The sequence below is a fragment of the Meriones unguiculatus genome, chromosome 3 (genome assembly GCF_030254825.1).
Source record: "Meriones unguiculatus strain TT.TT164.6M chromosome 3, Bangor_MerUng_6.1, whole genome shotgun sequence".
Lineage (NCBI taxonomy): Eukaryota > Metazoa > Chordata > Mammalia > Rodentia > Muridae > Meriones > Meriones unguiculatus.
The window spans coordinates 122,050,354-122,622,075 of record NC_083351.1 but is presented as its reverse complement, the minus strand read 5'-3'; the positions used below and the strand labels follow the sequence as shown (position 1 = coordinate 122,622,075).

The window sequence follows — 571,722 nt, the reverse complement described above, 5'->3', positions numbered from 1 at the left end:
TATAGGACAATTTAATGTATTTACTTGATCTTGATTCAACTTTGGTAAGTGGAATCTATCAAGAAAAGTGTCCATTTCATATAATTTTCAAATTTTGTGGTGTATAGGTGTTTGAAGTAAGACCTAATGATTTTTTTTTTATTTCCTCGATGTCTGTTATTATGTTCCCTTTTTCATTTCTGATTTTGTTAATTTGGATAGTGTCTTTCTGCCTTTTAGTTAGTTTGGCTAAGGGTTTGTCTATCTTGTTGATTGTCTCAAAGAACCAGCTCTTGGTTTCATTGATTCTTTTAATTGTTTTCTTTGTTTCTAATTTATTGATTTCAGCCTTGAGTTTGATTACTTCTAGCCATCTATTTATCTTGGGTGTGTATGCTTCTTTTTTCCCTAGAGCTCTCAGGTGTGCCATTAAGTTGCTTGTATAAGATGTCTCAAATGTCTTTCTGAAGGCACCTAGTGCTTTGAACTTTCCTCTTAGCACTGCTTTCATTGTGTCCCATAAGTTTGGGTATGTTGTGCCTTCATTTTCATTGAATTCTAGGAAGCCTTAATTTCTTTATTTATTCTCTGACCCAGATATTGTTGAGTAAAGAGTTGTTCAGTTTCCATGTGTGTGTAAGTTTTTGGCTATTTCTGTTGTTGTTGAGGTCCAGCTTTTGACAATGGTGATCAGATAACACACAAGAGATTATTTTAGTTTTTTTGTATCTGTTGAGACTTTCTTTGTGCCCGACTATATGGTCAGTTTCGGAGAAGGATTTGTAAGGTGCCAAGAAGAAGGTATATTCTTTTGTGTGTGGGTGAAAAGTTCTGTAGGCGTCTATTGGGTACATTTGATTCATGATTTCTTATTATTTCACTTTGTAGCTTCGGTCTTGATGATCTGTCCCTTGGTGAGAGTGGGGTGTTGAAGTCTCCCACTATTAATATGTTGGAATAGATGGGTGATTTAAGCTTTAAAATGTTTCTTTCATGAATTCAGGTGCCTTTGTATTTGGGACATAGATGTTCAGGATAGTTATGTCCTCATAGTGGATTTTTCCTTTGATGAGAATGATGTGTCCTCATCTCCTTTGATTAACCTTTGTTGAAAGCCTATTTTATTAGATATTAGAATAGGTACTCCTATTTGCTTCTTGGGTCCATTTGCTTGGAAAACCTTTTTCCAGCCCTTTACTCTCAGGTAGTGTCTATTTTTGTTGCTGAGGTGTGTTTCTGGAAAGCAGAATGTGGGATCCTGTTTCTGCAACCATTCTGTTAGTCTGTGTCTTTTTATTGGAGAGTTGAGTCCATTGATGTTGATAGATATTAGTGACCAATGAATGTTATCTCCTTTTATTGTGGAGTTGGTGGTAATAGTGTCCTTGTTTTCTTTTGATTTGCTGTTGTTGTTGTGAAGTTATCTATATCATGTGTTTTTTTGGGGGGGTGTAGTTGATCTTGTTGAGTTTTCCTTCTAGTATCTTCTGTAGGACTGTGTTGCTGCTTATATATTGTTTAAATTTAATTATGTCATGAATATCTTGTTTTCTCCCTCTATGTTAAGTGAAAATTTTGCTGTGTATAGTAGTCTGGGTTGGCATCTCTGGTCTAAGTGTCTGCATGACATCTTCTCAGGCCTTTCTGGCTTTCATAGTCTGTTGAGAAGTCAGAGGTCATTCTGAAAGATCTACCTTTATATGTTACTTGGCCTTTCTCCCTTGCCACTTTTAATATTTTTCCTTTGTTCTGCAGATTTAGTGTTTTGATTGTTATGTGGTGAGATAATTTCATTTCTGGTCTAGTCTATTTTGGTGTTCTGTAAGCCTCTTGAGTGTTTAAGATCATCTCTTTCTTTAGGTTGGGGACATTTTCTTCTATGAATTTCTTGAAAATATTTTCTGGACCTTGGAGCCTGGAATCTTTTTCCTCTATTCCTATTAATCTTAGGTTTCATCATTTCATGGTTCCCTTGATTTCTTGAATGTTTTGTGTAGGAACTTTTCAGTTTTTATGTTTTCTTTGAGAGATATACCAACTTCTTCAATTGTATCAACACCTGAGATTCTCTCCTCCAACTCTTGTATTTTGTTGGTGATGCTTACCTCTATGATTCCTGATCTCTTCTCTAAGTTTTCCATCTCCAAGGTTTACTTGGTTTGCATTTTCTTTATTGATTCTAATTCCATATTCATGTTTGAACAATTGTTTTCATATCCTTTACCTGTTTGATTGTGGTTTCCTATCTGTCTATGATGGCCTCTGTTTGGTTGTATTTGCCTGTATTTCTTTGAAAGGCTTGTTTGTTTCCTCTTTATTGCCTCTAATAACTGCATAATTATAGATTTAGAGTCATTTTCCTGTATTTCAGCTGCATGAGAGTATTCATTGGTTTTTTTTTTTGGGGGGGGGTTCTGGTGGAGCCTTGATGTCTAGTCTTTTGTTGATTATGTTCTTCTGTCAGCCTTTACCCATTTTCCTTGGCTGTTTGTTCCTGGAATCTGCACTGCAGAGTGCATCTGTCTGTCTTTGGAGTCTGGAGTAGTCTTTAGAATGAGGAGAGATGTCCAGGGGAGCAAAATGGGCTCTGGTGATTCGGAAGCAGCTACGGAAGGCAGGGCACCTGTGCTAGTGTCTTGAAGGGCAGGGTTCAGGCAAGGACACAGGTGGGCCAGTGCATTGAAGGCGAGAGGGCCCATGTGCATAAGCTCCAATTGGCAGGTGCAGGTGGAGGGGTGGGTGCCCCGAAGTGCTCTGGTGTGGGTGGCAACCATGGAACACCTCAGAAGAAAGCTGGGCTTTGGCTAACAGGCCTTCCTGACACTACACTCCTGGAACTCAGATTGGTCTGGGCACCACCATCTTGGATCCCTAATCCATGTGATTCTAATGTTCCCCTGGCCTCCACTGGGTGACCAGCAGAACCATGGCTTGGAGGATAGGACACTGTCCCAGGAATCCTTACCCTGCCCTCAGGGGCATGGGAGGGATCTGATATCTGCCTGCTAGAGTGCAGGGTCCCCAGAACTGCAGATCCACACTCACTGGAGTAGGTGGAAAGGGCAAGGGGCCCATAGTTTGCTACTCCCAGACCCAGTAGAAGGCCACAGGGGACCTTGATCAATAGATCCCAACTCCTGGGATGTCCCCTCTAGTCCGGGAAGCACCAATGTCGATGCTCTGGATCCAGACGCTGTCCACTCACTGGTTTCAGAGTCTGTGATCCTCTGCCCTTCAGATACGGTGCACACTGGTTGCTGCCATCTTGGATTCCCCCAAATATTTTTTTTTCAATGAGAAAGTTGTCATATTTGATTAAGACCACTCCAATGATTTTATTGATGTTATCCATGAGAACTTCATTTCAAAATAAATTCATAATCAAAAGTTTAGGGGATTTTATACCGTCTTTGTATTTGGTATGGACAAAATCAACCCATGGCACTCTGAGACGGTTGTTACGACCAGCTCCCTGGCAGCTGTGGAACTGGTAGTCTATACTTATATACTTGTGCCAGTTTGTAGGAAGTCAGAGAACACAGACAGGGAGACTGATGGGCTCTGTTCCTGATGACCCTATATGGCTGTGTATCCCTAAACAACTAACTTTATCTCTGTGAGCTTCTGATTTTTGCTCTATAAAATGGAGAAGACAGGTTTGCTGAGAGAAGTCAGTGAACTAAACCACTGGCCAGCATGTAATATCAACAAACCATGCCATGATAATTTATTCCTCTCAACTTGACAAGAGTGTGGATCAATGACTCCTAGCCCTCACTCATCTTGGGGGAGACTCCTGAGAGCTCCTCGCACCCCAGTGTCCTGGAGATTGTGACTGAATGTTCTGATGTGGGACCATGGCACTGGTTTATTTTAATGGGCAGCCAGGTTTGAGAACTACCAGAATGGATGGCAGGAATGAAACAGTAATGAGGAGTTTGATGTGGTTGGAAGTCAAGAGAGGATGATTAACAAAGGAACAGACAGTGCAAGCCTGATGGAGAAGGCTAGGTACAGCTTTTAGAACATCAGTGAGTCAGATGACCTAGTTTCCACAACTCCTATTTGTCTTATCACATTTTTTCCAGGTCTCTGTGAGGTTGGAGCATCCCACTGAGACACTGTCCTGGGCTATTCTTCTTACCCACAGTTGAGCCTTCACCACTGATGTGTCCCCAGACAGGCCGTGGTCCTCCAGGACTGCCTCCAGGTCAGTGAAGGGAATTCCGAAGCATGTGTGGTCTTAAAGAAGCCTCCATGGCAGACATATGAGATACTCTAGCACACTGGTGAACTCAGGTATTGCTTCCCAGGAGGTGAGAACTGCCTGCTTTGAGTAATCATGACCCATAACCCCCTATTGTGATCAAGGAAGTCTTATTTCATGGGAAAGCCCCATCACTGGCCTCCAATACTTTCTTTGGATTCATTTGGATTCTTGAGGCAGTTGGGCAAATGATGAGTGTCAGGAGTGGGTGGCTAAGGTGGTATTTTTCCAGCTTGGTCAGTTCAGGGGCAGCATTTGGTCCTCAAGCCCCTTTGCTGAAAATGGACAGAAATGAAGGTTCCTCCCTCATTCCTTCTGGCTGCTTGGTTTGCAACCTTGGATTCTCTCTAAACCTTGACTGTCTTCTAGACCCTCCCGTGAGCACCCACAATCAGATGCTAGCCCTCTCATATTCTTTAAGAGTCCAGGATTGCAGCAAGTTATAAGCGGGGAGGGCCAGTAGCCTCCTGATCAGTAACAGATAGAATGATCTGTAAATAAAAGCAATTATTTTTAACAGCAACACTATCAGTTCTCTAAATTTATTGCCACAAAGAGATTAGGAATGTCCATTTGTTCTTTGGTTCAATCATTCAAAGCATAGGAACTGTAATAAATGATAAATCTCTCTACCTTGGGCTATTTAGAAGAGTAAATTTGGTTTGGTGTTTCCCATGTCTCTTTGTTTTATTTTTCAGCAAGATTCCATAGGTAGAGATCAGCCAGAGGAGAATGTCTTTTAACAAAAAAGTAGGCTGTATTTCCACCTAGCAAAGACTTAGATCACGTGGTTTTTAACATTGGCTCTTAGAGATGCAAGGGAAAAGAAAAGAAAGCTTGGATAGGGAAACACCTCAGTCTTTGCCCCTGCACTGAGGTCGGTATTTCCCCGTCTAACGACTGAAGGCTGCTGCTGCTATCCGGAAGGGAGAATATGTTGCTTGCAGTGGCCCAAAGTGGGAAACTGCAAACTGTACTGTGCAGAGAAAGACCTCTCTGCATCGAGCTGAATGGGACCTTGCTGTGATTGCAGGAACTGATACAGCTGAGCTGAATTCCCTGGCAAGCTCGAGGGTAGCTTTTTCCAAAAGTCAGTTTAGACCACAACTGCACAGCCTTTCCATGTCTAATCACGAAAGCAAACCACTAGACACACGCACTCTGTTTCCAGCTGGTTGTGTACATTTTCTTCACTCTTATACAAAAAAAAAAAAAAAAAAAAAAAATACCATGCCAAGGTGTGACATTTTTGAGCCCCACCAACTGGACGCCGTGCACACAGACTGTCTTGCCTGTTGTGCAGGAATGTGATGAATGGGGCTGTTTCGTCGAGGAGGAGGGCTGCTGTCACTCGGCCATGCCTGCAGCCTTATTTATTACACACCGAAAGTATAAAACCACCCGGCTGGCTGCAGCTCTCATCTCCAGACCTGGCATTTGCCCGAGCAACCACAGCAACTCCACAGCCCCCTTCAGCTTCCCAGGGAGACTCTGTCCCTCCGTCGTGAGCCATGCTCTGGAGGCAACTCATCTGGTGGCACCTGCTGGCTTTGCTTTTCCTCCCATTTTGCCTGTGTCAAGATGAATACATGGAGGTGAGCAGAAGAGCTAATAAAGCGGTGGCCAGGATAGTGCAGAGCCACCAGCAGACTGGCCGTAGCGGCTCCAGGAGGGAGAAAGTGAGAGAGCGGAGCCATGCTAAAACTGGGACTGTGGATAATAACACTTCTACAGACCTAAAACCCCTGAGACCAGATGAGCTTCCGCACCCTGAGGTAGAGGACCTAGCCCAGATCAACCCATTCTGGGGCCAGGTACTCTGAATTCTCTTCTAAGGATTTCTTTGAAAACTTAATGATGGTTGTTGCTGTTGTTTTAACTAAAGGTCTTAGGATCAGTGCTTGTGAGCAGTTTGTTGAGCTGTTTGGAGGGTGACTCTGTGTTGTTCTGGGATTCAACAGGGACTCCTAGTCGCTGGCATGATGTGCTGGGACAGAGTGGCCACAGCACTGCCCCACAAGAACACGGGGCCGGATGAGTCAGCTTTCTTTTGTGTTGGGACTTGATTTTTTTTTTTTTTTAATTGCTCTGCTGATTGCTGGTGCAGAAAGGAGGGCTGGCCCATGTGGATAGATGCTTTGCTGTAAATAATTACTTGCTGAGCCCAAGAGAATTGGATTCTTTTTAATACTCCCCAACAGGGAGAAGCTGCCCTTTGCCTCTGCCAAAAACAGTTAAGCCTGCTTTACTTTGATTTGTAACATTTCCCTCCAGTTCTGTTTATTTGTTTTGTAACTGTCTAGATTGCTAAGACTTCTTGCTTGACTTTTTTTTAAAAGACATTAAAGCATTAAAAGGAAAGAAAACAAACAAACAAGATTGCATATTTAAATTACAGTCTGTTTCCTGATGACAGAACTTGATTTATTCGTTGGGGCATAAGCTCAGCATCTGAGGACACTCCTTTAACTCTCTTGGGTAACATAGAACAAGTAAAGGTTTTGGTGTAGTAAATTGCAAATGAGCAAACTTCAATTTAATGAAAAGCAGCAAAAACAGGAGGAAGAAACTTATTTGTGCTTAGTGCTCAAGCATGAAAAATGCTGACATGAAATGGAATGGGGAGAAGGATTTCTTTGAATACATCATCTTTGAAGCAGTGCAGATTACCACAAGAACCCATTGGCTGCACGCTTTTTAGAGTCTCTGGAACTTCTCTTCACATAGTTGCCATCTAACTTCATTCCTCACCCTTGTACGTAGACTGAGAAGTCTCAGTTGATTATCTGGCCCTGTGGTCAGACTAGGATCCCACACAGACTCATCGCAACAGGGGTAAGCCTGAGACATGTAACTGAACCTCAAGGTGCAGTTTTCAAGTCGCTCCATGGGGCTTTTGTCCAGGGCAGATGTAAAAGAAATGTTTCTTTCAGAGACTGTCTTCTGTCTAAGGATGTTTGCTTTAGTGGTGAAGTCATTTAACTTGTGTCCAATCCTTGATCTGGGCTTTCCAGCTTTCTGGACTGTGTCTTTCTTGGTTGTCCAGTGGGGGTGCTATAGATCGTCTTTGATTATTTCCTGGTAACCAACACCAGCCAGGCTGCTGAAATCCCATTTCAGGTTCTGCTCCATTCCATTTTCTAGTCTTCTAGCTTTAAATTTCTGAAGCATCTTCAGGTGAAGACTCACTCAGGAGATTCAGACCCATTAGCATCTTGGAAGCTTTCAGTACCATTCCTCTAGAAGTGGATACCAACCCAAAGGCTGAATTTGGGATCATGAGACATTTTCCTTCTCTCCCTGCTATTCCCATCCTCCTCTTTATGTTAATTCTCCTTTTCCTCATCAATTCCTCCCAAAGCATTTCCCAACTTCTACTTTTTCCAGGCTGTAGGGTGGGGACCAAGATCATAAAAACACCCAAGCCACCCTCAAGTGCTCTATTAGAAACAAAATTTTGTCAGTATTTGTTCGTTCGTTCATTCATTCATTCATTTGTTCACTCACTCATTCATTCATTTTCTTCAATCTCTTTTTATTTATTTTCATTTTTATTAACTTTTAAAATTACCATACAAAGCAATGTTTCATTATGACAATCATTGTACCTTTCTCATATTCACTCAGTCTTTTTTGTTAATTTACTAGCTTAAGTTTGATGAAATTCTGCATGACAAACAAGGTCAAGGTACACAGGAAACAAGGAGAGTGTTGGTCACTGGGTCTTAATAATATAATAAAGAAAGTCAATAAAGGAGACAAAAAGACGGCTGTCTCCAGGACAGGCTTAGCGAGCAGCAGATAAAAACTGTGTTACACTGAAGACTGAGGGAACCCATGGGCAGCTGTGTGTGGCTGGTCCCTGTGCTGTATGGGGAGGCTGCAGATGATTTGAGTGTCCAGCAAGGGAAGACTCTCAACTAGAGGAGGAAGTCTCACCTAATCTTGCTCCAGAAAGTTCTGTCTGTTATAGCGAGGCAGTGAGGTAATAAGATTCACGTACCAGGAAAGGAACTGGCTATAGAGTCCGTGGTGGGCTGGAACTGGAAGAGATCTCTATGTCTATACTCTCTTTCTCTGGCTTTTTTTTTTCACCACAGTCTCACTCCTCTTCCTACTTCCCTTCTCTTCTTGATATCTCGTTTCCTCAAGGAAGGAATTCTGGATTCTTTTCCTCTAGCAATTAATAACAGAACTCAGTTTTGCCTCCAGCTTTCCTTTCCCAAGTGGCAGAGCTTGTCTTACAGACACATGCTTCCACTCCCTGATTTGGGAAGGAGGATGACAAATTTAACAGGTCATGGAGAATGGCTTCCCATATGTATATTCTTCCTTAGCGAGAATAAAGTATCTAAACTACATCCTGTCCAACTTCCGAGTCCATCAAAAGCCTAAGGAAAGGGCTGGAGAAATGGCTCAGAGTCCTACGCAAGTGTTGGACCTGAGTACAGGTTCTCAGCACTCACCTAAAGAGCCAGCTGTGGCTGTGTGCCTGTAACCCAGGGCTGGGGGTGGAGGGAGGTCTGTTGAGACTGGCTTCCAATCCCTGATGTCCACTGGGGCCAGCCTAGCTAATGGACAAGCTTCAGATTCAATGACTTTCTTACAAAATAATGGCAGAGGAAGGATACTAAACATGAGCACACACCTACACTATACACCCCTCCGCCCCCGTTTCTCTGAACTAGTCCGCAAGGCCAGAGGAAAGGACACGTGATGAAATGTCAGAGGAGTCACCTGGGAAGCACCCAGCTAGAAGAAACAGAAGTCTGTTGCATTGGTGGCAGCTCTGAGCTCCTCGAGTTACCCCAGATAGTGCACAGGCCCCACTCGTTCTTGGCAGCTCAAGGGTTGAGAGGACTGAGGAGCGCCACCTCCATGTGTTCAGATACTCATCATTTGAAACTGCAAGTGTCTGAGCTCGCTCAGCAGCCAGATGCACTTTTGCCAAGGCCTGATGGTCTAAACTTGACTACCTGGGACCCACATATCTGTCCTCTGGCTGCTGCATGACACATCACATGTCCTGAACATACAATAAAGGAATAAATGTAATAAGAGTGTAAGCATTTCAAAAATTAAAGTTCTTTCAAAATTATTACTGGAAGCTAAACAAAATAGGATCTTTGCTTGCATCTTAGAGCTGGAAAGAAAATTCAGGGCCAATTCAAATTGACATCTTGGGGGCAGTGGACTCTTCTGAGGCCACACAGAACTGAGCAGGGACACTGCTCCATTGCAGTGACTATTCTAACAGTTCTAAGCATCTCAGTATTTCCATTCTGTTCTGACACAAGTATCCCCTGCCCTCTATCCATGAAATCTATCACTGGCCACACTCAGAATTGCCTGGGTTTGGAAGCTGTATTTCACATTAGAGAAGCATTCCGGGAGATAATGAGCACCCTTCTCAGATGTGTGGTGGGTGGGGCTGGCTGCAGTGTTTGATTTCCAAGTCTCTTTTCATCTCTGACCATGAGTATTAGTTATTTTTTTCCCCTTAGCCATTATACATTTATACTTGTCTGTGGACGGGTATGGCAGACTTAAGGCTAAGAATTTTCTCCAGCTATAGCTCTTGATGCCTCAACACTGCTTTCTGTGCTGTGGCGGCAGAAGGTGTGGCCAGGCTGGGCTAGTCCCTCAATAATTTTAGGGAAAACTTTAGGGAAAAGGGAGGACAGTGACCAAGCCTGTAAGACCAACCACCAAAAGTAAGATGTAAATGTGCAGAAATGCAAAGCCTTCGCCCAGTGTTCTCCTTGAAGGTGCCTAGTGGAGGAGAAAACTGAAAATTTAAGTTCTTCCCTCTTCCTCCTTTTTCTCCATGGCTCCCTAACTTTGTCCTCTGTTCTGCCCACTCCATTCCTCCCTCCTTTTCTTTTTTACAATGAGCCCCTTAGCAACAGCATGCTGTTTTCAAAACTGTTGAATTATAACTTGTGTCTAGGAAAGTTTCCGCAAGTATTTTGCATGACACAATTAAAAGGCAAGTTGCCAGTGTAGACGAGAATCCAGATTTTCCAAGTTCTGCCTCCCCCTCCAGTCAGTCCTCCAGGTCTTCAGTTCCTTCACAGTAGGCTCACACTTTAGAAGTTTATCTTTGTATGAATAAGCATTTCACCAGAAGTCACAGCTCAGCATGCTTAATTCTCACTTGCGCTCATTAAATAGTAGTTCACACAGGAAGATAACCACTTGAAATTTAGGAGAGGAATGTGTGAAATGTTAGATACTTACAAGGTAGTTGAAATTACTTAATGTGTAGATAATAAAAATCCATTAGACAAACGAAGTTAATAGCAGTGTGTTTCTTGGAAACTGCCAAGAGAGGGATTTGGAATGCACTCATCAAAGGAAACCAAATGAGGTGACACCTATGTTAACCAGCCATTCCACGAGGACATACATGCACATCTCAAAACAGCTGTTGTGTAGGATAACATATTTCCATGTTCTGATTAGAAAAATAAATGAGCAACTGTACAGACTAAAGAATAACTTGCTTCTTCAGCAATCTGTATGTCTGGAGGTCTGACAAAGTGGCAATACAGTCAGAGTTTCCAAGACCTTATAAGCCAGGGTCAGGAATGCGTGCTTAGGTGGTATGTTTGCTCTAAGCATTACCTTAGTCTGACTGCAGCACTTCTGGATACTGAGGGAGAGAAAAGGCTTCTGGGACCTCTTCTGAATGAGACCCCTCCTTTTGCTGTCAGAAGCTGACATGGACAGACACTGCCCAAGACTGCTGCCCTTTCTCTGTTCGCCTGGCCCTTACCCCACCCCAAGGCACACGGGCTGCAGAATTAACTACACCCTGGCCTCCATAGCACAGATACTCCCCTGTCCCTCACTGTCTTTTCTGATGTGATTGTGAGCTGAATGAAATTTAAACTTAAGGTTAAAGCTAGAGGAAGTTTAAAATTCTTAAGTGCTAACAAATATCTTTACCTGAAGTTTCTTTCCTCGTTGTTTTTAAGTCTCCACAAGCGGGAGGACTGCCCCCAGACTGCAGCAAGTGTTGTCATGGAGATTATGGCTTCCGTGGTTACCAAGGCCCCCCTGGACCTCCAGGCCCTCCTGGCATTCCAGGTAAGGACACACAAGTTTCACTGCAGTTTCGGTAGCAGACTGTGTCAAAAATAGGAGCCAAGAGTAAAAGAAAAATGGGTTAGTGTATACTGGGCATGCATGGGAAATGCGGAGATGAAGAACCTGGCAAGGCAGTTGGGTTCTTTAGGTCAGTTCAGATGGAACACCTACTCTCTGGTGTTTATTCTCTATGCTACTCCAAGAATCTAAAAGGCTTCAGGCATGCACGCACACGGAGACTCAAGGGAGGGGAGGGAGGCTCTTCACCACCCGTGGACTGAGTCACTTGCTGGGAACTGAGACCCATCTTAGCACCTATGTACCAATCACCTTCTGTCACTGTTGCAAATACCTGAGACAATCAACTTACACGCAGAAGAGGCTTCTTTTACTCATGGGTCTAGAGGTTTCTCTCACGGCTGGCTGACTACTTTTGGACCGTAGTGAGGCAGCACCTCATGATATGGGAGCTGGGGTGGAGTGAAGCCACGCCCCTCATGACAGGCAGGAAGTGAGAGAGCAGAAAGCGCACATTCTCAGTGACCTCTAACCTCCAACTAGACCACACCCCTTGGAACTTTTTGCCACTTCCTGACAGCACCTTACTGGAAACAAGGCTCTGGGGAGACGTTTATCTAAATCACAGCAGCCAGTATTTCTGCCATACTGTACTCAACACACTGTAACTTTCTTAAACCTTATTAAGCAGCAGCAAAGTAGAGAGGAAGGCTTGCTGGGTTTCCCTCTGTCGCCCACTGAGTAGTGTAACTTTCTGTGTCATTTTAGGTGTAGGTTGTTTTTTCTGAAATTTTGCCAATCTGTTGTTTCTGAGTCGGTTTCCATGCCCCACTTAGACTCATGGATATGTTTTGGGCTCTAGCAGCATACAACAGCACAGGGAATGAATGCTCTTGAGCTCGTCAGATCCCGCTGACCTCAGAAATGAGTGGGTCTCAACCTTTCTAAAGCTGTGACCCCTTAGTACAGTTCCTCATGCTGTCATCCCCAGCCATAACATTATTATTATTTTTTTGTTGCTACCTCAAACTAATTTTGCTACTGTTATGAGCTGTAATTTGAATGTCTGATACTTCTGATGGTCTTTGCAAACCACCATGAAAGGATTGCTTGGCCTCCAAAAGGGTTGCGACCCCCAGGTTGAAAACCACTGCTTTAGATGCACAGCCAGCCTTCTGTGTTATATTGTTCCAGCCAGTTAGGCTGGGCAATGCTTTGTTAGATTGTTACTATAGAGAGCTGGGTGGCAAAGGGCACACCTTCCTCCCTGCCCCCAACCCTGAGGAGTCGCAAACCTGTCAAGGCTTTTACTCAGTTCCATCAACAAGACCTTTTCTCAGGGTTTGGCCAAAGTCTACTTGTGTTCTCTACACTGATGTTAATATTTATGAAAATATTAACTTTTCTGTACTCTTAGATAACTTCTTATATAAACCCATTTGTTTATTTATTTTTGGTTTTTCGAGACAAGGTTTCTTTATGTAACCCTGGCTGTTCTGGAACTCACTCTGTAGGGCAGGCTGGCTTCAGACTCACAGAGATCTGCCTCTTCTACCTACCAAGTGTTGGGATTAAAGGTGTGTGAACCATTGTCTGGTTATGAAGACAAATTTATTAAACACACACACACAAAACCCTGCACTATGTTTAAACCTAATTCATCCATCAAAGGCAATGATTCACAGGGCTATTGATCTTTAGACTGTTCTAAAATCCATGTTTGACCTCCTCAGAGGTTCTAGCGCAAGCCGGCTCTGTTTAAATGCTTACCATTAGAAAGTACCTTTGTGACAGAACACTTTAATCCAACAGTCAAAGGTCATTGGTCTGAAAGCACAGCAAACCTGATCCAGTGTCTTTCAAAGATAACATACAAAGCACAATGCAAAATGGCCTGATGATTAGCAGGTATGAAAATAAGACTGAGGCAGAAGATCCATCTGGGAGACAAAGCGAACCTTTGAATTTACTCGCTGACTCTTGACTTTAATATGATGATGTGTTATAAGCTTTGCTCCCAATTATAAAATTGCATCAAATCTTTGGGAGACAATTTGAAGGAGATGGAAAAATATAAAGAATAGCACAAAATTATCCATGTTTCATCATTCAGGAAAAAATATAAATAATTATGGATAATATCTAGAGTTGGTTTTTCCTCTATGGATATGATACATAAATATATTATAAACCAAACTGAAATAGTGTTATGCCATCTCTACTTATTTATAAATTTATATCTAAAGGTATCACTGATGTTTACTATAACATTGATCATTTAGGATGTTTTTATGAATATATAATTTGATAAAATATACCATTGCTAAAATCTACCCATCTTAGCATTGCTGGATATTTTCTCTTTTTACCTTCACTGTGTTCCACAAAGTGTTCTACACAGTCTCTTATTCATCCCTTGCTTTGTGTAAAAACATGCATTGGAGTCTTGCTATCTAATGCTATTTTCAGAGCCCAGTGAAAGAGAATTCATCTGAGGCCTTATGGCTGTGGGCAGGATTGTTTTAGATGGTTTCCTTTTACAACTGAGTTTGGCTGTTTCTGAAGGAAGGGTCTGTTTCTCATTAAAAAAAAAAATCCAATAAGAGTCAACTAGTTTTCTTATGATTTCTGATTTTTAAAGGAAACCATGGAAACAATGGAAATAATGGAGCCACTGGCCATGAAGGGGCTAAAGGTGAGAAAGGAGACAAAGGTGACCTGGGGCCTCGAGGGGAACGAGGGCAGCATGGCCCCAAAGGAGAGAAGGGCTACCCAGGGGTGCCACCAGAACTACAGGTAACCCACTCTGCAGGTGACTTCTAACCTTGCCTAATCATTACGGTCCAGGGACCAAAGGGTTTCAGCAGAGGAACATGCACTCACATTTAGGAAATCTCAGCTACATGACAGGATGTTCGCACTGGGCCTGTGCTGCCAGACACAGCATTAAGAGCATTCTTAGGAAAAGGCATTTACTGAGTATGAAACTCTCTCACAGGACCAAATACAACCATAAAACAGAGGGTTCTAACCAATTTGAACACTGAAACACTTAAGTATGTGCATGGAATGGCTAAGCATCCACTTATATTTTATTTGCTAATTTGCCCCTTTATGTAGCTGAATTTCATCTTTGTATATTGACATTGTTTCTGCCAAATCAAATTTTGTAGATAAATTTTTATTTAAACTTTTCACATCAGACTTTTCTATCCAGTGGGGACATTTTATTTTTGAGTTATTTAGTTCTGTTCAGCCATATTATGTTCATCTCAGCATGAAGTTTTAAAAGCCTATTATATGGCCACCACCCATTTATAGTTGTATGCACTCATTATTTCTCTTTTAACTGATTTTTATAATGAGTTATAACTCTTGCAACATCTAAAATTTGTAAATATTGAAATCATGCCACCCAGAAAAACAATGAAGCCTCGCTTAGTATTTTGTGAATATTTAAAAATAGATTCACGGGGGCTGGAGAGATGTCTCAGCAGTTAAGAACACTGGCTCTTAGCAGAGGACCCAGGTTCGATTCCCAGCACCCACATGACAGATCACAGCTATCTGTAACTCCAGTTCTAGAGGATTCAACATCCTCATTCAGGCAAAACAAAAATGCATGTGAACAGAAATAAACAAATTTAAGAAAATTAATTCTCATAAAAGATATCTATAATCAAAACTAGGGTTTTTTTGTTGTCGTTTGGGTTGTGTCTGGTTAATGTGTCTACCTTAAAGTGCAATTTGTGGTTAAAGTTAAGCATTTGGGAGAAAATTCGGTAACAAGAAGGGCCCTGTGAGAATTGGGATACAAAGCAGTTCTTATTTGAAAGATCAGAGGAAACTGCTGTTTGTTTGGGCAAATGTGATGATGTTTACTCTTAGATACATTGCACCATTCTTGTGGGCTCTTGTTTTTTAAGTATAAAATAAGAGGTCCTGTGTGTTCCTAGACCTTACTGTGGGGCCTGGGAGGTAACTTTTTAATGAATGCTGTTTAATAATTTCAGCACACTGGAATTCATATGCCAGTACAAATGAACAGGTAGGGTGGAGGCCATCTAGGCTAAGGTATTTTCTGTGACAGTCCAGAAATGTATGGCAACTAGCAACACAGGTTGTGTAGATGTTTTTTTTTTTTCACAGAACAGGCAATTTAAAGGTGAAAACTCTGAGCAATCATTAAATTCCATTTGTTAACCATTTTACCTTAACACATCAATACTGTCATTTGGAATGTTGCTTTCACATGCTCTTTGGAAGAGAGACTTAAGTTTGTGAAGGCAACTGGTTGAAATGCAGAGAACAACTGATTGTGAGGTGGCCAGCCCCAGGTATACATCTACAACCCAACCCCTACACCTCAGGCTCAGAAAACACCATGGAAGAAGCAGAAATGTTACAGTCAGAGGACCAGGAGGTCTGGTGTGAGTTTGTGTCTCCTAGAAATAACTGGAAAGATACACCTATAAAACTTCAACCATATGGCTACCTGGACATTGACAGACACGCTGTCTGTCTAAGAATTTCTTAGGCTCCACTTCTACACAATGAGCTTCAGGCACATGAACCACTGAGACAGGGAGATTTCGTTTTCTTCAGGTATGAGTTCCCTAATTGGTTATCCAATACCAAGTGTTGATTCCTGAAAATATATACATACAGCCAACACTAAAAGGACTTAGCAGGTTAAATTTATCTATTTGTGCAGTTATATATGCAACAACAAAAATTTAAAAAGAAGAATTTGGGAAGGAGAGAAGGGGAGTAAAAAAAGGAGTTGGGTGGGGAGGGAAGAATGAAATGCAAATTATATTTTAATTTTAAAAGTCGCCAAGTAAAAATTAAACAGGAAGCTTGTGAAGAAGAGGATTTAACATAATTTGCATGTTAAAATATTTGTTCTTCTCACTCCTATTTATTTTCAAGGGATTGTCACTGACTTTCAAATGTCCTCCAACAAGTGAAGCCATTTCTTGAAAGCAGAGTTGTTCTAAAGCTCTTTTAGCTATTCTAATTCTATTTTTAGAACACAGGTATGTGCAAGAATAAGTGCAGAGGTCAGAGGACAGGATAACTTCTGGGAAGTTGGTTTCCTTCATCCATCACAGGAGTTCTGGGGGCCAAACTCAGGTCATCATGCCTAACAGCAAGCACCTTTACCTGATCAGCCATCCTGATAGCCATTTATGCATTTTCTTGCAGATATTTATCTCAGTTTGACTATAGAACAACCCCACTTACATAGACACATGTAATGAACTCTGATATTAAGTCATAATAATCTTGTGTTGCCTACTTTTTAATTAAGGCACGAAAAGATACTTTCCTAAGGTTAACAACATGAAATGGTTCAATTGTCAGTCTCTGTAATCCCTTAATATACAAATGTATATCTAATACCTAGAGCCTAAGAATTTTACCTCCAAATTTTTAGTTTTTCTTGATAATAGAATTTTAATATTTAAAAGAGTATCTTTTAAAGACTAGTAGTTTTTGAAATGTGTTCAGAGCTGTTAATGGAGAGTAATACCACACAGAATAAAACACTTTAAATTACTATAATTTCTTTACTTCTTTGTCTACTGTTTGGTATTTATAGTCAAGCTTTCCATCACAAATAATATTGAAAAAAGCCTATATGTATAAGAATGTTTTTCTTTAAGGCAAGTTGCCTGCAGACTGACTGCCATCTTTCTCCTTAGATTGCATTCATGGCTTCTCTGGCGACTCACTTCAGCAATCAGAACAGCGGCATTATCTTCAGCAGTGTTGAGACCAACATTGGAAACTTCTTTGATGTCATGACTGGTAGATTTGGTGCCCCTGTGTCAGGTAAGATGTAAAAGTCAATGAATGAAGCCACTGGGGGGAGGAGGAAGGAAGGAGGGAAATGAAGAAGAGCTGCTAAAATAAAAGGGAAAAGAAAAAGAGGAAACAGAAGAAGGAAAAGGAAGAAAGACAGGAAGGACAGGAGAAAGTGGATGAAAGGAAGACAGGGACAAAGAAAGGAAGGAAAAAAGAGGAAGGGTGAGAATAAAGAAGGGAGGGAGAATAGAGAAAGGAAAGCAAGCAGCTCATTTGGTCTTCTGAATGCCAGGTAAATGAATTAAAATCTGAAAGGAGAAAAAGAAAATCTAAACAGTGACCTTGATTACAAAGATTATTAACTTTTATTTGGATAGAACCAAGTAATCTTGAGATGGCACTGACACATCTGATTTTCAAAGTCCCTGGAACATAATTCTCAGTGTTTGACTGTGTTATAAATTTATCCCTTTGTCACTATATCAAATAATGCTTCATCTGTTTTTAATATTAAAAAGTGAGTGGCAAATACAAAATATTTTGAACTTTATTAAAATATATTTAATCCCACTCATACTCTATAGTAGCATACTCTATATTCTGAATATAGTTTATTTTTTAAAGAAAAACTTGCTATATATTTTAAAAATCTTTCCATGTAATGACTTACTTGTTTTTTTATAATTAATGTATAAAAATGTACCCAGCTATTTCCTTGTTGCTAACCCTTTGGGTTGTTTCCATGTTTTATTATTAAAATAAATCTACTGCCATTACCTTTCATGTGCCATTTTATAATCGAACACATACTGATACATTTGTAGGCTAAAGAACCAGGATGCAATCACTGAATCCAAGAGAAAATGTTTTTATTAGTTTGATCAGCTGGGCAGGGTGGCTCTCTATAAGGGCTGTAGCCACATATTCCTCTTATCAGGAAAGGGAAACACCTATGATGTCATCAAAGTCTTTGAAATGTCTGAACAGTTGACCGACTAAAAACAAAACTAAACAAGAAAAGCCCCATTGTTTTCTTTTAGTTATTATTTTAAAGTAATTTAGACTTATAGAAGAGTTACAAAAATACTGCCAAGTTTTCATACTCACTTTAGTCTGCTTCTTCTAATGTCTATGTTTCATGTCTCTAAAACCTGTTTACCAGAATGAAGAAACCCACTGGACACAACACTGTCACTGGTTTTGGAGTTTATGCAGAATTCACTAGTGTTGTGGTTTGAAGGAGAAATGTCCACCATAGGCTTGTATGTTTGAACACGTGGTCCCCACTGGTGGCTCTGGTTTGGAAGGTGGTGGAACCTTTAGGAGGGTGGTCTTGCTGAAGGAGGAGGGCCACTGTGGGGACAGGTCTTGAGCTTTTGGTCTGGCTTCACTACCTATGTGCTTGCTGTATGCTTCCTGACTACAGAGGCAATGTAACATCTGTCTCACGATGTCAAGCCTTCCCAGCAGTAATGGACAGCATGCTTTCCTAAGCTGCAAGCCAAAGTGAATGCTCCTCCACTAAGTTGCTTCTTGTCAAGGATTAGTTCAAAGCAATGAGAAAAGTAATACAGAAAATCGGTATGGGAAAGGGGAGCTACTGCTGTGGTCAGCATGACCACGTGGTTCTCAAGCATTTGGAGCTTGTTTGCAGGAGAGATGTGGAAGAGTTTGGAACTGCAGCCCTAGAGTGCTGTCCTCAGGGCTTAGTGGAGGTTACCCATGGCAGTTTGGAAGGCCAGAGGGTAGGGGAGCGAAAGGGTTTCTTGATCCCATATGGCCACCCAGGGAAGTGTTTTTCCAGGATCAGCCTCAAGGGCACACAGAGGCGACAGTGGTTGTGATGCAGGGTGGGCCAGGCCATGTTTTGAGCTGGCAGCAGAAGTTGGCAGCATCATGCTCGTGAATTTTTGCAGACATTAAAGGGGTTGTGGAGTGTTTTTTAGCCTGATGCCTAAGGTATAGCGAGCCCCTGGGGTCATACAATGTGTATAGGACCAGAGCCCCTACAAGGAGGATCCGAGAGTGTGATTCATGAAGCCATGAAGGTGAAACTCATTGCAGTGAAGTCCCTAGAATGTTGGAGATGCTGGACTTCCCATAAAAGTTGGGGTGGTCCAGCAAGGAAGGATGCAGGAATAAAGTGGATCTGCCCTAAGAGAGAAGCCGTGTAGGCCAGAGGCAGCAGAGTTGAAGGGGGCAGCCAAGGCCCTTTACAAACAGACAGTTCTATCACGGCCCCCAGATCCCACCCTGGGAGGGAGCTGGAGGGTCTGGTGCTGCTCTAGCAGGTTTGGTTTGCTCTAGCAGGTTTTAGTTTGCACTCATTTCCCCCTCTTAGAATAGGGAGATTTACTCCGTGTCATCACGCCGGCAGGATGTCACTTGGCTTTGACCTGTGCAGAGGTTCACAGTTAAGAGAGTGCCTCGAGTCTCAGAAGATGCTGTGCACTTGTGATCAAGAGTTGGGACAGTTAAACAAGAGGGAGGCTTTAAAAATTGAGGGGACCGCATTTTGCGTCATGAGCTGACCATGAGCCTGGGGAGGCCTGGGGCAGAGGGTGGAGGGTGAATGTGAAATGTCTCCCGTGATGTCATGTTTGGACAGTTGGTCCTCAGATGGCAGCACTGTTTCTGCAAGGCTGGGAAACCTTTTGGAGTTGGAGCCTTGCTGGAGGAAGTGGGTCACTGAGGCCAGGCACAGAGGTTTGAGTTTGGCTCCCTGTCCTGTCTGTTGTCTTTCTGCAGAGGCGCTGAGTCACATGACATGCTGGGGGCGCCCTACCATCTCTGCCATGATAGACTACATTCCTATTTCACATACAAGTCAAACTCAACCTTGAGTTGTTTCTTGTCGGGTGTTTTGTTTGTTTGTTTGTTTTACAACTATTGAGAAATCACTGTAAGCAGGATTCCCCAATGTCCCAGTTTTTAGTTCCTTCATTGGGTAATTCTTGCTGTTCTTTCTACTTTTTATTAAAAAGTAGCTGATGACTGAATGAATTGGATTCTCCTAGATCAGCTATTTGCAGGAGATTGTTGGGGAAGGGGCCCAGGCAACCTTGAACATGTGGCATTTCAATGCCTCTTCTTGCTGCCAAGGGACTGACTGATTTTTTTGTCCTTTTTAAAATTTATTTTTATTTTTTATTCTTTGTATTTATTCTTTTCTCACACGATACATCCCTGCCGCAGTTTCTCCTCCTTCCACTCCTCCCAGGTCTGTGTCCTTTGATTCTTGAGTCATGTCCAATTACCCTATCCCCTACTTCCACTGCACATACTATCTCCCTTCTCCCCCAGATCCACTTTTCTTTCAGAAAACAGCAGGCCTCCGGTGGATACCAACCGAACACCACACACAGGATTCTATCTATCTATCTATCTATCTATCTATCTATCTATCTATCTACCTACCTACCTATTGTTTTTCGAGACATGGTTTCTCTGTGTAGCCTTGGCTGTCCTGGACTAGCTTTGTAGACCAGGCTGGGCACCAAACTCACAGAGATCTGCCTGCCTTTGCCTCCTGAGTGCTGGGATTACAGGCACCTGCCACCACACCTGGCTCATAACAAGATTCTTAAACTGGAGGTGGGGTGGGGATGGGGTGCTCCCCATACTTCTCAGGAAGACTAATGAGTCACCTTTGAAGTTTCTGGCTTCCAGGAGTCTGGGTTTTGCTGGCAAATGGATGTCAGCATCTATCACTACAGAAACACTTTTGCATTTTATATTTTTTCTAGCAAGCGGCCACTTCAGGCCTAATCCCAGGACCATCTTTTCAGTACTTCAGAGTGGACTTCCTGCATCAGGGAGTGTATTTTTCCTGGCACGATTGAGATCTATTTTCATCTGGTCTCAGAAGCCCTGCCCAGCCTCCTGCTGCTTTGGGCAGCATCTTCATATATTTGAAGCATACTGATTTTCTTCAGTTGTCCTCATTTTGCATAATTTTGGCCATTTTTCAATTTCAGTTTTCTTTCTTTGCTTGCCTCCATGGTATATATAGGGAAAAGAAACATTTCTGTAGCATGCTGTGGCTATGTTAAACTTAACACACATGCTTCTTATGTGTGCTTTGGTTTATTCTATCTCCTTTAAGCGAGAATTGACCCAACACATGCAATACAGAGACAATCTTTTGTTACATATCAGCCAGTGTCACTTTTGTGGTTTCTTTCTGCTTTGAGGGATTTAATTTTCCTACAACATTTTTTGCAAACCATGATCTATGCTACAGATAAGTGCCTAGCCATACCAGGTCAATGGTCCCTCTGAATTCAATGACTTTCCAATCAGAGCATAAGAATTAAATGATTTTTGACCTCACTTGGACACTATTGTGATGTTAACAATTTAACAATTATAATTTGATTCCTTATACTTACTGCTTACTTTTTTAAGCTTGCCAATGATTACAAACTGATGATTATCTTTCCCACTTTTAAAATCAATAAGACAGAGAAAGACAATGTTTGCAGTTACTGCAACACAAAAACTGGAAAACCAGATCACATGAGTGTCCCCTCCCATTTTTTTTTTTTTTTTTTTTGCAGAGAAAGCCCCATGTGCACACACCTTAAATTCACATCTGCTGTTCTAGTTATGAGAGTTTCATTACTCACCATGTGGCTCCTTTGTCTGCTCTTTCTAAAGTGTTCCTGCAATCTATTTTTATCAATAGTATGATTATTTTTAAGGAAGACTAATGTATTTTCCTGTCATTTTGATTATCAATTTATTTTCTGAAGGCATTGAAAATTGTAATGTGTGTGTGAAATGAAACCTTACGAAATGTAAAACACTCAACACTTATAAACTATTTCTGAATTCCACCTGTCTTTGATTTCGTTCATGACCCAATTTCCAGGTGTACGAAAGGGCATCACTGATTGTCATCAAGCACGCATCTCTGACACTTAACAAAGCACACTTGTTTTTTTCTGACCTGGCTCAACATCAGAGGAAGAATAATGGCATCCTTAGAGCTGATTTCTTCATAGAAAAGAAATAGGAATAGCCCATTGTCTCGTTAGTTTTCTTTTGTACATATTTCTGGGTTTTTCTCTCATACTACTAGTAGTTAAAAAACTATAACACATAAATCAGTAAGCACATACTTTTAGTAACAAGGTATTGGGGATGAATAAGAGATGGATATTTTTATTTAAACATTATTTTACTGATTTACAGTGGTCATGTGAGAAATTACCTGAGCTGTTTCTCTAGAACTATGTAACATTTACTTTGTGCCCCAATATTTTGTCACCTTTGCTGACATTAGTGGGAGGTAGCTGTCCATTTTAATTTCATGTTTGACTCATTTTCTTAGTGACTTTTCAATCTTATGAAGCATAAACAGGAAATGCATTAGGAAAGTTAAAAATAATCAAAACACCTTGAAGGCTGGCAGATGAAAGAATATTCCTGCACACAGGCCATGAAGAAAGTGCACAGAAAATAACAGCAGCGGGGGAGAGCCCTCACCTTCTCTGCACAGGTGAGCCAGCAAATCCTTGCCTTTTCCAGGTGTGTACTTCTTCACCTTCAGCATGATGAAGCACGAGGACGTAGACGAGGTATATGTGTACCTCATGCACAATGGCAACACGGTCTTCAGCATGTACAGGTACGTGACGTCATCTGTCACAGGGGAACAGAGGAAGTCTAAGGACACGGAGGAGCTGAGGGATTAACAGGCCGTAAGGGATTAACAGAGCCTAATGCAGCAGTTTTATTCTCCGCGAGAATTCCCATGTTTGGTCAAATTATCACTACTTTTTGGGGAGAGCCATAATATAAACTTATGAAACGGATAAGAGCCCTTGGACGAATTACCGGCAGCGCTTTCCGTAACCAACACAGATCCTTTTCTTGACCCCTTATTCCCCCTCTATTCTGATTCTTCTGCTTTCCTACCGCCCCTTTGCCTGAGGCACGGCATATTAGCAGCCTTCACAGCTTCTGCTGGGTGACTAGGGAAGTTAGAAGGTTTTCTCTGTATTGAGCTTCCTGCTCTGACAATTCCCACCTGGGACCCAGAGATCCTTGGGGTGAAGCGTTTTAGAAAGCACCACACGATGGCCTGCTGCTAGGACATGCAGAGAGCCAGCACCTGTGTAATTAAACGGATTTACTTGGCGTTGTATTCTGAGGATTAAATCACTTTGTTCTTAACCCCACCTAACCAATCCAAGGGCAGCAAGAAACTAGCAAGGTTCCTACACAGGAGGGCAGTGACTGCTTTTCTCATCTCTGCAACCAAGCATCTGTGAAGAAGCGACTTAAGGGAGGAGTTATTTTGTCTAATAGATTGAGGGGATCCAGCCCATCACATCAGGGAAGAAGGCATGGAAGAGTTCCTTCTAGGGGCTGTGTGTGGCAGGGTTCCTCACATTTCACTTGAACCAGAAACAGAGGCAGCCAAGTGGGAAGGATCTAAGGATGGGGTGAACTCAAGGGAACACCGTTTTAACCTACTCTCTCCCTACCTTCTAAGGATTCCACAACCCTCCGAAACATTCTACGAGCTGGGGAACCAACTGCTCACACACAGGAGCTTGTGGTGGAATTTTCCATCAAAACCATAGAAAAGAGAGAATGAATTCTGGCGAACAGCCAGCCCACATCAGGCACTTGATCTCCAAATATTCTTCCAGCTCTTACTCTTTTGTATTATAGGACACACTTCTCTAGCTTGGTCTCCATGGGAGATTGCCTAAACTAGCTCAAACCTAGAACTCAGGGGTGAACAGTCCTTTTCATAATTCAAGCCCTCAGCTCGTTTTCTCTCTGGCTTCTGTTCTATCCTTTGGAAGGGTCTTCTTTGTCTACTTTTCTCCATGGTCACATCCAAAGGGCGAGTAGGTCGATCTTGGTGATTTTTTTATGTTCCATTTCCTGTTGGTGCAAATCTAAGATATGAGTCAAATATCTCAAGTCTTTCTACCCCAAGCTGGGTCTCTGGCAACAGCTTCCTCAGACACATACAAGGCTTCCAATCTGTTTGCTCCCAGGCAGTGATACAAATCATATCCAGTCCACTTCTGGATGGTTTTAGCCTCTTGTGACCCGTTGTTGTTTTACCCTTTTCTAAATGTAGTCATTGTTACCAAAAGACATTTTCAAACAGTATATTTGGTTAGGAAGACAATATTTCTATCTATGAGTTACATAGAGTGTGACTCTGAATGAAATTTTCTAATGGGAACATATCAGCCCTGTCCCCCTGCTCTTCCAGGTATAAAAGTTTTTGTTTGTTTGTTTTGTTTTGTTTAGCTTTGCTAGGGCCCTGGTTGTCTAGACTATCCATCTCTCAAGCATGTTTGTTATTCTCCAAACTCATCTTTTTAAGAGACATTTTCTAAAAGCTGCAAAGAGTATTTGCCTCTTTTAAATCATTTGTCTTAGGTGGTGTGTATTTACCAGGTCTATGTTACTATGCTTTTCTAAATGTCTTCTGAGCATAATATGGTGTCTTAGCTATTGTTTTACTGTTGTGAAGAGACACCATGACCAAGGCAATTTATAAAATAAGGCATTTAATTGGGGGCTTGCTTACTGTTTCAGAGGCTTAGTCTATGCAGATCATGATGGAAAGCATGGCAGCAGGCAGGAGGGCATGGAAGAAGCAATAGCTAAGAGCTAACATCCTGATCCACAAGTTCTCAAGTGTGTGTGCGTGTGTAGGGGGAGAACGAAACTGACATGGGCTTTAGAAATCTCAAAGCCATCTCTCAATAATACATCTCCTCCAACAAGGCCATACTTTCCAATCCTTCTGAAACAGTCCTCCAACTGGGCAGTAGGCATTCATATATATGAACCTATGAGGGCCATTCTCACTGAAACCACCATACATCAGTCTCTATCTTTCCAGCTCATGATATTTACCTCCACATTTCATCCTGCCTGGCTATTAGCAAATGTAATATATTTTCATTTTGGCTGTTGACAGTAACTTCCTTGAATACCAAGTTCTAGATTGGTAAGAAGAAAATTAACTATTGTAATAAAGATTCTATGAAAAGGTTCAAAGATAGTAGAGCTTTTCTTTTTCCTCATCCAGGGAGTTTTGGTAAGATGATCCTGGGTGTTTGTTTGAAGTTTGAGCAAGGGTAAGAGAGCTCTCTTCTATACAGTAATCTCTAAGAACACAGATATTTACAAGTGGCTGTCAAGGCCATTATAGTAATTATTGTTGATAGAGGCAAGGGGAAAGAAAGGAGGTATATTTTGTTGGACTGTTCTAGAAGTGGTTCATGTTCTTCCCACCTGCATGCCATTTAGAGAAGTTAACACATGGCTATACCCAAAGCATAGGAGAAGATATGGACAGAATATGCTCAAGACCTGAATTTGTTTTACAGAGACTAAGTAGTGTGTCCCTCTTTTTCTTCCCAGCTATGAAACAAAGGGGAAATCAGATACATCCAGCAACCACGCAGTACTCAAGTTGGCCAAAGGGGATGAAGTCTGGCTGAGAATGGGCAACGGTGCCCTCCATGGGGACCACCAGCGCTTCTCTACCTTCGCAGGCTTTCTGCTCTTTGAAACTAAGTGATGAGAAAGATAGGATAGCTCCAGTTTTGGGGGAGACTTGTAGCTGAGCTGGGGTTGTTATAATCTGAGGGATGTTGAAGTTGGGGTTCTACATGGAGTATTTAACTGTTGTATTGGTCATTCTCCTACTCATTCTACTGGTATACCAACAATGTTGGATGCTTTAGGAGCTTAGAAGAATAGACCACAAGGAAATCTTCCCAGATGACCTTGAGAAACACTCCACAGCTTCATCATTCTTCCCTACATGTCTGAAGGAATTGTTACCTGACGTAGGTTGGGCATAAGCATTCACCTCAAAGAAGGCATTTGCATAATTTTGGTCCTCTGTTTAAATGTGGAATCTCCTTTGGAGTCAACCAAGTTTTGAGTTCATTGTTCTTCACAATATTTCAGAGAGTAGCCTGATTATGACCAGACTAGGCCAAGAATAAGAGCACTTACCAGAACCTATCTAGGAGAAACACTTGTAAAATCTATACTGGGAAATAGCATTTCTATTCTTATATTCATGAATAAATGATAGGAAAGTTTTAGTCATTCAGATAACCATTAAATAGTATAACTATTTACAATGCCCACAAATAATTGGCTGTTCTTTTAAAAAACAAACAAATATGTAAATTAGCATTGGTTTCTAATGAGTTAGACTTGCAGATATAAAATTTTCTCATAATCCAGAACTGGGCTTATCATGTCTAGCTTGCAATTGCATTATCTGGACTGTAGTAGCACTCTCCCGACTATGCACAACCAGCTGAGGTAAGATTAAGCTGATATAGTATAGATGTTATCACATTTTTTTTAGATTTGGGGATTATCCCAAAATGTTTATATACACCACATTATGTTGACTGGGCTTTAAACTTAATACAGGCAGACTAATGGATGCAAAATACTAGTGTATTCCATTTAAGAGATACATAATAGCATATCTTAAACATTTTCAATAAGAGTCATATTATTTTCTGTATTATCATACTTGACTAATGCTTCACAAAGCATTTTTAATGTACCACAGTGTGATAGAAGGTGCTAGTTTTTTTTTTTTTGCCTAACTTGCCGCACCCCAGAATCCATACAAAAGGATTAAATTTGCCATGAAAAACACCTTCACAGAATGTGCCATACGTTGGCACTCACAGATGTGAACACACACACAGTGCTGAGGCTCAAGTCTCCAAAGCCTTATACACGCTTATGCTCCTCTACTTACACCCCCAGTACCCAAGCTTGTTCCATTGAGGAAAGTATTGCTGCAACGTGTGTACCCTGGTGTCAAATCATATTTAAAATGCACCTGTGAGATTATCTGAAAAATATCACATAGAAATGCTCTTCAAAGTAATGAGCCTTCAAAGTAATGCTCTTCAAAGTAATAAAGAAAATTTATTTTCTACAACAATTTAAACTTGTACAACAAATTAAACTTGTACAACAAAGCACAGGCTTTTAAATCATAATTTACTTTAGATTTCTACAACAATTTACTTATGCACAGCCTTATAAATGATGAGTTCCTTTAACTTATCATCCTATAAATTAAATGAAAGTCAAGGCAGACTGTCCTATTAGCTAATTCATTGGCTACCATGCTCAGTTCAACATTTGACCCTTTTCTTTTTATCCACCAGCTTGTTGAAACTCTTCATGAATCTACATATAATACCCTTTTAAAGTGAACTGCTATTTGCCATGATTTGCCTTAGCAGAAAACATTTTTTTTTTCATTTAGTGTGTGCTTCTCCCAACAGAGCTGTGTGGGGTCACAGGTTAAGGTTTGCTGTGATTAAATTCCTTAGGCAAATCACAGAAGCGTAAAAGATATCTGAGTGTTACATATAGTTCAAAGAGATTTCATATTGGAAGAGCACCCACTACCTACTTGGAGGAAGAGTCTGGCATAGCTTTAGATAAAACTATAGAAAGAAAAACTGCATAAACATGTGGAAATAAACACACATGCTGATTGATTACATGTTTGTTACTTTTAATGTTAATAGTTACAACAGTCATAGGATTGAAAGTCATGTGGTTAATGTAAAGCAAAATGTTATCCTCACAGTGTAAACAGCTGTACAACGTAGAGACAGCAAACAGCAAGGTCGCCTGTCTCCACACAACCCCTCTTTCAGCTACTCCATCCCTTCAGCCCTTGAGACATCAGTGGTTCAGGGCTCCCTTTTATTACTGGGGTATATCTGAACGGATGAGTCTTCATCACACACCCACAATCTTTTTAGGCTCACGCCAACATTCTAATTTTCATCCTGGCGGAGCTGTGCACGGATTTGGTTGTGGGAAGACATAAATTATCTCAAGTTCGCAAATGAATGCCAGTGGGTAAAGAAAGGACATTTGTTAAGAGATGTGGGAGGTCAAAGTAACTATCAGTGGTTTCACAGTGCTTTTCTCCCATGGCCTAATTACACAATGGTCACTTATCGGAGGTGATGTCTTCTGCAGCTTTAAATGGATGCAGTTATCTAACGCCTGAAGATACCAAATAAAAAACCCGAGAATTTCATAAGCTTTGAAGTGTATGTCATTCAGAGTGGGCTCATGGGCGCTCACGCTCTCCTACTCCTTCACCACATGAACCTCTGCTCAGCATATCCACACGATGTATGCTGCCAGCCCAATAGTCACTTAGTAGCTGTCTTGGTCATCATATAGCATTGCTGCCCTTAGGTTCAAGTAACACCCTTTTTGCTCAACAATGGCCCCAAACACAAAGCAGCGATATTGACTATTTGGACATGCCAAAGAGAAGCCAGTGAAGTCTTCCCCTTAAGGGAAAATGTGAAAGCTCTGTGTTTAAAAAAGAAAAGAGAAAATAAAGTCTTAACGTTATGGCTGCTAAAATTATGGTACCAAAACAGTCTATGGAATTTGGAAGAAGGAGAAAGTTTTGCTGTCCTACTTCAGGCTGCTTAAGTTAAAGCCACAAACCATAAGTGAATAAGTGAATAAATAGAAAAAGCACTACATTTGTGCATGTATATATAAGAAAAATTATAGATACGAAGTGTGTGAAGGACGTAGAGTGTCCAGTAACCTAGTGTCTTGGAGGAAAATTTTGCCCTATCTTTAAAAACAGCAGCAAGAAAAACTTCATAAGCATATATGGAAATGGACACACACACACACACACACACATACACATACACATACATACACATATTCTTCTAGAATTTTATCTAATGGATTAAGAACATTCTCAGATGCTATTTTGATATTTGAAATAGTGAAAAAAAAAAGTTAAGGGAGTACATCATAAATGAAAGTTAAGTCAAAAGAAAAATAAAAACCACCTCTGATTGTGAAAGTCTGTAATGCCAGCTCCTTGTGAGGCTGAGGCAGGAGGATCACAGCTTCCATAGTGACTCGGGAAGATCAAGAAACTAGGAAGTAAGGACGGGGCTGGAGGCATATCCCAGGTGGATAAAGTGCTTGCCAGGCACACACAGGGTCTAGGCCCAATCCTCATTAAGCCCCCCTCTCCATGCACACAAAGTAAATGAGAATGTAAATCCCAAAGGGTGTGGCTAGCACTGGCAAATATCTATGCATCGCAAGAAATGGTGCTGCTCAACCGTTGAAACACGGCCCTTCTCTTTCCCCGAGTTCCCAGCAGAGGCTCGCAGTCAGGTAAGTGTGAGCAGAGTGGGAAGCAGATTTGAACAGCTACAGACGGCCAAGGACCAGATCCTTTTCCGTATACATTTGTGGCTTAATTATTGTTTTGGAGTTTTGGGAGTCAAACCCAGAACCTGAAGCATGAACACTCCATGACTAACCTAAGCTTATAATTTAAAGCATACCATTTCACACCTCCTCTACGTCTTTGCCTATTTTGACTCAACAGAGGACTGTCATTCGCTTGTGAATATACCTTTATGGGCTGGAGAGATGGTTCGGCAGTTAAGAACACTGGCTGTTTTTCCTGAGGACCCTAGTTTGAGTCTAGTGTTCACGGGGCACCTTATAGTTACGTGTAACTCCAGTTCCTTCAGAGAACTGTTATGTCCTCAGATACAACACCCTCTTCTGGCCTCTGCAAGCACCAGGCATGCCGATGGTGCCCAGACATACACACAGGCAAAACACCCATACCCATCCACCCCCCACCCCCCCAAAAAATTTAAAGTTTCTAGGTTTTTATTTTTTATTTTTTATTTTTATTTTTTATTTTGTTGTTGTGTCTGATTTGAAACAGGGTCTCATGTAGCCCTGGCTGACTTTGAACTGCTATATATCCAAGGACAACTTTGAATTCCTTGTAGTTCTGCTTTCATCTCCCAAGTGCTGGGATTACAAATGTAAGCCACATACCAAAAAAATTCAGGTTTTTTTTTTATTACAAATAATGCATCATGAATATTCTTTGTTTTAAAAATATTTGAATGCAATTGTATATGCATTATTTATGTTACTGTTTCCTCTGATTAGCTTTTAGAGGATAGTTTGTGCAGAGGAAAGATCTCCTATCAGTCTGCTTTGTCTGGGCCTCTTGATATGTCAGTACTTTGAACTGTTATGTAAAGCATGATGGCTAAGACCTTTGATTCATATGACTATGATCCTGTGTGTAAGCTCAAGCCATTGATTTTTTTTAATAGAAATAGAAAGGGAGCAACTCTGAAGAAAGTTAATGTCTCAGTGTGGAAAAAGATGCAGAGAGAATGGGAAACTTTAGGCTGCAGCAAGGACAGGCACTTGAGACAGCACAGCGCGAGACAAGCAGGACCTCGCTCCAGGTGTCTGCCCCTAGCAGGAGGCAGCTCATTCTCGAAGGGCTCCGACCTGACCTCTTGCCCTAAAGTACCTTAAAACTCAGGAGCTGGTTAAAAGAAACTTGGCTATAAACTTGCTTGCTTTTATTATCTGTCTCACTGGTTAAGATCCACTGCTGGAGTTTTCTAGCATTCACAACCAGCTCTATTCGGTTTCCTAGAGCTTTCAAAAACTGCCATCTGGCCATCTAAAAACAAGCACCACCCATTACTGACAAAAATGATCTATAGATGTGGGTGGGGTATTTGTGATCATTTTGTTCTCCTTTTTCTAAAGGTTGAAAACAGTTTCTGAACCCGAAACTGAAATCGTCTACAAAACTGATAGCTGAAAGACCAAATCTATTTTTAAAGCTCTCTCATTCAACCTGGAATGAATACTCCTGATATCCCAGACTCTTCTAAATGCTGGGATTATAGTCCTGCACACCTATAAACGGGAGTTTTAAGCGGTGCTGGCCTTCCTGCATGCTAGGCACGCACTGTACCAACTGAGCTACAACCCCAGCCCTTCCTCTTAAAACTAAGGGCATGGAGGAGAGGGTTCAAACTAGTTTCAGGGCGTCTAGGGAGACACCCTGTGGCCTACCAAAGGAACTGTCTTTCCTCCTCAAATTGTTCTAAGTAGTAAGGTGCTTCAGCACCTTTACTTTCTTACTGCGGGCCCCGGGAAGGGACTCAATGAAAGCGTAGGAAGAGGACTCGAACTCAAGTCAAGGTTGCAACTCTGGACCTAAACACTAAAGTCCGGCAGATAAATGGACTCAACGCCTGGGGCGGGCGAAAAGTGCGCAAGCGCGTAGCCTCCTCGGAGGTGGCGCGCAGGCGCGCGTAGCCTCCTCGGAGGTGGCGCGCAGGCGCGCGGGGAGGGCGCCGGGTATATGGCAGGTGCGGAGCCCTGTCACTCGCCTTTCGCCCTGGGACCGGCCATGGCGTTGCGTGGCATCAGTGTCGTGGAGCTGGCGGGCCTGGCCCCGGGCCCATTCTGCGGGATGGTCCTGGCGGACTTCGGCGCTCAGGTGGTGCGCGTGGACCGGCCAGGCTCCGTGGGCGACGTGAGTCGCCTGGCCCGGGGCAAGCGCTCGCTGGTGCTGGACCTGAAGCGGCCCGCGGGAGCCACGGTGTTGCGGCGCCTGTGCGCACGCGCGGACGTGCTGCTGGAGCCCTTCCGCTGCGGTGAGCCGAGCCTGCGCGGCGAGGTCGCCTTTACCTCCTGCCCCGTTACTCTCCGCCTCCTTAGACTTTTAATTTGCTTTTGAGTTTTTTCCCTTAAGCACTCTTCTAGATTTGCCTTTATTAATTATTTGGGGCATATTGAACTGTATAAGAATCTAGTGCAAGAAATAGATTGGAAGACGTCACATAGGGATATAGCCACTGACCCTTTGGTACGTGGTATGCTTATGCTCTGAATCACTCACAGACCCTGCTAACCTTTCCCTGCATGCTGGCATTCCCGAGCTCCAGCTTCAAGATCACTCGTTTACTTTGGGCTATGCAAAAACAAACTTTCGTGCTCTATCGACAAACAAGGACCGAGTCCTTAACAGAATCAGTTTTCGAGCGCTTGCATGCTCAGTGACATGCGCCACTATGGCTCTATACTGGCGTTTGCAACTGTTACAAGTCTAAAGGGGTTTCCTCCGCTATCCCAACCAGCCCTGCTCTCGTCCATCACTGATTTAGCCACTCCTGCTTCTTACTAACATTGCCTGGTAGAGTCCAGTAAGTTTTGATAATGAATGGAATGGGAGTGGGTCACTAGGCATATTTATTCGTAACTCTCTTGGTCTCCACAAGCATATCTGAAGACAGTCCTGGTAACATTTAGGATTATATCATAATGTAAAAAAGCCCTGTTCGAAGATGAGGGTGGGTCAGTGTGGTTGAGTGGTTTGAGTAGTTTGACTCATAATTCTGACAACTTTCACCAAAATCACAACAAATAATGTTGGTGTTATTTGCAAGCTTGCACTTTTACTTTGCCTCCCGTAGAAGGAATTACCCCAGGCTTTGGCTTGTGCACTCTTTAAAAAAAAAAAAAAAAAAAAAATTCAACGACGACAACAAACCACACAAAACATTTGATTACTTTCCTTTTTTCCTTTAAAGGTGTCATGGAGAAACTCCAGCTTGGGCCAGAGATTCTGCTGAAGGACAACCCAAAGCTCATCTATGCCAGGCTGAGTGGATTTGGCCATTCGGGAAGTTTCTCCAAAGTAGCTGGCCATGACATCAATTACTTGGCTTTGTCAGGTATATTGGAAAGGTTTTTCTAAAACACTTGGAAGTGGCTCCAAAATCAGGAAGTGTAGTTACTTTGATTAACAAGGGTTTGGAGAATATTTATTATTTTCCGTTATGTGTATGTGTGTGCGTATGTGCATTGGAGTGTGCATGTCTCTAGAGGTCGGAAAAGGTCTTGGATCACCTGGAGCTGGAGCCGCAGGGATTGTGAACCCTTCTATGTGGGTGCTGGGAACTGAGCTGGGTCCTCTGCAGCAACAATATGTGCTGTGCACCACTGAGTCATCTTTCTAGCCTCTAGACTTGATGAACACGAATTTTACAACGTGAAGATGTAAATACTTATTACAGCTTGAGAACGTAGTTGTTGAAAACAGGTTGATTTGAGTTCCTAGACCTGCCATTCTTAGGCTCTGTCTGCTGTCCGCACTCATTTGAGGGCTAATAATCCCCAGTCACACTTACTTTGTGCAACTGGGGAGTCAGTTTTCCTAGGAGGGGGAGACACGGTGATAAGATGTACAGTCGCTCCACTGATGGGAAATTGATTCAGTCCGATTCTAACATTCCTTCAAGAATCGTTTTGATCCATCCTTTCATACTTCTGTGAACACTGCCAAAAGCCCACAGCTGTCAGGTCTCACTGTCACTTTCTTAGACACTGTGCCAGAGAGCATGATTAAAATGGCCTGTTTGCATTGTGTCTAAGAACTGTGTGTTACGATGAAAACAAATCTCCTACTAATGTAAGAAGGCATTTAAAGGTAGGGGGGAGTGAAGTATAAAGCTGGCTTTTCACATCTTTTCAAAACTTAATTCCTATTCCTTTTTTTTTTCAGTATGATTATTTTCTGTCATCTCTCTTTAATATAAATGAAAGTGCATTATACTGTTTTAGAGCCAGGAAACAAGTTGATACTCAGTATGTTTTCTCTGAAACGTAGTAAGTGAAAACTTTAATAAAATATTGGAAATGTCAGTAGGGATGATTTTTTTGTTGTTGTTGTTTTTGTTTCTAATTTAATTTTTCTGTGGGGAGGGTTCACTGCATAGTTCATAGCTCAGGCTGGCCTGGAAATCTAGATCTTCTTGCTTCAGTCTTCTGAGTGCTGGGATGAGAGCTATGTGCTCCCTCCCCCCCACCCCACTCCCTCGGATTCAAGAAAATGTGTCAGAGAAGAAAAGTTCAACCAAGTGGAGCCTATCTTGACGGAAACCTTTTTGTTGATAGACTAACAAGGTTTGAAGAGCATTGTGTGCAGTTTTCACTCAGGTCAATGACTATAAAAAACGTTTGTCCCTCTGAGATGTTTATGTGTTTATTCTAAAAGGTGCGTTCAATTTGTCATTCGTGGTGCAGGTGTTCTGTCAAAGATTGGCCGCGGTGGTGAGAACCCATACCCGCCGCTGAATCTCCTGGCTGACTTCGGTGGCGGCGGCCTCATGTGCACACTGGGCATTCTGCTGGCCCTCTTTGAACGCACACGCTCTGGCCTAGGGCAGGTCATTGATGCCAACATGGTGAGTATCAATTGGGGGCAGGGCGAGGAGGACAGGCCTGCCGTTTGTGTCTTCTTATGATATACGATTACCTAAATTAGATGGGAAGTAAATGTAAATAAGATGGGAAATAAGTAAGATTTTATATTTAAATTTAAGTCATCAATAAGGTTTTTGTTTTATAGGGGGCTTTTTGTTTGTTTGTTCATTGTTTTTTGAGACAGGGTCCTTCTGTGTAGCCCTGGCTGTCCTGAAACTCATAGGAGATCCAACTCCCTCTGCCTCCTGAATGCAGAGATTAAAGATGTGTGCCATCATGTCTGGCAAGGGATCTTTTTCTATAAAATAGAAATTTGATGCATCTTCTACGAAATTGAGCGGGAAGCCCGGACAGGAAGTCCCACCCTTCTGAGCATCCCTTAGGCACCTGCTTCACTGGCTAAAGACTACTTCTGATGCTCAGATTTGAAGGGCCAGTACTTGGCAGATCTATTTTAATCACAAAAGAGAACCTGGAGAAAAATGTTGAAAAACAACAAAAGAATTGGGTGATTTTTAAGAACGTTTTGAGCATGCTGGGAGAGATGGCTTAGTAGATTAGGATGCTTGCTGCCAACCCAGGTTCCCCAGGAGCCACGTGGTAAAGGAGGACACTGACTCTCTAAGCTCCTCCTCTGACCTCCGGATACATTCGTTTTTTTTGTTTTTTTTTTTTTTTAACATTTTTTTTTTCAATGCAGTTTATTCAGGAACCTTGAACAATCATCTGACCCTGGGGAAAGCCAGCCCACAGCTTAAATAGCCTCTGGGTAGCCAACCCAGGCGTGCCACGTGGGCAATGCAGATAGGTCCACATACATGGAAGCAAGCCAGATCCTCAGCCTTAGCCAAATGTGGAATTGTTCGTGAGAGAGAGCACTCACCATCGGGAAGGTGGAAGGCAGAAACCAGCTCCATCTTTAAGGCATAGCATTCCGCAGCTCTCTACAGTTCCCCGTTTTTGTTTTAGACGCATCAGGCAAGAGTAGAGGTCTGATCTCTGATATTAGAAATAAATTGGGACTTTGTACTGATGTTCATTTAGGTGTCATCCACCCAAAGAGCATCAGACCCTTCCGATACCTTTTTCTCAGAGGCGGGACCTGGGTTATCAACCCGCATGCAATCAGACATGCTCTTCTCTGGGTCCAAAGCGGCTGACCCTGAGTGCAGTGCTTAGCCTCGCATCCTGAGCGTAACATTTTAGCTTTTTATGGTATCCAACCATGCTTGGGGAGAATGTCCTGCTTCAATGGCTGTAAAGGCCTGAATGATCATGGCTGCATCACACTGTTGTGAGACTCTAATCTTGCATATATACCACAGGCAAACCAAGGAGACCAACACCAGAAGGCCTGCTAACACTCCCATGCCCGCCCATTCCTTCAGATGATTCATGGCTGCAGCAATCCATGATGATAATCCTGTGGCTAGTCCTGCGTCCACTCTGGTAGAATTTACTGTGATAATGGCCACTCTCAGCTGCTCCATCGTAGTATCGAATTCTCCAGTCCAATTACCTAAAATATAGCTCGACAATTGTTTAGACAGATTTGCAGCACAGGAAAAATTCTCATGTTATATGCTAGTGACTCAAAGTCCAGCATATTTTCATTGACAGCCAAGTTGAGCGATTTGCCATAGGGTATCAATTTGCTCCTGCACGAGGTCAATCCTCTGATTGAACACCATCAAGCTTCCTTTTAGTTGAGCATTAATTCCTTTATGTACAACTAAGGCATGAACTACATTGGCTAAATGATTATTCAGGGTCTGAGCAGTCTGCCCAGTATGACTCATGGCTAATGCCCTGGTGGTAGCTCCAACAGCCGCCAATGAGATGGTAGTAACAATGGTGGCTGTAGTTCCAAGATCTCTTTTCTGTCTGAAGAGAGTCATAGCGTGAGGGGCATCAACGGGCACAGGCACCCAGTGAGGCATGCGAGTAACCAGGGCATACCTAAATTTACTAGCATTCCAGCATTGGGCAAAAAAGAAAGTATCATTACCACAATTACTTGGCTCTATCTGGCTAATAATGAATAAAAATGGGGGATATAGACAAACAGGTGTGGGCTTATAGGAAATATTATGAGAAGCCTTAACACCCTCGTTGAAACATCCTGTGTCAGTTCTAGAACTAGCGGTGGTGTTGTCCGAGGTCTGAGTAGGTTCAGGAGACTATTGCCCCCAGGGGCGAGACGTGCTCCATGCCAATTGACTAACTCCATGTTTTCCTCCACTTTTGAAAGTCATTTAAGGTTCTTAAATTATTTTTTTCCCTTTTTTTAAAAAATTTTTCATCAATTACACTTTATTCATTCTGCATCCCCCCATAAGCCCCTCCCTCCTCCCCTCCCAGTCCCACCCTCCCTCCTCCCTCTGCTTGCATGCCACTCCCCAAGTCCACTAACAGGGGAGGTTCTCCTCTCCTTTCTGATCTTAGTCTGTCAGTTCACATCAAAAGTGGCTGCATTGTCCTCTACTATGGCTTGGTAAGGCTGCTCCCCCCCAGAGGGAGGTGATCAAAGAGCAGGCCAATCAGATTATGTCAGAGGCAGTCCCTCTTCACATTACTATGTAACCCAATTGGAGACTGAGCTGCCATGGGCTACATCTGTGCAGGGGTTCTGGGTTATCTCCATGAATAGTCCTTGGTTGGAGTATGAGTCTCTGGGAAGTTCCCTGTGTTCAACTTTTCTTGCTCTGTTGCTCTCCTTGTGGAGACCCTGTCCTCTCCAGCTCTTACTATTTCCCAGTTCTTACCTAAAATTCCGTTCACCTGCCCAACAGCTGCCCATCAGGCTCAGCATCTGCTTTGATAGTCTGAAGGGCAGAGGCTTTCAGAGGCCCTCTGTGGTAGGTTCCTAGGTTGTTTCCTGTTTTCTTCTTCTTCTGATGTCCATCCTCTTTGCCTTTCTGGATGGGGATTGGACATTTTAGTTAGGGTCCTCTCTCTTGCTTAGTTTCTTTAGATGCACAGGTTTTAGTGGGTTTGTCCTATGTTGTATGTCTATATGAGTGAGTATATACCATGTGTGTCTTTTTGCTTCTGGGACAACTCACTCAGGATGATCCTTTCCAGATCCCACCATTTACCTGCAAATTTCATGATTTCCTCATTTTTCATTGCTGAGTAATATTCCATTGTGTAGATGTACCACAATTTCTGCATCCATTCTTCAGTTGAGGGGCATCTGGGTTGTTTCCAGCTTCTGGCTATTACAAATAAAGTTGCTACAAACATGGTTGAGCAAATGTCCTTTTTGTGTATTTGAGCCTCTTTTGGATATATGCCCAGTAGTGGTATAGCTGGATCTTGAGGAAGCGCTATTCCTAGTTGTCTGAGAAAGCCCCAGATTGATTTCCAGAGTGGTTGTAAAAGTTTACATTCCCACCAGCAGTAGAGAAGGGTTCCCCTTTCTCCACAACCTCTCCAGCATGTGTTGTCACTTGAGTTTTTGATCTTGGCCATTCTCATGGGTGTAAGGTGAAATCTCAGGGTTGTTTTGATTTGCATTTCCCTAATGGCTAGTGAGGTTGAGCATTTCTTTAAGTGCTTCTCTGCCATTCGGTATTCCTCTACAGAGAATTCTCTGTTTAGCTCTGTTCCCCATTTTTTAAGTGGATTGCTTGGTTTGCTGCTTTTCAGCTTCTTTAGTTCTTTATATATACTGGATATGAGTCCTCTGTCAGATAAAGGGTTGGTGAAGATTCTTTCCCAATCTGTAGGTGGTCGCTTTGTTTTGATGACAGTGTCCTTTGCTTTACAGAAGCTTTTCAGTTTCATGAGGTCCCATTTATTGACTGTTGATCTTAGAGCCTGTGCTGTTGGTGTTCTGTTCAGGAAGTTTTCCCCTGTACCAATGAGTTCTAGGGTATTTCCCACTTTTTTTCAAGCCGATTTAATGTGTCTGGTTTTATGTTGAGGTCTTTGATCCACTTGGACTTCAGTTTTGTGCAGGGTGACAAGTATGGATCTATTTTCATTTTTCTACATGTAGACATCCAGTTAGACCAGCACCATTTGTTGAAGATGCTATCTTTTTTCCACTGTATGGTTTTGGCGTCTTTGTCAAAGATCAGGTGTCCATAAGTGTGTGGGTTTATTTCTGGGTCCTTTGTTCGGTTCCATTGATCCACCATTCTGTTTCTATGCCAGTACCATGCAGTTTTTAAAACTGTTGCTCTATAGTACAACTTAAGATCAGGGATGGAGATACCTCCGGAAGATCTTTTATTGTAGAGGATTGTTTTAGCAATTCTGGGTTTCTTGTTATTCCATATGAAGTTGAGAATTTTTCTTTCCAGGTCTGTAAAGAATTGTGTTGGTAATTTGATGGGCATTGCATTGAATCTGTAGATTGCTTTTGGTAAGATGGCCATTTTTACTATGTTAATCTTGCCAAGCCATGAGCATGGGAGATCTTTCCATCTTCTCATATCTTCTTCTAATTCTTTCTTCAGAGATTTGAAATTTTTTTCATACAAGTCTTTGACTTCCTTGGTTAGGGTTACTCCGAGGTACCTTATGTCATTTGTGGCTATTGTGAAGGGTGTTGTTTCCCTAATTGCTTTCTCAGCCCTTTTGTCTTTTGTATACAGGAGGGCTTCTGATTTTTTTGAGTTAATTTTGTATTCTTTTGCTGAAGGTGTTTATCAGCTCCGGATACATTCTTACACACTCACACAAAGCAAATAAACAAGCATATAGACAAGCCAGTAAGGTGGCGTCACTATGGTATTCTAACGCATACAAAAGGCCTTTGAATAGCTCACCTTCACTGCCCCCTGTGGGCACAGTGTATGCCATGCCATCCAGAATTAACCAGCTGAGGAGAAACATGTAGCCTTGGGAGTTGTAAGGACTCATAGTTTACTGCATGTACATTATTGTTTATAGTTCAATGTAAATAGAAGATACTTTTCATCAGAATGTATCTAATTAGATTTACCTAATTATTAGACAATAGTAAGGAGTGAGTGTATATGAAAGTATAAAGTTTCCTTGGAGTTCATCCTTATGGGGTTAATCTTTCTTGGCTAATGACTCGAGGCAGTGGGTTCAGTAAGCCTCATTTATCACTTCCTAAGCCCAGTGAGCCCTGTAGACACTGATTAAGGCAAGGCAGGTATCTTTTCTGACAGGCCAGCAGCTTCTTGCTGTTTAGCAACAGAATCCTTGGCCCTGGCAGACCTGAAATGAGATGGAGCCTCTCAGGATGCTAAGTGTGTCTCATTTATGATGAGCTCAGCAGAAACACTTTGTTGCAAAGTTGTTGCGGTTTGGAATCTGAAAACCTTTTATAGTCCTTGTCCTGAATATGGAAGTCAGCTAATCAGTATTCTGACCTTCTCATGAGAGCCAGGGCCCCAGCTTGCCTCCTGTTTGCTTCATTGACTGCCTGAGGAGAAAATGCACATTTTTTTTTTTTGTAGTAGGCACTAACTTGTTGGATTTTGGATGAGCAAACCCAAATTAAGACCCGTATAGAACAATAGTTACCTTCAGAGTATTTTAATAGCAAGGTCAAATTCATGCAAAGGTGGAAGGGTTTAGCAATCAGTATGAATGAATCTCTTGATTTGTCAGGAAAAAAAAGCATTAAAAGACAAGCATAAAGTTCACTTAAAGCAGTGGCATACTTACATGTGTATGCATATCTGTGTGTGCATTAGATGTCCTTACACAGCTATGAGAATACTATACCCTAACAAAAGCACCACCTGTGGCTTTTTCAGTTACATGAGCATAAATAGTTGGGTTCCATGTCTCCATCATTAAGTATACTGTGACTGTATCCAGCAACTACAGATATCATCACCATGAATTCAGGAGAATCTGAGATTTTAGGCTGAAAGGGAAAACAGGGATACATCCAAAAGACATTTTCCAGTTTTTTCCCAGCCAGCAGCTGAGGAATTCCAAGCTCGCTATTGGAATGGAAGTCTCTGTAGGTAACCTCAAGGTGAGGTTCTTCCTGGGACACTGGCATCAGAATATAGGACCAGATAGCACAGGTAATCCCAGATGTTCAGGAAACTGAGGCAGTGGGATGGCAGCTGTGAGGTCTGTCTGGGCTGCAGAGTACATTCCTGTCAGTCTGAGCAGCTTAGACCTTGTCTCCAAGTTAAAATCAAAGAGGGCTGAGGGCATAGTTTAGGGGTGGAGTAATAGCTAAGCATATACAAGGCCCAGGGTCCACTCTCCAGAACTGTCCCCCCCAACCTCCAAATACCACCAACAAAGAAACAAAATCCCTAGGCACGGGAAATTTTCTACTTAGGTAGCCCAGTGCCCCTTGGCTTCAGCTTGAGCCCCATCATGATGTCACCTGGGCACTGGAATCCATTTGATTACTTAGGGGGCAGAAAGGTACTAGTCCCAAACTGATTCGTTTGGACTTAGAAAACCTGAATGTTTGCCACTCACATGGTTATATTTAGTTTTTCAACCTGCCAGTGATCATGAAAGATACCGGATTGGAGTAAAGTTGAAATAGGCTAGGTTTATGAGTGCCCTTTAAAGTGCACATGCATGTGCTTTCAGGCAATGAAATCAAATGTGTGTGTATTCACAGTCATGTTAACATGTGCTTGGTGTCCAAGTGTGAGGGCTTGAGTTCAGACTCCCCACACCCCAGTAAAAAGCCAAGCGAGACAGCATTGCCTGCCATCCCAGTCCTGGGAGACTAACACACAAGATCCCTGTGGATTCCTGGCTACCTTGTCTGGGTTGGTGAGCTCCAAGTTCAGGAGGAGACTCTGTCAGAAAGCAGTTGAGAAAGACACCTGACATTGACCTTTGACCTCTGTGTTCTCATGCACAAACAACAGTAGAGAGAATAAATAATTCAATGGGCGTCAATGCATCCTTACCTAACTTCAAAAATCATCAACACTTGCCAGGATTTGAAAGGAAGACAAACATAGTTTCTTTAAGTCTTAAAATGTTTCATGAAGTGTCCAGTATACCCAGTGCATTCTCCCATAAACCTTTTCTATCTCAATTTGCAGAAATACCAAATAAGTTGTATGGTTAGATTTAGTCGTGGGCTATAGCATAATCAGATACATAATCCCTTCTTTATACTTTGTAAGCCCCTGCATCCATAAATGTCCTGCTTCTTCCAAGGTGGAAGGAACGGCATACTTAAGTTCTTTCCTGTGGAAAACTCAGCACATGGGGCTGTGGGATCAGCCTCGAGGACAAAACATGCTAGATGGTGGGGCTCCTTTCTACACAACCTACAAAACTGCGGATGGAGAGTTCATGGCTGTTGGTGCAATTGAACCCCAGTTCTATAAGCTGCTGCTCAAAGGTAAGTAGCCCTAAGTTCCCTTTACCATCAGCTGTTTAATCTTAACTTTGAGATCTTTTGAATTCCATGATGTCTTTTTTTTTTTTTTATCCAACTTTCTAGTTTAATGTAACTAGCCATCAATATATCATGGGGCATTTCATCTGTCTTTTTAATTGACAGATAGGTTGACTACTCTACAGAATAACTCAGGACTTAAGAAACATTAAAAACCCATTTAGTGGGAAAGCTGGTACTTCGGTTGGCATTTACCATCTTCTTCATTTGCTCCCACTTTACTTGTAGGTCTTTCCTGTTACTTAGAAATTATTTTACTATTTAAAAATTTTTGAACAGTATATTTTGATCATATTTTCCCTCTCAGTTCCTCCTAGTTCCTCCCCACCTCTTTTTCCCAACCAACTTTGTTTATTTTTTGTCTCAAAACAAACAAAGTTAAAAGCCAAAAAAAGGGGAAAAAATTAATGTCAAACCATGAATGCACACACACACACACACACACACACACAGAGAGAGAGAGAGAGAGAGAGAGAGAGAGAGAGAGTTTTGTGTTGGACACCTACCTTTCTGGGCATGGGCCCTGCTCTGTGGTGTACTTGGTATATTCAGTGTCACTACCATTGGAGAGGACTGATTTTCCCTCTCCTGGGAGGTATCAGTTGTAGACATCTTCTTGGTTAGGGGTGGGGTTTGTATATCCTACCCCTTCCCACTGCTGGAGGTGTGTCTGGCTGGAGTTGGTGCAGGTCTTGTCGCAGTCTGCCTGGGGCCACATGTTCCTGCTGTGCCTGGAAGACGCTGTTCCCCCGGAGTCCTCCATCGCCTCTGGCTCTTAGACCTCTCTGTACAGATCTTCAGCATAGATCCCCGAGCCTCGACTCAGGAACTGGATAAAGGCATCCCATTTAGGAATGAGTGCTCTGAGACGTTGAGATCACTGACAGAGCATCGCTGAGTTGTGGCTCTCAGTGTTAATTAACATCCATGGCAAGAAGGTGGCTCTCTGATGACGGTTGAGAGGTGCCCCCCACAGTCTATGGAAAGAACAGAAATGCACCATTCCTCCCACCTTTGAAGAACCTTTAAGGTTGTCAGTGCTTTACAAGTACAACTTAATGTCTATTTGATTTTTCAGTTGTGTAAAAAACTGATACTATACAATTGCCTCCCTACTTTAGAGTTTCATTGTGTGGTACCTTTTCAAATGTATATTACTACAAACTATTTGATTGCTTTTATAAATACCCCCAAGCATTTTATGATTACATATACTAGCCTTACTAACTCCAAAACAGCTGATAAAATTACAGAACACAATGATTTGTGTAGAGCATGTATGATGCCTCTCTGCCAAGAAACTGAAGCTATAGTTAAAGGTTTACTTAAGAATTCTGGACTGGACAATGCTGGCTGAGGGGCAGTGGCTGGTGCAGTATGTCTTGGTCACAGAGCCCTGGGAGTCAATGTGGATACAGCATGGTGGACCTTACATCACACAACAGCCGTATGTGTGTCTTTATTGTCTACAGAAAACACATGCTTATGGTTAGGTAAATTTTAGTTTGTTGTTTTTTGTCAACAGTCACATTTTAAAGTGAAGATATTTTCGTTGAAAAGGTTTTCAGCCTGAACCCTTAAACGATCACAGCTTCTCTTCAGTTCTAGTAACTTTGCTGAAAGCTGCCGAGTACATTTCCTCCACCCTCTGGTAATCCTTACAGAAATTAGCACAGGAGGCTTTCAGTTATCCAGTCTCACCCCAGCATTTCTTATGAAGGCTGTGTTGTTGGCAGTTTCCACATTCTGCCTTTGGTACATTTTGTACAGGGTGAGTTAGGATTTAACCCTTAATTTTTTTTTAATATATATTACTGGATCTCCAGTTTTCCCAGTATCATTGGTTGAAAAGACAGTTCTTGTATAGAACAATGTTTGCATTTTTTTGAAGTCAGTTGACCATACATGTAAGAGTTTATCTTAGGGTTTTTGTTTTGTTTTGTTTTGTTTTTTGGACTTTTTCTTTTCTTCTTTGTTTTCTGGTAGCAGGAGGATTGAGTGCAGATTCCTCCCCATCCCCCCATGCCCCATACACACACATGGCAGGAGAGTGCCCCATCACTGAGCTATAGCCCCAGCCCTGCTTTTGGATTTACTTCTGTTGCGTTGTCTGTCTTTATGACATTAGGTTTTGATTACTGCAGTAAGTTTGAAATTGGGATGTGTCTGTTCTTCAGCATTATCTGGGCTGCTGGGATTCCTGTGTACATTTTAGGATCAGTTTGTCAATTTCAAAAAAAATAAGGCATCCTTTTTTTTTGATGTGCTTGTACGTATGATGTTTGTATGTGCAAATGTTTGCATGTAATAGTGTGGGCATTGGAATCCCATTGCACTTGGGAGGAGTTCAGAGAACAACCTTGGAGTCTAGTCCCTGTCTCATTCCTTGCTTGGAACAAGGTCTCTCTTTAAAATTTTTATTTTTAAAGTCTTTGTGAATGTTATATGAAGTGTGTGGTTCTTTTAATTCAACTAGACAGATAATAGCATCTTGGGGAAATTCCTTTTTGAAAACCTTCTTTGGAAATAAATCAATATCTGGAAACTAGATAACTGAAAAGAGACTTCGTTTCCTGAAATGTTAGTAAAAGCTCTTGATGATGACAAGCTTGCTTTGAGCTGTGTCTCTGCTACTTTCGCTGCTCTAGCTTTTGGCTCCAACTTCAAACTAGTTCATTTTTTTCTTGCCTCTCATTTGAGAAATCCTGATATAGGTTGTCATAGTGGAGTCCTCATTGATACAGTTACCTCTCTCAAAGCATAATAACGTAAGATATTACATTTCCCTCTCAGGACTTGGTCTCAAGTCTGATGAACTCCCTGCCCAGATGAGCGTAGCTGATTGGTTGGAAATGAAGAAGAAATTTGCAGATGTGTTTGCAAAGAAGACCAAGGCAGAGTGGTGCCAGATCTTTGACGGAACAGATGCGTGTGTGACCCCAGTGCTGACGTTTGAGGAGGCCCTCCACCACAGTCACAACAAGGAACGGGCCTCATTTATCACTGACGAGGAGCAGCATGTAAGCCCCCGACCTGCACCTCAACTGTCCAGGACCCCAGCTGTCCCTTCTACCAAAAGGGACTCCTCCGAGGGAGAGCACACTGAGGAGGTGCTTAGAGAATTTGGGTTCAGCCAGGAAGAGATCAGTCAGCTGCACTCAGAGAGAATCATTGAAAGTAAGAAGCCGAAAGCCAACCTCTGACTCAGGCGCACAGCTCGAGTGAATCTGAACACTGCATTTACACAGGAGAATGATGCCCATGACTGTATGTATGGAAATGTGGATGTACAGTAATGAAGCGCTCCAAGTTTTCCAATCAAGACACAACTAAAGACTTGATTACAGAGTAATGATTGCATTCTGAAGCTGCTTATCAGAGCCTCTGATTGAGGAATATTTTTGTGTGTGTACTGATATTAACTTGTGGCAATTTTCTGCCTTTCAGTTCACTTGATAAAGTATTCATTTATATTAAATCCCTTTTATAAATACAGCTATGATATATTTGAAATGAACTAATATAATTTTAATAAGTAAAGATTATTTTTCTCCTGGAAGTGAATAGTGTTTTTAATTTTTAAAAGCTTTCTAGAAAGCCCATTAAATGTCATATAAATAATTTTCTCTGATGCTTTGAAATATTGAGGCACTTCTGTTAACCGAAATGCATACTCCATAAAAAAAAGCCACACCCTTTCATTCACTCCTTGTCTTTGAAATCAGATGTTAGCAAATGGTCTTGAAGTTTTCTTCATAAAACTCTGCTTCAGCTCGCTGTACTGTGTGCGGGGCTGTGTGCAACTGGCTGGTGGCTTGTTCTCCGTCACCACAGTGCAAGTCTGCTATGCCCCGCCCACCAATGTCTGCTTCCGTACTGATTATGTCTCCACCTGCCCCTAGAAGTCCTGCTTCTCTTCTCAAGAAGCGCAATGAAAAGCAGTTTTAATCAAGCAAATAAATAGACAAGAAGGTATTTATTCCACAGGTGACACAGAGAAGAACTGGTGCCAAGAAGACATGCTACTGAGCTGCACATCAGTGAGGGCCCTGACTGACAGCTGGGATGAGCTTCAGGTGCAAAGTGAGCTGCTTCTCTCTGCAAATCTCTGTTACAGCTTCAAAGATGCTAAAAGCTTTGTCAGTGTTGGCCTCTGGTCAGAGGGTCATGGTTTTTCCTGCCCAGTGCTGGAGTTCACGTTTCCATAGCAACCTAATCCCTGATCACTTACTGGCTTCCCAACACCTTTGAAATACACTTTTTCTTTTTTAGCAATGTATTTATTCTTTGACATTTTATCTGCATGTGCAATGTAGCTTGACAGTATTTATCCTTCACTTCCCTCTCCAACACGTGTTCCAACACTGCTCCCTCCGAACAGGTGACTGCTGTTTCTCACTGCTACTGTTTTCACTTCTAATAACATTACTTTGCTTTTATTTATGTTATGTTACCATACTGGTAATTTTTTTTTATTCAAGACTACGCTTAGTTCTGCAAAATTTTGTAATAATTCTTTCTTTTTTCCTATAGGAAAAAACATGATCTTAACAACAATAAATAATGATAAAACTTCTACCTAAAATACCAATCCCATCCTCAACCCCTGCTCTGCAGCTCTTTAAATTGACCACCTGAAGTGTCTCTAGGTTGTGGTATCTCTTGCTTCTCTTCCTTCCATGTACTGCATCCGGAATTAACAATACATCTTTTGTTTCTGACACCTGGTTAGCAGATTCACGTTGGCTCAAATGAAGCCTTTGTCAAACGTCCTGCTTTTCTCAACCCTTGGATTGTCTTATACAGTGAACATGAACTGGGATATCAGAAAGGTCATGTGTTCAAAGTTTACTCTTCTCATATGACATCTAGTTTAATACTTTGGACCACCTGACATTGTAAAAACTCAGAAATTGTTTGTTCTTTCTGTTAGGACCCTTGCTATTTCCCATTGCACTCTCTTTATATATCCAAGGATAGAAATTGCTTTTTATTATGATTTACAAATCCTTCACTAATCCATGAGTTTCTGGGGTAATGGCTCTAATATTTATATCAAGTTCAAAAACATTATTTATGAAGTCTGCCAACACAGAATCTGGGCTCTGCTCTCCAAAAAGGCAGCCACCAGTGGGCCAATTGTGATACCTGAAAATTTGCATTTCTATAAAGCATCCAAGTGATTATATAAAACTTGCAATTCAAAGACTTTGTCTTGCTTAGTTTCTGTTGCTTTTGTTTACTGTTGTGACCACAAGACTTGAGATAGGAAGTTTCAAGGAGGACTTACTTGTGCTAAGTTTCAGAGGTATCGGGCCATCAAGGCAAGGATCCTAGCACGCAGGATGCAGATGGAATGACTTTAGGGAGGGGCCCGAGACATTAAATAGTTCCCCCAAGGAGACATTCCCACCCAATGGCCCAATATCCTCCAACCAGGCTCCATTCTCATAGTTCCAATGCCTCCCAAGAAGCTACCCATACTATAAACCCGTCAGTGGGTTAAACCATTTAGGGAGAGTACTCATGATGTAATCCCATATGAAAATGCCCTCACCAGCACACCCAGAAATGTGTTCCACTGGTCTCTGAGGTACTTCTAAACCTACCCCGTTGGCAATCAAGATTAACAGGCAATGGGCTGGAGAGATGGCTCAGAGGTCAAGAGCACTGGCTGTTCTTCCAAAGAAGCCAGTACCCACATGGTACCTTACCACTGTGCATTTCCAGGTCAAGGGGATCCACCACCCTCTTCTGTCTTCCTTCAGCACCAGCCATACATGTGGTGCAAAGGCATATATGCAGGAAAAACACCTGTACACAAAAAGAGACACCATCACAAATGGCATTGCTCTAAGAGATATGGGCAAAGCAAGTTTTGTTTTTTTAAATCATGGTTATTGTTACAATATGTTCTTAGAAACATATATGTTCAGTGGATTAGTTTGGGGAAAAATAAATTCAAATTGGTTAAAATCTGTGGACAATAATATGAGCTAATTTAGATGTTGATTTTTGTGTTCAGGTTATTACACAAAGTGCATGAGATCAGTGGGTTGTAAATTTAAAGAATAAATATATATGTAAAGGTTATTAAATACATATTAATGACATGTATTTCCCTATTTCTGGAGATCTCAGACTATGTGCAGAAAATTTTTTACTTTCTCCTTTTTTAAAAAATAATTTTTATGACAAACTGAAGATTTAGATGTAAGTCTGAGGTCAGAAAGGAGACAGCATGGACTCTTGCTAAAATGCTCAATTCCTATCCAGAAAAGCAAAGAGGCTGGACATCAGAAGAAGGAGAAAAGAGGGAACAAGTCAGGAGCCTGACACAGAGGACCTCTGAAAATCTCTGCCTTGCAGACTATCAATGCAGATGCTGAGACTTATGGACAACCTTTGGGCAGAGTGCAGGGAATCTTAGGAAAGAAGTGGGAAACAGTAAGATCTGGAGAGGACAGGAACTCCACAAGGAGAGCAACAGAACCAAAAAATCTGAGCACAGGGGTCTTTCCTGAGACTGCTATTCCAACCAAGGACTATGCATGGAGATAGCCTAAGACCCCTGCACAGATGTAGCCCATGGCAGTTCAGTATCCAAGTGGGTTCCATTGTGATAGGAACAGGGACTGTCTGACATGAACTGATTGGCCTGCTCTTTGATCACCTCCCGCTGAGGGGGGGAGCAGCCTTACCAGGTCACAGAAGATGACAATGCAGCCACTCCTGATGAGACCTGATAGACTAGGATCAGAAGGAAGGAAAAGAAGTCCTCCCCTATCAGTGGACTTGGGGAGGGGCATGCATGCAGAGAGTGGAGGAAGGGAGGGATTGGGACTGGAGGAGGGAGGGAACCATGGGGGGAGATATAAAGTGAATAAAGGGTAATTAATAAAGAAAAAATAATAAAAAAAGGAATAAAAAAGAAAGGAGATAGCATGAGCTTTGATAAAGCTGGGAAAGAAGCAGGCAACTGAAGATAGGAAAATCCAAGGGATAAGGAGTTACCTTTTTGAATATACTATTCAATACATATCTTCACTCTATTGATGGTGCCATCTGGGAAGTGATGGGATGCCACAAATTATAAGAACAAATCACAGGAGTGGGTGAAACACCCATACCACTTATCTGTATCCATCCTCCTAGATACATCCCATGTTTCAGTGACACTGGTGTTGCATTTTATAATCCACAAAATTCTTCCCCTGCATGAGTCAGGATGCTTTCTGCTTCAAGAAACACTATATACATACATATATACATATATATATATATATATATATATGTATATATATATTTTTAAGAATATGCTTTGACTTATAACCCCAAGTACAGAGGGATAAGGAGTTTTAGGGTTGGCTGCTTAGAACACCTCTGGCCCCATTTCCCTGCAATTTTCCATTTTCTTAGGTTTCTATCCTAACGCTGGTAGTAAGTTTAACCTTAGGCTGGTAGTAAGTTCTGGAAGGGAGCATGGTGGCACACTGCTCAAGAACCCCAATTAACTTTGTCCTGTGTCTCTGCACTGAATGAAGTCATTGCTGATATTACACCAATGTTTAGTAGAGATAGTAAGATACTCCTTAGATAACACCCCTCGTTTTTCTGGCTGGCATGATAGATATAAGTTTCCTGACACATTTAGGTGAGAGGGACATGCAATTCTGGGATCTAACCCAAGTTCCATCAAGATTGGGATTGGATGTTGGGTAGGCAGACAGTATAATGAAGGGCATCATATCCAGTATGGCAGTTGCTCTTCCACAGTTCCAAGGAAGACAGTACAGTAGCTTTCCTCATTTTGCAGATGACAAAAACAGACACAAAAGGTCCTTAGCTTTCTTAGTTCACTTCTTAATGTCCCAGAAATCTTTGTAGTACCTCTTGACCAAAACCAAACTGTAGCCCCTCAAGCTCTAAATAATTAGGTCCAAGAAACTTAAATAGCATACCTTAAGAACTCATTAGCTGTTTGAAAACCACAGTGTGCATCGATGGAAAGCAAACATTTTAATTTTTCTTTATTGTCATTTGTTAATTGCTAGTGTTCATTACTACATAGCTTCCCCTGCCTAGGAATCAGGCTAGACATTGCTTTCTTCATTTTCTGCTCCTTGTTAATTTTCCACTAAACAATCTGTCTCCAACCCAGTGCCTGAAGGAAAGATGAAAACTTAGCTTCACAAAAAAATGAAATTGAAAGGATTATAGTGCAATCTTACCTTGAAAGTTTGAACTACCTCAAATTTGCTGCCAAACTTTCAAGTTTCACTGTTGATTTGGTTTCAAAATTTAATGGTTCAGAGCTATCCCAGTGAGTTCTGTGTAAAAGTTGGGTGGCTTTGACACACAATTTGAGACATTAGGATTTGCCTATGGAAGTGCAGAAAACAGGCACACCAAGAATTTAAGCTTTAAGATTCTGAGTCCATTTTTTAATTATTATTTTTATTTTATATTAATTACAGTTTATTCACTTTTTATCCCAGCTGTAGCCTGCTTCCCTCATTCCCTCCCAATTCCACCTTCCCTCCCTCTTTTCTTCCCATGCCCCTCCCCAAGTCCACTGATAGGGGATGTCCTCCTCCCCTTCCATCTGACCCTAACCTATCAGGTCTCATCAGGACTGGCTGCATTGTCTTCCTCTGTGGCTGCTCCCCCTTCAGGGGGAGGTGATCAAAGAGCCAGCCACTGAGTTTATGTCAGAGACAGTCCCAGTTCCCCTTACTAGGAAACCTACTAGGAGACTGGGCTGCCATGGGCTACACTTATGCAGAGGTTCTAGGTTATTTCCATGCATGGTCCTTGGCTGAAGTGACTCCATTTTTAAAGGCATTTTGTCTAAGAGATTTTCCCTGCCAAGGATTTTTACTAAGGTCCAATAATGAAAATGTGACCCAACTGAAGTCTTTAAAACAGAATAAATGTAATTAGACGATGACATTGACAATAAAAGGCAGATACAGTGAGGCCATCCAGACATGAGCAGAATCAAGGAGCCAGGATCACAGCCAGGACTGCAGGAACAATCGCTACGAGGAGTTAGGAAGACCCAGCATTCCAGTGTGGCTCGTGGAAGGGAGGTTCACGGTGGACATGAAGTCAATGCCAAAAATATCAAGGGACGAAAAAATTGGGACATACTCTTTTTCTCTTTCACCTCTGGCTTTTCACCTAAGTTTCCTGTTGGCCATAAATAGCTAGAAGCCAAAGAGCAAGGGAGACTGGGAAACGTAGTTCCGCAAGAGCAAGCAAAGTAGGTACTGACTGGTACAAAACGGACTGTATATACTCCATTCATTCAACTTGTATTTACTAGCAGATATTTTGAGGGGACCTAAGAGATGCCAGGCTAGAAGTTGGGGATGCCCTAATGAGCAAAATCAATGTGATCTCTGTCCTGAACAGCACGGCTAATTAACAAAGGATATAAAATTCTCAGAACTATCTCACCTAAAAATGTATTAAGTGCAAAGAGAGAAAAGTTCAGAGGGTTATGTGACAGCTAATGATTTGGGTGAAGGGTGAGGTCCTCCACCGTTTTAACTCTTGCAAACTTGTCTCTTAAGCTCTATGTAGAAAATGTGAATTCAGGAAAAGGGAATACCCAGATCTATAGAAAGAAGTTTATAGAAATTATTAGATTATTTACATTTTTATTTAGTTCCTGTATAAAGAGACATCATGATTTTAAAACTATGAAAGTGATGTTTGTAAAATTGTGTGTGTGGAGAGAGAGAGCTGTGTGAAAGAAGATCTTTAGAAAAACACTAGCATTTTAAGGACCCAGAGGGTTACCAACAGCTAATCTCTGTCATGCTTCCAAGTGCCAACACCCCCTTTGCTTCTCGTAATAACTTGTGATCTTGGAGGCATGAAAGAATTTCAGCCCCTCCTCCAGTCTTCCTATCTCTGCCGGTTGCTCAGACAGGCTCCATGTCAGACCCAGTTGGGAGCACAGACCTGAAGAGCACGCAGGAAAGTTATTCTCTCCGTGGTCATGAGCGGCAGCAATGGGCAGAATGACACCCATACCTATCAATCCTTAGCAGAGAACTGCCCCTTTGGCTCCGTGGAGCAGCCCAGGAGATCCACGGGAAGACTCGTCATGCACAGCATGGCCATGTTTGGCCGAGAGTTTTGCTATGCGGTGGAGGCAGCTTACGTGACTCCAGTTCTGCTCAGCGTGGGCCTGCCAAAGAGCCTGTACAGCGTAGTGTGGCTCCTCAGCCCCATCTTGGGATTCCTGCTGCAGCCTGTGGTGGGATCGGTCAGTGATCACTGCAGGGCCAGGTGGGGCCGCCGGAGACCCTACATCCTGACGCTGGGAATCATGATGCTCTTGGGAATGGCTCTCTACCTCAACGGAGACGCTGCTGTATCCGGTAGGTGGATTGCACAGGTCTAACAGTTAGCCGTTGGGGTAAAATGTCATCAGGATTTTGTTGCTGTTGTTGTTTCTGAGACAGGGTTTCTCTGTGTAGCCTGGACTTGCTTTGTAGACCTGGCTGGCCTCTAACTCACAGAGATCCACCTGTCTCTGTCTCCCCGAGTGCTGGGATTACAGGTGTGCACTCGGTTGTCATCAGTATTTTAAAATGCCTTTTAGAAACTTGCTGGAGGTGACCCTCTCTTCTAGCAGTGAACTTCCTCCCACCGTTTGAATAACCCCAAACCTGAGGATGGGAAGCCTTTGCTGCTAGAAACATTACTACCTTGTCTTTCACTATTGTAAGGTCTTTAAATGGGATTGAATGTTTTAATCTATTTCATCAAATTATATTGTTAAATTATTTTACTTATTTATCAGTTGAAGGATTTTTGAACCTATTATGCCTCATGGAATACTTTGTCAAATTGTCCAACTATAAGCATTTTGTAACAAATCACCTGCTGGGTATGAATAAGAGTTAATTCTGGCTGTTTAACATTTTAGTTGACACATGGCACAGGCCTGTCAGCTCTGGGGGGCATTTTTACATTGCAAGTTTTGAACAACAAATTTGGTGTGAGAGCGATATTTCTAGCTACAAATCTGCTACTAACTCCTAAGTACGTGGTGGCAGTATATTGAAAAAGAGATCATGAAGGGACACATATTTTCAGACTGTGTATGCCGGCAGAATGAGTGATTCTGACACAGGACAGGCAGGTACCATTTGTTGATATTCAGAAGGATGTACAAATATAGAAATGGAGGTGCAAAAAGGAAATGTAAGACAAGTACTTGAGGGAAAGAAAAAGAGGGTGGGTTTGATTTTCACTTTCATATTGGAATGTTTCAAACACATCAATATATTATACACTAGTGTTAGTTTAACAAAAGAAACTTTAAGTAAGGAAAACAATGTATATCATTCTCAGAGGACTGGGTAGATGAATAGAGCATATGGATAAAATGGATCCTACTTAAGCGTTACAGAGTATTACAGAGGCTTTCTTGATAAGCCAAAGGAACTTGCCAGAGTTGGTTGAGGAGAGACATGGTCTTCATTTGTCTAGGTCATTCAAAAGTGTGTACCAAGGGGCTACAGAGTGACGAATTCTCACACTCACCCCCTTCCACCTGTCAAGCCAGAGTCTTGGGAAATGGGGCCAGCAATCTGTGTTTTTATAGGACCTTTCAGATGGCTGTCAGGTACTCCAGAGGTTCGGAAGCTTCTGTTTGGGTACTTCTGCACAACCATGGGTCTGCACATTCATAACTAGATGCCTGGTAGTGTAGCCATGGCTGTAGCTGGGATGTGAAAAATTTTCTTCAGTTTATTTCATGCCATTATTATCTTTAATTTAAAGAGATGTCATTAAAACCCCAGACTATTCAGATAGTTTATAACCCAGTTCTTTTTAGAATAGTCATAAGATTGAGCAGCCATCACCATCCTGCACTTCCAGAATATTTTCATCCCCTTCCCTAAAGAAACCCACTACACCCTGGAAGTCACTTTCCTTTTTTTCCAGGCACTAGGCAATCACTAACTTACTTTTTTCTATAGATTTGTCTTTCCTAGGCTTTCAATTGCATACTTTCTTAAACATGAAAAAAAAAGAGCCTTTTTTAAAGATGTAAAACCAAAACTACAGAGCCCCAAAAGAAGTGATTTGATAACAGTTTAAGTGAAATAAAAAAAAATCAAAACAAACAAACAAACAAAAAAAAACGTGGATTGTTTTAAACGTGGTTGAGAAGACCAATGTTTGTTTCTCTTTTAGCTTTGGTTGCTAACCCCAGGAAGAAGCAGATTTGGGCTGTCAGCCTCACCATGATAGGTGTGGTTCTCTTCGATTTTTCTGCTGACTTCATTGATGGGCCCATCAAAGCCTACTTATTTGATGTCTGCTCCCACCAGGACAAGGAGAAGGGCCTCCACTACCATGCCCTCTTCACAGGTAGGGAATATTCCAGAAAGTCTCTCCTTCAGTTTTGCAAACGGGGAGAAATGTCAGTGGAAGACATGAAGTGTCTCTGTGCTTGGAATCCTGTGGATGAATGGATCAGTTGATCGGAAGCCCCTATCACGTGCTATGGCCTGTCTCAGTTCATTTCTCTGAACAAAGTAAGCTCATGACCGGGGCTGCGGAGTTCTTGAAAAGGAAGTTTACATAAAAGGCTTCTTTAGGACGCTGTGGAAATGTGTCCAGCTGAAGCATAAAGGAGCCCTGTGCACCGAACCTGCCCTTTAGAGCTGTGAGCCTCAGGCATCCGTCATGCGGCATTAGACTTGCTTAAGGATGGTTAAAAATGCATGTTTCTGGGTTCTTCCTCTAGTTCCGCTGATTCGCTGTATCTCAGATGGGGCCCAGGGATTTGCCTCTTGTTTGATAAGGACCCCAGATGATGTGGCATGTAGCCTAAGAAATACATTTAAAACCAAAACTAGAACTGAAGCAAGCAAACAAAACCCCAGCCTCTTCAAGAGTTCTTCATTATATAGAGAAATCACCCTGCTCCCTTATAAATGTCTTGTTGGGTGGGCTTAGAGGGCTGTCTCCATTCCTAGGGGGCTGTTGTCAGCCTCCCTTGATCACCACTGGGCTGTTTCCTAAAGCAGTGCTTGGTAGCACACCAGGCAGGAGCTAGATCCAGGTAACATGAAAAGTGAAGGCAGGATCTCAAGTCAGAGGGATTTCTATGTCTAGCATCGGTACTCTACCAGGCCACTTTATTATATCGTCTTTACGTGTACTTACATTTTGAGGAATCCTATCCCCTTCCACGGCCATGTAGGGCCCTACCTCCTAAGCCAAGATTAGTTCCCGCGTGTGGAAGCCACCGAGTCTAGCTTTGTCGTTTTGGCAAATACCTGAGTAGTGAAACCAGGAAGGGATCAGGCTGTCCTGGTGCAGCAAGCTGTTCCCACCCATTTTGGGGAGGGCAGAAGGGCCGCCCTCTCTGTCAGTGGCCCTTGGCCTCCATGTTTCTGGAGGTATAAATGCTGCAGATAAAGTCAGAGTTTGAGAAAATTCCTGCCTCATCTTTGCTCTTACTGCTCAGCAACCCCATTTCCTTGCCGGGATGTCTAGTGAGGTGGAAGTTTTACTCTTGTTGTTAACCACAGCAGGAGCTCTTAACCACTCAGCCTCATTAACCCACAAGCTATTTTCACCTGTACCTCAGGCCTTATTTCCCACCGATTCTCTCCACATTCTCTGTGCTCTGAGAGACTCTGTCTCCAGTGCAGACATCAGGTGTGCTTCATTCATTGCTCCCTGGCTCTCTGAGCATCAATGGTCACATCGGATCTGCTCAAAATAATACTAACATCACAATGATGCAAGAGGGAACTGCCCTTTTCTTCTTCCCTTTTTTTAACTTTTAATAATGTTTTTATTTACTCTCTGAGAATTTCAAGTATTATATTATATTTCAAGTATTATATCATACTCATTTCCCTTCTCCAACTCCTCCCAGACCCTCCCCCCTTTTCTCCTCCAGGTTGAAGGTCTGTCTCACTCACAACGTCCCTTCGAAAATAAATAAATGCTTTGAAATTCCCACCCTCCTCCCAGAGAAACTGTCCTTTACTCTTTTTTTTTTTTTATTGCAATTAGACTTAATTTCTAACTTGGCTTTGGACTCAATCCACAAAAATAATCAAAATAATAATAAAAAAATAATCAAAGTGAAAAAGTTTCTTGAGTGGCTGGATAGCAAGGGGTTCTGTTGGGTGGATTTCTCGAGCAGGGAGAGGTGGGCTGTGCCTCACCATTTACACAGCCCTCAGTGCTCAACCCCTGACGGTTCTCTGGGTAGTCTGTTCGGCCACGCGACTGCTGCAGCCTGGCTGGCTTGAAGAACAGAAAGGTAATCCTCACAGCTATGGAGGAAGGCGATCCAAGGTCAGAGTGTTGACGGGGATGGCTCTAAGAAAGCCTCTCTTCCTGACTCTCAGACATCTGTCTTCTTGTGTCTCTTTATGTGCTCACATGATCTCATCTCTGCCCATGTGCGCCTTCCACCTCACTCTCACTGCCCCCCTGGGGTGTCTTCCTGTCTAGGGAAGTGGGTTCTGTTAGAGTAGGGTTTCTCCCAGCCTCCTTTAACTGTAAGCACCTCCTTAAAGTTTCTATACAGTCACTAGGGGTTTGGATATCAGCGCACGAACTTGAGGACAGGTCTACTCTGGTTCATAAAGCAGCATTTTAACTTTCCTCTCATTAATCCTGAGCCTAGCTTCCCTTCTAGGAAAAGGCTTCCTGTTGATTGAACATGCCTACTTTCCCCTCCTTTTATTCTTCCTCGGTCCCTTTTCACTTTCCTTCCCACCATACTGGAGATAGTCTAGAATTTTTGAATAAACATAAGAGCACAAAAGTTCTTATGCTCAAAAAAAACATAAAAGGGTATTTTCTATGTCTTATTTTGTTCTGTTTATGGTCTAAAGACCACAAGTATTGTCTCTCATTCCTGTAGCTCTCAGGTCCTTCTGCGTAATACTTTTTTTAGAGTCTCCTAAAGTACATGCAGTTTTTGGTTTTGGTGGGAAGGGCAGTTGGTTGCAAGGAAAAGTTCAGGCCATCTATGAGGCCTAAAACTCCCTAAAACTTCTCAGTTTAAAAGACCAGTTCATTCTCAAAGGGCAGTTTTCATGTAATCGCTTTCTTGGTCTTTTAGGATTTTCTACCTCCTATTTTAGGACATTTCTAGCCACCATACATTTCATGAAAGAAGGAGCTATCCACAGCAAATGTGTGTGTAAATGAGTGAGAGCTGAGGGAGATGTGCTGGACTGAGCATCAGCATTCTGGTCATATTAGTGAGCTACTTGCAATCCTGTTGGAGCATTTTATCCACCCCTGACCCTTCCCATTCTCCTGTGGCAGGTGCTCACGGAATGCATAGCTTAGGAAAGGAGCTGGCCCTGACAACACTCACAGGACGGAGGCTTAAATGATGATAGTGGTTTGTTTTTCTTAAATAACAAGAATTCAGCAGCATGAATTCATGCTGGCTTTTGGCCAGCCGTCCATGTCAGCACCAACTTAACCTTTATTTGGTTACTTTACTGGTGTGTTGCCTCTTGGATACATAATGGTTGCCATAGTTCCATCATGTTTCTTATAAGACAAGAGAGTCAAGGAAGGAGGAAGGGAAAAAAGCCTACATCATCTTTTTATATGAGGAAAGCAAGAGCTTGCTACTCCCCATAGACATTTATTTGTTTCTCATTGAGCGAAATTAGGTCATTGTGAGTATTTGCCAGCATGCTTCTGGGGTGTGTGTGTGTGTGTGTGTGTGTGTGTGTGTTTATGTGTTAAAGAAAATTTTCCACTGGCCCCTGGGGAGCTATTTTATTCCACCTTTTGTCTCTTCCACTAAAATGTAACTGCATCATCTCTCCAGCCCTGGCTTAGCAGGAGCCATGCTGGGTTTGACGGACATTCAACATACACATCTGTCACTGCAGAGAGCAGCTGAGCCTGTGGAGCCCAGTGGACCAACACAGCCATGCCCATTCATTAGAAATTCCTCTTTGATGCTGAAAGTTCCTAACCCAGTATATTTGTGCTGAACTAAACTCCAGACTGCGCTGCCCTGGGCAGTGGAACCTAGTGCTGCTGGCCAACTTGAATCAGGCACGTTGGGAAGTCCTGCTCCGCTCAGTTGCAGTGCAGGCTCAGGATATCTGAACTTTGTTTCCCACCCCAGGCTATGATGTTAGTTGCAAACAAATTGGCAAAAAGTCCCATTGATAGAATGACAAGATGTCCAAAGGGTCAAACGCCAGACTTGTACGCTCACTTGGTTTCTCTTTCCCCCCATCTGCAAAAGTTGTATCTGTAATGAATACTTCAGGGAGAAACTGCATTCCTTCAGAGGAAGATGGGGAAGGGAATTAGGCTTGGCTTCTTTCAACTTAAAAAAATTACTTCAAAGTATACCCCAAAATGTTAATATGTAAGAATAAAATGCTCTGTCTGGCAAATAATTAAAGACTCAGAAGAGAATTGAAAATGAAGTTTCAGATAGAGCCCCTATAACCAAACTAAAGAACCACCCTTTGTGTTTGGGGCTATTTTAACTTTTTTCTCATTCATGAATAATTGTTAGATGGGCAGTTTTGTTTCATCAGCTGGCTTCCCTTTGAAGTTTGTGCCTATGGAAAACTTTCACATCTTCTCCCTCAGGCACCTTGGAAAGGACAAGACACAGCAGAACTCAAGGACATTTCCTCACTTCACTTTAATTATTTTGGTTCAAACTCAGCATGTATGATCCATATGTACAGTATTCCATGTGATAATGTCTTCTGTACATGCGTACAGAGCACAGTAATCAAATCGGGGGTATTGGCTTGTGCCCTTCCCAGGGATTGTTGTTTCAATGTGTTGAGAACCCCCAAACTCTTCTTTGATTACTCTGAGACACACAACAAATTGCTGTACCTGGTGTTCTATAGACTATTAGACCTAATTCTTTTGATCTAATCTTAATACCCAAACTTCGCTCTGTCCTTCTTGTCCTCTATTGAGGTCTACTATATGCTCTACTCCCATGAGCCTAATTTCTTTTCAGTTCCATTCACTTTATATCCCTTTCATGCTTGTCTTTGTCACTTAACACAATGTCCCCAGGAGAGAGCTTTTCTTTACTCTTCTGTGTTGGAAGAATGGACGACAATGGCCTCCTCTGCCTTCCTGTCTGATCACAGAGCTTGTGCTCACACATGATCTCAGATCATTGATTCATTCATTTGTGTGTTTCTTTTTGCCTGCTTCTTCACCCCCAGCTGGTACACATCTTTCCTTTTCATTGCTCTACAACCAGTGCTTTGAACACTGCATACAATATGGAACAGGCTCAGAAAAGGTTGGTGTGATGAATATTCTATTTTCACATCTTCAGTTTTCACAATGGTTAAGTTGTGTTGCTAGGAGATAAAGTGACTAACTCAAGGCCACCTGACTAGTTGTAGAGGAGGAGTAAAACTCAACAAACCAACGGTTAACTAAAGATGTGGTGTCTGTCTTAATTTGGATTCCTGTAAGAGCTGAGCCCCAAGTATCTGGACACACTGCTTATTTGGGAAGTAATGCCATGGAGAAGAAGGGAAATGCTATCAAATATGACAACCAGGCATTATGGAGTTGGCTCTGCATTGTGTCTTTCCATGGTTCTTGAGGAGCCTCATAAAGTGCATCTCTGCATTTGGGGAGAACAAAGGGTGTATTCTCAAGGTGGTTCTGGAAGAGGTACGGTTCTCTGAGGTGAAGTGCGATACAGATGCACCTACGCAACCATTGGCTTCTCAGTAATCACGATAGCAGCCGCTAGAACATGAGAGTTCAGGGTGGAGATTTGCAATGGCTCAAAGGGTTTTCCCCACAGCACATAATCTCCAGCATCTGTACTCCATTCTTCTTTGTCACCACTAGGAGGCGCTGGAGCATCTTACAAAGGACCTTACACACGCAATAGCACATTAGAGTTATAAATGCTAGTTTTATAGACTTGAATTAACTGTAGGTGTTCACAAATAGCTTAAGAACCAGATGAGCTGAAAATACACTTCATCTCTAATCCTTAGTCAAGAAAAGAAAAAGGAGTCAGTTTTTTAAATTAAAATTTTATTTTTTTGTATTAATTACAGTTTATTCACTTTGTATCCCAGACACCTTCCTCATTCCCTCCCAACTCCACCCTCCCTCCTTCATCTCCTCCCATTCCCCTCTCCAAGTACACTGAAAGGGGAGGTCCAAGGAGTCAGATTTTATGAGTCCAAAAATGGGAAGTTTCTGAACTACATTAGTAAGCCATTTTCTGTACCAAAAATGGAGAAACCATTTCTAGAAAAATGATGAGACAATTACAGTGGATGCTTTTGCACAAACCATTACTGTATTAGGCAAACTAATGCAAATTAGAAACTTCCAGCAGGAACAAAACTTCCAATTTCAGGGCATGTGCAGTCTTGGGCAAATACAGTTTTAAAACTATCTGCAATTATTTGGTTAAATAAGAACAATTTTATGAATTTGACACTGGCTTAACTGAAAATTTTCTAGCCCACAGCATAGGTAACACACAGCAAAGGACAACACTAGATCATATTTTATATCTGAATGGATCTGAGTCCTCAAATGCAAACTTAGTTTAATTGCTTCTCTGCAAAGGATCTTGCCACATGACAGGGTGAAGTTGGCCTTAATCATATTGGAATGATATTTACTTCATTTCTAAGGGGTGGTATCCAAGTTTTAGTGCTATAAAAAGCAAGAGTCAGAAGGGAAAGTATATAGGTTGAGTGACACCTTCCCACACTGGCATTTGCTAGGCTGCTCACTGTCCCCATCATGAGTTAGTGATCAGGTTAAACAATCACTACCAATCATTTTTCATTCCACTTACAGGGCTCCCTCAGACTACAAATTCTCAGCTTCCTCCAGGCCATCTGCTCTTCTTACTCACATGCAGGAATAGTGGGAGATAAGTTCTGAGTCGCAAACTCTCTCGACCTGGGCTTCTTTGAATCCTAACAGAGAGATATATAAAAATGCAGCCAATGCCTGTTGTTGTTGGAGTCTGTACACAGAGGTTTGTCCACTCTGGAATGTGATTTGTGATACCAAAACCAATATTCATATCGAGGACCTTTATAGGATGGGAGATTATCTGAGTCACCTAATTTGCACATTGCCACATCATCACTCCTTTTAGGCCCTGTAATGGAGAGTTTGTTGCCTAAAATGACCCAGAATGGTTAAGCATGGTGTCTCAGGCCTATCTCTTCAGCACTGAGGAGGCAGAGGCAGGAGGATCACCATTTGAAGGCTAGAGATAACATCCCAAAGGAAACTAAGATGGCCTTGAGTGTAGTGATGAAATGTTGTCTAATGATGTTAAGCCCAAGGAGGCTGTGGTATCAATGGACCATAGTAAGAGTGTCTTTAAGCAGAAACAAAAAATAGAGTTCCGTGTCCATCTGCAACCAAAAGTGTGACAAGAAGGAAGCTCTCTGGAACTCTATCCTGAATTTCTCCCATGAGCAGTGGTTGGTGCATTAGTCCATGCAGTAACACATTGCCAGTGGCAACCCCGTAGGTTGGGGTGACCGAATACCTAGCATACTTCCTCCATGTATTGTCTTGAGGACTGATTGTGTCAGAGTGTGAGAAGTAGAACAGTCTAGCACATGACAACTTCATCTGTCCTGATGTACCGCACAGCCGTTTCTTCACGGAGGTCTTCCTTCATGGAGGCCTGGGAGGGGGGCATCCTAGAGTTGGATTTCCCAAACCCCTTGAGAGGAGAAAGATCTACTTCTAACCTCCCTCTCTCCAGCCTTAAGAAAGTCTGCCACGAATCTGGGCCTCACTGCCAAAGTGGTTGCCTGACACAGGCGCGTCCACTGTGAATGTGCTGCCAGTCCTGCACAGCCTTGTTCTTAAAGCGCACATTCGACTGAATCTACTGGCGATACCTCTGGAGCCTTCCGGCCTGGGAAACTGGACTAGTGCTTAATGAAGTGGGTTGTTCTATAACAAGGCCTTTCCACACGCTTCACCCCTTCCACGTGTGGCTGTTTCCCTTTTTGCTTCTCTGTCAGGGCTCCTTGACACATGCAAGTACCAATGTGTTCGCAGTCCCATGCTGGATAGGCTCATGCCTCTGTGCCAGATGTTTTATGTGGCTGCTGGCTATCTGGGCTCTGGTTCTCATGCTGTGGGGCAAGCTCTTTGCCAATGGAACCAGACATCACCAGAGGAAGGAACTTGGAGCTATCTTTTCTTCCAGGTCCCCTGGTTGATAAGGATATTTATTGCCTTTATCTGGGATGGACACTTCACACAACAAATAAAAACACAAACCAAGGCACTAAGGCAAACAGCTTGTGTTTGCTAAGGTATGATAGGAAGCTGATGTTGAAAACGTTTGTACAAGAAGAATCAATCCTATACAAACTTGTGACAGATACAGAGGATGTGTTTGGCATTTGGTCACTTCCTGCACATTTTCAAATTTCTTGGTGTGTGACCCTCTCAGCCTGTGTAGTAAGAAGTCATCATTATCTTCACTGGAAGGAACATCTGTGCCACAGCCCTATTTTGTTGCTGAAATGGATAATGTCTTACTCACAGAGGAGTGTTTGTATTTCAAGCAGGAAATCAAGAGAACGGATCACTAATGACAGTGTTTCAAATGTCAGAACTAGGGTGCAATCAATTTTGATGAGTCCCATCTTGGCGTATCTCAAGTGACACCATGTTCAAGTATAAGCACATAAAGTAAGAATCAGAAGACCTTTGCTTTAGAGTCCTATAAGATGATAATAGACTTGGAAAAAAAAAATCATGTTTAAACTTTCGTTCTTATTTCTGTAGCTGTCAAATACAAGCCAGAACCTTAAACTTCTTCCACAGTGAAGAAGGTAACTCTCAAGGCTCTTTGACCATTCCAAGCTAGCTTTGTATTTTCTTAAGAAGCTTATGGCACCCAAATGGTAGATAGGTGACCAAAACAAACAAGCAAACAAACATTTTTTTTAATTGTTGTCAGAAATTTATGTTATAGATTCAGTTGGGTCAAGAATATGGGTTGTTGTTTTTTAAAAGTAGTACAGAGGGGCTGGAGAGATGGCTCAGCAGTTAAGAGCACCGGTTGCTCTTCCAGAGGACTCGGGTTCAATTCCCAGCAACCACATGGTGGCTCACAACCATCTATAATGTGATCTAAAGCCCTCTTCTGGCGTGCAGGTGTATTTCCAGATAGATCACTCACATACTTTAAATAAATCAATCTTAAAAAAAAAAATAGTAGAGAGAGTGAGTCCAGGAAGGCTGGATTATCTCCAAAGGTGTAATTTACCAAGTGTTTGCTCTGTATCCACTGCTCTGCCGAGTACTTTTCATTTCCAAATCATGACCTTCCTGGTAGGTTATTCATTCGTTATTCTCTCCTAATAAGTGATCAGGACCAAGGTCGCAGCAAGTAAATACCAGATCTGGGACTTGAACCCACACTGTCTGGTTGCAGGCATCTTAGCCTCTTGCTGAATTGCCTCCTCATTATTACCAAGATCCTCAGAGAGCTTTTCCACAGAAGGGGAAGATCTGCGCCTGGTGGGAAACAAACATGATTGGCTGCCTATGCTAATCCATCTGTCTGTCTGGGTTTGCTTTCTAGGTATTGGAGGTGCCCTTGGCTACCTTTTGGGTGCCATAGACTGGATGCATCTGGAGCTGGGAAGGCTGCTGGGCACCGAGTTCCAGGTCATGTTCTTCTTCTCTGCCCTGGTGCTAACCTTGAGCTTCATCACCCATCTGTGTAGTATCCCTGAAGCCCAGCTCAGAGATGCTCCAGAAGACATTTCCTCGCAGCAAGGCCCTCAGGGCTCATCACCATCGGCGGATGGGATGCAAGAATATGGTTCTATTGAGAAAGTTAAAGATGGCGATGCATACTCAGAGCTGGCAGTGCAGGGAGGGAAAAACAAAAAAACTCCTGGACAGGTAATGGTGCAAATTCTTTTCTCTCTCTCTCCATGTAAGGGGAAATGTTCTTGCTTCTTCTCTTTCTTCTTTGTGAAAAATTGGTTTGTCTGCTTGTCTGATGTGTATAGTCTATTTGAATCTTCAAAACCTCAATTAGACATTAGCCTTTGGAATAAGAATTTTGTGCCTCAGTGGGTCTCAAAGTATCAAACTAGAGAAGGTGATGCCAAGTGTAAAAGTTTCGGCCATACGAGAGTCTCCAGCCATCCTCTGGCTATGAAAAATAGTCTCTTAGATAAGAATTGCAATCTATACCTTTGTTCCTCCAAATGATAATGTCATTGAGTTGATGACTGGATTAGGCACATAAAATTTTCATAACATGACTCAGTTGGATAATCTTTTTATTCCATTTTCACTGAGCTGTGCAAAAAAAAAAAAATCAATAGCTTCAACTTAAAAAACAAAACAAAAGAACAACAAAACATCAAACAATCAATTGCCAGAGAAATGGATGAAAGTTAAGAGGAACTGGTTAGAGAGGTTAGAATTATCTTGACCAACATAGAAGCCACTAATCCCACAAAATTGCTTAAATTACAATTAATTAAAATGAAACAAAGTTAAGTCTTCATTATTTCACTAGTTGCACTAGACACACATTGAAAGCTCAAAGCCACGTGGGCCAGGTACTGCTGTCCAAGGCACAGCGAGCATAAACCTCTCCCTGGGTGTAAAAAGACAAAAGAGACAACACGGATCCAGTTGCTGCGGTCGTGTGTCAGCTGCCTTTAAATACCCACTTCTTGGGGCTCTAATATGAAAGATGCGCTTGTTAACACAGACGTTAAAGCTTGCATCTGGACGACCTGCATTAGTCACCCCAAAACTAACTGACAGGATGGCTTTAGAACAGCCTAAAGATTGAGAGCATGTGTCAAATTCTGGTACTACTGCCTTTTAAAATGTATGACCCTAGGCATTTATATTTCTGTAAAATGAGAAAGTGATTCTATCCACCAGCAAGGGATAACATGAAGTTCACATGGGATATTCTATGCAAGTCGCTCGCGGTGGTTCCCACTGCCTAGTAAGGTGGCAGCTTGAGGCATTGTTCTTTTGAATCTGTGAGAATGCTGAGTGCTCTAAGCACAAAGAGGGGCGTTATCTAGTCTAAAGTCATATAAACAACCCAGTGAGCTACAGCTCTCCATAAAGTCAGCTTCATATAAAGACAGAAAGGTGGTTTTTTTTAAAGACTTTACATTAAGTATACAAGCATATTTTTAATGATTATTATTTATTTAACAAACTGCTCTGGATACTGAGTATGTACACAGCATTATACTAGGTATTTTGAGACCACTGTGTTGACTAATGTCCAGTACCTATGCCTGGGAATTTATAAGCCAGTTCCTGTGCCCGGGGAAATTATAAGTGGGCATGAGTCATTTATGCCTCCACAACAAGGCACAAAATGAAAGATGCTATAAAAGCAATGTATCCATTGAGATTTTCTAAAGAGCAGGTGTTTGAGTAGGATCAGATATCCCACAGATCCACTGTGTAAAGCAGCATGAAAGGCAAAGGGAAGCAGGAAGTGATACCTTCCTATCAAGGTAAAAGTCTAACACTCGGGAAAAAAAGGGGTTGAGCAGGATGTCTGTCAAGTGCTCTGGAGTCCTTCGAGTTTCAGCCAGGCCAGAGGGGTTTTCCAGCCAAACTGGCCCTTGGTAAGTTCCAAGTCTCAGGGAAGAGGCTGGTAGTAGAGCCTTACATCTTGCTTAGCCGTTGGCAAGAATGGATCCAAAAGTAGAGAGACAGCACGTGGTAGCTCACTCATCCACCAGCAGGGGACTGAAGCAGCCCATTTCTATGACAGGAATGGTTCTCGTAGCAAAAACGTATGACTGATTTTGCGACAGGGAGAGATTGCTCTTAAGCAAATAGAGCAAAGCTTCATGGCTTAAAAAAAAAAAAATCACCCCAGCTTGGTACTTTGAATGATGGTCAGGATTTGAAATGGAAATTTCGGGGAGAACGCTCCTGGAAGAGAAAGGGGTAATAGAAAACCTTAGGGTAAAAACAAAACCACAGAGTGAAAGCGAAAATTTCCCTTAGTGTGTAGGGGAGAGAAGGAAGGTGGTAGAAATTCCACTTTGGTCATGCTTAGATAAAACAGACTTCCAGTCAAGTCTATGAAACCAGAACCCATGATAGACTCCCTGGTAGAGCAAGGCCCTGGGGTTGATCCCCAAGCTCGACAAAGGTAAATCGAGAAGATGTTGAAGGGCATGAATGATAAGGGATCAATTTGCCAAAAGACAAAGCTTGGCAATATCCATCAGCAGGGGCCCCCACGACTGACCAACCTGACAGAACCAAGTCCAGTGCGGTGGAGTGGTCCCAGGCACCACAGCAGCACTTGCGATGCTGGACACCTGGAGCTGAGCTACACTTTACATCATGTGGACCTAACAGCATCAGAACACAGAACAGGAAATATTCTCTAGGAATTAATTACAGAGACTGGCGTGACAGTCACGGAGTCTACATGGGTCTGGGCTAGGTCCTCTATGTCATAGTTATAGGGTGTTATAGTTGTTAGCTTGGTGTTCTTGTGGGACTCCTAACAGTGGAAGTGGGCATGGCTCTGACTCTTTTTTTTTTTTTTTGCCTGCTTTTTGGTACTCTTTTCTTCCTACTGGATTGCTGCATCCAGCCTTGATATGAAGGCTGTCTACTCTTACTGTAACTTGCTGTGCCATGTTTGGTTGATATTCCTGGGAGGCCTGCCCTTTTCTTTTGGAGGAAAGTGGAGGAGGGGTAGATATGGGGAGAGTGGAGGTAGCAGGAAGTCTGAGAAGAGTGGAGGGAGGGGGCGCTGCTCTCAGGATGTGATGTATGAAAAAAGAGCAAAAGTAAAATGTTACATCGCAGAACACTAGAAGGATGTGGCAAGCCCCTAGGTCCTCTATTGTGTCCTGTCACCCCCCAGGTCACACCCTCCTCATGTCAGGTATGAGCCAGATCCTCTGTGAGGGTGTAGCTCAGAGGCTCCCAGAACAGCAGCCCAGGTCACATAAGGATGATGGCACCTCCATCTGCTCTTATGAGGGAGTACCTACCCCTGCAAGGCGGACAGTGAGGTGCAGCATGGTTTTACCCTACATCTTAGCAAAATTCCCTCAAAGCTCAAGCTTGAGTGATTCCTAGAAAACACCCACGACCGTTTCCTGGATGATGGTAGGTGGGATGTCAGTATTTTTGTAAGTGAAGATGAATTCTTCATGAACAGCTCTCGAAGGATGAGACGGGATGGGTGACATTGTGAGTGCTCTTACCTTCATGGTTGTCCAATTCCTGATAGAGAACGTGTCAGAATTTCCCCCATTGTGTTCCAAACCTGGACCAATTGGATGATGGGCTACACCTGTGAGGCAGCCTGACTCCAATAGTACTCAGAGCCACTTTGGAGGCTCCTAACCTTTAGAGCAAACACAGTTGGCTCCACAGTCCCTGCTGTGCGGGGGGAGGTGTGCCATGGGTTCAGGGGATCTCTAGCCCAAGTCCCCCAGCCCAGTGTACTGCCTCTGTTAGTGTGTTTGTAGACATCTGTCAGCGTATTGTAACTGTGTCTGTTTTGTGCTGGCCTGTGACTTCTAAGGCTGTGCACAAATAAATATTTTCATTTAAAAAATTTACATTGAGGAGCAGTTTACAACTAGAGCAGTTTAGAACTAGAAGGGAATAATACAAGGAACTTCACATTACTCACAACTATGTAGAAATTAAATAACATTCCTCTAAGCAACCAATGGTCAAAGAAAAGATGAAAAGAAATGTGAAAATATCTCACGCTGTGTTTACAGATGAATAAAATTCTATTGAAGTTTACTAAGCATGCAAGTAACTAATGCCAATATTTTTCAAAGTCTTTTAAAGAACTCCAAAAGGAGGGAAAACTTCCAAATACATCTATAAAATCATTATTGTGATGATACCAAAGATACACTTTGGCAGCAAAATAAATGAAATATTTACAGGCCCATATTCTTGGTAAACACTGATGCAGAGATCCTCAATAAAATCCTATCAAATCAAATACAGGAACACTATCAAAAGATTATTTACCACAATCAAGTGAGATCTTCTAGAATTCAAAGATTGTTTCATATATGACTCGATAAATGTGGCACAGGATATGACACTAATAGCAAAGGGCTAACATCATATGATTATCTTAAGAAACACGGAAACAGCATTAGACAAAATACGGCATCTTTTAATGATAAAAATTCCAGTAAATTGAGCCAGGCATGGTGGTGCACGCCTGTAATCCCAGCACTTGGGGAGGTAGAAGCACGTGGATCTCTGTGAGTTCCAAGCCAGCCTGGTCTACAAATGGAGCTGGGATGCCCTTCTTTCAGATGACTTCAGCCTGTGTCAAGTTGACTTAAAAGTAGCCAACATACCAAGTTACTTTTGGTCACGGCATTTTATCACAGCAATAGAAAGCAAAACAGTTTTAGATACTATCTAAAACTAAAATCAGTTTGTAATAGCTACAAAAATACTTAGGATTAAGCTGAGCCAATATTTGTAATTAAAAACTGTAAATCAATGATCAAAGATGTAGAAAGTACAAGTAAATGGAAATTAGAAGAATTAACATTATTAAATATCACTCAAAGCAATCAATAGATTCAATGCCATACCTATGAAAATTCCAGTAATTTCTTTTCACAGAAGTAGAAAAAAATCTTTAAATCTATATAAAACCATGATAACCACAGTTATCCAAAGGTTGAACAAAAGGAGCAAATCTAGAGGCATTAATTAATCTTACTCTAAAGCCATGTAATTAACAGAGCATGGTACAGGCACCAAAACCAATACACAGATCAATGGGATAGAATAAATAACCAAGGACTAATCCTCAGGTTTTATCTTTGGCAAAAACAGAATGAATCAAACACTTAAACATAATCCCCGAACTATAAAACAACTAGAAGAAAACAGCGGGGAAAGCTATGTGACCTTAACCTAGGAATAGAGATTCTTAGTTATTATAAAGTACAAAGTGAGGATGGAAACACGGGATTGCACGACCCTAAAAGATCCTTATGCAGCAAAGGAACAATCAACAGAGCGAAAAGGCAACGTGCCAAATGGGAGGATGAATTTGCAAACTATACTGTGGCAAGCAGTTACTATCCAAAAGGGACTGGGCTCAGTAGTAGGCAAGCAAATGAGGGACCCCAGAGTTTTGTTGTTTTTGTCTGATATCTGTGTATCTTTTGTTTCATTTTCTTTTTATTTTTTTAATCCTACTTTTTCTTGGTTTTGATTTTTGTTTTGTTGAGAAATATAGATATAAATATAGATACAGATACAAATATAGAAATGGATGGATGGATGGATGGATGGATGGATGGATGGATGGAAAGAAATGTGGGAGATGAAGCATCTGTTTGACCTATCTAGTGATTCCATAATGTATACACTTCAAAACATGATGTAATGTTAGGCCCAAGGGGGAACCCCCTAGGGGACCCTAACTTTCCGAGGGAGATGAAGAGAACTCAGGAGACCATCATCGATGCAATAGCATGAGGTATTTAATTCAGTCATCGTACGATGGGGCTGCCCGCCCCCCCAAAACCAGCGAGGAACAGCCAGGAGAGACAGAAGTCTGAGGGTTTTAAAGGAAGGAGCGCGGGAATCGCGGAGGTTGCGAGCTTGGCGACACTAGATTGGGTAGTTGACTTTTAAAATGATTGGTTGATTTTAGGTGCCAAGTCCATCTGGTCCTGCCCTGATCTGGGTTGGGGAACTGGTGATGTCTGGACCGGTTACTAAGCAACGTTATCTTGTACTGCAGATCCGGATACTCCTCCACAGCGGGGAGGAGAACTTTCACATTCCTTTGCAACGGGTCTTGTCTCAATTTATCTGTTCCTCCTCCTGCCTTCTGTAAAAGAGCTGGGAGAATTTAGTTTAACATGGGGTATAGCATTTATAAAGAAACCTGTAAAGCTAGCCTGTTCCTTTCAGTAGCACATCTCAATATTTTTCAGTTGAATAACAAGAAGAAAAGCAAAGCAAACAATAGCAGTATGTATCACCATAGATGATTTAGAATCTAAATGGTTTTTGTTGTTCAGGGTAAGAGACAAACTAGGCCAGGTGTGGTGGTAGGCCTTGAATCCCAGCACACAGGAGGCAGAGGACTTTGGATCTCTGTAAGTTCAAGTGCATGCAGGTGTTTGTATAAGTTCCAGGAAAGACAGGGGCTACTCTAAGTAAGACCTTGTCCCAGAAACAAATAAAAATAGACTAAAGTGTGCAAAGCTATAAAAAAAGAAAAAAGCATTGTAAAAGAAACAAAGTAAGAATTAGAAGCAGGGGCTGGAGAGATGGTTCAGTGGTTAAGAGCACTGGCTGCTCTTCCACAGGACCCGGTTCAATTTCCTAGTGCCCACATGGCAGCTCACAACTGTCTGTAAGTCCAAGTTCTGGTGCCCTCACACCAATGCACATGAAAAATAAAATTAAGCAAATTATAAAAAATAATAAGCAGAACAAGACACCATGGGCTCATAGCTAAGCATGTGGTACTTTTCTATGCACATCTAGGGATGCCTCCAGCTAGGCACATTAGGACCAGTATGACAGCCAAGGTCCAAGTTGACATACTTTCTCATAGTCTCCGGTTCCAAACTGAGGGCAGCTGCACAATTTAGAACTAGAGTTCTTTTGAAAGGGAAGAGACCTGATCCGTTTACAAGTTCAAACTGGATTCCATAAAAACCCAACCCCATCCCTGAAAGCCAAAACGGTTTCTCTTCTCAACATTTGCATTTTCTCCTTCAGAGGATACTTTTGTGTTTCTTCCTCCTGAGGATTCTGAATCTTGTTCAGTTACAAATCCATCACTTAACAGCTGATGATGGCTCAGAGTCTGTGCAGTAAAATGATTCCCCCAGGGGCTCAAAGCCATTGAAAGGGCTTTTCCCCAGGAACTGATGAGTCAGGGGTAAGATGCCAGCTGAATTTTTGTTGCCACTTAAAATACTGAATATTTATATTCCCAGCTTTTACAGAAATACTAAGCTCAATTTGAAGGCTCACATTTACTTTTTAGAAGGAAGGAGAAATTATGTGAACAATGAATGAATCAGGCTGGAAATTATGTAGAAGCCAGAAGGCTACATTAGTATTTGGAGTGAGGCAGAATGTATACTTTCCAGGTTGTGCAATTTTGGGAGAAGGAGAAACAAAAATACAGAGAAGGCACTTAGTTTAAAGCATGAAAATCAGCTGCCATTGCTGGGCAATATCTACATTTCCCTATGAAGAAAAAGAAGTAATTGCACACAGTTGTTACAAGCACCTTTTATTTTAGGCATTGTATTCTGCACGCTGAGTATTGATATTTTTCCTAAATACAAGAGAAGAGAATGCCTGTATTTTGATGCTAATTGAGTATAAGAAGATTAGTATATTCGCCATCATTGGGTCAAATACTGCAAGATGGATAAAGTTAGCTGGGTGTGATGGTGCATGTCTGTAATCCCAGTACTCTGGAGGTGAAGACAAGAAGGCTGAAGGTTCAAGATCATCTTCTCATCCTCACTTGCGTGGCAAATTCAAGGCCAGCCTGAGCTACATAAGATTCTTTCTCAAAACATAAAACAGAAACAAGGATGATGAAAACTGAGAGCATCAACTATTCGATGAGCCTAAAATTGTTAAATCAACAAAAAAGTAAAAAAAACAAAACAAACAAACAAAAAAAACAGATAAATTTGAGTGATAAAACTATGTGATTATAATGAAAATGGACAATTCCAGGAGACTGTCTGGTCACTCTACTAATTAGGTCTCAATCTCATTGTGTCAAGACTCAGGATTTTTATCTTTATTAATTTCACTTTATTCACTCTGTATACCCCCTGTGGTTCCCTCCCTCCTCCCATCCCAATCCCTCCCTTCCTCCACCTTTTGCATGCATGTCTCTCCCCAAGTCCACTGATAGGGGAGGACTTCTTTTCCTTCCTTCTGACCCTAGACAATTAGGTCTCATCAGCAGTGTCTGCATTGTCTTCTGTGGCCTGGTAATGCTGCTTCCCACCTCAGGGGGAGGTAATTAAAGAGCAGGCCAATCAGTTTATGTCAGAGGCAGTCCCTGTTCCTATTACCATGGAACCCACTTGGATACTGAACTGCCATGAGCTACATCTGTGCAGGGGACTTTTTTTTATTATATTATTTTTATTATTATTATTATTTTCCTTTTTTTCTTTATTAATTATACTTTATTCACTTTGTATCCCCCCCGTGGTTCCCTCCCTCTTCCCGTCCCAATCCCTTCCTTCCTCCACCCTCTGCATGCATGTCCCTCCCCAAGTCCACTGATAGGGGAGGACTTCTTTTCCTTCCTTCTCATCCTAGTCAATTAGGTCTCATCAGGAGTGGCTGCCTTGTCTTCTTCTGTGGCCTGGTAATGCTGCTCCCCTCTCAGGGGAGGTAATTAAAGAGCAGGCCAATCAGTTCATGTCAGAGACAGTCCCTGTTCCTATTACAATGGAACCTACTTGGATACTGAAATGCCATGGGCCACATCTGTGCAGGGGTCTTAGGCTATCTCCATGCATAGTCCTTGGTTGGAATAGCAGTCTCAGGAAAGACCCCTGTGCTCAGATTTTTTGGTTCTGTTGCTCTCCTTGTGGAGTTCCTGTCCTCTCCAGATCTTACTGTTTTCCACTTTTTCCTAAGATTCCCTGCACTCTGCCCAAAGGTTGCCCATAAGTCTCAGCATCTGCATTGATAATCTGCAGGGCAGAGCCTTTCAGAGGTCCTCTGTGTCAGGCTCCTGACTTGTACCCTCTTTTCTCCTTCTTCTGATGTCCAGCCTCTTTGCCTTTCTGGATAGGAATTGAGGATTTTAGCAAGAGTCCTCCCTCTTAATTAGTTTCTTTAGGTGTGCAGATTTTAGTAGGTTTATCGTATATTATATGTCTATATGAGTGAGTATATACCGTGTGTATCTTTCTGCTTTTGGGATAGCTCACTCAGGATGATCTTTTCCAGGTCCCACCATTTACCTGCAAATTTCATGATTTCCTTGTTTTTTATTGCTGAGTAATATTCCATTGTGTAGATATACCACAATTTGTGCATCCATTCTTCAGTTGAGGGGCATCTGGCCTGTTTCCAGCTTCTGGCTATTACAAATAAGGCTGATACAAACATGGTTGAGCAAATGTCCTTATTGTGTACTTGAGAATCTTTTGGATACATGCCTAGGAGTGGTATAGCTGGATTTTGAGGAAGCCCTATTCCTAGTTGTCTGAGAAAGTGCCAGATTGCTTTCCAGGGTGGTTGTACAAGTTTACATTCCCACCAGCAGTGGAGGAGGGTTCCCCTTTCTCCACATCCTCTCCAACATGTGTTGTCTCTTGAGTTTTTGATCTTAGCCATTCTGATTGGTGTAAGGTGAAATCTTAGGGTTCTTTTGATTTGCATTTCCCTGATGGCTAATGAGGTTAAGCATTTCTTTAAGTGTTTCTCTGCCATTCAATATTCCTCTGCAGAGAATTCTCTGTTTAGCTCTGTACCCCATTTTTAAATTGGATTACTTGATTTGTTGCTGTTTAACTTCTTAGTTCTTTATATATACTGGATATTAGCCCTCCGTCAGATATAGGGTTGGTGAAGATCCTTTCCCAATCTGTAGGCTGTCGTTTTGTTCTGAGGACAGTGTCCTTTGCTTTACAGAAGCTTTTCAGTTTCATGAGGTCCCATTTATTGATTGTTGCTCTTAGAGCCTGTGCTGTTGGTGTTCTGTTCAGGAAGTTGTCTCCTGTGCCAAAGAGTTCAAGGGTATTCCCCACTTTTTCTTCTAAGCGGTTTAGTGTGTCTGGTTTTATGTTGAGGTCTTTGATGCACTTGGACTTTAGTTTTGTGCAGGGTGATAAGTATGGATCTATTTGCATTTTTCTACATGTAGACTTTCAGTTAGACCAGCACCATTTGTTGAAGATGCTGTTTTTTGTTTTTCCATTGAATGGATTTGGCATCTTTGTCAAAAATCAGGTGTCTGTAAATGTGTGGATTTATGTCAGGGTTTTCTATTCGATTCCATTGATCCACCAGTCTGTTTCTATGCCAGTACCATGCAGTTTTTATTATATTAATCCTGCCAAGCCATGAGCATGTGAGATCTTTCCATCTTCTGATATCTTCTAATTCTTTCTTTAGAGACTGGAAATTTTTTTCATACAAGTCTTTGACTTGCTTGGTTAGGTTCACACCAACGTACTTTTTTTAAAAAAAGCCAAGAAGAAAGAACCACAACCACCTCCTTTGACATTTGGACTTTCATTGTCCTTAGGGAGACTGAATGCTTAGTGTTGCAAGGTTTCTTTTTTCTCTTACATGACAAGATGCTAAAGACTTTTTCTGTTTCAGTTTTGTCAATAGTTTAAAAATTCTAGCTCTCTCAAACCAAATATAATAATAATACTGAAACTAAATATAACAACAACAACAAATTGCACCCTCTGATGTTAATGAATAAATATAAAGTGAGGAATCTGAGGGGTGAGTATTCATCTTTTATATGAGTTTTTTTTACACTGTTGACATTTTACTCTTGACACAAAGCTCATTTACATATGTCTATCACTGGAAGCAATTGGAGAAGTGACCTGAGAGCAGGTACCTAGCCAAGGACAAGGGAGTTGATTAGTTTCCTGGACCAGGTAGCAACTTAAAACAACATCCATCAATCATCTCACGGTTTTATAGGTCCAAAGTATTGGTGGCTCCAGGTTTCTCTGCTCATCCCTGCAATCATGATCTCAACAGTGCTGTATTCTCATCCAGGGGTTCAGCTGGACTGAACCTGTCTTCAAGCTCATTCAGGTCATTGGCAAAGTCAGTTTCTTGTGATGTAAGGGTTAGGTTCCTGTTTCCTTGTAGAGTATTGTCCAGGAGCCTTTCTAAGCTTTAAAGGACCGATCTCAGCTCATTTCCACATGGCTTCGGCTATTTCCAATGGCAATAAGCCTCATACTTTTAAGTTTCTCAGAAATCTGCATCTGCTCCCAGCTGGAAAAACAGAACAAAACACCCTCTGCTTTCTAAGAGCTTTTGTGATTCAACTAGTGTTCACCAGGTAACTTTCCTTTTAATTTCCTCAAGGTCCACTAACTAGTAACCTTCATTCTATTTTCCAGATTCCTCCTCACGTGCAACAAAACATAAGCATAGGTACCATTGAGACAAGAGACCATGAACTCCATCTTGAACTAGGCTTCCGTGACCAAATAATAATAATTATTTAAGGAATAATTTAGAACTGTGGGCTTTAAACCACAGGAGTGTGGTTTAAAGACAGAGTGTTAGCTGTTTCTTACATCTTGTTCTCAGTGTAGCTCCATTCCAAAACTATCCACCCCTAGGTTATGAAAGTTATTTATGGGCCTGGGACTGCTAAGTCATTTATTTTTAACAGCACATTATCAGTGAGTTTGTCCCATGGAAACCAACGGGTGATGTCATATGATACCCAAGTGCCACCTATGTGGTGTGGCTGTTTCTGCCTCTGCCGCTAGCAGGGCGCCTACACTGAAGATCTATATTCTTCTTCCAGAGTCAGAAGGCAATGTCAGTGAAGTCACTTCTGAGAGCATTAGTGAGCATGCCTTCCCACTACCGCTGCCTTTGCATCAGCCACCTCATTGGATGGACTGCCTTCCTGTCAAACATGCTCTTCTTCACAGATTTCATGGGACAGGTAATGAATGTGTGTGTCCATTAGAAGCTCATTGGGAGCTTCTTTTGTCTGGAACAGTTATAGCAAACAGTGCCTTGGAGATACTGGTTTAAAGTTACAATTCTAGAAATAGGCTGCTCCACCTACTAAATAGGTATGAGAATTTCACCTAAATACTGTGAGATCTACCACTTTGTGAGCAAAGACTACAGCAAATAGACAAGAGTAGATGTGATCTGCAGAGCCCATAAAAGAAGTATGTGGCATGATCCTGGCCTTGAAGCCAGAGTGTCAGAGATAAGACAGGGCAAGAAAGAATTCCAAGTGGGAATAGAAACGGTGTGTGAGGAGGTGACTTGGAAGTCTGTTAGCTGTACTAGAGAATGGCCCTACGTCAGGTAGGGCCAGGAGTTAGGTTGAGGGGTGGGGACCAATAAACATGAGTCCAGAGAAGTGTTAATTTATATTTGATGCATAGATATTATACTCCATGAAAGTCCTTGAAGGAGACATAATAGCTGAGAGGAGTGACCCGTGATGTCTGATTGAACTCTGTGCCCTGGGAAGAGCCCCCTTTCCTCAAGGTTGGGAAACATAAGAGGAGCTGCCTACCACAATGCACTAGTGACTCAACCACCGGAACCTCCCTTTCAGATCGTATACCATGGGGATCCCTACAGCGCCCACAACTCCACAGAGTTTCTCGCCTATGAGAGAGGAATCGAGGTCGGATGTTGGGGCTTATGCCTCAACTCTGTGTTTTCTTCAGTTTATTCTTGTAAGTATTCTTCTCCTAAGGGTGTCCTCAAATGGCTAGCAGCAGGACCCAGATTTTATTCTTCACAATCTATTTTCTTTTCCTTATTTTAAAGATTAGATTCTTGACAATCTTAAGAGAATCAGGAAAAACTTATTTTTAAAAGAAAGGGTCACATGAAGTGTTATTTTTTTTGTAGTCAATAATTATTTGGAGTCATTTCACTTGAATTGTGCTTGTAACCAATGGGTTTCTGGGAAATTTTTTTTTGTTGTTGTTGTTTTGTTTGTTTTGTTTTTAGAAAATAAAAGGGAATTTTGTAAATAAGATGGTGAAATATTGAATGGAGGAGACCTGAATTCATCAGTGACCTATAGCAAGATCCCTAGTGATTTCATAGGTGCTTTGTAGACTTGATAGATGATTTAGCAGCTATGTAGATGACTCCTAATTCCTCCTACAACTACCTTAAACTGTGTTTCATTTGTGATATTGTTCACATATTTCTCCGGCTCCTCAGCCTATCCTTGGCAGAAGCCATTGTTTGCTTCACTTAGAGCATATTGTTACTCTCTGTTCTTCATTCACCACTTGCCTTCATGTGAACACACAGCGTCTGTAGGTACATACAGGTCCATCTGGATACCTGGGTGGGGAATAGTGATAGGAAACTGACATTGATTTCAACACCACATAGACATCCAAGAAACAGCATTCTAGCAGTTACAATAACTGAGCCCTAAGATGGAGCTGACTTTTCTACCCTCTACTAGTATTCATGCCTAATGGTCAACTCAGTAATTTCTTCCTAATACCAAGACAGCATTATTGAGTCTATGGCCAACTCTGGGTATCACAGGCAGCAGAGAAGAGGGAAATTACTTCTTGAAATGTATTGGCTTTTCTTCATGGATAAAACAATTTTCATCAGACTTTCAGCCTTTATACTGATGTTATGGTGTGTCCAAATATCTCTTTATCTTCCTTTGCTTCCTTGGCTTGCCTATACACCTAGACAAAAGCTGCATTGGTGATATCTTTGAGCACCAAAACACCTTAGACTGAATTTTCTGTGTAACTATAAATCATGAAACAAACAGGCTTGTCAAGAACTATTATAAAACTCACCTAGCTTTGTACTGCTTCTATTCTTCAGCCTTAGCAGCAGCACTCCAGACATGAGATGTGTTTAATACGTGAAGTAATGCTGTCTGCTCGTCATTTCTACAGCTAGTCTTCCATCCAATAACCTGAGGCAGTGTTTTGTTTCAGAATTGATTCAACTGTAATGCAGATTTTGTCTCTGGTTTGTGAAGTATAAGTCCAATAATAATTCCAGTGGCTAAGCAACATTTCACTCTTAATAGGTACTTCTCAAGCACCTGTCATTTAGTCTGATTCACATGATCTGATAGATTAAAGTAGAGGAGATAACTCTTTCCATATATTTGTAAGTGCAAATATATGCTAGGAGGAAAATCATGGTCAAAGTTAACTATCTTTGTCCTACTCTGAAGTCAGTAAAATAGCAATAGCCACAAAAATTGGATAACATCTATGTGTCCTATATTGGTCCGGATGATTTCAAATATTTTTTTGCCTCATTTTCTCCTGACTAACAACCTCCACGGCAAAGAACTGTATTTTATTCCCAGTTTTTTAGGTAAGAAGGCTGAGATGATGAACAATTAAGAAATTTATCTCAGTGAAGGACCTGATGGTAGGGAACTGACTTTAGAGCCTTCGCAGGATTGACAAGACAGGGAAATGTCCACAGAAAATCTCACATCTTTCTTACCTGTACAGACTGCCTTCAGGTTGTGGCTAGGAAGCTAAGAATGACTTGGATCATTCTGAGAAACTTGGCTCTTTTAATAGCCCTAGCTGATATTGAGTGGTAGGGTCAGGATAAGCATATCCTGACCATTGCGCCTTCTTGGACTAGACCTCTCTCATCAGAATGAACATGATTCTTCCTCTATGTCTTTCATCACCGGGTCCCATCACCAAGGTTTGCTTTTCTGCCTCTTCTTTTTACATTCATTTGCTATTTGGATGGCTGCTAAACAGTACCTGGTTCTCCTCTATGGAGAATAAAAGCAGTGATGCAATTTCATGCTGTCTTTTATGCAAAGGATTTAAAACTGATCCCTAAAGCCAGCTGTTTCTGGCACACAGATAAGAAGCTGTTTTGTTCCTGACTCAGTATCAAAGGAAGTTGTCTAAAAAAGAAAAGTGTGTCTTCAAAAGAAATGATTATCTGAAGTTATTAGCTATTTTGAGGCATTGCCAGATGTAATTGTCCCCTTTATTCTCTCCACAGACTTTCAGAAAGCTATGGTTTCCTACATTGGATTAAAGGGCCTTTATTTCATGGGCTATTTGCTCTTTGGCCTGGGAACGGGATTCATAGGACTCTTTCCAAATGTCTACTCCACCCTGGTCCTCTGTTCCATGTTTGGTGTGATGTCCAGCACATTGTACACCGTGCCCTTTAACCTCATTGCCGAGTATCACCGTGAGGAGGAAAAGGAGGTGGGTGACAAAGGGAATTTACCTGAAGGATGGGGGAAGGGAGGAATTTGGCAGAAGGGTGCTTAAACTATCATAGCCATGAAGACAAGACTACAAACCTAGCCAGGTTCTTCTCTCCTTGCTGTGAACCCAATGTACCTTTTGAGTTACAGGACAATGATAGTGACTCCCAAGTATCTGAGTAAAGAAGGTGGGCTTACTGTGCTTAGAAACCAGTCCATGGTCAGACTGAGACAAAGGAAGGGGGCCAAAGTCTTCTGCAAACACTTTATGGGGCTTTCTGGTTCATCCCTGCATGTCTAGGAGCATGTCTAGTGATGCTTTCCCTGGTCTAAGCACTACAGAGAAGCATGGCAGCATCTCTCGGGGTGATAGGCTGGAGCTGAGACTTGATCCTTACCACACTTCCTGGATAGAGGTGCTACCCACCTACAGCTTGGAGTTTAGTCTGCGTGTTATGACCTTAAGCGGTCCTCATGGTTGTAATCAAGGAGTATGGTAAAGAAGCCGCTGAAATGGTTGCTCTATCATTAAGGAAGTTTTTGTTTGTTTGTTGTTTTTGATTGTTTTTTGTGGATAAGAGGGAGAAAATATCCAGTCATTTGGAAGAGTTCAGAGCAGAGAAAGAAAAAGAAAAGAAAACAAAACAACTGGACAAGACATGGCCAAGGCAAGGGAAGCAGGAGGGAAGCTGAGAATATCAAGAGAAATAGAACAGGGAAAGTAGAAGGCTATATGGGGAATAAGTAGCTGGACTGAGGGAAACCCATGAACTAGAGCAGGCCTAGGGTATGAGGTAGAGACAGGTGTATATGTGGGGTGGGAGCAGGATGGGGGCTTTGAAATGTATTATGGGTACTTATGAATAACGACTATAAGAGCCCTATATGAATAACGACTTTAGGCCTCATGGGCTTAGGTACATAACCATAGGTATATATGTTAATGGAGAGCCATATATCCCTTCTGCCAGAGACAAGGGAAATGACTCCTTCTGGCAGAGAGTAAACTGTTTAGAAAATTCCCTTTTTATTTAGCAAGCAGAAATCCTTTTGTAGTCTAGCCCAAGCTCGGCCTAGACTGCTATTTTTCTGGACATACACATTGCATTTTTAAGTTTGGAGAATTAGAATTTCCTTTGGAGCTGACAATGAGAAGTATGGGTAGTTCTGTTCTAGAATGGTTGCCTCGTCTGATAAAAATGTACAACACTCTCTCTGTTCAAACTGTCTTCTGCTTCCTCAAGTGGAGCAATGATGAAACATCTAAAGTGGGAACCATGAGTTCAGTTCATCTCAGCCTGAAACTGCAAAGTGCTGAGTGCAAGTCAATGTGACACCAAGCATGAGTCAATGTGACTTAATTTCATCTTTTGTTGGCGTCATTTGATTTGGGTAGGTGCAGCACGGCAGAGCTGCACCAGGAGCTGAGACCTTTCAAGCAAGTGTAGGGACTGTCCTTATCCCCTAGTAAAAGCTGCAGTGCATCATGGGGAGGGGCCGCTCTTTAAAAAACAGTCACCAGAAAAGCCTTCCTCTTTCGGAGTTACTGCTATCAAAATCTATAAACTGATGACATGACTGTTCCATGGTATGGTTGAGGGGAAGGTTTTTATTGTAGACATGATACTGAGAACAGCCAGAGGCATCTGGAAGAGTCCAGAGAGAGAAAGTAGTAGAACATGGCTACCAGACTGAGCATGGGAGAGCAGAGAAAGGGGCATGAGGGAGACAGAGAGGCAGACAAAGAGAGCAAACAAAGGAGCGAGCATAGCCCAAATAGCAGGGTTATAAGGAGAATGAGTTGCTGGCAGGAGGGAAGCTGGAGGAGTTTAGAGTGGGGAAGGAGGTGAGAAGAGCTGGCATGTTAGAGAACATGGGCTCCGCAATCTATAGCAGGTACTGTGACCCTGAGAAAATCTGGAGGCCAGCATCCACTCTGGTATGCTAATAGTCACCACAAGTAGCCATTTGCCCCTTCTGCCAGTGATAAGGGAAATGGCTCCTTTGCTAGAGGAAATCAGTTTTACAAGTTCCTGAGGAATGCTAACTTTTTTCTAACCCCAGAATTTGGAGTTTCCTTTGGACCTGTACAGCAAAACAAACAAACGGATTTTCAGTCAAACTAGACTGAAATTCTGCCTCCCCAACCTCCTTGAAGCTGTGTGACACTGACCATGTGATTCATTTAGTCATTAAGCAGCACTTAAAATGAACTCGCTTTTATACGAGGTTATAGTCTTATGAGGTTCAGTAATAATGATGTACAAACTGTTCTTGTGAGGTCTCTCCCTCCAGATTTCTTCTGGCTACACCCTACCCTAGTATGCCATGTTTTTTACTCTTGATAGATTTTTCTAAATTTAAAAAATTTAATTTTTAAATTTCTTAATTTGTTTTTAAATGTGTAAATGAATATCAAGCAAGCATGAATGTGTTTTCATATTTCCCTATTTTTACTGAGAAGGTAATATCCATTTTTCTCCACAAGGCTTATTTTATTTAAGAGTAGTGAGAATGATCATTCAAACACCAGATATCCTTATCAATCAAGTGAGAATAATATTCACTACATGGAGCACGTGGGAGAGTAAACATGAGTGTATATACTGTTCATCACAGTGCCTACTTAAAGCTCAAAGGACTCCAAAGATAGTTAGTGTCATAGGATAGTGACATTAACACCTGCAGCTAAGTTGGTGCTAATGACAAATTAAGGTCCTACCTGCAAAACAGCCTTGCACAAGGCCTAGCATGTAAGAGACAACAAATGGAAATGTGAACCAATTGGAGTCAAATATCATGTATCTACCATGAATAACCAGACTGTGAAGGGGTTGAAACTTTGCTTCTCCTATGTTTAAAGTAATTTAGCATTCTTTTGAAAATGTTTGATTTTTTAATAACAGGGAGGAGAAAAGATTGTTGAGTTTCTGCAATGTTGCATTTATTTACTTCTTACAAAGAGAATTCTGAGTGTATTAATGTTTAAGCCATATACTCCTTAACGGTGGATGAAAAAGCTTCCTGGTATATAGGGAAGACAGCATCAATGGAATTCTCAGAGTCCCTCAGTTAGGAATTAGCAAACTGGTCTGCTGGTTAAAGGCAGCCTGCTGCTTGCTTTTCAGTGGTTTATAAGATAAGAATCCCTTTAAGTTTGTCAAAGATTGAAAAAAATTTAAAGAAAGATGCTATTTTGTGATACCTAAAAATAACAAGAAATCTCACACTAATGCACATAAGATTGTGTTGGAATGCAATTTGTTCTTATCTTTCTCGAGCTGTGAGAGCAGTCAAATAGTTACAACCAAGATCCTAGGAAACACAGAGGTATTTATTTACCATTGGGTTTGTCAGGGGAAAAGTACACTGACTTGTGTACACTGACTGTGTGGAGGTGTCTGGTACAAATTGCTATTCCTGTATTTCCCTTGCAGACGCAGCAGGCAGCCTCAGGAGTTCCTAGCCAGTGTGGGAGAGGCAAAGGAGTGGACTGTGCGGCTCTCACCTGCATGGTGCAGCTGGCTCAGATCTTGGTTGGAGGTGGCCTGGGCTTCCTGGTCAACATGGCTGGGAGTGTCGTCGTCGTGGTGATCACAGCCTCTGCAGTGGCTTTCATAGGCTGTTGCTTTGTGGCCCTCTTTGTTAGATACATAGATTAGGTTTATAAAGAGACACAGACCCAAACCTCAGACAAATAAGGCCCATGGCAAGAGCTCAATCTTTTCCTGGGCTCTTCAGCTTTGGGGCCTGTATGCCCTATGTTGGAATTTCACCACGTGTGCACACATGGGGAAAGATGAGTGTGGTAGGATCCTCTGCCCCACTGCACCTTCCTTACTGTCCCTCAGTGCAGGAATAGGAAAGTTAAGTTCCGCTTCTCAAGGGGCATTTCAAGCCTTGAGAACATCTGAGGAGCAAATCAATCCTACCTGTGATGTTTCTAACATAATTTTAAAAAGTAATTAATGTACCATTGAGAAATATTTCATCAAATTCAGAAATACTTAAAATAATTGCTTAAATTGCTTAAAAATACTTAAAATAATTGCAGGTTGCTTCCTTCATGGTGTTGATTTATTCAGATTTAATTTGCTCCCCATTAATTCCTGTTAATGTATGGCATTCTTAACCAGTCTGCCTCAAATGTCTCATTCTGGAAGCGGTGCAACTGAAAAGTGTTCATTTGTTTCATCAATGCAGTAAAAATATTTTTCTTGAGTCTGTACCTTCGCTTCATCCTGTGGCACTGACACTTTCAAGAAGCAATTCCTGGGTTTCTCAGGAATTGATATTCCATCTCATCCTCAGTTAAGCACATTTTCCTTAGCTAAATCCTTCAGTGGGCTTAATGCGGGGAATTTTTAGCAGCCCGATGAGGTTGCATTGAGACCACAGTGAGAGACCATATCATTTAATAGGAAAATCAACAATGAGCTTTATCACCTGGCTGGTTCTGAACCCTCTCGGTGTGGTTATTTGGGTTATTTGGTTATTTGGTACTCAGCAGCACGGTCTTTGACATCTCCAAACCACACATGCTCATGTATGCACTTGGTATGATGAATTCCATCCTCAGAGCATAGTGACAACTAGTACGTAACCCTAGTGGATTGCTTCCCTTTACTGCAGAGGTTTAAACTTCATCGCCACAGCAGTTTTGACAATGGATGCTGTGGCTGTTCTTCACATCTGGATGAGGAGACTGAGGCAAAGAGCCACTGGGTAGCTCATCAAAGCCACATGGCTCGTAAGTGGCAGAGCTGGGCTTTCAATTCAGAGCTTCAGCTGGACTGCTTCCTGGGGAGAGAAGGCATAGGCAGGCGCCTGGCTCGTGGTCAGTGCTCAGTGGATGCTATGGTCATTCCTGGCATCTACTGCTTCCCATGGAAGCAAGCACAGGCACAGATGGCTGGCATGTGGTCAGTGCTCAATTAATGCCATGGTCATTGCTGGAAAACCTTATCACCAGCTCCCTCTTCTTAAGTTTTCTGCAGCCTTTGTTAAGTGTCATCTGTATGACTTCAAATGTTCCTGGCTCATGCAGAAAGGACATTTGTTCACATGCCTTCACATGTGAAAGATAAAAATTACAAGTTTCCATTTCCTTTCTCATCCTAGAGTCTGGTAAAGTCATTGCTCCTGGTGGGTTTCTCACTGACCAAATCTTTCCCTGGTAGAAGGGAATTTGGAACAGGTGATGAGCTACCCCTCACAGTGTGGTTATTTGGGAGTTGGGATATTGCTCTTGGGTACTGTAGAATGGATGTGCACTCTCAGGTCATTTTAGCTTAGCAGTCTGGAGAAGGGGAGGCATGTTTGGGATTTACTTCAAAGGACCTTGTGTCCTCCTCTACTCAGTTGCGTGAAGGGAGCAGGCCCAACTCCAACACTTTCAGAGCTCAGAGCAAGAGGATGAATGGTGTGGCCGCAGGCCAGGTTTTATTGTTGTTTCTAGCCCACATTCTAACAGTCAGTCCTTGCACACATGCTAACACTGCAGCATTAGTGCACTTGTGGCTACTACACTCCTCCACCCATTACAGCCATTGCAACAGCCACCCTCAGCTCCCCTCACACCCCAGGGCTGCATCCTTGTTTTCATACACCCAGTCTCTCCTTTCTGCCACTGCCCAGACATCCACCTTCTTGCTACGATTCCTCCAAAGGTCTCCTTTGTATATAAAAAGCTTGTCATCCACTGCTGCTCCGTAGCTGAGCAAGGCAGACACCTGGAGCACTCTTGTGCCTCTGGCCAGTTTTATTGCATACACAGTAATTGTGGACAGTAGCTGGAGGGTTGGGGGGTGGGGCATATCCTAAAGTAACTGCTGCTTCCTATCTGCTGCTCTTTATTACCTCATCACTCTCCCTTGTCATCTGCAGGACATAAACCTTTCTTATCAGATGGCAGGTACCCGGCATGTTAACCCATTCTCTTTGGATCCCCATTTTTTCAGGATTTGGTCTTTGGGCTTTGACCCCAGTGTGCTATTGTTTCATTCATCATTCTCCATGTTGCCTTGCTCAAATTTTATTCCCCACATGGGTGACATTTATTTGCCACCCCTCAGTCCGTGTCTCCTTGCATTCTGTTAGTACATTAATTCACAAAGAAATCATCTCCTCTTCTTAGGGGCCATACACAAAGTTCCCACAAGTGTTCTAGTTTTTATCCCATCCACTGGTGGTCTGTGTTGGAGAACTGAGAATTTGAAGGACTAGAAGTGTGGTTGTGGAAAGCACCTGTTCTGAATTCTGTGGCATGAGACAGTGAGGAACAGCTTCTCAGAGATCCCTTGTCAACTCCCAGTAGGATAGAAGAAGCTGACCAGGCCACATCTCTTGCTCACCCTGCTTATACTTGTCTCTGTGAGGCTTACGTGGAACCTGGGGAGTTCCATGTAATTCTTAAGCATAACTTCAAGGGCTGTTTTGGTCTTTGAAGGCATGGGGATGAATGAATGGATGAATGGATGGATGGATGGATGGATGGATGAGTGAATAGGACAGATGGGAATATACAGCTGAGGGCCTTCCTACTTGAACCTTAAAGAAGTCAAGCATAGCCACCACTGATCAGCCACAGGGCATGGCCTTTATTACTACAAGTGATCAAATTACACAGTTTGAGGGAGAAGGCTAGCACAGAGAGAAAAACACACATTACTATACCCATGTATGATGTTGAATTTACAACATTTGGTAGAGTACTGAGGTAAGGAGCTAGAGCAATCTTTGTCTTTCTCTCTCTCTATTCTGTCTCTATTTACCTTTCTCTCTTTCTCCCCCACCCCAAATATTTTACCCATTGAACTCAATTCCATTAAAGATTGGGTAAGTGGAATTAATTAAAAATTTAAAAGTCTTTAACCACTTCTGGAAAACCAGAATTTTATTTTCTTTGGCAAATGAAATTCACTCTGGCAAACAAACAAGCAAGCAGGCAAGCAAGCAAAAAAAAAAAAAAAAAAAAAAAAAAAAAAAAACCCAGCAAAATCTTAACCTCAAGACAAATAAAATTAACATAGAGATGTAAACATTTTTAGTAGAAATACATGGAATGCCTGAGGGATAAAGGGAAGGTACCCTGTTAGCTTCCAGCTTCCCTAATCTATCTGCTTTCCCTTTTCCCCATCACCATCATTTGTCAACACTGCATCCGTATTCTCTAGACTGTCTTGACCAAAACAGAATCTGTCCCCACACCACCCCCTGGATTCCCATGCCCTCTTTTTTATTGTAGCCTCACTGTGACAACCAAAGCATTGTTCTCTGCTTTGTCTCACTTGGGGCTCTAGCTGCTTGTCCTTCGAAGTCTGAACTGTGTCCGGATTATACCCTGAACACAGGCACACAGAGGGCTGCCTGATCATCTCCTGTTGTTCTGTCTTTGAGTAGGCTGAATCCATAATTTTTGATATCTCTCTCTCTCTCTCTCTCTCTCTCTCTCTCTCTCTCTCTCTGGTGTTTTCTGAAGCCCTTTAGGATTTGGACAAGGCGACTCACTTTGCAGAGATTTACTTGAAGACCTGGTCCCAGCCCAGTATCTATCTGTAATGCCTGCAGCAGAAACACATACGTCCATACCTTTTCTTAAGCATGCTGAATCTGAGTTATTGTCAAATAATGGTACTGTCAAAACTGAAATAGTAGGTGACTCTAATCTCCCAGTCTAATACCAATGCTGGACATGGACATGGTATCGTCTGTTTCCTCTTAGGTTGACCCTTTTCTTTATTTTGTGCATTGGAGCATGTTTTTATTGTGACAAAACACCATGAGCCAAAAGGCAAATTGGAAAGGCTTTATTTGACTTCTGCCTCTGCATTACAGTCCATTAATAAAGGAGGCCAGAATGGGGACTCAAACTGGGTGGAAACATGAATAATGGTCATGGGGGGGGGGTGCTGCTTACTGGTTTGCTTCCCCCATGGTTTGCTCAGCCTTTTTTAGAGAACCCAGGACCACCATCCCAGGGTCGGCATCACCTGTGAAGGATGAGCCAGGCCCTCCCAAATCAATCACTAATTAAAAAAATGCCCTACAGCTGGATCTTATGGAGGCATTTTCTTAATTGAGACTCCCTCCTTTCAGATAATTTTAGCTTGTGTCAAATTGACATAAAACTATCCATCTATGAGCATTAGGGGCTTACATGCCAATATTTGTTAGTCTGGTTGCTAGTCAATACCAGTATCAAGGGTGCTAAAGGGCAGCAGAGAGCTAATGTGACAGCTTTGAAACAAAGCCTCAGGTTTTGTTTTGATTTTGTTCGTTTTGTGGCAAGACATCTGAGTGTCCATAACAGTGTTGCACACAATGTGGCTTTGATGACAGGGGTGTAGGTCCCACATTCCGAACTTTAAGTCTCACAGTACAGTACAGTTTTGACAAAATTCCCAAACAGCGCTATAGTTCAGGAGGCCGCTTAAGCAGAGCTGTTTTTCTAATGGTTCCTTATCGTGTTAAAGTGACCGCACCAGCAATGTGAGGTGCCTGCCTTACCAGCCTCTTAAGCCAAGACCAAGCCAAAGAGAACTGCAGTCTCTCTATTGATCCTGGTTGGCAGATAGGTTAACATTTCATCTCAGTTATCAGAACAGTCTCAAGGAGTCTGCAAGACCTGAAGATCTCAGACTGTTACTAGAACTGAGCTGTCATGAGGAGGGCACTCACTCTTCAGAGATTGCCCTGCCTCTGCCCTGCTTACCCAATGAGCAAAACATTCAAGAGTCCCTGGAACTTGCTTATGGTGGGTGATCATTCAAATGCTGAGTCTCACCTTCTTCTGTTAGTTACATAACTTTTCTCATAATATTTTGGTGATGCCCATGAGAACAGCCTCTTCCTTTCCCCTTAGGACAGATTTTATTTGAATCCCCCTTTCCACTTTGAAAGATCGATCTCCAGATCCTACATAACAGCTAGCATTTCCAGCTCTCCTACAGCCCAAATAACACGGAGCCACCTCTTCTCATCTCCGTCAGCCTATTCCAGAGAATTAGGGGGTGCTGCTGAAGCGCTCCCACTCTCAGCAGAGCTTTGCAGGGTGCTCTGCTACCTCGCCTGCTGAATAGACCAGCCTGTCAGGTGTCCAGACTGTCCTGAGGAGACTCTGGGCGCCCAGGCTTCCAGAGGAAAGACTACACTTCTGGCTCACTTAACCAGTCCCCCACTCCACCCCCTTTCCTTTAGGGGGCTGCATCTTAAAAAGTTTTCTCTATTTCACCTCCTCAAATCACACCGTTCTCTCTTGGATCTCATGCCACTTCCTAGAGACTCCAGTGACATTTGAACTCCGGGCACAGCAGAGGGATCAGGCTCAGCTTTTGCTCCTTAGCACTGCCCAGGATTATAAAGGATACCAGGGTTCCTGCTCTCGTTTTCTTTCCCAGGTGGTTACAGCAAGTTAGACCATTGCTTGGGACAGTCTTCAAAGCTCAGAGCTCCAAAGAAAGGCTTCGTGCGCAACTCCCCACAAAGCCTGGCTGGATTCTGCTTGAGGCTGCATAAAGTTCCTCATAAAAGTCGCTGGGCCTAATGATCTCGTGACTGGACATCGTTTGGCTCAGCCCAACTCCTACACAGTTCATCCCCTCTGCTTCTCAGTGCCTGTCCTAGCTTCTGGGTGTCCCAACGTGTTCCGCGCGCACGTGGCTGTTGGAGATAGGGAGAGCGGGGCTTGGAGTAGAAGACTGGGAATAGAGAGTGGGGAGCAGGAGCTGAGGCCGCTGCAATATCCTGTTGCAGATATTCCCCCCTTAACCTGGTTTCTGCAGAGACCATCCTCTGGCCCTTTTACCATGCTCTTCCCAGCAAGCCTTTCCTACCTATTTCTCCACTCTGCTCCTCCAGCCTCCAAACTTGCTCTCCCCTCGCTTTCTCCTTGGATGGTCTTCTAGAGGCTTGGCAGGTCTCAGTAGGCTGAGCTGCTGGGCAGCAGGTCGTAGCGACCCCCGCTGTAGACCACCACCCCGGGCGGGTAATAGAGCAGGTCTGGTTCTGCTGCAGCGTTAAGCGGCGCCAGGGCCTGCAGCCCGTGATCCTCGGGCTCCGGCTTGGTGGTGGCGGTGAAGGGGCGCATGCTGGTGAGCGAGGGCGACGCTATGCGCCACAGCAGGTTCTTGAGAGCCTTTCGGAACTCCCGGCGCACTAAGCAGTAGAGGATCGGGTTGAGGCAGCTGTTGGAGTGCGCCAGGCACACGCTTATTGGGAAGGCGTACACCTGGCACAGGAAGTACTCTTGGCTGAAGGGCACGGCGTTGAACTTGATGAGGATGCTCCAGGTGGTGAGCGCCTGGTTGGGCAGCCAACACAGAAAGAAAGAGAGGACCACAATGGTCACCGACTTGGTGACCTTGGACCTTCTCCTAGCGCTGGCTGCACTCAGGCCTCCCGCAGTTGCTGCTGCTGCCCCTCCATCCACTATGCGGCGGTCGGAGATGAAGCGCACCAGCAGCAGGTAACACAGACTGATGATGCTCAGGGGCACCAGGAAGCCCAGAAGCACCTTCTGCAGGTGGTACAAACCCAGCCAGAACTGCCTGTCCCAGCCCAGCAGCTTGTCCGGGAAGTGCACGAGGCACAGCTCCTCTCCCATCACCCTGATGGTGGTAGAGAAAATGGCACTGGGCAGCGAGGCCAGCGCGGCAGAAGCCCAGATCAACCCACACAGCACCTTGGCTGAGAAGCAGCAGCTGTCCCTCAAGCTCTGGCCGCAGCAATCTCCAGGGCCGTGCCCTCGGGTCCGATGGCTCTTGAGAGCCGAGGCCACCGAATGGTAGCGCGCCGCGCTCATAGCGGTGAGAAAGAAGACGCTGGCGTACATGTTCATGGACGTCACCATGGACACGATCTTACACATGGCCTTGCCGAAGGGCCACTTGAAGTCAAGAGCGTTCTCCACAGCCCAGAAGGGCAGGGTGAGCACGAACTGAAAGTCAGTCAGCGCCAGGTTAGTGACAAACAGGTTGATGGAGGATTTGCGCCAGCCCTGCTTGCTCTTCATCAGGTAGAGAACCAGCAGGTTGCCAGCCAGTCCCAGCGCACACACCACCCAGTAGACCGCGCTGATGAGGATGCGTACTCTGGCCTCAGTGTCCGCGCTCTCTGGCCCGCCGCTGCCCGGAGGATGCCCGGGCGCCGCACCGTCCGGCAACTCCAGCCCCAGCTCCAACCACGAACCCGGAAGCTGCCGCGACGCGTTGCCGCTCCCGTTGGCAGTCTCCAGCGAGTCTGGGACAAGCCCGAAGAATTCTGAGAGCTCGTCGTCCGCCGCCGCGTTGCTCATGGTGGCTGCGGTGGCTGCAGAAGCCACCTGTGCGCGCAGGTGCCTCTGGGTCATGCTCTGAGGGCCAGCTTCCCCGGAGGCTCCCCTTGCTGCGGAGGTGGTACCCAGGCTGGCGCGTGGAGCAGATGCCTGAGCTTTTGAAGAAGCGGCTGAAGACAGCGCCCGTGAAGTGGACGCTGGAGTCCGCGGCCAGAAACGCCTTGGGCGCAGGGGTTGGTTAGCAGAGCTCAGGGTCAGTTCTTGACCGATTTAGAGCAGAGGAGGGCAGTTCTGGGAAAGTGGCTGGGGATCAAGGCTCCTCCCGGCGGGGACTGGGTCTCCAGCAACCCACTAGAAGACTGAGTCGTCACTTAAACGCGGGAGCACAGTGCTCCGACCCCTTCTCTTCCCAATATCTTTTTTTTTTTTTTTTTTTTTTTTTTGTCTTCTGCGGTTGCCTTGACGAGATTCTCTCTTTTTAGAGGAACACAGATCCTGAAAATCCGTGTCGCGCTCCGGCTGCCTCAAGGTTGGTTCACGCCATCACTTTCTGGAGATCTGTTGGTGTTTTCTGCTTGTCCGATATTGTGAGTTCCTAGAGAATTAGCAGAGTTACAGAGTTACAGTCTCACCTACACAAGTCTAGGCGGAGAAACCCAAAGAGCATGCGTAATTCCCATCCAGGGAGAGGGGGTGCTTTCCGAGGTGCTGAACCCGCGCGCGCCATCCAAGAAAAGGCAGCATCCCCTGGCACCGCCCCCCACCCTCCTTTCTTTCTCCCAAGTTGCAGAAGTAGTCTTAATCTTCTATTTTCTCCTGTGCCGGGAGCGAGTCTGCCTTCTTCCTTTCTTAATCTTGTTATGGCCAGGTCCCCACCACTCGCTTTAACATTAAAATAATCTGGCCTAAACAATAGTGACGCCCCAACCTCCCCTGTAATTAGCTGAGCTGGTGTCAAATTGGTAGAATTCCAAGGTTTGGTGTTTGCCTGAAATTGGGTGTGTTTTAAGAACTGAAGCTGTAGGGGGTTGTTTTTCAGCGTTTAAATGACAGGCTAGCTGCTCTTTGAAAGTATACACTACACTTTTAAAGAAGGACTTCAGGAATTTAGAGTGCGATCTTTACCGAAGAGCTAAATTGAAATGCAAGTATACTCAGCATGCAGGAACCGTCTGTCTGTCCTCAGTTCTGGGATTATACAGGTCTAATGACTTTACTAACCGTAGTTAGGGGATATAATATATGGAGTGGGAGCCATAAAGACATTTAATTAGACAAAGAAACAAACAAAACAAAACAAAGACGACAGGGGTACTCAGTCTTAGTTCCAAAACGTACTTTAAAATGGGCACTTCGCTGCCGACGCTGCATTTCTCCGTTTTACCAATAGAGGCCGCCAGAGCTTTATTAAAAATCAAACCAAACAACCTTTGCTCAGTTCTGATCTGCAGCTTCCATGCCCTGATAATTCTGTGCCTATAATGGCTTTATAGCCTCGCCTTCACGCTCACATTTTCACTTTTTAAAAAGCTTTTTTCCTCTGTCATTCTTTTTCTTTTTCTTGTTTGCATTTCAAGAGATACTGAAAAACAACGAAGCCTGTGGCAACACCAAAAGCCCTCTGAAGTTGAGTTTTTAGTGCGTTCACTCATTCAACAAATACACATTTATTATTGCTTTGTGTTAGCCATTATTCCATGACAAGAAGACTTCATGGCAAATACAGTCTCATAGGGTTCACATCCAGACAGGTGACACAAATATTTAGGAGTTGTGTGATTATAATTACAAGAAGGAAAACAAAGTAAAGTGAATTATAAACAATCTATAAGGAAGTTTGAGTTTCCTGAACCTGTTTACTTAATAACAAGGGTCGCAGCTCTTAAAATTAAACATTTACAAAATCAATATTAGTTTCTAGTTGCTGTATGTTTATCTAATGAGATAAGGGGTTTTCTCTCTAGAAAACTATTAATAAAGTATATGCCTTGGAAACCATAATGTCTTAGGGGGAGGGAAGTTCAATAACTATGTAAAGGGTTTGCCCTTTACATAGAAAAAAAGAGCATTTATGAAGAAAGAATGTTGTGAATGATGATGCCAGCTGGGAAGGAATGGGGACTAAACCCCTGTAACAGAGGCACAGAATGTGGGGACAGTAAGGTATTACGAATCAGATGATGCCTCGCCAAAGAACTTTGCTTCTCAGCATCAGTGAAAAGAGAGGCATTGGAATTCAGAAAAGGAAGCAGCAGATCGGTTTTGCATGCCCACACCAACCCTTCAGCTGTATGGTGGGTAGGATAAAAGTAACAGAGAGGAACATTTAGTCAATTAAAAAGCTAAAGTACAGTGCATGACTGAGGTGGCTATACTTTGACTTGTGATGGAGATGAGCAAAATGAAATTCACGGAATGGATGTAGGCCCCCTACACATATGTACCTGATGGGCAGCATGGTCTTCATGTGGGTTCCCTCATAAGGAAAGTGGTGTGTGTTTGTGTGTGTGTGTGTGTGTGTGTGTGTCTGACATGGAGTCTGTTGTCTGTTTTTTGATCACTTACCCCTGATGAAGATACCTTCCCAGGATACTGTGGAAGAGGACACATTCAGTCCTGATGCAACTTGATGTGCTGAGGTGGGTTGCTTGGAAGAGACTCCCATTTTCTTGTAGGTAAGGGGGGGAGACATATGGGGAAGAGGGAGGGTGAGACCGGAGGAGAGGAAGGAGGGGGTTGCTGGGATGTAAAGTGAATAAGTATATAATTAAAAAGAAAACATCAAATTACATGGTATACAGCTGTGCCTTGTCACATCGTTTATAACTCAATAAAATTAATTTAAAATTTAAAAAGACATTTATATAGAAACTCTGAAAACTGACTAATGGGACCATGCAGAGGGCATGCAAGGGATACAAGCAAGCAGGAAACAAGAGCCCTTGAGATTCGACTTTGCATCTGGGTAGGTAGGGATACTGAGGAGATGAACTGATGGGAAAATGACAAATTCAGTCTGGACATATGATACTGAAAATGCCTGTAGGGCCATCAGTGAGAAATTGGATATATAGGTTAGTAACTCTGAAATCTAGACCTAAGGTAAGACTCTTTGAGTCAATAGCACATAGTTACAAGTCACAGGTTAGACATTGTCTGGTGAAAGTGTGAGAATAAAATAACTGAAGCAGATAGTAGACCTGGGCATGACAGTAACAGAGTAGGAGAAAACTCAGCGTGTGACTTGGAAGCCAAGAAACACAGCAATGTAAGAGGAAACAAGAGGCCTGTGCCCAATGCCACCGAGAGTGAAGGTCATCAAGAATGGAAATAATAACCATGTTTAGAGTCCAGGACATTATTAAGGATCTCAAAGCTCAGCAGCATTTCAGTAGTCAGACACTGAGCAAAGAACAAAGTCCCACTGACTTCTGGCCATTAAAGAAACGGAGATAAGGGAATTGGGTAGAATTCAGAAATACTGACTGAAGAGCATTCTGCTCTTTTGAGATGTACGGTATAGGCTGAAAGATTCACCTAGCTAACTGCCGCAGATTGGGCCTCTGGGGTCCTCAGTGTGTTTGCTCATCTGAGAAGTCATTTTAGTCTAAAGTACAATTTCCCCACTTTGGAAATGTTGACATTCTGAGACAGGTAGTTCTGTGTTGTGGGAGGGTGACCAGCACTCCTGACCTGTCCCACTTAAATTAAATTAACATGAAGTTGATAACACTATTAAGGGCATTTTGTCTGATTATTGCTCAAACTGAGAGATTTTTCTAGGGAGCCAGAAGTCCTGGCTGAGACTCCTGGGCCTTCTGTAGCTTGCTAAGTTGATCTCTTGGTTCTGGATTCTACCCCCTTTACTATTGTGCTGGGGGATGTTTCAGATCACCCCCAGACTGAAACCATAGCTAGCGGGTACTCTGCTGTTCGTACTACACAAGCCATCTTGGATGTGAAAGAAAGTACAAAAGTGTTTGTGTCTTTACAACTTTATTCTTACATACCTCTCAATGAAGCTTCTGGTTGCACTCCTAAAATAGGTGTTGCAAATTAATAGAGAATATGAAAAGGAGAAGCGTAGGGCTCTACCACTCTTACTTGGATGGTAACTTACTCTGTTACTCTTACTTGGAGTCACTTGGGGCTAACCCGAGCAATCAGATAATGAGTCCATTCCACAGTCAAGTGATACATATAGCCCCAGACTCCGTGTATAAGGAAGCAACTGGTACCCTAGAATAGCTGAGGTTGTTGCTGGGCGTACAACATGAATGTTACTAGGGGAGGCTCCTTAAAAATTCAGATTACCAACCTTCTCACATCCCATACCATCCCTGGAGATTCTTGTGCTCAGAAGGATTGGAAAGGAGCCCAGAGGTCTACAGTCCGAACCTTCTGCCACACGACTCTATTTTTTTCTAATTTTGAGCCTCTGTAGTGACTTCTACGTAAGCTCCAAACCTCTAGGTAAACAATTCTGAATTCTTGGGAACAAGGACCTCCAATGATAGTTCACTACACGTTTGACTTGAGTGAGTGTAAAAGCAGCTACAGAGAAGGTGGGCTGCATTCTCAATGTCACAGTTCAGCCCTTGATCTGAAGGGGCTGTGCTGCAGAGGGGCTGTGAGCACTTGTTAACACAGGGCTCAGCCTGAAACCTCACAGAATGTTGCCAAAATGCCAGAGCATCTAGAGTGGCATTAATCTAGTCTCCCAAATGAATCACTGATAAATGTGTAAGAACTTATAGTTTTGCTTGACTAAGTGTGTTATGGAAGGACAAATTCCCCTCCCAAATAAATTCCTTGTCAGAGAAAACTAAACTTTAGACCACTTGTCTGAGAAGTATTGGCCCGGTTTTGCTTAGACAGCACATATAAGCTTGAGGGAGAAAAGACTGTCGGGGTGAAATGCCATAAGGTGTGCTGTTAAAAATAATGTCACATCATAGGATTTTCCTTATGAATCCCTATTGGAAAGCTGAACATTATGTACTTTGTTGATATTGTTCAAGAGTATAAACCTTGTGAAAAAAATGAAGATAGAGGATGCCTCTTTTTGAGCATTGGAGGATGTCTTGCATTGTTTCGAAATGGTGATGGGCCCAGTCATATGCAGGTAACCACAGCTGAGACCAGTGCGGAGGAGACACTGTTTTCCAGCGTTTTCCCCCATCTTCCGGCACTTACATCTTTCTGCCCAGTTTCCTTGATGTTCCCTAAGCGTTCATGGGGTTGATAGAGATGTCTTGTTTAGGACTGAGCACTCCAGAACCATACATTCTCAACACCTTGACCTGGAAGAACTGGTTTGTCTGGAAGATTCAACTCACACATTTTTTTCTGTTTGGGAAGAATTTGCAATTCTCCATGTTTCCAAAAGAGAATCAACCTTGCTTTCTAAGTTCCCACAGGGCTCTGTATGAACATCTATTGTTGTGCTTATTGCTCACGTAATCAAGACAATAAACTCTAAACTGACTACATCCTGAGCACTGTAGTCACGTCTAATCCATTTCTGTATCCTCCACTCTTGACATAGTGCCTGGAAAGTCATGTGGAGCTTTAACCCACAAATGAATCATTAATTCCAGTTTTTTTTTCCTGACCACTAACATCCATTAACAATAAGAAAGCAATTTCCAGTTAGAACACCCTACAGCAATAAGGAAATTCTGTTCTAATACTTCTCCAGGTCTCCTCATCATGCCCAGCACGACATAAACGCTGTCATTTTCAGTGCATAGGAAACTCTTGTTGCATTATGAGACCTGAACAGGTCTCATCAGCAGTACAAAGCCTCCTATATTCAGGCTAACAATCATGGATTCAGTCAAAGAACTAATGAGGATTTGCTCCAGCTGAAGATATTGAAACTGGTCTTTACTTCCACAGCATTCTGAAGACAGAATAAAATGTCAATTTGGCTATCATTCTAAATCAATTAAACTTGGCTTAACTAACCTGTCTGATTTTCACATACAGCTTTTAGGTTCATGTGTGTGTGTGTGTGTGTGTGTGTGTGTGTGTGTGTGTATGTGTGCGTGTGTGAATATGAGTGTGTATGAGCACACGAGTGTTGTGGGTGAGGGGCATACACACCATGATGTACATGTGAAGGGCAGAGGGTAACTTTATTAATTAATTAGAATTATTTTATGCTTATGAATGTTTTGCTAGCATGTATGTCTGCGCACTAGAAGCAACCCTGGTGCCAGCAGAGGCAGGAATGGAGTGTTGAATAGCCTAGAATTGGAATTATAGAAGGGTGTGACCCTTCATGGACCTGGGTCCTCTGAAAGAGCAGTCAGTGCTCTTCTTCTGGCAGAGGCATTTCATGAGCCTATGAAAACAACTTTTGTGGGGTTACTTCTCTTTTACACCCTATGTGGGTTCCAGGGGTTAAACTCAGGTCCGCAGGCTTGCATCGGCAAGCATCTTACCCGACCTTTAGGTTCTTTCTAACGGTTCAGTAGTTACTCATAGTTACCACTTCTTTCTTATGCTTCAGGGATGCTTACTTCATACCAAACTTCACCCTCCATGTGTCTTTAAAGATGAAATAAATGAGCCATATAAGTTGCTCAACAAACTCAATGAATCCAGCCAGCCTCGACCATATTCGCCCAAAGAAAATGAAATAAAGTTTGATCAGCATAATGTGGCTAGTTGGCTACTTGGAATCAAGAAATTTGAAACCAGAGGAATCAGAGGTCTCTTGACAAATAGAAGCCAGTGGTGCCACTTATGAAGATAAATTACTTATTTGATTTAGTTATTACTTATTTGAATTACTTATTTATTACAGAAACATGTTTAAGATTGATGTAGTTGCACATATGACATCTGATGTCAGCACATCCAGAAACTACCTCTTGTAATCCATCCATCCTGCTGGCCTTTTCACTCTGGTGAGCCTCTGTCACTGTAGAGTACTTAAGTTTTTCCTAGAGGTGTTTTCTTGGTGTAGTTTTTATATTTCTGTTTGGCATTTATTGAACATTTTGTATATATAGGTTTTTAGTCATTTTTAGATTTGGCAACATGTTGGCCTTCATTTTTTTAATAGCTTTGTGTACTCCTCAGTTCTTTTGCTCTCCTGTCTCTGTGTTTCATTTCAATTTTTTTATGACTTTGAGTTTGCTGATACTTTCTTCTGCAGTGTCTAATCAATTAACAATGCCTTTTCTCAATACTTCTTGCCGCTTTGGCCAGTTCCTGTCCTTGGCTGCTCCTTTAATGAAAGATCAATGAACTGTTTGAAGTCCATCCACTCATCTGCCTTCCACTCTAGGAAGTTTCTCTTGCCAGTAAGCTGGGTAATAGAAGCAGTCATTTCATTTGTTTCTCTAATGTCACTCTCTCCTTTTTCTTACTTGTTTACATAGGAAGGCAAAATTGTACTTCTTTTGCTCTGTCAAGATTTCAAGATGCATATCCCCTTGGCAGATATTTATACACTGTCTAAACAAGGTTGGAGAATGTCTTCATAATACCTTCATCAAGTCATTTATCTTCAGCAATCTAAATAAGAAACATCTGGTGCTATTCTGGAGAAAGACGGTAGAAGTACTTTAAATTGCTGCTGCAGGGTGAGAGTTTGACAACATATTGTCTAGTCTCCTCAAGGTTAACACTCATTTTTAAGAGTGTAAATAATCCGCGGCACTGCGAATAATGTAATATTGTGAAGCAAATAATAAACACCACCTCAGCTTCTGAGGGACTTGCGATGGACCTCAGTTTCCAAACCTCACCAGCAGAACAACAGGTCTTGAGGACTCTTTACTTGTGTTCCGAGGTTAGATGTCAGACCATGTGGAAAGGAGACACTGTGGTGGCCCTTTGAATTGAGCAATGCTTCACCTACTGCTTGAATACATATTGCATAGTACATGCATGTATATATGAACACACTTACACACTATGTGACCAGCTGCTTTTGCTCCCAGTAAATCTCAGAATAAATCTCTACAGGAGATATTTATTCCCGTGGGCAAAGGAAGTGGGGAAGAGTCTAATACTGGAACCAGAATTTGTCTTCCAAGGTCAGGTGGGAGTTAGGAGAGGAATGCAAATCTGTTTTTTTTTTTTCAGATTCATTTCCTGTTGTATTTTGCTCAAAGTATTTCCCCCCAAATAAATTGAGAACCATGGTGTTAAAGGAGACCACAAAACAGGGTGACTGAGCACAAGAGTTGGGGTGGGTGGAGGGTGGGAAGACTGAAACTTGCTCCCAGGGACAAACTCCAAATTTTTTTAACAAAAGAGTGTGTCTATGGGCCTCAGACATCTCTCATACTGTTCCTCACTAAGTTATCCATCCATACATCCATCCTCTGATCAAATATTTAGCAGGCTTATCTCTCAGTGATGTGCAGAATTTAATAAAACATTGTCTCTATGGCCACTGCTTACAATCCAGAAAGAAACCAAACAAAAAACACCCAATTAAGATGAATCTGCATAGAATGTGATTCAGTCGTCCAGTCCATTTGCTATCTCATTATGAAGTGTTAGCACTTCTTTGTGTCCACAGACTTCCCTAACTCTTACACACCAGTCTGTGCTTTCAGTCAATGCACCCCGTACTCCTGATTTTCTCATACTCAGTTTCAAAGGCACTACAAGTCTATTCATAGCAAGATCAACCCTCTCGCCTTTAAAGCTGAATCACACCACATTAATCTGATCATAGACACAGCTTTACTCTAGGAAGCAGTGGCTGAATCAACACAACTCTTTTATCTGGAGGCCTCTCAGGTGACCTGGTCCAGATTTTGTGTAACAGCAAAAGAAATAACTGATGAGAACAAGTAAGTGTTATCTGCAAGAGACAGGGGACTATAAAACAACGAAGGAGGCCATGGGGCTTCGAGATGAATAAAGATGCTAGCGGGGCTCCTGGTCCTCCACAGTTGTCTCGTGGGCCTCCAGAAAGAAGGCTGGCAAACACAGCCTGGCTTTCTGTGCTGTGAAAAATCAAAGCACCACAAATGCTTGTCTCACGGTCATGGAGATGAACCACATTGCTCTCCAGCAGCGTGGGGAGGCGATGTTGAAATTCAACAACAACAACAACAAAAACAAAAACGTAAATAAGTCTTTAGTCTCATTCTCGGGTTAGCTTCAAGGTTGATTTTTCACTATGCTATTCTGTCCGTGGAAACTCAGTCATCTCATTACTTGAGGCCAGTGCTTCCTCATTCCCAGGGAGGGATCTCCAACATGTAGCAGAAGCACAAATGTTATTTTAGACCCCATTTCCATCATTTCTACATTTAGTGATAAGGAGACTCAGTTGAATAATTGTGATACAGCCATACAATAGAATGCAACTTGGGAATCAGAAAGAGCAATCAAAACACACAGGATCCACGTCTCTCAAAAAGAATACTCAGAGAAACAAGACGAATAAAAATGAGAACTTCTGAGGAACCGTTCATACAAAATTCTGCAAAGTGCCAACAACAAGCCTCAAATATTAGTGACAGGAAGCATAACAGTACTACCCTGAAGTTAGGGATGATTTACCTAGAAGCAGGAGAAAATGTCTTCCAAAGAAGCCATCTTGGAAAGAGCTGGTTTGATGCCTATATTTTATTATTACTTGCCACATTAATATTGTAATCATGGTATCACAGGTCTATACATGTGTTTTCAACACATATAACATTGTTCACTTTAAATAAGTTTAGTGTTTCGTAGGCTGAAATTGTACTCCAATCATACTAGCATACTTATTGCTGCCTATACTGATCTCATCTTTTCACTTCCAAGTTTCTTGGGGACACAATTAACATTCTGTTCTCAGTGATCCCCGAGGGACCGAAAAATCCAGTAATACCAGGAAGTGACTCTCCAGGATCAGAACAAGATGTTCTGACACTCATCTTGTCCCTCTTCTGAGGATGAGAGCCCTCCTTACTCCCCCATGCTACTCCTGGGCTTCTGCTTCAGTGCAACGTGTTGAGAGAACATAAAAAGCGTGGTAAAGAAAGACTTACACATAGTTTCCAGTTTTTTTTAGTCATGTTTCTGAGTCTTGAGAGGCAGGCATCTCCCATTCTGACCACCCGTTGGGGCTAAGGAGTTGTCTACATTTTCAGAAACTCTTCTCACTTTTGATAAGGGCACATTTTAAAATTCCTTACATTTTAAAATTCATTAGCAATTGAAGGTCTTCTTTACCATTCTTCTTTATTTCTCAGCATTTCCAATGAGAGTAAAGTTATGCAGTTAGAGAATCACGTTAAGCAAATTAAAGCAATTACAGAAAGGCAATATAAAGATCCCTTTAAATTTTAAGTTGGCTCTTGTCATCCACTTGTTATAAATCTCTCACTGGTGCTGATGTTTTCTCAAAGTAAAACCCGAAGTCTCAGATCCTTACATTATCTGAGCTTCTTCTTACTTTAATGTTACTGTTTCCTCAGCCCAGGATCCCTGTTTTACTCAGATTATAATTTCCTTTGGTTTTCTGGTAATATCTTAGAGATATTGGCCTTCTGAAATCAGATGCAAATATATGCTCTCAATAATTCTTCGCCCTATATATGTACCCTCCTTATTGGTATCCATTGGCTGTTACTACTGCCTTGCACATTATATACTTAACATTTGTTTATTCTTTATTCTTCTGCCTCCCACATCCCCAAACTAAAGCATATGCAAGCATAATCTAAAAGTCCCTATTTTGTTTATTGCTGTATTATTGATGTTTAGACACAGTAAGCAGTTGCTAAAATACATTAAATGAATAACTGTTTTGCAATAATAAAAGCTCCTTGCCATGTTTCATTTCTTATTTCTTTCTCTCCCTTGCAACAGTAAATGTATTCTTCCTTCCTTAATGCTTAGCATTATGGCAGAATGACAGAAAGGGGGTCAGCTGTATTCAGCTCAAGACCAGCATAGAGGCAGTCTGGTGGTGATAAGCTCCTGGTTACCAGCCTGGTTTCTTTTTTTCTCACTTGACAAGACACCTCCGTACATTGACATGCACATAGCTACTGCCTTCCAGAACACCTACATCTCATTAACAGTTTTCCCTAATTTCATCTCTGTGCCTTCTCCATCAAGTGTTAAATTGTTATAAAGAATGAGAAGTCCAGTACTTTCTAGTTTAGAAACTATCCCAAGATTGCAGACAGTCAGGCATAGCATTGGCAAAGAAGCCTTTAGGATCTAAGCTAGTCTGAGAATATGTTGTCAACTAAACACTTTCATTTTCTAAGTGCCATAATGCATGTTAGAAATCAACAAGGATATCTCTCCATAATCCAGAGTATCATAAGCAGGGAATTAATGGTGATATAACCATCACCCAGTCCTCAGTCCCCAAAGTCCTTTTTCAAGTTTCATTAATTGTACCAACAATGATCTTTGTGTCAAGAGCAGCTAATTCAGAGTTGTGTGTGACATTCGGTTGTCAAATATCTTTTACCCCCTTCCATCTGGAATATTCTCTTTGACTTTTCCATTTTTCTCTGACTTTTATGGCTTTTAAAGTAAAATGCCAGATATTTGGTGCAAAGTCCTGCAATTTTGGTATATTTAATTATTTGTTAGAATTGGGTTACATCTCTTTGAAGGTGATGCAAACTAGAATGTAGCCCTCATCTTCAACTCCCTGCATTAATGATTATATCTATGTTATTAACATGCTCGAGGTAATATCTTCTAGACTTCCTTATCCCACAGTATGTATTTGGCATTTATAATTAATAAATATCTGAGAGGATATATCTTAATATTATCTATTGATGTTTCCAATCTTCAATAGCTTTTCTATTCACTTATTACTTGGATCAGAACAGATTGTGAGTTACTTTTTTACTACATGGTTAGCTCTTTGTTACAAATTTTCTGCTGAAACTTTCTGATACTTGACAAATGGCATCCCTTTCATGCTGGCTCCTCTGCTCTACTGACACTGTCTCATCTTCAGTAAGGTTTCTTGGGTTTTTTTGGGCAGGCTCATGCCTTTTCTTAGGCTTAACATTAGACACTTCTCTAGGGATCGCCAGTCCTTTCAGAAGAGAATGGTAGTTAGGTGTAGGCACTCATTGCTCTAATGACCTGAAGTAGATGGGCTTAGGGAATATACGTATGCACACACACACACACACACACACACACACACACACACGCCTGTACTACTATGCAACTCCTGTTTTGTTTTTTTTTTAATTTCTGCATGCATCTATACGCACAGCATTACTTACTAGCCTGTATCAGCACCTTACTTTCCATTTCAGGGCTCATTTTACTTTTCTCTCTGCTCATATTGTACCTCTTTTCACTGTCAGTGAGAAATTGGTTCCTTGCATTCCTATTGTATATCTTACTTCACCAGCCTCATTGTATGTAACTAATCAACAGCCATCAGTCATCACCATCACCCCACCTATCTCCCCCTGCTGCATAACATTTTCCCAGACGGATGACCTCCTCACTCTGCTCACTCTCAGATATCTTGCACTGTGCTGTGACAGCTGCCTCATTTACATTGTCCAGACTCTGACACCTTGCCACGGCTTCTCTTTGTCTTCCTCTCACCTCACTTGGCCTCCATCTGGGTGATCTCTATGTTAGCTTTGTGGTTTGTGTGTCATTGGAAAGGAGGCAGCCTCAACTGAGAAGAAAACAAAACAAAGAAACAAACAAAACAGAAACATGCCTCCATAATATCTAGTTGTAGGCAAGTCTGTAGGGCATTTTTTTTTTTTTTTAATTTGGTGACTGATGTGGGAGGGCCCAGCCCATTCTGTGGTGCCATCCCTGGGTTTGTGGTACTGTTTTTATAAGAAGGCTGGTTGAGCAATCCATGAGGAGCAAGCCACTAGTCAGTACTCCTCCAAGGCGTCTGCATCAGCTCCTGCCTCCAGGATCCTGCCCTGCTTGAGTTCCTGCATCGCCTTCCTTTGATGCTGAACAGTGATGTGGGAAGTGTAAACCAAAGAGATCCTTTTCTCCCTAAGTTGCCCTGACTAAAACAATTTCCCAAACACACTATCACCTGACCAGCCTGGCTACATTTTATTTTGATTAGACTTAAATAATACGCAAGAAACGACTGGTTTCAATATAAGGTAGCATTTTTTTTTTTTTTTACTTAGTTTGCACACTTCTATTTGAAGTGTACTGTTTCCTGAAGCCAAAACTATGTTTCATTAATCAGTGTCCCATGGCTTTTTTAGCCAGGTCTTTCAAAAGGGCAGTGCTATGACATTGCTTCATTAATTAAGCTGATTAATTATAGCATCAGAAGGGTGATTCAGAATGATTCTCCTTAACTGCGACATCAGGAAGCTTTATATGACCTGCAACAAATAGACTACAGGGCCTTTTTGCTGACTGGTAAGTACAGACTCTCTGGAGATGGGGGTGTTCAGCATGGTTTCTCCTGCTTACTGGACCACTTACCCATTTAATACAGCTGGTTGGAAGAATAAAAATACACTGACACTCCTGAAGGGCACAACGATCAATACCCACCTTTTTCCAAGGGCTAAAGAGGGGTTTAAAAAATAGTGCTTGGGAATCATATGAAAGAAGGGGAGTTAGTATGACGTGGAAAGGATAGGAGCTCCATAAGGACCAAATATATCTGGGCACAGGGCTCTTTTCTGAAAATGACACTCAACCAAGGACCAGGTATGGATATAACCTAGAACCTCTGCTTGGATGTAGCCCATGGTAGCTCAGCAACCAATTTTTTTTTCCCATAGTAAGGGGAACAGGGACTATTTTTGACAGGAACTCAATGGCAGGCTCTTTGACCTCTCCACCCCCCAAGAGAGGAGCAGTCCTGCTAGGCCACAGAGGAGGACTTTGCAGCCAGTCCTAAAGATACCTGATAAAACAGGATCAGATGAATGGGGAGGAGGTCCTCCCCAATCAGTGGACTTGGAAAGGGGCAGGGAGAAGATGAGGGAGGGAGAGTGGGCTGGGAGGGAATGAGGGAGTGGGATATAGCTGGGATACAGAGTTAATAAAATGTAACTAATAAATAAATAATAAAAATTAAAATAAAAAAATAGTGCTTGCAACGGTGGTTGTGGGGTTTAAACAAAGTTGAAAGATGTGTCTTGTGGTATAATCACCTGCAATGCTTAGGGCCAAGTCATGATTTTTGGTGTGTAGTGTGTATGTGTGTGAGAGAGAGCGAGAGAAAACAAGTCACCAGTCACCACTGAGCAGAGGAGAAGTTGAGGACGATTAGGGTTTTTCTTAAGAAAACTCAGCTGGAATGAGTGAGAGGAACTTGGTGATAGAAATGGGGGGGGGCTCATGAAACTGAAAAGCTTCTGCAAGGTAAAGGACACTGTCAATAGGACAAAATGGCAGCTTGTAGAATGGGAAAAGATCTTCACCAATCATACATCCAACAGAGAACTAACATACAAAATATAAAGAAATCGAGAAATTTAATACCAACAAATAGAAATAAGCCAATTAAAAAATGGAATACAGAGTTAAATAGAGAATTCTCAACAGAAGAATTTCTAATGAATGGCCGAGAAGCCCTTAAAAAAATCATTCAATATTCTTAGTCATTAGGGAAATGCAAAGCAAAATGTCCCTGAGATTCCATCTTACACTAATCAGGATGGCTAAGATGAAAAACTCAACTGACAGCCCATGGTAATGAGAATGTGGAGCAAGGACCACACTCCTCCATTGCTGGTGAAAGTGCAAACTTATACAACCACTGTGGAAATCAATCTGGTGCTTTCTTAGAAAATTAGGAATAGATCTACCCTAAGACCCAGCTATCTCACTCCAGGGCATATACCCAAAGCTGTTTCACTATACCACAAGAATACTTGCTCAACCATGTTCATAGCAGCTTTATCTGTAATAGCTGGAAACTGGAAACAACCTAGATGTTCCTTAACTGAAGAATGAATAAAGAAAATGTGACACATTTACACAATGGAATACTATTCAGCTATTAAAAACAGAGGTGATATGCAATTTTCAGAAACTAGAATAGATGATCCTGAGTGAGGTAACCAAGACCCATCAAGACACACATGGTGTGTACTTACTTATAAGGGGTATTAGCCATAAAGTACAGGATAACCATGCTTAAATCTATAGACCCAAGGAAGCCAAGGAGGGCCCAAAAGAGGATGCTTGAATCTTATTAAGAAAAAGAAATAAAATAGACATCTGAAGTAGATGGAGGGAAGGATCTCGGTGGGAGAGGGGTGCAGATAAGCTGTGGGGAGAGTGGAAGGTACGGGGTTAGAGGAGAGGACCTGGAAAGAGGACAGATATCAGTGGGGGACATTTCTGAGACAAGGGAGACTCCTGTGCATCTATTGGGGGTGAACTTAGCTGAGACTCTTAGCAGTGGGGATTCAGGAACCTGAACTGCCATCTCCTGTAGCTAGGTGGGACTTCTAGGGGAGGGAGGAGAACAACAAGCCACGCATAAAACCTGAAACCCAAAATTAATCTTGAAATAAAAATGGATCAGAGATTGAAGGAATCTGAAATCAATGACTGGCCCAACTTGAGACCCACTCCATGGGAGAGAGCGAACTCTTCATACTATTAATGATACTCTGCTATGCTTGCTGATAGAAGCCTAGCATAACTGTCTTCCAAGAGGCTTCATACAGCAGCTCATGGAAACAGATGCAGAGATCCACAGCCAAACAATAAGTCAACCTCAAGGAGTTTTGTGGAAGAGTGGGAGGAAGGATTGAGGGATTCAGAGGGGTCAAAGACACCACAAGAAGATCTATAGAGTAAACTAACCCCGGGCCCATGAGGGTTCACAGAGACTGAACCACCAGCCAAAGAACATGCATGGCCTGGACCTAGACCCCCTACACATATGTAGCAGATGTTCAGCTTGGTCAACATATGGGTCCCCTAACAGTGGGAGTAGGGCTGTCTCTGACTCTGTTGCCTGCCTCTGGATTCCCTTCCCCTACCTGGGTAAGGATACATTTAATCCTGCTGAGACTTGAGGTTCCAGGGGGGGTTGGTACCACTTGGGGGCCTCCCCTTCCTGAGAAAAAGGAGAGGGGGAGTGGAGGGATGAGCAAGTGAGGGCTGGACTGTGAGGAAAAGAGGGAGGGAGCTGGGATCAGGATGTAAAGTGATTAAACAAATAGAGAAATAGATAACTAAATAAACAGATGTAAAAAAGTAAGTCCAGTAACAGAGTACTTGTTCAGAGTCACACTGTGAAGCTTGGAAAAATGAATTTCTGATAGCACCATTGGGGGCAATGATGGGAGCAACAGTTGGAGAGGAACACAGGTGTATTTTGGTGAGGAAAATAGGAAATCCTGAAGTTGCTTGTTTAAAAACATAGGTCATAGTATATCAGTGGGCAAAAAAGGAAAACAGAAAAAGAAAACAAGCTAGACAGAGCGTATGGGCGTTTGAAAACCTCAGATGGAGAGAGGGAGATGTGTCCACAGGCTGAAGGACTAGGACTCTGACTACAAAGGGTTGGATGGGCTGACAGAAGGAAAGTCTTCAGTGGGGTTGTGGATTTCAAGTTTTCAGTCTTGGAAGACTTCTGAATGAATGATGTTTCTAGTTAGGGCCTGTATTAGTTGTGGTACTGCAGTGAACTACCCGGGGCAGTTTAGAATTATCACGAGAAAGGCTTAATTGAGATTTTAGTTCAAGACTTCATGGTATGGACCACAGTCCACAGCTTTGGACCTGTGGTGAGGTCACCAGACGGCAGAGTAAAAAGCACATGTCTGAACAAACGGATCATACCACAAGCTAAGAAACAGAGAGACTGAGACACTAGGAGAATCCTATAATTTTTCCTGATACCGGACCCTCGTTGACCTGAAGTTCTTACACAAGGCCCATCGCATATTGCACAGTGCTTTCCAATTCTACCACCTTAGAAACGGGAGGGAAGGTTTCACTTTAACCCATAGGCCTTTGAGGGCGACTGTCCACATGCAGACTTAGCATGGTCTCGAAAATAGGTGAGGAAAAGAATCAGGAAAATAGTATTAGAGTGAAAGAAGTTAATCTGCACAGCCAGAGTATTGACTTGACATAAGTAGGACTCAAGACTTTGACTTCTTGTTTAAGAAACAGATCTCTTTTCCAGGGCATGAGAGCTGGAGAAGATTTTGGTCTTCAGAAAACATCTGGTTGTTCTTAAGAGAAGAAAAAGAAAGAAGAAGAGAGGGAGGAGTACAAGGTGTGTGTTTTGTGTGTGTGTGTGAGAGAGAGAGAGAACTAAAAGAACATGCATACAAAGAATTCAGCTTAAAGTCATTTTTAACTTGTAAAAAAAAAATCCATATCTGCCAGGCCATGGTTCCTGCTAAATTTTGGCTCAGGATGTGAACTTCTTATCTACTGTACATAATGGGAAGAGAGGCTCAGTGAGACAGTTCCCTGGCTTCCTTATCAGGACATAATATGCTATACAGCATGGCAAAGGGAACTTAAGGTTGCAGGTCGTATCAGAGATGCTAGTCAGCTCAAGACAGGATCACTGATGATGAGGGTGATACACAGTGTAGTCAGAAAGGGTGATGAGAGGGAAAATAGAAAAAAAGTCAGAGAAGTATTACATGTGTAAGACTCAACCAGCCATTGCTGGCTTTGAGGATAGATCTAGGAGTCTAGAAGCTTGAAGCCAAGAGAGGCCAGAAAACAGGTTGTAAGACTTCCAGAAAGAATCACAACTTTTTGGTGTCAGCCCAGTGAATTCTGTTTCCGTTCTCCAAAACATAAGACAATAAGTCTGTGTTGTTTTAAGACAACAAATTTGTAAATTTGCACTAGCAAAAAGGAGAAACTAATGTCCCTCACTATCAAGTCTTGATAGCTGCTTTTCTGGTGTGAAGTCCGTTGGAGCTTCCATCTCAGTCAGGCCTCACACCCTGGGGATGGTGGGACTGCTCGGTCCCAATGCAAGCCGGGCGAGGTGGAGGGAGGGCGGAGAGGGCGTGAGCTGGTATCCAGACATTTTGTTGTAGACATGTGATTGGCTGTCAGCCAAAGAGACGTTCAGATGGGAGGCCAAATTCCTTCTGAATGGAGTAAGGAGGTCTGTTTCAATCCAGAGGTAAAGAATTTTGGCTGGGTTATCCTGGTGAATTCTCTAGATACCTAGCTACTCCTGCTCTACGGCACTCTCTCACTGATGAGAAAGTGAGTACCTGAATGGACCCCGGGACACACACACACACACACACACACATACACACACACAGGCACACAGGCACCTATACAGGCACACGCATCCTGAGGCAGCCTGTGTTAGTGAACTGCATGTGCTCGCGGCCCGCTCTGGCTGACTTCTCCATGCCGCTGGTGTGCTGTTGATGGAGGTGAACTAAGAAAGATGGGGTTTGAAAGTAGGAACGCAGGCGCAGGCACTGGCCTGAAGCCACAGAAGGCCTCCCAGGCATTTGATCCAGTCACCCCATCCCGCAGATGAAGAGACTTGTCCAGGGTCAAGGTAGCAGATTAGCTTGGATCATTTCCTCTGTGACTTGGCAACGAGAAAAATTAGTTGTTAAGTGGAAATCTTAGCCTGCACTGGAAGGAGATCCCAGCGGGTTGCTAAGTGGGTGGGAATTTTGACAGAACAGGGTATGTTCCGGGTCTGGGACGGCTCAGGAGGACACCGAGTGGGGTCCTCTCTGGCTCATAACTCAGTATGTGTACATTTCATCCTGTGTAGGGAAACGGGGGGGGGGGGGGGTTCTAGGAGCCTCTGACTTTTACTCTAGTACTTTCCTGGCCAGCTGTTTGGGGTCTCCCCTATTTGGCTGGAGGGCCAAGGCTCTGAGCCCCGAGGGAGGAGCTTGAGGGAGAGGGCGTCCCTAAGGAAGACGTGTGCTGGAGCTGGCTGGAGGCCGGGCGGGTGGGGAGAGCAGAGGGGTGGGGACCTGGGGTGGGCTGCGCCCCTTGGCTCTGACCCAGTCCGCACTCTGGCCCGCAGAAAGCAGGAGCTGTCAGCTCATTCACTCTCCTTTCAGAAAAGGAAGAGAATAAAAGCTCTCTGGCCCTGTCTGCTTCAAAAAGACACTAGAGCTAGCGGGCAGCTTGCGGCCGGCTCCCTTCCCACGCCTGGATCATGCCCCGCTGCGTCTTCCTGCGGGGCCATAGGCGAGGACTCCGTATCTGCAACTGAGAGCTTAAACTTTTTTGACTTTTCTTCTCCCCAACAACTGAACCATGCCATGTGCTCAGAGGAGCTGGCTGGCAAAGCTCTCAATGGTGGCTCAGATCCTTAACTTTGGGGCTTTTTGCCACGGGAGACAAACTCAGCCCCGCCCGGTTCGCTTCCCAGACCCGAGGCAAGGTTAGTGGCTTTTCTTTATTTGGTTTTCAAACACCGGTGGTAGGACAGTAGTATTTGGTCTGTCCCCTTCCCCCACCAGGCTGAACTCTAAGCCTCCTGGCCCGTCTAAAGAAAACTGGGCTGTAGGCTCAGGCTCTGGACTTCCTTCTGTCCTGGGGCTTAAAGCTATTTCCCTGCCCACTGGGGGGTGACTCCCTGCTTTGAAAGACCCAAGAGTGCGCTCCCCCTCCCCCGCGCCCCACCGGTTTCAGCTCCCCCTTTGCAGATTCTGACATGGAAAATTATTTATATTAAAGAGACCCAGCTGGTCACGGGCAGGCAGTCATTTGCAATGTTTCCTAAATTTTAAACTCCGGTCTGGAAGGTAGAAATTTTATTCCGGCCCCCCTGCTGAGCACACTTAGCTGTGTTTTGGTTTCCTGGAAAGATTTAGGGTTTTGTTTTTCCAAATGACATCCCTATTGGGGAGAAATTTACCTCCCGGGGCTTCGGGGTTCTCTGTCCTGCTTTGCAGACTTTTCTCTTTCTAAATCGAGTGACCCATGCCTGTGTTCTGACAGCAAGCACTGGGGGACCGTGAAGATAGTTCGTGTAACTGTGGCGATTATTATTATTGTTGTTGTTGTTATGCCCTCACACCCAGCGCTGTTGCTGCTGTCTCTTTGTTGAACTTAGAAGAGTTTCTGATTCAGGGGTGACTGCAGCCAAGGGGTGGCGCTGCGGGAGCAGGGGGGTGTGGGGGAGTTTGGGAGCGCAGTGATGGCCTGTCAGCCCCTCCCGCTGCTGAAGGTGCTGGGGTTCCAGTACTACGGCTACCATGCCTAGTTTATACCATGCCTAGTTTACAAAGAGGACAACTGGAATGTGTGGACCTCGTGGGCTTCGTAAGTGTGAAACACGGTTTTGAACCCGGTATCCAACTTAAAAATCACAGCAGTAGCGGGGATGCTCACAACACAGGCACGCTCGCTCACACACACTCGTCCGCGTTTAAGGTACTGCTAGGCAGTGTGTTTTGCCCACGCTGCAAAGTCAGATGCTGCTGAAGAATTCCTCTGGGGTGGCTTAGAGAGCGACCAGATGCAAATCCCACCCTCCCTTTGCTTTACTTGGAAGCCAGAGTGGGCAAACACTGGGGTTAGATGTCAATCAGCCAGCACTTGCTTGTGTAAACGGTCCAGATACAATCGCGAGCCCCCAGGTTTAAAATAGCAGCTTTTGTTGTTCTTTGAAAAACAGTGCCTTTGTGAAAGGTCCCTGTTCTGGGGCAGCACAAACAAAGCTCGCCAGCCCTTCCCAGAGCATGTGGAGATGATTTCCTTCAAAGACTCATTCTCCTGGCTTAGTTTTCCAGCGCTGCTTGCTTCGCATATTTGTAAGGCAAAATTCATCCTGGTGCAGAGCAGACACTGCTGGGCCTGTCTTGTTCCTCTGGATATGACTCTTTTCCCTAGTGACCTTTCAAGAGATGCTGAGAATATTTTATATTCAAAAGTAGCTTTAAAGTTCACTGAGCTCATTAATGATGCAAAGGTATGTAGATTGAAAATGCTTTTAGTTTTTAAAAGCATTAATTTTGAAGTCAATCTTCATTAATGCATTTACAAGTAATTCATTCTTTATGCCAAGAAGAAATCCAGGTGGATTTCCATTAGAACTGAGGGAGAGAGGAAGAAAAGTCAGAAGGCAGGAAGGAGGGAACAGGAAGGGGAGAAAAGAGAAGGGGTGGGGAGGGGAGTAGGGAGGACAGAAGGAAGAGGAGGGAAGGAAGGACATAGAGAGCAAGAGAGGAAGGGGGGAAGAAGTGGAGAGAAAGAGGAGGGGAGGGAAGGGGAGAAGAGAGGATAATAGAGGAGAGGAGAAAGAGAAGGGGGGTAGGAGAGGAGGGTGAAGGGAACAAGAGTGGAAAATGACAAGAAAGACATTCTAAAGCTTCCTGGGAGTAGACCTGGGTTTGAAGCCTAGATGACCTTCCATTTCTGCTCTGACAGGATTTTTGAATTGCACCAAATGTTAAATATTCAGAATTGCAAATTCAGAGATTATCTCACTTATCCTTATTTTCAGAAATTGATGCATTTACACACCTGTACTGAACACTTATGAAATTCTACTTAGCCAGAGGGTTGAAAGGAGTTGTGGGGAAGCTTAACAGTTGGAAAGGGGTCTATACACTAGCTAACTTTGCACATTCTTTCTAGTTCTCAGGTTTGCACAGAATCATGGTATTAATTCTTTGCTGGGCTATATAGTTCAGTCCTAGAGCATTGGCTTAGCATATGCAAGACCCTGGGTTCCAGCATCACAAAGACATAAATAAGGAAAGGTTTTTGTTCCCAGAAAGAGTATGGTGACAATCCTAATCATTTCCAGGACAGACTGGACTACTTCTGCACAACCCTTTTCCTATATCAGTCATTTGGTGTAAGGATGTGCTGTGACTTCTCCAGGGTTTCTTGATGTACAACCAAATATCAAAATAATAAGACTCTTGGCTTGCACAAACATGCTGGCTCTTTTCTAAGGCCAATAATGGCCCCTGAACTTAGTTTTCTCTGTACAGATACTTCCTGACATGTGATATGGTCACTTGCCAGTCAGTCAGCCAGAAGTTGAAAACACTGTTGTTTAAAATACCCCTCAACACACTCAACACACCCACATCACAGCTTAGCAGTGCTTTAATGTAGAGCACGTGTGGTTGCCCTTGTGATCAGGTGGCTAACTGGCTTCATTATCTCACCACTACTGCCCAGCACCATAAGAGTGGCACACCCAATGTCTCTGATCTCAGAAAAGATCAAAACTCAAAGTTAATTGTTGCTTTTATAAAGTTATAGAGTGAGAAAACCAGGAGTCAGGCCATTGTAGGTCATAAGGTATCTATGCTGTCTACAAAGCACTGGTCACTTCCGTGCTCTGGTCTGCTCTCTGTGACACTGTGACATCTGTGAGGTGCCCACTTTATCTCCTGTTGGAGATGGGCTGTGGGTACACAGACTTGTAGAAAATCAAGGAGAAAAACTCGTATAGCTCAGTTCTGCTATGTGGAAACAAGCCACGAGGAGATTATTCTAGTATTGGTACTGTAGGAAGAGATTTCACAATTACAGCGCTTTGTGTTGTTTATGATAAATTATCTGGCCACTAGATACACTACTAAATGGTTACTAAACAAGGAGGGCCTACTATGATATACTTTACAGTTTGGAGAGGACCTATCAATGGACGTTAATTTCTATAATTAAATACTCATACAGCGAGAACAACCTGTGGGAGATCATCATGGAAATAAACTGCTACCATAAGACTTTCAACAGCTTTTTAAATAAAGAATTTAAGATATTAAGCTACTACCAATAGAAATAATTGAGAATAAATATAGGTGTCTGCCCTGTACGTGTGGAAGCATTCACACCAAAATTGGAGCTCTACAGAAAAGATGAGCATGGTTGCGAAGCAGAGATGATGCACTGATTCATGGGTTCGTCCCGAAATCATAACATATAGATTTAACCTAAACTTTATGGGAACAGGTCAAAATTCTATCATAGTCCACTTTTCTCCCTAAGCTGAAGGCAAATGATTGCTTGGTGTTGTGCCTTTTCAAAATGGTGTGTCCCCATGGATGCTCTTGGAATTGCTCATGAAGTTTCTTTACTATACTGAAGCAAGTAACTGAAGCTCATGGTTTAGGTTTGCAAATCTAATTTTAACCAAGGCTTATCATTTGTTTCCACAAATCCCTGTGTAGGTTGTGAGATAGTTATACTCTCTCTCAGACAATTGCCTTTCCCCCCGTCTAAATGATACCAAGTGAATATTTGGTTGTACTAGACCCCCAAGGGGCAGTGAGGGCAGAGCTTAGAAGAGTGCTCTGAGCTCAGGTGTAAATCCGGGCCTCTCTTTTTGTCTTAAATGGAAGTGGAAACCAAGAAAAGTGTATTAGTTCATTTTCTGTTTCTATCACAAAATACCTGAGCTGGCTGATTTATACAGAATAGAGGTTTATCTAAATCACAGCAGCATCTTTTGTTGGGCCAGAACTCATCAATTAAGATTTCCTAAGGAACCCCAGGAATGTTCAGGTCTCTTTCTCCCCAGTGTTAGGATAATGAGTGGACACCACCAAACCAGCAATTTTACATAGATGCTAGAGGTTGTTCTTCATGAAATTAACTAAGCTAACTTATCTACTTCCCAGCCCAAACCCCCATAAATACTTCCACATGGTTCATTTGGGCTTCTTCTCTCCATCATATCAGTCCTCAGAGCAGCTCCTGCAGGCCGCATGCTTCTAGTGCATACAAACCCATAGCAAACTGCTCCTTCCTCCTCTTCCTCTCTCTCCCTTGTGGTCCTTCCGCAACTCTACAGTTCTCAGCTCTGTCAACCTCTCTTCTGCCCAGTCTAGCTTGTAGGCAACTTTATTATTCAATCGGGGGTAATTTGGGAGGAAAGGCTCACAAACGTCATTTTGGATACATGAGCATTTGCTTGTAGAACAATAAACATATCAGGGTTGGGACGAAGGACAACCACTGAATAGTAGTAGCTCCAGATCAACCAGAACAATTTCCTGTTTCCCACTTCCTTGCTTTCTCTGTCTTCTCTCTTTCCTCCCCTCTCTTTTGTTTTTTCTGAAAAGGATTAAATTTGGGCTAGTTAAGGTGAGTTTTCTGTTGTGCTGCAGGACCAGCTGTCCCCATTGGAATCCCTCTACATCTCGGTATGTTGATGTTCTCAAATAATAACTCTGACGCTATCATAAGTGTGAGGTTTGTTGATGTTCACGAAGGGTCATGTGTGATGTGTGCTTAGATGTTTTTGTAACCTGACGTTCATAGCAGAAAGTTCTTGAAGGCTTAAGTACCTTGTCTTTAAACTGTGAAGCTCTGTATTTCACATTAGTGAACCATATCCTGGCAACGTCCTATTTGGCATGCCAATCCTGCGTTTTTTCCTCAGAGTATTTCTCTTGCATTAAGGCTTGTCTGTGATAGAATGGCAAAGTTCTACTGCGGGTCATCTCAGGCTGCCACACACCACTGAGGACAGATGTGCACCTCTTAGTTGCCCAGGGAGTTTCATGTTGACAGTAATAGCAATGTGGGAACAGTCTCAAAGCTTTAACTTGGTGAGTTTTGCAATCAGCAAGCTGCAGTCTCAGCCACAAATGAGAGCAGGTTTTTCTTACATTCAACTTGGGTCTCTGAGTTTTATTCTGTTTCCTTTCCTTGCAGAATATTTTGTCAAGGCCCTGACAAATTACCATGTGGTGAGTCCAGTTCAAGTAGATGCCAGTGGACATTTTCTGTCCTATGGTCTGCATCACCCTGTCACCAGCAGTAGGAGGAAGAGAGCTGCTGCGGCCTCGGAGGACCGGGTGTACTACCGAATTTCACATGAAGAAAAAGACCTGTTTTTTAATCTGACAGTCAACTGGGAATTTCTTTCTAATGGCTATATTGTGGAGAGGAGATCTGGGAACCTTTCCCACGTTAGGATGGAAGTTTCCTCAGGCCCGCCCTGCCACCTCAGGGGCACCGTTCTGCATCAGGGCACCCCGTTGGGGACAGCAGCTCTCAGTGCCTGCCAAGGACTGGTGAGTATCTGTCCCTTTGTCTCCCTCTTCTGCCCCATGCCTTAGCCTGTTAACCCTATATTAACAGGCTCCCAGGGGTCGAGTCCTGTGATGAGGGCAATACCAGCTTCCAAAGGAGTTGGGACTGTAGATGCTGGTAAACTTCAGGCAATTGTGAGGTGCGAAGAATGAGGGTAGAGGGGACCGAGGTCCCCAGGAGGCATAAAGAACAGCTTGGAAGAAAACTAGAAAAACAGAAGCAGGGTTCGAGTTGATCTTTAGTCTCTGGGGAAGCCTGAAGGGTTACTTGCTGGTTGGTGCTCTGTCTTGCCTTCAATTAGGAAACTCTTCTTTGGACTGAGCAGGAATGTTACTAATATTGATTGTGGCTGTTAGAATGTAACAGTTGAGTATGTGTACTTGATAATCAGACTCCCTGTAGGACCCTGAACTATCAGTAAATTCTGTTGTGCTTCTCTGTTTTTTCACCTGTAATATGCAGGCTTCAATGAGAAAATAGGCTCAGAGAAGGGACCGAAACCAATGAAACAGTCTGTTATTTTAGTAAAGTTTTACTGAAACACATTTATATCCAACTGCTTACGTTGGATATAAATGCTTACGTGACATCTGTGGCCACTTTTAAACTACATGGCAGAAGTGGGCAGTTGGGTCATATAGCTCTGAAAGCTGAAAATACCATGTGACATGGAAAAAGTCCTCTGGCTATAGTTGAAGAGCATTCTAAGGATCAAGTGAACATACAGCTAAATCTAAGAAGAGATTTGCTTGGAAGGGCTGAGTAGGTTTCTTGTACAGGTTAATCTAAATGTGCATTCCCACTCTTATAGACTGCATCTCAAAATGTGATAAAGTTTGTTTGCAAACAGGAACCCGTGTTTACACATTGTGGGGCTGTAGGGTTACATATAGAGCACTGGCCTAGCATATTTGAGGCCCTGGATTCAGTCTCTATTACTAGTAGACAATGCAAGAATGTAAACGATTGATTCTTTTACCCAAATGTTTACTTCTAGCTGAAGCCATGCTGAGGTACTGTATGAGAACTGGCTTAGGAATCATTGCTGAGGTGCCACTCAGGCTGAGTGGAGGGGCTGTCAGCACTCACAGTATATGACTAGCTGACTATATGCACATGGTCATCAGACTTCCTGTGTGGACCTGGGCTGCCAGTGGGTCTGCTGCTGCTGCTGTTCTTCCTTTCCTCCTTCTTATTTTCCTCCTCCCTTCTTCCCCTGCTTTCATCCCTCCTCCTCCTGCCTCTTTCTCTATCCTCCTCCCCTCCCTCCCTTCCTCCTCCTTCTCTACAAATTAGACACAGTGGTGAAACAAGCTCAGAGCAGGCAGTGGTACACTATGGTGACCTGCTATTTCATGAAGGTTCTCCACAAATGAAGATGTCTCAGAGGCTTGAGGGTTATGGTAGCTCTGAGGTTTGCCAAACAAAATCATTTGTGCATCAGCATTCTTGCAGAAAGCAACGTAGAAAGCAACCCACACTGAGGTTTATCATTTATGAGGTGAAAGACTTAGGACATACCCTTCTAGAGCTGAGTTTGCTCTGTCTTCAGATGACTTCCCCTTCGCTGAGAATTTTTGCGTAATTTAGAACTTTCTATCTGCATACTTTGGCCAATCAACTTGTCAAGTAACTAATAAAACCACAGATTTGCCTGTTTGAGATGCAGAGCTAACCTGTTCTTTGGGACTCATGTTCATGGAAATCTGGAGCATTGGCTTTGAACCCTGGGTCAATGTTAGGATCACCTGAGAGCTCTTTGGACAGTTATGAAAAGGTCCCATTTCTTTGTGTACAGACCAAATCTTAATGAAATAGAGAAAGCGGTGTCCATTGCCTGGCATTTTGTGTCTGTGGTGTTTGATTTGGTTGTTCTCATAGCAGACCCAGGCTTTTGTGAAGTCTTCCAGGTGAATGTTGTAAACAGGTCTTAATTAGCAGTATTGGCCAGCAGTCAAGCAGGGGACTCCAACCAGCAGCCTGGGGCAAGAACTGCTGCTCTAAGTTGTCCCCACTTTCACCTCATGCTTTTCAAGGGAATTTTGCATACTGAGTCTTATTCCTGCCTTAGGGATCAAATGCTAAGACCCTTTCAACTTCCAAGTGTTCGAGGAGCGGTGAATAAATACCACCATGTAGGCATTTTGAGAATCAGATTTCCGGTTCATGCTAAATACAGGAGGCCAAAGAGGTGGTCAAGATGACAAAGCTTTTCCCTTTCAGAGCCAAAGCTTTTGAATAGTTTTGTCAGAAACACTTTGCTCAGATTGTTTTGGAATTCTCACATATAACTGAGCAATTAATGGACACCTATGAAATGATACCAGAAGTCAGGTAAGCACACGGCTGGCTGGCTTTAAGTTTATGAGATAATGTGAAAAAATTCATCAATGCCCATTTAGAGTCGTCCTGGGCAGAAGGAAGTAGATGGACTTGGGTCTGACTTTCCTGACCCACACATCTGCAATCTGACCTTTGGAATATTTGCCCTCTCTCTCACACAGGGATGACCCCACACTGAGGTTTATCATTTATGAGGTGAAAGACTTAGGACATACCCTTCTAGGAGCTGAGTTAGCAGTGGGGAAGCCTTTCTTGGGAATGGGCCATTTCTGTGGTATGTCAATTAGTTTCAACTTGACACAAACAAGGATACAAAGAAAGGAAACCTCAATTAAAGAATTGCTCCTCATCAGACTGGCCTATGGGAATTTCTGTGGGGAATTTTTGTGATTGTTGATTGATGGGTGAGGACCCAACACATTACTGGTGAGACTATTTCTAAATAGATAGTCCTGCGCACGCAGTGGGGCACAATCCAGTGAGCAGCATTCCACCATGGCCTCTGCTTCTTTGGAGCAGAGCTAAATGGTTTCAAAGTGAAGATCTTCAGAAAGTCACTCATAGAAAGCTGCGCGCAGCGTTCTTTCACAGAGCTCAGGTCCCCCTCACTTTGGAAGCTGTGTCCAGACTGCGTGAGCCCACAACCTCTGCTGAGTAGACTCTGTCAATCATGATCACCATCCCACCTCCACAAAAATGTTCATAAGCTATGAAGTGGTGGAGTTCGTTTTGCTTGAAAAGCTTGGTGGATTTGTTCTTTTCTAAGCTGTTTGATGGGGAGAGCAATCTTTGAATCAGTTATACTCTGACTCAGCTCCAGTAAGAGTTAGAATCCCAGTGGGCATGGTGTGGGGTTTGCTGCTGCTGGCAGGGGCCTTACGATTGGTTCCAAATCAGTCAGTTGTATTTCAGTTCATATTTCTCCACTGGAAGGACACTAAAAGGGTCTTATTCCACACTCATACCACACAGAAATGGGCTTACGATGTTATGGGCAGTCTACTTTTTATCAATACCTTTGTTTTTTTTATCTTTTTTACTTAGTATCTTGGTAAGTAAATTTTTTTTTCCAGCCAATAAGGGTTATTTAATTTCTGGTCACAGCCTTTCTTACATACAACCTTATTAAAATGAGTACAGATCTTGCCTTGGTCAATTCTTGCCTCAATTCCAGACCTTGCTGGGGAAGAGATGATAGTGGGTCCCCGGAGCCATTCAAGTATGACTTCCATTCAGTTCTGGTCTTCAGTTTTCTCTTCTCTTTTTGTACACTGAAATTTGCTTTCTTGTTTAGATTTAAATGCATACTGAAATTGGAACCAACTGTTTTCCTAGTTTCTTTTTAAGTCAACTTTTACTTTTGAGTTAGTTATAGTTTCACATGTAGTTGCAAGAATATAGAAAAAAAAATGTCATATACCTTTTCTCCACTTTTCTCTACCAGTGCCAGTCTTGCAAAATGACTGTATGATGACAACCATACTTTTGACATTGATGTGGTCAACATGTCAAGCATTTCTATCATAAGAATTCCTCTTCTCCTTTATAGTTGTAACCACTTTTTCTGCCTTGTTAAGTCATTTCCCCATTCTCCCTCCAAATCCTGCCACTTACCCTTTTATATTTACACTTAAATCTACTATCTCCTTCCACTTCCTTTTAGTATGATACTTAAGTGGCAATTTCTTTTCCTTTCCTTCTTTCTCCCTCTCTTCCTGTCCACCTCCCCTGCCCTCTTCCTTCCCTTCCTCTCTACCTAGTCTCCTTTATTTTCCCCTTTGTCATCGCTCTTTTACTCTGCTCTTCTTTATTTACCTAATTTCTCCAGAACAATTTGTTGAAAGTCTGTATTTCCTCCATTAAATTGCTTTCATTATAAGAATTACCTGGACAAATTTCTGAGTCTTTTTCTCAGTTTGGGTTTGATTCTAATAGCCTACATTTTTCCTTACTGTGGCTCTATAATTAGCTTTGAAGTCAGATAGACTGGTTGCTCCACTTTAGTCTCCTTTTTTTCTCTTTTAGTGATTCTAGATGTTTTGTGTTTTTGTTTTTTTTAATTTTCCATAGCAAATTCAGGATAATTTTAGCTACCAAAAGTTGATGAAATTTTAATAGGACTTATTCTGAACCTGTATATGAACTTGGGGAGAAATAATATCCTTGCTGCGCTGAGTTTTCCTGGCCTTGAACTGTTGAGATCTTCCATGGTGTCGTTCAACAGCTTTGTGCAGTTTTCAGCATTCCGTTCCTATATTTATGCAGTTAGTTTATATAAAATATGATAGAGTAGGGCATCAAGTACTTTGTTACCTCTGCAGGGTGACAACTCTTAGGTACCAAGGTATGGTTGGTGTATGTGTCATCCGTGTTTGGGCGTTTGGATTGTTTCTATATATTGAATGTTCTGAACGGTGATTTCAATTGCTTTGGATATATAACCAGATGCAGAATTGTTGAATCACATAGTAATTATACTTTAGTTTTTGAGGAATCTTTATACCGTTTTTTTTTCATTTGAAACACAAATTAAGATTATTTTATTTCTTAAACATATTTTGATTATATTTTTCCCTCTATTTCAACTTCTTTCACCTCCCCACCCAACCAATTTTTCTTAAAAGTCAACAGTGCGAAAAGCTGGTCCTCTTTCTCTTCAGAATGTGATGAATGATATAGAGCTGATCTTGAACTATAGTCTTTCACCCCTCAAAAAAAAAAAAAAAAAAAAAAAAAAAAGAAAGAAATCTATGAAGTCGGAAAGAAAAATGGAGAAAGCCACATAGGACTCCTGCCTTTAATACAAACAAATTATCAGGAACATGGTGACTTTTATACCTCTTAAAATAGAGAGAAAAAGGAACAGAGCCAGTAGAGCATGGGTAGCCCAGAACAGAGTAGGAAAGCAGAGCAAAGCCACAGAAAGAATCAGAGAGGTCAAAGGAACAGATGAACAGATTACCCAAAGCAGGAGCAAATAACACCTCTCTGCCCGCAGCAGAAATTCAGCACTCTGCTATGCAAAGACACAGGAGACGAGGTAGGTCCAGAAGAAAGGACTGTGTTTGAGGCTAGCCTGGGCTACACAGAGAGCCCCAGCCTATCCAGAGACACACATTGTGACCTGAGACTGAATATAGTGTTCCTCACTTTGGATGTCTCCTGTCATCACTGTCAGTCTCCCAAAGCTAATTTACAAATGTAATGCAACCCTAATAAAAAGTCCAGGAAGCTTTTTGATGACAATAGACAAATTGGAAATAGTCACCTAAGAACAGCTAGGAAAACATTCATGAGAGAGAGAGGGGGTAAATTCTGGCTCACCAAACACTGAAACTTGACGCTAATCCTGCACAATTAGGTCACAATCAGGTATCTTCAGGACTGGCTGCAAAGTCCTCCTCTGTGGCCTAGCAGGATTGCTCCTCCCTTGGGGGGGTGGGAGGTCAAAGAGCCTGCCATTGAGTTCCTGTCAAAAATAGTCCCTGTTCCCCTTACTATGGGAAACCAATTGCTTACTGAGATACCATGGGCTTCATCCAAGCAGAGGTTCTAGGTTATATCCATACCTGGTCCTTGGTGGAGTGTCAGTCTCAGAAAAGACCCCTGGGCCCAGATATATTTGGTCCTTGTAGAACTCCTATCCTTTCCACGTCATACAAACTCCCCCTTCTTTCATATGGTTCCCTGCACTCTGCAAAGGTTTGGTTATGAGTCTTAGTATCTGCTTTGATACACTGGTAGGTAGAGTCTTGCAGGGGCCCTCTGTGGTAGGCTCTTGTCCTGTTACTTGTTTTCTCTTACATCCAATGCACCTCTCATTTGTCTTTCTAAGTGAGAATTGATCATCTTACCCCGGGTCCTCTTTCTTGTTTATCTTCTTTAGGTGTATAGATTTCATTATGTTTATTATATCTTATAGGACTATATGAGTGATTATATACCATGTGTGTTTTTCTCCTTCAATCATATCTATCTATCTATCCATCCATCCATCTGTATCATTCAAGGTTTTCTGGAAGGAAAGCTATAACTTTAACTATGTATAGCAATGTGTATGTGGTATAGATAATCTAACAGGTACAATGTGATTGTATCATTATCAATATATTTACATTCCTCTGATATTTAATGAAATCGAATAACTTTTATATACCAATTGGCCTTTTTTTTGTGTGTGTGTGTGTTGGAAAAGCACCTTTCCAATTTCTTTGCTTGTTCAATATTTGTTGTTGTTGATTTCCGAGTTCATTCTGCTTCAATTTTAACCCCTTACTAGACAGATGATCTTCAAATATTTTTCCCACCCTGTCTGGATCCCCAGTAGCTCAGGGGCCTCCACTCCTGTCTATGAGATCTTTCTAGATTGTCTAGTTGAACTAAAGGCTCTCCAATCTTTGGCCTTCTATTCTCTATCATGCTGAGAGTTTTATAGCTTTCCTGGAAGGGATTATAAATACCATCCAGATGATATTTCTCAAAGGATGCATCCCAGCCAATTACTCTTTCATTGACTTTCATTAAATCTACTATTGGAGAATTTCCAGTGGTAATATGGTACATTCTTATCTCCAATTAGGCTGCTTGAGCATGTCGACAACTAGGCATATCCTTTCTATGGGGACTTTAGGTGGATGGAGAATGAGGCTTTCAAGCAGAGAAAATTAATTGCTTTGTAGTTTTTTTCCCCTTTCCCTTGAGTGAGAGTATTCTGGGTGTAGAAATTAAATAAACACTTGGAAAATTATTCTTCGCTTGTTCAATCATATTTATTCTCTATTGATTACTTGGAGAGTGTCCAGATTTTAAATCGTTTTGGGAGAAGAATAGCTATCTCTACCTGAAGCCTCTTAGTCTCTCCTATTGCAGACGTCTGTTGGAACAGCTGCATTTATTCACAATGATGCTTGATTCCGAGCTGCCTGGAGAAGGGCTGTCCTGATGGTCACTAGCTCTTGTGCCTCACCAGTGTGAGCAGTGGTTTCTCCTCAGACTGAAGTAGCTCAGCGCCCCTTTCATTAAATTCTTGCCTCACAGATTTTCAAATCTGCAGCTTGCTTGGAAGGTTGTAGAGGGGCAATTTGGGTTGGTGACTGCCTTAATCCTAACTAGCCCACTGCAAACCACTCCTTTTGAAAGTATGGTCAATCATATTAGCAGTCCCTGCTGGCCTCATGTATTTGCTGACAGAAACTTTGAAATGTTTTAGGAAAGTGCTCTCTCTGGTTCGTTCATTGCCCTATCAAGAGTTCTTGGGTGTCATTATCCGGATTGTTGGCCCGCTACACTAAGGTTGCTTTTTAAATGTTTCTGATGACCTTTGTGTTGCTAGTGGGCTCTCCTCCGTGCTCATCAATCCTGATGGTCTAACAATTACTAACTTTATTGTTGTTAGCTTAATTGAAATACATTTTTTCTTTGCTCAAAAATGCTGTATCTTTTGCCTCTTTCCATATACATAGATGCAGAAGTGTTCACCTGTTATTACTGTTCTCCAGCCTTATTCTCTCAGGTGACCTCTGTCTGTCATCTCTATCGGTCTGTATGTCTGTATGTAAATATGTGTCACATTTATCATCTAGTTATCATGTCTTTCCCTGCATGTGTTTCTATGCAGATGTATGCATAGCTGTGCAGTTTAGCATCCAGCCCTGATGCCGCCTCGGAACTTCCCCAGTCAATTTACCCTTGCCGTATAAAAACCAAGTAGGGACCCCAAATCTAACACACTCTAATTACAGTTGATCTCTGCTCCTTCAGTTTTCTCATCCCTGCACCTGTCGCCTCCACCCTTCAGTGACCCAGTGTAAAACCTTAGGGATTTCTTATCATTAACTCTTTTCCCCACACACTCTAAATCTGTTCGCTTCAGCAAATCTGTCTTTAAAATATATTCAGAATCTGAATTCCTGTCACCAGCACAGCTAACACTTTAGCCCAATTTATTCTCATCAGGGATAGTTTGCCTCCCCAGGGGATATATGATAATATCTGCAGAATTTTATTTATTGTCATGAGGAGGGAATGGTTTTTACCATCTTGTGAGGAGAGAGCAAGAATAGAGCCTTCACAACAGAAGATCAGGTGGCCCAAGATGTCAGCACTCTTGTGGTTAGGAAGCCCTTCCTTGTCCTAGTCATAACCCTCTCTCATCTGGACCCTGCTCTGATCTTCCCAGCAGCCCCAGCCTCTCCTCTTAATTCTTTGCAAGCTGATTTTCCTCTGTAGTCAGGCTAGTCTTCATTCAGGTCTGCATTCAGGGCCCCTAGTCTGGTTAACGTCTTCTAGTGGCTGTACATCAGAATGAAACTTGAATATTTTTGGGGGGTTCTAGAGTGCCCTCTGGCCTGGCACTGTCCACTGCCAGCCTTCTGTCCAGTATACTTTCCTTCTGAACTATGACTTTTCTCTTCTTCTAAAATGTGCCAAGCACACTCTAGCATCATGGCCTTTGCGTATGCTCTTCTCTCTTCCTTGAGCACTGCCCCAGTTTCTATTTAGTTTCTTTCCTTACCCTTAGACTGTTAGCTTAAAGTCTTTTTTCCCCAATGAAAACCCTTTTCTTTCTTTTACAATTTATTTATCTTTTACAGTATGCGTGTGCATGTGTGTGTGCAAGCATATTCATGCCATGGAGTCCTTGAAGGTCAGAGGATAACTCTCAAGAATCTGTTCTTTCCTACCTCCTTGTAGGATCTGACCAGTAAACTCAGGTTATCAAGAGTAAGACTATATCCACCAAACCATAGCTCTACCTGATATTTTGTTTCCTTCCACTTCACATTTTTTTTTACCTCAGCTTGTTCACACATATCTAACTATGCTTCACAATATAGTAATAATGCAGTAATATGGAAACATTCAGTAATTTATGGTTGGATGGATGAGCCTTTATATGATAGACTTTCCCACGTGTAGTTTCAAAATCAGATTATATTTCCTTTTATACCTAAACAGTGGCTTAGCACCCACTGTTCAATAGCATGGTGCAATTGATCCCTGAGCCACATCTGATAGTCATGGTAGCATCAGGCTGTTACAGATGCGTTGTGGTCTTCTTTAGCTGAGGGTTCAAAGAGCACTGTGAATTCGTTCCACCATCACAATGACTTCATGACTTCAGGAGAGGATACTTACTACCTTTGAAGTTCTGAGACTGGCCCAGCCATTTCCTGAAAATCATTGCAGAGTCCTAACTGTAAACTTCAGGGAGAATTTTTAAGAGATTTGCACATAAATAGAAGGAAAATACAACACCGCATATACCATGTGCTCATCGTGGCTGTGCTCAGAGTTTAGGCTGGGCTTTGAGTCTAGCTCCAAGAATGTTGTTGACCAGATCTCTCCCTGCTAAAGAAATTATGCAATGCATATTTCTGTCTTGAGCCCTAAACCCAAGCATGAAGCCTTTCAGAACGGAGGAAATGTCGGTTTGTTTGTCTACTATCTGTCGGTGGAAGGCCTCTTTGTTTTTAGTTTCTTTCTCACTTGATATTCTTTCAAGGGATATTTGCTTCAAGGGAATCCCTGAGTTCAGGCTCAGGGCCTCTCTCAAAGATGCTTCCCATAGAGAGTAGTGGGAGCTGAATTCCAGCTGTGGCTCTGCCAGCTGAGACAAGCAATGCCCATGATTGAGATCAAGTGTTGCCTATAAGAGAGAAAGCAACCTTTAAAATTACACCTCTGCTCAAAGTGATACACTATTTAGTAGCTATCTGCCTAGACAGGGAGCTTTCTAAAGTCCATGTGTTCATAGGGGGACCTTTTAAAATGGCCTCTACCTTCCAACTTGAATGATTTCTTCTAATTTGCAAAAATGGGCTGTTTCTGTCACACACTCTCAGCCATTTTATCCTCAGCATTTGTTAAAGCTCTGTGGTTCTGAGTTGATAATCACCTGAGGACACAAGAGTCCAAGTCATTCATCTTCAAATAACAATGTGAGGAGGAAGAAGAGGAGATATGTGTGTGTGGTGTGTAGTGTGTGTGCGTGTCTGTGTGTGGTGTGTGTGTGTGTGTGTGTGTCTGTATTAATCAAATAGACTTTTTCCAATGTACAAAAAAAATCCTCACCTGTTCACCTTCTGAATATCGCACTTACTTCAAGGTGAAGAATAAGTCTGTTTATTTCCTGAAGTGTTGGGCTCTTTATTTCTGATCCTTAGCAGTTATATAAAGGCTCAGATTGTTTAAGTTTATGAATAATAATAATAATAAATAATAATAATAATAAAAAGCTTTGTGGACCATCCAAGCTGCTGATGCAATGACGCACACTCCTGGTGAACTACAGACTTAAGAGTCACTTAGGAAGGCAGCCTTTGTCTCCTTATCTGCTGTGAGATAAAGAGTTTCCTTTTTGTCATGGAAACAAATGAAATGTGTGACCTGAAAAGAAATGTAGCCCTCCTTTGCCTCTGATACAGGAGGCCACGGAGCTGTGGACTACTCTAGCAGGATCTAACCAACAAGCTTGTTAGTGAGGAGATACTGTTACATTTTGAATGCTTTAAACTTGTTAGATTCTAATTCTCCCTTAAAGCAAGTATTAAACATCCTCTTGCTGTGTTCATACCACCAGTGTGTCCTGTGATGGACTCTGTAGCTAAGAGAAGGATGTTTCAGGCTATGAACACCCTCAAAAGCAGTCCAGTTCTTGGCCAGTTGGAAAGCCCTACTGGTTCCTTTACCACACACACAAAGAATGTAACTGTTTCTGAGCTCTTGTTCTGGAGCTCCGGATGAAGTCAGATGTTATAGCTAAAGAATGAAATCGGCTGGGCAGCTGTGTGGGAAAACTCGCCCCTCCAGGCTTCTTGCCTGCTTCCCGATCAGATCATGGGCATGGGTTGCCTGTTTGTCAGGAGTCATTATATTTTCTCAGGGGAGGGGAAAGAAATGCTTATCCCTGACTCTGCTTCGGACTGAGGAATTTCCCCTGACCTCTGACCTTTGGGGTTGACTGTTCAAACCCATGATTATTCAGACATGAGACATTAGACGGAGCCTTTGGCTGGTGGAAATCCCTCTTTTCGCTGTGAATGCTTTGTGGCGCGGTCTCTTAAACACAAGTTAGCCCTCACTTCCCTTTTGTCTCTGCTTCCTTTTCATCATCAGTCTCGTTTTGTAGGTTCCCATCATGATGGACTGGGAAGGGAGAGGGAGAGACCCAGGATATGTGTCCTTGGAGAAGCAGTTTTGTTTTATCTTCTGCCTGGGTCCTGAAGGATGGAGAAAGAGCCTTTGTTGATATGGGACACAGGAGGCCAAATACTCTATTATGGAGTTAACAACCTTGTTTGAGTGTTTACACAGATTCACCATAGGACTGGACATGACTCCATTCTCATAGACACCTCTGCTCTAGAAACCATCACAGCTGTTTTTATCCTAGAAATGAAAGGCTGGCAGGCCAGGTTCAGGGAGCTCAAATCTTAGAAATACCTAGTTTCTTTCATAATGTCTCCACTGACTGACGTATATTAGTAAGGATTTGAGGACATGGGCAAACAGAAGGACTAAGCTCTAAGTTCTATGTAACTGAGAGAGAAGAGTTTTAGTTACTTTTTGGAGGTCATCTTTAGTACCACGGGAGTAGTTAGTTTTGATCAGACAACCTATATGGAAGAACTCCACTGGATTGGGGAGTCAGGGACAGAGCTAAACATAGAGCCGAGTTGCATACTAATGTTGTCACTCCAAACAAATGCCTCCTTGGTGATTGTTACTTTAGGTGAATCAGATCCTTGCGGCTCATGGATCAGAAGGATGAGCATCTTGTGGGAGCTTGTTGGAAATGCAGCTTCTTTGATTGTACCTACCTGTTGAGTCAGACTTACATGCTAACAAAATCCACAGGTGATCTGTGTGTATAAAGACAGAAGAAACATTGACTCACTAACCCAGAGACACTATGCTATTTTATTTTATCATTTTTTGTGGATTTCATCTGTATGGCCAAGCATCTTCCTGAAAGTCCAGTGATGCTTTTGTACCCCAGCAGGATGTGGTGTTGCATTAACTGATACTGGCAGGTAAAGGGCTCTGTGTTAACAAGAGTTCTTCAATGTGACCTGAGATAAACAGTTGAAGGAGGAAAAGAGGTTTCAATCTCTGCTTATTTCTCTTGTTTTGGGCCCATGGCAAGTCAGAGCATCATGGTGGAAAAAATTGTTCACCTCATGCTAGTTGGGAAACAAAGAAAAAGAGGAAGGGATTGAGTATGTTCTGACTCTGGAGATCTAATGTCCTCCCAAGGCTCTGCTTCCTAACTGTTACAGCATGTCTCAGCAGTGTCATTGCCTGAGAACTAAGCCTGTTAAGGTATGGAAATAGAACCCCCCCCCCAGAGCCCTCTTAGGAGGGGACTAGTTCTTCAACACATGGGCCTTTGGAAGGTATTGTGTCATGAAGGTCATAACTTCATTCATGGATTAATCCATTAACAGTTCCACAGTGAGTGGGCTCTTAGAAGGGAGGGCCTGGCTACACAAAGCAGGTTACTCACTAGAGGCAGGCTTTCTAAGGATGTGTCTGGCATCCATCCTTCCTCTCTTTCTGCTTACTGGCCACCATGAACTGATAAACCTCTGCCACCTTGTGATTCTACCATGCGATTCTACCTTGCCTCAGACGCAAAGCAGCAGGGTGAGCTAGCTGACCATGAACTGAAACCGTTAGCTAAAAAACAAGTCCCTCCTTTAAATGGATTGTCTCAGGTGTTTTTGTCAGGGTGATGGAAAGCGAAGCCTTTAGCATATGAGTCTTTGAGGTATATTTAAAATTCAAACCATAACAGAAGAATCTTAGAGATTCAGTGTGGTTCAGATTGAGATTCAGTTCCTCTGGGGACTGAGGAGATGGCTCAGTTGGTAAAGTGCTTGCTGTGCTAACATGGTGACTGGAGTTTGGATCCCCAGCACCCATGTAAAAACTAGGTTTGGGGAAGTATACCCTTTAATTCTGGCACTGGAAAAGTAGAGACAAGATGATCCCAGAGCTTGATGGATAGAGGATGTAGCTGAATTTGAAAGTTACAGGCTCAATGGAAGACTTAGTCTCAAAAACAAAAACAAAAACAAAACAAAACAAACAAACAAAACCCCTTAAGACAGTGAAAGATGATGGGATGCCACATTGACCTCGGGCTTTTGTATGCATGCATGCGCTAGTACGTGTGTATGCACATACAGAGGAACATGATGTGCTCATGTACGATATGTACACAGACTGGGAAGACATGTGGGACATGGCACACCAAAGTAAGAGTGGTTATGGTGGCCAAATATACCTGCTCACTGCAGCCCTTTTCTGCGCATCATATTGTTTTATTATGTGGACAGCTGCTGTTCCTTCTTAGATTCTTTCATTCTCAACTATCTCGTGGGTGTGGCAAGCAGCAATGCTGTCTTGGGTCTTCATCTAAGCTGTTGAGAAAAGATAGGCTTTCTGGAACAATGGCAGCTGGAACTGTTTCTATTTTTATACCCACCCCCAGTGGGATGGGCTTTGTTGATGTTAAATTTGGGTTAAGGATGGGGAAATGCTGGTTTTGTAAATACTCTCTTAAGAGTGCAAGTTTAGGACTTTCCAACGTGGAAATCAAATCTGGGTATAATAGGGTGCGGCAAACCATAATAGGGGGTGGCAAACCAAGAGCCAGACTTCCTTATAGACAGACCCTGCTTGCAGACAGCGCTGCCGATAGCAGCACAACTGACTGGCAGTAAGGTCACGGCCTCTGCTCATGAATGTGGCACCTCACTTCTGTATCTGTAGCTGAATGAATGGAGTATCAAGAGAAGGTGTGTCTGTGTTTCCCTTTCCATGTCTCCATAAACCGTTTGTTAATTCCACAGCTGCCTTTTCTGTCTTCTTTCACTAACCATGTCTGGTTATTTTCTTTTCCGACCTTTCAAATAGGCACAAAAAAATTCCCCTGAAGTAACACAGAAGGAGGCATGATTTTTATGACTCTGAAGAGTAGTATGTGTTGTTGGATTTTTTTTTCATTTCCCACTCTCAGATATTACAAAAATTTAGCTTATATTTTAATAGTACCTACCATACCCAATTTTCTCAACTTCCAGACTTTATATTTCCATTTAGACATTCCTTCATAATTCTGTAGATGTATTGGCTGGAAAAACAGTATTTGGAGAAACAAAGATATTAAGGAAAAAAACTTAAAGTAATACCAAATGGTTCCACTTCACAGCATCCATCATGTCTTCCTGGGTCATGAGGCACACTGCCTTTCTTGTAAGCACTTCCTTTCTTCTAGGAAGCTTTAAATTTGGCTTTGTACTTGAAATTTTCTCTTCTGATCCTTCAAGTACTTTGAACAGCTCCCCCCCAATTATGGATCTTCTCGGCTATAAGGACAGAATCACCCCCCCCTCTCTCTGATGGTGAATTTTTGGACTTTCTGGGTTTTTGTTTTTTGGGTGTTTGCTTGTTCCTATTCGGTTAACTTGTAAAAGAAACTTAGGTGATTGAGAAGTTAAAGTAAATTTCAGAGACAGTCGATCATTTCTTATTTTTCCCCAGCCTTTACACAGCTTGATTAGAGGGGGGTGATTATGGCGGGCCTTCCATACGAGCTGGGGTTCATCACCATTCTTGTGCATGAATGAGTGCATGGTAGTTCTCTCTCATTGATTTGCTTGTGTGCACAAGTATATTAGGAGTAGGGGGGTGTGGGGGGAGACTGATGTAGATCAGGTCTACAGAAAAGAGTTTTGCCTGAATCATGGTACAACCTAAATGGATGACACCCATTGTTGTCACTGAGAAAGATGTAAGAGCCTCCCTGAGGGACATTTAGTTGAAATTGTTTTGGTGTGAAGTGTTCACCTGAACTTGAGGAATGGGTGATGGTGGGGGAAATGAGCAATGGTCCAACTCTCTTTCTGAAATATTATCTTGTCTGTCTGTCTGCCTGCCCCTGCTCTCCTTTTCTTCCCTCTCCCTCCCTCCTCTTCTTTCTGTAGATAGTCTTTTTTCTTTTTGTTTTTTTATCTGAAAGCTTGTCATGACTGTTGCCTTGGAAATGACTGGGGAAAAATTTGAGATGTATTGGTTCATGTTCACGTGTTTTCTCTGGTAAGGATGCTTTCTATTTCGATTAATTCTGTTAGTTAAGTTGTTTTAATAAGGAAATTCAGGTTTTAAAAGTACACTTTTGTTCCTTACTTTTCACACTAGCCTGCTGTGGTTTAGGTTTAGGATACAGCCTTTTGTTATTTTGCTCTTTTCTTGGAATTATGAGACCTGAATATTATGTGTGAATGTTCCCATGTAGATGAGAGTTCCAAGGGAAATCTCTGAACAGTCACAGTTCCAGCTTTCATGTCTGTGAAATGAAGGCTGAATAATTTCTGAGATCTCACAGACCTCAGCCACTCTGATGGAGGCCTCTCCTCTCACGGGAGGATGAATGTGAAACAGCCACATGGCTATCACTGTTTTACTGGTGTGTCAGTAAAAGCTCTCTAAAAACCAGAGTGCAGATGTACAGTGAGAAGTAATAGTCCACCTCACACATTTGCATGAAATGGCTGTCTGCACTGTGATGACATTTCCTTTGCTGTGGACAGGAGTGGGTGGCAGGATGATGATGCTGCCTTTCCAGTCATGAAATGGTAATTTTGATGAATGAAAGGGCTATATAGGGTAAAGAGTCTGCTGTGTAGACTTTAGTCATTAGCAATGTGACTGTGGGCAAATTATCTCTAAAACTGGACAATGGGCTAATAATACCTATTTCATGTGTTGGTTGTATGGAGGATATGTGTGTGAAACAGCATGGTACTGCACTAACTCTGCTGAAAAGCAATAGCACTGCTTCCCAGGAGTCTTTGCAGGTAGCTCACCCTGAGGTCTGATTGACCCCACCCCTACCCCACCATCCTTATAAAACTTAATAGCTCATCAGTGTCTGAAATTTCGAGGCATCTGTAAACTTCAGGCGTGCTGGCTCAAGAAGGCTCCCTTTCCTTACCGTCCCCAGTCTGCTGTCACCAGTCCACAGCTGGTTCCTGAAGGAATGGAGACTACTGTTCTCTTGGACACCCGAGCCTTCATGGTGAAGATGAATCACAGTTTCATAGCAGAATCCATTTTGCACCAACAGCAGAGTAAGAAGCAACACTTTTGCTGAGCAGATAGGAGTGAGCACTGATCTGGCATTGGACCGGAATTCAGTTTTCAGCACCCGTGTTGGGTGGCTCATGTGCTCTTATAACTGCAGCTCAAGGGGATCTGATGTTATTTTCTGGCCTCTGCAGGCACTGTGCACACACACACACACACACACACACACACACACACACACTCCTCACACAAACACTTAAAATTATATTAACCTCTTAAAATATATAGAGAAGAGGAGAAACAAAGAAATGAGTTGTGGCTGTGGAGTTTCAAAACCTTAGTGCCTCTAGAAACTGTAGAAAGGACATGAGAAATAAGGCAGCTTGAAATCTGGTGACACAGTAAGGCCAGGCTGTGAACTTGGAACCAGAGGACATGCCATCTAAGTCCTCCTGTGACTGCATCTTGCTTTAAAAGGATTGGGAGCCAAAGCCAGACAGAGTGAAGGAAGAACCGCTGGGATATCCTCTTCATGTGCCCTGCGCATTTCCTAAATCTCTGCTCCAGAAAATTCAGTGTTCATGCTAATGCGGTACGTACGCCTTTCTGTTATCACCAACCATCATGTGCTTCTACCTCGCTGTCAGTCTCATATACTTTACAAATGTTTACACACAACTTAGGCTATTAGTGAGCGCCATGATTGCTGTTAAAATACAGAACAATGGGAGTCTATGACTCGGTGACTCAGCTTTTATTAATTAATTTTATTTTTAGAAAGCGTTTTTTTTTTTTTTTTCTTTTACTTAAGTTTGAATGATAAGTAAGAGAAAGACCAAAGGCTCAGTTCCTAAGGCAGGGGTGGGGGGGGACGACAAAGGGGAACCTAAAAGTTGCAGAATAGGTCAATATGGCCAGGAAACACTTTTTTGGCATCTAAGGAGACGATCGTGTGTGTGTGTGTGTGTGTGTGTGTGTGCGTGCGTGCGTGTGTGTGTGTGTGTGTGTGTGTTTTCCTTTCAGTTTGTTTCAACTCTGGTAAGTGGAATCTATCAAGAAAATTGTCCATTTCATTTAGATTTTTAAATTTTGTGGCCTATAGGCTTTTTTGACATTGATGGATTTCCGTATATTGAACCACCCTGCATGCCTGGGATGAAGTCTACTTGTTCATGGTGGATGATATCTTTGATACGTCAATGTTCATAAGAGAGATTGGTCTGAAATTCTCTTTCTTTGTTGGGTCTTTGTGTGGTTTAGATATCAAGGTAACTGGCCTCATAGAATGAATTTCATAATGTTTCTTTCATTTCTATTTTGTGGAATAGTTTGAAGTGTATTGGTGTTAGCCCTTCTCTGAAGTTCTGGTAGAATTCTGCACTGAACCCATCTGGCCCTGTGCTGTTTTTGGTTTGAAGATTTTTGATGACTCCTTCTATTTTCTTAGGGGATATAGGGCTATTTAATTTGTTTACCTGATCTTGATTCAACTCTGGTAAGTGGAATCTATGAAGAAAATTGTCCATTTCATTTAGATTTTTTAAATGTTGTGCCCTATTGGCTTTTGACACTTTTATTATTATTATTATTATTATTATTATTATTATTATTATTTACAATTTATTCACTTTGTATCTTGGCTGTAGTCCCTCCCTTATCCCCTCCTGGTTCCACTCTCCCTTCCTTTTTTCTCTTATGTCCCTCCTCTAGTCCACTGATAGGGGAAGTCCTAGTTGTGTTAGGGTTTCCAGGGCTGCTTGCCTTTGGGTAACTGGGTTCTGGAGATGCCATATTGCTTTGGTTTTTGCTGATTGTGTTTTTTACCCTGGCCTTTAGCCATCTGGTTGTCTCTGGCATTGTATGAGAGTTTCTGGTCCCTGCTGGAGTTCTGCTGGGGAGGGGTATGGGAAGATCCCTGGGCAGGAAGCTGGATGTTCCCATAGGAGCCCTCCTCAGATTGGTGGGTACGGTTTCCAAGTGGAGGGTGGTTCTCAGGGAATTGCTGCGGCTCTCTCAGGTGTAGGATCCTGTGGAGTACCTGGATTTCTCAGGAGCCCAGGGACTCTCCTCTTCATGGAAGAGGGGAGAAGGCACACCAAGAGACAGTTCTTTTCTCTGAAGGTTTAGGAAACACATTTTTCTGTGTTATTAATCTTGAACTCTGCCTGTCCATCACAGACGACTGGTTTCCTGCTAACATCTCTCTCTGAGCCACTCCAAGGTTATGAGGAATTCTCACCTCACACACTACTTTTTTTCTCTTACTCTCTTTCTTGGCACCGGAGTGATCAATATATGGCGATCAAATACAACCATGCTAGGCTTTATTTATTCCTGAAGACTTCCTAAGTGATTTTGTACAAGCTTAGGATAGACAGCATGGGACTTGTCCAGACCCAAGAGAATCTAGACTCTAGAGATAAATGGAAAATACTTATGGAAATGCAAAGATCTACAAGTGTATGAGATGGCCCTTATGTGGTTTCCCTCCTCTCAGGTCCCTTTGTGCAGGATGAAGGCTTCACTATTAGTGAAGCCAGCATGGGAGTCCTATGGTAGTACAGACCTCCTCTGTAGAGATGTTTGTCTTCCATTTCTGGAACGTGATCAGACACAGCTGTTGGCTGGTATCCTGCCTGGGAGAACAGCATATGTGGACAGTAGAGAGCAAGACAGTCTTGGTAGCCAAGTGAAGCCGCTGTTAGTAAGGAAGTCCATCAGAATTAAAGAGGAATGTTGGTCCAGCTTTGCAAAGGGTAAGGCGGTAGCCCCTGACTTCCAAATGAGCTAAGTGGACTAAAGTCTGCTTTATTTATTTGTTTGTTTGTTTAGAACTTGTTGTCGAAAAGCCTTTAAACCTAAGTGTTCAGAAAGTTCTTTAATTCAGACTATTGTTTTTGCACCTATCAAGATGTAGTTATTGGGTTCCTTTGTGTATTCTGCATGGTGTTAGCTGCCAGTAGAGACACACAGAAATAGAACTAACATCTAGCTTCCCCATCTTGCATGCAAAGCCTTTACGAGGCAGTGGCATACTTCTCACTGGCTGGGTTTTATGATCTTTCTAATTGTTCTTTAGATGTTAGGGCAAATCTGAGACCCAGAGCATTAAGAAGGGCCATCTTTCTAGCAGGTATAATTTGAACCATACTTAGAAAAACGTGAGCTGAAAGATGAAAGAAAATAGCAAACTCCAAAACTCAATTGTTCCACTAGCTGTGGGGCTATGACAATTTTTCAATGTTTGGTTTCATTTTGAGAGTGGAGAGATAGAGGGAAGGGTGAGTCATGTTGAAAGCCTGGTGTTTAGTGGTTGTTTATTTTAGGTCTAGATGAATCTAGTTCAACAAATCCACAGAACATCTTGTAAGCATTGGAAATTGTGCATGCTACTGGGAATAAAAGTCAGTAATTGAGCATGGATTTTACAGAAACAAGGACACTCTTCCATTAAAAACAACTGTTAACTGTCAAAGCCAGAAGGTTAGCAATGATCTGTTACCACTGTCTTAACTTTCAGGCCCCATTAACGTTTGCTAATTGCTTCCTACTGTTATTTATTGATGGTCTCTTAAACCTCCCACAATTCTTCAGTTTTTTGCTTCAACTTCCTTGACTCTTCTGAGGATTATTGGACAGTCTTTTAAAAACTAGATATTCTCTTTGACAATTTCAACCATATGTATAATGCATTCTGGTTACTCACATACCTGATCCTCTCTCGTCTTCCTCCCACACCCATCAAAACCCCTCCTTCCTAAGGTCCCATTCCCACACTCATAGCTTTCTGTTTTGTTTTGTGACCACTGAGATTATCCAGGATCTTCTGTGTGAACACGGGTATGGAACTATTTATTGGTACAGGATAGGAACCCTAGAATCTTTCTTAATTTGGATTTGTTGTATGTTTGCTCATTAAAATTTTTTTAATTTAATTTGTTCTTCTGTGTGTGTTTGTATGTGTGTGTGTGTGCGTGTGTGTGTGTGTGTGTAAGTGTAGGTACATGCATTCCCCATTGTGTGTGTATGTGCATGTATGTGTGTGTATGGACATGAGTGTGAGTGTTTATGTGTACATATGTACACATATGAATGTGCGTATGTGTGCTTATATGTGTGTATGTATGTATATGTGTATGTGTGCATGTGTATGAGTGTGTATGTGTGTATATATGTGTGTATGTATGTGTGTGTGTATGTGTGTATATATGTGCATTTGAGTGTGTGTGTGTGTGTGTGTGTGTGTGTGTGTGTGTGTGGTAGGTCAGAGAAAAACTTTTCAGCAGTTGATCTTCTCCTTCCCCTTTAAAAACCTATAGCCAGTCTTTTAAAAACATTTTTTATTAACTCTTTGATAATTTCATACATTGTATTTTGATCATATTCATCCCCAGTTTCTCCCCTTAACTCTTCCCAGGTCCATCTCACTTCCCTTAACCACCAACTTTGTGTTCTCCTTTTCTTCTTATTTGAATGTAACAACCCATTAAGTTTAACTTGTGCTGCAGGGCGGGGTCTCTATTGTCTTCTTTGCTGCATTGTTAACTCTAGGCTAGCTGGCCTGGGCACTTCCAGCTCTCCTGTCTTTACCTCGCCTCTTGCAGTAGGAACATGCAGTAGGATGCATGTCACCGCATCTGGCTTTTCACATGGCTTCCAGAGGTGGAACTCAGGCCTACAGGCTTGCATTGCAAGTACCTTTACCGGCTGAGACACCACAGCCTTTGCTCATGTTTTGATTCCGATTGTGTACCTGTGACACAAATAGCCATGTTTTCTCTTACATGCTCTCAGGTGTCAGACACTTTTGCTCTGTCTCTAGTGGACGATTCTCATTTGGACCACTTCATTTAAGTGGTATTGACCAGGTTTCTTTGCTAAAATGCTAGTCTTTGACTCTTTGTAATTCATAAGCGTTAGAGAAAAATATTTGAAACTATGTAAGCATTCTTGTCAATCTTTTAGTTTCACTACCTCATTTATTAGTGTGCAGTCTTGAGCTTATGTACACAGAATGTTCCACATATGTAATTATTTATTTGATCATCATTTATAGCAAAGCTTGTTATTTTAATTTGGTTGGTAGGAATCTCTTCAGTGTGGAATTGTTTTTTCTTTTGATTTCTTCAACATTCTTTGAGCTCCTGCTTTCTGGGACAGTCACAGGTTCTAAGCTCATTGGTACTTTTCTATGATTAGGCCACTTCTGAAATCTGTGCTCATTTTCCCAGATAGAGAGGGGTTTTTAGACACAAAGCTCCAAATACTTTATTGCTGTGGGTGTTGCTTTTTATCTCAATAATCAGAGCTAAAGAACATGTATAATGTGTATAGGTATAATTGTATGTATGAATAAGATATGTACATACATGCATATGATCATAACAAAATCCTGCAGTTACAGTGCATTCATATCAATAAAAAATTGTGGGTTCATATAACTACCTTTAATTTTAGTTAAAGAGAAAATTCATTTCCTCCATTTCCATAGGGGTAAAAGCATTTTCCTTGACAATGAGAACTCTCATTTGTCCTAGACTTTGATCAGTACTCTTGTTTACAACTGACCACTGCCATCATTGCATTGCTACCACTGCCTCCCCTCCACATAAACAGGTTCCTGCGTTCAGTGCGGACCATGCCTGGATGTCTCCTATGGATGTCCTCCTAATTCAGTGCTGACCATTCCTGGATGTCTCCTATGGATGTCAGTTTGGGCTCTGTACCAGTTCAAGCCCATGGAAACTTGATTCCCCAGCTACACTGCTGTTTTATTGTGTGGGAGTTTTCATTTTACTTTGTAAAGGCTCTGAAACTCAGTATTACACCTTTTTCTTAAGTACATACTAAGGCGCTGATATTCTGCTGAATTTTGCCTTTGATTTCCTTCCATTTCAACCTCCCTGTCCCAACTCCTATAGACACATTCTTTCTCTTGTTCTACTTGGAACTTAAGTCTAAGCTGTTTAGGGAGGGGGGTCAGAGACAGAGAGGGTGCTGCATTTATCCAGGTGATCAACAGGGGCTCTTCCAGTCCATACAGTCTGTGACCCTATCCTTCTGAGGCCACAGACTCTTGGCTGCACTTTGGAGCTCAGCAAGCCTGGCTTATTGCAGCATTAGTTTTCTGCCTCTGTGCACACAGCCTGCTGTGACCCTAGCTTTGGTGTGATGCCCACTTTCCTGATATCCTACGGCCTCCTTCTGTGAGTTACTTTCGGGGTCCCTTCTCTAAATGTTAGCAGGCCGAGGTGGAAGGGCTGCCCCAGTACCTGGAGCTGTGCCTGCCACCCCACAGACTGACTTCCCTGTGTTTTCTCAACAGTTCTTTATGCAGCAATGTGGACGCTGAGTTAATTCTGTGCTAATTTCAGGTCTGCTTAAAAGTTGCAGTGTGGACAACTCTAGTTTTAAATTTCTTTGGCTTTAAAAAGCTTTTGTCCTAGAGGGATTTGTGTCTTTGTTAACTCGCCCTTGGGTGGGTAGTTGCAACCTTGTAAGTTTGCTTACAGTAGAGCCATCCCTGCAGGAAATTCTGTCTTATCGCTTCCCCAGCTGTAATTTAACTTGAAACATATCCCCAAGCAAAAATTATCTTTTGAATTTTTATAAAGGCTGAGAAGGAAAAATGGGGACTAACAACATACACAGAAAGATGGTTAGAAAGGTCAGGATGCTGCCTGCCTCTCCACATTTTTTTCTCTCTCATGAACTACAGATGAACATTCCCCATGACCTGCTACTCCCTAGGTGGTTTCATAAAATAACAGCACAGTGCTTCACTCCAGAGATCAGGAAGGACTTGGCAAGAGTTAGTTAAGGAGAACAGACTGACATATTACTGTCATTTATCTGAGTAAGAATTGGGGAGTGTATGTAAGAGGAAAATGAAGAGGTACCAGGCAGGGAGCATGAGGGTGAGCACAAAGAACAAAGTAAGTAAGAGTCAGCTCTGGAATGCACACCTCGTGTTATCCTGGCTCAGGCAGCCCAGGAGAAAAGCATGTAAGTCATTCTCCCAGAATCTCCTGTCCAACTAATTTTAAGGATTTTTTTTTCCCTGTTAATATTTGAAGTTGACACCATGATGGCATAAATGTGTGTATGTGTGTGTACATCTATGTCTATTTGTCTATGTATCCAATTGTGAAGCAAATTAAAATATTCATTGTCTTAAATAGTTACTTTGTATATACATGACAATAGATAAAATTTTTAGATTTGACAAAACTTCCAATACAATAGTTTGTGTGTGTGTGTGTGTGTGTGTGTGTGTGTGTGTGTGTAGGCTGGAGGTCAACCTTAAGTATCAGTTCACAGGTGCCATCCACCTTGTGTCCTTCCTTCTTTCCTTCTTTCCTTCCTTCCTTCCTTCTTTCCTTCCTTCCTTCCTTCCTTCCTTCCTTCCTTCCTTCCTTCCTTCTTCTTTTCTTTCCTTCTTTCCTTCTTTCTTTCTTTCTTTCTTTCTTTCTTTCTTTCTTTCTTTCTTTCTTTCTTTCTTTCTTTCTTTCTTTCCTTTTCTTAAAATAGGATATTTAACTGACTAAAAGACTTTGTTAAAAGGTTTTCTGACTAAAAAGTTTTTTGCAGGAGCAAGAACTCCACAGAAAGAGTAATGATGAGGTGAACATGGCTTGTTGCAGAAAGCCATGAGTTTGAAAGGTGAGAGGCAGATGGGGCTCTTTTCATGCTTTGCTTGTTAAGGACTGTGGGCCTCATGCCCTGGCTGATAGACAAGGGTACAAGGAGAGAACTCAGCAGTGTTTTCATATGAACCAAGAGACTCTGTTGAACTGGAGCTGGGGCCTCTCAGCTCAGCATGCATGAGAGGGATTAGATTCATATGTCAATGCCTGGGACAGTTCAGTCACTGGAGGGAGAGGGCTAAGGGTAGTAAATTCACTGGCTGATATGGACACTGAACAAGAGCGGGTAACATGTTGAAGATTATCCCTGTTGCTGCAGGTTGACCTGGGAATTCAGGATCTCATGTCATGGCAGCTAAGGCTACAAGGGAGGCCTAGGACATAGCACAGAATGCTGTCAGTCTTACATTTCTGAAAGTGATTAGCTCGTGCATCTGTCTGCATGCCCAGGAATGCCATAGGTGTGTTTCTTTTGTTTAGTCTATCCTTCAGGAAGCTTTTGAGTTAATGGTGCCATGAGGGCCAGAAGAAGGAATGGCACAGAGAAGCCAAGTAAACTGATGAAGGTTAGACCTAAGCAGAGTCTAAGTGTAATCTGAGGTCATGGGGCCTTGACTTTGTGCTCTTCATCAAGACACTAGCCATTGCTAGTACAAGAATGGGGTGTAGGTGAGGGAGATAGATCTTAGAACCTTGTCTGACTCATAACTGGAGAGAATTTGAATGTATTTAGTGGGTCCTTCAAGTGTGCTGTTATCTCTTTGCCTAAGCTCTTATAAAGGAAAGATGAAGATTTTTAAAAAAGAAATAAAACACACCACCTAATCTTGGAGTCCTATCCCTGGACTGGGCTGCCATTACAAAGCAGTAGGGGAAAAAGGATTTGATCATAAACACACTTGTAGGGCACTTATTTCTTCCTTGAGGTTTGACATCTGTCTGCAGATTGAGCCAAATTAGACTTTGTCAAGAAATGCCAGTGAATGAAAATTGTAGGGTTTGCTTTGTTTCAGCAAAATACATTTGGGACAATAACCTTAGCTTCTTAAATGTCCTGAGCCATCTTCTTTTTGTAGTGCCTTTTTCTCCCAGCTAGTCATTTGATTACACTCTCTGAAAACACAGGCAAATGTACTTTTTTTCTGTTTTATGGAAGTATGAAACAAAGCACTGTAGTAAAATAGCTTAGAAAAAAAAGAGGGCCAGGTACTATAGTGAAGAAGTTCACTGTGTTTCTGGCTCAGTGGGCATGAGATGGAGTGAGGGAAAGAACACAGGTAACACAATGTTCTCAGAAGGAGCTTTGGAATGGCCTGTCAAACCTGGAAGGCAAGACCCTTGAATTTGGTGTCTAATGACTCTGCCTTCTGCTGTACTCTGACTTTTCTTGTATCTTAGTTGGGGTTTCTATTGCTGTGTTGAAACACTGTGACAAAAAAGCAAGTTGGGGTGGAAAGGGTTTATTTGGCTTACACTTACACATAGGCCATCACTGAAGGAAGTTAAGGCAGGAACCTGTATGCAGGAGCTGATGCAGAAGCCATGGAAGAGTGTTGATTACTGGGTTGCTCAGCCTGCTTTCTTATAGATCCCAGGACCACCGCCGAGGGATGACACCACCCACCCACCCACCATGGGCTGGTCCCTTCCCTAGCAACCAGTAATCAAGAAAATTCCCTGAAGGCTTGCCTGCAGCCCAATCTTATGGAGACATTTTTCTGAAATTGAGGTTCCCTCCTCTCAGATGACTTTAACTTGTGTCAAGTTGACATAAAACGATCCAACACACCTCTCCTACCTCACTTCACACAGTGAGGCTGTGTGTGTGTGTGTGTGTGTGTGTGTGTGTGTGTGTACATACATGTGTGTGGTGTCACTATATGACTGTGAAGAGGAAAGGTTCTTCCCTTCTGCCATGTGGATCTAAAGAAGCTGAGCATCAAACTCCAGTTGGCAGTCTGGGGACAAGCATGCTCAACACCTGAGCTCTCTCATTGGACCTGAAATCTAACATTTTATGGTCTAAGGTGTGTATGTTTACCAGGAGTGTTTATTCTTTCTTGGAGGGCTAGTGTCTTTCATCACTGATGCCAAAAGGATTTCTTAGTAATGAGAGGGTGAATGTTTTGAAAATTGAAAAGAGTTAGATTGATGTTAATGGGACTGAGTCTTTGTTCATCCTGGCCACAGCTGCTCAGTTCAGTAGAATCTGTCCTTGGATGTAAAGGGAAATTATTTGAAGTGAGTGATTTCCAGGGAATAAAGATTCCCATGAAACAACATTCCTCTAGTAGAATGATTTCTTAAGACCTGCAGAGGTTAAAATAGAGAGGGGCAGTCCCGAGCCAGCGGCCAGATGTTTCTTCATCCAAGCTTGGTTGGAAGCTGAAAGGACAGTCACAACAGGCAGCTAGACTGTGTCGCTTGGAAGGGAGGGAAGGGATATCCTGCATGAGAGAGGAGAGGTGGAGGGCCTTCCCTCCAACCTTCATGAAAGAATGGTGAGGTCAACATATGCAATGAAGCTCCGTACCTAGTACCTAGTGTGGGTCAGGCAGTGACAGCAAGCCTACAGTGTATTTCCTGGTGTACTTCCTCATGTTATGCTTCTGAAGGAGCATGAGTGGATCCCTTAGTAGAAGCTTTGCCCATCATCAGAATGTGATACATAATACACTGTGATGTTTATTGCGTTAGTGTGATCAAATTTGAGATGAAATATAACTTAAGATAAAGTGAGGATGCAATACAATGAAACTCACTCAGAGCTGTGAGTTAATGCCAACACAGTTCCCTCCCACCTGCCAGGCTTCAAGCGACTGTGATCTTTGACAGAAGAAGACACATTGTGGGGTACGATTATAATAAAGAGGCCAAAGAAGATGTTCAGGACAGTATCCACCAAGACGCAGCCTTCCTTTTCCTCCTTTCTACAACTAAGATCTTGAGTCATTGTCTCTGGCAGTCTCCAGTCTGCCTCCAGGCCCATTGTGCCCACAGTAGTTGATTGAGAAGGTAGTGTTAAATGCCAAGCCTGCATCCATGCCCTTCATACCCAAAGTTGTCAGTTGGCAGATAGTGTTAAGTAGCCAGTCTGCATCCATGTTCATCATGCCCACGTTTGTAGGTTGATAAAATCAAGACTTTTACAACATGGAGAAGAGTAACACTGGGCAGTTATACAAATATGACCCTAGACATAAAATAGATGTATTTAAAGTGAAATGTGAAGGGTTTAAATACAAATCTAATAGAAGAAAATTAAGAATAACATTTCTGTGACTTCCATGTATATTGTTGTAAGGGGGTTGGTACCTGGAACTTTCCACAAGCTAGGCAAGTGCTCTACTTCTGAGATATCTCTCAAGATCCTAGAAGGAAATATCTCTTAACGATCCCCCATAGCACAAACTATGAAGCAAAACATGGAAGAACATAATTATGTAAAATTAAGGCTTTCTGGGTTAAAAAATATAATAGAAGAATATGGTAGCTAGGGAATATAAGGAGTTCTTAGAAGTAATCCAAACAAGGATGGGAAGTTATTAGTTGCTGTTCTATTGCTGTGATAAAACATCACAGCCAAGAAAACTTATGAAAGACAACATTTAATTGGGGGCTTGCTTGCAGTTTCAGAGAGTTAGTCTGTGATCATCATGGTAGGAAGCATGGTGGCAGGCAGACAGAGAGACACAGATACCAACAAGGGAATTTGAAACCCCACAGCTCATCTCCACTGATACTCTAAGAAGGCCACACCTCCTAATCCCAGTTCCACTGGACCAAGCACTCAGATGTATGAGCCTATGGGTGTATTATCATTCTAATTACCACCAAAATGTATCAAAAATGGACAAAATATGTACATAGCTATTGACAGAAGGAGAAATCCAAATAGTTAAGAATATGAATACTCACCTGTGACTCATAGTACTACAAATGGAAAAGAATTAGATGCCAAATGCATACCAGGGGAGTGACACAAATCAAGAAGCTAGCAATGTCAAATCTGACAGAAGTAGAGAAGAAGCTCAATTAAGTGTCCAGATATTGTTCGACCCATTTATTGTGTTGCTGGACATATACCTTGGAGGAACTTGAAGAGATATTTATGAGGAAACATCAATGAAGAATGCTCATTATACTGATGATTTTAACGTAGGCAGTAAGGGTAAACTTAGAAAAATGTGTAAATAAAAATGCATTGACTACATCCTATAGAACAGAAGAACACACTAGATATGCAAGTAGTTAGTTGTTAAAAAGCTTATCTGTGTAATGAATAGCATGCCATTCGTGGGACAATACTATTTATGAGAATTTAATTACCCACGCAAAGCAAGAGCAAACATATATATTTCCAAGCCATAATCCAAATTCAATAACAAGTACAGGTGAGCAGTTTGTCTTGGGATAAAGGGATTATTACAGGAGAGTGAGTTTAAAAGAAAATTTGTTTTGATAATAGTTTTCTGTTGCTATGTAATATATTATTATAAATGTAAGGAACTTTTGAACTTACGTTCATTAGATCACAGTTCTCGAGACTAGAAGCTGGTACCATATGAATAGCTCAGTAAACCAGGCTGTTAGCTGGACTGAGTCTTTTGCTGGAAACTCTACGAATGAATCTGAATCTGAGATCAGTTTCTTGAGCCTGTGGGGATGAGTTTCTTATTCCCTTGAGGAAAAAAGGGCGGGGACATCATTAGCTTCTAGGCGTGACCTCTGTACCTTGCCACATGATTCCTATGTGCCTCCAGATATGCAATAATGTTTTAGCTCTTCTACTGATTCTGATTGCTGACATCTTCTTCTGTGGCCAGAAGTAGAAAATGCTGGTCTTAACGGACTCATACATCTTAATAGGTCATGACCTCACTGATGAGCACACACTTTAAAGCCAGCTGCTTTGGAACTTTAATTTGGTTAGCACAATACCCTCACAGCACCACTCAGACTAGAGTTCTCATGAAAAAGAGAGCAGATGTCCCAGTAACAGGGGGAAAAAAAACTGGGACCCTTATAGGAAGTCTGCCTAGTATATGAGCTATAGGGAAGAGTTTCAGACATTTTTGTTCATTGTGCTCATGTGAAAGACTACTGCCCTGCAGAGACCTCATAACCCTTTTAAATCTCTTTTTTAAATTATTTTATTTTTATTAATTAAAATTTATTCACTTTTTCCCAGCTGTAGCCCCCTCCCTGAACCTCTCCTAACCCCACTTTCCCTCCCTCCTCTTCTCCTATGCCTTTCCCCCAGTCCAATGATAGAATCCATCTGACTCTAGTCTATCAGGACTCATCAGGAGTGGCTTTTTTTGTCTTCCTCTGTGGACTGGTAAGGCTGCTCCCCCCTCAGGAGGAGGTGGTCAAAGAGCCAGCCCATGAATTCATGTCAGAGATGGTCCCTGTTCTCATTATCAGGGAACCCTCTTGGCCACTGAGCTGCCATGGGCTACTTAGGTGCAGGGGTTCTCAGTTATCTCCATGCATGGTCCTTGTTTAGAGTATCAGTCTCAGAAAACACCCCTGGGCCCAGATTTCTTGGTTCTGTTGCTCTCCTTGAGGAGCTCCTGTTCCCTCCAGGTCTTTCTATCTCCCCCTTCTTTCATAAGATTCCCTGCACTCTGCAAAAAGTTTGGCTATGAATCTTAGCATATGTTTTGATACCGTACTGGGTAGTGGACAACTTCCTGAACAGAACACCAACAACATAGGCTCTAAGATCATCAATCAATAAATATGACCTCGTGAAACTGAAAAGCTTCTGTAAAGCAAAGGACACTGTCATCAGAACAAAACGACAGCCTACAGATTGGGAAAGGATCTTCACCAACTCTATAGCTGACAGAGGGATAATATCCAGAATGTATAAAGAACTCAAGAAGTTAAATCAAGTAACTCAATTAAAAAATGGGGTACAGAGCTAAACAGAGAATTCTCAATAGTGGAACATCGAATGACAGAGAAACACTTAAAGAAATGCTCAACATCCTTAGACATCAGGGAAATGCAAATCAAAACAACCCTGAGATTTCACCTTACACACATCAGAGTGGCTAAGATCAAAAACTCAAGTGACAACACATGCTGGAGAGGATGTGGAGAAAGGGAAACCCTCCTTCATTGCTGGTGGAAATGTAAACTTGTACAACCACTTTATCTGGAGCTTTCTCAGACAATTAGGAACAGTGTTCCTCAAGATCCAGCTATACCACTCCTAGGCATATATCCAAAAGATGCTCAAGTATACAAGGACATTTGCTCAACCATGTTCATAGAAGCTTTATTTGTAATAGCCAGAAACTAGAAACAACCCTTTTCAATCTTAACTTGGTCTGTGAGTAAATGTAACATAGCATGCATCATGACAAGCCTGACTTTGGAATGGGTATAATGAGCAGCAGACAATTCTTGCTACAGAAGAAGCAATTTAGGCTCAGCTATCTGAAGCTAGTGTTCCGAACACCACAAAACATCATGTTCTCGTGGGTGTCTTGACTCTGTCAGGCTGCCTCATTTGTTCCCCACAACCTGCCAAGTATAGCAGGTGCATTTTTTTTTCAGTATGATGTTGATGTCCTTCACTGGCTTTAAAGATATCTATTTATCTGCATTATTTAGTCCTGTTGGCCCAGGGATGTTTTCCTGAACTTCAATGTCCCCAGTTTTGTTCCTGCATCATGTTGTACTGGTGTCATACTTAGCTCGCAATCAAAAACACAGCCACCCCTCTGTGCAGAAAACAAATACTGCTTGAGATATTAAAAGCTTTCCTCCACAGCCACCATCAAGAACTGTCAAACAAATGTTACATCTGCCCATCTGTTTTCATTAAGCAGTCCCTTTGGAAATGATTTTTTTTCCATAAGCTGAGGAAAAGAACGATGACCAAGAAGTTAGACTCAACTTGAGGATCCATCTGAGAATATCTACTCATGTAGGAGAATGTAGTAGGAATTTAGCTGCCTTGTGCTGTTGCTCCCAGTTGCTTTTGTGGCATGTGACAAGCAAGGAGAAAGGCATCTTTCCTTCAGACTTTAGACTTTCCATCTTATTCTGAATTGTAAAGGATGTAGGGAGTACCTACACATTTGTATGTACAAGGCAGTGTAATGTTTTTCTAGACCTTTTGCCATGCATTCTATCAAAAAAAACATATTTAAAATGATTTTTTAAAAAAAGTGTATGTGGTTTGTATGTATGTGTGGTGTGATACATGCTATTGTGTGCACATGTGTAGAAAGGCAGAGTTTGATGTTGGGCATCGACATAATAGAGAATTATTTTTGAGACAGACTATCTCACTGAATTTGGAGCTAACCATTCAGCTAGATTGGCGGGCCATCAAATGCTAGAGAGCTGTCTATCTCCCTGCATCTTCTTAGAGTTGGGATTATATATGAATGCCACCATATCTTGCTTTTACATGGATGTTGGTGTCTTGGGTCCCAATGCTTTCATAATAAGTACCTTACTCACTGAGCTACCTTCCAGGTCCTATTTTAAATGTTTTTTTTTTTTAATTTGTTTGTTTTGGGCAGAGATGCATTCTCACAAAGAGAATCCTATAGATATAAACTACTATCATCCCACTTTTAAAGATGAGTAATCTACTATTTAATAGGCTTACCCAATGTGTTTAAGACTAGGAAGTTAGGAAGCAGAAAACCTAGCATTCACTTTTCTAGACAGCTCCAGAACCCAGTTCTAACTCTGAGAGCTATAAACTCTCTTCACTACCATGAGAGAAATGACTATGTGGTAATACTTGCAAGTTTGATAGTCTAGTGTTATAGATGACTAGGCAAGACAACTACCCTGAGATACAAGTATGGAGTTCCAGCTTCAGCTCCAAGATTGACCTTTTCTCCTTTCCCACCTCCCCAGAAGATTTGACCCTGGTTGATGATATTCCAAATTGTGGTGTGATCAGGGTTGAATCTGAAAGTTCTACCCCAGCTCCCTTGTCAGCCTGGAGCAGTGTTTTCATGGGATGAGAAAAAGGCTAGGTGATTATGAAACAAATCACACAAATGCTTCTATATGTCGCGACCGCCTCGACCAGCAAGGAAGATGCAACACTGGACTCTTCTCAATGCAGTTTATTCAGGAACCTTGAACAATCTGCTGACTCTCGGGAAGCCCAGCCCTCCAATTTAAATAGCCTATGGCCAGCCAATCCTGACAAGCTACATGGCGCCTGCAGATTAGTCCACAACTGGGGAAGCGAGCCTGATGCACATACACAACCAATTAAGGAGTTGATTACCGAGAGCTTTTACCTACCAGAGGCAGAAGCCAGTGCCATCTTTAGGGCGCGGCAGAGCTTGGCTCTCCACATCTATAAATTGTCAGTTTTGGAAATGACTGACAGTTATTTGATGGCAACCTGTCATGTGAGTTAAGGATCATTAATCTTTTCTGTTTCTAAACTACAATTAGCTCATTGCTGGAGCTTATTATAGATGCTTAAATGTTGAGATGCCCTGTATGGCTGGCAGCATCAGTGAGGTCCTACCTGTCATTCAGACCCATGGATGGTGCCTTTCCATAGTGTGTGCTCAGAAGCTTCTCACTGCTTCGCTCTCAGGGTGATATTAAGCTATTCCTTTTATTTGTTGCCATTATTGCTTAATTAATTACAAGTTCCTTAGTGTAGACTCATTCATTTGGTTTATTATTTATTGCATAGTTAATCACCTGATGCTTAGGGGTTTATATTTTAATCAGGATAGTTTTAAACATATTTAAAAATAATTGGACTTAAACACTTTTCTATGTACAAATACACATATGTACATATGAAATATGAATGTATTTGTATGTGCATTGAGGTGCCCATTGAATTACGGGAACATGCTTTATTGCTCAAAGCTTCCTGTAAGCCTCTTTTAAATATGCTAGTGTTATTGTCACCATGTTTCCCATGAACATAAACAAAACAGATTAGTGAGCTGTAAATCTTTGGTTCTTTTGGTTCAGAATTAGTTTTCCTTAAAAAAAAGTTCAAGCTGAGAGTAGTGATACATGCCTGTAATCTCAGCACTCAAGAGACAGAGGTAGGTGGATCTCTGTGAGTTCAAGACCAGCCTGGTTTATATAGTGAGTTCCAGGATATATAGGGATACAAAGTGAAACCCTGTCTTAAAAAAAAACAAAAACAAAATTTAAATTCTGTGACCGAGGAATAAGGGTTTATTTATGTTTTTCAAGCACAATGTTGTAGCCTCATCAAAAGGCAGAAATTGAATATAAACTTTCAAAGCAGAGAAGTAAAAAACCAATTTATTTCTTGACTTCCCTGGAAAATGTCTCTAGCTCTTATTACCAGCAAATCATGTAGGAGTGTCGAGGTGAAAACGTGGTGCACTTTCATCTGTCTCGTTCTTCTCAGGACTTTTGTTTAGGTTTTTTAACACCTCCTAACTGCAGCTCAGACAACAGCGAAAATGATATGTCTAACCCATCCAGTTATGTCAAGGAATACATATTGGGACTATCCCAATGTGGTTCCTAAGTGCAATTTGCAGAGGTGACCCAGCACAGCCACATGCTCTATACTAAGCCAGCTTCTGGTTTGGAGTCACATTTTTCTGGGCTGCACAGTTGAGCACCGACACGGCAACAATGCTGCCAGCCAGATCTCCATGGAAAGCAGAGGGAAAGCTTGTGTGGGAAAGAACTGCTTACAGTTTGAAGGCATTTTTTTTTTAATTTCCAGGAAATCTACACATAATTTAGTATTACATCTTTCTCGTAAATGGAGCAAAACTCACTTGTCATAGAATTATTCAAGGCAAATTTTTTTTTCCAGAAAATAATTTTAGGGTCCTATATCACAATCTAAGTGTTTTGTGTTTTAGCTTAGAGCCCTGAATGATTTTATAACTCCTTTTGGTTTTGTGTGACGTCTGAAACACAAACCTAAATGTACAACTTTGCTCTGGGCAGGAGCTTTGATGGCATTCGTCATTTTGGCTGTTCATGGCTTACTGTTTTGAAGGTTTGCTGCTGCCCCAAACTCTCATCCAGCGAAATGATGTTTGCAGCTAATGAGGCTGAGTTCACAGCACACCCAACAATACCAGCAGAATCCTGGATGCTTTTTGATTACATTCACTTGTCTGTTATTGTGTGGCCAGGAGTGCTTGTCTGACATTTAAGCAAGTGACCTGATTTGATATACAGACAAGGGGATTTTCAGAAGGTTTTGTAGAGTCCTAGTTTTGCGGGCTTCTTTCATAATAAATTTGGTGACCATTTGTAGGACAGGAAAGAGCTAGGTGGCTGTAGAGGAAACTTCTCGTTTTCCTGAGAAATTCATAACATTTGCCTGCAAATTAGTGTGTAGCTTTCTTTCTTTGTTTCTTCCTGCTTTTTCTTATTCCTTCTCCTCCTCTCTCCTTCTTTCCTTCCCTCCCTTCTTCCCTTCCTCTCTTTCTTCTCTCTCTCACTCACTCATTCTTTATCTTTTTTCTTGAGACAGGGTCTCCCAATGTATCCTCTGCTAGCCCCACTCTACCACCTTCTTCCTTCAGCCTCTTGAGAGGATCATAAATGTGAGCTGCTGTGCCTGGCTGAGCTGACAAATCTTAGTAGCTAATCACAATAAACTTTACTGCCCATTTATATCATTCCCACATTAGGCAGTATCTCTTGTAGTTAATTCCTTCTTAAAAATGGGTCTCCTCCTTATGACCACTCAGAAATCCAGGGCACTTCCTCATGTGCTTTATTTTTCATGGTCTTGTTTATTTGCTTTTACTCATTCATTATTTTAAAAGATTTATTTTATTATTTCTCATTGACATTATTTTAAGATTCTTTTTCCAAAACTGTCCCACAGAGACCTATAACCTACTTTATCAGTCTTGCATTACCAGATGGTGAAGAATTAGTATTATTTATCTGAAGTTGTTAACTTCCTTATTCCTTTTAATTTAAATTTTATTTATTTCATCACTTTATAGTCTGATCCAGCCCCCACCTTCCTCTCCTCCCAGTCCTCTCCCATCTCCCCTTCTCCTTCTTCTCTGAGGGGTACAAACCCACTCTGTCACCTCAGTCACTGTGGCACCTCATCACAGAAGGGTTACATGCATCTTCTTCCATGGATGACCTTCTGATTGTTGACTGTAACAACAACAAATCAGAAAATTTTATAGCATAGGCTTGCATGCCTACAAGGCTAGCATCAGTGTGGATCCAGTGTCCCCATCTGCAATGACAGCCTCCTGTCCAGTTCATGGTACCCTTTATCACTTCATGAATTATATCTGGTGTGATGGGCAATTCACAGGTGGTCATCACTTTTTATATTTGTACCTTAGGTTTCTAATTGTTAGGAGTGTTTTGTTGTTTTTGTCTCATAGTTATTTATGATGTATAAACCAAAGGATTTATGCTGAGAAAACCAAAGGATCCACTTATGGTGTTAAGTATATTGTGAAAATGGGAGAAAGTGTGATTCTTTGTGAAGGTGAAAAACATTCCTGTGTCTCAGCTTGTGCTAACTTTGAAAGAATAAGACTCAGTGTGTTTATTTTATTTATATTAACAGTTTGGTTCTGAAGGCAACTGACTTGCCAACTGGGCAGAAAAGCTCTTAATTGAATAAAATTGTGTTCAGAAGACAGTCCAGTCAACAATTTGAACACTACGAAGGAGGACTTAGGATTTTTCTTTATTGTATTTAATGGCTGTATATCTATATCAGCATCTATTTTTGTTCTAAATCTGTGTTATATTCTACTGATTTAAATAATACTAAGAAGACTCCTCCTTTTCAGTCTTTTCAGCTAAGTTTGGAGGATTCTTGCATAACAGTGACAATTTAAATACCTTTTGATTCATGGGCCAAGAAAATATGTATGTGTATAAGAACTTGGAAAAAAAACCCTTAAATTCCACTGCAATCATCCAATGACAAGTTGGAGAATATCTGATGTCTCAAAATTTCATTTTCATTGGGAATTGAGAGACTTCAGAAGAAGTCAGAGACAAGAAAAGTTTTAAAGAGAACATAATTCAATTGCCCCATTTTCGGATGAAGGTCACTTAAGAAATGAGTAGAGTTACACAGCTAGAGCAGGGACTCAGACCTCCTCCCAGCACAGGACCTGCATGCTCTGAGTCTTCACAGGAGCCATTGTCTGTCCCCAGGATGAGGTCTGCCACCTTGCAAGGCTTTAGAAAGAGGATTTGCCACCCAGAAAATAGACTCTATTGGAATATCATGTGCCTTTTCACTTCTCTGGTATTAGGGTGAGAATGCTTTGTAGGGTATGTCCCAAGAATATTAGAGAAGAATAAGAATTGTCGTTACGGAATACAGGATATTCTACAATCTGAGGAAACCAAGGAAAGGTAATATGAAGTAAAAATAATATTCTCCACAAAAATGTTACAGAGTGTACTTGTAAAATTGTTCTAACTACTGTATAAACAAAGCAACAACAGCAACAAAAATCCCAAACAGAACACTACTTAAGAATTCTTACATCTTGCCCAAACACTTTGAGAACAGTGAATTTTATCACCTTGGTCTAGACTGAGCCTAGACAGTCTCAATAAATACCCAATTCAACAGTGCTAAGCGAAGAGTTGAGTGGACAAAAAAAGTAATTCTGTCCAAAGCTCTTTAGTAAAGGAACTGGAAGGGCCATGTGGATAAATAACGTCTTCACGCTCACAGCCAGGGCAAGGAAAGAAGCACTTTTACACATGTGAGAAAAAACGTGAGTAGTGAGGCTGAGAGATTGATACCTTTTGTGTTCAAAATGCCATGTACCACGTTCTTTGCCCTCATATTTCATTAATGTAAACTTGATGGTGAACTAAGACACATACACAAACACACACACACTGGCACACATACACATACACAAACACACACACACTCGCACACATACACCTGCACAAGCACACATGCACAGGAACACACATGCGTACTCACACGTTTACACATTCACACACATATGCTGGGTACACATGCACGCTGGCCACAATGGACTGTTGTGCAAGTGTTCAGACGGATGTTTACAGAGAAGTGTGTATGTTCTAAGATGTAACAGTCACATTCCTAGTGTTGACTTTAAAATTCAGCTCCCAGCAGGTTTATAGTGTTGCTTAAAGTAAAGAAAAATGTAAATTGGAAACACATTCCATTGCAGCTTCTCTGTGTGGTGCAGAATGGTGTAGCCATTTTTAGTTCTTTGAAAGATTATTTGTTGATAACAGAAGAAATTGCTATTGCTGTCAAATGTGAAAAATAATGATATTATTCAAAATAAAAAGCATAAGTGTAAGTTATTCTAGGTATAAATGTCACAAGATTACCATTGGTGGTCAGCACAGGTGTTGTGATCATATGTCACTGTTTTCTTAATCTATGTTTTTCCTAATTTTCTTTATGCTTTACCATTAGAAATCTATTGTCTGATAATAATTAAAAAAAAAAACACAGCTCCTCAATCAATCTGAAATTTCCTCTCTGATTTGAAATCAGGTTCAGTTCAACAATCTGTGGGTCACTTTGTCATCTGTCTCACCAATTAACTAATTTGTTCTAAGATCTTAGGCCTCTTAGGACTTAATGGACATATGTTTATAAAACTCCATATAAAGTGTCTAAAATGTCAAAGACAGACCTTATATAAAGTAGTGTTGTTTGCATGAAGTTCTTTGGCATATTCTGACATGGTAAGACAACTCAATTATTCTTAGCACTTTGCTTTATGTTCAATTCAAATCTACTTCTCTAGGCTTTGAAGAAAATGAAATTCCCCTATGCAGTCAAGCATCAGATACTTGCAAATAATTCTATCCCTTCAGCTCTTTTCAGCAAAAACATCAAAATACATAGGTATCTTTAGATTTTTGAAGGCATATTCGAGAGTATGTAACCCACACTTAATACATGTTACAGCAAAGAAGGAGAGAAATAAAGCGGTTTTTCTGAGGCCACAGTTAATCGTGCCTGAGATGGTTACTGCTGTCTCCTGCATTGGGGAGTACTGTCACCGGAAGGAAACACTGTGCCTAGAGAACTACAAATACAAAATGGCCGCCAGGGCATGGTGAAGGATGCGTTTCCGTTCCTTTTAGCTGTACACGGGTATGGAGAGCAGCTTTCTTCCCTGGTCATTCTCCCTAAAGTATCCCACTGTCCTTCCTATATCTGCTGAAGTCTTTCCTAGCAACTGTGGCGTGAAAGGGAGATGGTTCCTGTTTTTTTGTGTGCTTCAGACCCCTCGGATTCTTCGGGAGTAGACTCTGTATGGGGCAAATCAAATCAATTACATCTTGCTGAAACAGTTTTTTCTTCACATGGAAAAGCCTCGATAATTCATCATATTTGAATGATTTTTTTTAAATTTCTACATATACTCCTGTGAAAAAATTCCTATGATGCAATGTTAAATTTTCAAAAGCAAAGTAGAGAAGAAACCATATATTTAAAAACAAAGAGCCAATTTTAGGGGTATCTGAATACTAACAATGTACTTAAATGAACATGTAAGAATATGGTCAGTTTTATAGTTGTGCATATATGTTGTAATTATATCTTTTAAAAATAACTCGCAATTTTGGAGAAACATACTGAAATATTTTCTGATGAAAATAGGCTGAGAGCATGATTTGAGGGATGTGTTTAGGATACTTTAAATGGAATTATCTAAGAATTGATAACTCTGGAAAGTAGGCATGAGACATAAAGAGGCCCACATACTATTCTACTCCGTAATATCTGACACTTTTCTGAACGAAAGCCTCTAGTAGAATATTTAATAGCGAGAGAAGCCTTTCCTATGTAAGCATAAATATGACCTCTCTAGTCATGCTTATATATTCTTGACTGGAGAGGTAGCTCAGTGGTTTAAGGTCCCTTGTTGCTCTTATGGAAGACCCAAGTTTGGTACCTGGCATATACATTGTGACTCATAAATGCCTATAGATATGGTTCCAGGCCACTCAACACCCTCTTCTTGTCTTCACAGCCACCTGTACATACATGCACTTACACACACACACACAAAAGAATAATAAAGTAAAAATATGGTACTTGACTGACCGATTGAGGAATTGCATATTTGCCTGAAGTAACCACCCTGCCTACTTGTTCTGATTCTAGCACAGAACACAGGGACTCTGGACTGTGTAGCCACTTTCATCTGTCTCTCTTGCTTTTCTGTTAAGGTGAAAAATGCTGTTAGAATGAAAACTTCAAGGTCATGAAGATGGAGCGAAGTAAATAGGAATGCTAGAAGCTAGATATGAGGTAGCAGTCAAGCTGACCAGTTAATAGGCAAGCCAGGGTTCTGGGAAAAAAAATAACAAAGCAGGCTCGAACTGGGTCCCATGGAGCTCCCAGTCTCACCTCCCAACATAGTCAAGGCACCTAATTGCAATAGACTATACTGTGGGCAAGAATGACGTCTAAAAGGCCACCACCTCTTCCAGAAAGGAGATTACCCAGACCCACCCACCGACAAAGAGCTAGATATGAGGCAATCAAGGAAACCTGTTTTCTTTTCCAGCTAATCAGATCCTTTTGCTTTTGATTTCTAGTGACTTTCCCTGCAGGAAAGTCTCTGTCTCTATTCCTGACACTTGCCCCAGACATCTCAGTGGTGTTAACTCTTTCCAGGTGAGGCCAGATCTGGTCACCATTTCTTTCCCCTGTTCTTGCAGCCACACTTTTAATTTCAGTTGCTGTTACTGCCTTGTGACACAGTCTGTAAGACAGTCCCTGTTTTCTCTTACCTTATCAGGTGTTCTTTTTTATACAAACTTTCTTAAACCGTTTAAAGCTTGAGATACTCAGGGTGTGCTGGTCCCAGATCCAAGTTCCCATCTCTGAGCTCATTTTTATTTTGTGTGTTGCTGAGGTGGATACTATTACTCCTACCTTGTTGTTGTTTACAATATGAGGTAGCTAAAGCTTAGTGACAAGCACATGGATGGTGTCAAGAATTGTGCTTCACTAACAATCAACAAATGGGACCTCATGAAACTGAAAAGCTTCTGCAAAGCAAAGGACACCGCCATCAAAACAAAACGACAGCCTACAGATTGGGAAAGAATCTTCACCAACCCTTTATCTGACAGAGGGCTAATATCCAGTATATATAAAGAACTAAAGAAGCTGAAAAGCAGCAAACCAAGTAATCCAATTAAAAAATGGGGAACAGAGCTGAGAATTCTTGATAGAGGAATATAGAATGGCAGAAAAACAATCAAAACAGCAATAAGATTTTTAAAAATACCTCAATGAAACAAACAACAGTAAAAAAATAATAAAATAAAAATTTTATTATTTATTTATTATTTATTATAAAAATAAAAGAAACGCTCAATCTCATTAGCCATCAGGGAAATGCAAATCAAAACAACCCTGAGATTTCACCTTACACCCATCAGAATAGCCAAGATAAAAAACTCAAGTGACAACACATATTGGAGAGGTTGTGGAGAAAGGGGAACCCTCCTGCACTGCTGGTGGGAATGTAAACTTGTACAACCACTCTGGAAATCAATCTGGAGCTTTCTCAGACAACTAGGAATAGCGCTTCCTCAAGATGCAGCTATACCACTCCTAGGCATATATCCAAAAGATTCTCAAGTACACAAAAAGACATTTGCTCAACCATGTTTGTAGCAGCTTTATTTGTAATAGCCAGAAGCTGGAAACAATCCAGATGCCCCTCAAATGAAGAATGGATACAGAAATTGTGGTACATCTACACAATGGAATATTACTAAGCAATAAAAAACAAGAATATCATGAAATTTGCAGGTAAATGGTGGGATCTGGAAAAGATCATCCTGAGTGAGCTATCCCAGAGTATATACACACACACGGTATATACTCATTCATATAGACATATAATATAGGATAAATCTACTAAAATCTGTACACCTAGAGAAACTAATCAAGAGGGAGGACTCTTGCTAAAATGCTCAATCCCCATCCGGAAAGGCAAACAGGATGGACATCAGAAGGAGAAGAAAACAGGAAACAAATTAGGAGCCTCCCACAGAGGGCCTCTGAAAGGCTCTGCCCTGCAGACTATTAAAGCGGATGCTGAGACTTAAGGTCAACTGTTGGGCAGAGTGCATGGAACCTTATGAAAGAAGTGGGAAATAGTAAGATCTGGAGAGGACAGGAGGTCCACAAGAAGAGCAACAGAACCAAAAAATCTGAGCACAGGGGTCTTCCCTGAGACTCATATTCCAACCAAGTATCATGCATGGAGATAACCTAGAACTCCTGCACAGATGTAGCCCATGACAGTTCAGTGTCCAAGTGGGTTCCATAGTAATGGGAAGAGGGACTGCCTCTGACATGAACTATTGGCCTGCTCTTTGATCACCTCCCCCTGACGGGGGAGCAGCCTTACCAGGCCACAGAGGAAAACAATACAGCCACTCCTGATGAGATCTGATAAACTAGGATCAGAAGGAAGGAGAGGAGGACCTCCCCTATCAGTGGACTTGGGGAGGAGCATGCATAGAGAATAGAGAGGGAAGGTGTGATTGGGAGGGGGGAGGGAGGGGTTTATGGGGGGATACAAAGTGAATAAAGTGTAATTAATAAAAGAAAAAAAGAATTGTGCTTCACAGTTTCAGACCAGACAGGCCCCAGCACTATGAGGGTTCTGCACATGGGTCCCAGCCCTACCCAAGAAGCTCTTTGCAAGTAATAACTATTGGTAAGGAGAAAATCAGTTTTCTCCAGTGGATTCTCACTGAGACTATAAGCTACACTCCATAAGGGCAGGCCTTATGCCCAGGAATAGTTGTCCAATACAAAACTAACTCTATGGTTGTTTGTAGGGTTTTTTTTTAATTTTTAAATTTTTATATTATTATTATTATTATTATTTTTACTGTTGTTGTTTGTTTCATTTGGGTATTTTTAAAAATCTTATTGCTGTTTTGATTTTTATTTATTTATTTTTTTGTGTGTGTTTTGTTTGCTTTTGAGATATGGGAGACAGAACATAAAGTTGATTGCATAGGGAGATAGGGAGGATCTGGGGGAACTGGGGGAGGGAAAACAAGATCAAATAAATTGCATAAAACCCCCTTTTTTAATGAAAAAGCAAACAGAGCTGTGCTTTGGCTTTTGAGAGTTGACTCCGAGGCCAGCCAGTGCAGCCTCTGCTGCAACACATCACCCTATTTGGCAGCAGATGATATCTGGAGAGGGTTCAGCAAAGAAAGAGGCCAAAGGGCTAGAGGGGTGGCCGGAACTTAAGTTAGTCATGAGGCAAAAATGGGGGCAAGTGATGAGCAAGTGGACACAGAATGCCATAACTGGCTAGGAATAACTAACTAGCCCACTGTCCCCAGAGGCTGTGAGGAAGGCAAGCAAGGACAGCCCTGGTGTCATCCATGTCCTAAGGCCCAAAGTGGAGCAGGACAAAAGCAGCCTCTGCTGGAGCCCAGTTGCTCATCTCCAGGGTGAATTTCTGGATCCCAATGTTACCTCCTTTGCACAGCTTCCAGCCCTTGTAGGGGCTCAGCTACTCCAAGGGAAGGCGAGGAGGTCCCATGGCAAACTTCATTTTAGAGTTCACTCTAAAGCTCCTGTGCTCTTTTTACCAGCTTTCCTACCAAGAAGATTTGAGGGCATGTACAAAAAAAAAAAAAAAAAAAAAAAAAAAAAAATAGATGCTCTCAACAGGCCCAATAGCATGAGAACAAAAGGACTGTCATATGTGGGAATGAGGTCGTTCAGCAAACCAACAGAAGTTTGCTGGTATATTCCCAAGTGTTGAAACATTTGTTTTTAATCACCCTGGAAACTGAAGAGGAAATGAAAAGTTGATCGTTCATTATGGAGACATGATGAAGCCATCAAATGGGAACTTCTTACTCAAATCTTATTTTAGAGATGCTAAAATTCATTAGTGGATTTTCTTTTCAGGCCTCTTTTCAAACATCATGTTTTCCTTCTTCTGGATGAGGGTCCTGCTTATCCAAGGACACATTTTAGGATTAGACTACAGCTGCTAGAGTGATGGTGTGTGGCTCAGGAAGGACAGATGTGCATGCTATCAGAATTGCCTGTGTCCTAGGCACTCTCGCTCTGCAGATAGCATTTTCCAGTGTGTCACTGTCAACAGTGCTTCAAGCCCAATTTCCCCAGGCAGACTTTAACTTTTTGACCATTCACATATTTTGTTCTGTGTACAATCCTTCATTGCCAAGTTATCAAAGCTTTTTATTTTCCCCCTGTAACTCATATATGAAAAACACTTTACATTTTGGCCAATTCATTCATATGATCCCGGATAAATCAGAAATCTCATCAACTTACCTTCCTCTCTGACATTTTCTATTTTGTTTCTTCATTTCTTTCTCTTTTTTTTCTTTTTTGTTTTGATCAAAAAGCACACAACTCAAGACTCTGTAAGGTTTTATTCTTCATTCCAACCATTTGTGATCAATTCATTCTTTATTTTTATTGCTGTTGTTGTTATTATTATTATTTTGAGGATGGCTTTGTGTAGTCTAGGCTGTTCTTGAACATAAAGCCTTCCACCCTCAGCCCCCCAAGTGCTGAGATTACAAGTGTGAGCCACCATGCCTGAGATGCAATTAATTCATACAATATCTTTAGATAACCACTGCTGAACTTTAATTGCAAATTAGAATCTCTTGTTTTTAAAATCCTGGGAACTTAGACCCTACCGCAGATGTAGGAGTTTAATTGTGTGGATGATAAATGGCATCAGGATTTTGGAAAGCTTCCAAGGGACCCAAGGCTTAGCTACATTTAACAAGTGCTGATAGAGATTCCTGAGTACTGGAGGCATCTCTGCAGCTGGATATACATCTTTTCAGGAATTATTATCATTATTATTATTATTATTATTATTATTTTGTTGTTGTTGTTGTGGCTTCCTAAAGCCATTGCATAAATCTGCTCTGGAGCATGGAAAGACATTTACTTTCTGGTTACATCAGAGCAGACTCTTTCCTCCCATCTAGGTCTCATGCTGACCTTTCCCTTTACTTCTTGTGAGCTTACTTCTTGTGAGCTTACATCTTGTAGTTTACTTCTTGGGAACTATGAAGAATCAGTTACCACCTTCCAGCCCTGCATCTAAACCTGACCCTATGTACAGCTAGGCAAGATCCATGGATATTTAACCATGCTCTGATCATCCAAGAAAAAGAACTTCCTTCATCCTCCCTTTCTTTTTTACTTTTTAATTTTATTTTTATTAATTACAGTTTATTCACTTTGTATGTCAGCTGTAGTCCGTCCCCCAGCCCCTCCCAAACCCTCCCTCCCTCATCTTCGTCTATGCCCCTCCCCCAGTCCAATGATAGGGAGGTCCTCCTCCCCTTCCATCTGACCCTAGTCTATCAGATCTCATCAGGACTGGCTTCTTTTTCTTCCTCTGTGCCTGGTAAGGCTGCCCCCCCCCCCCCCCCGTCCCCTCAGGTGGAGGAGATGAAAGAGCCAGCCCATGAATTCAAGTCAGAGACAGTCCCTGTTCCTATTATTGGGGAAGCCTCTTGGACACTGAGCTGCTGTGGGCTACTTCTAAGCAGGGGTTCTAAGTTATCTCTATGCATGGTCCTTAGTTGGAGTATCAGTCTCAGAAAAGACCCCTGGGCCCAGATTTTTTTTCTCCTTGTAGAGCTCCTGTTCCCTCCAGGTCTTTCTATTTCCCCCTTTCTTTTTTCTCTTTCAAAGTGACTGTGGAGATGCCAACCTGCAAGATGTTACCCTTCCTACAGCCCTCCACAAACTGCTTTCCATATTTGACCGCTACTCAAGCTACTCATGCCTAGGCTGCTAGTGCCCCCTGCATTGTTGAATTCAGGGACCTACTTCAACAGTGAGTTACCTGAACCCTTAATAGCCTGGGGCTCATTGATATTGACTGAGCCCTTCTCCTCTAAACTCTTCCTATTTTGGCTTAAAATTTTAATTTGCTTCCTTACATTTCTGTCTCTGATTCTGGACTACAGCCTTCCCAGGACTTAGCCCTATGTCTTTTATTTTATTTTCATGACATTTTCCTCACTATATCTTTCTTCCTCTATGAAATAACATTTTCCCCCAAATCATTGTCTCTGTCTCCAATTGAGATAATTCCCAATAATCTCTACATGGGTGAGGTACACGCATGGTCTGTCCAAAGCAGAGTACATTAAATTGCTAGTCCTCTCTCTTCCAGTGACCAGTGACCCTGGTGTCTTATATGTATATGACACCAGGATGGCCCAGTGACACAATCCAGAACTCTGCACAGCGTCTGCCTGTAACATCCCACACACAATAGGATGCTTCGTAGTGATTCTGCCTTTTGCGTTTCCCTGTCATTGTCATCTCTCTGTGCAGCCTATCACACAATGGCTACTGATGCCAGATTCTCACTGCTTGTGCTTCCCCCCTTTCCATCCATTCTCACTTTAGTGTTTTTATGGTATTCTAATGCATGCCTGCTCATGCTGCTTACTAGCCATGATTAGCTCTCCATACTCTCAGACTTCACACAGCCCACTTTCCCATCACCCTTTAGCTCTTTACTGTGGAATACTGTTATAGCTTTTTGTAATATCCAGGTCTTCACAATCTCAGGACTTTGCGTTTGCTAATTTCCACCCCAGAAACATTTATTGTATTGATAAGAAAACCAAAATTCTGAGAAAGGGACTTGTAGTCATTTCCTCTGTCTGCTCATTAAACGTCTAAATTGCTGAGCATAATACAGGAAGATAATAGCATGAGTCTAGAATTAAAATAAATTTCAACTTTTAGCTTCATCAATTATTAGCTCTGTGAAGTTAATCAAATGCACCGGCTCACCTGCAGTCCTCAGTTTTCTCTACTCATCTCAGTACCTGTGATGGTGAACTGAGTTGACAGATGTGAAATGAAACATTAAACATAATATATTACACAAAAATCTAGTATTATGGTGTAGATTTAATTGTTATCATCACCATTGGTCGGCATAATGTTTGACGTTTATATCAATGCAGTCATAAAAATGACATAATAATTTATCGTGAGCATGAGACTACTTCATGAATGCAGAGTAAATCGTGTATGTCAAATGAAAGATCATTAAGTACATACCAGGCAGGACTAAGTCAAATGGAAAATGGTGTGCGATTCAGAGAACTACAATGAGAAATGGCTATGAGATTGAATAGGCAAAAGAGACAGACAGTTGGGTTTTTTCCTCCTTCTTCCCTTCCTCTTTATCTTCCCCTTCTCTCGCTCTCTGTCCCTGTCTCTCTCTCTTTCTGTGCACATATGAATAGGTGCATATATGTGTAAAGGTGAGAGATTGATGTCAATTGGTCAGTTGCCTTCCTCAGTCACTCTTCACCTTGTTGTTTTGGGGCGGTGTTTCTCACTGAGCAGGAGGTCACCAATTTCACTAGACTGGCTAGTCAGAGAACCACAGGGATCTCTGCAACTCCACCTCCCCAGCAATAGGATTACAGATATGCACCATAGTGCCTGATGTGTTAGGTAGGATCCAGATAAATAGGACGCAATGGAACTGTGCCATGTAAGCATGTTAATTTTAAAAAAGTGTGGATTTCTTTTTTGCTTAATATTATGGCTACCAGCATATTTAGATGTATAAATTCAAATGCTACATATTTTTAAAAAACTGAGTTTTCCTCTTTCCCTCCCTCTCTTGTATTCTCCTCTCCTCCCTCCTTTTCTTTCCTTCTCTTCAGAGTTTCATGTAGCCCAGGATGGCTCCTATGTAGCTGAAATGACCCAGAACTCCTGATCTTTATTCTATCACACGTCAAAGTGCTATGATTGCAAGTGTGCACCCCCATGTCTGCTCCAAGGCTGGGGATGAAACCCTGAGTTTCACACAAGGCCTCTACCAACCGAGTTCTATCCCCAGTCCAAAGTTTCTTTTTATTCCTTTGAGCTTGAGATGGTGTCTCACTGTACAGCTCTGGCTGGCCTAAAACTTTCTATGTAGACCAGGCTGGCTTTGAACTCACAGAGATCTACCTGCTTCTGCCTCCCAAGTGCTGGGATTAAGGGAACACACCACCACACCCACCCAAAGTTTTTTCAAAAATAGTTAGAAGGTGAAAATTTTGAGTTTCTCCCCAAACACCTGCAACATGCTTTTGGCAAGAATTATTCAGAAAAGATATTTTAGTACCAGTTATATCATTGAACCAGATCTTCAGGACTTGGATTTCAGTAAGCAATGTCAGCTGCATTGCTGCTGGCTCTGCTTTTCAGTGGAAGCACAGTACATCTGACAACCATTTCTGCTGTAACAGGCCAGCATAGCCCCACTGTATGAGCTAGCGTTAGAAGACCACTAAGTTTGTGCCCCTCCTGAATGGTGTTGCAATCCTTTGGGCCCTGCTCCCAGTGCTCATGTATTTGTGTGCAGACTGAATATATCTCTAGGATCATTAGTGACCTTAGCATGTTGAAAATGAGAAGAGAAAGAAAGAAAGGAAACTAATGTTTGCTGAAAGTATATTGCTGGGCTGGAGAAAGGGCTCAATGTTAAGAGCACTAGCTGTTCTTCCAGAGGACTTGAGTTCCATGCCCAGCACCCACAGTGTGGCTCACGACTGTTTGTATCTTGAGGTCCAGAGGGTTTGGATGCCCTCTTCTGGGCTCTGTGGGCACCAGGCTGACACATGGTATACAGATGTACATTCATGTAAATCAGTCACACTCTGAAAATAATAACTTAAGGAAAAGAAAATGCAGATTTTCCAGTTGAACCCTACCCGTGAGTAAGCTGAGGTTCACAAAAAAATTCTCTCAATAATGTGTAGAAGAACTAGAATGTATGTAGCTCTAAAGCAGAAAAATTTTAATATTAGTTCATGGTGTCTTTCCTGAGACTGATACTCCAATCAAGGACCATGCATGGAGATAACCTAAGACCCCTGCACAGATGTAGCCCATGGCAGTTCAGTATCCAAGTGGCTTCCATTGTAATGGGAACAGGGACTGCTTCTGACATAAACTGATTGGCCTGCTCTTTAATCACCTCCCCCTGAGGGGGAAGCAGCATTACCAGGCCACAGAAGAAGACAGTGCAGCCACTCCTGATGAGACCTGATAGACTAGGATCAGAAGGAAGGAAAAGAAGTCCTCCCCTAACAGTGGACTTGGGGAGGGGCATGCAGAGGGTGGAGGAAGGGAGGGATGGAGGGGTTGGGACGGGAGGAGGAAGGGAACCACAGGGGGGATACAAAGTGAATAAAGTGTAATTAATAAAGAATTAAAAAAGTATAAAATTGTCAGATTTGGAGGCTTATATTTATTTACTACACAGTTTGCAGCAGACTACCATTCAAGTCATGTCCCCTTCAAATTACAGAAAGCCTTTTAAGAGCGTACATACAAGCCCTTTGGTCTGCCACTCATGAGGCATTAGTACGCAGACATTCACTAGCAAGGCAGGCGCCACGCAGTGCATAGCTCTGCTCTGCAAGCTTGGTGAACCCTCTTCTGTCTCTCCTCCTGGGAGTTCTGACCCTGCTCTGAATGAAACTGCTTATCTGATGCAGATGGAGCCATGTTAGAAGGCAGGATGTAGTGCAGTCAATGCTTCTAATTCAAACCACTGTGAGATAAAGAACCAAGGGAAGGCTAAGCCTCAGGTGCTCTGTACAGGTTTCTGTTTTGCTACACTCTGTATTTGTTCTTGACATGTGGAGTATTGTCCCACTGTCTTAGCAGTTAATGTACTTGACCATCTTAGATTTTGTCAGGGAGACAGAGTTTCTAATATTCATTAGACTGATTAACAAGACCCTATTTTCACTAATAATGTTTTACTACATTATGTTAATTGGCAAAGTGTGGGCTATTGGAATTGACTCAGATAGTGGGAGAATTCATGGAAGCCATGTCCCAGTGTGGGTCTCTATCATTTAGTGCTTGTGGACCACAGCTGGGCATTGCATCATTAGCTCGGCCGGTCTTAGAATTTGAACTTATCCACACTGTTGCATATATAATATCATACTGATTAGCCTGAACTATTTTACAGACTAATGCGGACTTTACAGCCCCTGTTCTAGATTGACTGAGAGGTCTGTCTGTTATGATCCTTCCAGGCTCTAAGCGGCCCGTGATTTTGGTCTTAAACTTTCCAGCTCTAAGGCTGGAAAGCTTTTAAAAGCTCTCTGTTCCCACCTTTACCAGATTATCTTCTGCATGTTTAGTGTTTTCCGTCCTGGGGCATCTGACAGGAGATACACTTTGAATTTTGCTCCCACCGTGTTTGCTGTGTGGGTTGCCACACTCTAATACCCTGAGACATTTCCAGAAGATGGCTTTGCTGGCCAGTGAGCGCCACCCCTTTAATGCCAAGGCAGAAGCATTTGTGAGCAACCATGTGCAAGAGCAGGTGTGCAGACTCCATTTCCAGCCCTCTTCCAGCCTGTTAGTCTTTTGGGGTTGTAGATCCTCAACTCTACAAAGAATTCAGTGCCATTTATAGATTCCGAATAAAATCCCAGGGTTTAGATTGGAAATAAAATTTCAGCTTTGCTGCACAAGTCTGTTTTTGTCACCAGCTGTTTGGAATTAAACTTTTCTTGTATCTTTTATAGCTTTGTAATTGATTCTTAAAAGATGTGAATTGTCGTGTCTCTTTGAAGAAAAGGGCATGCCTAAATAGCAGCCTTTTAAAGACTTATGTCAAGCTGCTGCTGGTAGTCTTTTTTTTTTTTTTTTTTTTTTTCTTAAAAGTGACTCATGGTGTTGGGAATTGCACTGCTTCTTAACTCTCCCCTGAGCTCTGAGGCGTGTCTGCCTCCCCCTGACCCTTACTGACAGAGAAGGAGACACTCAGGGGTGTGTTCAGCTTTTTGCCTACCTGGCGGCTGCCAACACAGGCATGTGTGTAATGACAGCTGCAGTGGCCTTTGCTGCTAATGTGCCACTCCCAGCAGCCGGTCCCAAGGAAGGCGGCCCTGAAAAGGGCTTTGATCACGTGGTAATGTAAGTGCCATCCTCGCTTGTTTATCTGCTGTGATTTACTTAGCTGAGCTGACTTCTCCCCCTGTCAGCACTCCCTTGCTTGAGATCCTCACTGCCCCAAACTTTACAAGTAAAGCAGGCAGCCAAGTCTACTCACTCTCAAGCATCTTTCCTTGAAATTCAGAGTCTGTGACACCTTGTTCATTTGATATATTGTACTCTTTGCCTGTTTTTGTCGTGAATTGCTTATCCTCAACTAGGAGGACAGGTGATGTATTGGTAAAGGTTCTTTTGATAACACAGGACAGAAACATGGTTATCCTAAGTCAAAAGGGAAAGGAATCTTTTTTTATTTTTTAAAGGCCCAAACCGGAGCAGCTCAGGAAAGCAGAGACACAACAAACAGTGATTGAGAAATTCCAGGGGCTAAGACAGTAAGTGTTTGTGGACATTTTCTCCAGATTGTTTCTCACTAAAGTGGCCCAGACACTCATTATACAATCATTGCACAGGAGGGCAAATGTCTGATTCCCAGAAAAAAAAAAAATCAAGTTGCTGAGGTCGACATTTCTTGTGGTTGTTGCCTCATTTTTTGTGGTTTTTCTCTTTTGTTGGTTTGGGGCTTTGAAACATTTATCTTTCAGGCGTCTAGACATACAAGGTTGTATGGGTAAAGGATTAGTAAAATGGTATATAGGAATTTAGGGCTGGAAGAAGGTAGGCTGACTTCCTTTAGAGTTGGAGATTAAAAACACTTAGTAACTTGGCTCTGGCTACTGTGGTGTGTGCGTGTGTGTGTGTGTGTGTGTGTGTGTGTGTGTGTGTGTCTTTGTCTGTGTATGGTAGTAGTCGTGCTGAGGTTTAGATTTTATGACTTTGCAGCATCGCAGTGTTGTTCATGCTGTCTTATTTGGATACTTTTTTTTAACTTTAAACCTAATTGTGACCTGTGGGTTATTTCAATGCAATAACTACCAGAAACCGATTCTTGCTGAGAGCCAGAAGTTAGAACCAGCTGTGCCTGTGAGAAACTATGACCCAGATGCAAGAAATTAGGGCAGAGCCACTAAGATATCTCAGTAAGTAAAGGTGCTTGCTGATGGTCTGAATTCAATCCACAAGACGTGCACGGTGGAAGAGCCTAACCCCACACTCCGTCCTCTGACCAGGAACAGTGGAAGAAAGATGTAGGAGAAAGGAAACAGAAGAGGAAGATATACCTAAATACTGTATGTGGTTCTTCAAATACATGAACATGAAGGGAACTTTTTGAAAAAATTCTAGAACTCTCATCATTTACCATATATCATCCAGAAATTGTTCTGTAACCCCATTAGGTACAACAGTAAGTATGATAATGTTTGAAAATGCCTATAATTTGAAGAGATTCATACTACAATACAGAGGTACAGCAGCATGGTGATAGGGGTTTGTTCAAAAGTCACAGCCAAAGGGAAGGCGTGGGCATAGAACCGTGATACCTAGTTGGAAGGGAGAGGATGCACTCTAGTCATCCGTCCATTCCAAGGACAGGGTAGAGGGTGATGCGCATGAGATTTTCTTTCATTTTTCTCTCTGCTGGTCAGTTGGGAACACCCAGTAACTGCGACATTAGAAAACCGAACCACAGAGAGCTCTGAAGTGGCTGGCTCAAGCTGCTCTGAGCATTGCCTCTGTGTCACTACCAACACATCACCGTTGCTGTCACAGCCCTCTGCTCTCAAACCTGCTGGGAATGCAACTGATGGATTCTTCCCAGCCACCAGCAAATTCCCTCCTGCCTGGACAGAATTATTAATTTTCACTTTCCTGCCTTGAGACAGCAGGGAGGGAGGCTACAGACTCCTCCCTCAGCTTTTCCCTTCTAGAATCACGTCCCCAAGAGTGCACTACTTATGATGCTGTGGGGTACAGGAAAAGGAGGTTAACATGTTTCTATCCACTCCTTGATTAGGGATGCTTCTTAGTTCAAGGGGGGAGGGAAGAAACAAATGTTTGGACAGTGTTGTGGTTTTATTGACACTTATACCAGGTTTTATTCCCTGGATTCCTACCAAGAGACAGTGGTTGTTTCTCTTGAGCTATGAGGCCCTGTGCTTCAGGCTTGACTGCTGCCACACTGTCTCTTGGCTAGTGTGAGTCTTCTTTCTGTTTTGTGGGAAATTTACATAATGTCTACAACGTATTTAAACTCCTATGTTTTCACAATCCTGAATCTTTGCTGACCACTGGGCAAGGAGCTGGGAGATTTGAAGGAAGCCCAGTTTCTGCATCTGAATGTCACCATGAGGAAGATAAAGATGTCTCTTTTACCTCTAGCTGGTACATCTGAGTAATCTTGCCTTTTCTCTCTTGCCTCTCTCCTCCCCCTGCCAACTCCTTCTTTCCTTTCTACTTCTCTCAGTGTACTTTATACCGTTAGTGAGTCATTACCAAGTTTTATGAAGTTTTTTTTTTGTTTTTAACTCTGTGTGTTTTTTTTTAAATTTTTCATCAATTACACTTTATTCATTCTGCATCCCCCCATAAGCCCCTCCCTCCTCCCCTCCCAATCCCACCCTCCCTCCTCCCTCTGCTTGCATGCCACTCCCCAAGTCCACTAATAGGGGAGGTGCTCCTCTCCTTTCTGATCTTAGTCCATCAGTTCACATCAAAAGTGGCTGCATTGTCCTCTACTATGGCCTGGTAAGGCTGCTCCCCTCCAGGGGGAGGTGATCAAAGAGCAGGCCAATCAGATTATGTCAGAGGCAGTCCCTCTTCACATTACTATGTAACCCAATTGGACTCTGAACTGCCCTGGGCTACATCTGTGCAGGGGTTCTGGGTTATCTCCATGAATAGTCCTTGGTTGGAGTATGAGTCTCTAGGAAGTTCCCTGTGTTCAAATTTTCTTGTTCTGTTGCTCTCCTTGTGGAGACCCTGTCCTCTCCAGCTCTTACTATTTCCCAGTTCTTACCTAAAATTCCATTCACTCTGCCCAACCGTTGCCCATCCGGCTCAGCATCTGCTTTGATAGTCTGAAGGGCAGAGGCTTTCAGAGGCCCTCTGTGGTAGGTTCCTAGGTTGTTTCCTGTTTTCTTCTTCTTCTGATGTCCATCCTCTTTGCCTTTCCGGATGGGGTTTGGACATTTTAGTTAGGGTCCTCTCTCTTGCTTAGTTTCTTTAGATGCATAGGTTTTAGTGGGTTTGTCCTATGTTGTATGTCTATATGAGTGAGTATATACCATGTGTGTCTTTTTTGCTTCTGGGACAACTCACTCAGGATGATCCTTTCCAGATCCCACCATTTACCTGCAAATTTCATGATTTCCTTATTTTTCATTGCTGAGTAATATTCCATTGTGTAGATGTACCACAATTTCTGCATCCATTCTTCAGTTGAGGGGCATCTGGGTTGTTTCCAGCTTCTGGCTATTACAAATAAAGCTGCTACAAACATGGTTGAGCAAATGTCCTTTTTGTGTACTTGAGCCTCTTTTGGATATATGCCCACTAGTGGTATAGCTGGATCTTGAGGAAGCGCTATTCCTAGTTGTCTGAGAAAGCACTGAAGTTTTTAAAATACTGAATACAAGAGGAAATCCAGGCCCTTCTCAAAGTCACTTATTTTAACTAGAAGGTAATATTATGCCAGTGTTTGTTTATTAAGTGATGTGGACCCCTGCTTGCTGTCAAAAAGGGGCCATCTGTTGACAGATGCCGCGTTCCAGAGCAGTCGTGTGAGTGGTGACTGTGGAATGTCCCATCTGATGGCTGAGACAAGAGCCAGGATACACAGCAATTCTCGAGCTGAGCTGATTGTATACATAAGATCATCTAAGCTAGGCAAAGAGTTCCTCTCCCCTCATTTGAATGAGGCTGTGAGCCTCTTCAGACAGGAGGGCTTTGTGTTGTTTGTTTTCAGGTGTCAGCATCCTGGAAACTCCCTAAAGCATAACAGATGATCAGTGCATGTTCATCCTAACAGAAAAAAAAGCTACTCCTTCCTTATCCTGCTTTCACTTTGTCTTCGTATAATTCGGGGGGGGGGGAATCACTTTCTTTACACATGGGAAATGTGTCTGTAATCATGAGAGTCTGAGGTCCCCCGGGGTCTAAGATGTGATATTAGGACATAGGCAGCAGGTGGAGAAACCAGAAATAATTTCTGGACTGCTGTGGAGGCAGAGCCTTCCCACTGGATGATGGAACTCATTTCCTACCGCATTTGTGTCTGCATGTGGCTCCCAGCAGGAGCCAGGATTCCAGCTGCCAGTGCTATCGCCAAACCAGCTTTGTATATGTGATGATTACAGCTACAGTTCTTGTAGCTATTTCAGTTCATACTCTCCCCACCTCACCCAAACACACACACACACGCCCACACACACGCACACATGTGCTTGAGACAAGATTTACATTATGTATCCCAGGTTGGCCTTGAACTCACTGTTGTAAACCCAAAAATCCTCCTGTCCTCGCTTCCCAAGCTCTAGGATTGTGTATGCCACTAAGCCTAGCTCCTTCCCTTAGGAAGACTGTTCTCTTTATGAACTAGCCTTCATGCGGATGGTAAATGTTTTGTCTATTGATGCTGAAAATGGTGAGAATTTCAAGCCATTTATTAGGCTAGTTCAGGAACCCTTTGAGCATTCATAAGTCCAGTGGTCAGTGCTTCTTGATGGTTACCTTAATTTTATTATTCTACCCTTTCAAAGGGATGTTTCATTTAACAACAATGGAAACCTTTTACCCCTTATCTCAGCAACCTGATGTTTCAGAGGGATATTTTTTTTTTTTCACAATCAGCAACATAAAGTCAGAAAGGGCAACTGAAAGTGCTACTTTAAGATGTTTTATACAACCTTCCAAAAATGAAAAAAAAAAAAAATCCCACAGAGTAATGAATGAAGATGCTTCAAAGGAAAGACAATACTCTGTGAAAGTGAGAGTCTGGTTTTACAACCTCTGAATTAGACATCCAAACCTCTTTTTAGCCATGGGGCCCATTTATGGTCACAAGCAAGTAAGATTAGATTTTAATCACAACTGCATTATCCCACCTCATCCCCTCTAGCATCTCTTGCTGGTCTTACCCCCACCTCCCCTGCCCAAAGTAGTTCTTCCTTTTGTTTTAATAGCATATTATATTCTATCAACATTGTTCTCCCTCTGGCTCCCTTAAGAACCGTGTTTTCTTAATATATCACATCATTTTTGTTTCTCCTCCCTCCTTCATCATCTTATTGTATGAAAAACTCTGTGTGTGTGTGGGTGTGTGTGTTGTGGAGTACATGCTCGTGTATGCACAGCTGTATGTACCAGTGTGTGTGATCTGAGACCATAGGAGGCCACTGGGCATCGTCCACTATTACTCTACATTTTATTTTTTCAAGAGTGTAGTCCCTGAGCCTGGATCATCAAACTCCAGTCATCCTTCTGTCTTCATCTACAACCAGGTTGGGCATAGCTACACCTGGCCTTCATGTAGGTGCTGGGATTTAAATTCAGGTCGTAATGTTTGCATAGCAAGCACTTTTCACCTGCTAAGCCATCAATCTCACCCAATAAACATTTTTTTAAAAATCTGTTATTTGATTTTCTGTGTTGAATTCAAGTTATATTTTTTAGTTCGTTTTGTATATGACTGTTCAGTAACATAAAATTTCGTCTTAGCGCAATTCCATTTTTTATCCTACATTCTGTGCTACTTCACACATATATTTGAAATATATATGTATATATATATACATATATATACATACTATATATATATATATATACATATGAATTTGGAAGGGAGAAATGCAAACTACTTTTCTGTAGATCACATTTCCATTTCATGCTATGGATTCAAGCAGAGATAATCCAAACAAATTCAGCTGTGCAGATAAGAAGCCATCATTTAGTGAGGCTCTAATTAGACATGTAGGAATTTACCAGCTGGTAAGGAAGAAAGCAAAAGCAAGCCACCTCTTGGGTGGCATTCTACTGCAGTCTCTGACCCCCAGTGTCTCTGCAGACTCTGTTCTCTGACACGCAGCTGCTGCAGCTGCCCTGTTGGCTTCTTTTTACTGGAAGATTGGCAGCTGATTCCATTCCTGTACTTCGGTGCTTTCTTCAGATGATCTCTGCTACTCAGCGTGGTCCCTAGTTTGTCACAAGGTAAGCCCTTGGGGCTTGTTAGAAATGCAGCCTTCCAAGCCCACCCAGATACTCAGAGTCAGGACAGACATTCAACGAGATTCCCGAGTGATTCTCACATGCTTAAGCTGTCAGAAGCATTGAATTAGATGACCTTTTGGCATTCATCTCAGTTCAATAATTTCAAGATCCAGTGATGTTATGGGTGAATGCAGATGCACAGCTGTTGTTTTGTGTAGGTGTGTGTGTATAATAAAACTTTCCTCTTTACCTCAGAGCACAAAACCCCAGACTGAGTATTGCTTTTCTCCAAATTCACACTCATGGCTGTTCAAGTAATCCAGGGAAGCAATGCTATTCCTAATACCGTATTCCACACTGTAATGTGAACTAGGGATGACACTGGGATTGTTTTTGCTTACAATATTTCTCCTTTCCTCTCCTCTAGTGTTTTCAGCAACAGAGAATCACTTCAAAAATTGGAAAACAGTGATTCTCATGCAAAAAAATATATGTAGTGAGAAATGAGAAAAGTAACTAGCAAACTAAAGTAACTAGCAAAGTAAAGCTAGTTAAAAGATGCCAATAGTTAACGCAGGAAAATTAAAGAATGCTACGAGAGGATGCCAGGGAAAAACAAAGTAACATTGCACAAAACAAATGTCCTTTTCTTCTGGACTGTAGCCATTTGTATTTCTACTGAATAAAAATAACTCAGCTTTTCCATCTTCTGCTACTTATTTGTAACTCTACAATCTGGTGTCTCCTTCAAAGTAAATTGTAACTCAGACGGAGTAGATAGTTTTATGTCAACTTGACATAAGCTAAAGTCACCTGAGAGGAGGGAAGCTCAATTGAGAAAATGCCTTTATTTTTAAGGCATTTTCTTAATTAGTGACTGATGGGGAGGTGCCACTATGGGTGGCACCACCCCTGGGCTGGTGGTCCTGGGTTCTATAAGAAAGCAGGCTCATCAAGCCATAAAGAGCAAGCCACTAAGCAGCACCCCTGCATGGCCTCTGCATCAGCTCCTGCCTCCAGAGTTTCTGTCCTGACTTCATTCTATGATGAACAGTGATATGGATGCTTAACCCTTTCCTCCCCAACTTGCTTTTGGGTCATGCTGTTTCAACACAGCAAAAGAAATTCTAAGATGCCTGCCAAGATGGAACTGAAATAAGTCTCAATGGGATGTCTTTAAGTAAGGGGTCTACTTCTTCTCACTGGCAATTTTGGTTTAGAATTATTCATGATTGTACATAGCAAGCAGTCATGTGCTCAGCACTTGTGGTGTGGCTTATCTTTAACATGCTGTAAGTAGATGATACTTACAATAAATTGAAGCTAATGAAAAAGTTTCCAGGTTGAGCCCTGCTCTTAGCAGTGGGACAGGCCTGGCACCGATACAGAACTCTTACGTCCTCAAGGCTCCCCTATCACAGCCTGGAGACTCCCAGAAAAGAATGATCTCATTTTTTTTTATTCAGGCATGTATTTTGTCATTTTTGTCATGTGAACAAAAGACCCTTATAAAAAGGTCTCTATCTCCTTTTATCTCACCATTTGAAATGTACCTTAATTTTATAGATGTATGAAGCACTGTGAAATCAGACATGTGTATAGTCTGCAATGGTGAAATAAAGATAACATTTCAGTCTTCTTAAGCCTTCAAGAACTGTTTTTATTAAAATATAATTAGATGTATTGGTGGACTACACTTTAGTATTTTAATACTTGAATACACTATGTACTGGTCAAATTAGGGTAATTAACATCTCTAGCTCATTGTTTTGTGTTTGGAGCAGTTAAGCATCTCTCTTTTAGTTTCTCATGAAGTATATTACAGGTTAGTGTGAACTGTACCCACCAATGTTCTATAGAATATTAGAACAGTTTCGTTTTCTCTAATGAGGTTTTGGTATCAACATAAACAACCTCCCTCTCTCCCAACCTTTCTCAGCCTCCGGTAATCACTATATGTTCTCTTTCAGACCTTAGACAATACCCACATATCAGAGAGATTATGTAACATTTGTGTTTCTGCATCTGAGATGTTACTTAACAATGCCCCTCCATTGATTTTGCTGTAAATTAGTGTTTTATATTGAAGGCTGAATGATATTCACCCATCTATCACATTTTCTTTGTAGAGCCATGTGTTGATGTGAGTTAGAGTTGATTCTATAACTTACGCTATTGCTCAGTCTTTGGCCTCCCAGCTCAGGTATGGCTGATGCAATGATTAGAAGCTACATCTGAAATCTAAGTGGTCAAAGAATTTGATCTCACCTTGTCGGTTTTGGTGAACTAAAAGCAGTTGCCCAGGTTGCTTGTTGAGAGGGACTGTGAGACGGGCAGAAGTGTGGAGCAATGATGCCAGGAACGCATAACCGTACTTGCTATTATGTAGGAAGAAGCCAGATAAATGAGGCAGGTGGCAGAGTGAGGGCCACACTTCTTCCATATTTGGTCTGGGTTAGTTGTTCACTTTTCTGTGCTATCATGACCACTATCTACCCACCATGTTCTTCATCTTTCAGAATTGAAACACTCTACCTGTTAAACGTCGTCCCTATTTTCACCAGATGGATATTTCTTTTTTCAAGCTCAATTCCCGGATAATGCAAAGTAATTATTTTAGAGTATTTAGAATATTAAAGAAAATTAAAAAAGAAGAAGAACATTAGACAGGTTGGAGAGATTGGTTTCTTTGTGAAACCTTCTCTACTTGGACACTGAGGCGCCAGCTCATTTTTGTCTGGTTTATCAAGATGTGCTGCCAGGCAGTGCTGAGGACCTACTCATTCACTAAGATCGAAAAACTTAGTGTGATACTTTCCCAAGCCCTTAGCTTCAAATTCCCTCCAAGACAATGATTGAAATATAATTAAGATTTAAGTGTCATTTATTCAGCATCAGTTGTTGAATGTGCATGTGTTGAGCTTTTATAATGTGTTGGGATGGTTGCTAAGCAATACGGAGATAACTGAACAAACAGATGAAAACAACCACCATGGACCTAAAATTCTGGCACAGAGAGCAGCATTAACCATGGCTATTCTGGCAAACATAAGCGGCTCTATACAGTGTAGGGAATGCTCTGATGTAAAGTAAGGGGGGTCATGACAAAGGGGTCGTTTCAGGTGGGAGTGCTTTTGGCACAGGGATGGGAACGAGGGTAGAATTTGAGGGCAAGAGTTTGAAAAACCATTTTCTTCATTGTTTCCAGTCCCAATATAAAGATAATTCTCTGCAGAGACCTCTGAATTTGTCTAAAGCTATACTTCAGGATCTTTGAAAAGATGTTTTAAAAATGTCTCTACATTGTGACAAAAACTCTAAAAAGTTCCGTGCACATAATTATGAGGTTTGGAGTTGTCTGTGTGTCCTGAAACCAAGCAAATCACAGGTGTTGAGGAATTTCTCCTGCCCCTGCAGCAGCATAAAAGTCACCCCAAATGCCTAGGAAAGATTACACAGTGTCCCACAGTCTCCCCGGGGGCTCCAGGAAGGTTGTGATTTGATCTGAATGAGGTCTCATGTTCCCCAGGCATTTCAAGTTTTCCTGTACTATTTGAAACTTGGAAACAATCAGGACCTATCACATAAGGCATTTCCTCTTTATGCCCTTGAGGCCAACCAGAATGTTCTGGAAAGGTCCCTCTGGAGTCTTTGGAACGATGATCATGCTGGCCATGGATAAGAATTTGTCAGATGGTTGTCATAGTGTTAAAAAAAGCAATTGTCTGCCACTCCCAATGAATGAGACTATCTGAGAGGAAACTATTACTAGGGTGTAATTGTGACTAGTGGAAAACACATCACTGAGACCAGCAAGCTGAAAGGAAGGATACACATGTACATTGCTTGCAGAAGTAAGCATATGTCGCCCAGAGTGCTTTGTGGGAGGAGCTGTGAGGTGGGTAGGTGAGGGGTAAGAGTGCTATGTGTGGGTAAGAGTGTCAGGAATACACAACAGAGTGTACAATGCCACAGAAGGGAGTTGTGTGAGGAGAGCAAGATAAATACCATACAGTAGGACAGGTATTCCAGCTTGTATGGTTTCAGTTACTTGCCTGAGATCTAAGGGAACCAATAACACATGAAAGGTTCACACCAGGACATAACTCTGCATATCTTAATTTCCTGATCTCTCTATCATCCCTTTTTATCTCTCACATCCAGTAAATGTTCGTAATCAGCTGTCCCTGGGCAGGGCTTTATGTTTCTAATTTTGTTCTCCAGAAGACAAAGAACTGTATTTCAACATTAACAACTTTGACATTTTCTTCTTGATTGTTACTGTAATGATTTTAGTAAAACAATCTTGGGTTTGAGACGGACCCTTTGCTGGCTAGTTTTATGTCAACTTGACACTTTGGAAGAGGAAACCTTAATTGAGAAAGCCCCTACTGGATTGTCCTGCAGGCAAACCTTGGTGCATTTTCTTGATTGATAATTGGGAGAGTCCAACTCACTGGAAATGGTGCTGCTTCTGGGATGCTGTTCCTAAGTGACAGAAGAAAGAAGATTAGCAATCAACAAGGAAAACGCCAGTAAGCAGAACTCTTCATAGCCTCTACCAGTTTCTGCCTCTGGCATCCTGCCCTGACTTCCTGCTCTGATTTTCCTAGATGATGAACTACAAGCCTCAAGAAGAAATAAACCCTTTCCTCCCCACATTGGTTTTGCTCATGATTTTATTCCAGTAATAGAAGCCCTAACGAAGACAAACTCAAAACATAATTTTATTTATTTATTTATTGATGATTGTTAAGGCGAATAGCATGGCGTCATCTTCAGTTCTTTCAAAAATTTGGGGTATTTCAAGTTGATAAAATTTCCATGGGGCAAAGTGCCATTATTTCCAAGGCTAGATAATGGATACTACTTGAATACTAGTTTTATTTGGGTTTTGGTAATCTAAACACTGTTTTCTATCACTAATTTTATACATTTATATCGTGAGTTTTAGTTTTTCCTATACCCATTCCCTTCTTACCCCTGTTTCTTACAAGTTCTCATCTGCTTTCATGTCTTATTTGTATATATGACTCACTAAGTTCAGTTAGCATTTTTGCCAGAGCAGAGTGGGAGGTTTTTTATTGAAATGAGGGCAACATACCAGTGGCTACAACACTGAAGAAAATGAGACCCTTCTTCCAACAATCATTAACTCTCAATAGTTCCCCACGGAGGGTTGGTTCTTAAAGGGCCCCTTCCCTATCCATGATGAAATGTCGATGGAGCCAGTTGTGTGCAGAAAACCACAACTGATGGCAGCCTAATTCTGGGTGGCCTCATCCCTCCTTTTGTAATTGATGTATCTAATCCATATTGCATTAGTTTCTTATCTCTCATTTAACTAGAAGTTGTGTCACTCAAACAACCCAGATAAACCTTAAAATATTTAGAGTTCTGCAAGTCAATAATTCAAAATGGGTCTCAGTGTATCAGAACAGAAGTGCCGCTTTTGGAGACTCTTGGAGATAATCCCAGCCTTTCCCTGCATTTGGAGGTCATTTCTATCACACAGTCAATGGCCCCATTTTTCTTCTACAAAGCCTGCACCACTGGACTAGCTTTTCCTAATCTAGCTACTGTTTTGGACTCTCTTTTCTTTTGGCCTCCTCCACTTAGAGTAATCCTAAGTACGGGCATCTTTAATAGACATGAGAGGAGGGGCAATATTCTGCCACACACATATTGTCTGAATTTTAGTTGTCTCTTAATTATGTGCATTTTACTGTATAACAATTTGTGCAGCTTTTTATCATGCCATTAAGTGCTCCTGGCCACTGTTATGAATGGACTCTTACTTTACCACAGAGATCATTTGCATCAAAAAAATTATAGCTGAAGCTCAAAATGTACTATAAAAGAAAAGGCATGGACATTTAAAACTAAGTGATTTGGAATAATGAAATTAAATGACAAGTCTTTTAAAATGGGCATGGCCTCGTTCCGTACAGCAAGCACATCTTGTATTTCAACATATTTAAAATCATAGACCATGGAAAATCCAGTCCTGCTGCATCATTGAATGTGAGTGAAAATCCTAACGCTTCCAAAAGCTTAATGGTACTATTATTTTCCTTGTAGCTAGCAACTGTATTTTTTTTTAAATCACCCTTGTAGTTTTAGAGATGGACTCTTCAAGCATGAACTACACACTGGGCTTCCTTAACATCGATGAGTCAAGAGAGTGATGACTTAAGGAAGGAGGGGAGCTGGAGTGTGAGGCCAGGAGCGATGTCAGTGCAGCCCACTCTGGCCACGTGGAGGCCGCCAGCTCTACTCTTCCTGGAGGACTCCTGCTTGCTCTTGAACAGCTGGCCTGTGCATGCAGTAACTGCCACCAAAGTATTTTATTAAAGCTGGAAAAAAAAAATTTGTCTTGTTTTATAAGGTACTCAATCTACCCTTCCTGTATGGATTAAGATCCTGTTACTTAAACCTGTGACTTTATACAAGTAATACACAATAATAAAAACTCAAAGGAAAACCTGCTCCATCTTCTCTTCTCTTACCTTCCTCATTGTTTGTGTTGATTTCCTTTACCCTGCTTTGTTTTCCAGAGGAGTATCTTCCCTCTCATCTGTTATGATCTCCTCTCTTCTTACTTGTTCTTAGTCACTTCTTCTGGAGTGCTCAAGTAAGCAACATAATTGGAAAGCTGGTGACTAGATACTAGAAATGAATGTGTGTGTGTGTAAACTTGGTGTTTGAAACAATTTTTGAGGTAGAATATGTTTACCTCACTTTCCCCCTTCCCTCTCCTCCCTCCAGCTCCTTTCAAGTGCCTTACCTCCAACTCTTTCCATGCCCTCTCACATTGATAGCCTCTCTGTCTTTATTATTGTTATATACACTTATTTATATGTATAGATATGTACGACTATATAAATACAACTTTCTGAGTCCATTTTTGTCATTTGTATGTATGGTTTCAGGGCTGAGAACTTTGTATTAGATAATCGATTAGGGGCTCATCCCAAGAAGAAGCTAATTCTCCCTTCTTCAGCACTCATTAGGTGCATGTGGCTCTTTGTCTATGCTATTTTCTCTCTTCTATGTTAGCATTATCTATTGATACTATTCCAGTCTTGTTTATGCAGTCAGTTTTGTGAGAGACTATTACGCAGGAGTCATCCTCGTGTTCTGACTCTCAAAGTCATTCTTTGCTCTCTTCCACGATGTTTCCTGAGCCATAGAAATATAGGAACTGTGTATCCATTGGGGCTGAGCTCCCCCTGATTTGTTCATTTCTGCATTATGTTCAGTTGTGATTTTCTGTGATGGTCTCCATTTGCTATAAAGAAGAAGCTTCTTTGATGAGGGATGGTAGCTACACTTATACCACACATTTGCATTGTAGGATGATCACCAGTTTTCTTAGGCAAAGCAATGGAATGGTGATTATACATGGGACTACCATCTTAGGACATACATTGTGATGTATGTTAAGCACAATTGCCATAATATCTACAGATAATCTTCAGACATCGAAGGCCATGAGTTATTTGTTGGATCTAAGTGAATATGAGAGTGTGTTACGTTAAGTGGATGCTATTTGCTTTTGAAAAATTTCAAAACAATATATTGGAGAAAGAGGTGGAAAATCGTCCACCATTCTTTTGACCAACCCCCCCTCTACAGTGTTGTGTGCGGTGTCGGCCCTGCTTGCAGAGACATGTGGCTCTGGTGCAGCAGGCTAGTTCTGTGGTACTTGTTCATAACTGTGTGCTACTGTTCACAGGCTGATCTCACTCGGATGCTGACAGAACACCAAAAATACAGGGAAGTTAACCTCCAATGCATATCAATTTGAGACCTTAAGGGAAAAAAAATCATTAAGCTTCAGGAAGCTTGAGACTTTCCTTCCTGACTGTTGTCAGTATCTATTTTTTTTTTCCAATTCTGAAGCTCATTTCCTGCATCCCAGATCATCTGGTAAAGAAAATTGATTTTTTTTTTGTTAGAAGATGAAGTAACTCCTTCTGATTAAATCAAATTGTTGTCATACCAATTTCTTCCCTGAAGAATTTTATTTCTGTGAGGGGAAAACCCCTCACAGTTTCCACTATTTAATTTCTTCAAAGTTGATGGAATTGGTATGCTGGACTTCCCATTTCCAAATCTTATGCTCTCTTGAAAGATTTATTGACAAGCTGTGGTAGAAACACGGCTGCAGAAGAATTAACACAATGGCCGGTGACAGAGTGTCAAAGGAAATAGAAGCATTGAGATAGAACAGAGACCACTTCGAGGTACACATAAAAACACACAATGTACTTCAGTTGACATTACAGATTAAAGAATGGACATATTTTGCCATCATTCCAGGGACAAAATTAATAGGAGACTGAATCTCATGCCATAATGAACAGTGGTTTCTAACAATTAGGATAGTTTAGTGGGAATGCATGACTTTAAAAGTTTTGGGTCTTCATTAGTGTGGATGAGTAGAGGTGATGAGCTAGATCCCTAACAGTTGACAGATGGAGCCTTTGAAATTCAAGCAGTGCTAACTAAGACTCTGATTTCATAAGAGGTAGGCATTGTTTCTGACTCTATGCTGTGTATCAGGCACTGTCATGGGCGTTAATGTGCCATTCACTCTTAACATCTGCACCAAAAGCACATTCCACCCTTTCACCCAGTGTGACCAAGAACACACAGCATGCAATAGGGTAAGAATACAAATGTATATTTAATTCTAAAATTCAAATTTCAGTGCTCACTATATCAATGGTTTGGATCTGCAGGTTGTAATCCATTAATGTAATCATTAATTTAGTGTGTTGGAATTAGAATTTCAAACAATTGAGGAGTGGACTGCTGTGGTAATGTAGTGGTGGAGTTTTGCCTTGCACAAGTGAGGCCGAGGCCCTGCATTCTATCTCAGCCCTGGCGAGAGCGTGGGGAGGGGGGAGAGCAATTGATGTATAACAAAATAGAATTCTGTATGTTTGAATGTCTTCAACACAGGGAACGTACTTGTGGCTGTCGGTCATAACCAATGTCCTATCCTCATGAACCCTCAAACTTCCAGACTTCCTGTTGTGTGACTTCACTTTCCTGACTTGTTCACTCTCCTAGAGTGCTATGATAAATGACCACTACTATAGCGGAACAGAACAACACAAATTTACTCTATTATCTTCTGTCATTGTATCTCCAAGAATGCACTCTGATTTGCCTGCTTTTCTCTTGTAAAGGCTTCCCTGATTACGCTGATCAATGATGAAAATCTAGGGCAATTTCTCTGTCTAAGATCCGTATTTAATTATACCGGCAAACTGCTCCTTATTGCAGTGTAAAGTAACATTTGCAGCGTTGGGGGAACAGGATGTTACCTCTTTGGGGGCTATATTTATCCTAAACACAATACTTGCTTTGCAAACTCTGTAAAGTTTGTAAACTTACCACTGCAGGTGGTATCATTCTCTAGGCAGAAGAATCATGAACTGTTCAAGAGTGGATCTCTAGCATGAGTGCATTAATTCATTGCTCTCTGCTTTTGGTCGTGGATTAAACATTGTTAGTTTTTGAATCTGAAATGTGCTCCAAAACTCATTTTTAACACTTGTTCTCTATCGGTGAGGCTATTTTGGGAGGCTGTGGAACCTTTATGATACAGCATCTTTGAAGGTTATAAACTGACCCGTGATCCTGTTCCAACTTTCTACTTCCTTCTCTGCCATGATGTGAACAGCCTGTGCCACGTGACCCCATCAATGCGAACTGAGCTGTTGCAAGGTGCCTTCCCTGTGGTGATTGACTGAATTCCTTTCAGCTAGTGGGCTAGAATAAATTGTTCCCCTGTCACATTCAAAAGTCTGTAATGTAAATCCTAGTATTTCTGTTCCAACCGCCACTTGCAACATGGAATTGTAAGTCATGTAAGCTCTTTCTTCCTTATGTTGCTTTTGCTGGGGTATCTTATCACAGCAATTTGAAGCAAAATTAAGATACCAGCTGATTGTTAGATCAAGAAGATGACCTCACTTTCACAAAGAGAGTTAGAGGCTCTTGTTTTATATTGCTTCAACTACTGTCCTCTGTTTCCTCTCACTGTATTCTTGACATAGGCCTGGTACTATCAACCACACAAAAATATCAAGAAAACAATATGTAGGCTGGAGAGATGGCTCAGAGGTGAAGAGCTGCTCTTCCAAAGGTCCTGAGTTCAATTCCCAGCAACAACATGGCGGCTCATAACCATCTCTAATGAGATCTGGTGTTCTCTTTTAGCAAGAAGGTATACATGCAGGCAGAACACTGTATACATAATAAATAAATGGCTTCAAAAAAGCAACATGTATCTCACTGAAGATACTACAGGTGAACAAACACAAGGATTTATACTACATATCTTAGACCATCTTCAAATGGAACGATCTCCACCCACTCCTTTCATGTCTTCCTGTTTACTCTTAGTGAGTTTGTCTTCCTTCTATTCTCTTTCTTGTGCCTCTTTATCCTCTGATGCCCCTTTAACTACACCTGGATTAATGTGGAGATCCTTAGCAATTTAAGATCCTCTCAGCTGCTATTTACCTTACCTTCTGCCCTTTAATCTTGTCTTCAAGGGTTTAAAAAAAAATATCGACCCAAGTAGAAAAATCCCATTTGTACTTAGTTAAAAAAATAGTCTAATTACTCAAATCTATTTTATCCAAAGCATTATGGAGGGTGACATTTACTATGTTGAACTTATTATTATTATTTTTTTACAGCTGAGACAGGAATGGGCTATAAAAAGTGGAAACTGAGTATGTGATTTTTCTCTAAAGAAACAACCCTTAAAATGATTTTTTTTTGTTTTGTTTTCTGTTTTTATAGCTATTAGATGGATGGAAATATTTGTCAATGCACCAATTCATGGCTTTAAAACTGTACATTAGATGTCTTCATTAATCGTTACTTTTTACTTCGGTGACAGTGAAGCAAATGTGCTATAAGATCCCATACGGTTAATTTATACCCATCGCAAGGCCAGCAGAGGTCATCCTCTTTGCCAGGGTCAGCATTAAACCTCCTGGAATTTCTGGGTCTCAAGTGTTCACAGTGAGCAAGAGGATGGTCCTGTGGTCACAGTAGCTGTTTTTCATGGCTGCTGTGTTCTTCATTGTGGGTGTGGGAGCCTTTCCCATCAGGGAGAAGGAAGACAAGGCAGGGATATTTTCTTCATATCCCAGGAAGGACTTTGTGTTCTCACAGTAAGGACAGCTTCTAGTTTGAAAATGATGGCCTGCTGTGTCATGAGACTGAAGTCACCTTAATGGCTCTCTGATCCAGACAGGAGAGAGAGTGCTTTTGCGTTTGGAGTTTTCGCCCATTGTTCTCTCTAATAACCTGTTTCCCTGGCTTCCAATATGCTAGCAATTTCTCCCCCTAGCCCCTGCCACTTTTATTGGACTCTTCATTTTTCTGGGGAAGATAAGGCAAACAAGGGCGCAGGGTGACTAGTTGAAATTGTTTTAAAATAAAATTAGACACAGAGAAATCTTGAAAGGAGAAAATGTTTTGGTGGGTCCATTATTGGGAGAAGAGGGTAGATCCAGGGGCCTCTGAGCCTCTGACACCATCTGTTGCTCAGAACTAGGAGTTTCAAAAGGTGCAGCCTCCTGTTTGGAGCCCACCTTTACTACCCAGGACAGTGTTGGGAGCAAGTCTATTGAGTTTTTCCATGCTACAGTGGTTTTTGGCTGATAGTTCTTAGCTTACCTAGGAATGGAGTTTGCAATGGGTGGGGGGAAGGGAAAGAAAAGGAAAAGAACCTTTAAAAAAGTTTAGGGATAATTTCAGAGGGATACTTCACCACTTATATGCAGAATCCTTTATACTTTCTTTTTTCTTTTCTCTTTCTTTCTTTCTTTCTTTCTTTCTTTCTTTCTTTCTTTCTTTCTTTCTTTCTTTCTTTCTTTCTTTCTCTCTCTCTCTTTTTCTCTCTTATTTCAATTACTTTACATCACAAGGGTGCCCCTTCCCTCCTCTCCTTCCAGTCCCTCCTGCCCTTCTCCCCTTCCCCCAGAAAAAGGGAGCCCCCTCTCCCTATATCAAGCCTCCCCAGTACATCAAGTCACATCAAAACTGAGCATATCCTCATCCCCTGAGGCCAGGCAAGGCAGTGCTGCCAGGGGGAAATGATCCAAAAGCAGGCAATAGAGTCCATGTTAGAAATAACCCCCCTCCACTTGCCAGGCATCCCATATGAAGACCAAGCCACCCATTGGCTACATTGTGAGGTTCCTGTCTCCTCCAGGTCCTTCCATCTTCCCTCAGCACTTCCACAGGACCTTCGAAGCTCAGCCCCATGCTTGACTGCAAATCCCATCATCTGTCTTCATCTGCTGCTGGCTGGAGTCTCTCAGGTGAAAGTCAAGTTAGGCTCCTGTCTGCAAGTACAACAAGCATCATTAATAGTGTCAGAGACTGGCTCTCTACTGTGGGGTGGGTCTCAGGTTGGGCCAAATATTAGTTTGGCATTCTCTCAATCTTGTTCCCTCTTTATTCCTGCACTTCTTGTAGGCAGGGTAATTTTTAGATCAAAGGTTTTGTTGGTGAGTTGGTTTTCCCCTTCTTCCACTAGCAAAATTCTTAGAGACAAAAAGATTTCACATTTCAAATCGGAAACATAGTCAGGTAGGAGATCTATTTACTAGAATGTTTTCCAACTTTTGTGAAACACCTTTGCACTATCTTGGCCTGCAGTGACGCTGTGGGCATGCTTTGCAGTTTCACATCTGTGGAGTGCTCTTTACAACTTGTGTTTAGCTATTTTCATACTTGGGAATTTCTTGATACTGAGGCAAGCTAATGTTTTAATTGAACCATTACTACTGTATTCATTTATTTCACATTACTGTGATACAACACCTAGAAAAGTGACCAATGGAAGAAACACACACACACACACACACAAACACACACAGAGAGAGGCCTAGTTTCATTTGTTGTTTTGATGTGTACCATGACTTAAAACAACTAAGGGCAGAAATAGGCTTATTTGGTTGCCACAATTCAAGGAAGAAACCTAGATGCATTTGAAGACATACTAGCTTAGGAACTGTGCTTGCTTCTTCCTGGAATATGTCTTAAACCCCCCTCCCCCCACTCCTGCCCTATGCTGAAGGTTAATTTGAAGCTTTTGCTCTAAGATTCTAGCAGAAAGGAAGACCCAGGCTTGTAATAATTCTGTTCCACTGAGACTTCTGCAGTGGACTTCATTCCATTGTGTGTCCAATCAACATGGATTATCCACCAATCAGCGTGGTGTCTTCTGGCCCTGCCTTGTCTTAGACCTATGGGAAGGGCTTTCCTTGGGGGACAGTGAAGACCAGAAAAATGTTACTTCCAGGTCTTTGGAGCGAATCAGATTCAGTAATGTGACTCTGGGGTGTAGAATATCAGAGTGATTACATTTTTTCCTTCTTATGCCACCAATGGCTGAATCTGAATTGTGATCTGAAACACTGTAGACTAATTTCTTACTGTTAGGTATCAGGATAATAGAGTCCTTTGGGGATGTTGTTGATTACAAAGCAGAATAGGAAACTTCTTGACTGCAGGTGAATATTCCCTTTATGAAAGATGTGTACTTGGGAACTTGACAGTTACTGTACATATCTTTACATGCTTGTAATGCTATAAAACTTATTTTTTTTTTCAATGCAGTTTATTCAGGAACATTGAACAATCCTCGGACCCCGGGGAAAGCCAGCCCACAGCTTAAATAGCCTCTGGGTAGCCAACCCAGGCGTGCCACGGGGGCAATGCAGATAGGTCCACATACATGGAAGCAAGCCAGATCCTCGGCCTTAGCCAAATGTGGAGTTGTTCGTGACAGAGAGCACTCACCATCGGGAAGGTGGAAGGCAGAAACCAGCTCCATCTTTAAGGCATAGCATTCCGCAGCTCTCTACAGTTCCCCCTTTTTGTTTTAGACGCATCAGGCAAGAGTAGAGGTCTGATCTCTGATATTAGAAATAAATTGGGACTTTGTACAGATGCTCATTTAGGTGTCATCCACCCAAAGAGCATCAGACCCGTCCGATACCTTTTACTCAGAGGCGGGACCTGGGGCATCAACCCGCATGCAATCAGACATGCTCTTCTCTGGGTCCAAAGCGGCTGACCCTGAGTGCAGTGCTTAGCCTCGCATCCTGAGCATATCATTTTAGCTTTTTATGGTATCCAACCATGCTTGGGGAGAATGTCCTGCTTCAATGGCTGTAAAGGCCTGAATGATCATGGCTGCATCACACTGTTGTGAGACTCTAATCTTGCATATATACCACAGGCAAACCAAGGAGACCAACACCAGAAGGCCTGCTAAAACTTATTTTAATCCTATTTAAAATTACATTTAAAGGGTGGTAGTGTTTGGAAGCATTTACAGATATTTCTAAGTTGAAACAGTTAAGTGAGTTCATTCCTAAAAGTCGTTAGCAGTGTCCTGACATTGATAGGTAGGGAAGGAAGGAGAAAGTATGACAGAGGAGGAAGAAGGAAGAGTTAGTCTGTTGTGGGCTTCACCCCAAGCCTCCTTTTGTGTTGGTTTCCCTGACTAGTGAATTCACAGTATTTCCTCAATTCTTTCCCCAATCTTCCTGAAAGCTACGACTGGGATGGAGAGGGCTCTGATTAAGAGTTTGCAGAGTTGTAGAGTGTTGTGGAAAAGTAGGAGGAAGGATAAAGGGAGCCAGAGGGGTCAAGGACACAAGAAGACCTACAGAATAATCTAAACTGGGCCCATTGGGGTTCACAGAGACTGAACCACCAACCGAAGAGCTTGCATGGACAGAACTTATACCTTCTATGCATATGTAGCAAATGAGCAGCTTGGTCATCATATAGGTCCCCTAACAACAGGAGTAGGGCCTATCTGTGAATCTGCAACCTACTGCTGCACCACTTTCCCCTAGATGGGCTGCCTTGTCACTCCCCTGTGGGAGAGAATGTACTTAGTCCTGAGGTTACTTGAGTGGATTGGTACCAAGTGGGAACCTTCCCTTCTCTGGGAGGAGGGAGAGGGGAGAATGAGAAGAGGGGATGTGGGGATGCAACTGAGATGAGAGGAGTGAGGGGGCTGGAATCAGGATGTAAAGTGATTAAATAAATAAATATAAATAAATAGATAAGTAAGTAAGCAAGCAAATAAATAAATAAATAAATAAATGGGCGGGGGAAGAGTTAGAGCTGAAAATAGAAAGATGATTTTCCAGGGTAGCTTGCTTCAGGCAAATATGAAACCAGCCCTCCTATTGGAAGCAAACTGTTTTTATCCATCACATCTGGCTTTTCCTAAGAAGAGATGAAGACACTGGGACCACTGGGCCACCTGACACTATAAGCACATATCTGTGTTTATGCTTTGGAAAAGACAAGCAAACATCTTAACCTGCAAACACCCCTGCTCTACTCCTCACTGGTGTTTCTTCATTCTCTCTCCTGCCTGTTCCCTTCTGCACGACCCTTGTACATGGGTTTTGCAGCAGGCGGCCCTACCTGTGCTCACACAGGTCTTTTGTTTCCCTTCCACTGATGCATTCCCAGCCCTCTGGACTCTCCTTCCAGCTTCTTCAAACTATTGAAACAGATCTCTGTGTTGTGTGCTTGCAGGCATGACCCCATGGAAGAATATAAATGTAAGGAAGCTTCTAGGAGAATGTGTGGATCTCAGGCATTTTTGTTCTTATCGACTGGAGAACAGTCAGGCCCTCAGTTGGAGTTCTGCTTGCTTCTTTGAGACTGAAGAATTCCTGATTAACCCTTCTTGGAGGTTTTGCAGTTGCTTCCTTGAGGGACATTAGTATTTTAGTTGATAACAGTGCACAAATGACCAGAGCCCTGGCTCTCTGCCAAGCTCCGGCCTTTTGTTTCTGTGGCACAAATGAGCTTCATTAGCAGGAGGCTGGCTTTCTTCTGTCATGTTGGTCTCCGACTCACAGCATAAATAGAAACAAATCTCCATAATGCATGGAGTCTATTTTCACTGTTTTATTGCAATTACTTGGTACTGTTCTCTGGGTCTTGTCAGCTGTTTCTGTCACACAAGGTTTTCTCAGACAAAGCTACAGATAAAAAAATATCATATGTTCTAGGAAGTGTCAGAGTAGAAACAAACCAGAGGTTAGATGTCAAACATCACATAGACTACTTCCACAAGCTTCCTCTCACCTGATGCTCCACCAGCCCTGTGGAGTAGTTGACATTGCTGCCTCTTTCATGTGAGGATGGTGGCTCACAGTTTTGAGCAATCTATTCAAAGTCACACAGTTATTTTCACAACTCACAGTAAAGTGGTTTTATCTTTCTGTTATTCTCCTTATTATGTCATTTTGAGGTTAGCCATCAAAATAGGAAAGTGATTTCAAGACTAGTGTTGAAGTCTGGTTATATTGCTGTCTACACTGATAGGTAGTAGAAGAGAAACAAGTACTTAGAGGACACCCAAACTGAGAAGAGCCTTCCTAGGCTCCTGTTTGACTGATCTAGTCAACTAGTCTTATCAGTGGAGCTAAGCAACATTAGGCTGAGATGTATGGAGGGAGGAGCCTGAAACTGAAGCCTTTCCCAGTCTCCCACAAGTCCCCAGTGTCCAGGTTTATATTGGTGAACTAATAGTTAATGACCCGCCACTTTGATTCTTGAGATCCCAACTCTATGAAATGACATAGTCAAAAGGCCAAAAAAGGCCTAATGCTAGGTAAGGTTCCGAACCCTACCTTCTCTAAAAGTCCTGTGTAGATGAACTCATCTGTCCCTCACAATAACCTCTGGTTATCCCCGTGTTTCAGATGAGATCTGAGGAACTGAGCAAGTCATCATGTTTCTTTGTTTTCCTGAGTGAGGCATTACATGTATCCAGGAAAGTAATTTGGTGATCATATGATCATATATCCCACACAGACAAGTGTTCTGGTATCAAGGCTTTGGGGGCATAGGCATGGACTCCATGGGGGCAAGCAGAAGCAGGTCTCTTATTTGCGGTCCATAAGCATCCAAAGGTGATTCTAAGGAGGATCTAGGAAGCCGAACAACTGCATGTGACATTTTGGATTTGTGTGGACATGTGGACTTATTTATAAGTGTCTCAAAGGCATCTGTGACAAATCATTCACTACTCACCATTATAAAAAACATTTGTTCCAATTATTCATGTGTATCAGTTTTACAACGTCCAATGGCAGAGTGAGAGCACTGTTTCTAAGATTTTCAGAAATTACCAAGGTCTACATAATGTTTCACTTTAATAATTTTCTTTGCAACTCTCATGCACCTATTTATTGAATGTATTTACAGACTGGATTTTTCCATCTACCACATGGAGACTTTTTCATTGAGCCTGTTAAAAAACATCCACTGACCGAGGAAGGGTACCACCCTCATGTCGTATACAGGAGACAGAGCTCCAGAGCTCCAGAGACAAAGGAGTCCACCTGCGGATTAAAGGGTATCGTGACTTCAACATTTTCATAGATAAGGATTGTTTTGTTTTGATATGTATTTTCAAGCATGACCTCTTCAGCCAAGTCTGGTAGGTGTGACTGTACTCTCCAAAGACTTAGAAGACAGAGACACGAGGACCATGAATACAAATCCGGCCTGAGCTTCATACCCAGATCTATTCTGTGTTAAAAAAAATCCTCTCCAGAATGTCTCAGAAAAAAATAACTTAAAGACGTAATGCTTTTAAAAAATTGACAATATGATATTACATTAGTGTTAATGTAAACTATTAACAAACAGCTGGCAGCTCATCAGGCCTGCTTACAGAAGGCAGATTCAAATGTTTGATAATGATGTGCGAAAGGAAACCAAAACGCTTATCAACACATTATTAGATGATGAGTTTAGCAATGCTTCTGGGTACGCTGTGCTGTGTTTGACATTGGCTGAGCCATATTCCCTGCCTCATATCCTCCTGGCCCATTTCCTCCTACCAATGATCCCTGTCCCTTTGTCCCTCTATTTCCCTGTGCTCTCTGCTCCCTCCATTTCCTTCCCCACTCTCTTTCCCTGTCCCTCTGCCCCCTGTCTCTCTGCCCTCTGCCCTGCCCATGATCTGAGCTACTCCTTTCTTTCTTTCCCTGGAGAGTTATGATCTTGGAGGAGTTAGGGGAAGGGAAAACCATGATCAAAATATATTACATGAAAAAATTAATAAAAAGGATGTATTTATTCTTTCCACTTTCATAAAAGGAAAAAGAAAATGTTTTTCACAGAAAAACTGATCTAAGCAACATCCTGCAACCTCACATTTTCTTCAATGTGTAGAAAATAAAAACTATGTAAAAGGGCTCCTAAAACTGGAATACATTTTCAAATATTATATATATTTGTATTATATATATTATATATTATATATGTATAAGGATATTATATACATATATATTATCTATTTCTTCAGAGGAAAAACTAAAGGTGTCAGAAAAAAAGAACAAAACTATTATTTTATGTCTTAAGGATTTGGAAGCCCCCAAATAGCTGCTGAGGAATGCAGCTCTGTGCTCAGTGCTTCAGGGAAGGATGAGGGGCACTGGGCACACTTCTCAAAAACATTCCTGGGACTTCTTTCTATAGTCTCAGTAGTGAATGTAAACATCAGGAAACTTTTAAATATGTAATGTTTGATGTGCATAAAATCAAATGGCTGCTTTAATTCCTTACCTCTGGTAAGTGATTGCAACTGGGTTCTACACTACCCAATTTACTGTGTAAATCTTGTAGAAACCGTGACTAGAAAGGAGGGCACCAATCAGGTGGCTGATTGGATGGCTGAAAGTGCCAATTCACATCATCTCAATGTAAAATTTAGGATGTTGTTTGCCACAAACCCAATCACTGGATAATTATCCTATTCCTATTATGCTTTGGGTATTTGAGAATGTGTTGTGTGTATGACTTTATAGCTTTAAGGTAGAGTTCAAGGTCTGGCTTTCCAGCACAACTAGGAGAATTACTAGGGCAATAGGTGAATTTGCCTGGACAGTTGTTTCATGGAATGAGTTAAAACTATCCGTCACCTACCTACTTCTAACACTTGAACTCAGTTGAGATGTGGGCTGATTACAAATACACCGAGGGGCTGGAGAGTTGCCACAGTAGATAAGAGCACGCACTGCTCTTGCGGCGTACCAAGCTTCAACCCCCAGCACTCACGTGGGAGCTTAAAACTGTCCGTAAGTCCAGATGCTGTGCCCTCTTCTAGCCTCCTCCTATGATATACATACATACGTACATGAAAATACTCACACATATAAAATAAATGAATCTTTTAGGCAGTGAACTGATTATAGCAAATGTTTAGTCATGCAGACAGATGAAAAGATAGAAAAATAATGGGATTTGCAAATATCACAGTCACTATTTTATCACACATGAAAGCACAATTATGATACTTGTCAAACTACTTCATATGGTTTCTAAAAAGACCTCCTCCCTCAACTTCTTTCTCAGAATGATCTTCCTATTGTCAATTTCTCTAAGGACATTCTAAGAGTCTATAATGGACACATTTTTTTTTCCACTTTAGAATTCTTCAGAGTGTCAGAATCAATCATCTGTGCTCACAGGGACTTTGCCAATGCACCGTGAGGCCTCTTCCAATGAGGCAGCAGCTGTGGCTCGGAGAAAAGAGACAGTTTTCAAAAGCATCAAACCGGTTAGCGTGGGAGCTCAGCCAAGTTCATAAGCCACAGTTTTATTATTCCTCAGGCTTTGGGTTACTTCAGTAGCTCAATGCTACTTTAAGCTTTTTCTCAGTATTGATCTTCTTTCATTGGCCATTCTCACAAGCCCTCTTAGGATACATGCACACTCCTTCTGATAAGTGTGTTAGCTAAAACTAGAAAAATAAATCATTGAAATGAAACTGATACAGACAACTTTTTTTTTTTTTTTTTTTTTTGCCAAGAAGAAACCAGAGTGTATCAGTTTATGCTCTAGGTAACACTAACAGAAAGAAGAAATAGATATTGAAGAGGTACTGGTTGCCTGAACTATCTCTTTTCCTGAAACAATACTAAAGTGACTCAAGACTATCTAATGAGCTCGTACATATTCTCAAACTATATAGACTTTAGGGCTTTTAACTTGGTAGAGTAAGATGTAACAACAGTAGTCTAATGAGTCCCTGCTCTCCCGCAGACATGATGGAGTCAACTGTGGGCACCGTCGTCCTCGGCTGATATTAAAATATGCTTGGTGCTTAGGGCGGACTGCTGCTGCATGGCTGAATTATTATTGCTGGGATGATATAAAACTGATGGCCCTGACCACGTGTACCGCATTCTGACTTTCTGATGTGCTCCAGCAGGGAAACGGATGAACTCCTTTCCGCTGAAGTTTGACCCTCCGCTTGCTTGTATTTCCCACATGGAAAGGTGTAGGGGATTTTGCAGCCGGTGTCAGGATTTGCACGTGATGATAGCTTGTTTTTTATTTGAGTGCCGTAACTATTTCCTCGATCTCTCATGCTGGAGTTGTCTGATTTTCTGAGTTCTTGCTAAATCCTGATGCATTTCTTGTTTTCTCTAAGACCAACATTCTGGAACCTTTGCTAAATAATGAGAACTCTGCCACCTTTATGCTCTCTCTTAATCAGTAAAGATTAAAATAGAGCCCTTTGTCTTGAGATTACTGGTGAGGTGTGTCACCCTGGGGCATGAGTGGCTGTTGGGTGGAAATGTTTAGGAAGCTGAGGAAGTTGATATTGGGCAGATGACAACAGCTACAGGGTAGTATGTGGCAGGAAGCTGTCCTGGCAGACACGGCCAGAGCCTGATTTTACTCATCAGGATTCCAGGCTGGAAATACCTAAGCTTATTCCTGGCATGCAAGCTTGTTTGCAAATTCATACAACCATCCAACAGATGTCTGCTGGGTACCTCCTTTATGCCAGATGTTTCCCTGGGCTCTGCGGAAACAATTGTGAAGACTGTGTAGCTCAGTATATGTTTTCATGTTTGGTTCTCATGGTATAAAGCTGAAAACTTTCTGAGTGAGGAGGGGTCCAGTCCTGGCCTTACCTTTATAACCTATGAGGAGATCATGAAGAGATGTGGGATATTAGGGCACAGGGCACGTGTTGGGTTTTTGTTACTCTGCACTATGTTTATGCCAGAACAGCGAGCCATCATTCTTTTTTTTTTTTTTTTTTTCTGCTGCAGAGTACTCCACTTTGTAAACCTTCTACACTAGATCCAGGTTTGAGTGTTTTCAAGCTGCCTGCAGGTTTTGTGTGTGTGTGTGTGTGTGTGTGTGTATGTGTGCATGTGTGTGTGTGCATGTGCATGCGTGCATGTGTCTGTATGTACATGCGTGTACTGTGTTGCATAGGCTATTCTTGTCCATATTTCCTAGTGTAGGTCGATAAGGATTTCACCCATCTGTAGGTGTTCTGTGAGTTTATTCTTCTACTAAGTGGAATGAAATCAATAACACACAGAATATCTAGATCCAAGACTCCAGCAGATGGAGCCAGGCACAGTGGCACACGCCTGTAAGCCCAGCACTAAGGAGGCAGAGGCAAGCAGATCTCTCTGAGATCAAGGCCAGCCTGCTCTACAAAGCAAGTCCAGGACAGCCAAGGATACACAGAAAAACTCTGTCTCAAAAAAATTTTAAAAAGACTCCAGCAGATGATGCGTAATTGCACTCCAAAGTTGATGTTCAAGAATATGAGTGAGATAACTCTTGTCCCGTCTCCTGTCTAATTCATAGTATTTCCTCTTTTGGATTTTGGCAGCCTGCTGGATAGGAAGTGCTCTGTGTTAAAGTTACAAACAAGATGCTTTAAATTTGAATTTGGAAGATACATAAATTTATTATTATATATTAATATCAATTAATAATTAATTGTATTATATATATTAATTACTAGAGAAGTGGTTCTCAGCCTATGGGTCATGACCCCCCCTTGGAAAGCATAGATATTTACATTCTGACTCATAATACTAGCAAAATTACAGTTATGAAGTAGCAAGAAAAAGTAATATTATGGTTGTGGGTCAGCATAACACAAGGAACTGTTACAGGGTTGCAGGGTTAGGAAGGTTGAGAAGTACTGTATCAGGGCATCTAGATAGTTTTCTTCCCAGTACTAATACCCAGTTGGCCAAGTACTTGTGTGTTTTCATGTTTGCTTCTCATATAGTCTCTGATCTGACTTTCTACCTATGTAGGTCTTAAATATGTCCCATTTCCCCAGAGTAGAAGGAGGGAGCAACAGACCCCCAGCTTAGATGCATCAATCAGGACTTGGCCAGAGAAACACCCAGGCAGCAGGAAATATATCTTGAGATAATTATTGCAAAGAAATGACTTGAGCAGTAGGGATGGGTCTTGCAAATGTCCAGTCTATGACAAGCCACCAGGAAAGGAAGGGTGGGACTGCTGTGTCCAGGCTGAAGCACCTGTTCACCTGTAGACTGTGTCCTCTGAGAAGCTGTAGCTGTATTTATAAGGCCTTTTAAGAGGTTGAAGCAGACCACTAGATTATTCAGGATAATCACCTTCACTTAGATAGAGTTAACTGATTATGCATCTTAGTCATGTCTGCAAATGCCAACACAGCAACACAGAGGTTAATGTTTGACTGCAGTGCTGGGTGGGGGCAGTGCCTAGCCACGGTGACATAAAAGATATTCAAAACAGTATATCTTTTGTGTGTGTGTCTCTCTCTGAATTTTTTGAAAATTGATACTTTCTTTTCTGTTCTTTACTTTTGGTATCTGGAAAGTTTCCCTGTTTTCATGCGTTAGTGTTGCGAGGTTCTTAATACTAGAAGAATTTTTTTTTTTTTTTTTCAGAATATCTAGCCCACCTTGTTCACAAGATCAAAGTCTCTGGTAGTTACATCAAAGTTGTTTTTTTTTTGTTTGTTTGTTTGTTTTTTGTTTTTTGTTTTTTTTTTTCCTAAATGATGTGCACAGACACTATTAAATACTAACAAATACTAACAAGTGATAACTTACGGACATTAACAACAGACCACTGGATTATTTAGCATATTGGGTCAATAATCTGAAAATTAAAGTAAAGCTTTAAACGAGAGTGTTTATTCCTTTGTTCTGATTTAATGGGTAGGCACTGAGCTGAAGACTATAGATAATCTCTATTCTTTGTTGAGTCTAAATGTTCTCTATGAACAGCACAATTAGTTTACCTTGCATGAAAGCAAAATTTCTTCACACAACCTGCCTGATTCTTGCCTTGAATTTCCTGAGGAGCTTACTGCCTTATTGGAAATGAATCCACAGTAGATCATGTTTTGGTTTACTGTGTGATAGCTATCATGTATGAAGGAGAATTGCTGTAAGGGTTATTGTTGGTTTGGGTTTTTTTTGTGGTTATTTTTAATCTGTAGAATGGCAGATGCGTGTACATCCACACGTGTGATCTGCCTTAAGAACTAGTAGGATTTTAGGAAAAGTACTTTGGGTTTTTACTAATAATAGGAATGAGAAGACTGAGAAATATTTAATTCATGGGTTCATAATAATAAGAGTATTCATTTTTCTTCATAGTAAACAGATTAGATGGTCACCCTGGTGGGCTTGTTTAGATAATAAACTCCATGGCCATGACCTTAGGAACTCAGATAGCCAGCGGTTCTGCCAAAGTTGCTCTAGACTGCTGACATATTTATTTCTGAAGTAAATAAAGCTCTCCTCATTAACGAGACTTCACAGTGATAATTCTCTCCTAACATTTCCTCAGAGTCGGTCAGTCCACTGCCTCGTTTGTTCATCATTCCAGCTGTTAAGGTTCCTGGGATCCATGCTTCAATCAGCTCCCACAGGAAGCTCTGCTCTGCTCAATGTTCCTCCAGGATGCTTTGTGCTGACCGTGTGCTGTCAAGGAGGTCGGGACTGTATTGAAGGGCTGGTTTGGAAAGACTGAGAGCACTAAGAGAGGCATTCTAGATTGGGAGGAGTCTCTCCTAGTCAGTGTCACAAGGATCATTTTGGCTGATAGATGGTGCTTTGGAAAGCAAGCCATCCCAATTCTAAAGAAATGTTATCTAAAAGATCAGCTACCCAAGCAATCTGGCACTTCCCCAACTGTGAGGAAAAACAGATCAGCAGCTCTTTTCTTTGCAGTCACATGTGCTTGACATTAAAAAAAAAATAAGCACAGGTTTATTTGGTTCAGTCTCAAAACTGTCAATGAGGAAGAGAGAGCATGATGAACAGAACAGTTCACACCATGTAGCCAGGAAACAATGACAAGGAATGCAGAAAAGAGTCAAGACAAGATATAGTCTTCAAGGACATAGCCTTTGTGATTAACTTTATCCAACTAGGCCCCACTTCCTGCCTTCCTCTACCTTCCAACAATGCCATCACAGTAGGAATCCATCGGAGCATAAATTCAGGTACTAGGTCAGAGCCTCCATCATCTCTGAAAATGCCATCATAGTCACACCTAGAAGAATGCTTTACTGGTGGGAGTTATTTTCGATGCAATCAGTTTGACAGTTAAGTTTTACTCTCACATAGAATCTACTCTTTCTACACAACTCCATTCTGACCAGTCATGGGGCCACCAGAGATCCTGCTTCAAAAACCATATTACCCTAAACAAACAAACAAAACAAAACAAATAGCTCAGTTTCTAGCCTGAAAACTGTTTGTGTCCAATAGCCTTGGCGTGGTTTTCCTTGTATAACCCACATGCCTGCTCAGCCAACCCACATTATTACCTGGTCCTATCACTTTTACTGTCTAATGGGTTTTTAAGCCATCCATCTTCCCCAGAGCCTTACTGTGTGCTTCAGCATCTGGCGGCTCTCACTTACAACACCACCTTAGCCTCCTAACTGGCCATCCTGCTCTCGACTTCTCTCACCACAGGCCAGGTTCTAAAATATGATCAGATCTTCTCTCCATGCCAAGGACACTGCGACACATGTCTACTCTCCTCTGGGTTCAGCAGCTCTCTGGAAAGTTTTAGGAGGTACATCTCCGTGCTGCCCTGCTTATGTCTTCAGGTTCATCTCTTGTGCTACGCTGGACTTACTTTCCTTCCTCAGAAAAGCTTCTGTTTGTCTGCCATCCCTGCCCTTAGAGTTCCTCTGCCTGAGCCTGGCTCTTTGAACATGTGTTCCTAGGTTACTTGTATCCATCCATTAGAAAAGCTTAGCTGTGCCAGAGGACTCAACCCCAGCACCGCCATGCCCACCACAGGCTCTATCATGTGATGGGTCTGTGTGACTACTTCTGAACACAGTAAGCTCAGTGAGGTCGGGAGTTGCTTAGTCCCACATGTGTTCCAAAGAGCTGGCAGAACCTGGTCCTAGAAAAGAGTGGCAATGTACTGAACTTACAGCATTTTACTTTTTTATCCCCAACACTGTATTAGATGCTCACATTTTTCTCTCTGTGGAGCTGATTTGATTCTGAAAAAAGCCCATGTTTTCTTGAAGAAATTGGTATTATAGTATAGTAAATGATATTAGTAGCCTCCCAACAAGAAGCAGTGTCTATCAGCTTAAGTGTTTTTGTTGTATGATTGTGTGTGTGTGTGTGTGTGTGTGTGTGTGTGTGTGTGTGTGTGTAGGTGCACGTGTGCATGTGTTCATGAAAGCCAACAGACAACATTGATGATATTCTTTAGGTGTCATGTAGCTTTCTTTTCTGAATTGACATCTCTTATTGCCTTACTTATTTTACAGGGGTGTTGGAGCCAGGATTCAATCTCTGTGCTTGGAACACAAGCACTTTGCCAACTGAACAATCTCCCTAGCCACTGTGATTTTTATTTTGTTAAGGAGCAGGAAATCTATGGAGAGAGAGTGGGATGGGATGGGTGGACCGATAGGCAGAAATGAGTAAATTCACGTATTTAACTTGTGCTGAGTATGAGACGTTCAAGAGGCGGCAGTGAATGAAGTTCTGGGCGAGGCAGGAGTATGGACAGGGGACCCCAAGAGCATTATCCAGCACAGAGAAGCACGTGTGCAGCTGGGTGGAACTGAACTAGAGCAGAGCCTTGGAAGATGAACGAGAAGTGAGGGCCTGATGGCTCAGCAGCTGTCCACAGCAACCCTATAAAATAGCAATGACCTCTGAACCTAGACTATAGATAGCTGTCAGCTTCCTGTGGGCCATAAGACAGATTCCTATCCAGATTTAGTGCTGCAATCAGCTTTTTGGTATGCTTCTAGTCCCATTCAATATGTCTCCTGTGGTTTCCATTTTCCCACTGTGGATTGCCTAGGAGGACTGTTGTTGGCCCTCCTTCAGCAGCTCCTACATTCTGGTTATATTCTACCTCTTCTCAGATTACTTTTCCCTTCCTCTCTTGCTGCTTTAGTATTCATCTTACAGTGACTGCTTTTTCTGCATGCAAAAATCCTTCCTGCAGACCCATGCATATTCTTAAGTACTCAGGCCCCTTCTCAAAATCACCCAACCAGAGAAGCTTTCCTAAATCACCACCCAAGGTACCTTTGCCTCCATCACTTTGTAAACCCTTTATTATTGTTTAGTATTTCTAGTTACTGCCCAATGCTATTTGCTTATGGGGCCTTCTAATGTCTAGAATTTACTTTTCTGTGGGAGAATAGTTCTTTGATTTTGTTCTCCGCAATATTATGGGACAAACTCTGTTACCTTAAGTACCTGGTAAATGCTAGACAGATGAGTAAAGGAGTGAATAAATCATACTTAATTACTGATTTTCCTCTGAACTTGCATTTGATTTCCACTGTGAGACATATCGTTGCACTGGGAGTATTAAGCAGTCTCCTGCTTAATGAGTGTTTCTCTCCAGATGAACATCGATCTGTGCATGCAGTGCTATGCTACAGGTGTGAATAGACAGAGGTCACTCCCAAGCAGGGCCAAACATTCCAAGACCACTATGAGTCCCCCAGTCAAAGCAGAAGCAGCCTCTGGGCAGCAATTAATATTAACTGCGTGCTTGTCTCACAGTTTGATTAATGTCAGTGTTTGAGAAAACAAGCATTTTCACCCCCACAGAGTTCCATTCTGTGGAGCAGCTGGAAATCTCATAAATCACCAGGAAACTGTTTCTTCAGAGGGAGGAAAGTTTACTTGTTACATCTGAGGTTAGTATTTAAGTAAATTATAATGTACTTTATGCTCCAATCTTCCTCTACAGAAACAAAAGAATGGGTTCTTAGTGGACTTTCTGAACCAGCCTGCAAAGGCTTAGAAAGTTCTACAATATTTTCACTTTTTTCTTTCATCATTGCTTGACTTCTCTTTCTTTAAGGAATGTTAATTTTACTAGAAACAAAGAACTCTGAGCATGCCCAGTTGGGCCCTGCTCTCACGGACTTACCAGTGACTGAGAAAAGAATGGAGAAGAATTATAAAAACCACGTATAGACATTGTGGCATGCTGCTGAGTGTGCAGCAGAAGGGCTACACGGAGCCAATGATGTCCTCTCCTGACACGGATCTTGTATAAAAGAGAAGAAGTGGTTCTAAGGAAGTCATTTTACCTAAGATCACATCTGCAGAATTTTCTAGCATCTGAAGAATCATGCTTTTTATGGGCCTATAAATATAATAGGTTGCTGTACTCCAAGCTTGCTGCGTCTTCTCTCTTGCCTTCCCAAGTCAGATTCTCGAGTACTTTCTGCCTGGCCCTTTGGTGCAATGGTTCACTCTGGCTTCTTCCTCTTTGCTTTGATCCTGGTAACACTCTAGGACGATGATCAGGTCTCGCCAACAGGGCAATCTGTGCTGTATCATTGCTCTTTCAGGTTCCAGGGCATATGTGTTGGGAGGGTCAAGATTGAGCACGTGCCCTTCTGTATCTTAGAGGAGGGCATGACAGGCATTTATGCATGTTTCAGGCTGGGATGTAGCAGGTAATTAGGTACACCTCTCTCCTATATCCTGTGAAGATATGGTTTAGGTTAGAATAAGAATTTTTCTGAGGGTTGTCTATCTGTTGGTTGCAGTGGTGGCCTGCTGCAGGAAGGATAAGTATATTTAATGCATAGTAATGGTATGCCTGAGATTGCTATGTAATTAACTTCAGCCAGAAAGTGATTCTTATGATATAGCTGTATGTATAGCTTGGTATAGTCTTATTTATATATAAATATAGGCATATACATTGTAAGAACTATATATGGTGCCACCTCGGTCATCCTCAGGGTTAGGCAAGTGGTATAAATCCTGGCCTCCATTGCCTCGTTGGTACTATGAAAGGGTAGAGAGGTAGATTCTCTTAACTGTGATAAACCATGACTTGCTGCTTTAACTCTGCAGTATCTAGAAACAAATCTTGATACACATTACACATTCTAGTGTGGTATAGAGTGGATTTGTCATAGCCAATGCTTTTCAAACCATTCAATACCTCTCCCTCATATCCCAGGTCTTCTGCCAACTTAGCTCAAACCCTTATCTCAACCCATACATCCACACTGAAAACAGGAGGTCAGGCCACGCTTTCAGGCTCTTCCAGGGAGAGGGGTCTGAGTATGGCATTGCAGCCACAGAGGCCCACGTTTTTAGAGCAGGGCTTCTCACCTCACAATAAGACTTTGTGCCCATTTCTTTGACCTCATATACATTCCAGAAATTTTGAAGTCCAGCGTTAAAAAAAAAAGACTTTGTATATGTTTGACTCAGATAGAGTGGTACTGTTAGTGGAAGCTCAGAACCTGGTGTTTCACCTAAATTTTACCCCAGTGAGTTGTGTGTGCATGTGCTATTTTTCTATATAGCTGCATATGTGTGGTATGTGTGTTTATATGTATGCTATGTGCCTGTAAGTGTGTGGTACATACATTCATCTATATGCTTATGAGTATGTGTTTATTTGTGTGTGTGTTTTTTTTTATTTTTTTTTTATTTATTTTTTTCTTTTTTATTTTATTTTTTTTTATCAGTTACATTTTATTAACTCTGTATCCCAGCCGTGTCCCGATCCCTCATTCCCTCCCAGTCCCTCCCTCCCTCCCTCCCTCATCTCCACCGTGCCCCTTTCCAAGTCCACTGATGGGGGGGACCTCCTCCCCATTCATCTGATCCTGTTTTATCAGGTATCTTCAGGACTGGCTGCAAAGCCCTCCTCTGTGGCCTAACAGGACTGCTCCTCCCTTCGGGGGTGGGGAGACCAAAGAGCCAGTCATCGAGTTCCTGTTAGAAATAGTCCCTGTTCCCCTCACTTTGGGAAACCAATTGGTTACTGAGCTACCACAGGCTACATCTGAGTGGAGGTTCTAGGTTATGTCCATACATGGTCCTTGGTTGAATGTCAGTCTCAGAAAAGACCCTGTGCCCAGATATATTTGGTCCTTGTGGAGCTCCTATCCTTTCCCCATCAGACTAACTCCCCTTCTTTCTTATGATTCCCTGTACTCTGCCAAAGGTTTGGTCATGAGTCTTTGCTTTGAAAACACTGCTAGTTAGAGTCTTTCAGATGCGCTCAGTAGACTCCTGTCATACGTTCAATGCACATCCCATCTGTCTTTCTAAATGAGGATTGATCATCTTACCCCATGTCCGCTCAATTGATTATCTTTTTTAGGTGTATAGATTTCATTATGTTTATCATATCTTATAGGTCTATATAAGTGAGTATATCCCATGTTTGTCTTTCTCCTTCTGGGATATTTCACTCAGAATGATCTTTTCTAGATCCCACCATTTGCCTGCAAATTTCATGATTTCCTCCTTTTTGATTGCTGAGTAGTATTCCATTGTATAAAAATACCACAATTTCTGTACCCATTCCAGCGTTGATGGACATCTGGGTTGTTTCCAGGTTCTGGCTATTACAAATAGAGCTGCTATAAACATGGTTGAGCAAGTGTCCTTTTTGTGTACTTGAACAAACTTTGGGTATATACCTAGCAGTGGTATAGCTGGGTCTGTAGGAAGCACTATTCCTATTTGTCTTAGAAAGCGCCAGATAGCTTTCCAGAGTGGTTGTACCAGTTTACATTCCCACCAGCAGTGGAGCAGGGTTCCCCTTTCTCCACAACCTCTCCAGCATGTGTTATCGCTTGAGTTTTTCATCTTGGCCATTCTGATGGGTGTAAGGTGATATCTCAGGGTCGTTTTGATTTGCATTTCCCTGATGGCTAATGAGGATGAGCATTTCTTTAAGTGTTTTTCTGCCATTCGATATTCCTCTGTCGAGAATTCTCTGTTTAGCTCTGTTCCCCATTTTTTAATTGGATTACTTGGTTTGCTGCTTTTCAGCTTCTTTAGTTTTTTGTATATACTGGATAGTAGTCCTCTGTCAGATAAAGGGTTAGTGAAGATTCTTTCCCAATCTGTAGGCAGTCGTTTTGTTTTGATGACGGTATCCTTTGCTTTACAGAAACTTTTCAGTTTCATGAGGTCCCATTTATTGATTGTTGCTCTTAGAGCCTGTGCTGTTGGTGTTCTGTTCAGGAAGTTGTCTCCTGTGCCAATGAGTTCTAGGCTGTTCCCCACTTTTTTTTCCAATTGATTTAGGGTATCTGGTTTTATGTTGAGGTCCTTGATCCACTTTGACTTTAGTTTTGTGCAGGGTGATAAATATGGATCTATTTTCATTTTTCTGCATGTAGACATCCAGTTGGTCCAGCACCATTTGTTGAAGATGCTGTCTTTTTTCCATTGAATGGAATTGGCTTCTTTGTCGAATATCGAGTATTCATAGGTGTGTGGATTTATTTCTGGGTCTTCTATGCGGTTCCATTGATCCTCCTTTCTGTTTCTATGCCAGTACCATGCAGTTTTTATTACTGTTGCCCTGTAGTACAGCTTGAGATCAGGAATGGAGATACCTCCAGATGATCTGTTGTTGTACAGGATCGTTTTGGAGATTCTGGGTTTTTTGTTTCTCCATATGAAGCTAAGAATCTTTTTTTCAAGGTCTGTAAAGAAATGAGATGGTATTTTGATGGGAATTGCATTGAATCTGTAGATTGCTTTTGGCAGTATGGCCATTTTCACATTGTGTGTGTTTTAAGGGATGTTGTGTGTGCATATATGAGTGGCAGTGTGTTTGTGTGCTTCTATGTGATGTGTAAATCCAAGCATGGTATATGGACATATGTGTGTTTGTTGAAATATGTGTGATATATGTGAATGAATGGAGCATATCACTTCCCCCATCAGTGGCTCCAGGAGGCAAAGGTGGCTTACTCAGCTGTGATGACTCAGGACTTTGCGAAGCTTCTTCCCATTCTATTTAAATGCACCACGCTGAAAGCCACATGTGTTCTCCCGGTCGACACAGGAGCTCTTTGTTTAATTTAACAGGACAGAGGGAGTCCAAATCCCTGAAAAAGAAAGGTTTTCCCTGGCTGGAGAATTGTACTAAGGCGGGTGCCAATGTCAACCCACCAGGAGCTGTCAGCCTCAGCCTGCAGCTGTTGGAGATTCACTGCTGCTGAACTGGCAAGAGAAAGGACTAGAGGCCTTATTGTCAATGAGTTACCTCCTGACCTCTCCATCCATTGTTACCAGCTCCTCTAGAACCTTAACTCTTGCTTTTTAGTAACTCTTCTTAATTGAGTCAGCAGCCCTTAGGTCGCCAGGATTCATTTTATGCTTCTTCAGTCAAGTGTAGAGCATGAGGTTAAAACGACCACCTAGAGGTTTCCTTGATGTTAATTAGTACTCAGATGACAGACAGGGTTTTGGTGAATATATCTGGAATCCAGGACCATGCAGAACAAAAAGTCAGGGCAGACCACTGAAGACCACTGAGAGGTGAGAACCCAAAGTTCTCCTTAGTTTTTCAAGCTCCAGCTCTTTTTTGCTCCCAAGTCCAGGGCATGTACAGCAGGCATCAAAGTCCCTTTTAAGTTGCCAGCTCAAATGGAATGCCACTATCAGTTTTGGAGAGAAGGGAGGCTAAAACTTGCTCCAGCCCCTGTGTTAAAGGGGCTGTGTTAATGTTTCAGTCTTTAAACTTTAGTACCCAAAAGATCAAAGGACAGTTCTAAAGACAGAGCAGTGTTTTGTTTTCTTTCCTCATGATTGAGGCTCTGAGAACACAGCTCAGAGGTAGCACAGCTGAGTTTGTCTCCAAAGGAGCAAGGCTGTTTTCAAACTTGTACACGACACACAACTCTTGCTATTGAGATGTGTCTTCTGGGATGCTTTCTTCAACACTCAAAGAACAGCTTGTTGTGTGAGTGTAGCTTGAGTCTACTGTAGCTTGACGCGAAGGCTCAGCCAGCAGTGGAAACAAGTACTTAAAATCCACAGTAGCTGGATGACCTTGGAAAGAGACTACCTTCCTACTGTTTCTTCCTGCTTTGTTTTCTCCTTTCTAAACTTGGGATAAGGAACTATTCACAGCTCTAGCATGTATACATGTGGTGAGATGGAGTCAATGCAGGCGGTAGCCTTTTGGTTCCTGGGTTTCTGTTCCTAATTCTAGTGCCCTATACAATCCAAAGTTCTTTTAATTATTGACTGACAAACTCCTTCATTAGTAAGAGTTATATGAGACTATTTGTTATTTTATCTTCCCAAATAACAGAGTTTAATTGAGAATTTTTTTTCTTGCACTCTTAGAAATATATGACTTTGATTTCAGCAACCTAAAGGCATTGCTTTGGGTGTTCAGAAATATAGTTATGTAAAAAAAAAAATGACTTTTAGACTTTTTTGTGGTAAAAAAAACTATATATATATATATATCTTTTGATATATCTGATAGATATAAATAGATATGTCAGATTTACAATTTTGATATTTTTAAAGAGTGATATTCATAATGATGTGCAACATAGCTCCAGCCTTTCTGTCTTGCAAACCAGAAATTCTATGCTCAGTAAACAATTTTTCCATTCTTCTTCTCCATCCCCTGGCAACTACCCTTCTCTGTGCAACAGTGCAAAGTGCTAAGAACAAGGGACATTTCATTCTGCCTTAGCAAAGAGATTGCCTTGTTTTCTGTTGTTCCCTTGATTTCTTGGTGCACAGAGAGACACAGACTGGTATCTAGTTAATGGACTGATTTTCCCATCCCTTAAAACACGATATAGATGTCTTTTCTAGTGAAAATACATTGGACACATCTTACAGAATAAAGAGATGTGAGGATGCCAAAAGCTATTTCAGAGTTCTTGAGGCTACTGAAAGGTGCATAACTCCATATATGTGGAGAGAGGCATTGATAATTAAGCTGCTGCTTTCCAGTGGATCACTGTACAGATGCTGGTGTGAGCAATGTTCTCCATGACTAGAATGAGATGGAATTATTTATAATTACTGGCAGTATGGGAACTTGGATTCATCACTGGAAAACCCAACTATGGTTGGCCATCACTGTGAGAATGTCTTCCCCACTTCTGTCATTTTCTAAACATCCTGCTAAGTCCACTCTTGGGTTATCTCAAATATGCTAAGAATTTCATGCCTCAAAAACAAAGTACGTTAGTTTGGGTGTCTTAATTTTTTATATTCCTATTTTTTTTAAAGCCACAAGAATTAATTCTTAAAAATAACACCAAAGAGTTTTCTTTTTATCTCTTTACTTTTAAGTTTACATTTTAAAATAATATTTTTATATTTTGAAAGTGTCATGAATATGTATAATTTATGAGACATAGACATAGATGGTGGCATAATGGAATGTACATGTCACCCCACTGTCACTCCATTTGACTTATTGGGATCTTCCAACATGGCTTCTTCTTAACTTCTCTCTTTTTTATAATTAATAACAAAGTGAGTCTAATTAGCACTGCCTATATACACAGAGTGTGTGATATGTATGTATGTATGTATGTATGTATGTATGTATGGGGGGTGCTACACCATTAAAGGAAAGTGATCTCTAGTCTCTTAATAATCATCAGCTGGCAAAATTAGCGAAAGGAGATGCCTCAAAACTCTCCGGATTCCTGCAGCCACAGCTGCTATAAGTTCATATCTGCCATGCTTGCTTTATGTCCAGAAGACAGAATTCTGTTCTCCTCCTCATCCATTGGCTCTTTTAATCTTTCTGCCTCCTATTCCATGATGTTCTCTGAGAGAACATCAGGAGAGTTGATGTAGAAGACCAACCTGCAGCTAAGCATCAGAGTCATGTATTCTATGCACTTTTTCCTACTATGAATGTCTCCTTTAAACATTACCCACTACTTTAAAAATTACAGAAACTTTAATTGGATTACAAGATATCATTTCACTATGACTTTTTTCATACATCTTTAGATTTTCTTAGCTGCCTTTTTCCTCAATTAGTTGTTTGATTTGGTGTCTGGATGAGTTTCAGTTTTATAAAGTATCATTTGTCAGTTGTTGAACTTGTTACTTCAAGATTTTTCTCCACTTATGATGACAGACAGCTTCTTTTCGAAAGCACTGGTAATGACAGATGGCCATTCCTCTTGAAGGACTGAAAGGGTTTGCTTCTGAGATTACTAACAGAGAAAACATGACCCTTGACTACAGGCTGGACAGAAAGGAGGGAAACCACAGCCTCCAGTTACTGCTGTCAGCTGGGCCTTTGCTTATTGTTGTCTCCTTCTCTATCTGTTCATTTCCCTCTGAGGGCTAAGAGCTGCGTGGTGTATAAGTTTGTGTGTGTGTGTGTGTGTGTGTGTGTGTGTGTGTGTTGATGTCTATGCTTCAGTATCCCTGGATCTGGGCATGAATCCTGAGTGTAAATCATCATATCTGTTACCTCAGGTGGACAAATACTCATGACCTTGGCTCCGTGTTTTTATATGAAAGGGAGAAGATGGAAGTGTTTAATTATCCACACTTGGAGCTTCTAGAAAAGTCTTTTGGCCTAGAAGATAATGGTTGACCAAATGTCATTCCATAACAGTCATTCCCTCACAAGGATGCTATCTGCCAATACTGAAGCCAACTGGACATATACAGTGCACGGCCATGCTGCTTTTTGCCTGGGGTATAAGGACCAACAGTACTACAGCCACATCCACTGGCTGAGTTGAGTCTATTCTAGGCTGATTGTCAGTTTTTCTTGCTAGATACTTATCAAGATCTGAATCCCTCTTGTTTGCTGGCTTTGTTACATCCACTGAGTCTCTTTTTTATTTAATTATTTTTATTTTTATTAATTACAGTTTATTCACTTTGTATCCCCCCTGTACCTCCCTCCTTCCTCCCCTCCCAATCCCAACCTCCCTCTTCCCCACCCCTGTCCCTCTCCCAGTCCACTGAAAAGGGAGGTTCTCCTCTCCTTCCATCTGATTCTAGTTTATCAGGTATAATCAGGAGTGGCTGCATTGTCTTCTACTGTGGCCTGGTAAGGCTGCTCGCCCCTCAGGGGGAGGTGATCAAAGAGCCAGCCCATGAGTTCATGTCAGAGAGAGTCCCTCTTCCCATTACTATGGAGGCCATTTGGATACTGAACTGCCATAGGCTACCACTGTGCAGGGGTTCCAGGCCATCTCTACGAGTGGTCCTTGGCTGGAGTATCAGTTTTAGAAAAGACCCCGGTGCCCAGACTTTTTGGATCTGTTGCTGTCCTTGTGGCGCTCCTGTCCTCTCTAGGTCTTAATATCTCCCACTTCTTTCATAAGATTCCCTGCACTCTGCCCAAATTTTGGCTATGAGTCTCAGCATCTGCCTTGATACCCTGCAGGGTAGAGCCTTTCAGAGTCCCTCTGTGACAGGCTCCTGTCCTGTTCCCTATTTTCTCCCTCCTCCAATATCCTCTTTGCCTTTCTGAATGGGGATTAAGCATCTTAGCCAGAGTTCTCCTTCTTGATTAGCTTCCTTAGGTGTACAGATTTTAGTAAGTTTATTCTATATTATATGTCTAGTATCCACTTATGAGTGAGTATATACCCTGTGCGTCTTTCTGCTTCTGGAATACCTCACTCAGGATGAGCCTCAGGCATTCACATGCTAAATGTGGAGCTGAGGTCTGTAGGCTAATTTTTCTGACTTTCAAACAATTGCTCACTATGTCTGCCTTTTTGCTAAGTTAGGAAATTCCCATTTTCTGCATAGTTCCCAGAAAAATGCAGGACATAATCAACAAGAAGAGTTATAAGGTTGTGCAAAAAGTTGCCTGTTCTTCATGACCACAATTGGGAATTTATTAGAATGTGCCAACAATGCTCATGACAGCACACTTGAGAGGGCAAGCGAGGCTTCTGTGCTTGCTGTATGAGTGGATGGGAGACAGATCTTCCTAAGCATTTTGACAATTGATTCCCACACATCCTTGGAGGATACCTATCTTTGGCAGATGCTTTTAGTGTATTTCCTTCATTACTTTATATAAAGTAAAATTACACATTTTAATTTACTGCATTAGTGATTAAGATAAAGGAGCAAAGTTATAGGGGATATGTGAAGTTGGACATTTATGCTCTATATTTTAACCGGATAATGAAACAAATAAGGCCCGAAACATCTCCAGTGCACTAAAATTACAGGGAACTTAAGGCTACCTTTTCACACAGCAGCAGATATCCCTGTCATACGCAGCGGAGTCCTGGGCATCCATGCTTCTGAGTCTTTTTGCCACTTCTGAATATGATTCCTACATCTACACTTGATGTTCATCTACTCATGTACACATGTAACAGGAATGCATGTGTTTATGTTCATGTGTTTGCATTTATACATAGGTACATATACATGCTCCCTTGTACTGTGATACTTTTCAAGTGAAACCACCCTGAAGATCTTAGGTGGCATTTTCGATCATGCCTGATTCAGAAATCTTTTGGGTCTCTGTTCTGACTGGCCTTTCCCCCATGTTTACTATGAAAGCCCTCCACAGGGGTGAACTGGCCTTTTACAGCCTGGGGTAACAGCAGGTTTTCTGAAAGGGCTTTAGAGCTGAACCCAGCAGCAGGAACACTGTCACTCTGTGTGTGAGAAAGGAGACTTAAAGGGCAAATGGGCTTGGCAGAGAGAGTCCTGGACATGGTGACTCAGCGCACACTGTGACCAGAGAGCTGACGCGGTGATGATAAAGGCCACCAGTCAGAGGCTTTGTGAATGTGAGTGGAAAAATCACACAGACAGGTCGGGGCATACGTGGAGGCTGACAGACTGGAGGGAGCCGTATCTGTCTCTGGAGTGTAGGTCTCAGGTCTCATCTCACAGCACACAGTCCCAGCAGGACCCAGGCTGCTTCTGAATGCCCTTTCCATACCGAGTACGTCGTTCTGCTCCCGTCCCCTCTGCCTTCTGCTTCTCTGGAAGTCTGCGGGTTTTCAGCTAGACTCTGCTGGGCACACGTTCTCCTGTCTCAGGAAATCTGCAGCACAGAAGACAGCAGTCTATTTCTTGGGGATGGCACCATTTCAAGGCTGTCCAGGGAAGGAGATGAAATACCCAAGAGTTATCTAAATGTCACCCGTGCCCTTCAGGGACACACCGGGACTTTGAACTAATTTTTATTCAGGACAGTTTCCTTTTCTTTTCAAGGCATTGCAGCTTAGTCTGCAGACATTTGCAGAGTGCCTTTACTCAGGGACAAGGGTTGAGTGTGAACCTAGTGGACACTGTCCACTCAGAGACCCTCTTCTTTCATTAGAAGACTGGAACAGAAACATGCTGGTTTTTGTTCATTGACGTTCAGTTTTACAAGGCACGCTTTTTTGTCTCTGAGTTTTCTGGTAGTGAGTCAGCCATCAAAGGAGCCCTTATCTTAGCCCCATGCCCTAGACTCCTCCAGAAAGATCTACAGTGTGAGTGGCGTGATGAGATCACGAAGCAGGGGAGGCCTGGACTAACCCCACTCGTACTTACTTCCCTTCCTCTCTACCGCTGCCTCAGAGGTGCTTACCTGTGGGTGCTTTCCACTGAGCACCATGCAATCAAGTCCATCATCAGCCATTTCCCCAGGTCTCAGAATTGAAAGTCACCTATAAGAGGCACAAGACAGCTTCAAAGCCTTTCCCTGACACTGACTGAGCTGTCTGACCTGAGCAAGTGGCCCAACCTCTCTGGGCTTGTTTTCTTACCTTATCTGCAAAGTAAGAGAGCTAAGGGTGTAATGTCTGGAAGAGCGGTAGTTGTCGAGCCTGTGCGTGCAATCAGTACTCCCACAGAGAGCCTGTTAAAACTCACGCTGTCAGGTGCTCCTCTCTACCATCCCCACGACTGCAGTTTCTGGTTCAGTGGGTCTTGAGTGGAAGGCAAGAATTTGTATTTCTAATAAGGCCCCAGGTGGTGCTGCCGCTCTTGCTCCTGGAGCCCACTTTGAAAAGCTGTTCTCAGAATGAGCTGTTAACCGTATTGGCAAACTTGACAAAGCCAGGCTTGTTCAGGGTTCCATCTGGCAAAGCCGTTTAGAGCTGCAGCTGTGGACCTTCTTCCTTGGGGACTCTAACGTGCACCTGTCCCCTGATTGTCTTTTTTGACTGATACTTGTGAATTTAGCTGCTTTCTAATAGCTCTCTGCAACCACCTCTCCTTCTTCCTCTAGATTGGCTAGCTTGTGAAGCAGACCTATATGTACTTCAGAGTTTTTCAGCTTTGCCATTGTACACGGCGTTTCCATATAGTGAGAAAATCTCTTTGGAAATAAGCTTTTAATAAATATTTGGCCTTAAACCCTCAGAGAACAATAAATTGTGTCTAGAGAGCCAGGCCACAGAGAGAATGCATTGGAAAGACTTGAGGTTGGATTTTGAGGTGTAATGGTAAAGAGAATGAGGCTTTAGAGTACTGGCTTTCAGCTTTTTTAGTGCTTCCACACTTTGAAACAGTTCTTCATGTCTTGGCAAATATCAGTGTAAAGTTATTTTTATTGCTACTTTATTTTTGTTTTGTTTGGTTTGGTTCTTTTTTATTTTTTACACGTTATTCACTTTGTATCCCCCCATAAGCCCCTCCCTCCTTCCCTCCTGGTCCCACCCTCCGTACCCCTTCTTCATGCATGCCCCTCACCAAGTACACTGATAGGGGAGGTCCTCCTCTCCTTCCTTCTGATCTTAGCTACTTTATAACAGTAATTTGCTACTCTTATAAATGATAATGTAAATATCTGATATGCAGAATATCTGATATATGCCCCTTGTGTGAGGGTTGGACCCTTAAAGAGGTCGTAACCCATAGGTTGATGACCTCTGCTTTAGAGGCTTCTAACTCTAGATGTTAAAAGTAGAGTTTCTGTAGAAGCATGGCCATAGCTGTTTCTGGGATGCCAGTCATTACCTCCTCCAAAGACCAGTAAGGATGCATACCAATCAGGTAAAGCTGAATTGATATGGGTTGCTGCAATGGAGAGAAGTTGGTGGCCAGTGAGTTGCAGGAGCATCATGTGATGGGGGAGTTGAAAGGTTGTGGTGGGGCCTTAGGACCAGGGCTGGGTGACGTCGAGGTTGGTGTTCTAAGCCTGGAATGGCTTGGGGTGGGAAGAGTTTTTGGTGCTGTGGTGGCTCTGTATGAGCAGGCTCTGCAAGGCAAAGGGCTTGAGAAACTTTGATAAGCAAGCCTCCTGCTGTGATAACTAAACTATTTTTGAGGTCCTCAGGCATAGCTTCTGGTGGCATACATGTGTGAGAGAGTTTAGCTCATACACTCTTGCTTAGTCTGAAATATTGAAACAGCAATAGAAAAGTATATTTATTCCCAATGTTACTTGGTATAAATAAATAAAGGGGGTTATGTTGGCTTTAGTTTTCAGCAGCTGAAGTGAAGGGCTGGTATTATGGAGCCCCTGCCCTCCTCAACCTTGCCATTCACTGGATCTTTATCAGGTTTTCCCGTTTTCTGTTTGGACTTTCTACTTCTGGTTTTATGGTATGAATGGGGGCCTTGTATTTAATAATGAGATCAATAGGACTACAGTGAAATAATGTTTCCTGGTATGACAGGGCTGTTGGATTTGTGAACTCATGGTGGCTGTGACTACATACATAAAACCTGCACAAAAATCAAGTTAGCCAAAATCCCAGCATGAATGCAGAAGGGGCTTGTGCCATTAGCTCTCCCTTGAGTAAAGCGCTATTGGTTCCTGGGGGAAGGAGTATCAGTTTGTTTCAGGGATGCAGCCCCTGCTAGATTGCCCATGTTCCCATGGATCACCCTCTGCAGATACTGGCAGCATTAAGTAGACCTCAGTGCATTTATGAACAATACAGGACGTTTGGAGGGGAAAATGGTGGTGGTTGGGCATATGGGAGGAGTTGGAGGAACAAAGAGAGGGATGAACTTGATTAAGACTCAATATGTGCATGTGTGAAATTTTTAAGCAGTAGATTTAAGACATTGAAACATCAACTCTGAAAGAGAATAGAATAAAAAATAGGCTGATAATTCAAAGCTACAGAAAAATTCAGCCATCTGCTTACGCTGGGAGTGCTACATTAGTTTAAATAATAAACCTCATACCTGCTCTAACTACACTCACTACAATATTTCTATGAACCATCTTTGAATGTGCCATAGCTTTAATTCAGGCATATGTATTTACACTGAGTCAGCCTTTGCTTATGTGATAACATTAATTATCCCCCAAAAGTACACATACCATAGAGCTAACACAAAACCCTGATCATCAGTAAGGATATTACCAGCTATGCCCACAGAATCAGGCTTAGTAATGGCAGTTACTTCAACTAGATAAGTTCATGATATTTAGGCCTAACAACTAATTCACCAAGAATGTATTTTCCAAAATCTCCATACACTCATCATCCAAAAAGATCAAGTGTGGTATATTATTCAATGCTATATTATTTTTTTCTTTGCAAAGGTTCCTGAGTCTTATGAGTCCAGTCACCTTTAGTCCCTGCCTCTGAATTAAGAAGATGCTGACCACCTCCAGGCATTCATGCTGGAGTCCACCAGAGCAGTCCCACTCTTGGTCATAGTAAAGGAAGAGTGTTATATGAATGCTCACTCCAGCTCCATGGCTCAAGCCTTGAGGGAGTCGGAGGAAAGATAGCCACAAACAACCACCAAAATATCAGTGACTTGAATCGGTAAAGGTGCCTCTCTTTCTCACATTATGTCTGAAGGAGCTTTGTAGCCTTCCTCTGTACTCTATCTTTACCATCTGAAATGTAGTCTTCAAATGTGGGGGAAAATAGGAAAAGAAGAGGTACAAAGTCTGGTAAACGCGGGCACCTATGCATGGGCCTTGGGCATAGCAAGAGTTATGGGAGCTCGTGAAATATTGGCAAGTGCTAATTATTCTGCCTTGCCCCAGGACTTGGGGTCTCATACACTTCTTGTGCTGTTTTGAATCCTGAATCCTAAAGGAGAGAATTCCAGGGAGGAGATGAAGAGACCTACACAAGTCACGTGGGTTCAAAGAGATGAGGCCATCCGACTTAAAAATGGGTGTTTTTGTCTCTCTTTTATCCTGTTAGGTTAAGAAGAAGGTAAAGGATCATAAAGCTAATGCAGATAGTTATTGCATGTGTTAAGGAGAACTATGCACTCTCAGAAGGCTTTTCTGTTATAATAACATTTCTTTAAGTTCAAACATAAAAATGTGTTATCTGAGCCTGGTGGAAATGTGGTTGCAGTGTTAGCCATGTTGCAGCTTTGTGCTCTTCCCCAGAGAAAACACTCTGACCAGGGAAGTGCTTTCATCTCATCATAAAGGAAAGTTCTGTCAAAGCCAGAACACAGGAGAAATCTTGTGCTTTGCCAGCAGAAGGAAAAGAACAATATTTCCTCACTGATCCTGCTGCTTGTTTATGTAATGAAGTCTCAGGCTCGGATCCCCGAGAGTAGAGACAACAGCCTTCGGTTTTAGAACTTTGGAGACTCCAAAAATCATTGAAAGAAAGCCAGTTTAATTTGTGTAAGAGGCAGGCTGAGCTTCCAGAGTTCATTCTTACGATAGGCTCTTCTTTGAAAATAAATAAAGGAAGAGGCAGGTGGTCAAGGGAGAGGCTGTGGAATGGACCCAGGAAAGAGAGATGCACACAGCCCAGGATACTGGATTAAAATTCTCCTTCTGCTTTGAGCAGGAATGGCTGGAGAATGAGGCACTCTTTCATCAGTATTTTCTTATATTCATCCATATTTTGAGCCTTGGAAATGCCAACTATTATATTTTAGCTGATGGCAATCCAATTTTAGGAAAAAGAAAATCACTAAATTAAAAGACCTTTGTGTATCCACATGAGAATGGCAGGAAAGAGAAAGGCAGGCTTCTCAGCCATTATTTATTCTGTCTCTTCATCTGATCACACATTCCAGTTCACTGACTGGATGTGAGTATTTGGTTGGTTGGGTAGTTTGCTGGTTAGTTGGTTGGTTGGTATGTCAGTTACTTTTTTGTGGCTCTGATAAGTTACTATGACCCAAAACAACATAAAGAATTTATTTTGGCTTATAGTTTCAGAGTGCCAGATAGCAATAATTGTAGGGAAGGCAGGAGAAGAAAGATATCACATCTTGACCACACACAGGAAGCAGAGAGTGAGATGGAGGTGGAACAAGGCTGTAAACTCTCAAAGCCTGCCCTCAGTGATGTACTTTCTCCACCAAAGCTACACATCTCAAAAGTTCCACAACCTGCTCAAACAGCAGCACCAACCAGAGACCAAGCGTCCAAACACAGGAGCTTCTGTGTGTGTGTATGTGGGGGGATATTTCCTATTTAAACTACCACAGTTGGTTTTCTTCTCCTTCTTCCTGTCTTTCTTTTTAGTCAATTTAAAGGTATTGCATTATAAGTGCATACTGTATAAATTTCTTTGTAAAGACTGAACACACTTATATATCTGGTAACCAGGAAACACAGGCTATCTAACAAGACTCCTGTATCAGCCATAAGATTCTTCCTCTCAAATTGTTGATCAGGGGAGCCCATGTTGTTTTTGGTTGCTTCCCAGAAATTGAAGCTAAGTCCACATTCCTGAAGACATCACATAATTCAGATAAAGGGCTCATGGGAATTGAGCTGGATCTGACCAGAAAGACCACTTTATGATACCAGGAGGATCTATGCAATCTGCCATTCACGGGAAGCAATTAATAGTTTTATCCGGCTGTGATGCCCATGAACTAAAAAAAACAAAAAAACAAAAAAACAAAAAACAAAAAAACAAAAAACAAACAAACAAAAAAAACCAGAAAAGGCTAAGAAGATATTCCTAAAGGTGCAACACTGGCACTTATATCCTAGAGATAACCAACAGCTATAGAGTTAGACTTAAGACCCACCAACAGGAGAAAAATCATACTTAGTACTATAAAACTAGCCAGCCACCTGTGCCTTGTGCGATCATGGATCTTAGAGGAGAACCTACTACTGCCACTTTCCTAAACCAATGTAATTTCTGACTGCATTCTAAATACCTATCTTTGTGTCTGTAGATAAGTGTAGCCTTCACCTGCCATGAAATAACATTTTTATTTTTAAATTAATAATTGTTTTAAAATTAATAACTATTATTATTTTTTATTTTATATTTTTTTTATTAATTACACTTTATTCACTTTGTATCCCCCCATGGTTCTTTCCTTCCTCCCACTATAGAAAGATAACATTACAGAAAGCCACAACTACTCAAAATGTAATAAACTGGTGATGGGATGTTCAAGCCCAGATGACACATCTACAACAAAACCCCTACACTTAAGGCTCAGAGAACATCAGGGAAGGTGGGTTGTAAGATTGTAAGCGCCAGGGAACCAAGATGTATACTGCAACACTGTCTTCTGTATATGACAGGGAACCTACACCATGAAATCTCAACAATATGGCTGCCTAAACCAGATTTCAACCATGACACCACCAGTTGACATGCCAATGTGGATAGGAAGAATTTGAAAGAATTACATACAATGACTGCTGAGAGAAAAAAGATATTATACTTTCCCAGAGATGTAACCCTATTTATCTAATACCAAGTCATTAACCTTAAAAATATATACATATAAACAACACTAAACTAGCTGATCAGGTTGTGTTTATGTATTTATTCACACATATATGTAACAATAATAATCAAAGAAAAAGAGAAAAAAAAACAGAATGAAAGAAAAAGAGGAATCCCGGAGTGATCCAAGATGGTGATGCCGATTGCACACTGTCTGATCAGCAGGACAGCAGTGACTGCACAGCAACAAACAAACTGAACTGTGGTCCCCGAAACACCAGCAACTGTGTTTCCCATTTAAAAGGAAACCCAAAGTGAGGAAAACAATTGGGTTCAACCTCAGGTTAAACAGCTAATACTGGAAAAGTTTCTAGGTTCCCACAGGCATGTGGTCTCCAGTGCCTAGTCACATGCCTGTGTGCTGTGCTTACCAACTCAGACTGAACTATGAACCCCTAAACACCAGAGACTGGCTGGTCCAACCAAGAGAAGACCCCCATGGTGAGGAAAACAAGTGGGTCCAAGTGCAGGTTAACCTGACTAATCCCTGGAAAGTCTCCTGTTTCTACCAGCCCCTTGGTCTCTGGTGTCTAGCCACATGCCTGCATGCTGTGCTCACTGGCCAGTGAATATCTTCTGGGCACAGAGCTCCAACCACAGGCCTCCTGACACCTGGGAGCCACTGGAACAGCCCCAGATGTCCCTCTAAAGCTCAACCTATCTCCCTAGGAAGACTAACCAAACCTCTGGCTCGCTGGTTCTCCACGATGTACTATAGAGGAACAATAATAAAAAACTGCATGGTACTGTCATAGAAACAAACTGGTGGAGCAATGGAATCAAACTGAAGACCCAGAAATAAACCCAAACACTTACAGACATTTGTGGGGGTTTTTGTTGTTGTTTTTGTTTTTGTTGTTGTTTTTTTTTTTTTTTTAAAAAAAAAGAAGCCAAAACTATACAATGGAAAAAAAGATAGAATCTTCACCAAATGGTGCTATTATAATTGGATGTCTACATTTAGAAAAAAATCAACTAGATCCGTATATATCACCCTACCCTAAACAAAAGTCCAAGTGGAACAAAGACCTCAACATAAAACCAGACACATTAAATCTACTAGAAGAAGAAGTGGGGAAGAGCCTTGAACTCATTGACACAGGAGATAACTTCCTGAACAGAACACCAACAGCACAGGCTCTGAGATCAACAATCAGTAAATGGGACCTCATGAAACTGAAAAGCTTCTATAAAGCAAAGGACAGTGTCAACAGAACAAAAGGACAGTCTACAGACTGGGAAAAGATCTTCACCAACCCTACATCTAACAGAGGGTTAATAACCAAGATATATAAAGCACTCAAGAAATTAAACTCCAACAAACCAAATAATCCAATTTAAAAAATGGGGTACAGAACTAAACAGAATTCTCAAGAGAGGAATAACAAATGGTGGAGAAACACTTAAAGAAATGCTCACCATCCTTAGTCATCAGGGAAATGCAAATTAAAATGACTTTGAGATTCCACCTTATACCTGTCAGAATGGCCAGTATCAAAAACTCAAGTGACAGCACATGCTGGAGATAATGTAAAGAAAGGGGAACCCTCCTCCACTGCTGGTGGGAATGTAAACTTGTACAACCACTTTGAAAATCAACCTGGCACTTTTTCAGAAAGTTAGGAATAGCGCTGCCTCAAGATCGAGCTATACCACTCCTGGGCATATATCCAAAAGATGCTTCACCATTCAACAAGAACATTTGCCCAACCATGTTCATAGCAGCTTTATTCATAGTAGCCAGAATCTGGAAATAATCTAGATGTCCCTCAACCAAAGAATGGATGCAGAAATTGTGGTACATTTACACAATGGAAAACTACCCAGCTTTTCAAAACAAGGAAATCATGATATTTGCAGGCAAATGGATGGAACTAGAAAAGATCATCCTGAGTGAGGTAACCCTGAGGCAGAAAGACATGCATGGTAGTATACTCACTAATAAGCAGATATTAGTCGTATAATGCTACAATTTACAGACCTAAAGAAGCTAAATAACAAGGAGGACCCTAGGGAGGATGCTTACTTCTCATTCAGAAGGGCAAATAGAATAGACACTAGAAGCAGTTGAAGAGAGGGAACAGGACAGAAGCGTACCATAGATGTCTTCTGAAAGACTCCTCCTAGCAGGGTGTTAAAGCAGATGCTAAGACTCACAACCAAACTTTGGGCAGAGTGTAGGGAGTCTTATGAAAGAAGGCAAGGATAGAAGGACATGGAGGGGACAGTAGCTGCATAAGAAAACTAACAAAGCCAACAAATCTGGCTCTACGGAGGCCTGCAGAAATTGACACACCAATCAAGGCCCCTACATGGAGAGGACCTAGACCTCCTGCTCAGATGTAGCCAATGGGCATCTCAGTCTCCAGGTTCCTTAGTAAGTGGAGGGCTGTCTTTGATGTGGATTGTCCATTCTTTGATCCCTTTACTCTGGCAGGGAGCATTTCTAGGCCATAGAGGAAGGGGATGCAGGCAGTCCTGATGAGACTTGATAGGTGGGGTCAGATGATAGAGGAGGAGGGCTCCCCTTTTCTGAAAAATAGAGGAAAGAGGGAGGGAATGTGGGACTGGGAGGAGATGAGGGAGGGGACTACAATTGTGATGTAAAGTGAATAAATTATAAAAAGTAAATTAAAAAATATTTTTATCTAAAAAGTAGAGAAAGGGCATAAATTTGTAAAGGAGGGGGGTTGGGAGGGCTTGGGGGAGGAAGAGGAGGCAGTGTAATTATATTTTAATTTGAAAAAAAAGAAACAATAGAACTTGAGCAACCCAGCCCTCAAGACCTTCCAATCCCTCTTTCATCTGAGCATCCTTCTCTCTAGAGCTAACCACTACCCTTGGTTAGCTCTTCATGGAATAGGCTAGTTTTACCCAGACGAAGTGCATTAATTTGAAAAACACTCTTCTGAGTCTGACATTTTTATCCCATATTTATCTGTAATGTTTGACATGGTTTCAGATCATTCTTTGTTACAGAAACTTATACTGAATTGTCTTCATTTGATTTCTCTATCCTGAGGCTGAGCATTGAGTAGTTTGGGCTACGTGGCTAGTGTTGCCAGTGCTCTATTACACATTTTATGAGGACACACAAATGTGTTTTGGAGGGTGAACATGAATATTTCTTGCAGTGACATATGTTCAAAGGATTGTTGCCTCAGTTTGCACTCTTATCAGCAGTATGTGAGGGTTCTAATTGTTCTCCATTTAAAGGTCACCTCCCTTGATTCTAGAACAAGGATGAGAGACAAGTGGAATATTCACATACAGCAGGAACAAACAAAGCGGTGATATGAGATGATTTTCAAAGCAGAGTCAACATTGTTATCATCCATCTAATCAACTCTTTGGCTGACAAGATTTATCTCATTTTTTTCTTTAAATATCCAATTTTCACTGGTTTAAACAGATAATTAGTTCTGCTGTCTCTAGAACTATTAAGAAATATGTTCACACCGTGTTAGGTCTCTAGGACTGAAAACATAAGAACAGCCCTGCCCCATATGTGCTGTTGATGGCTGCCACCGACGAGCCAAACCATGATGACCTAGTTTTAGATGAACTTGGAGCACATTTTGAAAACATAGTTCTGATTCCAGAAAGAAACACTTACTAGAATTGGAAAATAAGTAAAAACTGGGAGTTTCTTTGCTTGTTTTTGATAGTGTTAGGGAATGGAAGCAATTAAGAATCTGTTCAAAAGTCTCAATATTTTGATACCAGAAAAATCTTTTCTATCCTCACAAGTGAGGATTATTTATAATTATAGAAGAAGACTCTGGACAGCTTCCACCATGGGTTTTTGCTTGCATGGTTTTATAAGCAGCATATTTTATTGTGAAATGTTTGGCAAACGTGTTTTAAAAAGATCTTGAGTTTGAGGTTGTGGACACAGATGGCTAAGGCCACCATACCAGCAGCGTATAAATAGCAATTAGACATGTAAAGTGGACAACCAAAAGGGCTTTGATCTCCTCGTTCCCCCATTCTCCACAAATATTCCTCTTTGATTTTCAATTATTTTTAGTAGTTATTTTATACATCTATAGATAAAAGGCCTTAAATATACACACATTTATTTGTATGTATGTTTGCTTGTTTGTGTATTTATTTAATGTATATACGTGTTTTCTCTGCATGTGACTATGTGCGCCACACGAATGCTTTGTGCTCTCAGACAACAAAGAGGGCATAAGATCCAGACAGTGAGGAGCCATCATGAGTATTCTAGAAATAGCCAAAAATCTTCTACAAGAACAGCAGTGCTCTTAACTGCTAAGCCATCTCCCCAGCTCCTTAAACTTCTTTTAAGGTAACTTGGCAATATTTCTGCTTTCACACTGTGTAAAACATCATATGTTAACTTAACTCTAAGTAAGTAGAAATATCAAAACTCAGTCAGGGAAGGGTTACCCTATGCATAATCTTATGTTCGGGATTTTGAAAACCAGTTTGCAAGATGAACCTCTTTCAGGGTCTTGGAAACTGATGCTTCTGTGAGTTAGAGAGCCTCCTCAGATGGCTGGCCACTGGCTTTATTCTAGGTCTCAAGTAAAATTGATCAGTGATGCAATGACTTTAAAAGTAAATTCATAGAAAAGCAGCTATTAGCCCAAAAGTCATGAACATAAAAACATCTGAAAAGGCTGCTTACTTTCCACTCATTTCATGATGACAGTCCCCATGAATCATCCTCTGTAGGGTTCCCCAAACTACTGACATTTGGAGACTTCCAGGAAATTATCTTTTCTACAGACTGTAAATCTGGAGCCCTGTTAGCCATTGAGTAGATGCCTACTCACCAATATGGGTTTGAAGACATCACTTCCACATAGTTAGACTAACCTTTTCTTTTTAATAGATTTAATAATATCATACTGAGCAAAAGTGGTTTAACTCAATAATGACGTTTTGTGCTTTACATAGGTTTGGAAATCAATTTGCCCAATCATAACTCCATACAAAAGCCATTATTCTGAGAAAATGTAGCTATTATGTAATATAAAGTAGATATACTGAGTAAAACTAGTTATTTAAAATTCTGAGCTGTAATAACCAACTGCCATTTAATAAATGCACCATTTCAGTTTGCAAAATCATGAAGTAGCAAGATGGGTCAAGGACAAAGTGAAGGGGATTTTTAGAAGCCCATCATAAAATATAATAATTTCAGTATCTTTATTCTCACAGTACCTGTTTTCAAATTACCAGCATTGATAGATTTCCTGATTCTGTGTAGTTCAATTCTTTTTATTGGGCTCTTGAGTGTCAACTTTCTAAGACATGTCTGCTTCTGAAATAAGAAGTACCTATCTGCTCCTTGGTCCAATCTGAGTTCTGCCTAATCAATATCATATGTGGTGAAAGCCACAAAAGATGGGTGACTTCTTCACATAATTTGATTTGACTTGACCCATAATGAGAGAAACTGACAACACCATTGACCCATTTAGGTAACACAGAACATGAAGAACTGAGCTAGCCATCCTAGTGTCTCTCCTGCACTGTAAAAGTACTGTCAAGATAAACAGCAATTTGTTGGTATTTTGGCTAGATATAGTAAGTACCAAAGATAATTTGATGCTTTTAAATGCCTTGGCAATGACATTTCTCTAAATTTAGGATCTTATCTTGAGAAGGATACATAATGAACATGAATAAACATCCATTTTTAGATATTGCAACAGTTCTTTCTCACTCTTCAGACATAACATATAGTCAGCTCTAGGCTATTATTTTGATTCCTGCTTATGGACTCCCATTTATGAAGTTGTTTAAAGAAAACTAAAACATCTGGGAGACTGACACTTCACTAATTCAAAGTTGAGATATAAACATGCAGTTATAGCAGCCCTCTTGTTCTCTCGGCCTGGAGAGCAGAGTAGTAGAGCCTACAATATCCTCATCTGAAGGACAGATACTGACAAGGCTAGATTGTGTAAATGCTTTCCCTAGATGATAATTACCCAGGATAGCTAACCCTTGCCTTGCCCTTCCCCCTCAGCTGATGGGTGCATCACCTAGCTCATGTCCAGAAGACTGTTTCATAGATCTCACTCTGGTCCTCCAGCACTCACATTTTCTTGGTCCGTCTTCCAGTAAAAGTGGTAGGGACACAATGTGTGCAGAGCAGCACTCAACAATCACACTTTCTCAGCACGTTCATCATTAAGAGTCTCTACATTCACCATTTCTTTCCAGGGGAGCTATAGACAGTTCAAAGTTGTAGCTGAGTCATACGTCTCAACTTAGGACTAAGCAACACATATTACTTTGAAGATATCTTACATTGAAATATGCCCTGCATGTTTGTGTTAGCAAAGCCATCTAGCAGAGCATAGGGTTGACTTGATCACTTAATTTATTCAGTACTGTTTGAACACAGAACAAATGGTTCTGTGGATGTGCTTTGTAACAATGTGAGCTTGAAAACTAATGAAGACCTCAGTTGGTTTCTATTTGCTGAATGTTGCTTGTGTTTCTCTGGAATTTGAATTGCTCAGCAATCAGCTAACAGTGCTTGCTGCTATTGCTGACATATACAATCAATCTTGGTAAAACACACTGTCAAGTGTGTAAGTATAGCTCATGATTGGCTTTTTTGATAAGGATGATTGTTCCCTTGGGGCATTTCATATTATGACGCAAACTGGGAAAACTGGGAACTCACATTATGGTTTCAGAAGCATCAATTCAGTGCTTACAGCTTCTGATTTTGAACCTTTGGTTACATCTTTGGTTTGAAAATTGGGTTATATTGCTAGAAGTTGTTTAAAAACCAAGATGCAAGCCTTTGGATTATTTTAAAATTGAGACTGAGCGATGTGGAAATTCCCATGTTTTGCCATGAGGTAAGGCAAGCCACACCTACTCAGCATTTCACAGACAAGCTTGCAGGTCATAAAGCTAGATTAAAGTTGTAGTGCCCAGCAGAAGGACACTGTGCAAGAGAGGCCAAAAATCACTCCCCATGAGTTGAGAGTTCAGAGTTCCTCATCGTTCAGTGGCCTGGGTGAATAGTCAGGTCACTTCTACTTCAGTCATCCTGGACTTGGTCCTGTCTCCATTCCTTACCTGGCCAAATTGTTCTATAGCTTTCCATACCAAGTCTGTCTTATATACTGTCCTTCAAATCTATAGCTGTTATTTCACATACAATCACATAACCGCAATAACAGGATTAACCGCAAACATCCTTCCAGCCCCAGGAGAAGCATATTTGCCATTAAAGATGAAGATTCCATGCCTTCTCCTCACAATCTCTTTCCCTTTCTGCCTTGTACAGGTCTTTTTATCCTCAAGCTTATATTGTCTGTATTGGAAGCCTTCCTCTCAAAAGCATGTGAAACTTTATTTTCTTCCTTCCTTCTTTCCTTTCTTTCTTCCTTCCTTCCTTCTTTCCTTTCTCTCTCTCTCTCTCTCTTTCTTTCTTTCTTTATCTCTTTCTTTCTTTTCCTGCCTGGACCACTGTGTACACTAGGATGATATACTGAGACCGGCTGTTCTCACTCAGAGCCAGGGGTGGCCTTATGATTATTTCATCTTTTCCTTTTCCTGCCAACTTCTGTTAGATCCGTTCTTTTCTGTTTTATCAATGTATCCATATTCTGATTTTTAAGTGTATATGTCTGTGTGATGTTGCATCCATACATATGTGTGCCAGAATATGGAGAACCCACAGTAGACATTAGGTGTCTTCATTAACCATTCTCTACCTTACTCTTGCTAGACACACTGGTGAACAAGCCCCATAGATCCTCGTGTTTCTGCCCATGAATCACCAGAATTGGGGGGGGGGTGCCTGGTTTTATGTGTGGGCACTGGGGTTTGAACTTGGGGACTTGTGCTTCTGCAGCCAGACCTTGGCAGACAATACTGTCTCACAGCCCTGTTAGGTCAATTCTAACAATGTTAATGTAGTATTTATAGTACAACAGATTCATGCTCTGTGCTTCAACTTATTTAATGCTTATAAGACACGATAAAACAGATACACATGTGGACACACAGAGACTCTGATAGCACCCACCAATCTACACAGGCTCAGCAGACAAAAATTCCAGCACTGAGAGGGGAAGTGGATACAAAGTTCCACCTCTAACCAAGAAGCTATTTTCAACTGGTACCTGATGGCAAGGAAAAATCAGTTTTGTCCAGTGGAGTGTCACTAGGCATATCAGCCACACACTCCAGGTCAGGAGTAATTGGCCAACACAACATGGACTCCATTATTTTTGTGTGTACTTTTTGGTTTGTGTTGTTTTGGTATTTGTTTGTGTTACTGGTGTTTTGTTTGGTGCAGTTTTCTTTTTTGTTGTATCTTTGTTGAAAGAGGAGATGAAGAGTTGGTTATGTAGGATCTGGGAGAAGTTGGTGAACGGGAAATATAATTAAAATATATTGTTTGAAGAAATTTAATATTTAAAAGCAGAGCTTGAATAAAAAACTCAAGTGACAACACATGCTGGAGAGGTTGTGGAGAAAGGGGAACCCTCCTCCACTGCTGGTGGGAATGTAAACTTGTACAACCACTCTGGAAATCAATCTGGTGCTTTCTCAGACAATTAAAAATAGTGCTTTCATTGTGTAAAAGTACCACAATTTCTGAATCCATTCCTCAACTGAGGGACATCTGGGTTGTTTCCAGGTTGTGGCTATTACGAATAAAGCTGCTATAAACATGGTTGAGCAAATGTCCTTGTTGTGTACTTGAGCCTCTTTTGGATATATGCCTAGGAGTGGTATAGCTGGGTCTTGGGGAAGTGCTGTTCCTAATTGTCTAAGAAAAGCAGAATACTATTCAGCAATTAAAAAAGAAAAAATCATGAAATTTGCAGGCAAATGATGGGAACTAGAAACGATCATCCTGCTCAGATGTAGCCTATGGTAGCTCAGTAACCAAGTGGGTACCCTAATAAGGGGAACAGGGACTGTTTCTCAATGTTGAGTTTTTTGACCCGCTTCCCTCTAGAGAGGAGCAGCCCAGCTAGGCCACAGAGGAGGACTTTACAGCCAGTCTTGAAGACACCTGATAAACCAGTATCAGATGGAAGGGGAGGAGGTTCTCCCCTATCAGTGGACTTGAAAAGGGGCAGGGAGGAGATGAGGGTGGAAGGATGGGATTGGGAAGGCCAGAAGAAGCAGGATACAGCAGAGATACAAAGTTAACAAACTGTAACTAATATTAAAAAAAAAGGGGGTGGGAATAGTGCTTCCTCAAGATCCAGCTATACCACTCCTAGGCATATATCCAAAGGAGGCTCAAGTACACAATAAGGACATTTGCTCAACCATGTTTGTAGCAGCTTTATTTGTAATAGCCAGAAGCTGGAAACAACCCAGATGCCTCTCAACTGAAGAATGGACACAGAAATTGTGGTACATTTACACAATGGAATATTACTTAGCAATAAAAAACAAGGAAATCATGAAATTTGCAGGTAAATGGTGGGAACTGGAAAAGATCATCCTGAGTGAGCTATCCCAGAAGCAGAAAGACACACACCGTATATACTCACTCATAGACATATAATATAGGATAAACCTACTAAAATCTGTACGTCTAAAGAAACTAACCAAGAGGGAGGACTCTGGTTAAAATGCTCAATCCCCATCCCAAAAGGCAAAGGGTATGGACATCAGAACAAGGAGAAAACAGGAAACAAGTTAGGAGCCTGCCACAGAGGGCCTCTGAAAGGCTCTGACCTGCAGAATATCAAAGCAGATGCTGAGACTTAAGGTCAACTGTTGGGCAGAGTGCATGGAATCTTATGAAAGAAGTGGGAAATAGTAAGATCTGGAGAGGACAGGAGGTCCACAAGAAGAGCAACAGAACCAAAAAATCTGAGCACAGGGGCCTTTCCTGGGACTCATATTCCAACCAAGTAGCATGCATGGAGTTAACCTAGAACCCCTGCACAGATGTAGCCCATAGCAATTCAGTGTCCAAGTGGGTTCCATAGTAGTGGGAACAGGGACTGTCTCTGACATGAACTTTTATTGCTCTTTACCTCACCCTGATGGGGGAGCAGCCTTACCAGGCCACAGAGGAGGACAATGCAACCACTCCTGATGAGATCTGATAGACTAGGATCAGAAGGAAAGAGAGGAAGACCTCCCCTATCAGTGGACTTGGGGAGGGGCATGCATGGAGAAGGGGGAGGGAAAGTGGGATTGGGAGGGAAGGAGGGAGGGTTTTATGGGGGAATAGAAAGTGAATAAAGTGTAATTAATAAAAAATAAAATAAAAATATTAACAAAAGAAAAAAAACAGAGCTTGAAAAGATTCCGGAATGATAAATCCTCATTTATCATCCTATTATAGATGAGGAAACTGAGGCAGGGCAAAATAAAAGCCCAAGACAATATCCAGAGTCACAGATTTACAAGGTAGGGCTGATCCACAAGACTTAGATGATGACCTTGGTCTTCCTGCTGTATATATCTTCACAATCACTTCACCTTCCAGGACCCATGGCATTCTCTGTACTAAGTAGTAATCAGTAACCGTGTCTGAGAGTAATGTTAATCAGCCCCAAAGTGCAGACATTTTCAGACAGGATGCCAGGACATTTGAGAAAGCACCGACTGCATGTAATTATTGGCTTCAGTTGTACATTTTTCATCTGAGGAAGGACGCGCTTGTGTACTTGCTGACACAGTTCCATTCCTCAGGAGAGTGACAGCAGGGAGTGGTGTTTGGATCGAGCAGTAGGTTTGGAAAACTCTGAGGTCTGTCTGTGCTGCATGGACCCTGAGGTCTGGTGTCCCAGCTGAGCCAGCTGCAGCTCACCAGGGACTTTAATTTAGAGCATCCTAAGCCATTTGTCCATCCAAAATAGTTCACACGTGTTTGAAAAGGAAGCGAAAACCACCAGCCAGCTATAAAAACTTACATGATATCTTCAGCAGGGCCAGGTCACTGGAGACTTACTCCAGAGAGGAATCAGTAACATACTATCGCGGAAAGTCCCATGTCAAGTTAGATGGGGAAACTTGGGTGTGGTTGGAAAGGGTCAGCCTGGGGGACAATGTTCTGGGGATAGATCACATGGGGCCAATCAGTTACTGTCCTCACTAGGATGTGGGTGTGAAAGTTGCCATCTGGTTCCATCTCTGGGACCAGGGGACAGTATTTGAAAGTGGGGGAGTTAAGTATTGTAATTGAATCTGTTTGTTTTGTTTTGTTTTGTATTGTTTGAAACAGGGTTTTTTTTTCTCTGTAACCCTAGCTGTCTTGGAATTTCTCTGTAGACCAGGTTGGCCTTGTACTTGGAGATCCACCTATCTTTGCCTCTCTAGTGCTGGGATTAAAGGTTTGTGTAATTGAATCTTAAGGGCAAGAGAGAAGAGGTATAGAGATGGGCACACCATTCCTGATTCATTGTCATTTGTTGCTTTTGCCCCAGCTTTCTCATCTGACTCTGGCTCTCTAGTCAAGGTCAGCTCTTGGGCTACTTGCCCGAATTCACCACATGCATGCAGGTCAGTCTTTGCAGTAGTTTCTAGAATGGGTGAAGCCTTGTTCTACCTTACCTTCTCGACAGTAGGAGGATTCTCTCTATTTACACTTGGACTCCTTTCTCATCCGGATCTCAACTTACATGTCACTCTCTCAGCAGCACTTTTTACTGATCACCCTGCTATGGGCAGATGGCAATGGGGGAGAACTTCCCCTCTCAGTGGACTAGGGGAAGGGGATGAGATGAGGGGAAGAGAGAGGAAGGGTGGGCCTGGGAGTGTTGAGGGAGGGGCCTTCAATTGGGATATATAATGAATAAATTGTGAAGAAAAAATAAAAGTAAAAAATAAATCAAAAATTTAAGACACAAAAACATACATTCCCCCTATATTATTATTTATTCATGCAGTTGCTTTTTGTACTTTATAGTGCATATGTCAGCCTCTAATTAATGATTGGTTTTTTTCACTTGTTTTTAGTGAGTATTTTTTATGTGTGTGATGTACATGTATAAGTATATACATGCATGTGTAGAGCAGATGTCAACATCAGGGACCTTTTCTGCCACCCCCTACTTTATTTTTTGACACACTGTTTCTCAATAAACCTGATTCTCACTGATTCAGCTATACTGCCTGGCCAGCGTACCCCAGAGATCCTGTCTCCCTACTCTCAGTGCTGGGATTACAGGTGTGCACTGCCAATCCTGACTTTTTACATGATTACTGGGGATCTGAACTCAAGTCCTCATGTTTTCACAGCAAGCACTTTGCCGATTGAGCCATTTCCTAGACCCTCTGTCTTTTCTTTTTTATTTTCTTTTTTTATTTTTATTATTAGTTACATTTTATTAACACTGTATCCCAGCTCTATCCTGCTCCCTCATTCCCTCCCAATCCCACCCTTCCTCCCTCATCTCCTCCCTGCCCCTTTCCAAGTCCACTGATTGGGGAGGACCTCCTCCCCTTTCATCTGACCCTGTTTTATCAGGTATCTTCAGGACTGGCTGCAAAGTCCTTCTCTGTGGCATAGCAGGACTGCTCCTTCCTTGGGGGTTGGGGAGGTCAAAGAGCCTGGCATTGAGTTCCTGTCAGAAATAATCCTTGTTCCCCTTACTATGGGACACCAATTGGTTACTGAGCTACCACGGGCTACATCTGAACAGAGGTTCTAGGTTATATCCATACATGGTCCTTGGTGGAGTGTCAGTCTCAGAAAAGACCCCTGTGCCCAGATATGTTTGGTCCTTGCGGAGTTCCTATCCTCTCCATGTCATACTAACTCCCCTTCTTTCATATGATTCCCTGTACTCTGCCAGAGGTTTGGTTACAAATCTTAGGGTCAAGCTTCAGAGGATTTTGTCATCAAGCAGGATGAGTAGCCCACAATGAATACTTAATAAACTAGTTATCTGGGAATAGAAAATGGAGGAATAGTGCTCTTCCAGAGTGGTTTCTGCATCCCTTTTATGACCTGGGCTTCCTTAACAGGCTACTCCACTCACAGGAACTGCATTCAATATCAACTGAACTCACAGGGCATGGGATCTCAATGGTTTCTCTCCTCCCCCAGAAACCATCACATATACTTCTGAGATCAGATCCAAATTCGTCATGTGTACATACTTTTCAGGATGTAGTCATACCTGTTAGAGGACATTTTAACTCAGTTTATACGTGAGGAGTTATCTTCATAGAGTTCAAATGACTTCAGTGTTGATGGCAAGGGTTAGAATCTAAAACTTGATTTGTGTTAGTCTCTCATTCTACCTCTCCTTCCCCCCAAAATAATACTTGCTTTACATAATTGTTTTTATGGTAGATTGATTGCAATATCTCTTTAGTTTCTACACAGACCTCTTGCTAAATTACCCTACAATCCTCTCACTCTTTTGAGTATAGTTCTACGTTCATGGATAAGTTTGAGTTCAATGACCATATATTTTTTACATTCACACACACACACACACACACACACACACACACACACACACAAACAATTAAAACACATCATGGTATGGTTTGAGTGAAAATGGAAAACAAAGAGGAACAGATACATCCATCTGCACCATAAACGGATCAGATTAACACAAAGCAGTAGAGAACTCCCCGAATAACTCCAAGTGGTTCTCACTACGTTGAGAAGCTAACAGAAAGGATGCGTATAAGCAGTGTTCTCCAGTTAGCAAGCTCGGGTTCATGCAGAGGTGTCAGCAGTCCTCAGACCTGAAGTGCTGAAGGGCTCAACAGTAAGTAAATATATTGTAGATCGCAAAAATCAGGGTTTGCAATAGCATAGAACTGAAATACAAAGGCAGGGGAAGTTTTAAGTGCTAAACGGTGATGGGTTGGAATCAGAGGTAGTGCATATTTACATGTATATGTGAGCACACACACACACATATATATGAACCATACAGATGAGTGCACACATATTTGAGATAGGGTTTGGGAACTGGATGGGCAGAAGACAGAGGCAGTGTAAAGGAGATTGTAGGCTTTGAGGCAGCTAGGAGTTGACATTTATTTGGTATTTGTTATTTTCTGGGACCTATGCTAGACACACCTTGATATCCTCACTCTACAAACAGAAAACTAAAGTCACATTTTAACATCATCTGAAACGGCTATGTCCAGCTCACTTTGTGCTAGATGGTAACATCACTTTCATCATATGTATTTTATGTAGCGAATACCACATACACACATATATAAAGTGGTGTGTGATGTTGTCCCTGGCTTTCTGTTAAGAGACTGAACAATTTTATTTTTTTTTACCCAGTAGCATGAGCATATCCAGCATACAAATATCAGTTCCTAATACCCTTCTTGTCAATTGTGGTGACACACATCAGTCAGATATGTTCAAGAGACGGGTGAATCACAAGTTCTAATGCGTGCTCTAGGAAAAGAATGTTCACAAGGAACGCTCTTTGTGTAAGAAGTGTCTGATCCAGAGATGGCTCAGTCAATACAAAATGGACCTGGAACTGGGCAGTAAAAGTGTTGACAGTTTATAGGGTCACATTCAATGAGCCCCTAGCAACCAAAGCTCAGGCCACTTAAACATGTAAATAAAGAATGACAATACGGAATTGTAACCTATAAAATAAAATAAACATAGAACTAAATACCCTTATTTACAAATACATCATTTAAAGAATGATGGTGAAGAGACAGTTACTTTTTACAGTAGGATTCCTGTTCATAAATATAAATGGTAAAAAACATTATTTGGCAAAGCAGTCACTTTGAAAGCAAGGACCACCATTTTGGCTGAGATTATTGTATAAAAAATGAGAAACATGAGATTTTAATAATTTAATAATTTCAGTGTCTCCTCATGAAGTGTTCATTAATTATAATTTGACTAATAGCAACTTTACAGTAGAGAAATCTGCCAAACATTGCTTAATCAAGTGATAAGAGAGCAGAAATTAATAGTGAGTGGACAGGATGGGCTGTTTCAAGCAGAACAAATAGCATATAGAAATAGTAAAAAAAAAAATAAATAAAAAATAGACTTACGAGACTGAGGAAGAAAGGGAATAGAGAGGTCTGGGGTAGGCAGAAGGCAGGGCTAGCTTAGAGGAGGCTTTGGGGAAGCAAGAGGTTGGCATTTATTTGGTACTTATTGTATGCAGGGTTTCTGTGTTAGACACATCATACAAGCCTCAGTTTACAAACAGAAAACTTACCTCACCTTTTAACATCATCCAAAACTGCTGATCCCAGGTCACTTGGTGCTAGGTGGGTGCTAATGCCATGGCCTTAAAGTTCCATGAGACAGTCCCTGCTAAACTCTAGGGTTAAAAATATGCAAAGTCCTTGTGAAAAGAATGAACTGGGATTTCATCTCACACAATATGTGAAAGCAATGGAAACAAGAAAATAAGGCAAGCAAAGTCATAGAAGAAAAAGTTCGCAGACCACTGTATCTAGAGAACTACAACTCCTTAGTAAAAATAAAAGCAATTTAAAAATTCCCAATTTAAGACACCAGGTAAGCCACTTTAATAGGCACTTATGTAAAGATATAAAAGTGGTTAATAAATATATAAAAGAACTTACAACACCAGTAATCAGGGAAATGCAAGTCAAAGCCAAACTAAAATATCACTTCATGTGTAGAAATGGCTTTATTTTTGTCTGTTTTGCTTGAATGTGATAGAAATGACTTTTATCAAAACAAAAATGGCTATTAACTGCTCTAAAGAAACAGAGAACAGAGACTTTACACAGATGTCAAATAGCGGCAGTCACTGTGGAAGTTAAATGTAGTTTCTTAAAAATCTAAAAGTAGAATTAACTTTGATTCAGTGACTGACTTCTGTAGCCATGTGTTGTTACATTAATAATACTTCTGTGGAACAGTCAGGCAAGACTTCAGCTTTTTAGCCACCTATGAGTGTTCAGAAAACCTACTGGAGCCAAGGCCAGCACCAGAGTCTCTGAAAGGTTGCTGTGTTTCTTTAAGTTGACATTTAAATAGGAATCCTGGAAAAGACAGGCTGGTAGGACGCTTTAGGATTTGTGACTGAGAAGATGTCTTTGTCTTCATTTCAGATGGCTTAAGCTAGGCTGTGGGGAATTGTGCTGTAAGTCACCTGTGCTTTGTACCTTCCGGCTGAGTTCCCACAAGTTAATATTTATTACTTACTTATTTATTTATTGCAATTTATTCATTGTATATCCCAGTTGAAGTCCCCTCCCTCAATTCCTTCCATTCCCACTCTCCCTCCTCCCCCCATCCTTTCCCAAACTCCACTGAAAGGGTGAGCTCTCCTCCTCTGCCATCTGCCCATAGCTTGTTAAGTCTCTTCAGGACTGCCTGGATCCTCTTCCTGTCACCTGGCAAGGTCACATGGCCTGGGGGAAGTGATCAAAGAGCAGGCAACTGAGTTCATGTCAGAGGCAGCCCTTGCTCTTCTTACTTGGAGATCCACATGGTGACTGAGCTGCCCATGGGCTACATCTGAGCAGAGAGTCTATGTCCTCTCCATGCGTGGTCCTCAGTTGGTGCATCAGGCTTGTAGGACCACCTGGGCTCAGATTGTTTGCTGGACTGTGTGGCCAGCTGTCAGTGCCCAGTGGCACTGATTACTGGTCTCTGTGACCTATGCTGGATATGGAGGTGCTGAGGGACTCATCAGATTACATCTACTAAAGGAAGTTGCACTCGGCCACAGCCTAAATTAGAGAAAAGGAAGATAGAGATTTTGGAAAGGAGTTGTAGCCTTTTCCCACTGGAATAACCAGAAGAGGACATAGGTTCTAAGAGCCAGATATTGGGAAATAGATCTTGGAAAAAAAATTGCCTCATGGATGAATGTCCAGCCAGTACATTTTTAGGCAAATTGTATTTGATTAACTTATGTTGTTTCATTCAAATTGTCAGTATATTACACGTACACACAAACACACACACACAAAACATGCACACATACACAATTTACCAGGCCTGAGAAGCCATATTTTGCATGGTGGTGGTTCTATCAAGATCCTTTCTCTACCACATTTTCAGTCCTGAGTTGCTATTCTTGGTCCTCAGCCTACTCAAGCAAGAAATACAGACCCAAGGTCAGGACTCTCTAGTATCTGTTGTACTGCTGAGTCATTGGCCCTGGACTAGATATTAGCATGGTTAGGATATTTAGGGAGAGATGAAATAGTTAGGTATGTTTTTTGCTAACAATGTATGAGCTTGGACATTTTTTAATGAAAATTTTTAAACTAATTATAGACATAAAATTGTAGTAAATATAGTAAAGAAATATTATGAACCCTCCGCTCAGTTTATCCAAGTGGCAACATCTTATAAAACAATAGTACAGTCTCGCAGTTAGGACACTGACCCTGACAAATTCCACTAGGGTCACCTGTATAACTAAATCTCATAGGTTCATCAATGTGTAGTTTTGTGCATACGGCAGTCCAGACACTGACAAGGCTCCTGTTGAAAGCTGTACCAATCTTCTCACCACAGCTCCCTATTTCTATGTGCTGACTCCTGGAAACCACTAATTTTATTGTCTAACCTTTCACCATTAAAGAATAGTGTATAAACAGACCCATACATAGCATGTAATATTCTAGGTTTGGCTCACTTCATTCACAATCATTTTCTAGGGGGCAGTTTCACCTTCTGTGGCTCAGTCTTCCATGCACTACCATGTTTTAGAACCCATTGCATGGTTGGATTTAGCTATCATAGGCATTAACTATATATTTTTACATTAATGTACATTTACATTTCTCTGGGGTAAGTGCTCAAGGGTCTACTGAATCATATGGTAACTTAACGTGTAGTTTCAAACTGTTTTCCATTTTGTACCTGCAGTATGTGAGAGACCCTAGTTTCCACATCCTCAACAGCATTTGATGTTGTATCTTTTCCTTTTGTTTGTAACCTTTCTGGTAGATGTGTAGCAATATCTCATTGTGGTTTTTTTTTTCCTTAAATATGTTTTATTTGAAATAGAACATATCAGTTTTCTCCTCTCACTTTTCCCATGTTCCTTTTCCCACTCTCAAGTTGATAGTTTCTTTTACTTTGATATTAATCAACACACACACACATTCCAGATAGCTAACGATGTCAAATTATTCTTATGCATGACTTATTTTTGGTGTGTTACATGTTCTTTCATATCTGGATTGAAAACATTTCATTCATTAAACCTGGTTGTTGAATATAGTTCCTGAGTGAACAAAGGGTCTTTCAGGACAGTTGAGAATGTGTCATCTCAGTGATTGTGAAATTTAGGCCTCCATCACAGCTGAACCCTGACTAGTAGCATGGGAGCTTAGGGTGTCTTGAATGGTCATCTGGTCAGCATAGTATGGCTAGTTCTTTCTGAGTGATTTTCTCCTTTACAAAGCCATTTATGTAAGGAGTGTCCAGACCGTTGCTTCTTGTCTGCTCATTGACAGGGAAATTCAGTCTTTCATCCTGGCAATACCTCCTCCCCTGAGGGAGGTGGAAAGATAAGAAGGAAGTCTCAGGGCATGCCCAGTGCTGACACGTATTGTGACACTATTTCTGGGGTGACATGAACAATCAGTTGTTCCCCACAATAGGAAATGGACATAGAATGGCATCAAAGTCCTGCTTGGTGAGCCAATGAGTTTATTGGGGCTACTGACAGGAGCAGAAATTATTCGAAGGACACCGAATTACTGAAAGCCCACCCCAGCATGGATGACAGCTCATAAATGCTGGAAACCTGGAGATCACTGCACAACTTTCAGGCAGCTAGACCAGTTGGAGAGTGTCTCTTCCAGGCAGCTGAGTTGTTTTGAGCCTCTTCCAGATAGCTCAGATGGTCCGAGAGTCCCTGCAATCCTTACTGCTTACATAACCTTGGATCCAGAAAGGCCCAATAACCCTGGTGGGTTCATGAACATACTGAAGCTTTTGAGTCGCTTACTTCCCGAGTTTTAAGGAAATTTCCTACAGGATGTAATGCTTCACCTTTCTTTGGAACACCGTGAGTCTTAAGTTTCTTCCCTTCATGATAGAATGTTTTGACTCAGTGGAAATTGATACTCAACAACATGGCACTTTTTCAGCTTCTGGTCCTCGACTGATCTGGCCTTTGTGAGGGACACTTGGGTCTTATTAAAACCAGCCATCAGAACTATGCTGGGTCCAATGTCCTGTCACCTTCATTGTTGTCATTGTCTGAAGACAGCTGTTTAACTGGCTCAGCATACAAAGATTTATGAGTCTTGTGGCACTCAAATGTCCCCCGATCCTTTACAAAAACAAGTAAAGAGACCCATGTAGTCACTCATTACACACTCATTGCAGTTTTAAAGCTTCCTGGTTCTATGCCGAGTCTTGAACTACACAAATCACTGAGACATGGTCTGGTTCCTGTAAAATCTTTCCTTTTAGGGGGACGCTGAGTCCAAATCAACACACTCATCGAAGCTGAAGAGCTGTAAGTGACGTACAAAGCTTTGAGGTAAAGAAATTAGCAGTGGCAAAGCCACTTCTATTTACCACATTTAGTAGTAAATAAAAGTTTGCCTTTGGTTCATAGCAAGAGCCATATATTACGGTTGGTTATAACATCATTTTGAACTTTGCTACATGGAAACAATCTTCAGAATTCCTTTTCCCTGAGGGTCAGGGAGGCTTTTATATCCTCAAAGAAAACTGAGCTATGAATGCAAAGAACATGAAGCCCCTGAGTGTTATGATTTATATTCCTTGTGTTCCTCTTGCCCTGACTTCCCTTGTCAGGCCTGTGGTATTCCAGAGGGCTTTAAAAAAAGCTGTATTCAGTACCTCTAAACTACTAAGAAAATATGTCAGTAAATTATATTGTACTTTGTATCATTTCTGATGTCACAAAAATGTTTTGTAAAGTAAATGTACAGTTTCATAGATATAGCAAAGTTAAATTTCATTGTGAAAATGACACAAAATATTGCCAACTAGATATTTTTTAATTTTATTTTTTTCTTATCAGTTACATTTTATTAACTCTGTATCCCAGCTGTGTCCCGCTCCCTCATTTCCTCCCAGTCCCTCCCTCCCTCCCTCATCTCCACCATGCCCCTTTCCAAGTCCACTGATAGGGGGGACCTCCTCCCCATTCATCTGATCCTGTTTTATCAGGTATCTTCAGGACTGGCTGCGAAGCCCTCCTCTGTGGCCTAACAGGACTGCTCCTCCATTGGGGGGTGGGGAGGTCAAAGAGCCAGCCATTGAGTTCCTGTTAGAAATAGTCCATATGAAAGAAGGGGAGTTAGTATGATGGGGAAAGGATAGGAGCTCCACAAGGACCAAATATATCTGGGCACAGGGTCTTTTCTGAGGCCAACTGGATATTTTGAAGTATCTAACAATCACTCTAAGGGAAACTTAAAAATTAGAGGTAAAGAATTTTTTTTAAAGTGCTTGAGGATGATGAGGGGGCTCAGCAGGTAAAAGTGCTTTTGGAAAAGACTGTCAACCTGTGTTTGATTCCCAGTCCACATAGTGCAAGGAGAGAACCAACTCCTACAATTTGGCCTCTGACCTCCATATGAATGCCATGACATATACACACGTATACAAAATACACCAATAAATGAAAAATGTAAAAAAAAAAAACTCTTTTAACCCTAGAACTCACTGGCACAGGAGACAACTTCCTGAACAGAACACAATCAACACAGGCCCTGAGAACAACAATCAATAAATGGGACCTCATGAAACTTAAAACTTCTGTAAAGCAAAAGACACTGTTGTTAGAACAGAACGACACCCTACAAATTGGGAAAGGATCTTCACCAACCCAATGTCTGACAGAGCGCTGATATGTGGAATATATAAAGAATTAAAGAAGTTAAAAGGCAATAATTCAAGTAATCCAATTAAAAAATCAGGTACAGAGCTAAACAGAGAATTCTCTGTAGAAGAATATAGAATGGCAGAGAAACACATAAGATGTTCAACATCCCTAGCCATCAGAGAGATGCAAATCAAAACATCCCTGAGATTTCACCTTACACCCATCAGAATGGCTAAGATCAAAAACTCAAAAGATAACGAATGCTGAAGAGGCTGTGGAGAAAAGGGAACCCTCCACCATTGCTGGTGGGAATGTCAAATGGTACAACCACTATGGAAATCAATCTGGAGCTTTCTCAAACAATTAGGAATAGTGCTACCTCAAGATCCAGCTATACCACTCCTAGGCATATATCCAAAAGATGTTCAAGTACACAACAAGGACATTTGATCAGCCATGTTTGTATCACCTTTATTCATAATAGCAAGAACCTGGAAACAACCCAGATGTCCATCAATAGAGGAATGGATACAGAAATTGTGGTACTTTTACACAATGGAATACTACTCAGCAATTAAAAACAAGAAAATCATAAATTTTGCAGGCAAATGGTGGGATCTAGAAAAAAAAATCATCCTGAGTGAGGTATCCCAAAAGCAAAAAGACACACATGGTATATCCTCACTTATATAGACCTATAAGATAGGATAAACATACTAAAATATGTACGCCTAAAGAAGATAAACAAGAAAGATGTCCAGGGGTTAGATGATCAATCCTCATCTAGAAAGACAAAGGGGATGGACATTGGAAATAGGAGAAAACAAGTAACAAGACAGGTGCCTACCACAGAAGGCACCTGAAAGATTCTCCCTAGCAGTGTATCAAAGCAGATGCTGAGACCCATAACCAAACCTTCGGCAGAGTGTCGGGAATCATATGAAGGAAGGAGGAATTAGTGTATCCTAGAGAGGACAGGGAGCCCCACAAGGTCCAAATATATCTGAGCACAGGGGTCTTCTATGAGACTGTTTATCCAACCAAGGACCATGCATGGATATAACCTACAACCCCTGCTCAGACATAGCCCATAGTAGCTCAGTATCCAAGTGGCTTCCCTAGTAAGGGGGACAGGAATTGATTCTGACATGAACTCATGAGCTTCCCCTCCCCTCTGAGGGAGGAAAAGCCTTGCTAGGCCACAGATAAGGACGTTGCAACCATCCTGAAGATACCTGATAGGCTACAGCCAGATGGAAGGAAAGGAGGACACCCCTTCTCAGTGGACTCAGAAGGGGGCAAGGAGGAGATGGGGGAGGGAGGGGAGGATTGGGAAGAAAAGAGGGAGAGGGCTACAGCTGGGATACAAGTAAATGTATAAAATTATTTAAAAATAAAAAATATTAAAAAAAACTCTTTTAATAGAGTTGTAGAGCAGTGAGGAAGTGGTGAGGAAGAGGAAGGGGGAGAAAGGAAAGAGCTAGAGGGAGAGGGAGAGGTGAAGTCAAATGTAACCTGAAGATGAAGGCAACCTAGCCCCTGGGGCTACTCACAACATGGGAAATAGACAGCAGAGCTGACACTTTAGCTGCTCCGTGGTGAGTTTATTTTGTTGGTGTCCTGGAGATAAGAGTGGAGATAACCTACCCCAAATTGCAATGTGCAGAGTTAAAAGAATCAGTTCATGAATACCCAAAGAAGCCACTGGGTCAAGAACCAGCTAAGTCTCAGCCCTCTTGAGCCACATAATCCTGAACAATGTTTGAAGGTCATCTGCCCACAAGCCAGCTCAGTAAGTAACAAATGCCCCTTTAATGGCAAACTTCTGGAGTCAACATCCTGGTCTTCTTGCAGAGCCAAAACAAGTAGTACTCAGGAGAATGTGTTCTGGCCCCAGGTTGGAGAGCTAGTTCAATGTAGAAGAGAGCTATGTAATCTCAGTGTAAAAGCATGAGAGAAGGGCATCTGTGGCTGTTGGAAGTTAGATGACACCTTTCTATACTCACTGTTTATCTCCCATAGCGTGGAACACTGGAGATTTCTGACTCCTAGGAGAGTCTTGACCTTGATGAACTTTTTCACTGCTTTCTCTGTATAACAGGACATGAAATGTAATGTCTGCTGAAATGCTTATTTCAACCCTTCCTTCAGGCATAGACGATACAAAAAGATCCCCAAGGCTGCTATGGCCATGAGAGTGGTGGATAGCATCGAGGAGGACTCCACAGAGGAGGATAGTGTTAAAGCACTACGTGACACCATCTGCAAGGCCGCTAACAGATGGAGTATTCTCTGAGTTGAGCAAACACACGTTTCTCCTACCCGTGTGTAGCTGTCAGCAGTGTTGTAGCACACACTTGCAGACCAGCTTCTTGGCGGGAGGTGGGCCGTGGCCTTTTGTAGCAGAGTTAACTCGGTGCTAGGGGGTGCCCCCACTGTGCAGCCAAGAGTATTGGTCTCTTCAAGCCGGCTTTGGGCACACTTCCAGGTGCCTCAGCTAGGATGCCCATTTTGATTCCACAAAGAGTTTGCCTCATTCACCCTAGCTCAAAAGCACTTTTTAGCCTTGGGTAAGTTACTCTCCTTAAGAATAGGTCACCGTTGAAGTGTCTACCGCTGCTGAAGATGAACACGTGAAGCAGCATATATCTAAACATTGACAGCCAGTAGATGTCCTAAAGAAATACCCCCTTGGCTCAGAGATGGATAGAGTGCATAAACACCAGAAAAAGATAAAAATGCCATCTTCTGGAGTTCAGAGGTTTGGATACTGTCCTTACTTCACTGAGAATACGTTGCAGAGGAAGAAGGAAATGATGGACGCTCTGAAACTTCATAAACTAGCAACTTTAAATAGAATACAAATAAAAGAGACATTTTAAGATCCATTCAGATAATCAGTCAATAATCAGGATGAGATGAGAAAACAGAACAATGAATACATTATTGTTTTCTAAATTGCCTGTCGCCTCCATTGCCAACTCTGATCATAAAAAGCAATTCAGCTGATTTGATATCTAGCTCCACATGTGTTCTCCCCTTTCGTACCCTCTTATAGAAATGTGCTGACGCATTTCTCACAATGAAGACCAGATGTGAAGGAGGCAGCTGGGGGCAGAAGAAAGAAAAAAAAGCTAGATAGTCAAACCGAATGTCGGTAATGAATCCCACATGCTTAAACACCGGCAGAACACTGTTGATGCTCTGCCTTTAGCTCGGTGACTGAGGAATTGTTGTGTAACTCGGAAACTTTCACACCTCACCCATAACGACATGAGAAGCTTCCTATGGTCCCAGTCCTCACCAGTGAGTGTCTACTGTTGAAAGTGATCACAAGAGTAGTTTAATCCTCCCCAATTACATTTCACATGAAGTATGGAGTTGTCAGCGTATGAAAGGCAACCATGTTGGGAGTCTCCTGTAAGTAAAGAACCGTGCACGCTGTTTGCAGAGTTCTCTTGACATAGAGACTTGTTTTGGTTTTAGAGCTATCAATGCTTGTGTTGCATGGTATGTCACTGGGGGAAATGCAGCTTTCCAGATATAACAGCCTGGGAAGGGAGAGTTATTAAATCACCACTGATGTCTTCCATAGATGCCTCTGTGAGTGAGCTGTATGGAAATGGAGAAAATGCCATCTTTATGGGCTGGAAGGAAACACCTATGACCTGTTTCTTCAAGGAGTTCATGCTTTCTTCTTAGGGTATTCACTCCTCCTTGTGGACGTTACTACTGGGACTGAAATTATACTAAGCAGGTCCACTGAGGAAGTCAAAAGAACAAGGAATAGGCCACCAGAGTTTGTGTGTTGCGTGGCTCCCAGAGGAACGTGTTTCAAGCCTTATTCCCTAGAAGGATGAGGAGAGTGGGGAGGATGGGGCTGGTAAAGAAAAGGTGGGAAGAGAAAAGAAAAGAGGACAAGGGCCTGGTTAGGGAACAGAAGTGGATCAGTAGGAGTGAAGGGGACAAGAAAGTTCGAGGGTAAATGGAATCACCATAATTACATGCATGTATAGAAAGCTCCTTATTAAACTCAATATTGTGTGTAATTAGTTAATTCTAATAAAATACTAACGAAAAGAATCTCTTCTGTCAGCCACTCCAATACTTGAGCTCCGTGAAAAGCACTGTGCATTCAAGAAGTTTTAGGGAGTACTGTTTTAAGATGGGGGGGGAAGCCAGAAGAGGTTAAATGTAATCCTGTGGGTAGGATTCCTTTCCTTATCTAACCCTGCTAAAGCCTCTTCCAAAAAATACGGGGAGTTTGTGTGACTGACTGCCTGGCTTATACAGATTTGAAAACAGCATTTTAAAACATTCCCATTAGCTTCAAAGAAGAGAGAATAGACTCTCATGGGAAGAGGATGGGTATAAAGCGTTAGAAATCACTGATCCTCTGGAGACTTCTTTGGTGCTGTCCCTGAGCTGGTGGTTCTGGATGAGACCTGATAAGCTAGGATCAGATGGAAAGGGAGGAGGACCTCCCCTATCTGTGGACTTGGAGAGGGGCATGGGAGGAGACGATGGAGGGAGGGTGGGATTGGGAGGAAGGGGCTACAGCTGGGATACAAAGTGAATTAAGTGTAATTAATATAAAAAATAAAAATTTAATTAAAAAAAAAGAAAGAAGGAAAAGCAAGCCATGTTGACCAATCCAGTAAGCAGCACCCTCCATGGCCCTGTATCAGCTCTTGCCACCAGATTCCTGCCCTGTTTGAATTCCTGTTCTGGCTTCCTTAAGGATGGACCACATCATGGAAGAGCAAACCAGATAAACCCTTTCCTTCCATGTCACTTTGGTCATGGTGTTTCATCACAGCAATCGAAACCCAAACTAAAACATCTCGGTTGCTACTTCTTGCTCAGCCAAGCCCCCTTTGCTCACTTCCTTTTTCAAGTCATCTTTCCTCAAATGCCTAAGCAAGTCTGAGCCCATTGTAGCTTTTAAGACTTGACCATCCCTTTGTTTGAGCATTCACTTTGCAGTGGGTGAAGCAGTAATTTTCTTCTATTTTGGTTTTCTGTAGATCTCGCTCTAGTTACAATGTGATTCTTGCATTATCCCGACATTCAAGGTCTAACCCATAGAGCTTCTTTCCATTCCACTTATTAATCTATGGCTTCATTTGGATTAAGTTTCCAAACCATGAGTTTCACATACCAAATGCTTCTCACGTGGAAGCCTATCAGTCACCTTGATGATGTCACTGTCACTCTTTGGTCTTCTGCATTTTCCTAGTTTACATCCTGTCCAGTTTTATGTGTTTCCTGTCCACAGGAATATTGTAGTAAATATGAAAGTGCGTTAATGTGAGATAGAAAATCCTGGGTCATCTACTGACTGAATGGGCTTAGTAACCTTGGAGAATGTATGAACCAGCTATTCTGTGCCTCAACTTCTCACTTGTAAAATGGAAAGAGAAGTATATATATCAAACATTCATGACACTAAAATCAACATTTAAGTTCTGTTATACTTAACACCTTGCCTATGGTAGAAACTAAATAATTTAGAGAAAAATAACAAGATAAAAAAAGCTCCAGAGAGAGAGAATGTACACATGAAACTCAAACTATCACACATGTTAAGAAAGTGTCTGACCACTAAGCTATACCCCTAGCCTTTTTAACACTTTAAACAGGTACTCTCTTTGATAGCTCAAGATAACCATGAATTTTCCACTCTTCTACGTTAACTTCTGGAGTAACTGGGATTATAGTTGTATCAAACACAACCAAATGTAATATTCTTTTTTAGCAAAAGACTTATTCACTGAAATGTGTCATGGCATTTTTAAAGAAAAACTTCTTAAATGTCCTTTTGAGATTCCAATTTGAGTAATTATGTTCAGGTTCCTTTAAATTGCTCTTATGTTTCACGCACATACGTATGAAAATTGCACTCAAATGTTACTAAGCACAAATTAAACACACAGCCCTGCATTTTTACAAATATAAGTGAATGTTTTATATACATCATACATTAGCTTTATACAATTACCTTGCTATGTCTTCTGTTTAATGTTCAGACAGTCCTGGTAACTCTGAGAAGCAAGAGCTACAGCGAGAGAAGTGGGAGAGGAAGAACTTGCGCAGCAGAAGCCTGTCCCGGCGCTCCATAAGCAAGGATAGATGGGTGGAGACACTCGTGGTGGCTGACACAAAGATGGTTGAGTACCATGGAAGTGAGAATGTGGAGTCTTACATCCTTACCATCATGAACATGGTATGACAGACTGCAAGAGGGGGCAGCAACTGCCAAATACATCCCTAGAAATGCTCTTTCCCTCATCAAAAAAATAGGTTTCCCAAGCATGGTGGTACCAACCCACAATATTGCAGGTCTCAAAATGCTAAAAGCAAACAAAGTTAAGAAGAGAGAGATTTTGTTGTTGTTCTCCAAAACACACACCCCCGTTTATTGCTGGCTTAAGTATATAGTAATGGAAATTCAGCACAAATAAATCTGTTCCTTAAAAATGTGCACTACGGGAAATTTATAATTCACCATTTGCATATGTCTATTAGTTATTTGCCAAATGAGTTGGTACTTTTAGAATGACTTTGCTTTATTAGTTTCTGCTAGTCTTAGTCTATGAGAAAACTTTGCCAAAAATGTTCTTTCTTCCTCTTCTTCTTCTTCTTCTTCTTCTTCTTCTTCTTCTTCTTCTTCTTCTTCTTCTTCTTCTTCTTCTTCTTTCTTTTAAAAAGGAACTGAACAGGGTTTACTCAAGGTAGCAAGAGCTAGAACTGGAATGAGTTTATTCTGCAATCCCAAGTTTCATGCTTCCCTTTTTCACTGCTGCTACGCCTTACCTTCCAGACAGTTGGTTTATCCTATTGTGATGGGAAAGAGCAATTCCTTGATTAACTGATAAAGAAATGAAGAGCCAGAATAGAGAAAAGTCAAAGAAAAGAAAGGCTTTATTTAGGGAGCCATGTTCTTGGGACTTCATGGTGTAGTTTTCCTGTCATAGCTAGAAGACACAATCTCACAGCAGACTTCTGGTGCTCTGGCTTAAATTCTTTCTACCCACTTTCCCAAGATGTTCCTTAAAGTCGTGGGTATAGGATCTATATTATAGATTTATCAGCTGAGTTTGCCCTTTAATGGGCCACTGTTCTCTGCATTTTGACTAGTTGTAGCTTTTTGTAACTGACTCTGTCTGCTGAAAAAAAAAAGCTCCTTTGATGAGGGTTGAGAGCAGCATTTTCTGTGAGTATAAAGATAAGGAATTAATATAAATAATGCAATTAGAAATTATGCTGGTTTGGAAAAGTGGCCAGTAATCAGATCTCCTCTAAGATTCATGGCCTCGCCAGCCACATGTTAGGGAGGTTTAAAGTATCAGACATGGCGGATCTATAGGCAAATAATAGTTGCTAAAAGAGGGAGATCTATCTTTCCCAGGAATAAGATCCCACATTGTCTACCCAAATCTAGGTGATTAGCTCTAGAAACACATATATGCTGACAGCACTAAACTGACTCGTCAGGTTGTGATTTGTTTATATATGCATACATAACAATAGTTTAGAAAGGAGACTATGAATTTGGGGTTAGGAGATCAGACATGGAAGGAGCAAGAAGAAAAAGGGAGAAGAAACGACATAATTATATTTTAAATTATAAGACAGAAAAAATAAAACAAGAAAAAACATTATTGTTATTTGCAACAATAGCTAGTGCCAAAGATGAAGAGAAATAATTTTTTTATGAAAATGATTTCAGTAAAGTTTAAAACGTACTTGGTGTGATTCTACTTAGGTGAAGTATGTATATTTACACACTGTCTCACTATCTGTGCAAATGTGTGTGTGTTTGCAACCAGCAAGAGATATAAATACAATTTAAAGTAGGTTACCATGGGTAGAATACTTGTAGATAACTTTTACTTTTATTTGATAATAAATGTGTATAAAAAGTTCTCTAATGTAAACAATTTTTGAATTTTCTATAAGGTACTATAGGTGGAAATTACATTTTATGTTTATATTAATGCCACCTTCATTTTGATCACAGAAATTCACTTATTTTATTACTTAAAAAATGTCCTTTTAACCTGTTTTCTCTTTTTTTTCTATCTTTGTTAACAATAATATCACTATAACCAAGAATAAAAGCCATCACTTTCTCAAATACAAAGTCAATCCATCACCCTACAGGGGCATCTAAATATGACAGTGTGAGCTGAGGTTTAGTCTTCTCGGAGCTGCACCTAGAATCCACACTCTACAGCGTACATGTGTTCTGGAGCTCTTCATGCCGCTGACAGGTACGTACTGTCTGTGATTGTGGAGCTAATGCTTCTGTTTCTGACTGCAGGTCACTGGGCTGTTTCACAACCCGAGCATCGGAAATGCAGTCCACATTGTCGTGGTTCGGCTCATTCTCCTTGAAGAGGAGGAGGTAAGGAATGGATTCCCTCCACTCTTCCTTCTTCTGCCTTCCTTCTCTCTTTTAGGAAAGCTCTTGACGAGCAAGAAAGCAGTCACTACACAGCCTTTTTGCAATCCAAATGGAAGGAGAATATTATTTCTGTGTTATTTTCCTGTGAGCTCAGCAATATTGAGTGAGAAATGGGGAACATCTTTCAAAAAGCGTGTGTGTATGTGTGTGCTGAAATCGCCTGATTATTGTGCAGCTAATAAAACACAAACAGATGTATGGGAGTCACAAATAGTGCCCTACAATGGAAGCAGTACAACAGAGCTACATAGTGTCAATGGATGTTAGGAGATACGGGCAATCGCACATGCCTCTCACGCCATTAACATATCTATAGAGTGTAACATGCTTCTTTCGGATTTGTCTTTGCATATTTCATATAGACTTACAAGCCATGTACATGCTGGGATGGTATGCCTCGATCATATTTCATTCAGTCTTGGGAATGTGGATAATTCCAAAGCAGAATTCTTGATTAGTTTCTGCCGTTAATTCCTGATAGCATTATCTTTCCTTAGTCAAAAATGCCCTGGTTTTCACCAGCAGTGTACAGCTGAGAGTCATTCTTTTTGCTGATGTTTTGTTGTTGAGACAGGATCTCACTGTAAATCTCTGACTGGCCTGTTACTCACTGTGTAGACATGCTAGCCTCAAACTTGCAGAAACTTGTTTGTCTACCTCTTCAGTGTATGTAATCATATCGGACCTCATTCTATCTATCTATCTATCTATCTATCTATCTATCTATCTATCTATCTATCTTTCTATCATCCTTTATTTATTGTATCTTCCAAATCCAACAGCAAAGCCCATAGCAGTCCACCTTCAAAACAAAATTCAAAAATACCCAGTGCTCTCGATTCCTGAAACCATTATGTTGGTTCAAGTCTTATTATAACTTGCCTGAACTACTACAGTGAGTTCTCAAATAGATTTCCTACTTTCATCTTTCTTTTTCCATAGTATGTTCTCTGGGAAGAGAGAACACACAGACACACACAGACACACAGACACACAGACACACACATATAAAAGTATACATAGAGACACACATATATATATATGTATATGTAATGTATAGTAACTTCAAGAACACGTCAAGGGCTAAAAAAGATAAATTCGTATATTTTTGTCTGCAGAGCTCTTGACGATCTTGGTCTGTCTTTTCAGTTTTTCTTTACCCTATTCACTCCCTTGTTCCTGGCCCTTACACTCTGGAGTCAGTGACTTCTAGAATATGGAGGACATTTTGTAATATCGTGGTCTTTGAACTGATGGATCTCAAACATTCTTCCCTTGGTTCTGCATATGGCACCGTCTCACCACTTTGCTTAAGTACTGACTCTTCATCGAATTTTCAATGTCCAACATTCTCAAAGCTGGCTCTTCATCCAGTTTCTCCTTCACAGAATGATAGCACTCTCATAACTCACTATGATCCTTTGTATTTATTTGCTCTTTCATCTATCTCAACTATTATAAAATGTGGACAGTATGAGTGTAGAAATGATGTTTCTTTATTCTGTGACATCCTCAGTACCTAACACAGTGCATGGAACATACGTAAATGTACAAAGTGAAATTTCATGACTGAAGGAAAAAAGCAAGCAGATGAAATGCCTCTCAAATTGTACAGTTTAATCAGCAGCTGACACAGATCAGAAGGCCTCTATTCACATTTGCTTCAGCAAGAGACCAGTCAACAGATGTCAGACAAGGCCAATTATTTTCTTAACAGAACAAGTCTCCACCATCAGTTAGAAGGCTATTTTTAAAACCATCTATGAAGCCTAGATCCCTTTCCCCTTTCTTTCTAGCCAGCCCCATTTCTCTTTATTCCTTGGGGCATGTTTGGGGCATCATGGCATTCCAATTGATATAATATTTCTTTTTCTGTTGTGCTTTTGTTAATAAAATTTATTCAAAACTTGGAAAGTAGACAAAAATGGCTATTAATGCCTTTCTGGCCCTCTTTGGATGGAACTTTGATTGTTACGTTACGTGCTATTGATGAGGACTCAGAGGTAGTGAAGTTAGATTTGGTTTGTAGAAAACTGATAGGAAGCACAAATGCTTTCTATGTAGAAACGATAATGTAAAGTCATGCCCCCCAAAGAAGATAACCTTAAGCATATGCTTGTATTGGCCTGTGAAACATTAACTGGCCCGATACCTAATTTAACAACCTCACTGGTATGTGTCCCACTGGCTATACCTGCATTAACTTGCTTTCTTGCATTTGTCTTAGTACCAGCTCCACCATCCTGCTTCTCTCACCATCAGCCAGGTAAATAAACCTTACACATATGCTAATTTTATATTAATAGAAGAACTGTGTTTTAGCTAGACACACTAGGTCCTGCCATCAATCCAAGCACTTGTGAAGTTGAGGAAGAAGGATTGCCAAGAGTTCAATGCCTCGGCTAGTCAGAGGTCTTATCTCAACAAACAAACAAACAATCAAAAAAGAATTCTGTTTTTAACTGTTTGAAAATTATAGTTTGGTATTTTGCAGTACCAATTTTCACTCCCTCACAGTGGTTGAATATATGGTCATGCTTGGATACAGATATGCAGAGTAGCCAAGGATTTTCACATCAGTACAGAAAAGGTATTTCTAGGTGTGAGAAAGGAAGTCCTCATCCTCCATAGCCCCAGCAGAAATGCAGACTGATTTTAAAGAGTGCCATCAGAGCCTCGGAATGCTGATTCTTGCTGCCAGTGAAAGTGTTCAGGAGAATCTTATTGACCATCCTCACACTGGTCACAATTACATTTTTCTTCTTTCTAATTCTGATTTTATAAGTACACAACAAATGGTCTACTTCAGACAGCATGGCAATCTACCCTTCTCATTGTCAAATGTCCCTGAGGAAGTGTTTTTTTATTGTTGCTAATTTAATTATTTTTATGCAATGCATTTTGATCATATATCTACCCCTCCGTCAACTTCTTGATTTTCTCCCTGTTCTCTCTTTCTCTTTCTTTTTCTATCAAAATAAAATCAGGGAAAAAGCAAAAATTGAAAATCAGAACAGACAAACATACAAAAAAAAATCAAATCAAAACTACAAAAAAAAAAAAGCATGGGTGTGCATGTGCTCTCTCTCTCTCTCTCTCTCACACACACACACACACACACACACACACACACACCAACCCTCCCAAACAACAACAACAAATCCCCAAACAAAAGAAAAACATGGAGTATCTTTTGTATTGTATTGGCCAACTACTCCTGGAGTATAATTGATATACCCAGTGACACTATTGAAGAAAACTGATTTTCCTTTTCTTAGTATGTATCCATTGCAAATAGCTTCTTAGCTAGGTATGAAACTTTATGAATAATTCCAGTTAGAGCCTGTATAGGTTTTGCACAAACTCTCATAATATCTGAATTCATATGTGCGCCAGTCCTGTTGTATCTAGGAAATACTGTTTCTTTGGAGTCCTCCACCATCTTTTGCTCTTATGATCTTTATGTCTCCTATTCCTCATAGACACTGGAGCCATGTGGGGAGGGGCTTGATGACATCCCATTCAGGACGGGGTACTCCAAAATCTCTTATAGTATGCATGTTGTCCAGTTATGGATCTGTTTGTTAATTCCTGTCTAGTGCAAAGCTTCTCTGATGGGGGCTGAGTGATGCCCGCATGAGGTTTTATAAAATCTCAAAGTAATTCTAAGTTCAAAAGTTGACAACACATTTCTCATTCACTACTGTCATTTTTCCGAAGTCATGGAAAACGGTTGCAACTGTTCTTCACATCCTTGACTAAGAAGCATCCTAAACAATATTAACAATCATGGATTTCAATACCTACCTAAAATCAGGGAGGCAGGCAGACAAAGAGGGAGGTATAGAGTGAGTGACTGGGCTATGCTATCATTAAGTGCACAGCCCTAAAAAAGTCACATCATTTTTCCATGACCCATCAGCCATATGGCAAATGCTGTGCTACCACTGAGGAGATAGAAATGAACATAAATGTCATTTCTTGACTCTGAGTAATTTGGACTTTACTGTCAAAAGTATAAAAAATTTAAAAATTGAAATTGTCATAAGCTTAAAATATATGCATCAGTGATATGAAAGGATATTTGGTGTCTAATTGGGTTTTAGAGGGTACGAAGGAATTAGCTAGTTTAAAAGGCTATTCCAAATGAAAGGACCCAGGTAAGCACTTTCTTTAGTGTTTCATCTTACTGTACATGTGAAGACAATTAACACATCATTGATATTGGACCACACACACACACACACGTACACCCACCCACACAATAAAGCATTTTACTATAATGGAAAACAAATAAGGCAAGAAGGCTAGTGCCAAATGATAATCTGCTCACCAAAGACATCTGTCTCCTACAACCATACAGATACATGTGAACATACAAACATGTACATACACATGCACATGTGAAATGTTTTATATAGAGAATTTATATGTATATAAAACAATACATCAATAAACCAATTAATAATAAAGAAAACTTACCCACTTCCATTCATACGGGCTTGTTCTACTGCTTCCTACCTCTGACTATGACATCCTGATTCTCCCATGTAAAGAAATTAGAGATGTGGAAGCCACCATGACACTGCCTCCTCTCCCTCCCATAGCCAGTCGGCTCACCATGAGGTGCTGCTTGTTTTAATTGCCTGCTTTAATCTCCACCATCGAGTTTTAAGCTGGCTATCTGCTGGATTTACGGTTATAGGTGTGTACTTTATGGCCCACTAGGAACCCCTTGGCTTCGTTTCAATTCTCTTTTCTCAGAATAACTCAGATGATTTCAGTGTGGGTATCAGTCTATTTGGAGGGCCTTCCATTACACACTGTCCTCACGCTGCATTGTTCCTTCACAGAAAGGACCACAGTTGGAATTTTATGTGTTTGATTAATGCAAATTCTTCCATTAGTGTGCAAAACTTACATTAGTACCAAAGGCATAATTTAATTCCTACAATACCTTATCAGTATTTTACTATTATTCATATTTTATAAAGACTTTGGGCAGAGTGCAGGGAATCTTATGAAAGAAGTGGGAGATAGTAAGACCTGGAGGAGACAAGAGCTCCACAAGGAGAGCAACAGAACCAAAAAGTCTGGATACAGGGGTCTTTTCTGAGACTGATACTCCAGCCAAGGACCACTCATGGAGATGACCTGAAACCCCTGCACAGAGGTAGCCCATGGCAGTTCAGTGTCTAAGTGGGTTCTATAGTAATGGGGACAGGGCCTGTCTCTAATAGGAACTGATTGGCCTGCTCTTTGATCACCTCCCTCTGAGGGGGAAAAAGGCTTACCAGGCCAGAGAGGAAGACAATGCAGCCAGATGTGATAGAGTAGGATCAGAGGGAAGTGGAGGAGGACTTCCCTTATCAGTGGACCAGGGGAGGGGCACAGGTGGGAAAGAGGGAGGGAGGGTGGGAATGGAAGGGGAAAAGGAAGGGAGCTACAGGGGGGATACAAAGTGAATAAACTGTACTTAATAAAAATAAAAATAATTTTAAAAAGACTTCCAAGTTCTTAAGAGAAGGAAAAAAGCCAATATTGAGATGGTTGTGATTATAAGATGTCAGAGACTCAGTGGTAGGGGACTTAGCTATTGTGTGAAAAGGTCTGGGTTTCTTCTCCTGCTCTAGAAAAGTATCATAATGGAGCATGCACAGAACGAAGATGAAATCACTGTAAGCTGAGTGAAGTCAGATGGAGCCCAGGTCACTGTAAGAACCAGGACTGAGCTCTGCAGGCGTCAAGGTTCGTGACTGAGACAGGGTAGGGCTGATAGGCTGGAAGGACATCACTGTGCCCTGCAGGATTTTCTCTTGATCTACTGAATGACTTAGTGTTGGGCTCACTGTGGCCCTCAGCCTCCTGACTTTTAAAAATTTGAGTTGGTGGCTGTGCGGATTAATAAAAACCTTTATAATTGTTTCTTATGATAAACATCAAAGATAACTGACAAATAATCTTCAACTAATTTCTCTAGATTAATAGTTTAACGTAAACTTTTACAACCACTTTGGAAATCAATCTGGTGTTTCTCAGACAATTAGGAATAGTGCTTCCTCAAGATCCTGCTATACCACTTCTGGGCATATATCCAAAAGAGGCTCAAGTATACAACAAGGACAGTTGCTCAATTATGTTTGTAGCAGCTTTATTTGTAATAGCCAGAAGCTGGAAACAACCCAGATGTCCCTCAACAGAGGAATGGATACAGAAACTGTGGTACATTTACACAATGGAATACTACTCAGAAATTAAAAACAAGGAAATCATGAAATTTGCAGGCAAATAGTGGGAACTAGAAAAGATCATCCTGAGTGAGGTATCCCAGAAGCTGAAAGACACACAGGGTATATATTCACTTATAAGTGTATATTATACACATAATATAGGACAAACACACTAAAATCTGTACACCTAAAGAAGCTAATCAAGAAGGAAGACCCTGGGTAAAATGATCAATCCTCACTCAGAAAGACAAATGGGATGGACATTGCAAGAGGGAGAAAACAGAGAACAGCACAGGAGCCTACCACAGAAGGTCTCTAAAAGAGTCTACCCAGCAGTGTATCAAAGCAGATGCTGAGACTCATAGCCAAACTTTGGTCAGAGTGCAGGAAAACTTATGAAAGAAAGGGAAAGCAGAAATACCTGGAAAGGACAGGAGCCCTGGAAGAAGAGCAAAAGAACTAAAAAATCTGGGCCCATGGGTCTTTTCTGAGACTGATGCTCCAACCAAAGACCATGCATGGAGATAACCTAGAACCCCTGCACACATGTAGTCTATGGCAGCTCCATATCCAAATGGGTTCCCTAGTAATAGGAAACAGGACTGTCTCTGACATGAACTCAGTGGCTGGCTCTTTGACCACCTTCCCTGATGGGGGAGCAGCCTTACCAGGCCACAGAGGAAGACAATGAAGCCAGTCCTGATGAGACTTGATAGGCTAGGGTCATATGGAAGGAGAGGAGGACCTCCCCTATTAGTGGACTTGGGAAGGGTCTTGGGGGGGAGGGTGGGATTGGGAGGAGATGAGGGAGGGGGCTACAGCTGGAATACAAAGTGAACAAACTCTGTTATAAAAAATAAATTAATTAAAAATTTAAAAAATAGATTTCCTCTGATAGTATCAGGATTTATATTTTAGGCATATGAAGATATCAAATTGTACTGTATAGTGATAAGCATTGCTGCCTTCCATATTTTACTTTTGTGTACTTGTCTCTTCTTTGCTGGTTATCTTCTTGCTCAGCAGCCTAACAGAGTGGGGTCAGACTGTAGCACACCAAAAATTCTACCAGGAATTCCCAGGGCGATTCATACAAGATTGTTTTTCACTAAAGTATAGCTCACAAAGAAAGAGAACATTTAGTAACCAAAGCCATAAGGAACAAGATTATGAATGTTTGCTTTAATATGCTCAAACAACAACCAAGATGTTTTATGAAAATGTTTGATACAAATATCTCAGTATTCATTCTGAACTGGCTTAATCTTACTGTATCTTATACATGCTTGGGGCCATGTGGTCTTTTTTAAAGTTCTTTTTCATTCATTCATTCCTTCATTTGTTCATTTACTTATCTATTGTGTAGTTGTGACAGTCAGAGGACAGTATGAGTCAATTCTTTCACCTCACCGTATGGCTTCCAGGGCTGAAGTTGTGTTGTTAAAGCTTGATGGCAGGCGCCTGGCTCATGGCCACATGATCTTTTTTTTTTTTAATTAAATTTTTATTTTTATTTTATTTTTTTAACTTTTCTTTTATTAATTACACTTTATTCACTTTATCCCTCCATAAGCCCCTTCCTCCTCCCCTTCTGGTCTCACCCTCCCTCCCTCTTCTTCACACATGCCCCTTCCCAAGTTCACTGATAGGGGAGGTCCTCCTCTCCTTTCTTCTGATCTTAGTCTATCAGATCACATCAGGAATGGCTGCATTGTTATCTTCTGTGGCCTGGTAAGGCTGCTCCCCACTCAGGGTGAGGTGATCAAAGAGCAGGCCAATCAGAACTAAAGAAGCTGAAAAGCAGCAAACCAAGTAATCCAATTAAAAAATGGGGACCAGAGCTAAACAGAGAACTCTCTGTAGAGGAATATCGAATGGCAGAGAAACACTTAAAGAAATGCTCAACCTCATTAGCCATTAGGGAAATGAAAATCAAAACGACCCTGAGACCCTGACCATACACCCATCAGAATGACCAAGATGAAAAACTCAAGTGACAACACATGCTGGAGAGGTTGTGGAGAAAGGGGAACCCTCCTCCACTGCTGGTGGGAATGTAAACTTGTACAACCACTCTGGAAATCAATCTGGTGCTTTCTCAGACAACTAGGAATAGCGCTTCCTCAAGATCTAGCCATACCACTCCTAGGCATATATCCAAAAGAGGCTCAACTACACAATAAGGACATTTTTGTACAACCATGTTTGTAGCAAATTTTTATTTTTTATAACAGTTACAGTTTATTTACTTTATATCTCAGCTGTATCCCCCTCCCTCATTCCTTCCCAGTCACACCCTCCCTTCCTCATCTCCTCTCCTTCCATCTGACCCTAGCTTATCAGGTCTCTTCAGGACTGGCTGCAATGTCCTCCTCTGGGCCACATGGTCTTAATGCATAACTAATAACCTTTCCATGGACTCCTGTGGTGAAGCTCATTCAAGAAATTAAATGATCAGGTATTTCTAGGATGAACCCTCATGTGGGACTCAGAAACTAAAAGGAGTAGAAATCAAATGCACTCAGTGAAAGTCTCTGGGACCTTTGATGTTTGTAGAAAAGTAGGACAATACCCTGAAGACCTTGTCACTAGACTTTTGCTCAATGACACAAAGTCCCTGTAAAATTTACCCGAGAGACCTTGCCATAGTGAATAAGGTGGAAAGTGATCCAGAAAGAACCTCACATCTCCACGTACATATGTGCACATATCCTGACATGCATGTGGGCCTATACACTTGTGGATATATATGCACATACATGTATACACATAGCCATGCAAAATCCCTCAATGGAATCAGCAGCAGAAGTTTCTGCATGACTTCCTTGAGAAGAACAGAGCTCCTGATGCCTGTGATGAGATAATGGGCAGAAGCATGAGCCGATGGAGAACCATCTCTCAGTAATTCCTGGTCCCCGAGAAGGGATTGTTGCTACAAATTTTCTGCTGTGTTCTCAGATGTTTGCTCCTTGTTCTTTGCCCTCCCGAGCTGTGGTAGAGAGTGAATCCACAACCTCTCCAGCATGTGTTGTCGCTTGAGTTTTTCATCTTGGCCATTCTGGAATCTTCCTCCTCTTTAAAGAGACCCATTAGGTCCAGTTCTTGCTCACCTGGCCCTGGACAGAGCTCCATCTGTGAGGGCCACACCATTAAAAAAACTAACTCTTCTTCTCCCAGCAACTTCTCTGCTAGGGGTGGGTCTTCATACCCCCTACCCCTTTCCTGCTGCCTCTCTCCAGCTGCCCCTTGCACAGATATTGTAAATGTTGCTGTGATTGCTATAGGTTCTTATGTTCCACTGTCCTTTTGTGTTTGGGGAACAGTGTTTCCTTTAAATTATCTGCCCCTTCTTGTTCTTAACAATCTTTATACCCCTTCATCAAGGCAAATCCCTGTGCTTTTGGGTGTGAGGTGTGATATGTATATTCCATGTAAGGCTGAGTACTGCCTAGTGCCTTATTCCCTGCACACTAACCAGTGGGAGCTCTGTATGTTAATTGCCATCTACTGCAAGAATCAGCATCTCTGATGAGTTGAGAAATGCGTGATCTATTAATAGAACAAGTCATTAGGAGATACTTTTTGTTTGTTTGCTTATTTGTTGTCTTTTGAGCCAGGGTTTCTCTGTATAGCCTCGGCTGTCCTGGACTTGCTTTGTAGACCAGTGGCCTTGACCTCATAGAGATCTGCCTCCCTGAGGAATGGAATTACAGGCGTATGCCACCATGAACGGCTAGAAGTCACTTTAATACTATGTTCGTTTAGCAAACTAGTAATATTAGGTTCTTCCCTACGACCGGTGATCTATCTAGCCAAAAGTTCTTGGACCCACCTACAATGGCAAGGATGAGTTACATCATGGAGAAGGACCTAGATCCAATCAGAAAGTGTTTGATTATTCCTACTCTATTTGTGTCACTACTGCATCCATGGGCATATTTTGTCAGGTGGTTGTAACTCACACGATTCATCATGGGGTGATACTGATGATTACTTCCCTCCTTCAATAACATGTGTAGTGCCTTCCAGCACTGTGAAAGATAGCACGTAGGAATGAAGCTTCCAGGTCCGTAGCAGCTTGGCATCTCCATGTTCTATAATTCAAGTTATATGGTTTCTCAAATGTAGAGCTTTACAGTCAAGTTCTGTAGGGTAACTGAGCAGGCTGGCAATACCCTGCAATGCTTGGTGGTCTATGGAGACCCACTTCCAAACAGCTCACAAAGAAATAACCTATTCCTAGTACTGTTTTCTTCTTCTTCTTCTTCTTCTTCTTCTTCTTCTTCTTCTTCTTCTTCTTCTTCTTCTTCTTGTTTCTTCTTCTTTTCCTCCTCCTTTTCCTTCTCTTCTTTCTCTTCTTTCTTTTTTTCTTTCTTTCACTACCATGCAGTGTCTAGTTGGGGTATCATCCCTACATGGTAGGATAATTCCACTAAAATGTATTATATATGTAAACACACTCACACATATATAAGTATGTATACATATATACAGAAATTTTCTTCAGATTGAGTTATTTACCATAAGCATATATAATATTATTGCACATCCATTGTGATGCCTGGACTTGATCCAGTGGTACAGGAATGACTGTGGAAAGTATCACTGGTTGAATTTGGCTAGATCAGAGCTGCCCCTGGGCAATGTCAAACATTGCCAGAAGATTTTTTTAAGTAGGTGGTATAATCACTATAGATTAAAAAAAGACACTGTGATTAATGGAGCCAAGTGTGGTTGTACAACCTAGAATTCCAGAAGCTAAGGCAAGAGGTCACTGCTATCCTAGGCTATATAATGTTACCTTGTATCAAATGAACAAAAACATGACAATCAAGAGGTTCTCGAAGAGGAAAGATTATTATTTTTGGTGGAGAATATTAGAAATGACCATAATAATATAGTAAGGGCAGTAAAGCATTGTCATTGTCTAAACATGGACCTATTTATTTTTTCTTGTTCAAAGCTCATAATACCAACTAATTATAGCAATTACCTTTAGATAATTGTTTTCCTATCGTCAAACTAACATTAAAATCTATTTATTGGTTTAATTTATACCTATTAGAATCTACGTTTCATTATTGGTTTAGCCTGACTAGATTTTATTTTGAGTTTGCCTCAGTTTCTGTCCCTTAAAGCAGAGAAATGGAGAATATGGAGTGCTGCAGAATTAAACTGTCTGTCCTTGAACTCCCTTGTGTAAATAATGGGAAAGCTACAAGCCTGATGAATAGAGACTACTCTATAGGGCAAGAAGGACAAAGGTTACCGTTACTTAGTTAGAATCCTCTAGGGCTCCTGTAACTCTGAAACAAATCATGGTCACCAAGAAAAAGAACCCTGAACTTAAATAGTTGCCAGGGCCTCTTTCAAACATCCCAACACAGATCACTAAATCTCCACACCCATGTTTCATTTATCTCATGGTCCCTGGACTGAGAGTTTGCCACACTGTTTTTGCTTCCTAACATCTTGAACACAATGAAATAGATGCTAGTATGGAAAGGAAAGATACTCGAGACCAGAGCAATAGCCTGGTGTTGTTAAATTGAAAACTCTTTCAATGGCCTTCTGCAAACTTAAGAACGTCTAAAGACTTCCCTTTAAACTACCTCTCTTTCCTTTAACTGATTGAATGTGGCTTTTTCTCAGTTGTCAAGTGTCATTCCAGCCCAAATGACACCTGTCAGGACAATATGGCCTGGAGCTGAAAAGTCTTTTAGTTCTCTGTCTTTAGAAGACAGTGCCATGGTTTAATGAGAGCTGTGGTTCACAGGAACACGGGTTTCAGAGCCATGCTAGACATTCTTAGGGATATGAAGAGACCTTGTTAAATTTACAGTCTGTTTAATCAGCAGCAGGATTTGAATATTTATCTGGCCAGCAAAGCAAAGTAGCAAGTTACAGAGAAAATAGAGTTTTCATTGTGATTATAATATAATGGAAGATCCATGAAAGACCAAAGCACACGGAACAATGCTGTAGAACTATCATTATTATAATCAGTTGAACTATGCAGTAATATTCACAGAAATGTCATTTGAATGTTATTTCTAGTGTGAGCAATGGGAAATGAGGAAATCATCAGATCTGTCTTTGAAAATCATTGGTACGGATTCCAATTACCACAGTGAACATCCTTCTCAATTGTAGATTAGTTGTTCCACTCCTAAGTACTTCACATGTTATTTTACAAAAGCAAAGTGGATAAAGTATGGAGAAATAGTCTATGATACCTGATATGCTATAATTTGGATCAATTATTTTATTTTATTTTTAATTATGAGTATGTGAGTATGTGCATAAGAGTGCAAGTGTCAGAAAAGATCAGAGCTAGGAGCAAACTTTGAATCCTCTTTAAGAGAAGTGTAGCCTTTTAGCCACAACTATCTCTCTATCCAAAGGGAAGATTTTTAAAAATTTTTTTAAATCCAGTTCTCAATAGAACTCATAGAAAACTAAAAGCTCCAGAACTAGTATCTGAAAAATTGCTCTCAAATTTGATGTTTTTTCTTTTTATTTATGTGGTTTTTTTTGTTTGTTTGTTTGTTTGTTTTTTTACAATTCATTCATTATATATACCGATTGAAGGCCCTTGGTGTACCTTCTTCTAGGCTTTTGACTATGGCTTTTTCTTCCATTCTATCCTCCCTCTCTCTTTCTGTCCTCTCTCTTGCTATGTAATTTTATTTATTAAGCTGACAATCACTGTATATCTGAATTATGCACAACATAATGTTTTAAAATATGTAAGCATGCAGAATTAATGAGCAAGGTGATTTAAAATGTGTATCACCTCATATTTTACCTATCATAAGACCTTGAGCCAGTTCTTCCCATCTCTGAGATTTAATTTCTTCTAATTATAAAATTAACATAATGATGTTTTGTTGCTGATAATGTCGAGTAGATGCAAGGAAATTAAATGAGGTAACATGTGAGAGAGCGCAGCAGCCAGCCTCACAGCTACCTTATAAGGAAAGGAAACTTCTTGTGAAAAATTTATTCATTCTCATTAGAAATGAAAAAAAAAAGTGCTGTTTTGGAACTGTACGGGCTTAGGGTGCATAGACCCACTAGAAGCAGATCTTCAAGTTGTGAGAGTCTACATTTTATTTCCAATCTATTTTTAAGGGCCACTTGAGACAGCAATAACTTCTGTCCTGAAGTTCTCCCTTTAGTTCTTTTTAATAAAGTCAGGGGGCATTAGCATTCAGAGCAGAGGGTCAGTCCAAAGGGAATACAATGGCCTCTGCCAGATATCTTCCAAATGCTGGGAGCACTCAGCCTGAACTCATCTCTGGGAAGTGCTTCTGAGGACTACTGCTAATACAATAAGCTGTGTCACAGGGAGCTCACTCATGCAAGTCTTGTTCTCCTCTTTTTTTTCAGCAAGGATTGAAAATAGTTCACCATGCAGAGAAGACACTGTCCAGCTTCTGCAAGTGGCAGAAGAGTATCAATCCCAAGAGTGACCTTAACCCTGTCCATCATGATGTGGCTGTCCTTATCACCAGGTAACTCAGAGGCTATGTGGAAAGAAGGAGAACTGGTCAAGGAAGGCCAGTGGCTCGAAGTCTTGTCAGGTGCTCACCCTCTTGGATTCTCACTATTCTCTGCTGTTCTTGGTTATTTGTTTATTACTACTACTACTACTACTATTACTATTATTACTATTATTATTATTTACAATTTATTCACTTTGTATCCCAGCTGTAGCCCCCTCCATTATCTCCTCCTGGTCTGACCCTTCCTCCCTCTTCACTCTATATGCCCCTCCCCTAGTCCACTGATAGGGGAGGTCCTCTTCCCCTCCTGTCTGACCCTGCCTGTCAGGTCTCATCAGGACTGTCTACACCCTTTTTCTCTGTGGCCTAGTAAGGCCATACTGCCAGGGAGAGGTGATCAAAGAGCAGGCAACCAAGTTCATGCCAGTGATTGCCCCTGCTCCCCTTACTAGGGAACCCACATGGGCTACATCTAAACAGGGGGTTTAGGTCCTCTCCATGCACGGCCCTTGGTTGATTCATCAGACTCTGCAGGCCCCGTTAAGCCCATATTTTTTTTGGCTCTGTTGGTCTCCTTGTGGAGCTCTTGTTCCTTCCTGGGTCTTTTTATCTCTCCCTTCTTGCATAATATTCCCTGCACTCTTCCCAAATTTTGGTTATAAGTCTCAGCATCTGTTTCAATACCCTGCTTGTTAGAGTCTAGAATCTGAGGAAACCCAAAGAATTGTTAGGTCTTAACTTCAAAAGCCTATATGCCATGAAATTTGAAAATCTAATTGAAATGGACAATTTTCTTTATAAATTCTACTTACTAAAGTTGAATCAAGATCAGGTGTTTTGTTTTTTTTTAAGTCCTATATCCCCTAAGTAAATAGAAGCAGTCATAAAAGTCTCCCCTTCTTGGTCATTAGTAAAGCAGGAATGTGGTCCTTAACCCTCTGCTGGCTCATGCCGTGGAGAGGACATGCTAGTAAGGGCATGTTAGACAGAGCTCTACTTTCTTAAGCACTACATTTGTTAGCAAACAAGTCTCTTTTCCTATCATAACAAAGATCTTGCCTTTATAATTGTCCTTTTTGCACCAAGAAATCTACTTTTAAATCTTTTGAAGACTTCTGTAACCTCATCTGGTGGACTTTCCAGTTCTTTTATTTCTATTTCATCTTCCCCTCTCCAATTTATAAAATGCAACTCTATAGGAATTTACCTTTTCCAACCCACTCCTGACTGGTGCTTAGGATACAGTGCACACACACTTCCCCAAATAAGCAGAGTGATCTAACTATATCTATTTCCTTTTCACCGTCATGCTTTTAATATGGGAATCTACTGCAGTAGCAGGTTACTTGCCTAGTATTAGTGAGGCCTTGGGTTCAAGACACAGCATCACAAAGATATGATTTTGTTGTGATCACACATGGATCTTATAGTGCTATAAAAAAAAAAAAGAAAAGAAAACTTTTGGATCCAAAACTTTAAAAACTTAATGAGCTCTTCTAATCAATTCAGGCTTTTTGAAATCTATGATTATTCACTGGCTCAGTAAATATTAATTGACTTCCTTCTATATTCCTTATAACAAGGGCTCATATAATAACAGGGATTAGTTCTTGCTAGGCAGCTTATGTGAAGTGACAGACATCCAGAAATCTAAGGAAGTGTACTAAAAGAGCCCTCCTCTTTGAGGAAGAACCAGAGCCGTTGTGCTTAATGTGTTATCCCACAGAGGTCTACTGGTCAACCTAAGGTACAGTAGCCCCTAGGAATCCACTGCTACAAATGTATACCCAAAGCTTCCCTTGGAACATATTTGCATATAACCAGGCTTTAGTACTTTCACTCAAAAGCAGGATTCTGATAGTTGAAATTTCAGGTGAGGGTAAGACAGATGTATGTATCACATAGGATCACTTATCTTCTACATTAGGATGATCCTGTCAAAATGTCAGGGCTATCTTGTTTTGGGTGGCCTGTTTTTCATAGGACGACACATACCCAGGGCCTTCTTAAGTTTATGACCTTAAGATTTGTCATTTGGGTCTTGACAATTCTTTATTGTGGAAGCTTTTCCTGTGAAAAATATATAGCCTCTGATCTTTAGTCATGAGAATTGTATCCCCCACACACAACTATAAGAATCCAAATTATTCCCAGACCTTATAAAAATTTCCTTAAGAAATAAGTAAGATGAAAATAATTTTCTACTCCTCATCATACTCAAATCCCTGCTTAAAAAAAATCTGGTCTAAAAAAAAAATAGGTGAGAGGAGAGGGGAATGAGGAGAAGACTAAGCTTTGCCACTGGAGAACTACTGAGACCCACAATGGCAGTGCCTTACGGAATTGCATTCAGTGGAGGGTAGATCTGTAGGAATACCCTACACGTATGGTTCACATGCATCCTTCAGGGCATAGTTTCCTGTATAATCTCTAGTATGTGATAGGATAGCCAACCTCCCTTGCAATGCAAATTTCCTTGTCTCCATGGATCATATTGTCATAATTCCTGTTGTCTCCCCCTTTCTCCCTCTTTAATGCAAAGCACTTAGTAGGTATTCCATAAAAAAATTATGTAACAGATGTTGTCTCCTTTCAAATCAAACTGGGAGAGAGTCAGTGGATTAGCAATGGGGGTCATACAATTTTTCCCCAACAGGCCTCTAATGAGTTGCAATTTTAGATTAAGTAATAAAAAGCCCTTCCCGCAGCCAGTGTTATTTGGCTGAAGACTGTGTGCTCCACCTATACAATAGTCAAGACTTCAACAGCTGCTGACAGTGGACATGTGACTCATATCTACAGTGCATATGAAAGGAGCTGTTTCTCTCACTGCTACCCACCACCCACTGCTACCCACTAGTGCTACCAACTACCATTTAGAGAACTAAAATCTTTCACAAGTTCTACAAGTGTAGAGTTTTCCATTGCCCAAAGGACACAGAAATCAAGAGACCATTTGTTGCTACAGTTGGTGCCCACACAACCCCAGGAGCTAATAGGCTTCACAGTTAAAGTCTGGGAACTCCACCGGCACTTATACTGATAATCAAAAGCTCTTCTTGTGCTTGAGGAAAGTCTAGTGACTAATTAATGACTCTCTCAAAACTCTTGTCAGCAATTGAAATAATCTGTCTAGCCTATAAGAGCATGCTTTTATTTATTTATTTATTTATATCTCAAAGCTGTAGTTTTTTTTTTTTTTTTTTTTTTTTTTTTAGATTCTAGGAGTCTTTCCTTCTCTTTTTCTAGCTAATTGCTGGTGTGCTGGTGTGAAGGGTAGTACAGATTTCACAGTGTGCACATGATATGCACATACATATATACATACAAATGTACAAGCTTTATTAGTACTATGACTAAATAATTGATTTGATCTCTTTGTGGGATAGTGGGAGAAATTACATTTGTCATGAAAAACAAAACAAAACAAAACCTCAGTTGAGTTTTGAGAATAGACTTCAGAAAGACCAAAAAGAGGTTTCATGTCTGAAAAGAAAATTGCTAACTATCTCTTCCTTATTCAAAGTTCAAATTACCTTTTATTATCAGGGCAATCTTTTGTTGGCCTAATAATATTAGTTTCCTGATATGATGAGCAAAAAAGCAGTAAATAAGGTGCTTTACATTTTCCCAAATACTTAAAGTTTGAGAAATTCAATTAAAAGATAAATGCAGAGAAACTTTAATCTAGCAACATGGCTACTCTGGCATAGGATCACATCCAAAGACCTAGGTCTGTATGATCTGGCTGGAATATACACCTTTAATTTCTCTGGCTAGAATACAGGCATGCTTTCAGTACACACCTTTAATCACCCCACAAATGACATCTAACTGAGCAACAAAGAAAATGACAAATTAGAGAAAGATTTGACAAAATGAGTCAAAGATGGGATCCGCCCAATTCTCATGAGGACAGGAAAGAGAAACTACTCAAGAGCAAGAAAGAGGGGGGAGAGAGAGAGTTGGGTTGAGAAAGAGGAAGGGAGGAAGAGAGAGATAGAGTAAGAGAGAGAGAGAGAGAGAGAGTAAGAGCAACACACAATTGTGGAGACAGTACAGAAGAGTTCAGTGTAGTTCAGTTGAGTGCAGTTCAGTTTGTGGAGTTCAGAGGCAGTTTTTTTTTTCTTTAATTTTATTTTTCTTATTAGTTACATTTTGTTAATTCTGTATCCCAGCTGTATCCCGCTCCCTCATTCTCTCCCCAATCCCACCCTCCATCCCTCATCTCCTCCCTGCCCCTTTCCAAGTCCACTGATAGGGGAGGACCTCCAGAGGCAGTGTTTTTAAAGCTTAACTTTTATTTATTCATTTTAAATCCTAGTCATAGCCCACTCCATCCTCTCCTCCCAAGTCTCACCTTCTCCCTGTTTCCCCTATCCCCCCTACTTACTCTTCAGAGAAGGGGAGCCCCTCACTCACCCACCCAGCCCTGCCACATCAAGTAGCATCAGGACTGAGAGCATCCTCCTCCATGGTGCCCTAGCAAGGCAGCCACACCAATGGGAAGTGATCAAAAGCAGGCAACAGAGCCCATGTTAGAGTCAGCTCCCATTCCTCTTACTAGGAGACCCATATGAGGACTGAGCTGCCCATTGGCTCAATCTGTATAGACTGCCTAGATCTAGTCCACAAGTGGACCTTGGCTGGTGATCCAGTCTCCACAAGCTCTACAAGAAAACCAACAGAGGCAGTTTTTCTAAGCAGAACAATTTAATAAGAATCGAAGAGAACTACTTTGTATTAATCAGCTTGGAGAGGAGTTTTGAACCAAAACAGCAGAGTTGCAGCAGCCAGTCAGAGTTCAGAAAGAAGTAGAAAGGGTGAGCTTATTCAGCAGTAAGTCTCGAAGGCTCAAAACATTCTAGGGCTAGGTTAGAGGATGAGGGCTGGAAGCTGAAGCCTTCAAGGTCTGTGATTGTAGAAGATTAAATTGTATGGAATCTACAAGCTTCCAGGCCTAAGCCTAGGGGTAGTTAGATAGAAACACTCTGGGCTCAGCCCAAGCCATGTATTCATAAAGCTTTGGTACGGCTTTCATCTCATGTCTTCATCTGAGGAAATAAAAACATTTCCAGATAAAACTACAATAAATCCTTCGGATGATTCATGGCTGCAGCAATCCATGATGATAATCCTGTGGCTAGTCCTGCGTCCACTCTGGTAGAATTTACTGTGCCAATGGCCACTCTCAGCTGCTCCATCGTAGTATCGAATTCTCCAGTCCAATTACTTAAAATATAGCTCGACAATTGTTTAGACAGATTTGCAGCACAGGAAAAATTCTCATGTTGTATGCTAGTGACTCAAAGTCCAGCATATTTTCATTGACAGCCAAGTTGAGCGATTTGCCATAGGGTATCAATTTGCTCCTGCACGAGGTCAATCCTCTGATTGAACACCATCAAGCTTCCTTTTAGTTGAGCATTAATTCCTTTATGTACAACTAAGGCATGAGCTACATTGGCTAAATGATTATTCAGGGTCTGAGCAGTCTGCCCAGTATGACTCATGGCTAATGCCCTGGTGGTAGCTCCAACAGCCGCCAATGAGATGGTAGTAACAATGGTGGCTGTAGTTCCAAGATCCCTTTTCTGTCTGAAGAGAGTCATAGCATGAGGGGCATCAACGGGCACAGGCACGCAGTGAGGCATGCGAGTAACCAGGGCATACCTAAATTTACTAGCATTCCAGCATTGGGCAAAAAAGCAAGTATCATTACCACAATTACTTGGCTCTATCTGGCTAATAATGAATAAAAATGGGGGATATAGACAAACAGGTGTGGGCTTATAGGAAATATTATGAGAAGCCTTAACCCCTCGTTGGAACATCCTGCGTCAGTTCTAGGACTAGCAGTGGTGGTGTCCGAGGTCTGAGTAGGTTCAGGAGACCATTGCCCCCAGGGGCAAGACGTGCTCCATGCCAATTGACTAACTCCATGTTTTCCTCCAATTTTGAAAATCATTTAAGGTTCTTAAATTATTTTTTTCCCTTTTTTTAAAATTTTTTCATCAATTACACTTTATTCATTCTGCATCCCCCCATAAGCCCCTCCCTCCTCCCCTCCCAGTCCCACCCTCCCTCCTCCCTCTGCTTGCATGCCACTCCCCAAGTCCACTAATAGGGGAGGTTCTCCTCTCCTTTCTGATCTTAGTCTGTCAGTTCACATCAAAAGTGGCTGCATTGTCCTCTACTATGGCCTGGTAAGGCTGCTCCTTCCCAGAGGGAGGTGATCAAAGAGCAGGCCAATCAGATTATGTCAGAGGCAGTCCCTCTTCACATTACTATGTAACCCAATCTGAAGGAATGGGCGGGCATGGGAGTGTTAGCAGGCCTTCTGGTGTTGGTCTCCTTGGTTTGCCTGTGGTATATATGCAAGATTAGAGTCTCACAACAGTGTGATGCAGCCATGATCATTCAGGCCTTTACAGCCATTGAAGCAGGACATTCTCCCCAAGCATGGTTGGATACCATAAAAAGCTAAAATGTTACGCTCAGGATGTGAGGCTAAGCACTGCACTCAGGGTCAGCCGCTTTGGACCCAGAGAAGAGCATGTCTGGTGGCATGCGGGTTGATGCCCCAGGTCCCGCCTCTGAGAAAAAAGGTATCGGACGGGTCTGATGCTCTTTGGGTGGATGACACCTAAATGAACATCTGTACAAAGTCCCAATATATTTCTAATATCAGAGATCAGACCTCTACTCTTGCCTGATGTGTCTAAAACAAAAAGGGGGAACTGTAGAGAGCTGCGGAATGCTGTGCCTTAAAGATGGAGCTGGTTTCTGCCTTCCACCTTCCCAATGGTGAGTGCTCTCTGTCACAAACAATTCCACATTTGGCTAAGGCTGAGGATCTGGCTTGCTTCCATGTATGTGGGCCTATCTGCATTGCCCACGTGGCACGCCTGGGTTGGCTACCCAGAGGCTATTTAAGCTGTGGGCTGGCTTTCCCCAGGGTCCGAGGATTGTTCAAGGTTCCTGAATAAACTGCATTGAAAAAATAAAATAAATTAAAATAAAATTAAAATAAAAAAACTACAATAAATCCAATGGCTTTAAAGCTGATCCCTGTTTTCATATAGACTTTATTTTAATGCATGCTTTAAAGACACAGATGATAGCAGTTTATCCTAGTACATTTTTATGGGAAGTGTTCTCAAACATTTCTTGGGGTATTTAAGCATCTCTGTTCTCTGCTTTCAGAAAGGACATCTGTGCTGGTGTCAATCGCCCTTGTGAGACTCTAGGGCTGTCTCAACTGTCTGGAATGTGCCAGCCCCACAGGAGCTGTAACATCAATGAAGACTCTGGCCTCCCACTGGCTTTCACCATTGCGCATGAAATTGGGCACAGGTAAAAGGCTAGAGCAGCAGAAATCCATTGGCCCTGCTCATGTATCAGTAGCCCTAAAGGAAGTAGACAGCACGGTAAACTGAGAGTTGAGAGATCAAGTTTGCATGTGGCACAGGCTTGCCCACCTGACTTCTGTACCTTCATCTGAAAAGTGGGGACAATACCATATTTCACAATCTTCATCTACTCCGTCTTTACCATGTATAACTGTTATATATTAAAATTGACAAGACTCCCTAAAAATGCCATTTTTTTGGCTTCTTTGTTTGGGTTTTGTTTAAGACACAGTCTCACAGTGTAGCCCACAATGACTTGAAACTCACTGTGAAGCTCAGACTGGCTTCAGTTCGTTACAGTCCTGGCTCCCAAGTAATAGAATTATAGGCATGTGTCTCGACATCCATCTTGGAATGACATTTTTTTTTAAGTTCCCTAATATCACTTACCTTTATTGGTTAAAGACTCCATAAAATAATGAAGACCCAAATTATCTCCGGTCCTATTCCACAATAACAGCCATGTTCATTTTCAAGTGGTCAAACAATAATTCAGGGGTGACATGATGTGACGGTTAATCTTCATTGTCAGTATGACTATTTACAATCACCATGGAAATATATATTTTTGAGTGTGTCTATGAGATGTTTCCAGAAAAACTTAATTCAAGAGCTAAGACATACTTTGAATGTGGGATACATCATCCCATAGTCTTTGTCACTCAATAAAAAAAAAAAAGGATAAAGTGGTCCATTTATCTCTACTTCACGGCTGCTGATGCAAGTAACCAGTTGCCTCATGCTCCTGCCGAATGTCTTTCCCACAGTGATCCTCAAACTATGACTCAAACTGAGCCGTCACACCTCCAAGTTGCCCCTTTCAGGTATCTTGCCACAGCAATGAGTAGTAATACCCTAAACAGCTCATTTTGTCTTTCTATACTAACTCTGTCTGTTAAATCAGTAGGCTGTGCCAGGCAAATTCCTAGGTGCTGTGATTTATTGAATCCTCACATCACAGCCTCAGTGACAAATGTGATATCTTTTAATATCTTTGGCTGTCAAAAATTTAGAGAAAAGAGAACATAGATGACTTTTTACACAATGGTTGTAGATCCGGAGGAGCTACAACAAAATGCTAATCTTGGAAAACCAAGCAATGGCTGCCAGTCACAGAAAAAAAAAGCTATTCTCATATGCATGCATCCAGGCCTCCTCAACCTTGCTCTATAGGGAAGGAGGCTCCCATGGAGACATTGGTGCCAATAGCACCTTCTGGCAAGTGAATATAGCAGAGTCAAACTGAGAAGTAATTGTTTAAGACCTTCTCGGCAACCACGTATTCAATGTGAAGGAGCGTTGAGAAGATGTAGCTTGATAATACGCAAGTGAAAATGTTATTACGTTTAGAGAATGGGTCTCTTGCAATCCCAAGTTCAACCTGGCATGAGAAGGGAAAGCTAAGTTAGTCTTCCAAAAGCAATTTAACTCCAGTTCTGAGACAATTGTTGGAATCACTATCTGGACATCATATATCTATCATTGGTATGACCATCTGGACATACATCAGCTCATTAGTATGACTATCTGCACATGCCTGTCGCCTTTGTGAGGAAGGCTGGACTTACTTACTGCTCCTCAGAAGTGGTGGGCTGCTTGGCAGACTGAAATGATTACTGTCTACAGTAGTTTGCCATTGTATTACCTGGGGTTAAAATGAATGCTAGCTCAGGGCTGGTCAGTGCATCTGGAAATAAAATGATAGATGCTGTATTCTGTGCTCGGGTTGCTGATGATGTGGTGTTTCATATTACACAGGGAAATGAGGATCTGGGTCTGAAAATGAATCCTTAGAAATAAAAATTGTGTTCTGAAAAAAAAAAAAAACTTCAGGGTAAACTAGGTCACTAAGAAGGTGATTAGAGGTGAGTGTTTGAGAGTATTTGGAAGGCAAATGCCAATAAGGAAAAACAGTGAAGGGAGAGGAGGTGATAAGAGGTCATTCACCTTGACTTTTCCTAGACCCTAATTTCATAGGGAAACTCTCCAAAAGACTGTGCTTCAGAGTTATCCCACACAAGGAAGAAAATCCTGAGTCATTTTACATAAGATATCCTTAAATCTTTTGTCAAAGTTTGTCCCCAGGGGCCTGTACTCCATCTTAATACCAGCCTGGTAGGAAAAGGTGGGATATTCTCCTGTGTCCTTGAGGAAAGCAAAAATAAAAATAAAAAAATAAAAAGAGTAACAAACAGTCCGTCTGCCCCAAGATCATTTACTGAGTCAAAAGAAATTGTCTGGACAGTTTGATAGTTGTAATGACTCAATAAAATTACATGGATTGCTTATAAAAGAAAGAAAAAAAATGGCAAAATACATGAACATACATTTCACCAAAAGAATACACAGATGTCAAATAAGCATAAGAATAGTTTCTTTAGTATCACTAGTTGCAGGAAAATGAAAATTAAAGCTATGCCGTTGTGTTACTACATATCTATGGAAATGACTAATAAATATTAATGATAATATATAATAAATATGAATAATGACACCTAATGGTAGTGAGGATGCACATGAAGTCTATTTGATGCTAGCGGGAATCTAAAATAGTTTAAACATTTTGCAGAACCTTTTGGTAGGCTTTTTAAAACTAAGCCCACAATTACCATATGACCTGCAGTTATTTTCCTGGGTTTTCATCTGGAAAATAAAAATGAAAATTTGTGCTCACATAAAAAGATGTACATGAATGTTTATAAAAGCTTATATCCAAACTGGAAATTAATCTTGAAGCATTTGAACCCACCAGGGTTGAGAAACTCTGATGAGTTTCTAGTCAGCAATAGATGGAATAAATTATTAATATATGCCACTACCTCAAAGAATTCTGATTAATGAAAAAGATCACTCATGGCACTCCATTTATATAGCACTGTAGAAACAGAACTCTGAAAGAAAGGGAACAAAATTATAGCAGAGGAAGACATAATTAAAAGAGAAGGTATGGAAAATGTAGGTTACTGGTTATCGCCTACCAGCGGTCAGCCCTAAGATCATATACATAAAAGCATCATTATATGAAGTGAGCAGATTGAATTTACGTATTTAGAAATATATACAGCAACAATTAAAGGAAAACAGTCCTGAGAAAGAGAGCAAGATGGGTGCATGAGTTGAGGGAGAAAGGGGATGGAGAAAGGTTATGCAATTCTATTTTAATTTCAAAAAAAATATTATTCATTTAAAATTGCCACATGAGGGATCCTGTAGTAATAAAACATATTACCTTGTGATGTTATACTCTCTTTGTCTTGCAAAATATGAGCATTGAGAAAAAGCAGGTGAAGACCATCTCTGTGCAGACTTTTGTATGATAGCACCAGGAGCTAAAGTTATCTTCAAATAATAAAAGAAGTACAGAGAACTATCTCAGAACAGCTCATGCAAAAATACCTCACACTTCTTAGAAACTTTGGATATTAGAATACTCTCTACTAAGAAGTTCATCATTTTGGACTGGAAATGTTGCTCTCTTGGTGGAATCTTGATTAGCATCATGAAGCCCCGAGTTTGACCCTGGTACTGCATGAATCAAGTATGGTGGCACACACCTGGAATTTCAGCATGTGGAGGTAGAGTAGAGGTAGCTGGGTCACAAGTTCATGGTCAGCCTCAGCTACATAGCAAGTTAGGGGCCAGCCTGAGCTGCATAAGACCCTGTCTCAAAATTACCTTATTTGTGAATTTCTTTTGAGACTGGCTAGTGGGTCTTTTCTAGCTACTGAATACATGACCTTGTGCGGCAAGCATTTCAGGAGCCTGGTGGACCCGATGGGCAGCAACCCGAGGAAGCCTGTCCAAGAGGATTTCACTTCATCACCTTCTTCGTAAATGGGTAGCAAAAGCTTTGCAGGCTGACTCCATGTCCTCTGTGATGTTGCATCCACAGAATGCGATTAAAGTCGCTAATGCTTTAATACACAAAACACAAGAAAACCTCTAAACCCACCAATGTCTATTCTGTGCATGAGTTGCTAACACTGATCAGACTCTGTTAAAGTGGAATGTGAGTTTCTCAGCTAGAGGGTTGAGAAGACTAAAAAGTTATACTTTCCTGTGTTCAGATCTGGAAAGCTAGGCCAGCTTCTCTAGGTTCTAAGTGTTCCATGCCCGGACTTAGACTTCCATGGAAACAGATTTTTGTAGAATCCTGAGAGGGTGCCTTAGGATAATCCTGAGGACATTGGTTGTAAACAGACAACTCTGGGTCAGTTTATTTCCTAGGTACCCTCTGGCATGGAGGGCAGATAAATATTATGGTCCTTCAGAGCTGCCTTCCTTGTCAGCCATAGCAGTGGGAGACCGGGGGGTCAAACAAATGAGTTCAAAACACAGAGATCTCCATTGAGGACCTCGATGTATGTCTTTTGACCTGTAAAAAATCATTCTTTAAAAGAAGGAAATTTAAACTGGAAAATTATTATTTGTGTGTATGTGCAAATGTGTGTACGTAGGTGTGTGTACATGTGACATGTGCATGGAGACCGGAAGTCAATACTGGGCTGACCGTCTTCCTTATTTGTTCTCCATTTTATTTTTTGAGACAGGATCTCTCACTGGTCTGGAGCCCACCAAGCAGGCCAGGGTGGCTGGCCAGTGACCACTGGCCATCTTCCCCAGCATTGGAATCCTATGTGCTGGCTTCTTTCATGGATTCTGGGGGGGTGAAACTCATGTCTTCCTGCTTGAGCTTACTGAGTTTGCTTTACTGAGCCATTTTACCAGGTCCAGAAAAATTATTTTTAAATGTTAAGTTCCTGTCACTTGTGATGCTCTTGTTATAGACCAGGACTTGCTAAGTGGCTTTCAAATCTTTCTTCATTCAGATCTCTTCCTAGTGCTGTGATGACTACCTATTTTCTAGGAGAAGAAAGTAAGGCAGTTTCAGAAACTCAAATGTTATAAAACTGCAAAGCTCAAATTCAATCCAAATTGTCTGTCTCCAAAACCTCTGATCCCAACCACTGAACTGCAAGGTTCCCCCAGTTAGCATTGGAGACCGTTTGCAATGGAATAAAGAAATCCATTCTTTGATGCCTGTGCGTCTGCAAAAGTCCCCTTGAGGCTGTTTTCCTGCTTTCTCCTCAATGAAAGAGAGAAGGGAAATTGGTTTTGTTTATACTGGGGCTGCTTCAGCAGAGAAGGCTGGTGTACTAGGACATGCTCTGCCCTCCTGGCTTTAGAATATAGGGAGCCGGGCTGAGAGCTCTCAGTTTTCGGCCAAACACAAGTTTGTTTTAACTCTCCATATAGCTCCTGTGGTTATGTAGCTGAGGGTAAGGGCATGTCTATAATCTTCCATGAACTTCTGAGTCCAAAATTAGCTATGTCCTTCCAACTTCAAAGTCTCACTTTGTAAACAGCTCCTTTGGAACAAAAGTGGCTTCCTGTGGTTTTTAATCACTTTGGTGGACCTGTGAATTTCTCCTGTTTAATGCCTGTCTGCTTTCTGTTCTCATGTTTTGTGTCAGCTTCGGCATCCAGCATGACGGAAAAGAAAATGACTGTGAGCCTGTGGGCAGACACCCGTACATCATGTCCCAGCAAATTCAGTATGATCCCACCCCACTGACATGGTCCAAGTGCAGCAAGGAATACATCACTCGCTTCTTGGAGTAAGTGCAGTTCCCTTCATGACAGCCTCTCTTGGTCTCTAAGTCAGAAGTTTCAGTGAGTTTCCCACAGAGGAGTTAATGCCAAGGGAAGACTTGGTTTCTTTTTCCAGTGCACAGTATCATCGAAGGAATGATGCCCCTTCTGCTTGACTATGACCCCCATTCACAAGAAAGTGAGCAACTGCTTCTCCCTCATTGACCCTGCCCCAATGAAGCTTCATATATGTAACCATAGAATAAGTTCTTCGAGAGTGACAAGTCGGAAATGTTCAGTCAAACTTGTTAAGAATAAGATCACAATTGTCTTCCCCCCCCCCCACTGTCTACTGTTTTGTCTTTGTCACCTTGACATACACTAGAGTTATGTGAGAAGGAAAGCCTCAGCTGAGAAAATGACTCCATCAGATGGCCTTCAGGCGAGTCTGTCCTGATTACTGATTGATGTCCTGAGCTGTGTAGGAAAGCAGGCTGAGTAAGCCATGAGGAGCAAACCCATAACAAGCACTCCTCCATGACTTAAACTTCGGTTTCTCCTTCCTGTTTCTACCTTGGCTTCCCTCACTGATGGTCTGTTAGTGGAAGTATAAGAAGCAGTAAGACCTTTCCTTTCCAAGTTGTTTTTTGTCATGGTCTTTATCACAGCAATAAAGACCTAAGTAGGAAACCTACTATTTTATTTCCTAGATAACAATTTTTCTATTGGACATGATTTGCATTTCCTTTTATTACCTTTCTTCCAAGGCCTGGGGGGTTCTCATGCTTACAAAAATAAGGCTATCTGGAAGGACAAAAAATAAATTATGATGAAAATGTCTGTTGCGTGAGTGGAGAGCACCCTAAGCAACTGCTCTGGTTTTTGTTGACTTGTTGCAGCCGAGGCAGGGGATTCTGTCTAGATGATATCCCCAGAAAGAAAGGCTTGAAGTCCAACATCATTGCCCCTGGAGTTATTTATGATGTTCATCACCAGTGCCAGCTCCAATATGGCCCAAATGCTACGTTCTGCCAGGAAGTGGAAGTAAGTGCTGGCTTCTTGGTGGCTCTGGTGGGGTGGTGCAGGACTTGAGATCTGCAGCATGCTGGTGGAAGTGCCAGAAAATGTTTGGGAACTGGAGATCCAGGCCCAGAAATGAAAGCTTTATTTTAAGTATACTCTTATTTATACAAACCTTTCATCCAACTTTCTCAGAGTTCTGTGGAGCCACAAATCCTATGAAACTTGGAAGCAGTTCCATGGTGATTTACAGAGATTATAGTATTTAACACCTTTGAATTCCATAGTAGTCAACCTATTCATTAAATTTGCATTCTCTAAATTTTCCAATTGGTTGCAGAGTATCATTAGACCACAGGGGCAGACTAAAATCCATCCCCAGTCACTCTTCTCCTTTATTTTCAGGATCTAATAGATAAGCCAAGACTTGGCATTGTGCTCTTCAATAATTAGCATCTCTGTATTGCCTTCTTTGTTACCACTGCTGTCTTGATTCTGCTTATCCTCTCTTGATATTCTAATGACCTCCCAGTCTATTTACTATTCAAATTGCTATTCCTGTTATTTTAAAAGCACAAATCTAACCATGCTGCTGTTCTTGAGTCACTACTATTCACTGGATACAATGCCAACTCCTTGTGTCACATATATTTTTTAAAAATTTGAACCCAGCCTACTCTGCATTTTGTAATAATTTTTTATGGTTGATAGATGATAGATAGATAGATAGATAGATAGATAGATAGATAGATAGATAGGAACTGATAAATACTGCTGTTTGAAGTATAGCAGACAAAGGTTTTTTCCCATTCTGTATGTTTCTTTTTTACTTTGCTCATAGTTTCTTTTGCTGTGAAGAAACTTTTCATCTTCATGTTTAAAATCAATTTTTGGTGCATGTTATCTTTTTATCTTCTAAGTTACTGGGTCTTCCTCAGATATGTTTCTATGCAGGATTTGAAAGTAAAACAGAGTTCAACCCCTTGTTTTCCAGAATGTTTGCCAGACACTGTGGTGCTCGGTCAAAGGTTTCTGCCGCTCTAAGCTGGATGCTGCTGCAGATGGGACACGGTGTGGTGAGAAGAAGGTGATGTGTTGGTCTGGGGAAGATGGTGGGAGGGTAGTTAACGTGGAGCTCTTGGAAAGAGGGGGAAGAAGGCCCTGGAGGGGATGATGAGCACCCAACAGCAGTCACATCATCAGACCAGACACAGGAAATGATCCTACTTCTGCTGCTCCTGTCCAACCTTTGCTGAGACCAGTTGGTCCATGAGAAAGGGCTGAGCATAGTTCTGCACTTTACTTGTGGAGCAGCAGTCCCATCTTCCCCTGATGAACTACTATGGAGTTTCTGGTCTCTTCTGAGCTTGCTATCAACTTTCATTTTTGAAATTTCTCCCTCAATATTAAAGATTGGAGAGCACTGGCGAGTGCCCCCCAAAACATCAGATTGGGTCTTTTTTTATATAATCCTCCCTTTAACTGTCTGACATGACAAAATATCTTCAAGTGCTTCCCACTTTTCTAAGCAGAAAAGTCTTCCGGCCACAACTCACAGACTTTAGATCTCCTCCAGACTGCCTGAGGGCATGGTGGCTCATGCTGACCAGCTAAGCATGTTATATTATTCTGGGTCTATGGCTTAGGAGTTTAGTGTGTATCTACATACAGCTTGTGTTTGGGACCATCTGTCACTGAGTTTATAAAGCCAGATAAAACTGATTCTAGGAACCCAATTTATTTGAAGAAGCTCTCTAAGCCCTTTTCAGCATGGCTCCTGTTGTATTACTGTAGAAAGTCTTCTGGCTTGGAAAGAATTGGGTTTAGACTTAGAAAGTCTTTGGCCCAGCTTGCTATGAAATCTCCTGACACATGTCCTGTCTATCATATCTCTTTGCAGTGGTGTATGGCTGGAAAGTGTATCACAGTGGGGAAGAAACCAGAGAGCATCCCTGGAGGCTGGGGACGCTGGTCACCCTGGTCACACTGCTCCAGGACCTGTGGGGCAGGAGCTCAGAGTGCAGAGAGGCTCTGCAACAACCCTGAGTAAGGCCTGACACGAATACTTGCTTTCCTTTCTTCTGTAAGTGCTGGCACACTATTCTTGAATAGCATGACACCATTTTTAAAGATTTCTAAGAGAAATTTGGTTAATTCCCAAAGACAAAAAGACCCAGAAGATTCACATGGGGTGGAAAAAAAAAAACCCCTTCTTTTTCAATGCAATTAACTTGGTATTGAAATCTTACTAACAGATAAGTAAGCTTATTCCATTATTTGGGTGAAACAAAGCCGGCTTCTTTTAAATGTAGAAGCAAATTTCTTTTAAACATTCTATCTATGTGAAAAAAAACTCTCCAGGAGCTTATGCAATTAAAATTTTCTGGATAACTGTACTTTATCACTAAGAAGTAGATTAGTAAAACTCAGCTGATATGATTATAGCTAGATTTCAATCACAATGAATGTACAATTTTGTAAAAATATCCGTCCCTTATGTAACTATTAAAATAACCAAGCACATTTTTGAAGTTTATTATCATTAATATTCTAGCAACACATCTTTTTTCTTTTTTAATTAATTTATTTTTTATAAATAACTGTTATAAATAACAGTTTATTCACTTTGTATCCCAGCTGTAGCCCCATTCCTCACTCCCTCCCAATCCCATCCTCCCTCTCCAAGTCCACTGATAGGGGAGGTCCTCCTTCCCTTCCTTTTGACCCTAGCCTATCAGATCTCATCAGGACTGGCTGCTTTGTCTTCCTCTGTGGCCTGGTAAGGCTGCTCTCCCCTCAGGGGGAGGTGATCAAGGAGCCAGTCACTGAGTTCAAGAAGGAGGACCTGGGTATGATGATTGATTCATACTCAAATAGGCAAACGGGATGGACATCTAAAGGAGAAAACAGGGAACAGGATAAAAGCCTACCACAAAGGGCCTCTACCCAGCAAGGTATTAAAGCAGATGCTGAGACTCATAACCAAACTTTGGGCAGAGTGCAGGGAACCTTATGAAAGAAGTGGGAAAGAGTAAGATCTGGAGAGGACAGGAGCTCCACAAGGAGAGCAACAGAACCAAGAAATCTGGGCCGAGGGGTCTTTTCTGAGACTGATACTCCAACCCAGGACCATTCATGGAGATAACCTAAAGCCATGGCAGCTAAGTGTCCAAGTGGATGCCCTAGTAAGGGGAACAGGAACTGTCTCTGTCATTTTTAATTTTTAATCCATTGTTTATTTTTTTATATAGCAAATTTGTAATGTTAAATATCTGTGTGTAAGGTAAGCTTAAATTGTCATGTTTTTAAATATATTGCATTCTTGATTTTATTACTTTCTCATATACAAGTTTCTAAGTATTTATTTTTTGAAGATGCATTTAATGCTTCCTAGTAGTGGAAACTGGACTCGGCTCTTTTTCCTAGACTTGCCTTCTCTTTAAAGAATAAAAGCCACATTTTTAAGGCAAGTGATAAAAGTGATTACAAGGCCTCTCAGCATCTAAGTTCCAAATCTTGATTTTCTCCTTTTATTAATAAGCGTAGAACTATATGATAATTATATATGTACATGTGTTATATACACATACGATTTGCTATATGTAAATTTGTTTTCTCAGTTGATTATTTTATTTTATTATTTTTTTACACTTTATTCACTTTGTATCCCCCTATAAGCCCCTCCCCCTCCCCTCCTGATCCCACTCTCCCTCCCCCTTCTTCACACATGCCCCTCCCCAAGTCCACTGATAGGGGAGGTCCTCCTCTCCTTCCTTCTGATCTTAGTCTATCAGATCACATCAGGAGTGGCTGCATTGTCAGCTCCCCCGTCAGGGGGAGGTGATCAAAGAGCAGGCCAATCAGATTGCGTCAGAGGCAGTCCCTCTTCCCATTACTATGTAATCCACTTAGACATTCTCAGTTGATTTTTAATACATAGCTTAATACAGTTATATTATATTATGTTATAAATGACAAATAAGCACTGTTTATGAGGTCATCATGTACACATGTAAGGATTTATTTGAGGAATTATGATATAATTGTTTTAACATTTTTCCCCTTAAAAAAACATTATTATTTTAAAAATTCAATCAGGACTGTCTTATATAGTACTCTACTTATAGAGAAAATACTTACCAGTTTGGTCAAGAGTGTGCTTCTGAGAACAGGAAATATAGGCAGTTTGCTCTGAGACTTGTGGTATGTATTCAGCCACCACTCCTTAAACTTGGTAAGGTTTTCAGTAACCTGTGTGGTCTTCAGAGAAGTGATGGTCTAGCTAAAGAACTGAAGAATGATTCCCTTGCTCAGCATTAGAGGACTGGATATCCTAATCCCCATCTCCATGGCTGAGAGTTCTTAGTCTCATTGGGTGAGCAATGACACCTGACTCTATAACCCATTTTCTTGATTTTATTGATAACACTGTTAATGGGAACTAGTTCTATTAAAAATCTCTGTGATTCCAGTCACAAAGTCATATCAGTGTATGAGCCAGCTATAGCTCTTATGTTGACAACTGTAGCTTTCTTTGATCACAATTAATATGCAATCGTGTAAAAGAAATGTATTCTTCCCAGGGACCATTTCCTGATCTTATCTTTGACATTGGTGCAGTGAGACCAACTACAGAGGTAGTGAAATATTGGTACATCTTGACTCATAAGAGACTCTTGGCAATATTTGTTGGAGGTAAATGAGATGAACAGGTGCCAAGTCACAGTCTCTGTTATTTAAAGGAGACTAGTATGACCTCAAAAGCTAAGGACAATTCTTAGTACCTCCTACAAGGAAGAGACAAATCATGAGTCGGCTATGTGAGGTGCCCTAAGCTCTCACCTTGCGCTAAGAAAATGTGGGATGGGGAGTGGAGTAGAGTAAGTCTCATGAACATGGATGAGAACAAGAACACAACTAGACTGGTGGGCTTGTCTCTGAGGGCTGAGAGGAGGCTGCACATGGATAAGAACTCAGGCTGCAGATGATAACACATGGTCCAAGCCTTGACTTGGCCATAATCAGCTGGGAAATGCACTTCTTGCTTCTATCATATGATTGCATCTGTCCTGCTCATGTATCCTATCTCCAGCCTTTTCTCTGAGATTGTTTTCTAGGTCTATCCCTCCCAAAAACTCTTTCTATCCAACTTCACTGCCATGAAGAGTGCCACTGCACTCTTTCTTATTCAAACCCATATTGTACTCATAGTCAAGCACACTTAGTTGCTATATTAAAGTTTCTCATTGCTGTGTAGGTTTATTAAGGGCTGGAGAGATGGCTAGGCTAGGCTCACAACCCAAATTTGTTTTAATATTTTAACTAACCTGTACATTTTTGAGGAAGTTCAAGGCTTGTGTTGCCTTTATGCTAATTCTTTCTTCCTCGCAGCATGTTGTTGAGAACAATGTTGTATTTCAGTGTTGGTTGGTTTGTCTTCCCAGTACCTAAAAGAGTCTATTGTGTCTTCAATCCTTATGGTGTAGTAACTACTACTCTACTAAACATTCACATGTATTGTCTCATTGAACTTTTAAAATCATTGTAAAATAAAGATTAATATGCTCATTTCACAATAGTAAACAACTGGGCTCAGCAAAATAAGATAACTTGTTTAGATTCACCTAACCAACAGAAATTCAAGTTGATGCAAGGCCCCATTATATTACCCTGCAGTGATCGTCACAGTTTCTCTCTGAGGGTACAGCAAAGTGCAGGTAAGAAGGCGTGGTAAGTCACTCTGGAGCCTTGCTAGGATCTAGCAGCTGCCCGCTGCTCCTCTGAGAGCAGATCTGATAGACTGCCTACTCCCCTTATACATGATACCGAGTGAGAGGTTCTCAGAACCTCACATCACTTTATGTCTTTATGGACGGTGCAATATGTTGCTGTGCTCATGGTACTGCTTAGGCTCTCTAGAGGAATTAGAACTCGGCCTGGGTCGTTAAAGGACTGTCTTCAGAAAAAGTCCAGGAAGTAGAGTCAGAACATAAAAGTATCCTTTTAAGGGGAAAGAGATCACTTGTGGTTGGCGTCCAGGGAGGATTTATGATGGAGGCAGCATTTGTCATCAAAGAATAGGCAGCATGTAGACATGTGAAGATTTAAAAGAAAGGAACTCCATGCAGAGACACAGAAACTCACTAGAAAATAAAAAGGATATAGAGGAGAATATGTGAAGATTGATAAGTCAGACAAGACAGAACCATGAAAGCCTGGAGTGCCAATCTCAAGAACTTAGACTTGATCGACATGATTTTTAGCCATTGGATGATACTAAAAATCTTTTTAATTAATTAATTTATTTATTCATTTTACATCCTGATAGTAGCCCCCTCCCTCCCCTCCTTCCATACTCCCCTCCCTTATTCCTTAGTTAAGGGGGGTTCCCCCAAGCCACCCAGCTCATCAAGTCACATCAGGACTGAGCACACACTCTTCCCCTGTGCCACCATCAGGGAGACACTAAAAATCTTTAAACAAGAAACTAATATACTTAAGGATACCCATGGATAGGATGGACATGGTGTTGAAGGCCTTTAATCTTAGTGCTCAGAAGGTGAAGGCAAGAGGGATTTCTGTAAGACTGAGGCCAGCCTGGTTGAACTAGCAAGTTCTAGGCCAGCCAGGAGTACATAATGAGATCCTGTCTCAAAATTCTATGCATATAGAATATATATTCCACAATATTCTAGAATTCTATAATAATATGTAAAATATAATAGCAATATACATTTCTATTAAAATATAAATCATTTAAAACTGGCATACATATAATTAAAGTAGGTGTACATATATACACTTTAAAAACAGGAAGTTTAGAACTGAAAGGCTGGTGAGAAACATACACACTACCAAACAGTATGAAATTGGAAACATTTATCTGTTTCTTTAGATCACAAATAGGCATGGTATAACAAGAAACAGTCATGGCCAGGTGACAAGGGATTTTTAAAAGGAAATTGTTGGCTTCTCGGGAAACATAAAGAACATCTTTTCTGTTTGCTCTGCAGACCAAAGTTTGGAGGGAAATACTGTACTGGAGAAAGAAAACGTTATCGCTTATGCAATGTCCACCCGTGCCGCACAGACACTCCAACTTTCCGGCAGATGCAGTGCAGTGAATTTGACACGGTCCCCTACAAAAACGAATTTTATCACTGGTTCCCCGTGTTTAATCCAGGTGAGTGACCCTAGATATGAATTTCAGTTCTGGAGTTTCTTGGAAGCCCTGTAAAGGTCAGCAGAAAGAACTGGGGTTCTCAGTTGTAGAAGACGGAACCACTGGCTGGCTCAGGTTGACCATTAAATGTTGAAGGTTGAGTATGTCCAGTCTCTCCCTGTGGGAGATGAAATGGCATTCTTCAAACATGGTGGCTGGCTTGCAATAAGTGGGACAAGTAGGAATTTAGATACGCAGTAGATATTCAGAACAGGCAGAGTGAGAGTAACTTCAAAGGAGCTGTCCATTAAAGCAGCTGATGGGTTTATGTATAACAGATTTTCTGTGAAGAAAAGAAAAAAAAGCCATTTGAAAAAGTCATTCCATATGGAGGACAGTTCAAAATAAAAAAATAAAAATAAAAAAACCAAGATAGTAAGAATGCCTTCATCAGAAATGAGTGCTGGGCCTGAGATCAACATTTAATGTGACCAGTGTAACACCACAAGGTTGAAAAGTAAAATCAAAAGATTTAATGGATGCATGTCAAGGGATGGAGGCATAACTGAGCTGGAGCATGGGACTATAGCTTTGGCCACTCTGCCAGAGATAGTTCTGCAGTCTTTTCTTAAAATGAAGTCAGTGATCTTTTGTCATCTCTGTGCTATGTAATTTGAACAAGGAATGAAAAAAGAAAGATCTCCCTAACTTAAGGGTATTTGAGGCAAGGGAGTAAAAAAACCAGCTAACCTAACTTTTATATGATCATTAGATTCTTGAAATTCCAATGTGCTGAGACTCAAGAGTCACAGGTGCAAGGAACTCGCAGTTGGCTGCTAGAACAATTATAGTCAAAGCTGTGAAAATCTTTGTGGAGGGAAAAACTCTAAAGAGATTTGCCCACTTTGAGTCTCCAAAGCATCTTGATAGCTCTCACTTGTCCTTGTTACCTGTTCTTGCTGGATGGGAGTGCAACTGAGACATTTGATGATATAACCAGTGGCAAAGTCAGCGCCATCTATGACTATGTTCGGTGTATTTTTGTTTTGTGTTCACTGATTTTATGTGCTGAATGAGCAGCTCCCAGGACACACCAAAACAGCTCCACTGGTGAAATAGGTACTCAGTTTGTGTCACATCGCTCCTCCCCCATTATATAGGTAGACATGTATATATTGAATGCTGATGGCGCAAATGACTTGGAATTAAAAGGGTTGATTCAACTTGGCTTTATGTCGATTTATAAGCAATTATCATATGCCTATTTTTTGCTTAGTATGACTGTGGGTACTAAATAAATGAGAGTCATTAGAGTAGACAAAGCTTTCCTATGCTTCGGAGTGACTGGTCTGCATTCATCACTGGGACTGAATATGCTGATGGCTGAACTGTTTACCTGGGGTCAAAGCATCAATCTTCTAGCCTAGTGGTTTTCCCGCAGCTCTTGTGGCTGCTCCACTGCTCTGAATATCTGTCGTCTCCTCCAACCCATGTAAAACTCATCAAAATTTTTTCTCCTCTTAAATATTTTATCCTTCGTTTCAAGTTTGATTTCTACTTCTAATGATCACTTCTTAAAATTTTACCCCCAAATGTTGAGACATCCTGTTTTAGCAGGATCAAAAATGCAACCCTTGATTCAGTAATTACCATTCAGCTGCCTGAGCTTTTCTGAGAGAGCAGATGAATCACATAGTGTAGGGGTAAGATCAATTATAAACACAAGCTTTATTTATTTCTTTTTGTATTTAGCAATCACTTTTAGGATCATTGCCAGAAAGTATTGAGCGATTTCATTTCAGCAGAATTGAAAGTGCAGCCTTTGGCTCAGTAAATTCACACAGTCACCCAGGCTTGCTGGTAAGGTTAATCAGATAGCATGAGAGCAAGAGTTCACCTATAAATTGGTTTTAGTGCTTTCACTTGCCAAATTATAAATGTTCTTGAACGCTAGAGGGAAACATCACGTGACCCCGCAAAAGGATGCAGCAGGACAGGTGAATAAATGTGAGACAATGAAAATATTCAACACTGGGGGATTTAGAATCTATGAGGTTGACATTTGGGTCAGTGAATCTCTGATGCATATGATGATCAGTGAGAAAGGACCATCCATCTTCACCCTTGCCCCCTTAGTTAGAACCCCAGGTCACAGGATACTGATATCTGCAGACTCCCTCAAAGTGCCATGAAAGAGAGGTTACAAAAGATGGTGATAGAGACACATGGAACTTTTGTCTCGGCATTACAAATTCTTTAAGGGGCTCTAGCCTTCTGTTTATGTTTCCCTCTTCGCTAAGGGTCCTCTCTAATCTAAGTATATATAAACTCTGAGAGGATGAAAGCAGTTGATCTAGTGAAAGTGGAAAGGAGTCAAGAGCAAGGGAGGTTACAATGGGAAAACAGCAAAGGTAAAGAGGGTAATGGAGACAAGCAGAGTGGAAAATCTACTTAGACATACTTTGTTTGAAAATGCTGTAATGTTATCTAATAAATCATATCCCAATTTTAAAGATAAATTAAAAACAGTGATAGTCTATGTGCTATTATTTTTGCCACAAATATCTATGGATATTTCTGAGGCTTAATAAACTACACACTCACACTCAACAGACATTTGTGTTTTGTATGTGCTGCATGCTTCGTGTATGTTTTTATGGTCAAACATTAAAGGATGTTTGATCCTTTCCTGGGAAAGAAGATTGGAGGGACGTTTTGAAATAAGGACCTCTCAGAGTGGAGATATGTTATGATAAAGGAAAAGTATTCAGGTTGTATGGTTTCAGAGCTAAGGCATTATTTTGGACAGGAATATATGTGTTTTATGTAAACTGTAAACGTTCCCAATTGAATGAAAGTGAAATTCATTCTTCTTATATCATCACACTTAATCTATTCCCAAGAAGTAACCATGGTTAATAGCACACTTTTGTTTCCACAAGAATAGATTCTCCTTGTCAATTTTGCAACTTTCTTGATCCACTAAGTGTAGCTCATACAGGGCACACTCCTTTTAGTTAAGTACACAGCGCCCCATTACAGAAACGCAATGTAATTAGTTTGTGCATTTCTCTCTGGATAAACATTCCATTGTTGTATTTAGGTTCTTGACTTTTCTCACCATGGGTAATATTTATTTTGTGATTGCCTGAGTTAATATTGCCTCGTGATTAAGATGACATTGTATGTTAATCCATACAGAAGGTTTTCACTAACAATATTGATCATGCCACAACATTTAGTTGGCGAAGATGAATTAGAAGTCTTGCAGTAATCATGTCCTATAGTAATCATTCTGTGGAAGAGGTTAATGTTTAATTCTTACAACCACTCTATCCTTCCAACAGCCACCGTTGTGTGGACTAAACCCTGAAAACTCTGAGCTGGGAATAAAATGTAGATCACAATGGTTCGAACTCCAGTGCTGTGTGAAGGAGAATCCCAATCCTGATCTTCTCTCTGCATATTATTAAATTTATATTCCTTCCTATCCTCCACTGGCTGGCAGTAGCTGATAACAAACAATTGACCTGCTCTTTAGAAAACTGCCAACCCACAGCCTTAGACCTGTGAAAAGGAGGACTCGATAGTTAAGAGAGAAGCAGCATATCATTGAATAAAGGTCCACAGTTACAGTAAAGGAATGTATGAAGACACCTGCTGTCTGAGCAAGATCTATATTCTTTATGCCAATTGTACAAGCTACCACTTAATTAGAAACCACAAAACAAAGTTTAAACTTAATTTAAGATTGGTTAATAATGAATTATATGAAGAGAGATTTTGTGGTTTTGTTTAATTGTTTTTGTTTAGAATTAAAACTTAACAGCAGTTACAAGTCTCGACTATTTGAAGAAATTGGAATGAAAAGCATAGAATGACAAGGCTGCTTTAAATGAACTTCATGAATTCGTATGCTAATGATGAGGATACAGGAATAATGATAATCATTTCTTGAGCATTTATTTTACATATATAGGACAGAACCAAGTGCTTAACCTGAAACTGAGGCCTAGAAAATTAAGTCATTTTCTCATGGTAATATTAGATTTTTAGAACTAAAACTCTTTCATCTGTTCTCTGTAGAAGTTATTAGCTCAGGATCTAATACTTTCTTCATATATATATTTATAATGAGATGATGTATATTAAATTAAAACGAAGTCCAGTTGGGCATTGCTGAGTTTGTGTAACAGTGTAAAAAGTAGACCCATTAAAGATTACATCAAAGACATTTGTGTGGAATTAAAAGACATTTCAATGACCCATTGTAGGGGGTAGTACTTTGGGCCCTAAATTCAATCTGGTGGATTAGCTTTGCCATTCATACCTAGAAACCACTAGATTTATAGCTCTTACACCTACATTTTCTAAGCCTTGATGTAGGTAATAAAGTACTAATTGTACAGGATGCCGGATTACAAGAGGCGATAACCTGTGTAAAGCAAAATGAAATCTGGAAGTAATGTCTAATAAAGTATACCTACTAATTTAGCAAGCCAAAATTCTTTTAATATGCTGTGCAAAAACTGCTAGCAAAAGTCTCTTTGGGTGGTTATATTTTTCGAGAATTATGTTACACATCACAGACTCAGAAGCCTACAACAAGCCTTGGGACCTTACCACTCAGGAATTCGGTGTAGTATTCTCCATGACTGTAAGATTAAGTTCCTCCTTAAATCTTGCAACCTGCTTCTCCCCCTGGCTCCTCCCAGCAGCTGTGAAGTAGACAAGAGTTCTGTTTTGTTCGAGACAGGGTCTTCGCATGTAGCCTTGGCTGTCCTGGAACTCACTAACTCAGAGGTCCGCTGTCTTCTGCTTCCGGGGTACCGGCATTAAAGGCATTTACGACCACACCTGGCAGTGCATGATTTTTTTTTTTTAAAGGAAATCCCTGTAATTATTCAGGACTGCTTTCCTTTTCTGCATGTCTCCAAATACAAAACCCTGAACCTGATTTCTCATGCCTGGGAAAGCGTAGTTTCTGGCAGGCGGCTGCCCCCGCGTGCTTGTACTCCAGTTTGGACAGCGACGGTTCACTTCCATGAAAGGTCGTTGACAGTAATCCCAGTTTATTTTTCACCCTCCACCTTCTGATCCTGTCCACTGGCCCTGTGCAGAATAATCTCTTTGATGCATTCCGATTTTGTCCACCTTCTCAGGACAACTATGAAATCAGTTGGTATTCTTAATTTACATATCCCCTTCCTTTAACCTTTATACAGATGGATCTGACATCTTTCTCTGGTTCGTCCAACATACTCACTATGTCGTGTCCAGAGTCTTAGCCTCTGGGTATTTTCAACCCGTATCAAAAGTGTAACTAATTATAAACGTTTTTCTTGACAAAAGGAGAAACAAGAATGCCTGAATTTTAACATGTATCTCTGAAAGGCAAAAGATGGGTTCTTAAGCGGTACTTGTAGGTCGCAAGTGCGCGGGAATCCCGGGGAAGGGTCTGAGCTGCAGAGTTAACTCACAGGAATGTATCCTTCTCTCACTCCAGCACATCCTTGTGAGCTGTACTGCAGACCCATAGATGAACAGTTTTCTGAGAAAATGCTGGATGCCGTCATCGATGGCACCCCTTGCTTTGAAGGAGGCAGCAGCAGAAATGTCTGTATTAATGGCATATGTAAGGTATTGGGTATGTTTCCTTCATCTACAACTTTACAAAATGGTGGTTTTTGAATTTATAAAGCTAGATGTTGTAAATTTATGTAAATTATGTAAATTTTATGACATTTACTTGTATCTAATTTTTGTATTAATAAATGGTCAGACACTCGAGAAGATAAGGTCTTTCAGCACATTAAAGTAATGCTTTGACCTGAATAATTTTTTCAGGTGATATTTTATTTCTTGATTTACTAATGGTCGTAATGATATTATTGTACACACTGAGCAGTCAAACTGAAAGGACCAGCTGAAATAGGCATTATAGAAAAAGCCTAGACTACTTCAAAAACATTGCATTTGAAAAAAAAAAAAAGATCCTACCAACACTTTCTATAAAGCCTCTCCCTTGTCAACATAGATGTCTCAGAAGGAGAGGGTATGATGGGTAGTGATAACACGTGCTTTTGATTTTAAAGTATCTTCTAAATGCACCCTACTAATCAACTCCATCTTCACCTATTTAGATCTGATTTGTTCATGCCATGAAGAATAAAAACCATTAAAGATTTTAGTTTCTGGAGCTTGTATTTAATTTCTCAAGGAATGGAGAAATAAGTCTTGCAATCCGAAGTCCAGACATAAATCTGTTTAAAGAGAAGGTGCTTTCAGTCAGTTAAAGGAAATAGTCTGATGAGACCTAATGTACTGATAATAAAACGATGCTTTAGCTATAGTGCTCAAGACGATGAACTCATTCATCATTTACCAGCTGCATCCTCTCGGGCATCTTTCTGTAAGACTCGGCTTTCTGTCAGAAAATTACTGCTATTTTGTTCACTTTTACTATTTCTTTGAAAATTTCATACAATGTATATTGGTCATATTCACCTTTCTCCCAAGTCTAACGCTCAGTTTCCACCCAACTTTGTATATTTTTTTAATCCCTATCAAGTATAGTTTCTGTTGAACTTGTAGTCTTGGATGTGTAGCTATGCCTCTAGAGTGTGGGTCACACCCTCAGTTAAAATTGATTCTCCTTCTCCTATCAGCTACCAGCTACCAATAGCTCCCCAAAGAGATTTTTGTCTTGCTTAAGCTTGTGCAGGTGTTATGTGTGCTATCACAACTGCTGCCGTGTCACAGGTGCAATGGTCTCACTGTGTCTGAAAAAGGCCTTTTTCCTTTTAGACATCTACTGCCTCTAGCTCTTACACTCATGTCCCCTCTTCTGCAGTGATCCTTGAGCCTTGGGAGGAGGGAGGATAATATATATGTTTCATTTAGCACTCTACAGTCCTTATTCGTTTTTTTAATTAATTTATTTTATTATGTATGCAATGTTCTGCCTACATGTAGACCTGAACACCATAAGAGGGCAACAGCTCTCATAATAGATGGTTGTGAGCCACCATGTGGCTGCTGGGAATTGAACTCAGGACCTTTGGAAGAGCAATCAGTGTTCTTAACCTCTGAGCCATCTCTCCAGCCCCAGTCCTTATTCTTTACAAGCCATCAAGCTGTGAGCTTCTCTATTAATTGCTATCTACTGAAAAAAGAAGCTTCTCTGAGAGATACATTAATTTTAACATAATATTATTCGGAATCCACTGAATAGTATGGCCATTTGATACATTCTCACCCTAAGGCCCATGATCTGTCTACCCATGGGTTCTTAATGCCAATATCAGTGTCAGGTATGAGTTTCAACTAGGCTGTGGAGCAGGCCTCACATCTAATCATAAAGTGGTTGGTTAGTCTTATGACATTCATGCCACTATTGCCCCGGTGAGCATGTTTTTCAGGCCAGTTATAGCTCACAGGATTCACATATTTGTAAGATTAATGATTACTTTTCTTGAATAGCACTATTCCCAATTTTCTGAGAAACCACAAGGAAATCATGAAATTTGCAGGCAAATTGATGGAACTAGAAAAGATCATCCTGGCTGAGATAAACCAGAACCAGAAAAACATGTATGGTATAAACTCACTTATAAACGGATATTAACCATATAATATAGGATAACCATATTAAAATCTACAGACCTAAAGAAGCTAAACAGCAAGTAGGACCCTAGGGAACATGCTTAAATCTCATTCAGAATGGCAAACAGGATAGACACCAGAAACAGTGGAAGAGAGAGAACAGGATGGAAGCCTACTATAGAGGGTCCTCTGAAAGGCTCCACCCAGCAGCAGATTGAAGGAGGTGCTGAGATTCACAGTCAAACTTTGAACAGAGTGCAGGGAGTCTTATGGAGGAAGTGGGGTGGGGGATAGAAGGACATGGAGGGAACAGGAGCTCCACGAGGAGACCAACAAAGCTAAAAAATCTGAGCCAAGAGGGTCCTGCAAAGACTGATGCACCAGCCAATGGCTATGCATGGAGAGTACCTAGACCCCCTGCTCAAATGTAGCCCATAAGCAGCTCAGTCTCCATGTGGGTCTCCAAGTAAGAAGAGCAGAGCCTCAGTTGCCTGCTTTTTGATCACTTTCCACCTAGCAATGCAGCCTTGCCAGGCCACAGAGGAAGAGAATCCGAGAATCCTGATGAGACTTGATAAGCTAGGAGTAGATGGCAGGAGAGGAGAACTGCACCTTTCAGTGGACTAAAGGAAAGGGATAGGGAAGAAGTGGGAAGGAGAGTGGGACCAGGAGCTGGGAGGGGGATACCAGTGGGATATGAAATGAATGACTTATGAATATGTATAGAGATAGAGAAAGAAAGAAAGAAATCAACCTCCCATGGCTCTTAGTAACATCCTGACTTCTATGGAGATTCCAAGTGGAATACACATATCTGAAGATTCAAAACTAATACCCATAAATGAAAAAAAAAAAACATGCAATGTTTGCCATTCTGAGTCTGTGTTGCTCATAATTATCATTTCCAGTTCCATCCACTTAGCAGAAATTTTCATAATTTTTGTTTTCTTTAACAGCTCAATAATATTTGGTTATACCAAATAAATGTACCACACCTCAGAGAGCTCTCAAAACATGAAATACAAAAGACTGAGCAACATATTTTAAATGTCAACATTCTTAGCTATCAGAAAAATGCAAATAAAAACCACTTTGATATTTTATTGTATCCCAATCAGATGGTTTAAGATTTAAACACACACACACACACAAATAAATAAATAAACCTCTGTTGGTCATCTGTGGAGCTCCTGTCTCCTCTAGGTCTTTCTCCCCTTGCATAGATTTGCTGCACTCTGTGAGTTTCAGCATCCCAGCATCTACTTCAATACCCTGATGGGTAGAATCTTTCAGAGGCCCTCTGTGGAAGGAACTGTCCTGTCCCTGTCTTCTGCTTCTGATGAGGATTAAGCAACTTCCCTAGGGTCCTCCTTGTTGTTTAGCTTTTTCAGGACTATAGATTTTAGCATGTTTGTCATGTATTATATGGCTAATACCCACTTACTTACCCATGAGTATATACCATGTGTGTCTTTTTGTGTCTAGGTTACCTCACTCAGGATGATATTTTCTAGTTTCATCCATTTGCCTGTAAATGTCATGATTTCCTTGATTTTAATTGCTGAGTAGTATTCCATTGTGTAAATGTACCACAATTTCTGTATCCATTCCTCAGCTGAGGGACATCTAGGTTGTTTCCAGATTCTGGCTATTATGAATAAATCTGCTATGAATATAGTTGAGTAAATGTCCTTGTTGTATGGTTGAGCATCTTTCAGATATATGCACAGGAGTGGTATAGCTGATCTTGAGGTGGCACTATTCCTAATTTTCTGAGAAAATGCCAGATTCCCCCAGGTGTGTGTGTGTGTGTGTGTGTGTGTGTGTGTGTGTGTGTGTGTACAGAGACTGATGAATCAACCAAGCACCATGCATGGAGAGGATCTAGACCCTCTGCTCAGATGTAGCCCATGGGCAGCTCAGTCTCCATGGAGGTTCCCCAGTAAAAGGAGCAAGGGTAATCACTGGCATGAACTTCATTGCCTGGTTTTTTATCACCTTCCCCTGGCAAGCTGGCCTTATTAGGCCACAGAGAAAGAGGATCCAGGCAGTCCTGATAAGACATGATAGGCTGGGGTCAGATAGTAGGGTAGGGGTAGGAGGACCGCCTCTATTGGTGGACTAGAGGAGGGACATAGGGTGGGAAGAGGGAGGGAGGATGGGAAGAGGGAGGGAGGGTGGGAAGAAGGAGGGAGGGTAGGAAGAGAAAGGGAGGGTGGGACTGGGAGGAGACAAGGGAAAGGGCTAGAGCCACGATACAAAGTGAATAAATTGTAATAAATAATGATGATGATGATGATGATGATAAAAACAAGGGAACAAAGAAAAACAAAAGTAAAATACGATGGTGATAAACGCTGGCTGGATGGCAGGGCGTGGTGAAGGGGAACTCCTGCTCAGCTTGGTGAGGGTGCAAATGTTGCCTCCCCTATGTGAATCAATGCGGAGGCGTCCCAAAAAGCTGGAAATGGGTCTACCACAGGACTCAGCTCTGCACTCTCGGACATACACCCAAAGGACTCTACATCCAAATGGAAATGCTGGATCATCCAGCTTTATTATTTCTCTATTCACAATAGCCAGGAAATGGGAACAGCTGGGTATCCAACAGCTAAAGAATGGATAATGAAAATGAAGATATTCTATTGTATGCATGTATAAACTTTCAAAGGATAAATAAAAATATCATGTTTTTTTTTTTTAAATTAGGATTTTAACAGATCCACTTACTAGGCATTACTAAATATATTTTATAAGATCACATTCCCTAAACTGTTAACAGAAGCGCTGACATATACAAAAAAAAAAAAACTCAATATATTTTGTTTTTAAAAACTTGAAACAATGTTTTCAATTTTTCAGAATGAAAAGTTCTTGCATAAATGTTTAGTGTCCCAGGAAGGAGTATTTTCCTCTTTGAAATTGTTTACTTATTTACCTTAATGAAGACTACGATACAGGAGGCAAGATAGTGATTTTCAGGTTCCAGTGAGCTAAAAACCAGCCATTATCAGACTTTAATTTTATTCAACAAAAATTTTCTGTTAAACCAATTAATTTTTATGGCAGTTACAAAGAGCCTAAAACATGTATTTTGGATTAGGTTAGTTTGCATAATTCAGGACCAAACAACTCCAGCTTTCTCTAGAAAATCATTCTGGCTAACCTAGGTATACTGGCTACATTTTAGGAGCATCAGGACAGCTTTTAAAAATCACTGATTTCTGGATTTTATTGCAAACCTGTTAATTCAGAAGCCTGTGATAGAGACACTGCTATAGTAAAAATTCCCAATTTGATTATCATATGCAACCAGGACTGTGAACTGTAATCACCAGAAAGCTAATGCTAAAATTGACTTGTAGACCTGAGTAATTCTGCATATATAGGGATATTTTATTTTCCATAGGAAAACTGGGACTTTTGATTGTCTCTACTGAAATCAATGAAATGAACATAATGAAATAAACCAATTTCTCAGTTGGCTTTCTTTTCTTTTTAGATATCAGCTAAGGCCATTTTAGGAGCTATAACTGCCTACTTTCCATAGTTTCACACTAAGTTTCTATGCTCAAAAAATTGTGCCAAATAAAATATACATAATAGCCTAGATACAACTTATCTTCCCAAGATCTATGTTGCAGGAATGTTTTTAGCATTATTAATCTTCTTATTCTATTGTTATAGTCTCTGAATTAGCTAAAGACTGATTCTTCTATAGCAGAAAACAAACAAAAAAAATCACCATTTTAAATTTAGCTTTGCCATCAAGAAGTCTGGGTTCAAATTCCACCTCTGGGAATGAAGATCGAGTCAGCCAGTGAGGAGCATGTAGATGGAGACTCTGACAAAGATCCAGTAAGATTCTTCTGGAAGCCTTCAAACTGTCAATGCCCTCGAGTCAGGTGGTCTGAGGATGCCTTTCCCACTGAAGGGTCCGTTAGAGGTATCCCCTGAGAGAGTCGTGAATAAATCAACCTTGAGAGAGAGCGTTGGAAGAACACCATGGTTGTGGTAGGGATCGTGAATCCCACAATAAGCGTTTAGTTCTACATTTACAGCAATGGTAGGCTATCAAAGAGCTATGGTGAAAGGTGGCATAAGAGCTTCTGATAGAGCTGGGGCTCTTTTGTTAAGTGACAACATCATTTACTTGTTCTCTCTCACTAAGTATAGCTCTGGCCTACCTTCACACTTAAAGTTTCCTTTGCTGGGAACAAATTGATCTTAGAATAAATATCCTTCTAGTCTCTATGTTTAACAAGGAATTAGAAAAAAAAATGATAGCATTGACAGTGGCTTAGGTGGTGGTATTCCAGTTCACAATTATTTGAGAATTTGCAAAGCAAAATAATGTTAAGAAGAAAAAGAAAGTGGGGTAGTAGGTTGCTAGCAGTTGTCAGCACATAAGGGGTTAACCATCTGGTGCATTAGGGACATATTCTCCCTGAATAATAATCAGGATAGGTTTGCTTTACAATTCTTCAGGCTCAAGATTGATAGAAGAGGAAATTCCAGTGGTTCTGACTGTTTTTCGGGAACACTGCCCACTGGGGTGAATTTCCATTCCCCAATGATGGCATCAGAGAAAGGCCACGATGTAGTCACTATGTACCATTCACATGTGCTCACTATGCTAGTGGCAGCATAGCCACCTCTGAGTCCACTGATGGCAAAAAGGCCATACAGCCGTGGACCTGCTGCCAATGCGCATGCTTCAGATTCAAACGTTTTTCATTCTCTTTGGAGACCTGTCCACCTTTTTTTGCTTTATATGCAGCAGGGAAGCCTGACCTGCTGTTAGGAATTCCATTCAGGTTTCAGCTCACAGGAGAAGCAAGTTGGGGGAGGGGGGTGTTATTGTTGGCCTCCTCTTCTTGTGATAAACACCATGACTGAACACAACTTGGGGAAAAAGGGTTTCTTTAAGCTTTACAGGTCATAGTTTATCATCAAAGGAAGCCAGGGTGGGAACATTGGGCAGAAGCTGGCTTGCCCCCTGATGCTCATACTTATCCCACATGCTTCTCGACCTCAGTACCACCTGTGCCCTCCTACATCGATTATCAATCAAGAAAATGCCCACAGGTCAGTCTGGTGGGTAGGTTCCCCAAACTGAGACTCCCTCAGATAACACTGGGCTTTGTCAACTGGTCATCTGAAGCTAACAAAGAGAATAAAGTTTCCTCAAGAATCTAGTTAATGTGCCGTGACATGACATAATATACTAGGAAAATATGCAGGTCTCTTGTCTCCAACTCTTGCCCCCTTGTTTTATGAAAGCTGATACCGCTAGAGAGGCATGACCGCCCACTCAAGTAGAAAAACATGGGCTTGAGGGATTTGTGTTTAATTTTTGGCTTGACTTACTTTATTATTCACAGTAAAAGTATTCCTCTGCTGGTAAAGATGAAAGAAAACACTGTAAGATCAACATGTCTCAGAACATGTTTCCCTGGCTCACTCCAAATCAGTGAAAGAATGAAGGTCACTGGGAATATGATTTATAAAGGTCAGCTTATTAGAGAATGTGCAAGGTTGGCCTAAGCATATCACTTGTGTGAGGTTTGGCATTTTATTTCTTGCCACTGAAAACAACTGTCTCAAGCATTCTTCTTTCCGTTCTGACTTGAATAAATAATATTTGATTTTCTGAATATCTCTTAGTGATTTTGTTCCCCAGCTAAGTCAAGTAGCTAACAGTCTCTGCACCTATAAGACAATTGGAGGTGGTTAACCTGGGGATTTGATGTCAGTGAGTTTTTACAAGGCTTAGCTGGCTGAGGATATAAAGCCTCAAACCGTTCTTCTTTCTGGTAGATTTGAAGTCGATTTAGAATTAGAACGAAAACTATATGTGAGGAAAAAAATGTTCTATGTAGCCCCAATTCTTATGCCCCACATGAAAGAAAGTTAAGGAATATGAAATACTTACCCTCACATTGTCACGAAAGAAAGCCCAAAGCAGAGGAGCTAATTTGAACACACGTTTATAAATTTTCAACCTTAATGTCATGATTTTGGGGGTTTGATGCTAAAGAAACCCCTAAGTTTTATCATAAACCCTTTGCATCCTTGGGATTTTAGAACAAGAAAGATTTGACCATGTTAACAAAATAAATGAGTATCAAAGGAAAGATGAGTTAGAAGGACCACTGTGCAGAACACAGAATGGACTGGACCTAAAGTGCAGGAACAAATTTGGGTTTAGTCAAAAGGAGGAACAGCTTGTTCTTCTAACGCTGGAGGGAGGGTCGAAGGATAGGTGTGACCACTAAGGGTGAGGCACCCTGGGGAAGGGGTTGTGGTGGTGGTGGTGGTGGTGATGGCTCTGAAGAGCCTGATGATTATTCCCAAGATTAAAGATTCCATCCATCCTTAGTCTGGTATCCTCTCAGCAACAGGCTGGAGTCCTCCAATGGTTTCTGGTTTACCTGCTAAGCTGAGTCAAGAACCAGAAAAGTAACTCTAGTGAAAAATGTAAAAGAACTGAGCAGCTACATCATGCTGGGGAATGTCACTACAGAATGACTGTAAAGGAACCTATCTACATAGACATGCTTCAAAACGAAATTTGCATTTGAGTGTTTTGAACTGTGTTCAGTTCTAATGCTAACCAAGGGGAACTTGAAGCTTCAATAATTGTGTGCTCCATTCCTTCTTTTTAATTTATTTTTTATTAATTACAATTTATTCACTTTGTATCCCAGCTGTAGCCACCTCCCTCATCCCCTCCCAATTCCACTCTCCCTCTTCCTTCTCCTCCCATGCCCTCCCCAAGTCCACTGATAGGGGAGGTCCTCCTCCCCTTCCCTCTGACCCCAGCCTATCAGTTCTCATCAGGACTGGCTGGAAAGGCTGTTCCCCTGGATCAAAGAACCAGTCACTGAGTTCATGTCAGAGACAGCCTCCGTTCCCCTTTCTAGGGAACCCACTTGGACACTTAGCTGCCATGGGCTACATCTGTGCAGGGATTCTAGATTATCTCCATGCATGGTCCTTGGTTGGAGTATCAGTCTCAGAAAAGACCCCTGGGCCCAGAATTTTTGGTTCTGTTGCTCTCCTTGTGGAGCTCCTGTCACCTTCTGGTCTTTCTATCTCCCCCTTCTTTCATAAGATTCCCTGCACTCTGCCCAAAGTTTGGTTATGCATCTGCTTTGATACCCTTCTGGGTAGAGTCTTTCAGAGGCCCTCTGTGGTAGGCTCCTGTCCTGTTTCCTGTTTTCTCCCTCTTCTGATGTCCAACTCATTTGCCTTTCTAAATGAGGATTGATCATCTTACCCAGGATTCTCCTTCTTGCTTAGCTTCTTTAGGTGTACAGATTGCTCCATTCCCTTCTAAACAAATGCAACTACTTTCTGCCTCCATGGGTTCTATAGTCAAGGATTCAATGAATCTTAGAACAAAAATTTTGGGGAAAAATGTCTGCAATAAACACATATAGATTTTTTTCTTGTTATTGTTCCCTTGAAAGTATAGTATAACAACCAATTGTGGCATTTGCATTGTATTGGGTATTTTTCTTTTATTTAAAATAGATTCTTTTCTCATACAATATATCCCGATTATCATTTTCCCTCCCTCTTCTGCTTCCAGCTTTTTTGCACCTCCTCTTTCTTCTAGATGCACTTCCTTTCTGTCTCTAATTAGAAAAGAGATAGCAACCAAACATAAAAAAATAAAATATAGTAATATGAAGCAAAAACTATCATATCAAAGTTGGACAAGACAACCCAACAGGGGAAAAGAGTACCAAGGAAAGGCACAAGAGTCAAAGATCCACTTGTCCTCACTGCCAGACGTCCCATTAAAAACACTGAGCTAATAGTTATATGTGCAGAGGACCTGGTGCTGACCCTTGTAGGATCTGTGCTTGCTTCTTCAGTCTCTGTGAGCTCATATGGACCTTGCTTAGTTGGTTTGTAGAGCCTTTTTCTCCTGGTCTGTCATCCCTTCTGGCTCTAACAATCTTCCCACCTTCTCTTCCTTGGGATTCCCTGAACTCTGAGGGATTTGATGAAGACCTCCAATTTAGGCTTTTGCTCCACATAATGTCTGGGTGTGGGTCTCTGCACATCTTCACATCTGCTTCTGAAGAAGCCTGTCTGTTGATGATGGGATGAGCAACTGAACCAGCAGTACAGTAAAATCTCATTAGGAGTCATTTTACTGATGTTTTTTGCAGACCAGTAGTGTTTGGTTTTACCCTAGGTCTTTTGGCTATCTAATCTCTAGTTCTTGGTTACCCAAGCAGTGTCAGGTATGTATTCCTTACCTCAAAGTGGGGTTCGTGTCCTCCTTTCTCTTTTGGTAAACCACAGCGTACCTTCCTGCACCAAAGTTACTAGAATGTAGGAGTGAAGGATCCATAGAGGCACCTGCTCAAGTCTGGGTGTTGTCCTTGGCGATGGGGCCCCCCTGTAGGTTTCCAGAGAGCAAGCTGTTTTCTTAGCAACAGCCTGAGTTGATTGGGAATTTCCATGTGACTTCCTTGGCCAATAACTTAATTGAATGCAATCCAGTTCCTTGATAGGAAGCCTTGCCTGGTGACAAGAGATGGCCAGTTGAGGCTCAATATTCCTTCTTACTAGGATTCCTCAATTGCATCACTTTCATACACTCCAGGAAGTTTCCACTGCACTGGGTTTTCACCCCACCCCACAGGTGCCCTCTCCCATTCCAGCCCTCTCTCTGTGCACTCTCTCCTTCCACCACATCTACCCAAGCAGGCCTAATCCACTTGCTCCCCATCCCACCTACTCAGCCCATAAAGTCTATTCTGTTTCCCCCCTCAGAAAGATAGCTGCTTCCCTCTTAGACCCCTTCTCTTTACCTAAGCTCTGTGGGTCTATGGTTATCATTTACTTAATAACTAATATCCCCCTATAAGTGATATTTATCTTTCCATACCGTATTTATGTTTCTGGGTCTGGGTTACCTCACTCAGAATGATTTTTTTTTAGTTACTTCCACTTGCCTACAAATTCCTTTTCTTTAAAAAAAAATATTTATTTATTTATTTATTACAGTTTATTTACTTTATATCCCAACTGTAGCCCCCTCCCAAACCCTCCCTCATCTCTTCCCATGCCCCTCTCCAAGTCCACTGATAGGGGAGGTCCTCCTCCCCTTCCCTCTGACCCTAGACTCTCAGATCTCATCAGGACTGTCTGCATTGTCTCCCTCTGTGGCCTGGTAAGGATGCTCCCCACTCAGGGGTGACTTTGTTTTCTGGTCCAATTTATTTGGTATTCTGTATGTTTCTTGTACTTTTATAGGAATCTCTTTAAGTTAGGAAAAAATTCTTCTATGATTTTGTCGAAAACATTTTCTGGACATTTGAGCTAGGATTATTCTCCTTTCTCTATTCTTATTATTCTTAGGTTTGATATTTTCAGAGTGTCCTAGATTTTCTGCAAGTTTTTAGATTTAACATTTTCTTTGACCAATGTACCCATTTCTTCTAGTGTATCCTCAATGCTTGAGATTATTTTGTTGTCGAAGCTGTCCTCTGTAGTTCCTGCTCAAATCCCTAAATTTCCCATTTCCAGAATTCCCTCAGTTTGCGCTTTCTTTATTGATCCTATATCCAATGTCAGGTCCTGAAGAGTTGTATTTATTTCTTTACACTGTCTGTGTATTCCTGGATTAAAAGGGGGCTTATTAATTTCTTCTTTAATGACCTCTACTGTATCCATAAAGGCTGTTTTAAGGTTTAGGGTTGGTCAGAATAGTCAGGGCCTGCTGTTTTAGGATAGCCGGGTTCTAGCAGAGACTTGTTACTTTGGCTGTTAATTGTGTTTTTGTGCTGGTGTCCAGGCATCTGGGCTGGGAATGGTTTTAGGTCTAGGTGCTGATTTCCATATCTGTCTTTTGATGGGTAGTTGTTTTGTTCCTTGGTTTCGATTTTCTCTTTGGATTTTCAAGAATGTGATGGCTGTGTCACCTGTTTCCCTTGCCTACTCACTTCTTGTGTTCTCAGGGAACATTGCTAGTGTTGGAGATGGCGACACTGGGATGAGTTGGGGAAAGGAAAGCTGAAGGTGGTCTTTGAGGTGAGAGAAAAAAGAAAGAAAGACCACAAAAGGTTTCCAGCTACAGAGCTGGAGATGAGACTGGGGGGTTGCAACTCAGGAGCAGTAGGAGAGGTGTGAGCTAGCCTCCAGCCTGTTTGTTGCCCTGGGAGGAGCAGCCCTGGGATTACCAGGGAGTTGGGTCTGGGACAAAGCAACACGTGGGAGAGTGAGGTTGGAAAAGGATGGTTTGTGAGATTCATAGGAGGTGTGGGCAGAGGTGAGGGAAGACTTCACTGGTGTCCTGTTACAACCCAGGGCTTAGGGCCTAGACTGGGAAATTGGGGCTCAGGAGAGAGACAGAGATACAGAGAGAGAGAGAGAGAGAGAGGTCTGCAGCAGCCTAACCTGGCTTTCTGGCAGGCAGTCATGGCCTGTGGCTAGCAGAACATGACTGCTACAGTGTGGGCTTGGATACAGCAACAAGTAGGGGGAAGGAGGTTAGGAGGGAGTAGTCTGTGAGATCTACAGGAGATGCGGGCAGGTGTGACGGAAGGTTGCAGCTTGTATTCTGTTGCAGCCCTAGGCATGAGAGTGAGTGATTGAGTCTTGAGGAACAGAGAGATTTCTCTGAGGGTCATCCAGCAGCCTACCTGGTTTTCTGGCAGATTTGGTCTCGGTATTGGGCATTATAATTAGCCTAAAGATGATTTAAAGAATATAAGGTGTGCACAGGTCATATGCAAACATTATGCCCTTTGTATAAGGCATATGAGCATCTAAAAATGTTGATAGTCCTGAGGCCAACCCCCCACTCCTCCCCCGTGGCTGTGTAGGGATGATTTTATTTCTTTTGCCAATAGTAATGGGACATTTATTCCTGTGCCTGCCACCAAGAAAAAGAAACAAGCCCCTAGGCACATGAATAATAAAGTAGGAAAGGAGAGGTTATAGGTAAAGGCAGGTATGATGTCTCCTACCTATGCCATTCATCCCAACCTTTTGTTCCCCCACAGAGGGTTGGCTGTGACTATGAGATTGATTCCAATGCTACAGAGGATCGCTGTGGTGTGTGCCTTGGAGACGGCTCTGCCTGCCAGACTGTGAAGAAGCTGTTTAAACAGAAGGAAGGATCCGGTGAGAGAAAAACCCAGATAACTTAAGTATCAAGGGACTTTGAAAAGCCAAAGGGCTAGAGATATGGCTCAGTGGTTAAGAATACTGTTTTCTCTTCCAGAGGTCCTGAGTTCAATTCCCATAAACCGTATGATGGCTCAAAACCATCTCTATTGAGATCTGATGCCCTTTTCTTGCATGCAGGTGTACATGCAGCTATAACACACATATACATAAAATAAAAAAATCTTATGGGGCTGGAGAGATGGTTCAGTGGTTAAGAGCACTGTCTGCTCTTCCAAAGGACCTGCATTCAATTCCCAGTCACCCATATGGCAGCTCACAACTCTCTATAATGCTAATTCCAAGGGATCTGACGCCTTCAAATTAATGCACATAAAATAAAATTAAATAAATTATTAGAAAAAAGAAAAGCCAAAGGGAGGGAGGGAAGAAGGGAGAGAAGGAGATTTTGGTTTTGTTTTTTAATAGGATATAGTTCTCACTACAAAGGAAACAGCTCCCTTTAGCATTTATACGAACAACTGCTGGTTACTAGGGAAATACAGGAAGTGTCACCCTGGCCTGAAAGGCTGGTGGCTACTCCAGGGAAGAGAGAACAGTGTGATTCCTAGAAGGCCATGCTCCTTGAGAATATGCAGCTTAAGAGGAACAGGATAAAGACAATGACGTCGGAATAAACCAAGAGCCAGGGAGAGATGGAGTCATACACTGGGTTGGGGGTTCTGTATATGAGGACAGAGAAGCCAGCAACATGTGGGAAGGCAGAAGTACTGGCGTGTATTGTCAAGGTCAAAGGAGAGGCAAGAAGGAGATGCTTCACATCCCCAGCCTGTGCATCCAACATAATGGATCGATGAATCTGAGGGCATGCCTCTACCTAACATGCCTGCCTTTGCCCATTCTTTACCATTCCTTTCCTATATTTAGACCTTTCAAGAGTTCTTTGTACAGCCTTATGAGCTACCAGGGAGCTGAGGAGGTGTGGTAAGACCCTATGATCATTTCACATCAGTTATGACCATGCAGGTTTACATTCATCAACAGTAGTTCTCATGGTGCCTTCATACCAGCCATGATCTTTAGCTGGTAAAGTCTTAAGATGACGACAACTCGGGATATTTTAATTGAGCCTCCCCAGAAAGACTGTGAAACAAGAGTTCTGATATAAATAATTGTTTAGGGGATAGGAGGCCCTGGGAAACAGCAGCGAATGGAAAGAAGCCAAGAAGGGTCAGGTCATCAAGCTGGTGCTCAGACCCAGAACTCTACATTTGCATTTTCCCGTGTGGAGAAGGAAGAGATGGGATGGTGATGAGCCGTTTCTGCTGATCAAGGTGTGGCGGCGGAAGTTCATTCTCCTGGTTCTGTAGAAGGATGGGTGCTGGGAACAGGCAGTCTGGCCTACAGGACTGAAGTAGATCCTGGATAAGAAGTATCGCCGGCTTCCTAGAGGCCATATCAGAACCAGAAATGATGGCCACCTTCAGATATAAAGGGGTACTAGTTTCTGGGTCCTACTAAGGCAGTGTCTCTCTCCTAGACATGTTTAGTGCTCAGGAAGTCCCTAAGTGTAATTCCATGAGTACTGAGTGTTTTCTTCAACTGATTACATTACTCACTGCCTCCATAGAATACACAGCAGATAGTCTAAATTTATCTAAGTTCTATCCTTGTCTTTTCAATTTGACTGATTAATGTCAAATCGTAAAAGTCTTGCCCTGCCCTTTAAGTATTACCGTTCACAGACTGCATTTCTCATTTCACTGATAGCTTTATTCTGGATGGAACATATCTTTCTAATTACTTTCTGGGGGTGAAGATGATTATCCAGTATGTGTTAAATTTATGATAAGCATCATGTGGTGGCTATCTCTTTAATCTAAACAAAGGCATTTTGTCGATATTTTCTTTTATTTAGATGTGGTCACATTAACCTAAATTATAAAATGTCAAACTAAAATCATGTTTTGTTTTCTAACCTCTGGTCCATTTCTCCATAGAGATTGTAATTTTGGTCTCTGCTATGCTGTACTTCTTACATGATGACCCAAGCTGTCGTTTCTACATTTTCTCTATTTGACCTTCTAATGTCTTAGGGAATTGCACTTTATTTCTGCTGTTGGTTTATTTTCTTGTTTGTTTTTCTTCTTTTCTAGTGTCTTGGAATAAGAAAAGAAGATTATAAATAGCTTGGCCTGCACTTCTAGTCACATTCTACCACTAAGCATTTAACAGCTGAGACTTGTATTATAAGTTCTCTTTCTTCTATTTGCTGCTTGAAATACTTGAGTGGTCTTTGGCACCCATGGATTGGTGTTAGCGTTACACTGCCCATGACTGCAGGATTCTCATAGACCTCTGATCTTGCCCCTCTTAGTGCATAGGGGAGTGGATGGAGTTTCACTCTGAACTGCAACATGCACTAAGAAGGTCTGTGTCCACAGACCACAGGATGCTTACCAGATCCCATCTTTGCGTCCTGATTAATGAACTTTGACACAAGAAGGGGGGCACTGCCTACCACTTTTCCATCATGCAAATGAGGGACAGGCATGCTGCAAAAGAATAATAAAATATATTTACATTGAATTGGTGTGATGGACTTGTGTGAAGTGCAAAAATATATAGGGAGATTGTTTATTATCTACTTCCCTGTATTTATTCTTCAGCTGTTCTGCCACGTCTCACCTATATTTTATTCTTTTAACTCAAGGTAGTTATTAACTAGGAATAGAATTGTCTTTTTGGTATTTGTCTCTACCTCACTCAACTCCAGACAACTACAGTCTCTATCTGGAGTATGTATTCGGTAAGTGCTCATAGAAATTTAGGTAAAATGAGTTTTCCTTAAAATGAATTCCAAACTCTTTTGCTAATAAAGGACAGCAGTTCATTGGCTCTTCTAAGTTAGTTTTTTTTCCCCCCTTACCCTTTTGCTTTGGTGTCTTAAAAGAAAACTACTCTTTTGGGGATTGGCCACTTCTATGTGCTTTGCTCACGGCTCTTCTTAGAAGAGTTATTTTAAAAAGAGTTTCAATTAAAATGTCTGTGATAGTCAGACCCAACCCTTCTTCCTCCTCCACTTCTTTCTCACTGTAGGAGCAGTCACTGCTACTACCATCAGTTACGGGGGCATGAAGTGTTGGTCAAATTCTTTTGTCATTTGTTTAAGTACACCTAAGAAGGAGAAGGGATCATGCAGAATTAAAATAGGTTAGGAGGCAAGAAATGAGGGGTCCCCAGCTTCCGAAATCCCTACTGACCTTGACTGACATTTTTCTCTGTAGTCCTAATATTCTGTGGGCGTGTTATGTCTGTAGATATCTTTGTACTGAAGTTGCACAGTGTCCATGAAAAAGTTTCCAGACCTGTTGCCTCCTTGAGACACTCCAACTAAATTCCTGTCTTTCTCTGTAGAAGGGAATCTTATTCAACAGACTTGATGCTGTGTACTGAATGATACCATCTTGATTTCTACTTCACGCCAGACTTGGGCTACATTGGCTACCCCTTCTTATAAAGCCTCGTAGTAGCTTCATTTTCCATTGTTCATGAAAAGAAAAGAAAAAGAAAATCATTAGCATTGAGAGGCAGACAATAATTACTGTGATAAGAAGTGTCTGCAATTAGAAGAACTTAGGGCAAAGTAGCAGATACTAAAGTTGCCTGACTTGTTTATTCATTTACTCAATACCCAATTGAAACAATTGGGCATCTGCTGAAGGAAAATGAGTATAATAGTGACTCTCTCTGCTGTCATCTCTGTTTTATATCAGGGAGGAAAACAGGGTACGGATGCTGCTCTGACTTTTAACCTGTATTTGAAAATTAAACAAATTTTCTGCTTCAAAAGGAAGTTGATGGACCATTATGCTAATTTTTCTCCCAAAGGTGTCCCAGGCTTATTATTCAGATACTAATATTCACCATAAAATTTTACAGCCTATTTTAAAAAAAAAAGATTTAATTTAATTTAATTTGTGTGTGTCTGTGTGTGTGTAAGGATGAGTGTCATGACCTCGGAGGCTTAAAGAGGGCTTCAGGAAACCAAACTCAGGCATTCTTGAGAGGCAATATGCACTCCTAACTGCTGAACCAGCTCTCCATCTCACCTTGTGGCCCATTTTCTTTCTTCCTTTCCTCCTTTTCTTCTTTTTTGAGGCCGGGGTTCTCTGTGTAGCATTGGCTGTCCTGGACTTTCTTTGTAGACCAGGCTGGCTTCGAGCTTACAGAGATACACCTGCCTCTGGCTCCCCAAGTGCTGGGCTCATAGGTGTCTACCACTGCACCCAGCTGTGGCCCATTTTCATTGATGTAAACCCTCTGTAATGCAGTTTTCTCATCCTTGGTTTGTTTCTACTGCTTGGGTTCCTAGACATGCCTTATCTACTTTGTCTTTAAACTCAGCTCCTCTTTTCTGACACTGTTTAACATCTTGGAGTTCTTAAAATTACCATTCTGGACTGCTTCTCTCTCCTTCTTTGGCTTCTCTACACTTCTCTTCCAGGTTACAACCAATATTATTAAGTTCTGGCCTTGCTCCTACTGGCCTTCTGTGTCTTGTTGCTGGCAATGAGAGGCCACATCTGTGAGCACCCTTAACTCAGTGCCTACAAGATCAGCCTTGACTCCTATCTCCTTTATTTAATCATAACCAGTATATTCTTGCATCTTAATTTTTTTTTATCTAGAGCAGTTATAATAAAATAAATCTTTAATCACAAACACAAATACTCTCACATACAATACACAAGTTTAGTATATTTGTTGCATATAATAACATTATTAGAACTCTGTGCACAATATTTTAAAAAAAGCTTAGTTTTTTCTGATTACTACACCGCACTTATAATTTCATTTACATAAATGGCATGAAAAATAAAAATAATTTCGGCAGTTTCGATAACAGAAAAGGGACAAAGGAAGTCCCTGTTCTATAGTATAAACTCTCGATGCCAACATCTACACATTTAGGATGGGTGATTCCTGGAATATGATAATAGCATCTTCCTGGAATGATGTTGTGTACCTGGCAGACCAGATCCTACCAGACCCCGTCAGACTCTACCAGACTCCCCACCAGATCCCACCTACTAGCATTCATGCATTTATTTCTCACAAAAATGTCTCACTAGTCTCTGTCACCCATCTTATTGGTTGGAAGTGAAATGGACATTAGAGATTGACACCCATAGGTTGTGCTATTGCTGCCTTCCCAATTCCACAACAATGCATATTCTGAAGATCTGAATGAATGGAACCCTCCTAGGACATCCATTGAACAGGCAGAAGGAGGAAGGATGCAGCAATTTAGGAATAAGTAACATGGCTAATTAGGGGTGGGGACAAAAGAGATACTTTTGGGAAGAAATGATATTACTTTGAGGCTGAAAATTACTCACATGGTACACCACAAAGTTCACTGTGTTTGCTGCTGACTTGGGAGAACAGGGAGAGCTGTGTGGCTTTGGAGAGGTACATATTGCCAAGAGATCAACATCTTGGTAAGTCTAATTCTCTGACAACATATAAAGTTGCTTTCTACAAATTACCTCAGTGCTACCAACCATAACATTAATATAAATTAATTAAAGTAATAAGGGGCTGGACAAGGAACTGCAAGTAGCTAAGAGAATCACATACACACACACATTCCAGAGAGGACTTGAGGAAGAAGGTAGTACACAGCGGTAATGTGACTGTCTTAGAACCAAAGTACGCTTGGAGACTGGCTATAGGAGGCTGGATAGTCATCCTGTCTTATTATTTCCCCCCAGGAAGTCTTAGGTTGGTTTGGAAGGGAGAGGGGGAGGGTAGTTAGACACTCTAGAGTTTTCATATTGAAATGCTTCCATGACTAAGACTCTAATCCTTTACCCCAAAAGTAAGTACAAAGTCACTATTCATTTTTGAGCCTTCTCCTGCCTTTCCTTCCTACTGACTTCTAGTTCAGTAGTTGTGATGTCTTACCATGTATCCTGAGAATGTCACACTTTTGAAATAATTAAGGCTAAATCTGAGGCAGAGCAACTCAGCCTTTCAAAAGATCTTTTAGGAACAGTGATTTTAATGTAGCTCTTCCTCATCCTGTGACTCATGTTGAACACAGAGCTGTATCTACATGCCACAGCTCTCAAGTGAGACACCGGAAGATGGATCTAAAAATTCATGCTTCCTCAGGAACTTACTCACATGTATTGTGAGCATCGGGCCTCTAATGAATGTTGTTTTGGTTGCTACTAGCAGACACCATCAATCTTATGTAGAATGATGGCTGAGAAGTCTCTAAGATCACTCTCCAGTTCCTGTGACTGTGCAGAAGAGATTCAAAGAAGTTAGACAGATGGACGAACTTCATAGACCTAGATCTGCTGTGCACTGTTTACATACTTAAAAAAAAAACAACTTTTATTTACATTTCTTATAACTCTTCCTCCCTATTCCACCCCAATCCCTTACAACAGCCAAGAGGAGAGAGAAAAAGCAGGTAGGATAGAAAAAGCATGAGTAGGAGAGAGAGCACAGTTCTCTTGGCTGTTTCCTGATGGTTAGGGGGATTGGATTCCTTGGAGCCAGTCCAATCCTCTTGTCTCACTGCATCAACAGCAACAGGAGTCACAGGGGAGAAGCAACAGCCTTGTTCTTTCTCAGAGCTACTCCACACTCTCTGGGCTCTGGCATTTATTCTCTCTCCAGAGTCCTCAGATTTAAACTATCTGCAGCTGACAAAGAGCTCCTCTCAGAGCCTGCATGAGGCAAATATTTTGCTGCTGTGGACAATCTGAATCAGTCCCACATCCCACACCAGGGATTAAAATAAAGTCATGTTTATATCCACAACAGTTTACAGACTGGAACACAAGGCCATCCTAAAGCCCATGTTCCTTCCATCCTATGAAGCCATGGTTCTCGGGAAGCGTAAGTAGCATGGAGCATAAGGAGCCGGTGAAGAAAGGCGACCACCATGTCTGTTTCTTCTCTCACCGGCGTGCCTCCTCCTATGACAGCCATTAAGCAGAAGATTGCAGCCAGAGTCGATCAATCCTTTAAAACAGATACATGTTTTTTAGAAGCCTGGATGACAGCACTGAATCTAAGTTATGAATTTGTCATTTTGTAAAACAGGAGAAAATGAGGAGCCAAGGCTTCCTAGTGAAGAGAATTGTGCAATGAGGTAGAAAGCAGGGCAGAGAACTTGGGTTTTTGTTATGCGCTGATTGAAACAAGCCCGGTGGCACTCAATCCAAGGTTACCTTCCAGAAGGTCATAATGGATTTCAGTTTGGATTACATTATATCCAAGAAGCTGTTTTTGACCTGATGGTGATGCCGAGGAAGAAAAATCTGGGAGAGCTAATTGATGGCAAGAATAAAAGGAGGAAGGGGGAATTCCAATGGGAAACTAGATTGGAGCTGAGAAATTTTGAAACATTCATACAGAATCGCACACACACACACACACACACAAATGCTATGTCAGCCGCAAATCTTCTGAGTCCCATCTGTATTTAATCACCTATCCTCATAGAACCGTCTATACACTAAGTCATTAAGCGCCTAAGAATTCTTTCACTGGTTAGTCTCATTCTAGTTCTTCATAGTTGCTGTTTCTACCCATCCCGGTGGCCACTCAAGCATGGGCACTGAGGGATGCAGATGCTCAGGATAACAGGCAGCTTTAGCTGAGACACTAGCAAGCCTCCTTCATTCGTGTCTCTTTTGTCCACAGGTTACGTCGACATTGGACTTATTCCCAAAGGGGCAAGGGATATAAGGGTAATGGAAATCAAGGCAGCTGGAAACTTCCTGGCCATTAGGAGTGAAGATCCAGAAAAATATTACCTCAATGGGGGGTTTATTATCCAGTGGAATGGAAATTATAAGCTGGCCGGCACTGTCTTCCAGTACGACAGGAAAGGAGATCTGGAAAAGCTGATGGCTCCAGGCCCCACCAATGAATCAGTATGGCTCCAGGTAATGCTGAAGGGAAGGAGATGCTGGCCAGTATGCTGCTCAGGGGCATCCTTCTCACTTCCCTCTTAAGCTGTTTAGCAGAGGACATTAACTGTGACTCATTAATTTCCTTAACAAAAAGCAGGGAGGGAGAAAGATGTTTGTGCTGTTCCTTCTTTGTTCTTTAGAACTGTGGAAGCCCCAGCAACAAAACTCAGAACCCCCAAACCATCTGGAAGTTGGAATGTAGTTCTCAGGCTGATTTATTCCTTGTGTATTTAAAGTGCCTCATTGTGGCTTCCTAGCAGTGGTGATGAACTGTGGTGACAACTTTGGTTGTCAGGTAGTGTTTGCTTTGTGAAACTCTTGGAACAAGGCAGGCTCACATCATAGTACCAGCTTTGCAAAGGATCATGGGTTTTGTCCTTGTTAAGCATAGAAATGTAGAAAATAGGATGCCTGTATTGGGCAGCACAAAGTAAGTTGGCAATGAGAGACAGTCCAACAGAGTCAGATTCAGCCACATTCTAAAACCTGAGGGAGGCCAAATCAGAACGAGAAGGCAGAAGACGGTGGTCAAGGTTATCCTTTTTTATCTCAGAGCTACTGTATATTAAAACTACTACCCAACCTAAGAACTAGAGAAGGAACCTCATTAACACAGAGCTGTAATGTAAGTTAATATCTGAGAGCTAACTTCATGTCAGGTAATAATCAGTTTCCGTATACGTATTCACTTAACCCTGATGAGAAACACACAAGTAAGTACTTCTTAGATCTGTTTTGAAAGTAAAAAAAAAAAAAACTGAGGCATTTACCCAAATTCCTGAAGTTAGTAAGCACACAGGGGACAGGAGACATTTGGCTCAACCCCATAGTGTAGTGTCCATATGATTTAAATTCTGGATTAAACTTCCATGGTATTTTAGCCAATGAACTACAGAAGGAGATTGTGTGATTATAGACAGCAAAAGTTGATGTAGCTAGACAAATATAGATGTTGGTAGAGAACCTTTTAGCAGTGCCTACTATAACTACTGCCAATGAGAGACATTCTGTGATGTTTGGTGTACAAGTATCCATGCATGTACATGTATTGCAGGAGTGCAAATATACCAGAGGTCAGCGTCAGTTGGGCCATCTTTCTCAATAGCTTGCCTTAGTTTATTTGGCTTTTTTGAGACAAGTCTCTCACTAAACCAGGTGCTTGCTGATTCAGTTAGACTGGCTGGCCAGCAAACCCTGGGGATCTTCCTATCTCTGCTTCCCTAGTCCTGGAATTAGAGGTGCACACACCCATGCCTGGCTTTCTGCACGGGTGAATGGCGTCCACTTTACCTACTTCTCCATCTGTCTAGCTTCTGGGTATACTTTTAAATGACTGGTTTGCAATCTATATTCAAGACAGTTTGACATGACTCTTCTCTCGCATTTTAGCTGCTATTCCAGGTGACTAATCCTGGTATCAAGTATGAGTACACAGTCCGGAAGGATGGGCTTGACAATGATGTGGAGAAGTTGTTGTACTCCTGGCAATTTGGCCGCTGGACAGAATGCAGTGTGACATGTGGAACAGGTAAGAAACAGCTGCTTCCACTTGGAAACACCACCAGCTTTGGAGTAGGCCAAGGAGGTGATCTAAGCCAGTATTTTCATCCTGTGCCTTCTGGTCTCCAGGGTCTCACAGAGGGATCCTAAGACATCCTTTTGAGCAGTGACTGGGTTTTTCTGTGGCTTAAAGGAATAGGTACCCTGTTTAAATCTCATTGGTCTGCTTTGATTACATGGGTACCACTCCACTCAAGGGGAGACTGGGATATACAAAGACACCAGAGGACACTTGGAAAGTGCAGACATCACCTGCATGATGTATGAACTTTGCCAAGGCTCTTGAAGGCAGAGGCTATGCCTCTTGGTATGTGGAGCTTTAGAAATAATGTTGTCTGAGGAAGCTTTATTTCTGTGCCTGAATTTGGACCACACTTGAGTCTGTTCTGGAACTTCTTGCCTCCTTCCTGGAATTTCTGCCTATAAAACCAGAGCACTTGCATAGCAGATAGCCAAAGTGTGTAATGTAGCAATGGAAATCAAAATGAAGGAGGTAACATGCCAGGAAGCCATTCTTCTCCTCCACAGGCTTCCTTCTTACCCTATGTGGCCTCATCCCTTGTTTCCCTACCCCAGGAAGCAATCATAGAATAGGGTCCAGAATCAGAAGTTGGGTCATGCATAACGTAGCTCATAAACAATTCATCCTTTCCCCAGTTTAGCACAGAAAGCTAGGTACAGCTTTTAGATCTCATAAGAATAAAATGTCTGCTTAAAAAATTCTTTTGTTTTTAATTGTCTGTGTGAGAATAGAGTACAGGAATATTTGTGAAAGTTCCTGCAGAAGCTAGAGATGTTAGCTCCCTGGAACTGGAGCTATACAGCAGTTGTGAGCCGCCTGATACGAGTGCAGAAAAACGAACTTGGGTTCTCTGCAAGAGCAGTACACACGAGGCGGAGCCATCTCTCCAAAATGTCTATTTTAAACCGAATCTATTTACTCTTTGAGTCCTTCATGCATTCGCATAATGTATTTTTACATATATGCATCATGCATCTTTACATATATAAGGTTTTAAAACTGTTAACATAGAAATCATTCTAGGCCCAAGGTGCAGTCTGGCAGCTGTTACACAGGTGTCCCTAGACAATCCATCCTTGATTCCCATAGTGGTCTCCAGCAATGCCCTGGCCTGTGGCCCAGCATGGGCCAGGCTCCCAGAGAAGCAAAGGCAATTTTTAGCAGGAAATAAATTGGAGTGTCAAATACTTTCCCTGGGGATCATTCATGAGAAAAATGAAGTCACTGTGAATGTAGTTCCAAGTACATTTTCAACCTGTGATTCCCTCTTCTTCTCAGCTCTCAGGGAAGTTCATGTTTAAACGTTCTGCTTAAATTACTTGTCCCAGACCACACATAATGAAATTCACCGAGTGCTAGTTATCTGAGACTCCACAGAAAAGCAGAGCATCCTCCACCTTCTTCTGTTTCTGGATTTAATGAGCTTGGGTTTGTTATTTCAGAGCATCAGGGACCGAGAGCTAAGCAGCTGGGTTTGCAGTGACCATACTGCGACTTCCGAAGTTAGGTAGGAAATAGAACATCCTTAACTAATTTCAATTCAACATTTGGTTTTGCTTGTTACAGCCTGGTCCTTCAGCACCATCCCTGCCTGGATGAGTAAACTTCATTCCGATTGCAAAGCCTTCATGGGATGTTCCTAGTGAGCATGTGAACTTCAACACACTGCCTATTGCAATTACTGGGAGATCTCTGGCTCCGGCAGAGAAAATCCTGGCTATCTATGTTAGTCACTACCCCAGACACATGGAGGACAGGACACTGATATTCACACAGGGCACACAATGTGAAACACAAAGACCGGAGACAGAACAGCGACAGACTCAGTGGCCATTTGTCATTATATATATTTAAGTTAAAACTTTCTACATTATAAAACTATAGGGTAACATAGGGAAAAAATGGAAAACGCAAAGGACCAAATGGTGGTGGAGGGGAACCACAAAATCAGAGGTCAGTGTGGGTACCACAAAATTAGTGTAATCATGCAGCATCCTTGACACCTCTTAAGTTGGGGCCTGCCCTCTGGAAACAGTGGTTAGTTACCACTGGATAATGTTTTGGTTCATCCTGTTCAAACAAAAACTTGAAGGCACTTTTTGATGCAAGACTCCATGAGGATAGTAAAACTATCAAGGCAGTTTTAAAATATGTTAGCAAGTGAAGATGAGATATAGTTTACCAAAATCATAAAAAGGAGAGAACAAGAAATCTAGTAGCTGGCTGGCTGGCACCACTGTGGCTAATCTAATGGTCTCTCATTATGCTGGTCCCCTATGTCCCACTGCTTTTGTACCCTGTGCAGCCTGCAGAGATTAGGCCCTCTTTGATTATAGGGCTCTCATTTTGTTCTCTAATATTACAGCAGCTTGCATTTTGTCGGTTGCTGCCGTGCTCGCTCACGGTGTTCTGTGAAATGCTGAATGCCTGCTTTAACCGGTTAGCTGCTAAGTGTTGTGGGATTTTGCAGGCTTTTCTGATTTTCTTTAATTGTGTGATTCGCCTGACTTTCACGCAGTGGCTACAGAAAGGGAGCCACGGTTGGTCTGGAAGACTGGTTTTGCTTAATTTTGTGAATGGTTCCTGTGGAGGACAGAAACATTTTTTTTTTCCCTAACACCATTAAAGTTCTTCAAGCATAGTCAATTTTTTTTTAACCTGGACAAATTTTCACCTTTTTTTCCAAAGTTGCTTTTAACATAATCCATTTACAAAATGATGTGATCAGATCACTGGCATTTCAATGGGGAAAATGGTATTGGCTTTTATATTTATGGGATTTATGAAGATGTTAGCAATGACCAGTGACAAAAATCAAGCATGTTAATGCATAGCTAATTAATAGTTAAAGTCAGTAAAAAGTCAGAGAAGTTTTTGAGCTGGAAAAGAAGAATTATGACAAAGTGGGGTCAATCATTTAGAAAATTGAATTATAGGGTGTAGAGAAACAGGTTTAAGTGGATTGGATGAATAAAATCTCCTCTACATCTCAATCTCAGTGTGCGTTCAACCTTGACTGCAAAACCTGAATTATTCAGTGTCTTCAGAGAGAGTTGATACCCCATATATATTACATACATGTACATGTATGTATATTCATGTATATATTATATATTATATAAATATATTATATTTATATCATAATTTATTATCATATATTAAATATGTTATATAGTAAATTGTATATTATATAATATAGTATGTATATAGTTATCCCCACAGCACTCCCTATTATAATCTTAGCATTATCAAATTAGTGAGGACAAAGAAACTGAGGCTTGAGAAACTTAGAGAGATTGTCAGAGAACACTCAGAAACTATACATTAAAAGAAGACTCAAACCCAGTTGTGGTTCTTATGAGGTTGATGTGGTACCTACTGTTGCTAGACCTCTCTCTGTCTCTCTTTCTCTCTGCCTCTGCATGTCTGTCTGCCTCTCTCTCCCTCTCTCTCTCTCTCTCTCACACACACACACACACACTAGTAGTGGCAGGTTGCACGCTTTCCTAGACCGAGTTTGTGTTGTGGTGGATAGATAGGAATTCACTGCTTGAAGAAAATGGAGCCAACAGAGCTAGGGGAGTCAGGAAAATAATGCTCCTGGAAACTGAAGTTGAAAGTGGGTGGAATGAGTTGTGCTTATCAACAACCTCAATGGTTATTCAGTCCTCACGCTTTTCTTCTTCCTGTGAAGTGAGTGTTATTTCTCTGTACTGGTATTTATGAAGAGGTTTATTTATGATAAATCTATTGATTTGCAAAATTGTTATCATTTTACAGTATTAAAATCATTTTATGTGCAGTCTTAGAATTCTAATTTTTGTGCTGTTGTGAACTTTAGCTCATACTGATATTATTGTCACCTGTGTGGGTGTAAGGAACTCCAGCTTATTCGGTACTTCAAAGATGGAGTTGATAAAGTATTAAGTCCTGTCAGATGAAGTGCTTAGGCACTGCCTGGAGCCTCTTTGATCTTTTTTAAGTTTTGACATTTCGAAAATTCTGCACTTCCGTTTGTCAAGCATTCTTCAATTGTTTTGTATAACTTATTCTAACGTAAATGTTTAATTTAAAACATCTTAAACAAATTAACTGCATTGCAGACTCCATTTTAAAACTCTCAATATTAAGTTGAGATTATAATAAACCGTGTTTCTGCACTTGTTTTTCATGAGGAACTTAACTTTCCCTTCTTTCAAGGCATATTTCCTCCCGAGATGACCAATTCTAAAGCATGGTGACAGGTTTAAAATCAAGGCACTCAATTGGCTCAATACCACTAATGCCCAGTATGATTTATCAAGTATTTAAAAGGGTCTTACAATCTTCTGGAAATAGTAGTGTGTGTGTGTGTGTGTGTGTGTGCACGCAGGCACACAGATGTCACTGCGGGTATATGGTGGTCAGAGGACAACTGACAGAAATTCGCTGTCTCTTTCCTCATTGTGGGGTCTGAAAATCAAATTCAGGTTGTCAGCCTTGCTGCAAGTGGCCTAAATGAGCCATCTCCCAGGTCTAACTTTCCACCTTAGAAGTAGAAGTTTCAAGGAAGCATCTTCAGATGAGAAATAATTTAGTCCTATGACATCACACAGGTTTATTGGCAGCCTTAGTTAGTAAAACTTCTTTGAGATCAGTGTGTCCAGTTTGAAAAAAAAGAAGAACAAATGCCAAGCCATGAATTTTTATTTTTACAGAAAAAAAATCACACTCCTTCAGAAACAGTCTAATATCATACTTTCTGAATTTGCAGTGTTACATAATAGTAATTATTCTTAAAAGCATGACCTTACTCTAACCCCCTCCACTAAAGCTTTTATGACAGCCCATGTTAGAGAGAGCTGCCACTGTTCCAAAATTGGATTTCAGACTAATGAGCATGCCACTGAAGAGTAATAATGTTTGCTTTTTTTTTTTTTTTTTTACTCTAAACTATTAAGTTTGTTGTTGTAAAGGAGATAATATAAATTAGAGACCCCAGCAGGAAACAGTTGGCAGACTGACTCACTACTTTGGCTACTTTCACGGGCATGGAAGGGTTTGGAGAAATTAAAGCAGGTAAATACTGCCCATAAACACTGGAATGTGAGGGAAACAAGGCTACCAGCCCTAGCCCAGGAAAATTAGGAGAGGGGCAGTTAGCCAAAAAGATAGCAGTCCAATTTCCAGACCTCAATGGATACCACAGTCATCCGCAAGATCACTTCAAGAGTTAAGAGCAGGGTGCTGGGAAAAACAGACTACGTCTGGAAGGAAGAAACAAAAAAGAAAAAGAAACGACAGCAGCCCAGGAGAGGAGATGAAAAAAAGTCAGTGTTCTGTGATCTAAGGAAGCTAAGTGGATTGGTCTTGAATAGAGAAGGAAGGAGAGCTGGCATCCATTCGGTCCGTACAGCTGTTTCTTCAGTTTAATGTGGTGAGTACCACCCCTTCATCAAACTCAGAGACTGTTTGTGAAGGGCGTCTAAAGGATGGAAAAATCTCTACTCCCATATGTTAGGCCTCTCAGTTAGAGAGACACAAAGACTGCAATGACTCTGTACAAGTCACTCAAAGGTCTGGGCGCTGGAACCATGTGGAGGCTCCACTAGGACTGAGCCGCCAGATCCAGCCTTTACCCATGGCCTCTTTGAAGACGTGTGTTTCTTGTACAGTAGCTCTCACATGGTTTCAGAACTTAGAGTGTGTGGTTCTTTCCCCAGGTATTCGCCGGCAGGCTATTCATTGTGTCAAGAAGGGCCACGGGATAGTGAAGGCTACTTTCTGTAACCCAGAAACGCAGCCCAGCGGGAGACAGAAGACATGCTATGAAAAGGATTGTCCGCCCAGGTAACACAGCTGGACCTCCGTGTGTCACCTGCCCAGGCACCTCATTTAATAGTGCTCCAATGCTCCGCAGTAATCGCGGGCTATGTTGTTAAAGTTAGTGCAGGAAAGACATGAGAGGTTTCTGTGGCTGTTCTCTCAGCCTGTGGCAAGCCATCAGGGCATTTTCTTTCCAGAGAGCAACTCTTCTTCCAAAGCGGATACACTGTGTGTTTTTATTTGCTGAGACCCACTCTCAAAGTGTTGAAGGTAATGTTCACAGCGTTCACCCAGAAGTTGTTTAACTAGCCAGTGATTTGGTTTTCCAAGGGCATGCCCCTCCCCCGTTAAATCTAGAACTTTCATATTCATCCTCTGAAATGGCTGTGCCCTCTGTCACTTCAGGCTTCCCAAAAGAGGAGAATGCAGGCCTGTCAGGGCTGGGGCTATAGTCAAGAGCTTCACCCAGGACTTGGGCTCCCAGTTCCTGTACACAGAATCCTTCCCCCGCCTGAAGCTTTATAATGAACTGGCATCTCGTTACTTCTTGGATCTGAGAGCAGTGGGTCAGAATACACTTATGGATATTTTCTCCTGCAATGCTTCTTAATCTGAGCTTATAAATGGACCTTCTTGGTACACAACAAAATTGGAAATGGTCCACCTGCCAGCCTTCTCTCCTGCAGTCAGTCATGCAGCCATGGCAGTTAGAATGGAAGCACTGATAGGAGCCAGGTGCTACTGTGCAAGCCCAGCCAGTGCAAATGAGACATCCAGGGTCAGGCTTTCTTGCAGAGCAGAAGATCTGCCTGTAATGCTGCCCCTGCCTCTTCCAGATCAACAACACATCTGGGAATAGTTATTCCCTAGCATCTGCTGTTGTGTCAGAAACAGCATTTCTTCCAACTTTCACCAAATAATTTTAAGATTGTACTTAAGGAAGAAGAGAAAGACATAAGCAATTTGACAAATCCTTTAAGATCCTGCCATTGAATGGTGTTTTTACTTCAATTTAAACTATGTTTCCCTTTGCTGGTATCTCTTTCCTAAGGTACTACTGGGTCTTTCTTTTTTGAGGTTATATCTATGCATGGTTAGTGCCAGAGGCCCAGCTTGTGGTTGGTAAAGATCAACAAAATTAACAGGTCAAGTCTGAGTTGGCTCAGTTTGCACTCAAGCTAATGGCACAACCTTCAAAGGAAGATGCTAAGAAATCCAGTTATATCTTCTTTTCTGGCTCTGAAGTAAAATGCTTGCCCTTATTTTATATCCAAGAATAGGTACACACAAAATACATGCACATGCATGCACACATACATAAACATATATGCACATATACACACTATATTTAAAAATCAGTAATATGTGCACCTAGGCAGTTACTTGACTCCTGCTGTCTGACTGTATTGAAATTTCTACAAAAATTATTTTTGTTACTATGCTATATACATACAATCCTTTTCTTATAGTTATATCTCTTTATTTAACGATATAGACTAAACTCTTTAGCAAAGGTAACAAAGTCACATATGGGCCAGGCCTGGTAGCACACACCTGTAATCCCAAGAGTCAGGAGGCAGAAGTAGGAAGAGAATGAGGTTGTTTGGGCTACATAGCAAGACTTACCCTCCCCTGAAAGATAAAAAGAAGGAAAGAAAGTAAGTCAAAGAAAAGATATCAACAAAATGGAACAATTCGATGAGCAAACAGAAAAGACTAGCTATAAAAGCTAAGTTTTGTGTGCTCAAAGTCACAAAGGGCTTAAAGGGCTTTTTCTTAAATAAATGTATTAAGTTTCTTTAAAAATAAAAATAATAAACAAAGGTTGCTTGGTTGGTAGTATGTGCTTTTACAAATTCAGCACAGTAGTTAATTCCTTAACTTGAAGTTCTAATGCATCTTCCTTGGTCACCTGATTTCTGTGATGTCTGAAAAGCTCACATCCATCATCCAGATCTGTGATTTCTCTCTCCAAAAAATTATCACCTTTCTCTCTCTCTCTCTCTCTCTCTCTCTCTCTCTCTCTCTCTCTCTTTCTCTCTCTCCCTCATCTTTTATTTTCTCAAGACAGTTCTTCTTCAGTAATATCTTGGTTTTTAAATCAAATTTCAACATTCATTTATCTTCCCCAGAGGAGTGTCTGAGACAGATTTTGCTTTTAAAGATCTGATAAAAGTGTTGAATTATCTAAACCTTAGAACAAGTATAAGGCTTGTTCTAACAATGGCTTTGTGGCCCAGCGCTGCCAAGAAAGAAACTCTTCTTTGAAATATTGACTGTAGAAAGCGGTCATTTGTGTTCCTTCTGCCTAGCTGACTTCATTCTGACTCTGTTTTTCAGCAAAACAAAGTTCTGCAAGGTTACATTTATGAGCACATCCAAAGTATTCAATAAACATCACAGCTATTCATTCAACCCCAGCAGCTGTGTGTAGGTTTTGCTACATGAAAGAACAGCATGAGACTTCAATCAAGGTTTCCCTATTTCAGCACTTCTGAGTTTAGGCTGGATTACTCTTTGTTGTGCAAAACTTTCATATGCATTAAAGGTAATTCTGCAGCATTTCTGGTCTCAGCTGTCTGAGTGATGAAGGAGAGAGAGTAATGTGACCTGACTCATAGCAGTCAGAGTTGCCCTTGACAGCACGGTGGGCTGTGGTAGAAGCTACAGGTAATAAAGTGGCTCAGAGGTTCTCCATCCTGTCCGTTCTGAGTCCTCATTAGGGTGGGACTCTAGCTAAACCAGAAATAAGTATTCTAGGACATGCAAGGGCTCTTCGACTCTTCAAGACTCTCTCTCTCTCTCTCTCTCTTTCTTTATCACACACACACACACATAGCCATGCTCTTCTTTATTAATTATGGCCCATCCTAAAACAATAAAGTCTATTGTTTAGGTAAAATTTAGAGATAAAAAGTTATATCCATGTATTTGGCGTGAAGGACACCAGTAGTTTTCAATCCTCATTTGAAATAATTCACTAGGCAGCTTTTACAAGGCATTGATATTTTGGCCCTCCCTACAAGAGATTCTGAGTCCAGTCAGATACAGATATTAACAGCTTTTTTAAAGCTCCCCAAATGTTGATACAGTAATAATCTGTAATATATATTTTATATCATAGTGTGTAAGAGATCAAATAACATTTAGTGATTAAGGAACATGATATACAATGCATACTCAATTGACTAATAGTATGGTTAGGTATAATGAAAGTAAACATATTTGTTAAAGTGAAGTAAAACATACTTTATTCACCAACATCATGAGCATAGGGACCATCACAATAGAAATTTACTGTGGAGAAAATATTAGCCTCAACATCATATAAAGCATGGACATGTAGGAGTCTATATTTGAGTATTGGGTAAGGGTCATAGGGTGGGTGGGTAGATACTAAGAGAAAAAAATAGGAGTAAAGAAAATATGGGGCTAATCTAACCTGGCAGTATCCTTTCTCGAGATGCCAGAGAATTCAGACATCACCCTCGGGACAATGGAGGCCAAAGATATCATATATCAAGGATAATCGTTGACTTGGGTGGGCATTCTTAAATTGACTTTTCAGACTTCTCTGTTAAAAATAGATGTCACAAGGCAGCATTTAGTCAAGCAGAATCTTGTCCTTATCTGTGTCACTGAGAAGGAAATGGTGTGTTTCATTTTACACTTTCACACCACAATGCATCATATAGAAAGCTGAGGTAAAAACCTAGATGCAGGAACTGAAGCAGAGCCCATGGAGGAATGCTACTGACTAGATTCTTTACCACAGTTTCCTCATCCTGCTTTATTACACCACTCAGGACCACTTGTTCAGGGTTCCGGGGGGAGTTGTATTCTGGGTCCTCACACATCAGTCATTAATCAATGCCCCCACAACACACACGCTTGCTTACAGACAATTTGGTAGGGTTTCCCTCTTCCCAGGTGATTATAGTTATGTCTAAGTAACAAGAAGTAACCTGCTTTGAAAGGACTTCAAGCCAGTGGTAGACCTCCTACCCGTCCATCTGATCCTAGCCAATCAAGTCTCATCAAGGCTGGCTGCATCATCTTCCTCTGTAGCCTGGCAAGGCTCCATGCCCCAAGGGTAGGTGATCAAAGAGCCTGCCACTGAGATCATGTCAAAGACAACATATGGTCCCCTTAATAAGGAAGCTACTTGGAAACCGAGCAGCCTATGGGCTTCCTCTGAGCAGGGGGTCTAGGTCTTCTCCATGCATGGTCCTTTGTTGGAGTATCGGTCTCTGCAACCTCCCTCCCCCGGCCCAGAATTTTTGGCTGCTGGTCTCTTTGTGAAGTTCCTATCCCCTCCAAGTCTTTCTGTCTCCCTCTTCTTCCATAAGGTTTCCTGCACTCTGACCAAAGTTTGGCTATGAATCTCAAGTATCTCCTTCCATGATGTATAGGGTCAGAGGCACTCTGTGGAAGGTTCCTGTCCTGTTCCTTGTCTTCTCCAACTCGTGATGTCTACTCTGTTTGCCCTTCTGAGAGAGGGTTCAGCCTCTTAGTATGTTTATCCTATATTATATGGCAAATATCCACTTATAAGTGAGTATATATCATATATGTCTTTCTGCTTCTGGGTTATGTCACTCAGGATGATCTTTTCTAGTTCCCACCATTTGCCTGCAAACTTCATGATTTCCTTGTTTTTAATTGCTGAGTAGTATTCCATTGTGTCAATGTACCACAATTTCTGCATCCATTCTTCAGTTGAGGGACATCTAGGTTGTTTCTAGGTTCTGCCTTTTATGAATAATGCTGCTATGAACATAGCTGAGCAAATGTCCTTGTTGTATGGTTTAGCCTCTTTTTGGATATATGCCCAGGAGTGGTATAGCTGTATCTTGAGGTAGCACTATTCTTTTTTTTTTTTTTCTTTTTCAATGCAGTTTATTCAGGAACCTTGAACAATCATCTGACCCTGGGGAAAGCCAGCCCACAGCTTAAATAGCCTCTGGGTAGCCAACCCCAGCATGCCACGTGGGCAATGCAGATAGGTCCACATACATGGAAGCAAGCCAGATCCTCAGCCTTAGCCAAATGTGGAGTTGTTTGTGACAGAGAGCACTCACCATCAGGAAGGTGGAAGGCAGAAACCAGCTCCATCTTTAAGGCACAGCATTACGCAGCTCTCTACAGTTCCCCCTTTTTGTTTTAGACGCATCAGGCAAGAGTAGAGGTCTGATCTCTGATATTAGAAATAAATTGGGACTTTGTACTGATGTTCATTTAGGTGTCATCCACCTAAAGAGCATCAGACCCGTCCGATACCTTTTTCTCAGAGGCGGGATCTGGGGCATCAACCCGCATGCAATCAGACTTGCTCTTCTCTGGGTCAAAAGCGGCTGACCCTTAATGCAGTGCTTAGCCTCGCATCCTGAGCATAACATTTTAGCTTTTTATGGTAACCAACCATGCTTGGGGAGACTGTCCTGCTTCAATGGCTGTAAAGGCCTGAATGATCATAGCTGCATTACGCTGTTGTGAGACTCTAATCTTGCATATACGCCACAGGCAAACCAAGGAGACCAACACCAGAAGGCCTGCTAACGCTCCCATGCCCGCCCATTCCTTCAGATGATTCATGGCTGGAGCAAACCATGATGATAATCCTGTGGCTAGTCCTGCGTCCACTCTGGTAGAATTTACCATGACAATGGCCACTCTCAGCTGGTCCATCATAGTATCGAATTCTCCAGTCCAATTACCTAAAATATAGCTAGACAATTGTTTAGACAGATTTGCAGCACAGGAAAAATTCTCATGTTGTATGCTAGTGACACAAAGTCCAGCATACTTTAATTGACAGCCAAGTTGAGCGATTTGCCATAGGGTATCAATTTGCTCCTGCACGAGATCACTCCTCTGATTGAACACCATCAAGCCTCCTTTTAGTTGAGCATTAATTCCTTTTTGCACATCTAAGGCATAAGCTACATTGGCTAAAAGATTATTCAGGGTCTGAGCAGTCTGCACAGTATGACTCGTGGCTAATGCCGTGGTGGTAGCTCCAACAGCCGCCAATGAGATGGCAGTAACAATGGCGGCTGTAGTTCCAAGATCCCTTTTCTGTCTGAAGAGAGTCATAGCGTGAGGGGCATCAACGGGCACAGGCATCCAGCGAGGCATGGAAGTAACCAGGGCATACCTAAATTTACTAGCATTCCAGCATTGGGCAAAAAAGCAAGTATCATTACCATAATTACTTGGCTCTATCTGGCTAATAATGAATAAAAATGGGGGATATAAACAAACAGGTGTGGGCTTATAGGAAATATTATGAGAAGCCTTAACCCCCTCGTTGGAACATCCTGCATCAGTTCTAGAACTAGCAGTGGTGGTGTCCGAGTTCTGAATAGGTTCAGGAGACCATTGCCCCCAGGGGTGAGACGTGCTCCATATAAATTGACTAACTCCATGTTTTCCTCCACTTTTGAAAGTCATTTAGGGTTCTTAAATTATTTTTTCCCTTTTTTTTAAATTTTTCATCAATTACACTTTATTCATTCTGCATCCCCCCATAAGCCTCTCCCTCCTCCCCTCCCAATCCCACTCTCCCTCCTCCCTCTGCTTGCATGCCACTCCCCAAGTCCACTGATAGGGGAGGTTCTCCTCTCCTTTCTGATCTTAGTCCATCAGTTCACATCAAAAGTGGCTGCATTGTCCTCTACTATGGCCTGGTAAGGCTGCTCCCCCCCAGGGGGAGGTGATCAAAGAGCAGGCCAATCAGATTATGTCAGAGGCAGTCCCTCTTCACATTACTATGTAACCCAATTGGACTCTGAACTGCCCTGGGCTACATCTGTGCAGGGGTTCTGGGTTATCTCCATGAATAGTCCTTGGTTGGAGTATGAGTCTCTGGGAAGTTCCCTGTGTTCAAATTTTCTTGTTCTGCTGCTCTCCTTGTGGAGACCCTGTTCTTTCCAGCTCTTACTATTTCCCAGTTCTTACATAAAATTCCATTCACTCTGTCCAACAGTTGCCCATCAGGCTCAGCATCTGCTTTGATAGTCTGTAGGGCAGAGGCTTTCAGAGGCCCTCTGTGGTAGGTTCCTAGGTTGTTTCCTGTTTTCTTCTTCTTCGGATGTCCATCCTCTTTGCCTTTCAGGATGGGGATTGGACATTTTAGTCAGGGTCCTCTCTCTTGCTTAGTTTCTTTAGATACACAGGTTTTAGTGGGTTTGTCCTATGTTGTATGTCTATATGAGTGAGTATATACCATGTGTGTCTTTTTGCTTCTAGGACAACTCACTCAGGATGATCCTTTCCAAGTCCCACCATTTACCTGCAAATTTCATGATTTCCTTATTTTTCATTGCTGAGTAATATTCCATTGTGTAAATGTACCACAATTTCTGCATCCATTCTTCAGTTGAGGGGCATCTAGGTTGTTTCCAGCTTCTGGCTATTACAAATAAAGCTGCTACAAACATGGTTGAGCAAATGTCCTTTTTGTGTACTTGAGCCTCTTTTGGATATATGCCTAGGAGTGGTATAGCTGGATCTTGGGGAAGTATTATTCCTAGTTGTCTGAGAAAGCGCCAGATTGATTTCCAGAGTGGTTGTACAAGCTTACATTCCCACCAGCAATGGAGTAGGGTTCCCCTTTCTCCACAACCTTTCCAGCATGTGTTGTCACTTGAGTTTTTTGTTGGTTTTTTTTTTAATCTTAGTCATTCTGATGGGTGTGAGGTGGTATCTCAGACAAATCATTTTGATTTGCATTTCCTGTATGACTAGGGCATTGAGCATTTCTTTAATTGTTTCTCTGACATTCGATATTCCTCTGTTGAGAATTCTCTGTTTAGCTCTGTACCCCATTTTTTATTGGATGACTTGATTTGTTGGTGTGGACTAGGGAAGGAGCAGAGGGGGAGAGGAGGGAAGGGGGTGGGATTGGGAGGAGATGGAGGGGGCTACACCTGGGATACAAAGTGACTAAATTATAATAAATAAACAAACAAACAAAATTAAAGAAAAAAGAAAACCAGTGTTAGAAACTTGAGACTGGAAGACATACCTTGGCAAGAAAGATGGAAAGCAGCTGAGCCTCATTTTAAGCTGACAAGATGTATTAGTCTAGCTTGCCCTGCTATCACAGAATACCATAGACCGGGTAGTTTATAAAGAACAGAATTATATTCCTTGTGTTTTATAAACTGGAATTCTAGGATCTAGGCACCAGCACTGGTGAGGCCCTTCCTGTTTTATCTCCACACAACTGAAGAACAAGAGAGTTGAAAGAACAAGAGAGGTGAAATGTATCCCCACACAACAGAAGAGTTAAGGAGAGCAATCCTACTCCCACGGGCAGCAGTTTATAGTAGCATTAATCTGTGCAGAAGGGCTCTGTGCTCAGGTACTAAACACTCCCATTAGGCCACACCTCCCAACACTGTTGCACTGAAAAGTTTCTAATGCATGAACTTTAGACAAAAATATTTTGGTGTTTTGCTTGTATTCAATCCTGTCTCTAAGAGTGTCAGATCCTCTGTGACTGGATTTACAGAGAGCCATGAGCTGCCATGTGGGTGCTGGGAATTGAACCTGGGTCCTCTGGAAGAGCAACCAGAGATCTTAACCACTGAGTCAGCTCCCCAGGTTCATAGGCAACACATTGTAATCACAGGACTAGCACATAAGGACTATGGAAGAAACTCCAGAAAGGGAAAACAAGAAGGACCATTATCACTTTGTTATAACACAACTGAAAGCCCCAGAGTAAGTAATTAGATAAATTAGGCCTTCAGTCAGCCCAGATTAGGGGCTTTCCAGAATGACATTTTATGTATTCAGTAGTCTGCCTGGCCTCCTTTGGAAATGTCAGAGGTGGGGCAAAGTAATTAGGTTAATACAGTGGGCATTAATTTGCTTTCACATCACACTGTCAAGTATTAGCTCTTTATTTGTACAAGGCAACCAGAATTAAACACCAAAGAATAAATCAGTGATCTTCATTTCTTGCTAACTGGAGAAAATAATAGAATTGAGAAAGAGTTCTCTTCTAAGAATTTTACCTTGAGATTAAAAGCGTGAGAATGAAAAGAGTTCTAACCGTACAAATACACAGTGCAGTGAGTGAAAAGCATAGAACAAAGCTTTGTCATCTTTCCAATTACCAAAATTGGATATTATTTCAAGGCCAGGAGGCCTTCTCCAGGTCAAGATTTGAGAGCTTTCCATCACATGCTATTTTCCTGTGAAAATAGAAAATGTCCTACTCTATTACTATATAGGAGCTTATATGGAAGAACTGAGTGTCCATGAGGCAATGATGGACCCTAGCTACACTGGAAGAAGAGGCTAGTTCTGTTTTCTGTGCTGGGGAAATTTTGCATAATGAGGGAGAAGGGAAAAACAAGAGTGATATAGGGATTCCTGCCATTTTCCAAAGCTCTCCATTGTAGCCATTGGCCCATCCCAGAATGTTCAAGTAACCACTCATAAGCAAAGAGCTTACCCATTAACTTGTCCTCAGAGAGAATCCAAAACATTGATTTATCCAACTGCTCAACTTCTCAGAAACTTCTGAGATGGAAGAAATTATCATATTTAAGTTATTTTTTTCCTTTATCAAACGAGTAGGTGAAACTGTGCACAAGCATGTTGCAAAAGATATGAAGGCAAAATAAAGTCAATGAGCTGGATTCGACATTGCCTAAGTCAGTAAAAGGGGAACATTTATATCTGCCTCATAGTGGTATAGAAAAACATTAGGTTAAGAGCCAGGAGATCTAGAGAATGATTGAATACTAAGATGTCATACCTTCAGTCAAAATACCAATGAGCCACAAGTGATTAGGATCTGGGGGCGGGGGTGCTCTGTGCTCCTCACTTTGCATGAATTGGTATTTTGTTTAATTCATATGTTTCATTTGATTCATATGTCACAACCCTCAGCAAATATATGAGAAAGTGAAGCTTAAACTTGGTTGAAGTAGCACAGAGGAACCTTGAACCTCAAAATTCTTCACTTAAAAGGGAAGCTTATTTTTTTCTCTTAAAAGACATCATTCTATTAAAGTAAAATATAAATTCTATGTGTATAAATGTTTTGCCTGCCAGTGTGTATGTACAGCTCTTGTGTGCCTCATGTTGGAGGTCAGAGTAGGGCATTGGATCCTCTATAGAACTGGCCTTGCAGATACCAGTGAACTGGGTGCTGGGAATTGAACCCAGCACTTCAACAAGTGCTCTAAAACACTGAGCCATCTTTTCAGCCCCCAAATATGGTTTTTGTAGAAACTGAATATGCCAGGGTCTCTGCTGGGCTCTGGAGTTCATAACTGAACAAGTCGTACTGGCCCTATCTGTAGAAAATATTCATAGAGTCTGTGTCACCTCTGAGAACTTCCCAGCTCTGTAATACATGCTTGCCCGCTTCCCGTCCCAAGAAATGAATGTACGTTTACTTTTACTGATCTTCTCTCCTGTCTGTGTCTGCCTGCAGGTGGTGGGCAGGGGAGTGGGAAGCTTGTTCAATGACATGCGGGCCCTATGGAGAAAAAAAGAGAACAGTGCTGTGCATCCAAACCGTGGGCTCTGATGAGCAGGCTCTCCCAGCCACAGACTGCCAGCACCTGCTGAAGCCCAAGGCACTGGTTTCCTGTAACAGAGATATTCTGTGTCCGTCAGACTGGACAGTAGGCAACTGGAGTGAGGTAAGCTCATGAGTTGAAGGGACAGTGACATTATCCCTGCTTTATCAGCCTCTTACTTATTCTTCCAAAATGGCTTAGCTTAACATTGCCTACAGCATCCATCATGACTGCCTCGCTTCCTGCATTTCCTGTTTCCATCCTTACAGGATCTTACCCTCCCTTGCAGAGTGAGCAGCTATGGACTAGGGATAAGGTGAACCTCAGTGATACAGGCTCCTGACAGCTAACTGATACACTTTTGGAATAGTGATTGTCCTATTGTTAAGCTATTGTAGTAAACTAAAGACACACACAATAGCCCCCGAAGCCAGTCTGTAAAACACTTGGAAGCTCATTGTTGTAGTTAGCTAATCTCAAAGGAGTGTTACTCTAGTGGAAAAATAAAGAATGCACTTGATTCCAAAACCATTCAAATCATTATCTCCTCACCTTGTGTTTGAGATATCTGTTAGGAGTTCATGAATTCAAATTATCATTGCACTTTCCCAAATTAACTTGATCTAAATCTCTGGGTATAATTAGAAATCACAGAGCTTGAAGGTTATGAGCAAGGAAGAAATAAAACAGGTTTTAATGTTCTATGACACTGTGGAGTCTGGGTCTGTCACGCCTTGATGTGCCTAAAAGTGACTAGAAAAATTCAAGCTCTTTGGTGTCTGCAAAGGCCTCGTTCTAATTTTCTGTGTGCATTTCAGTTATGACCTAAGGAACAACCAGACAATAAATGAGCTTTAGGAATGAACACATAAGAAATTTAAGAAAAATCTGAGTTTGTCATATATGCTTTCTTTTAAAAAAAATTAATGCACATCTTTATTTTGTGTGTGGATACATGTGCTGTGACACACTTCTGGGGCTCAGAGAGCAGCTGTGAACATCATCAGTTCTCTCCTCCCACCGTGTGGGTTTCAGGGACCAAACCCAGTCATCAGGCAAATGCCTTTACCCACTGAGACATCCCACTGGCCCCTGTGCAATTTCTTGAGAAGCCATGGGCTTCCTAAAACAATGACCAGAAATTTCAGAGGATGTGCCTTCAGGGAAGCAGGAAATATTTGGTGCTGGTGAACATTATAGACAAATACCTGAAATGAAAATTGATGAATAAGTAAGCCATGTACTCACATTTATGATAAAACACTTGGATTAGAAGGCGTTTTGTTGTGAACAAAGATTTTTTATGTAGCTTATGACGATGCTCTGAAAACATTATCTAAGAAAGAAGTTTAAATTTTGCATGAATAAAATTACCCTCTCTGAAGATACTTACTTGAAAGCAGAATACTCACGTGAACAAACAGCTTTGATAATCTTCCCAAGACAGTTTCTTCAACACCTCATAGTTGGGATCATTTAATTTTTAGTTCTGTGCAGGATGTTTTGATAGGTGTGTGGGCTAAAAGTAAAGAAATGGAAATCATGGTCCCTAGACTGTGAAAACTTCCTATCAAATGGGAGACAAAGGATGAAAAGGTTGGGGCAGTGGATGGAAGGTGGGCAGTGGAGAGAGACCGTGAAGGGTGCATGCAGTGATGGTGGGTCTAACAGTTAACACAAGTACTTTATGGACTGTGCACTGATGCAGCTGCACACATCAGTGGCAAGTCAGATTATCCTCCCTGCTGTTCTTTGGAAGGAGCCATCATAAGCATGTATTTGGCCTGACCTGTTCACCACCAACCTAGACTGATATAAATTACAGTGTTGTCAAAATATGGCTGAATGGGGTATTGTGATGGATCCATTAAATTTGTTTACCCCCAAAAAAAAATGTATTGGCTGCATCCAAAACACTTAATAATTCTTGTCATGTAGAATTTACTGATTGCCAGAATCCCGGGGCTTTCTCAAAAGACTGTAATTACAGATTTGGCTGAGGAGACCTTCTTCCTGAGCCTGTGTGTGCAGCACATAATAACCCACCTTAGCTGTAAAGCAAGAGACCAAAAAAGTTGGCCTGAGATGACAAACACTAGTGTCTGTGGGCCCCCAAACAGGCCATTGTGTAGTTGACTGACAGCACATGCGAAATTCAGTGTTTAGCTTCCTCTTACAGAGCAAAGCTGAAGAGTCAAGCTGGTACCTTCATTCAGAAATGTATTTAGGCAAAGCGCCCGGAGGTAAATCAGCATCAGTGAATAAATTGATGCTGTTTTGTCCAAATTCATTGGATAAATCTTTTTTCCTCCTTCTGTTGTTTTGATAACAATGCTCAATGAGCTTTGCTTAAATATGATAAAAAATAAATGTCTTTGACACTCTATGCCAAGATACCCTTGTGCAGTTTTATATGCATATATATTTTCTTTTTATTAAAAATTTTACAAAAATAAAATAAATTTACATATATATTCTTTTTTATTCTACCATCCTTTTTTATTAAAAAAAATTTATCTTCATACACTATACTGAGATCACAGTTTGTCCTCCCTCAATTCCCCTCCACATCCTTCTTACCTCCCCTCCTACCTTTCTTTCTCCTTAAAAAAAGAATCATCAGTCATCCAAAAATAAAATAAAATAAAAATAAAGCAGAATAAGACAAAAATAAACAGAAGCATATATTTTAGTCTTATTCTTTCTCCTCCTCCAACTCCCAGACCCTCCCCACATCCCTCTCCATCCACCTTTACATCCTTGTACTCTCTCTCTCTCCCCCCCAAAAAAAAATACAACCACAAAACAAACAAACAAACAGAAAACCAAGTAAGGCAAAAAAAAAAAAAAAAAAAAAAAAACACAAAACTAAACAAAAACCTCAGGGGAAAATGTTGAGTTTGCTTTGTGTTGGCCAGTGAGTCCTGGGCATATGCCTTCCCTGGGATATGGTTGATATACCCTGTGACATTTCACCGAGGAAAACTGAGTTTCCTTTCCCAGCAAGCATCAGTTGCAAACCCCTTCTTAGATAAGGGTAGAACTTTGTGTTCACTTCCCCTTCTCAGTGCTGGGGTTTTGTCTGGCTTAAACTTGTGTAGTCTTGTGCATACTGCCCGTCTCTGTGAGTTCACATAGGCGTCCATCCTGTTATGCCTGGAAGATGCTGTCTTGCTGGAGCTAGCACCATCTGTTTCTTTCTCCCTGTTTTTTGGCATATATCCCTGGGCCTTGAGGGGAAGGATTTGGTAAATACATCCCATTTAGACATGAATTCTCCAAAGTTTCCACTCTGCACATGGCCCACTTGTAGGCCTATGAGTTAATCAGCATCTAGTGCAAGGAGTTTTCCTGATGAGGGCTGGGACACACTAACCAATGGATATAGCAAAGTGTCTGTTAAAAACATGTTAAATATAGTGTGTTTTGATAATATCCTTTCCCCTCCCCTATAAAAGGAATAATTATGATTCCTGGCACACAGCATTTGTTATCAGAACTCTGTCTTGATACCCATATTATTTGAAGCAGAGATATTCTCTGGCTCTACACTGGTCTGCAATGAGATGTATATTTGGTTAAGTATGAGAAACCTTGACCAAAGGAGCCCAGACCTGAGAACCCCCAGGTTTCTACCGAACAGTTCTCCCTGTGGCATCCAAGGTGGAAAAGAGAAATGCAAAATTCACTAGTTATCCAAGCAAGGTCCCTCCCCATCAAGGAGAAAGAAGGTTCTGCCATCTCAGGCCCATACACTCAACTCTGAGTAATGCTGAGTCTCCCGGAAGGAGGGAGGTCTCCTCTCTGCTCACCCCAGGAAGGCTTTTCCTGTTTCCTGTTTTCTCCAGTCACTATTCCTCAGCCGACCCTCAACCCCAAATCATGCTCTTGACAACCAGCTTTACCAAGGACTTTGTCCTGCTTTTGCTCAACCTAGTTTTTGAGTTCAAAGAATGGCACTTCTATTTGATGTTAAGAAAGGCAAAGTATCTCCCATTTTCCCCAAGTACTACACTTCAGCGGCTTGCCAGGGTAAAGCAGCCAGTCTAGTAATGGGGTTATGGCTGCTAGATCACAGCTCCCATTGTTTAAATCTTGGCTCTGCCACTTGTCAGATTTAACATTATTTTCTTTGTCATGTTGTCACTACCCATAACATAGCAACGATATTTCTCCAAGTATAGACGAATTCCTATGTCCAAGTCCTTTCACAGAAAGGACACTGGCTACACATTTGCTTGTAAGGTAGAGGGAAGCATACACCAATGCCACCTATCATGTGTTAAATGCTTACCTGGACTAGGTAGGCTATTTTCTTTACCCCTTAAAGTAACTCCAAAGATTGATAACAGTTCGTTAACTTTAATTTTTGCAACTTGAAAACTCAAAACATAAGCCTTTAAGATGCCTTCTTATTTAGAAATTCCCAACCAATAAATGAGAGTTGGGATTCATATCTGCCTCTCATTTGAAGGCAATCTCTAACTGATAGAAGAGTAAAGCTTTACTGTGGTTAATGCTAGTTTCACTTTTTTTTTAAATTCTTTATTAATTACACTTTATTCACTTTGTATCCACCCCATGGTTCCCTCCCTCCTCCTGTCCCAATCCCTCCCTTTCTTCACCCTCTGCATGCATGCCCCTCCCCAAGTCCACTGATAGGGGAGGTCTTTTTCTTCCTTCTGATCCTAGTCAATTAGGTCTCATTAGGAGTGGCTGCAGTGTCTTCTTCTGTGGCCTGGTAATGCTGCTATGGAACCTACTTGGATACTGAACTGCCATGGGCTACATCTGTGCAGGGGTCTTAGGTTATCTCCATGCATAGTACTTGGTTGGAGTATCAGTCTCAGGAAAGACCCCTGCACTCAGATTTTTTGGTTCTGTTATTCTCCTTGTGGAGTTCCTGTCCTCTCCAGATCTTACTGTTTCCCACTTCTTTCCTAAGATTCCCTGCACTCTGCCCAAAGGTTGCCCATAAGTCTCAGCATCTGCTTTGATAGTCTGCAGAGCAGAGCCTTTCAGAGGTCCTCTGTGTCAGGCTCCTGACTTGTTCCCTCTTTTCTCCTTCTGATGTCCAGCCTCTCTGCTTTTCTGGATAGGAATTTAGCATTTTAGCAAGACTCCTCCCTCTTGATTAGTTTCTTTAGGTGTACAGATTTTAGTAGGTTTATCCTATATTATATGTCTATATGAGTGACTATATACCATGTGCATCTTTCTGCTTCTGGGATAGCTCACTCAGGATGATCTTTTCCAGATCCCCCCATTTACCTGCAAATTTCATGATTTCCTTGTTTTTTATTGCTGAGTAATATTCCATTGTGTAGATATACCACAATTTGTTCATCCATTCCTCCACTGAGGGGCATCTGGGCTGTTTCCAGCTTCTGGCTATTACAAATAAGGCTGCTACAAACATGGTTGAGCAAATGTCCTTATTGTGTACTTGAGACTCTTTTGGGTATATGCCTAGGAGAGGTATAGCTGGATCTTGAGGAAGCACTATTCCTAGTTGTCTGAGAAAGCACCTAGATCATAGACAAAACATGCTCCTTTTGCAAGAGACATCCCATTGTACATAATCGCCAAATTTGCATATGGGGTTTTGCTGTGAAACAAGCCCTCTCCTGCTTAACTAATAAATCCAAAACTTTAAATGTTCATTTTAAAATTAACTCTTGCTGAGTTATCTAAGCTAGATTCTGACTCTTGATCTTCCTGCACTGCATGACCCTCTTGAGTATCTGGGAATACATCACCACAGCCATCTTATGTCGGGATTTTTAATGTTGGATCCAGGATACAGAGAATGGTTCTTTCATAGGCTCAGTGGAAAGTTGTATCATCCTTTTACATGGACAGATGGACAGGAAATCCCTGAAAGCAGAATGTAATTAGTAAATACGTCTGCCAGGTTTTCAAAACCCTGTAGAAATGCTTGAGATGTAAAGACAAATAAATGTGTTACTTTCAGAAACTCAAAAGAATATTGAAAGTCAACCATATTTAATTTCAAAATAGTAGCAAAATAGGTCGCTTCTCAGGGGAAGAAACTGTAGCATAGAGATGCTTGCATACATGTTCAAGTCATACAGCTACCAAATGATGAAGCAGGCTTTGAATGCAGGCAGCTAAGATTCTACTTGAATGCTGACATACATCTCAAGTGTTTGTGAAATACAGCAATATGGCACAAGAAACATATTCTGTTTGGAAACAGTTTGAGAATCATCTTTTCTCACTACACTGGAATTCACAATATACATAATGATTGCTGAGCTCTGAGTCTCCCAAAATGAAATGACTTAGTCTCACCAAATAAATTGTAAAATCAAGAATGTTTCAGTTTGTTTCTACAGCAACACACTGTCTCTCACTTGAGATTGGGAATGTTTTGGAGTGCATCTGAGGAGACAGAGAGCAAGTCATCCCAAAGCAGATGTGCTTAGGGTCTAGGAACATTTGTAATCTGCCCTTCCTGCGCAACCAGATTTCTACAGGTCTACTGAGTGAAATCTGTTTGTAAAGACCTCCCAGTGTTGTGGCAGCCAGATACCTAACAGGGGTTCAGTGGCTTGGATGAGAATGACCCCCATAGGTTCATATGTTGAATGCCTGGTCCCCAATTGGTTGAGCTGCTTTCTGGAAAGGATTGGGAAGTGTGGCTTTGTTGGAGGAGATGTAGCCTGGCTGGAGGAAGTGTGTCACTGAAGACAGGGTTTAAGTTTTCAAAAGCCCACACTACCACCCCTTTTTGCCTTGTACCCGTGCCTTAGCATGTAACTCTCAGCTACTTCCCCAGCACCATGCAGGTCTCTCTGCTGCCGTGCTTCCCTTCCCCAGCACCGTGCCTGTCTCTCTGCTGCCATGCTTCCCACCATGATGATCATGGACTCAAACCCTCTGGAACTGTAAACCCCAGCAAACATTTTCTATTGTAAGTTGACTTGGTCATGGTGTCTTATCAGAGTAATATAAAAGTACCTGAGAAAATGACTTAAAAGAGGATGGATTTATTTTGGCTCATGGCCTCAGTTTTCAGTGTATTTTTTGTTGGCTCCATTGGTTTTATGTCCACAGCAAGGGACAACATCATGGAGGAAGTGCATGGTGGAAAAAAGATGGTCACTTTATGGCACTTAGGAAACAACAATAGGAAGAGGCTAAGGAAAAATATACATTTCAAATCTTCAGTCTGCCTCATACAACCAGGACACACGTTCTAATCCATACCACTTTCCAGTGATGCCATCCTACCATAAGCCACCAGGGTATTTATCCCAATGGCTCTTCAAAAGCCATTCAATGGCTCTTCACAAGGAAGCCATGGGAACAAATGTCAGTGGCAAGAAAGTGCATGTGACATTATGCAGGAATTCCTGAAGGAAAATCATGGAGGGACAGGAGGACTAGAGGCTTACCTCTAGTAAGGCTTACCTCCTGTGGGCTGGTGCTCTGAACTGTGTTGCTTCTTTGGGAATGGAGCTTCGGCAAGTGCTAACATCTCAGTTCTTTTCACACATGGCAGCCTATGTTATTCAGGTTCCTGGGGAATATTCTTAGATACTGTTAGTTTCAAGAACTACTCAGAAAGCTGGTTTCCAGTCTCTTTATTGTGTCTGTTTTGTTGTTGTTGTTATTGTTATTGCTATTGTTATTGTTTTGTTTTTAATCATCTAAGATGAGGAATTGCTTTCTTGGAGTTTCCCTAATGAAGTCTGGCAAACTGGATTGGTATAACAATGTGAGATGGCGTGTATTGAGTTTACAAGGAAGGGATCCTAGATCAAGTTGTAAAGAGGCTAACTTCCTTTGAAAGTTCTGTGAGGGAGAATGACCTCATGCCTCCTTTTCCTTCCTTACGGTAGGAGGTGTACCTGAGCCCCTAACTGAGAATACTAGAGGTAAGCCTCAGTGAAGTCTCCTTTCCCTCCATGCTTTTCCTTCAGTGTCCAGGAGTTCCTGCATGACGTCACATGCGTTTTCTTGGCACTGATGTTTATTCCCATGCCTTGGAGTCCCTTGACTTGTAATTGCACCACCACGATCCCATGGTATTCTTCCTACAAAGTGTTTCTTTGTCCAGAATCTCCCCTTTTTTAAGAATACTGATCATACAGGGTTAGCACCCACTCTAAAGACCTGGTTCTAAGTTGATTTCCAACTAAAAGAACTGTCTCTAATTGGATCGCATTCTGAGATAGAAGTCATTTGGACTCTGATGTATCTACCTTTGGAGAGGAGAGGGGACCCATTTCAGCTCCCAACAGGCCATGTTTTAGCTATGTCAAACAATTTTTGGTACGGAGCCCACTAATTTATTTGTAAATTCCTGAGCCATATAGAAATGTTTTATGCTCAAAATATTAGCAGCTTCTCACTAAGCCCCTTTAGTCCCAAACCTCTGATAAGTTCCTGCTGTGCTTTTGAATGGACTCACTCGGCTCCCAATCTCTGTGCCAACAGTGAGCTCCTCTTGTCCCTGTGCACCTCAGGTGGGTGGAGCTGACCAATTTAGCAGCAGGCTCTTTCTCAGCAGGCTTTGCCCAGAAGCTTTAATCCAGGGGTAGTAGCTAGGGAGGGCAAGGTAACTCACAGAGAGGACACAAATAGAATGAATAGCAAGCTGCTTGCCTGGTACAGAGTTCAAAATTATAAGGTCAGGGCATATGATAATCAAAGCTGAAGAATTCCAAAGGTACCAATCGAGATGGGCTTTAAGTATGTGTCATGCAGCTGCATTTATCTCATCTGAAGGGCTTGACAGCTCCTGAGGAGATAAACACAGTTTAAGGAGTTCCAGGCTGAATACAAAGAGGAACTGCTTGTTCTGGCAACAGTGAAAAAAGGCAACTTCCTGTTTGGAATCATTGTAGTCAATAGACAGCCGGGTCCTGTTGGCACAAGATGGCCGGTGCTAAGGATGTCTAAGAAGTGGCCACTGTAGGCCGCTTGGAAGAGTGGCTGTCTCCCGGGAAAGGAAAGTACATATGGGTATGCCAGAGAACATATGTGCCCATCTCAAACCTGGGTTTCCAAGACTGAAGCGTTGAGCTGCCATTGGGAATAAGACCAGTGGGTGATGATCATCTGACATTTCAAGCAAAGCCAAACATCCAGAATCTTATTAACACAAAATGTTTAGCTATTAAAAACATTTGCCACACTTCTGTTTTTTTACATATTGATTTTGATGTTCTGAGATGGAGTAAACCAAAGAATCCACCTTTGTAAGTCAAATTTAGTCCTTGGGAGGCCAATTTGGAAGTGCTACTTGAGAAAAATCTCCTGTTTTTAAATACCAAAACCTAATGTACTTCAACTCAAGAAACCACTCCGTGGCTATTAGTAACCTTTGTTTTGTGCTGTGTGCTTACCAAATTCCCAGTTCATGAGATCATTGAAATCTGTAAGTTAAAAAGTCACATGTCCAGAGCGAAAAAGATGGTTCACATTGTTCCCCATTCTTCCAGAGAACATGAGTTTGGTTCCTAGCACCCAAGATGGCTGACTTATAAATGCCTGTTACACCAGCTGCAGGGGATCTGATACTCTCTTTTAGCCTCTGCAGGCACCTATGCATGTGCAGCACACACACACACACACACACACACACACACACACACACACTAAAAATAGAAACATATCTTGAAACACAATAAGATTGCAGCTCCTTCAGTTGTTGCAGGGTACCTGAGCCGAAAACCATGCCGTGCAGGAGTAAATCAGAAGAGTACGATAGTCTTTTGATAGTCTAGAGAAGTCTCTGGGTCTAATCTACCCACAACTGCCCTGATAAGACAGTTTTGTGTACCATAATCGAAAAGGACAGTAGAAATTGGGGCACCGTCTTCCATGCCTGTCATTGTCATTATCAACATTATCATAGGCATCATTATTTTATAGGAATAACAATGGCTTCTAAAGACCAGTTGCTTTGTGTATATTATGCATGTGCTCAGACTATAAATATTGATGTGTGTGTGTATATGTGGGTGTGTGTGGTGCCCTTTGTTTTGAATGTATCTTTGTCACTCACAGTCCTCACTGTAGCCTTAAAAATTTGGCATAAATTTTGCTCAATCTCCAGAGGAGTTAGCTAAGATTTAATCACAGGAATACACACACACACACACACACACACACACACACACACACAATAAGAATGACAGATTGAAGGACTTAAGCTATTTCTCATGGGTTTTGTAGTTATTTCTCTTTTTCCATAATTCAATATGGTAGAAACACAGAGTACATACTTACTTCGAAGCTTTTTAATTAAGACGAATTGAAATATATTGTGCACTTTTATATCCCCATAGACATTAGAAATCCTACAAGTCAAAGCAACACAGAAGCTTGGGGGAAACATAGAATAATCCCCTTATGTTGCTTTGTAGTCTGATGCTTCTTGGAGAGAAAATTGCGAGAAGGGCCACATGCTCGAGATCAGTTGGCTTTAGCCTTGTTTGTGAATCCATTCTTTTTTAATATAATTTTTTATTTGTTACAATTTATTCACTTTGTATCCAGATGTAGTCCCCACCCTTGTCCCCTCCCAATCCTGCCCTTCCTCCCTCCCTCATCTCCTTGCATGCCCCTCTTCAAGTCCATTGATGGAGAGGACCTCCTCCCCTTCCATCTGACCCTAGCCTATCAGGTCTCATCAGGACTGTCTTTTGTAATCTTTTGTAGTGGCCTGGTAAGGTTGCCCCCCACCTCAGGGAGACGTGATCAAAGAGCCAGCCACTGAGTTCTTAAAGCCAACCTGTGGGAAAATATAATCAGGCACACAGTGAGAATTACTTTGTTGCATTTATAAATGTTTACAGTCTGAATATTTGAAAATCTAATGTGTTCAGATTAAAATGTAATGAGAGATGACTAAACTGAATGGGCCATGAAGCGCCTTCATACTCAAAGGTAGCAGAAATCTGAGACAAAGCAGAAAAATAAATTGTCCCATCTTGCTCTTTTTAGGCTCCAGGTGAGTGGTAGAAGAAACCAGAAAAGCACCAGAAGACAACCTTTCCTAAGAGATAGCCTCACCTTTGGTGGGAAACGGCATGTGTTTCCTGGTGGGTAATGCACAGTTCCCACCGAGGATTAGCCCTGTAGCTACTGGCCAGTCCTATGACAGGGCATCAGAATGCTTTACTAGCATCACCCTGAACCCCAGTCTGTTCTTGCCTGCTGCCTCGGCTCTGCAGTTTCCTGCAGTCAATGGTGCTTTTTGGTTTCAAAGGCACTGATTTCACAGAGCTGTTATGAATCCCTGGGTGATTGTGCTTGACTGAAACAAAATAAAGGAGGAGATGTTTTACACCAATAAGACTTGAGGAAGCAAGCTAAAAAAATGCATACACTTATAAGTACCAGTTTCCTTGAACCTGTCTTCATTTTATTTTTCCAAAAAATAAAAGAGTCACTTAGCAAATATATACAGTGATCAAATACTGTAAGAATTATCCTGGCATGTAATTATGAATGAGAAAGAGGCCCTGCTTTTGGGCTACTCTTCTAAAATCAAAACCACTGGGCCACTCACTAAAGAGCATGCATGTGTCTGTGTTGCACTAGGCTTTGTTGGAGAAGAAAGCACGCTGAATAAGTCTGACTTGCAGCCTTTCAAGTGAGCCCTGGGGCCCTCAGCTCCTCTCTTGCTGAGGGTGGAATAATCATCCCTTGTAAATCTTGCAGAGAATTTGCAAATATCACACAGAATGATGGCTATGAGGCCCTGTAAAATCTAACAGATATTCAGGCATATCCTGAAGAAACCTGCTTTGATATCAATGATACAAGATAGAGAATAAGCATCAATATAAAATGGAGAGCAAAGGGGTATGAGTGGTTCATGTTCCAGTGACAGCTACTTGTTGCTTGAATTAACAGGTTATAAGGAAAAGAATAATCTGGACAGTTGGATGAAAGAATGGACTTTTGAAAATCACTGATTGTATTGTGTTACATTATACTGTGTTACATAGCCCCTATGTATGATTAATAAGCATACAGCTGGATGAAACAGGTTTAACAATAAACTCAGAGGATGAAGTACCCTATCAGGATGCCCCACAAAGGCAGTCTAGATGCCTGTACTTAAGCAAACCTTCCAGAATGAAAAAGAAAATTAAGAAGAGAGACATGCCACTTTCCCAGAATGAATATTAGTGTCATGCCAGTAGAAGGACATAATTTTTTGAGAAAGGGTACTTTCTACCTTCATTAGCTTCTGATCTTTCAAGTTAAGAAAAAAAATAGATCTTAAGTGTATTTGATCATGGTGAGTATTTAGTTTTTAATGTAATAGATAAATGACTGTGACACCTGGGAAAAAATACATGAATTCTAATAATTATTTTCTAAACAGAAAAGCTTCAATATAACTAGTTTAGCACACCAGTGAGAGCCTGGGAACATTTTTGTGTTAATTTAATAGTATCACAGCCCTAAGGAAGGGCTGTGGGTTGGGGGGCTCAGTTGGGTGAGGAAGTTATTTCATTTTTCTTTTCTTTCTCTGCTTTCTTTGCCTCTCTTCCTCCTCCACCTCTTCCTCCTCCTGAAGAGAAGAGTGAGGGGTGAGTGATTTAAGATATTGCCTTCCTTGTAGATGGGAATGCACAGTTTTTAAGACCCAAAAGCCTTTAGTTTGACTGTGTTATTATTTTTGTTAAGGTTGGTCCTGGTCCCTGACTGCTCACCAGGAGACGGTGGAAAACTAAAAACATAGAAACCAAATGGAGAGAAAGCATTCACTGTATGGTTCAATGACCACTGGGCCTGACCATGGCCAAGTCATCTTTTTCCCACTAAACTAACAGCTGTCTCTCTTTTCCAGTGCTCTGTTTCCTGTGGTGGCGGAGTCCGGATTCGCAGTGTCACGTGTGCCAAGAACCATAATGAACCTTGTGACAAGACACGGAAACCCAACAGTAGAGCTCTATGTGGCCTCCAGCAGTGCCCATCTAGCCGTAGACTTCTGAAACCCAATAAAGATATAGTTCCTAGTGGGAAAAACCAACCAACATCAGAGCATGACCCCTTCAAGCCCGTCCCAGCACCTACATCCTGGCCCACATCACTGCCCACACCCACAATGCCCGAGTCTGCGAGCACAAGCACTCCAGCAATCAGCAACCTTGGCTCCACCATAGCATCTGAAGAACCAGGTGGGATAGGATGGCAGAGTAGTTCAACCCAAGCCAAAGAGGACTCCCACTACCTTACTTCCTCTGGAAGCACTTCCCAGCCCCTCTTTCCTTCATGGTCTTTGAGTATCCAGCCTGATGATGAAAATGTTTCCAGTTCAGCTATTGGTCCTACTACAGAGGGTGACTTTTGGGCAGCCACAACAAGTGATCCTGGCTTATCATCTAGCAGTGTTGTGACTTGGCAGGTAACTCCATTTTATAACACAGATCCAGAAGTGGAGATTCATAGCGGCTCAGGGGAAGACGGTGACCAGTCTACAAAGAAAGATGAGAACAACCCTGTGATTTGGAACAAAATCACAGTGCCTGAACATGATGCTCCCATGGAGAGGAACACAGAAATACCACTTGGACCTCCACCAACATCTTATGTGGAAGAAGAGTCTTTGTGGCCTCCCTTCAGCACAGTGATGGAAGGCTCACTGCCTGCATGGTCCTTTAACAATGAGACACCCAGCACTGAGGGGATGATCACTGAAAAATCAAGGAATATTCCACTCCTTCTTGGAGGAGACCACCAGCCAGCACCCTCAGAGAAGTTGAAAAACCATGACCACTTGGCATTACCAAACAATACAAATCCAACCCAAAGCTCTGGGCCTGTCCTGACTGAGGAAGATGCATCCATTCTGATTGCTGAGGGATTTTTGCTAAATGTTTCCAACTATAAACAGCTTATGAAGGACCACAGCCCTGCATACTGGATTGTTGGAAACTGGAGTAAAGTAAGAGATTCAGCTTCCTGTCCTAGACCTGATTTTTTTCTTATGGAAATTATGTAGGAATGGTATACTGTAAAAATTCCAAAGTGAACTTGCATCAAACTGTGTAGTTGGGCATGGAGGCATACATTTGTGATCCTAACTCTTAGGAGGTTGGATGGGTGGATTGTGAATTAAATGCCATTCTGGGCTACAGAGAAGATTTAGAAGCCAGATAGGTTACGTAATCAGATTCTGTTGAAATAAAAGGGAAAGGAAGAAAGGAAGAAAGGAAGAAAGGAAGAAAGGAAGAAAGGAAGAAAGGAAGAAAGAAAGAAAGAAAGAAAGAAAGAAAGAAAGAAAGAAAGAAAGAAAGAAAGAAAGAAAGAAAGGAGAAAGAAAGAAAGAAAGAAAGGAGAAAGAAAGAAAGAAAGAAAGAAAGAAAGAAAGAAAGGAAGGAAGGAAGGAAGGAAGGAAGGAAGGAAGGAAGGAAGGAAGGACATGGGGAGAAGAGAGAAGAGGTAGTGAGGAAGAGAGGAAGGGGAGGAGGAAAGAGAGGGGGAAGGAAAGATAAAACAGGTAGATAGATAGATAGATAGATAGATAGATAGATAGATAGATGGATAGATAGATAGATAGATGGAAAACATGTAATGACAATTGCAATCATTTCTATGCTATCTCCCCAAATGGAAAGGAGATAAGTAAATACATTATTTATAAAACAATATGTACCATACAAGTATATATTTATATATTCTTTATAAATACTAAAAAAAGAAAACATACTATGAAACACAAGGACTAAAAGTCTCCATCAGGAGACCTGTTACTGTGTGTGTACGGAGAATCCAGTCATCTGTTTGTGCCTGGTGTTTAAGCAGTGGGGTGAAATGCCAAGGGTAGAGCTTCTATGGTGTCCCTTCTAGGTGTGCACTCCAGAAGTCCTGTGGTGAGGGATAGCTGCAGGAGCCTGTCTTAATGGTTCCATTAGAAATGTAATGCTCAGACTTTGTTCAAACTTGTAAAATAGTCACAATTGGAAGGAAATCTGGGACCAAATCTATAAAAGAATTCTGTAGCTCACTATGTCAACAATTGTTTATATACAAGTACACATATTCCATTCTATTATCAGGGGAGATAGATAGATAAATAGATAGATAGATAGATAGATAGATAGATAGATAGATAGATAGATAGATGAAAGATTTATAGACATACAGTTATATTTTTATTTTTATATGAATATTTAGTATCTTTTGCTTGTGTGGTCAAAACAAGCTTCAGAAGCTTGAGAAGAAATATTTATCAAAAGGCCCCCTTTCTACCTGGGGCTCACTTAAATTGCTTATGAATATATAATTACACATTACAAACCTTACCTATTTACAGAGCTAGGAACCCACCTTCATTATATAATTATTTTTTCTTTGAGTAGACTCATTAACAAATTCACTATGGCTATTGAAAGCATGGTAGTATCTTAGAAGAACTAATCATTATGATAAAATGTTGGCCCCTAGTTTCAGACTTTAGAAATTTGCCTAGATATTTGGTATTCTATTTCTACAACTAGTAACATCCTTTGAAGCTCCAATGACTTCTTACCTATTTTAATCTTGAAATTTAATGTTTAGTATATGAAGTTATAAAATAATGTAACCACACATACAAATAATTCAGGTATTTTTCTTTACATTCCATGTCTTACTTTCTTTTCTAAAGAGAGGTGAACTGCAGCAGTTTATTAAGAATAACATCTAATATAAAATATCTATTAATTTATTAACAAAAATATCGTTAGAGCAATTTATAAGGCATGGTAATTTCCATGCTAATTCTCACATATAGTCTTTTAACGATTTCCCCTTTGGGTGAAGTAGAGGGTTGATGGTGTCTGTCTTGTACATGCTGATCTACAAATAGAAAACGCAAGATGTAAATGGCTCAGTGAATGTCCTTGGACATCAGTTCTCAGTGGAACGTTGGAACTTTCTCTTTTTACTGTTAGCTGCTGTCTTTATGCGGGATTCTGGGACCAATGTTCAAATTAGGAGTGAAGCATTCTTTTGTGTAAATTAACAAACCTCAGTAGATCATGTTATTTACTATACCAACAACATATGGGTAAATTCAAAACTCCAAATGTTTCTGTACCAAATCTGTAATTATTTCCATTTGAACTGTGTTTCACATGGATTTATGTTCTGTTTCTAAAGAGAGTTACCACATTTTTCATTGGTGAATCAACATCTTATCTCTATTCACAAAAATCTAGCTTTAGAGATAAAAAGATGTTGTGCTCATAGTGATCTCATTTATTGAAAGGAGACAAATGTGTCTCATAATGCAAATTTTTAGTCATATTTCCTGTTTGATAAATTCTAAAGTACTGTAATGACAGTAGCCAACAGTGAAAACTGACAAATACAGGGGTACATTAGACGTATGATTTCAAGCTAATTACCATGAGTTCTCTATTACAACACTTACTGCAGCCAAGGAAGGTTAATGACACACTAGTGGTGAGGCTGAAATAAGATTAAACAAGTAGGATCACACACTCTGAGTGAAGGAAGAGGGATTTAAGCTCGTATGGACCACTGAAAACCCACAATCTCTTCCTTTGTAAATCAGAAAATATTACCATCCTCTGTGTCTTTGCTTTTATTTGTTGTTCCTTTGCTCATATAAAAGCAATGTCAGTTATGTGATGACACTAAGTTGACAGATGAGAAAATCATGTATTCCACAAGAACATATTTTGTATATATAATTTTTATTTATTACAATTTATTCACTTTGTATCCCAGCTATAGCCCCACCCTCATCCCATCGCAATCCCGCCCTTCCTTCCTCCTTCATCTTCTCCCATGCACCTTCCCCAGTCCACTGATAGGGGAGGACTGCCTACCCTTCCATCTGACCTTAGCCTATCAGGTTTCATTAGGACTGGTTGCATTGTCTTCCTCTGTGGCCTGGTAAGGCTGCCCCCACCCCAATCAGGGGGAGCCAGCCACTGAGTTCATGTCAGAGCCCCTATTCCCCTTACTAGGGAATCCACTTGGATACTGAGATGCCATGGGCTACATCTGTGCAGGGGTTCTAAGTTATCTCCATGCATGGTCCTGGATTGGAGTATCAGTCTCAGAAAAAAAAAAAAAAACAAAAACAAAAACAAAAAAAAACCTGGGCCCAGATATTTTGATTCTGTTGTTCTCCTTGTGGAGCTCCAGATCCTTCCAGGAATCTTATGAAATAAGGGAGAAATAGAAAGACCTGGAAAGGCAAGAACATATTTTATAACAACATAGAGGGCATCTCCTACTTACTTCTGATGTCACCCTTATGATATCACCACTATTGATTCAGTGTAGAAATTTTAAAGTAAAATCGACTTTCTCGGGGCTTCTTAAAATTATTTATTTTCTCAGGAATTCTTAGAATTATTTATTTTGAAATAGTAATCTCAAAATGTGTCTTTCTTTCTACAATCATGCCATACCACTAAGACGCAAATAGAGAAGCAGCCATCTTCCTCTGTCAAAGCAATTTAGTAGTGTGGCTTGAGAGAATGGAGTTTAATTAGAGGTGTCTCTGGGACGTCTAGGTCTAACTAGGATGTTTTTGTGTATATGGGTCTGGAGATCTTAAGAAAGGTAAGAACTAGACCTAGAATTTGACAGCCATAATCAATGGGTGATAGGTGGAGCCTTGAAATTGAGTGAGAATACCCAAAAACTACCTTCACACTACAAAGACCTGTGGCCCAAGAGCGCAACCATAGAAAACACCCAGGATTTAAAGAGATGGCTAACAAAGAGATCCCTTGGTGGTGTCTGGTAAGGTATAATGTAATATGTAAGACTTATATAAAGGCAGATGGCATTGTTTAGTTAGGAGTGAGTCAACTATAGACCTTTTGCTCTTGATCATTGGCAGGTTCTTATGACCTGGGGTAGGACAGACTTGGTGCTTGGAAGGAAGCTGCAGTGGGAAGGGAGGACCCTTCAGGAAGCTATCCCAGTAATTGTGGGGAGCACTACACTAAGGCTATTTGTAAATACTGTTTTTATTTCCTCAGAAGAGGGGTTGAGATGAGAGCTGTACCCAAGCTTTATGAATACATGACTTGGGCTGGCTGACCCCAGAGCATTTCTATCTAACTATCCCTAGGCCTAGGACTGGAACTTTCTAGCCTCCATGCAATGTAGTCTTATGTAAGCCTGGACCTTGAAGTCTTCAACCTCCAGCCTTCATCTGCTTACCTAGGCCTAAAATGTTTTCAGCCTACAAGATACAAACCTAGAATGTCTTCACCCTCTGAGACTTACTGCTGAATAAACTCACCCTTTCTAGTTCTTTCTGAACTCTAGCCGGCTGATTCACCTCATCTGTTTTGGCGCAAAACTCCTCTCCAAGCTGATTGACTCAAACTGGCTTCTCTCATGTGTTCACTGATTGCTCTACTTGGGAAAAAACTGCCTCTGAATTCCATGAACTGAACTATGCACCAAGGTGCACAAGTCAGTCCTATGCTCCGGAACTCTTCTGTTCTGTCTCCGTGATCTCTCTCTCTCTTTCTCATGCATGCACATGCTCTCACTCTCTCTCTTGCTCTTCCTCTCTCCATTACTCTTAAGTAGCTTTCCTTTCCTCTCTGTTCTCATGAGGGTTGAGTGTATCCTATCTCTGACTCATTCTGTCAAATCTTTCTCTGATTCATCACTTTGTCCCTCAATTAGATATTATTGTTTAATTATTGTCTACTTGGGGATTAAAGGAGTGTACTAAATGTGTATCTGTATTCCACATAGAAGGTGTATACTAAGGGTGTGTCTATATTCCAGCTGGATCACACAGACCAAGGTCTTTATAGGTGATCCCTTATAAAAGTAGCCATGTTGCTGGATTAAAATTTTTCTACAGCTATTATAAGGATGGGCAACCTCCTCAGCTCAGTAGTTAATATGAAAGTTTTATTTTAAAGGTGACTTTAATTCTAGCATTCAGGGACAAAAGCAGAAAGACTGAATTTAAAGCCCTCTTGGGCTTTATACAAGTTCCAAATCATCCTGGGATATGTAATGACATCCTGTGAAGAAGTAAACAAATACTAAAACAAGTATTTTTTTATTTTGGAATAACTCATCCTCTTATCTTTCTATGAATCCTCAAATTCCAGGACAGTTGTGTAAACTGCTAAATTTAAATGTTTTGTGATGATTTTTTTTCATAATGATATTTAATAAATACTATTCAGTTGACAAATGTTAATTAATTCGATAAAAAGTTACTATATCCAAAAAAACTAAAACATAATATAGTAGACACAAACTAAAATGACTTTTGGCCCCAGGAGTTAAGACATTTTGATTATAGTAATTTTCTTATTGAATTTATCATAATTCACCAAAAAGTTAGCAATAGTGCTGTAGTCACCAAAGCTGCTCATTCTAAGTAGTTTCGCTCCAGAAGAGGAACTGGATCATATTAACTTTTTAGAGCAACAAGAATATAATAAAAATTAGAGTTTTTTACTTGGAAGGGGTCCCTTACGTGGCAGAATCTCGAAATTGTTCCTTTTATGTAATTTTTTCCTTTATTAATTACACTTTATTCACTTTGTATCCCCCCCCGTGGTTCCCTCCCTCCTCCCATCCCAATCCCTCCCTTCCTTCACCCTCTGCATGCAAGCCCCTCCCCAAGTCCACTGATAGGGGAGGACTTCTTTTCCTTCCTTCTGATCCTAGTCAATTAGGTCTCATCAGGAGTGGCTGCAGTGTCTTCTTCTGTGGCCTGGTAATGCTGCTTCCCCCTCAGGGGGAGGTAATTAAAGAGCAGGCCAATCAGTTCATGTCAGAGACAGTCCCTGTTCCTATTACAATGGAACCCACTTGGATACTGAACTGCCATGGGCTACATCTGTGCAGGGGTCTTAGGTTATCTCCATGCATAGTCCTTGGTTGGAATAGCAGTCTCAGGAAAGACCCCTGTGCTCAGATTTTTGGTTCTGTTGCTCTCCTTGTGGAGTTCCTGTCCTCTCCAGATCTTACTGTTTCCCATTTCTTTCCTAAGATTCTCTGTACTCTGCCCAAAGGTTGCCCATAAGTCTCAGCATCTACATTGATAGTCTGCAGGGCAGAGCTTTTCAGAGGTCCTCTGTGTCAGGCTCCTGACTTGTTCCCTTTTTTCTCCTTCTCCTGATGCCCATCCTCTTTGCCTTTCTGGATAGGAATTGAGCATCTTAGCAAGACTCCTCCCTCTTGATTAGTTTCTTTAGGTGTACAGATTTTAGTAGGTTTATCCTATATTATATGTCTATATGAGTGAGTATATAGCATGTGCATCTTTCTGCTTCTGGGATAGCTCACTCAGGATGATCTTTTCCAGATCCCACCATTTACCTGCAAATTTCATGATTTCCTTGTTTTTATTGCTTAGTAATATTCCATTGTGTAGATATACCACAATTTGTACATCCATTCCTCCACTGAGGGGCATCTGGGCTGTTTCCAGCTTCTGGCTATTACAAATCAGGCTGATACAAACATGGTTGAGCAAATGTCCTTATTGTGTACTTGAGAAACTTTTGGATATATGCCTAGGAGTGGTATAGCTGGATCTTGAGAAGCGCTATTCCTAGTTGTCTGAGAAAGCGCCAGATTGCTTTCCAGAGTGGTTATACAAGTTTACATTCCCACCAGCAGTGGAGGAGGGTTCCCCTTTCTCCACAACCTCTCCAGCATGTGTTGTCTCTTGAGTTTTTGATCTTAGCCATTCTGATGGGTGTAAGATGAAATCTTAGGGTTCTTTTGATTTGCATTTCCCTGATGGCTAATGAGGTTGAGCATTTCTTTAAGTGTTTCTCTGCCATTCGATATTCCTCTACTGAGAATTCTCTGTTTAGCAATTTTTTAATTGGATTACTTGGTTTTTTGCTGTTTAACTTCTTCAGTTCTTTATGTATACTGGATATTAGCCCTCTGTCAGATATCGGGTTGGTGAAGATCTTTTCCCAATCTGTAGGCTGTCATTTTGTTCTGATGACAGCATCCTTTGCTTTACAAAAGCTTTTCAGTTTCATGAGGTCCCATTTATTGGTCGTTGCTCTTAGAGTCTGTGCTGTTGGTGTTCTGTTCAGGAAGTTGTCTCCTGTGCCGATGAGTTCAAGGGTATTCCCCACTTTTTCTTCTAAGTGGTTTAGTGTGTCTGGTTTTATGTTGATGTCTTTGATCCACTTGGACTTTAGTTTTGTGCAGGGTGATAAGTATGGATCTATTTGCATTTTTCTACATGTAGACTTCCAGTTAGACCAGCACCATTTGTTGAAGATGCTGTCTTTTTTCCATTGAATGGATTTGGCATCTTTGTCAAAAATCAGGTGTCCATAAGTGTGTGCATTTATGTCAGGGTCTTCTAGTCAATTCCATTGATCCACCAGTCTGTTTCTATGCCAGTACCATGCAGTATTTTAGTATTGTTGCTCTATAGTAAATCTTGAAATCAGGGATGGAGATACCTCCTGAAGATCTTTTACCATAGAGAATTGTTTTAGCAATTCTGGGTTTCTTATTGTTCCATATGAAGGTGAGAATTTTTCTTTCCAGGTCTGTAAAGAATTGTGTTGGTAATTTGATGGGAATTGCATTGAATCTGTAGATTGCTTTTGGTAAGATGACCATTTTTACTATATTAATCCTGCCAAGCCATGAGCATGTGAGATCTTTCCATCTTCTCATATCTTCTTCTAATTCTTTCTTCAGAGACTGTAAATTTTTTTCATACAAGTCTTTGAGTTGCTTGGTTAGGTTCACACAAAGGTACTTTATGTCCTTTGTGGCTATTGTGAAGGGTGTTGTTTCCCTAATTTCTTTCTCAGCCCTTTTGTCCTTTGTATACAGGAAGGCTACTGATTTTTTTGAGTTAATTTTGTATCCCGCCACTTTGCTGAAGGTGTTAATCAGCTGTAGGAGTTCCCTGGTAAAGTTTTTGAGGTCACTCAGGTATACTATCATATCATCTACAGTGATACTTTGACTTCTTCCTTTCCAATTTGTATCCCCTTGATCTTCTTCAATTGTCTTACTGCTCTGGCTAGGAAGGCATATCCCTTTTATGTATTTTTAGGTAAAATGTTTCATATATGAATTTGCCAGAGAGAGTCAGAATTCAGAATGAAAGCTTTGAGTTTTTGAGCATGTCGGTGTTCCTGATTCTTTTTTACTTTTTTCCTTCTTACATCTTGTTTTATTAATTATTATTATTTATTACAATTTATTCACTTTGTATCCCAGCTGTGGCCCCCTCCCTCTCACTTATCTCTCCCCTATGCACCTCCTCTAGTACACTGATAGGGGAGGACTTCTTCCCCTTCAGTCCTACCCTAGCCTTTCAGGTCTCATCAGGAATGACTGCATTGTCTTCCTTATGTCTGTCCACTTATGAAAATGTTTCTTTCAGTTGCCTCCCAATATAAATAGATCACTCATCTCTCAATTACAATGTCTCAGAAATCTAAGAATCACTACTGATATTACCTGCCTGTATCCCACAAAGCACACTCTCTTAGTGTTTGAGGTTGAATGACCTCATCAGTTCTGTCATGTCTATTTTGTTTCCTGCTGGTTGAATGCCTGGTAGTTCCTAGTCTGATGGTAGGAGAGATTTAGAAGTGCTTTTGTTTGCTATTAAATAATAATCACATTTAATATCTGAGAGATCACAATTACAAAAATCCCTACAGTATTCAGGGAAATCTTTTGTAAGGAGGGATTCCCCAGCGCAAAATTCCAATGGTATCTCAGTACTCAAGAATGCAGGCCCCAAGGTGGGTGAGATGGTGCACCACTGTGATCTCAGCATTTGCAGTGGCAGAGACAGGCGGATCTCTGTGAGGTCAAGGCCAGCTATGGAAACTGTGTCCCCATAAAGCAAAGCGAAACAGAACAAAACCAAACAAAAGGATGCAGGCTTCTCAGTGCATGCTCTTGCTCAGGTCACCTGCCTGTGCCTCGTTGCTGGTCTGTGTGCCTCTGTTCTATCCCTTTTCCATTCCTTTCCACACACTATGACGAGAGATGTAAGAGGGCTGTTCCAAGCACTCCAATGTCCTGCTTACAAATATGTCTTTTTAGTACAGATCAAATGAAATGCACTCTGTCAATAATAAAAAGGGAGGAAATTAAAAAACAGTCTAATCAAACATCAAATTGGCATTGTAGCCTTACATAAGCCAACTTTCTAGTCTTACTGCTTTTCTGCACCCAATTTGCCCTTCAGAATTCTGAATTGCCCAGTCTCCTTTATTCTTTATTCTCTGTCCCTGTCCAGTGCTCTCACCCATGCCCCCATTTGTTTTGTTTTGTTTTATTTTGCCTGGCATCTCCTACCCCTCCTACCCTGTCCTCACATCCTGCATGTTCTTTGGGGTCATTTTAAGCTTCCTTTCCTATGAAGCTTTTCTGATCCCTAAGCCAGAAACCATTTGTAAGATTTCTTAGAGCTTGATCAGAAGTCTCTCTTAAGATATGCTCCCAGTTTTCTCCTTCATTAAAAGACTGCCAAAAACCCTCACTGTGCATAACACATCTCTTTTACTAATTAAGATTTCAGAATTAATAACGGATGCAATAACGGATGCAAAAACTAAGTTGACCCTTTGGAAAGGAATGCGGTTTGAAAATGTACTTGCTGGACGTGAACCCTGAGTAACTGCGTCCTGTCACTCCCTCAGTCATGTTTGACTCCTAAATTCTCTGGCTACAAAAGAACACAGGAAATATAGCAAGAACCAGAGGAGATTTCAATTGGTATTCACATAGCAGAGAAACTAAATGTGTGCCCTGTGCATTGCTATAGCTCTTACTTTGACAAAATCCATCATCTCATTAAATTGAATCTTCTTTCAGTCAGATCCCTTCCAGCCAGTTGGTTAAATGTAGGCTGTGTAGTCAAGTAGAATGAAAGTGGCAGTATAATTTTCCACTTCTTTTCAGAGCTATTTTTTAGGTGTTGCTGACCTGACCCTCCATATCTGTTGCAGTCCTATCATCCTGCCGCTGCTCCTTGACCTGATGGATCAGTTGCTGCAGGGCCCCAGGACAGATGAATGTACTTCTCTACTTCTTCAAAGTCCTCTTGTTTTCACCCATCTCTTACTTCCTATTTCAAAGTAATTTAACAGAAGAAAAGACTCTAATCTATACAACGCAAATTTTTGTTTCACTTTTTCTATAGACTGTGGATTTCCTCTTGTCAGCTCTGTTTTTGGACTGTTGCAGGATGACTAAATAGAAAGTGTCAAAGAAAATTAAACCAATTCTGATGAGGAGGATCAAACCCCAAGCTACGGAAATAATATATATGATTTGCAGCATAAATGTTGTACAAAGAACTGTTGCTTTTTCTCTTGAGATTTAATGAGATCATTACTAGCTGGCAATGTGGTCTCGTTAGCAACCTCCGTAAGGTTTCTTAAATGTTACATTTTTCCCTCTATGTCACAATGTTACGTTAACAGCACGGCATTCTGTCCATGTGAGCTTGTGCAAGGTGGTATATGTACAAGTAATCCACAGTCCTCACAGCAAGCCAACATGACGGATCCTATGTTGCCACCAGTCTTCCAGCCTTAGGGAAATAATTTGCAAAGGCGCACACAGTTAGCAAATGGCAGAACTGTGATTATTCATTGCAGAGTTGTGCCATCAACAAGGAGGCTCTACGACCTCAGTTTGTCCTCTCAGGTCCCTTCTGGGTGTCAGCTGAAGGGTGGCTTCACCTGAGTCGTCTGATTCTGTTTTGTGTTGGCTGTCATCCTCTGATGTGTATCTCATGGTGAAAGCAGAGTCCAGAGCAAAAGGGTAAAGCAGAACCTGTTAACTAGCATAGCATTGGCCACCATGTACTATTAGCCAAAAGAGGACATAAGAACAGCCTTGTTTGTACCTTCTGTGAAAGATGCTATCTTTTTTCCATTGTATGGTTTTGGCATCTTTGTGAGGTATCCCAGAAGCAGAAAGACGCACATGTTAAATACTCATAAGTGGATATTAGACATATAATATAGGACAAACACACTAAAATCTGTACACCTAAAGAAGCTAAGCAAGAAGGAGGACCCTAGGTAAGATGCTAAATACTCATTCAGAAAGGCAAATGGGATGGACATTGGAAGAAGGAATAAAACAGGGAACAGGACAGGAACCTACCACAGAGGGCCTCTGAAAGACTCTACCCAGAAGGGTATCAAAGCAGATACTGAGACTCATAGCCAAACTTTGGGCAGAGTGCAGGGAATCTTATGAAAGAAGGGAGAGAGAGAAAGACCTGGAAGGGACAGGAGCTCCACAAGGAGACCAACAGAACCAAAAATTCTGGGCCCATGGGTCTTTTCTGAGACCAATACTCCAAACAAGGACCATTCATGGAGATAACATAAAACCCCTGCACAGATGTAGCCAATGGCAGCTCAGTGTCCAAGTGGGTTCTATAGTAAGGGGAACAGGAACTGTCTGTAACATGAACTCAGTGGCTGGCTCTTTGTGTGCAGCCTTACCAGGCCACAGAGGAAGACAATGCAACCAGTCCTAATGAGACCTGATAGTCTAGGGTCAGATGGAAGGGAAAGAGGACTTCCTCTATCAGTGGACTGGGGAGGGGCATGGGAGGAGATGAGGGAGGGAGAGCAGGATTGGGAGGGGACGAGGGAGGTGGCTACAGCTGGAATAAAAAGTGAATAAATTGTAATAAATAAATAATGAAAATTTAAAAATAGCAGCCTTGACTTAATGGATGAGAAAACTGATACCATCTCTTGATGAGAGCATGAGGGTGAACACTGGAGAACATTAGTGGACTTAATCCATGAGGTGGTCAGTGCACATCAGCTGTCATTGCCTCTACTCTGTAGATGTATAATTACGTTCAAAGAGAAACAGGAAAGATTCAGATCAAGTCCTAAAAAAATTTAAGGATGAGAAGAAATTGCTTCTATAAATGAAAACTGAAATAAGATTATGACATTGGGTGTTGTCAACTTTTCTCTTCTGTGATTTTACAATTTACCTAAGATACAAATATATATGCTATAATATACAAGAAATATGTATATGCATATACACCAAAATATAATACCAAAATTTGTACCAGATGACCAGATGAGGCACCAAATTGTATAGAGGGCAAGTATGTAGCCAAAGGAACATAAGGCTGCTCTGGATTTATATAAGTTATCAAAAGAAATGTTCTTTTAAATGTGCCCAGAGCTGTCTTTCACATATTCAGAAATTACCCTTCCTAAGGGTTAGCAGGAAAGAGGACGCACAAAATCTTTAAGGCAAATGCGAGCTAAACTTGTGATGATCAAGAATTATAAATGGGTAGAAACACCTTGAGAAAATTGAACTCTACCTATGGAAAAGGCCTCTGCCTTGTTCTCTGCCCCTGGATCAAGAAGTGAAGGGCAGAATTTTGTAATTTCCTCCCATTTCCAACTGTGCTCTGAGACTCAGCAGCAACAGCGTCACCTGAGCTTGGTGAAAACTGTAGATCTCGAATGTGCATTTATCAGAGTTGCTGTATGTTACCGGGAGACACTAGAGTTGGAGAGGAACTTCTGGAACGTACAATATAGGCTCTGGGGGAAGAACACCTCATCTTCCTCCATGGGCATGCCAGCATTAAGCTTCAAGTCTTCGTTTAGCCTGTAGTAATAATAAAGAGTGCCACAAGGTTGCCATTTAAAGAAAGTGGATAAAATCATTGCCACATTAGACACGAGGCGCTAGGCAGAGGCTCACATCTGCCACCCACTCAGAACCGGAGTGATATCAAATATGGCAGTGAGCCTGTGCCCCCACAATTGTGTCAGTTTACATAGAAAGGAAAAACCTATTTCCCTTTACACTAGCCTTTCCTTTTGTATACAGCTGGACACTCCCTAACTGAGGAAGTCCTTGAAAGCCAATCATTTTAAGCTGCTCGACCAGACATTCAGATTGTGTGTATTCATATCCATGACAACCTTGGCACCTGGGACAGGAAACCTCTGGCTCCAGGATCCCAATGATGGGTGCGCCTGAGGCACGCTTTCAGTCTGTCTTCTCTCTCTTCCTTCCTGCTGCAGTGCTCCACCACGTGCGGGCTGGGAGCCTACTGGAGAAGTGTGGAGTGTAGCACGGGGATGGACGCTGACTGCTCAACCATGCAGAGGCCAGACCCTGCCAAGAAGTGCCACCTCCGCCCCTGTGCCGGCTGGCGAGTGGGAAACTGGAGCAAGGTAATCCCTGTGGCCGTGTTTTCAGGGAAGGGAGTGGGTCCTGTGTAAACATTTGCCAAAGACGTCTACTCTCCTCCCTTCCTCTTTCCCTGACTCCCTTTTGTCTCTTTAAAAAAAAAAAAAAGCAAGAACACTTTCATTGAGTTACTCTAAGTTATACAAGACCTAGAAGTCAGACTCGTTATTAACCCACAATTTTTTTTAGCTGTGTGTTCTTAACTCTCGTGAGATAAAATGGAAGAGAAAGGTAAGTTTTCAAAATAAGTTGCTTTGTCCATCATGCACTACAATACTTCTAAATTATTTCAGTTTTGCATCGTATGAAAATTATAATTGTATAATGAATAAATTATACTTTGCCATATGTAAAATTAAGCCATGTCTCAATGGCTGCTCACAAAACAATTTTATTTGCCTAAAATGAAAAGACAGCAGAAACACTAAGAATAATCTGGGGATAGAGGAATGGTCCATCAGTTGAGTGCTTTCTATTCTTACAGAGAAACTGAGTCCAGCTCCCCGTATCCACATAGGGTGGTTCATAACTCCCTGAAGCTCCAGATTCAGGGGACCTGATGCTCTCTTCTAGCCTTTCCACATGCATACACACCTACAGAGGAAACAAAGATGATGATGGTGGTGGTGGTGGTGGTGGTGACAGTTACGTTGGTTTAAAGAATAATCTGGCCATTAAAAAGTATATTCCAAGGCTAGACATGATGGTTCATACCTGTAATCCTAGCACTTGAGGAGCCATGGAAAGAGAATCATGAGTTAAGAGTCATCCTGGTCTATAGAATAAATTCTAGGTGAGCCTGGGATACATAAAATCTGCTCAAAAAAAAAAAAAAAAAAAACCACAGAGAAGTATATTTCCAATATTAGTATGTGGCTTAGAATACTTGCTAATCTGAAGTTACTAATTTCACTGTTTGTTCTGCAAGATCTCTTGTGAAAGGATGGATCAAGTTTTCAGGTTAATCCAGATGCTTTGAAGGTACCTAGTCAGGCCATCTGCCCATCATCCTGGACTGGAATTGACTCAGACCTTGGGAGACATAGCAGTCGGTGGCAGAGTTTAGGGCCAGGCAGGTAGCAAGAGTAGGTGTGAGCTCTGGGTATCCCCTCTGTATTCCTCAAATGCCCAACTTTAGGCTTTCCTAGATCTCTGTCACCTCTCCAAAGAACCAGATTCCCATGATAGCTTAGACTTTAGAAAAAAGAAAACTATCTAAAAAAGCATCAAAGGCCCAGGACCGTCTAAAATCTAGGTATTAGTTCCTTCATCTGGTGGCAAGGTTGTGTCCCAGAAGCAGAACGTGAAGTATCCCACTGGACTGACTTACCCTCTGGCAGGAACATAAAATGTCATCAGAGTACCTTATGACCCTTCCTCCAGAGAAAGATTCTGAATTTGGGAAAGAGAGTAGTGCTAGCTCCTTGAGAAAATCACTACACATTTCAGTGATTCCTCTCAACCTCCGTTTCTGTGTTGGTACTACAAGTATTTTAAGGATAAATTCACATTTCTTAGGGATTTTTTTCTCCCAACTAATAACAAACCCAGGATACAACAAAGACAGACTACTTATCTGTGAATTATCTTGCATATCCAAAAATAACTTTTAAAAAATGTCTCATTTTTCAGTCTTTGCCAAGTGCCGCCCATGTCCCAAAATTCCATTTTACCTATCACTGAGAATAATCATTTCCATGGAAATTATATGACATGAAAAGAACAGATGAGTGACCCATCTTGTACCTCAAAAAGGTCAAATTGGGCCTGATTAATTAATTCTAGCTAGTGGAAAGTCCCACATGAAAGATTCTGGAGCTCATCTCTGGAATTTGGCTAGGATCCTGCCACCTCTATCCACCAAAGCGTTTAATTTTTTGTTGTTGTTGACAGTTTGTTTTTTCAGACTTTCTCAGAATTAAAATTCCAACTTTACCTCAATCCTTCTGCATTCATCTACAAATCTCTACCAGAATCCAGAGACACTTCAATTCCTGAGAATCCAGCTGTAGTGCAGTCTTCTCTCGGCCCCCAGCCATTATACCTGATTCATCCAGTTACTCTCCAGGGATTTCCCCACCACTGTGATCACTGTCTGCATTGACGTGGCTTGGCTCACTTTGCCTCTAACTGTGTCTTTCCCATGACTAAGGCTGTGACGGCTCTTGTGTGCATCTGTCATATGTTTGACAGGAAACAAGGATGCACATTTAGATTTCTACTTTTACTGTGTCTAGAGACAGCTTACCAGAATGGCTTTTCTTCTCTGCATTAAATCTGGTTGAAATAAGGTCAAGGTAGTCTTAAGTTTGCCTTAGATGTGGGCTAGAGAAAGCATATTTCTATAGAATTTGAAGCTTTGTATCATGATGCATGGCTAGAATCCTCAGGCTGGAGCAGGGTTATCATCAATTTGAGTCCAGCCTGAACCTCAGTGAGTTCAGAAGCAGCAAGGCTGCTTTCTCAGAAAACGCAGCAACAAAACCATCACACAGGCAGTAGTATGCTGGAAATCAGGCATATCTGAATTGAGAGCCCTTCCCAGTCACTAATTAATGCACTAATTAATGTGCATATTGGTCCATTCATCTAGCCACTTAAGAGATTCAATATACTCACTTAAGAAATAAATTAATAGTATTGCTTCTACCTCACTTATGGGGTTATGGAAGGAACAAAGGTCTATTTGCTAGCTTTTATCACCACACAAATACCTGAGATAATCAGCTTATAAGAAGAAAAGGCTAGCTGGGCATGGCGGTGCATGCCTGTAAATCCCAGCACTCCAAGAGGCAGAGGCAAGCAGATCTCTTGAGTTCAAGGCCGGCCTGGTCTACAAAGTGAGTCCAGGACAGCCAAGATTACACATAGAAACCCCTCAGAAAGAAAGAAAGAAAGAAAGAAAGAAAGAAAGAAAGAAAGAAAGAAAGAAAGAAAGAAAGAGGAAAGGAAAGGAAAGAAAGAGGAAAGGAAAGGAAAGAAAGAGGAAAGGAAAGGAAAGGAAAGGAAAGGAAAGGAAAGGAAAGGAAAGGAAAGGAAAGGAAAGGAAAGGAAAGGAAAGAAAGGAAAAAGGAAAGGAAAGGAAAGGAAAGGAAAGGAAAGGAAAGGAAAGGAAAGGAAAGGAAAGGAAAGGAAAGGAAAAAGGAAAGGAAAGGAAAGGAAAGGAAAGGAAAGGAAAGGAAAGGAAAGGAAAGGAAAGGAAAGGAAAGGAAAGGAAAGGAAAGGAAAGGAAAGGAAAGGAAAGGAGAAAAGAAAAAGGAAAAAGGAAAAAGGAAAGGCTTATTTTAACCCATAGTGCTAGAGGATTTGATCTGTGACCAGTTGGTCTCATTGCTTTGGGCTGTGGCATCCTTGGTAGGAAGCACCTGGTGAAGCAATACTGCCACCTCATGATGGGGAGGAAAAATACATTAATTAAAAAAAAATGTCAAGGGAGAATCCTTTTCAAGGGCCTGTGCCCAACACCCAGGCAATCCTTTACTCCAACTCACTCCTTAAAATCTCTGCCACCCCAATTAACACCATGCTGCGGAACAAGGCTGTTACACTTGGGCCTTTGGGAACATTCTACAGCCATATGTAAAACAGCTATAAATGGTAAAAGCCTGTTGGGGGAATAAAAAAGCACTCTGGGCAAGATTTGTGCTAAACAGTGAAGATCAGAGTGCCTGTTAGGCATTTGCTACCTCTGACTTTCCTGGACTTGGAGCAAGAGGTTGATGGACAGATGAATCCTGTGAGAAGAGTAGGGACTAGAGAAGTTGTTTGTTGCCAGTGCTAAGCGAAGTGCTCGGCTGTCCATGAACTTTAGGCCACGAAACTACCTGCAGAAGTGGGCACTCACCAATTTTGTCAGGTGACAAAGCTTGAAAAAATATCATTATTAACATATAAAGGAATTTGTGCAGGGGTTCTAGCCCATGGCAGCTCAGTCTCCAAGTGGATTCCCTAGTAATGGGAACAGGGACTGTCTCTGACACAAACTCAGTGGCTAACTCTACCTCCCCCTAAGGGGGAAGTAGCCTTGCCAGGCCACAGAGGAAGACAATGCAGCCAGTCCAGATGAGATGTGATAGAGTAGGGTCAGATAGAAGGGGAGGAGGGCCTACCCTGTCAGTGGACTTGGGGAGGGGCATGAGAGGAGATGAGGGAGGGAAGGAGAGTGGGGTTGGGTGGGGATGAGGGAGGGGGTTATAGCTGGGATACAAAGTAAATAAACTGGAGTGAATAAAAAATAAATTAAAAGAGAAAATAGATTCTTTTTCGTCCAATATTTTTTAAGAAAGGAATTTGTAATCTCTGTTGTGGAAAATGAGATTTAGATTTAGAGTGGTTGTTTATGAAGCTGATTTTACAGTCTTAGTTACAAGAAACTGTCAACTGATGGACAGCTCATCACTCCAATTATAGCATTTCGGGAGGAAGGAAACGCTGCATAACAAATATGTACATCAGTTGGGTAACACACACCAATTTCAGAAGGAATTCCCAGGGGAATGGAATGTTACTGTTACGATGGGAGAGGTGCAAGAAATGACAAATATGCTCTCCAAAGCCCCTCCAGTAGGCCTGACACCTAAACCACCTATGATTTTCAGCCACACACACATCCTTAAAAAAGCGTTTTAGGTGTCACTTCATCTCTGCAAGCTACTGATTTGACAGTCTCCTGGCTATGTTTCTTGGATTGAGCACTGTCCTTTTTGGAATTAAGTCAAACAAACCATATTTCTTCCTGATATGAATCAGAAATATGCTTCCCTCTGGGGGCAGTCTATCTTCCCACTTATGCAACACTGTAATTTTTTTTATCCATAGTTGATCTTATGATCTGTAGCTTTGCTGAAAAGTAGGAGGAGACTATTGCCTGTCCTTAAGCCGTCAGCTGTTATATATTTGTTAACTACTCTGTCTTCCGGGTTTGTATGTCTTTTGTGTTTGCATATTTTCTATGACTTTGCTACATTTTATAAAGATGAAGTTTTACAATGAATAAAATGAAAAATAGCCTCATTTTTCCTAAATATACATAGACTCCTACTCATAGCCAAAGCACATTCCTAGAAACATATTAAAATTTAGTGCATAGAAGCCATTACATAAGATTATATATTACAGAGGTGTTCTTATCCCCCAAGAAGCAAAACTGAGTGGCAAGAAGGTATATGACAAACACAGTAGGAATCTCTGCATTTATTTGACCCTGGGTATATCAATATCATTCTGTTTTTAAACTATCACATTCTTTTTTCAACACTAAGCATCTTAAATTCAGAGGTCCCTACGGAAAGATAGTTAGAGGAATAAAAATTACATGGAAGCAACAAGATACAAATTTAGTCATCTCATACAGCTGGGGCCACAGAAAATTTGATCCCAAGACCATTGATGGACAGCCCACAAGGACCTCCATGGTGGCCTCTGTCCATCTCTTTCTGCCCCCCCTTACCTTCCTCTTGCACTCTGACAAACTGTTCACAGACTAGCCATGTCTCTGTGCACCTCATTCTTCCTACTTCTGTGTCCTCCCCTCCCTCCCTTTTTTTGCCTTCAGCATTGACTTAGAAGATTTGGCCTAAACTCCCTTCCATTAGGAAAGCCTTTCTTTGGTTTATGAGGTGAAGCTAACCACCCTTTCTTTGTAATATCATGAGGTCTTCCAAATGACTTATGGAACACACCTATCATTTTTGTGTGTGTGAATCCCCTCGCCTACCATTACAAACTTGCATTAGAGATGCAGAGCTTGGCGCATGGTAACTGTTCAAAAGCTGGGAAGAAATAAAGTAGGGAGACAGAGGGACATTTAAAATTATGCAAATATTTTTGTCAGTTATTTAAGGAGCTCATCCAATCTATTTTGACCATATTCATTCCTGGACTCCTCCCAGATAAGTGTCCCCTTCTATACCAACCTAACTTTGTATCTTCATGTTTTCTAACACAAACAAGTCCAATTTATGCCACCCATATACTCTTGGGTCATTATTTGACTTTAAAAGTCTTGTGAATATATTCATCATAAGGAAAAGAGTAAAACGGAAGGTTTTCCTTTAAATTCCATATCCTGGTTCAATGTTTGTCCTGAAAATTCGGGCATTCTCAAATCTCAACACAATACAACTGCAGCGATTCATGATTTTCTGACACTTGGAGATGTTGGGACCATTTAATCACCCAGCTTATCATTATTTTAACATCAGTGAAGAAGTGCAGCCTTAGAGAAGTAACTTATCCACGCTCATGCAGACACTTGGTTTCAGTGTCATAACTAAATGCTCTGTGATGACCTCCTGACCCTGTGTTCCTCAACTTCCTTATTATGAATCCAATGTGAAAAAGATGACACAAAACAAAACTACCCCCCCAAAGAAAAGGTGGACCTTTCATTTTATTTCTATCAGTGAATCCAGTAATAAAGGCATTTTTACTTTTGTTACTCTTATAAACTTAATATAAAGACTTGAAAATAAATAAGAATATCACCCACTAAAATTAGCCAGACCCAGAGTCTATACAACTCAGCCAACTTCTTCTATACATAGAATAGGGATTTGAAACATAAGCTGTGGAAACTCAGATTAAAATTTACATTTTCAGTATCCAACATATTTTATGAACTTATCCACCACCAAAAAAAAAAAAAAGCTCTTGAGAGAATGGAATTTGTTTCATTATACCTTGATTTGGTTTGTAAAACAGTTAAAAAAAAACTGACATTGGAACTGGAAAACTGGAAGACTTACTTGATTTGACAGAAGATTAGCCAGTTTTTCTATTCCCCTTAGCCATTCCCATCCTCAGCCTGGCTCACCAGCTCCATATTAGGAAATTAGAAAAACAAGCAGAGCAATAAGAAGATGAGAACAGCAATTGGCATTCTCCACCCAAAAGCAAACCCCATTCAGAGTCATGTGATTCCAATATGCTGCGACTTCTGCCCTGCTAATGGAAAGTGAGGCCCCTTTGAAAGCAGAACAGAAGCACAAATGTAGTGAGTATCTTCCCTGTGACTGCCTGCAGCATGAATCCAATTTCAAATTGAAATTGTATTTGGGAATCGTGGCTTGTAGAAACAAATAGAACATGAGAAAATGAAATCCCATGTTGCACTTATTTCTTGTGAACTGTCCTTTTCCTAGTAAATCTAATTTTAAAGTGGCAGCTACTTTCACATTTCTAAAATGTGAAATTTTTAAATTTGTGTTTTGTTGGAGCTATCTAGCTAATGTTGATCATATTTGATTCGTGAAAACATTAGAACATCCATCTACCACTTTGTCAAATGGGTCTGTGTCTCCCCATGTTACAGAGTTGGTGTTTGGTGTTGACAACTTGATAGGTTCTAGAATCACCTGAGAGACAGCCAACTACGCATGCCTTTGGAGGTTATCTTAATTCCTTAATTGAGTTGAGAATAACCTTCTACTGTGGGTGGCACCATTCCCTAGGTTTGGGTCCTAGACTGTGTAACAAAGAGAAAGTTAACTGAGAACAAGTTTTCCTCACTGCTTGGTGCCTGAGGATAGGGTGTGACCATCTCCCTCAAAATCCCATCACTGTAAGCCCTGTCATATGGGTTACAACCTACACTGTAGCCCAAATAAACTCCTTCTTGATTAAGTTGCTTTTGGTATCGTACTATTTAATCATGTTTATTATATCTTATTTAATCATAGCAACAGAAAATAAGCCAAGACACAGGCCAATATCTTACCAGGTATCATGGAGCATGTTTCTGAACAGTGGTAGAAGGCCAAGTGGAATTTTTTGGAATCTTCTAGTGAAGGGGTTTGAGGAATTTTCTCTGCTTAGCTGCAACCCTACAATGATGATTCCTGTGGCAACAGGGAGTGTGTAATGTTTCCTGAGAGTCAAAAGACAACATACAGCCATCCTGCCATAGAGTATGCTTTTTCTTGTCAAGACTGCCAATGTAAATCATTGTAAAGAACTGAGAGCATAAAGATGCTGTTGCTAGGCATGGAGACACACTGAGGGCAACGCTGCTTACCTGGTGGTGATGCAGAAATTGATGTACCCTTTGTGGGTCTAACTAGCAGTTTCTCTTAAGTCATTATCTTGATTCAACAAATCCACTCTGACCATGCATGCTTGCCTGGCACCATTCTCAGGGCTTCTGATGCAGTGCTGAATGGGGCACTGAGGTTTCTTCCTCCATGTCAGTAACAGTCTGATAGAAACCATGGGCAAAATAAATGAGAGCTTTTGCATTTCAAGTGCTGTGCCGTTGAAAGGGGAGGAATGGGGAAATGAGTAACAGGAGCAGGTTTTATTTAAGGAAGTCCTCTATTTTTAAAAAAGTAGTGAGATAGCTCAGCACAAAGGGGTGATTGTCTCACAAGCCTGAGGACCTGAGTTCTAGCCCCAGAACCCACTTAAGTTGGAAGGAGAGAATCAGCTCCTCAGAGTTGTCCTCTCATTTCCATATGTGTGCCACAGTGGCAGACACATACTGATACATACAGATCTATATGCACACACTGTGGTGAGTAAAGTTTTTAAAGTGTTCACATTTAATTTGATGCTTAAAAAAAAAGAATAGTAGCATGTGATTCAGAAATCAGAGGAAAGGACATTTAGGATATAAGGACCACAGGGGCACACTGTTAACCTGAGAGAGTCAGCTGATAAATGTAGGCACCTGCCTCTGGTCCTCCCATTTCAGGTCTAAACATGCAGCAAATGAAGACGCTGAAGAGATCGGGAAAACCCTAGAATCAAGTGAGAAGCTGATGATAGGTTAAGTCTTGGCCACAGGCACCTAAGCCACCAGTGCTGTCCTAGTACAAAAAGCATGGAAAGCCAACAGGTGAACCCTGAAATGTCCAGATACAGAGCAGGATGCAGAGACCATTTTGCAGGGCTGGAATCGGGGAAAGAGGGATACTACTGGGGCCAGTTTGAAGGCTTTCTGTGGACATCTGCCCCTGGGCAAACATTCAGTGATCAAGGCAGGTAATGACAGCTTGGCTACTCCCATGAGTCAAACCACTGAACAGATACTCAATTTATTTCTCTAATATAATCCCTTCCTAAGAGGTGTGATAACCTATGGTGTGTTCTGAAGCATGGATGAAACTGTTCTGTAGTGGAGCTCCTAGGGAGAAGTAAAGGTGGTGTGTCAGAGTCATCCTTCCATTGCTAAAATGCCCATCCCAAGAGGCACTGAGTGCTAGTCTGTGAATAAAGACACTCAACAGGAGTGGCCACCCTCTGTATCAGGCTGTACCCTGTGCTCTACATCACTGTGGAAGAGTCATGCTTCTAGCATGGAGAGTGGAGGGCTAATGCCAAGGATTCGGACATTAAATCTGCTTTTGTTCTCCATTCAGTGCTCCAGAAACTGCAGTGGAGGCTTCAAGATACGTGAGATACAGTGCATGGACAGCCAGGACCACCACCGGAGCCTGAGGCCATTTCACTGCCAGTTCCTGGCTGGCATTCCGCCTCCACTGAGTATGAGCTGTAACCTGGAGCCTTGTGAAGAATGGCAAGTGGAGCCCTGGAGCCAGGTATGGCACTCGGAAGAGACATACAGTGTCACAGAGACTGAGTCTACTAGGCCATGGGTTGTTGTATTACCACTTTTGAGTGTAGAAGTTGCAGAAGACCACACTGGAATCATACCACAGATTCAGTTCCATTTAGTGACCCTCGCCCACACCTTATGGGAGAAACAGTAGGTCAAAACCTTGCAGTAGCTGAAAGGATTCTGCTGGGAAAATAATATGGTATGGTTTCAGCTAAGACAATGGAACATTTTATTAGAACCTAATCTCACAACGGATATATTGGATAATTGGGAACCTGCTGGTGATATGAACACAATGAAATGATTCAAACTAGACTACTTTGATGAGCTATTTATAATAGCTTTGCACACCTGGCCAAGCCTTCTTCAGTCAGGCTGAGACTAACGGTCAGATGCTTCCCACACCATACAATTTTAGATTCATATCTCTACTGAATACCCAGATGATTGTTTGCACAAATAAAAGAGAGTGTGTGTGTCTCTTTTGTGAGAGGATGAGCTCTCCTGAATTTTGGTGTCTAGACCATGAAAGCAAGGTTATTTTTCTCTGGTAAAATATAGTCTCTTTTCCCAAAAGATAAATACATCAATGCCTATAGGGATCCCCAAGTATACCCATGCAGCAAACAAAGATAAGAAGCCAAAACTATAATGTACTGTAAGTGTGTACATGGTGTATTTTATCTATTGCCTCTTTGAATTCTCACAATGGTATGGGCAGGGTGCCTTATCCATTTCGTTTTACAGATAAAAAAAGTTTAACTCAAAGAGGTTAAGAAATACACTTGAGGTTGCACAACCAGAAAATAAATGATAGGCGGTTTTTTCTAATGTCAAGCAGACTCAAATATTGGTGGCTACTCCTCTATAGAACTTGGCCCAGTGAGAGCTGAGCAGAGAGTGAACAAGAGAGACAGACTGAATCATTAACTCTTTTAGGGGTACCTGTACTGTGCACAAGAAGGGAACAGAGGAAGCCTGACAACACAGACTTGGCACAGAAAGTTGATTCCTCTTGGACTTCCTACGTCACTCTGGGCCACTAACTCAGGCTGATTTCTAGGAATCAGAACCGCTGTGTGGTGTCCCCTGTGGTGGAGCGGGACAGTAGGACACTGTCCTCTATTTTCCCTCATTCCCTTTCTTACTCAGCTGTAGAATGAATGCATGTAGTACCTGTTGCTCCCATGCATGGACCTAAGCCTCTGAGTTCCTCTCATAAGCTAAGCCTAGCCTTATGGACCTGTTCAGGTAAATCATTTAAATCCTGGAAAATTTTACAGAGAGGTGGAGATTTCCAGGTCAGAGAAATATATTTTCAGGCTATCAAAGACAAGTCAAAGGCCAGGAGCAGAGGCACATGCTTTTAAGCCCGGCACCCTGGAAATGCGGAGGAAGGTGAATAGTATCTGTGAGTTGGAGGCAACCTTGCCTACATAATACACCCCAGGCCTGCCATACTGTACAGTGAGACGGACTCGGCCTCCCACCATGATGATCTATTATCTAGGTCTTGTTTACTATGGAAAAGATACTATCTTTGTTACTTCCTCAGTAGCTGGGGAGCCCCAATATCAACCTGTTCTCCAACAGCCTCCTACCACCAACGTTTCTAATGTCATTGCTCTGAGAAAAATTACAAAGTTGGAAGACATCTCTTTGAAGACACAGTGGAGATGGGAATGGAAACTCCTGGAAATGTTCAGAGATTGGATATCTTTAGATGTTTTCATTGACCTGTCATAATGCTGCTCTACCTACTAACTTGCCATCCCGAGACCGCTGTGGGCTCATTTTAGAAATGTCAGCCATCTCAGACTAATTAAAGAATTTATGCATTTTAGCTGCGGCAACATCTCTGCATCAGCTTCAAAACCATTTGGCGGGTTTGTTAACATACAGAAGGATGGGATGATCCCCAGAGGGTTCAATTAGGAAATCTCAGATGGGAAACTGAGTTTATAGTATATGTTCTCTGGGAAAGGATACTGATGCTGCTGGTCTGAGAAGCACCAATAGTAATTTTTCATTTCTTTCTACTTGGTCAAGTGGCCCTGAATCCATCTGCACATATACAGAGCCTCAGGATCCCCCAAATAGAATTCTACTTTGTTCCTCACATAGGGTTACAAGCAGATTGAATAAATGAAGGGGAAATCTAGGTTGGTTCTCAAAGCTGAAATCTTTTGAAGGCAACGTGTGAGCTCTTTTATTATGCATATGTGGCTAATGGTATATAATGTTCCTGTTTTCTGTGATACCACCATACACATTGTTCCTACTGGGGTGGCCTTGACACTGATAACACAACCTCAGTTTGTTATTTTTGCAGTCATGTTAAAGCGAGGCATTATCAAGGTGTTCCCACTGCTTTGGCATTACTTTTCAAAGTAATGTATTACTGAATTGATTTCTTCTTAGACGCATCATGCAAATGAGACCATGCCTCATATAAAATCATTCTGATAAGCAACAACCTGAAATTTTAGAGGTGTATGCCTACAGAAATTCACCTTGCTATATTGAGTTTTCTCTTATGAATATTACAATGCATGTATCACATTCCTGAGCAAACCCCTCACTTTTACTAACAAAAACAAAAACAAAAAAACAATTTCTATTCTAAAACTACATAGCAAGAGAAGGAAGACTGTCATTTTTCAGTAGGAAGCAAACAATGTGCATTCTCCTTGAAGAGTGACATAGATAATTATATATTTCTAAATTTTTTAATGTATGTATGGGTGTTTTGTCTGCATGTATGTCTGTACACTGTGGGTGCTCCTGGGGCCTGCAGAGGCCAGAAGAGGGCATCAGATGCCCTGGAACTAGAGGGACAGACAGTTTGATCCGCTGTGTGAGTGCTGGGAATCGAACCTGAGGCCTCTGGAAGTGTAGCCAATGCTCTTAACTGATGGTCTATAATCACAAACTTAAAAACCTACACTTCACATTTTTGTTATTGAAAACTTGTGCCAGAGAGGAAAACTGGTAACATCATGTCTGTTCTTTTACATTTGATATGCAGATAACCTAACCCGTATTCTGAACAAAACAAAACACAACAAAAAATACTCTTCTAAAGAACCAGGGAAGAAGGCTCCAGGCTCTCCTATTGATGCTAAGTTCTTTAGTACACAGCCAAAATGATAGCAAAAAAACTTGTTCGTACCATTGAATGTGCTAGCACCTACTTTTTACTGACTGCCCATGCTGTGTGTCAGTGTTCCAGGTCCTGTGGAGGAGGTGTTCAGGAGAGAGGAGTCTCTTGCCCAGGAGGCCTCTGTGACTGGACAAAAAGACCAGCATCCTCTGTGCCCTGCAACAGACACCTCTGCTGTCACTGGGCCACTGGGAACTGGGACCTGGTAAGAGTTGGTTATAGGTGCTTTGTTCTACCTTGGCTTTACATTTACTATTTTATTTATGATTATTATTATTATCACAAAGAAATTTTATGGCACATTTTTGAAATTTCCTAATTTATAGCCCTCTTTACATAAAAATTTATTGCTAAGATTATTGAAATTAATAAAAATGGTCACATTTGGTATTTTTAAGGAGAGCATGAATGTTTGCTTATTTTATATTAGTTCTTTGAGATTTTTATACAATGTATCATGATTATCTTCACTCACACCCAACCCTTCCCTTGGACTCCAACCTTCTTCCCCACCTCACTCCAACCCTTACTTCATGTTCTCTTTTTACTTTTTTAGAAGAGGCTATCTCACAGCAGAATTCTTGGTCCTTTGGCTGCTACGATCTTACTGACTCCTCTTCTACAATGTTCCCTGAGCCTTAGGTGTAAGGGTTATATTGTAATTATGTTAATTGGGGGCAGGCACACTACAGTCAGTTGAGCTCTGCATTTTGTTCTTTTTTAAAATTGTTTTATTTATTGTTTTAGTAATTGCAGTTTATTCACTTTGTATCCCAGCTGTAGTTCCCTCCCTCATTCCCTCCTAATCCCATCCTCGCTTCCACATGTCCTCCCGTGTTCCCTCCCCCAGTCCACTGATAGAGGAGGTCCTCCTCCCCTTCCATCTGATTCCAGTCCATCAGTTCTTATCAGGACTGGCTGCATTGTCTTCTTCTGTAGCCCCCTCAGGGGGAGGTGATCAGAGAGCAGGCCACAGAGTTCACGTCAGAGACAGTCCCTGTTCCCATTACTAGGAAACCTACTTGGACAGTGAGCTGCCACGGGCTACATATGTGCAGGGGTTCTAGGTTATCTCCATGAATGATCCTTGGTTGAAGTATCAGTCTCAGAAAAGAGCCCTGGGTTCAGACTCTTTTCTTTTTTCTCCCTCCATGTGGAGCTCCTGTCCTCTCCAGATCATTCTATCTCTCCCTTCTTTCATAAGATTCCCTGCACTCTGCCCAAAGTTTGGCTATGAGTTCCAGCCTCTGCTTTGATACCCTGCAGGATAGAGTCTAAAGTACTGGAGAGAGCAGAGATACAAGGCACTTACCTAAACATAGTAAAGGCAGTATACTGCAAGCCTGTAGACAACATCAAACTAAACAGAAAGAAACTTAAATCAATCACACTGAAATCAGGGACAAGGCAAGGCTGCCCACTCTCTCCATATCTCTTCAGCATAGTTTTTAAGTCCTTGCTAGAGCAATAAGACAATTAAAGGAGATCAAGGGGATATAAATTGGAAAGGAAGAAGTCAAAGTATCACTGTTTGCAGATGATATTATAGTATACATGAGTGATCCCAGAAATTCTATCAGGGAACTCCTACAGCTGATAAACACCTTCAGCAAAGTTGCTGGATACAAAACTAACTAAAAAAAAAAAATCAGTAGCCTTCCTGTATATAAAAGGCAAATGTGCTGAGAAAGAAATTACGGAAACAACATTCTTCACAATAGCCAAAAAGGACATAAAGTACCTTACTGTGACTCTAACCAGCAAGTCAAAGATTTGTATGAAACAAACTTCAAGTCTCTGAAAAAAGAATTAAAAGAAGTTATCAGAAGATGGAAAGACCTCCCATGCTCATGGCTTGGGAGGATTAACATAGTAAAAATGACTATCTTACCAAAAGCAATCTACAGATTCAATGAAATTCCCACCAAATTGCAAACACAATTCTTTTTTTTTAATTTTTTTAATATTAGTTACAGTTTTTTAACTTTGTATCCCAGCTGTATCCCACTTCCTCATTCCCTCCCAGTCCCACCCTCCCTCCCTCATCTCCTCCCTGCCCCTTTCCAAGTCCACTGATAGGGAAGGACCTTCTCCCCTTTCATCTGACTCTGGTTTATCAGGTATCTTCAGGACTGGCTGCGAAGTCCTCCTCTATGGCCTAGCAGGGCTGCTCCTCCCTCGGGGTTGAAGGAAGGAGAGAAGGTTAAAGAGCCTGCCATTGAGTTCATGTCAGAAATAGTCCCTGTTCCCCTTACTAGGGTACCCACCTTGGATACTGAGCTACCATGGGCTACATGTGAACAGAGGTTCTAGGTTATATCCATACATGGTCCTTGGTTAGAGAAACAGTCTCATATAAGACCCCTGTGCCCAAATATATTTGGTCCCTGTGGAACTCCTCTCCTCTCCAGGTCATATTAACTCCCCCTTCTTTCTTATGATTCCCTGCACTCTGCTGAAGGTTTGGTTATGAGTCTTAGTATCTGCTTTGATACACTGCTAGGTAGAGTCTTTCAGAGGCCCTCTGTGGTAGGCTCCTGTCCTGTTACTTGTTTTCTCCTACATCCAATGTCCCATCCCATGTGTCTTTCTAAGTGAGGATTGATCACCTTACCCTGGGTCCTCTTTCTTGTTTATTATATATATATATATATATATATATTAGCCCTCTGTCAGATCTAGGGTTGGTGAAGATCCTTTCCCAATCTGTAGGCTGTTGTTTTGTTCTGATAACAGTGTTCTTTGCTTTACAAAAGCTTTTCAGTTTCGTGAGGTCCCATTTATTGTTTGTTGATCTTAGAGCCTGTGCTGTTGGTGTTCTGTTTAGGAAGTTGTCTCCTGTGTCAATGAATTCTAGTCTCTTCCCCAGTCTTTTTTCGAACTGGTTTAGTGTGTCTGGTTTTATATTGAGGTCTTTGATCCACTTGGACTTTAGCTTTGTGCAGGGTGATAAGTATAGATCTATTTACATTTTCTACATGTAGGTATCCAATTAGACCAGCACCATTTATTTATTGAAGATGCTATATTTTTTCCATTGTATGGCTTTGGCATCTTTGTCAAAGATCAGGTATATATATATATATATATATATATATATATATATATATATATACTTAAGAAGTTAAACAGCAAAAAAAAAAAATCATGTAATCCAATTAAAAAAATCAGGTACAGAGCTAAACAGAGAATCTCAATAGAGGAATATAGAATGGCAGAAAAACACTTTAAAAAATGCTCAACATCCTTAGTCATCAGGGAAATGCAAATCAAAACGACCCTGAGTTTTACCTTATACCCATCAGAAAGGGTAAGATCGAAAACTCAAGTGACAACACATGCTGGAGAGGATGTGGAGAAATAGGAACCTTCCTCCACTGCTGGTGGGAATGTAAACTTGTACAACCACTTTGAAAATCAATTTGGAGCTTTCTCAGACAATTAGGAATAGCACTTCCTCAAGACCCAGCTATTCCACTCCTAGGCATATATCCAAAATATGCTCAACTACACAAGGACATTTGCCCAACCATGTTCATAGCAGCTTTATTTGCAATAGCCAGAACCTAGAAACAACCCAGATGTCCCTCAATTGAGGAATGGATACAGAAATTGTGGTACATTTACACAATGGAATACTACTCAACAATTAAAAACAAGGAAATCATGAAATTTGCAGGCAAATTGCAGTAACTAGAAAAGATCATCATGAGTGAGGTATCCCAGAAGCAGAAAGACACACAGAGTATATACTCACTGATTATCTAGGCTTTAGAAGAGAGAAAAAAAATTATAAAGACTTTCAAAAGAGAAAAGATCAAATATCAAAACTGTTCCAGAAGTACACAGTCTATAGAATGCTTATTTGGGGCCTTAAGTCTTTGGGGTCATTATCTGTTCTTAGACCCAAATATAGTCACATACACATTGTAGCTTTAGGCTTATGCTGGCTTTGTGAATTTAGACCTTTCTTTTGCCTGCAAAGCAGTCTGCCAGATGGCCAGCCCTTTTGATGGAGCAGTAAACAAAATAATTAAACTGTAACCAAGAGAAAGATTGATTATACTCCCAGTGTTTATGTGTTGCATAAATAATGATGTCTTATTAGTAATTGGGGGAGGGGATAAAAGTTAGACAAGTTCTGCCTTTGTTCTGCTTGTCCTGCCTGAGTTCGATAGAAAATATAATAATTATTAATGTGAAAGGGCTCAGCCCACTGTGGACAGAGCCACCTCTGGGCAGGTGGAGCTTAGTTACATAACTGAGTGAGCTGAAGAGAAATTCTATAAGCATCTTTCTTCCATGGACTCTGCTTCAATTCCTGCCTCCAGTTTCCTGGATCAACTTCCCTAGAAGATGGACTGTAAACTGTAAGCCAAACAAAGCCTTCCCTTCTCCAAGATCATTTTGGTCAATGTTTATTATGGCATCAGGAAACCAAACTAATACACTTAGTCTTCATGCAACAATCTTATGTTACAGATACAGAAAAAGAAAGAGGGATTAAAATATCTAGGATGATAAACAGTAAACCAGAAATCCCAAATTCCCTAGTCCAGGATTCTTTCAGAGTGTTGTTCCATTATTCTCTATCTTTCTTCTTTCTAGCCTTTGTTACAGACATTTTTTGATACTGAATATTTCACCTGAGTAATTATTTCATTGTTTCTTGCCAATATTGGTGGAGGATTTGATTTAAATTTTCATTATATTTAGTCACATAAAACTTTGACATTCCAGTTCAAACATGAGACCTCTTGCTATTATGGCTCATGCTTTGTATACAGTAAAATAAAACAGATGAGGAGACATTGAGACAAAGTCTCATTTGCCAGCCTGTCTCATCTGTCTTGGAGGACTCTGTGAGAAATGAGATGGGGGAGTGGGTTCAGTGCAGATAGGTAGTGTCCACATCTGGAAATTCTCTTATCTAGTGTTCTGAGCCTCTAATCACATTTCAGCTGGCAAATGGATGCTTTTAAGCTTAATGACTCTTCTCTTCAGCAACCTTTTGAGCCAGCCCGTCAGCGGGTCTTTGTTGAAGATCCTGCTGATTTCTGTGAAGCATGAAGAATAGGAAACTTGATTCTGCTCTGGGAAGTTTTGTGCACATAACAAAGATAAGTCTCAGAAATAACAAAACACATTTTCACCAAAATGGTTCCAAAAGTGAAGAAGGAAGCTCCTGCCCCTCCCAAAGCCAAAATGAAGGACTTGAAAGCTAAGAAGGCAGTGTTGAAAGGGGTCCAGGGCCCCAAAAAGAAGACCCATATGTCACCCACCTCCCAGTATCCCAAGACCCTGTTTGACCACTATGCCATCATCAAATTTCCCCTGACTACTAAGTCAGCCATGAAGAAGACAGAAAATATCACATTAATGTTCTTTGTGGATATCAAGGCCAGCAAGCACCTGTTAAAACAGAATAGTGATGTAGCCAAAGTCAATGCCCTGTTAAGGCCTGATGGAGAGCAGAAGGCATATATGTTCAGCTGGCTCCTGATTATAATGCTTTGGATATTGAAAAAAAAATTAGGAGCATCTAAACTGAGTTCAGCTGGCTCAATCTAAAGATACACTTTTTTTTTCATCTTAAGAAACAAACAAAAAAAAAGAAACAAAAAAAGAAACAACAAAATGTGCTATAAAGTAAAAACCATAAGTATGTGTGTGTGTGTCACAGTAGCCGAAACATGGAGCCAACATAAATGTCCCTCAACGGATGAGTGTAAAATGAGGGGCGGGGCCAAGACGACTCTCGTTCTGACCAGCAGCACAGCAGGATCGGGAGATATAAACAAAACTTTATTCCACCTGAGAAAGGAAATCCACACACTGCAACACAGATGAACTAGAAGTAATTATGCTAACTGAAATAAGTTAGTCACAAATGGGCAAATGTCTGATTCTATTTAGTGAGATTCCTACAGTGATCAAAGGATTTTAAAAAGATATAATGGTGTTTGCCAGGATCTGGAGTAGGGAAGGAAGATGGTGATAAGTTGTTTGAAAATACAGTTTTGGTTTGCTAAGATGAAAAAATTCAATAGAAGGTTGGTATACACTGAGAATGTTCTTAAGGCTGCTGCACTGTGTAGTTAACAAAGTTTAAAATAAAACTTGGTGTGGTTACACGCACCTGCAACACCAGCACTTGGGAAATGAAAGCAGGATGATTGAGAATTAAAGGCCAAAAGAGCTACAAGACCTTATCTCAAAAAGAAAACCTTATCTCAAAATAAGACCTTATCTCAAAAATAAAATAAAACAAAACAAAAAAGGAAGGGAGTGAGAAAGAGAGATTACACAGGCTTACAATAGTAAATTTTATGAGTTTTCTTTGTATTTTACCTCAAGTAAAATAATTTTAGAAAATAATCATGGTGATGGAGAGATGGCTCAGGAGTTAAGAGCACTTGGAGTTCTTGAAGAGGACTGGGGTTCAGTTCCAAGCACCCACATGGTGGCTCACAACCATATGTGACTCCAGTTCTAGGAGACACCCAGCAGGCAAAATACTCATGTACACAAAAAAAAATAATAAAGCTTTAAAAAAATGAAAAGACATTCTTAGGAATTGCCTCAAGAAAGTTGCTTCCAAGCTGGGCACTGTGGTACATGCCTGTGATCCCAGCACTTGAGGACGCAGAGACAGGCTGATTTCTGTGAGTTTGAGGCCAGCCTGGTCTATAAAGCGAGTACATGACAGCCAAGGCTACATAGAGAAACCCTGTCTCGGGAAAAGAAAGAAGGAAGGAAGGAAGGAAGGGAGGGAGGGAGGGAGGGAGGGAGGGAGGGAGGGAGGGAGGAAGGAAGGAAGGAAAGAAAGAAGGAAAGCTGCTTACACAAACCAGAAACTTACCCTCCTGCTGGAGGTGTCTAATCCTGCTGTTACAATGGTACCTTATGTGTCAGTAGAGCTGGAGATCCATGGTCCAGCAAGATGGAAACTCAAAGACCCATAGGCCCATTTCTGCCCTATTTACACTGTAGTCTTCATTCATACCTATGTCCACTTCCCATTGGTTTTTATCTTCTCTTTTCATGCCTCGCTCATCTTCTCTAAAGCAACTCCCTTTTAGCTATGCCTGACCTTTAGCCCCAAAGCAGTACTAGACCAAAGAAACTGGAAAACACCGTGGCCTAAATAGTGAATTTTTCTTCTATTTTCCTTTCAGCTCAGTCTTCCTACTCATGTTTCACACCATGTATTCATAATGTCAAGATGAATGTTTGTCATAGAGTCACAATGTCAAAATGAGTGTTTGGGTTGAGAGTTTTAGTTAGAATAAAGGCTGTATAGCCTACAAGCACCATCTTTCATTCTCATTCTTCCCTGAATGTATAATCCATCCCATTGCTATACAGAAAACCTGTTTTTTGTTTTGCTTTGTTTTGTTTACTCTCTTATGGCTTGGCAAGAAATGTAGCCACCAACCACACTCACTTTCGCACCAGTCACCCTAAAATAAAATCTCTTTCTGTGTCTCAGTTACAGATTCCCAAGGACATGACTAGTTGACTCAAGTACCTTCTCCTGAATGAGTCAAGAATGTTACAAGAGGCGTGGGTCCATCGTATTAGCATAGGTAGCTAGTCTCCAATGTTGTAGCTGCCTCATAGGAGCAGCAGATCATGCTCACATGCTCACTACCACAGTAAACTGAAGTCATTCCAATAGCATCTACCACAGGACTCTTCCTAAACTCTCATCTTGGACTGATTTGGATTTCAGCCATGGCAGTGCAGTGTTTTATTACACCTTGCTCTGACAGTGGGCCCAGCCCCAAAGGTCTCTTGGTTCTTTAGACTTCTAGTTGACTGTGGTGGGATTAGAGATGCTCCACTGATAGTCTTGAGGAGGAACTGTGACTCTTTCTGTGTCTCTCCTTCAGTGTACCACTTCCTGTGGCGGTGGCTCTCAGAAGAGGACCATTCGGTGCATCCCCTCGGAAAACAGTACAACTGAGGATCAAGACCACTGCATCTGTGACCATGAAGTCAGACCCCCAGAATTCCGAAACTGCAACCAGCAAGCCTGCAGGAAGACTGCTGGTAGGCAACTGGGTTTCTCAGGTTGGGCTGGGCTGTGGTGGTGGAGACAGCTCTGTATGAGTAAGTTCTCCATCATGACTCAGCTTGTGGATAGTCCCTCTTTGCTGAGCAGAAAATATGGATGCTGAAGAGGCTAGTCAGGAACTTTGAGAGCAAGTGATATGATGTAAGAAATTTTGATTGATTCTTTGAGGAATTATCACATCTAATTTCTCAGAGCATATTTACAATGATGACATGCCCCACAGATAAGAATTATTTTTTTCTTAATGAGAATTGAGCATCCTCCCTAGGGCCTTCCTTGTTATTTACACTTCTTTAGGAGTATAGATTTTAGTATGTTTATCCAAAATGATGTGGCTAATATCCACTTATGAGTGAGTATATACCATGTGTGTCTTTCTGCTTCTGGGTTACCTCACTCAAGATGATCTTTTCTAGTTCCCACCATTTGCTTGCAAACTACATGATTTCCTTGTTTTTAATTATTGAGTAGTATTACATTGTGTAAATGTAGCACAATTTCTGTATCCATTCTTCAACTGAGGGACATCTGGGTTGTTTCCAGATTCTGGCTATTATGAATAAAGCTGCTATGAATAGAGTTGAGCAAATGTCCTTGTTGTATGGTTGAGCATCTTTCAGGTATATGCCCAGGAGTGGTATAGCTGAGCTTGAGGTGGCATTATTCTTAATTTTCTGAGAAAGTGCCAGATTGATTTTGAAAGTGGATATACAAGTTTGCACTCCCACCAGAAGATCAAACGTGATAGATATTGGAACCAGGAGAAGACAGGGAACAGGAGAGGAGCCTACCACAGATGGCCTCTGAAAGACTCTACTGATCAAGGTATTGAAGCAGAGGCTGAGACTCACAGCCAAACTTGGGGAGAGTGCAGGGAATCTTATGAAAAAGGGGAGAGATAGGAAGATCTGGAGGGGACAGGAGCTCCAAAAACAGACCAACTGAGCTGTAAAAACTGAGCTCTGTACTTATCACCTTGCACAAAACTAAAGTCCAAGTGGATCAAAGACCTCAATATAAAACTAGACACACTAAACCTGTTAGAAGAAAAAGTGGGGGAAAGCCTGGAACTCATTGGCACAGGAGACAATTTCCTGAACAGAACACCAGCAATGCAGGTTCTAAGATCAACAATCGATAAATGGGACCTCATGCAACTGAAAAGCTTCTGTAAAGCAAAAGGACACCATCGTCAGAACAGAAAGACTGCCTACAGATTGGGAAATATATCTGACAGAAGGCTGATATCCAGTATATATAAAGAACTAAAGAAGTTAAAAGGCAATAAATCAAGCAATCCAATTAAAAAATGGAGTACAGAGCTAAACAGAGAATTCTCAACAGAGGAATATCAAATGGCAGAGAAACACTTAAAGAAATGATCAACGTCATTAGCCATCAGGGATATGTAAGTCAAAACCACCCTGAGATTTCACCTTACACCCATTAGAAGGGCTAAGATCAAAAACTCAAGTGACAACACATGCTGGAGAGGTTGTGGAGAAAGGGGAACCCTCCTTCACTGCTGGTGGGAATGTAAACTTGTACAACCACTCTGGAAAGCAATCTGGCACTTTCTCAGACAACTAGGAATAGCACTCCTTCAAGATCCAGAAGATGACAATGCAGCCACTCCTTATGAGATCTGATAGACTAACATCAGAAGGAAGGAGAGGGGACTTGGGGAGGGGCATGCGTGAAGAAGGGGGAGGGAAGGTGGGATTAGGAGGGGAGGAGGGAGGCATTTATGGGGGATACAAAATGAATAAAATTTAATTAATAAAAAATAATGAAAAAAAAGAAATAAAAGCATAAACCAGTTAAATAAAAACAAAAATGGAATTGGTAATAAAATTTACAAAGTCTTGACAGTAATCAGAAAAAAAAAAAAGTAGAAAATACTTGAAAAAAAAAAGATCCAGCTATACCTCTCCTAGGTATATATCCAAAAGATGCTCAAATATACAACAGGGACATTTGCTCAAAAATGTTTGTAGCAGCTTTATTTGTAAAAGCCAGAAGCTGGAAACAGCCCAGATGCCCCTCAGTTGAGGAATGGCTACAGAAATCATGGTACATCTACACAATGGAATATTACTCAGCAATAAAAAACAAGGAAATCATGAAATTTGCAGGCAAATTGCAATAACTAGAAAAGATCATCCTGAGTGAGGTAACCCAGAAGCAGAAAGATACACAGGGTATATACTCACTCATAAGTGAATATTAGATATAAAATATAGGATAAACATACTAAAATCTGTACACTTAAAGAAGCTAGCAAGAAGGAGGACCCTGGGTAAGATGCTCAATCCTCATTCAGAAAGGCAAAAAGGATGGACATCAGAGGAGGGAGAAAATAGGGAACAGGACAGGAGCCTACCGCAGAGGGCCTCTGAAAGGCTCTACCCTGAAGGATATCAGAGCAGATGCTGAGACTTATAGCCAAATTTTTGGAGGAGTATAGGGAAAGAAGGGGGAGATAGTAAGACCTGGAGAGGACAGGAGCTCCACAAGGAGAACAACAGAACCAAAAAATCTGGCACATGGGTCTTTTCTGAGACTGATACTCCAACCAAGGACCATTCATGAAGATAACCTAGAAATTCTGCACAGATGTAGCCCATGGCAGTTCAGTGTCCAAGGGAGTTACATAGCAATGGGAACAGGGACTGTCTCTGACATGAACTCAGTGGCCTGCTCTTTGATCACCTCCCTCTGAGGGTAGAGCAGCCTTACCAGGCCACAGAGGAAGACACTGCAGCCACTCCTGATGAGACCTGATAGACTAGGATCAGAAGGAAGGGGAGGAGGATCTCCCCTATCAGTGGACTTGGGGAGGGACATGGGTGGAGAAGAGAGTAGGAGGGTAGGATTGGGAGGGGAGGAAGGAGGGTGCTATAGGGGGATACAAAGTGAATAAACTCTAATTAATAACAATAATAAAAATATTTAAAAAGTTAAAACAAAAACAAAGAAATTATTACTCAACAATATATATTAGGTCCTAAATATTTTAGCTTTCCTATTAATGTTACTGATAATTTATAGATGTCTTTTTGATTTTACATATAGTGAAATATCTACATTGCATCTATTTTTTTTCTTTTTCAAATGCCTAGAACTTTAAACTCCAAATATTCTAATATTCAGCATGTCACCAGCTTGTTAAATTTTTTTCCTTCCTGCTGTGAGCTAAAATCATCAGTTTAATCCGGAGTATGGAGCTGTTGATTGCATGTATCTGTTGCAAAATTGGCTTTGGTATTATCAAATGGGAAACTAGGGATCTGCAGTTGTGGCTGGTAGAGAAAACAATCACACTAAAGGAAATGTGTAACGCTTCAAATTTAGATTCTCTCCCCCACCTTAGTACTGGGTGGTATATATACATCAGGTGCTTTGCTGGCCTGACTTGCAGCCACTCAGCACCTCATCTCTCTCTCTCTCTGTCTCTCTCTCTCTCTCACTCACTCTCTCTGCCCCTCTCTGTCTGTCTGTCTTTGTCTCTCTGTCTCTGTCTTCCTGTCCCCACCCATCCCTACTCTGAGGCAGCCTTTTGCTCTCCCCTCACCCCGCAATAAACCTCTTGTGTTGCTGATTTGCTCTATGCAGCATACCTTGCCAGGAACTGCCCAGCTACTTCTCGCCGCCTGGGCAGTGAATCACTGGGGTTGTTTTTTTCTGATATTTCCATGAAGTTACTGTCTACTAAGCTGGAATATACACATTAGGTAAATTGATAAGTAGATGCTAGACAGTTGTCCTATTCCTAGTTTATAACTATCAGGAATGAAGCTTCTGAATGCATCTTCATAAATGTGGTTGTTGACGTCTAATTTGACTGATCGTTTTAGAGGAATACATATAATTTTGTAGGAAAAGTCTACTTTTGCCAAATGAATAAAACATGTTGAACTTGGGTTGACACAGTCCCTACTACAAGGCTTGGCATTAGACCTCAACTGGACAGCCTTGCTTTGTCAGTCTCAAGAAGAGTCACCACTTCGGCCTTAAAGATGGTGCTTTCTGGTAGTCTTTGCACACAATTCACATGTTAAACAAATTCTTTCTGATCCCATTTGCAAGAGATATAATTATAAATATTTTGGATTTTTCATATTACTTTGCAAATACTATGTTATTTGCGTTTTTGAATATTGAATAAAAGTTACATACCCCAGATAAGTCAGTCGGGTTCTGTGATATAATTGTTCTTATGTTAACTGGATGATGTTTGCTAATAAACTATTTTCATACAAAAAATTAATTAATTAATTAAAAGAGAGATGATACCCCTAAAGAGAATGATACCCCAACCAAGGACAATGTATAGAGATGACCTAAAACCCCAGCTCAGATGTAGCCCATAGACTCAGTCTCCAAGTGGGGTCCCAGGTAAGGGGAGCAGGGACTTTCTCTGACATGAAGTGGCAGGCTCTCTGATCACCTACCCCCAGGGGGTGCAGCCTTGCCAGTCCACAGAGGAATACAATGCAACCAGTTCTGATGAGACCTGATAGGCTAGAGTCAAATAGCAGGGGAGGAGGACCTCCCCTATCAGTGTACTAGGGGAGGGACATAGGGGGAGAAGAAGGAGAGAGGGTGGGTCTGGAAGGCAACAAGGGAGGAGGGGACACAGCCAGGCTCCAAATTGAATAAATTCTAATAAATGATAATAATATAATAACAAATTTTAAAAAACAATTTAAAAAGCCAGAGGTTAAATTGGAAAAGAAAGAATGATTTTTTTTTCAAAGATGTCTGAGAGATGCCTTTCTCAGAAACACATCCAAGTGCATAATGATCTATAAATCTAAGTATACTATCTTAGGTCAGATTGCCCAGAAACAAGCTTTGAAGTGAACACATACACACACACACTCACACACACGCACGCACGCACATTCGCAAAGCTCTGAAGTGAATACATATGTATATATACATATATATGTGCAAAGGATTCATTAAGGACATGCCCTCAGGGAACACAATTTGGGAGTTGAAAGAAGCATGGCATAAGAAGAAACAGGCAAGGCCATCATGGCCCAGGTACATGAAACCTAGATTTGTCTGCAAGAGATATGTGAGTATGACATATATATATACCCAAATGCTGTCTGCTCCTGAGCCCACAGGAATGTTCCCATTCCTGTGATCTCTACCTACTGGCCATGGGCTACATCTGAGGAATTGAATTGCAACAACATTTAAAGCTCTCTACTAGAGACAAAGCAGTTCTGATCGTCTGTGGGCATTGTTTCTAAGAGTCAAGAGAGTCTTGTGATTAAAAATGCTGAAAATGAAAAAAGCTTGAAATTGTATAGGGAGAGGTGGAAACATGAAAATGGGCAAGAGATGTCCAGAGAGGAGTTGCTGAGCAGTGGCCAGGTAACACCCTGCTACACTCGGTTACTTTCGAAAGCATCTGGTTAAGGGCTAGGGTGGCTCAGTGGCAGAACCCTTCCTCAGCATGTTCATGAGTTGTTCACAGGCTCCTTGGTTGGCTCTCCAGCATTACCAAAAGTGTAAGTGAAAATGTGACACCTGATGCAGTCACTTTAGTCACTTTAGGTGTGCCACAGAGTACCCTGTGGAGGTTTCCAGTGGTAATGTTTGTAACAAGCAATGACTTGAGATCAGAACCCGGGCCTCCTTTCCACACCTTACATGCCACAAGGATTTACCTTTGAAAATGGTCAGGAGTAGTTTCCCATTCCAGAGCAGTAACTATGTCTCTATGTAATTTCACAAAGTCATTTTAACTCTGAGTTCTGTCTTCCTTCATGGTATGAAGAAAGAAAATAACTTTCAAGCCTTACAGGCTCCTTGGGAAGATTTTAAGCATGTGGGAAATGTACTTAGAAAGACAGATGCTAAGCCTGTAGAGACAGCTCAGCAGTTAAGAACACCTGCCGCTCTTGCAGAAGACCCAGGGTTGGTTTCCAGTACCTGCACGGGGGGCCCAGAGCTGCATGTAACTCTAGTCCCAGGGGATCGGATGCCTTATTCTGGCTTCCACTGGCTCCTGCATGTACATGATGCATATAAACTCAAGCAGGCACACACACATACACATCAAAATACTGATTATTTTTTAAAAGGCTGATGCTTAATGGGCATGGCAGTATATACCAGTAATCCCAGCACTCAGGGGTAGGAAGACTGTGAGCAGCCTACGGAGCATAATGAGACCCTGTCTCCTAAGGCAAGTGCCTTATCCTGAAACAACTGCTATTTCCTTCCGATGAGTTATTTTACGACAACAGACTGCATTTTTCTTGCCTATAAATGAGAAGATTCACACACAAGCTTTCGTGTCCATTTTATCGCTATCTTCAGCTCCATTCATACAGATTCTCTAAACTTAGGACTGGAAGAAGAGCCGGAGAGATGGTTCCGTGGGCAAGAGCACAGTGTAAACATGAGAGTTCAGATCAAATCTCATCTAGGAGAGCTTGGAGATGTTCCAAAGTCTGGAATTCTGAGGAGAAAGACTAGATGAGATGCTGCACATTCACCTAAGCCAACAACACAAAACTCAAGGAAGGTTAGGAAACAGCAGAGCTAGAGAGGCAGGCTCAAGCTCCAGCTATAAACAACACGTGGAGCATGCTGGTTGATCTACACCTTTTCTTCTGAGGCAGAAGAGAGCTGTTGAGGCGTCCAAAGGAGGGGAGTAAACATTCAAGGTGATTTTGGCATGTTCAGAGGTATCTTTTCTGTTCTGCTCAAGCTTAGAAAATCATATTGGCAAGGCTTTATTGGTGTGGCTTCTGACATTACTGAAGACACACTGTCACAGCACATTCCCTGATCCAGCTTTCACAGCCTTTCTGCCCCCTCTTCCACATGTTCTCTGAGCCTTAGGTGTTGGTGCAGAAAGTCAACCACACACAAAGAACCACAGGCAACTGAGAAATGCTGGGAGTGGGTGAGATAGTCTTTAGCATGCCAACTGACTATCCAAAACCAGGTGGTCAGCCCTAAACACATAGATGCAAGTAACACTATATAGACTGAACATGTTTGTATTTAGGAATACAGGTATTTACATGTACATTTATGAATATAGCAATAATTAATTCATGTAAAAGGTACAAGGAGAGTGAACAAGGACAGCAGTGCTGATAGAGAGAAGAAATCCAGATTCTACTGCAAGAGTCTGGATTTTGTGGCAGTGGGAAGGAGAGAATGGCTTGTTCCTGCATCTCGTAAGCAGGTGGCAGAGATGATGAAGCTACAGTGACAGGAAATGGTGGAAAGCCATGAGTTTCTGCTAGGACACTTTTGTGAAGGGCTTTGTGGTCCATTAGGTATTAGTGGCACATGCTTTGCTCACTGCCTAAGTGTGGAGGGCAGGAGGAAAGGCTGGGTTTGGGATCCCGACTACAATGTACTGGGGAGAAATACTGCAAATGTGATTTTTCGCCTGTAGCTTCTTTTCAACCTCTTGTACCTGCAGGTGGCTTCCATTGTCTTCATTAAAAATATGAACATAAACCACTGAGGGCTCATTGCCAGAGGTGCTAAATTTACTACTCAGAGTGAGGTGCTTAGAAAAGCTAAATTGGTGTCTCCTTGGAGTTTGCCACAAATGTTGGATCTCAGACCTCATTCCAAACCTACTGAATCAGACTGTGCACATGGGCCTCCCACAGATGATCCTGGTGCTCATTAGAATCTGAAAGGCATTTTGTTGTAGATTAAGGAGACAATTTTGAGATAATATTTTTATGTCATCCTGTCACTTTCTAGTAAACCATGATTTTAAAATGTTGACAGTATTGAACCCCTCCTATGATGTAGTTTTTATAAAATTGAAGCAAGCACCTGGCCTACTTCGATTATATTTAGTTTATCTTTAACTGTTCTATTGCTAGATAATAAAATATTCAATATCCAAAACTAAACTAAGTGTAAAGGCTATATTTTCATCTTGAAATCTCACATGGACTAGATCGTGACTAACAGTTAGCTGGCAACTGATGTAAATAACAATGAGTTGCTCTCACCAGTAATGATCAGAACAACAAAATTTAATTACTAACTTCACACTTACTCATAGTGAGGCAACAGGAAAGAACAGTTGCAAGAAATTCTCTTACTAAGGAGCCAACTACCTACCCTGACCCTTCTATACCAAGAAGCTTTAAAACCAAATCATCCAATACCAGGATTCTTGCCAGATAGGCAATCACAATAAACACTCTATATCCCTCATGTAAGACTCAGTATGAATCCACACAGGATATAGTACTTTCCTACAGAACAGTTAACTTCTTTTAAGTGCCATCTGGTTTTTTTTAATATTTTGATATTAGTATAATTTCATAGTTTCCCTCTTCCCTTTTTTCTCTCTAAACCCTCCAAAGTACACCTAGTTGCTCTTTTTCAAATCCACAACCCTCTTTTCCTTTGATTGTTGTCGTGGTTGCTGCTGCTGTTGTGTGTGTCTGCACATGTCCGATCAGTCCGCATAATGTCACTGTATGTGTATGTTTTCAGGACTGACCCCTGGTATTGAGTAACCATTGGTTTTCTCCTTTCTGGTGAAGACTTATTTCTCCTGCTCTCAGCATTCCTCAGCTGCCTGTGGCTCTTTGTGTAGGGCTGAGTCCTCCTTTGCTTTCCTCTAGCTATTGTGGTAGAGGGCTCACAGAGTTGCAAGAACTAGAGGAACAGGGAGTTGGCTGTGAGAATCCCACATCTAGAAATGTGAAGAGCTACACTCATCCATCTGAATCTTAATAACTTAAAATCTGACTTAGAACTACCATGTCCATAGCTATAGGCTTGGGGCTTTTCTTTTTAAGCAAAAATTATTATATGTATTTTCTTGTTTGTTTGTTTGTTTGTTGTAGTGCTGGAAGTTGAACTTAGGGCTTTCCATATGCTGGGCAAAACCTCACCACTAAATTTCTGGCCCACATTCTAAAATTTTGTTATAATTTTTGTTCTTACTGTTTAGTTTGAACAATGAGTAGAAAAGTTTTAATAATAATATGACAACTAAATGTTTGAGTCTGTGCTTTTTCTGCTGAATTTTTTAGTTGTATGAAATTTATTCATTCATTTATTCCATGAACCCTGTTGATTGGAAGATACTTCTTACAAGTGCTAAGTGCTGTGAATAAGATGTTCTGGCTTCAGGGAGCTCTCAGTCCTATAGCAACTATCAGCAACGTTGAAATTTTCTTCCATGGGCAAAATAAGATTGCATCAGCTTAGAGCCAGGTGCCTGCAGAAGAACAGGCAGACAATTGTCCTTTTAAATGTCCAAATACGTTATTGAACAGAGAGAGGGAATTTGAGATCTGCTCTTCAAGTTGCCCTAATTATAAGCATTGTGTGTACTTCGGGGCTGGGCTCCAATTGGCTGATGAACAGAAGCCTTCCTTGTTTTACAGTACTGAAGAGAAGTGGGGTAATTAAGCTCTGCTACCATGTGAGGTTCACAGTCATTATCGAAATGACTTGCTGGACATAGGCCATAAACAAACTACCAACACCATTCCTCTCTGAGCTCTTCTCTTGCTTCTGGATCTCCTCTCTGAAACAGTAAGACTCCGGAAGCTGGAGTGTTTGCAGGACTCCAAGAGCCTGAGCTCTCAAGTTCAGACACCAGAGCTAGGCTTGAGTAAGTCTCTTAAGCCATTAGATATTAACATAATTGGACAAGTAGGCTTTCCATTTTGAGCAAATAGAACTCTTCTGGGCATGGGACTCTGTCCATTTAAGTTCCTCCCCAAGTTCCACATCAGCAGCACAAGAGACCTGTTCTCCCGGGGGCAAAGCTTCAGAAGCGCTGAGAAGACACCGTATCCCAGCTACATGATACTCAGCTGCTTAGTTTCTTTGAAGCCCTCATTTTTTAAAAGGGAAGAACTTTGCTGTCATCTTTGTTCAGCTCATGTTTGGGCTATCATGCTGGCGAGAATTTTTGGGTGTCGCTTTCTGATATTACTAGGAGATTTGATCTCATCACAAACTCCCTGACTTTCAGTTTGTACAGTCTTGCTGTCCCTCTTCCACAATGTTCCCTGAGCCTTAGGTATGGGAGCATTTTGTAGGTGTATCTACCTGGGCTGGCCTCCACAATTCTACATTTTGATTTGTTGTGGATTTCTGTAATGGTCTCTGTCTGTTGCAAGTAGAAGTTTCCTTGATGAGGGTGAAAGCCACACATATTTCTGTGTATGTGGAAAATATTTATAGCTTGTTGTTAGGGGTTATGTCGGTTTAGTAAAGTGGTGGTTGTAGATTCTCTTCTAAAGGCCATGATGTCACGAGCATGAGTAGATAGTTAGGTTTCCAGACTGGGCACAGCTTCCCTCTTGTTGAGCAGGTCTGAAGTCCAATGGACATGCTAAAGTGGCCATGGACAAACCCACAAGGCCTCAACTCTATGCACTATAGGCAACTGAGGAATACTGGGAACTAGAGAGGCAGTCTTCCCCAGAGAATAGCACACCAACTGGTTGTCCAGTGCAGAAAGGTCAGCCCTAAAAACATACATACAAGTGTCGTCATGCAGATTGAGCAGGTTATATTGAGGAATATATGTTTTATACATTTATGCATGGCAACATTTAGCTATTACACACATGTATATGTATATGCAGATGATATGTATGTATATCAGGTATATAGGAGCCATAAATTTAAAGGAACAGGGAGGGTTCCTTTAATGAGGGTTTAGAGGAAGAAAAGAGAAAAGAGAAATAAAAATTTGAAAAGGAAATAACAAATGTACCTGCTAAAAAATCCTCTGAGAACTAAGCAGCATACTATGCACCAAACACATCTCCTTAAACAGGGAATTCTGTTATCATTGTTCTTGCTAAGGGTGGAGGATGTATTAATTCTTCTAGGGCTATTGTAAAAAATTGGCTTAACACAATGTAAATTTAGTCTTTCAAATTTCTGGAGTTTGGAAATCTAAGATCAAGTTATTGCCAGGTCCATGCTTTCTCTCCTAGCATCTGGTGCTTTCCAGCAATGCTTGGCTCTTCTTTGCTCGCAGGAGTTAAGGTCAGCCTATGTCTCCGATATCCTCCCGATGAATGACTCTCTTCCCTCTTGGCGCATGTTTCTCAACATGGCTGTCTTCTCTCTCTGTGTGTCTGCCTCTCTTCTCAAAAGGACAGCACTAGTCATGTTCTATGAAGAGCCTACTCTACTCTACTGTAGAATGCCTTCATTGGAACTCACAGCATAATTATATCACCCTATCTCCTAATCCGATCACACTTAGCAGGTAGTATTTCAACTAATAGGTACGTAAGCCTTTGTCCTTATGGGGCCTCCTAGATGCTCTTCATATCCTCACTAAGATCATACTAACCTCAGTAAAAAAGATCCATCCACTATCAGGCTCAGCAAGTGACGCAATAGTGACACAGGCTTGGGGGCAGAGACAGAAAGGATATTTTTGAACCAGTATGAGCTAAAAAAGTTCTGTGAAAAGGTAGGCTGCAAGCCAAGCCTTCACACTTCCTCTGTCTTCATCCTTGCTTGTAGGAACTCGAGAGAACTCACATAGTTATGGAAAAGAATGGGCAGCAAGGAGCGCCCCAAAATTTACTTTCTCTGTTTTCTTACCAGCTGTGAGCTCTTTAGATGTAAAGAAATGTGAGAAGTCGGTGACATCTGGGTTTGCATGCTGGACGCTGTTCTAAAAACAGAAACATTGCTTATTCTGAACAGCAGCCCACTGTTGTACAGCCCAGCCCCCATGGAGAGCACCTGCCACTCTGGTGGGCGCATGGGAGAAGAACGCAAAGGGATATCACACAGTAATGATATTCAGGCAAACCAGAGACTCTCTTCACAGAACTTTAGAAAACTTAAACAAATTTTCTGTCTTTTAGGAGAGACAGACTTTTATTTGGATTCTCAACAGGCCCTATACATCAACATGAGAAAAGCTCATATGAACTCACAGAGACTGAAGCAGGATGCACGGGGCCTGCATGCGTCTACACCAGGTCCTCTGCATATGTCCTATGGCTTCCAGTCTAGTGTTTTTATGGGATTCCTGAGTGTATGAACGATTGAATGATTCTTGTGTCCTTTCTTAGTCTCTTTTCCTTCTGTTGTTTTTTCCCCTGGCCAACTTTGATGTGATAGTTTTTGTTTCATCTTATTTTATTTGGTTATATTTTTTTAAAAAGTAGAATTCATAAAGCTAGCAGAGACAGATAATTTTTTAAAAAATAAACACAGGCTTCAGTTAGTAAAATAATTTCTAAGGAAATAGAGAGCATGTGTGCCTTTGTAATCTGAAGATGAAAAACAGCAGCAAAAAGCACAGGCTCAGAGTCAAGAAAACATTAATTTCTAGTTGCTGACTCTTCTTTCTACACAGGACAGTGCACTACCTGTTAGTGGAAACATGTTTTTCTTCAAGACTATTGATGTATTAGAGTTCCCTGTAAAGAAAAAAGAAAGGAAGTAGCCTGTGCTTCCAGAGGCACTCAAGCAAATCTGAAATAATTTCCCCTTCTTGAAGGAAAAAATTGTGACTTGAGCCTCACTGAATTCTTTCTAGAAGTGAATCACTTCTCTTTTTTAAAATTTGTTTATTTTTTTATTAATTACAGCTTATTCACTTTGTATGCCAACTGTAGGCTCCTTCTTCATCCCCTCCCAATCCTGCCCTCCCTCCCTTTTCTCCACCCATGCCTGGCCCCTAGTCCTCTGATAGGAGAGAACCTCCTCCCCTTCCACCTGATCCTAGTCTATCAGGTCTCATCAGGACTGGCTTCCTCTGTGGCCTGATAAGGCTGCACCCCACTCAGGGGATGGTAATCAAAGAGCAGGCCACAAAGTTCATGTCAGAGACAGTCCCTGTTCCCATTACTATGGAACCCTCTTGGACACTGAGCTGCCATGAGCTACATCTGTGCAGGGGTTCTAGGTTATCTCCATGCATGGTACTTGATTGGAGAATGAGTCTCAGTCTCAGTCTCAGTCTCAGTCTCAGTCTCAGTCTCAGTCTCAGTCTCAGTCTCAGTCTCAGTCTCAGTCTCAGTCTCAGTATCAGTATCAGTATCCCTGGGCCCAGATTTTTTTTTCTCTTTTTGTGGAGTTCCTGTCCCCTCCAGGTCTTTCTATCTCCCCTTTCTGTCATAAGATTCCCTGCAGTCTACCCAGAGTTTGGCTATGAGTCTCAGCATCTGCTTCGATACACTGCAGAATAGTCTTTCGGTGTCCCTCTGTGGTAGGTTCCTGCCCTGTTCCCTATTTTCTCCCTCTTCTAATGTCCACCTGTTTACCTTTCCAAATGAGCATCTTGCCCAAGGTCCTCCTTCTTGCTAGCTTCTTTAGGTGTACAGATTTCAGTATGTTTATCCTACATTATATGTCTAATATCCACTTATAAGTGAGTATCTACCATGTGTGTCTTTCTGCTTCTGAGATACCTCACTCAGGATGATCATTTCTAGTTCTCACCATTTGCATGCAAATTTCATGATTTGAAAAATATCACTGTAGCATGTGATCCAATTTGTTTGGAATGTCGTTTGGAGAAGTATGTGTATAAACGCTAGCACATGTCTATAATCCTAGCACTGGGAGGCTATTTGCAAGTTCAAGGCCAATAAACCTTGTCTAAAGGGGGGGGGACAGACAACATAACTATATATGAATGGCCTTTTGTATAATCTATTCTAATTTTCTGAGTCTGTGAGGAAAGCAAGACAAAGAAAATTAGCTTTTGTCTCTGGAGCTCAAAAACAAGAATTAGACTTCAGGAGGGAGTCTCATTTGTTCCTGTCTCACGTTTTAATCTACATAGTTTCAAATGGAAGAGAAGATACTGTGTCTGTATCACCCTCTCTACTGAAAAGTGCTCAAGAAACAGTTTAGCTGGCTGAGTGCTGGGCACTCTAAACTGTGCAATAATGAGCTCTCAAGTCAGCGCTTCTTGCTACACGGATCTAGCTCTGACACTTATACAGTTGGATAATACTTTGCAAGCTCTTCGCTGCTGTAGACTTTATTTTTCTCACTCGTGAAATGTAAAAATCAATCAGTTGATGCAGATGAAATGAAGTCAAGTGTGTAGAATGATGTTTGAGTCTGTTGCCCTGACAGTGCTGCATAGCAAAACACCTCTGTACTCACAGTTTAGGACTATAGCCTTTTTTCCCTCAATACAAAATAAGTCATTCAATGCTCTGTTGATTCACAATAGCTTTGGCTATTAGCTTCTTGCTTCTAGCTGAAGGTTGTGTATTAAGTTGCTTCAGTGTCTCCCATCACCTTTGTCTGGTAGTTATGTGAACACGTTTTGTTTTGTTTTTTTACTGGGACAGGCTCACACTCCTGTGAACCCACTGACCCTCTAGGAATCTTATTTACTAACATCTCTAAGCAAGTCAAGGAGCTGAACCCCAAAACAAAGAGTGAGTGGAAGCCAGGCGCTGTGGCACACACATGTAATCCCAGCATTCCAGGAGACAGAGATGGGTAGATCTCTTTGAGTTTGAGGACAGCCTAACCTACAATGTGAGACCAGGACAGCCAAGACTACACAGAAAACCCCTGTCTTGAAAAACCAAAAAAAGGAAAAAAAAAAAAAAGAAGAAGAAGAAAAGAAAAAGAAGAAATGAGTATCCTTTGCCTACCAGGCAGCCATGGGATAATGGAAATACCTAACATGACCACACAAGAAGGAAATCAGTTTAGCACCAACACTCTACAATGTCTGATACATGATGACTTATTGAATATCTACTATTATGAGTTGCCTTGGATCCTTTCTTGGTAGATACAGAAAGTATTAATTACATTAATAGAAGTTGTACTTTTTCACCTGAAAAAGATAAGGTTTGGATTTTTAAAATTAACTTATTTTTTTTATTAACTAAAGTTTATTCACTTTGTATCCCAGTTATAGCCCCCTCCCTTATCCTCTCCCAATTCCACCCTTCCTCCCTCATCTCCTCCCATGTCCCTCCCCCAGTCCACTGATAGGGAGGTCCTCCTCCCCTTCCATCTGACACTAGCATATCAGTCTCATCAGGACTGGCTGCATTGTCCTCTTCTGTGGCCTGGTAAGGCTGCTCGCCCTTCAGGGGGAAGTGATCAAAGAGCTAGCCACTGAGTTCATGTCAGAGACAGCTCCTGTTCCCCTTACTAGGGACCCACTTATAGACTGAGCTGACATGGACTATGTCTGAGCAGGGGTTCTAGGTTATCTCCTTGCATGGAGTATCACTCTCAGAAAAGACCCCTGTGCTCTGTTGCTCTCCTTGTGGAGCTCCTGTCCCCTCCAGGTCTTTCTATCTTCCCCTTCTTTCATAGGATTCCCTGCACTCTGCCCAAAGTTTGGCTATAAGTCTCAGGATCTACTTTGATATGCTGCAGGATAGAGTCTTTCAGAGTTTCTCTGTGGTAGGCTCCTGTCCTGTACCCTGTTTTCTCCCTTTTCCGATGTCTATCCCATTTAACTTTCTGAATGAGGATTGAGCATCTTACCCAGGGTTCTCCTCTTGTTTAGCTTTTTTAGGTGTAAAGATTATAGCATGATTATCCTATATTAGATGTCTAATATCCACTTATAAGTGAGTATACACCATGTGTGTCTTTCTGATTCTGGGATACCTCACTAAAGATGATCTTTTCTAGTTCCCACCATTTGCATGCAAATTTCATGATTTCCTTGTTTTTAATAGCTGAGTAATATTCCATTGTGTAAATGTACTACAATTTCTCTATCCATTCCTCAACTGAAAGGTATCTGGGTTGTTTTCAGTTTCTGGCCATTACAAATAAAGCTGCTATGAACATGGTTGGGCAAATGTCCTTGTGTAGTTGAGCATTTTTTGGATATATGCCTAGGAGTGGAATAGCTGGATCTTGAGGTAGTACTATTCCAAATTGTCTAAGAAAGCACCAGATTGATTTGCAAAGTGGTTGTACAAGTTTACATTCCCACAAGCAGTGGAGAAGGGTTCCCCTTTCTCCACATCCTCTCCAGCATGTGTTGTCACTTGAGTTTTTGGTCATAGCCATTCTGATGGGTGTAAAATAAAATTTCAGGGTCGTTTTATTTTGCATTTCCCTGATGACTAAGGATGTTGAGCATTTATTTAAGTGTTTCTCTGCCATTCAATATTCCTCTGTTGATAATTCTTTATTTAGCTCTGTACTCCAGGTTTTAGCTGGATTATTTGATTTGTTGCTGTTTAACATATGGAGTTCTTTATATATTCTGGATATTAGCCCTCTGTCAGATATAGGACTGGTGGAGATTCTTTCCCAATCTGTAGGCTGTTGTTATGTTCTGAAAATAGTGTCTTTGGCTTTACAGAAGCTTTTCAGTTGCCTTTGGATTTTTTTAACTTTTATTAATTACACTTTATTCACTTCGTATCCCCCCATAAACCCCTCCTTCCTCTCCTCCTAATCCCACCTTCCCTCCCCCTTCTTCACGCATGCCCCTCCCCAAGTCCACTGAGAGGGGAAGTCCTCCTTCCTTCCTTCTGATCCTAGTCTACCAGATCTCATTAGGAGTGGCTGCATTGTCATCTTCTGTGGCCTGGCAAGGCTGCTCCCCCCTTAGGGGGAGGTGATCAAAGAGCAGGCCAATCAGTTCATGTCAGAGGCAGTCCCTCTTCCCATTACTATGGAACCAACTTGGACACTGAACTGCCATGGGCTACATCTGTGCAGGGGTTCTAGGTTATCTGTCTCCATGCATGGTACTTTGTTGGAGTATGAGTCTCTGGGAAGTCCCCTGTGTTCAAATTTTCTGGTTCTGTTGCTCGCCTTGTGGAGCTTTTGTCCTCTCCAGATTGTACTATTTCCCACTTCTTTCATAAGATTCCATGCACTCTGCCCAACAGTTGGCCATAAGTCTCAGCATCTGCTTTGATAGTCTGCAGGGCAGAGCCTTCAGAGGCCCTTTGTGGCAGGTTTCTAGGTTGTTTCTTGTTTTCTTCTTCTTCTTCTTCTTCTTCTTCTTCTTCTTCTTCTTCTTCTTCTTCTTCTTCTTCTGTCCATCCTCTTTGCCTTTTGGGATGGGGATTGAGCATTTTAGTCAGAGTCCTCCCTCTTGATTAGTTTCTTTTTTTTTTTTTACATTGACTGATTTAAGTTTATTGTAAGTTTATCAACACTATCATATCCAATTGTTCATCTGAAATACTACAGCTTGTCGCTTTCTGTCCCCCTAGTTTCCCCATTGCATTCCTCATCTTCTCCATCTCCAGTTTGGGATGTGTATCCTTCATGAGCGTCCTTCATGAGTCTTGTCCCTGAAGCTCCTGATTACTGTTCTATGTCCTCACCAGTGTCACTTTTTCTCGCTAGTTTCCTTTAGTTCTTTTTTTTTCTTTTTTTTAATTTTTCATCAATTACACTTTATTCATTCTGCATCCCCCCATAAGCTCCTCCCTCCTCCCTCTGCATGCATGCCACTCCCCAAGTCCACTGATAGGGGAGGTTCTCCTCTCCTTTCTGATCTTAGTCCATCAGTTCACATCAAAAGTGGCTGCATTGTCCTCTACTATGGCCTGGTAAGGCTGCTCCCCCCCAGGGGGAGGTGATCAAAGATCAGGCCAATCAGATTATGTCAGAGACAGTCCCTCTTCACATTACTATGTAACCCAATTGGACTCTGAACTGCCCTGGGCTACATCTGTGCAGGGGTTCTGGGTTATCTCTATGAATAGTCCTTGGTTGGAGTATGAGTCTCTGGGAAGTTCCCTGTGTTCAAATTTTCTGGTTCTGTTGCTCTCCTTGTGGAGACCCTGTCCTCTCCAGCTCTTACTATTTCCCAGTTCTTACATAAAATTTCCTCCACTCTGCCCAACAATTGCCCATCAGGCTCAGCATCTGCTTTGATAGTCTACAGGGCAGAGGCTTTCAGAGGCCCTCTGTGGTAGGTTCCTAGGTTGTTTCCTGTTTTCTTCTTCTTCTTCTTCTTCTTCTTCTTCTTCTTCTTCTTCTTCTTCTTCTTCTTCTTCTTCTTCTGTCCATCCTCTTTGCCTTTTGGGATGGGGATTGAGCATTTTAGTCAGAGTCCTCCCTCTTGATTAGTTTCTTTAGATGTACATATTTTAGTAGGTTTATCCTATATTATATAGGATCTATACTTATCACCTTGCACAAAACTAAATTCCAAGTGGATCCAAGACCTCAACATAAAACCAGACACATTAAATCGGTTAGAAGAAAAAGTGGGGAAGAGCCTAGAACTCATTGGCACAGGAGACAACTTCCTGAACAGAACACCAACAGGACAGGCTTTAAGAGCAACAATCAATAAATAGGACCTCATGAAACTGAAAAGCTGCTGTAAAGCAAAGGACACCGTCATCAAAACAAAACGACTGCCTACAGATTAGGAAAGAATCTTCACCAACCCTCTATCTGACAGAGGGCTAATATCCAGTATATATGAAGAGCTAAAGAAGCTGAAAAGCAACAAACCAAGTAATCCAATTAAAAAATGGGGAACAGAGCTAAACAGAGAATTCTCGATAGAGGAGTGTCGAATGGCAGAGATACACTTAAGGAAATGCTCAACCTCGTCAGCCATCAGGGAAATGCCTTTGGATTTTTTAAAACAACATCGTTACTAATTCTTTGAGAATTTCACTTCATGTACTTTGAACATTTTTACCCTCTCTCCCCTAATTACTCCCTAATCAACTTCTCCATGCTCCCATCCCTTCTCCCCATCCAAGGTTGAGTCTCGTTTTTTGTTTGTTTGTTTGTTTGTTTGTTTGTTTTTCTTCACTGTTCAGTACTATTTATGTTACCCAACTGTTGTGGCCAGAGCAGCAAAAGCTAAAACTTAGAGTTCCTGGAAGAGCAGTGCAGAGAGCAACACAGACTCTCTAGGTTCTTTTCACTGAGAAAAGAGAACAATTTTGTTTTCTAGTTTGGTATATTTAAAGGGAAGAACAGGAGTTACTAGGAGTGCCAGGTCTTATCTACAGCTTTAGAGATCATAAGGGCTCAGAGCTATCATAATTACCCCCAAACCCACCCCTGCAAGTATTTCCCTTCTGGCTATCATATTGCCAAGTAGTTTTCTACAGAGGTGTGTGTGTGTGTGTGTGTGTGTGTGTGTGTGTGTGTGTGTCTGTGTGCATGCGCGCATGTGGGTGTGTATATGTGAATGACAACAGAGGATTAACTGGATCACAAATAGCCCTTAAGTTTAACTTTGCCCTCATTGAAAGCTTCAGAGACCAGCTGTATATCAACGTCCAACTAGTCTTGGGAACGGGAACCTACCCTATCAGGTGGCCAAACCACCAGGCATCACATAGTTAAAGAAAACTGACTCTTTTCCAGCAGCTATCAAGTTCAATAGCTCCTCATCTTATACTAGGACTTAATGTTCATTTCCTAACTCTACACTTGGTCACTTTCTTGGCTTCAGTTTGCACAGGTCTTGTACATGCTGTTAGATGATGTAAGTTCAAATGTATAATTGCCCTGTTGTGTCAAGAAATGATTGTTTCCTTCCTTCATGTTTTTCCACTACCTCAGACTCCTACACTCCTTCTTCTTCCTCTTCCTCAAATATCCCTGAACCTTGTGGGGAGGGGTGTGAGATGTATGTCTGCTTAGGGCTGAACACTCCATTGCCCCTCATTCTCTGTGCAATGACTAGAAGAGAGTCTCTGCATTTATTCCCCTTGAGGGTTTACTTCTTATTGTTTTCTTCTCCCACAGATTTAACTTGCATGAAAGACAGACTGTCAGCCAGCTTCTGCCAGACACTAAAATCCATGAAGAAGTGCTCTGTGCCCTCAGTGAGAGCTCAGTGTTGCCTCTCCTGTCCACAGGCACAGAGCATCCACACCCAAAGGCAACGCAAACAGCAGTTGCTCCAAAATCATGACATCCTCTAGGTTCAGAAAGAAGCCACCATCAGCAACCTCCACATCCTCCTGCCCAAGAACATCATCTAGAAGGTCACTTCACTTAAATTTCACTTTACACATTCTAGGTTCAACTTTAAGTCATAACAAAACAAAATGCAATGTCTGTGTATGTGTAGCCACAAAATGTTCCCCACAGAAAGCTTGGGGCTGGCTGCTCCCTAATAGGAAGACAAAGTATTTGAAAGAGTTGTGAAGCAGCTGAGATGAGTTCCTGGGGAAAGTGCCAGATTAGGCAAATCTGTGAAAAGATGTCTTTTCTCGCTTAAAGATGAAAACATAGATCAGGTTTGTTTGTTTTTTGTTTTTTGGGTTTTTTTTTCCAAACTACCTCAAGAGCATCAAGAAACAGAGCCACACTTACCCAGGGAACAGATAATCTTTTAAATTTGTCTTCATGAATATATCCACCTTGGCTGCCTTAGGTAGCCACTGTTTAAAAGTCATGGGGACAACTTTTGGGAACCCAGTAGACAATAAGAACAGGAAGAGAATGCTAGCTATGGTCCTCTATCTACCTTCCATCTGTGCAGGACTTCACAAGTAGAAACCTAGAATCTTGAGACAAATTGAGGAGATTCAAGATTAAGTAAACACTGGCATCTAATGCATCCAAAGGGGATTAGATTGGTGATCCAAAAGTCACCTTGACTTAAGTTTAGTTTCTATTAAAAGTCCTAAAAATGCAAATGAACAGAAATCAACTTCTTGCTAGCATAAGAAAGAAAATGTGGGTTTTGTTCTTTGAACTTCCCTGGCTTTGTCAGCTCTTTCACAGCCAAATGAGTACTCCTGTCTGCCATTCTCTGTCTTGCCATATCCCTATTTGAGTCATGACCTCAGATCTTACCATCACTCCAGTGCAGAAGGGTTATAAACAAAAACTGCTACAAAGAGGCTGTCATGGTTGTTCTATTAACCCTATCCCTCTCTTGAGACAAAAAGTGAAGTTATAGGTTGAACCACTTGAAAAAAATAAGGTAAATTATATGAAGTTTAGAAATTTAGTCAAAATTTATAGTTTAGAAGACAACAAATTCTAAAAAGTGGGCAAGATGATGTATTTAGTGTATCCATTAGTGACTTTTAAAAGTCTTTTGCCTCTAGAGATGTAGAGCTGGGGTAGAATGCAGCAGGTGCAAGGTCGTAGGCTTGATCTCTATCAACACACATGCATGCACATACACATACACACAGAATCAAACACAAAGGCTAATTTACCTTGTGGAGAGTAGCAAGTAGAGAGGGTTCAGAACACTGAAATAGAAGTTAGAATGCTTATTTTAGACATTGCCCCCTACTGAAGTCGGAGTAGGCTGTGGTTGCAAACTCAGAGTGAATTTCCAGGTGAGCCTGCAGACCGAACCTAGAGTGAAAGGAGGGTGTGTGGAGAGATATAAGCCCTGGGGAAAGACCTCAGAACCTACTCTTGACAAGATGTGACAGATCGCATAGTTTTAGGCTTACGCACCAATATGCATGTCTTCACTCTGAACTACAGTATCCCACAGCTCTCTGCAGTTACCCATCCATTCAGCAGAATGGTGCTATTGAACTCGGTGCTATAACCCAGGTGGTGGCAGAACTAGTAGAAACATTACCAAGTATTCATATGAACGGCTAAGTGTATACAAACTTCCACATGGACATCTGCCTTGTATGAGATGGTGTTGCTGGCCAATGCCAGTTTTATTTACTCTGAGACCCTGGACACAACATTATATAGCATGTTCTTTTAAACTCTTTCCAGCCACAGCATTCTGATTGATTCCTGTGGAAAATGAAACACTGGGCTTTGCATAAAATTCAAGGTAGACCAGAAATAGAAGAAAGTAGATATTTACTGAAGCCAGGGAATTTACGTGTAGTTAAGCACACATTCTTGCATTCTGTCTTTACATATAAACATTGCTGGCCAATGACAATCTGTGGTGAAATAGAAATTTTAGAGAAACACTTACATTATTCTGTTAGTGGCATAAGTGGAGAAGTGGAGGAAAACTTGACTTTTTGTAATGAAAATTTTGCAAAGCTTAGTGGTATAGGGTTCACAGGGATTAATTTAGTAAGCTATGTGAATTTAACTTAACCTTGTACTGTTACAGCAAAGGGGAAAGTGCATGACATCAGGGTCCTGGGTGTGACCAGGCTTACAAAACTCAGGAACAAACCTGGATTTCTACTGACCTCATCAAACTAACATAGGCCAGATTTCCCAATGCAAAAAAATAGACCATGTCATCTGGGACTCATGTGGTGGAAAATATCGTAAGTCTGTGGGGAAGATCTGGCCAGGTGCTCCATTCTAGATCTGTCTCCAGGGCCTCTGATCATGTGTCATGAACATCTCCTTCTACCATGGTGAGACTGTTCTACGGCATGCATCATTTTTGTTTGCTCTGGGAGTCATCAGTCAGCTGTAAGTCTGTGGGGTATCAGTGTCTCCACTGATCTTTGATGCTAGGGATGCTAGAACAACCTTGAATAGTAAGTAGGATGACCCTGAAAACAAGAACTGGATAATGCCTTCATGGGTTCAAATATGAAGCCTTGGTTTATTTTATCTGTGCCCTCCTTCAGTAACACCTTCAAGGTGTGCACAAGAACTTCAGCGAGAGACACTGTATATACAGTTACCATGAGCCAGACAGGTCTACCATAGGGCCTTGTGAGTAAATATGTCATGCAGGGTTTACATTGCTTTTCAGAGTGATAGAATTATCTCTTCTCCAAAAAGTGAAAGGCCATTTAATTCTTGGAGATTGAAACTGTATTATGCCACAAGAGAACAATATTCCTAGAAACTTCATAGTAAATACTTTGTTCAAGTCATGAATCAAGTCCTTAACAAATCAACTCTTATAGGTTTTCTTAAATGAAAGCACACACACACACACACACACACACACACACACACACAAAACCTCTTTCCGGTCTCCTGAGACTGCCATGTATTCACTGGAATTCCAATGCAGAGCTTTCAGAGAGTCTGTTTTGACCAACCTCTGTCAAGACTCTGAAATACAGTTTGAGGAATTCTATTATTTCGGACCCTAACTTCCCATTTAGTTATCTGACGTTCTCGGAAAACTATGTATTGGTAACCTAGAAGGTACAAGCTAGCTTTTCCCTTTCTCACTTTAAGATGAAGCTCTAGGACAGTCTATCTGGTGCTCAGTCCATATGATCCACTTTCCCAGGGAAAGACCACATGTTATGAGCTTCCTGGTGCTATAACCAATTGAATATATTTAATGCTACTCTTGTTGCTAATTCGAATATTTTTATCTTAAGTTGTGACATTAAAAATAAGGTGCTGGGGGAAATGTATTTCTACCTATCATTGCCCTCCAAAATGATGGCATAACATACATGACTAACTCACTGTCTTCCCTGTGCTTCTACTTCACTATCTGGCTCCCCAGCTGTTTGTGTACCTGATGAGTACCTCAGTGTTAAAATCAGATTGTACTCATAGTCTGTCTTTGTACGGCATCAATAAATGGCCAAACTCATTGATGTTTCCTTGTGATTCATTTACTCCTACTGTGAGACTTTCCGCACCCACCGCAGTATTATCATGGAGTTCAGCAACCGGAAGATGTTACTATCAATTTCTCCCTCCTGTATTCCTCCCAGACTTCCTCCTCCTCAACACCTAGACAAGTGCAATAGCCAATGAGTCATATCCCAGGTGAGTAGAACTTAAATATATTCTCATTAATGTGCAATGTCTTAGGGTTTTCTACTGCTGTGAAGAGACACCATGACCATGGCAGCTTTTATAAAAGAAAACATTTAATTGGGGATGGCTTACAATTAAGAGGGTTAGTACATTATCATCATGATGAGAAAATTGGGGGTACGCAGGCAGATATGCTGCTAGAAATGTATCTGGGGGTTCTACATCTGGATTGGTAGGCAGCAGGAAGAGAGATTGACACTGGGCTTGGCTTGAGCATCTGAAACCTCAAAGCCCCCACCCACCAAGTGATACACTTCCTTCAGAAAGACCACACCTACTCCAACAAGGCCATACACCCTAATAGAGCCACTCTTCTATGGGCCTATGGGAGCCATTTTCATTCAAACCACCACCTTCAACAGATATAGAGAGATAGATAGATAGATAGATAGATAGATAGATAGATAGATAGATATAGATAATACATATATTATAAATTTATAACACATATATTATAAATATATGTGTTAATGTGAAGTGATGCCTAAAATACCTCTCAATACTGAATCCAGTATAGTCAGACCCTCATCCTGTAGTATAAGTTCTTCTCTTGGTGTCCAAAGTTTAGTCATGATGCTTAAAAGAAAATAATTCACATCTAGAGAAGTTTGCATGAGGAAGCTAATCCTTTCTCAAAGACTGCATAGAGCTAACTTCAGGAAGCAAAGGTAAAATTTGTTGATATAGAGAAGGAATCCACTAATCATATAAGCAAAAGCATTGAAAAAGAACCAACTGGACGAAGATGATGACTCTTAAATTTTTTGAGAATATATTTAGCATGGTCAGAAATATGAGTTTGATCAGTGTGGCATCACAAAGGACTATGGGCACCTCCCTGCTTGTACCTTAAAAACTATTCTTGGCTACAGAGAGCTCTTTCTTACCCTTCAAATTTCTGGTCAAATGTCTCTGGCCTTAGGAAGATTAAGGCACACTTCTGCTCCTGCTGTGCCCTGCACATTTTGCAGACTTTGCACTCTTACTCAGGAGAGATTTTATTCCCAGGAGACATGTGGCGATGTCCGGAATGTTCTGGGTTTTCACAGTGAGAGTGGAGGAATGCTGCCACCATCTAACCAGTGAAGGCCCTGTTGCTGCTGTATTTTAAAATTCTCAAAAAAAAAGTAAAATCATATTTTTAAGAGAAAAGAATATCTTGACATTGGAGGGAAACTGTAATCATGAGCTATCCCCAGATCTCACGGGCCAGTCTAGGGAGTGAGGTATCTCAGTTTTTAACTCAGAGCAATAAACTAAAAGCAAAGCAAAAATAAATAAATAAATAAATAAATAAATAAAAAAGACATGGAGCAGTGATGTGCCACAGGTTTGAATTAATCATCCTCTTCTAACAGAGGTCTCTAATCAAACAGAAAGAACAAACAATTAGTCAGCTCAAAATACCAGCTTTACTAATAGGGACGTTGGCTTGAAACATGTGTGGGTTGCAGATGGAGAAAGGTTTCCTGCCTTTTATATCTCCAGCCTCCAGGGCAAACAGCAGGATGGCTGTAGAAAAGGTTTCTCTGTAGAGGTGCTCTGAGCTGAGGAAGGGAAATAGGGGAAGGGGGGAAACATGGAGCTCATGACTCATTAAACTCAGCCAACAGACATTCTTTTACTGCTGAATCCTAGTCCCCTGACTGACACATTGAATGTACTTTATTAAACTATAGAGAGACTACATTGAGGGAGATAAGACAGTTAATTATAGGGGAAACAAAAGCAGAAAGGAAGGATACTGGAGAAAGAGAGGCTTGCTTAAGCAGGTGATGTTGTGTGAGTATGGGGGGGAATTGAGGGAATAGGAGGGGCTGATTTACAGGAAAGGTATACAGAAGCAATATGGAAGCCTACTACCTCACAATGCAATTATAGGGATAGTAGAATACATATGACATGAAAGAAGCATGAAACTGAGGGTTAAGGTATTGAAGATGATCAGGGTACAGAAGAGAGTATATGTGGGTTAAAACTAAAACCAAGGATTGTATAAAAGTCTTATTGAAACTCTCTAGTTAGTAATCTAATTCAAAAATATAACTTTAAACAAGAGTTCCAAGAGACTTATCCCTTGCGGTTGGACAAGGTCACTCCCAGAAGACAAGGATTATTAAATGAAAACCACAGTGCAAGGATCAAGATTCCTCCTTATGCGGTGTTTCTCAGGTCAGTTCCAGTTCTCCCCGAAGCAGCACAGGCTATTACCATTACCCCTGGTTGTCCACCATAGCTAAATGGTAAGGCCCTGTTGCTGAAGACACCATATACTTTGGCTACAGAAGATAAAGAAATCAATCTCTAATTGATGGGGAAACTTCCTGCCTGCTGGCTAGCTTTCATAGTCTAGGAAAGTACTATGCTGGCTTGGATTAGTTACTTTTCAGTGATGATGTAACAATGTGATCAAGGCAACTTTGAGGAGACTTTGTTTTGGCTTACAGTTCCAGAGGGGAGAGTCCATATTAGTGGTGATACTAGGAAAACTAGATATAGTTCTACCACAGGAAACTGAACTTCGGGCAAATCTATAATAAAGATTTGCTTCTTTTTTAATTAAATTTTTATTTTTTAACATTAATTACAGTTTACTCACTTTGCATCCCAGCTATCGACCCCTCCATCATTCCCTCCCAATCACACCCTCTCTCCCTCATCTCACATGCCCCTCTCCAAGTCCACTGATAGAGGAGGTCTTCCTCCCCTTCCATCTGACCCTTGCTTATCAGCTCTCATCAGGACTGGCTCTATTGTTCTCCTCTGTAGCCTGGTAAGGCTGTTCCCCCATCAGGGGGAGATGATCAAAGAGCCAGCCCCTGAGTTCATATGTCACTTGAGTTTTTGATCTTAGCTAGTCTGATGGGTGTAAGGTGAAATCTCAGTGTCGTTTTGATTTGCATTTCCCTGACAACTAAGGATGTTAAGCTTTTCTTTAAGTATTTCTCTGCCATTTGATATTCCTCAATTGAGAATTCTCTGTTTAGCTCTGTACCCATTTTTTTTAAATTGGATTACTTGATTTGTTGGTGTTTAACTTCTTGAGTTCTTTATATATTCTGGATTTTAGCCATCTATCAGATCTAGGGTTGGTGAAGACCCTTTCCCAATCTGTAGGCTGTTTTTTGTTCTGACAATAGTGTCCTTTGCTTTACAGAAGCTTTTCAGTTTCATGAGGCTTCTTTGTTTTTAATCCCGTGCCTATTGTGGAGAGGATTCCTAGTGAACAAATGGAGATAGGATGACTCTATTCATGAAGGAAGGATGTTGGACAGAGGCCAGGACATAAGACATAGCATGGCAGCAGATTGCAGGCACAATGGAAGAAACAAGAAGCTGAGGGCTCAACTGGCAAGAACAAAACAGAGAGCAACCTGGAAGTAGGCAAAACATTTTCACTCTCAAAGCCCACCCCCAGTTATACTTCCTCCAAGAAGATGGTACCACCTAAGCTTCCCCAAAGAACACCACCAACTGAGGACTAGGTGTTCAAATGCCCAAGACTGTGAAAGGACATTTCTGATTCATACCACCAAACCAATCAAAATTTCCATCATAGATGGGGAAGTGCTCTCTAGGCTACACACCTTACCAAAGAGCCGCTGGTACTTGGAAGCTGCTGGGGGAGGGAGAATAATTTTTTTCTTTTTCTTTCTTTCTTTCTTTTTTTTTTCTTAATGTTTTTCAAAGTGATGTGTTTCTCGTGCTCTTGTGGATGGCCCAGAATTCATGCACATATGGCTACCACTAATTGGAACTTCATGGATTTTTTTTTTTAAGAAAAAAAAAACATGAAATGGGGAGCGGAACATATTGGAGAGAAATATAGAGATATTTGGAAGAGGAAAGTGTGTATGGTCTTACATTGTAAATGTATGAAAATTTCAAGAGTAAAGAAGTACTATAATGAAACATGTTAGTTAAATAAATAATGCCAATTTGCATATGAGAGACAGTATTTTGGAAGCTAAGCTTTATAAGCTACACAGACCCACGATATAGAGCTAAACTCTAATTATAGCTAGGACAATTTATTGCAGGTTCCAGAAACATCTACACAACCTTCAGGAACCCTTGTTATTATTTAAGAACAAAATGTCCTAGGAAGATACCCACTCACACAGGATCTGTCTGATGAGCCCCAAAAGAATGTCTGATACTAATCATTTTTCTGAATTCTTTCCAGTGCTTGAAAGAGATGTAGAATGCCAGAGAAGGAAATCGTCTATTTAGTCTGAACTGGAAGCAGAGAAATGATTTTGGGAAAATTAGCAATAAAGGTTTGCTTCTTTGTTTTTAATCCCACACCTGGCATGGAGAAGATGCCTGGAGAACAAATGAAGGAAGGGTGACTCCACTCCTGAGGCATACAAGGGATTTGAAAACCTCAGTGAGGAGGGAGGGTGCAAAATGGAGCTCATTCATTAACTTGAGAAATGATTTTAAGCCATTGGAGTATAAAGCATGCATTCTAAAATATGAATCTTTAGAGCATTTCCTTCATTGTGCAGACTGTTCATGACAAGAACATGAGCGTCCTGTTTGCCTTAAGCTTCTTGTGTGGAAGTTATTGAGGCTGAAATCAGTGCTCCCTGAGGTCTTATCTGCCGACATTCTGTAGCATGAGTTCTCTGGTGCTAACCAGTGGGAGAAGCCACTGTAGACCCCTGCTGGCCCTTCTCTGCTACATAGTTTCATACTACAACCCCCTCACGAGGCTCACTACTAGCTAACTGAGCTTTTCCTGGTATAGTTGATACAGCCTTGATGGTTGTTTCCTTTATCCACTTTAAGACCCCTGATCTTACTTGCCCAACATCATCCTAGAGTTAAGACATGGGCAGAATTTCAAGCAAAACATAAAAATTCTTCCTGTTTGAACCCATGTAGCCAGTCACTGAGTGTTCTTCAGACCAGAGCTCCAAAGGTACAACATCCAAGTTCCTTAACAGGCTGATTTGTACTTAGAAAACCTATGTCCCAACTGCCACAGCTGCATTACCAATGATGCCCAAGCACATTGTAAGAATACTAACCACTACTTGAGTGGCCATGTATTCAGTGAAGCAGGACTTCAGAGCATAAGAAAGCAGTGAGAGACCAAAAAGATTAAAATAGCAGCTATTCTTAATTAAGACCTGAAGTGGGTGGGTGGAGAAGTCCAGTAATGCCCTGAGGGGAAGGACCCCCTTACTGCATTCTTTCCCCACCCACTAGAGATAACAGTTGCTAGGAAACTGGCCCATCCCCCTAGGGAGGGACACCAGGTCATTATGGTGTGGGGACCTTCCTATAGCCAATCAATTCAAAATGTAGCATTTTGACCAATAGATGCTTGCCAGGTAGGAATTGCCCCTGCGTTGGGCATGCTGGGAAGGACCAGAATCTATGTATCACTCAACTAACCTGAGCGCAAGGTGCTTGGCACCCACCACTTCGGTGGTGGGTGTATGTGGGCCCAAGCTGCAGCTTGTAATTTACAATAAAAACAACCTCATGTGTTAACAGCAGAGTCTAGTTATTCCTGGTCTTTTGGGGTTCGTGAACTGGGCAGAACAGCAGCTTATTTCCCCCCATGATGTTGAAAATGGCAAAAGGCTCTTGACACAAAGCACTCCGCCAAAGTTAGCAATGGTGACACACTGCAATGCCAGTGCTATGGAGCCAGAAGCATGAAGATCCCTATGAGTTCCAAGCAAGCCTAGATTATAGTGTGAGAGCCCAGAAGAAGAAAGGAGGAGGGCATAAGAGAGAGGAGGAAGAAGAGGAGGAGGAGAAGGATGGGGAAGAGGAGGAGAAACAACTAAATCCAAACCTCTGCATTGCTCAATTTAATCAAACTCAGTAGTGGTTTCTAGCACCCTAAGTTCCCTCTCAAAGTCACCATTTTGGTTACATACTTCAACCTTACTATTCATGGCTGCACCCAGGTGGCTGCCCTGAAGAGGAGATAAGCTGTTCTCTTGTCAACTGAAGCTGGCTTTTCTCATTTAAAAATCAGCTCAACAGGCAAAGGCAAAGAAGCCCTTTTGAGAATTAGAATGGTAAGCAATGGCAGTGCTGATCACCTAATGGGTGGGAACACCTCTCTCCACCTTGGGGAGGATAACTGTAAATCAAGTCCAGTAGATGAAGCTGTGAGGACCAGGAAAAAAAAAAAGCATGGCAATTTGTCTTCAGCCGATTGTCTTGCCTGTGTTTTAGAAGACAGACAATAGATGAGCTAATGAATCATGAGATTAAATTAGCTCCCCTTAGCCCATGTGAATTGGGAAGCGGATGTGTTATACAGCCTGGGAATCAGCAGCTCTTTTATTGCAACATTTTAAGAAGTACTGGTGAGCAGAACATTAGGAAAAATGTTCTTGCTTTTGTCTGGTGGTTGCCGTAATAGGCACTGAACCTCAGAAAAGGTGTGGGGCTGAAATAAAATGACAAGCATCTTAATATTTCTCTCCATTTTTTTTTTTTTTTTGGTGTGTGCCATGTTTTAGGGGAACTGGGAATCAAACCTAGAGTCCTACTATGCTTAGCTTACCATACCAAGCACACATACCAACACTATGTGCAAAGACTGCTACATCTATGGCATCTTCTCCTTCTTAAGGGGGCCCTAACTCTGGAATAAAGAAAAACTTAAAACCTTTCAACCAAATTCTCAGCTTCCCAGGAGCAGATGAATGTGAAATGGCATACAATGATATAATTGTATGCCTCCCCCGTGAGGATTTTATTTCCTTAGATAAATATCAAATTTAAGAGAAGAAACTATCAATCTGTACAATGCAGTCCTAGTCTTGTATGTCTGCATTTTCATAACACAGTTCCAAGTTCCACCTCAAGATCGCTTGGTAAGTTACTCCTTGTGGCAGCTGATGTCTCAAACAAGAGATTTTTATTTTATCTTAATTTAGGTTTGTTTTCTTTAAGTTTAATGTTAATTCCATGCTGTGTCTCGGTAAGAACAATACAGATCTATACCTGTGGCTCCAGTCAGAGATCCAGTGGTGCAAGTTAGCTTCAGGTACACATATTGAACAAAAAAGGTTGAGGGAGCAAAGGAGGAGGAGGAGAGGAGGGAGGCGGGGAGCAAGGGAGGAGGAACAGAGTTGACCAGGAAGTTTTCCATACCACCACCTTCAATGCTAACCTGCTTCAGAGGGGGAGGAGTTGGCAAGAATGGACAGCCACTGGTTGTCGAACTGTTACAGCATGTGCTGTTCAACAACAACACTTCAACAAAGTTTCAAATGCATTTTACAGCAAAACCATTACAACAAGCTGCCCCAAACACCTTCAAGCGAACACCCAAATTAAGTTTAAAAATTGGTATAAAATTCCATTTAAACAACTAAAAAAGGAAAAATGACAACACATATGCCTCTATTGCATGATTAATATGTCTTAGATGCATCACTTAGAAGTCTAATGGCTTTCAAATGTCATTTCCATTTCTAATGATGATCTTGCCACCTGTGGCTGGAGACAATACAGTAAGGCTGAAAAAAACCTCTATGCAGTCCCGTTAGTGTCATAAAGAACCTGAAAGCTGGGACCAGTAAAATCCACAGAAATTCACTCTTGCCTTAAGAACTTCTGAAAACTGTTTGTTTGTTTAAAAAGGGGAGGGCAGGAAAAAAAAGAAAGAAAACCAACAGGGCAGGAACCTAAATTCTGAGACCAAATGTCAACATCAAATTTGGTGGTTCTCAGTGGCAATAGGGAAATTCCAAGGGGAGGGGTGGAAAGGCAGGGTGGTCAGCGATGGTTTCTCTTGTTGACTTTTATCATGTCTCACTGATTTTCACCTTCCACATCCTGCAGCGCTTCTTTATTCTTCTCTTCACCATTGCCCTGCATGTCTGAGGTCCACAGTGTCAGCTTATCACAGAGCAGCTGCGTGATAAGGGTGGAGTCCTTACCACTCGGTGTGTCCAGATCTGCAATTGTGTCATCAAAAGCTGCCTTTGCTAACCTGCAGGGGAGGCTGGCAAGTTTCATGGTCGAATATGGGAAAGTTGAGAGCAAGACCTAAATGAATGGGGTGTTTTGGAGGAAGTTCTGTCATCGCAATGTCACTAGGAGCTTTGTAAACCACAGGCTGTTTTCTGCTGCTTCCTTCCTGTTCCCTGTGGCAAACTCAGCCAGATACCTTTGATTTTATAATAGAAAACCTTGGACTCACCAGTGTGAGCTGTTGGAATGAGGTGTTTGTCCAGTACATCCAGAATGTCACAACAGACTCATTTGAGCTCATTTTCAACCATTTGCCAGTACTCCCAAATCATGTTTAGTTTGTCCTCTGCTCCCTTGTTTTCTTCCTTCTGTTCAATGCTGCTGATTATCCTCTGGGATGCTCTTCTAGCTCCAATCACATTTTTATATCCTCCAATAAAAGGTTTTGTTCTTCAACTGTCAAGCTCCATGTCCGTCCCTGTTACTTTCTTCATTGATTCCAGCATTTCATCCTATCGCTCAGCCTGATCTGCCAGCTTCAGCTTTGCCTAGTAAACTAAATCCTCCCCATCATTCACAGTGACAGTGGCTCCAGCAGGGTATGCACTACGGATGGAAGCTGATAGTGTCTCCAACTCTCCAAGGAAGAGATGTGGTCAAGTAAACAAAGATAGAACTTGAAAGGAGGGAGAAGCAGTATTCATAAAGGACTAGGGAAGACAAAAGGAAAGGTAAATGTGAGAATGCAGAAGTCATGCTTCACAGTAAGAGAGCAGGCCTAGCTGTGACTGAGGATGTGGTTGTAGAAATGGCAGTCATGGTAATATGTTAAAAGCAAGGTTGGGGAGCAAAGTACCAGAGATATGAAAGAGTACAGTTCCAGGGTCCTGCTGTGTCCAGCTGCCAACACCAGAGACTGAGGACATGGCAGCTTCACATCTGAATCGACCAGAATGGGCCCTACCACCTTGATCTTGCAGTAGCTTCAGTCCTGCTCTTATCTTGCAAATCCCAGCCTTCTGCAGCCTAGGGAGTCAAAGAGTCATTAGGTTGGCTTGAACTGTATGGTTTGGGTAGTGCAACAATGTCTGTCTTCACACTGGACAGGCTGAGACCCAGTAGCAGCTCAGTCCATGAGGCTGATGCTTCAGCACTCCCACTCTGAAGTTGAAGGATTGAAAAGTCCTAAAGAGCTTCCATATTGGAATCCAGATGAATCTGCGTTCTGATGGTGAAGGATCACAGCAGTGGTGGCAGCAGCAGCAGCAGCAGCAGAGTAAATGAAGTTACACCAGTGAGACACAAAGACAATCAGGCAAAATGCAAAAGCTTCCTCCCTTGGCCTCTTCATACTTGAACCACCAGTACAAGGTGCTCACCCATGTGGGGTGAGTTTTCATACTTCAATGAACCTTGTCAAGATGTGCCCAAACATTTATCTCGTAGTTGATTCTGTTTTCAAGTAGACAATCAAAATCAGTTGTCACATTGGGGCAGATTGTGGGAAGGAATACAGTTATCCAGGTATGTGGTGTGACAGGCCCCTCGAAGGCCTTCAAGCAACACTTTCTCTGGTTTCCTAGGACCCAGTTCTCCACACTGCACTTACAGGCTCTCAGCCACACCCTTCTCCAGCCTAAAAAGCCAAGTGTATGTACCCCACTCCAATAATTTCTTGTTTATTCAGTTGATTACAAAGCTCTTGCTGGACCACAGATGCTTGCATTTCATATGTTTCTGACATCCCAGTTCTTCTAAAATAGGTGCAGAACAGAGGCCCCTGTTGTTTCAGTCTGTTTTCAGGATGAGTGCAGATCATGAGAATTTCCAACCATGAGCAGAGATTCTTATAGGACAGGAAACCTAGATTCAAGTAGGATTCAGGCTCACCTTAAATATTAATTAGATTAATGCCTGAAAAATGGTACCTCAATAAGCATGGCATGCTTCAGCCCAAGGTTTCAAAAGTCCAGCAAGAAATGTTAAGCCCATTTCACAAATCCCAAAAAAATCAGGAATAAATAGACCCTCATGTAAACACATGAGGTTTTTTTTTTAATAGTATACCCTTTCAAACATGGGACGCACACTTTGTGTGGAAACAGGAGAGGAATGTGGCCCTCAGGTCTAGGGATACAGAGTTTTTAAAGGGGAAAAAAAAAGAAAGAAAAAAAGCAAGCAGGGACTTACATGCTTTGGCATTACATGATTGGGTAAGGGAAATTGACTTTTGCAATGATTGGTCCAGTTTACACGCCAAGACTACAAACAGTTCTGGCCTGGTCATAGGGGTTGGTTTCCTAGCAACTATATAACTAGTGGGAAGGGAAAGAATGCAGTAAGGCTAGTTCTTCCCCTCAGGGCATTAAGGCTGGACATACCTCCACTTGGCTGGCCTGGGTTCAGGCTCGTGCTTTAAAATAATAGCCACTGATTTTTAATCCTTTGATCTTTCAGGAAGACAAACTATAAAACAATGGATGTGACTGACTATAATGAGATCTACAGAAAAAGACCAATGTGTCTTGAACTCAAACATGTGTACTCAACCTATCTCATGGCTCTCAGCCTCCATTCCCACCAACCACCTCTGCCCTCTGCCAAGAATATGTCTCACAGAAATCCCAGAAGCAAAAGATGTAGGTCAAGGCCATACGTAAGTAATTCTATTTTTCCTTCCTTCCTTCCTTCCTTCCTTCCTTCCTTCCTTCCTTCCTTCCTTTCTTTCTTTCTTTCTTTCTTTCTTTCTTTTTCTTTCCTTCTTTCTTTCTTTCTTTCTTTTGTTATTTTTATTATTAGTTATATTTTATTAACTGTATCCCAGCTATATCCCGCTCCCTCATTCCCTCCCAATCCTACCCTCCCTCCTCATCACCTCCCTGCCCCTTCCCAAGCCCACTGCTTTGAGAGGACTTCCTCCCATTTCATCTGACCCTGTTTTATCAGGTATCTTCAGTATTGGCTACAAAGTCCTCCTCTGTGGCCTAGCAGGACTGCTCCTCACTTGGAGGGGGGGGGGAGGTCAAAGAGCCTGCCATTGAGTTCCTGTCAAAAATAGTCCCTGTTCCCCTTACTATGGGAAACCAATTGGTTACTGAGCTACCATGGGCTACATCTGAGCAGAGGTTCTAGATTATATCCATACATGGTCCTTGGTGGAGTGTCAGTCTCAGATAAGACCCCTGTACCCAGATATATTTGGTCCTTGTGGAGCTCCTATCCTTTCCACGTCATACTAACTCCCCCTTCTTTCATATGATTCCCTGCACTCTGCCAAAGGTTTAGTTACGAGTCTTAGTTTCTGCTTTGATATACTGCTAGGTAGAGTCTTTCAGGGGCCCTCTGCGGTAGGCTCCTGTCCTGTTACTTGTTTTCTCAACAAAGACATTTGCTCAACCATGTTTGTAGCAACTTTATTTGTAATAACCAGAACCTCAAAACAACCCAGATGTCCATAAACGGAGGAATGGATACAGAAATTTTGGTATTTTTACACAATGGAATACTACTCAGCAATCAAAAATGAGGAAATCATGAAATTTGCAGGCAAATGGTGGGATCTAGAAAAGATCATTCTGAGTGAGGTATCCCAGAAGGAGAAAGACACACATGGTATATACTCACTTATATAGACCTATAAGATATGATAAACATAATGAAATTTATACACCTAAAGAAGATAAACAAGAAAGAGGACAAGGGGTAAGATGATCAACCCTCACTTAGAAAGACAAATGGGATGTGCATTGGAATAGGATAATTCTATTTCGAAGCACCAATTATCTCTCCTCTGCACTCAAAGAAGCTAATTCTCATCCCAATTACAGGTCATCCTAAATCATTTACTCACAAATACCTTTCACAGTTCCCAGTAGGAAGCCAAACTCAATCAGTAGCTCCTTATCAAGTCATCAAGCACAATGTGCAGATTTGGGGATTAAAATAATCGAATGTGTGGTTCTACTGTGTGGGAGTTTGCTGTGTCTTCTTCCCATCTAAAGGGTTACCAGGAATGAGATGACAAGGAAAGTGCTCAGAACCAGGCGCCAAGGACATCTGTTATCTTTTATCTCAGTTGGTAAGAGGGTGCTGACAATATTTGGCCTCCATGGGAGCCTCCTTAATTCTATACAAACCAACATATAAGAAATGGCCTGGGAGCTTCTCATTGTATATATTATAACCATTAGCTTAGTGTTTTTATGGGACTGAGTGTGAGAACGAGTAGGTCTCTAACTCTTATGCCTGTTCTTGGGACTTCTTTCCTCCCATTGGGTTGCTCTGTCTAACTTCAATATGATAATTTTTGTTTTGTCTTAATCTATTTTTTTATTGTCATGTTAGGTTGTTATCTCCTTAGAAGCCTGTTCTTTTCAAATCAGAGACAAAAAGGGAGTGAACCTAGAGGGCAGGGGAATTGGGGAGGAAATGGGAAGACTAGAGGGAGGGAAAACTACAATAAGTATTTGGTGTATGAGAAAAGAATCTAGTTTCATTAAAAAGAAAAAAAGAAAAGGAAAAGGAAAGGAAAGAGCCTGATAAAGATGCTTGGCACAAAGTGCACCTTCTGCCACTCAGCTGCCACAGAGGGCTGGCTGCTCCAGAGCTGTGCTGTCCACCCAACAGCTTTCATCAACTAGCTCTGTCATCTTGAGTAAGAAAAAATAAAAAGCACCATTGCTCTCCCACATTAATCAAGACTTTTAGCTTCAGTGGATAAAATAGAGGGCAACTAAATGAAAACAAAATAAAATAAAAGTCTGAGTCTTTTTTTAAAAACTTTTTTTTTGTTCTTTGTGGATGCTACATCATGTACCCCACTCATCTTCCCCTTCCCTCATGCTTGCCCTCCACTCTTGCAACCTCTCCCCAACAGAGAGAAAAATCTCATTGTGGAAGCTGCAGCGTGTCACAGTGTGTCCCACCGTGTACCCATTTTTCCATATTTGTTTGCTTGCAAACGTTCAATGCAATGACTCATTGTTCTGGTAGTAGGCCTCTGGCTTCTGCTACTCTATCAATACTAGAACCTCACTACCACTCCAGAAGTTTATCGATGAAGTCATTGTTGGGAGAGGCCAATTCAAAGCCCTGGACCTGGGCCTGAGAGGTATCTGAGCTGGTGAGCACAGGCTCCCCCTGTTCTCACACTCTCAGGGCCAGCTATCCCAGCTGCCTTGGCAGCAAGGGGTGAGGGTGGGATAGGGCATCTCTTCCTCAAGAATGCTGCCACAAGTTGCAAAGCCAGCTCTCTCATGCTCACACACTGACCCCACAACCACCACACACACAAGTCCCGCAGTGTGTGTGTGGGAGAGGGCTGCTCTCCCAAATATTGCAGCTGGATAGGGGGTCAGCTCTCCTGATTTCACTACCCAGAGCCAGCTCTTCCTTGATGCCCAGGTAAGGGGTGGGGTCAGTTCTTCACAGCCCTCAGACATCAACACATCCCCAGGCAGCAGCCCAGACCAGGGACATCTGCCTGGGTTTTGGTAGTAACAGGCCCCTGCTGCTGCAAGGCCAAGGACCGAGACATGGCCCTAGTGACAGAACAGGCCAGGACCCCACCATGGCCCCAAGTGACATCATCAGCTACTCACATCAGGCCATTCTGCCTTTCTTCATTATGCCTACATCCTTCTGTTTCTCCTTCTCCTCCACTTCTCAACTATTTACTTGATTCTTTTAGTGGCTCCTGGGGTCTCTGTGTGTCTGGCGTCATCTCAGGAGTGTTATGCCTGGATCATTCATTATGGCACCAGACAGGGATCATCTAAGGGCATGGTGTGCCCCTCCCCACAAGGGCCTTCACAGCGCCGGACTAGTGGTCACCTCAGGCTCACTTTTCTTCAGAGAATGTTAGGCTATTAACCATTCAGAGTTCACAGGTCAGAACACTGCGCATAGACATAGACTCTCTCCTCTCTGCCACCTACTGACAAACAGGTGACACAGAAGTCACACCTTCAAGGATTCTGGAGGCAGGAAGTCTATTTGTTATCATTTTGACTTTCTGCAATCTTGACTTACAGGAAGATGATTTCCTGGGCTTACTCTAGATAAGGGGTTGGTCTTCTGGTCAAGTTGCTGAAGACCATGGGTCAAATCGTATTGTTGGTGTCTACTTAGACGCTCTGTTATTGGTCCTACACTTTTCCTAAGGAAAGGCTTAATGATGTAGAGTCTGGAGTTAAATTTGCATTAGTTACATGGGAATATTTGAATAAATTGCAAGTTTTTGTTTTTGTTGTTTATTTGTTTTTGATTAGGAGTCAGAAGGTCTGGAGAATATCTCAGATATTGTAAAAAATATTGTTACAGATGTTGTAAGGATCACAGATAGGTTCTCAACTCCCAAATTCTTGTTTCAATAAGTTAATTGACCCAAAACCTCTCAGAGGCCTGGCATAGAACAAGGATATTTATAGTTTTAGAACATACCATTATGTTGAAGAAGAAGAGGAGGAGGAGGAGGAACAGGAAGAAGAGGAAGAGGAGGAGGAAGAAAAAACTGGATGTGAATAGTTGTGCTTGCATTCCCAGCACTGGAGAGGCTAAGCTAAGAGGAGGATAAGCCAATTTCAGCATCATAGTGAGTCCGAGGTCAGCCTTGTGAAAGGGAGAGGGCAATACTGAGTTTGATCCTTGGAATCCACAGGGTAGGAAAAAGAAAAACCTAATTCCTGCAAGCTGTCCTATGACCTCCACACGTGCGCCGTGGCACACATACACCCCTTCACATGTATGTGTCAATATTAGTAATAGAGTTATTCATCAGTTAATATTGGAATAAAAGAACCTATATGTGATTTTGCCAGGATTATGAAGGAACATGGGAGTATCTGGCAGAAATTGCTACCACTGAGAATTTATTTTATTTAGTAAATTCTGACATCATCAAAAGACACACATGTATTTCTGACACAGCAAAAACAGTCAGAGCAGCCTGAAGCCTTGGTAAGTTTAACATCCCATGGCAGCTTCAATTGACTGTTTGTATGTAGGATCTTGGCTCTGGAACCACAGCTGGCAAGTGGCATAGACACAGAAATTGAGGTATTAGATACAGCTGCTCTGTGACTTCAGCATCACCTGCTCCCATTTGTGCTGCACTCTTCTAGCCAATTAAATTAAACTCATAGCTGACCTGTAAGTTAAAACCATACTTCCATCAGTAGGCGTGTACATGAAGCCCATATAATCAACCATACAAGGAAGTAAAGCATTCAACATAGGATTCAGGGCAACAGCAGGAAACAATTGTACCTTTGAGATATTTAGGGATACCCCGACTTCTTTGTTCCCAAAGCTTATCCCTCCACTTCACTCACCTAGGTATCGATCACCAAAGCCCACTTATTGAAAAGAGCCATATGTAAATTTCCTAAACCTTGCGTGGGAGAGATTCAGCTGCTAAAACACTCTCAGAAAAATATAGGTAAAAGAAGAGAACTAGCATGTATCAAATCCTTCCTCCAAAGCATGCACAGGTGCTTTCATGACACTTTCTTTCATTATGCCTTACAGCTCTGTCAAACAAAGTAAACCAAATCATATGAAATGCTACCTTCAAAAGTTAAAAAAAAATCATGCTTCATATTGATAATTTTATGTGACTGAATCTAATATTCCAGATACTAAGAAATGATGGCCATCTTATCATGGAAACATATACTCAACTGTTTTTCATTACTACCCTCAAGTACTTGAGGTTAGATTGCTGGTGACAAGGAAAGGTTGATTCTGACTTATGGTTCTGGAGACCCAATGTCAAGAAGCTTTAAGTGATGGATGGCCTTACTCCTGGCAAGGATCAGGTGGCACAGGACATCACATGACAGGATGCTGAGACATTTGTGATGAGTCTATTGATCTTCTTTCTTCTTTTAAAACCACCAGGGGTGATATACGCTGATGACTCTGTATTTCTAACCAGCATCTAAGCCCTTCTAACCACTACAGTCAGATTAAGTTCCTGCCCTCTTGATACATCACTGCAGGGAGGATTTGGACACATGAACCTCTGGGAGCCATATTTTCATTATATCCAAACTGTATGAGCTAAGAGACAGAAATGCTCCAAACTCCAAAGGGCATATTCAAATAGCAGCCCGGTCCACAGAGAGCAAGCTAGGAAGTGACGAAACAGTTCTTAGTTGGAGCCTTTCAAGTCCTGTTCCCTTTCTCAGGAAGGATTTTTTTACCCAGACAGGTACATAACATTTCCTCTCAGCTCTTTCTGATTGTCATTCCCTTTGATTTTATTGATGTCTCGCCTTTGCAGTGAGGCCTTACTTAAAATTGTAAGTTTGACTAATCCCCCGAGGCTCCGCTCCTGTAAACCTTTCCTGATGTATTTTTTCCCAAAGCATTTATTCATTCTTATCTGGAATGGAGACTATGAATGCCAATGGTTCTCTCTCTCTCTCTCTCTCTCTCTCTCTCTCTCTCTCTCTCTCTGTGTGTGTGTGTGTGTGTGTGTGTGCATATGGGTACAGGTGCATATATGAATGGGTACTTGTATGCATCATATGTGTGTGTGCATGCTCACCTGTGAGTGTGTTTGTGTGTGTGTGTGTGTACGTGTGTAGGGTAAAAGACAAACGGCAGATTTTTTGATCTTGATCATGATCTCCCTCTCTCTTTTTTGAGACAGGATTTTTCACTTACCCTGGAGTTTGCTGATTCAGCTAGATTGGCCAGAATGGCTGGCCAATGAGACCCTAAAGTGGGGCTCAAACTCAATTTTCATGTGTGCACAAGCACTTTACTGACTGAGCTCTCTTTCTAGCCCCTGAGTTGAAATTTTATTCTATTTTTTAGTTATTTATTTTATGTATGAGTGCTCTATCTACATGTACATCTGTATGCCAGAAAAGGGCATCAGATCACATGATAGATGGTTGTGAGCCACCGTGAGGGTGCTGGAAATTAAACCCAGGTCCTCTGGAAGAGCAGACAGTGCTCTTTAGCACTGTGCCATCTCTCCAGACTGAGCTGAAGTTTTATGCAACACACTGTGACATGCTGGATCTCATAAAGCAGCACATTTGTTTCCTTATGGTGCTATAGGTTTTACTAAATTAAAGTCAATGCACCAGTGTAGGCCTGTGTTTCTCTCGGAGGCTGTAAGTGAATCTCTGCCCCATCTGAACACTTTCAGAGACTGCCTTGGCTCAGGGTACCCTTTCTCACATCATCATTCTGCTTCTATTTTGCCTCTCCCTTGGACCTTTAATGTAACAACCATTTTTAATGAGATCACCTGGATAAACTAGAATAATCTCCCCTTGTCTTAATGCCAGCCAGTTAACAGCTGGCCACATAACCCAGAGCATTCAAAGACCGCTTTAAGTAATAGAGCGTGAGTGTATTTAAGAGGCTAATATTCTGATCGGCATACAGCTGACATTACAAGTACACTTGCCACCTTTTTTAAAAGAGATTTTACTTTAGCCTAAGGAAAGCTGAGACAAGTGACACAATCATGCAATGCTTCATGCTAAACGCTGTAGTCTTTTTCTCTTTAGTTTGAGGCATGAACTGAGTGTTGCCCAATGGAACTTACAACTCGGCCCTGACAGTAGCTCCTGAAGGAAGGAAGGAAGTCCTGTCCAGGCAACAGAGAAGTGGGGATTGTCAGTACAATGCCTATGGATCAATTCTCAGAATTCTGTTCATCAAAGTCTACATGCAGCATTTCAAAAGTCCACAGTGGCAAGCCCGCACTTTCTGCCAACTCTCCACCTCTACCTCTGCAGGGAGCCAAGGTGAGTTGGAACACTTTGTGAGGAGGTCAGAGAGATACCTTCCTGAGCGAGTGGGTCTTCTGTTATTGTAACAAATGTCTGAGATAGTCAACTTAATTTAAAAAAAAATGGCCTACTTTGGCTCACAGTTTTGGAGGTTCTGGCTCATTTCAATTAACCTCATTGCTTTGGCAGCCATAGCTTGGCAGCACGTTATGGTAGGAGTTTGTAATGGGAAAGCTGCTCACTTCAACAGAGGGTACAAAGTGAAAGGAGAGACCCAAAGTCACTATTAATAATATTTCATAGCCTCTTCCTAAGGCGTTTCAGTGACCTAAGAATTCCACATGATGTCATCATTGAAAGGTCCTAACGCTGAACCACACTGGAGACAAGCATTTAGCACATGGGCTATGGGTGATAATCCAGATCCAAACCATGGCACATATTGTAGTGGGTAGTTGCATCCGTTTGCTACTTACTGTGTGTTCCCTTGAAACTGTACAGCATGAGTGTGGGGCCTGGGGCCCTCGTTTAAAATTAATCCGTCTGGACTGACTGTAGACCGGTGGTAATTGAGATACCAGTGGAAAACGGTCAGACCAAAGCAGTAAGGATATGTTTTGACAATAGGCTTATGTACTGCCCTTCATCACCAGCAACAAAAATAGGGCTTATAATGGGGGAGTGTCAGTGGCAAAGGTTTTTGCTCCCCTTCACACTGATGTCCCAGCTGAGATAGCCTCCCCAAATCATCAGTCAGTATAGAACTTCCTCTCCTGTGGCCTGGTTCCAGTTGCCCCCTGAAAGCTCTCTCTTGTTAAGTAGCTACGTAGTCACAACTTCTCTGCACGCTTACCCAGGATTCCTTTTGTCCCCTTGCTTTTGCAGAAGTGAAGAGTTTAAGTTAGCCTGAATATAACTCCATTTTGAAATAAAGATCTTGACTGGGAACTGAATTCAGGTACCAGGAAATATCATAGAACGTACACCTGGCAGAAAACAAAGTTAATTCTCCTAGCAACAGTTTCCAGGAAATATAACAGAAAAAAATGCTTTATAGAAAATAGAGACAAACTCCCTGGCAATAATCAATGGGAATCAGTTGGAAATCGGGTGGAAAAATTCTCCCCAATGTTTCAGATATGGTTTAGAAAAATAGCCACTGTGATTATATGCCTTAGCCATTGTGATTGTGTGCCTCAGGAAAGGTCACCCCGCCCTGCTAAACTTCACCCAATTCTATAATGTCAAGACTTGTGCCCCCCTGCTTGCTGCCATGGAAACCCCCTGATCACAGTCTTTCCCTTTAAAAATCCTGTTCACTCAGAACTTGGGGTCCCACTTCTCTACTTGGGTCCCGAGTTCGATTGCTCTCAAAATTAAACTCTCTTGCAGTTGCATCTAGTCGCCTCCTGGTGGTCTCTGAGGGTCCCGTGAGTGAGCTTGGCATTACAGAAGCAGCTTTGGCAACCTGCTGTTTCTAACCCAGGGTCCATCTGATGAGAAGCTTAAAGAAACATATCCATTCCCACCTCTTCTCTTTTACTTCTTTGTCACAAGGAGACAATTTTTCAGATCCTTAAGATCTTGTTTACTTAAGCCACAGAATAAGCTAAAGTATTAAAGGGATGTGTTATTCTCTTCTCATTGGACTCCTTATGTTAAAGGAGGAGGTTTCAAGAAATACAGGCTAAGCAGAAGCCACACCTGTCTTCCAAGTGACAAACGCAGGAAGCTGGGGCATTGAAAGCATCTTAGCCCGCTGTGTTTTCTTAATTAGCCTCATTGTTTTGCTAGCTAGAGTTGCCTGTTCCTATCACAGATGCTGTTACAGCATCTTCACAGAACAAATGGTAATCTTTTGACTACTCTCCTTGTATCTCTGGGTTAAAAGTTGTAAGATTTATATTCCTATCAATCAACAGTGAATTTTCAGTCTCAAGAAAAACACTTACCCTTTTAGCTTGGAGTGGTGAGCTTATCCTTGGTACTTTGTGTTTTCTCATATATTCCATTGGCTCTGAACGACATTGATCACCCTAATGCTTTCATTATTTACCCCCCTCTCATTTAGCCTGTGCTGGTGTCTGTTGTTCAGTGATCATGAACTTCTTCCATTTCCACAATGGAATTCCAGGAAAAGAAAGAACATTGGTTAGAACTGAGTCAAATGTACCAAAAAGCTATGTTCCCAAATTCTGATATTCTTGATTGCTGTCACTAACTGTAAACTAGTACCATCACTTCTATCATTTATTTATGTGTATGTATGTACATGTATATGTGTATGTGCATGTAACTGAGGTTGGAGGCATCCTCTGGAGCTGGAGTTACAGACAGTTGTGAATGTGGGTACAGGAAATTAAACTCAGGTCCTCTGCAAGAACAATACATGTTCTTAACCACCGAGCCATTTCTTCAGAACCATATGATTTTTGGTTTTTTTTTTGGGGGGGGGGTTCTCATTAGTTACATTTTGTTAATTCTGTATCCCAGCTGTATCCTTCATTCCCTCCCCAATCCCACCCTCCCTCCCTCAACTCCTCCCTGCCCCTTTCAAAGTCCACTGATAGGGGAGGACCTCCTCCCCTTTCATATGACTCCCTTTTGTCAGGTATTTTCAGGACTGCCTACAAAGTCCTCCTCTGTGGCCTGACAGTACCGCTCCTCCCTTGGGAGGTTGGGAGGTCAAAGAGCCAGTCATGAGTTCCTGTTAGAAATAGTCCTTGTTCCCCTTACTATGGGAAACCAATTGATTACTGAGCTATCACGTGTCACATCCGAGCAGAGGTTCTAGGTTTTATCCTCTCATGGTCTTTGGTTGAGTGTCCATCTCAGAAAAGACCCTGTGCCCAGATATGTTTGATCCTTGTGGAGCTCCTATCCTTTCCACATCAAACTCTGCTTCTTTCATATGATTCCCTGCACTCTGCCGAGGGTTTGGTTATGAGTCTTAGTATCTACTTTGGAACACTGCTAGGTAGAGTCTTTCCGATGCTTTCTGCAGTAGACTCCTGTCATACATTCAATGCATATCCCATTTGTCTTTCTAAATGAGGATTGATCATCATACCCCGTGTCTGCTTTCTTGATTATCTTCTTTAGGTGTATAGATTTCATTATGTTTATCATATCTTTTAGGTCTATATAAGCAAGTATATTCCATGTTTGTCTTTCTCCTTCTGGGATACTTCGCTCAGAACGATCTTTTCTAGATCCCACCATTTGCCTGCAAATTTCATGATTTCCTCTTTTTTGATTGCTGAGTAGTATTCCATTGTGTAAAAATACCACAATTTCTGTACCCATTTCTCCCTTGATGGACATCTGGGTTGTTTCCAGGTTCTGGCTATTACAAATAAAGCTGCTACAAACATGGTTGAGCAAATGTCCTTATTGTGTACTTGAGCAAATTTTGGGTATATGCCTAGCAGTGGTATAGCTGGGTCTTGAGGTAGCACTACTCCTAATTGTCTGAGAAAGCGCCAGATTGACTTCCAAAGTGGTTGTACCAGTTTACATTCCCACCAGCAATGGAGGAGGGTTCCCATTTCTCCACAACCTCTCCAGCATGTGTTGTCATTTGAGTTTTTGATCTTGGCCATTCTGATGGGTGTAAGGTGAAATCTCAGGGTCGTTTTGATTTGCATTTCCCTAATGGCTAATGACGTTGAACATTTCTTTAAGTGTTTCTCTGCCATTCTATATTCCTCTGTCAAGAATTCTCTGTTTAGCTCTGTTCCCCATTTTTAATTGGATTACTTGGTTTGTTGCTTTTCAACTTCTTTAGTTCTTTATATATACTGGATATTAGCCCTCTGTCAGATAAAGGGTTGGTGAAGATTCTTTCCCAATCTGTAGGCAGTCGTTTTGTTTTGATGACGGTGTCCTTTGCTTTACAGAAGCTTTTCAGTTTCATGAGGTCCCATTTATTGATTGTTGCTCTTAAAGCCTGTGCTGTTGGAGTTCTGTTCAGGAAGTTGTCTCCTGTGCCAATGAGTTCTAGGCTGTTCCCCACTTTTTCTTCTAACAGATTTAGCATATCTGGATTTATGTTGAGGTCTTCGATCCACTTAGACTTTAGTTTTGTGCAGGGTGATAAATGTGGATCTATTTTCATTTTTCTGCATGTAGACATCCAATTAGACCAGCACCATCTGTTGAAGATGCTATCTTTTTTCCATTGAATGGTTTTGGCTGCTTTGTCAAAAATCGAGTATTCATAGGTACGTGGTTTTATTTGTGGGTCTTCTATTCAGTTCCATTGATCCTCCTTTCTATTTCTATGCCAATACCATGTAGTTTTTATTACTATTGCTCTGTAGTATAGCTTGAGATCGGGGATGGAGATACCTCCAGATGATCTGTTGTTGTACAGGGTTGTTTTGGAGATTCTGGGTTTTTTGTTTCTCCATATGAAGCTGAGAATCTTTTTTTCAAGGTCTGAAAAGAATTGAGTTGGTATTTTGATAGGAACTGCATTGAATCTGTAGATTGCTTTTGGCAGGATGGCCATTTTCACAATGTTAATCCTACCAATCCATGAGCAAGGGAGATCTTTCCATCTTCTCATGTCTTCTTCAATTTCTTTCTTCAGAGACTTGAAGTTTTTCTCAAACAGGTATTTCACTTGTTTCGTTAATGTCACCCCAAGGTACTTTATGTTATTAGTGGTTATTGTGAAGGGTGTTGTTTCCCTAATTTCTTTCTCAGCCCTCTTGTCTTTTGTGTACAGGAGGGCTTCTGATTTTTTTGAGTTGATTTTGTATCCTGCCACTTTGCTGAAGGTGTTTATCAGCTGAAGGAGTTCTCTGGTTGAATTTTTGGGGTCACTCATGTATACTATCATATCATCTGCAAATAGTGACACTTTGACCTCTTCCTTTCCAATTTGTATCCCCTTGATCTCCTTTAGTTGTCTTATTGCTCTGGCTAGGACTTCAAGTACTATGTTGAAAAGATATGGAGAGAGTGGGCAGCCTTGTCTTGTCCCTGATTTCAGTGGGATTGATTTAAGTTTCTCTCCATTGAGTTTGATGTTGGCTGTAGTCTTGCTGTATATTGCCTTTACTATGTTTAAGTATGTGCCTTGTATCCCTGATCTCTCCAAGACTTTAAACATGAATGGATGTTGGACTTTGTCAAATGCTTTTTCGGCGTCCAAGGAGATGATCATGTGGTTTTTCTCCTTCAGTTTGTTTATGTGGTGGATTACATTGATGGATTTCCATATGTTGAACCACCCTTGCATGCCTGGGATGAAGCCTACTTGGTCATGGTGGATGATGTCTTTGATGTGTTCTTGGATTCGGTTTGCAAGTATTTTATTGAGTATTTTTGCATCAATATTCATAAGAGAGATAGGTCTGAAGTTCTCTTTTTTTGTTGGGTCTTTGTGTGTTTTGGGTATCAGGGTGATTGTGGCTTCATAGAATGAGTTTGGTAGTGTTCCTTCTGTTTCTATTTTGTGGAATAGTTTGAGGAGAATTGGTATTAGCATGTCTTTGAAGGTCTGGTAGAATTCTGCACTGAAACCATCGGGTCCAGGGCTTTTTTTGGAGGGGAGACTGTGAATGACTGCTTCAATTTCTTTGAGGGATATAGGGTTATTCAGTCTTTCTACCTGATCTTGACTTAATGTTGGTAGATAGAATCTGTCAAGAAAATTGTCCATTTCATTTAGATTTTCAAATTTTGTGGCGTATAGGCTTTTGTAGTATGACCTAATGATTGTTTGGATTTCTTCAGTGTCTGTAGTTATGTCCCCCTTTTCATTTCTGATTTTGCTGATTTGGATAGATTCTCTCTGCTTTTTAGTTAGCTTGGCTAAGGGTTTGTCTATCTTGTTGATTTTCTCAAAGAACCAGCTTTTTGTTTCATTGATTCTTTGAATAGTTTTATTTGTTTCTAATTGATTGATTTCAGCCCTGAGTTTGATTATTTCCAGCCTTCTGCTCCTCTTGGGTGTATCTGCTTCTTTTTTTTCTAGGGTTTTCAGTGGGCCATTAAGTTACTTGTATGTTACAAATTTCTTCTTGAAGGCACTTAGTGCTATAAATTTTCCTCTGAGCACTGCTTTCAATGTGTCCCATAAATTTGGGTATGTTGTGCCTTCATTTTCATTGAATTCTAGGAAGTCTTTAATTTCTTTCCTTATTTCTTCCTTAACCCAGCTGTCATTGAGTAACAAGTTGTTCAGTTTCCATGTGTGTGTAGGTTTTTGGTTATTTCCATTGTTGTTGCTGTCCAACTTTAGTCCATGGTGGTCCGATAGAATACAAGGGGTTATCTCAATCTTCTTATATCTGTTGAGGCTTGCTTTGTGACCAACTATATGGTCTATTTGGAGAAGGTTCCATGAGGTGCTGAAAAGAAGGTATACTCTTTTGAGTTTGGGTGGAAAGATCTGTAGACATCTATTAGGTCCATTTGATTTAGGGACTCTGTAAGTGCTTTTATTTCCCTATTTGGTTTCTGTCTAGTTGATCTGTCCCTTGGTGAGAGTGGGGTGTTGAAGTCACCCACTATTATGGTATTGGGATCAATGTGTGGTTTAAGCTTTAATAATGTTTCATTTATGAATGTAGGTGCTCTTGTATTTGGGGCATAGATGTTTAGAATTGTCATGTCTTCTTGGTGGATTTTTCCTTTGATGAGAATATAATGGCCCTCCTTATCTTTTTTGATTAACTTGGGTTGAAAGTCTATTTTATTAGATATTAGGATGGCTACTCCCGCTTGTTTTCTGGAACCATTTGCTTGAAAGACATTTTACCAGCCCTTTACTCTGAGGTAGTGTTTATCTTTGTTGCATAGGTGTGTTTCTTGGATGCAGCAGAATATTGGTTCCTGTTTCCGTACCCAATCTGTTAGTCTGTGTCTTTTTATTGGAGAGTTGAGTCCATGATGTTGATAGATAATAATGACCATTGTATGTTATTTCCTATTATTGTGGAGTTGGTGATGTTACTGTGTATCATTGCTTGTTTGCTTTTGATTTTTGTTGAAAATTATCTTTAACCTATGTTTTCTTGGGTGTATTTGTTTTCATTGGATTGGAATTTTCCTTTTAGTATCTTCTGTAGGGCTGGGTTGCTGTTCAAATACTGCTTAAATTTAGTTTTGTTGTGGAATATTTTATTTTCTCCATCTATGTTGATTGAAAGCTTTGCTGGGTAAAGTAGTCTAGGTTGGCATCTGTGGTCCCTTAGGGCCTGCATGATATCTCCCCAGGCCCTTCTGGCTTTCATAGTTTCTGATGAGAAGTCCAGTGTGATTCTGATAGGTTTGCCTTTATATGTTACTTGGCCTTTTTCCCTTGTTGCTTTTAGTATCTTTTCTTTGTTCTGTAGATTAAGTGTTTTGACTACGATGTGGCGTGAGCAGTTTCTTCTCTGGTCTAGTCTATTTGGTGTTCTGTAGGCCTCTTGTATGTTTGTGGACATCTCTTTCTTTAGGTTGGGAAAATTTTCTTCTATGATTTTCTTGGAAATATTTTCTGGACCTTGTAGCCTGGACTCCTCTTCTTCTTCAATTCCTATTATTCTTAGATTTTGCTTTTTCATGGCGTCCTTGATTTCTTGGATGGTTTGTGTTTGGGATTTTTCTGATTTAATTTTTGCTTTGAGAGAAGTATCAATTTCTGTGAGTGTATCTTCAGCACCGAGATTCTCTCTTCCATCTCTTGTATTCTATTAGTGAAGCTTACCTTTGTGATTCCTTCTCTTTTCTCTTAAGTTCTTCAGTTCCAGGGTTTTCTCAGTTTGTGTTTTCTTTATTGATTCTAATTCTGTTTTCATGTCTTGCAACATTTCCTTCATCTGTTTGAGTGTGGATTCCTGTGTCTCCAAGATGGTCTCTATTTTTTTGTTTGTTTCCTCTCTTAGTGCCTCTGCTTCTGCCTCCAATTGTTTGGCTATGTTTGCATGTGTTTCTTTAAGAGCTTCTTCGTTCACTTTGTTTTTCTTTGTTTCTATTTGGGAGGCCAAATCTTGAAGGGACTTTTTTGTTTCCTCTTTAACTGTTTGAATCTCTATGACTATTTCTCTGAGAGATTTGTTGGTTTCCTCTTTATGTGCCTCAAATAACTAGATAATCATAACTTTAAAATCATTTTCTTGTGTTTCTGCTGAGTTGGAGTGTCCAATAATTTTGGAGGTTGCCGGTGAAGCCATGATATCTTAATTTGCGTTGGTTGTGTTCTTTCGCCGACCTCTGGACATTTGGTTATCTGTAGTGTTCACAGTCTGTTCCTGTATTCTGCAGGTCAGACTGGTTTTTCTCTGGTATCTGGAGAATTCTTCAGGAAAAAGGGTGGGGTCTAGTGGTTTCAGTGTGTGGGTTGGTTATTCAGCTATACCTGTAGGAGGAAAGTTCGCAGGTGCAGAAGGACAAATGCAGGGTAGCATATGTTTGAGCATGTGCTTGTGGGTGTGTCCTAAGGGACAGGGTGTGAGAGGGGTGCCCTGCAGGCACTGAAGTTGTTGCAGGTGCTAAGGGATCGCAAGCGCTGTTGAAGAATGCGCGCGCGTATTGATTTTACAAGTCTGCTGGTCTTTGGTGTCTATTCAGCTGGTTTTCTGCCACTGAGGGGTTGGATGGCCCATACAATCACTGGCTGGGCAGCCCTGTGTAGTCCGTGCTGCCACTTGCAGACTCGGGATCTGGGAACGGTTGTACTGTGGGTCTGAGTCTCTGTGGCTAGCACTGTATTGGGCGTGCGCTCTGGCAAGGTGGAGTTTCGGTGGTGCATGCACTCCTGCAGAGCTGGGTGTTCCGAGGGTCAAGAGTTCGGTGAGAGGGCCCTAGGTGGGGTGTGTTCTCCTCTGAGTGGTAGCGTTCAGCAGGTCGTTACTGCTCTCCACTGCGGCTGCGGGGTCTGGAGCCCTGCCTCCCTGCCTCTGCCTGTCTTAGGTCCCAGGCACTGAGCTTTGTGGCTTTGGTATCCAGGAAGAATTGTATTGTGGATCTGAGTCTCTGTGGTTAGTGCTCAGTGGTTGGAGCTCTGTGATTGGGCCTGCGCTCCTCTTGTGAGGAGGTTTCTGAGGTTATTGCGCTCTGGCCACTTGGAGCATGAACTCTGCTGCACTTCCTGCTGAGGTCTAGCAGGTCTAGCAGGTCTAGCACGTCAGCGGGATGGGGGAGGGCTCGCTCCGTGGGTCTGGAGGGCCCTGAGTGGGATGTGTGTCCAAGGAGGGGGCGGGTGTTCCATGGGTGGTTACAGCAGACCGCTGTTGTAAGGGGCCCGGATCACTGTCTCTGCTGCCTTGATCTCCCAGATGTGAGCTTTGCGCTCCGCTGCCTGGTGCTGTGTGTGGGTTTCCCTGCAGGAGGCCCGGACAAGAAAAGCGCCGTATTTCCTTCCCGGAGGAGTCCGCGCCCGATCTAAATCTACTAGCACTCCACACTTCTGTGGTGGCCCCTCTCCTTTAGAAAGCTCCACAGTCCAAATTCTAGCTTTGATTGACTCTCCACTCACCAATTATGGAGATTCATGTCTTCTGCCTCTCCAAAACAGTGCGCTCTGCTCGCCGCCATCTTGGAGTCCCCAACCATATGTTTTAAATGGGCCAAAAGCTCCCAAAAGTTCCCAAACTCTGCTATTATTGATTGCTTTCATTAATTGTGAACTAATATCATTTTTAAAGAATTATTGTTTTCCCTGTTTTCTCCCTCTTTCGATGTCCATCCCGTTTGCCTTTCTGAATGAGGATTGAGCATCTTACCCAGGATTTTCCTTCTTCTTTAGCCTCTTTAGGTGTACAGATTTTAGTAGGTTTATTCTACATTTTATTTATAATATCCACTTATAAGTGAGTATATACCATGTGTGTTTTTCTGCTTCTGGGATACCTCACTCAGGATGATCTTTTCTAGTTCCCACCATTTGCCTGCAAATTTCATGATTTCCTTGTTTTTAATTGCTGAGTGGTGTTCCATTGTGTAAATGTACCACAATTTCTGCATCCATTCCTCTGTTGAGGGACATCTGGGTTGTGTCCAGATTCTGGCTATTATGATAAAACTGCTACAAACATGATTGAGCAATTGTCCTTGTTGTATACTTGAGCATATTTTGGATATGTGCCTAAGAGTGGTATAGCTGGCCTACCACAAAGGGCCTCTGAAAGACTCTACCCAGCAGCTGAGATTCATAGCCAAACTTTGGGCAGAGTGCAGGGAATCTTATGAAAGAAGATGAAAGGAGATGAAAGACCTGGAGGGGAGAGGAGCTACACAAGTAGAACAACAGAACTAAAAAGCCTGTGATAGGGGTCTTTTCTGAGACTGACACTCAAACCAAGGGCCATGAATAGAGAAAACCTAGAACCCCTGCACAGATGTAGCCCACGGCTGTTCAGTGTCTAAGTGTGTTCCTAGTAAGTGGAACAGGGACTGTCTCTGACATGAACTCAGGGGCTGGCTCTTTGATCATCTCCCCCTGAGGGGGGAGCAGCCTTACCAGTCCACAGAGAAAGACAAAGAAGCCAGTCCTGATGGGACCTGATAGACTAGGGTCAGATGGAAGGGGAGGAGGACCTCCCCTATCAGTGGACTTCGGGAGGGGCATGGGAGGAGAAGAGGGAAAAAGGGTGGGATTGGGGAGGAATGATGGAATGGGCTACAGCTAGGATGCAAAATGAACAAATTGTAATTAATAAAAAAGAAAAGGAAGATAAAGAGTTATTGTTTTAAAATTAGTTAACTAGCACATGCAAAGCACACAGAATTGTCTTATCCATTCAAAGTGCATCTTATGAATCAATGCAATCCACAATGATAGTTGACAGTCTGCAGAATGACAGTATGATTGTAGAAGACTGCCTTTTCATATCTATGTACACTTGACTAGGAGAGAGTTGATGTAAGTCTAATGCCTCATCCCATTCCAGCTGAGCAGAGAGACTCCACTGCTCTTGTCAAAGCAGCTCTCACCTAAGCATTGTTGTCAGCCTTGTGAGCCCAGATATGTGGTCCAAGTATGTCTATATACCAGGTGTGAGTTCCCCCATCTTCATCATTCATTGAATCAAAGTGTTCAAGAATTTGTTCTTTCCCATATGTTCTCTGACAAGTGACATGTGGCCTTCAGACTAACACCCAGGCCATGAAGTATTTAAAAATCTTAGAACATACTGATTTCTATCAAGCTACAGGAGCTAACATATACTTTTGCATTTGTTCAGGTTATAACAGAAATATGTGCATTATCAGAAGCAAAGTAGAGTCACCTGTGTCAACCCCAACCAAGTGGAGCGAGCAGAGCAGGGTTGAGAAGAAGGGTTCTTCTGCACCATTGCCTGATCACACCTATCACCCTTCTAAACCCACAAATTTACATAGAGGTGGACTCAACCTATACACAAAGTGCTCTTACAGAGACATCTGCCCACCAGATGTTTAAACCGTTTATACTCTTCCTATTACATTGTAGACAAAGACTATTGCTCCCCTGCCCCCATTAGAGCCTACTTCTTTTGGATTCCAGTATCTACTGAAGACCAGTTGAGAGATACAGTCTTGAACTGGTGGACTGAACAACTACTAGATACTTGGATTTTCCATTCACAGCCAGCCACTGTTTGATTAGCTGAACCACAGCCTGTAAGTCATTCTAATAAACCCCCTTTCGGTGGACATCTAGAGAGATTCGTCCTATATGCTCTGTTTCTTCAGAAGGCCCTGGCTAATACAGTGAGCAAGTGGGTATCTGGAAAGAGGCGTAGCCATTGCATCATCTCCCCAGCTCAGATAATGCAGCTGTACCTTCTGGATTTCTGTCCATCTTGACGCAACATTTTGATTACCCTGATGAGTCTGCATTCTTTATGGGCCTGAGACTAATTCATTCCAATCTTTCTTAACAAATTAAACTGTTTCACCATGATTATGCTAGAGGGATAATCACAACTTGAAGAGCTGAGACAGTACAGGCAGAGTACTTCCTGCAGTATCATCCACTGAGAACTTAAGTAAAATTGAGCTATCTATCACATCCCAGAGCTCCAGAGTGCAAGAGCCTGATGTTCAATAACCTTCAAGAAAAAGGGTTTCTAAAGATTTCCTAGTGGGGGGCTGGAGAGATGGCTCAGCACTTAAGAGAATTGGCTGTTCTTCCAGAGGACCCTGGTTCAATTTCCACCATCCCACGCTGGCTCACAGATCTATGATCTGTAATTCAAATTCCAGGGGATCCATCTTCCACACACACACACACACACACACACACACACACACACACACACAAATATGTGTGTGTTCCAAACACCAAATGTACATAAAAACAAATAAATTTTAAAAAGATTTCCTAGTGGAAAAAATTGATGGAGTATTTTTCTTGAAGGAGGATGACCTTTAACTTTCAAGAAACAAAAAGGCAATAGATAAGTGACCTTGAGGCACCACCCATACTGTTGGCAGTAAGCAGTTGTTAGGGAAGGGAGTTTTGTTCTTTGTTGAGGGTGTGGACAGTGGTAGGTTTTTCATGCTTTATTGGCTGGCACGACATGCATGTGTCTATATGCGGCACTGACTTAGTGGGTTATCAAACGAACAAACTAACACAAGAAGTTGGGAGGGGTGTGATGGGGATATGGGGAAACCTGAAAGGGAAAACAGGACATGATCATATTTCATTGTGTTCATGTATGAAATTTTCAAAAATAAAGAAAAAAATTTTAATGCCAACTAAAGACTAAATCCCAGAAGTTGGAAAGCAGTCCCTAACATCAGTTCTATGAAGACAATGTTTTAATGGCTTAAGAGGCTGTTCTTCTCTGACTGTAGCCAAAAAAAAAAAGAACATTAATGACTACTAGCAAATATTAGGCATAAGAAACTTAAACATACTTCTAAAAAGAAAATGTTTCACTGTAGACTTTATTAGCTGTGATATTTGTACTTCTCATGTGAAGTAATGGTTTGTTTTATTTGTTTCTGTGGATGGAAGAAATCATGTAAGTACCTTGTTAAAAAAATATTTTTCAGAATTCTCTCCCAGATAGTAATTTGTTATGTCAAGGATCAGCCTAGAATTGGAACAAGAATATAAGGTGATTTAGATTTAAGATTTAGAAATTGTGGTTTAAAGGGACAACATTTGAAAAACATTTAAGAAGAACCTGTGCTTTGTCCAGCGGTCTCCCTTTATCATTCCAAGAAAATCTCATTGCTTTAATATTTCTAAATAAATTCATAACCAGTGACCAATTTGATGCTATGTTCATTTTCACAATAATGACCAAAGCAACAATTTTACTTTCTAGGTTAGACCTTTAGTTCTTTGATGGCAAATTAACTTACGGTGGCCCTGTGACCCCGGGTGTGCTGACACAGGTGTATACATCAAATGCATTTGGTGGTGTACTAAATTTCAGTGTCTTGGAAGCTGAGCACAGTGTCACGTGCTTGTAATTCTGGCCCCTTGGGAAGACTAAGGTGGGAGGGTTGCATGTGCAAAGCCAGCCTGAACAACATGATGAGACCTTGTCAGAACTTCATATCCCAGATGTTTGAGTAATCAACAATAGAGTACCTGTGGCTACGGACATTTGTCATGCTCACTGTTCATCTGAACTTAGTATGACTATTGACATCAGCAGATGTTGGGTTTGGTGGGCATCTCTGGAGTAGTTCCAGATTCTTCTGTCCCTGAACAAGGAATCGGACTAAGACGTCGGGTAAAAGCAGAAGCCAGAGACAGTTTGCTAGGAGTCGCTAGACTTCCGAGGGAGGAAGGGAGTTGTTTAGCAGCTCAGATAGCAAATCTGGTACTAAAGTCGGGGACTTTACATTATGGAAGGTGATCTTTCTGATTCACTTGACATGAGCTTTCCTGGGCATGTTCTGTTACAGGTTTCCATAGCGTTTAAATATCTCATTAGCATTTAAAACTTCACCCAGGAGAGTGCATATTAAAATGAGTCACAGATCACCATCAGTCACTATGGAGTGCTTGTATACCAGTGGCCTCAACTGGAATGGAGGGGGAAGAGAGAAAAAAGGAAATAGAAGCTACTGAGTCATCAGGTGGAAGTCCTCTATTAACTTTCCTTGAAACTATAACATATAGTGTGAGATTTTCACTGATAAGGAAAAACCAAGAGAACCCAGCCAGCAAACACAGGAGAACGGATCATGGTGGAAAAATTCTTGCTTCCACAGGCAACCTTGAGAAGGCCTTGCACCTGACATTTGAGAACTACTACCATTTTCATAACTTCTCTGTCTGACTCCAAACAACTCCTACAGACTGTGTTCTTCTCTCTTCTTCTTTTGAAAAACTCTATTTATTCTATCAAAGCAAGATTTGTGGCTTTAAAGTTACAAAAAAAATTCAGGACTAGCCAGTATAAGGAATCAGAGCTAGAAATTTTATTAACAACATATAATTTTTAAAGATTTATTATGTATATAGTGTTCTGCCTGCGTGTATGCCTGCACACCAGAAGAGGGCACCAGATCTCATTGCAGATGGTTGTGAGCTACCACATGATTGCCTGGAATTGAACTCAGGACCTTTAGGAAGAGCAGTCAGTGCTCTTAACCCCTGAGCCATCTTTCCAGACCCTATTAAAGATATTTCGACACAGGTTTAAACATGAAGGTTAAGAGATGGAAAGATTCTTAGGACAAAGTAAGATAGGTCTGAGAGTATGAGTCTGGGCTTTCCAGCAAGTCACAGAAAGTAAGATGTGCCCCAATGTAAAGCCTTTGTGCTGGTTAGTTTTTGTAAACTTGACACAAACTCTCATCACCCGGGAAATGGGAGCCTCGGCTAAAGACTCTCCTCTATCAGACTGACCTGCAGGCATATCTGTGGAGTGCTGATCAATGACGTGAGAAAGCCTAGCTCACTGTGGTGGTGTCCTCCCTAGGTAGATGATCCTGAATTGTATAAGAAAGCAGGCTGTGGTGGCACGCACCTATAATCACAGCCCTCAGGAGGCAGAGGCAGGCGGATCTCTGTGAGTTTGAGGCCAGCCTGGTCTACAAAGTGAGTCTAGGATAGCCAGGGCTGTTACACAGAGAAACCCTGTCTTATAAAATCAAAAAGAAAGAAAAAGAAGAAAGCAGGCTGAGTCAGCCCTGGGAAGTAAGCCAGGGAGCAGTGTTCTTCAGTGTTTCTTGCCTCTACTTCTGCTTGAGTTCATGGCATTCCCTCAGTGATGACTGACTATGAGGCAAATAAACTTCCCCTGGTTCTTTTTGGTCATGGTATTTTTTCATAGCAATAGGAAACAATAGGAAAGGTCTTCCTAAAAGAGAATGAACAGTGTTAGCATTGGCCACATCTTTTGGTAGCTCACAGGTTACCAAGACCTGCTTCCTCATGATCAGAAAAACATAAGGTGACACCAGAAACAGTTCAAATAAAATTAAAATCTGCTGAAATAAAATTGGAAGCTATTGGGGTTATACAAAGGATTTCATTCATATGCTTTCTCTGTAAGTAAAGTTTCTGGTGGGGTTCCTAGAAAATTCATGTTTGTGCCAGGAAGGGAAAAGGGCCTCAAGCAGTTGCTAATTATGTCAGAACTCTTGTTATGCCAATAGTAAAGGTTTCCATTAGAACCTTGGGGTGGTTTCTTCCATTAATTCATGAGCAGTGTCAAGGTATGTTAGTATATTAATTGATTCATTGCAAATTATGTAAGTAAAGACCTCGGGCCACTGTTGATATGGCCACTCGTGAGTGCTTAGAGTTCTAAATGTAGAAGCTTTTGAAAATAGTGGCTGCTGGGGCTGACTCTGACATGGACGCTGTTGCCTGCTTTTAGATCACTTCCTCTTGATGGGCCTGCTTCAACAGGCCACAGTGAAAGAGGATGCGCTCAGTCCTGATGAGACTTGATGTACTGGGGTGGGTTGGTGGGGGAGGCTCCCCTTTTCCAAGGGGTATGGGAGGGGAGATAAGAAGAGGGAGGTAGGGTGGGGCTAGAGGAGAGGAGGGAAGGGCCTACAATTGAAATGTAAAGTGAATACATAAGTAAGTAAATAAGAAAATTAATAAATGACATACATAAAAGTGACAGTAAAAAAAAAAGAAAAAGAAAAAAGAAAGAAAATAGTGACTTCTAGAAAAAGTTTAATTTTCATCAGTACCTCATAAATAACCAAGGTGACATTTTGACCATTCAGCTGCATCCTTACCAGCAGAAGCACCCTGAAAATCATCCCAACCCTACATGAAGAACTAAAGGCAACAGGAAAGATGAAAGTGGGAACAGCAGTGTTCTCCAGCAAGGAACATGCCAAGTAGTTACCCACTATCACATTTGCTGGCACTGAAAGCATAAATACAAGTAACTTATCAAGACTCATGAGGTTGTATTTAGGAATGTGTGTGTGTGTATCCATATATAAGTATATGCATGCAATAGCAATAAAAGCAGAGGTCATGCATTCGGAAGAGCAAGGAGGGGAAGGATATATTGGTAGGTTTAGAGGAATGAATGGGATAAAAGGGAAGTGGCAAATGGTGTAACTATATCACAATCTTAAAAATAGAGGAAATAAAATTATAAAAAGAAAGGCATATTCACTATTTACCCCTCTGGGCTTGGTAGGCTCTTTCTCTTCAGAGCATGGGCTTGTCTTTCTCATCTTTTATATGGATTTTGACCTTCTGGGCCAGCATCATTTTCTTTTTACTTAAACTAATTCATATGAGCATGAGGAGAAAATAACAGGTGAAAGAGGTGAGTCTTTAAAAAACTAGGAAAGGGGATGGGAAATAAATAATTGAGAGGGAGGAGGAAAACGAAAGCCCTCGGTCCCTCAGTTCATCACCTCCCATCCCAATTCTCTTCCTCCAAAATTACCAGACCAATACGTGCATCTTTCTGGATGTTTTCTATACATTTACAGCTATAGAATTGGTGTCTGTGGTTTTCTGCCTGTGTTATTTTATTATAGTCATTTTTTTTTTCAATTTTCATGGGGCATGTAGTGCTATCTCTGTTGATTTGGCTACTTTGCACTGAATATGGGCAGAATTGCACCAGAGTTTCTTTAAATGCAAGGTGCTGACATAAGGAGATGTGGGCAGGGTTGGAAAGTATGCCAAGGGCACCAGAATGTCTTCATTGGGGTGGTAACTGAAAGGAAAAAGGATTAGAGAGCATCAGAAGACTACAGGTGGAGGTTTCACATGAGCAACTGTTATAATTACACACAAACTTATAAAAATATTTTTGATCTGTGGTTGTATCCACAGAAGGAAAAATGAATGTGTGGTGTGTGTGTGTGTGTGTGTGTGTGTGTGTGTGTGGTGTGTATTGGTTTTATGCCCGGGAAATGGAGAAAAGACAGTGGTATACTGAGCCAGAGACATTGCATCCTTATATAACTCCCTCTACAGCCCCATCCCTATTTAAATTGTCCCCAAACACTGATCCTATTAGCTACTTCATTTAACTAAAGTGAAGACACTAAAATATCCTTGCAGGTTCTCCTAGCAACAGGGCTTTGTGACTCCTCCTTAGGGGACAATGACTTTAAGTAAAATCAATGTTTACTTCCAGTTAGTTATTGTACAAATAATGCCACGGATCTACAAGCATGTTGTGGCATTGTGTGTTTTCTGGCCAAGATGAAAAGCGGCTGGCACTGTTCTTCCCGGTGCCTGTCCATAGGAGGTGTGGGAGCTTCCCTGGTACAGAGGGTGAGTGGATGAAGGTGCGCCCACACAGTGCCCCCCTGTGAGGAACCTTTTTACTCCACTAGGATTATGTCAGGCAGGGAGGCTGTGGACACACTGCCCATCTCTCCCTGCTTCCTTTTCTGACAGCAATCCAGCATAAATATCAGACTCTAAGAACAGTCGTGTCCCTGCCATCTCTTATCTTCTGGTTGGAATTGAGTCAAAATGACAAAGACTATTGTTTTGAACCAAACTGTTTTAGGCCCAAACTGATCAGGCTAAAATCAAAACAGAGTCACTTAGGCTAAATATTAAGCGCTTGAAATTGTTTGACCTCGGAGAACGTCAGGATTATAAGTTAACAGCTAGATATCCTATACAGGCTGGAAAGAGTTGTTAGGGTAACCGAGTTCCCCTACCTGCATCCTTACCTTAAAGGATGTTAATCCTTCTGCCATCTCCTTTTGTTCTCCCTCCTATGATGGTCTTTTAAGAAACATAACATTGAAAACGAGTGGTCTATTTTCTATTTCAGCTTTTGTCTGTCTACAGCGTAAGCCTTTCTTGTCTTGCTTGTTTTCTGAAATAAACTGTTGCCAATTCTAGACTGAAAGTAAAGCTAAAAAATCTTTAAACAAAATTATTGTGGTTTTTTTTTTTTTGCTCTCTAACAGTAGTAATATATACATTTCTGACACTCAACATGTTTGTTTTATGTCAGAGTATTAAAAGAATAGTGTCATTGTTCTTTGGTAGCTTTTACTCTTGATTGAAAAGGTAGTTTTTATTTGGGAAATGACCTATTACTAGAGTTTGTGAGCAAGTAGAACAAAGTCACTCTGGCACGAATGTATCACACCATCTCTCTTACTGTTCTGTTCCCATGAAGAGATACCATCACCAAGGCAACTCTTAGAAAGCATTTAATTGTGGGCTTGCTTACATTTTCAGAGTTAGCCCATTATCATCATGGTGGGTCCACAGTGGAAGCAGGGTACTGGAACAGTAGCTAGGAGCTACATCTTTTTCAGGCAGAGAGCAACACCAGGCTTTTGAAACCTTAAAGTCCACCCCAAGTGAGATACTTCCCCCAATAGGGCCACACCTCCTAAACTTTCTCAAATAGTGACACGCCCTGATGACTAAGCAGTCAAGTCTATGGGCCCACGGGGGCCATTCTTACCCAAAGCACCACACCATCTAAGACTGTTGGTATAATGTTCTTTTGAAATGTATACACCTTACCCTTGTTCATTCAAATGCTGATTTATACTCCCTCACCACTCTCTGGTTTCAATCCAGATATTGTATTGTGATACTCTGAGCATCCTGTCTCAACTGTGTGTGAACAGGCCAAAATAAAACAACTAGCCACAATGTTGTGCAAAGGGAGGAGCCAGAGGATAGGAAAGAGGGGAGGAAATGAGTGGGAGGAGAAAGGGTGAGAAGAGAGCTAGGAGAGAGAGCTGGAGAACAGATCTTGGAACTAGGTGGAGATGGACTGGATATAATATATCACTAAAAGCAAGTATAATGTGAGAAATCTAAATGTTAGGAAACTATGAGGGCTTGGAGGTTTAGGAGGGAGTAACTATTGCCCAGCATTGTGTTCTAGGTTAACTAAATAAACCCAGTCTCTGTAGTGATTTGGTTATATAGCTGTTTAGGACTAACAGCAGCATTACTAAAAGATAATTATTAGTAAATATTGTCTCCTACAACATAAGACAAAGCTTGCAAAATTAAAAAGGCATGAAGACTTTATGACCTTGTAATCTCACTTCTGAGAAACTATTCTTTGTAAGTGAGAATTGCACAGGAATGCATGCAAACAACATTTTCTATGCATAATTTGTATAGCAACAGAAACAAAATTAAAAAGAACAAAAATAAAAAAAAAACAGTGACAACTTGAAGTTCCTAATAGTTTGTGAATTAAACTATGATTAAACTGTAGAACAGAATTTCACGAAGCTTTTTTTAAAAACCCAGACCTATATCCATTAACCTGGGAGTTCCTCCTTCCTGCTACCTCATTATGAAAGTATTACCTGTGGTGAGTCAGAGCTCAGTTTCAATCACCTACAACTTATACGGACCCTCAAAAACAATGGTTTTTGAAGTCCAGTGTGAAGCATAATTATGCACTCCTAGCTATTTTGGGGGCAGGGGTATTGAGGCAGGAAGATCACAAGTTTAAGACCTTTCTGGGCTACAGAGTAAGTTCAAGGCCAACCTTTGCAAGTTAATAAGACTGTCTCAAAGAAGTAAAGAGAGGGCTGGAGAATAGCTCACTGGTGTGTATGTAGTATGCAAGATGACCTAGCTTCATCCCAGTACCACCTGCAAACAGGGTGTGTGTGTGTGTGTGTGTGTGTGTGTGTGTGTGTGTGTGTAAGAATTCCTGGGTTGTTTATTTTAGCAGAAAATGGAGACCTCTGAGCTTGTCGCTGGACAGTGTCATTCTGTAGGTTCTTACATTTTTGCAGCAAGCTGCACTGTAAGTGACCTGCTGGACAGGACCCTGATAATACACTGTTAGCACCCACAAGCCTCCAATAGTACAGCCTCTGCTCTATTTTCAAGCTGAATGACAAAGCATTCTCCTTGAGGCCCTTTCTCTTGGCAGGCTTCACCGTTAACCGTTGCATCTCCATATTCCCTGGCGGCTTTTCTCCTATGAGCTGAGCATGGGTTTATTCTGCATAAGCATTTGCCTCTCTGCTTACAAACCAGACATCACTCCACTGTCATCCTGGACCCCTGCCACTTCATGCTCCTTCATCCACATCGCATTAGAAGTGACAGGGACAGTCCCAATGCCCTGACCGGCTCTCTGTCGCCTCTTGTGTGCTTTCCATTGTTGGTTATGGTGAGAGGCTACTGAGATGACCAGGGAAAGCCTCCTGTCAAGCTGCAACCATGACTTAGTGATGCTGCTGCAGTTCATTACTCTCCCCTCAGTGAGTAGACAGTGCTGTTCAAGTTAGTTCAAGCTAATGCGAAACTAACCTTGTTTGGTGCCTGCATTTGTGTGGATAAGGAGGGAAAGACTGCCCTCTGCCGTCTGAAGTTAAGCTTTACATTTATTTATTTATTTATTTATTTATTTATTTATTTATTTATTTTTCAGACCTATACATATATACATGCCCAGAGTTCAAACTTCCAGAGTAAATACTGGATATCGAGAACCAGAAGACAGACTCCTTAAATTAATTAAAGCTCAGTGTTGCTGTAGATACAAGGTACACTTGGAGAAGCTGAAAACTTCAAAAACCAATCCTTGGGTAACCAGTTTTCCCCCTGGTAAAGGACTTCCTGTTTCTAAAATCAACATACCTTCAGTCCTTGGGGAATCTGATCTCAACTGCATCTTCTCTTTTTCACTAGACTCATCACCCTTTTGCTTAGTCTGGTCATCCTGTTAGCCGCGCTGCTGCTTCCTTTCCACTGGTCCAGGCACCTCTTCCTTGACCACGTCTATCAGCCCATTCCTTCCATTCTCCACAGCCCTCCCTTCAGGAATCTGCAGCCTCCATGCTCCCACCACAGCCAATGCTCCCTCCTGCAAACGGTGTGTCTGGATCGCAAGTGTTTGGGTTTTTTTTCCCTCTTCAGATGGGCAAGGATAACATCCAGTTTGTTTACTGCCTGGACTAGCTCTAATGTTAGAGATCGCACTGCAATGAAGAGCACACAGGATCTTTTTGGTCTTTGGAAAGCAGGGTTAGAAGGGTCTTGTGGAAGCAGCAGTCAGAGCACCAAGGGACGTGGATACAATACAGGAGAAAAGATAATACTGCTTTTGAATATGAGAGCTCAAAGGTGATTGAGATGTTGACGTAAAGGGGTTAACTATTGGATCAGGAGCAGATGAAAATATCGGTATGTTCTCTGTTTTTAAAAAATGTACTTATTTTATGTATGTGAGTGATCTGTTATGTACACCTGAAGAGGAAATCAGATTTCATTACAGATGGTTGTGCACCATCATGTGGTTGCTGGGAATTTGAAGTCAGGACCTCTGGAAGAGCAGCCAGTGCTCTTAACCACTTAGCCACCTCTCCAGCCCCCACTACTTTCTTGCAGAACTTGAAAGTCCAGCTTGTCATAACAGCTGCCCACCACAGGGTATGGTACGCACAGTTGGCAAACAGCAAGTGTCTCAGAGAAGTTCTATTTGCCTGGGCTTATTCAACTGGAAGCTGCAGTGAGAATATCAACCCAAAAATTTGATTCCACAGATCATACCTGTGAGTCTGTATCAGGCCAGGAGTTTTCGCTTTAAAAGTAGGAAGACATCACTCCTGGCTGGAAAGCAGCACCAGCATGAGCTACACTTAAGGAAGTAGCAGAACTGAGCACATGGAGTGTGAAGTAGCAGTTAGAAATACAAAGTCATGAGCCCCCCAGACGCTGGAACACAACCCGAGAAAGACAGATTTGAAGAAAGATGTACTCCTTATTGAGAGCCCTGAACTATACCTGTGGGGATGATCTAGGAGCAGCTGGGAAATCCCTAACAAGAAAGGGCTTCAGTTCTTCCTACTCCATGGAGTACTTTTCTCACACAGGACTGGTCTAACTCTAGGACTGGAGAAAAGGTTGGATATTTAACCCATAGGTTAAGCAGGACATGCCTGTGAAGTGAGTTTTGGGGAAAAGGTCCATAAATGACTGGCCATGAAAATCAAGGTTTAGGGAGAAGAGCCAGGGGCAGGAAGTGCTCAGGGGTGGAACTAAAAGACTAAATTTCTGTGAGATCCAACAGCACATAAAAACAGGAGAGGATGTGCAATGCCGGTAACTAAACACGGTCTCAAAGGGAAGACAGAACAAGAGACAGTCTTTGAAGAAACTGGGTATGTAAGCTAGGGATCCCTACCAGAGATGTGGCCACAGTAATTTAACTAGTGATTTCTCCCATGCTTTCACTAACCCACTTCCAGAGTTAGGAAGTTCAGACAAGTTGATCAGGTGTAGCACATGACATGCGTGGCCTATTTTCAGGATCTCACTGCTGTTCACATGGGCCTCAAGCTTGTGGGGTCCTCCTGCCCTGCCCAGGAACTTTGTCTCCACACACATACACACGTGCCATTGTGCACAGCTGGCCCAAGACCTGTAATCTGTTCACTACATTAACGTGAGCTTTTCATTTTCACAGCCAATTCAAGAATGCCGGACTGCTTTCTATGCACAAGGTAAAGCAGCAAGAACAGCAGGGAAAGGGCAAATTCCTTCCCTTCACCAAGTCCCACACACACCCAGTTAAAATGCTTCCCGCTCTGGTGGGCAAGTGGCTGAAACAGGAATCGAATGGATGGGATTATGCTAGGGAGTCACACATGGTGTCTAAACTAATAAACACAACTGTACTATAAACTAGAATACTAAAAATTGTTGGCTGCTCTGGTTGATTTCAATAATCAAGTAAATATATTTAAAACCTGAGAACATAGCGAAAAAAATTAAACATCGTCAGTTCCACTAGTAAATATGGATTCTCTTGACAGAGCTAAAGCTGTACCAATAGAACATACAAAAAAGTGTGATTTCATAAAGTTCTACACAGGGGCTTTTAAAAAATAAAATAAAATAAAGTTCTACACAAGGGCTTTTACTTTTATCTACTCGGCCAGCACACAAAGTAAAACAGAAGGAAGTTGATCGTGTGAAAGCAGTCTGACACACCAGACTTGTAACTCAAAGTCACACGTGAAAACAAACGTGAAGCAGCAAATGCATTAAAAGGTGTATAGAAAGGAACAATTAGTAAAACTATTTACAATATCCAGTACAGACTGGTCTGGGGTGTGGCTCAACAGTAGACCATGTGCATAGCATGCTGTAGGTTCTAGAATTTATCCTCATTCCTGAACATCAACTTTTTTAAAAAAAAATTAAAACATATTTTAAAAAAAATCAATGTTAAATTCATAAAAAGGTTTATGAGCGATTACTTTAAAAAATTAATTTATTTTTACTTTACATCCTGATTGCAGCCTCCCTACCACCCCCTGACAAGAAAAAAAAAAAAAAACCCACACATACACCCCTTCTCCCTTGTCCTCCTCAGAGAAGGGGGAGGCCCCCACGGGTACCTACCCGCCCTGGCACATTCCGCTGCGGCAGGACTAGGTGCATCCTCTCCAATGAGAACAGACAAGGCAGCCCAGTTAGGGGGACAGGAGCCAAAGGAAGGCTTCAGTCAGAGAGGGACCCTCCCCAGCCCCTGCTGCTCCAGTTGTTGAGGGATCCACAACAAAGCTGAGCATCTGCTCCATAGGTGCAGGGGGTCTAGGACCAGTCCAGGCATGCTCTTTGGTTTGTGGTCCAGTCTCTGTGAGACCCCGTAGGCCCAGGTTAGCTGACTCTGGAGGTCTTGCTGTGGAGCCCTTGAGGTCTTGCTGAGGCACCCTCAATCTGAACATCAACTTTTTAATAGACTGAACATATACAAATCAATAAATGTATCAGAATCCAAAACCTGTTTTAAATTTTAAGTTTTGTCAAGAGACAGCAATTAACTACGAGGCTACCAAAGTGTAACTGTTAAGGCACTCAGAAGGGTGGCATATAAAGTTTCAAAAAACGAAACCAAGAGTAAAGTATTACCTCCTTTGTTAGAGAATTAATCTATGCAAATTAGCTTCTCCCTGATGTAACCATTGCCAACAAACATGTCGGGGTTACTATAGACCGACAAGAGGTTGACTTCTGAAAATGACTAGAAAGATCACAAGAAATGTATCATTCTCCATAAAGTGATTTGCTGGTAGAAAAATCTGAAAATTATTTATTATGAGATTATTTAACAAAGAACAATCTTCCTTACAGAGCTACATCTTTAAATACACAGCCTTAAAAGTCTGTGTACCTTTAGGTTATTTTAAAGCTGTCCTCTCCAAAAGAAATGAACGTTGTCACTTCAAAAAAAAAAAATTCCAGCTCCCATCCCAGTTGGGAATCAGCACTTGTTCTGACCTCTGATGGACACTGAGGCACACACCCTAACCCAGTCCTTCACATAAATGCGAGGACAGAGGTCTTGATATCTGCAGTAGTAAATACCAAATTTTAACACCAGAGTTCAACTTTGGTTCTGTAGGAGTATTTTTTTAAAAATTTTATTTTTTTAATTGACTGAATTCATACAAAATAACCCTGTCACATTAAAACATCCCCCATGATTTTCCATTGCGAAGACATTCAATGAACAAAATAATTTTAATGGTTCTCTTATTATCCCCCATCTAACGCACTCACTAAGACTTGTCCAGGTCATGAAGGCTGATACATGCAGACTGCAGAACTACTCCTCGTTCATTATAAAGCACATTTCCCAGTGTACAGGTCATGTGACAGAGCCAGCACTGGCCGGTCGCGCTCCTGTTAAAACTCCTCCTCTGCCTGCTTGCTACGGGCCTGCTTGAGCTGCTGCAGCCGCTCCACAGTCTCCTCGACAGTTCGCTCTCCGTGGACTTTATTGTCTCTAGTGCGGATGTTCACAGTGCCACTGGCTTTCTCTTTTTCACCAACAACTGAAACGTAACACAAAGCTCCATGAGACTTACATTGATAGACCTGGAAGCATTTGTCCTAATAAGCCTCAAACTTCCCTGTAACGTAAGATACTGAGATGGACAGGGGACTATGTATATTCAGGCTGAGAAAACATTCTAGTTATTTTTAAAAAAGATTTACTCTAAGTACATAAAACGTCCATCCTAAGTCACTTAAGCCAGTGAACTTAATAAAAAGTTATCATATGAAAGCAAATCTGTGTACAGAGACATCAAACTGCCCTTCAGTGTTTTTTATTCCCCCAAACTGTCCTGCTATGCAAACTGAGTGCACTGAATATGCTTATAGGAACCAGCAAGTGAAATCACTGGGCTCAATTCCCAGGACTGCAAAAAGTAAGAAAAACACAAGAGGGCCTGCAGTTGGATGAGAATGCCACCACAGTCATGTTTACGTGCTTGGTTTCCAGTTAGTGGAACTGTCTGAGAAACTTAGAAGGTACAGCCTTGTTGGAGGAGGTATGTCACTGGGGGTTGGCTTTAAGCATTCAAAAGCAAACCATCAGGCCCAGTCTCTCTTTCTACCTTGGGGCCTCTGGGTCAGATGTAACCTCAGCTATTGCTCGTGCCATTCCTGCCTGCCTGCCTGCTGTTCCCTGCCCTGATGGTAATAGAGTAACCCTCTAAAAACTGTAACCAAGGCCCTCAGTTAAATGTTTCCTTTTCTAAGTTGTCCTGACCATAGCGTCTCCTCATAGCAGTGACTAAAAACAGTAACTAAGACAGGAACTGAGCAGCTTCGTACTAAAATTCATTATGACCAAGTCTCAAGATTTCAGCGGCTTTTCCTATAAGGTCGGGAGCTGTTGCTCTTACCCAGGATGAAGTTATACTGAGCTAACTGTGCATTTCTGATCTTCTTATTCAAGGTACAGCCTGGATCCAGGTCAATGTCAGCCATAAATTTAGCGTCGTGGAATTGTTGTCGTATCTAGCAACAGTACATCACAGTTAAAAGAGAATTATAGTTTATTTTGTCACGGACCACAACATATTTCATGAATTTAATTATGCAACCACTAAGAACGAATGCTAGTATACATACATGCAGCTGATAACACGAAATTATGACATTGGGTTTACATATTGAAAGCTGATGACCTGACCACATTTTTGGGGCCGAGGATGTCGTGCTCAACATGCACAAGTTTGACTCCCAACACGTGAACAAAAAGGGACATATTCTTCTCTCACGACATAAATATTTTAGGACATCCTCAAAAATCAGAACTCAGAAAATCAAATCAATCAGCTTTTTCAAGAAATAAAACAAAGACAAAGACACCCCTTACAACTACGTCAAATAACATGAGTGCAGGGAAACTGGCCCGTGTATTAGCCGGCACATAAAACTACCTAACAAGACAAGCAACTGGTTAATGTTCAGTTGTTTCAGGAGTATACAACCAGGTGTGGTGCTGTGCAACTTGGTCACCACCAGAGTCTAATAAGAGAGAACTTGTTTCAAAGAAAACAACAACAAAAGAATATAGTACAATTCTGATTATGTAGAATCACAATCCATTTTGATGTTAACAACACAGTTCACTGATGAACTTCGTTTTATTGAAAAAGTCCACTATTATTAGTGTGTGTAGAGTCATGTACACGTATGGAGACCAGAGGACAACTTTCAGGACTTGGTTCTCTCCTTCCACCCTATTTTTAGTAGGACAACTTGTGGGAGTCACTTCTCTCTTCCTACCCTAGGAGTTCCAGGGACTGAACTCAGGTCCAGGCTAGGTGGCAGGCATCCTTATCTGCAGAGACTCCTTGCCAGACACTTCTAGAGGGTCTCTCTGGTTTCTGCCAGTCTGTGTCCTCCAGACTACAGAGGCCTATGACCTTGCAGGCAATTTTCCTATCTCTACCTTCCATCTCACTAGGGGAGCGGAGCGCTGGGATTACCTGTGTGCTTCGGGCTTTTTTATGTGCGTTCCAGGGATCAAATTCACCAGGCTGGCTTAGCAAGTACTTTAACTCAGTGAGCCATCTTGCCACTACCTATTACAGCCCTATTCTTTTAAAGACAGGGTCTCATTATATAGTCCAGGCTGGCCTGGAACTCATTAAAAATTGGGGGCTGGCTTCAAACGTGCACTCTCCTCCTATCTCACCCAGCTACTGGGATACAGCCTTACTGCCATGCCCAGCCTTCCTCCATGACCGACTGTTAAGCATCTGCAATTCTTTAGTACGGAGCGATCGCTAAAGCAGAACAGATTATTCTGGTCTTTAAGGTGTAAGTTCACACAGTTGTTTGCACATCTGCTAGAGAGGCGAGACACTGCCCTGTCTTGCCAGGACAGTAAGATAAAAAAAAAATTTCAAGATATCGAAGAAATCTGCATTAACAAATTAATAAATCAACAAATATCAGGCACCTCAGCGGTATACGTAATTCTGACGTAATAGTATAGTTTTTTAAGGCTATGTTTGCTAATTCATTTCTTTATAACACCAATCATTACACAAGTATACCGGAAACACTAAGACACTAAGTGAATACAGGGGTCATAAAACCATAAGACAAAACAAAATAAACAAACAAACACACACACACACACACACACACACACACACACACACACACACACACAAACCCCAAAACATTCATGCCTATGAGACATAGAAAAGATACTTTCTTTGATGTAGTGAGCCCTTGATCTGATAAGAATATATGGCTTATCAATCCAACAGCTTAATAGCACAGTTACTAGGATGGGTGTGGGGTGCATGCTGGTAATCCCAACTATTCATCGGACTAAGACAGGAAGCTGAGTCCAAAGCCACTGTGGACGATACAACGAGATCCCCATTGCCAAAAGCTTAATAACAGACTTAGACTGTAAGCCAACTCCCACTGAAGGATTACCTTTTGAGCATACTCATCACACGTTGGCCCCACTGGAACCACCATCACCTGGCGAGGAGAGAGCCAGAAAGGCCTAAGAGAGGAATGACAACAGTGAGTGTGACCTTGGGCACATTTAAGGAGAAAGGACTCTGTTTGGCTGGCACTGTCTGTCCCTGAAACATCTGAGTTATGTTCAGGCCTTCACAACTTGGCTTTTAACAGAAAACTATTAAAGTTAAGGAGGTGTGGCTGGGAAGAAGAAAACTAGCCCCAGGTATGTAGGGTCTGTGATAAGCTTCATGCTGCTCAGCGGACAGTAAAGAAAACTGATAGCTGGAATGAGCCTCACCTCTTGAATTCCTGTATCTCAGGGCTGAAAGCCATGGCGGCTGGGCCTACTGCCTCAGGCATTAAGTATGGCTGGGGCAGGCAATAAATTCTACATTAAATGTGGGCTTTTTCCAATTTATCCTGTGTTTGGTTAAAAAATGAGCATGCATAGAATGTGTACCAGGGTTCTATTTGATTTTGTGAACTTTAACTGAAACAAGATTATTTCATTGGCAAGTATGAAAAATGCAATATCTGAATTAGGCAAATCCAATTACTGTCTGACACTAACATCTGACACTGTTTATAAGGAAGGCTGTATGTTGATAACCCCAGTCTCATTTTAACTGCACTGCAGGTTTGGATGGAGACATGGAGAACTCTCAAAAGGCTCAGCAGGGTTTTACTTCTTTCTCAATTAAAAACTGCTTGGATTCTTAAATATGGCAAGACAGTTACTTATTCTGACCAGCAAAACTAAACAGATAATTAAAAATCCTAACCAGTCATTCAGGCAAAAAAAAAAAAAAAAAAAAAAAAAAAAAAAAAAAAGAAAAAAAGAAATCACAAGGCCAGGAAAAGCAATCAAAAAGAAATTACATACAGATCTTACTGAATAATGATTATTTACTGTAAAGTTTTACATATTCAGTTTTTTTTTAATTTAAAAAAAATTAGTTTCATGTGAACGAGTGTTGTGTACAGGTCAAAAGGTGGCTTGGATTCCCTAAAAATGGAGTTACCATTTAGCTATTTCATGGTGCTAGGAACTGAACCCAGGTCCTTTTTAAGAACAACCAGTGTGCTTAATTGCTAAGTCAACTCTCTAGGCCGTTATGTAATATTTAAACAAATAAAAGTTTTGAAATAAAAAACAATTACTAATAACAAGTGTTCCAGGGTATTTATGCTGAGGATTAACTTGGAGTCCCACCTGGAACTACCACCCTCCAGCCCCAACAATTAATTCTGATTCCTTTCTGTAAGTACTTATCATTGATTAGAGGTGACTGATTAGAACCGCCTCCTTTCCATTTTATAAGCATATTTTAGAGTGAGACTTTTCTTCTGGACTAGTTAATCAGACGGGAAAACAAACAGAAGAACCTTACCATTTGCCCCCATAGTTTTCTGTGAGGATGGCAATCATTCTTTCCACTGACCCCAGGATGGCTCGGTGAACAATCACTGGCCTTTTCTTATCATCACCGTCATGGCTATAGAAGAAGAGAAATTTGTTTTGTCTTACTATAAATATTGTCCTAAGTATAGCCTGAAGGATGCTTGGAGCAGGAACGGAAACTCACCTTACATAGGTAAGATTAAACCTGATGGGCAACTGGAAGTCTAGCTGGATGGTCGCACACTGGTGGTAGCGGCCAATCGCATCTTTTATCTGTATATCAATCTGCAAGGCAAATACTGGGCTCTGATAAGATGCTCTTAACTTTCTTATTTCCTAATTTGAAGTAATGTTTCTTCACCCACAACTAAAATTCACGTTACCCACATATTCCAGGGTACTGACCTTCGGACCATAGAAGGCTCCATCACCAGGATTTAGTTCCCACTTTTCACCAAATTCATTCAAACTGTTTTCAAGTTGCTAGAGACAAAATAGAATTGACTTGAACTTTTGTTCCTCTGCAATGCCCCTCCTTCCCATCTGATTTGGATATAAAGTCTCCTAAGTGTTTTCATGAGTCCTATTGTCTGCTATGAAATTCTGTCTGCCTAAGGGCAACCACATGAGCCAAAGGCTGCTTTAGACTAACTGACAAAGTATGAAAACCTCCAGTCAACTATGAAGCACTAGAAGACCTTACAGAAAACATTGGGCCACTCAACCCCAGAAACACTGCCATTTCCTTTTGCTTGCATCCACCTGAGAAGACTTCTTGGCACTGTGTAAGTTCCCAAGCACACTAAAAAACAGCACTTACTTTTTCGGCTTGGTTCCATATTTCAATATCTCCAAGGAATTTTTCTGGGCGAGTAGAAAGATTCAGTTTAAATGAAAATCCGAAGACATCATACACTGTGCGAAGAAAATCCAAACAACCTTTGATTTCATCCTCAATCTTAAGAAAGAATAAAAAAGTGGTTATTCTCCTTCACTTTTAACACTTCAGTGAGAGTATTTTGCTCCACGGGGCCCTATACCTGCTCCATGGCACAGAATATGTGTGCGTCATCTTGCTGGAATCTTCGGACCCGCGTGAGTCCTGTGAGAGCTCCCGAGAGCTCATTCCTATGAAGCACACCAAAATCAGCTAGTCGCAGAGGCAGCTCTCGCCAGGACCTTGGCCGATGATCGAACATAAGGCTGAAGGAGAAAGCAAGACAAAACCCACAGGCATTTACGTGAGCAAGGGGGAAGGATGCCGTGTGGCCGCACAGTGCCTGCCTAGCACTTATGAGGCCTTCAGTGAATCATAAGTGACAACAGAAACAGCGATTTAAAAAACAAGAGTAAAACTCTTCCTCAAATATTACATGAAAGGCCACCAGAAAGCTACTGCTCCTGGTTAGCCACAAGTAACACTTTTTTAAGCCAGAAGCTTCACAGTAGAAGCACCTACATGAACAGAATGACAAACGAGTTACAACGTAATTAACTGTGGCTAAGAGAGAATAAAGCAATATACTCCCTAGGTCTAAGCAAATCCTTGCGCTCAGCATTTCCATTCATATAAAGGCTAGATTCAATTACTGTGAAGACCCAAATGAAAGGCTCACAATAAAGAAATTATTTTTAATGACACACAAATTACTTCTAACACTAGAAACTAGTATTAGACCTGCTCTAGGTGGCCCAGAGTGTTTCAGAAAGTTAATGCTGTATACAACCACTTTCTTGAAGGTATTTCTTCTCTGAGCACCTCTGCCTGAATCACCTGCCCACAGAGCTGCTCACATGAATAACCTTATCTATATCCATGTCACTCTCGGACCTCTCAGAAGTAACTCTTATCCAAATTTCACAATTTGAGGCAGAGGCCAGAGGAAAGGATTTCCTAAGGATATTAACTCTTCAGCAATGGGTTCTGTTAAAATATTTTTTTCTAAGGAAGGAAGAAAAGGTAGGAATATTTGTCTACGGAATTCGCTATGTCCCACATTTAAAGGCTCCTTTCGATACATTTTGCCTGCTTGCTGCTATGACCCCGGGGACCACTCCTGAATGTCTTTAAAGGGTGGACTCTAATCGGCATGACAACATGCTGATCACGAAGGTGGACTGTATACAGGATGACAACAATCTTGCATTCACGTCCTATTCTGATCACTAAGTTTTCTTTTGTAGTTGTTACCGTGTAAACTGGGTTTCGCTATGACACTTCAAGCTTACACAGCATTATGCTTTGTTCTTGTTCATATTCCCCCCAGCTCGCCTGTCTTCCTCTGAGCACCAGTTTCCCCTTGTGCTTTCTTGGCACAGATATTCCGTTACCCCCGTGTTCTCTCCCAGCTGGCTTCCTTCCCGTAAGTGTCCTTTTCACACTGATATCACCTATGTGTGCACATGCACGCATGACACACACCTCTCTAAGGGCTAAGGCAATCCAAAACCATTTACAGAACAAGGAAATCTTTAATAACAATGCAAAGCTGCAGGGCTGGAGAGATGGTTCAAGGGTTAGGAGCCTTGCTACTCTTCCAGAGGACCTTGGTTCAGTGTCCTAGCACCCACATTAAGCGGCTCATAACTACTTGTAACTCCAGCTCGGACAAACACTCTCACCTGAGCTCTGCAGGCATCCAGACATGTGGCATGTACTCAACAGACACACAGGTAAATTTAATTAAAAGAAAGAAACAAAAACACAAAGCTGCTTGATACCAGTGTCCTGGGCAGTTCATGGGCTTCAGGGCGAACTGCTCCTTCTCCACCTCAAAGGAGAACATGTTCTCACTGTAGTGCTGCCAGTGGCCAGAGGTCACCCAGAGCCGGCTATTGAAGATGTTGGGGGTGACGACCTCCTGAAAGCCTCTTTTCCTGTATTCACTCTGTTAGGGCACAACACACACAGGGACTCAGTGCTCACCTTTGCGAGGGAATACAAACCTACAGAGCAGTTCACGCTGCTTAGTGAAGTCACAGGCACAGCTATCATGACTCAGAAACTGCATTGTAGGTGGTCCACCAACACTCATGGGGAGAATGCTACCATGGCAGAGCTGCCAGTACAGGAAGACAGGATGTGGACCACTGTGCGCTAATATGTGCATCAGCTACCGTGCTGGGAACTAGCACTCCAGAGTAGGCAGGAAAAATACAGTATGTAGCCAGCTAGGAGTATCTGTTATCTAATATGCATACACAAGACCACACATATGAAGTGAAGCACACACAAGCACAAAATATGTTAAAGATTTGTGTGTGAGAGAGAGAGAGAAGGAGGGAGAAGAGAGAGAGAGGGGAAGGGAGAGAGAGAGAGGGAGAGGAGGGAAAGAGAGAGATGTAAAGCACATGAGTAAGGAGCCATACCAACTTTACAACAGTTCCAAAGGGGTCTTTCTTAAGAAAAACAATGTGTTTCTTTTTTTTCCTTTTACAAAAACCCAATGCAAATATATTAAATCTGGTGGCAAGAGAGCCCAGCACGCGTTATACTGTTTTCTTTAAATATATGCTTCAAATAGTTCATAAAAAAATACGAACAGTTCAAGGACTACAGCACATTCCCAGGTAAAAGGCTACTGAACCTTCAAGCTCAGCAAGTTCTCTCTCTCTGCATGCTTCCATGAACATGACAAAACCACACATTAGAATGACTCCAAATAATTTACGAGACCATTAACATTTAAAACCATTTATTCATGTGCATGTGGTATTTCTATGTGAATGTGTGCCGTCTGAGTGTGGGTGCCTGTGGGGACCAGAAGAGGGTAGCAGATCCTCTGGAGCTGCAGTTATACACTACACAGTTATAAGCAGGGCGAATGGATGCTGGACCAAAACCTCAGGTCTTCTGGAAGACCAGCAATAACTCTTGACCACTGAACCATCTCTCTAGCCTCCACTTTTTAAGAGCTTATTTTTATGTATGTTTGCTTACTGAGTGAATGCTATGTGTACGCAGGTGCTTGCAGAGACCAGTGAAAGGTGTCAGACTCTCTGCAGCTGGAGTTACAGGTGCTTATGAGACACTTATGTAGCTGCTGGGGAAATCAACTTGGGACCTGTAGACGAGCAGGAATCACTCATAACCAGAGTAAACACTGCAGTCACAAACTTCAACTTTTTCTCCTCAAATACAGATTTATCTTTCAGCACATCCTGATTAATAAAACTATCTTATATCCCAACTCTTCAAAAGACAGTAACAAATAAGGCTTACCCTGATAAATTCCATAAGTGTATTATAAATATAAGCTCCTTTTGGCAGGAAAAAGCAACTTCCAGGGCTGAGTTCATGGAAGAAATAGAGTTCTTGGTCCTGGATAAACAGTAAAACATTGTTTACAAATGTGTAACTGATTGGTGATCCTCAGTTCAGAGTTCTGACATTGTGTTTCAAACTTCAACTATGCCACTATTGAAGAAAAGAAAACATGCCATTGTGTCTTGGGCATGATTTAAAGATGCATACTTGTAGTTGATTAAAAACTTAGCCTAAATCTGTAACCCCCCCTAACAGTCTTCAGTCAAGGTTAGCAAACAGTTCCCAAAGCTCTGAGATTTGGGTTTTGTCATCTGTTGTTTTGCTTTTGAATATGAACCACAGGAAGGAGAAAAGGAAAACATGCTGATAATGAAAGACAGGAAAGTGACTGAAAGTCCTTAAGAAACCCACCCACCATTGTCAGCTGCCCCACTGTTGTCATTTTTTCCTAATAGTGAAAGCAGTGGGCAGATCTAGAGGCCAAGGCCCTCTAGAGGTAAAGTTCACTAGAGGAAAATTTTAAAGAACCAAATGTAACTCCAACAAGAGAGGACAGTCACAGGCAACTAGAGATGAAGAAAGATGGGCAGAGTCCACTGTGACCTGCTCTATCCCCTGAAAAAACAAGCAGACTCATGTCTCAGGTTCAGACTTGACAGCGTCACAAGAGCCGGTGAGAAGGGTTTCCAAAGGCAGGTTCTGCCAGCTCTGAAACGCTGCTTACAGGAAGCCAGGTCAAGCACTCTCAGGAACAGTAACTGAGATGAGCTTGGGATGCTTCAGAAGGAAAGCATGGACACAACTAGCTTCCAGAGAGCAGTCCTCTTCAAAGTGAAACTTAGTGCTAAGCAGGCTCAGCTCAAATGAGCTGAGGAAACACAGACTAGACACCCACTGTTCCTTAACGTACCCTCCCAATTTTCCTATGATCTCGGTTTTTGGCTTCCTCTTGGAACTTCTCCCACTCTTTCAGTAGTTTGGGGTCAGGGAACGAAATGCCATAAATCCTCTGGAGGGTTTCCATGTCTGCTTTGCCTTCCCAGTATGTGGAGGAATTCTAAAAGCAAGACCAACAATGACACAGAACTTAAATTTATATGCATCTCACGCATGTATTGTAACAGTTTGTTATTTTTTACAACTATCTTAAAAAGAAAATCCACACTAATTTCTTCCGCAAGGAAACTACATAAAACACAGTCCTAGTAAATGTCTCTCGTAGTTTTGAGTTTACCCGAGTGGGTAGCCTCATCTACAGCATGGAATTCTCTGCTTCCTTTTCTCCAGAAGATTCTTCCCCCAGATCACAATCCCATGAACAGTATTCCAACTACACGGCTCCTCTTACAAAATGACTACGCAAAATGGACAAATGGAAAGGAACCCATTAGAACAAGGAAAGGCATTTGGAATTGACTTGATTGTTCTCAGAACTCAGAGAAAACTCTCATAATTACAGCATAACTAAGCAAGCATAAAGCCAACTGGATTACATTATAAAAAACTTAAGTAATCACTAGCTAAACTCCAACACTGAGTCTCAAGGCTTTTGAGGCCGCAATGGTCTGTAACCGCTGACTTTGTGACTCCTCAAACCTGTTCCCATATGCTGGCTCTGTTCCCGAGTACTGGGGTACAGAGGACACAGCATTAAAAGCAGAACCTGTGATCCTCTGTACACTGACAAGAAAACAGAATGTTAGAAAGCAGCAAGCAGAGGAAACTGTGGTGTATGTGCTCCACACAAGTCACAGCCAGCCTTACCTTGTGTATTTTTAAAGTCTTAATCTTCCCTGTGTGTCTGACATGAGGACCCCGGCAGAGATCTATCAAAGGGCCACATCTATAGACGAAATAGAAGGAATTTTAACGGAGGCAGACGCACACACCAGTTGCACTCAACAGCATTCAATATTCTCACCTATAGACAGTCGTGGTCGGGGTGTTTACTTTTTCATTCAGTATCCGGCACTTGAACTTGTTGTACTGAAAGTGAGAAATGAGACGTCACAGTGGCTTCTCTTGCTTCTCTCTAAATACGCAGCTGGAATGTTAGTCACAGCTTTCTTTGAGCACACCAATATTTCATGTTTTGAAGACAATTCACTTTTTATGAGGAAATTTTGATACACTCTTCCAGGACTGGCTAGTAAAATCAAAGAGTTTATGGCTCAGTTTACCTTAAACATTTCTAGCAATGTTTCCTTCTTCACTTCCAATCTTTCAAAAGCTTGCTTCTCTTTAATGATTTTCTTACACAAAGTTTCCAGGGAAGAGAAATCATTGCTGGATACACCCCTAAAAAAGAAAAAAAAAAAAAAATCATAACTTTTCCATATTCCATTTGAATCAATGCAAGATTTTTCCCCTAATACTTTAAAATAGAGCCTGTATCATATATTAGAATTTAATATTAAACTGTTCATGAATTATATTGTATTTTCACTAGCTTCTACCTCAACCACTATGAACTTTCTTACAAGTGACATCTGCCAAGCTTCCTCATAACAAAAAGGAATCTGTTTATTTTCCAGCATGGCTTTGGGCACACTTCCACCCATTCCAGAGATTTTACTATATGTAACTCAATACTTCAAATTCTGTTACTGCCACTAGCAGCTTTATACTGTGAACTATAGCTCCTTTTCCTTCATTGACAATGCTTAAAAAGTAATACACAGACCCAGAGCCACTCAGGTTTTCTCTTCACCCAGTTTCTTAACTTACCCTTCTTCAAGGTACATATCATAATAGAACCCATTTTCTATTGGTGGGCCGTAACACAAACATCCACCATAGACTCTTTCCATGGCCTCACCCATTATGTGGGCACTGGAATGCCAATATACCTGAAATGTAAAGAAAAATGAAATGGCTTCATATTTTAAAGACACAGATGGGAAGTACACCCAAAGCAATCAAGGTTCCAAAATAATAGTGAAAGATGTCACACACAAGTATGGCCTCCAGGTTACGCCTGAAAGCCACTGATCCATGTACACCACACAATGAAACAAAATATGTTGTCTCCCCTTATGCAGCTGGGATCCAGTCTCTACTGTAAGTCTAAGATGCATCACAGAAACTTACTGCCTGTGCTTCCTCATCCTCAAACTTGAGGAGCTCCAAAGTACAGTCCGTCTCCAGAGGGCGGTCCAGGTCCCAAACAACCTTGTTCACTTTAGCAACGACAGTGTTGTCAGCCAGGCCTTGACTGAAAATATAAAAAGAAGAAGGTGGTTATTTGGCAAGACTTGATAGTTAGTAAAAACATTGTTTTAGAAGAGGATGAAAGAATAATGTAAAAATGGAGGTGTCTACATTTAGCACTTGCTTCTCAAGTGTCACCTGGGTTATGCAAGTATTAAAACATAACACAGGACCCCCAAACCATAACTATAAATATAAACTTGGTGCGCAGTATTTTTACATATTGTAAGTTACTCTATGTCAAATGCGAGGCGGACGACAACCCTGCATTGTGAGGGACACATGAACTATACGCTGTGTATTCTTAGCTGTTTTGTTTTACTTCAACCACTTAAATGTACGGTTTCTGGCCATCATCATAGTTTGCTGACAACTAGTCTTAGATGTGTGACAACTTTACCCTGATCAGATAAAGTGACCACCTACGAATCCAATAGAGAGTAAGAAATCTTTCCCTCTGTCAGGGAATTATGAGTCTAAGTCTCCACTGTTCGTAAGATTTCCCCTTAAGAATATACAGAGTTCTTCAATGGACTTATAAACACATAAGATTATTTTCATACATGTCAGCTTTTTTTTTTTTTTACTTTCCCTGTGAGGTAGCCTTCCTTTGCAAAGAAGCTTGAATCTGGGGTACCTAAGTCAAAGCTGGTAAGCACTATCCTGCCTCTGCAGCTTTATGATCCTAACAGGTAACTAATAAGTTACTTCCTAAAAGAAAACCAAGGTATGCAAGAGCCTTCAGAAATTAACACGGACTAAAAACTTCCACTCATCTTGATTTTCCAAAGGTCTCAATTAAGGTAAAGATCCTTAGCAAACACATAAGACTATTATCAGGAAATACCTGGCAAGACAATAAATGAACATTTAGTTCCATCATGAAGCACAGATGGTCAAAGGAGGTGCAGTACCTACCTAATTCCACATGCAATCTGGTATGGTGTGGTTCTCCACGACTCCGCATCCACCTGTTTCCCATCGGGCAGAGTGACTTTAATCGGCTTGCTATCTTTTGCTGCCTTTTCAGCCAGGATAGAATCATGTTCTGCCTTTAGCTTATTATACATATCAAGGCGTGTGTTAATATACTCAGGCCAAGGATTCAACTGTAAAAGAACAAATGAAGCAGGAAAAATCAGTTATGCTTGGTTTACTTTCGGAGGAAATAACAATACATAAAACAAAAATCCATGGTGACTAATTCAGACTGCTTCACAGATCACAATAATCACTGGCATTGATCTAGTCCCAATAATGATAAAAGAAGAAAATGAGTAACTGTAATGTTCACTCGAAAATAAAAGGCATAAATAATAGTTGAGCGGCCAACATCTTGAGTTGATACCCAATTACCATTTTGTAATTTATAGTTTGTTACAGTGACTTTTTCCTCTTAGGATGTCCTCCTAAGGTCTCAAGGATGACCCTGAACTCATACTCTTCTCTTCCTAATACCAAGAGGGCTAGGATTAAAGGTGCAAGCAATCGTGCCTGGTTTATGTGTGCCTGGTGATGAAAATCAAAGTTTCATGCATGGTCAACAAGTAGGCTACCAAAAGAGCTGCATGCCTGGCACAGTCAGTTAAGATCTTTTCTAACTAAATGAGCTTGTAACTTCAGCTATGAGCAACACTGTGCAGAGAAAAACAAAGTATGCTTTGACTCTCAATCAGGGGCCAGTCTGTGCAGACGGTTGGGTTTTATGTAGACTCACAGCCAACCAAAAATTTATTTGACTTAGAGGATCCTACTTAAAAACAAAACAAAACAACAACAACAAAAAAAAAAAACAAAAACAAAAAACATGTATCCAATTCAAAGATGCCAAGATCATCTTTCTAGGATTATTTAAATAAAATAGCACGCGTCACTATTGTCCATATACCTGATACAATTAACCAGAATATTTCATATAAAACACCACCAAAGATCCCAAAAAGTCTGACAAAGATAAAAAAAAAAAGACAAAACAAAACTGACTTCTTCTATTGCTCAAGCAAGTAGTGAATCTGATAATTGCATCTCCAAATGACGGCAACATAGATCATTCTTCCATAGGAACCACCCTCCAACCCCACTCTCACCCCCTCCTTGGAAATCTCAAACTCACTATGTAGCCTACTCCAGCCTCAATCCTTCTGCCCTAGCCTCCCGAGAATGAGATTAGAGGTTCGAGGCACCATGCTCTTATAGCAGCTATAAAGTCATTAGCAGCTATAAAGAAGAAATGCCTTGATTTTACCATGACTTTCTATGTGTGTACATATATTGAAATTGTCATCTATTGCCAGGCCTGACGGCACATGTCTACAATCCCATCAGACTATCACAGCAGTCTATAACTATTGATGAAGAACCAATAAACTGACAATGGCCACAGCCTATCACTGTACAAAGACAAGCTCAACCTCAGTCTATCCAATGTGTGTCTGGTTATCCCTTCCCACCCAACTTTCCATGTCTTACTACAGTCTATTTCTGTATATACTTGGCATTTTCTAAACAAAATAATTTAGTTAAACTCACTCAGTATTAAGTGACCAATGTGTTCCATGCCAGGCTCTCAAAGCGCAGACTACTGGGTAAAATCTACAAATATCCTTAGACAGTCACCAAGACAAGTTTGCAAATGGTGGGAGCACTGAGAAGGCAAAAGGCAAGGTCTTGGACACATCATGTCTACTCTTTACTTTGATAGCCAACTTACAACCCGTAATAATCATAGGTCCCACTTAAAATTCTCTACTCAGAGTAGTCACTGGGCTGCTTGCTTCCTATGTCTAGGCAGTGTTTCAAACCATGATAGGGCAATACATACATACAACTCCAAACAAAGAGTAACAAAGAAATGAAGAGACATGCATATTACTCTTTACCTGCAAATCTTAGGATTCACTATCAACAATTTCTCCCATAATGATAGGTATAAAATGAACGGAGATTGGCTTAGTCAAAACCATCCTTTATCACTTGTAAAGCCAGCCTTTGTAAACAGTTGTAAGCTTAGCAACTCAGCATTATAAAAACAGAGTTTGTATTTTGCTTTTATAAGATAAGGTCTCACTATGCCGTAGGGCTGGCTTAGAACTCAGCATTCTCCTGCCTCCAGGAGATTAAGGGTGTGCCTCTATTCCACCCTATGTAACCAAGTCTTCAAAGTCAACTTATTGAGGTGCTTTTAAAAAGCTTCATCCTTTTGCTCCTACATCCCAGCAGCTTTCCAAGGTCCCCAATAAAATTGTAATGACTAAATGCAAGAATCAAAGCAGTTTACGGCAGTTCAAACTCAAACCCAGCAGAACACGAATAACCACCTCAAACACCAGGAAGCAAGTGCATTCTGGGATGGCTTTTGAACTACCTACCAGTTCTATGTCATGTGACCCCAGGGACTGAATAATTTTCTAGATACAAGTAAACCAGACCCCAGAAGCAGATCCAAGCCATTAAAAAAGGAATCAGGAACTGGATTGTGTTTGGTCTGGTTGTACTTGTAGGAACCTAGCACTGTGTCTCTACTCTTTAACGTCTCACTCAAGGAAACAGAAAGTCAGCATCTGGGCTTGGCAGCCCAGCCACAACTGCAGCCCTTGCTCTACAATTTCCATCTCTCATGCTTCCAGCCAAATCCATTGTAAAGTCATCTTACAACCATACACATTTGCCTTTGCACTGTCAAGTATCTGCAAATCCCTTTCCCCCTCTCAGGCTCGTTTCTTAACTGTTCTCTCTGGGTTTTCCAAATAGTGCTATGTTACTGCCTTCAGAACCCTTACACAGGGGCTAGCAGGCCTACCATCTGAGCTCAATCTGCAGCCTACAGACTGGAGAAAGAGCCTCCAAGTTGTCTTCAGGCATCCATGTGTGTGCTATGCTATGGATAAACTCTCTCTCTCTCTCTCTCTCTCTCTTTTCTTATGCAGGGCAAGTCTAAGATAGTCCCCTGTTCCTCTCCACCCTTCAAAACCCAAGCCTCTATGGTGGTAGCTTGTATCACCTCTGCTCGACCTCCATCTCCACCTCCATCTTTGTTCTTCTTCTTGCCTCCTTCCTTTCGCTTCTCCTCACTGGCATCCACCTAAAGAAGCAAAAGAGAAGTTCTCATTTCAGCCTAATTTGACATCTTCTCCAAAACTGCAGCTAAGAAAGTTATCAGCTTTAAAAAAAAAAATTAAAGGAAAACCTCATTTTGGAAGATTGGAAATTCCATCACTGGTAGAAACAAGTTAAACAACTTACAATAAAAACAAGCCCTAAAAAGGTAGAGAAGGCCACTTATCAATGTGTGCAACCTCAAATTTCATTTATAGCTGTTTCTGTAATTTTCCCTTCAGGCTTACTTGGACCTGTATTAAACATAAAGCAAAAAATACTATGCAGCTTATCTGCTAACAGTATTTCAAGGGGGAAAAAAAAGAATCATCTACCTACCTCTCCACCAGGGAGACTAAAGCATACATATGGACTGGGTGATCGCACACATCCCTTCAGTTCTTCCAGGCTAAGTTTTCTCTCTTGCAAACTGTCATTATGTTCTTTGCAACAGCCTTGTTGTGAAGATTATGTGTGAAAGAATTAAAAGGTTTTGGCCTGTGGGGCTGGGGATATAGCTCAGTGACAAAAGACCTTTCGGGTTAGATCTATACCTCACCGAGTAAGCTTCCAAAATTTAAGATACCTGGTTATTACAGAGGCACTAATACCACATTTTACATTCAAATAATTTTATCTGAAGTTTTACAGGCTTGACCAGGGGGTGACTATGTTGGCTACCTTCTAGCTTCATCTCAATCTTCAGAAACAGTCAGGCTCTGAAGTAACAGAGGTGGGTTTAAGAGTGGGATTAAAGGACAGTAGGGGAGGAAGCAAAGTGGTAACTTTTTTTAGAAACAAAAACTATATGAAAATAGAAACAAAATCTGTATATAGCCCCCATTGACCCCCTTAAATCTGTAATTTAGAATGCATACATAAGCATTTTAGTGACTTGCCCTATGAGAATGGAAACTCCTCTTGCTGAAGACCTTAGCGTTGCTCACCTGGACTGAAACAGCCTCTGTCATATGGCCTCACCTCTCTCCAGGGTTCCTTAAACACCAACGTCACTTTTGACAATACAATCCATGTACTTAAATCCCTACTTAAAACCCTGCAGGTAGAGAACAGTGATCGAATGTCCGTTGTCTCTTCCAACACAGCTGATGAGACACAGCACAATTCACCCTCTCTATCTGGACAGCCCTGCCCAGCCTGGTTTACCTGACCTCATTATTCCAAATCCAATAAAACAGTGTGACTGTATAAGTTCAGTGCTCCCTCCCTAACTCAACTGAGCTGATCAGAGAATTACGACTTTCCAGTCCTGTACACTTAGGCTCTTTGGTGGCCCCAAAGGTAGGAATCGACCTCACTTTAGCCACCTGCGCTGCTCGGCTAAGTGCCAGGACAAATAAATACACAGTACATCTGTTGGCTGTGAAAGTGGGGGTGGGGGCAGGAAATACGAGGAAAACAGAACAGTATAAAAATGATTTTGGAGATGTTCCTAAGCAGTGGAAGACAGCCCAAATCAAAGTTTAAAGGGGACGTGTGTGAAGTTATCCAGAACACTTCCAGCACCCAGCCAACAGAAGCTTTAATTTCCAAGCAGCCTGTCAAATGTCCAGGCTTCACAAGTTACTTATCCTAAAGCAACCAACCTTGGGCAAACTGGATCTGATCTCAGGTACTGGCTTTTCCTTCCTAACTAGAGCTTTTTGCGCCACACAGTTTTAGGACTTAAAGGCTTCTTCAATGTTCTTACCGCCTATTTTAGGGATAAAAGTACAAGTGTGAACGTCCATACTCCCGTGGTTACTGTCTGGCTCTGAGCAAGACACTCTGTCTCAGGTCACAGATCTCTGGGATCTGTGGGTCCCGGATCACTCCTGCCAGGAGAAGCTCCTGACTTACCACCCTGGCTCCCCAGTCAGTACTGGCTAGTCCCCGCTACTTTTCACTCCCTCCCGCCGGGCGATGCCGGCTCCCAGGACACATCCGGCCTCCGGGGGCCCACCGCGCCCGCTCACCGGCTTCTCGCCGTCCATTTTCCCCGAAGGGCTGGTAGACTTCTCCTCCGACATGGAAGGACAGCTGAGATTCAAAACCCGAGAGCTACAAGGCACAGAAGAGCCTGGGCCGGCGGCGGCGAGCACCAGCAATTCCGCAGTGCGCGTGCGCCACGTGGCCCGGGCGGAACCAGCTGATGCAATGAGACGCCAGGTCCCGCCCACTGCCGGGAAAGACAGACCAATGGAGCACGGGGAGAGGCGGGCTCTCCCTTTCCCCAGCCAATAGAATAGCTAGAGGTGTGACGAGCCCTTCGAGGAAATCCGAGTACTCATTTCCAGAGTACGAGGTGAAGCGCGCAGGCGCACTCTTGCGCAGCTGACTTTCTGTCGCCTGTGGGAGGGCCTTCGCGGCCACCGTAGTAAACGAGAGCGCCGTGGGTAGCGCCTCTCGGAATTATTGAGCAGTCTGTACGTGGTGTCTGGCGCTCTGGCTTATCTCGGAGGCACTTTAGCTGGACCGTTGGCCGACTGACGGTGTGAGGCGACGACTCAGGCCTTTCTCATGGGAATGGGACCGGTTTGGTGTTCGCGGGACAGGCGCCTTTGGCTCTAACACTCCTCAGGGCATCCTCGCGGAGCTTTGCCGTAGAAGGCGCACGTATAAAGTTAGCTTTCTCTTTGGAGAAAATAACCGCCGGCTCCGCACGAAAGCCGCCTAGTTCGCGGGAGCTCGAGACGAGCGTTCTCTGACTTAGGCATTTTCGTTCTAGTCTGACCGCTTATCTTGATAGCAGCTACCACGTGTGTGTTGTTTGCTTGTTTTTCTTAAGTAGTCAGGGAATCCTGGCTGATCTGAGAGCCCTCGGCGACAGGCATCCAATTGTGAATTGAAGGCGTTTGCCACCAAGTCCACCTCCACCCAGCTTCCCCCTTTCTCGTGGGTTTTGTTTTTCGTAGCTCAGCTGTCCCAAAACTCACTATGTAGACCAGAATGGCCTCGACCTTGTAGAAATTCAGTTGCCTGTGACAAATACTTCTTGAATAACGTCTTATTTCCAAGGAACATATCCTCCAACGTATGTTGTAAATTTGTAAAATTCTGGATTTGCCCCTCTTCATTTCCGGCAGCCTACATTTGTCATTTCTGAAGGTACTTGGATGCCACTGACTCTCCGCCACTTACCGGTCTCTAACACAACCAGCCTTCAGGAAAGCCTCTGAATTTATTTTCACTAAACAAATGAAATAACATGATACTTCATGTTACTTCACCTAGGTCTCAAAAATCAAAGTTTAGAGTTTTCTCAAATTCAGCACTATCCGTATTTAGGCTGAGTAACTGTGTGTGTGGTGGACCATTGTGGGGCTACAAAGTGCTTAAACAATTCTCCAGCTCTGCCCTGCGCAGAGTCAATACTTTCCTTCTCCCAGTTTTGATAACCTAATATGTCAATAGCCATTACCAAATGTCTCGCTGGGCCAAAAATCACGCATATTAGTGATTATTAGTTGAGAATATTAGTTTAAAGAATTAACTTTAAGTAACTAACATTTAATTCTTTAAATATTAGTTTAAAGAATTAACTTACAGATGTGCAATCTTTGGGCTTCATCAAAGAAAAATGTACAAGAGGTGTTCCTTAAATTATTGACCAGAATTATTGCTGATAAGGGAGGACCCAGTTTTCTTTGCATGGGCAGATCATTTTTTTCTTCTAGCAAATCTGCACCCATTCTGTTTCTGAGCACTTACTCATGTACTTAAAGGGACTTGCGGTTATCAATGAAAACATTTATATTGTCCTGTTTCATATAGAAATACATTAGTGATTTTTTTAGTCTTTAAAATAATTTTTATTTTATGTGCGTTGTTGATTTGCCTGCATGTGTGTCTGAGTGAGAGTGTCAGGTGCCCTGGAATTGGAGTTACAGACATTTGTCAGCTACCATCTGGGTGCTGGGAATTGAACCCAGGTCCTCTGAAAGAGCAGCCAGTGCTCATTACTGCTAAGCCATCTCTCCAGCCCTGAAATACACCAGTGATTAATATTGACCTAAAACAACTATTTTAAGGAAATAGGAAGATACTTCATTTTGAGTCATTTTGAGTGGCCCAGAAATGTGGATTCAAGTTAAATCCAGTGAAACGTTCCACCATGGAAAAGTTACATGAATTTTAATTTTATTTTGTGCTGGGGATCAGACTCGAGGATATCTGTATGTTAGGCAAGAAAAGAAAATAATGAACAGTCTATTACAAGCTGCAAGGAGAATCATCAGGTAGTCAGGCTGCAGCAAGGCAGAGGATTTGCGGGATTTAGATGTCTTTATCACGTTCTCACCTTTAGGGTTAGTGAAGAATAATCATCAAACTGAGAGATATATTCCAATAATGTTATCTAAAAATCATAAAGATATTAGGTCCGATGCAAAAAAATGGCTATTAAACTTAACTAAATATACCCCAAGATAACTTTAGCTTTGACCTATAAACTTGTGACAGTCTACACAGGCAAGGTCATATTAAAAGGTAATCTCTTCAGAGGACTCACTTCACAGTGATGCCCATATTTGAAATTCCTCTGTATTCATGAGGTTTTTTGTTTGTTTTTTTTTTTTTTAATTGAAAATAGTTTTCCAAAGGGGCACCATGGGAACCCTGAAGAACATATTTTGATTATGCTTGTCCCTTTCTCAACTCTCATCACCTTCTCCCGCCCCACCCACCCACCCATCCAAATCCTTTCTTGCTCTCATTAAGGAATAAAGAGCCATCTTTTAAAAAGAAAGGAAGGAAAGGAAACAAAGAAAAAAAAATAAGGTAAAATAAAACAAACAAGCAAAAACAGAGAGCCAGAGAGAAAGTGCAAGAAACACATATAGACACAGAGACACGTTGGCATGGCATGTATAGACAGAAAACCCCTAAAGCCCCAAAATTGGGAATCACAAAGTGAACCAAAAGAACTATAAGGTAAGAAAAGAGGGGTGGTTGGGAAATGTCCAGTCAAAGTATTATGAGACCAAACAAGACAAAAACCTCCAACAATTGAGTTCATTTGTGTTCGCCATCTACGCCTGGGTGTTGGACCTGGCCTTAAGAGTAGTTTGTATACCCAGTAACACTTCATCGGAGAAAACTAATTGTTTTTCACTTGTGAGTGGTTATCAATTGGAGATAGCTTCTGTGTTAGGGAAGGGGCTTGTATCCACTTCTCCCGTCAGCTCTGGGACCACACCGGGCGCTGAGCTGTTCAGACCCTGGCCGTGTTGCTGCCGTCTCTGTAAGTTTGTATGTGTGTCAGCCCTGCTGCACTTAGAAGACCTCGTTTCCTTGGTGCTCTCCCTCCCCTTTGTGTTCCTCCTCCTACTCTTCCTGTCTCCTCTCTATGGGGTTCCCTGAGCCATAGAGGCAGGGAATAGATGAAGGCATCCATTTAGGACCAAGTGTTCGAAAGTTTCTCACTCTGCACCTTGTCCAACTGTGGATTTCTGTATATATTTCCATCTAATGCAGGAGAAAACTTCTCTGATGATGGCTGAGCAGGACAAGGATCTGTGATTATAGCAGAATGTTGTTAGGAGATGGTTTGTAGCTATGTAGCAGAGCAACAGTATTTAGTTTGCCCCTAGGTTGCTGGCCTCTCTAGCCTTAGGATTATGGCCAGCTGAGCAGTGTCGGGGATGGGTTCCATCTCACACAGTGGGCCTTAAATCCAGATACTGGTTAGTCCCCAAAGCTTTGTGCCACCATTGCGCTATTACGCCTTGGGTGCTGCTCACCACTGTGATCAGGATTTGAAACTGTGTTGGTATTTACCTTTACCCTTTGCTGGTGCACAGCGTACCTTCCAGTACCATGAAGAAATGGTCAGTAGGTGAAGCCGCTATGTAGGCACCAGCTGTCCTTCTCATGTTCAATGAGTTAGGTGGGTGCTAACCTGATCAGTAGGGCCTTATCATCAGTTTGTGGAGAGAAACAAAGAGTCTTGGCAGCAGCCCGAGTTGTTTGCGGTTCCCGTGGTGCCCCTTTGGCAAACAATTTGATTAGACATAATGTATCCCAAGTACTAAAAGTGACAAAAGATCTCCCTTGTTATTTAGATCACCTTCATATATATACATATTTTAGGGAGTTTCTACTGTATTAGTTTTCCATACAACCCCTCAAACAGACCTTGGTTTTAGTTATTTGTCTTTAAATTTCCTCTCTCAGCCCTCTCCCCTCCCCCTCCTCATTTGATTCTCCCATTCCATATCCTTCCCATCCATAATTGTCTTCTTTAGTTGCCCTTCCTAGGGAAGTCCATTGCTCCCCCCATTCCCTTACTCTATACTTAACCTCTGTGGTTATATGGTGTTATATAGCCTGTTTATTGAAGACTTAACAGCTAACATCCATCTATAAGCATGGTCTATGTTACCTCATTCAACATGATTTTTTTTCTAGCTTTATCTATTGACCTGCAAATTTCATTATTTTTCTTTCTTTAACAAATGAGTAATATTCATTGTGTAAGTGTACCACATTTTCTTTATGCATTCATCTGTTGATGAACATCTAGGCTCTTTCCAAATTCTGGCTATTATGAATGGAGCAACAATGAACATGGTTGAGCAAGTGCCTCTGTAGAAGGGGGAAAGGTCCTTTGGGTGTATGTCCAAAAGTAGTACAACTGGATCTTGGGATAGATCTATTCCCAGCTTCCTATGGAACCAACACACTAATTTCTATAGTGACTGTGCAAGATTGCACTCCTACCAACAATGGATGAGTGTTTCCATCACTCCACATCCTTACCAGCATGAACTGTTAATTTTTAAAAAATTTTCTTGGCCATTCTGTCTGATATAAGATAAAATTTCAAAATGGTTTTGATTTCCATGTCCCTGATGACCAAGGATGCTGAAACATTTCTTTCAGTGCTTCTCAGGCATTTGTATTTCCTCTTTTGAGAATACTCTGTTTACATCTGTACCCCCTTTTTTAATTGCATCATTTTTTTTTTACTTGATGCCCAGGTTTATTTTTTAGTTCTTTATATATTTTATGTATTAGCCCTTTATGAGATGTAGTTAGTGACAGTCTTTTTCCATTCTGTAGCCTGCTGATTTGTCCAAATGATGGTGACTTTTACCATACAGAAGCTTTTTAGTTTCATGAGGTTCCATTTATTAATTATTCTTAATGCCTATTTTGTGTTCTGTTCAGAAAGTCCTTCCCTCTACCAAGTAAGTTCAAGATTAGTTCCCACTTCCTCTCTTATCAGATTCAGGGAATCTGCTCTTATATTGAGGTCTTTAATCAACTTGGAATTGAATTCTGTGCATGAGATAAGTATGTATCTACTTGGATTCTTCTACATGCAACCATCCTAATTTGACCAGTACAGTTTCTTGAAGATGCTTTTTTAAATTCTGAATTCCAGTGTGTATATCTTCATAAAAAAACCGATATTCATAGGTATGTAGATTTATATTTGGATATTCAGTTCAAATCCATTGATTAACGTGTGTTAATAGCATGCTGTTTTTATTACTATAACTCTGCATCACAATTTGAGGTTGTTAATAGTCCTCAGGCCTTAGCACAATTGACTTCATGATGAAAGTCCCACTCAGGTTGTAAAACTCTGGCCACCAGCCAAATACAAAAACAAAGACCCAATTCATCAAAGTCTATAGTTCTCTAAATGTACTAACCTCACTTTTTGGCTACTGGTAGTTCCACTTCTGGCTAACTGTTCTTATTAACGGAAACATGTCAACCCAGGACCTGGTTTTTGTGCTTAAATGCTTACCCCGAGAAAGGCTTGGGGCTACACTGGAATCCAAAACGCCCAGGGTCGTTACCAGCTTTTAAAGACTTTCTATTGCTTTATACCCACAGCTGAGTTGTCTTCTTTAGTGGAATCCCACAGCAAGGTTAATGATAGTGATACCTTCAGCAGTTCATTTATTATTCAGGATTGTTTTAGTTATCCTTTTCTTTCCCTCTTTCTCTCTGTCTCATTCTAACATATACCTCCACTTTTTCCATCTTAAAAGTAACACTCACAAAGCTCTTTGCTGCTATGAAAAGACACCATGACCAAAGCAGCTCTAATAAAGGAAAGCATTTAATTGGGGCTGGCTTACAGTTCAGAGTTTTAGTCCATTATCATCATGGTGGGAAGCATGGCAGCATGCAAGCAGCCATGGTGCCAGACAAGGAGCTGAGTGTTCTACATCTTGATCTGCAGGCACCAGAAGTGAAGACTGAGACACACTGGCCATAGTTAGGCTTCTTAGACCTCAGATCCCACCTCCACAGTGACACACTTCCTCTAATAAGGCCACACCTCCTAATCATGCCACTCGCTGTGGGCCAAAAGTTCAAACACAGGAGTCTACGGCAGCCATCCCTATCCAAACCACCTCAGCCACCTTGACTCTTTGCCTTGTTTAGTAAAGAATGACTTTGCATTTAGTCTGTGCTTCAAACCTGTGTTTGGGTGTGGTCAGTACCTAATCTGGGGTCCAGAGGGGATCACTCGGCAGTAAGAGGGTGCCTTCACCGGTCGAATGGACTCATGAATTAACCTTCACACCCCACCCCACCCCACCCCCACTCCACCCCACCCCTACCACTGACTTTGAAATTATATTTTTGAGAACTAATTTTAGCAAAGTTGATACCAGGACTTCAGTGGAGACTGTGATGTTATTTCAGGATGTATGCGAAGTTCATTATTGGGAGGCAAGTTAGACCATTATGGGAGCCCTCTGCTGGTGAAACTTGCCCTGAGCCCAACAGCACCAGTGATTCAACATTCTGCTTTCTCCTGGCCAAATGAATGCCTGGGCAAGTGGCTGTAAGACACAGAAATCCAAGTCATAAAATGTAACAGGCAAAGCCTTGTTAGGCATATTCATAAATTGAATATATGAAGGTAAATGTTTAGGCTTTTTTCTAATTATTAACTAAAATGATCATTTCAGTGACATGATTTCCTTTTTATTCCTGCCACTTTTTATAGGATAAGGGTGAAGGGGTTGGCAAGCTTTTTCTGAAAGGGATAAACAAATATTTTCGAGTTCTAAGACAACTGACTATTGTAAATATTCAAGTGCTGTAGTGCACAGGCAGCTATAAACACGTACGTGAAATGAAAATAGTCATGTTCCAAGAAAACTTTATTTACAAAACAAGTAGCTGATTTCTGTCTGTCTGTCTGCTCTCTCTCTGTCTCTGTCTCTGTCTCTGTCTCTCTCTGTGTGTGTGTGTGTGTGTGTGTGTGTGTGTGTGTGTGTGCGTGTGTGTGTGTGTGTGTGTGTTGGGTCCTTCTTGACTCACGCACAGGGTCATCACCTGTGTGGTTATATTTTGGTTACTGGTCTATTGCATTTCACCTTGAAAAAAAAAATCACACACACACACCCAGTAGAATTTCACATTCCAAGCATTTTACGCCCAGACTCAGAAGAGGCAGACAGTCACTTTGCATCTCCTTGTCAAACTTGGATTTTATTAGGGCTTAGGAACACAGGCTCTACCTAGCAGTTACACATCTTCCATGATTACTGTTGTTTTAGTAGATCCGATCTGGGGGAAACTGAACCACTGCCTGAAGGGAGCAAGTATGCAGCAGCTAACTCTGCTAGTTGCTTGATTCTCTCTCTTACTGCACTTTTCCCTTAAATGAGACAATTTTTGCCTTTATTCTTGGGTTGTGGCTTTAAATTAATTCACATTTACTAATATTTTGTCCAAGACGTCTCTGTAATTTGTGCTTTAAGGGAATTTTACATTGTACTTGAAGAAATAAAACATCACAACACAGAAGATAGCAATCCATATTCAGTTACTGAATCAGAAACTATATTTTATAAGCAAACAGAAGTCAAAGGTAACTCAGGTATTATATTTTTGTTTTTAAAAAATATGTGATGTTTGTGTGTGTACCTTTTGTAAGAAGTTATATATAACAAAAGTTATATATATAATATATATATTACAAATTCTTATAAATGTTTATACACACACACCTCAAGTGTCCCTGGAGTCCTTACACCGAGTCACTTCAAGGTGCATAGATGTGTATATATGCCATTTCAGGTCTCAGTTTTCACAAGCACAAAATGAGAAGCTGTGCTGTTTGTTCTTTTCATCGGGGAACCTCCACGGAGAACATGCTTCAGTCAGACAGACCTGTAAGTAAGTTGTGGGACATTTTTTTGAGTCCTTGTGGGAGGACTCAGGCCACCATGGGCAATGCCCCCAATGCAGGTGGGCCTAGGACAGTAAGCAGACCATGGAGAGTAAGCCAGTTATCAGTGTTTCTCCATGATCTCTGCTTCTGCTTGAGTTTCTGCCTGAGCTCTCTCAGTGATGGGCTGTGATTGTAAGCCAAAGCTGTTTATCAGAGAAACAGGAATAAAAATAATACAGAAGTTTAGACTACAGACCCCAAATGCACATTAGTTTAAAATCCTAAGCATTTACCAATAGGAGCAGTACCTGTGGAGTGGATACTAGTCAGGCCACTCGTTAACGGAGAGGCCACTAGATGGCGCCGTTGTCACAGATTATTCTGCTGTTCAGCCAGTATTTTAAATGTCAAAAATACATGGCTAGTTGAACAAGAGCTTTTTTTCTTTTCTTTTCTTTTCTTTTCTTTTCTTTTCTTTTCTTTTCTTTTCTTTTCTTTTCTTTTCTTTTCTTTTCTTTTCTTTTCTTTTCTTTCCTTTCCTTTCCTTTCCTTACCTTTCCTTTCCTTTTCTTTCCTTTTCTTTCTTTTCCTTTCCTTCTCTTCTCTTTTTTTTTTCAGCGATATGAATTAATTGTAAAAAAAAATATGCTATTTATATTTAGGCAAACCAAATCACTAAAGTTCCCAGAGCTGGTTAGTATCAACACGAACTTTTGACTTGTGTTTCACTGGATTTGTCTCTCTTTAAAGGAATGATACTAGAAAATGATTTTTTTGTGCTATCAAATTTGATAATTTTACTCTTTCCCCCATTATTTGGGAAGGGATGGTTCAAAATATTTGTGACTTATGGTACTATCCAGCTGGGCATAGTGACACACGCTTATAATCCTAGAGTCCCAGAACCATAAAGACTAAGGTAGGAATTTGCTAAACCAAAACCAGTTTGGGATATATGATAAAACCCTGTCTCAAGTGAACAAAAGTGTCACTCAAATGAATTTAAAAATGAATTTAAAAAAGTAAAACCGTAACGAGGCTGAATAGGAAAGTACTATTACTCATGAGTTATTATTCTTCCTTGAAATTGTTAGAAGATAGTCCACTTGAAGGCGTTAGAAATTGGATGGATTGAACAAAGGATATGGAAATTCACAAACACCCAGTCAGTCTGTGGTCCAGATTCTGGTAGCTTCCTGTTTTCTCTAATGAGGTCATAAACAAAAACTTGGAAAGGGCTTTCTTTGGGAAAGAAATAGTTTTTGCAGTATCAAAATATTTAACATTAGTTTTTATGCCACCCCATTAGCCTTAATAAATGTGGGTATTAATTTTGGTTCATAGGAATTTAGTGTTATGAGGGAATCTGGAACAATAACAGGACCAAGAGGCCACAGTGATCATGGATAAGAACAAGGGGAAGATTTTCTAGACTTAAACCAATAAAACTTTACTATAGCATTTAAAGATACCAGATGCTGTCATTACAGCCTTGGCATTGCAGTCATGTATAAGAATGTATGCATCTGCACTCTTCATCTGTTGTGATATGTGAGTTTTTATTTAGAAAGATTTCATACAAAATAGTTAAAATGAAGCTTTGATGTCTAAAGCAGAAAGTTTCGCTTACAGGAGAGAGTCATTTAGAAGATGCATGCCTGTGAAAATTGAATGCAATTCTTTTCCCACAGTGGGATTGAGAATGGATCGTGCAATATAAATAATGGGTGTTAACACTGGCCTTATTGTCTTAGTAAACTGAGAATATCAATGTATACAGGGGCTTTATGATGAGAGTGTTGCAAAATGCAAAGTGCTATGTAATTGAAGCAATAGGGGTGATGACAGAAAAAGAGCATGTACACATCTCAGGATGAAGAGAAAAAAGAATGTAAGAACATCATTGAATATATGAAGCCTCTTTTTTTCTCCTCCCTTCCTTCCACCTTCCTTCCTTTCTTTCTTTCTTTCTTTCTTTCTTTTTTTTTTTTTTTTTGACTGAGAAATGGTATTTCTAAGTAGCCTTAAAGCTCTCATGTTAGCAAAACCTGGGACTTACTATGTAACCTAGGCTGACTTTGAACTCAGAATGATCCTCATGCCTTCACGCCCTGTGTTCTGAGATTACAGACATGAGCCACCAGGCTTGGATTCCATGTGCTCAGGTGTTCGATGGATGGTGAAATTGTAACAGGACTCCAGACCTTAGTAGGCCCTCAGGCCTACTAAATTAGCAGGCCTGACTCGATGGTAGATGGTAGATTGAGGCTGTAAAATTCAGTGCATAGACAGCATCATCAGCCAAAGGGAAACAAAGCCAATCCATTGAAGTCCCTTAGAAAGTGTCTAAATGTACTAACCTTGCTCTTTGGTTTCTATATCCTCACTTATGGCTAATTGTTATTGTAAACTGAAGCATGTCACCCCAGGACATGGTTTTTGTCCTTAAAAGCTCACCCCAAGAAAAGCTTGGCAGTGCACTGGGATCCCAAACTCCCAGTTTAGTCGCCAGCCTGCTAATAAAGACTTTCTGTTTGCTTAAACCTGTGTCTGAGTAGTCTTGTCTGGTGGGTACCCCCAAGAGAAATCAGACAATTATTCACGGGGAGAAAGTGGGAGGAGTCTCGGAAGCAATACGGAGATTAGGCCGTGTATGCTCCTGAGTGCATTTAAGAGCTCAGCTCTCCATCTGCATGGGCCTTGCCCTGGGTCTTGTTTTCCATGACAACATGAAAGAGTCCAGGACTGAGCAGAGACTTCACTGAGCTAGTTTTATTATCAGTCTGCTCCTAAGGGGGAAACAGAGATGTCCAACTGTTTTTCTTATTTTATGTCATCTGGCATTAGGACTTTCTCCCTCTTTCTTTAATCCTCTCGATGAACTTAATATAATTTGCTTGTTGTTGGAAGCTTAGTTGGTTTCAGAGAGGGAGCAAGGCAAGATATCTATCATCTGTGTGCACATGTGTATGCTGATTGAATTTCTATATCCCCTCAAGCCAATCTTACGCTTTGCAAAGTTTTTAATGGAGTTAGAGTCAATAAATAACCATAAAATGTGCATTATTTCAATGTGAAAGTTTCATGTTTACTTGTCCATCGCAGGGGACACAATTCTTACCTCTCATTTCCTTTGGTTACATTATAGGGTTCTGTTATTGTATTCAGGTGGTGTGAGCAGTCCCACTGTGCACCCTGTCACTGTCACGCTTTTCTAATTCAGTCAGAAAACTGTGCCTCAGATTTTATATTTCTCTTCAACACCACACATTCATGGAAAAAAAAATTAACTTACTTTAAATGAGATAAAACGTTAAAGAATCAAAATAGCCAAGAGCTCTAACGCTTCAAATCTGACTGCTGTTTCCAGCTCTTAACACACAACTCAGCAGTCCACCTCTGAAACTCGACGACTGGGTGAGAGAGTTGTACATTCTTAACAGTTCACTGTTCTGACAACATAATTTCTGTGATTACTCAACCAAAGGGAAGACAGGACAGCCAAAGGCTCCGGAGGAAATGTCAAATGTTTATTCTAATGTTGTTTGTTTTATCCTCAGAAATAAACAGCCAGATGTCTGTATAATTTACTTTTGGCTGTTTATTTTAATATAAAGTGTGCTCTGGTAGTACAAGCCAACAGTACACAGGTGACTCGATGGTAGATGTATGCCTTGAAGTCAGGTCATAGGTTTAGAGCTTATGGGAAACAAGCCAGGGTGCAGTAGCCCGGAACTTCTTTCTCATGTTTGAACGCCTTTCAGGAAAACCTTATTTTCAGATGCCACTTTGTCTGTACTCTTCCATTTTAAGCAGATTCCTCCTGAGGTAGCTTGGGTGAACCCGGAGGCTGTTGGTGAACTTTGAGTCAGGGATACAGCCCCTCTGGGGACGTTTTCTATTCTCAATGACTTCAAAGAAAACTGAGCTCAGACAGAACAAGGCATGTTGAGGATATCTGGGTGAAGGTTTTCATTTTTTGCTTTTTAAAGAATATTTTTGGAATTTTTTTTAGATGGACCAAAGAGAATGTGTACTTTTTAGTAAATTTATTTTTAATTTAAACACAAGCATGTGGGAAAAATATATGGGGGCCCTGTCCCCAGACAAACATACTTCCTGAACCTGAAAGTTGATGTTGTTCATTGTTCTACTTACTGTAATGAGTGATTTGAGAATAAATTTGAGAAGAAGAAAAAAAGCCCTGTCCCTGACCCCCAGCCATCTTACTTGGTGATTTTAAGTTGCTTTGAATAAACAAGAGAATAACCATAATATCAATATTCTTGAAAACATTCATTGGTGCAGGAACTGACAAACTTTCTTCATTCTTTTTTTCTTTGAGACAAAGTTTTACTGAATAGATCATGGTGGTCGGGAACCCATGACCCTCTTAGCTCAGCCTGTCTACTGTGGGATTACAGTTACGTGTCACTATACCAGGCTCTTACAAAATATTTTTCTCGAAAGGAGAAGATAGCAAATATGAAGGCTTGTGGACTATGGAATAATCTCTTTCATAGCAGTCACCTCTGCTCTGAAGGCACAGAAGCAGCCACATGTGGTATGCTTATGAAGGTGGTTGTCTTTCAAAACAATTTTATCTAAAAAACTTGTTGGTGCCCTGGGCATTATTTACAAACTCCTGGTTTATTGCATGCTTGCATTCTTAACAGATCCCAGGTTTCCAAATCAACTGCTTTACGAATATCAACAAACTTAATGAGCTAGACACAGTCCCCATTATCTATTTTTTAATTTTTATTTTTTATATTAATTACAGTTTATTCACTTTGTATACCAGCTGTAGCCCCCTCCCTCATTCCCTCCCAAGCCCACCCTCCTTCCCTCATCTCCTCCCATTCCCCTCTCCAAGTCCACTGATAGGGGAGGTCTTCCTCCCTTTCCATCTGACCCTAGCTTATGAGCTCTCATCAGAAATGGCTGCATTGTCCTCTTCTGTAGCCTGGCAAGGCTCCTCCCCCATCCAGTGGAGGTAATCAAAGAGCCAGCCACTGAGTTCATGTCAGAGACAGTCCCTGTTCCCATTACTAGAGTATTCACTTGGAAACTGAGCTGTCATGGGCTACATCTGAGCAGGGGTTCTAGGTTATCTCTATGAATGGTCCTTGGTTGGAGTATCAGTCTCAGAAAAGACACCTGTGCTCAGATATTTTGGTTCTGTTGCTCTCCTTGTAGAGCTCCTGTCCTCTCCAAGTCTTACTATCTCCCCCTTCTTTTATAGGATTCCCTGTACTCTGCCCAAAGTTTGGCTATGAGTCTCAGCATCTGCTTTGATACACTGCTGGGTAGAGTCTTTCAGAGGCTCTCTGTGGTAGGCTCTTGTCCTGTTTCCTGTTTTCTCCTTCTTCCAATGTTTGTCCCTTTTGCCTTTCTGAATGGGGATTGAGCATCTTAGCCAGAGTTCCCCTTCTTGCTTAGCTTCTTTAGGTGTACAGTTTTTTGTAAGTTTATCCTATATTACATGTCTCCTATCCACTTGAAAGTGAGTATATACTGTGTGTGTCTTTCTGCTTCTGGGATACCTTACTCAGGATGATCTTTTCTAGGCCCCACAATTTGCCTGCAAATTTCATGATTTCCTTGTTTTTAATTACTGAGTAGTATTCCATTGTGTAAATACACCACAATTTCTGTATCCATTTCTCCGTTGATGGACATATAGGTGGTTACCAGGTTCTGGCTATTGTGAATAAAGCTGCTACAAACATAGTTGAGCAGATGTCCTTGTTGTGTACTTGAGCATATTTTGGATATATGCCTAATAGTGGTATAGCTGGATCTTGAGGAAGCACTATTCCTAATTATCTAAGAAAGTACCAGATTGATTTCCAAAGTGGTTGTACAAGTTGACATTCCTACCAGCAATGGATGAGGGTTCCCCTTTCTTCCAAAATTGCCAAAATGATCCTGTACAACAACTGATCATCTGGAGGTGTCTCCATCCCTGATCTCAAGCTGTATTACAGAGCAATAGTAATAAAAAAATGGATGGTACTGGCATAGAAACAGAATTGTGGATCAATAGAATCAAATAGAAGAGCCAGAAAAAAACCCACACACCTATGGATACTTGATTTTTTACAAAGAAGCCAAAACCATGCAATGGAAAAAAGACAGCATCTTCAACAAATGGTGCTGGTCTAACTGGATGTCTACATGTAGAAAAATGCAAATAGATCCATATTTATCACCCTGCACAAAACTAAAGTCCAAGTGGATCAAAGACTTCAACATAAAGCCAGACACACTAAATCGGTCAGAAGAAAAAGTGGGCAAGAGCCTAGAACTCATTGGCACAGGAGACAACTTTCTAAAGGGAACACCAACAGCAGAGGCTCTAAGATCAACAATCAATAAATAGGACCTCATGAAACTGAAAAGCTTCTGTAAAGCAAAGGACACTGTTATCAGAACAAAAGGACAGCCTACAGACTGGGAAAGGATCTTCACCAACCCTAAATCTGACAGAGCGCTAATATCCAGAATATATAGATAACTAAAGAACTTAAAAAACAACAAATCAAGTAATCCAATTAAAAAGTGGGGTATAGAGCTAAACAGAGAATTCTCTGTACAGGAATATAAAATGGCAGAGAAACACTTAAAGAAATGCTCAACGTCATTAGTCATCAGGGAAATGCAAATCAAAATGACCCTGAGATTTCACCTTACAACCATCAGAATGGCTAAAATAAAAAACTCAAGTCACCATTCTCTATTAATGAATGAGGAAGATAAAGCTCAGAGATCACACAGTAAAAACAGAGCTGAGCTTTGGCATATAATCCATCTGCCTCAGGCTGAGTTACTCTATGCTTTAAATTTGTCTTTCTATCGTAGGACTTCCTCAAGAACACTAGGAAATGAGACGTGAAGTGAAAGTTTTGGTTTCTTTGAAGACTGAGTTTTGTCATGTGATGTTTTACTGCAAGCTGGACACATGCTGTTTTGCCCAGGTTGGCTTGTGAGAGGGCATGTGGTGTTTTGCTGTGAGCTCTCACATGAAAGGGGTGTGACTTTGGCCAGCTAAGAACATCCCTGGGTGGCCTCTGAGGAGAGGAAGTATAGAAGTGCATGTGCAGTGAGAGATTGTATTTTGGATCAACATAATGTTGCACTGATCTTTTTGCTTCGACACTTGACTTCACAAAGAAAAACACTCCAGAGAACTTCCCTGGGTAATCCTACTGAGTATTGTGGCTGTCAGTATTTGCTGACTTCATGTTGCTGCTTGGTGTTGGCCTTTGGACTGGACTGCTGGTATCCTGACCATAGGTTAGAGACCCATTGATCCTTATCAGCAGGAAGTAGATAAAAGAGGTCTACAGCCCCTTTCCCTAGTAATCTACTAAATTAATTAGTAGGGAAAGGTTCTTAATCTTAGGATGCTTAGAAACCTTAAGAACTCTAAGTAAGCAGATAAAAATCTAAGCCAACAGAGATGAAAATTTAATCACTCAGACTGGTAAGTGTTATAAACTAAAAGCTAAAATATTTTGTCAAAGAACAGGGTTTTCAAATAGTTCTTGGATTTATCTTATTTCAAATATCTTTGAAAATAATTTCTTCTTATACATCTACTTACATTTGTTCTTAAAGGTAGGATTTGGATCTCCTACTTTCCAAATGTATGTAGTAACCTTTTCACTTTATTTACTCCCTTTGAAAGAAAAAGAAAAAAATTTTCAGGGGCCTTGTGTACTTACACTCAAGTGTCTGTCTCTCTTTGTCTTTATGTCTTTGTCTCTCTCTCTCTCTCTCTCTCTCTCTCTCTCTCTCTCTCTCTCTTTCTCTCTCTGGCATTACATACTTGTATCTGAGTGTCCGTCACTCTGTCACTATCCCTCTTTCTCCCTCTCCCAATCTCTTTCTTAGAAATAAAAGAAACCTCAAAGCATTTATTTTCTGTTCCAAATATCCTTCCAAGCAATGAAATTAAAGAGTCGTGTTTTGAAAATGAAAACAGTGAGAAGGCTTTGGAAAGAAACATTGCTGGAGAATTATAATGCATTATAAATGTCATCCTCTTTTGAGATTTGACAAACTGAAGTGCTTTATCTTTGGTTGGATAGTGTTCATCATGGGAAAGTGTATGCATTTTTACAGCAAGATTGCTTGATCATTATTCAGGCAGAACCGTTCAGTTGACCAGACAACCATATTGACAATCTCAGTTGGTTTTTCTCCACCAAGAAAGGGACTCTCACTGCTTTGTTCCCTGTTTCCCAGCTGACTCTGCTCAATTCCCTGGGCAGACTGAGGTCAAATAGAAAAATAATTGCTCAGAGAGTTGCCCACGTTTTCAATGTCAAGATTTTCTGTGATGTAGGGGTCTTGCAGAACTCCTTTTAGATTTTGCAGGGCATTTTGACAGAAGACCTCTGAAAGAGAATGCTGACCTAAAGCAAGGATATAGTTAATGTTCTTAAGTATCAGAAATTCCCAATGAACTGGACCTAAGAAATCTGAACTTCTTCAGTTCAGTGGTTATCTCTTAGCCAATCAGATCTGAATGATAAAAGCACATGCTAATACAGGGCTTCCAGGATAAATCCATGTATCCATGTATATGAACGTATTTGATGGAGACTGGTGTGGCTTCTTATAATGGAGCCATTCGGCTTGAAACTTGCCCTGGTTTTTAGATTTTTTTTTAATCTACCTTACAAAGCTGGCCTCTCAGAGTTTGCATGCTTCTGCACTTGTCTAACCCTGAGGTGCACATCATTTGTGTTTGAATATCATCTTACTGTATTGTTTTTAGAAAAAACAAGATTTTTTTTTAGCTCCACTAGGGGAAACTAGATTACATTTCAGATACTAAATGATCGTACTGCAGGACAATCAATTAAATACATAAGATTAAGATACATGACTGCATGGGGATTAAATTAAAGTTTTGAAAACCAGATGTTTCAAGAGGGGAGTTCTTTGCAAATGAAGTAGAAAGTGTACATGAGTGACAACAGGATATACAGAGTGCTACATGTGTAAGCCATTTCAACTCTCTGTAGGGACAGCAGAGCAAAAATATGTGACATTTAAATCCCCAGATTGTCTAAAAAGTTGATCAATTATCCACTTCTCGAGTTAGAATTGATATTCTAGGAAACCACACCACTGATTTTAATGATTATTCCCCGAGAGATATAATTATGGTCTTCTTTCTCGTTTCTGGCAAAACTGACTTTGTTGGAAAGAGCAAAAAATAAAAATTGTAATTTGATAACAGCAGTTGAGAAATTTGTCAACCCACCTCCTGTTCTGTTTTCTTAAATTCATGTTATATTTCTATTTATTTATGTGTGTGTGTGCATGTTTGTATGCTTGCATGAGTGTGTGTGTGTGCAGTCATGTGAGCACGCATCCATTTGTGGCGCAGTAAACTTGGTGGGTAAATTTTCTTCATCCACAGTATAGGTCCCAGGGATTAAACTCTGGTCCTCAGTCTTGGTTACAAGAACCTTTACTTGCTAATGAGAAACAGATTTCATTTTAGTGTATCATTTTGGCCTGGTGATCATCAAATGCACTTCTAGATATAGTACAAAGCCAACACTTCCACTGAGGATTAGTTCTGTCCAAATCAAATTGATGGCAGCATGACTATAACTTCCTTGTCTCTCCAATAATATAACAATAAAAGTTTGCATGTTTCTAAATGCCATAGGTATTTACTCTAGAACACTTGGTAAATAAATAATATTTCATGAAATTACATGGTTTGTCTTACTGCCATAAACAATCTCTGTTATAGTTTTGGTGTTTTCTTTCCAGTCCTCATCCATATATGTTTATATCACTATGCATATACCTTTGAAGTCACAGCAAGAGTACTAACAAAATAAATCTCTTCCCTTCATCTAGGATTCTGTTGTGTGACAGAGGGTGTACCCCTTTGTGATCTTCCTGATGTTCTCACAGTAAGGCAGGGATGCCTTGCACAGAGGGGAGAGAGTCTCCCTCCCATTCTTTGTGCCATATTTTCTCACCCAAACGCTCAGTAACTGTGTCTTTTAGAGTCCCTCTGAAAAAAATTTCTGGGGCCTGTAGTTCTGTCTCCCCTTGACTCAGATATGCGACCCTAGGGCTGGGGACTGGATATCATCTTCAGGTTTGTGACCTTACTCCCTTCTCTCTAAATGTTTTCATACAAATGGAATTTGGCTACAGTGGGAACACTTTCGTGGTTGGGACTCAGAAAACATTTTTAGATTATGTTAACAGCAGGTGTAACATTGCAGTGTCTCAGAAAAGCCTGAGAAACTGGGAGCGGGCTCGTTGTCTTACTTGTGATGGAAATAATGGTGCTGTCAGTGATAGTAACTGACATGTTAAATCTGACTGTAGATTTGGGGGAATTTTTAAAGACCTTGTCCGGAGCATCTAACAGATTTTTCGTTTTCCTTCCTTCCTTCTTTCCTTCCTTCCTTCCTTCTTTCCTTTCTTTTAACTAGGATCTATATTTGTCTTCCACTCCAAAATTCTGAATACCCTCCACCCAGGCAAATTCATGTATTTATGGCCCAGGCCAACCTTACCCACCTGCCTACCCCCAGCAGGCAATCTTTCTGAGGAGCTGACAAGAACTTTTTTCTCTCTGCTCCTTTCTGAGGAAGACCCCCGACAACATATTTCTTTCAGGTTTTTATAAAACTTTGAGTGTTTTAAATTTATTTAATTGTTAGTTTCATATGACATAGCAACACAAATATATCACTGATATCAGCTTCATCTTTGATAGAAAGAGAAAATTTAGGTGACCAGATAAAAAGAACCATGTCCATTTTTATACTTAAGGTCAAAGGCAAAGAGAGAATCTGTGCTTAAAAACTTGAATTCCATTCATTTGCCAATCATGTTCTGTTCTTAGTAGTTTTATGTGAGAGTTCACAATTACAGAATAAAGGCGCTGCCCTTTGAGAGCACCTTCATGGTGACTTGAGGACTTCGGTATGCCTTTCCAGCAAAGCCTCTCCCAAGGGTCTTCTCTGGGTCAGTGGGGAAGTGTGTAGTTGGAGAATGAGAAGCAAAGTAGGAGCTGTACCCAGGTTAGTAATCTGGAATTCATCAGGATGATTTTGAAAGTTATCCCAAATCCTACTTGTATTCTTTCCACTCAGGAGCTTCATTGCTGGTTTGCATCAGGCACTTCTCTGGGATTGGTCTCTTCTCCTGTCATTCCCAGCTGGATTCTAGGAAAGATACAAGAAAGGCCCTCAGGCCCTCCTAAGGCCACCTGTCTTCTTCATGGCCTGGCTTCAGTTCCTCCTTTCCTGTGTTCTCTCTTAACTATTCTAGTAAGTTCCCTTTCACTCTGAATATATCATAGTATTTGGCAGTTAGTTAATATTTCTTATTGGAAAAAAACATTGGCTGGGAGTCAAGATACATGTTTTAGTTCAGAGATTATTTAAAAGGTATTTTCTTTGGTTCTGACTTTTTTTTAATATGAAAAATAAATGAAAGTAGGTGCGGTGTGCCTTTCTGTAATACTAGCACTTCAGGAGGCAGAGTAGAAGAACCCTGAATTTCAAGCCAGGTCGGGCTACAGAGTGAGTTCAAGGTTAGCCTGGGCTAGAGAGACAAAGCATTGAAAAAACTGGGGAGAAGTGTGTATTATTCTCCTTCTACTGCTAACTATATTTGTAATTTTTATAAACTTCCACCTGACAGTTTATCTTCTTCAGGCCCAAGAGCTGGGTGCAAGAGGAGAACAATACATGAATATTTACTGATTGATTCAAGTTCCCACTGATAAGAAATACGTCAATTATTCCTTCTTCTATGCCCAGAGGACTTAATACTGAACATTGATTGCTATACTTTGGTCTAACTTCAAAATAACCAAGGGCTTCCCGTATTTCAGGTGTTTAGCAGGACAGTAAAACAATGGTCTGAAACTACACAATTTCAGTGTCTTTTTTTTTCTTTCACAAAGGAAATATTTGCAACTGGAGAAATTTTCTTCTTCATTTATATATGGCAATGACTAGGTAGAGCTTCTCAACACACGAGTCATGAACACGTTGGGGGTGGGGGTCATATATCCTGTATATAACCTGTGTATAACAGGACATATAACCTGTATATCAGATGTTTACATTACAATTCAGAATAATAGAAAAATTACAGTTATGAAGTGCAATGAATAATTTTATGGTTGAGGTCACCACAACATGAGGAATTGTATTAAAGGATCACAGCACTAGTAAGGTTGAGAACCACTGAACTAGACCTTTTCAGTGCTCATCATTGGAAAAGTGAAACTTGAACCTAGAGTGTATATGTGTCTATCCAAGTGCCAGCACGGGTTCCCTTTCCTCCTGCACCTGGCCCTTGCACACATGCAACATTCTAAACTTTCAGAGTCCCCTAAAGAATCCTGTTGGAAGGACACTCCAAACTGCCACACTTGATTATCCTTCTCAGCAATATGAAACCAGATAGATTGATATACCAGTTCCCTAAATGGAAGTTAGGGTTATCTTTTCAGAAAGGAGTAATGAGAACAGGTGATATAAATCGGACACACAACTCAATTCAGGAACTTCTGAAAGCACTGTTCCAGAAATCAAAGTTCCAGAAATGCCCTAGGGTTCTCTAGCCAAGAATGCCAGAAGGGAGCTCTGGTTTAAATGAACACCCTACCTTTAGGCTGTAGGTGAGGGTGGGGAATGGAAATCCTGTCCAGATGCTAATCTCTTCTGGTGAACAGCTTTGGAACTGCATCCCCAGACTTTAATGGTAGAAATGTGTTAGAAGTGTCAACCCATCTCCTTAACAGTTTTAGAGTTACCTCTTGAGAGGTGCATAGATTGAGGTAGCAGTGGAGGTCCATTAAGGGGATAAAATCTCTGCTCTGGATGCAGACCTATCATTCCAGTTGAGCAGACCAACCACTCAGGAAGGCTTATCCATCTTTATGACACCCAGAAGATATAGGAAGACTAATTATCCCTTTAATGAGATAAGAGACTTTTCCTTCCCCAAAATTCTGCCTGTGTAGTCACTGTTGGCTCCAGCCATATATCTCCATGAGTCTGCCTAATTTTCTGGATTAGAAATTTATAATTTGTAGAATCCAGTTATACCAGGACCATTTGTTGAAGATGCTGTCTTTTTCCCATTGTATGGTTTTGGCTTCTTTGCCAAAAATCAAGGATCCATAGGTGTGTGGGTTTATTGATGGGTCTTCTATTCAATTCCATTGACCCACCATTCTGTTTCTATACCAGTATCATCCAATTTTTATTACTGTTGCTCTATAGTATACAGCTTGAGATCAGGAATGGAGATACCTCCAGCCAATCTGTTGTTGTACAGGATTGTTTTAGCAATTCTGGGCTTTTTGTTTTTCCATATGAAATTGAGAATTGTTCTTTCAAGTTCTGTAAAGAATTGTGTTGGAATTTTGATGGGAATTGTATTGAATCTGTAGATTGCTTTTGGCAGAATGGCCATTTTCCCTGTGTTAATCCTACTGATTCATGAGCATGGGGGATCTTTCCATTTTCTGATACTTTCTTCAATTTCTTTCTTCAGAGACATGAAGTTTTTTTCAAACAGGTCTTTCACTTACTTGCTTAGAGTTACACCAAGGTACTTTACATAAAGGGTGTTGTTTCCCTAATTTCTTTTTACACCACTTTGCTGAAGGTTTTTATTAGCTGAAGGAGTTCTCTGATGGAATTTTTGGGGTCACTCATGTATACTATCATATCATATCATATCATATACTGTAAATAGTGATACTTTGACTTCTTCCTTTCCAATTTGTATCCCCTTGATATCCTTTAGTTGCCTTTTTGCTCTAACTAAGGGCTTATTTATCACCCTGCACAAAACTGAAGTCAAAACTTCACAAAACTGAAGTAGATCAAAGACCTCAAAATGAAACCAGACACACTAAATCAGTTGGAAGAAAAAAGTGGGGAAGAACCTTGAACTCATTGGCACAGAAGACAACTTCCTGCACAGAATACCAACCGCTCAGGCTCTAAGATCAACAATCAAGAAATGAGACCTATTAAAACTGAAAATCTTCTGTAAAGCAAAGGGCATTGTCATAACAAAACAACAGCCTATAGACTGGGAAAGGATCTTGACCAGTCCTATATCTGACAGAGGGCTAATATCCAGAATATATATATATATATATATAAAGAAATTAAAAGGCAATCAAATTAAAAGGCAAACAAATCAAGCAATACAATTAAAAATGGGGTATAGAGCTAAAAAGAGAATTCTCAATAGAGGAATATCGAATGGCAGAGAAACACTTAAAGAAATGTCCTTAGTCATCAGGGGAATGCAAATCAAAATGACCCTGAGATTTCACCTTAAACCCATCACAATGGTTAAGATCAAAAACTCATGTGACAACACATGCTGGAGAGGATGTGGAGAAAGGGGAACCCTCCTCCACTGCTGGTGGGAATGCAAACTTTGAAAACTACGTTGGAAACCAATCTAGCACTTTCTCAGAAAATTAAGAATAGTGCTTCCTCAAGATCCAGCCATACCACTACTAGGCATATATCCAAAACATGCAAAAGTATATGACTAGGACATTTGCTCAACCATGTTTGTAGCAGATTTATTCATAATAGTCAGAATCTGGAAACAACCCAGATGTCCCTCAACAGAGGAATGGATACAGAAATTGTGGTACTTTTATACAATGAAATACTACTCAGTTATTAAAAACAATGAAATTATGAAATTTTCAGGCAAATGGTGAGAACTAGGAAAGATCATTCTGCGTGAGATATCCCAGAAATAGAAAGACACACACGATATATACTCACTCATAAGTGGGTATTAGAAATATAATATAGGATAAACATACTAAAATCTGTACACCTAAAGAAGCTAAACAAGAAGGAGGACCCTGGGTAAGATGATCAATCTTCATTCAGAAAGGCAGACAGGATGGACATTGGAAGATTGAGAAAACAGGGTACAGGACAGGAGCCTATCACAGAGGGCCTCTGAAAGACTCTACCCAGCAGGGTATTGAAGCAGATGCTGAGACTCATAGCTAAACTTTGGGCAGAGTGCAGGGAATCTTTTGAAAGAAAGGGGAGATGAAAGACCTGGAGGGGACAGGAGCTCCACAAGGAGAGCAACAGAACCAAAAAATATGGACACAGGGGTCTTTTCTGAGACTGATACTCCAACCAAGGACCATGCATGAAGATAACCTAAAACCTCTGTACAGATGTAGCCCATGGGAGCTTAGTGTACAAGTGAGTACCCTAATAATGGGAACAGGGACTGTCTCTGACATGAACTCAGTGGCTTGCTCTTTGATCACCTCCCTCTAAGGGGGGAGCAGCCTTATCAGGCCACAGAGGAAGACAATGCAGCCACTCCTGATGAGTCCTGATAGACTAGGGTCATTTGGAAGAGGGGGCAGACCTCCCCTATCAGTGGACTAGGGAAGGGGCATGGGAGGAGAAGAGGGAGGAAAGGTAGGATTGGGAGTTGTCTAGGGAGGGGCAACAGCTGGGATACAAAATGAATAAGTTGTAATTAATAAAAATATATTAATTTTAAAAAAGAAAAAAAAAAGAAATTTGTAACTTTTAGTCTTTCTCTTTTTAAAATACATTTTCCATAATACTTTGGGTTTCATCTTTTCTCTAAAGCTCCTCACCTCCACCATGTGACTGCTTGGCCAACATGTGTCTGACCTCCTTGCCAGCATTAAGTCAAACATTATGACTCTTGTCTCCATCTTCCTCCCCATAGCTGCCAAGGTTTGCAATTTGTTGCCCATTTTTTCCCCTCATATAAATTTGTCCTTGATGTAAAAAATAAATAACCTAAAGGTAGGGTAGGACATCTGGCTAAATATCTTTCAATGCACAGCATAGCCTCCTCTGACAGAATCATATGGCTTCAAATGTTAGCAGTGTAAGGTGGGGAAATACCACAATAACCTTACGGAAGGTACAAGTTACGACTTGCTCACACACACACATACATACATATATATGTGTAAATATATTCCCCCCTTCTGGAGATCAATACTTGTTTGTCACATCCTCAAAAACCCGACCTAACTCTTTCCAACACCTTAGTGTTAATATTAGTTATATTTATGTTTTTTATTATTTTAAGAATTTTACATGAGTACTGTCTTCATATTATTTATACCTTTTTACCCCCAAATCTTCTCAGGTTCTCCATCAAATAAATGGACCTCTTTTGTAATTAAATACATACATGTGTATACACACAACACACACACACACACACACTCATCTCACCTACTGAGTCCATTTAGTGTTACTAATATGTACATATATTTTGGGATGTTGGAGCGGATGACCTTTCTGGGAGCTCTTCCCTGGAGAAAAATGATATTAGTTACATTTATGGCCTTCAAATACTTTGAAAAGTAATCATCTGTGTATAGCTTTTATTTTGTAAAATTTAAAGCACAGTTAGAATAGTCAATGAACAGAAGAATCATTTTAACCAATACACTTTAGCATCTGACCCTATAATAACGCATTGGACATACAAATGTTATTCATAAAGTCATATGATCACACTGTAAGAACTTTCTTGAAATTGATATTTTCCAATGAAGTCAAGTTTAATTACAGTAAATGAATCGCATGAATATCTGAAACACAGTTCCAGATGTGAAGATGAAAGGGTGATGCTATGCAGTTTCTCGGGAATTGTCTGGTTAGCAAAGACAAAAGTAGAGACAAATGGTGTGTCCACATTTACTATTTTTATTTTTCTAAACTCTAGGCTTGAGTTTGGACTTTAAAAATATGACTTAGAGTCTGCTGTTTTTGCAAACAATGGTACAGACACTTCAAAAGTGCTAGTTCCTAAACCATTTGGCCTGTTTGTTCCCACATCAGACATCTATAGGTTGCTGTCATGTAACAGGTCTCCCATTCGAGATGAAGATGGAGGAACCAGGACATTTTTCAACAGCAGTACACAGAATATGAAAACAGACAAGATCCAAACTAATAACAAAACATACCTGCATGCATCTCTAACATTAAAGGGGAATCACAAATGTTCATAAGCGAATTCAAATAAAAGCTATTGTGGTTCAGAGGAAGAGAAATGATGGTTAATTGCTGATTGTGTGCAAGATTTAAAAAAACCAGGAAGGAGTTTAGTGAAATATCATTATTAGGAATCATTGACTCTCTCTCTCTCTCTTTCTCTCTCTCTCTCTCTCTCTCTCTCTCTCTCTCTCTCTCTCTCTCTCTCTCTGCCAGTCCTGTTTGGCTCTATGCTATGTCTCTGGGCTATCCTGCCTCTGGATCTTGGCCCTCCAGGCAATGTCAGGAATGGGCTTCCTTTTATAGCATGGGTCTCAAGCTGGACCAAACATTGGTTAGGCACAGTTTCTGTGCCGTCTTTACCACAGCACATTTTGTAGGCAGGAAAAAAATTGTAGGTTGCAGGTTTTGTGGCTAGGTTGGTGTCCCAATCCTTCCATTGAAAGTTTTGCCTGGTCACACAGATGGCCAGTGTAGGCTCTGTGTCCCCCATTGCTAGCTCATTTGTCTTCAGAGAAGCTTCATCCATTTTCTGGTGTTATAGCAAAACCCCAGACTCTGTATATACATCTAGAGAGGGTGACTTAGCTCACAGCTTCTGAGGCTGGAAGCCCCAGATCAAAGGACTCCATCTGTTGAGCCTCTGATGAGCCCCGCTGACTGCATCACAAACAGTGGATGGGTTTATGGTTGCAGCACATGTGAGAGGGAGAGATCAAACAGTGAGACAGGAAAGCAGAGGAGCTGAGGAGCTTAGCTGATCTTATACCAAGCCACTCTTGGAAAAAGCAGCCAGTGAAAGGGGACTGTACTAATTTATTCTGAAAGCAATCGATCAGGTTGAATTTCCATCTATGAACAGCCTTCCGATAGAAGCTCTACCATTTTAATCATTCTTTTTTTAAATTATTATTATTTAATTATTTATTACAATTTATTCACTTTGTATCCAGGCTGTGGCCCACCTCCCTCATCTCTTCCCAAACCCACCTTCCTTCCCTCTTCTCCTCCCATGACCCTCCCCTAGTTCACTGATAGGAGAGGTCCTCCTCCCTTTATATCTGACCCTAGTCTGTCAGGTCTTATCAGGACTAGCTGTATTTCTTCCTCTGTGGCCTCACAAGGCTGTACCCTACAGGGGGAGGTGATCAGAGAGCCTGTCACTGAGTTTATGCCAGCGATACTCCTGCTCCCCTTACTAAGGAACCCACTTGGAGACTGAGTCTGTGGGCTACATCTAAGCTGGGGTTTTAGGTCCTCTTCATGCAGTCCTTGGTTAGGATAGCAGTCTCTGCAGGGCCCCCAGGCTATTATTATTTTTTTTAAAGCAGGGTCTCACACTTCTGCTCATATTGTCCTGGAATTCATTGTTTAGCCCAGGTTGGCCCTGAACTCAAAGCAGTTTTCTTTTCTAGTCTTCTGGAATTATAAGTATTTATCTCCATGCCAAACGTTTGCCATCTCTTAATACCATCACAGTGGATAACAGCCTTGCAGCACACAAACCCTCAGAGGATGAGCTATATCTAAACATCCTTTACTATAAACAGGGCTTTGCAAAGCTTTTGTTATGCTGAGCAAACTGATTAACTGAGGAAATACTCTGCAACACATCCTAAATACTTCAGTGTAAGTGTTACTTTATATATTTGTCAAGATTAGCATTCCAGAGGACACGTTTTGAAAACTGCTTGTCTACTCTGAAGGTAATGAGAATGTGGGAAAGGTGGACCTATGGAAATTGACATAGTACTAGAGAAAGAGAGAAAAGTAATAATTCCTGTACAACAAAAGTTGTGCTGTGTCCTATAGGCAACCACTTTCATGAACCACCATAAAGCTCTTGTCCAAAGAAGTTGGGTATCTTGCTTTGCGAGTTACGGTTGAGCAGGCTGCTAAGTGCTATGTGAGTGTTCTTAGTATTTTCATGGCAGCTTCTTCCGTGCACTAAACCACTTAGCTCTACATGAGCATGACAAACAGTTCACTTACTCACATTGTTCATTTTCTGTTTTAAACAGCAACTGTATATGAAGAATGAGTCCCAATACAACCCCTTCTTTCTTCTATTTTTCACACAATGGAATACTACTCAGCAATTGAAAACAAGGAAATCATGAAATTTGAAGGCAAATGGTGGGATCTAGAAAAGATGGTCCTGAGAGAGGTATCTCAGAAGTAGAAAGAGACACATGCTGTATACTCACTTATGAGTGGACACTAGACCTATAAGATAGGATAATCATACTAAAATCTGTACACTGAAAGAAGCTAAACAAGAAGAGGTTCCAGGGTAAAATGATCAATCCTCACTTAGAAAGACAAGTGGGATAGACATTAGAAGTAGGAGAAAACAAGAAACAGGACAGGAGCCTACCATAGAGAGCCTCTGAAAGACTCTACCTAGCAGTGTATCAAAGCAGATGCTGAGACTCATAACCAAACCTTGGGCAGAGTGCAGGGAATCATATGAAAGAAGGGAGAGTTAGTAGGACCTGGAGAGGACAGGAGTACAACAAATATATCTGGGCACAAGGGTCTTTTTTGAAACTGACTCTCCAACCAAGGACCATGAATAGATATAACCTAGAACCCCTGCTCAGACATAGCCCATGGCAGCTCAGCATCCAAGGAGGTTTCTCTATTAAGGGGAACAGGGATTGTCTCTGACATGAACTCAGTGGTGGGCTCGTTGACCTTCCCTTCCTACAACCCAAGGGAGGAGCAGCCTTGCTAGGCCACAGAGGAGGACATTGCAGCTAGTCCTGATGAGAATGATAAACTAGGGTCAGATGGAAGGGGAGGAGGACCTCCCCTATCAGTGGACTTAGAGAGGGGCAGGGAGGAGATGAGAGAGGGAGGGTGGTATTGGAAGGGAATGAGAGAGGGGGCTACAGCTCGGATACAAAGTAAATAACCTGTGGTTAATATAAAAAATGAAATTTTTAAAAAAATATAAAAAAGGAATTTATTATGTGGGATTATACTTTCTCCTTTTAGAAATAAAGCAATCGTGGCAGTTTTGAAAGCAGTATGGGATGCTTATTTAATTGTAAATAATTGTTTCATATACTTGGCAAGTTGAGAGGTCCTCAGGTCAAAACGTGGAACTCATTCAGACATCAAAGCCTTCTTTGTCCTCTCTTGGGGACAGGGAGAAGACACATCAGCTTGATCCAACACATGCTTCTCTTACAACCAACCAGTTATTTATTGTTGTATAACCGACAGGCAATGAGACAAGGCAGGAACAGGGAAGGCTCGATGCCAAAGACTAGAGCCTGAGAATCTGTAAGGAAGCTTATAAAAGCAGAGAACAGTACTGTTTAAAGGGACTTAATGATCCAAATGAAAGAGCTAGCTCACCTTGACCAGAAGCAGAGCCCCTCAGCACAGATATGTGAAGTAACATCTCAAATAATCAGGAAATAGAAACAGACTTGACCATGTTTTAGTCATTTCTCGGTACCATATGTGAAGATTCCTGTTTGGATGTGGTCTCCATCCACACTTAGTTTTTCCACCTTGAGTTTGTAGAATGGTGGATGGGAACTCCCTGATCCGGTTTTATTAAACATAAGACCTTGGGGTGTTTTAGTTAGAAATAGTCCATAGTTCTGGTACTTGGAGGAAGTGAAATACCAGCAAAGCTGCAGCAAGAATTCAACTTTTCTGTGTATTCACTGAGTTTTGTTTTGTTTTTAAAGGAAAAACAAACTGCCGGTTAGGAGCCAGATACTGTGATGCCAGCACTTGCTGAGGCAGAAAGATCATAAATAGATACATGTTGAGACCCTGTCTCAAAACACAAACAAACACCTAAAGACTGCCAGGGTGGAATGTATTTGGGGGGAGGTGTCTTAGGAAATTCATATTATCGAAGAAAAGTTTGGATTAATCTGCCCATTAGCTGGCTAATTTAGTCCTCCTGAATGATCTAAGAAAGTTTAGTAGAAAACACTGGATGTTATTCATCTACGAATATCCCAACCATAATTCATCCATCCAAACCACCTTGAGTCCGTGCTCTCACTGGTCACTGGCTACATGCCAGGGGTACAAGGCCATAGGGATTTAAATATATCCTTCCCTCCACAATGCCATCTTCTATTATTGAATTTCCATGAACCTCTGGAAATTGTTCTCAGTCTACAGCTCTAGAACACTGAAGCAAGGTTTAGATGCATCCATAACTTGTGGGAGATTTAGATTTATTTCACTGACTTTGAAATGTCAATATTCTCAACAAGTGTACTGGGATGGGTAGAAGGTGAAGTGGAAGTCAGGGATCAGGGGGATCCCAAGTTAAATCATCAAGACTGAAGGAAGGCAAGAGGTCCAGACAGAATAACCTGGTGATTGTCTGATCATTGGGTAGAAGAGTAATTTCAGCTTTCATGTGAGGCAATTCTTGATCCAAAGTAATCTCCCATTGTCCAAGCATCACGCCATCATGTACTGTTGTTAGTATGTTTCTTTCCTTTACTGGACCATAGGCTTTTAAAAGTACGTCTTAAAAAAAAAAGGGTAACTTGGGTTTTTCTTTTACTTCAGAATACACCATTAAGAGCATGCCACAGGTCAGTGGGTAGGAATATGGTCTCTGGCCTTATCCTCCTCCCCTCCCCGCCAGACATCTGAGCTGCAGCTACTTGGCCTCATGTCCTTTGTGTCATTCTCTCCCTGCAAATGTTATATCAAAAACATCTAGTTGTCCAGGCGTAAGTGTCATGATAGTGTGTACTTTACCAAAGAGCCAAGGAAGAAAATTTCTGTTCCCTAACTCCAGCTTCTGCAGCAGAATGTTGCTCCTGCTTCCTAAATGGAAAGTTTGATTAGATTCTAGTCTGGTTCAAAGTAAAAACAAAACAAAATAAAATAAAATAAAATAAAATAAAATAAAATAACTCAGGTCATGTGGCTCCATGCCTGTATTTTAAAAAAGTCTCTGTATGTATATGTGTATGTACATATGTGTATATATGTAAGTATATGGTTTTAGTCACCTATGTGTGCACACATGAAGTCAAGTGTAAGGTTGTTTCTCCCTTCTCCCTTAGAGATGGGTTTACAGGTGCATGCCGTCACACCTGGCTTTTGCATGAGTTCTGTTGATCAGAACCACGGTTCTCACACTTGCAAATGAACCATCCTCCCAGCCCTTCACCCTCATGCCTTAACCACCTGCACAAATTTCCTTTCTTGGTACCATCACATCGAATCTGAGGTTCCAATGTAAGAATTTGAGAAAAGCATGTACTTCAAACTACAGTACTTTTCTCCCCTTCCCTTCCTTCTTTCCCCCCTCTCCATTTCCCTTCTCTTTCTTCTTTCTTTCTCCATCCTTTTTACTTTCTAATGCCTTCCTGTGTAATTATAAGCAATTTATTTTTATTTTTGAGTTTTAATTATTGTATTTTATATTTTGTTTAATTTTAGTTAAAATATAACTACAATACTTCCTCCTTCTTTTCCCTCTCCCCAACCCCTTCCATGTTTCCTTCCTTTAACTCCTCACATGTCTCCTCTTCATGTCCAAATTCATGACCTCTTTTCCTTAAATTATTATTGTTACATTTATAGATAAACATATATATTAAACAGTAAGTATATAAATATAACTTGCAGAGTCCATTTTACATTGCCTGTGTGTATATAATTTAAATTTAATCTAGATACCCAATTGGGGCATTTAGGGATGTAGCGGCATGGAGTATAAAAAAGTATTATAACCAGCAATGAACTGTGGTTTCTGTGTTCCCATGTCAGGGCTCCTTCCTTAAGGACTCAGTTTTTCAGATGAATTGTCTCCATAAGTGCCATCTCAGATGTTTATACTTAGGCCTTCAGTTCTCAGCCTTTTATCTGAGTAACCCAGTAACTAGCTGCTTAGTTGAGGATCTGAGGATCTTTCTTATATTTTCATGCTGACTACAGTGGATGGTATTGGGGCTGATTTTGACTATCACTGAATAAGTCTCCAATTACTTGGTTTTCTGATATTGGTAATGATAACCTAGCTCCTCTCCCCTTCCTGCTCCCATAAACTGAGAGAGGTCGGCATTTAAAGCCACTCTAGTCATTCCACACAAGAAAACTGTCACTTGCATTTTTGAACCTTCTCCAACCAAATCACTAGAAGAATGATTGTCTGAAGCAATTGTTTTGCTGGTTACACTGCTTTTTCTGGTGACAGGTGCTAAGACCATAGCAACTATGAATCAATGGCTAAAAAAAAAAATAATGAAAAAAGAAAAACTAAATAGAATTCTGCCAAGGAGATAGGCATCCGAACTATGTGAGAATAGAGTGTTTATTGATGCTATAGAAAGGTCTTGTTTTCTGAGTTATCTTCTATTTCTCCATCTGGCTGGCTGCCCGGCTGGTTGGCTGATTGGCTCCCCTAGTGCCAGTTTGTAACATCAGGATTTGTTATGTTCATTTAGATCTTTCCTGTTGCTCTTAGCAACTTTTGAGTTGCTTTTGAGACTTTGAGTACTCCCTGGATCAGGAAGGCCCACAGAGCATCAAGACCAAGCTGGCATTCGGAGGATATTTCTGTAGTAAGACGGTCACAAATCCCTAATGATAAAGCAATTACCAACAAAACAAAATCTAAAATTTTCTGTATCTAAAGTTGCAGATACAGTTTTTTTTTAAAAAAAATAATGTGCCTTTAAGAATTTGCACACACATGCACACCTTTTTTACCAAAAGAATTTATTTATTTATTTATTTGCAATTTTAGTTGTGAATTTCCTAGTTGCACAAACCCTATGTGAGCACAACTTTATAAAATAGGGATTTAATTTTTCGTAGTGTGAAAAGTATGAATGAAATCTTTCTAGGGCTGGAACAGGGGCTTAGTAGGGTCCTGTAGGACTTGAAATACGGGGGTGACTCTAGCTGAGACACCTAGCAGCAGGGGTCATGGAGATTGAAGAGGCTACCTTCTAGCCAGACAGGACTTCTAGTGGAGAGAGGGGAACTCCAACCCACCCATGAACATTTTGACCCTGCCTACAAAATGTGCAAGGACAAAGATAATGCAGAGTTTGAAGAGATGTCTAACCAATGCCTGGCCCAACCTGAGACCCACACCAAGGGAGAGAGACACACATACCTTTAACCCCAGCACTGGGAGGCAGAGACAGGCAGATCTTCGAATTCAAGGCTAGCTTGGTCTACAGAATGAGTTCCAGAGTGGACATATTAAAAAAAAAAAAAAAAAAAGAATCCTTCCCCTCAAAATGTAGAATCCCATTGGGTGAGATAAGATAGTTAACTAACTAACTACAAAAAAATCATTTCTAGTATGAATTAGGAAGTCTTAGAAGAAAAGTTAGCATACATAATGCACATTTAAAATGGTTAATAAGTACTAAAATAATATTTTGCTACTTTGTGGGGCTGACCACTTGTTATTGGATAACTACTTGAGAGACTTCCCTGGGGAGCTTATTTTCCTGCTCTCAGCATTCCTACTTCTCTTTGTCCAGGGACGAGGAGGCCTCATGAGATTTCTCCCATCATGTCAACATCTTTTCTATTGGTGTTGCTCAGAGAGCTACACGGGTAAAGTCTCATCAACATGGTGTCCTCACTTCTTGATAACTCCTCAGGGGGCCAAAGTTGAATTTCACCATGAACTCTGGAGAGGAAACAGATATTCAGATAACAGCACTCTCAGCATTGGGCATGTGTCTCTTAAATCCATGCTACATCACTGTGAGGAGTTGTCTTCTCACCCACTCCAGTTCTTCAGGGTGTCCTTAATGACCGCAAACCATGATATTCACTTAGAGGGCCTGTCTGACCCTTCTAAACTCATGTGTGACAGATGCTGACAAATCAGAGGAAAAAAATGCTGACATTTCCATGCTTGATTACTGTAATATTTAAAACTGGAGCAAGGCCGTGTAAATTGCAGCCATTCCTGGCTCTTGGTTGTCATAGTATTCAAGAGCTTTCTGTTTTTCTGGTGGCCTAGCAAAATTCAACAACATGTGATTGTGTGCAACATTCATGAGTAGCAGCACTGAACAATGGTCAATTTATTTTTGTGCAGTGGAGGTGGCAAACAATTTTATGCCCAACTCTAAGTTTAGCTTTGCTATTCACTTGGGATTGTAATTTAATAAAGCTGCCTTTTGGTCCCTTTTGGTGGTACAGTGGAACTATTAGGAAGAGACTAATAACAAAGGCTCTTCGGTTGGTCAAACTCTTTTTTTTAATTAAATTTTTATTTTTTATATTAATTACAGTTTATTTAATTTGTATCCGAGCTGTAGCTCCCTCCCTCATTCCCTTCCAATACCACCCTCCCTCCCTCATCTCCTCCCTGCCCCTCTCTAAGTTCACTTATAGGGGAGGTCCTCCTCCCCTTCCATCTGCCCCTAGCTTATCAAGTCTCACCAGGACTGGCTGCAATGTCCTCCTCTGTGGCCTAGCTAGGCTGCTTCTCTCATGGGGGTTGGGAAGGTCAAAGAGCTAAGTCACTGAATTCATGCCAGAGACAGTCCCTGTTCCCCTTAGGGAAGCCACTTGAATACTGAGTTGCCATGGACTACTCAGCCGAACCATGGTGGTTCGGCTGAACCACCCTTTAGGATCATCCGTGCACTTCTTTGTAATAGTTAGGTTTACTGAAGAACCTTATTTAGCTTGGAAACAGTTGCCAGCCTTGGTTAATGATCTCCTTCAACATCAGATCAGGTTCCTCATGCTCTTTCACCCACTCATGGTATCTATTCTTGCCTACCTTCAGAAAGAATCTTATTAGATCACTTTAGCCAGAATCCTCATTCTCCATGGAGTCTTCTTTGGGAACTTTGCATCTACTGACCTACATCCTGATTTGGATTTTCAGCATTTCTGGTCTTACTAAATTACATTAGGGTTTTGGCCTGTAGATTCAACAAAGGGACAACTTGAAATGTTGGGATCTGCAGTTTTCTTCCGTAAGAGGCTTTCTCATGGTTTGTGTTTCCTTTTTACATTAAATAGTCACATGTGTGTGCATGTTCATGTTCATGAAATATATATATGTGTACACATATGTTATTTATATATATAAATATATATACATATATTTCAAGCATGGTTATTTTCATTTCAGAGTTTCTGAGATGCCACTCTTCCTATATAGCTCAATGAAGGTTGGATACGTTCCTATGTTGGGGAGCAGTCACAATGATCAAAGTGCAGGACATGTCTGCTTTATCAAAAAGCTCCCTCTTGCCCTTTGCAGTCACGCCTCTCTCTTCCAATCCCTGCCAAACACTGACTGGATTTCTATTTTGCTTTATTTCTTTCTGTGATTTTTGTGTAATGGAACAACTGAATGTGAGGTTGGAGTGGGATCTTCCAACCCATTTGAGATGGTTTGCTTCTAATTATGTAGTGGAGTGGGTGAGAAGAACAGTCTTTCCATTCTTCTCTAGGCACAATGATGTGAGAGCAAAGCAGTGAGGGGAGACACAAAGAAAATATTGATCTAAATGCATTAATATTTCTAGCATTTAACTGTCTACCTAAGTTCTATAGCCCACAGTCATTTTCTCCATTTTATACTATCAGCACCTCTCCCCACCCGGTCTTCTTTCTATCACTATTTTTTATAGCAGTCAAGATCACAGCTGTTGCTCAGTCAGCTTCCTCTTCTACTTTGTGCTTACATCAAATTGGCTAACATGGTGGGAGAAAGACACACTCTTGCTTAGAGGCATCACTTTAGATTCACGCCCATGAGTTCCTAACGTCCCCTTAAGACATTATGACACATAATCCACATTTTCCTAGTCTTTTCAAATTTTCATGCTTTTCATGCTCCCAAATTATTGCTTAATACTTTTTCTTAGTCTTCAAACCTATTTTCCTTATTTTCACAGAGAAGGGAAAAAAAAAAACAATGGTGAGATTGCTAAATGAGTTTCCATAACCTTTTATGATATCACTGTGGACTCTACAGACATTATTTTGTTGTTATTCCACAATTCTGTAACTGCTGTTAAGCTCTCCACACCCAAATGGAAAACCAGAGTTTCCATATGTGTGATAGAGCCCACTCATGAGTCTATGCAAAGATAATGTTCCAAAACCTCTCTCTTCTTTCCCAGGTTACAGTTTTCAATGGTCAGATTATTTCCAATTAGTATGTAAACAAACTTCTATTTCTGATGCTACAAACACAAAAACAAATTTGTCTAAATTCCTCATTTCTTACTGGGCACTATCCTACTCTTCTGTTCCCTTCCAGAGAACTGCCTTCAATTATTGTCTCCAATTCCTTTTCTCTCATTCTCTTAAATTACCTCATCTTTATCTATAATGAGGAAGAAAAAAAAAAGAAGAATATTTTCCTTACCAGTTGATGATCAGCCATGATCCCTATAACAAAGAACATTTAAATGAGAAAAAATCATACCAATGTAAAAACTGTTTTTAAAAATTTTTTATTTTTTTATATTAATTACAGTTTTATTAACTTGGTATCCCAACTGTAGCTCCCCCCTCCATCCCCTTTCATTCCCACCATCCCTCCCTCTTTTTCTCCTATGCCCCTCCCCCAGTCCAGTGATAAGGGAGGTCCTCCTTCCCTTCCATCTGACCCTAGTCTATCAGGTCTCATCAGGACTGGCTTCATTGTCTTCTTTTGTGGAGTGGTAAGGATGCTCCCCTCTCAGGTGGAGGTGATCAAAGAGCTAGCCCATGAGTTCATGTCAGACACAGTCCCTATTCCTATTATTGGGGAACCCTCTTGGACACTGAGCTGCTGTGGGCTACTTCTGTGCAGGGGTTCTGAGTGAGGTATCCCAGAAGCAGAAAGACACACATGGTATATACTCACTTATAAGTGGATATTAGACATAAAATATAAGATAATCATACTAAAGTCTATACAACTAAGGAAGCTAATCAAGAAGGAGGACCCTGGGTAAGATGCTCAATCTTCATTCAGAAAGGCAAATGAGACTGACATCGGAAGAGGGAGAAAACAGGGAACAGGTCAGGAGTCTCTCACAGAGGGCCTCTAAAAGATTCTACACAGTAGGGTATCAAAACATATGCTGAGACTCATAGACAAACTTTGGGCAGAGTGCAGGGAATCTTATAAAAGAAAGGGGAGATAGAAAGACCTGGGGGGAACAGAAACTCCACAAGTAAAAACAGTGTTAAAAGATTTATGAAGTTTTAGAAATGAAGACCTAAAGAAAAGGGATGTCTGTATTTTAACAACAACACAGAAATATGATTTAGAGTATGAAAATTCATTCTGTGGGGATAAACCAGGGGTGACTTAGAAAAGATGGCTGAAATGTCTCTTTGTGCTCTATCCCTCCAGGTTCAGCCTAGATACCCTTGAGATGGAAGCATGGCTGTTTTTAACAGAAAGTCAAAGAAGTCAGCTCTGATGTCTTTCAGGAAAGTGGTGAGAAGTAAAGCTGGGAATCTTTCTAGTTTCTGTTGGTTCCTGGAATGCCCAGATGCCATATGTTGTGATAGAAAATCCTGAACCAATCCCCAGCATTATCTGAAGCTTCTCTTGTCAAAGATGCTCTAAATGCAGTAGTGATTCCAGCTATTGTCCACTTGAACTTGAGATATATGAATAGGTGAAAACCACCACTCTCTAGAAACCTTATGTTATTATGTCATGTTTTCTTTTTGTCTTGTTCACCACACTACATTAGCCTCTTAGTGTTTCCTGAATACATTCATCCTATGATTTCATCCAAAATATTTTTTTAATTTCATTTTTTTCTTATCACTTACATTTTATTAACTCTGTATCCCAGCCATGTCCCAATCCCTCATTCCCTCCCAGTCCCTCCCTCATCTCCACCCTGCCCCTTTCCAAGTCCACTGATAGGGGGGGACCTCCTCCCCATTCGTCTGACCCTGTTTTATCAGGTATCTTCAGGACTGGCTGCAAAGCCCTCCTCTGTGGCCTAACAGGACTGCTCCTCCCTTGGGGGGGGGGAGGTCAAAGAGCCAGCCATTGAGTTCCTGTTAGAAATAGTCCTTGTTCCCCTTACTATGGGAAACCAATTGGTTAATGATCTACCACAGGCTACATCTGAGCGGAGGTTCTAGGTTATATCCATACATGGTCCTTGGTTGAATGTCAGTCTCAGAAAAGACCCTGTGCCCAGATATATTTGGTCCTTGTGGAGCTCCTATCCTTTCCCCATCATACTAATTCCCCTTCTTTCATATGATTCCCTGTACTCTGCTGAAGATTTGGTTATGAGTCTTAGAATCTGCTTTGAAAACACTGCTAGGTAGAGTCTTTCAGATGCCTTCTGCAGTAGACTCCTGTCATACGTTCAATGCATATCCCATCTGTCTTTCTAAATGAGGATTGATCATCTTACCCCATGTCTACTCTCTTGATTATCTTTTTTAGGTGTATAGATTTCATTATGTTTATCATATCTTATAGGTCTATATAAGCGAGTATATATATCTCCTTCTGGGATATTTCACTCAGAATGATCTTTTCAAGATCCCACCATTTGCCTGCAAATTTCATGATTTCCTCCTTTTTGATTGCTGAGTAATATTCCAGTGTGTACAAATACCACAATTTCTGTATCCATTCCTCCATTGATGGACATCTGGGCTGTTTCCAGGTTCTGGCTATTACAAATAAAGCTGCTATAAACATGGTTGAGCAAGTATCCCTTTTGTGTACTTGAGCAAATTTTGGGTATATACCTAGCAGTGGTATAGCTGGGTCTTGAGGAAGCATTATTCCTAATTGTCTGAGAAAGCGTCAGATAGATTTCCAAAGTGGTTGTACCAGTTTAAATTCCCACCAGCAGTGGAGGAGGGTTCCCCTTTCTCCACAACCTCTCCAGCATGTGTTGTCACTTGAGTTTTTGATCTTGGCCATTCTGATGGGTGTAAGGTGAAATCTCAGGGTCATTTTGATTTGCATTTCCCTAATGGCTAATGAGGTTGAACATTTCTTTAAGTGTTTCTCTGCCATTCAATATTCCTCTGTCGAGAATTCTCTGTTTAGCTCTGTTCCCCATTTTTTAATTGGATTACTTGGTTTGCTGCTTTTCAGCTTCTTCAGCTCTTTACATATACTGGATATTAGCCCTCTGTCAGATAAAGGGTTGGTGAAGATTCTTTCCCAATCTGTAGGCAGTTGTTTTGTTTTGATGACAGTGTCCTTTGCTTTACAGAAGCTTTTCAGTTTCATGAGGTCCCATTTATTGATTGTTGCTCTTAGAGCCTGTGCTGTTGGTGTTCTGTTCAGGAAGTTGTCTCCTGTGCCAATGAGTTCTAGGCTGTTCCCCACTTTTTCTTCTAACAGATTTAGAGTATCTCATCCAGAACAATTTTATTTTTTTTAATTTATTTTATTTTATTAATTACAGTTTATTTACTTTGTATCCCAGCTGTAGCCCCTTTCCCATCCCCTCCCAATCCCACCCTCCCTCTCTCTTCTTCTCCTATGTCCCTTCCCCAGTCCAATGATAAGGGAGGTCTTCCTCCCCTCAGAACAATTTTCATATCTACAAATCATCACTGAATTTTTACTGAGACTTTAGATTTCAACTGGATTTATTTTTAGCTCTCTTGAATGTCTAAAAGATATCTCAAATAAAATATCTAAAAAACAATTTACTTTTCTTTCTAAATCTACTTTACCTTTAATCTCTGCCTTAGTTACTATTCTATTGCTGTGAAGAGACACCAGGATCAAGGTAACTCTTAATCGAGGAATAAAAAAAAACATTTAATTGGGTGATTGCTTACAGTTTTGTAGAGTTAGTTCATAATCATCACAGTGGGAAACAGAGAAGCATGTCACTAGAATACTACCTGAGAGATTTACATCTTCATCCACAAGCATCAGGAAGAAAGAGACTGGGCCTAGTGTGCACCTTTGAAGCCCCCAGTGATTCACCTCCTCCAACAAGGCTACACCTCCTAATCCTTCCCAAACAGATCCACTCCCTGTGCTTAAACATTCAAATAAATGAGGTTATGGAGGCCATTGTCATTCAAACCACCAGAATTTCCACCTTTTTTGAAGTACTTCCTATCAAAGAGCAGCTTTAGTTGTTTCTATATTCAGGAACTAGACTAAGAGTATGTGATCAGTGCCTGGCCTTTGAGTGGATGTTAAAGACAAGAGTATCCCTAGAAAAGGGTCCCCCCAACCTCCTTTCTTCCCTTACCTTCCTCAGATTTAGAGTATAAAAGTGATAATATTAACAACTTAAATAGAAGCCAGCCTCACTTGGCTGATTTAACTTGACAAGGTAAAGGGTTACTGTTGCTTATGACAAATATTTTCCACTTGTTTACTGAATGGAATCTGCAACTGCATTTTGAGCATAAATGAACATAAACTCTGTTTAAGTGATATATAGAAAGGTGATTTTGAGTCGGCATTATTTTGATGTTCTCAGGACTTTTAGGTTTCCAAAAATTCAAAGAGGAATATCAATCATTCATTTTCTCTGAGTAATGCTTTTTTGTTGTACTGCCCAGATTTGAGAAAGTTGATTTTGACAGATTAAAAAAATTTTTTTTTTGCTACTTCAGGTGGTTGGTTGCCAATTCTTTCCTTTCAACAAAAATAGTGAGTGGATAAATTATTGATCAGTATAAAAATAATTTAGTTACATAACCCAAAAGTTTAGATAATTTAATTTTGTTGCTATAATAATGTTTCTTCCATAGTGTTTATATGGTTGTTTTCTCAGTGATTGCATTTATAAAAATAAAAAATATAGGAATAAAATTTATTCCCAATTTTACTAAAAAGTGCCTACTACTTAATAAATTCATTCAAACAGTTCCTAACTATTTTGTTAAAAGCTACATGGTACCCTTTCTTCCTGGGGGCTGGCTTTCATAGTTCTATGACGTGCTATTCATGCTTCTGGGGGAGGAGAGACATCAATGATCCTACCTATGGATGAGCACTATGATCTACAACATCAACCGGCCAGGCAAAATGTGTTCATCTGTGCAATGGGAGCACCACAGTACTGAGTAAACAACTGCCCTCTGATGGACTTTGAGGTCCACTTCATAGGAGAGAATCCATGTCATGGTCGGAGAGTTCACAGGCCCGAGGAGAGAATTTAATCCCATCATCTAGCTAAATTGACACATCAGAGCATCTTCTAAATATGTGTGCTCACAGCCATATATAATTACCTCTCTTAGCTTTAATCAGAGAAGCCTCTCCCCAGTGAACTGTGGTGAACTCAAAATTTGCAGCTGCACAAGCTGCTGAGCATAAGGTATTTTCATCCTTTCACAAGACATCTATATTATTCTTTCCAAGGCTTATACATTGTGGAGGAAGTGATGGAAAGTAAGAGGGGGAAGATAGAGAGAAGGACTGTAAAATGCCATCTTCTGGGCAATGCAGAGGCATTAAAACCACAGACTCTCAATAATTGCAGATGAATGCATTGAGTTTGCTTATGCTGGAGAGGATGTGGAGAAAGGGGAACCATCCTCCATTACTGGTGGGAATGTAAACTTGTACAACCATTTTGCAAGTCAATCTGGCACTTTCGCAGAAAATTAGGAATAGTGCTACCTCAAGATCCAGCTACACCACTCCTAGGCATATATCCAAAATATGCCCAAATATACAGCAAGAACATCTACACAACCATGTTTGTAGAAGCTTTATTCATAATAGCCAGAATCTGGACACAACCCAGATGTCCCTCAGTTGAGGAATGGATACAGAAATTGTGGAGCATTTACACAATGGAATAGTACTCAGCAATTAAAAACAAGAAAATCATGAAATTTGTAGGCAAATGGTGGGAACTAGAAAAGATCATCATGAGTGAGGTATCCCAGAAGCAGAAATATACAGAAATATAAACATGGTATATACTCACTTATAAGAGGATATTAGACATATAATATAGGATAAACATACTAAAATCAGTACACCTAAAGAAACTAAGCAAGAAGGACCCTGGGTAAGATGCTCAATCCTCACTCAGAAAGGCAAATGGGACAGACATCGAAAGAGGGAGAAAACAGGGAACAGGACAGGAGCCTATCACAGACAGAATACAAGGTAAATAAATTGTAATAAATAAATAAATTAATTAATTAATAAATAAATTTTAAAAAAGAGGCTTATCAACAGGTACACATAGTGGAATAGGGATACAGGAGCTCCATCTCTCATGCATGAACTATTTTTACAGGTAGTTAGATTCAGGGCAAAGGAAAGTCATTTTCTTCAGGTGTGTAGTCATTGGTTATGACATTAGGCTCCAAAGACGGTACCAATTCAATGCTTACAAAGATGACCCTACTTAAACTAGATGGGTTACAAAACAAACAAACAAACAAACAAACCCAAAAGTCATGAATACTGAAGAATCATAGACAGGTTGACTTGAGGGAGGAGAGAGAAAAGAGAAGGTTGTGGGAAAGAGTAACTAGGCTGTATTATATACATGTATGAAGTTGTCAGATAACTAATTAAATAAAAAGTGTGTTTAATAAAAATTTACTTTGTGTTTATTAATTATTTATGCAACAGCAATACATATGTTGTTTGATACATTTGTGTACTGCTCATATTTGTAATGGTTTCTTTAGTCTAAGATAAGTCATACAAGAAAACTTATGGATACAAGAATTTAGAAACAAATGCCTATCACAAATAATTTTGTTGTAGAAAACTCTCATAGGATGATTTTTTGAAAAACATAAAGGTATATTTAATTTGGTTAAACTCATTGAGAACATTTTTTTTAAGCTATGTTGTATATAAATTAAAGAAATTGTGCTTTACTTATTTTCAAATGGTTGGGTATTACCAATCACTGTGGTATTAGGCTCTACTCAATAATTCATGAAGTTGAATTATTTTTAGTTTTAAGTGTTATTTACAATCTAAGGAAATTCTATCCTTTGGAATCATTTCATAAAAAATATGAGAGATGGTTAACAATGTGAATGGATATTAACTTTCATGTTTTTGAAGCATAAGTAAAAAAAAAGTTTGAGAAGCACTATGACAGAGAACGTGCAGATGTGGCCTGGGTAAGGTTAACCAGCCTGCTCTATGCTCAGCAGGCTACAAATAGTAGTCAGGAGAAATTAAGAGCAGGGGGGAAATTAATATGTGATACAAGGAATAGTTACGTACCATAAAGGATGTTGGAAGGCCGAGGGACAGATTGATCATGGGAAGGCTCAATGCAGGCCAAGTGGCTAACGGGGCAAGCACAGGGGAAAAACAAATGGTGACTCTTTCTCCGAGAGATCCCAGTCTGCAAAGAGCTGCCTAGAATAACTGACATCACCTTGGCTCAGGACAACAAATTTCCAGCTAGGTGGAGTGCAGAGGTCCCTGTCAAGCTCAGTTGGTGAGTTGGAGCCAAGATTGGTAGAAAAGAACTGTGATATCGTTTTGGAGATACTCAAAGGTTGTTCCTTACCACTCATTAGCACTCCTATAGAGCAGTTTATACCTCTCAGACGGAGAGCACCTCACGATTTCGAATGCCACTTGGAAAAGGATGCTGTTAGTCGCTTGTAGTGAACAGTGGATTTGCTAGGTAAGGTGGGGTCTCTCGACGCTAGAAAGGAGAGCTGAACTACAACTCGGTTTCTGAATCCAGTGTATATTTCTTCAAATCAACTTCTTTGTGGAAAGAGACCTTCGTATTTCTGAACATCTATATATCTGGTCTACGAGAATGTAGGGGTTATCTTCCAGGAAAGTAATAACTTAGAAGAATTCCTGAAAGATTTTATAAGTAGTGATACTGCAAAGATGATTTCACTATTTCATGATTCATGTGAGCAAGTAGAGTGCAGCCTTTGGAGGGGGGTATTAAAGTAAATCTAACTAGTGAACTATGAACCTAAAAACATCTCCAAGAAAAAAATATCAGGTTAGATTACCTGCTATTTCACCTTGTCAAACACAGAATTCTAGTCTACTTTTCCCTTTCTTTTAATAACTCAACTGATTATGTGGCTGGATTTTATTTTGTAAATGCTCTCAAGTTTTCCAGCAGCCACAACTGGCTACAGAGCAAATCTCACATTTTCTTTGGCCTCGCAGACTCTCTATGGTTTACCTCCACCTGTATTTCTTTTTTTTATTTCTTATCTTTTCTTATGCTGGGGCTCGCCTGCCATGTTAGTAGGAAATTGGGGTGCAGAATATACCAGATTAATAGACAAACAAGAGAGAAAAGGAGGTCACTTTTAACAGGACAACAGAGGAAGATTTTGAAAAAAAAAAAAAGGCTTTTGAACTAGTTCTCATTTGTTCAACTTTAAGATGTGGTCTTAGGGAGAAATACTGATCAGTAAGGAGCTAGATTTGGCCCAGCTTTCTAGGAAACTCACTCCAATAAAACACCTGACAGCCAGGAACTATTTGATTTTGTCTTTTATTTTCTTTTCCTTCCATTTATTTACTCATTTTACAGCTGACCACAGCCCCCCTCCATCCCTTCCTCCCAGTCCCACCCTCACACATTCCTCCCTCCATTCTCCCCTCTTCTTCTCATAGAAGGGGTGGTCCTCCAAGACCCTGGCACTTCAAGCCCCTGCAGGACTAAGTGCATCCTCGTCCATTGAGACCTGACAAGTCAGCCCAGCTAGGGGAAAGGGATCCAAAAGCAGGCAACAGTCAGGGACAGAAGCTACTCCAATTGTTAGGGGACCATATGTTGATCATGTTGCACACCTGCTACATATGTATAGGGGGTCCAGTCCATGCGTGCTCTCTGATTGGTGGTTCAGTCTCTGTGAGCCCCCATGAACCCAAGTTATTTTGCTCTGTAGGCCTTCTTGTAATGTCCTTGACCCCTCTGGCTCACTCAATCCTTCCTCCCACTTCCACAAAACTTCCCTAGCTCAGTTTATTGTTTGGCCTCTGCATCTGCTTCCATCAGCTGCAGGATGAAGCCTCTCAGAAGACAGGTATGCCCGTCTTCTGTCCACAAGCACAGCAAAGTATCATTAATAGTGTCACGGGTTGTCCCTCTCCCATGGGTCTCAAGTTGGGCCAGTCATTGGTTTGCCATTCCCTCAATCACTGCTCCATCTTTACTTTTATACTTCTTGTAGATAGGACAAATTTTGGGTCGCAGGTTTAATGGGTGGGCTGGTGTCCCCCTCCCATCACTGGAAGTCACACCCAACCACAGGAGGTGACAACTTCAGGCTCCATATCCCTGGTGCTAGAAGTCTCAGCTAACATCACCCTCATAGACTCCCGGGAGCCTCTGGTCCCAGAGATCTCCCCCAATACCATCAATTTACATTCTCTCTTCTGGTCTTTCCCCTTACTGATCCTCCCCGTCCTCCCACTCTCTGCACACCTGATCCTCACCTAGTTCCCTCCCTCCATCAGTTCAGATGACTGTTTCATTTCTCCTTCTGAGAGAGATTCACGCATCCTCCCTCACACATTGTGTCCAGGTAATCAAATGCCGCATTAGATGTGTTTACAAGTCTCTTTGCACACATAGACTTACCGAGTAGGAACTTCTTGAGAAGCTGTGTTGGTGCAGTTCTGTCTCGCCTCCTGTTCCTCCCACTTTATTCTGCTTGTCGTCACAGCATGACTTTACACCTAAGGGTTTCATTGCAGCACTTTCATATAGGGCTTACCCAAGTAAAATTGTGATTCAGGTCTTTTTGCCAAATGGTGGTTAGGGGAAACAAAACCTTAAAATCTTAAAACCCAATACTGTGAACCAAGAACCTCTGAGTATGGATTCTAGGTCGGGCAATGCCAATGAATAGCTGAATTCTAATAAAATAAAATAATAAATTTTCCCAGCCTTGGGTCTCCGACCTATGACTATATGTACCAACATTTTTTTTTGCTATATATAGCAAATTTTTTAAATGTATTCTTTTTGTAAGAATACATTAAGAATTGAATCTTTAATGTATGCATAAAAATTACAAATGACTAATATTAAAAAAAGAAAAAAGTTACAAATGGTATGTGTAAGGTTCTAAGCTCTTTTTCCTCTGCGAGATCGCCGTTGAATAACTTGAAGGCTGTAGCCCATTAAACGTGTTGGTACAGGTGAAATCCGGAGGAATGTTGTAAATTCCCAGTGCTAGAACAGTGTCTGTTCCATAGTATGTCTTCTTCTGTGTGTGGGAAGAGGGAACCAATAGGTGCCTGAAGGTAGTCATGGCAGTCTTTCATCTCTCTGACTGTGCCTTGCCTGCCAGACCTCTGGGCCTCGGTGACTGGCTGAACGGAGTCTGCAAACTGTTTATTTGGTTAAGGATATCCTGCTTCCATCTGGGTTTCTTTTTGATTGTTTTAATAGCACTGCTTGAGGACCAAATATGTGCTGAGAACTGTGGGGTGATTTACCGAGACTGCTGGAAATTCTTACATCCCTGAAAAAACGGCACATCCCTGTTACAAATGCGAGCATCGCATTTGCAGAGGCCACCCACGGAAAGCAGTAGAGAAAATCTTTCTGTTTGATAGACTGTATCTTACAGCAATTATACACAACCCTAGAGATTAAAACACAGTATTTTTTCTTGCTGAGTCGGTGAGGTGCACCATCTTCTGCAATCAGGATCGAGGCTGCAGAACAAGCGTCGCTGTACCAGAGAGTGTCATTCCAGCAAGGCATGCTTGACTTGAAGTGACATGCAGCTCTTCCCACAATGCAGTGGGAAGAACTAGTCCTCTGACACCTTTGGACCTTATGTGGACAAGGAAGCATTGCTCTATCATGGGACTGGAGATCAAAGCCAGGGTGTGCAAATAGCTGCCAGAGCTAGTGAGTGGAAGACAGTTTCTGAATCCAAAATGTCTGACTTCAAAGCCAGGTTTGTTTCATCAACCTCATTTCGTTACTCACTTTGCCCAGAGCTCTGAGAGTGGGGAATATCAGTGTCATTTGCTTTTCTGTAATTTTTCAGTGACGGTTGCCTCCTTCCGGAGTCTTCACAGGCTCAGAGTAACTTTCTTCCTTAATTGTTATACATGGAATCATGGTCCCTTTGGCCTCTGACAAAGGAGGGCTTACAAGTGAAATCTCAACAGAGTATGTATGCTTACTCACTCCTGTTCATGCTGCATTTGTAGCAGAAATTTACCTCCGCATCTTTCTCTACTCTTCCAGCCCCATAGTAATAGAGTAACTTGTGACCCCTGAGCCAATGAAGGAACCCCAAAATTGGCTAGGCACACTCAGAAATTAGAGAATGTCTGTGCTAGATCAGCAGCAAGACTTCTCTCTGTAGCCTTGGACAGAGCTGGTAGCAGTGACTGACCTGCCGGTGCTGAGATTATAATTTAGTGTCACTCATATTTCTCTCTCTGTTGGAAGCCTGTGATGTGAGTTTAGAGGGTATGTACCAAATGGTCCTGAAGTAGAAATCAATAGCTTTGCTATCAGTCTCAGCTCTACATTCACTAGCTAGGGGAAGATGATGATGATGATGATGATTTACAAATTATTAGTTTTATATTCCAATTGTAGCCCCATCCCTCATCTCCTCCCAGTCCCACTCACCTTTTCTCTTCATCCCATATCCTTCTTTTCTAGTCCACTGATAGGGGAAGTCTTCCCTTACTGTGTGATCCTAGCCTATCAGGTCCTATCAGGACTTCCTGGATCCTCTTCCTCTATGGGCTGGCTATGTCACCCCACCAGGGAGAAGTGATCAAGGAGCAGGCAAGTGAGTTCATGCAAGAGATTGCTCCTTCTCCTCTTACTAGGGAACCCACAGGGAGACTGAGATATCTATGGGCTACCTCTGAGCAGAGGGTCTAGGTCCTTTGTATTCATGGTCTTTAGTTGATGCATCAGTCTCTGCAGTCTCCTCTGGGCCCTGCTTTTTTTGGTTTTGTTGGTCTCCTTGTGTGGCTCCTGTCTACTCTGGGTCCTTTTATATACCTCCTCTTCCATGAGACTCCCTGCACTCTGTCCAAAGTTTGGCTGTGAGTTTCTGCATCTGCTTCAATCCTCTGCTGGATGGAATGTTTTAGAAGACATCTGTGGTAGGCTCCATTCCTCTTCCTCTCTTCTACGGCTTCTGGTCGTGTCTATCCTATTTTCCCTACTGAATGAGGATTAAGCATCTTCCCTAGGGTCCTTCTTGTTGTTTAGCTTCTTTAGGTATGTAAATATTAGTATGTTTATCCTATATTATAAGGCCAGTATTCACTCATAAGTGAGTATATGCTATGTGTGTCTTTCTGGTTCTGGGAACCTCATCAGGATGATCTTTTTTAGTTCCATCCATTTGCCTGCAAATTTCATGATATCCTTGTTTTTAATTGCTGAGTAGTATTCCATTGTGTAAATGTACTACAATTTCTGTATCCATTCTTCAGTTGAGGGACTTCTAGGTTGTTTCCCACGTCTGGGTATTACAAACAAAGCTGCTATGAACATAGCTGAGCAAATGTCCTTGTTATATGGTTGAACATCTTTCTGATTTTTGCCCAGGAGTGGTATAGCTGGGTCATGAGGTAGCACTAGTCCCAGTTTTCTGAGAAATTGCCAAATTGATTTCCAAAGTGGTTGTACAAGTTTGCATTCCCATGAGCAATGGAGGAGGGTTCCCTTTTCTCACATCCTCTCCAGCATGTGTTGTCACTTGAGTTTTTGTTTGTTTGTTTGTTTGTTTTTGGTTTTGTTTTTTAGGTTCCAACAAGCTTCTCTTTAACTCCACACAGGTGCATACGTGCATGTATATATACATAGAAACATACACATTCATATATTGGGTGGATGGAAATGGATTTCAACCCAACCTTACACACATACATATGTACATACATCTTGGTGGATGGAACAAAGTCTGAGAGCGAGTTCCAACAACCTTTATTATTTCTGCCACAACTTATATATCCCAGCAAGATCTTTTAAAGAGTACAAAAATCATGATCATAGCATTCTTAAAGGTGTAAGGTGGAATCTCAGAGTCACATTGATTTGCATTTCCCTGATGACTAAGGACATTGAGCATTTCTTTTTTATTAGAATTTTATTTTATTAACATTTATTTTGTTTTTTATTTTTTTATTAATTACACTTTATTTACTTTGTATCCCCTCTGTAGTTCCCTCCAGCTTCCCGTCCCAAGCCCTCCCTTTCTCCTCCTTCTTCACGCATGCCCCTCCCCAAGTCCACTGGTAGGGAAGGTCTTTTTTTCCTTCTTTCTGATCCTAGTCTGTTAGGTCATTGAGCATTTCTTTAAGTGCTTCTCCACCATTCAATATTCCTTTGTTGAGAATTCTCTGATTAGCTCTGTACTCCATTTTTAATTGTATTATTTGGTATGTTAGTATTTAACTTCTTGAGTTCTTTATATATTATGGATATTAGCCCCCTGTCAGAGGTAGGGTTGGTGAAGCTCTTTTCCCAGTCTATAGGCTGTCATTTGTTCTGTTGATCATGTTCATTGCGGGGCAGATCACTTAATCTCACCAAAGTCTAAGTTTTCTCATCCAAAAAGATACTTTTAGTTTTTGTAGCCATATTCTCAGATGAAATGTCAATCTACAAAGAATTCAAATGACTAACATCTTTAAATGACCTGATCAGTAAATTCGATTACCACAACAGTAAGAGCGAAGGCACTCTATTTTATAGGATCAGGCAAATTATCCAAAGTCTCACAATAACTAAATAAGAGACTAAGATTTGAACAGATGTCTTCTGCTGCAAAGCATGACACTTGTTTCTCTGGTCTGAGTCAGTGGCTTATATGGCCATGGAGTACGAAAAAGAGAAAGAAAATGACAATGTACTGCAGAAAGAAAATGGTTTAAGCCTTTGGTTATTTAAGACCAGATTTGAATCCCAGTTTTGTCACTTATAGTTAATAGACTCAAAAGGCCACACAGCTTTACCAACAGTTTGGCAGACACAGTCAGGCATGACAATCGCTGGTGGAGCAAGAACTCTTATTAGAATATTGATATCCTTCTGTCCTGATTGGTCAACAGCCATTTCAACTGGCTTGCCTAATCATATTGCTATCTTCTGCCCAGAAAATCATCCATCATCCATTTCATGTAAAATTTCTAAAAACTACTCCCACCTACACACACACACACACACACACACACACACACACACACACACGTACGCACACCCACGCACACATTCCAACTTCCTTTTTCATTCAAGCCTTTTCTGATCTCCATAACTGGGTTGATACCCCACATAAGCCGTCACTGAGCCATAACATTTTCAAAGCACACAGTACAATCGAAGTTGTACTCACTTGTTTGTATGATCATTTGTTTAATCTTAATCTACTTTGCTCTATTTTATGCTTTAGGAAACCAGTGGCCATATCCAGCAAACACTGTAAACCCAATGTGTAGTGCACAATAGGGCCACTACCTAGGTACTTCATAACTGTAATTTTACCACCGCTGTGAATGATAACGTGAATACGAGATGTGCGGGATGAGAGATGTGACCCTCCGAAAGGATTGTGGCTCACAGGCTGAGATCCGCTGCTGTGGAGGACTCACTGCAGGAGCTTGGCTGTGCCTAACTGTGCTGGAATGTGAGAACAAGATAAAATACTATCATCAGCCGTGTCTTTCCACCCTTCATCTCCACTCAGTGCTTCTTCTTGGCTACACCAGACTGAAAACTAGAGGAAAGGCAACTGAATAATGTAGTCCTTGAAGACTGATATTGAAGGGTATGAAGCTGGGTGGCAAACAGGGAGGAAAGACTCAGCCAGTTGTCATTGGGGCAATGCTCAATTCTGAAAGAAAGTTTAAAAGAGATAATACCACTGGGTTGCCTGGGAAGAGTTAATTTAATGTTACAGAAAGGAGTCATAGAAGTTTGACATTATTTTTTATTTAATCATTTTACAATCTGATGCCAGCTACCTCCCCTTTCTGCCCCCAGTGTCCCCTACTTCTTCTCAGAGAACGGTGGACCCTAATCAGTACTAACCCACGCTGGCACCTCAAGTCACCTCAAGTGCATCCTCTCCCACTGAGGCTAGACAAGGCACCCAGAAGTTTGACATTTTTTATAGGTAGCAGTACTTGTAAAAGGTTTTTGGGCCAGGCATGGTGACACACACCTTTACTCCCAGCACTCAAGAGGGAGAGGCAGGTGGATCTCTGTGTGTTTGAGGACAGCCTGGTCTACAAAGTGGGTTCAGGGCAGTCAGGGCTTGTTACACAGAGAAACCCTGTTTTGAAAAACCAAAACCAAAACAAAACAGAAAAGTATTTTCTTGTCATGGGAAGTGTGAATTAGGAAATGTGCACAGGATTTTAAGCTCAATGTGGATTTTAGGCTTGTTCTTCTTCCTCCCAGATGTGTTTTTCTCATTTTCAGAGGAAGGATTACAATGCTTGATTGATAAGGTAAGAATCTGACACACATAACTCAGTCACACACAGTAGCTATTATGAGGAAGGTGTGTATTGTGTCCTTATTGTATTTTAAAGCCTACCACCATGATAAAGGCTTTTCCTAGGACACTTTCATGTAATTAGGCACAGAGCATCAGAACTGGATGGAGGTCAGTGGGCTGGTGAATAACCAAAGCTTAATGTTAAGATCCCCTGAAAAGATAAACGTTCCAATTCCTAATAGATCTCCTGGGCAAATGGCTCCCTCGCTTTACCCCTTCCCTACCTTACAGCCGCCCACACCTCTAGGTCTTTAAGGAATAAAGCATTACAAAAAAAAAAATGTCATAAAAGGCAGTGCTTTGAGATGAGAAAGTCTGAACATCAGTGAGGCACAAGGTTACCCACTTACATGAAGCCAAACCACAGGTCTCCCAAGCCAATAAGAGCCCGCTGTTTAGAATCCCTTAGTGGTGAGAAGTTCTACCTTCACACAGTAGAGCCGTCTTCTGTTCCAGCTCAGATGCAATGTGTGAAAGTGACAAATTTCCCTTCTCTTCACAACACTTCTGTCCACTTTAAGTGCCAAATGTCTCTAATGTAAACACCAAAAGACAGATTAAAGACTGCATTGTACTTTCCCAGGGGGATAAGATCAGGGAAGGCAGTGTGGGGAGAAGAATAGAACATTTTGGATTTTATTTTACCACAAAACACTCACTGTATCTTAGAATGCCTTCGCTGTCATCTTCACTCCTTGCCCCAAGGCTTCTACCATTAAGAAAAGTAGAATCAAATGGCTCAGAATTTATCACAATGGCTCAAGCCGTGTTCCAGAAGCTCAAGGGAGATGATTGAAATAATGAAGAATTTCATGATTTCCTTGTCTTTAATTGCTGAGTAGTAGCCCATTGTGTAAAAGTACCACAATTTCTGTATCCATTCCTCTGTTGAGGGACATCTGGGTTGTTTCCAGGTTCTGGCTATTACGAATAAAGCTGCTACAAACATGGTTGAACAAATGTCCTTGTTGTGTACTTGAGCATCTTTTGAATATATGCCTAGGAGTGGTATAGCTAGATCTTGAGGTAGCACTATTCCTAATTGTCTGAGAAAGCACCAGAGTGATTTCCAAAGTGGTTGTACAAGTTTACATTCCCACCAGCAATGGAGGAGGGTTCCCCTTTCTCCAAATCCTCTCCAGCATGTATTGTCACTTGAGTTTTTTATCTTAGCCATTCTGATAGTTGGAAGGTGAAATCTCAGGGTTGTTTTGATTTGCATCTCCCTGATGACTAAGGGATTTGAGCATTTCTTTAATTTTTTCTCCGCCATTCTATATTCCTCTACAGAGAATTCTATGTTTAGCTCTGTACTCCATTTTTTAATTTGATTGCTTGATTTGTTGCTTTTTAACTTCTTTGGTTCTTTATATATTCTGGATATTAGCCTTCTGTCAGGGTTGGTGAAGATCCTTGATGAAATTTGCAGACAAATGGTGGGATCTAGAAAAGATCATCCTAAATGAGGTATCCCAGAAGCAGAAAGACACACGCAGTATAAACTCACTTATAAGTGGGATAGGATAAACCTACACAAATCTGTATACCTGAAGAAACCAAGCAAGAAGAAGGACTCTGGATAGGGTGCTCAGTCTTCATTCAGAAAGACAAATGGGATAGACATTGGAAGAAGGAAAAACAGGAGCCTACCACAGAGAGCCTCTGAAAGACTCTACCCAACAGATGATGAGACTCATAGCCAAACTTTGGGCAGAGCGCAGGGAATCTTATGAAAGAAGGGGGATATAGTAATATCTGGAGAGGACAGGAGCTCCACAAGGAGAGCAACAGTACCAAAATATCTGGGCACAGGGGTCTTTTCTGAGACTGATACTACAACCAAGGACCATTCATGGATATTACCTAAAACCCCTGCACAGAAGTAGACCATGGCAGATCAGTTTCCAAGTGAGTTACATAGTAATGGGAACAGGGGTTGTCTCTGACATGAACTCTGTGGCTGGCTCTTTGACCACCTCCCCCTGAGGGGGAAGCAGCCTTGCCAGGCCACAGAGGAGGACAATGCAGCCAGTTCTTATGAGACCTGATAAGCTAGGGTCAGATGGAAGGGGAGAAGGACCTCCCCTATCAATGGACTTGGAGAGAGCCTTGGGAGGATAAGAGGGAGGGAAGGTGGGATTGGGAGGGAATGAAGGAAGGGGCTACAGCTGGGATACAAAATGAATAAACTGTAATTGATATAAAAATTAAAATAATAAAAAAAATGATGAAGAAACAATTCAAAAGCCAGAGGGGAAAATGAAAGATGGTGCTCATAGCTGGAATTCCCTGTGTGCAGCTACTGTGTGGCCTGGCCAAGAGGTAGAACAATATGATTCTTTTTTTCTCTCAAATATTGTAAACATACTAGAAGAGAAGGAACTGAATCAACAGCTTAGGGTTGAAGCTCATTTATTTTGTTTAGGTAGTCTTCAACCTAAAACCCTTCTTGCCCTGAAGAGGAGATAGCTTTGCAGGTCAGAGGAGAAGTGGAGATGTATCTATGCTCCATGTCTCACACAGAGAAATGGGCAGATGGGGGTTCAGAGAATAGAGGATAACCCACCCAGTTTCTCCCATGTTTTTGGGCTCCTCATCCACCTTACCATCCCATTTCTGTTGCCCACTTCCTTCAGTAAGCATCAAAAGATTACCATAAAGAGGCCAGTGGTTTTACTGATCTTGCCTGAAATAGAGGGCATTTCACTACTGACGGAAATTACTATGAATGGTTCTCAAAGAGACACCACCATTGTGATGGGGGCCAGTCTCTACAAGGAAATTGACACTTGGAGATATGTTTTTGTTTCCTTTTCTCAGAGCAGAAAAAAACAACAACAGGAGGCTGTCTGCATTCAAGGAAGGAACTCTCTGCTTTCCAGAGTGGCCTTGGTAAATTCAACCTCAGTGCCGCACTCAGGCCTAGACTTTCTGAGATTGCGTAGGCATCTAGAGAGCTGTACCCTTTTTATTCGTAGTCTGGATGAATATGGAGACACTTTCCTAATGAGTAGCTAAAAGGAGGTAAATGTACTATCGGAGAAAGGGTGGCCCATTATTTCAACCTATATCCCAAAACAATCCACAGGGAGACATTTTAATAATTCTGCAAATGTTTGGCTTGAGTTCCATAAAAAAATTGTGGACAGTTCTTCATTTTGGTACCATTGTTATTTGAGTTTTCTTCTACAGTCTCTCTCATGGAATTCAGTTTTCAATAGATTTACCCAAAACTAAGTAAAAAGTGAGCTGAATGACTCTCGCACTGCCATGGAGAAAGAGCATTTTCTAGATGTCACTTTTTGTTTCTTTTCTTACAAAGATGAGTTCTCACTGTATACGCGTGGCTACTTGTGTATCCCAGGCTGGTGTTGAATTCATGATCCTCTTGTCTTAACTTCAATGATGTTGGGATTATACATAATGCCAAAATAAGGCAAACATTTGGAAAAAATACTTCTGTTTTGTGGATCTCAGTAAATGAACCCTTTGAACTATCCTCTGGGTTGATGTATATTAAGTTTGGAAAGACCCTTTTTGGAGTTAGGATGTTTTCACAGAGTAAATAGAGATTTTATTTGTGTGTATGTATGCATAGTTTAAAAAATCTCTGACATAATCTGATGGCCTGCTCTTTGATGACCTCCCCCTGAGGGGGGAGCAGCCTTACCAGGCTACAGAGGAAGACAATGCAGCCACTCCTGATGAGATTTGATAGACTAAAATCAGAAGGAAGGAGAGGAGGACCTCCCTTATCAGTGGGCTTGGGGAGGAGCATGTGTGAAGAAGAAGGAGATAGGGTGGGTTTGGGAGGGGAGGAGGTAGGGGCTTATGGGGAGATACAAAGTAAATAAAGTGTAAATAATAAAAAAATAATTTAAAAAATCATGAATTATCTAAAAACACAGAACAAAATTAACATTATATATCTTATATATAATTATATAATTATGCATAAAACATTTATAAGTATTGGAGAGGGACATACTAATATACCAACAGTAATTTTTAATAAAACAGGGCACTAGAGTTAGAGAGGCAGGTAATGATGACTTTGTTATCTGCAACATTCTGATTTCTTTCAAAAGAGAATTTTTCATTTGTAATTGGGTTTCTTAATTATTAACTTAGACACAATGAATTAAGGATTTGTTAAATCCCATTTGAGACAGTTGAAGGGAGGAAAACAACTGAGGCTGTAGGTATGAGGTAGCTGTCCCTACTTCATGCTGTGTGAGTCCCCTTACTGCTACCACGGTATTTGATTTAGCTACCAATTCTCTTTACAAGTGGAGTTACTTACCTTGATCTTGGCAAGAGACAGAAATAGAAAGGTAAAGAAACTCAATGTCATCTGTGTGGTGTGTCCAGGTGTGTTTAGACCTGTGGTGCTGCACAGGCCTAAAGATTAATTCCAGCATAATGGGCTGCCTTAGAACTGTGAAAGTATTACTGAGCTTTCAGAAATTAGTTTATTTCTATCTCTATTTCATATCTATCTCATCTCTATTTCTTTCCTACTATGTATGTATGTATATGTGTTCTGGGGATTGACTCAAAAAACTCCACAATCTAACCATATGCTCTATGACTGAGCTATGAACCCATATCCTTAAGGTGATATAACTTGATCCACTTTGTAGATATTTTTCTATAATATATAGTAATATGTGAACTTTCTCTTGGAGGAATCTATGTAATTAAGTGCAATAAAGTGGTTAGATTTCTCTAACACAAGGTTACTGAGAGGACACAAAGAAAAAAATGATACTGAATAGATAAAAGTTCCAATTTATTCACTATGAGTTTGACCTTTCATTTATTCATTCATTTAACCCCTGGGGAAATGGACTATGCTGTCCCAGTTTTAGAAATGAGGTGTTGGAGTTCACTTATGATACTTTTTATTTTGCCCAAGGGCATATATATCTGCACATGCCCATCCACACTTCTACTCCATTACAGAATTAGTACTTGATTGTGGGATGAGGGGTCTGCCATATTCTAAAGCCCTATGCTAAAGTCACTTCTTGTGAGTTAAAAAGAGTGACCAGATCATTTTATAAAGTAACTTAAATAATAATAATTTCATCTATGAATTCAACCTTTCATCCATATATTTAAGAAAGAGTTTTAGATGGCTTTTATAGATGTATCATGTGAGCTGAGGTTTGGAAGACTCTGTTTCAATTGAGTAAGGCTGGAAAGGACTTTTTGTGGTAGATGTTAAAATATGAGGAGTCATTTGATAAGATCCATTGATAAATAAATAAGTAGCCTTTTCTCTCTACAGAAAGAGATAAAACCCAAAGCTGGACACAAGTATTTATATGGATACCTTTTATGCATTACAACAAATATTCAAAACTAAAAATTTCATCTGTGGGCAAAGGCAGAGAGCAAGGATAATGAGTGTCACAAGAAAATGGTTTCATTAACACAGGGTTATAACTCATGTTGTGATACCCAATGATGTCACTCTACAAGTCATTCTCTTTCATTTGGAACACATGGCAGTTTTTCAGAAATGTAATAAAATCTGCAAGTTTGAATACTTTGAAAACTTTACAGAGACTAGGGGAAGGAATGTTCTTCATCATTTGAGTCTATTCCCAAGGAGAGAATTTAAAAGTGTTGCTTTTTGTTGTTGTTGTTCATTTGTTTTCTCTGATTAGTATGGCCAATTACAATGTTAAGAACAGGATTTTCAGATTGACGAAATTAGATTCAGGATGCCCAACTAAATTTGAATTTCAAATGCATAACCAATGCTTGTTATGCAATATTTGGGACATACTTGTAATAAAATATTTGTTATGTTTTATGAAACTGATTTATCTGAAATTAGAATGATAATGTTTTTCTTTTCATTTGGTGACTTTATTATTGAACTGGTTACTTTATTGTATATTTAAAATTTCATATTTATTACTTTAAAGTGAAGCCTTCCATAACTTCCTTCTTGGAGTGCCGAGGTGCTACAGAACTCAGTTCCAGGAGAAACATGGACTGTGACCAGTACCTGCTCCCCCTTCCCACACGTGCTGACCTGTGAGAGGCTGATCCCAGGCCACTGAGAAACAAAAGAGGCGAGTCAAGGCATGAGTTCATGTGAATTTCCTTCAGGGTTGACCTTGGATGTCATGCTACTTTCCTGTGGCCCGGCGTGAGTGACTGAGCTCTGAAATTCTCTTCAGTGATTGTGTTAGTTTCCTTTTCACAAACCTTATCTCTTCCTTGGAGTGTGTTTGAGTTTGTCTGGATAAGGCTGAGTATTCCCTGGATTCCCTAAGGCCCCAGGTTGTTCTTAGTTTCTGTGGGATTTCTTTCTTTGCTTATTTGTTTTAGGAAAAGGCTCACTGATAAAAGAAGGCAGCCATCTGGGAAACAGAGGAACTACAGCTGCCTACTTAGGGCCCCTCAGGATACAGGGAATGTATTTGTAATGTTGAAACCCAGAACCATCTTAACATGACACACGGCAGGTAAACATATAGAGTAACTTTGTTTTCTGTATGTGATGCATTATAGGCTTTCTTGTATCATAGAATTCAACAAAAGGAGGCAGACACTAGCAATAAGTTCTAAAACCAACTCATCATTAAGCTTTGACCCACTTTAGAGAAATGTTAGCCTCTAAAATTAACCATGCTACACACCTGCAATCCCAAGCGAGAGGCAAGGCCAGCCAAAATCTTATCTCAATAAAATAAAACAAAACAAAATACAGGAGGAAATTCTGGTTCCCTTTTTATCTTCTCATTGAAATCTTCACCATTCTACAACATTATTCTTTCTTGTCTCTTGATTTATACATTACCTACATAAAATGATCAAGGTATCAGTTTCTAAATTTTTACCACAAAGGTGGTCTCTATCCCCATGATGAAATCTTATTAGTTATTTTTGTGGTGCTGTGACACTCATACCTAATAGAAACAACTCTAAGTGGGAAAGTTAGGTTCCTAGCTCAGGCTTTCAAAGAGTTTTTAGTCTATCCTGGTGTGGGAAACATGGGGTGGTCATGGGAGCAGTTCCACCCTTAGTGGTCAGAGTGAGTGACAGGGCAGTGGACTAGAAAGTTGAGTGCTAGATCAGAACCAGGAAGGGGTATAGCTTTCAGAGGATCACCCCTGCTGATATCCACTAGCCATGTTCTTCCCCATAAAGGCTCAAAATGGTGCCCCTACCTGGACCAAGTGTTAGAGTGTTGGGTGCCTTTCATACTCAAGCCATAACAAAAATTATTGAGAGCTGATTTCAAGGGCTGGAGATATGTCTCAGTTGTTTAAGCACTTGTCATAAAGCACGAGGTCCTGAGTTTGAGCCCCAGAACCTATTAAAATAGGCAAATGAGGAGTCAAGTGTTTGTAACCCCAGTGCTGCCTAGGGAGAGATAGCAGGATCCCTCAGACTTGATGGCTACACAACCTCACCTACCTGGCCAGCTCCAATCCATTGAGAAACCCTGTCTCAAAAATAACCAAAGTAAACAGCTTTTGATGAATGACACCTGACATTGTCCTCTGGTTGCCACATTAATTAATAATAATAATAATTATTATATTTATTATTATTATATATCATTATAATATAATTAATAATGGTTACCAAAAATTAACATGTAGGACCTCATAAAATTAAAAAAAAAAAAAAAACTTCTGTCATCAAAAGAAACAATCAAGTGAAGGAAAAATGGAAACACAGAATGGGAGACAATCTTTGCCAGCTATACATCTGTTAGATGATTAGTATACAAAGTATAGAAGGAAGTCAAGAAAACAAATGACCCAATTAGAAACTGGACTGTGGGTCTAAAGAGAGAGTTCTCAAAAGAATTGAAATGGGTAAGAAATATCACAAAAGTGTTCATCATTCTTACAAACTAGGGGAATTAAAATTTAAACAATTTTGAGACTTCATCTGGCCACAGTGAGAACGGCTAAGATCAATGGAACAACTGATGACAAACGCTGGCTAGGACAGAAGAGGGGAGAACCAACAGTGGCTGGTGGGACTGTAAACTGATAGAGTCATTCTGGAAATCAGTGTGGAGAATTTTCCAAAAGCTAAAGATAGATCTGCCATATGACTTTCAAATGCCAATAGCTTTTCTGCTGGTTTAGGACCTCTGTGGTGTCTACCCATCCATGCTGGGAATTTGAATCTAGAGTAGGTCTTGTATGAGTAAACACAGCTACTCTAGATGATGTGTGAAACAGTATGTCATGTCCAGAAGTCAACTTTGCACAGCTCTCCTTCTCATCCATTTGCTCTTACATTTTCTCTCCTCTCTTCTACAATGTTTCCTGAGCCTGGGATGCTGGGAGGTTGCTTTAGGTGACCATCCACAGATGTAGACTCAGAGTTATTTGTACTCAGCACTTTATTTATGAGTCTCTGCATTAACCGTCACCCACTATAAATATTGTGAGAAACATAAATCTATGAGAATGAACATAAATATTTAGAATGCATGTTTACAGCATGACCATTTAGGAAGAAAATAGTAAGTTCTCCTAGGGCCTGTTATTTTCCTAGTCATGGGCTTTTGGTTAGGTTAACAGTGCCAGATGTCAAATTGCTCCTGTGGAAAAAGCCTTTTACCCAATCAGAGAGCAATTGGTTACCCCCATAAGAGTCATACCACTATTACACAGTAGACACATGTTGCTGGCAGGTCAGTATTAGCAGGTCAGTAGGGCACAGCACTAGGTAAGACCACTGATGTATTTTTTTTCTCAGAAACCTGATAATACCTTCTGGCATTATACACACTTACTGTTGACTGTATTTTAATATTTCTTAAAATTGTTTCTTGCTAGATATTTGGGAATAGGAAAATAATGATACTGATGTCACTTGGAATACAAAGAAAAATAGTATATCTCTTAGAGCCAGTGAACAAAAATGCTAGATATCTTAATTTTGGGGACATTCGAGGTCAAACTAAAATATTTTTGAATATTCTCTGAATATATGTAAAGTCAATGCAAATGTATAAAAACTTTCATATTTTTCTTAATATTAAAGAATTAAATATGTTTACAGCTACTTTGAAAAAGCTACAAGGACAAGACAGTACGTCTACCCTTAGAACGTTTTCTTGCACTTTTTAAAAATGTATTTATATTTTTATAAATTACTTTGTATCCCTGATGTAGCCCTCTCCCTCATCCCCTTCCAATATCACCCTCCATCCCTTATCTCCTCCCTGCCCCTTCCCAAGTCCACTAATAGGGGAGGTCTTCCTGCACTTCCCACTGACCCTAAACTATCAGGTCTCATCAGGACTGGCTGCATTGTTTTCCTCTGTGGCCTGGTAATCCACAGATCAGGGGGAGGTGATAAAAAAGACAGCCACTGAGTTCATGTCAGAGAAAGTTCCTATTCCCCTTACTAGGGTGCCCACTTGGATACTGAGCTGCCACGGGCTACATCTGTGCAGGGGTTCTAGGGATTCTAGGTTATCTCCATGCATGGTCCTTGGTTGGAGTATCAGTATCAGTAAAGAACCCTGTGCCCAGAATTTTTTGATCTGTTGCTCTCCTTAACATTCTTTTTAGTTTAGATTTTGTGACATTTTAATTAATTATTTTATAAATTAGTTGGTGATGTCAAAATTCTCATTAAAATGTGCTTTAAAAGAAACCAGTTGACTTTCCCCAGGGTCAGATGATTGTTCAAGGTTCCTGAATAAACTGCATTGAAAAAAAAAATAACTACATGAAAAAAAAAAGACACCAGTTGAGTGCTTTATGGACTATGTGTTGCCTGGAGAAGTAGGAGGCTTAAATGAAAACTCAAAGAGTTTTGATTTTTAATTGCGTATTATTTTATTAAGAAAATTGTAGAAATACACATGAAATTAGGAGAAGTCAGTATGCAGTGGCTGTGTGCTGTGACATCAAGCATTATATAGACAAGGAATTGCATATCAAGAGCTGGAAAAGTTCATCTTGTGGCTCTTGATACTGTCGTTCTATTAAATCACCATACTGGTATGTTTCTGGACTTGTTATTTGACTGTACGCCAAATTCATCCTACCACATATTAGAAATTCCATCTGTAATTTTTATTTGAACACTTTCCTCCTTTTTTCCAATAATGTAATCCCACCCTAACCACCCACAAGAGAGCACAACAACATAGGATTCTTTTGAGAACAAAATAACATAACTTACAATTAAACTGAATATCTGGATGTCTACATGATGTTGTAATGTAGTCTATTGAGAATAACTGTGTGCTTTTATCTTTAAAGTTTAATATTTGACTTTAAGACCAGTTTTCTTTTGCAGAATTATAATTTGATGGTAGAAGTGGTAAATAAAAGCAAGAGTTCCAGAGTGTTCTTTTCAACACTGAACATGGGAGAAGCTCTTTGTTAATTAGCTATGAGCGATGAACTACTCAAGACGGCATGCTGTACCTAGTACGTCAGTTGCTATGTCATAAAACTTTCAGTCTTTGATTCATCAGGCTAGACTAGACTAGCCACAGCAAAGCCTGAGTGGCTTCACAGCAGATGAGTTCTTGTTCTCATCCTCTATCCACAATGGGTCACCAGAAAGCTTTATTGCACCACAATATTGCCTGTAGTCTAGGATCTGTCCTAACAAGTACCCACCATCCAGAACACCACTGGTCAAAATTTCAGAAAGGAAGTAAGACAGAACAAGCCCTCTCCAGAGTATAGAATATGTATCAGTCACTGGCTTGGAAATAACACAAATCACTTTTGACAGTTTAGGATTTAATTACTTTGAACAGGATAAAACTCTATTGAGCATATGTCTTGATACCCTGCTGGGTGGAGTATTTCAGAGGCCCTCTGTGATAGGCTCCTGTCCTGTTCCCTGTTTTCTCCTTCTTCCAATGCCCATCTCCTTTGCCTTTCTGAATGAAGATTGAGCATCTTACCCAGGGTTCTCCTTCTTGATTAGCTTCCTTAGGTGTACAGATTTTGGTATGATTATCTTATATGTCTAATATCCACTTATAAGTGAGTATATACCATCTGTGCCTTGAATCTTATGAAAGAAAGGAGAGATAGAAAGACCTGGAGGGAACTGGAGCTCCACAAGGAGAGCAACAGAACCAAAAACTCTGGGCAGAGGGGTCTTTTCTGAGACTGATACTCCAAACAAGGACCATGCATGGAGATAACTTAGAACCCCTGCACAGAAGTAGCCCAAGGTAGCTCAGTATCCAAGAGGGTTCCCCAATAATAGGACCAGAGACCATCTCTGACATGAACTCATGGGCTGGCTCTTTGATCACCTCCATCTGAGGGGGGAGCAGCCTTACCAGTCCACAGAGGAAGACAAAGAAGCCAATCCTTATGAGACCTGATAGACTATGGTCAGATGGGAGGAGGACCTCCCCTATCATTGGACTGGGGGAGGGTCATAGGAGAAGGAGAAGGAGGGATGGTGGGATTGGGAGAGAATGGGGGAGGGGGCTATATCTGGGATACAAAGTGAATAAACTGTACCTAAAAAATTAAATTAAAAAAAAGAATAAAGCCATAGCTGAAAACACAATGGAAAAACAAAACAAAACAAAACACTCCATTGAAATAAATCCTTAGAAACTGTATTTAGGGTCTTGTATTTAGGACTTCAAATATTATCTAGATATGAATATATGCCAAAGAAAGATTGAGGTACTGATGTAAAAGAGTGGATTACTCGACAGAAATGATTTAAGGGAGGAAAGGTTTATTTTGATGCATGGTTTTAGAGGCTTGCCGTCCAATTTCTATCACATGAGGAAGGCATGGCAGATTGGCTCTTTCTTCAACAATGAGCACATGAGACAGAGTGGCTGTTTGTATCATAGACTAGGAAACAGAGCAAGTTGGTTAGCACAAGGGGAAAGCATTACTTTCAAAAGTCCATACCTACTAGTGGGTTTCTTTTTTATTTGTTTGTTTGTTTGTTTGACTGTTTTAGCCAGGTTCTGTCCCTTAATCTCTGTACCCTTCCAAAAACTACCACAAGGTGAGGACTTAGGGAAGATGCTTAATCCTCATTCAGAAGGGCAAACAGGATAGACATCAGAAGAAGAGAAGGAACAGGACAGGAGCCTTCCACAGAGGGCCTCTGAAAGACTCTGCCCACCAGGGTATCAAAGGAGATACTGAGACTCATAATCAGAGTGACGGAACACTTATGAAGAGGGAGATAGAAAGGCCTGGAGGGGAATGAACCCCAGAAGGAAAACAACAGAGCCCAAATACCAGGGCCCAGTGGGGCCTGCAGAGACTGATACTTCAACCAAAGTCCATGCATGGAGAGGACCTAGAACCCCTGTTCAAAAGAAACCCATTGTCTGCTCAGTTTCCAAGTAGGTTCCCTAGTAAGGGGTACAGGGGCTGTCTCTGACAGGCACTGAGTGGTCAGCTCTTTGATCACCCCCCTCTGAGGGGTGCAGCCTTGCCAGGGCACAGAGGAAGTTGATGCAGCCAGCCTTGATGAGACCTGATAAGCTAGGGTCGGATAGAAGGGGAGGAGGTCCTCCCTTATGAGGGGACTAGGGAGAAGGCATAGGGAGAAAATAGGAGCTGTGAGTGGGAGTGGGAGGAGACAAGGGAGGGACCTGCAGAAGGGATACAAAGTAAATAAATATTAAAATGTTTAAAAAGAAAAAAAAAGGAGTTCAAAAAGTTAAAAATATAAGCCCACAGGGACATTTCAGATTTAAATCATGATATTCTAATCCTTCCCTTACAAAGACTTGTGACCAAATGCACCATGACCAAATGCATTTAGTTCAACTTCAAGAGTCCCCAACATTTTAATGTCATCAAGATTTTTTAAAAGTTTAGTCTCTACAGCTGGGATACAAAGTGAATAAGTTGTAATAAATAAATAAAAATTTTAAAGAAAAAAAAACAGTAAAGAATTATATTGTAGAACTTAAAAAAAAAGTTTAGTCTCCGTAGAAACTCAAGGCAATCCCTTATTTATGAGCCTGTAAAATAGAAAGTTATACAATTTCAATAGAAAATAGAAAAATAAACTTTTTCATTTAGAAAGGGAAGAATGGGCCAGGTGTGGTGGTGCATACCTGTAATCCCAGCACTCAGAGAAGCAGATGCCTGTGGATTTCTATGAGCTTGAGGCCAGCCTGGTCTATAAAGCAAGTCCAGAACAGCCAAAGCTATACAGAGAAACCCTGTCTTGAGGAGAAGAAATTCTTGAGGAATGGACCAAACCAATACAAAAGACATAGTGGGACAAACATTAGGCTCTGCAACTCTATGCAATCAAGGAAAGGGATGACATCACAGCCTAGTCCTCATTGGAGTTCATGTCCTATAATTTTAGCACATGTAGCCTGCTTGAGTTGGCTAAACTAAGTGCCTGTAGCTTACTTGAGCGGTTGCCCCCTTTTTCTTGCTTATCTATCATCCTGGTGTCTCCACTGCAACCTTAGCTTCACCTCCATGGCGTCACACAGAGCCTGTCTTAGTGTCGTATTGCTGTGAAGAGACACCATGGCCTTGGAAACTTAGAAAAGAAAGCATTTAAGTGGGGTTTGCTTGGCATTTCTGAGCTTTAGTCCATTATCCTCATGGCATGGGGCATGGCAGCACAGAGGCAAACATGGTAGTAGAGAGATCTGCATCTAGATCAGGAGATGGGAGCACAGTGGGGGGCTGGCTTGGGCTTCTGAAAACCTCTAAGCTCACCCCCCAGTGACACACTTCCTCCAACAAGGCCATGCTTATAATATTTTCAAATAACACCACTCCCTAAGCATTCAAATACGTAAGCATGTGGGGGCCACACTCTTTCAAACCATCACATTCCAGTCCCCAATGGCCATATTTTAATACAAAAAAAAAATGCATTCACTCCAACTTCAAAAGTCTCCATCAACTACAACAATATCAACACTGTTTGTAAGTCCAGAGTTCAAAGTCTCTTCGGAGAGTCAAAGCTGTCTCTTAATTGTACCCCCTGTAAAATAAAGATAAAAAAGCAGATCACATACTTCCAACCTGCAATGGTAGACTGTTCATTACTATTCCAAAAAGGGAAGAAAGGGAGGATAGTGAGGAAATACTGGGCAAACTTCAAACTCGGCATCTCCATGTCTGCTTCTGTTCCTAACTGATACTTTGAATATATTTTACTGTTGGTATTCTCATGGGCATTCTGATCTCATCTTCTGACTTTTGCACATACATCCACAAAGCCGTTCCTTGTACCTGTCAAGTACACAGAGTCAGCATCTGTTGCTGTGATAAGGCACCACAACCAAGGGAACTTATAAAAAGAAGTGTTTAGTTTGCCTTATGATTTCAGGGGGTTGTGGTGCATGGTGGTGGAACAAAGGCTTGATGGCAAGAAGAGCTAAGAGATCACATCTTGATCTGCAAGCAAAAGGAGAGAGGCACACTGGGAACGGCATGAGTCTTTTAAAACCTTATGGCCTGCTCTCAGTGGTGTGCCTCCTCCAAGGCTATACGTCTTCATTTTTTAGTTTTTATTTTATTTTTTATAACTTATTCACTTTTATATCCCAATTGTAGCCTTCTCCCTCATGTCCTCCTGGTCCTACCTTTTCTCCTTCTTCTCTCCCATCCCTCTCCCCTCCCCTAGTGCACTGAAGGTGAGCCTCCTTCCCTACCATGTGACCCTAGCCTATCAAGTCTCATCAGGAATGCCTGGGTCCTTTTTCTCTGTGGGCTGGAAAGGTTGCCCTGCCAAGAGGAAGTGATTAAAGAGCAGGCAACCCAGTTCATGTCAGAGACAGCACCTGCTCCCCTTACTAAGGAAACCACATGGAGACTGAGTTGTCTGTGGGCTACATCTGAGCAAGGGGTCTAAGGGCCTCTTCGTGCATGGTCCTTGGTTGGTGCATCAGTCTCTGCAGGCCCTCCTGGACCCAGATTTTTGCCTTTGTTGGTCTCTTTGTGGAGCTCCTGTCCCATCTGAGTCTTTCTATTCCCTTCATTTTCCATAAGACTCCCTGAGCTATGCCCAAAATTTGGCTGTGAGTTTTTGCATCTGCTTTAATCTCCTGCTCAGTGGAGTCTGGCAGAGCAGATTTATTTGTAATAGCCAGAAGCTGGAAACAACCTAGATGTTTTTCAGCTGAAGAATGGATACAAAAATTGTGGTGCATTTATACAATGAAATACTACTCAGCTATTAAAAACAAGGAAATCATGAAATTTGCAGGCAAGTGGATGGAACTAGAAAAGATCATCTGGAGTGAGGTAACCCAGAACCAGAAATAGACACATGGTGTATACTCACTTATAAGCAGATATTAGCCATATAATATAAAATAAACATATTAAAATCTACAGATCTAAAGAAGCTAAACAACAGGGAGAACCCTAGGGAAGATGCTTAATTCTAATTCAGAAGCAAACAGGATAGACACTGGAAGACAGGAAGGCCATGCCTCTTAATCCTTCCCAAACTGTTCCACTAATTTGAGACCAAGCCATCAAACATATGAACCTATGGAGGAGGGTCGTCATTCTCATTCAAACCATCACACCCCACTTTCTGGTACAGGTTTTCTATGTTCATTATTTCGAAAGTTTACAAAGAATTTATTCTCTATCTCTCTTCAGGGATGTCTGTCGTAGGAAGAATGATTAAGCCTTGGGAATTCATGATTCATAGCAATCAAATCTGGAAATGTTCATGCAGGTTTTTGTAAGAACATTATTGAGTGTTCATGTTGTGGTTCCAGCTCTTCCTTAGCACCATTTTGTACATTAATTCTTAAGAAATGTTCACAAAGCCATCACTTAAGGGAAGTTATGCCAACAAAGACCAAACTACCTGACAAAAACAACTCAAGAAAAGAAAGCTTTATTTTGATGAATGATTTCAGTGAGACACAGTTGATCACAGTGGACAAGGGCAGTAGAGTACATCTGTCCATGGTGCCAGGAACATGAGGTTGAGCAGGCAGTCACATCTGAGCAGACGGGGAACTCATGCAAACAGACTGATGTCAGACCACCCTGCTTCCACCAGCCAGCCCCCATCTCTTAAAGGGCTCCATATCCCTCAGAAGAGCACCACAAACAAGGATGAAGGAAGCAAAATATTAGATGGTGTTGGACATTTTGAAATAAACACATAATGCTTTCCCTATCCTCAATATTTCTGGAATCGGGTTTTGAGACAGGCTTTGAGACTGTCACTGGTTAGAGTCTAGTAAAAACCACCATACTGCAGCATCCAGCTGCTTGACTGGTCTTTGAACACTGGCTCCTCTTGTTCTGTGAGTGCTTCAGGTTTGGAGGCTAAAGTCTACCCACATGGACATACCCCTCCTTAACTTTATTTCACCTTTAGAATTTTCTTTAACAGTTCTCTGGAGTATGAGGCTTGAACAGTTCCTTTAACTCACCCTTTCCATAGGAAATTAGAAAAGAATTTCACCGAAACCTCTCTTGAGAAAAACAAAGTTTAGAAACAATGACACGTGTTAGCATTGAAACTTATGCTTTTAATTGGCTCACTTTTTCCTTTGGCATCCACCAAAAGAATTGTTACACTGTGAAATCCGTTGGAAGCAGTTTGCTTTAAAAATTCCATCTTAGGTGAAAATATGAATCATTATACTAGTGCTTTTCCTGTTTTGCAAATCTGTCCTTCAGAATCACTATCAGGTTTATTTCTGTACATCCATGGCAGGTTTGCATGCAACTTTTCCTTATTTTTTTTCTGCTCAGGTACCATACTTGTCTTGATGCCATGTTAGACTAAGCAGATGGCTTTGTTCTCACTTGCAAAGAACTGATTCTCTATCTCTCCTCAGAGACCTGTGAAATCAAACTGCATTGTGATAGAGAGAAGGAGTGGGCCTTTGGAATTTGTGACTCATAGCAATCAAATCTGGAAAGAGTCAGGCAGTCCTTTGTAAGAATATTATTGAGTGTTCATTTTATCGCCCCAGTTCTTCCCTAGAACAAGTTTGTATGATAGTTTAAAAAATGTTAGCAAAGCTATTGTTTAAGGAAAGTCATGCTGGCAAACACTCAGCACTATAGACATTTATTACCAAACCAAGAAAAACATTTTCATAAGTGTTTGAGACTCCCCCCCCCCTTAGAACATTCCTCCGAGGATTTATTGCACACAGCTTCTCCATTCACTCACGCGTTTGCTAGTGCTCCCCTGACTAAATGGTGTTAAAGTGATGATGGAAGCACGTTTTAGTTCTTTATGCTTTTTTTCCTGATAGGTTTCTTAATATTTCTTAGCACATGTGTACTCTGAGTATTACAAGCATTCCTAACCAGATAATCTTAATTTTAAAATGAAAAAGATAGTATTTTAACTTCTTACTGTATGTCATCATACTCATCTGCTAGATTGAGTTATTAGAGATTTAAATAGCTGAATGCTAGTAATTTTCTCATGCAGAGTTGTCAATAAACCTAAGCCTCCCTTCTCCATTTAGATAAGAGGGATGATTAAAATACCACTGTCTGAGCAGATAGTACTCTAAGCATTTTACCCAATTTCTATGGCATTGTACATGGCTGTTTAATTTATATAAACTCATGAGAGAGGGGGTATATGGTTATGCAAACTTTAAAAGTAAGGAAACAAAAACTCCCATAGGACTCACAGGAACTTGTTCACATCATATGGAGAACATGTGGTCCAGAACTGGCTTCACTCTCACATTCTTCATCTAGACGTCAGTGTTCTTTCACAACAGCAAACACTGAGGGTACTTACATTTGTGGAAATGCCCTATATGGTCCTAATTTATTTTTCTATTTTATTTTTATTATTAGTTACATTTTATTAACTCTGTATCCCAGCTGTATCCCGCTCCATTCTTCTTTATTATTTTGTTTGTTTCTGAAACAGGATCTTCATATGTAGCCCAGGCTAGACTTAAATTTGTAATTTTTCTGTCTCTGTTTCCCAAGTACTGGGTTTGTAGGTATTTACCATGGTGCACACCCGGTGTTCTTTCATGGGAATTATTTGTTAAACTTTAGGAACATATGTGTATTTTGATGTCAACAGTACAGACTCAGACTCAGCAAGTCTGACTTGGAAGCTGGGAAGGTACTGATGGTGTCACTGGACCACTGCCCTTTCACTGAGTATTTCTTCTTTTTATAATCTGGCACTCCTTTTAGACATATATTAACACTTTTCCTACATCATTCATCTCAACACGCTGTCATTCTTTTCCTTGTTTGAATCTCCATGCATCGGGGCTGGAGAGATGGCACACTGGTTAAGAACACTCGTTGCTCTTCAAGATGACCCAGCATCAACTTTTAGCACCCACATGGTGGCTCATGCTGTCTTTACCTCCAGGGGATGCAACACCCTGTCCTCGTCTCCACGGGCACCAGGCACACAGTTGTCCTGCAGACATAATGCAGGCAAAACACCCACACAGCTAGAAATAATTATACATATCCATGCAGCATTGCAAGAATTCATTTTCTTTCCAATTGTGCTTCGTCTGCTAATCGGCCCTTATTGTAACTTTTTTTTAATACAATAATTATGCCTTTTCCAACTGTTTTTCTAATTCTCTGTCTCATTTCATGATGGTTAAGCTTTCCATGTATGCTTATGAAATTGTGTTTCCTTAAAAGCATTGTGAAATATAGACTTGAAGATGAATTTTTTAAGGTGAAGTAATTCTATAAGGATTAAAAGGAAAAACATTAGCTTTCATGTCATAGACCCTCTCCATCCCTGGTTCCTACTTCTCAGCAGTGATTTATTTTTCAGCTTTCTGGGTGTTTCTGTCACTTCCATATTTTTAAATGAAAGGCTTCTACTGGTGTAATTCTCTATAGCACTTGTACTACAGAGTATAGTAAACTGGGAAATTTTGTTCTTCGTGCTTTCCATTCTGCCAAACATTTAGTGTTTCTGTAACTATGTAGAGATTACTCACCCACCAGTTCTGCAATCTATATGTCTTTTTCCTTCATTTTAGAGCTTTTTATTATCCCCAGTGACAATTGTTCTTTTGGGAAGGGTTCGATCATTTCCTCACCCTTTCCCACCGACTTATCCTGGATTAATACCTGACACAATCAGCCACAGAGTAAATATGCTCCAAGAAAATATAAAAATTTATGGTTCTTGAAGCCTCTATCACTCTGGGGACACTAAATAGGACAGGAAAATAGTTTATGATGTTATTCATTCAAGAGCGAGTAAAAATTTCCCATTTGTACTGTTCTTTTGGATTTGTTTAGTTTACATAGTTTATGTGACAATGTCAAACTCCAGAGTTTTTCTTAAAGAAGCACCTTCCATTTCCATACAACTTCCTGGCATCCAGGGCATAGCCCCCTCCCTCCTGAGTCCTTAGGCTTTCCTAAGAAAGCAATGCACGCCGGTCACCTGGTTTTATCTGCTTCTGCATCTTCTTCCTGTGTTAAACTGGATTCCAGGTGCTCTCTTTCCTTGGAGGTACCCAAAACTGCCATGCTGGCATGGCCATTTATGAGTACAGTAATTCTCAGGGAGGCATAAATTCATATCCTGTTCTCACCATGCATTTTATTAACTGTGAGAATTACTCTGTTGCCAAGCCCTGGCTAGGAACTGACTTGGTACCCAGTGCTAACAACTGTCTTTAAAAGCTTATAAATAGGGTCATAAACACTATTTGCATTAGCAGAAACATGTACTTTCAGTGTTTCCAACACTTTTTCTCTCTTGATCACGATCAATATGCATGAGATATTCAAAGTAGACACACAGTTCTCTGCACATTTCCCAATCCTGGTTATATGTGGATACTTTGTTGTTGCTTAAACTACTTTTATAATTAAGTAACTCTTGTATATTGGCCTCATCTTCAAATGACACAAATCTTCTCAGTTAATAGAATCTAAGGTTTAGCCTTGCTTTCAACTACAGCCAAAATTAATAAACATTGTTAATTTTTACTTATTTTATGTGATCAGTGTCTTATGCATTTATTTTTTTTTAATTTTATTTTTCTTTGTAGTTACATTTTGTTAACTCTGTGTCCCCACTGTATCCCGCTCCCTCATTCCCTCCCCAACCCCACACTCCCTCCCTGGTCTCCTCCCTGCCCCTTTCCAAGTCCACTGATAGGGAAGAACCTCCTCCCCCTTCATTTGACCCTGTTTTGTCAGGTATCTTCAGGGCTGGCTGTAGAGTCCTCCTCTGTGGCCTAACAGGACTGCTCTTCCTCTGGGGGATGGGGGGGAATCAAGGAGCCTGACCTTGAGATCCTGTTAGAAATAGTCTTTGTTCCCCTTACTTTGGAAAACTATTTGGTTACTGAGCTACCACGGGCCACATCCAAGCAGAAGTTCTAGGTTATATCCATAGATGGTCCTTGGTTGAGTGTCAGTCTCAGAAAAGACCCTGTGCCCAGATATGTTTGGTCCTTGTAGAGCTCCTATCCTTTCCACGTCATACTAACTCCCCTTTTTTCATATGATTCCCTGCACTCTGCCGAGGGTTTGGTTATGAGTCTTAGTGTCTGCTTTGAAACACTGCTAGGTAGAGTCTTTCAAATGTCTTTTGTGGTAGATTCCTGTCATACCTTAAATGCACATCCCGTTTGTCTTTCTAAATGATCATCTTTGCCTGTGTCCACTTTTCTTTAGGTGTGATTTCATTATGTTTATCATATCTTTTAGGTCTATATTAGCGAGTATATACCATGTTTGTCTTTCTCCTTCTGGGATACTTCACTCAGAATGATCCTTTCTAGATCCCACCACTTGCCTGCCAATTTCATGATTTCCTCCTTTTTGATTGCTGAGTAGTATTCCATTGTGTAAAAATACCACAGTTTCTGTATCCATTCCTCTGTTGATGGACATCTGGGTTGTTTCCAAGTTCTGGCTATTACAAATAAAGCTGCTACAAACATGGTTGAACAAATGTCCTTGTGTACTTGAGCAAATTTTGGGTATATACCTAGGAGTGGTATAGCTGGGTCTTGAGGTAGCACTACTCCTAATTGCCTGAGAAAGTGCCAGATTGACTTCCAAAGTGGTTGTACCAGTTTACATTCCCACCAGCAATGGAGGAGGGTTCCCATTTCTCCACAACCTCTCCAGCATGTGTTATCACTTGAGTTTTTCATCTTGGCTATTCTGATGGGTGTAAGGTGAAATCTCAGGGTCGTTTTGATTTGCATTTCCCTAATGGCTAATGATGTTGAGCATTTCTTTAAGTGTTTCTCTGCCATTTGATGTTCCTCTTTCGAGAATTCTCTGTTTAGCTCCATTCCCCATTTTTTAATGGGATTACTTGGTTTTCTTTAGTTATTTATATATACTGGATATTAGCCCTCTGTCAGATAAAGGGTTGGTGAAGATTCTTTCCCAATCTGTAGGCTGTCGTTTTGTTTTGATGACAGTTTCCTTTGCTTTACAGAAGCTTTTCAGTTTCATGAGGTCTCATTTATTGATTGTTGCTCTTAGAGCCTGTGCTGTTGGTGTTCTGTTTAGGAACTTGTCTCCTGTGCCAATGAGTTCTAGGCTGTTCCCCACTTTTTTTTCCAACTGATTTAGAGTATCTGGTTTTATGTTGAGGTCCTTGATTCACTTTGACTTTAGTTTTGTGCAGGGTGATAGATATGGATCTATTTTCATTTTTCTGCATGTAGACATCCAGTTGGTCCAGCACCATTTGTTGAAAATGCTGTCCTTTTTCCATTGAATAGATTTGGCTTGTTTGTCAAATATCAAGTATTCATAGGTGTGTGGGTTTATTTCTGGGTCTTCTATGCAGTTCCATTGATCCTCCTTTCTGTTTCTGTGCCAATACCATGCAGTTTTTATTACTGTTGCCCTGTAGTACAGCTTGAGATCAGGGATGTAGATACCTCCAGATGATCTGTTGTTGTACAGGATAGTTTTGGAGATTCTGGGTTTTTGTTTCTCCATATGAAGCTGAGAATCTTTTTTTCAAGGTCTGTAAAGAATTGAGTTGGTATTTTGATGGGAATTGCATTGAATCTGTAGATTGCTTTTGACAGTATGGCCATTTTCACAATGTTAATCCTACCAATCCATGAGCACGGGAGATCTTTCCATCTTCTGATATCAGCAGATACACCCAAGAGGAGAAGACGGCTGGAAATAATCAAACTAAGGGCTGAAATCAATCAATTAGAAACAAATAAAACTATCCAAAGAATCAATGAAACAAAAAGCTGGTTCTTTGAGAAAATCAACAAGATAGACAAACCCTTAGCCTAACTAACTAAAAAGCAGAGAGAATCTATCCAAATCAGCAAAATCAGAAATGAAAATGGGGACATAACCACAGACACTGAGGAAATCCAAACAATTATTAGGTCATACTACAAAAGCCTATATGCCACAAAATTTGAAAATCTAAATGAAATGGATAATTTTCTTGACAGATTCTATCTACCAAAACTAAGTCAAGATCAGGTAGAAAGGCTGAATAACCCTATATCTCCCAAGGAAATTGAAGCAGTCATTAACAGTCTCCCCTCCAAAAAAAGTTCCTGGCTTCAGCGCAGAATTCTACAAGACCTTCAAAGAAGTGCTAACTCCAATTCTCCTCAAACTATTCCACAAAATAGAAACAGAAGGAACACTACCAAACTCATTCTATGAAGCCACAGTCACCTTGATAACTAAACCACACAACACACAAAGATCCAACAAAAAAAGAGAACTTCAGACCTATCTCCCTTATGAACATTGACGTAAAAATACTCAATAAAATACTTGCAAACCGAATCCAAGAACATGTCAAAGATATCATCCACCATGACCAAGTAGGCTTATGCATTTATATCTGTGCACCATGTACATGCAGTGCCTGAAGACACCAAAAGAGGGTGTCAGATTCCTTAGAACTTGAGTTACAAGTCATGCGGCTGCTGGGACTAGCACCCTGGTCCTCTGGAGGAGCTCTCAGTGCCCGGAAACACTGAACCTGCCCTCCAACTCATGCACTTGTGTTTTGCTGCAGAGTCCAGGGTAGCAATAACAGGGTTACATTCTTTTTCAAGTTTCTACTTGATGCTCACTTCCTAGGTTTCTGGGATACTACGTATCAACTTCCCATCAATGAAAAACAAAAATAAAAGCTGAAGAAGCAACTCATTATGATTCTCCGCTGCTTGAAAATGTGACACTCATCATTCTAAAGCATATTAGTTAAAAAACTTGGAAAAGAAATAATTGCACGTAAGGTCTACTTTGATGGTAACTGCCTGTACATAGAGAAATTATGTTAATCTGTGCTACATATTATCCAGAACATTTCCAAATAACTCTAGGTCAGAGTTTGAATTCAGTTCAAGTGTTCTGATGAGCATTTACTCATGCCTCATAACAGACACTGTACTAGGTGATGAAGTCAGAATAATTATGCAGGAATTATAACTGACAGAATCTGTTCTAAAAATCACATGGCAGAGAAATAGAAAAACTGTTTTCTTGGTATTTGTGAAAGGATAAGCAAAATTAATGGGAAAGTACTGATTATATACCAACTCTTTAATTCTTCATCTCTTTTTCCTGCTGTGTTTGACTGTGTCTTTTATATTCCACTTTCAGCTTATAGGGCATCCATCTCTATTCTTGGCCTACCATAATACAAGCTGGTCTTTTTTACAATGTCTTCTCCGTTGTGAAGAGCTGATTCCCCCATGGAGGAAGGAGGCCATGAACAGGGAATGTATGACTCCCAAAGTCAGAAAAGTCAAGGGAGCCCCTCTCCCTGACTCTGCTGTGCTCCAAGAAAGCAGTGAAGATGTTGACAGTTTGACGACAGCCAGTGAGACCCTCTGCTCACTTTACATCCTGTGACTTCATATATCGGCCACAGTCTGGAAGAAAATACTTATATGGTGTAACTTTTGTGAAAGCCAGGGTCTATAAAACACTGAACCAAGGAGAATTAACAGATATAACAGTGGACAATGACTCTGCACAGATGTGCGACCTAAGGCACAAATGTAATGTCAACACCTGGCAAATAGAGGCAGGAAGATTAGGAGACTCTAGGCCACTTCAGTTACACAGTAAGCCTGAGGCTAGCCTTTGCTACAAGAGACCCCCTTGCTAGACAGCTTCTATACTGTCATTAACTACAGATAATAGTGAAAATGTATTTCCATAAACAATAGCATCTTTCTACATCTGAGAAGTAGTGACATATATACAAAACAAAAAAATGTCAGTCCAGGAAATGAAAGCAAGTGTTCTGTTTAAAACATAGAGGTCACATACTGAGAACGTTGGTGGCGTTTTTCCTGTAAAACTCGCTTATCCATGGTCTGTATTTTGAAAGCTACCAAAGATAAAATTAAAAAATTGGCCTATTTCCATTTAACTCTCTTCCCACGTAAGGTCTGCACACCACAAGAAGGCTTCCCAAAACATATCAACCAACAACATGAGGCACTGGACATGTGATTTATTCATATTGTGCTCGGACCATAGCGCCTCTTCTAAGTGTCTATAAATAGTAGCAAAGTATGCACACAGTTGCAAAAAGCATCTTCTTTACAAATGTCTGCAAAGAGGTGCTTTTCTCTATATAGAATACAAAAAATTCATGGTTCATAGGTCTTCTTTAAACAAGTTTGTCCTCTGTAGTATGTGCCGTACTAGAGATGACCTTAGGATATAATCATTTACTAACTTTAAAAAGTATTTATGAGTGTCTTAGCATAAAACTGCTCATCCACTCACCAATTGATATCTGTTGGCCAGCAGATTATGGATGCCCATTTCTATGGAAACAGATGCTACAAGTGGAGGCAGCATTGGTGAAGAGTGCTGATATTTAGGACACTAACCCACGATGTACTGAAATGCATCAGTGCTTGGACTGGAGAGATGGGGGATCAAGGCATCTGCATCAGTTTTGACACCCCAAGTTCATTCCCCAGGATCCATGTGATGAAGTGAGCCTAGTCTTGAAAGGTGTCCTCTGACTTCCATGTGAAAGCCCTGACATGCTTGTGTCACCATGCCCTCCAGGAAACAAAGTTAATTCTATGATTTTTGAAAAAGATGTAGATCAGTGCTTGATGTATATGGCTTTTGGAACAGCTAAGAAAGAATTCCAGTGTTTGTCATCTTTATATTTATGAGGAATAAGCTGATTTGGGTCTTCTGTGGCATCATCTGTGGCCTGATGAATATGTATCACCTATATTAAGAGCTGGTCACTTGATTATGTGTATATAGTTAAGATCTCTATTAAACTGTGGAGAACAAGACTTATTAGGATGTTAAGAACTGGTGTGATACAGGCTGGGAAAGGATCTTTACCAACCCTATATCTGACAGAAGGCTGATATCCAGAATATATAAAGAACTAAAGAAGTTAAAAGGCAATAAATCAAACAATCCAATTAAAAATGGGGTACAGAGCTAAACAGAGAATTCTCTGTAGAAGAATACAGAATGGCAGAGAAATACTTAAAGAGATGCTCAATGTCCTTAGCCATCAGAGAGATGCAAATCAAAACCATCCTGAGACTTCACCTAATACCCTTCAGAATGGCTAAGATCAAAAACTCAAGTGACAACACATGCTGGAGAGGTTGTGGAGAAAGGGGAACCCTCCATTGCTGGTGGGAATGTAAACTTGTACAACTACTTTGGAAATCAATCTGGTGCTTTCTCAGACAATCAGGAATACTGCTTCCTCAAGATCCAGCTATACCACTCCTAGGCATATATCCAAAAGATGCTCAAGTACACAACAAGGACATTTGCTCAACCATGTTTGTAGCAGTTTTATTCGTAATAGACAGAACCTGGAAAAAAACTCCAGATGTCCATCAACAGAGTAATGGATACAGAAATTGTGGTATTTTTACACAATGGAATATTACTCAGCAATTAAAAACAAGGAAATAATGAAATTTACAGACAAATGGTGGGATCTAGAAAAGATCATCCTAAGTAAGGTGTCCCAGGAGCAGAAGGACACACATGGTATATACTCACTTAGAAGTGGGTACTAGACCTATAAGTTAGGATAAACCTACTAAAATCTGTACACCTAAAGAATATAAATAAGAAAGAAGACCCGGGGCAAGATGATCAATCCTCACTTAGAAAGACAAATGGGATGGGCATTGGAAGTAGGAGAAAACAAGTAACCGGACAGGAGCCTACCGCAGAGGGCCTCTGAAAGGCTCTACCCAGCAGTGTATCAAAGCGGATACTGAGACTCATAACCAAACCTTCAGCAGAGTGCAGAGAATCATATGAAAGAAGGGGGAGTTAATATGACCCAGAGAGGACAGGAGCTCCACAAGGACCAAATATATCAGGGCACAAGGGTTTTCTATGAGACTGTTTCTCCAACCAAGGACCATGTATAGATATAACCTAGAACTCCTGCTCAGATGTAGCCCATGGTAGCTCAGTATCCAAGTGGATACCCTAGTAAGGGGAATAGGAACTGTTTCTTACATGTACTCAATGGCAGGCTCTTTGATTTCCCCCCACCCGAAGGAGGAGCAGCCTTGCTAGGCCACACAGGAGGACATTGCAGCCAGTTCTGAAGATACCTGATAAGTTAGAGTCAGATGGAAGGGGAGGAGGACCTCCCCCATCAGGACTTGGAAAGGGGCAGGGAGGCGATGAGGGAGGGAAGGTGGGATTGGGAGGAAATGAGGGAGGGGGCTACAGCTGGGATACAAAGTAAATAACCTGTGATTAATATAAAAAATTAAAATTAAAAAAAAAGAACTGGTGTGTGACAGATACCAAGAAATTGCTTGTCTCGATTTGGTGCTGATAAAAGGCAAGGATATGTTTTAGATCCTAGGAACACTGGTTGATTTTGCATATATAGACAAACACATAAAAGTTTAATTAGGTAATAGTAGTTAAACCTCAGGCTTACTGCTTAAATCAATGACTTTGGGGAACTGTTATTAACAGTTGTCATGAAGGTCACCATGGGTTATATGAAGTTTTAAAGTAAACCACATCTCTTTCAGTTCATGTCAGAGACAGTCCCTGTTCCTATTACAATGGAACCCACTTGGATACTGAACTGCCATGGGCTACATCTTAGGTTATCTCCATGCATAGTCCTTGGTTGGAATAGCAGTCTCAGGAAAGACCCTTATGCTCAGAACTTTTGGTTCTGTTGCTCTCCTTGTGGAATTACTGTCCTCTCCAGATCTTACTCTTTCCCACTTCTTTCCTAAGATTCCCTGCACTCTGCTCAAAGGTTGCCCATAAGACTCAGCATCTGCATTGATAGTCTGCAGGGCAGAGCCTTTCAGAGGTTCTCTGTGTCAGGCTCCTGACTTGTTTTCTCTTTTCTCTTTCTTCTGATGACCATCCTCTTTGCCTTTGTGGATAGGGATTGAACATTTTAGCAAGAGTCCTCCCTCTTCATTAGTTTCTTTAGGTGTACAGATTTTAGTAGGTTTATCCTATATTATATGTCAGTGTTGTTTCATTTTATTTAGTTTTCTGTTTGTTTCTGTTTGTTTGCTTGTTTTTGGCATCAGGGAATGTTATATATCCTGGGCTGTTGTCAAACTCATGATCCTTTTTACTTCCAAATTGCCAGCTGGAAAGTGATTTTAGAAGTAACAAAGTAGAATTTGGTATAGCCCTTGACTCTGCTTTCACCATCTCAGTGGGGTTTTCAGAAGTCTATAGGAAGATGTGTGCTTTTTATTTCCTTTGGAAATTGTGAGGAAAAAAAAAAACTTTGGAAATGGTAGTTTTCACATGCATCTTGCTCATTTCTGTACAGGGAGTGTCATAGAGAGCACATTGCATTTTTGCGCCAAATGACTATGGTAGAAGTATAGATATTACAGGGGCAGAAAGAACAAAGATTAATATGGCTCAAGTTTTGTGAGAAAACAAACTTTTCTTGACTTTCCAAGTTCAGTGTTGAGAACATAATGAAATGTAGCTTTTGCTCAGTAGGCCACAGCCTCCTGCTGGACATTTTCTAAAAAGGATTTGCAAACCCACAGCCACCTCTCAAGAGCCTGAGAGCCACACCCCAGAATGCTATGACCAATAGCACAAGACCTCTGTCTTCAGAACTCCTCGGAAGCACAGAATCGCAACTTTGACTGGTTAAAAACTGGTTAAAACTTATGCTACCAGTTTTCCTGTCCTCCAACCAACTCTTTGCCCATGTTTACATCCTGGGATCTACTGGGCCTCCATCCATTTATAGCATCCAAGTAAGAGTGGAGCTCAGCACTGCTAGGCATTTTGCAAACAAGTTTCTTGTTTACGATCTTTATGGAAGATGTTCTACTGAACGCGACTTTCTGTGAGGTGCCTTAAAATCTGGCCTAGGAAGACTTTGAGATGGGTGGAACTAAATGTCCTAAGACCTGAGGACCCAAAGATGAGAGAATGATGACCATAAAAGTGCAATATAGCACTAAAACCAAAACAACCAGGAAACATCTCACTATATCTAACGGACACTCAAGTCATTATAGCTTTTTCAATTTCCCAAATTCTTTAAAACATTCTTCACTGGGCATCTGAGGAGACAGACTGGGGTGTGTCTTTTGTCTCCTTGTTAGTCAACATTCAACAAAACTCTCTTCTGTAAGATTGTGGCTCTTAAAAACCAAAGAGCAGCTGCAGCTATGATTCCTCTCTAATAGAGTTGCTTACACAAGACCTCAACAATGAAAAAGCCAACAGTCATGCCAAAGTGGAAGGGGGGAGTATCACCAGGTCCTATCCCTAGACAAAGAACTACAAGCAATGATGACTGCTGAGAGAGGGAGGGTTAGTCTCTCATAGGGATGAGGTTCCAAATTGGCTATCAAGTACAAAGAAATCAGCCTTGATATCACATACATAAAAGCAACAGCAAACGCTAGGCCTGGTTACATTTATATATTTATGTGTAATTTTATACATGAAGATATAGGGTGGTGTGTGTGTGTGTGTGTGTGTGTGTGTGTGTGTGTGTGTGTGTAACAATAATAAAACAAATGAGATCATCAATTTGAGATGTATATATGTATATATGTATATATGTATAAGGAAGCAAAGTCTTGATTGTTAGCAATAATGCTATATTCACTACTTCTGATTAGCAAATCTTTATTGGTCCTTCTGTCCCCTGAATATGAACAGTAGTAGTCTTGAGCTCTTTCTTTTTGCTCAGATAGCCAACAAAATAAGTTTTCTAGACAACAGATACATGGAGCAACCATGCCTTTTTTTTTTCTTTTTTGATGGTGGAATACTTTGTTCAACCATTAAGCTTATTCATATCTGATGTTTAGGCTTACTTCTGGTTTTCCAAAGAAATTGAAGTAGCAGAAACTGACAAAGTGCAATCCATCATATAGGCAATACAGAATAGCACTAGAATTCTGAGATAGACAAGACCAGCATTACATTTTGGAAATAAACCTAAGTCCTAATAATCACACAAATTCCAGGATGCAGATGTCTACAGAGGTTCCCTCTCCCCTGCAGGACTCACACTTCTTCTAATGCTCCTTGCTCTCACAAACTGCATGCCACAGAAAACTATAGGAGATTCCTTACACATGATTTCCTTTCTAAGAGTAAAGTAATGGCCGCCTCATGCCGAGGACACTCATTCTCTTCTTCAGTATTCGTGCCATGTAGCTGGGCTTCCTGGAGTCCTGGAGGAACAGACCGAAAAATCACCAATCAGACTGCCAGTCAACTGTGCCAGATAAACTGCAAATAAGATCTTGAATGATTTTAAAAGCTCTTGGGAGATATTGCTTGGATTTAATTATTGGCCCATTTATGTTGAACTTATAGCTTTCAAAATATAACAGTTTTGATAGGTTTGGAGAATTTAAATAAAACAGAACTAAACAAAACCTTAGTTCAAATTTTCCATTATCTGTATCTGACCATCTTGTCATTTATATGAAAAATAGAATTTTTCACCCCATTCAAGTTCTAGTAAAGTTATAGACTGAGGTCTGACCTTTGACCTTAAATAACCATATAGATACTTAATAGTAATCAGTTCACTATGTGCAAAGCCCACTAAATTAAAAGACACCTATTACAATAGCGGACAGTCATTTCTATTCCAGCGATGATGCTCAGCTTGATGGATAGAAAAACAGGGTATTAACTATACCTCCATTTGTTCCCAACTGTTTTCCTTAATCCAGCTTTATTTCAAAACTCAGTTCTCATGTAGTTCTGGTTCTTTCTTTTGTTCTTCCTTCCAACTTCCTTTCTTCTTCCTTTTTTCTTTGTTTCTTTCATTATTTCTATCTAAAAACCGAAACCAAACAAACAACAAAAAACAGTGCATTGAAATCTGATTGGTTTGGCATATAAACATTGTGGTTGTGTATACTTAATGTCTTTAATTGTGTATACTTAATGTCTTTAATTAATGGAGGTATGTATTTACCTTCAGGCTCTGAAGCTTCTTCTTGCTTCCTTCGGTCCTGTAAACAGATAGACTATCTGTGTTAAGCTTCTGTTGTGCAACTTTCTGTTCTTGCGTGAGATTCCAATGTGACCTGGAAGGAGTCAAGAGTGCAAAGACCAAAACCTTTTTTTGCAGACATGTATTACTTTCTCTGTGTCCACAGAGAGGCAGCCTACACCTGGGTGAGTATTAACACAAGTGCAAAGGTTTCTTTTTGACCTGATTCTGAGTGAAGAATTTGTTTCCATTCCAGAATGTAGCAACATAAAAAACAAAAACAAAACAAAACAACAAAAGAACTTTTCTTGAAATTCTAAATACTTTTTAATGTATTGCTCATTGCTAATGCTGAGGAGGGTAGAAATGTTGGCCTATATGAGACTCTGAATTACTGGTCTTTTCCTTCAATTCCACAGATTATCTGACTGTGAGCCTGTATTTTACAGCTTAAAAAATATCTGGCATCACCTTCATTACAGATTTGAATTTAATAATTTTTCTAGTTATCTAAATATTTTTTAGATATGTTTTCTTCTTTTATAATCTGTCTTTTCTTTATTTATCCAAGTTCTCCATGGCATCTCATTTGTCATTTTGCCACCAAACTCTCTCCTTTGCTGAACTTGAATGATTCACAATTATGGTCCTGGTGAATATGACATTAGCTCTGGTATATCTGGCCTATGTCTGAATCTTGGAGTAATTTTTAGGGTGGAACAAAATAAGGATCTCATATCTAGTAAACTGGATGCCTAGGAATTTTAGGCCTGTTCTGTGGGGATAACCTGGATGTTGGGAAGATTCCTGTTGGAAAGATCTATTAGTGAAGACAACAGCCTTAGGTCAGTACAGAATGATGCTTCAGCCGAGCAAGATACGATCAGGGAAAGATCTGCAAAAGTTTTGTAACTTCTAAATTGTATCTGTTGAATATTTTAAGAAAACTTCCTGGGCTTGGGTGTACCCCATCTGTCTCTCTGTGTCACTGTCTCTGTCTCTCTTTCTCACACATACACACCAACACACACACTTACCTTTTACCCATCTTATAGATAGTATATTAGATATGCAGCATGCATAACATGTTGTAAAATTTCCTTGTCCCCAGTAGATGGATGGAATTATTCATCTCCTACAAGGTCAGTCTTAAGTGTAGGAATGTGATGGGTGATCACTTTTATAGGTAATTAAGTTATGTGAGCCTATGACAGTTAGTTCAATCAGAGCCACTATTAGAACGCAGTATTGTATTCTATCAATTAAGTTTCATTCCTTTATGCTCTGAAAATTTTTCAACATTCTTAAAAAGCAATCAATTAAGATGCAAAAGCTCCTTGGGAACTACAGCAGCTTGACTTTATTTGAAATGATGAAGAAAAGAGAGAAAGATGTCAACTGATAAAAGTAACATTAGAATGATGGCAGAAAGAACTCAGGACCAATACTTATATTTTTCCAGGAGGACAGGTAAAGGCAGGGAACTAAAGGATGGAACTCCTAGCCAAAAGAGGTGGGAGAGAAGTGTCATGACAAGCTCAGCACTAACTCATGTAAAAGTCTGGCCCAGGCCCTCTTTTTTGTGTTGTGGGTGTTCACTCTGTCAAACAAGTACTTGGACAGTCTCTGAAGGAAGGTGGAGAATTAACTTTCCCTCTAAGTTAACAGCCAGAGACTTCACACACCTAAATAAACAGCCGTCCATGCCAAACATCACATTCATTCATAAAGAAATGTCAGCAGTGGAGCTAAAACATTGCTTTAAAGAGTTCCTGTTGGAAGTCCGACTGGAGGACAGCTTCTCATGGCTGGACCAATAAATGCTCTTCAGTGTCTCCCCCAGGCCTCTGCTGCAGTTGCAGCTCTTCACAGACGAGAGATTTCATGATTTTCTTTGAAAGTTAAATGACCGGAAAACACCTCAAAAAGCCAAAACTTGTCTGTCTTGATTTGACATGATGGTGACTGGATTAGTGGCAAACTTTTCATTGCCCCTTTTTTATCTCAATTTGGGTCTTAGTTTTGGCCTTTTTATGACTTAGTTTTCTTCATTCAAAGTGTTTGACAGTGGCACTCAGGTCTCCACAATAACTGAGAAGAGCCAGTCCAACTCTGTCTCCCTTGACCAGTCTCATTTTGTGCTTGCTTTCCAGTGCTTTCTGGGGTCCCTGTGTTTTTCCTGAACAATTCTAAAAGTCTGCGATAATATTCAAGCCAGAACATTCAAAAAGCAGTAAAGATGATAGTACATACACGTCCTGTGTCAAGTAACAGTAGATAAGTTTATCCATTTCTATAAAGAAATGTTTCACGTATACATGATTTTCATAACTATTTATGTGTTTGTGCATTAGAGCTCAGACAATAACCTAAATATCCTTGGATCTAAAGCCCATCTCAAATTCTAATGTCGATTCTATCTGCTGGCTACCTAAGGCCTTCATGTTTCCAAAATGCCATGTGTGGAAATGAATGTGCTTTTCATATACCTAACATTGATTATTTTTATGTCATAAATAATATAAACAAGATAATTTTTTTAAAATAGTGCTTACCATGTATCCCACAAAACTTGTGATCTAAATTTTATATATATATATATATATGTATATATGTATATATATATGTATACATGGAGCAGTTTTTTAAAAACTTTCTATTGGTTAGTTGTGAATTTCACAGTATGCACCCCAATCCCTCTCATATCCCTGTCCTCATATCCTCCCTCCATCCTTGCAACCTTCCCTGAAAAAGACAAAAAAAATTATTGTGGAAGCTGCAGTGTGTTACAGTGTGTTCCACAGTATACCCTTTTGTTCACACTTCTTCCTTGCAAATGTTCATTGCAGTGAGTTATTGCAGTCTGGTTCAAGGCCCCTGGCTTCTGTTACACCATCAATACTGGAGTCTCACTGGACTCCTCTCAGATATCCTGTTATTGCCCTGTGTCATGGAGAACCTGTGGTTTTTTGTTTGTTTTATTTGTTTTTGCTTTTTTCTAAATTCATTTATTTTAAAAATTTATGTATTTATTCACTTTACATCCCAATCACAACCTCTCTCCCTCTCTCTTCCCAGTCTCACTCTCCCTTCCTCTCTCCTCCTCTCCACTTTCCCATACCTCAGAAAAGGGGAGCCCCACCCCCACTCCAGCTCATCAAGTCCATCAGGACTGAGAGCTGCCTCTTCCCTGTGGCTTAGAGAGGCAGTCCTGCCAGGAGGGAGTGATCAAAAAGCAGGCAACAGAGTCCATGTCAGAGAGAGCCCCCAGTCCTCTTACAAGAGAACCCATATGAAGTCTGAGATGCCCATCAGCTACATATATGTTGGTGGCCTAAGTCCAGTTTATGCATGGTTCTCGGTTGGTGCTTCAGTCTCTGCAAGCCCCCTCGGTTAGTTTGCTTTATTGATCTTCTTGTGGAGCTCCTGTCATCTCTAGATCCTTTTGATCTGTACAACTGGCCCCTTCATGCTTTCTAGCAGTTCATCCATTGGGGTAGATGTTGAGGTGGGCCAGTTCAAACCCTGGATCTGGGTCTGAGCTGGTCAGCCCTCCAGCTCTATTGTAGCCAGATCCCTATCCCTGCCCTAGCAAGGTCATCCAGTGCTGTAGCCAGCAAGGGGCAGAGCCAACTCTCTAGCTCTCATGCCCTTGAGGCTGGCTCATCCTTGCCCAAGCCATCAGGGTCAGCTTTACTCTGCTGCCCAGGCAAGGTGCAGGGCCCACTCTCCCAGGCCTGCTCTCCTGACTGCTACAGCAGGAGAAGGGCTGTGCCAGCGTGGAGCAGTTTTTAAATGACAATTACTGAAACATTTTGGTATCTAGGGCTACTCATGGACAGAACTTAGAGATGTTTTAAGTTAGAGATGTTTAACATTTAATCTGAGCTCTGTTTCTAATAGTAGTATTTTAAATTTCTTTACATACCAATGGACCAATTTCCTTTAATATAGTGTATTCACATAGGTACTTTATATTTATTCAATGTATTTTAATGTATGTTTCAACCAACGTGTTTATTGTGGACAAAAACTTTTTAAGTCTTGGTTGGGCAAGATGGAGGGATTCGGAATATCAGTGTTAAAGAAGACAAGGCTGATTAAAAGTCCTAGCTCTCCTGGGAAGATAGGAACTATACTTACAGTTCCCATTATCATTGCCATTATCTTGTTCAGGAAAGAGAGAGGCAGGGTGGAAAGGAGAGAAGGCAGAGGAGGAGGAGTGAAAAGAGGAAGTAAACATTTTCACTGGCATTAGCTGCAGGAGAGATCTATCACATTTCTCCCATAAGGGACAAAATGAACTGTGATGGTTTCCATCCTAGCTTAAGTAAGCTATCCTTGTGCTGGAGCTGTCCTACCACGTCTTTCGGTAAATCTTAAAGCTCTAACAGTAAGCTGGAAAGCATTGTAAGAGAGAGCAAATAACCAGGGTGCATAAAAGAGATGTACCAAACTGGCTGGCATTCCACCAGTTGTTGCTTAAGTCTAAGTGAGCCGATATATGGTATGTATAAAGGAACCTAAAGCTTTTATACAGCTATACCTCCACCAAACCGCCCTTACGAAGTTCCTGCTAGGTGCCTGCTACTGTTCTAGGGACCACGTGTTCAGCGCCAGGCAGTTTATGTTAGGTTGTGTTTACACATAATTTAGCAGACTGTAGATTTAATAATCTTGCTACTTTGAGAGATAAGGCTGATCACACAAGTAAAGTTTGATCAATAAACCGTGGCCTGTTCTCAGAAAGTAGAATCACCCATTCTTCAAGCTGCAAGGATTTGCTGAGGTTGATTGACCTCATCAATATAAGTTTGTTTAAAGTCCCCAAGGAGGCAGAGGGCAGGGATTCTTTTGATATTTGCTTAATTCCCAAACATAAAGACACTTTTCTTTATGCAGAACAACCAGAAGTCTGAGGATTGAGAGAGGCATGAAGGACATTTTCTGTGACCTTCTTGTGGTTATTTCCTTGTTCAGTTTCTGTACAGGCTCTGCTCTCAAGAATGCTGTGGTGTGAATACTGCCACCTGTATACTTGATGGAGTTTTTAATTTAAAATCTTCCACTGATGTCATCCTGGATATTTCCTTCTTTACAGGCCCAGCTTTCCCTGTTTTGTCATTTGTCATTTCAGGGGGTTTGCAGACAACATTCTGGACACCTCTGACATTGTTTTGACAACATCATATATTAATATTTTACAGCAAGGTATTCATAAACAAACAGTGTCCCTGTTTGTACACTGGATCCTGTTCTATAAATTTTATTTTGTTAATTTTTAGCTTATTTCTTCTGCTTTTAAACTTTTTATCAATTTATAATAGAAATGTGTTTCTCGGTGTTTCTTGCTGTCTTTAAAATACTTATTGGTGTCATTTTATGATTTTGTTGTACCTTAAAAAGTGTTGTACTGAAGGAGAAATGTTCAGATGAGGTAACATACACAAGCTGTTTGTGAGTCAAAAACACTAAAAATATGAGGTGTTATTGTTAAGGACTGAAATCATTATATCCACAGAACCTATTTCTGGTTCATTTTTATTCAGACGAACTACGCAAATGCTTTTCAATTATCTGAGTGTGTTTTCTTGGCCTTTTTCTTAAAGAAAATTAACTTAACCTTTAATTTTGGTAAATAAATTAAAAATAATTGTTGATCACTAATAAATGTACCATTAAGCACTTCAGAGAATATGAAGAATTCTTAGAATTTGTACGTGTGTGTGTGTCTTAAGGAAGTTTCTGGAACACTAGGTAGGTCAGGCTAGAATTGTGAACTTTTCTTTGTTGCTTCTTCTAAACTGTTTTTCCCTCTAGGGGAGCTGGTATTGGAGAAGCCCCAACCTGAGAGGTTGCAGAGGAATGGTAAATACCAGTAAAGCTAGCAAAGACATAATCTTATGTGTGATTTGCACCACGGCGTCCCTGGAGATTCCCAGAGAATTCTTGGTTTCTGGACTGAAGGCAACATAAAGGAAAAGCCATGCTCTGGAGGACTAAAAGACAAGGGGGCTGGGGAGCACACCCAGCTTTTTAGAAAATTAGCTGGGTTTTATTCAGTCATTTCACCTCTGCCTACTGCAATTGCATCATCTTTTCCCGTGGTGGCATTGAATTTCATCAATGTTTTCTATAAAAAATGTATCTTTCTGAGAGGTTGATTGGTATGTGAGAACTGGGAATTTCAGCCAGTTGAGTCTGGGAAATACTGGGTTCAAGAAAAAAACAGCATGTGTATAAATCACATTTCTGTGTCTTGCTTTGTATGACAGAGTTACCACTATTTACTTTGTATTCATTCTATAGCCCAGTGTGGCACTGAAGTAGTGATCCTCCTATCTGATCTCTTCACTATTGATTACAAGCATATGCCACCATGGCTGGAGTCACTGCAGGGTTTCTGATACCTCAGGATACCCTCAAATGAATATGGCTCTGAAGGGGAAGGACAGAGAATATTCAAGTTCTTCTAAGTCTAATGACCAGGGTCCCTATTTTTGTTTTATTTCCTTAATTTGGTTTATTTTTAATTTGTTGTAAAAATAAGGAAGCATTTTCCTTTGAGGAAGGGTGTCTAAAACTTGGCCTGAATTGTATTTGATTCTGAAGTTATGAAGATGTTTTCCTTGATCTTAGAGTCTTTCTCTGATGATAACAGGCTAGAAGAATAGGTTTCAATTGGTTATATAAGGCATATTGAGGGAAGCAAATTAGAACCAGAACCTTAGGGTAGGTTCAGTTTCCATAGCCGAAGCTAATGCATGTGTGCAATAAAAGTGGTTAATAGATAAAGGCAGGGACAGGGGGCTTTGGGGGCAGTGCTCAGCATCTTCACCTGTAACTTCAACATTCTGCTGGCCAAAGGATGCAAGGATAGATCAATAGGGATGTAGGCCAGAGTGAGCAAACTTTGCAATACAACAAATATACCATTCAGGCAAGGCTCTTCTTGTGACTTACTGGAATAAGTGATACTCAGGAAGGGCAGATGTTTGGTATGTGTTCACAGGCATGCATGCCTGTGGATTTTACACACCTAGTTTGGGTCTGGGATGCAGGGCTTTGTACTTGCTTTTGTTTTATGAGACAGACCAAGTTTTATTGTATAGCCCGCAATGGCTTGGAACTTCTTATGCTGTCCATGTTTCTAGAAAATTTTGGAGTCAGTAAAAAGCATGTGTTTTCAATATTACTTAAAATTTGTGAGACTCGTGGTGGTTTGTATGATAATGCTTACCTCCCCCTGCCATGGACTCCTACATTTTAATTCTTGGTCTTCAATTAGTGGAACTGTTTGGGAAGGATGGTACGGCCCTGTTGAAGATGGTTTATCACTGGCGTAGGCTTTGACATTTCAATAGGCTCAAACTAGTCTCAGTGTGTCTTTCTCTCTGCCTCTTGGTTGTGAGAATGTAAGCACTCAGGTATTGCTCCAGCACCATGCCTGTCTGCTGCTTTCCTCCCTACCACGATGGCCATAGACTCTAACCTTGCGAAACCATAAGCTCCATCTAATCTCTTTCTATTATATGTGACCTTTGTCCCAGTGTATTACTACAGCAATAGAAAAATAACTAAGACCATAATCATCATACTTAGCATAGGGAAACTGAAATGTCACACTGTAAATTATCCGTGTCATTCTCCCAAGTGCTGGGGTTTCAGGAATGTGTCACCATACCCAGCTTCCATCCAAGACGTGTTACACATTTTTAGTCATTGCAACATTCTTTGCTCCTTTCCCTTAAAACCTCAAGATTTCTGTTCACTTTTGCTTTTTCAAGATGGTATTATTATATCTCTAGCACTCTAATCCCCTTGCCTTTCATGCTTTACCACCTGGATGCTTTTGGTGACTTGAACAGAAATTCTGGACCTATAATCTTTAAAGGCTGGAACACAGTTCTAGAAAATTTTGGAGTCAATGTAAAACATGTATTCTCAATTCTGTTTAGACTCTCTAATAATTATTATACTTGGAACCAGGGAAAATGAAATTTCATATGTTTTATGCCACAGGATTTTTTTCTTCAACTTTAAAGTTGATTGAACTGTTTCCTAGTCTGAGTTCTCATTCAACCCAGGAGTTTGCTACCAAGCCAACTGTGTGATTTGTGGTCTAGGCTGATCAAATGATGGTGTTAAAGATTTCTTTTCTCTCTCTTTTTGTTTTGGGGGTGTTGTTTATTTATTTGTTTGTTTGATACAAGGTCTCACTATGTAGCTCTGGATGTTCTGAAATTCACTATGGAAGTTTAAATTCTTTAATTTAGAGAGATCCACCTGCCTCTTCCTCTCATGAGTGCTAGGATTAAAGGCATGTTCCAATATGTCCAGCTTTGGAGAGTTCTTTGTTAAACAGAGAACAAAAGGGAAACAAATGTGAAACACGTAAATAGATAATTTATACTGAATAAAACCTGTGCACCAGGCATGTGAAAGATGAGGAAACAGGCTGACTCTTCTTGCTTCCGGTAGAGGTGCGTATAGGTATGCTGGGCTCCTCCTCTGGGATCTTTGGTTTCTTCCCCTTTGACATCCTCTTCAGAACAATATCCTTACAAATATAGTTCTTTTCAAACATTTTATCAAAGTGTTTCCTTTTAACAAAATATCTTTATTGAGCAATGCCACCGGCTTAGGCTTTCACTATGCAACAATGAACAGACAAAATTCCTGCCTTCACAAAAATTATGTTTGTAATGGGAGAAATATATAAACATATAAATACATACATGCACATCTCTTAGTATATACACATAAACCAAAATATAGCATATATACATAATCATATCCATGTAATATGTACACACATATATATTTAATATGTATAATATGTATGTGTAATATTTACTACATAGGTGTAATATTTAAAACATACTACATGTGTAATATTTAATACATATGTGTAATATTTACACATATGTAAGTTAGGCAGTGATGAAAAAACAAGAGAATAGAAGATACCTAGGACTCTAAGGTGTTTAATATTTCTAGGCAGAGGGGACTACAGTGTATAGGACAGAAGAACACTGGGAGCAGGAGGCCAGTCTGTATGCAGTGCATGGAACAAAAGAATGAGAGTCTGGGTGAGAAAGTGTGGAGTTCATTTGTACGGGGCCTTTTCTTTCATAGCAAGCGTGAGCTTTATTGTGTCACATGAAAAGCCCTTGGGTTTTGAGTAGAGGAATTTCATGATCTCTATGTTTTAACAGAAATATGACTTTTATAACAAAGTACACTGAACAGGGTAAAAGACAGAAGCATGAGGGAGCTTCCTGAGAACCTGAGTGCATCTTCTGTTTTTCCCAGGGACTTCTTTTGGCCTGTGTCTGAATTGCTGATTCTCATTGGATGGATGTGCCCCATACCTAATTCATGAGCACCCATCTTTCATCTCTTGCTTCCGTCAACACAGGAAATTCAACATTGGCTGCTCCTTTCCCTGGAGCAGCAGCAGTGATGGAGATAGCCTCATTCAGTGTCCAAGCAGCAGTTAGGACACTGGTTCCCTGGGCTCGGGCCTAACAGGACATAGCTGACAAGTGTTCTCTTTCTTTCTTTCTTTCTTTCTTTCTTTCTTTCTTTCTTTCTTTCTTTCTTTCTTTCTTTCTTTCTTTCTTTCTTTCTATTACACTTTATTCACTTTGTATCCCCCCATAAGCCCCTCCCTCCTCCCCTTCCAATCCCACCCTCCCTCCCCCTTCTTCACGCATTCCCCTTCCCAAGTCCACTGATAGGGGAGGTCCTACTTTCCTTCTTTTGATCTTAGTCTATCAGATCACATCAGGATTGTGATGTGCATTGTCATCTTCTGTGGCCTGGTAGGGCTGCTCCCCCTCAGGGAGAGGTGATCAAAGAGCAGGCCCATCAGGTTACGTTAGAGGCAGTTCCTCTTCCCATTACTATGGAACCAACTTGGACACTAAACTGGCATGGGCTACATCTGTGCAGGGGTTCTAGGTTATCTCCATGCATGGTACTTGGTTGGAGTATGAGTCTCTGGGAAGACCCCTGTGTTCAAATTTTCTGGTTCTGTTGCTCTCCTTGTGGAGTTCCTGTCCTCTCCAGATCTTACTATTTCCCACTTCTTACATAAGATTCCATGCACTCTGCCCAACAGTTGGCCATCCGGCTCAGCAACTGACAAGTTTTCTGAGTGCTCACTTTGTGCTCTGATTGTTCTTGACTAGTGTCAAGATGAGGGCACTTATGGGACAGATGGGCACACACAACACACCAAGAACTTTTCTCTACCAAATCTCCCTCAGAACATTTCCTTCAACGCCCTTAAAGCCCTTCATTAGACTGCTGTAGAAACTAGCACTCCCTATGTATCTCTTGTTGAAAAAGAGAGGAGAGAGTTCCCAGGTGTTTTTCCCCCTGTTCTTCGCTCATTTTTAGAGCCTAGGATGCAAATGAGGCATTTCAGAGTGTTGTATGAATAACGAATACTGTCTGAAAATTTGTACTTTGGTCTGGGACTTCACCTTGTAATATCAAAGCTATTATATGCAGCAATGTTTCTTGTAACTTCCTGTTACATGGGGAAAGATTTTCATACAAATTAATGAGTTACATATTTTGCCATTCTATGAGAATGTTTCTCATAAATGAGACTATGCTTGACAATGAGGAAAATGAATATTTGGGGTGACCCATTAAATCATGGCAATAGCATGACAATATGTTTGTGGTAGACTCTAACAATCTTTGTTGAAATAATAATTGAATCTTGTGGCTTAAATGGAAGCAGCAAAATTAATTCATAATAGGAAATTAATTCATCTTCAGAACTAAATCAACCTCTCACAAGAAAGTGAAAAGAAATAATTGTGTTTTACTAATATTCAACATGCAGAGCTGAACTGGAAAAGATTGTTCTAAAATGATAATTCAATATGGCTGGAGATAGAGCCTGCTGGTAGAGCACTTACCTAGCATATTTGTTCAGGTTTGATTCTAGCACCACTTAAAAGAAAATATGCACACCCACTCAAGAAAAGATGATGATAAGTACTGGACCACTGTGTTAATATGTGCTAGTATGGATTCCCATATAAAATCTCCTATTGTGCTGTATCAATAAATATGAATCAAAGGGTTGTTGTGTGTCAGTCTATGAGCTGGAGGACAAGACATAACATGGAAATCTAAGAATCAGTGAATGAATAGAGTGAGGCAGTTAACAGATGTCAAGAAAAAGTGTGGAGGTGGATTTCCATGAGAGCAAAGGAGGAAGCAGTGACTTGCTTCATGGCATGCATGTGAGGGCTTTTTTGGAGGATTAGAAAAACTGGCTGTTTCTTGAGGCTCTAGCCTATTAAGCTTTGCAGCTTGTACAGGGTTCATGTGAATAGGAAACACACAAACATCAGTCCATCCCAGAGTTTCACCTACCATTTACTTTATCACCATACCTGGTCATATTGGCAAGAACAAGGGGTGATAGAGAATTCACCCCTCAATGACCTCACTATTTCTCCAAGACAAGGCTCAGACAACATTATAGGATGGAAGAGGAAAAAAATGTAAGAGCCGAAGTTGTGAAGATGTGAGGCAAAACGATGCCTTCTGAACGTGGCATAGCTGCAGCACTCAAAGATACACTGCAGCTGTGGTTTTCTGCACAAGACCCACACAAGACTGGGCCCTTTCTCATTCCATCCAGAATGGAGGAAGAGCTCAAAAGCCCAAGGCTTTCCAAAGATACTATTGACAAGGAAAGAGATAATGTCATTTTCTTCTGTGATGTAGTCATGAAGAAGCTGTTCTTGCTCTACCAAATAGCCTCCCACCCATGCACAGGCTAGTAATTCTTGCTAAGTTCAGTGTGTGTCACACAGAAGGAGTGGCAGGAGGTGGGGGACTTATTGAGAAGGGCTCCAGGAGGGAGAAGGGTGTGAGGGAGAGAACTAGTGGGTAAAAATTGCGAAAATCTACTATATAAATATATAAAACTGCTGATGGTGGTGGCGCATGCTTTTATTCCAAACATTCAGGGGGCAGAGGCAGGTGGATCTCTGTGAGTTCAAGGCCAGCCTGGACAAAGTAAGTTCTGGGACAGCCAAGGCTCCTCAGAGAACCTCTGGGGATAACTCTAGCTGAGACTCCTAGCTGCAGGGGATGTGGAGACTGAAGTGGCCTCCTCCTATAGCCAGGCAGGACTTCCAGTGGAGGGAGGGGGACATCAAGCCACCCACAAAACCCCCAACCCAAAATTTGCCTTGCCAACAAGGTGTGCAGGGATAAAGATGGAACAGAGATTGAGGGAAGAGCCAAACATGCTTGGCCCAACTTGAGACCCAGCCCATGGGAGAGACAAACCTGGACGCTATTAATGAAACTCTGTTATGCTTGCAGACAGGAGACCAGCATAACTGTCTTCTGAGAGGCCACACCCAGCAGCCGAAGACCCACAGCTAAACACTAGGCAGAGCTCAGGGAGTCTTGTGGAAGATTTGGGGAAAGGATAGAGGATCCCAGAGGGGTCAAGAACTCTACAAGAAGACTGACAGAGTCAACTAACCAAGGTCTAAGGGGGCTCACAGAGACTGAACCACCGACCAAAGCACATGCATTAACTGGACTTAGTTCCCTACACATATGTAGGTAGCAGCTTGGTCTTCATGAGGGTCCCCTAGCAAGTGGAGTGGGGGCTGCCTCTGTCATGGACTCTATTTCCTACTTTTGGATCACTTTCCCCTAGCTGGGCTGCCTTGCCGGGCCTCAGTGGAAGAGCATACACTTAGACCTGATTCAACTTGATGTGTGTGTGTGTGTGTGTGTGTGTGTGTGTGTGTGTGTGTGTGTAGGGAGGGTGTCTGAGGTTCTCCTCTTTTTTAAGGAGAAGAGGAGGGGGTAGGAGGTGAGAAGGCAGGATGGGGAAGGGGCTGTGGTAGGGTTGTAAAGTAAATAAATTTTATAAGATTTAAAGAAAGAAAAGAAAATAAATAGAATACATATGCCAGACACCAGATGTTGTATCACCTGCAATTCTACTACTTAGGAAGCTGGGACAGAAGTATAGCAAATTCGAGGCTAGTCCAGACTAATTTGTGAGACCTTGTTAGAAACAAGCAAACAAACAAGAGCCCCAGAAACAAATGTACAGTTTAAATGCTAGAGAAAGCCACCCATGTGGTTTTGATTACATGTGACAACATGGGCAGGTCTCTATGAATTCCATTTCCTTTCAAGCACCACCCTCCCTCTGTCTGCCAGGTAAGCCCTGTCTATTTTTTATGGTAGTAAGTTCTCTTCCCTGATTTTATTTTTAGTTTTATGAGCTGTGCACTTCAAAAGAAAAGTTGCTTGAGTTTGCTTTGGAATGGAACCCGTCTGTGTGGTGGAAGTGCAGCCACTCTCAGAGACAATTACCTTTTTTGTTGTTGTTGTTCTGTTGACTTTTTTCTTTTTATTATTTTTTCCTTTTTTATTTTTTAACGTTTATTAATTACACTTTATTCACTTTGTATCCCCACATAAACCCCTCCCTCATTCCCTCCCAATCCCACCTTCCCTCCCCCTTCTTCACGCATGCCCCTCCCCAAGTCCACTGGTTGGGGAGGTCCTCCCCTCTTTCCTTCTGATCTTAGTCTATCAGATCTCATCAGGAGTGGCTGCATTGTCATCTTCTGTGGCCTGGTAAGGCTGATCCCCCCTCAGGGGGAGGTGATCAAAGAGCAGGCCAATCAGATTATGTCAGAGGCAGTCTCTGTTCCCATTGCTATGGGACCAACTTAGACACTGAGCTGCCATGAGTTACATCTGTGCAGGGGTTCTAGGTTATCTCCATGCAAGATACTCCATACTTGGTTGGAGTATGAGTCTCTGGGAAGACCCCTGTGTTCAAAATTTTTGGTTCTGTTGCTCTTCTTGTGGAGCTCCTGTCCTCTCCTGCTCTTACTATTTCCCAGTTATTTCATAAGATTCCATGCACTCTGTCCAAGAGTTGGCCATAAGTCTCAGCATCTGCTTTGATAGTCTGCAGGGCAGACAGAGCCTTTCAGAGGCCCTCTGTGGCAGGTTCCTAACTTGTTTCCTGTTTTCTTCTTCTTCTGATGTCCATCCTCTTAGCCTTTCAGGATGGGGATTGGGCATTTCAGTCAGAGTCCTCCTTCTTGATTAGTTTCTTTAGGTGTACAGACTTTAGTAGGTTTATCCTATGTTATATGTCTATACGAGTGAGTATATACCGTGTGTGTCTTTCTGCTTCTAGGATAGCTCACTCAGGTTGATCCTTTCCAGGTCCCACCATTTACCTAGCAAATTTCATGATTTCCTTATTTTTCATTGCTGAGTAATACTCCATTGTGTAGATGTACCACAATTTCTGCATCCATTCTTCAGTTGAGGGGTATCTGGGTTGTTTCCAGCTTCTAGCTATTACAAATAAAGCTGCTACAAACATGGTTGAGCAAATGTCCTTATTGTGTATTTGAGCCTCTTTTGGGTATATGCCTAGGAGTAGTATGGCTGGATCTTGAGGAAGCACTATTCCTAGTTTTCTGAGAAAGCACCAGATTGATTTCCAGAGTGGTTGTACATGTTTACATTCCCACCAGCAGTGGAGGAGGGTTCCCCTTTCTCCACAATGTTTCTCCAGCATGTGTTGTCACTTGAGGTTTTCATCTTGGCCATTCTGATTGGTGTAAGGTGAAATCTCAGGGTTGTTTTGATTTGCATTTTCCTGATGGCTAATGAGGTTGAGCATTTCTTTAAGTATTTCTCTGCCATTCAATATTCCTGTGTCTTTAGCTCTGTTCCCCATTTTTTAATTGAATTACCTGATTTGTTGCTTTTCAACTTCTTTAGTTCTTAGAATTGCTAAAACAATCCTCTACAATAAAAGATCTTCTGGAGGTATCTCCATCCCTGATCTCAAGCTGTCTTATAGAGCAACAGTAATAAAAACTGCATGGTACTGGCATAGAAACAGAATTGTGGATCAATGGAACCAAATAGAAGACCCAGAAACAAACCTAAACACTTATGGACATCTGATCTTTGACAAAGATGCCAAAACCATACAATGGAAAAAAGATAGCATCTTCAACAAGTGGTGCTGGTCTAACTGGATGTCTACATGTAGAGAAATGCAAATAGATCCATACTTATCACCCTGCACAAAACTAAAGTTCAAGTGGATCAAAGACCTCAACATAAAACCAGACACATTAAATCGGTTAGAAGAAAAAGTGGGGAAGACCCTAGAACTCATTGGTACAGGAGACAGCTTCCTGAACAGAACACCAACAGCACAGGCTCTAAGAGCAACAATCAATAAATGGGACCTCGTGAAACTGAAAAGCTTCTGTAAAGCAAAGGACACCGTCATCAAAACAAAACGACAGCCTACCAGATGGGAAAGAATCTTCACCAACCTCTATCTGACAGAGGGCTAATATCCAGTATATATAAAGACATTTTTATTTTTTAATTAAGTTTTTATTTTTTACATTAATTGCATTTTTTTTTTGCTTTGCATCTCAGCTGTAGCCCCCTTCTTTATTCCCTCCCAATCCTACCCTCCCTCCCTCATCTCCTCCCTGCTCCTCTCCAAGTCCACTGCTAGGGGAGGTCCTCCTCCCCTTCCATCTGACCCTAGCTTATCAGGTCTCTTCAGGACTGACTGCAATGTCCTCTGTGTCCTGGAAAGGCTGCTCCTCCCTCAGGGCAGGTGGTCAAAGAGCTAGCAGCTGAGTTCATGTCAGAGACAGTCCCTCTTCTTACTAGGGAACACACTTGGATACTGAGTTGCCATGGGCTACATCTGAGCAAGAGTTCTAAGTTATATCCATGAATGTGCCTTGGCTGGAGTTATCAGTCTCAGAAAATACCCCTGAGTCCAGATATTTTGGTTCTGTTGCTCTCCTTGTGGAGCTCCTGTCCTCTCCAGGTCTTACTAATTACCTCTTGTTTCATATGATTCCCTGCACTCTGCCCAAAGTTTGGTTAAGATTCTCATCATCTTTTTTGATACAGTGCTGGGTAGAGTCTTTCAGAGGCCCTCTGTGGTAGGCTCCTGTCCTGTTTCCTGTTTTCTTCTTCTTCCAATGTCCTTCCCCTTTGTTTTTCTAAGTGAGGATTGATTCTCTTACCCTGGGTCCTCCTTTTTGTTTATCTTCTTTAGGTGTACAGATTTTAGTATGTTTATCCTATCTTATAGGTCTAGTATCCACTTATAAGTGAGGATATACCATGTGTGTCCTTCTGCTCCTGGGATCCCTCACTCAGGAAGATCTTTTCTAGATCCCACCATTGCCTGCAAATTTCATGATTTCCTTGTTTTTAGTTGCTGAGTAGTATTCCATTGTATAGATATATGAAAACAAAGGCAAAACATACCCAAACTAATGGGACACGATGAAAGCAGTGCTAAGGGAAAAGTTCATAGCAGTAAGCGCCTTTAAGAAGAAAATTGGAACATTGCATACAAGCAACTTAATAGCTCACCTGGAAGCCCTAGAAAATAAAGAAGCAGACACACCCAAGAGTAGTAGACGGCTGAAAGTACTCAAGGTCAGGGCAGAAATCAATAAATTAGAAACAAATAAAACACTTTAAAAAATCAATGAAACCAAGAACTGTTTCTTTGAGAAAATCAACAAGATAGACAAACCATTAGACAAACTAACTAAAAGACAGAGCGAAACTGTCCAAATCGGCAAAATCAGACTTTTTTCTCTTTTTCTTTTGAGATTATGATAGAACTATGACCCTTATCCATTGCCTTCATTCCTCCAAACCATCCCAATACCTTTCCTTGACTTCTTTCAAATCCATCACCTCTTTTTTCACTAATTGTTGCTACATTTTTTTGTATCTGTACATATATACATAATTCATAAATATAACCTTCTCAGTGTGTATAATGTTACTCATATGTATGTTTTTATACTCACTTCCTCCGTGGCTTCCTTTAGTTGATAGCTAAAGCTAGGTAGGGCAGTATGGACTCAAGAGAGTGAGAAGATAATTCACAGATGGCTAGAAAATATTTCTGAAACATATCAAGGATTGCTACCAAAAGTGCTCAAGATTTCTTAGTAAGATTAGTAGTTAAAAAAATAAGAGAGCAGGGATACAAAGTTAACAAACTGTAACTAATATTAAAAAAACAAAAATTTAAAAAAAGAAGAAGAAAAAGAAAAAAAAAGTGTGCTACCATTTGGATTCCTGAACAGAGAAAAAAAAAATCAGAGAGACAAGTGTGCTATAGATATAATATTTGGGGACGAGCATTCCACACTTACTATTCTCTGCACTTTGACTCGTGACTTTCTTTTATAACTCCAATCCACAGCAAAAGAAGCTTTTTGAGAAAGGGGTGTACTATTCTACTCCTCTCTCTTTACATTAAAGGCTAAAGGGACCTGGAGCTGGATAAATCTTTCTCATTCTTCCATATATTCTTTTAACCTTCAAATTGTCCACACTGAGTCTGAGTCTCTGTCAGCTCACTATTGATGCTTTGTATTTTAGTGCTCTGATACTAATTCTTTTAAAGGTTTCTGTTTCTGAATTGCTTGTGCTGTAACACATGGTTCTCATGCTCTGCCTGTCTGTACCTTAAAATTTTGTCCTAGCAGTATGCATTGTGATTCTAGTTCTCTGATGGAACTAACAAAATCTGGTTTTGTTTGTTTGTTCTGTCATGTTTTGTTTTCCACTTTGTTCACCATTTTTCTTCCTGTATAGCTAGGAATGATGCTTTAGCCTCCTTACACGCTGGACTGGAAACCGGAAGCCCTGAAGTCTTTTATCACCCCTCACTTTTACCATAATAGAGAATCTTGTTCTATTTCATGTCAACACCATCTTACTCTTTTTCAGAGGCATCGAAAGGTTAAAATGCAACAGAGTCACACAGCAGCACCACCAGAATTAGAACTTACAAATGTCAGTGGCTATTCATGTCTAACCAAACACATTGATAATGTTGATTCTTTTCCCCCTGAAACCTAAGAAAATTTTGTCTTGATTTTACACATGCAGTGACTAGGGTTTGAGAGAAACTTCAAAGTTTAAAATTTTGTCTTGATTTTACACATGCAGTGACTAGGGTTTGAGAGAAACTTCGAAGCTGCTCATCATGATACTTCATAGTGTCCAACTGGGAACTGGATTTGAGTAAGTGCTTTAAGATTCCCAATAGTTCCTGTTTCACTGAAAATGGGACTTTGGCTAAAAGGACAGAATGAAACATCAGCTTTTCTTTATACTCATACCCCAGCATTAAATATAGGCACTCCTATCTGACACCACTCCTGGACAAAGGGATTCAGTTTCCCCAATGTCCTTATTTCTAACAAGCAGACACCTCTAAATTTCCAAATGGAAAATACGTATACATTTCAGTTTATAAGCATGACTTCTTACCTAGATAATCTCTCCCCACTGGATGAGATATTTGTATTATTTCTGCGTAAGAAAGAAAATCAGATCCCTTGAGGCTTTGTTAGTTGGAGAACATTCAAGTAAACTATAAAAGTGGAAAACATGTGCCCCACTTTCCTCCTACTTAATCACTGCAGACTGTTGATTCTCTAAGGATGACCTTTTCTCTAAGGATGACCTCCCAAGGTCATCCTTAGAGAATCAACAGTCTCTAGTGAAACTCATTAGAGTTGGCCCTTTATTGCTTCCCATGATGCAATTTTCCAGGCCCCTGCTGTCTGATATTCTCTCAGATACACAAGAAATCTTCATAAACTTGGTCTATTTAAATTGTTTCATTTCTTTATTTCTCAAAAATTTCATCCCATTAGTTTGAGTATGGAATTTTCCTTCAATGGAAATCCTTGTAATAGTAGATTATAATGAGCTACACAATTTGTGGAATCAGTTAAAAATAAAAATAGGATATCCCCCTTGTTGAAAGTTCAGTATCCAAGTGGGTTCCATGGTAATAGGAACAGGGACTGTCTCTGACATGAACTGATTGGCCTGCTCTTTAATTTCCTCCCCCTGAGGGGGAAGCAGCATTACCAGGCCACAGAAGAAGACAATGCAGCCACTCCTGATGAGACCTAATTGACTAGGATCAGAAGGAAGGAAAAGAAGTCCTCCCCTATTAGTTGACTTGGGGAGGGCATGCAGGCAGAGGGTAGAGGAAGGGAGGGATTGGGATGGGAGGAGGGAGGGAACCACAGGGAGGATACAAAGTGAATAAAGTGTAATTAATAAAGAAAAATAAAAAAAAATTACAAACCAGAAAAAAAAGAAAAATAATGAATCAATTTAGTTGGCAGAGTAGATTTCAAAAAAAAAAAAAAAAAGGAAAGAAAATGAGAAATCATTTTAAGACAGGAACAGCAGAGCATTAAACCAAGAGCAAGACTCTCCTTAAAGAACCCGTCCTCTAAGATCTTGTAGGTCACTTGTTAGTGAAGTTGGCCCTGGGCAAAAATCCCAGGCTAGAAGACTAGGGGTTTAGGTGTGGTTTTGGCACACAACTCAATTGTATGATCACTTTTTAATGCCTAAAACAAAGAGTTCACTTAAATGCTCTGTAAGAGCCTCTGAGGTGCCAAGTTTATTTGAAATTTCTTAGTGACAAATAGAACATGTCTTATCTTTAATAGGCATATACTTTGATCCTGGGAATGAAACCATACATACAAAACCCACATATATACAGTCAGTGCTCAGAGATGGGTATTAACAGGACTGCATGGCTCTAGACGTTTAAGTGACTTTCCCTGTCTCCAGCGTATTTTCTCAGTGATGAGAGCTTGAGAAAAACATTCCAGTCTCCCTCCCTACAATGGGGAAGGTGAAAGCAAGAGACACCAACTTAACTGTCAAAAAACGTAGGAATGATTTTTAAGTGGCCAATTCTTTGGCTAAGGGCCTGATTTAGTCCTGGCAAGCAAGCTTTCCGCACCATCTGACGGTGCATTTTTATACAATTATTTGTCTAGATGTTGAATAAAAAATGTCGTTGCCACGGAAACTGTTATGTTTCATCAGCCTTTGTTTAAGATAAAGCAAAAGAACACATGCTTCTCACAGTGCCATGTCAACCTCTTTAATTTCACGGAGAAAATGAAAACCAGAGCTATAGTCTTGTTGCTAGTGTTCTTAAGCAACATAACAATCATAGCAAGCTGAACAAAGTGCTTCATAGGTCAGCGGACGTGAGAAAAACACCCAGAAACACGAGTAATCCCTTTTGTGCTTTCACAGTTCCAGAAGAGACATTTTTATAAATCCTCCCAACCCCATATAGTAAAAGTCACTGGTGTGTGTATGTGTGTGTGTGTGTGTGTGTGTGTAGTTCCTTGCATTTTGGCAAACACATTACCTGTCAACTGTAAAATACAGAATGTTATCCGATCGCCTATCCTCCCTCTCAAACTCCTTTTTTCTTACTTTCCATAGCAAACTCCTAGCAACAAGTGATCTGTTCTTCATCCTTATATTTTTGTCTTCACAAGAATGCAATATAAACAGAATCACACAGTATAATATGGGTTTTAAACTTCAAAGTTTGTCTTTTTCACTTAATTTATCGGAGATCCTGACATCCTGTTGTGGTTGTGTGCATCTATACTTTGTTTATTTTGTGGTTAGGCAACGTTATTTGCATGGGTGTACCATATGTTATGGATTGGTTTTCCTTTCTAATGTTTTTGTTTGTTTGTTTGTTTGTTTAACATTTCCTGTGCACATGCTCTGTGGGGCAAAGGCACTACGCGAAACTCAGAAGACAATCTTAAACACTCAGTTCTCTCCCTCCACTTTTTTAAGGCACAGTCTCTCTTGTCATTTCTACTACTATATGTGCTCTAGGCAAGCTAGCACACAAGCTTCCATGCTGTTCTCTCATCTCCATTTCTCATCTTGCTGAATGATGTGCTAGAATACAGATGCCTGCCGCTTCATCTGTCTTTCAAACAAGGTTCCTGAGGATAGGACTCCAGTCATAGGCTTGAATAGCAAGTGCTTTTACTTGCTGAGGCATCTTTCCATCCCTGCTGATATTTTTAAAAGTTTTTTTAAAATTATTTTCATTTATTTTATTTTTTTGAAATTGAAATAGAAGTATCATGCTCTCTTCCAGTTTCCTCTTTCCAGCTCTTCCCAGTTACTGTCCCCTAAGCCCCTCCCACCTCCCACACTCTCAAGTTGATAACTCTTTGATTATATTTGTTACACACACAGATATTCATGTGTCTATACAATATATATATATATATATATATATATATATATATATATATATCACCAAGTCCATTTTTGTTGAAGGTGTGTATACATTTTCAAGGCTGATACTCTGAATTGAACAACTAATAAGGAGCTCATCTATGGGAGATGTTAATTTTCCTTTTCCAATTAGCCAATAGCTGTCTCTACTACTTTGTCTAGGCATGGGATTCCCTCACATTTTCTCCTTCCATGTTAAGGCTTGCCCATTTATGTTGTTTTTGTTGTGAGTTTTTTTTTAATGCAGCCACATCTAGGAGAGATTGCTTCATTCACAGAAGACTTCTGGATGTTCTGGCTCTTAGACTCTTTCTTCCCCACTTCTTCCATGCTCTTCCCTGAGCCAGAGAATCAGAAGCTGTGACATAAATGTGTCTGTTGAGGCACTACCCACTATGATCCATTGATCTTTGCCTTGTGCCCAGTTGTGGTTTTTCACTATGATCTCTATTTTCTGTAAAGAGAAGTTTCTTCTGTGAGGGAGGGGTGGTAGCTACACTTATCTGTTGGTATAAGGACAGGAATTAGAATGTCATAAGGAATTATGCATGTCTAGCAAAGTGATGGTAACATAATAAAGTTCACGACCTCATTAGGCCTAGGAATCTGACTTTGGTTTTCAGAATCATCCATAATTTACCTGCTGTTGTCCGATTAAACAGCTGTTAGCTACCACCAACACACATGTACCAGTTTTTGCACTTTTATACATATCTTGGCATGCTGGTAGGTTTTGTGGTTCATTAGTTTTGAGCTAGGTAGGACTGTTTAATTGTTTCTCAAACTCCAGAGCTTGTATAATCCTTTTTAGACCTGTGAAAGCTAGATGTCAGGAAGGAGGCTTTTGAATGACATCTAGCTCAAGTCATCTTGTGTCTTAACTTGTGGTGTCTGCAGCAACAGGGGCCCAACTCAAACTCCTGAGAGACAACCGGGGGCTACACTGATAATCTATACCATTTGGGGAGTTGTTTGTACAACCCTGTCCAAATCTCCTTTGAAAGGAGGTTTCTTGTGTCTGGTACTGGGCTTTTATATTACTTAAAATTATACCCAGTACATATAGGTGTATGTGTGGGATTTTTTTCTTCTTAGTTCTTATTTATTTACTAGTTATTACAATTTATTCACTTTGTATTTCAGCTGCAGTCCCTTCTCTCATCTTCTCGCAGTCCTACCCTCCCTCCCTCTTCTCTCCTTGTGCCCTTCCCCTAGTCCACTGATAGGGGAGGTCCTCTTCCCTTCCTATCTGACCCTAGACTATCAGGTCTCATCAGGACTGGTTGCATCTTCTTCCTCTTTAGCCTAGTCATGCTGAAACCCCCAGGGGGAGGTGATCAAAGACCTGGCCACTGAGTCCATGTCAGAGTCAGCCCCTATTCCCCTTACTAGGGTGCCCACTTGTAGACTGAGCTGCTTATGGGCTGCAACTGAGCAAGGGGTCAAGAGCCTACAGACTGGGAAAGGATCTTCACCAACCCTATATCTGACAGAGGGCTAATATCCAGAATATATAAAGAACTCAAGAAGTTAATCAGCAACAAAGCAAGTAGTCCAATTAAAAAACAGGTTAAGAGCTCCACAAGGACCAAATATATCTGGGCACAGGGGTCTTATATGAGACTGTTTATCCAACCAAGGACTATGTATGGATATAACCTAGAACCTCTGCACAGATGTAGCCCGTGGTAGCTCAGTAACCAAGTGCGTTTCCGTAGTAAGGGGAACAGGGACTATTTCTGACATGAATTCAATGGCAGGCCCTTTGACCTCCCCACCCCCCAAGGGAGGAGGAGCCCTGCTAGGCCACAGAGGAAGACTTTGTAGCCAGTCCTGAAGATTCCTGATAAAAGAGGGTCAGATGAAAGGGGAGGAGGTTTTCCCCTATCAGTGGACTTGGAAAAGGGCAGGGAGGAGATGAGGGAGGGAGGATGAGATTGGGAGGGAATGAGGGAGCTGGATACAGCTGGGATACACAGTTAATAAAATGTAACTAATAATAAAAATAATAAAAATAAAAAAATTAAAAAAAAAACAGGTTACAGAGCTAAACAGAGAATTCTCACCAGAGGAATATCAAATGGCAGAGAAACACTTAAAGAAATGCTCAACGTCCTTAGTCATCAGGGAAATGCAAATCAAAATGACCCTGAGATTTCACCTTATACCCATCAGAGTGACTAAGATTAAAAACTCAAGTGACAACACATGCTGGAGAGGATGTAGAGAAAGTAGAACCATCCTCCATTGTTAGTGGGAATGTAAACTTGTGCAACCACTTTGTAAATCAATCCAGCGCTTTCTCAGACAATTAGGAATAGTGCTACCTCAAGATCCAGCTATACCACTCTTAAGCATATATCCGAAAGATGCTCAAGTACACAACAAGGACATTTGCTCAACTATGTTCATAGCAGCTTTATTTGTAATAGTCAGAATCTGGAAACAACCTAGATGTCTCTCAACCGAGGAATGGATTTTTTTTTCCTTAATATTGAGTTTTAAAGTTTGATGAAGTCTAATTTATCACAGATTTTTTTGAAATTTTAAACTTTTTATTGGTTATTTGTGAACTTTACATTATGCATCCAATCCCACTTATCTCCCTGTCCACTCCTATTTGCCCTTTATCCTTGCAATCTCTCCCAAAATAGGAAAATGACTGTTGTGGAAGCTGTAGTGTGTCACAGTGTGTCACATAATGTACACAGGATCCCTTTCATCCACACTCTTTTGCTTGCAAATGTTCACTGCAATGAGTCAGTGGTGTGGTCCAAGCCTCTGGCTTCTGCTACACTGTCAATACTGGATCCTCACTGGGACTCCTTTTGGATATCCTGTTATTGACCTATGTCACAGAGATCTGCTGGATGGATCTGTTGAATGGGCCCTTCTACACACTTTAGCAGTTCTTCAATGAGGTACATGTTGAGGTGGGCCAACTCAAAGCCTTGGACCTGAGCCTAAGGGGTATCTGAGCTGGTCAGCCCAGCAGCTCTCTCACACCCACACCATCGGGACAACTTTTGCCTTGCCCCAGCTGGCCTATCCAATGCTGCTTCCAGCAAAGGGAAATGGATTCTACTTTTAGTTTTGTATCTAAAAACTTTTGCCTACTTCGGTAACACAAACATTTCTTCCACTTGCAAGGTCACATTCTCTTTAAACCTCCCTCTATTCACTCTTCCAATGATACAAACGCTTTTCTTGAAAACCCACCAAGATAACTTTTTATCTCAAAACGTGTAACACAACCACATATGCAAAGACACTGTCTCCTAGTTTTAAAATAATGTCTCTGAATCAGATTAACAGCTTATCTGGGCAAAGGATTACTCCCGAATTCAGGAGCACCTAGAACCATCAGGATTTCAGAAAGCTACTTGTTTGTCTGTATGTCTACTGACCTGTGGGCTTTCTAAAGTTTGCTGAAGTTTGTTTGTGACTGGCAGAAGCCCAATTGTTACATCTATTGTTACAAAATAGATGCCTAAATAGGTTTTGTTTGTTTAATACTAAGTTTGGTTGTAGTTTGTTAGCCAACAAAGAAGAAACACAGAGGCTTTCTTAATGCAATGGCCTCCTGCTTATTTAATTTAACACTTATAAAATAGCATTTACGAGTCCCTGGGATTAGCACCTGCTATCTGGGTATATTACACAGCCTACCACAAACCCCAAAAGGCTAATTTTCAAAAGTATCTCCTTTACAGGAGGCCCTTTTTTAGATCACATCCACCCATATTTGTTGATAGGTTGGAGGCACAAGGACCAAGTGGCATCTTCGTACCATAGGTCTACTGTTTTAAAGCATTACTAGCATTACTTGCTGTACCTTGTAAGCCAAGAAATGCGGATGTCATGGTCCAGAGGGCTTCTACATCAAAGGCCATCCAAGTCTTTGTTTCAACTTTGTGACCCATACAGCATGTACTTGTGTCCAGCTGAGGCGTCTCATTTGGCTTTTTTTTTTTTCTTATTGTTCAAGTTCTGATATTTCCCAGAAACCATAGAGAGCCAGGAAACATTTCTTTTTGTTCATTTTATAAGTTCCTGTGTAAACTGTGAATTGCTATAAACAAAAGGGGGAACTTTTATTGGACACGTTCTCTTCTGAACAGTTCTCACTGCAGTACCCAGTCATGAGTCCCCTGACAGAGCTTTGTGCTTCTAGGGAAAAGGAAAGCCATGTCTGGTGAACTGACCATACAGTGGAAGGATATACACTTTAAAACACTGAGAGTCCAGAGGGTATGAAATTCACATGAACTTTTTTTTATTATCTCTGACTTTTTATGGAAGAAAATCTGTGCTTCTGAAACAGACACAATAAACTCAGTTTAAGTTATACTGTTTGCATTAAATTTACCGTCAGAGCACTTTCCAAAGGACAGTGTGTTTGCGAGATGCTGCGATCCCTGTGCACAAACACTTTCAGGAGGATTGTATTCAGAATCTGCTTTGGAATAACCCAGTTCTAGTTTCTTTGTGCTCATCTTTAGAATTTGACTAGAACTGGATTCGCTCAACCTGTTTATCTACTTCATCCGCCGTCACTTTCTCTCAGTGATGTTTTTGAAGCATTAAAGATCAAATTAAAATTTAGAAGATGTCTGCTTGACATTAACAGGATGGTGTTCTGAAAAATTGGTGACTTCCTGAGATGATATCAGCATATGCATACCTGAGTTGAGGACCTTAAAGAAAAAAAATATTTGGAGTATGCTTGCATTTGCATGTTAAGCATGAGCTAGACCCTGCGCCTTCTCATCATGCTTCGTACCAGAACTCTGCAAGCAACTCTTCGACTTTAGTATGTTTTGCCTACAGACAGCCAAGGGAAAATACCTTTGTGTATTCAATATTTATTGGGGCTTCTGTAGTCTCTTGGGAGCAAACATTGCACAGATTCTAATTTCATGGGGACTTTTGTGAGTAGATACTGGTGAAATAAATGTCATAATTAAATGCCTCGGAAAGAAGTCAAATGCCAGAGAGGGGAAAAGGGACAGAGCAACTGTTGCTATGAGGTGGTCAGGAAAGTTCAGTGCCAAGATCATGCTTAGGCAGAGATTTGAAGGGAATTATAAAAAAACTACTAGCTTTAAAGTTTCGCTGTAATGTGGAATACGTGTTTGAATAGGTAAGGATAAAGCACTGGGGCTATAGCTCTGTGTTGGGTATTTGCCTAGAGTAGTGATTCTCAGCCTTTCTGATGCTGTGGCCCTTTAATACCGTTCCTCATGTGGAGTCCTCTAACCATAAAATTATTTTGTTGCTATTTGTAACTGTAATTTTTGTTATTCTTATGAATCGTAATGTAAATATCTGTATATTCCAGTGGTCTTAGGCAACCCCTGTAAAAAGGATCTTTGACAACCCAAAGGGGTCATGACCCACAGGCTGAGAACCACTGGCCTAGAGTGTCTGAGCCTGAACATGCAATCCCTAGTACTGAAGGATAAAAAGAGAGTGGTGGCATTCACTTTAGTAGAGTTGAGATGGAGAAACTGACATAGCAACTAAATAGTCACCCAGATAAAGACAAACGTACAATTATGTTTGATAATTGCTGTGTAGAAAAGTGACTGGATGAAGATAATTGAGGTGAGAACTATTTAATATAGCTGTGAAGGACTAGGAACACGCTCTCATAAGAAGTAATGCTTCAGCTCAGATATGAAAGGTGCATGCCTGTAATCCCAACACTCTGGAAGGCAGAGGCAGGCAGATCTCTGTGAGTTTGGGGCCAGCCTGGTCTATAAAGCGAGTCCAGGACAGCCAAGGCTACAGAGAGAAACCCTGTCTCAAAAAACAAAAAAAGAACAAAAAACAAAAACAAACAAACAAACAAACAAAAATACATCAGAAGAAGGAAGAGGAGGAGAAAGAGGAAGGGAAGAAGATATGAAGGCTGAAGAGCATAGCTTCTCCCAAAGGGACTGAAAGTGAGTTAGTAAGTAAAACTACTGAGTTCCCAGCATTCAGTAGATTCTTGTTTTTTATGTGTTTGTTTGTTTGTGATGGCACACCATGTCCCTAACAGAGATTGCTTGAGATACGTTCTAGCTCTGACAAGAAATGGATGAAGTCCAGAGTGCCATCAACCTTGGGCTCTGACTAAGAGAACCCTGAGAACACAGAGCATCATTGTCTGCTACTCCCAAGAAGCTCAGTGACAACCTAATCCAAACTATGTCCTTAATGAAGAGAGCCAGGGAAGTACCATATAATTTGGGACATGAGTGTGGGGTTAACTAAACACAGGAGGAGCACCGCCTCCCAAAGCTTCTAATGCTTTCAGATTAGAGAGAAACTATGCCCACCTCAGAGGGAAAATGAGATTTCTGATCACGGAAATAAAAACCTCAGCGTTCTTTATAGAACTGAGATGATTTTTTTCTGGTGAATCAAGTTCTTTGTCACTGTGATTGTTCTGGCTCTGCCTGGATTGGATACTTTAGGCCACTAAATAACACTCATATAAAACACTTAATATGGTGTGCATTTTAACACAGCAAGGGGTTATTAAGTAATATGTACTCACAATAACATGTTACTAAGGCTTTTATTGTGACAGTTTCACAGCTGTTTTTATGAGACTGTATATCTTGAGGTCAAAGCAATACAGAAAACAGTAAAAGAAAATAAACGCAATCTACTTCTTGTTATAGCCTAACAATAGTGGACCAACATGTAACCAATAATTTATTGTTTAAATTGAATATACTTTTTACTTAGGGATGATTTTTTTTCCATAATTTTATTTTTCTCATTAGTTACATTTTGTTAATTCTGTATCCCAGCTGTATCCCTCATTCCCTCCCCAATCCCACCCTCCCTCCCTCATCTCCTCCCTGCCCCTTTCCAAGTCCACTAATAGGGGACGACCTCCTCTAGGGATGATTTTTTAAGCTTATAGAAAACCTATGAAGATGGCACTGTATACTCTTGTATACCCCTCTCTCATTGCTAGCATTTCATTCAAACTCTTTTAAATAAATAAATTTGCTTCTTTCAGAGGGCCTACGTCCAATGCACAACCCATTTGTCTTTCTAAGTGAGGGTTGATCATCTTATCACATGTCCTCTATCTTGTTTATCTTCTTTAGGTGTATAGATTTCATTATGTTTATCATATCTTATAGGTCTATGTAAGTGAGTATATACTATGTGTGTCTTTCTCCTTCTGGGATACTTCACTCAGAATGATCTTTTCTAGATTCCACCATTTGCCTGCAAATTTCATGATTTCCTCCTTTTTGATTGCTGAGTAATATTCCATTGTGTAAAAATACCACAATATCTGTATCCATTTCTCCATTGATGGATATCTGGGTTTTTTCCAGGTTCTGGCTATTACAAATAAAGCAGCTACAAACATGGTTGAGCAAATGTCCTTGTGTACTTGAGCAAATTTTGGGTATATGCCTAGCAGTGATATAGCTGGGTCTTGAGGAAGCACTATTCCTAATTGTCTGAGAAAGCACCAGATTGACTTCCAAAGTAGTTGTACCAGTTTACATTCCCACCAGCAGTGGAGGAGGGTTCCCCTTTCTCCACAACCTCTTCAGCACTTGTCATTTGAGTTTTTTATTTTAGCCATTTTGATGGGTGTAAGGTGAAATCTCAGGGTTGTTTTGATTTGCATCTCCTTGATGGCTAAGGATGTTGAACATCTCTTTAAGTGTTTCTCTTCCATTCTATATTCCTCTACAGAGAATTCTATGTTTAGCCTTTGAAAGACTCTACCTAGCAATGTATCAAAACAGATACTAAGACTCATAACCAAACTTTCAGCAGAGTGCAGGGAATCATATGAAAGGAGGGGGAGTTAGTATGATGTGGAAAGGATAGGAGCTCCACAAGGACCAAATATATCTGGGCACAGGGGTCTTTTAAGAGACTGACACTCCACCAAAGACCATGTTTAGATATAATCTAGAACCTCTGCTTGGATGCAGCCTGTGGTAGCTCAGTAACCAATTGGTTTCCCATAGTAAGGGGAACAGGGACTATTTCTGACAGGAACTCAATGGCAGGCTCTTTGACCTCCCCATCTCCCAAGGGAGGAGCAGTCTTGCTAGGCCACAGAGGAGGACTTTGCAGCCAGTCCTGAAGATACCTGATAAAACAGGGTCAGATGAAAGGGGAGGAGGTTCTCCCCAAGCAGAGGACTTGGAAAGAGGCAGGGAGGAGATGAGGGAGGAAGGGTGGGGTTGGGAAGGAATGAGGGAGTAGGATATAGCTGGGATACAGAGTTAATAAAATGTAACTAATAAGAAAAAAAAGAAAAGAAAACCCAATATATTTTTTCTAAGAATAGTTCTTAAAAAAATTGCTTCTAACTCAGGTTTGAGGTGCTGGACAGACAGACAGACAGTTTACACTAACTCTCAGAGAAAATATCTGAAAAGTTTATATCTTAAGTTGGAACCCACAAACAGGACATTCAAACAAAGCTGCTTTCTGGAAGAGTTTGTTTGATGAGAGTCGGCCTTTTCAGTGATGGACAAAGTTGACTGAGCAACAGATCAGTGAATTCAGAATGTAATTGTTAAGCTTTACTCTGATATTCCAGGGGCATTTTGTCTTCTCTGTTTGTCATTAATGATCCAAAATTTCATTTCTGTCTTCAGAAGATACCATTTATTCTGTAAGTGGAAAATCCTCTGACGTTTTTCAGCTTATATCCATTTATTTTTAGCTTTGGCTTAGTGGAAGTCAGTAATGTACGTATTTGATAGAGTCTGTCATTAAGACATTCTTTTTTGTCTTGATGAACCACATAAAGTGTGGCTTTTTCCTATGAGAGTTTTTCAAATATATTTGACATTAAGATGTATTTGAAATTTTAACTCTAATTAAAATATAGTTGTATCACTTCTCTTCCTTCTTTTCCCTCCCTCCAATCCCTCCAATGTCCTTTCTATCTTATTCCTCCAGTGTCGCCCCCACTTACTCTCAAATTGATGGCCTCTTTTTCATTATTGTTGTTACATGCTCATATAAATGCATAAATGTGTAAATACACCCTGCTAAGTACAGTTAGTGTTGCTTGTGTGTATGTTTTCAAGCCTGACCACTTGGTGCCGGATAATCAACTAGGGTGCTCATCTCAGGGACAGGATGATTTTTCTTCTCTTAGCCGTCATGAGTGGTCTCGGGGTGAGGCCTGTGAGATTTCCCTTTCCACGCAATCATGTCTATTAATGCTATCTTATTATACATTATTGATACAGGTTGAGAGAGCCTCCAGTGCAAAACCTGAAATATGTTTCAAGGGTCAAGCTGATGTCATAATGGAAAATTCAACAGCTAAGCCAGTGAGATTGGTTGCAATAAAAAATCAAAATTGCTTAATATATTGTGACAAATTTCTTTCTAGTTGTTTGTATAAGGTATAGGCAAAACAAAATGTTTTTCTATTTATACTTGTGCCTTCATCCTAAATATATATCATTTTATATACTCACAAAATATTGCAAATTCCAAAACACTTCTGGTTCCAAGCATTTTTACAAGAAAAATTCAATACACACCAGTAACTCAACCATAGATCTACTTATCTATATATATTTCAGATATATGATGTATGATATTCCTCCTTGTATTTCAGAAATACGTCATGGTTTCTGATTGTACAGGGTTATATCTATAAATGAAAGGGTAAGGGGAACATAGCCTAAATTATTTTATGATGTGGTACTTTGCAATTTTGAAAGATAGGCTGGAAAGAACTACAAAAAAAATAATAAATGCATGTAATCATGTTGCTTTTGCAAGCTTCCACTTTCTGTTCTTTATTTTTTTTCACCTGGAGTCATTTTTTGCATTCTTCAGTGTACAACTCTTTCCAGTAGACTGGCTTTACTCTGCTTGCAGCCTGGTCTTGGCCCCCAAAGAGATATTAGAACAGTTTAATGGCTGGATAGTTATGCTGAAAGCCAAGGCCACTCAAGCAGAACCGGACACAAATGTCCAGACCTGTTGCTTGGGAATGAGGTTGTCTAGATGTTATAAGTTTAACTTAGCAGTTTTGGCAGTGGCCGAAGGCAATGGTTAAAGACAGTCTTGGAGTGATAGAGTAAAGAAACTGCTACTCTGGAGTTCAGATGCAGTTCATTCGCTTATACTTTCCATCTTTTTCCAACCATCTTGGGATACTAATTTAGCTTGGGGGCTTATGGCGTTCTGAAAGAGGCACTGTAGGTCAGTGATTAGCAAACTGCTCATGGAGAGTTGAATGTCCCTGAGCAACAATGTTAGCTGGCTGTGAATGTGATACAGAGCCGGCCTATGTAAAATTGGATATTTTAGTGATGTGCTTTCGGGCTCTTACTCCTTTCCTTACAGTAAGAAAATCCCCGCTTGCAATAAATAAGTCTGGAATGTTCAGGAGGAGTTTGACTGTAAAACTATATGGCTTTTATTTTCTTTGCTATAAATATTTATATTTTGAGACACACTAAAAACTCCATATCAAAAGATTTAAAAGGGTAACCAAGCCCTGAAAGAAATGTGTGTGATGATAATGGAAACCATGTCTTAAGCCTAGAAAGAATTTTGTGTGTTCTGCCTAGCTTACCCCAATTTTCATTTTGGTTTCCTGAAAGTTCATTAGATATACGTGATTAGGACAGCAGAATGAGGAGACTCAGTATATAAAAGACTCTTTTATCCAATGATGACACTGATACTGTGAGAGAGACTAGGATTATGGTTCAAAATATGTAGTAGGTGTTTTAATGGCCGGTTATAGTGATTGGAAGAAAATAGATTTATTATAAAACCTATGACTTAGTTGGGGCCAGATAAATTATAGATACCCACTATTAATCCTAAAAAGAATGCAGACTAGAGGAAGTATTTGGATGAACTAGGAGAATTTTTCATCTCAACAATGGGAAAATAAATCGTCAAAGCATGCACTTTCTGGTTCACCAGGATTTTGATTATGAGGAATTTGCTATGAAGTTGAGACCAACTTTTGCAACAAAATCCAGAAACAATCTTAAGCACAGAGTAGAAATTTTGCATTTGAAGAATTTCTATTCTTAAGGGTTTCAGTAGTAAGTTTTAAGAATATGTTAATGGCAATATTCCAGGCTGATATCATAATTGACATTCTTGGGGACACTAACGAGAATTCCAAAGTATTTTTAGGTAAATGATTCCCAATTTGTTTTCAAGGAAGAGCTAGCACCTCAGCTGGGATTGTTCATTCATTCTCTAAACTTCGATGGAGAACAAGGTACGGACTGGGATTTGGAGCAGGCAGGTAGGCAAACTACAGACACGCCCCTCCGAATGGTGACTTTTAGAAATGTCTTGAGACTTGGTGCCAGGGTCATACCTGTGAAGTCAGAGACAATCTCTCAAAGAGAGACAGAGCCTCATCCAGACTAACACTCCACAGACCTGTAGGGAAGTCTCCAGAATTTGCTTTTTGAAAATGTCCTTTTTGAGTTTAACTTTCTCTTTTGCTTGCCAGGGGTGTTCTTTTATTTCTGTGTAAAATGTGGACATTCACACATAGGTCAGAAAAACACGAGCTGTAGGGTTTTCAGTATAAGAATGCTGTCTGAACTTCAGTTTCTTTATGTCCTCGGCATGTGTGCTTTACTATCTGCGCACATTTCCATGATTATCTGATTTACCAATTGTGTATCTGGGTTGTCTCTTTCCCCGGTATGTCCAGTGTTTAGACACATTTAGTCACAGCTTTAAACACAGATGGAAACTATGTAATTTTTTAAACATCCAAAGGCTTCCCTGTGGTTTCTAATGTGCCTTTCAAAGTTGCTAATAATAACTCGCTCTGATCTTTCTGGTAGCAGTGAGGAGCTGTGGAGGTGGTTAAACTGCTCTTTCTAAAAGTAATTTATTGAGTTGTCCTTCTTTGGGACCAGCAGCTACTATTGGTCAGTAAAGAACTGTAATATAATTGATTAATTCGACACTCTAGTCCTCCCAGTTGGTTTTGCCTTTGCATCAGGGCTTAGAGGAGGAAAGGTCTTCATTTTCTGCAATCTGTTTGCTTTAAGATTTTAATCAGCTTTTTGTAACTTTAGTGACAACTTAAAAATAGCAGTACTTTTTTTTCTAGTTCTGTTTATGAACTTATTTTGGTGCCAGGCTGTAGCGTTATCTCCTACAGTAAATATCTGTGCACTTCAGCTGCATTCCTCTTGCACAATAACTTTTAACTACAAAATGGTTCTTGGAAGTCAGCTGAATTGTTTACTAAATGTTCATTTCAAAATGAAAGCTTGGTGGGCTCTTAGAAATTCTTTATCTAAGTTGTATTTGGTGTACAGATATATTCAAGCTGCTTTTGAACAGTCTGCTGAGAGGCAGCATTCTCCTCCATAAGAAATACTCCATTTGCAAAAGTCTGGTCAAACCTGAGAGGAACTCAACCTCCTGTGTGTTCTACTCATTCATACTAGATGGTTTTCTGTGGGATTTGTAACTGTTTTTCATGTTTAAACTGGTTAGCACAACTCACAAAGTTCTATTTCTCCTAAAACAGACATATACCGTCAGTTTATACAAAATGGGTTGAGGATCTACTATTCATTTTTTTTCAATCCACAAATGTTTTTCTGAGGACCATTTGTGTCACACAATAAGTTTGTATTTAACTACTCGCATGCCTTTTTCTTAAAAACCATGCTAAATTAGATTTTGTCTCATTTCCATATTTCCAATTGATACTTAAAGCCTAATGCAGACCTTTACAATCAGCCATATTTAATATTACCTTCTTAGATTCAACTTTAGGGTTACCAAATCTTGATCCTTCATTCAAATACCCCTGTGTCATTCATAGGTTCAGATTGCTTTGTATACTTTAAACCAGTTTATTAATAGAATATGTTAAAGAGGACAGGGACACAACTAAGTTTTGAAAGTATCCTGTCCTCTGCTAATCTTTTAAGTGGAGCAAGATGGAGATCAGTGTTACAAAGGCACATTGTTCCAGCTTAAGTCTTGTGAGCAAGTAGAGTTCAGAGGAGAAATAATCTTTATCAAATGATTCTAGGAGTACTTGAATGCATTTTCTCATGTGAGTGCCCATACTGTACTATTCCAGAAAATAGCATTCTCCTTAGAAAAATCTGGCATATTTTCACTACCTAATGATCACTAGAAGATCCGTAAGAGTTCTTAAAGGTTTTATT

General features: G+C 41.1%; 6 protein-coding genes, 2 long non-coding RNA genes, 1 other non-coding gene and 1 pseudogene across 9 annotated transcripts; 4 read left to right on the top strand and 6 right to left on the bottom strand.

Annotated features, from left to right (window-relative positions):
• The first annotated feature begins 5,682 nt into the window (after nt 1-5,682).
• On the top strand, nt 5,683-28,264 carry C1qtnf3 (C1q and TNF related 3). Its single transcript, XM_021656356.2, has 6 exons — nt 5,683-6,060; nt 11,227-11,338; nt 13,998-14,152; nt 17,065-17,194; nt 22,700-22,799; nt 25,574-28,264. Exons 1-6 carry the CDS (start codon nt 5,758-5,760, stop codon nt 25,731-25,733), a joined length of 960 nt encoding a protein of 319 aa, XP_021512031.1. The 5' UTR covers nt 5,683-5,757; the 3' UTR covers nt 25,734-28,264.
• Nucleotides 6,649-11,842, bottom strand: LOC110560439 (uncharacterized). The gene is made up of 3 exons (XR_002477133.2): nt 11,709-11,842; nt 11,198-11,377; nt 6,649-7,485 (listed from the first exon to the last, which is right to left on the bottom strand). It is a non-coding gene; the product is annotated as an uncharacterized LOC110560439 (long non-coding RNA).
• Nucleotides 28,265-31,388: 3,124 nt separating the features above from the next.
• Amacr (alpha-methylacyl-CoA racemase) lies at nt 31,389-45,252 on the top strand. The gene is made up of 5 exons (XM_021656358.2): nt 31,389-31,704; nt 32,641-32,784; nt 34,136-34,296; nt 41,450-41,636; nt 44,487-45,252. Exons 1-5 carry the CDS (start codon nt 31,410-31,412, stop codon nt 44,894-44,896), a joined length of 1,197 nt encoding a protein of 398 aa, XP_021512033.1. The 5' UTR covers nt 31,389-31,409; the 3' UTR covers nt 44,897-45,252.
• A 5,327-nt stretch (nt 45,253-50,579) lies between these two features.
• On the top strand, nt 50,580-82,900 carry Slc45a2 (solute carrier family 45 member 2). Its single transcript, XM_021649375.2, has 7 exons — nt 50,580-52,087; nt 53,916-54,092; nt 63,328-63,653; nt 75,298-75,441; nt 76,075-76,198; nt 78,501-78,712; nt 82,152-82,900. The coding sequence occupies exons 1-7, from the start codon at nt 51,703-51,705 to the stop codon at nt 82,374-82,376; spliced, it is 1,593 nt and encodes a 530-aa protein (XP_021505050.1). The 5' UTR covers nt 50,580-51,702; the 3' UTR covers nt 82,377-82,900.
• A 3,606-nt stretch (nt 82,901-86,506) lies between these two features.
• On the bottom strand, nt 86,507-90,683 carry Rxfp3 (relaxin family peptide receptor 3). The gene has a single exon (XM_021649374.2). It carries the CDS (start codon nt 90,059-90,061, stop codon nt 88,634-88,636), a length of 1,428 nt encoding a protein of 475 aa, XP_021505049.1. The 5' UTR covers nt 90,062-90,683; the 3' UTR covers nt 86,507-88,633.
• An 18,262-nt stretch (nt 90,684-108,945) lies between these two features.
• On the top strand, nt 108,946-395,205 carry Adamts12 (ADAM metallopeptidase with thrombospondin type 1 motif 12). Its single transcript, XM_021649372.2, has 24 exons — nt 108,946-109,313; nt 114,557-114,918; nt 188,435-188,585; nt 241,705-241,901; nt 244,002-244,085; nt 257,768-257,892; nt 265,090-265,239; nt 270,770-270,913; nt 271,787-271,931; nt 272,902-272,994; nt 273,808-273,953; nt 278,921-279,090; nt 284,576-284,709; nt 297,705-297,825; nt 305,557-305,801; nt 307,218-307,356; nt 313,113-313,239; nt 323,675-323,885; nt 336,604-337,701; nt 350,810-350,962; nt 360,335-360,514; nt 363,759-363,902; nt 371,593-371,752; nt 391,482-395,205. Exons 1-24 carry the CDS (start codon nt 109,187-109,189, stop codon nt 391,658-391,660), a joined length of 4,785 nt encoding a protein of 1,594 aa, XP_021505047.1. The 5' UTR covers nt 108,946-109,186; the 3' UTR covers nt 391,661-395,205.
• Nucleotides 395,206-403,229: 8,024 nt separating this feature from the next.
• On the bottom strand, nt 403,230-404,742 carry LOC110555884 (14-3-3 protein epsilon-like; annotated as a pseudogene).
• Nucleotides 404,743-409,246: 4,504 nt separating this feature from the next.
• On the bottom strand, nt 409,247-409,377 carry LOC132653352 (small nucleolar RNA SNORA17). Its single transcript, XR_009591118.1, has one exon. It is a non-coding gene; the product is annotated as a small nucleolar RNA SNORA17 (small nucleolar RNA).
• A 28,527-nt stretch (nt 409,378-437,904) lies between these two features.
• Nucleotides 437,905-456,403, bottom strand: Tars1 (threonyl-tRNA synthetase 1). The gene is made up of 19 exons (XM_021649371.2): nt 456,235-456,403; nt 454,164-454,244; nt 451,082-451,272; nt 450,044-450,167; nt 449,681-449,802; nt 449,134-449,251; nt 448,875-448,939; nt 448,718-448,796; nt 447,864-448,010; nt 446,909-447,007; nt 445,408-445,574; nt 443,727-443,889; nt 443,507-443,644; nt 443,092-443,169; nt 442,871-442,971; nt 442,676-442,780; nt 441,252-441,324; nt 439,193-439,307; nt 437,905-438,334 (listed from the first exon to the last, which is right to left on the bottom strand). Exons 1-19 carry the CDS (start codon nt 456,286-456,288, stop codon nt 438,186-438,188), a joined length of 2,169 nt encoding a protein of 722 aa, XP_021505046.1. The 5' UTR covers nt 456,289-456,403; the 3' UTR covers nt 437,905-438,185.
• Nucleotides 456,404-535,999: 79,596 nt separating this feature from the next.
• LOC132652789 (uncharacterized) lies at nt 536,000-537,396 on the bottom strand. Its single transcript, XR_009590348.1, has 3 exons — nt 537,302-537,396; nt 537,020-537,159; nt 536,000-536,543 (listed from the first exon to the last, which is right to left on the bottom strand). It is a non-coding gene; the product is annotated as an uncharacterized LOC132652789 (long non-coding RNA).
• Between the last annotated feature and the right edge of the window lie 34,326 nt (nt 537,397-571,722).

What these genes read in the sequence shown, in the direction of transcription:
- C1qtnf3 (XM_021656356.2), top strand. Translation starts at nt 5,758, where the DNA reads ATGCTCTGGAGGCAACTCATCTGGTGGCACCTGCTGGCTTTGCTTTTC. An exon ending in TCAACCCATTCTGGGGCCAG is followed by an intron (nt 6,061 to 11,226) that starts GTACTCTGAATT and finishes GTTGTTTTTAAG; the next exon opens with TCTCCACAAGCGGGAGGACT. An exon ending in ACGGTCTTCAGCATGTACAG is followed by an intron (nt 22,800 to 25,573) that starts GTACGTGACGTC and finishes TTTTCTTCCCAG; the next exon opens with CTATGAAACAAAGGGGAAAT.
- Amacr (XM_021656358.2), top strand. Translation starts at nt 31,410, where the DNA reads ATGGCAGGTGCGGAGCCCTGTCACTCGCCTTTCGCCCTGGGACCGGCC. An exon ending in GCTGGAGCCCTTCCGCTGCG is followed by an intron (nt 31,705 to 32,640) that starts GTGAGCCGAGCC and finishes TTTCCTTTAAAG; the next exon opens with GTGTCATGGAGAAACTCCAG. An exon ending in CAATTACTTGGCTTTGTCAG is followed by an intron (nt 32,785 to 34,135) that starts GTATATTGGAAA and finishes TTCGTGGTGCAG; the next exon opens with GTGTTCTGTCAAAGATTGGC.
- Slc45a2 (XM_021649375.2), top strand. Translation starts at nt 51,703, where the DNA reads ATGAGCGGCAGCAATGGGCAGAATGACACCCATACCTATCAATCCTTA. An exon ending in ACAAAAAAACTCCTGGACAG is followed by an intron (nt 63,654 to 75,297) that starts GTAATGGTGCAA and finishes TTCTTCTTCCAG; the next exon opens with AGTCAGAAGGCAATGTCAGT. An exon ending in GTTTTCTTCAGTTTATTCTT is followed by an intron (nt 76,199 to 78,500) that starts GTAAGTATTCTT and finishes TTCTCTCCACAG; the next exon opens with ACTTTCAGAAAGCTATGGTT.
- Rxfp3 (XM_021649374.2), bottom strand. Translation starts at nt 90,061, where the DNA reads ATGACCCAGAGGCACCTGCGCGCACAGGTGGCTTCTGCAGCCACCGCA.
- Adamts12 (XM_021649372.2), top strand. Translation starts at nt 109,187, where the DNA reads ATGCCATGTGCTCAGAGGAGCTGGCTGGCAAAGCTCTCAATGGTGGCT. An exon ending in GAGTGGGAAACTGGAGCAAG is followed by an intron (nt 350,963 to 360,334) that starts GTAATCCCTGTG and finishes TTCTCCATTCAG; the next exon opens with TGCTCCAGAAACTGCAGTGG. An exon ending in AGCCTGCAGGAAGACTGCTG is followed by an intron (nt 371,753 to 391,481) that starts GTAGGCAACTGG and finishes CTTCTCCCACAG; the next exon opens with ATTTAACTTGCATGAAAGAC.
- Tars1 (XM_021649371.2), bottom strand. Translation starts at nt 456,288, where the DNA reads ATGTCGGAGGAGAAGTCTACCAGCCCTTCGGGGAAAATGGACGGCGAG. An exon ending in GAGATGGAGGTCGAGCAGAG is followed by an intron (nt 451,273 to 454,163) that starts GTGATACAAGCT and finishes GTTCTTTTACAG; the next exon opens with TTGAATCCTTGGCCTGAGTA. An exon ending in AGACTTTAAAAATACACAAG is followed by an intron (nt 448,011 to 448,717) that starts GTAAGGCTGGCT and finishes TCTTGCTTTTAG; the next exon opens with AATTCCTCCACATACTGGGA.